General features: G+C 44.8%; 2 protein-coding genes across 3 annotated transcripts in view; both read right to left on the minus strand.

Annotated features, from left to right (window-relative positions):
* Positions 1–81,758: 81,758 nt before the first annotated feature.
* Positions 81,759–367,703, minus strand: GFRA1 (GDNF family receptor alpha 1). 2 transcript variants are annotated; one of them, XM_082267955.1, is made up of 9 exons: positions 367,438–367,703; positions 346,166–346,468; positions 310,414–310,497; positions 171,308–171,644; positions 122,050–122,159; positions 117,135–117,269; positions 103,307–103,500; positions 86,344–86,397; positions 81,759–83,738 (listed from the first exon to the last, which is right to left on the minus strand). In XM_082267955.1, the coding sequence occupies exons 1-9, from the start codon at positions 367,475–367,477 to the stop codon at positions 83,586–83,588; spliced, it is 1,410 nt and encodes a 469-aa protein (XP_082124081.1). In that variant the 5' UTR covers positions 367,478–367,703; the 3' UTR covers positions 81,759–83,585. The 2 variants fall into 2 exon arrangements, with proteins under 2 accessions (XP_082124081.1, XP_082124080.1); XM_082267954.1 differs by having other exon boundaries at positions 81,759–83,741.
* A 204,234-nt stretch (positions 367,704–571,937) lies between these two features.
* The window catches only part of LOC309563776 (pancreatic lipase-related protein 2-like), a gene marked incomplete at its 5' end in the record, with an annotated part of 42,823 nt that continues 38,044 nt past the window's right edge, over positions 571,938–576,716 (minus strand). The window contains one exon of the mRNA XM_082268380.1: positions 571,938–572,055. Coding sequence (XP_082124506.1) covers positions 571,992–572,055 — 64 coding nt within the window. The 3' untranslated portion in view covers positions 571,938–571,991. The remainder of the gene's footprint in view (positions 572,056–576,716) is intronic.

The following is a 576,716-nucleotide window of genomic DNA, read 5'->3' on the forward strand; positions in this document are numbered from 1 at the left end:
TAGGACCCTGAAGAGCGATTCACAGTACAGTACAGTTCATCTAATTCTTCTTCACTTAGTGGCAAGGTGAAGCAGCGGCCTTGCCGCACTCAGCTTTATTCAGAAGTCCCAGCAATTGTGCATAGTTTATTCAGTTGGAGTATCCCACTCATCCCTTCTCCTATCCAAGTTCTCAAATAAAACAACAAAAAAACAAAACCCCTGGACTGTTTTCTGACTGAGCCGAGTACTTAGAATATGCTATATTGTCAAGTTGTTGCTATGGGTAACCCAGGGAATCTGTAACCAGCAGCTCTCAAGGGAGTAGTGCTACACGTGCACCCACACATGCATAGATGTAACCCAAGTCTAAGTGCCCATTCATACTTCTATGGCAACCAATGCTAAAACACATGTGTTAACCACTTGCCGACTGCCGCATGACTATTTACGTCGGCAGTCAGCTCCTCACAGGCAAAGCGACGTAGGGCTACGTCGCTAGCCTGTAAGGGTTTTGGGAGCGAGCGCGCGCCGCCGGATGTGCGCTCCCGCGCGGTCACGGATCCCCCCCCGCGCGTGTGCCCGGCGGACCCGATGCCCGCCGGGCACTCGCGATCGTCTGTGACCGCGGGAGAAAGGCAGGCGGCTAGTGTAAACAAAGCCGCCTGTCACTCTCCCCTGTGTAAGAATGGTGATCAAACGGTTCTACTATGTAGGACTGTTGATCACTGTTCTTACACATCAAGCCACAGCCAATCACAGTTAGAATCACGCCCCTAGGACACACTTAACCCCTCCCTCTCCAATAGAGTTAACTCCTTCACTGCCAGTGTCATTTTTACAGTAACAGTGCATATGTATAGCACTGATTACTGCAGTAATGTCACTGGTAACCCCAAAAGTGTCAAAAATGTCAGTCAAGGGTCCGATCTGTCCGCCCCAATGTCGCAGTCCCGCAAAAAAATCGCAGATCGCCGCCATTACGCATTAAAAAAAAAAACAACAAAAATGACAAAAATCTTTCCCTTCGTTAGTAAACGCAATAATTTTTGCGCAAACCAATCAAAATACGCTTTTTGCGATTTTTTTTTTTTTTTTTTTTTTTTTTTTTTTTTTACCAAACATATGGTAAAAAAAAATTGGCCTAAAATGTTAAAAAAATTTGATTTTTACATTTTTTTGGGGGAATTTCATATAAAAAAAAATGTGAAAAATATTGTTATTTTTGCAAAATTGACGCTCCTTGTTTTGTTTATAGCGAATGATCAAAAAATCGCACAGGTGATCAAATACCACCAAAAGAAAGCTCTGTTTGTGGGAAAAAAAGGACGTCAAATTAATTTAGGTACAGCATTGCACGACCGCGCAATTGTCCGTTAAAGTCACGCAGTGCCGAATCGCAAAATAGGCCCTGGTCAGGAAGGGGGTAAAATCTTCCAGGGCTTAAGTGGTTAATGTGCACTACCACAATGCATGGCTATGTACCTGCTCCATGTAAAGTGTGTTGTAGTCCTATTCATTGGAAATGACACCCCCAACGCATTATACAGCCCAATGCACTACATCCCACCACAACACGTTTGTTTAGCAAATAAATAAAAAACCCAGTGGTGGTTAAATACCACCAAAAGAAAGTTCTATCTGTCTTAAAAAAAAAAAAAAAAGATAAAATTTTCATATTGGTACAGTGTGGCATGACCGCGAATTGTCATTCAAAGTGCGACAGTGCTGAAATCTGAAAATTGGCCTGGGCAGGAAGGGGGTGAAAGTGCCGGTATTGAAGTGGTTAATTTATATTTACACAGCCCAATGAAGAAAGTCAGTTGGGAATGGGGAAATGAATTCAGCGCAATAACATAACAAATGAGTTTGTATTCATTCAGATCCAGTTTCCTTTGGATAATCAGCCGAATCTTTTTGCTGTAACATTTTTTATTATTATAAAAATCTGCAGTACACGGGAAATAGAAACATATTGCAATAAATACAGAATGGTATTAAAGTGAAATAAGATGATTCCTATTTTCGGACGCATGCGACTCTTTGTCCAATCAGCTTATTCCATTTCTCTTTGAAGGTTGGACTAGCAGGGATGACTCCGAGTTCATAAGTAATCTCCCAGAGTAACGAATTAACACATTAAAACAAATAAAGCCAATCTTCCGAAACAACTTCCGAAAATATGAATCGATTCAGAACAACGAATATATGAAACAGATGCGAATATTCAAAACGAATTCTGAAAACAAACTATTCTAACATAATGAATATGATGAAACAAAATTATTTACTCAACCACTTAAAGAGGTTGTAAACCCGTACAAAGTTTTTTTTTTTTGGTAACCTGCAAGAGAAACACATAATGAGCTAGTATGCATCGCATACTAGCTCATTATGCAATACTTACCTTAGAACGAGCCCCCGCCGTGCAGCTCGCTTACTTGTATGACGGGCAACATGTCCAGTCGCCCGTCTTCCGGGTTCGCGGCATCCAGCCAATCTGATTGGCCGGAGCCGCGGTGACGTCACTCCCGCGCACGCGCGGGAGCCGACAGTCACGGCATAGGCCTCTGAAGAAACGGCGCCAGCGGCCGTTCCTTCAGAGCGCATGCGCCAGTGACGTCATTGGATGCATGTAAGGTAAATATCTCCTAAACGGTACATGTTTAGGAGATATTTACAGTACCTATAGGTAAGTCTTATCATAGGCTTACCTATAGGTACAAGTGTCCGAGGAGGGTTTACTTCCTCTTTAAGCCCCGGAGGATTTGGCTGCTCAAAGACCAGGACCTATTTTGCGATTCGGCACTGCGTTACTTTAACGGACAATTGTGCAGTCGTGCGACGCTGTACCCAAATTAAATTGACGTCCTTTTTTTCCCACAAACAGAGATTTCTTTTGGTGGTATTTGATCACCTGTGCGATTTTTATTTTTTGTGCTATAAACAAAACAAAAGCGACAATTTTGAAAAAATAACAATATTTTTCACATTTTTTATATGAAATTCCCCAAAAAAAAAATTTAAAAATCAAAATTTTTTTAACATTTTAGGCCAATTTGTTTTGTGCTACATATTTTTGGTAAAAAAAAATCGCAATAAGCGTATTTTGATTGGTTTGCGCAAAAGTTATTGCGTTTACTAACTAAAGCCCCATACACACGTACCGATTGTCGGTTGTAAATATTCGGCCGACGACCGAATTTCGGCTTGTTAGTATGATGCTTCCGACAGCCGACAGCGCATTTTCGGCCGAACAGAATCTGTCGTGCAAGCATTAAAATTTTTGTTGGCCAACACCAGAACGGCCGATTGTTCGCCAGTCAGTACAGAATTCGGCCGACAGACAGCAGATTAGCAAGACTGGGCATGCTCAGAAAAGAAAAAAGACAAGGAAAGTTAACCATCACATGACATCGCTTCTGCAGTCGGCTGTTGTTGGCCGACAAAATTCGTGTGCAGTCTTTTGCAGTTTTCAACAGACAAGACAGCCCTGGACAAAAGACGGCCGATCGTTCAGCCGACGATCAGTACGTGTGTACGGGGCTTAAGGGAAAGATTTATGTCATGTTTATTGTTTTTTTTTTAACTAGTAATGGCGGCGATCTGCGATTTTTTTTTTTTTGCGGTACTGCGACATTGCGGCGGACAGATCGGACCCTTGACTGACATTTTTGACACTTTTGGGGGTACCAGTGACATTACTACAGTAATCAGTGCTATACATATGCACTGTTAATGTAAAAATTACACTGGCAGGGAAGGGGTTAACTTTATTAGAGATCCAGGGGTTAAGTGTGTCCCTAGGGGCGTGATTCTAACTGTCAAGGGGCATGGCTTTTGATGTAACCACAGAGACATACGATCCTACATAGCAGGATTGTATGATCTCTGCAGTTAGATCAGGGAGAATGACAGGCGGCTTTGTTTACATCAGCCGCCTGCCTTTCTCCCTCTCCAGCGGGAGATCGCGAGTGGCCGGCGGACATCGGATCCACCGGTCACTCGCGCAGGGATGGCCGTGAACGAGCAGGGGCGGGACCGCGCCTCCGGCAGCGCGCGCTCACCCCCTACAGGCTCCTGGGCGAGCGACATAGTACTACGTCACTTTGCCCAGGAGGAGCTGACCGCCGGAGTAAATGTACTTGCGGCGGTCGGCATTAAAAAGCGGTATTAAAAATAATATAGCGTATACAATTGCGACACAGGTCATATTATAATTGAATGTTATTAGTTGCCTTTCCATTTCAGTCTGCAGCTCTGTCATATTCTGTAAAATGCAATATGGCGACCTGGAGGTGTTCTGTATACAGAATGTATACTGACCACACCCCAGAAATGTTATTTCCTGCTTGTGTGATTGGCTCACTGATTTTCCCAGAAGTCTGCACTAAGGTATAAGTGCCGGTTCATACTATTGCGATGGGGGAACACTGCGAATATATCTGCGTGTTCCCGCATTGCATCCGCAGCACAGGCAGTTCACACTGCCATATGCGATACGCTGGGGGTGTCAATACACAGTTAACGAAACCCCCAGATCAGATCGCATATCGCAGTGCAATCTGAAAGTTCGCACAGGAATCGGATCACACTGGTGTGAACCACCATGCGACCTGATTCTGCTGCGGACCATAAAAAGGGTCCTGTGCGTGTTCACTGCGATTGCGTGCGAATTCAGCCATACAAATTGTATGGCTGAGCTCGCACCGCACAGACATCGCATGTGATTTTAGGAGCAGTGATCGCATTAGTGTGAACGGGCACTAAATCATATCTCAGGCATTTCCTGCAGCACATTTTTTGGTGAGATATTCCCAATAGGAAATCATGTCTAAAGGGATGCAGGCCCAGCAATTTTCCTAATTAGAGCCCTGCAGATGCAGCAGCTGGTTGATAATTATGAAACCACTCCCATTAGACTGACTCTGTACATGGACACAGACAAAAACGCACTGATCTCTTCAGAATAACAAAAGGTAGGAATCTGCAACAAAGTTTGGTAAAATCCTTGTAATGTACAGAGATCACCCAGAGGGAAATGTTTTTTTTCTCAATAAAAGTGGAGTTACGCTTTAACTACTTAAGCCCCGGAAGATTTTACCCCCTTCCAGACCAGGCCCTATTTTGCGATTCGGCACTGCGTGATTTTAACGGACAGTTGCGTGGTCGTGCGACGCTGTACCCAAATGAAATTTACGTCCTTTTTTTCCCACAAACAGAGCTTTCTCTTGGTGGTATTTGATCACCTCTGCGATTTTTAATTTTTGCGCTATAAACAAAAAAAGAGCATACATTTTGAAAAAATTATATTTTTCACATTTTTTTATATGAAATTCCAAAAAAAAAAAATTTAAAAATCAAAATTTTTTAACATTTTAGGCCAATTTGTTTTCTGCTACATATGTTTGGTAAAAAAAATCACAATAAGTGTATTTTGATTGGTTTGCACAAAAGTTATTGCTTTTACTTACTAAGGGAAAGATTTTTGTCATTTTTTTTTTTTTTTTTAACGAGTAATGGCGGCTATTTGCGATTTTTTTATTTTTTTTTGCGGGACTGTGGCATTGCGGCAGTCAAATCGGACCCTTGACTGACATTTTTGACACTTTTGGGGGTACCAGTGACAATACTACAGTAATCAGTGCTATACATATGCACTGTTACTGTAAAAATGACACTGGCAGGGAAGGGGTTAAATTTATTAGTGATCAAGGGGTTAAGTGTGTCCCTAGGGGGCGTGCTTCTAACTGTAAAGGGGTGTGGCTAGTGATGTAACCACAGAGACATGTGATCCTACATAGCAGGATCGTATGATCTCTGCAGTTAGATCAGGGAGAATGAAAGGCGGCTTTGTTTACATCAGCCGCCTGCCTTTCTCCCTCTCCACGGGGAGATCGCGAGTGACCGGCGGACATCGGGTCCTCCGGTCACACGCGCGGACATGTTAGGGAACGAGCCGGGGCGGGAGCGCGCCTCCGGCGGCGTGCGCTTGCCCCCTAGATGCTCACAGGCTAGCGACATAGTACTACGTCACTTTGCCTGTACGGGGCTGACCGCCGCAGTAAATGTACTTGCGGCGGTCGGCAAGTGGTTAACATATACATTTAAAATAAATTTTTCCGCTGTACACATCTCTAGTTTTGAAGGAATGACAAGTATAGAAATGTTTGTAATACACCCCTAAATCTAATAAAATAATATATAACAACACTGCTATATTATAAATGAAATGAAATGTGTCAGCCATATAAAATAAAAAGGCCATGAAAATAACTGCGCCTAGAACATAATGCAAATGCAATCTTTGTCTGTGTATTGTACTAACACACTATAGACCACAAGTACGTAACAGTAAGTGTAATCATTGTAATTGTATACCAAAAAATGAATACATTTGTATGAATTGTTACATTTTATAGAGGAAATAAACGCACAAATCCCTCATTTTGATTAATAATCTGCATCCTAAAGTCTAATCACAGCTAAAATGACCTAAATGCGCATTTATTTCTTCTATAACGTGTCACCATTGATAAAAATGTATTCACTTTTTGATATAAAATTACAATAATAATACTTACCATTACATCTCTGTGTGTTTGTACAATCTTGGGGACAAAGATCGCATTTGCATTATGTTCTAGGCGCAGTTATTCCCCTGACATTCTTTGATATTGCTTGTGGTTCTCGCTGAATTTATAATACAAAGCTGTTGTCCTCGTCAGCGGGGAAGCCGATTGCCGCTGACACCCGCAATCGTTCCCCGCTGAGAGAGAAGGACGGTCAGCTATTGTAAACACAGCTGACCGTTCTTCTCTCTGCAATGATCACAGAGCCCCTGTGATCCTTCTATATAGGAACACAGGTCTCTATGATCATTTCACAAGCCACGCCCCCCACAGTTAAAAACAACCCCCTAGGTACACATTTAGCCCCTTTATCACCCACAGTGTCATTATTACAGTAACATTGCATATTTTTAGCACTGATTACTGTAGTAATGTCACTGGTCTCCCCGAAAGTGTCAAAAATGTCAGTTAGGCGTCTGATCTGTCCGCCGCGCCGCAATCGCAGATCGCCGCCATTACTAGTGAAAAAAAAACCAATAAAAATTACATAAATCTTTCCCGTAGTTAGTAGACGCGATACCTTTTGTGCAAACCAATCAAAATACGCTTATTGCGATTTTTTTTTTTTTTTTTACCAAAAATATGTAGCAGAAAACAAATTGGCCTAAAATGTTAAAAAAATTTGGTTTTTAATTTTTTTTTGGTGAATTATATATAGCAGGATGTGAAAATATTGTTTTTTTTTTTTTTTTTCACAATTGTTGCTCTTTTTTTGTTTATAGCGCAAAAAAAATAAAAACCGCACAGGTAATCAAATACCACCAAAAGAAAGCTCTATTTGTATATATTTGGATGCACGACCACGCAATTGTCCGTTAAAATAACGCAGTGCCAAATCGCAAAATATGGCCTGGTCATTAAAGAGGAAGTAAACCCTCCTCTGACACTTTTACCTATAGGTAAGTCTATGATAAGGCTTACCTATAGGTACTGTAAATATCTCCTAAACTTGCACCGTTTAGGAGATATTTACCTTACATGCAGCCAGTGACATCACTGGCGCATGCGCTCTGAAAGAACGGCCGCTTGTGCCGTTCCTTCAGAGCCCCGTGCCGTGACCGCCGGCTCCCACAGGCATGCGCGGGAGTGACATCATCGCGGCTCCAGCCAATCAGATGGCCGGATGCCGCAAACCCGGAAGAAGAGCGAACACAACATGTCACCCATGAGAGAGGTGAGCGGGCGGCACTTCGGGGCTTCGTTCTTAGGTAAGTATTTCATAATGAGCTAGTATGCGATGCATGCTAGCTCATTATGTGTTTTTCTTTCGGGTGTTTTCTTCGAAGGGCGAAACGCGTCAGGGCATGAACCTTACGGCGACCGGAAGTACACAGGGGACACGAGCGGAGGCTTTGGAGGTCCGGGACACCAGCGTGGAGAGGGTGAGCTGGACCATCATTGCCCACTACGGTACCCGGGGTGCTTATGCATTGATGAAAGTGCATTGACATTTATATTTGTGAGTGCATTGTATTTTGGGTTCTTGGGAATAAAGGTTTACTGGTGTTTAGCAATATTACGCTAGTGCGGCTCCTTTTTTGTTTCACCCTATGCTTGCTGGACGGCTGGTGTATTGTGAGGACAAGAGACGCACGCCACTATAGGAGGCATTATATCCGCAGCGGAAGCCGATCGCAGGAGAGGTTTTTACACACAAGTTTGTCTGCCTGTCCTATGAGAGTAGGAGGGCCAATCTTTTTGGTGAGTTGCCATTCCCCCTGTATGTTCATCACAACGGTGGAGGTATAGTTAAAGGGTGATCCCGACTCACAGTGGTGACTGCTCCTTGGTGTGGTGGACTATTGCTGGATACTGATACCCTATTGAACCCTGTTCATGGATTCAGGGATGGACGTTTGATCGAAAGCATTTATTATCCAATTGTGTGAATATTTCATGGACTTTGTTTTCTTGCTGATGCACAATTTTGTACTGTCTGTGCTACTTATACTTGATTCATTGTCCTGTGGCATTAGTGATTAGAGTATACCTATACACATTACAACATACATTATACTCATAAAACCAAAGAATTCCTTCAGCTATCCAGAGACCTCAGGACCATATTCCTTAATAGTGACACGCCAACTTGAAACTGTCCATATAGATAGGGCTAACACGTTTCGAGGGAGAACCCTCTTCCTCAGAGCCATCCTCCCTTGAAACGTGTTAGCCCTATCTATATTGACAGTTTCAAGTTGGCGTGTCACTATTAAGGAATATGGTCCTGAGGTCTCTGGATAGCTGAAGGAATTCTCTGGTTTTAAGCTTACACACAGCATACTTTTGTGAGTATAATGTATGTTGTGAAATAATTAATAAACGTTTTATGGTATTGTACGAGGTCGGTGCGCCCCTTCTCTTGTTTTTTATGCTTTCAGTTTGTGTGGATTACCATCATTCTAAGAGGGCAGCAAGACCTTAGATGCCAACTATTTAGCCACCACCTCTTTGGATTTCATGCACCATTTGAGCGCAGGGGACATTTACTTGTCTTTTTTGTCACACTAATGTCATGAGTTGCAGATTTTTAATTTTTAGCAGACCAGAAATGTATTTCAAGGGTTCCTCTGTGTTGAAAAAGGCGGCTCTACATTGTGTACTAGTTTTCACCCAGAGCACTAAGTGTCATTTCTGTCTGCTGCTTCCTTCCTCTGCTATCAGCATGAGTCACTTCTGACAAGTTTTCCTGACACCAAGAGAAAAATGGTGACAGGGGAGGGAGCTGCAGCTCACAGCCTGTGATTGACAAGCTCAACTCTGTTCCTTTGTGCTGTATAAAAAGGGGGGGGTTGTTCCTTACCACCAATCAGCTCTCAGAGCTCTACAGTGTGTAATTTACGCTCTTCGCCTCCTTTGTTCCGACAGCTCAGACAAGCTTTGAAAATTCTAGTCTTTGAATGGCTGTAGAAAAAAGAAAACTGCAGATAGACAGGTACAACTTATGTAGGTGGATTCATTTATTCTCTGTGTATCACCTGAGGCCAGTCACTTCACTGGGTATATGTAAAGGTTTACAACCACTTTAAAGGGAAACTATCAGGATAGAAATATGGAAGCTGACATTGCTGGATTATTTTCAGTGGTGCAGGTTTAATTTAGGGATTTTTAGTACTGAGGAAAAAGCCCGTATTTTAACCAAAGCACCTCTTGGTTGGTATTGGTTTGTAACAAATAGACATGCGTGGCTTCTTTTTTTTTTTCGAATTGAAATTCAAACTAATTTTTTTATTTGGAAACTCAGATGCATCCGAATTTCCAAATTACAAAAGTAACACATTTAAACGAATCCAAAGTAACAAAACAAACTTTCAGACGAAATTCAAGGTTTTTTTTTTTACCGTATATACTCGAGTATAAGCCGAGTTTTTCAGCAAATTTTTTTGTGCTGAAAATGTCCCCCTCGGCTTATACTCGAGTCAAGGAAAAAAAAAAATTCCCTGTCCGCTCCGACGGGCTTAAGCTTTAAAAATTGCGCCGTCCATCGCATACATGTCACCGCGCACGCACCGAACCTGCCGCTCGTGTAATTTCGGCTATTCCCGGCCTCTCCCCAGCGGCGGCGCCACTGGGGAGAGGCCGGGAATAGCCGAAAGTATACGAGCAGCGGCGGCGCGTGCGCAATGACGTGTCGGCGCTGGGCGGCGCCATTTTTAAAATGAAGGCGCCTCTGGAACAGGTAAGTGAAACAGCTTCACTACCTGCCATTATGCAGGGCTGCGGGCACACTACAAGGGATGCAGTGCTGCGGGCATGGTCCACCTGTACCATGCCCACAGCACTGCATCTCCTGTAGTATGCCCACAACCCCGGATCCTCTTGTACCATGCCAGTACCCTGCATTCTCCTGCACCATGCCAGTACCCTGCATTCTCCTGCACCATGCCAGTACCCTGCATTCTCCTGCACCATGCCAGTCACCCTGCATTCTCCTGCACCATGCCAGTCACCCTGCATTCTCCTGTACCATGCCCGCCGCCCTGCATTCTCACCCTAGGCTTATACTCGAGTCAATGATTTTTCCCATCTTTTTGTGGTAAAAGTAGGGGCCTCGGCTTATACTCGGGTCGGCTTATACTCGAGTATATACGGTAATCTTTTTATTACTTTATAAATACCAACAAACATTTACAAACATATAGATATGAACATGACCCCCGCAGGGGAATATAAGTATCTCTATACTGCAAAACATGCTCTAACAGAACCTGAGGAGGGTCAAGATGCTGAAGAAGAAGACTTAGCTCCCATAGGTGAGTTGGAGGTACGGGCAACCCTTTCACATATCAACCTATACAATCCAATTCACACTTGATCGGTGCAGGTAAAAGGCATTTTGTGAGCCAAAGTGAGGCAATAATAAAAAACATATTAGATCTGGGGTATCTCAGAGGCCGTAGAGGGCTCCACCAACCAATGGGACCACACCTTCAGGGCCATCTTTAACACAGGGCAAAAGGGGCAGCTGCCCCGGGCCCAGCCATTGTTGTGGGGCCCAAAGCAGCTGCCCCTTGAGCCCGCACTGCCCACAAATAGTTGATAAGTGCATTTGGTAGGGCCCAAGAAAATATTTGCCCAGGGTCCAATCAATACTAAAGACGGCCCTGCACACCTTATTATATTTTAAGGCACCCCCTGTGTGTATATGTATCTTTATAGAGAGGCAAGTTTTTGTTGATCAGTTGTTTCCAAAAAGCGACAGACGGGGGAAGAGGATTTCTTCCAGTGGAGTGCTATTGCTTTCCTAGCGTAGAATGGGAGCAAGCTTATCATGGTGCACCTTGCAACTGTGGGGACCGATTGTTCAACAAGGCCAAGTATACAGATGGACATGAATGGCTGCAGAGATATACGAGATTCAAGTTTGAATAGTTTCTGAATTCAAATAGTTTTAGAATTCGAATTGTTTTCAAATCCAATTCAAATTTCCGAAGAGAATAAAATAGAATGGATGGGAAGCAAGTTCCTCTAAGTACAAATCTACCATAAGTGCCAACCTGTGGGAACTAATGCCTAAAATGACTTTACCAGCGTACCTGACCCCATATAAACGGTCTCAATTTCAACCTCATACATCTAATCTCTGTTGGAGAAAGTGTGGACAAATCAATACACTTTATCACACTTTATAGCCATGTAAAAATCAAGCAACATTTTGTCTCTCCATCTTTAAGGTAATCTAGGAAATCATTGCTATCCCAATACAATTATCCTCCAGCCTGGCACTATTGAACCTAGACATGGATGTTCCCCACCATACCAGAGTGGTGGTGACTAATATCTTCTTGGCTGCAAGAAAAGTATTAATGAGACGCTGGAAATCCCCATTATCTCCTCTATCTGAGGAATTCGCTCTGGTACACTCACTCTGTACTTACCAAACTATGTTTGCATTGTCACATGGGTCTCACATCCAAGTTTGTGGTATCTAGAAAATCTGGTCGCAGTTTTATAAAAAGTCTGGGCAAAATCCAGTTACATCTGACACCTGGTATGTTTAATATTGACCTATGCAGAGAATTTATTTGTCTCTTTCCATTTTATTTTACTGTGATACTCTATATACATATTAGTGACTTATGTGACTCATACACCTTCTGTTTTCTCTTATTCTTCCTTTATATCTATTCTTGATTTATTGTTTCTACTTTGAAACTGTATGTATACTATCTACTGTGTACACCTTTTGTAACCCTGTACACACGTATGTTTCTATTTTTGAAAGCCAAAAAAAAGTTATTGAACATAAAATAGAATAGAAAATAAAGAAATAGAATAGAAAAGAGTAGAATATAAAACAGAACAGAATATAAAATAAATAATAAAGGGATAGAATAGAAAATAAAATAAGAGAATATAATATAATAAAATAATATAGAAAAGAATAAAAATAGAATACAATGTATCCATCTTCTGAAATTCTATTTTAAAATAGAATAAATTCAAATTTGAATACAATAGAAAAGAATAGAATAGAAAATAAAGAATAGAATAGAAAAAAAGAATAGAATAGAAAAAAAAATAGAATAGAAAAAAATACAATAAAAAAAAAAAAAAAGAATATAACCTTGTTCCAAAATTTGAATAGAGTAAATTCAAATTTGAGTAAAAAAGAATAGAATGAAATAGAAAAGAATAGAACCAAAAATGAAAGAATAGAATAAAAAAAAATAATAGAATGGAATAGTTTGAATATAACCATCTTCCAAAATTTTGAATAGAATAAATTTCAATTTAGAAATGGAATTCAATTTGAATTTGAATCAATTAATGTGTGTTGAATTCAGTTGAATTGAGTTAAATTTCAACAAATTTTGGAAAATTTGAATAGATTCCAATAAATGAAACTAATTCAAAAAACAAATTAAACTAATTTAACAAAATAAATTTATATAAATAATGAATCAAAATGGATTTCTTTGTTCTGCACATGTCTAGTAACAATTAAATCTTGGTAACAAGGGTTATTATAAAGGAAGACCCTTTTATAATTCAAATTTGCAAAAGATTTAAACATTTTTTGATAAGTATTTCACTGTTCCTTATCTGTATTTCTCTCCAGAAGGATGACTCCATCTTTGTTTAGCCAACTTTAAGAGGGTCACCAACTCCTTCCTGGAATGTCGGCTCAGAGGTGACACAATCCTGCAAATCACGATACCTGTGCAGTTCTGTGGTCACAGAAGTCTGATTTGGGTCAGCCCCTGCTGCAACATCTCCTTGTGACTTGCTACAAAGTTACAATGTTGCAGTCTGATAACTGTGGGAGAGGAGACTGAGGAAATGCTTCCTCCTGCCTGCAGCAGACTGATGACATCATCCAGGGCCGGTGCAAGGATTTTTGCCGCCCTAGGCAAAATAAAAATTTCCGCCCCCCCATATGCTCTCCCACCCCCCATCCCAAGTTGCTGAAGGGGTTAAAACCAGTGGTGGCTAGTGCTCCATCGGTCGGGGGGGGCGGCAGATGGACCTGGCCTCAGACCCCCCCCATCACTCCAGAGTCCAATCCACACCATATTCCCCCCCTTCCTCCGGGCGCCAGTTCACTTACCTTGTTCCTCCAGATGGCGACGGCTTCCCCTCAGTCTCCTCCATTTCCCCTCTCAGCGGCCGTCTTCTCCCTCCTCCTCCACCAATAGGAATGGATGCCATCTCCTTTGGCCAATTGGGAAACAGGTCCTAGGGCCCGCTTCCTGATTGGCCGGGAGGAGAATCAGTGTGGTAATAGCAAATATTAATTCGCTATTGTCACACAACTGGGTGGGCTCTGCGTCCCGAGCCCCCCCTTTTTTGAAGCCTAGTAGAGCCTCTGGCTCTAATCACATGCTTCATAGAAAATAAAAACCCTCATTGGAATCCATGTATCCGGTGCCCTGCATGTAGATTAGGGGGTCGGACGCATGGATAGGGGGGGACGGCGCCCCTAATGGCGTAGGGGCCATCAGTGACTTATGGTCGGTCACTTACCTCGGGTCAGGCTCCGCTGGCACCCCCTGCTAAGTTGCGCCCTAGGCAGCTGCCTAGGTTGCCTTACTGGTAGCACCGGCCCTGACATCATCTAGGTAAAATCACTGACTGAAGCTCAAGGATGACTTTTTATTGAGAAAGGGAGGAGCATTTCTATAAAATTACACTTTTGCTGTATTATTGTAGCATATCAGGAATTCGTGCAGACTGACGGGTTCATTTTCTTGTACCTGTAAACCAAAGTACAGGGTTGAGTATTCTGGGAATCCTGTTCACAACAAGTACTTTTGCCATGGCTGCAAGGAAAAGTAATTTAATTTTTTTTTTTTTAGGTCACAACAAGCGAATAGCATGACAGCAATATAAAAAATAAGTTTTTATATACAGTATATGATTTTGGTGCCAAAAGTGCCCCCCTCTTCTTCCTTTATGTCCATCTCCCCCGCACAGACCTCCTGGAAACCTTCTCCTCGTCGTCTCTCATCCTCCTCCTGCACTCCGCTCCCTCCCACCCCGGGCTTATTAGCGCCACTTAATGAACTCCTTGACGAGCCATTGACAGCTTTTTAAATGAGTTCAGAAACTCCTAATTAATGGCCGATATTGGCACCGTATAATTATGTTATGTTGTACTAATATGGAAATGTATTCCCACAGCGACATGAAGCCTGCGAGAAGGTCTCCGCTGAAAACACAAAATATCGCCAATGTGCTCTGAGGAGAGGACCTCATTTAGATGAGCCTGGAGGGGGGAATAAATTGCAATAAAGAGTACCTGTCACAAAAACTATGGCGGTAGACATACTATATATATAAATATATCTATAGATATATATTATATATGTATTGTGTGTGCGTGGAGGGTGCAATAAACTTTTAGAAGATGGTGTTAATCCTGTGAGCTTCCCAAGGGTCTGCTCTTGCATTCATTGGTGGATTTTCTTGGTTCAAGACACTGACCACCAATGTAAGGGGTATTCTTTTCACGGATACCAATGTAAGTGACATTCTTCCCACTAACTGCCAATGCAAGGAGCATTCCTCCTACTGAATGATCACCAATGTAAGGGACATTCTTCCCAATGACCACCAATGTAAGGAGCATTCTTCCCACTGACCACCAATGCAAGGAGTATTCCTCCCACTTAATGACCACCAATGTATGGGGCATTCTTCCCACTGACCACCAATGTAAGGGGCATTCTTCCCACTGACCACCAATGTAAGGGGCATTCTTCCCACTGACCACCAATGTAAGAAGCATTCTTCCCACTGACCACCAATGTAAGGGGCATTCTTCCCACTGACCACCAATGTAAGGGGCATTCTTCACACTGATCACCAATGTAAGGAGAATTCTTCCCCCTGGATGACCACCAATGTAAGAGGCATTCTTTGCACTGATCACCAATGTCAGGAACATTCTTCCCTCTAACCACCAATGTAAGGGGCATTCTTTCCACTGAATGACCACCAATGTAAGAGGCATTCTTCCCAGTGACCTCCAATGTAAGGAGCATTCTTCGCACTGACCGCCAATGTAAGGGGCATTCTTCCCACTGACCACCAATGTAAGAGGCATTCTTTGCACTGATCACCAATGTCAGGAACATTCTTCCCTCTAACCACCAATGTAAGGGGCATTCTTTCCACTGAATGACCACCAATGTAAGAGGCATTCTTCCCAGTGACCTCCAATGTAAGGAGCATTCTTCGCACTGACCGCCAATGTAAGGAGCATTCTTCCCACGGACCACCAATATAAGGAGCATTCTTCCTACTGACCACCAATTTAAGGAGCATTCTTCTCACTGACCACCAATGTAAGGAACATTCTTCCCACTGACCACCAATATAAGGAGCATTCTTCTCACTGATCACCAATGTAAGGGGCATTCTTCTCACTGACCGGCAATGTAAGGAACATTCTTCCCAATTTTTTGTTTATTTAAAATCTGGCAATCAATAAGCATAAAATCAATATACATAAATAAATATATACATATTTACATGAAAAGGGAAAAAAAATACATAGCAAATTTGGCTCTCAAATAAAGAATGGCTTTACAGCAAAAGCAAAACTCATATCATGAACATATCATTACCGGGGAAAATAATCTTAGTAAGACTCACACCACCACACCAGACATCCAACCTGCGAGGTCAAGAAACAAAACCACCCCCATTATGCATGCAGCCCTTCTTCAAAAAGAAGATATTAACCAACAAATGCTAAGGGAGTGAAAGAAATAGCATAGGAAAAAAGCTCCTCAACCAGAGATGGACAGTTCACCAAAATTCCTCCACGCCCTTATCCAGACCCCTCGAGGCTCCCTGCCCTTCTCAAGACCCTGAATCTTTCCAACCTCACCCAGACTATTGTACACCACCACCCCGACAGGGAGGACTTTCTTCCGCAGGGTAATATGGCACCGTGCATTCCACGTGAAGTAGCGGACAACTATACTAACTAGAAAAAGTGTATCCAAATCAAAATCCCAGCGAGTCCGGAATGCCCTGTACATCCACTCCGCATAACTCATGCGATAGAGAAAGGGGATGCCTAGAGCCCTCCCCACCCTTTTATACACCTCTATGTTAAACGGACACTGGAGCAAAAAGTTGTCCATAGACTACACTTTACCTAAACACAACACATGGCGATGCTTCAGGTTCCCTCTCACATAGAGCCTTCCATGGAAAGTGAGCCAGGCTTGATCCCTAAACTTCAAAGGGATTCTTCCCAAGTTAATTAAACGCAACCCCTCCCTCACTATGGGGCCTGGGCAATCCCTTAAGGTCAGTGACACACTGAAAGCAGAGCCCAAAATCCTCTTCTCCAGAAGCTTCCTGGGGAGAGACTTGATATCCCCCGCTGTCACCTGCCACTGCCAAAGTATTTTTAGACATGGAGCAACATAAGCCGGAAGCTTGCCATGTCGGACTCTCAGACTTTTCACTGGCCCGCCATCTTCCCAGCATCGCAGAAAAGGCCTAAACCAAGATTGAAAAAGTCCCACCCATCCCGGCAGGATCTCTTCTAACATATTACTAAGATTGTACTTTAAAAAGAGAAAATAAAACTATAGGGTTGACCATTCCTAGACCACCCTCCCGCCTGGACAGGTAAGTTACATTGCGTTTGATCATGTTCAGCCTATTTCCCCATAACAGTTGGAAAAAGCAGCTGTACACTCTTGCATAGAAAGATTCCGGCAAGATACAGGCAAAGCTGACATATAAAAAGATTGGGACCGGTACGTTTTAATCAAGTCAACCCTCTCCCTCAAGGAAAGTTTCCATTTTTTCCAGCTTGCTACTTTGGCATTGGCATTCAACAACCTGCTTTCCCAATTTCGATGACCATAGTCACCAGGACCAAATTTGATGCCCAACACTTTAATTTCCTGCTGGGGCTCTGGGAAGGCATCCGGAAGTTCGAAGCTTTCACCCTCCTCACCCATCCAGAAAACTTCACTCTTTTCATGATTGACTTTGGAGCCAGAAGCCTCCGTGTACTGCTCTATCACAGAGACCACCTCCTGCGCCTCCTCCATCCCAGAGATAATAACAGACACATCATCGGCATAGGCCACGACCTTCAAAGGCGGCACACCAGAAATGCCCAAAGGTGCCCCGCACAATGATCCACCCTCTAACCTTCTTATGAAGGGGTTGATCGTGAATACATATAGCATGGGGCTCAAAGGACACCCCTGGCACACACCAGAGCCAACCTCAAAAGGCCATCCAATCCAACCATTAACAAGTGGGAAGCTCTCAACATTCTTCCCACTGACCACCAATGTAAGGAGCATTCTTCCCACTAATTACCAATGGAAGACCCACTCCTCCACTGATACCCACCCATCAAGGCAGCTTGATATTTGCATCTCTCCAGACCACGTCTTGTATCAGGTCTGTAGGAGTACTGAACAGTGCCGGGACTAGGTCACCCAGTGCCCAGGGCAAAGATGCCAAACTACGCCCCACCTTCCCTTAGAATTAGGGTAAGGGTGCCCTCATCCCTGCATAAAACCTTTGCGCCCAGTGCAGCCGTCCCTCCTGCCCATCCCTTGTCCTGGCCCTGGTACTGAGGCAGGGTGCTGTGATGTTTTCATGAAGTTATATATAGCCCCCTGCCAGCCCCTTCTACCAGCCACCATCTGTCTGCTTTGCATAGAGAAGCACAGAGACCCAGAGAAAACTGTTTTTATGGACAATTTAATTAGCAAAATAAAAGCAAATGAAACTTCAGCTTTAAAGCGTATTCTTTGGAAGTTATACTTCTAGCACTTCTGATGAAACCATAGAAGGTTTGATATCATCTCTATATCTCTCTATATATTAGCAAGTTTCTAGCCATAGCTCAGCAGGAACCAAGGTCAGCTCTTAAAGTTCCCTTTCTAAAGGCAAGAAAAGTCGTTCTTTTCTGATTGGCTGAAGAGGTTCTCCTGCCAGCAGCTGCCCCGGGGTCACTGCGCTTGATAATAGAATGGTTTGATGTAAAATCGGAATATAATACATAATGGAAGCCTTAATAGAAGGATACAAGATTCACACTCATCTCCCATTTATTCTAATAGGAGGATATTATTCTAATTTCACAAAATGAGGACATTCTGAAAATAACAAAGTGACATCTGGGGAAAGAAATGTACACTTTGGCGTCTTCCAGCGCAGAAATCCCGCCGGATAGGCCATTACAGCAGCTTGAGAAGCGGCGGGCTGTATTCAGTGTGATGATAGTAAAACACGAGGATCCGTGGCGACTTTTGTTCTTGTAGGAGAAAATGTCTGAATTTTGGACCCTGTGTAGCTCCCCCCTGCTGTATGTAATGGCATTCTATTCCCGGCGACACAGAGTCACAGAGACGCTGTATGTAATGTCCTCTGACCGGTGACAGGCGACGAGCGGGCGCTGAGCGAGGAAGGCGAGGCCGCTGTCTGGACACGTAGGGCCCCGCTGTTACCGTCTTGTTATAGAGAAGAAAAGATCTTATTGAAATTCCTGTGAATGGGACCCGCGTTCTTCCTGGGAGCGAACTGCACAATGCACGCTCGAAATTTTCAAAGTGTCGCTTTCTTCTCTCGCTTTCTCTATTGTGAACTCGGCATGACTGAGCGGAACATAATTGTCGCCATTTTCATATCATTTCCAGGGACATTCGTTGCCACCTAATTATTATACACTTCTGTGTGTTGATGCACCATGAGCACAACAAGCACTAATGAGCACAGTTACCTGTATCTAAACCAAACCATTAATATATCGTAATTGGCTGCATTAGGTTTCTTTTTTTAGGCCATTTTTCCTTATTTCACATACACTATATTACCAAAAGTATTGGGACGCCAGCCTTTACATGCACATGAACTTTAACTACTTCCGGACCACCCGCCGGCGGCAGGCTGGCCCTTCTGTGCGAACCAACATAGGTCTATGTCGGTCGTGCCCCTGCAGCTAGGAGGCGAGCGCGTGCCGCCGCCGGCGCGCTCCCGCCCCCACTCGGCAGCGGGGACTCCGATTCACGGGGCAGGTGTCTTCAATTGCCTGTGATCCTTCTATGTAGGATTACAGGTTTATGTGATCATTTCACCAGCCCCGCCCCCATACAGTTAGAATCACTCCTCTAGGCTCACATTTAACACCTTGATCACCCACAGGGTTAACCCCTTCCCTGCCAGTGTCACCCACAGGGTTGATGTAAACACAGCCGTCTGTCATTCTCCCTGAAGTGATCACAGAGGCTATGTGATCCTGCTGTATTGGCAGAGATGTATAGTAACTAAGTAGAACTACTTCACTACTGTACTTAAGTACCGAAAGGCGGTATCTGTACTTTCCTAGAGTAGAATTTTTTTCTCCTTCTTCCACTTTTACTTCACTACATTTTTTCGATGATTTCAATACTTCTACTCCGATATTTTTTTTTTTGTGCTGCATAGTTACTCGTTACAATTATAAAAATTACCACTGCCAGAACAGTAGATGGCAGGTTTCATGAAGCTCAAAACATGTGTATTATCAGCGCATACGAAAATAAATGCTACTGTATCTATAAATAAAAGCTGCATTTGAAATAATAAAAAACAATATGATGTTCAAACTTTTGACTTCTTTCTTTAATAACTACATAACACAGTACTTGTACTTTTACTTTCAGTACTTGAGTAGCATTTTTTTTCAAAACTACTGGTACTTTTACTTTCAGTACTTGAGTAGCAAAATTATTAAAAAAACTACTTGCAATACTTAAGTAAAAAAATGTTGAATACTTTAGTACTTCTACTCAAGTCACTTTTTGATCGAGCACTTCCACTTCTACTCAAGTCACTTTTTGATCGAGCACTTGTACTTTTACTCAAGTGTGGGTTTTGAGTACTTTATACAACTCTGTTTATTGGATTGCATGTCTCTGGGATGACTTCACAAGCCCCGCCCCCATACAGTTAGAATCTCTCCCCTAGGCTCACATTTAACCCTTTGATCACCCACAGTGTTAACCCCTTCCCTGCCAGTGTCTTTAATACAGTAACAGTGCATATTTTTTAGCACTGATTACTGTAGTAATGTCACTGGTCCCCCCAAAAATGTCAAAAATGTCACTTAAGGGTCCAATTAGTCCGCCACAATGTCAAAGTCCTGCAAAAAAAATCGCAGTTTGCTGCCATTACTAGTAAAAAATTAAAAAAAAAACAATAAAAAATCACATAAATCTTTCCCCTAGTTTGTACACGCGATAAATTTTGCACAAACTAATCAAAATATGCTTATTGCGATTTTTTTTTTTTTAACCAAAAATATGTAGCAGAAAACAAATTGGCCTAAAATGCCGATGACTTTTGCGCAAACCAATCAAAATACGCTTATTGCAAATTTTTTTTACCAAAAATATGTAGCAGAAATATGCCTAAAATGTTAAAAAAAATTAGATTTTTTATTATTTTTTTTTTTGGGGGGGGGGGGGGGGATGCTATATAGCAGAAAGTAAAAATTATTTTTTTATTCAGAATTGTCGCTATTTTTATGTTTATAGTGCAAAAAATAAAAATCGCACAGGTGATCAAATACCACCAAAAGAAAGCTCTATTTGTGGGAATAAAAGGACGTAATTGTCCGTTAAAGTCACACAGTGCCAAGTTGAAAAAAGAGACCTGGTCATTAAGGGGGCAAATCCTTCCGGTCTTAAAGTGGTTAAAGCGCCGGTCTTAAAGTGGTTAAAGCGCTGGAGAAAGTAAATGATGCTTGGTGTAGTTTTGGATGAAAGCCACATAGAAAAATTCTCTGCACCTTCAGCCCAAATACGAGACACAAAAAAAAGGAAAGAGTTAATGAAAGGAAAACTCTGCAGCAATGACCGCCAAGAGCTATTGGTTTTTTTTATCTGAATATTTTAACGTTAAATATTAACGCTGACATAATCCTTGAGGGATGAGACTCAAAAAAAAAAAAAAGTGAAGTCTTTCTCTGGCTAAAATTGCTGAGTTCTTTCTGCGAAGTGGAAGGCACGAGCTTGCAATTCTGAGGAGGCTTTAATTGGAATTTAGGAGAAGAGGAGTCAGCATCTTCCCCCGTCTGCTGCTACCTGCCGCGATCCCATTTTCTGTGCCATCTCCACCCGCCCTGAGACGCTGCCAGGCCACGGTGTAAACACACCACGGCACTCCCCGAACAATCCCAATCTTGTTAGCGGTAACCGATATTAATCAGCTAACAAATTAACGAGCCTTAATGAACGGCTCTCCGGAATCCGCAGGGCGTGGATTAGCAGACGTCGGGAGAAAAGGAGCTTTAGGATTAAGTGGAAGGAAAACCGTCCATAATTCTTTTATTGGGCAGCTTTCCACGGCCCGGATCACAACATTTCTTGGAATAAAAAATAAAAAGGTTTTCTAAAGAATTAGAACGAAGCGCTCCGGCTACATGACTCCATTCCCTATGATGGTGCACAAAGCCGCTCATAGGGAGAAACTTTAGTTTAAAGCTGAACTCCAGCTTTCTATTCAGTCTTGCCCAATTTTACAGGTTCCTTTTCTTGTAAATGGCTTACTCTGATTTCACTGCACACTGTGAGCTTCTCATAATGAGCCATAGAAAATGCAGCAAGTCAGATAGAGCTCGTCTCATTTCCTGGTATCATCTACAGTAGGGGTATCCAAACTGCGGCCCAAGGGCAGTATGTGGCCCCAGATGACTATGAATGCGGCCCAACACAAAATCATAAACTTACCTAAAAATGTTTTATATATATTTTTTTTAATTTTTTGGTAAAAGTGCATTCACACTTAACAAACGCCTGCGTCTGAAGAAAAATGTGACAGTGTCTCTGTACTGGACTTTTAAACTTTTTTTTTTTCCCCAAACAAAAATCTCCCACTCTTCACAATCACGCCTTATTCATGTCATCAGTTTTCGGCAGCACCTATCTTTGTGAGCAACTATTTGCACACAGTTCACGAAAAGGCAAAATTAGAACCAAAATATCTGATGAGCATCTTGAGACCTGCTACTCCATCCATCCAACCAGATGTTGATGCATTAGTTTATCAAAAACAGTGGCAATTATCTCACTAGTTTTATGTTACTGTAGCACTGCCCCCTAGAGAGCTGCTAAGATTTACACTTCTTGGGATCACCTGGGTTACCATTAGCAACTGACAGCAGATAAACGACATTAAAAGATCTTGGCTCAGACAATAATCAGTCCAGGGGATTTGGTTTTTGTGTTTTATTTAGAACTGGGATGGGAGAAGGGATGGGTGGGATACTCCAACTAGTAACTATGCACGAATCTGAGGACAACTGACTGTAGAATGCGGCAAGGCCGTGGCTTCACCCTGCCACTGAAGTGAAGTTAAATTGACCGTTCCCGTATTCAATATTCTATTCAGGGTTAACAACTTGGCACCCCCTTTACTATCACTGCCTGTGTGCTGACACCTGTCCGCTGACTCTAGCCACTGGAGTGGTCCCCTTCCTGGGCAGACCCGTTGGCAAGCTCCCCTGTACTCACGGACACTGTTTCTCTGCCTTCACCTCCACAGTCAGCTTCACTGGACCTCTGGGTTCAGCCACACTTTTTGGTTCACTAGGCCGACTGCCTGTGACCACCTTCACAGCTGCAGAAGAGTAGACAGCCGTCACCCTCCTTCTTGGACTTGGCTTCCTGCCCAAAGACCCCCTGTCACATGTGCCCTTGGCTTTTATAATGTATCCCAGAATGCACCACTGCTGGTGCCAACCCACTGAGATAGTTACACTGTGTATAGTGTCACTGGCTGGGTTTCCTCTACTGTCCAATATGCTCCCCCCTTGGATGCAGTGCTGACACTCCCTCAGCCCAGATGAATCACACCCTGGACACATGTGACAGGCCTAACTATTAATCAGGCTCTCCTGATAAGCAGACAGAGCAACTATACTTTCTCTGCCTAGCACCTACCTAGGAGGGTGCTACATTACCTTCTTTTACTTTTATAATAAAAAATATTACAAAAAAATCTTTGCTATCCTTATTGTTATAATAGTAATATGAAGGTCTTTTTTTTATCATGGTGGAATAAACATAAATAGTCCATATGACTTTGAATGAGAGACAGATGAAAACCCCACACTAGCTTCAGTGTGCATACACAACACCACTGTGGTTCAAGCAAGGGCCCCATCCTGTTCCAACAGGACTGTACACAAAGCAAGGTCCATAAAGACATGGATGAGCGAGTTTGGGATGAAGGAACTTGAGTGGCCTGCACGGAGTCCTGACCTCAACCCAATACAATACCTTTGAGATAAATTAGAGCGGAGACTGCGAGCCAAGTCTTCTCGTCCAAAATCAATGCCTGATCTCACAAATGTGCTTCTGGAAGAATGATCAAATATTCCCATAGACACACTCCTAAACTTGTAGACAGCCTTTCCAGAATAGTTGAAGCTGTTATAGCTGTAAAGGGTGGGCCAACTCAATATTGAACCCTACAGACTAAGACAGGGATGCCATTAAAGTTCATGTGCGTGTAAAGGCAGGCGTCCCAATACTTTTGGTAATATAGTGTATACACACAGTATGTGTACTGAAGGTGACTATTCTACCCAATGGGGCCATTATAAGCAACATTTTGAGGCAACACAGGATCCCCACTGTTTGTCTAAAGATGCGTGCCCCTGAAAAGTTACACATTGCTTCTATTGGTGACTGCAATAAAGTCAGGTATAGAAACATTTTGGTGTGCTGGTAAAATGCGATCCATTGGTCAAAGTTGACTGCGCTGTCCTTTTGATCACCCAGCACTTTCACTGCTTCTGAACCTAATTTTCTAGAGCTGTTTGTTGTGTAGTTGAAAAGTATAATAAAATAGGCCTCACTTCAATATTGCTCACTATTGAGAAAGCATCTTCTGGGTCCGAAGGTCCTCTTTAATTAGAAGATCCTCCTTTCAGCAGAAATCCAAAGACCACCCACCTTAGATAGTTCAAGATATGTTGAGGCTCACATGCAGGAACTAATGGGGATGTGAGCTGAATCTTTAATAAATCCATTGATGGTTGTCCATGGCTTTCAGTAAGGAAGCTTTACACATTAATTAACCTAAATTGTGCTTTCTCTATCGCTCATTGACAGACGTAGTCCTCGGTGATACAGCACCTTCGGGTTATGTTGCCTCCACAGGAGCAGGACTAGACAGGAAATTAAAATGCTCTGGCCACACCCTAGGGGCAGTCCCAGAGGGTATATCCTCTCTCTCTCTGCCTCAGCAAATCAGTTATTTTCTGACTAGTTAGGAGTAAGGACCTAGATACCTTGCTGGGATCTTCGGTCCTGGCAAGATTTTTTTCTTAAAAAGATTTTTTAGACAGCTTTTTTCTCCAGTGTTCCTGTGAGATCTTCAAGCAAGAAAGCTGAACTGGGCGACGGGCTGGATGTTGAGATCCGGTGGTCACCCCAGTTCAGCCTACGAGCGCGTGCAGGCCATAGCTCCGCGCTGGGTCGGCCGCGACAAAGTCCCATTAAGGGACTGACCCCGCGAGTTAAACGTCTCGCTGAAACGCCAAAGACCATGAGTCACGGCGTCCGTATTGGTCGACAGCCCTCCCGCCCCGGTGGAGAGGGGTACTGTCAGGAGTTGGTGCCCGCCTGGTTCCGGTATGGTGAGTAGTATGTTCCCCCTTTTCCCCCTGACGGGTCTTGTGGTGAACGCGGGCCCCTCTCTGTATGGTAAGATAGAGTCCCCCTCTATCCTATAACATGGCACAGATCCCCCTACTTTGAGTGTGATTTTATGTGCAAAAAGCCAGGAGGCTTGGTTTGGGAGCTAACAATCTAATTGTATACATGTTTTAAAGATTGTAATCAGTGGCAGTCTGGGAATCTTACTGTGATAAGAATAAGGTACCTACCAGTCAGAAGCCACGGACATGTAGACTGCCTTCCTAGTCAAATCTCCAGCTATAGCAGGCCTTCCGAACGGCCATGAGGTCCGCCAGGGCCGGTACCGCCAACCACGCCAAAAATCCCCATGCAGAGATAGTGTTGTGTGCCTTGCAGCACACCGCTATTCGGTACAGGCCGCCGCCATTTTTTTTGCTGGATTGCACGAGCCGCCATTTTGGCGTAGCCTCGTGTGTCCAGCATGGGGGCGGCCATGTTTGAGGTGATCCAAACACCTCGTGGAGCTAGGGGAGGCGCCGGAAGGCGTGCAGAGGGGCGGAGCCGCCTCCTTTCTTCCTGGGCAGCCAGCCAAAAGACTTCCTGTTTGTCAAGACAGCGCTGTAACCTGTTGCAGTTAAACTCTGAGCATCAAGTGGTGAGCCTGGGGGTCTATCTCTCTCTCTCTCTCTCGATCGATAGGGATCCCTAGCAGGTAACACCAAGGGGCTTTTGTGGCGCTGGGGGTCTGTGAAAAAAAAAAAAAAAAGTTTTTTATTTTTGAATTATATTATCCGGGAAGTTACTGGAATAATCATGGACCCTGCCACACAAATTCCCCCACCTGTTTCCCTCGAGGGGGCCACGGGACCCGCCGGTGCACAGAGTGTAGAGGCATTTACAGCAATTTTGGAGTCTATGGTGGCTCGGGTGGAGGCGGCCTGTCAGGGACGAGGGTCAAGGAAGCGACCCCCGCCTACCCCTATATTATCTGACACCTCTGACTCAGATTCAGAGATGGTCACTGCAGTTGCAGGTCCCTCTGCAAGGGCTGTTACCTCAGGTAAAGCTCCCTCAGACAGTGAGGAGGACGTTTCTTCTCCCGCTATAATTCAGGAAGAAGCATTGGTGGACGCACTAGTTGTGGCAGTGCAGGAAACCTTAAAACTTGAGCTTTTACCGGCAGAAGCAACTGATACAGAGATTCCTTTTGGTACTAACAAGCCCATCAAAACGGTGAAGGTTTTTCCTGTACCCAAGTGTTTTGGTAATAAGATTAAAGGAGAATGGGAGCATTCTAAACGTACCTTTACTATTTCCAAGCGTATTGCTAGACGCTATCCGTTTGAGGAATCCATCATTAAGAAATGGACGGTACCACCAGTGGTGGATCCGCCTATTTCCAGGCTGAATAAAGCCACGGTTATCCCAGTGGAGGACACTTCGTCCTTTAAGGATCCGGTGGATCGAAAGATGGAAGCAGAGCCCCGCACCATCTTCTCTCTGATAGGGTCAGCATTTAGACCAGTAATTGTTATTGGTCTAGTTTCCCAGACACTTACGGAATGGGCGAGATTGGTACGCCAAGACCTTAGGGGAAAAGATATTCCCCAGGAAACATCTGATTTGATGGAACAGATTATACAAGGGCTACAGTTTATCTGTGACGCAGCCTTGGACACTACTCCCCTATTAGGGCATGCATCTATGTCAGCGGTAATCCTCAGACGTGTGCTGTGGTTAAAATGCTGGTCAGATGACCTAGGTTCCAAAAAGACCTTGACGAATCTCCCCTTTCAGGGGAATCGTCTTTTTGGGGCCACCCTAGATGAAATCATTAAGGATGCCACTGGGGGCAAGAGCACTTTTTTGCCACAGGCTGCTAAAGCTAAGGGACCTCGCAACAAGCGAGGACCTTTCTTTACCGCCCATAAAGGGTTCGCACGCCCGGCTGTAACAAGCGGGAAAGGCAAGACTCCTCCAGGAGGGTTCAAGAAAGGCTGGTCAGACAAACAGAGGACCAACTCAGCCAAACCCGAAGCAAAGGAGTACACAGCCTGAAGGTGCGCCCCCACCCGGTTTGAGGGTGGGGGGACGTTTTCACCGGTATTCAGGACATTAGATTGAGCATCAACTACTACTACCGGTGCGATTCTTCCCTTCCAACATTTAAGTACTACAGGGAGCGGTAGTCACCGTTCCCTGAATAGATCTTTTCCTTTATCCTAAGATTTGTCTCAATTCCCCACAGGAATCGGATCTGGTTGACCAGACAGGCCAAGAAGCCTCTAGCCGGGTGACTTCGGTCCCTGAGGTTCAACCAGAAAAGATCACCCTTCCTGATAGCAATCAGGTATCTGATAAATGTGTGGGAACAGAAAACGACCAGACTTTCTCGGATGGTCGGGGCCAGATAGCTCTAGGGACGCCTGGTTCAGATCCAGTCAGCACCAGTGGTCCTAGAAATTCTAGGCTGGCCTCGTCAAAACGGCCTGGCCGACTTGGACAGGCTAGTCGCAGACGTTCCGTGGGAACTTCGTCTCAGGGAGTGTCTGTGGTCTCAAGGACCAATTTACCATCGTGCTTTACAGTCGCTGGTTTTAATGGCCTGGCCATTGAGACCCAAGTACTGAAGGACAGAGGTTTGTCAGCTTCAGTCATTCCTACCCTTATTAAAGCAAGGAAAGCGACTTCCAGCAAGGTCTATTATCACACATGGAAGACTTATATTGCGTGGTGCGAATCTTTAGGATTTCCTCCACGTACCTATTCGGTGACTCGAATATTGGCTTTTTTGCAACAAGGGGTTGAGCAGAAACTAGCCTTGAGCACCATCAAGGGTCAAGTTTCAGCATTAGCAATCTTCTTTCAGAAACCTTTAGCTACCAAGTCCTTGGTGCGGAATTTCATCCAGGGGGTGCGGCACCTGGCTCCACCAGTCCGCGCGCCCTTACCGCCCTGGGATCTTAATTTAGTTTTGTCGGTTCTACAGAAACCTCCCTTTGAAAACATCAGGGAGATTCCCTTGTTTACTTTATCCCAGAAGGTGGCCTTCTTGGTGGCTATCACTTCTGCTCGCAGGGTGTCAGAACTGGCTGCATTATCATGCCAGTCCCCATACCTAGTGATTCATAGGGATAAGGTAGTACTTCATCCTAAGCCATCCTTTCTTCCTAAGGTGGTTTCAGATTTTCATCTGAATGAAGATATTGTACTACCTTCCTTGTGTCCTCAGCCCAAGCATCATCGGGAACATGCGTTGCATTCCTTGGATGTGGTTCGGGCAATCAGAGTATACCTGAAAGCTACGGAATCATTCCGTAAGACGGATTCACTTTTTGTGATCACGGATGGCCCCAGAAAGGGTTTGCCTGCATCTGCCGCGACCATTGCCAAATGGATTAGACAGACGGTGGTACAGGCTTATTCTATTAAGGGTCAGAGTCCTCCGTTCCCTGTTAGGGCGCACTCCACTCGAGCGCTCAGTACTTCCTGGGCCTTTCGCCATCAGGCGTCAGTGGTCCAGGTATGTAAGGCGGCCACCTGGTCGTCGGTACATACCTTTACAAAATTCTATAAAATTGATGTGACGGCATCGGCGAATGCCTCATTTGGCCGCAAGGTTTTGCAGGCCGCAATTTGAGGAGACCGGTGGTCTACCTCGAGAGTTTTTTCTGTTTGTAAAATTTCTTTTTTGTTGAGTCTCATCATTAAGGATGAGCATTATAAACTTCTAGTTGGCACCGGTTGGGCCTTCTAGATTGGGATTTGATTTCCATTTTCCCACCCCTCATTTGTGATACTGCTCTGGGACGTCCCGAAGGTGCTGTATCACCGAGGACTACGTCTGTCAATGAGCGATAGAGAAAAATGGATTTTTGTAAAATCTTACCGTAAAATCCTTTTCTCTTAGCTCATTGACAGACGTAGTCCCCGCCCCTCTGTTTTGGAGTTGGGTTGGGTTAAAATCTCTAAAGACTGCTTTTTGACATAACTGATTTGCTGAGGCAGAGAGAGAGAGGATATACCCTCTGGGACTGCCCCTAGGGTGTGGCCAGAGCATTTTAATTTCCTGTCTAGTCCTGCTCCTGTGGAGGCAACATAACCCGAAGGTGCTGTATCACCGAGGACTACGTCTGTCAATGAGCTAAGAGAAAAGTATTTTACGGTAAGATTTTACAAAAATCCATTTTTTTCCTCTCTTTACAGGTGATGTCAGGTCACAGAGACACCCAGTTGAGCACTGAGCCCTCACATAGTGCACTGCTCCCCACTCATTACCAAACCCTTCCTGAGCTACTGGCTATCGGTGGATGCCAACAAGGCTACTGGTGATTGGCTTAACCACAGAAGAGAAGGTATAGTAACTTCTCCACCTTATTACTGTAATAGGCTGTTTTTTTGTCCCCACCCCATTCCCCCCACCCCAATCAACCAAACCGTCTTGAGCCACTGGCTAGCTCTGTACATCAACATGGCTACTGGTGATTGGCTTAGAGTCCTGGGGGATAAATTAACTTAAACCTCTTCAACTTATTATTGTAGTAGATCCCTTTATCTCCTTTTCTCCCATTCATCACCTATCCCTGCCTGAATCACTGGCTAGTTGTGTAAAAACTATATGGATACTTGCAATTGGCTTTGCCACAGAAGAAAAGATAACTTAAGATAGCCATAGATGGATAGAATTTTGATTTAAAATTTTAGGGAAACGTTTTAGGAAAAAAAATCATACGATAGTTTTTAGAACATTAAAATTCAAATGAAAGTCCTCAGAACATTCTCAGAGTATTCAAATATCATTTGAATGTTTTTTTGTTTTTTTTTAATCGTTTTGGTTTTGTAATGAATATAATTTACCAAATGAAACCTACGTACACTGTTACAAATTTGTTCATTCAAGAAAAATTTTTTATTCTACTCCTTCATATGTTCTCCTCACTGTGGCTGAAAATGAATGTGACCCCACTAATTACTAGAAAAACAAATGAACATTCCTATACCATTCTTATCCTAAGACATTTTGTTTGAAATTCTTCTCATCCATGGGCAGCTTTAGACTCCTCCTCCTTATTATTGTACTAGACCCCTTTATATCATTTTTCTTCACTGCCGGAGCCACTGGCTAGATGTGGATATCAACACTGACGATTTACTTCGCAACAGAAGAGAAGGTAACTCAGACCTTTCCACCTTATTACTGCAGTAGACCCATTTAATCTCCATTCCCCCCTCATCACCCAATCTTACTTGAGCCACTGGCTAGCTGTGGACACCGACATGGCTATTGGTGATTAGGTTAGCCAAAAAAAAAATAGGTAGACTCCTCTGCCTTACTACTGCAGTAGACCCATTTACCTCTTTTTCGCTATCCGCAAAGTCCTGACTGACCTACAGAAGTCTGCTGCAATTTTTCCTCCCAGACTCTTTCACCAAATTAGTGAAAGGTTATCCTGATGTTCCCCGTTACATAATATAGATCAGGGGTCTCCAAACTTTCTAAACAAAGGGCCAGTTTACTGTCCTTTAAGGGCCGTACACACTTGACGAAATATCCTCCGATTTTTCTCTGTCTTCTCAGCGTTCATAACCGTTTTTAGTCGACAGTGCATAAATGTTCACAAAATTTCTCGTCCGATTTTTCTTTTTTTTGGCACATTTGTTCCTAGACTTCCGGGTTGTCAGCAACTTCAGATCTTGCGCGGTCTTTCATATCCGATTTTTCACGGACGTACTGCATACACATTAAACGAAAAGAATTTTGGTGTTTGTCCCTCCGTTTTTTTTTTTGTTGAAAATGTCGGCATCGGCTACTGAAAGTTGTGTACACACTAGGCGAAAATCGGATGATTTCACATCGGGCAGGAATTTTCGGCAGATTTTCTACTAGTGTGTACCCCACTTTAGACTTTAGAGGAGCCGGAATGTGGCCAGTTGGAGTAGAAAATAACTCTGGCATCAGCAAACAATTTGTTGATTAGTGAGAGTAAAATAATTACATAACAACTGTGGGCATTAGGAGGAGGAATAGTACCCAATCATTGGTATTAGTAAGAAGAATAGTACCCCATCATTGAAATAAGTGGGAGTAATAGTGCCCTATCATTGGAATTAGTGGGAGGAATAGTGTCCTATCATTGGTGTCAATGGATGGAATAGTGCCCTATCATTGGTATCAGTGGGGGGAATAGTGGCCCATCGTTGGTATCAGTGGGGGGAATAGTGCCCCATCATTAGTATTAGTGGGAGAAATAGTGTCCCATCAATGGTATAAGTAGAAGGAACATTGTCCCATTACTTGTATTAGTTGGAAGAAATAGTGCCCCATTATTGGTATTAGTGGGAGGAATAATGCCCCATTGTTATTATTAGTGGGAGGAAAAGTGCCCCATTGTTGGTGTCAGTGGGAGGAATAGTGCCCCATCAATGATGTCAGTGGATGGAATGGTGCCTCATTGTTTGTGTCAATGGGAGAAAAAATGCATTATATCAGTGGGAGTAATAGCGCTCTAAGAGTCAGGTATAGGGAAACAAAGGGCCGCAGTTTGGAGATCACTGGTCTAGATTATAGGAAATGAAACAAAAAACATTCAGCGAGAGATGAGCCTCTATAAAAAAAACAGCTTGCTATTGAGAGAGGTTAGAGGAGCCAAACTGATCAGGATGACAGAAAGTCCACAGCTTCTCCAATAATGGAAGAAAAAGCTTTTTGTGGGCACCAGATCACCACCTGGACAATTGAAGATTGGGCAAACATCGCTGGTCTGACAAATGTCATATCCTGCCCCAACATTGAGATGGAGAGGTAAAATTTGACTTACTTACTTTGAACCTATTAAACAATCGCATCTATCTTAAAATAATCAGGCTAGAGATGGCACAGTATTGATTTTTATTGAATTAGCAACATCTTGAAGGAACATTTCCAGCACCTCAGATTCCTACTTGTTTATGCCCTATAGGTAATGTGACAGCCCATCTCACTGCATGAGGCTTCTTTTAGGCTGGGATGAGACCTTTCCTTTGTGGTATTCCTACAATGCAGTTTATCCCAATGCCATTCATTTTAAATGGCAACCGAAGAGACACATCTTAGGCACCACTATGGACCTGTGTTTTACTCTACCACAAGCAAAAAGGTGCTGATGGGTAATAAATTTGTTCATTTGCATTGGCAGCCTGTTCAACATGAATAGGCTGCCTTAGCGTGACGTGCAACATGGCGCCCCTTATCCAGCTAATGGTTGTGCACCACAAATGTGTGACGGTGGCCTTAGACATGAAACTCTTAGAACATTAAACTCTCTAGCTATGAAACTCTCAACACTAAAAACCTAGGGATGTTGGGAATATCATATCCTATGTAAAGTGACACCAATCACTGGGATGAGGAATTAGAAGTTCAGAGGCTACAAGATGATCACTGTTGTCATGCATATTGGTACTAATATTTTAAATTAGTATGAGTTTTAGAAAACCATGGCTGCTTGTAGATAAAAATTGAACAGCATGTGGAAGGAGAAAAACAAATGGCCACTGCCCCCACCTATAACTGGCCTCCACAGCAGCAAGGTGCACATGGAAGGGCAACACATGTAAAACAAAACCGAAGAAAATTCCCAGCTCAACTCGCCAACCAACCTGCTACCAAACTAATTAACCTGTCTTTCAGTTTGCATTACAAACAAGGGTTTCGTTAGCACACATTTGCAAATACATGTGTAAGCTGCGAAGGCTGCGACAAGGCACCCTATTATTATCAGCAGTCCTAACTCTATTGATTTTTTAGAGCCTCCATAGTAGGAGCACATGCATTAAAGTGGATAGGCAGAGGGCAGATGAACCTGGAAGGAGCCCACCCCTCCTAAAAGGCTCAAGGATGCACTGGACACCCAGCATATTGCACAATGGCCGCAAAGGTGTCCAGCGCGCCCCTCATAAGTATTCCAATAGTACAAACAAATGGCCACTGCCCCCACCTATAACTGCCCCCTGCCTATCCATTATAATGCATGTGCTTCTACTATGTTGTTGTTTAGTCTTGTCCGACTCTTTGTGACCCCATGGAGCATAGCACGCCAGACTTTTCTGTCCACCACTGCCTCCCAGAGCTTGCTTAACTTCATGTTCATTGTTTTGATAATGCGATCTATCCATCTTGTTTTCTGTTGTCCTCTTCTACTTTTTCCTTCCATGTTTCCAAGAATCAGCGTTTTTTCCAGTGAGTCCTCTCTTCGCATTAGGTGGCCAAAGTATTTGAGTTCCAGCTTCAGGATCTATCCTTTCAGTGAATATTCAGGGTTTATTTCCTTTAGGATTGGCTTGTTTGATCTTCTTGCCATCCAAGGGACTTTCAAGAGTCTTCTCCAACACCATAGTTTAAAAGCATCAATTCTTCAGCGTTCAGCCTTTCTTATGGTCCAACTTTCACAGCCATAGGTTACTACTGGGAATAAAATAGCCTTGACTATACGCCACTTTGTTGGTAGGGTGATGTCTCTGCCTTTTTTAATGTTGTCTAGGTTTGTCGTTGCTTTCCTCCCAAGCATCTCTTAATTTCATGGCTAAAGTCACCGTCTGCCGTGATCTTGGAGCCTACGAAGATAAAATCTGTCATTGTTTCCATTTCTACTCCTTCTATCTGCCAAGGAGTGATGGGACCGGTTGCCATGGTCTTAGTTTTTCTAATGTTCAATTTCAGGCCAGTTTTTACAATCTCCTCTTTCACCTTCATTAGGAGACTCTTTAGTTCTTCTTCACTTTCTGCCATTAGTGTGGTATCCTCTGCATATCTCAGGTTTTTGATATTTCTCCCTGCGATTCTAATTCTGGCTTGCGATTGGTTGATCCTGACATTTGTACTCTTTATATAAGTTAAACAGGTAGGGTGACAATATACATCCTTGCCATACTCGTTTCTCAATTTCGAACCAGTCAGTTGCTTCTTGACTTGCATACAGGTTTTTCAGAAGACAGGTGAGATGGTCTGGTATTCCGATTTCTTTCAGTATTTGCCACATCTTGTGATCCACACAATCGAAGGCTTTCCTGTAGTCAATAAAGCAGAAGTAGACATTCTTCTGGAACTCTCTTGCTTTCTATAAAATCCAGGGAATGTTGGCAATTTGATCTCTAGTTCCTCTGCCTGTTTGAAATCTAGCTTGTACTTGTGGTAGCTCTCGGTTCACACGCTGCTGAAGCCTAGCTTGTAGAATTTTCACCATAACCTTGTTAGCGTGTGAGATGAGTGCGCTCGTACAGTAGTTTGAACATTCTTCATAGGCGTGCGCACAGGGTGTGCTAGGTGTGCCTAGGCACACCCTAATCACCTAGGGCACATTAGCATTATCGCTCTGTTTGCCAGTGAGGAGATGGGAAAGATCTCCCTCGGACCTGCTCTGCCATAAGAGAAGTGCCACACACTTCTATTTCACTTTGCCAGCAGGGAGAGTAATGTATCGGGGCCATGTACATGTAGGCAAACACATGCATATGTATTTAAACTTTGGGGTGCACACCCTAATGCAATAGGCTGCGCACACCTATGACATTCTTTGTTCATTTGAACAATCTTTGTTCATATTTCTACTATGGAGGCTCTCAAAAACGTATAGATTTAGGACTGCAGATAACAATGGGGTGCCTTGTCGCAGCCTCCGCAGCTTATGCATGTATTTGCAAATGTGTGCAAACTAAATCCCTGTTTTTAACGTAAACTGTTACACAGGTTAATTTTGTTAGTAGCAGGTTGGCTGAGGAGTTGAGCTGGGAGCATGTGGAAGGGGGCATGGGTTGAACTCATAAGTTACTGTAGCATCAGAAAATAAGAGTCTGTCTTCAGGGCTCATTCACACCTGTGAATTATGGCAGCACATGCTAAAAGATGCATGTTAATGAACGTTGCCACAATGCATGGCAATGCACCTGCTCTGTGCGTGGTGTTTTGCAGTGCTATTCATTGTGAATGGCACCCCAAGCATTATACAGAACAGCCCAATGCGCAACACTGCAACACAGCACATCACATATTACCAATGTTAAAGTAGAACTATGGCCTCATCAAAACACACGCTGACACATTTATAAATAAATTAATCCACACTCGCCTCTCTTGGGTCCTCCTGGAGCCTATAGATGTACTTTAAGTTTACAGTGGGTACGAAAAGTATTCAGACCCCCTTAAATTTTTCACTCTTTGTTATATTGCAGCCATTTGCTAAAATCATTTAAGTTCATTCTTCTTCCTCATGAATGTACACATAGCACCCCATACTGACAGAAAAACACAGAATTGCTGACATTGTTGCAGATTTATTAAAAAAGAAAAACTGAAATATCACATGGTCCTAAGTATTCAGACCCTTTGCTCAGTATTTAGTAGAAGCCCCCTTTTGATCTAATACAGCCAGGAGTCTTTTTGGGAAAGATGCAACAAGTCTTTCACACCTGGATTTGGGGATCCTCTGCCATTCCTCCTTGCAGATCCTCTCCAGTTCTGTCAGGTTGGATGGTAAACGTTGATGGACAGCCATTTTTTGGTCTCTCCAGAGATGCTCAATTGGGTTTAAGTCAGGGCTCTGGCTGGGCCATTTAAGAACAGTCACGGAGTTGTTGTGAAGCCACTCCTTCGTTATTTTAGCTGTGTGCTTAGGGTCATTGTCTTGTTGGAAGGTAAACCTTCGGCCCAGTCTGAGGTCCAGAGCACTCTGGAGAAGGTTTTTGTCCAGGATATCCCTGTACTTGGCCGCATTCATCTTTCCCTCGATTGCAACCAGTCGTCCTGTCCCTGCAGCTGAAAAACACCCCCACAGCATGATGCTGCCACCACCATGCTTCACTGTTGGGACTGTATTGGACAGGTGATGAGCAGTGCCTGGTTTTCTCCACACATACCACTTAGAATTAAGGCCAAAAAGTTCTATTTTGGTCTCATCAGACCAGAGAATCTTATTTCTCACCATCTTGGAGTCCTTCAGGTGTTTTTTTTAGCAAACTCCATGCGGGCTTTCATGTGTCTTACACTGAGGAGAGGCTTCCGTCGGGCCACTCTGCCATAAAGCCCTGACTGGTGGAGGGCTGCAGTGATGGTTGACTTTCTACAACTTTCTCCCATCTCCTGACTGCATCTCTGGAGCTCAGCCACAGTGATCTTTGGGTACTTCTTTGCCTCTCTCACCAAGGCTCTTCTCCCCCGATAGCTCAGTTTGGCCGGACGGCCAGCTCTAGGAAGGGTTCTGGTCGTCCAAAACGTCTTCCATTTGAGGATTATGGAGGCCACTGTGCTCTTAGGAACCTTAAGTGCAGCAGAAATCTTTTTGTAACCTTGGCCAGATCTGTGCCTTGCCACAATTCTGTCTCTGAGCTCTTCAGGCAGTTCCTTTGACCTCATGATTCTCATTTGCTCTGACATGCATTGTGATCTGGAAGGTCTTATATAGACAGGTGTGTGGCTTTCCTAATCAAGTCCAATCAGTATAATCAAACACAGCTGGACTCAATGAAGGTGTAGAACCATCTCAAGGATGATCAGAAGAAATGGAAAGCACCTGAGTTAAATATATGAGTGTCACAGCAAAGGGTCTGAATACTTAGGACCATGTGATATTTCAGTTTTTCTTTTTTAATAAATCTGCAACAATGTCAGCAATTCTGTGTTTTTCTGTCAGTATGGGGTGCTATGTGTACATTCATGAGGAAGAAGAATGAACTTAAATGATTTTAGCAAATGGCTGCAATATAACAAAGAGTGAAAAATTTAAGGGGGTCTGAATACTTTTCGTACCCACTGTATGTGCACTTTTTTTGGGGGGGGGGGATGTTACAAAGACTTGTATAGAGCTTTTTCTAATAGTTCAAGTATTTATGTGCAAACCATGTCAGCCTCCCATGTGCTGAATTAACACTGGGAAATGCAGAGATGCAGCCAATTGCTCATATGTTGCCTAGTAGCTCCTGGGTGACCCTGTGTGACCCCTTCTAAATTTCCTCCAGTGGATACAGTCTGAGTGAGGAAAAAATAAGTCTTTAGCTTGTTGGTTTTCTAGGAACCAAATAAAGCAGCACAAGCATATTCCTTTCAGCATCTGAAACCGCCATCCATGGGCGCTTTGCTGTTAGAGGCCAAGGCCTCCTTCTGCGCTCTGTAATTGCTAATGTGAAGTTTTTACTGAAATTTAGTCCGACGTTGCGCTTTTCAAATATTCATATTCAGTAAATAATATATGCTTGTTTTCTTGTTCGCAGCTTATACGTCTCTTGACATAGTTACAGGTGGTTCTTCAGGAATTATATTGTGTGATCGCTGGGATATTCTTCCTCATTACTGTCTCATGATTGGCTGCCTATATCAATAATTGTAAGAGAATAAGGTGGAGGGATGTTTATTTGTGACAATGTAAATATATAAGTCATACACTGATGAGAAACTAATGAGCAGCAAAGCGCAATATACAATAATTTTATATTTTGGATGTATCTGGGCTATAGACCAACGGTTGTGGATAGACAGTTGGATAAATGGCTCTATATTTACGCTGTATTTGGGCTATAAACGAGTGGCTCTGGATAGCCAGTTGGATAAATGGCTGTATATTTAGGTGGTATCTGGGCTATAAACCAGCACTCTGGATGGACAGTTGGATAAATGGCTGTATATTTAGTCTAAATCTGTGCTAGAAACCAGCACTCTGGGTGAACAGTTGGTTAAATGGTTCTATATTTAAGATGTATCTTGGCTATAAACCAGCACTCTGGATGGACAGTTGGATAAATAGCTCTATATTTAGTCTATATTTAGGCTATAAACCAGCACTCTGGATGGACAGTTGGATAAATGGATCTATATTTAGGATGTATCTAGGCTATAAACCAGCATTCTGGAAAAACAGTTGGATAAATGGTTGTATATTTAGGATGTATCTAGGCTATAAACCAGCATTCTGGATAGAAAGTTGGATACATGGTTCTATATTTAGGATATATCTGTGCTATAAACCAGTGGCTCTGGATGTACAGTTGGATAAATAGCTCTATATTTAGGTTGCCTCTGGGCTATAAACCATCAGCTTTGGATGTACATTTGGATAAATTGGTTTATATTTAGGTTTTGTTCAGGTTATAAACCAGTGGCTCTGGATGGACAGTTGGATAATGGCTCTATATTTAAGATGTATCTGGACAATAAACCAGCGGTTCTGGGTGGACAGTTGGATAAATGGTTCTGAATGTAGGATTGGATAAAAGGATCTATATTTAGGATGTATCGGGGCTACAAACCAGCAGCTCTGGATGTGCAGTTGGGTAAATGGCTGTTTATTTAGGATCCATCTGGTCTTAAAACCACTGGTTCTGGATCAACGTTTGGGTGAATGGCCCTAAATTTAGGATCTATCTGGTTTATAAACCAGTGGCTCTGGATGTACAGTTGGGTAAATGGCTCTTTATTTAGGATGCATCTGGTCTTTACCACTGGTTCTGGATGAACATTTGGGTGAATGGCCCTACATTTGGGATCTATCTTGTTTATAAACCAGTGGCTCTGGATGGACAGTTGGATAAATGCTTCTATATGTAGGATGCATCTTGTTTATAAACCAGTTGACTAAATGGCTCTATCAGCTGGATACTTGGATAAATGATTCTAGATTTAGGCTTATCTGGACTATAAACTGGTGGTTCTGAATGTAGGATTGGATAAAAGGATCTATATTTAGGATGTATCGGGGCTACAAACCAGCAGCTCTGGATGTGCAGTTGGGTAAATGGCTGTTTATTTAGGATCCATCTGGTCTTAAAACCACTGGTTCTGGATCAACGTTTGGGTGAATGGCCCTAAATTTAGGATCTATCTGGTTTATAAACCAGTGACTCTGGATGTACAGTTGGGTAAATGGCTCTTTATTTAGGATGCATCTGGTCTTTACCACTGGTTCTGGATGAACATTTGGGTGAATGGCCCTACATTTGGGATCTATCTGGTTTATAAACCAGTGGCTCTGGATGGACAGTTGGATAAATGGTTCTATATGTTGGATGTATCTTGTTTATAAACCAGTGGCTCTGGGTGGACAGTTGGATAAATGGTTCTATATGTAGGATGTATCTTGTTTATAAACCAGTGGCTCTGGATGGACAGTTGGATAAATTGTTCTATATGTAGGATGTATCTTGTTTATAAACCAGTGGTTCTGGATGGACAGTTGGATAAATGGTTCTATATGTAGGATGTATCTTGTTTATAAACCAGTGGTTCTGGAAGGACAGTTGGATAAATGTTTTTTCTTCCTTGAAAGACACCTGTTACTGAAAAAAAGGAAAATTTATAAATGCCTTTTTTCTCTTCCCTATTTCAAAAATGTCACCTTGTGTATGCGGTAATGATGACAAGAATCAATAACAGGTAACATTGATCCAAAATGCTCACCTCTCCTGTATCCAAAGATACAGGAGCGAGTCTACGCTCAATAAACCACATTTCAAAAATCAAGGGAGTGGCACACCAATGATGTCGCTGTGCTAAAATAATTTTTATTCAGGTCACACAATCCAACCTTCAAAATTCCACATTTGATACCACCTGGCTGTAATGCGTTACACATGTATGACTAAGCCCATAAGGGCAAATAGCATTAGAGCAGGGTGCTGTTACACGTGGGATTTGACAGGGTGGATTGTGTGACCTGAATAAAATAGTTTTTAGCACAGTGAAATCATCAGTGTGTGACCCCTCTGCTTTTGGCAAATAAAGATGCAGTATTTTAAATCTTCTCAGTGACTCTCAATACACTAACAAGAAATGTTTTATAAAATTCAGGGAAGCAGCTGTTTGCATTGTCTGCTCCTGATATTGTGGAACACTGATTCAGGACCTTAACAGGATTCATAGCTTGCTTGTGCTAATAATTTGCAATTTTTTTTTTTAATTACCCTTTTTTTAGGGCAATTATTTATGTACAAAACTATTATCCGCATCTCATTACAATGGTGATAGGGATAGCAATTAACAGTTTATATTTAACGGGTCTGACGTGTTTCCTGAACAATTTGCAGATAGCCGTCTATCATTCCTCAGAGAGAGGGGAGCAGGCATCGTACGCTCTGCTGGATTGTTGGAAAATTAAATGACTGCGGCAAAGATGAGGGATGCTGAATGTAATTATTTTCTGATTAGCGGGACACTAAACCTACATAGATTTCATAAACTGGTAGAAAAGTTTTTAAAGACCAACTCCATCCAAAAACTTTTTATCAGTTTGCAATGGTAATATCACCCACCAGATTCATCTACTTTTAGACTGCATTTACTATATTTTTATCTCTCCCCCAATCCATAATCAGGAGATATTTCAACAGTAGTTTGTATCTATACCCCTCCCAAAATGGAGAGATTTCCTGCAATAGTTTGTATCTATACCCCTCCCAAAATGGAGAGATTTCCTGCAATAGTTTGTGTCTCTGCCCCTCCCAAAATGGAGAGATTTCCTGCAGTAGTTTGTGTCTCTGCCCCTCCCACAATGGTAAGATTTCCCTGCAATAGTTTGTATCTCTGCCCCTCCCACAATGGCGAGTTTTCCCTGTAATAGTTTGTGTCTCTGCACCTCCCACAATGGCAGATTTCCCTGCAGTAGTTTATGTCTCTGCCCATCCCACAATGCTTAGATTTCCTGCAGTAATTTATGCCTCTTCCCCTCCCACAATGGTGAGATTTCCTGCAGTAGCTTGTGTCTCTGCCCCTCCCACAATGACGAGCTTTCCCTGCAATATTTTGTATCTCTGCCCCTCCCACAATGGCGAGATTTCCCTGCAGTAGTTTGAGTCTCTGCCCCTCCCAAAATGGTAAGATATCCCTGCTATAGTTTGTATCTCTGCCCCTCCCACAATTCCCCCATTACAAATGTAGCACCCTCTAGTGTGCAATCTAGTGTGAATTTTTTTTTGACTCACAGTAGCTGTTTGAGTTTGGTAATTGGTCAGGGTTACTGTAGGTCAAGCTGGAGGGCTCTACAGGTCAGGCCTCTGGTACCTCCCTCTTGGTTCTAGAACATGGTGGAAGTTTCTAGAAGTTAGAGAGTGAGGGAAACGACACTATGATCTGCATATTTATGGGAATGTGGCCAATCGCCAGGCAGGAGACTTTGCAGGGTGGTTGGGTCAGCCCATAAATATTTTGGAGCCTAGCCAGCAGGGTTGTGCTGTTGTCAGGTGGAAGATGGAGTGCTGAGGCAGTGTCATGGAGCCTGGAAGGGGACCCCGGGGCTATGGGAGGCTCTGCCTTCAGGCTGGGAGCTGAGGAAGGAGAAAAGCTGGAAGGAGGGATCTCCACTACGTCTCTTTTCAGTGATACCCTGGATAGTATGGGAGGACCTGAACAGCAGGAGGCCTGAACAGCAGTCTTTTCAAAAACAGCAGGGTTCCAGGGACAGTGTGAGTACCTCTACACCCCAGGGCCTAAAGGGAGAAGGCTGCCAGATGCAAAATCCAGCCAGCTTTCAAAGGACAGTGTTACAGCTAAACCTAATGTCTTGTCCTGGGACACTTTACAAGGCAGGTGGGCTGGTATTTTCAAGAGAGGGGGACATAGAGCTCCTACAAGTTTGGGACTTTGCTAAATTCCACTAAGTGGACACAGAGCTCCTAAAACAGGAATTCTTCTTTGCAGGGGAGGACTGGGCTGGTTTTTGACTGACAACTGTATACAGTGTCTGGCCCCTACATTAATCCAGCCCTGAGTGCGGCCTTTTTACTAGTTTTTACCACTTTTCAGAGTGGCCCGGGGGGCAATTGCCACCTTGCCCCCCTTGCCAGTCCTCCCCAGGGGACAGAGGGGAAATTGCCTCGTAAAAAGGCTGCACTACTTCTGCCACAGACATGTCTAAAGGATTCCTGGTGAAGAAAAGTAAAATGTCCCTGCAACTGACCTACTGAGTGCGGGTTGAAGAAAAGGACAGAGCACAGCCCCTCCCCCAGCATGGATGGTGTAAACTGTGTCTGAGCGGAGGCCGGTTCCATGCCCCATTGGAGCCCCAACCGAGCTGTCCCAGCTCCCCTCAACTGCCCCCTGCTGGCCAGGTCAGGAACCCAGTTTTGGCCTGTGAGTAGAGAGTACCTGGAGCAGAGCTTTAGCCTGCAATGGAGGTCAGGAGGAGGCTGGGAAGAAGAAGAGTGGGAGGGGGGCCAAGGTGCTGCACCATGGGCCTCTGGTTTGTACTTGCCCCCTGGGCCAAAAGTTGCCAGTCAGCCCCTACTTCTTTGCAAAATCAGTAGAGATTGTTAGTCCAGGATTTGCACAAGTAAGGATGAGCCAAACTGTCCTAGGTTTAGTTAGAGCAGGTTTGTGTAAAGAAGTTCAGATGCCAAACCTAAATCCCATTAAAATCAATGGGAACTAAAATGCTCATTTTTTTTGTATATTAGGCAAAGGGGTGTAACAAACGAAGCAGCATAGCAGGTGGCAACTGCTCTGTGAAACATATCAAAGCAATAAAAAAATAAATCTATTTGGCCAGGAGCAGACATTTTTTACATTTTTAAAGTAAAACATGAATAATGTCCAATTCCTTCAAAAAACATGCCTATGGTGGTGCTCTAATCCTGCCTGTGAAGGGGCGCATTTCTGTGATGTAGAGCAACTGCTGCATCAGGACTGAAATTTTTAAAGAAAAAAGTGTTTACAAGTTCTGTGGGTCTGGTGTGGATTTCCTAGGGGGACCTCAGTTGTATTGCAGGATGTGCTATAACAAAAGTGACAATTACAAAGAGAAAAAAAGCACACAGACCCCACCCAAGGTCCAATAATACACAGAGCAGACCCTTGTAGGAATTTGCCTGATAGGAGTCAGGAATGAAATGTAATTTACCAGCAATTTTAAACACATTTTCCTTTATAAATGTTAGTTCTGCTGCAGGAATTTACAGGCAAATCTACATGCAAAAAAAAAAAAAGTCTGAAGTCTACTTAAAGATCTATACCAACCCCTTAATCTGAACATGCAGTATGGTTGGTCAGGATTACCATACCAGGCCACATGACCTCAACATGTGGGCCCTGTTGATAAGAACGAGGCCCTCGTTCCTACAACCTTGGCCAGCGGTTGTGGGGGTCTGCAGGTGGGGTGTCATCAGATTCTGGAAACCCCCATACCCCCCCCCCCCCATTGAACGAGTATGGGGTAGTAGTACATCTACTCATTCACAAAAAAAAATTGTAACCTAGAAATAAAGGCACCCAAACATTTAACAAGGCCCTTTATTAAAAAAAAAACCCTAAAATGTCCCTCATTCTAAACCCGTTGTCAGTCACGATGCCTGCCACCTGTTGACTTGGCAAAAAAGCTGTTATCACCTATATAAGGGAAGGGGTGGGCATAGTGGTGACATTGTTGCCGGAATATGGCAATGGTCTATTTAAAATGGCGGTCTGGGCCAAGTTTTCTCGGAAGCAGGCACACTAATGATGCAGGTGTGTGCTGGGTTTATTTTAGAGACTGAGTTAGAGGTCAGTGGCCCCACTCTCCTGAGGGGGACAGTTTGTAAAGGGAGCTGTGAAGTTCACATCGCACCATACTGTCTAGGTCAGGACAGACAAGGGCCCGTGCCTGGGAGAATGTAGCAGCTGGGTGCTGCAGGAGAAACAGTCAAGCTGACAAAGGTACAACGTTTTGTGCACGAGCACTGGGACTGTGTGTTTAACGGTATGGAGGACCAAGGCATGAGGCCTGAGCAGTGAAGCTGAAAAGAAAGCAATGAGTCTGAATTCTATGTTTTGTTGCATTGATGGTGAGAACTCCCTGCATGGGAAACTATTCAATTGTGAACTTTTTGCTTTGTTTTAAATAAAAGTAGGCATAAATAAGCCTTAAACCGTAATTCTGGCGTGGAGTAAACTCATTGTTTGTCGCTACCAATGAGCTGCAAATTCTCCAACTTGTCACACCCCTTTGGATTGAGTTCTAACCGCTCCTGCTGTAATAAAATATGTTTGGGGTTTTTTTTTCCCATTTTTGGGGACATTCCCTGTCCTGGCAAAAAATGAATGCAGACCACAGCTGAGAGCTTATATCTGAACTTCTTTGACATGCTAAGTAAGGATGGGAACTGGCTTCACACATGAGCTAAAATCCAAATCCACACAAGTGCTGCCAGTTAAAGGTGGTATATTTCTGAAAAGTCTGTAATTGTTTTTGTCACGATCAGGGGTCAGGCTTGAGGACCAGTTGCTATAGCAGTTGTGCGCTTATCACTGACCAGCAGGATAGGTACACAGGCAGGTCACTCTGGCAGAAGACGTGGGCTCACCTGAGGTGTGGAGTCTAAGTACTAACCGGTGTTCACCAGAGCTCCTAATGGTGGAAATGGATTTTGCTGCGTGTTAATTCCAGGTCGCGGTCATGAGGATTGCCCCACCAGGGGGTGAGCAAGCCAGGGTCCAGGAATGGATAAGCAGGTAAGGATCAAACAGAAGCATACATAGTCGAGGAACAAGCCAAGGGTTGATCACGAGAAGCTGCAGGTTGGGATCAGGCAGAAGTGTAGTCAGGTAACAAGCCAAGGGTCGATAACGAGTAGTTTCATGTCGGGATCAGGCAGAAGCATAGTCGAATAACAAGCCAAGGGTAGATAACGAGTAATTTCAGGTTACGAACAGCCAAAAGCATAGATGAGGAACAAGCCAAGGGTTGATAATGAGCAGTAGCAGGTTGGGATCAGGTAGAAGTGTAGTCGAGGAACAAGCCAAGGGTCGATAACGAGTAGTTGCTGGTCGGGATCAGGCAGAAGCATAGTCAAAGAACAAGCCAACTGTCGATAGTGAGAAGTTGCAGGTCCGGATCAGGCAGAAGCGTAATCAAGAAACAAGACAAGAGTCGATAATGATTAGTTGCAGGTTGGGATCAGGCAGAAGCATAGTCAAAGAACAAGCTAAGGGTCGAGAACAAGTAGTTGCAGGTCAGGATTCGGCAGAAGCATAGTCGAGGAACAAACCAAGGGTCAATAACGAACAGCTACAGGTCAGAATTAGGCAGAAGCATAGCCAAAAAACAAACCAAGGGTCGATAACGAGTAGTTGCAGGTCGGGATCAGGCAGAATCGTAGTCGAGGAACAAGCCAAGGCTCAATAACGAGCAGCTGCAGGTCGGGCTCATGCAGAAGCATAATCAAAAAACAAGCCAAGGGTTAATAACGAGTAGTTGCAGGTCGGGATCAGGCAGAAGCGTAGACAAAAAACAAGCCAAGGGTCGATATTGAGTAGTTGCAGGTCGGGATCAGGCAGAAGTATAGTCGAGGAACAAGCAAAGGGTTGATAATGAGTGGTAGAAAAATATGGATGGCAGCAGCAGGGAAGACAAGAGAAAGATACTGGCTAAAGAAAGCACAATAATCTGGCAAACAGAAAGTGCAGAGACATTGCCTAAATCAGGAAGTTCAAGGTTCAGCAGAAGTCAAGGCATAAGGCAGGGTTGTCCAATGGATTAGAGAGGGTGCTGTCCAGCATTCCAGGTAGCTCAGTGAGAAGAGTCATTGTCAGGCAAAGCAGAGTTCCCAGGAAAAAGTCCAGGCCCTGACGGTTCTGGAGTTACATTTGCCTTTATTTTGAGTGCAATTTAAATATAAAAACATTCCTCTCTTCCTTCCTTAATGTCAGGTTGGTTGTAAATTGTATGACATCCATGAAACGTGCCCCCTATTAAAATGAATTGTCAGTTTACATTCTGTTCTGCAAACCATTCTATTAGCTAATACGCCACCAAACTCTGTCGTCATGGCGACGGCCTTGTTCTCGTCGTAGCGTGCAGTTATCGGTACTTTGTCCAAATGTTTGCAGATCTCCGGCACTTTACACATTTCAGATGTTCCAAGACCGTGGATCTCAATCTAATGCCTTTGCTGAGTTGAAAAATAAAAGTAAACGTAAAAGTGGATGACATTTAGTTAGCTCTCTGCACTGTGCATAATAAACAATTGCCATAATTTTAAATCCTTTTTTCATCCTTCTTATCATCTCAGTGCTGCAAGTCTCCTGCAATCTCTTAACAGCCATTTCCTGTCTACATGAGTTCCAGCGATGGCTGCATTGCATTTTTCAGGGTGGGTTTCCTGATGGTGTCAACAGTGGGCCATGCCTGTGTAAGGTGGATTTAAATTGCTACTTGTATTCTCCATTGGATGTCCATGTAATAGGGTGACAATGCAAGAACATAAATGGGAGACAGGCACAGAGAGTTGTCACCCTAAAACAGGAAGTCCCTGAACAAGGACTTCATGACAGGATCACCAGAGATTATGTAGCACCCTCCTAGGTAGGTGCTAGGAAAAGCATATTTGTGGCCCTGTCTGCTTATCAGGAGGGCCTGCTCTATTAGTTTAGCCTGTTACATGTTTCCAAGTGTGATTCACTGGGTCTGAGGGAGTGTCCCCACTTCAGCCAACGAGGGAGCTCATTGGACAGTGGAGGAAACCTAGCCAGTGGCACACTCAGGTTTATGTCAGTTCCAGTGGGAGGGCATTCCTGCAATTCATCCTGGGATTGCACATAAATTGGAGGGGAGCATGTGACAGGGTGTCTTTTGGCAGGAGCATCAGTCCCAGGAGGAGGTGACGGCTGCCTCTCTTCCTGCTGAAGTGTGAAGGTGGTCAGGGCAGTCGGCCTAGGGGCCAGAGGTTGAGCTGAGCTGCAGAGGATCCAGAGTGTGCTGACTGAGTGGAGCTGCTGGGCAGAGATCTTCAGGAAAAACAGTGTCGTGAGGACTCAAGATCTGCCCAGGGATCTGCCTAGGAGAGCGGACCACTCCAGAGAGGTCAAAGGGGATCCAGGAGCCAGCTAACCAGGAGTGTACAGTAAAGGGGGTGCCAAGTAGTAAAGCCCTGAAGTTTTGGGAGTAAAGGGGGCGCCAGGAAGGGCCCTGAAGTTTTGGGAGTAAAGGGGGTGCCAGGAAGGGCCTTGAAGTGTTCAGCAATACAGTTTGCATTAAAGTCAGCTACCCCAGGAAGGAGTACTTTGGGGAGCTTAAATGAACTTTTCCACAGTCAGAGGTGAAGTTCTAGTTACTGGCCTAGCTGAGGCCAGCATTAGTCAGTGTTAACCAGCGTCAGTGAAGCCTTAACCAGCGTCAGTGAAGCGTTATTCAGCGTCAAGCAGCTTTTTCCAGTGTCCCTGCCTATTTGTGCATAGTTCAGTTGTTGGAGTATCCCACTTCTCCCTTCTCCCATCCAAGTTCTCCAATAAACCCTAAAAACCGAAGAAACTGGACTGGTTCTTGTCTGAGGCGCTAGCACTTGAAAAACATGCTTAAAGGTAATGTTGTTGCTAGCGATAACCCATGGGGACTCACACTCAGCAGCTCCCTTGGGAGTAGGGCTACAATTATATAACCACTTCAGCCCCGGTAAGTTTAGCTCCCTCAATGACCAGGGCATTTTTTTTTGCAATTCGGCACTGCGTTACTTTAACGGACAATTGCGCGGTTGTGCAACGCTATACCTAAATAAAATGGATGTCCTTTTTGCCCCACAAACAGAGCTTTCTTTTGTTGGTATTTGATCACCTGTGCGATTTTTATTTTTTGCGCTAAAAACAAAAATAGCGAAAATTCTGAAAAAAAAAATATTTTTCACATTCTGCTATATAACATTCCCAATAAAAAAAATATAAAAATCTTAATTTTTCATCCTCTAAGGGCCGGTTCACACTCTTGCGAGTGCGGTGATCGCATGTAATTCGGAGCGCACTGCTCCTTCATTACATGCGATCGGATGTGCGGATGCGAATTCAGCCATACACTTTGTATGGCTGAAATTCGCACTGCACCCGTACAAAAGACGCACAGGATCCTTTTTTTCAGCCGCATCAGGATCGGATCGCACAGTGGTTCACACTTGTGCGATCCGATCCTGTGTGAACTGTCAGATCGCACTGCAATATGCCATCAAACTGGGGGTGTCGTTAACATTTAATTGACACCCCCTGTGTATCGCATATGGCAGTGTGAACTGCCAGATGTGCGTTTGCGATGCGGGAACAGGCTGGGAATTTGCAGCCTTCCCGCAACGCACAAGTGTGAATCGGGACTTAGGCCAATTTGTATTCTGCTATATATTTTTGGTACAAAAAATCCCAAATGAGCGTATTTTGATTGGTTTGCGCAAAAGTTATCGCGCCTAAAAACTGGGAGAAATATTTATGTAATTTTTATTTATTTATTTTTACTAGTAATGGTGGCGATCTGTAGTTTTTAGCAGGACTGCGACATTGCGGCGGACAGATCGGACCCCTAACTGCCATTTTTGACACTTTTGGGGGGGACCAGTGACATTACTTCAGTAATCAGTGCTTAAAAAATATGCACTGTTACTGTAATAATGACATTGGCAGGGAAGGGGTTAACTTAGGGGTGATAAAAGGGTTAGGCGTGAGCCTAGGGGGGTGCTTTCTAACTGTATGGGGAGGGACTTGTGGAATCAACACAGAGACCTGTGATCCTAAATAGGAGGATCACAGGCGTTCTGTGTTCAATCCAGAGAGAACAGCGATCTGCCGTGTTTACAACAGCAGACCGCCGTTCTCTGTCCACGGGGAGCGATCGTGGGTGCCCAGCGGCAATCACGGCCGCCAGCCCCATTGATCAGCTTCCCTGTAGCCTAATGGGGGCGCGTGCGCGCCACCCCAGGAGCGCTCCCGCAAACTGATGTCGGTTCGCGCAGCCTGCCCCAGTATATCTGCAGTGGGTGGTTAATGAAAGGTAAAAAAGGTTAAAATTACTTTTGAAGACACATAGCATGTTAAAGCTTATGAGATTTTGCTTGGGCACATGGGGCATAATTGTGCCCATTGAATGGAATGTCATCCATATCCACTCATATACCACAAGGTCTTATGTTCTGTTCATAGAAAAGTCTGATCTGTTGGAGATACAGAGAGACTGAAGGGGCTGGAAGTTCTCCAGGACTGAGCACAATATAAGAGGGAGCTTAATTGGAAATGTGACATTTAAATGTAACAATCGCTGTCATGTTTCGAACAATATAATCCGCTGAAACGCCTTAACACAAAAAAAAAAGTCATGCAGGAGGATTAGAGACCACACTGCTCATTTTTTCCATTCCTTTGTTTTATCACACTCACAGCTTTATACTTATACTTTATTACTTTTAGAATAATACATTTTGATCGGTTTGTGCTTTTTATAAAGTTTTTTTTTTTTTTAAATTACATTTGGGTGTAATTATCATGCTGGAGACATAAAAAGCATATTTAAATTTGTTAATATATTTATGCCAAACAAGTTGAGCAGTTGGAGGAGTGCTGTGCAGTGCGGTGCGCTCTTGTGCCACTCTCCTCTCCTTCTTTACTCCCTGCTGCTGCTGCAGAAGACAGAAGTGCAGCTGCCGGTTGTGTTTGGAGTGTGAAGATCCCTCTGATGTACTGGGGACTTTAGAATGCAGAGCTGTGACTTGTGCGCTGAGGGATAATCACCAAAATACAGTCATGCTGTGCTGAGGACTGAAGTCACAGCAGGCAACACAGAGTGAGAAGACAACTAACCAGTGGGACCACTGCTGCTGTGTTGCTGGGCCTGGTGAGAGGACCCTTTGGCCATGACTTGTTGCTACCACTAGAGACCAAGCCCTTAGGAACTGACTTTACGGCTGTGTAAAGCCTTATTAATGCCTGCAGACATTCTTGACTGCCTGCAAGTGTGCCAGCAGTAACATTGGGCCCCTACGTTAGCCAGCTGAAAAGTTAGAACTAAAGACTGCCCCTTTACAGTTGCTACACCGAAACCTTTGCACCCTTGCTTAGTTTAAGAGGTACCTCTCAGGGGATGCTGCACCATACCCTAGCCATTCCTATAGAGTGCACTCTAAACCAGTTGCAGTGATATTATTCATACTACAGTTAATGTTTATATGCACTGTTTATTACTGAAGTTGCTCATTCATGTGTTGATTCCAGTCTAGTGGTACAGAACTCTATTCTGTTAGTATAGTAATTATGCTGTCTAGAAAACTGTGTCTTAATCTTCCTTCTGTGTGCTCATTTAGATTTAAACCAGCCTTTATTCCAAAATGTACCAATACAATTAATTCATTAACCGCTTAAGCCCCAGCAGATTTTACCCCCTTTCTGACCAGGGCCTATTTTGCGATTCGGCACTGCGTGACTTTAACGGACAATTGCACGGTCGTGCGACGCTGTACCTAAACTAATTTGACGTTCTTCTTTTCCCACAAACAGAGCTTTCTTTTGGTGGTATTTGATCACCTGTGCGATTTTTTGATCATGCGCTATAAACAAAAAAAGAGCGTCAATTTTGCAAAAATAACAATATTTTTCACATTTTTTTATATGAAATTCCCCAAAAAAATGTAAAAATCAAAATTTTTTAACATTTTAGGCCAATTTGTTTTATGCTACATATGTTTGGTAAAAAAAATCGTAAAAAGCGTATTTTGATTGGTTTGCGCAAAAGTTATTGCGTTTACTAACTAAGGGAAAGATTTTTGTCATTTTTGTTGTTTTTTTTTTTAAAAAGTAATGGCGGCGATCTGCGATTTTTTTTGCGGGACTGCGACATTGCGGTGGACAGATCGGACCCTTGACTGACATTTTTGACACTTTTGGGGTTCCCAGTGACATTACTGCAGTAATCAGTTCTATACATATGCACTGTTTCTGTAAAAATGACACTGGCAGTAAAGGAGTTAACTTTATTGGAGAGGGAGGGGTTAAGTGTGTCCTAGGGGCGTGATTCTAACTGTGATTGGCTGTGGCTACTAGTGTAAGAACAGAGATCAACGGTCCTACATAGCAGAACCGTTTGATCTCCATTCTTACACAGGGAATGTAAACAAAGCCGCCTGCCTTTCTTCCGGTGTAACGGAAGATCGCGAGTACCCGGCGGACATCGGGTCCTCCACTCACACGCGCTGGGGGGTCCATGACCGCGCGGGAGCGCGCCTCCGGCGGCGCACGCTCGCTCCCTAGACCCTCACAGGCTAGCGACGTAGCCCTACGTCGCTTTGCCTGTGAGGGGCTGACTGCCGATGTAAATCGTCGTGCGGCGGTCGGCAAGCGGTTAATTTACCACTTAACAGTCCTGGGAGTAATTCACAGCAAAGTTAACCCCTTCTCCCTGCCGAATCCCAGCCCTTTATGAGGTTCTAAATGCTTGGTGGTGGGCAGCTGTCACATGATTGGAAAGCTCCCGATCACAAGTATGCCTTGGGAGCTTTCCTGAACCCAACCGTAACTGTACTGTGCAGGACGTGTGCTCTCAGCACAGAAATGTTTAAATTTGGAACGCTTATATGTGGCCTCTCGGCATTAAAGCTCACCCACCGAGAGGCCGCATATATACTTACGGCCAGCGGGAAGAGGTTAATATGTGCTTGCAGTGACTTTCATTCAACCAGGGGCTGGGGTTGTTCTTGCAGTCAAGGTGCAGAACAGAGAGCCCAAATTACCAATCAGCTCCTTCAGGGTTAGCACACCATAAGAATAAATTATGATTATAAAAGTAATTTGCCATGTGGCCTGCCTAGGGGAAAATTTGCTATAGAGTGAAATGTTTTTCATGGTGCTGTACTTTGTTACCTATGCTTCTTATCAGGGTTTGGGTTATATTCTTATGTGTGATGGCCCATTTAGACTTGTGGGTCGTGGGAACACTTGACAAGGCATGTTAAATGGGTTTCATTTTTTTATTACAGGTATGTTAACCACTTCCCCTTAGGTGGACATCATATGAAGTCCTGGGCTTTAAGTGGGGATATCTGAATGATGCCTGAAGCTTTTTTCCGACGGCAATTCCCTTCACCATAAGAACAATCATAGCGGCTGTTCAGCCGCTTGATCGTTCTTACAGGCGGCGAGTGGGGACATCCCCCCCCCCTCCCACCACCCTCCGGTGCTTCTACCGGCTCGCCCGTGCTTTCTAGCCTGTAGGAGAGATCTGAGGTCATATTGACCCCAGATCTCCCCATAAAGAGGACCTGTCATTCACTATTCTTATTACTAGGGATGTTTACATTCCTTGTAATAGGAATAAAAGTGATCAAAAAAAAAAAATGAAAGGAAAAGTGTAAAAATAAAAAAATAAAAATAAAAATAATGTGCCCCTGGGGGCGTGTTCGCACACAGAAGCGAACGCATGCCTACGTCGCGGCCACATATGTAAACGACGTTCAATCCATACATGTGAAGTATCGCCGCGAACGTTAGAGTGAGAGCAACAATTCTAGCTCAAGACCTCAACTGTAACTCTAAACTGGTAACCTGTAAAAATGTTTAAAATTCCGCCTATAGAGATTTTTAAGTACCGAAGTTTGGTGTCATTCCACGAGTGTGCGCAATTTTAAAACGTGACATGTTGGGTATCTATTTACTCAGCGTAACCTCATCTTTCACATTATAAAATTAATTCACAAAATAGTTTTCTTTTTAAAAAAACGCGTTTGAAAAATTTCTGCGCAAATACCGTGTGACATAAAAAGTTGCAATGACCGCCATTTTATTCCCTAGGGTCTCTGCTAAAATATATATATATATAATGTTTGGGGGTTCCGGGTAATTTTCTAGCAAAAAAAGATGGTTTTTACATGTAGGAGCGGAGTGCCCAAAATCGCCCGGTATGGAAGTGGTTAATTTATGCAGCACTTTACATATATATATTATACATTCACATTGGCCCCTGCCCGATGTGCTTACAATCTAAGGTCCCTAAAGCTGGATACACATTTGAATTTTGAATTGACCTACCAGCATGTCTTTGGAGTGTGAGAGGAAACCCACACAGGCACAGGGAGAACATGTAGGTGTGCAGGTAGTACAGTGATTGAGATATGAACCAATGACCCTAGTGCTGTTAGGCGGAAGCGCTAAGCCACTGTGCTGCCCCTATTCATTTTTAATGGCACCCCAACACACCTGCATTGTAGCATGCTGCAGCACACAATATATGACAAACATTTGCAGCACAAATTATTTTTGGGCTGTTTTAGTGCATTGGTAGCCCATTGATTTCAATGGGTTCCCAAATGCAACGTGCATTAACAAACCTCACTAATATAAATAGGCCCTAGGTGTTCCTGGACTATGCTTGTCTTCCACCTGTCCTGGCCTTCTGTCTGGTTCTTCAGCTAAACTTGTCTGATGGCCCTGACCTTCTTTCCAGTTTCTCAACTACATTTCTTTGTTGCCAGCTCTGACCTTCTTCCTGGTTCCTCAGATCCTCAAGTAGTGATCTGTTGTCTGGCAGGACCGTCTGCTTGGTTCCTCAGCTACGATAGTCTGCTGCCAGCCCTGACCTTCTTCCTGGTCCTTCGAGCGGTTCCTTGGCTAGTTTGTTGCCCAATATGAACTTCTTCCTGGTTCTTCATTGAAGGTTTTCTTAATGGGTAAGATTGGATGAGCAATTTATAACAGTGTGATTGTCAGCCATATGCACTTAGCCAGCTGTGCTGATAATATGTATGACATCTACTCTCTGTTGGGCAGATTTAGAAGCATGTTCACCCAGTCTGACTGAATATGGTGACTGTGAGTAGTGTTCTTTTGTTTTGTAGGATCTTGCTGACCCAAGCAGACATCTCAGGGTCAAGCATTCTTAAAGCGGTAGTATACTCGAAAAAAAAAAAAAAAAAAACCCTGCAAGACAAAGGCATAAGGAGCTAGTATGCATCGCATACTAGCTCCTTATGAAATACTTACCTTAGAACGAAGCCCCAACACGGACCCCCGGACACCGCTGTGAGAGCGGAGATGATCCCTCGGCGTCTCTTCCGGGTTTGGCAGCTCCGGTGCTGTAAGTGTCTGGAGCCGCGATGACGCGCATGCGCGCGGGAGTTCACTTTCCGGCAATTTCCTGGCAAGGAACTCTGAAGGTCCGCTGGACCTTCAGAGCGCATGCGCCGCTAGCGTCAGCGGCTGCATGCAGTGCAAATATCTCCTAAACCGTGCAGGTTTAGGAGATATTAATTGTACCTACAGGCAGAGTTGTATAAAGTACTCAAAACCCATACTTGAGTAAAAGTACAAGTGCTCGATCAAAAAGTGACTTGAGTAGAAGTGGAAGTGCTCGATCAAAAAGTGACTTGAGTAGAAGTAGAAGTGCTCGATCAAAAAGTGACTTGAGTAAAAGTACCAAAGTATTCAACATTTTTTGTACTTAAGTATTGCAGTTTTTTTTTAAATTTTGCTACTCAAGTACTGAAAGTAAAAGTACCAGTAGTTTTGAAAAAAAAATTGCTACTCAAGTACTGAAAGTAAAAGTACAAGTACTGTGTTATGTAGTTATTAAAGAAAGAAGTCAAAAGTTTGAACATCATATTGTTTTTTATTATTTCAAGTGCAGCTTTTATTTATACATACAGTAGCATTTATTTTCGTATGCGCTGATAATACACATGTTTTGAGCTTCATGAAACCTGCCATCTACTGTTCTGGCAGTGGTAATTTTTATAATTGTAACGAGTAACTATGCAGCACAAAAAAAAAATATCGGAGTAGAAGTATGGAAATCATTGAAAAAATGTAGTGAAGTAAAAGTGGAAGTAGGAGAAAAAAATTCTACTCCAGGAAAGTACAGATACCGCCTTTCAGTACTTAAGTACAGTAGTGAAGTAGTTCTACTTAGTTACTATACATCTCTGCCTACAGGTAAGCGTTATTATAGGCTTACCTGTAGGTAAAAGTCCCAAAAACAGTATACTACCGCTTTAAGCAGTTAAAAAGTTGGGTGGGAATTTTGTACCAACATAAGTCAGTGTGTCAATGCATCCTTTGCCTCTCCACACATACAAGTTTATAGAATGATCTTTGTTACAAGGATCGTTTGTTGACTAGATTGTTAATTTCCAATCAACCACTTCTTAGGTCTGTAGGCACTGTTTGAACACTGCTTTCAAGGGTAGATAAGTGTAAAGTTGCTTTTACCAGCCAAACTATTTGGATAGATCAACCCTTTATAGGTGGACCACCCCAGTAACAATGGACTGGCCCTGTGAAAATTTTGAGGACTACCTAATCTTTAAAAAATGTATAGATTTTGCTGCGCATTGTCCACTTTTGGCTTGAATATTTCCTCCAATGTTTCTCCATTGCAAATAAGAGATAGTGTATTGTTTAGAGAGGTGTAAATGAATGGCAAAAGTTTTAGTGAAAATGATGAACAACAGAAAGTTCAAATATTGAAAATCTGTTTACCAACTAGGCGTTTCTGGGTTGTTTAGTATCTTTGTTAAAATTAGGCAAAACTGAGCAGAGGGTAGTCTTACAAAGTGACAGATGTGCTGGAAATCAAAGCCGCATCCCATAAAATATTATCCATTCTTGGCATTTATATTTTGGCCCCATAGTGACGGTTTTGGCTGCAGTGATTTATTAGTAGCATAGATAAAGATACATTATACAAACACAAAACTCTTGTTTATGGCAGAAGCAATTTAAAGAGTATCCATCAAAAATGTTAACTGAAGCTGGTACTCCAGCCGAAACAATTTATTTTTATGCAAATCAGCCTTTCTCAACCTTTTTGCCCCAGAGTAACCATTAAAAAAAATTATTTGGTAACCCCTGCTACAACCAAATCAACTGGGATCACTAGGGGAAATGCTGCTTACATTGGTGGAAATGGGAAGACTACTTCTCTGTACAGTGGAAGTTAGAATGCTACTCTTACAAGTAGCTAAAACGTTGATTGAAGTCATGCTGGTTGGCTCTGCCAAATGGTGTTGGTCCTGGAACCATACAGATGCCATCTAATAGAAGGTCATTTAGCCACAGCTCATGGAACCCCTGGAAACCTTTGGAGGAACCTTAGCATTTCATGGAACTTTGGTTGACAATGGATAATGTAGATTATGTAGCATTGGGAAGGGTTGGTTTTGCACCGAGAGAGATTTTTTCTTATTTTCTGTCCTGGGGACCCCACAGGAAATGAGGGGAAATCTCCCTAACAGACAGGCTGAAATACTTACCATTCCCTGGGAAAATGCTGTATTAGGCCCCTTCCAGTGCCAGTCATATGAACAATGGTCTAGTTCCCTGCTGCTGCAAGGGATGATAAAAGTTTAGCCTAGTTGTGGATTCCATTCAGCAAAAATCACATGACCAAATGCCTAGGCTTTTGGTCACATGACCACACATATTAGGCTTTTGGTCACATGACCACACGTATTAGGCTTTTGGTCACATGACCACACGTATTAGGCTTTAGGTCACATGGCCACACATATTAGGCTTTTGGTCACATGACCACACGTATTAGGCTTTTGGTCACATGGCCACACATATTAGGCTTTTGGTCACATGACCACACGTATTAGGCTGGCCATACACTATACAATTTTCTTGTTCAACTTTGCTTTAGATTTACCAAAACCATGTGATATAGGGTCAAACCTAAACACTTTCAATTTGTATGTAATCAGACAGGCCCTTGCACTACATAGTTTAAGGTAAATCTAAAGGAAATTGAATAAGAAAATTGTATAGTGTATGGCCAGCCTTAGGCTTTAGGTCACATGACCACACATATTAGGCTTTTGGTCACATGACCACATGTATTAGGATCTCCTTTCAATCTACTAATATCTAGGTAGTTCAAAGTCCTAGCTGATTGGATACATATTGAATGGTTATTATTGGAAGGGCCTCACAATACATAGTTTTGGATGATCTAGAGCAGTGGTCCTCAACTCCGGGCCTCGGGGTCCACTAACAGGCCAGGTTTTAAGTATTACCTTGGGGAGATGCAGACTAGAATACTGCAATCACTGAGCAGCAAATGAGATCACCTGTGATGTAATTTAGTTATCTTGCAAACCTGGCCTGTTAGTGGGCCCCGAGGACCAGGGTTGAGGATCACTGATCTAGAGGAGATTGTTCAGAGATTGTACAATCGGACTGTAATGTATATGGTTGACTGCAGAGTATTTACTGCTTATAATTCTATCTCACCTAAGAGACTTTAAACATTACACAACATAAGATAACCAGAAGGACTTTTTATTCAGGAGGTAACCCCCAAATAAATGCACAGTCCAGCATCAGACTACCACGCAATAAAACATTCTGATTGGTTGATACTAATATACAGGAAGACAGCTCATCTTTAGAGCCCCCTGTTCACAGGCTGTAGAGATTGTCTTAATTAGTGAACATTTTTACAGGCTGTCAGAACATTTTTGGACAGCTGGCAACCCCATTGCTCTCCCCCCCAATCACAGAAGCGCAAGAGGCGGCAACATCTCTGTGAGCTGCGCCAAATACTTTGTAAATGAGCGCTTTTTATTTTGTGCTTGTTAACACCTTCATGGCATGAAATGCACCACCGCTACTTGAAAAATCAGTTGCTGGAGTCCTGGGAATTTCCAAATAGTAAAAGCAAGAAAGGTAACAATGGTTTATTGAAATAAGCAAAAATTTAATAGTAAAATAATTAACAATAATTAATAAAAGAAGGTATATGTAAACTGTTGCAATAAACATTTTGTTGTAGCTCCCTTTTGGTCTGTTTAAAAAACCATTGAGGCATTGTGTGCACAGGGACCTTCCTGGTGTCCTGTACAGGAGTGTCTCTAGTGTCGGGCACTCAGGGCGCATTACCTGCATCTTCTGTGGGGTGCCCTGGGTCCCTGACGCCATGATCCTTAGTCACAGACTTCAGAGCCAAAGGAAGCTTCCTTTAGCTCCTCCTCCACTCTGACGTGTCACATGGCACAGCACAGGGTGGAGCCTGGGAGCAGGGGGATCTCTCAAACTGTGCTGTATCTGAGGTCTGTAAATTCAGAAATGGGGAATTGTACCGGGGGACACAATAACCAGGGGGGATGGAAATAACTAGAATTGGTGCTCAGGGTTGGAAGGATTTGTGCTAGAAGGGAGATGGGGGCATTTGTGCTGGGGGGGGGGGGGGGGGGGTTGTGCTGAGGGGGTTAGAAGGAGGACTTGGGGGTGAAGGGGCTTGTGCTTGGGGGGGGAGATGGTTTGTGCTGGGAGGGGGGATTTGGGGGGGACTTGTGCTAGGAGGGGGGATTTGGGGGTGAAAGAGGAGTTTTGCCAATAGATGATCTTTTTTTTGGGGGGGGGGGGGATTTGTGTTGGGGGGAAGGTTTGTTCTGAGAAGGTTAGGAGGATGATTTGGGGGTAGAGCGTACTTGTGCTTGGGGGGGGGGGGGGGATTTTGGATTTATGGGGAGATGATTAGTGTTGAAAGGGGGGGTTTGGGAGGGTCTTTTGCTTGTGCTTAGAGAGGGGATTTGGGGGTGGAAGAGGATTTTTGCCAATTAATGATTTGGGGGGCTGGGGGAGGAGAGGATTTGTGCTGGGGGGGTTGTGCTGAGAGGGTTAGGAGGATTGTAGGGGGGAGGGGGAGACTTGTACTAGAGCAGGGATTTAGGATTTGGGGGAGATGATTTGTGCTGGAAGGGAGGATTTGTGCTTGATGGGGGGGGGGGGGGTGGAAGATTTTTGCCAATGGATGATTTGTGGGAGAAGATTTGTGCTGGGGGGGTTGGGGGGTAGGTTTGTGCTGAGGGGGTTAGAAGGAGTATTAGGGGGTGGAGGGGGGACTTGTGCTTGGGCAAGGATTCAGAGAGATGATTTGTGCTTTAAGGGGGGATTTGGTGGGGACTTGTACTAGGAGGGGGGATTTAGGGAGGCAAGAGGATTTTTGCTAATGGATGATTTGTGGGGAGAGGATTTTTGCTGGGGGGGGGGGGGTTTGGGGTGGAAGATGATTTTTTTTCTAATGGATGATTTGGGTGGGGGGGGGGTGATTTGTGCAGGGGGGAGAAGACTTGTAGAGGGGGAAACTGTGCTAAAACGAGAAATGTCACGGGGAAGAGGATTTGTATTTGGAAGGGGTGTTTTGTGGGAATTAGATTTGTGATGAGATGTTTTTGGGGGATTAGGTTTGTGCTTGGGCAGGGATTTGAGGGGGGGGGGGGGTTTGTGCTGGAGGGGGTATTTAAGCGGACTTATGCTAGGAGGGGGGATTTTTGCTAATGGGTGATTTGAGGGGGAGAGGAGAGAGAATTTGTGCTGGGGGGGGTTTGGAGGTGGAAGAGGATTTTTGCTAATGGATGATGATGGGGGGATTCGTGCTGGGGGCAGAGGACTTGTGGAGGGGGGATTTGTGCTGAGACAGGAAATTTTGTGGGGGAGAGGATTTGTGTTTGAAAGGGGTGTTTTGTGAAAATTAGATTTGTCCTGAGAGGTTTTTGGGGGATTAGATTTGTGCTGGGGGTTTGGGGGCACAGGAGTTGTTCTAGGAAAGGAGGATATGTGCTTGCGGTGGGATAATTGGGGGGGGGGGGCTCTTGTGCTTGGGGGGATTTGGAGGAACTTTTGTGCACAAAAGCATAGATAATGAAAGTGTTAAATTTTTAGAGTTATTGTGCCGTGGTTTATGACTGTCAAACTGTAACGCTCCTGCGTTTTATGTATGATGTGGATTTACAGCTGCAGAAATATTCCACTTCAGTAGTCATGTAGAGAAACGCTGAGACACCAATCCCAACTCCCAAAGACTCATCATGTGTGGATGATCTCAATTCAGCAAGTAAATACACACACTCAATAAGAAGTTCCTGGAGTGATCTATGTATATAGTAGTATAGAGGTGATAGGCTGAAGAGACAGGTTGAGTAGAGACGATAGGTGACAGACACTTGAGAGGAATGTTCTTGAGAATGAGATAGTAACAGGTGGGATGCAGATAGGTTAGCAATCATGTATGGTAGTAGATGATAGGATAGCAGATGACATACAGGAGAGACTAACCCAGTGCAAGAGCAGATGATAGTAGGCTCAAGAGATAGCAATCTAGATAGTGCAGATGTAGTAACAGTCCTTAGTATGCAGAGCTAGACAGTGTAAGCTTTAGTATGAAGGTTATTGAGGTTTCCCCTGTGGGGTACTTATCACTAGTAGCAATGTAGCAGAGGAGAGGTTCGACAAGAGCGGATGATCCGGTAGCGGGATACAGGGATCAGCGCAGCGTGGTTCCGACAGCGAGGTATGCTTGCAAGCATGAGAGCTTCAAGACAGGTTAGCATCAAGGCACATCTAGGCACACAGTAGGTTGAACGAACACATGTGAGTGAAAGCTGCTGATTTAAATAGCTGTTCAGTCCGGCGCCTCATGATGATGTCAGCACTCTTAAAGGGAAACACACCTATATGTGCTTCATCTATCTAGGTAGATGGAACGCACCCGGAAATGATGTGATAGGAGGCACTGAGAGTGCCAGAACCTTACACAAACAGACTGTTGCTTGTGGAATAAAAATTAAAGCATAATTAATAGATACAAGGAGGCTTGGGTTTCTATTTAATCATGTCCCTTTAAACCCTCCCACTGATTAATACAATTTGGCCACATCCAATGTCCACAGAGGTGTGCTATGCATTCTGCATTACTACTATCCTGGAGTAAATCTGCCAGAACTTGGAGGATATATAGTATGTGTCTAGTAGCCATGCAGCATGGCTGGTTGGGATTGATCTATCCAGGCTCTCAGCTTTGAATCCATCAGTTACTGTGACAATTGCCAAGCCCTGATGAAGGGGAATTGTTCCACGAAACATGTTGGTTGTCATTTGAGGTTTTTGGTCATATGGTGAATTAATAAATTACATTTCTGGATTCTCAGCATGTGTTTGGCCCTCCTCCTGGCTCAATATGACTGTATAATGAAACTGCAATGGCTGTGATTCGACAATAAAGCTGCAACAACCGAATAAAGACTAAAGAATACATTTCTCTGCTCTCTACTCCCTGAAGCATGGTCACGTGATGTAACATAAGAAAGGGTTGCAGCGCTGTGTAAACATACCAAAATATGAATATATATATATATATATATATATACAAAAAGTGATAAAGTGTCTCAAATCACAATAAAATGTCCATTGAAATAAACCCAGGTGGAAAAGAAAGTCCAGGTGGAAAAGAGAAAAAGATATAAATGAAGTGCAAAGTTCCCAGTGCAGGATATGATCTCCGGTGTCACCCATGGTGTCTTACCTTCACCGAATACCTAAAATGCAAACTCACCAGAACTGTTTTCTGTCTGTGTTATAGGACAGAAATCACATGTTAAGATATGAATGTGTTTCCTTTCTGAAAATCTCTGTTTGAACCGACAAATCTGGTAGTACTCCCACACATTAAGATGGAGCCATCAGGGAGAATTCAATCAGTCAAGCAGGGTGAATCATCAGGCAGGAGAAGAGAATTAATTCTCATAGTTTAGTAATTTATTCAAAAAGTAAAACAATATAAAAAACAAGATAAGAAGTGCGCATGCGCGCGGGCACGGGAGAGGACATGTCCTAGCTGCGCTCCGCACACCACCGGCCACAACCCAGCAATAATTAGCGGCGGGAGCCGGCGAACTCACCCCACTAGGCTACGGTGGGTTTGCAATGAGGCGGGGGAGCACATTTCCACCCAGGAAGAGGCAATATAAGCAGAGCAATAAGCGGGACACTCCACGGCCCGCTCCGGCCAGCAAGTCTCCTTCTCCCAAGATGACGCCGAGCAAACAGTCCGCGCGGAGCGGCCAGGCTGCAGCCCAGGAGAAGCCTCCGGATCCGGCATCTCCACGCCTGACAACCTCTTCTCCCTTCCGGGAGGATTTGGGGGACCCCTTCTCCTCGCAGCAATCGGGTCAGTCGGGGCTGAGCCCGGGCATGGCAGCGGGGTATCAGGCATCATCTCCTGCAGCCTCCTTTGGCAACCCTGCGCCTTCATGTTCCCCGAGCTCCTCTTTGGATAGGAACATGGCCGAGCTGGCAGACTCCCTTTTCAGCCAACCTAGCCCCCCGAATGTGGATCCAACGCCACCCCAGGCCCCCTACTCGGGGGATGCAGTTTTGCTGGCTCGTTTCTCCACATTGCTACAACAGGAATTGTCCAAGGCTTGTGCTATAATTACAACAGACATCAAGCAGGACCTGCATAGCTTTGGGGCGCGGCTGGATACTATCGAACAAAAGATGGATGGCTCTCTACAAAGGGTTAATCAGAACACTAAGATGGTAACTCAGTTACATGACAGACTGGAGGAAGCCTATTCAAAGATTGAAGATCTAGAGAACAGATCGCGCCGTTATAATGTGCGCATAAGGGGTCTTCCAGAGAAACATCAGGACCTGGAAGGACCGGTACAGGACCTCATGAGAGACTTGATCCCCGATATTACTCCTCATCAGCTTGAGGTGGACCGGGTCCACAGGGCCCTAACTGCGCCTCGGCAGGATGGTCTTCCTCGTGATATAATCTTGAAACCGCATTACTATAAGATTAAGGAGAAGATGTCAGCGGCTAGAAATCGTCAGGATCTCTCCCTGTTCGGCTCTCCAATACAGCTCTTCACGGACCTAGCCCCTTCCACGGTGCAGAAGCGTCGGACCCTCAAGCCATTGTTGCAACAACTGATGAACCACCAAATCAAATATCGCTGGTCCTTTCCTTTCAGACTTTCCTTTTCCTATGGCGGCAAGAATCATTCCTTTGCTAACTTCCACGATGGGGAGTCCTTGCTGTTGGAATTGGGCCTCCTGTCTAGAGAGCCTCGCTCTCCGCCTTCGGCTGCCGGACCTGGGCGCCCCATGTCTCCGGTGTGGTCTCGTCAGGATTCTCAGGCATCTCGGAAGAACAACCGCAAGACATGAAGAGACCTCGGGAACTGGTCCTACTTGCCCCCTTTTTGCCACTTAATATTTTTTTTTGTTTTGTTCAGTTTTTCAGTTTTAGTAAGTGCTTCCCAACCCTGTCAATCCCGGCCAATGCCGAAATTGCGGCGGCGGCTGGGTTAGGGGGGGGAAACCAGCTGTACACGGCTGTTTTCAGCTTGTGGGGTGTTATATCCCCCCTTTTTGTTTTGTTTTGTTGTTTTCCCCTCTTTTTTTTTTTTTTTGCTTTCTTTTTTGCACCAGCAGGACTGAACTTGGTAAAATCATTTAGTTTTGGATGTTCACAATTTTAATTTTTTCGTCCTATCTGATGTTTTCATTAACCATTGATGTCATGAGTCTCACCTCTCTGGGGGTGGCTCGGAAGTTGGTTGCCGGGTGGCCTGGCAGGGATCCTGTGGCCCCCACTTTGGGGCGTGGGGTAGGCGGGGTCGCCCGGCACCTTGGCTGTCTCCGGAATGGGGGTGTCCTCGGGAAGCGGGGTCTCCCTGCTCCTCAGCTGATCCTCCCTCCTATATGTTCTTTTTTTGGGTTGTAGCCCGGGTGTTCCCGCATGTCACTTTGGTGAACTTGCCCTTATCCCTGGATGAGGGCAACCTCACGTCCACTTCCCCAGATATGGGAACTGGGGGAATTCCAATCCCATGTACAGCTAGTTGTGTGTTTATCGTATGCCTGTGCGGCGAGGGGGGCAACTCCCCCTGCCGCTTCTTGTTCCTTCTCTAACTCTTTTCTTTTTCTTTTCTGTTCTTGGACCCTGACTCTGCGCGCCGGCCCTACGGTGACACCCCGGGACCTCGGGAGACTCCGGACTTCGGTTAGAGGCCGCTTGAAACCTACTGGGATGCTTTCAGGTGAGTGCAGTCTGCCAGAATACCATGCCACCCTCGGGCTCATCTAAATTCTCAATAATTACTCATAATGTGCAGGGATTAAATTCCCCGGTGAAGCGCACCAAGGCTTTTCTGGAATACAAACGCCAAAAAGCCGATATATTACTACTACAGGAAACGCACTTTTCCAAGACCTCAGCTCCGCGTTACCTCTCGTCCCACTTCCCACAGTTTTATCTGTCCTCGGGTCAGGAGAAGAAGAGGGGAGTAGCTATTTGTTTCTCACGTAGGGTTCTGTTCTCTCCGGTTACTGTGGTCAGGGACAGGGAGGGTAGATATCTTATGGTTGTTGGGCTGATTGATGACCAATTGGTCTCCCTTATCTCCTATTATACTCCTAATTCGGGTCAGTTGGCTTTTTTCCATGATATGCTGCGTACTTTACTCCCCAAGACTCAGGGTAGAGTAATCTTGGGGGGGGATAGTAATCTCCCCCTGGAGCACACCTTGGACAAGTCTGTCCCGGGTAGGCCTAGATATAAGCATTTGCCCAAAAATGGACACAAACTGGCTCGCCTCCTCCACGACTGGGACCTGCTGGATCTCTGGAGGGAATATAACCCGTCCCAGAGAGACTACACATATTTTTCTCATGTACACGGTACCTACTCCAGGATAGACCATGTGTTTGCCAGTTCTGCTCTGGCTCCGCATATGTGCATGGCCAAAATTTTGTCTACTCCTTGGTCGGATCATTCGCCGGTGCTGGTGCAGCTCGAGGCCCTGTGGTCCCGGCCGGGTCCCTCCCCGTGGCGGCTGAACGCGTCTTTGCTGACTGACCCCGGGGTCGTGGAGGAGGTGGGGCAAGATATTAAATTGTTTTTTCAGGAAAATAATACGGGGGAGACTTCCTCGATAATAACTTGGGCTGCCCATAAGGCCACAATACGCGGTAAACTGATCCAAATTGCGGCGCGTTTAAAACGTAACCGGGAGAGCACCGTCAAAATACAGGAACAGGCCCTTGCCGCTTTGCTCCAGGAGCAGAAGACGCATCCCCAGCTGGACCTCAGGGACAAGATTGATGCGGCTAGACTGGCTCTGAATCTGAGCCTCACGACACAAGCTGAGAAATGTCTTCGATGGTCCCGCCACAGATTTTATACCATGGGTGACAAACCAACCACGCTGTTGGCGCGTAAATTGGCTCCCCGCCCTTTTATGTCGGCTCTTCCTAGGCTTCGCTTGCGGACGGGGGCGCTTTCTCGTAATCCGGACCTGCTGTCGTCCGAGTTTGCGAGGTTTTATACCAAGCTTTATCGTGAACCGGCAGCTTACGATCGGGGCCAGGCAGACGTTTTTTTCGCGGATCTCGCTATGCCTATGCTATCCCAATCCCATGCAGCATTGATGGACGGTGCGATCACGGAAGCGGAGGTGATCCAGGCTATTAAGGGCCTGCACCCCTCCAGGGCCCCTGGGCCAGACGGTTTTTCGGGAGCATATTATCGTAAATTCCAGGACTCTCTGACCCCTCACCTTTGTGCTCTCTTTAATGCTCTCCGGTCCGGCGAATCGCTTCCGCCTCAGGAAAATGTGGCATATATTCATGTCCTCCCTAAGCCGGGAAAGGATCATAGCATTTGTGATAATTATCGTCCGATATCATTGATCAACTCGGATCTGAAAATTTTAGCAAAGGTTCTGGCAGCTAGACTGGGTTCCTTTTTGGCCACATATATTCACCCTGACCAGGCCGGGTTTGTCCCGGGTCGTCAGACCTCGGACCAGACCAGGCGGGTCCTGGACATTATCTCTGCGATTCAATCGGACTGGGATGGGGGGGGAGTTCGTAAGGGTATGCTTCTTTCATTGGATATACACAAAGCCTTTGATTCCCTTTCGTGGGATTACTTGTTTGATGTTTTAGCTCACTTTGGCTTTGGCTCCCCCTTTCTTACTTTACTACGGACCCTGTACAGCATGCCTAAGGCGATCCTAAGGTTGAAGGGCTACTGCTCGGGACCTATCCCGATACGAAGGGGCACCCGTCAGGGTTGCCCCCTCTCACCCCTCCTCTTCGTTCTAGCTCTGGAACCTCTTGCGCTAAAAATCCGGGCCTCACAGGATGTTAGGGGGTTGGTTTGTGGGGGTTCCGAACATAAGTGCGTCCTATTTGCGGACGACTTGTTGGCGGTGGTCTCCTCTCCTCTCACGACCTTGCCTAACCTGTTTGCCCTGCTGGACTCTTTCTCACTAGTGTCGGGACTGCGTGTTAACCAGGCTAAGTCGGAGGCTATGAATCTTTCTCTGGACCCTGGGACGGTGGTAACGCTACAGCACTCCTTTAAATTTTCGTGGCACTCAGATTCCCTCCCTTATTTAGGCATTAATTTGACTCCATCCCTGCACACTTTGTATGCTAAAAACTATCCACCTCTGTTTGCCCGGTTGAGGGAGGACATGGGTAGGTGGTCACTGCATCCCCCCTCATGGTTTGGCAGACTGCATTCGATTAAAATGAACGTCCTCCCGAGGGTGCTATATCTGTTTCGCACACTGCCAGTGGCTCTGCACCGGACAGATGTGCTCAAGTTTCAGGGCCAGGTCCTTTCGTTTATCTGGGGGAACAAGAGACCTAGGGTGAACAAAAAAACGCTCTATACCCCTAAATCCAGGGGAGGTCTGGGGGTGCCAGATTTGATGAAATATTTTTATGCGGCCCAGTTGGCCCAACTGATTCAATTTCACTCTCATCGGTCCCCTACAGCGTGGATGACCTTGGAGGCCAGCTCAGTACCGGGTAGTGAGGTCTCCCAAATTATGTGGTTATTGCCAAAAGACCGCCCTCCAATTCTATGCCCGGCATTGTCCCACTCTCTAGCAGTCTGGGATCGGTTGTCCAGGACACATGCTTTCCGGTCTCCTCACACCCCCATGGCCCCCTTTTTGAATAATAGTGGGTTCCCCCCGGGTCTCTCCCCCAGATCATTTCTATGGTGGACGAACAAGGGCCTGATCCGCATAGCGGACCTCTGTGATCATAGGGGCTTTCTTAAGAGACAGCAGATGGTTGACAAATATGACTTACCTCAATCTGAATATTTTCGGTACACTCAAATTGATCATTATGTACGAGCTGTATCTCGCCTCTCTGACCTGACGACAATGACGCCCATAGAATATCTGTGTCGCAAATATGATAACCTACGTAGTTTTATCTCCGTGATCTATAATGTGTTATCTGACTCGCCGGTGAAACTTCCTTACATGGTCCGTTGGGAAGCCGATATCCAGGATACCTTGGAGTTAGTTGACTGGCATGTCATGGCTCAGGAGGCCTCCAGGTCTTTGATCAATACTTCCATTATAGAGGCCAACTATAAAGTTCTGCTACGCTGGTATATGGTGCCAGCTAGAATTGCCACCTTCGTACCAGGAGCATCTCCTCTGTGTTTTCGGGGCTGCGGCCAGGAGGGCTCTATGTTCCACGTCTGGTGGCTGTGCCCTAGGGTGAGACGTTTCTGGATCAGGGTGTACAATTTTGTGTACTCCCTGACACAGGTGAACCTAGTTAAATCTCCGCAACAGGCCCTCCTGGGTCAGAAAGTGGAGGCGGCCACGAGGGCACAGAGGAGGCTTATTACCTTTATTTTTACAGCAGCAAAAATTACTATTGCCAGGTCCTGGAGGTCTCCTGTGGTCCCGTTCGAGCAGCTGAGGCATAAATTGTCCTGGATCATGGTGAATGAGCGACTGTCGGCTCAGCTGGACGACAGGATGCGTAACTTCGACAGGGTTTGGGAGCCATGGCTCAGCTATCTGACGGGGCCGGCTTGAGAGAGGTCTTTGGGGTGGGGGGGGCGGGGCGCGGAGCTGGGTCCACTCTTTTTCCCTTTTTTCTACTTCTTCTTTTCTCTCTTCTCTTACCTTTTTCCTTTGTCTTTTTTGTATTTTTTCTACTTATCACTGGGGGCTCCCGTACGAGGGCCTATGACTGCAAATATGTGCTCTTTTACCTGCTCAGGGAGTTACGCTTGTGTAGCATATCTTCTGTGTCTTAATTTGTAGGTTGAGTGTGTAACCACTGTTTTCTTTTTGTTTGCCCTGGGTACTGTTACAGCTTGTTGCAGTGATGGCCTTGCCCCTACGTGGCACTCTTTGTTATTGTTCTAATGTTAATGCATAAAACTCTCAATAAAAATTATTGAAAAAAAAAAAAAACAAGATAAAATCATAGACTCACATAAGCCAAACACCAGTCAATGTGCCAAATACTGACTGTTAAATACAATATAGAAGGTCCATAAAATGCATAAAAATTGAAAAAAATGTTATTATATTGTTTTTCTTTTTTCATGTCCTTTGATGACGCCCGGGAAGGCGGGCGAAACGCGTTGACGTAACTTTCAGTTTAACCACCTACATCACTTCCTGTCTCTCCGTGGAACACATGAGAGACGGCATTCCAGGAAGCTTATTGTTTTCACCTCACTGCAATCTTTTAGCTTTTGTTTTGTAAGTATTCCTGCTACTTGCGATATTAAACAATATTTTAGCAGTACTTCACTATGGATCTTTTCATTTATTTGGGCCGAGCCTTTTAAGGAAAAACTACTTTCAAGTGAAGTGAGCGGTGATTTCTGGAGGTTACCCAGATTTTTTATCCAGGACTCCGTACTCCTCTTTAATGCCACATTTGACCCAGAGATGGTCTTCATTTCTGGTGAGTAGGGGGGCAGGAGGGGAGTGTGGCACCTTTCTCACCAATGAGCACCTTCCATTACTAAGGAAATCAGCACAGTTTTTGAGCACATTTCTTTGGACATTTATATGGACTGTCTATTACATGAATTCACTTGAGTTTTTGTTGGCACTTTATATATTTATATATATTCGTATTGCATCCAGAACTTTATTTACAGCACTTTCAGCACTTTGTATTGTATTCTGAATTGTCAGTACAGTATTGTTTATCATTGTATGAATTCATTTAAATTATTTTGGCACTTATATTTATATAATTATCTCAGCGATTACTGCATTTAGCACTTTACAGCATTTTTAAAGCATGTTTAGTCCTTTGCATTCAATTGTTCAAACTATTCATGAATTTGGACGTTTAAACAAGCGCTGTTAACATTTATCTTTTTTTATTCATATTTTGGTATGTTTACGCAGCGCTGCAACCCTTTCTTATGTTATTCACATAATTAATGTTGGTATATTGGCACTGATTGGCATGCTGCTGATATTTGAACATTTGAGCGCTGACATCACTATATTTTATTTTATGGTCACGTGATGTGCAAAGCGGTGGGCATGGCCGGTGCTTCCACTAGGCAAACTAGTCACCTAGGGCACAGCCATGGCCAGTGCCACATTGCTCTCCTGTTACCTCCTCATACCCTGTGGATGTCACCTCTAGAGAGGGCGGCACTTTGTATATGAAGGGGTGTGTACGGTTAAAGGGGGGCAGTGTGTATAGGAAGGGGGGTGTAGGGTTAAAAAGGGGTAGTGTGTGCAGGAAGGGGGTGTAGCATTAAAGAAGGGCAGTGTTTACAAGAAGGGGTTTGTAGCATTAAAGGAAGGTAGTGTGTATATGAAGGGGTGTGTAGGGTTGAAGGGGGGCAGTGTGTATATAAAGGGGTGTGTAGGGTTGAAGGGGGGCAGTGTGTATATGAAGGGGGGTGTAGGGTTAAAGCGGGGCAGTGTGTATATGAAGGGCGGTGTAGGGTTAAAGCAGGGAAGTGTGTATATGAAGGGGGGTGTAGGGTTAAAGGGGGGCAGTGTGTATATGAAGGGGTGCGTAGGGTTGAAGGGGGGCAGTGTGTATATGAAGGGGGTGTAGGGTTAAAAGGGGGGCAGTGTGTGCAGGAAGGGGGTGTAGCATTAAAGAAGGGCAGTGTGTACAAGAAGGGGTGTGTAGCATTAAGGAAGGTAGTGTGTATATAAAGGGGTGTGTAGGGTTGAAGGGGGCAGTGTGTATATGAAGGGGGTGTAGGGTTAAAGGGGGGCAGTGTGTATATGAAGGGGGGTGTGGGTTAAAGGGGGGCAGTGTGTGCCGATGGGCCCTGCTTTGCTCCTAGCGCTGCCATTCTCACTCTCTGTGTTGTTGTCTAGAGAGTATCCGGAGGCTGACATCATCATCCTGGTGAGCCCCCTCATTGCAAATCTCTCGTTTCACGGGTTGACTGGGCATACAAACGATCCTCTTCATATTCTCTTCATATTTATAGAACATTAAAATTGCAACATTTCCAGGAAAACTACTGAACAAAATATTCTTGAAAGATTCTTCCCATAGGATTAGCGAATGAACCCAATTCTGGCAGTCGTCTTGCGTATGTGCTGAGCCGGCAGTTTCACGCTGGGATCTGACACCTTGTAGTGAATACCCTCCCTCTAATAACCCCATTAGTGAAATTAAAACGTGCCGCGGCTCCCGGTGTTGGCGGCTGAATGTAGATTGTGAAAGGAATGTATTATCCGGATGATACTGTGTAATATTCCTGCATTATTTAGCTTTAATTCTAAAAATATGTAAAGTGTCACAGAGATAAAATCTTAAAGAAGCAGACGAGTCAGATTTGGTTCTTACATGTTTCCTATCCAATGACATTCTTTAGAGATGGACACAATGAGTTTATTGGGTTTATTCTTCAATAAATCACCCAATCAATGTGCAACATCCCTGAAATGATGTGGTAATGGCAGACATGTAGTAGCGTCCTTCTTTACCCACTTTGTCCAGCAGTGGGTATAGGCTCATTTCATTGGTCTCCTATGATCCACTGGGCTCCAAAAATCTCCAGGAATCCTGAAAACACCCAGCGGATATAAATTCTGCTGTTTACCCCCCTCCATGCATCCAGAGACATCGTGCCTGATTGGACAGCAGTGACCGGTCATGCTAGCTGTCACCAGGTTGGGGGGTCTTCTAGTGTTCCTGGTGTGCGGGCCTCCAATGAGAGCACAAGGGCAAGGTAGCTTCACCTTAAAGCAGAAGTACACAGAATCTGACCACCAAAAACACTAATTCATTTTTAATATTTAAAGCAAATGTGTCCATCCATCCTTGTCACCATGCTTTATTTTGTTGGGAAATCCCTTTGAAAAACACCCCCATAGCATTTCTGGCTGCGCCCATCTTGAGTAAGGGCAGATGATTCATGTAGCATTTACTTCCTGGAATCCATCTGCCCTTAGCTCAGCCTTGCAGGTAGGAGGGTGTGCTTGGCTGAGAAGATCCCTCCTACCCTCCTGAAGACTTCCAGGATGTATGACATAGTTTGCCTAGGCATTGAAACAAGAAAGTAAACAAAGAAATGTAAAAAATAAAGTATAAAACAAGTATATATGATATACTTTCCTATCTATTTACTAATGCTAGCAGCATGAGGACTAAAAATAATCAATGTTGATTGAGAGAGTGAAGTCCTGCTTTAAGTCCTGGTGGTCACTGTGGTGGCTAGCCCCATATTATTTTCTTATTAATGGGGCAGCTCTGTGTCTTATGTTGCCTCCATGTACTCTCATCCCTGGAACTTCTACCACTACCACTACCTGGACATCCAGACCAGAGACTCCTTCCCTCTCTCCTCCCCTCCCACCTTTTTTGGGAGAAATCTGTGGTCAACCATCTGGGCTACCAGCTACAGCCAACCTCCTTGTGAGAGAAATATTACCCCATCCAGGGGAGTGTGCTGTTTATTACTAATAGTGCTCAGATCTCTTAGATACTGGTACGTATTCTGTTTTGTGCTTTCACCTAGTGGCCTTTGTGGGAATTACCCCAGGCACCCCTACACTACAGTTTCATTGCCTGTTCAACTTTGTTTTATGCTTGTACATACCCCTTATCACTCTATTAGTATTGTCAATGTATCTTGTATTCATACAGTAAACTTCAAGTTGCACATTACTGTTTGTCTTATCATTTGGGTAAAAAAAAGACGTGGGGTCCCTTCTCAGAATCCATGCCACACCCTTATCCGAGCATGCAGCCTGGCTGGCAGGTCAGGAAACTGAGGGGCGAGCCCCCTTTCCCCTTAAACACCCAACCCCCCATGTTGAGGGCATGTGGCCTTGTATGCTCCAGGAGGGGGGCGCTCGCTTGCCCCCTCCCCCCCTTACCTGACCTGCCAGGCTGCGTGCTTGGATAAAGATCTGGTATGGATTTCAGGGGGCCCCACGCCATTTTTTTTTTTTTGACATGGGGTTTTTCCTCAAAATCCATACCAGACCCTTCGGTCTGGTACAGTATTGAGGGGGCATTTTTATTTTTTTTGTTCAATTTTGACGTGGGGTTCCCCCTCAAGATTCTAAGAGCACAAGCCGCATGCTACAAGTCAGATCAGTTAAGATGATGATCCTGACTTCAATTGAAATCGTGCCCAAGTCGGATCAAAGTAGTGCAGGAAGCATTTTCAAAGTCGGACCGACACAAGTCAGACCAGTTAAGAAGGCTCTCATAGGGAACTATTCATTTGACATGTCATGCAACTAAGAAGTCAGTGCTTACCTCCACCCTTCCTACATTTGGCTGTTGGTCCATCTGAGTGTTTGGAGGCACAGGAAGGAGGAGCCTGCAGGGTCAAGCTCCAACTACCTAGTTGAAGATGAGAGTTGGCAATAGAATGCCCATGAGTTTGGGGCTCCAGGGGTGCAATATGAATATGCTGAACCTTGAGGTATTCCATCCAAGTGACAGGTTAGTAATGTTAGATTTAGTACAGATTCATTAAAACATTTTTTAAACCTCCCCCCAGAACTGTTATTGCAATTAAATTGAGTCCAACTACAGTATATTTGACATCATGCATCAGGGACTGTTTTTTTTTTTATATTTTTCTTCATCCCAGGTTCATGCCATCCGCTGATGTTAAATTAAGGACACCCTGAAACAGCTCGCAAAATGCAGATTGCCAGAATCAGATGGCATGGGTTTTCACACCCAAGTAAGTGGCAGAGGGATGGTAGGGGGGGATGGTGGTGACAGGATGGGATCAGTGGCAGAGGGATAGTGGGAGGGAATGGGATGGAGAGATTGGATCACTGGCAGAGGGATGGCGGGGGGATGGGATGGTGGTGGAGGGATAAGATCAGGGGCAGAGTGATGGTGGTGGTAGGGGGGGGGTTATGGAGGGATGGGATTAGTGGCAGAGGGATAATAGGGGGATGGGATGGTGGTGATGGAGGAATGGGATCAGGGGCAGAGGGATGGTGAGGGGGATGGGATGGTGGTGGAGGGATGGGATCAGAGGGATGGTGGTGGGGATGGGATGGAGGGATGGGATCAGTGGTAGAGGGATGGTGGGGGGATGGGATGGTGGTGGAGGGATGGGATGCAGGGGGCGATGGGATAGTGGTGGTGGAGGGATTGGATCAGTGGCAGAGGGATGGTGACACTGGCACTCACCTGTTCTCAGTGTCAGTCGATCCCCTTCCTTGCTCAGCGCTCTCAGCCTGGCTTCACAGTGCCTTCATTAGCAGCTCTCCCGACATGGGGACTCCATCTTCACATTGGCTCACGCAGGTGAGATCTACCTCTTCACTCTTTTGGCCCATCAGCTGATCAGCTGACTTTCTCCTCCTCCTGATATTGATCTGCTTGGAGGAATGAGCGGAGCGCTGTGCCGGTAGCCGGAGTGCTCACTCAGGCACAGTGAGCGTGTAATGTCCCCACTGACATGATGCCTGCGATTAGCGGTGGTGGCAGGTTGCGCCCACAGTGTACACCTATGTCTGGGACATACTAGAAAATTTTGCAAGACATTGTCCTGCTATGGTGGACTTTAAGGGCACTACGTGAGACAAAACTGTATAAAAAAATCTCTTTAATTAATAAGATATATTAAAATCACAAAAAGGACGCCCAAAACAAAAGGGGCAATTGTTTAAAAAAGACCTGAATGTGACAATATCACTGTGTAGCACCTGTACATGTGTAACAATAGAGAGTAATAAATATCTTGAGTGTTGGTCGACGCCTTTCGCTGTGTGCTTCCTGGGGACCAACGAATTGTGTATCACAGTCTGATGGTCTTAAACAAATATAATGTCAGTATGTAATATAATATTCATATTTATACAACACTGTTACTATAGTTAATTTGTTTATCACATATAACACTTACATACAGATGTGTAATGGGCTTGTATCTGTTATATACGCTCTAGGGCGGGCATAGAGGAATCAGAGCCACTCTCCTCAGAAAATGATATAACTAGAGGTTGTTATAGTGTCTCCTTAAAGAGAATGTATATATATGTACATTAACTAATTTTTCGTTTGCTACAGATGATGTGTAATATAACTATGTATAAATTGTCCATGACACATCTCTATGTAAGTGTTATATATGAATAACTAATTAACTATAGTAACAGTGTATAAATATAAATATTATATTATTTACTGACATTATATTTGTTTAAGACCATTAGACTGTGATACACAATTCATGGCCCTGAGGAAGCACACAGCGAAACGCGTCAACCAACAATCAAGATATTTATCACTCTCTATTGTTATACATGTACAGGGGCATGCAGTGATATTGTCACATTCAGGTCTTATTTTAAAAATTAACCCCTTTTGCTTTGGGCGTCTTTATTTTTATTTTAATATATATTTAATTAAAGAGATTTTTTTTATACAGTTTTGTCTCATGTAGTGCCATTAAAGTCCACCATAGCAGGACAATGTCTTGCAAAATGTTCTAGTAAACAATTTATCAGATGTGGCACTGGTAAAAGTCTCCCCCCCCCCCCTTTGGTTCATACATTATGTCTTTTGCCCTGATCATTGCCAAGAAGCGGGGACAGCAACCGGCGGGCCCCCCTACAGCTCCAGGGCCCAGTCGCAAGTGCGACTGCTGCAACCCTGGTAGTTGCGCCACTGGATCATTGCCAGTAAGAACTTAGACCTCAAACAGCCCTCAGTTCTGTTTGTATTTTAAGCTCCGCATCCCTTCCTGTATATTTATATAGGAATGCTTTCATGTTGACTTTGAAGGTTATAGATAAGCCCCCTTTAAGTGCCAGCCTGCTGTGCCCCCCCCCCCTTGAAATAAGACATCGGACAGATGGAGAGTTTAGTTTTTTACACTTTTATTAAAAGTAAGTAACATCATCATCATCATCATCATCATCATAATAATCACTAATAAGAAAAAATAAGTAGATGATTTTGGAGAATGAGCAACCGGCGAGCTCCTTTTATAATACGTAATACTGTTTCCAGAAGAACAAAATAGATCAGAGGATTGTAGAACTCTTATTTACACCGTGGAGAAAACACAGGGGTGGGTCAGTCCATACTAGGGTAGCTCAGAAGACTCCTAGAGGGGGGTAGACACTAACAGACCCCAGTGACACCTCTCTGACTGACACCATCAAAGACCACAGCCACCAGATCTACAGAACAATCTTATACCGGTCGGTGACTCAACCTCCAAATAGGATCTCAAAGTCTAATGTGTCAGACTTTCTAATGAGAATTAGTTTCTTGCACTGAAGAGTTTTGGAGTGTAAGTGGGATGTTTGGGACTGGACACATCATGTCTGTAAGAGTTTCTTACACAGTCCACATACCTAAATTTAATTTTGCCACAACACCTCAAACTGGCAACATTTGGTGGATAAACAGTAACTCACCCTAGCTCCACCGCACTGTGGGAAGAGCTAAGTGTCGTCCAAACCAAATGTTATATGAATAAAGCCGGCACACGAAAAGTCTTCTTCCAAGTAAAAGACTTTATTCCAACATGGATAGCGGTAACAACATGACAAATTCTGACGCGTTTCGGCTTTACGCCGTCCTCATAGCATGAGGAAGGCATAAAGCCGAAACGCGTCAGAATTTTGTCATGTTGTCATCGCTATCCATATTGGAATAAAGTATTTTACTTGGAAGAAGACTTTCATGTGCTGGCTTTATTCATATAACAACATTTGGTGGATGTTTGGCCTGATTTATCAAGCTAGGCTATCGCTTAAGGCATGCTAAATAAGCCCCGAAAGTGTTTGAAAGGCCACTTTAGCATGCCATAAATGGCAGCTTAATGAATCAGGAGGTTCAGTATGCAGTATTTTTTTTTATGTTGTCAAACAGTACTATGCCTGTGACCTCTTTGGTGTAGGCAAGCATAATGAATGCTGTCCATAGCAATCCAACAAGGCTTTGCTGATATGACCTGAACAGTTGGAGAAGAAAATCTGTAATTTACCCAACACTAATGCCTGGTTTCCACTGAGCGGTACGGTTCGGTACAGTTCAGTACGGTTCGGAACGGTACACCTTGATCAGGCTTGCATTTCCACCGCCAACAGTACCTCAGCTCAACAGTACCTCAACAGTGTAGCTCCACCCTGTTGGTACGGTACTAATGTGCTTGGTACCCCAACGAAAGGGTCCCAAAAAAGTAGTACGGTTTCGGAATTAGGGTACCAATCACAACTTTTGACAATGGAAACGGAAAATAATTGCGTACCACACCGAACCGTATCGCTCAGTAGAAATGAGGCATTAGACCCCATTCACACTACCGCGACTTGTCAGGCGACTGGTCAGTCTGACAAGTCGCAGTCCATTGTGTGCTACGGGAACCGTTCTAATAGGAGCGACTCAAGTCGCTCCGACTTAGAAAAAGGTTCCTGTACTACTTCGGGGCGACATCAGAGCGACTTGCATAGACATTCATTATATGAAGTCCGTGCAAGTCGCGCCGAAGGCGCGGTGCACGTGACTTCACAGGTCGCCCCCGAAGTCGTGCCGCCTAGTGTGAACCGTCACTTAGAGTTTTCTCTTGTGGTAACATCAAAATTCTTTTTTTGAAAAAAAAAACAAAAAAAACATAGCATAGCAACTTTGCGTCTTAGGGACCATTCACACTATTAAGTTTCGGTAATGTGCTGCAATGCACATGCTGACGGGTTTATGTGCAGTGCACTGCAAAGTATGGTAATGCACTAACAGGTGCTGTCATAATTCCTACATCAGCTCTTTTTGGTGCACTTTGTTACATTATTGCAACGTATGTTAGCATTCTAGTGTGAATGGGCACCAATGCCTAGGAACAGTTTTCCAACCAGCAATGGATATAGTGCTGAACCGCACTCATGGACCTCTATCGTCTATGTCAGCAGTGGCATTTTGTATAAATAATTCTTTAGGAAAGAGTCAGGAACTTTTATGGTGCATTCACTCACATTGGGGTTGATTTACTAAAGGCAAATAGACTGTGCACTTTGAAAAGTGCAGTTGTACACTGCAAGTGCAGTTGCTGCAGAGCTTAGTAAATGAGCAGAAGCTCTGCTGACCGCCATCATCCAATCACATGTAAGCAAAAATGCTGTATTTTTATTTATTTTCCTTGCACGTGATTGGGTATTCTTTGCCAAATTAAGCTTCACCTCATTTACTAAGCTCTGGAGCCACTGCACTTGCAGAGTGCACAGCCTGTTTGCCTTTAGTAAATCAACCCCATTGTGTTAAGGCAGCATATTGAAAATTTTGGCCTGCTAACGCACCAAAATCTTTCCAAAAACTGGACAGGTCACAAAATTTGTAATTCAATGCACTCTGGTGCGCTGCGGAGTGGTGCAGATCATTCGCATCGTCTTGGGATGCCACTCAAAATGGATAGTGGTGCTACACATGCCTTGTGTGTACCAAAATGCTGAAAGGTAAATGGATTCTTATGGGGCTTATTTACTAAAGGCAAATAGACTGTGCACTTTGCAGTTGCTTCAGAACATGAGAAAATTAAGAAAGCTTCACTTTGAAAAGAATACCCAATTACACACAAGGAAAAAAACCCCCAAAAAAACGCAGATTTGCTTGCACATGATTGGATGACGGAAGTCAGCAGAGCTTCTGCTCATTTACTAAGCTTTGGAGAAACTGTAGTAAATCAACCCCTTATTCTGCTCTGCTGCCTCTCAGAAAGGGGAAGTTTACTGACCTACCATTAACAGCTGGATAACTTCCAAGAGAGCTGAGTGAACCATGAGCCCCAACCTCAGCTTAGTCAGCTGAAATTAGGTTTATTATTAAAGTAGGTGCATCCAATATACTGATGATGAAAATATATCTATGGCATCACCTCCACCAACAACCAGTCTGTCTTTGCAGAGTTTATTTCAGATAATGGCTCAGACTTTAATCAGCCCTTAGCTATTCTGTGGAAGGTAAGCAAAGGACTATAGATCATTAAAAAGCCCCCCTCAGTCAGTGAAGGAGTCTGCAGACAAACCCCTGAATCCAGCCCTACATATTTTGGTTGCTTTGGGTCCTCCCTGACATCGTCTTGTATCTCCTGGCCAATCTCCTTCAGAAGATTGGGCAAGAATGGGTTGTGTTACACTCAACTCTCTGTGGTTCCAGGCTCCAGCATTGTGTCTTCTATCTGCCACATGGCTGTCACCAATTCTGAGTTTCACATTCAGTGCCGTTGGGGGGGGGGGGGGGGTCAATTAGGAAAAAGCTCTGTGATGATGTTGAAATAGCCAAATAACATATTACTTGGCATTAGACCAACATGTTGCTATGCCTGCTTTCAGTCTCCAACTGCAGTCCTCCATGCTTGCCTCTATTTCTTAGTGTGCTCCTGTTTCTCCATGGACCCCCTGTGTGTGTGCTCCTTTGAACCCTGTAACCCCTGTGTCTCCTATATCTCCAGTCACCCTTGTGTCTCCAGTGACCCCTGGATGTTACTGTGACTCCTGTATTTCCAATGGCCTCTGTGAAGCCAGGGACCTCTGGATGCTCCTGTGAGCCCTGTGTCTCCAGTGACTCCTGTGTCTTCAGTGACCCCTGTGTACTCCTGTGAGCCCTGAGTCTCCTTTGTCTAGAGTGAATCCTCTGTCTTCAGTGACCCCTCTGTGCTACTGTTATCCCCTGAGTCTTCAGTGACATTTATGTTTTCAGTGACCCCTGTGTGTTCCTGTGTCTCCAGTGACTCCTGTGTCTTCAGTAACCCCTGTGTGTTCCTGTGTCTCCAGTGTCTCTTGTATCTTCAGTAACCCATGTGTGCTCCTGTGACCCCTGTGCCTCCAGTAACATTTATGTCTACAGTGACCCCTGTGTGCTCCTGTGTCTCTAGTGAACACTGTGTCTCCAGTGACTCCTTGGTCTTCAGTGACTCCTGTGACCCCTGTGTCTTCAGTAGCCCCTGTGTGTTCCTGTGTCTCCAGTGACTCCAGTATCTTCAGTAGCCCCTGTGTGCTCCTGTGACCCCTATGTCTCCAGTAACATTTATGTCTACAGTGACCCCTGTGTCTTCAGTGACCCCTGTGTGCTCCTGTCGCCCCTGTATCTTCAATAACCTCTGTGTGTTCCTGTGTCTCTAGTGACTCCAGTATCTTCAGTAACCCCTGTGTGCTCCTGTGACCCCTGTGTCTCCAGTAACATTTATGTCTACAGTGACCCCTGTGTCTTCAGTGACCCCTGTGTGCTCCTGTGACCCCTGTATCTTCAATAACCCCTGTGTGTTCCTGTGTCTCTAGCGACTCCTGTATCTTCAGTAACTACTGTGTCTCCAGTGGCTTCTATGTGCTCCTGGGACCTCTGTGTTTCCAGTGACTCTCTTGTCTCCAGTAACCTCTGTGCACTCTTATGTCTCCATTGTGCCCCTGTACACCCCTGTGACTCGAAGTGTGCCTCTGTGACGCCGTGACTCTAATTGTACCTGTGTCTCTTCAGAGCCACCAATATGCCCCACAGTTTTCTGGCCTGCTCTGCTCCACTGTCAGTACCCTCTGCTGCCTCTCCTTCAGGTACGCTCCTGCAATGATTATCTTTCTCTCTGTGGATATGGACCCCTGTCCATGATAGGTTGTAAGATGAGGCACTGAGGCAAAGGCTCTCCCATTTTTCTCCTTCTAGACCAGATTATGTTAGTTTGTCCAATGACATTCATATAGGGCCAGCCATAGACGGTTCGAATCTACAGTTCGAACTGGCAGAGGTTCGAGCCTTGTATGGGCAGGCTGAATGTACCAAGTTGATCAACCAGCCTGAAGGATTTTACATGAGATTATTGCTAGCGGCATGTATAGCTGCTAGCAATAATTACTGTCTTCTCCTGGTGGGGATGGCTTCCCCCCACCCCCTTCCGGAAGAATTCAATGGCTCTGTGGGAGGGATTCCCCTGTCAGTGTTGATGGGGAATCAAGGGAATTCACTCCGTATATGGCCTACATAAGTCTATTGTAAAAAGCACAGATCTGGGGAAAGATATGCTAACACAGCCAGCCTTCATATTGTGCCTGGAGCCACGTGTGAAAAGTCAGCCCTTATCTGACCTCAGCAGCTTTGACTGGTTGATAGGAAGTTGCAATTACAGGTGACAACACCTCACTTACTAGACCACTGATAAGGGCTCAGGCTACACGAAAGCCTCAGCTCTTCAACAGAAGTTAATGAGCTTGGGACATTAAATCACCAAATGGCCCAAATGGTTTATGTTTCTTAATGTCTTTGATACACAAAAAACTTAACACCATCTTGCAATGAAGAATTAATTTAGCATTGCCAGTGATGATACACAGCGGTATTCCTCAGGGACCAATCAAATTTTACCTGCTGTCAAGTCAAAGCAGCGGCTGAATAGTGTTCATGGCGAACTCCATGTTGGCCTTTGCCAGCTACCGTCTGTTTCTCCAGCTGTCTGCAGAAATCCACACAGATCTCCAATTGTGGAGAAACCAGAACCAGTAATGTGCACAGTGGAGGGGCAAGTCTGACACGTTTGGTCCCTTCTGCCAGTGACCACAATCTACATTATACTATTTCGCAGGGGTCCATCAGGGCTGTGTCTTCTAAACCACAAATTCAAAGGTGTGCCTGTGAAACCAAGTTTTCAATTTTGTGTGGATGCTACCAAAGCCGAACAACCTGCCGGCTTTTTATATGTCTTGGACTCCAGTGGAGAAAGATATTCACATGAAATTCCCATCTCACAATTGTGGGAGGGGAAGAAACACGAACCACTAACGGGATAATCTCACCATTATAGGGGGGGGGGGGGCATTTACACAAACTACAGCATGGAATCTTACATTGTGGGAGGGGCAGAGACACAAAATACTGAAGAGAAAGTCTCAGCATTGTGGGAGGGGCAGAGACACAAAATACTGAAGGGAAAGTCTCACCATTGAAGGAGGGGCAGAGACACAAAATACTGAAGGGAAAGTCTCAGCATTGTGGGAGGGGCAGAAACACAAAATACTGAAGGGAAAGTCTCACCATTGAAGGAGGGGCAGAGACACAAAATACTGAAGGGAAAGTCTCACCATTGAAGGAGGGGCAGAGACACAAAATACTGAAGGGAAAGTCTCAGCATTGTGGGAGGGGCAGAGACACAAAATACTGAAGGGAAAGCCTCACCATTGTAGGAGGGGCAGAGATGCAATCTACTGTAGAGGAACTCACTATTGTGGGAGGCACAGAGACACAAACTACTGCAGGGAAATCTTGCCATTGTGGGAGGGGCAGAGACACAAATTACCGAAGAGAAAGTTCCATCATTGTGGGAGGGGCAGAGATGCGAAATACTGCAGGAAATCTCACTATTGTGGGAGGTGCAGAGACACAAACTACTGCAGGAAATCTTACATTGTGGGAGGGGCAGAGACACAAATTACTGAAGGGAAAGTCATACCATTGTTGGAGAGGCAGAGATGCAATATACTGGAGGGGAACTCACTATTGTGAGAGGAGCAGAGACACAAATGACTGCAGGGAAATCTCACTATTGTGGGAGGAGCAAAGACACAAACTACTGCAGGGAAATCTCGCCATTGTGGGAGAGGCAGAGACACAGATGACTAATGGGAAAGTCTCACCATTGTGGGAGGGGCAGAGACACAAACTACTGCAGGAAAATTTCTCCACTGGAGTCTGGGATTTATAAAAAGCTGATGAGAGGTTGAGCTCTTCAGTGCCCACCTTTAACCAAACTGCTGGTTTAGCATGGAGTCCACCTTACAGCCCAGTAGCAATTCTTACACCAATTGTATGAGCAACGTACAAAAGCAGCAACCCGAACCAAGTAAAGCTGAGATAGCACACCAACCTTTTGCTCATTTCTCTAAGACGGCTGCAGTCAGAGGATTACATAAGCAGCTGCGACAGACTGTCTGTGTTCCGTTTAGGAAAACAAGCGCAGCCCAGATCCAAAGTCCTCTGAGCCAAATACTCTCTTTTTATTTATTTAATTTTTTTTGTACTGCGCACAATATTAATCTCTGTACAAGGGATTATGAAACCATGCTTCATTAAGGCAAACACAGTGCTTGTGATTTCTTTTTTTCTCCTTGTGTACACAACGTTGTTCTTCGTTAACTGTAATCGTAATGAGGCTCCTGGCATGTCGCTAGCATCTAAACGTACTTGTTAGCGAGTCCAGAGAATCGTAGCCAATATTAATATGAATATGCATCAGCTTGAAACTGGTAAAGAAAGGCAAAAGAATCTTTGCATCAAACACTTTGTGTCGAGTCTTGCGCTGCGCGGTCACCTCCTGCGAAGTCGCCATATGTACACTGTAAGGGGGGACATATGGCAGCTTTAGATTATACACGTTGCTTGTTCTTTTAGAACAGACAGGAGAGGATAAGGGGGGACAACTGGAACTGGGTGTGCAAATTCATTTGGGAAAACAGATTTTCCTTGGATAAACATTTGAAAAAAATGGCGCACATATTGAACCGGAATAGCATTCCTTTTTTTTTTTTGGTTTGGTTTTCTTTTTTTGTTTTTTGCCTCTTCCAACCAGAAGTTGGGTTTTGTTTTCTAATCTTTCTATTGAGGCTGTCTACTAAAATCCATGTCTGTGATTCAATAGCACCCCAAACCCAAAGAGGCCCCTACCCTTCACCACCTGTCATATTTAACATACTGAGGAAGCCATGTCTTTTACAAATTTTGCCTCGCTGAGAACTTGACATTATCACCCAACTGAAAATTACGTGGGAGAGGGGTGAGATCACTGGGTCATGCAAGACATCATTTCCAAATTGCCTTGCTGAGATCTCAAGATGTTGTCATCTCCAACCAAAGACGCCGGGGTGAGATCGTTGGGTGAAGAGAGATGTAATTTCCAAAATTGCCTCAATAAGAGCTCAAGATGTATTCAACTCCTGACCAAAAATGGTGGAGTAAGATTGTGGAGCCAAAGGAGATATCATTTCCAAAACTAACTCATTGAGAGCTCAAGATTTTGTCAACTCCCGACCAAAGATGTTGGGTCAGATTATTGGATCATGCAAGAGATCGCTTCAAAAACTGCCTCACTGAGAACTTAAGATGATGTTGTCCCCCAACCAAAGATGGCATGGTGAGATCACTGGGCCACGTGATGTTATAAGAGACATAAAAAGAGAAACACTGAAGGAAATCAGACGAAGCAGTATTTAACGAACACAAGCACTTTGGCGATTGGCCTGCTACGGTATGTACATTTGGCCTCTTTTTAAAGAACTTTGGAAAGTAATGAAATCATAAAAAAATGCTATAAATAGGATAAGGTAGGAATTTCCTCTTCACGGGTGGAAAAATAGTTTATCAACAACCAAATTTACAAACGTTCTTTTGCTTTTTTGCTTTTTTTTTAAAACACAACGCATGCCCAGATCCACCACATAGTTGCGTGGCCCCTTTTGCTTTTGGTCTTCTTCTGCGACGTTCCAGAATATTCCGTTCTTTTTCCAGTACGTCAATTTCAGGTGATCGAGAGGGTAGGAAAGTGAATAATATCAATCGTACGGAATATATAATTATATATTTTTGTTGTCTTAATCAGGTCCGTGTGTTGTGGTGCGGCTATAACGTCAGGATGGGGGAGCCGAGGAACAGCCAATGCGTCACAGTCAGCAGTAGGAGTGCTGTTCCGGACCTAGATGAAATCGCAGAGGAGTTGTCGGCGGAAATGGGATCACTGGAAGATCGTCCAACTATGTTGTCCTTTCCGAGAGACTGCTGTGCAAAAAAAAAAAAAAAAAGACAGGCACTAGGTTAGACTTTTATATACAGTATACATGACATTTTTGTGCTTTGCGAAGCCTATCCTCTGACAAAAGTTATTGATTCTAGAGATCATATGTTTGCCTGGTCAAATGAAAGTTTAGATTTTATTTGTTTGTATAATGGGGTGGTGCTCCTTTAAGGACGCCAATATACAATGGAGGTATGATGTATAGGGACCCTGTTTTCAGTCTTAGGCTGCTCAGTGTCATGGTAAGTGCACTGTTTAATCAATAATCAATTTTTAAGTATGGGGATAGGAGCACCTAGTAAGAACACCCATGAAGATTAATGATTAGTAAACATGTTTATTGAGCCAACGCATTTCAGGGGAAAAGGTCTCCTCTTCTTTTCTCTAGAAAATGAGATTTATCTGCAGCAGTATGTGTCTCTACCGGGAGGGATAGAGATTTCAATGCCCTGCCCCTCCCACAATAGTGAGATTTCCCTGCAGTAGTTTGTGTCTCTGCCCCTCCCGCAATGGTGAGATTTCCCTACAGTAGTTTGTCTTTGCCCCTCTCACAATGGTGAGATTTCCTAAACTAGTTTGTGTCACTGTCACTCCCACAACGGTGAGATTTCCTTGCAAGTAGTTTGTGTCTCTGCCCCCCCCCACCCCCCCACAATGGTGATATTTCCCTACAGTAGTTTCTGTCACTGCCCCTCCCACAATGGTGAGATTTCCTTGCAGTCGTTTCTGTCACTGCCCCTCCCACAATGGTGAGATGTCTTTGAAGTAGTTTGTGTCTCTGCCCCTCCACAATGGTGAGATTTCCCTGCAGTAGTTTCTGTCACTGCCCCTCCCACAACGGGGAGATTTCCTTGCAGTAGTTTGTGTTTCTGCCCCTCCCACAATGGTGAGATTTCCTTGCAGTCGTTTCTGTCACTGCCTCTCCCACAATGGTGAGATGTCCTTGAAGTAGTTTGTGTCTCTGCCCCTCCACAATGGTGAGATTTCCCTGCAGTAGTTTCTGTCTCTGCCCCTCCCACAACGGTGAGATTTCCTTGCAAGTAGTTTTTGTCTCTGCCCCTCCCACAATGGTGATATTTCCCTACAGTAGTTTCTGTCACTGCCCCTCCCACAACGGGGAGATTTCCTTGCAGTAGTTTGTGTTTCTGCCCCTCCCACAATGGTGAGATTTCCTTGCAGTCGTTTCTGTCACTGCCTCTCCCACAACGGTGAGATGTCCTTGAAGTAGTTTGTGTCTCTGCCCCTCCACAATGGTGAGATTTCCCTGCAGTAGTTTCTGTCACTGCCCCTCCCACAACGGTGAGATGTCCTTGAAGTAGTTGGTGTCTCTGCCCCTCCCACAATGGTGAGATGTCCTTGAAGTAGTTGGTGTCTCTGCCCCTCCCACAATGGTGATATTTCCCTACAGTTTCTTGTATTACTGCCCCTCCCGCAATGGTGAGATTTCCTTGCAGTAGTTTGCATCTCTGCCTCTCCCATAATGATGAGATTTCCCAGCATCAGTATTGGTCGGTGCACCTTCCACATAATCACAGCTCTAGTCCAAAATTATTCATTAAAAGAGAAGTATGAGTTTTCTTGTTTTTAACTTCATCCTAGTCCCTGTGAGCTGCTAATACATAAAAATCTTTCCAGCCTTCTGAGAAGTGCACCCTTTCTGTTAAAATCAAGGTAAATATCTGTGGGGGGGTTCTCTGGATTCTTATGCCGATAATCTTGTCGGATCCACCTCCTCTTCTTCTCCTCTGCTTGACTGATGTCGGCTCTTGGCTGTCTGCTCTCCCGCTCTCACACGGTACACAGCTCAGATGGATTTTTTTTTGCAGACAGGCTCTATCTGTACACTGTGTAGCTGCCTGCTACGCTGCAGTTGTGACCTGTAAAATTCCCAGATAAAAACAGCTATGCAGCATAGCAGGCAGCTACACAGAAGATAGAGGCTGTCTGTAAGTAAGAGAATTGATCTAAGCTGTGTACTATGTGAAAGGAGGCGGGAGGGAGAGGGGAGATGTGCTGTGTTCAGACTGTGTGCAGTAAGAGGATGTCAGAAGGAGCTTAATGGGCACAGTTTCCATGGAGGATGGTGGGGCACAACTGAAACAGCCCTCACCAACACCCCCCGGATCCAGCCATGTCTATACCACTTATTTTCTACGATACACAGGAATAGCACAGTGCCTAAACTTTTTTACTCAGTAGGGACTGCCACATCTCCCAGTAGGAGGGACAGAGAGAGGGGGTGGATTGCTGTAGTTGTAGCTGCCCCCTCTAAACTTTCGCACAACAAATGGACCATTACTGGGACCTACATGACAGATGAAGTGTCTGATTTGTGATCATGATAATATTTGTCAATTATTAAGCCTATCCCATACTTCTCATTTAATTCTACATTGAGAGTCTATTGGATGGGGGTGACACCATCATTTGTTGTGAAGCTGGGAAATCTACTGGGGAGATCTTTCTACTAAATGTTTCTAGAGATATGAGCAGCCTGGGAGGAAATTCGCTGAATCATTGATTTTTGGAAAGAACTGCCAATAAAAAGTTCATCTTTAGTAACTTTTCTAAGAATGCTCAGCTCACCTCCGCCAGGCAGAGTTGGGTGTCCACAGTGTCGTTTAATTTCATTCTCTGCGCCTAGGAAAAAAAAAAAAGAAAACACTTTAATTGAGACGTCTGTGATGAGCCGGTGACACGCATCGCCGCCAGTTGCTCGCACAGAATGAAGAACATTTTTTTTTCTCGCCATGTTCCTTAGCAAACACACAAAGCCTCCCTCGGTTAAAGGATTCTCATTGTAACCGGTGAAATTAATTACATGGCAAGATGCTGAGAATAATCCAGCGCCATCAGCCGTATTAATTAGCTGGAACCGGCTGCTTGGCAGCTCGTTATAGCGACCGGCTGATATATTGATGTCCGACTGACGCATCCTTCTTTGTTCTCGAATGCGTTCTTATGATAATTGTTGGCCAGCCAGGAAAAGTCTGGATGGAAATTAATGATGACAATCCAGACGGTGGAGGAGTGACTGGATTTAAAGGGAATTAGTCACGCACCTGGGGGAGAAGTCTCAGATGGAAGCTGGCATGCTTTGGCTCATGGAGCGGTGTGCATGTCATAGGCCATTTAGACTGAAATTATAAGAGTGACATTACCAGTATGAATGCCAGGGGTCAGAGAATGACTGCTCTTCAGCATTCAGGGGCTCATTCACACCAGCCTTGTTGGGCAGCATATGCTAGTGAAGTCCCAGTGCATAGTCAAGGCAATTTCCCTTATGTCCTATTGCTTCATTTAATACCAATGCGCTTTGTTATTGCACACTGAAAAAAGTAGGATGTTTTATTTTTGCAAGGTGCATTCTAACACATCGAAATACGCTATTGTTGACAGAGTTAAATGCAGCATGCATGCAAAAGGCACAAACCTGGAGTGACCTAATGGGTCATCTGATACTGGGAGGGAAATGTTTGGTCACACACTATGTAGCTGGGGTACATGTAAAATGTGTAGGTTCGATTTGGTGCCATTCATTCTAAAGGCTAGGTTCACACTACGGCGTGTCGGAAAATTGTGTGCTTTCCTGACTTGCAGAGAAACACACTGCCATTTAGCAATTGTATTTTTCAGTTGTTATTGGGAGCCCTAGGCATATGCATATAGGCCACATTTTCACGTGCGCCAATTTTGTAAAAGAGTCTGGGACTTCCTTCCTGTATTTCTCATGCGAAATTAATGGGCTGCTGTACACGCGCTCGCACTTGGTCGCACCTGTAGGTGTGAACCAAGCTTAATGGCTCCCCAATGCCCTTTCGGATTGATGTGTGATGTAGCACAGTGCCAAAGCATAGCAACCACAGTGCATGTCCATTGCAAGGTGTGCTGGGATGCCATTCAGAATAGAAACATCACATTTAGTCTAGGTTCACACTAGTGTGGGTCGGGCACATGTGCAAAATCGCACGTTGTCCCGACATGCGCAGAAGAGCTCTGCCCTTTAGCAGACGTGAAACGGTGCCATTTAATTTTATTGGCACCCCCACACATCTATTACATTTTATTGGCGCCCCCATGCTCTTGCTAACAATGCGTTTCTCATGCATAGGACAGCCCATTGAAATGAATGGGCGGCCCTACATGCGATGCACGGGAGTGTGTGAAAAACGGGGGAACATAGCCTTAATGGGAGTCACAAAAGGAGAGAGTTCTATGTCTACACATGCTGACATCCTGTATATCATAGACCAGACCTAAAATTGTGTTGCAAAGGACTTATGAGGGCATATGGAAGATTCTCGTATCGTACAAATACATAAAAATAGCAAAATTAAACAAAAAGCTTACAACACAAATATAAAAACAAAGTCCATCTTTTTTGACAGAAAGTTCACATATATGTTCTACGTATGAGTTTATGAAAATAAATTATACAGTACACATGCAAGCTCAACGCGTTGCAAACATCCGTTGTCTTCTTCAGCAGCACATGTGAACACGATATGTTACCCATGCAGTTGAACAAACTCCTTTAAGAGCAATTTGTAATGGCATCCACTACAGAGTGTTGCCAATGTGAACCAATGCTTCCATGGGAACAGTAAGAAGAGCAAAAAGACCAGAAGTCACCCAATCATAGCACAAGGGATGCCAGAATAGCCGCCAGGCCAGTTAGTCAGTCGTCATAAAAGGGTTCTATGTCCCAAATGACCAACACGTTCAGCGTTGTTCATGTGGGACATAGGACCATTTGCTCCTTTGGCTCTCCCTTCTGTCCCTATGGAAGCATTGGTTCACTTTACCAACGCTCTGTAGAGGATGTCATTACAAATTGTTCCTAAAGGAGTTAGTTCAATTGCATGGGTAACATATTGTGTTCACCTGTCCTCCTGAAGAAGACAACAGATGTTTGAAACGTGTTGAGATTCCATGTTGACCATTTTATTGATTTACAGAAACTCACATGTAGAACATACTGTATATGTGAGCTTTCTGTCAGAACAGATGGACATGTTTTTTTATTTGTGTTTTTAACTTTATGTATAATGATATATATATTTTTTTATGTATTTGTGTGGTACCATAATCTTTCATATGCCCTCAAAAGTCCTTTGCTACACAATTATCTGTCTGCTCTAGCCTTAACCTGCTTTACAACCTAATGTGAATGCCCGGGGCATAACTCCGTATAGACTTTGCTGCAGATATATTGTTGCTTCTACGATTGTAATTGTTTGTTACGTTGTTATGTACGTTTATTTCATGAAAGATGTCCATCATTTCAACCAAAAGGCAAATATAAACCAATTAAAATAAAAACCTGCATCCATAAGCTGTTTGTTGAAGCAATAATAAACCCCAATGAGAAAAGTCTGAACTTCCTGGTCGCTGAGCACACATAATGCACGCCAATTATATATCACGTGACAAGCTGCTTTGGGCCGCCATGTCCCTTGATGCTTAGCATGTCCTCAATGCAGGAGATGTTGTCAATGGCATTGGCAGTAGGCAGTAAAGTGTGTGTGTGTGTATATGTGTGTGTGTGTGGGGGGGGGGGTGTCAATGTCAGTGGAGAACATCACCATTTGTTATACTCATCAGTGCCGGGATGTAGGCATGTGATCCCAGCACATGCTTACATGAGGGCACACAACAGGTGACAACGGTTGACCATCAAGGAGACCATGCAAGTCAGAGTGGTCACCCTATAGGCAGAAATGTTTTTGCTTTGGAACTAAAAGTTTTCTGCTGGAAAGAAAAGCTGATCATGCAAAAAAAGACAGAAAAAAGGAACATTAGTCTCCACATTCCCTGAACATCGCTGCATCTGATATTAAGTCATATGGAAAATATACAGAGACAGGCACAGATTTTACCATTTGAGTTGTCATTTATGATCACTTGTTTTTTCCTTGTCATAATATGACATAACTTCCTCATATTATAGTCTATTAAACAGCCTTTTCAGGCTCAACCACATAAATAAAGCGACCCATTACCCATTTATATGAAGGAACGCAAACTGAGATGCTCATGTAATGATCAGAGATTGGCCATGATTAATACAATGGGGCCGCCATTACAGTGAACCCATTGCAGGTCCCTCCAGCCTTCCCTTCAGCCTTGCACAGTTGTACTGAAATAACTTTTTTTTGATTTCACTGCACACTATGAGCTTCTTCATCTTTAATCATAAAAACAAACCCTTAGCACATAGCCTAATATTTAATCTCTGAAAAACTAACCCTAATTTGGGAATATGAATGTTCTCATTACATTAGCAGGTTATGCTTTCGCCTTAGCAATGCTGCACAGTGGTTGTGTCTTACTGATCTTTCTGTCTTACTTCAAGATAACCCGACAGGTTCCTGAATGCAGTAGACTCACTGCTGCAATCTCTAATGGCATAAACATCCACAAGCTTCATAGAAGCCAAAGACCATGTGATATAGGATCCGGTGTGATTCCTGCATTGGTCAGAGTTGGATGAATCTTAGATCCAGAGTGATTCTTGCATAGGCCAAGGTTGGGTAAACCTTAGATCCATAATTTAATCTCTGAAATGCTAACCCCAATTTGGGAATATGAATGTTCTCATTACATTAGCAGGTTATGCTTTCGCCTTAGCAATGCTGCACAGTGGTTGTGTCTTACTGATCTTTCTGTTTTACTTCAAGATAACCCGACAGGGTTCTGAACGCAGTAGACTCACTGCTGCAATCTCTAATGGCATAAACATCCACAAGCTTCATAGAAGCCCAAGACCATGTGATCTAGGATCCGGTGTGATTCCTGCACTGGTCAAAGTTGGATGAATCTTAGATCCGGTATGATTCCTGCATTGGTCAGGGTTGGGTTGATCTTAGATCTGGTGCGATTCCTGCATTGGTCTGGGTTGCGCTGATCTTAGATCTGGTGTGATTCCTGCATTGGTCAGGGTTGGGCTGATCTTAGATCTGGTGTGATTCCTGCATTGGTCAGGGTTGGGCTGATCTTAGATCTGGTGTGATACCTGCATTGGTCAGGGTTGGGCTGATCTTAGATCTGGTGTGATACCTGCATTGGTCAGGGTTGGGCTGATCTTAGATCTGGTGTGATACCTGCATTGGTCAGGGTTGGGCTGATCTTAGATCTGGTGTGATTCCTGCATTGGTCAGGGTTGGGCTGATCTTAGATCTGGTGTGATTCCTGCACTGGTTCGGGTTGGGTGAAGCTTAGATCTGGTGTGATTTCTGCATTGGTCAGGGCTAGGTCAATCTTACATCCAAAGTGATTCCTGCATTGGTCAGGGTTGGGTGAATCTTAGATCCCCTGTGAATCTTGCATTGGTCAGGGTTGGGTGAATCCTAGATCCCCTGTGATTCCTGCATTGGTCAGGGTTGGGTGAAGCTTAGATCTAGTGTGATTTCTGCATCGGTCAGGGTTGGATCAATCTTAGATCTGGTGTGATTGCTGCATTGGTCGGGGGTGGGTGAATCTTAGATCCTGTGTGATTCCTGCATTGGTCAGGTTTGGGTGAAGCTTAGATCTGGTGTGATTTCTGCATTGGTAAGGGTGCGATTCCTGCATTGGTCAGGGTTGGGTGAATCTTAGATCCCCTGTGAATCTTGCATTGGTCAGGGTTGGATGAATCCTAGATCCCATGTGATTCCTGCATTGGTCAGGGTTGGGTGAAGCTTAGATCTAGTGTGATTTCTGCATCGGTCAGGGTTGGATCAATCTTAGATCTGGTGTGATTGCTGCATTGGTCAGGGTTGGGTGAATCTTAGATCCTGTGTGATTCCTGCATTGGTCAGGGTTGGGTGAAGCTTAGATCTAGTGTGATTTCTGCATCGGTCAGGGTTGGATCAATCTTAGATCTGGTGTGATTGCTGCATTGGTCAGGGTTGGGTGAATCTTAGATCCTGTGTGATTCCTGCATTGGTCAGGGTTGGGTGAATCTTAGATCCTGTGTGATTCCTGCATTGGTCAGGTTTGGGTGAAGCTTAGATCTGGTGTGATTTCTGCATTGGTCAGGGTGTGATTCCTGCATTGGTCAGGGTTTGGTGAATCTTATATCCCCTGTGAATCTTGCATTGGTCAGGGTTGGATGAATCCTAGATCCCGTGTGATTCCTGCATGGGTCAGGGTTGGGTGAAGCTTAGATCTAGTGTGATTTCTGCATTGGTAAGGGTGCGATTCCTGCATTGGTCAGGGTTGGGTGAATCTTAGATCCCCTGTGAATCTTGCATTGGTCAGGGTTGGATGAATCCTAGATCCCATGTGATTCCTGCATTGGTCAGGGTTGGGTGAAGCTTAGATCTAGTGTGATTTCTGCATCGGTCAGGGTTGGATTAATCTTAGATCTGGTGTGATTGCTGCATTGGTCAGGGTTGGGTGAATCTTAGATCCTGTGTGATTCCTGCATTGGTCAGGGTTGGGTGAAGCTTAGATCTAGTGTGATTTCTGCATCGGTCAGGGTTGGATCAATCTTAGATCTGGTGTGATTGCTGCATTGGTCAGGGTTGGGTGAATCTTAGATCCTGTGTGATTCCTGCATTGGTCAGGGTTGGGTGAATCTTAGATCCTGTGTGATTCCTGCATTGGTCAGGTTTGGGTGAAGCTTAGATCTGGTGTGATTTCTGCATTGGTCAGGGTGTGATTCCTGCATTGGTCAGGGTTTGGTGAATCTTATATCCCCTGTGAATCTTGCATTGGTCAGGGTTGGATGAATCCTAGATCCCCTGTGATTCCTGCATGGGTCAGGGTTGGGTGAAGCTTAGATCTAGTGTGATTTCTGCATCGGCCAGGGTTGGATCAATCTTAGATCTGGTTTGATTTCTGCATTGGTCAGGGTGTGATTCCTGCATTGGTCAGGGTTGTGTTTTCATTATTTCATTCTACAGATAAGATCAAACTTCATCTAGATTGTTGTCTGCGGTAACTGTTGGCTGACGGCAGAAAGACGATCTCCTCCATACCGCCGCTGTTTGCACTGTGAAAACTTTATTTACGCTTTAGTTGGCAATTTGTGTCTGTTTTTTCACATGACTTAGTACGAGTCACCAGAGATTTATGTCAACAGCCCTTCAGCTTGTCTGTCCCCCATCGCCGATCAGAACCAGCAATTAACATAGACATAATGCAGAGTTTGGCATCCCCCTGTGTTCCAATCCTCCCCTCCCATGCCCATCCGCGGACAGATCTCTGAAGTTGCTGTCCCGCTTGGCACATAACGGTCTGCAGCTGGACGACCGCTCCGCGGGGCTCACCGCACACACATGCCGAGTGAGCACATTTTAATTCCATCTGCCGGAATGTTGCAGATTCAGCCAGCCGGATCCCAATATGCCTGCGTTGGCCCCCCTCCCTCGGCTCCATTGGCGGCGCACGCCTCTCTCCGGGAAATAACCTAAATGGTTAAGCGAAGGATTCGAGCTCTGCATCCCAATTACTGCAATAAAACACAGAGACGCTGAGCCGTCACCCTGTGTGACAGCTGCTGGGTCATTGGGCCCGCGTCGCGCACATGGAGCCGATTGCGTCTGTCTCTCGGTGTTGTGTTTGGGACGTGTCACGGTGGCTTAGCTGAGATAACAGCGGATGCCACTCTGTGCTGACATTGTTGTCTCTTGTTAAAAGACAAAAATTGTGTGCACAGCAAATCTGGAGTCTGAGGTGGGGCCTCAAACCTTGGATCAAAGACGGGTGAAGTGATTCATTACTCATTGCTCAGATGCCTTCCAGGTTAACCGCAGTTTGGCTACATGTGAGGACAGAATGACCCATCCCATGGTGAGCTGCCCAAGTCGTCACTATCACCATTTTCACAATAGTTGGTCCTGTAATACAGGTGCATCTCAAAAAATTTGAATATCATCAAAAAGTCACTTTATTTCAGTAATTCAATTCAAAAACTGAAACTCATATATTTTATATAGATGCGTAAAACACATAGTGATATATTTCAAGTATTTATTTTTTTTTAATTTTGATGATTAAGGCTTACAGCTAGTGGAAACCCAAAATTCAGTATCTCAGAAAATTAGAATATTACATAACACTAATAAAAAAAGGATTTTGAATACAGAAATGTTGGCTTACTGAGAAGTATGTTTATATACAGTATAGTATGCACTCAATACTTGGTTGGGGGTTGCTTTTGCATGAATTACTGCATCAATGCGGTGTGGCATGGAGGCGATCAGCCTGTGGCACTGCTGAGGTGATTATGGAAGCTCAGGTTGCTTTGATAGCGACCTGAGCTCATCTGCATTGTTGGGTCATCAGCTCATCAGCTCATCTGCATTGTTAGGTCTGGTGTCTCTCCTATTCCTCTTGACAATACTCCACAGATTCTCTATGGGGTTTAGGTCAGGCGAGTTTGCTGGCCAATCAAGAATAGTGATTCCATGATCATTAAACCAGGTATTGGTAGTTTTTGCAGTGTGGGCGGTGCCAAGTCCTGCTGGAAACTGAAATCAGCATCCCCATAAATCTAGTCAGCAAAGGGAAGCATGAAGTGCTCTAGAATTTCCTGGTAGAGGGCTGCGCTGGCTTTGGACTTGATAAAACACAGTGGACCAACACTAGCAGATGACATGGCTCACCAAATCATCACAGACTGTGGAAAATGTTGCATTTCATTTAGAAATCAAGGTCCCAGAGTCTGGAGAAAGAGTGGAAAGGCACAGAATCAAAGTTGCATGAAGTCCAGTGTGAAGTTTCCACAGCCGGTGATGATTTGGGGATCCATGTCATCTACTGGTGCTGGTCCACTGTGTTTTATCAAGTCCAAAGCCAGCGCAGCCCTCTACCAGGAAATTCTAGAGCACTTCATGCTTCCCTCTGCTGACCAGCTTTATGGAGATGCTGATTTCATTTTCCAGCAGGACTTGGCACCTGCCCACACTGCCAAAACTACCAATACCTGGTTTAATGATCATAGTATCACTGTGCTTGGTTGGCCAGCAAACTCACCTAACTTAAACCCCATAGAGAATCCGTGGGGTATAATCAATAGGTAGATGAGAGACACCAGACCCAACAATTCAGATGAGCTAAAGGCCGCTATCAAAGCAACCTGGGCTTCCATAACACCTCAGCAGTGCCACAGGCTGGTCGCCTCCACGCCACGCTGCACTGATGCAGTAATTCATGCAAATGGAGCCCGACCAAGTATTGAGAGCATACTATACTGTACATGGACATACTTTTCAGTAAGCCAACATTTCTGTATTAAAAATCCTTTTTTTTTTTTATTGGTCTTATTTAATATTCTAATTTTCTGAAAATGATACTGAATTTGGGGTTTTCATTAGCTGTAAGCCATAATCTTTAAAATAAAAAAAAAAATAAAAATGCTTGAAATATATCACTCTGTGTATAACGCATCTATATAAAATATACGAGTTTGACTCTTTGAATTGAATTACTAAAATAAATTAACTTTTTGATAATATTCAAATTTTTTGAGATGGACCTGTATGTAATAAAGCATCAGGTGGAGAAGGAGGGAATAAGCTCAGGCTTGGAGCTGACAGAGTTTACTGGAAGCTTTGATAAATGGAAATAATATCCAGTCTTATTGGCAGTACACATCATAGATAATTACTTACAGTTCATTCGTTTAGATTCTTTACTCTGAGAGTATCTGGCTTTTCATACTCTGGATATACTGGTCCTGTAGGGGAGCCTTCAGCTTGGGGGGGCAGATGAAAAACACCAACAGCAGTCCCCCTAATGGTCAGAGCTGAGCTTGTGGACTTTGCAGGTGGTCTACCTGAGCCTAACTGTCAAGGTTCCCTGGTAGGGGTGACTCAGAGCAGTCCCCTTAATGGTCAGAGCTGAGTTAGTGGACTTTGTAGGCGATATACCTGAGCCTGTCTTTCAAGATTCCCTGGGTGGAGGGTGACCAACAGGAGTCCTCCTAATGGTCAGAGCTGAGTTAATGGACTTTGTACGTGGTCTAACTGAGCCTGACTGTCAAGGTTCCCTGGTAGGGGTGATGGGAGGGAGAGATGATTGAGGGGTGTGTGGTTATGAGTAAGCTATCTACAGCATCGTGAAACGCGTCAACCCGACACGTCTGTTTGTGCACTGTCTATTTGCTTCATTTATGAGGAATAAAGGAGTTCATTTGCTTTCATCTTACTACCTTGAGTGCGGTCTAAATTTTTGGACTTTTTAGGGAGTGATGATTGAGGACAGCCTCCTTCACCCTCTACCTGCACCTTTACTGTTCACCCTATTCCTAGGAGGGTATGATTTCCAGGTTTTAAAGCTGAGCTCCAGGGAAAGAGAAATACCCCTGTGCAGTGGGACAGGAAGTGAAGAAAAATCTCCCCAATGGGGCACAGATAGCAAAAAATAAAAAAAAATCTGGCAGGGGTTATAACCCTCCCTTATGCCCCGTACACACGTGCAGATTATCTGCAGACTTTTGTCTGCAGACTTACCTTTTCTATGTAGTGCAAGGGCCTGCCGGATTGCATACAAATTGAAAGTGTTTAGGTTTGACCTCATATTATATGGTTTTGGTAAGTCTGCAGACAAAAGTCTGCAGATAATCTGCACGTGTGTATGGGGCATTACTCTAATCCAAAGTATAATTTGTTTTGTCTTTGTTTCTAATTTAAATCCCATCTCCATGAAGTACCAAAATTCTCCCTTTCAGTGGCGCTGCCCCCACACCGCAAGGAAGTATGAAGAGAGACAAATACTGTTTATTTAATCATTTTATAGGAATTCTTGTGTCAATAAAATGGGGTTTTTTTTATATTTTTCCTAAAAAACAGCTTTCTCTACCTAGAATAGTAAAGAGCTGAAACAAATGTATATGAATTATCTCAAATCTGGTTACAAGTTTCCTTCCTAATCCTCCAAAGACAGATTTAGCAGAAAGTTGTAAGACGCAGAGTCCGCTTTGGGAAAATAAGCACTCTGAGAAAAGTTGTTGTAAGCAGAATCTTTTCTGGAAAAAGCACAGTATTGATCATATTATGAGAAGATAGTGACAGCGCTGACACATCCAGCAGATGAGTCACAAGTTCTCATTGTGACATTGTGATATCAATGGATTTCAAATTTAGACGATCCAAATAAACTGGAGGGATTTTGACTCCCCTCTGACAACTTTTACTCCACCATGCTACATTTTTCCTAATGACACCACTGCACTCCACTCCACCTTTGCTATGCTTTCCTTATTGACACTCTAATGCCTCGTACACACGCAACGATTATCGCTCGACCGATCGTACGACTTTTGTCCAGAGTGGTGTTTGGTGTTTTGTTGGTTGTAATGTGCCTAGACTGCACACAAATTTTCTCGGCCAACAAAAATCGACTTCAGAAGTGATGTCATGTTCTGGTTTACTTTCTGTGTGTTTTTTCTTCTCTGAGCATGCCCAGTCTTGCTCATCAGATTTTTGTCTGCCGAAATCTGTACTGACTGACGGAAAATCGGCCGTTGTGTTGACGGCCAACAAAAATTTTATAGCCTGCACACCAGATTTTTTTTTCGGCCAAAAAGTCGGAGTCGGTTGTCGGAAGCATCATACTAACAAGCCGAAAATCGGCCGATCGGATGTTGGCTGAAAATTCCCGGGCAATAATCGATGCGTGTGTACGAGGCATAAGGCTATGCCTGCATCTCACTCCCACTTCACTTTCCCTAATGATACACCTGCTCCCCACCCCTGATACAGTTTTCCTAATGAAAAACTTGTCAAATAGTTACAACAAATTTTGCCCAAGAAGAACTTGACAGGAAAGGTCGCAACCTGGTGCAAAACCATTTTGAATCTTTACAAGCCTGCTGGAAACTCCAGTAAAATATAAGTGTGACAAACAAATGAGAAGGAGGAGGAAGGTGAAGAAAGGAGAAAAAAAAGGAGAAGGAAGGCTGAAGAAGGAGAAAAAAAAAAAAAAAGAAGGAGCCAAAGGTGAAGGAGAAGAAGAAAGAAGACGAAGGAAGAAAGAAGAAACCAAATGAGGAGAAGGAGAAAAAAGAAGGAGAAGAAAGGGGAAGGAGGAGAAAGCAAAAGGAGAAAAAAAAGAAGAAATGAGAAGGAGAAAAAAGGAGAAAAAGGAAGGTGAAGGAAGGGGAAGGAGAAGAAAGGAGGAGAAAAAAGGAGAAGGAGAATAAAAAGAAGGTGAAGAAAGGAGAAGAACAAAAAAGGAGAAAAAAAAGAAGGCGAAAAAAAGAGAAGGTGAAAAAATACGAAAGAGAAGAAAGAAGGAGAAGAAAGGAGAAGAAAGAAGAAAAAGAAATGAGACGGAGACAAAAGGAGAAGGAGATAAAAGGAAGGAGAAGAAAGGGGAAGGAGAAGAAAGGAGAAAGAAAAAAAAAAGGAGAAGAAAGGAGAAGGAGAAGAAAGGTGAAGGAGAAGAAAGGAAAAGAAACCCCCGGCATTCTCTGGGGGAACCCTAGCGTTCCCTGGAACACTTGTTGAGAATGGCTGCTCTAGTCTTTAGAAAGGCTTCCTGTTCCTGGACATCCTTGGCAGCTAATGGACCATCTACATTTTTCCTAATGACACCACTGCACTCCACTCCACCTTTGCTATGCTTTCCTTATTGACACTCTAGCAATTCACCCACCCTCTATGCTTTTCCTAATGATGTGCCTACACCTCACTCCTGCTTCACTTTCCCTAACAATACACCTTCTCCCCACCCCAATACAGTTTTCCTAATGAACAACGTGTCAAATTCTTACAACAAACTTTCACCAAGAAGAACTTAACAGGAAGGGCCAAGAAAGGAGAAAGGAAAGGAGAAAAAAAAGGAGAAGGAAGGAGAAGAAACCCCAGGAAACTTCTGAGGGAACCCTAGGATTCGCTGGAACACTTGTTGAGAATGGCTGCTCTAGTCTTTGGAAAGGCTTCCTGTTACGTGACATCTTTGGTAGCTAATGGACTGGAAACTGTCTTTGAAAGTTCTCATTTATCCAGGACATGGTATAACTAGTAATAGTTACATTTAACTGGACTTGTTTGGTAATGGGGAAGACCAACTTAGCCAAGCCACTTCTTTAGTTCTAAGATGTGGCTTGTGTAAGCTACAAAACATATTTAACATTACAGAACAAGTCCAGTTGAATGTGACTAACTACTACAAGATACAATTTTAGTTCTACTTGAAATAAAAGTAGAACTATAGGCAAAACTTTTTTTTTTCAGTTTGGATAGAGCTAGGAAGGGTTATAACCCCTGTCAGATTTTCTTTTCACCATCTGTGTCCCATTGAGATCCCCCCCCCCCCCACTTCCTGTCCCATGCCAAACAGGAAGTGAGAAAAAATTCCTGCAAATTTAGGGGAATTCCTTGGAGACTCCTAGGTGACCAGAACTCCCAGTATCCCCATTGAAAAATTTCTCCTCTGACCAGCATGCCCTGATTAATATCCCAGTTATCAGACGGCCCGGGGGTGACCTGGTGTCAGATCACAGGACATACTGGAGGAATTTAGAGCTTATTTTGAGACCTTATATGCCCCGGTTTATGCCTATGACCACACAGACCTGGAGGAACTGCTTGGGGGGATGATGCTCCCGACACTGACAGACGAGGATAGAGACATACTGGATGCCCCAATAACTCCTTTGGAGGTAGAGAGGGCCATTGTGGCCTTCCCCCCCACATAAGGCGATGGGACCGGATGGCTTTCCGGCAGACTTCTATAAGTCATTCTCAGAACAACTGGCACCGCATCTCAGCTCCCTTCTACAGCACTGCCTGGACAAGCAGTAGTTACCCCCTTCCATGCTAGATGCCTACATGGTGTTACTTTTAAAACCAGGGAAGGACCCTCTAGCCTGCACTTCTTACCGCCCTATAGCCCTCCTGAACATGGATCTCAAAATGCTTACCAAGATCCTGGCGACCAGGCTGGCGGGGGTTATCCACACCTTGGTGGACCCTGATCAGACTGGTTTCATGCCAGGAAAGTCCGTAGACACCAATATTAGGAGGCTCTTCACCCACCTTCAATTGCCTGTGGAAGACTCACAGACGCGGGTTGTCGTGTCAATTGATATTGAAAAAGCTTTCGTTTCAGTTGATTGGAAATTTATGCTTACAGTCCTTGAGCTTATGGGATTCGGGTTGAATTTAAGGATGTGGATAGCACCCCTCTATACTGGACCTAGAGCGGCGATCCCCCTGGGCCTAGCTACCTCTCAATTTTTCCGTATAGCCCCGGGGACAAGACAGGGATGCCCCCTGTCTCCTTTCCTTTTTGCCCTAACTATGGAACCTATTGCCATTGCATTGCGCAGCTCTAGAGAGGTTGGGGCTATCAGAGTAGGGTCTATACGGGAGTGTCTTGCACTATACGCAGATGTCATGCTCCTCTTTCTTAGTGATCCTGGTCCTTCCCTGAAAGCAGCGCTATCAATCCTAGATGAATTTGGTAAGTTCTCAGGTCTATGGGTCAATTGGGGGAAATCATTGATTCTATCGCTGGATGAGGGGGGCGCACTCCGTGGCTGATGACAATCTCCCCTTATGCTGGGTCCAAACTATGACATACTTGGGTATCAGGGTTACCGTAAGGGCCGTAATCCCCAGGACTATTATGCCTTGAATCTTCTTCCCCTTCTCCCTAGACTCCAACAGCATTTCCAAGCGTGGAAACAACTACCTCTTTCGCTAATGGGGCGACTCTCCTTAAGATGAAGATCCTCCCAGTGGTACTTTATTTTCATTTGGCACTCCCCTCACTGGGTACCCAAGCTCTTTTTCAAGAAATTGGACAGCATGGTCAGCTCCTTCCTCTGGTCACCGGGGTCCCCCAGAATAGGCATACGTGCTTTACAGGAACCATGGGGCAGGGGTGGGCTGGCATTACCGGACTGGCGTAAATATTACTTAGCAAGAAAATTGGTCTTTGCCAGGCGTTGGCTGACAGCAGATGATAATGACTCGGCTACTGTTCTGGAGGCTGCTCACCTTGGCTCCTACAAGAGCCTCCGACTTGCCCTATATAGGGGACTAGTTGCTGGAATTTTGAGAGAGGAATGTTGTCCAATTCATGCCTGATATAGAATGCTAACTGCTCAGAAGTCCTAATTCAAAAGTCATATTTTTAATTTCAAGATACGTAAAATATTTTCAATTGGTGAACTGAGGGTCGTACATTTTTTTTTAGCCAGCAAATCCCAGCAATTATTTTCAAATAGAACTAAAATTATATATTTTTTGGAACTGGGGCTGTAAGTACTGTAGATATGACTTGTTAATGTGACTTATTTTGTTAGGAGTTTTTAGGTATGTAAAATATATTGTTTCAATTTATTTCAGGCAGTAATATATGGATGTAGTGTCCTCATGGGCCCAGGGATAATTACCCTCTCTGCACCCCCTGTAGTTACCCCCTAGGTTATACAGGTAATATTGAAATAGCAGACACAAGATCATATAAAGACGGATATATATACATATATAATCACACACAGGTATATCTGGAAACCTAAAGACTCCTCCTACCTTGACACTGAATTAATCACCCCCTCTAGGGTCTCTTCCCAAGTGAACACTTTTTTATAAACCTGATAATGTGAAAATCATTTTGCCAGAAAATGTGACTTCCTTCTGGCGGTTTAAAGAAATTACAATTGCAGAAGAGTGTGTGTGTGTGTTTGGGGAAGCTGAATATAGAACTCATTTACCAGATTTGTTATCTAAACCTTTTTATTGCATACATGAAATCACTCTTGATAATTTCACTGCCCTTGTTTTCATGTCCCCAACTGCAGAACCTTCCTTATTTGCAGAGAGCAAGCAGCTACAGTTGAGTTGGGGCAATTAACATTTATTTTTGTCACCCTTCACAGTGCTAAGTTCAGACTAACATTTACAAGGGAAGAAAATATAAAGGATAATAGTACTTTTAATAAATCAAGCCTAACAGGCCCCTTGCATTACCCCTGTATTATATATTCCTCAATGTGGATCTTGAATTAGTGAATTTTGCAGTGATAATACACCATTTTTTTTTGCTCCCAAAGCATCCTAAGCCCAAGGATTGGGCTACCAGAGACTTAATGTTGAGTGTTAGGGTCATGTTGAGAAGCAGGGGTCAAGCTGAGAGTTAGGAGCACCATTGGGAAATATTAGCTTGGATATTGAGGTTTAGGTGTCATGCATTTTGCAGAGATACATTATAAGTGACACTAGCATTCTACCACATACATGAATAATGACATTGGTTACATTTTTTATGGTGTTCATAGCAGTTGAAATTGTAGCATGTTCCCCAGTAAGGACTTATCCTGTCTCCCCCAACTACCACCTGCTGTACTGGAATTTTTTCAAAGATATCTCCAACAAACTTAAATGGGGCAGTTACCATGAGCCCATCAGGTTGGAGAATCTCATCATCAGGCAGGTTATAGGATCTCACCACCCCCACAACAGTTCTGGCATGCTTGTTTTGCTCACACAAATCACACTGTACCCTTCCTCTCAAAATCGAGGGCTTGTGGGGGCTTTGGTGGTAATTATTTTAAGAAAAGGGGGCCAACCCATGAGATGATTCTAGGACAATATCCCCCCCGGACAATATCCCCCCAGATAATATCCCCGGACATTATCCTCCCCGGACAATATCCCCCCTGGACAACATCCCCCCGGATAATATCCCCCGGACATTATCCCCCCGGACAATATCCCCCCTGGACAACATCCCCCCCGGATAATATCCCCCGGACATTATCCCCCCGGACAATATCCCCCCTGGACAACATACCCCCGGACAATATCCCCCCTCTAACCCTAACCCTATGTCCAGGGGGATGTTTTCTTGGGGGATATTGTCCCGAGGGATATTGCCCAGGAGATGTTGTCCCGGGGGGATATTTTCCAGGGGATATTATGTCCAGGGGGATGTTTTCCGGGGGGATATTATCCTGATACCCATGAGATATCTGCTGCAAGCCCAATCATCCCTTAAAGTAGTCCTGTTCTCCTCCTCCATATCTCCAGAAATTGTGCTATTCCCTTTTGCCCTCCAATGAGAGCTTGCAGTCCTATTATTTGTAGAGCAGAATTTGTTTGAAGTAGAGAAAAAATATTGGAGTGGCATGCACTTAGGATACATAAAACAGTGCAGCGCAATAATTAACTGAAATATTCCTAAAAAGTTACATAAGAAGGAACAGTCCAAAATGGCCAGAAGATCTAAGTGGTCCAATTCAGTGTGGAAAAAGAAGTTGATTTCTCATGTGATAGAACCTGCACCAGTGAAAACAAACTGCACTCACCTGAGAGCAATGACCTCTGTGTTACCAGCAGGTCAAACACACTTTCCCATTCACTTGATGACTTAATGTCACATTGGGTAGTGGGCAGCCAGTTTGAATGTGCAAAGGGAGGTAGCGGACCCTCCAGTCATAGAGGCCCGCTTACATCTGCAACATGTTAGACTTATATACTACTAATATCACTGATGCTCCAGGCCAAACGCAGGTGTTGACAACATCAGAAAACATGCATACTGCTGTATTTTGCTCCACGGGGTATGGACTTTGGACACAAGATTTAGCACATGGGTCTTGGCTCACCTGGATGAGATTGTCGCAGCCTGGCAGGCCGTTATGCGTTGGGATCTCATTGGTGATGTGCATGGTGTCTATGTAGTTGGATTCTTTATTTTTGGTCTTGGAGAGGACAGATGAGGAGGACGTTGTGGTCTGTACTGGCGGGTCTGGATGCAGCTTGACATCGGTGCCGTTACCGAAGGCCTGGATGGCGTGTCCTGGACAGAAATGACAACAGTCATACAGAAGCAAAGATATAGCAAGTGGACCTGCCATGTAATATAAAATAATTTATAGCCGTACAATATACAGATTGTTTGGGTAGCATACCAAAGTGGTAATGCAATTGGCCTTAGTTGTCAGGCAAAAAAAAAAACCTGAGGTCCAAAAAGTCAACATTTTGGGGAAAAAAATACCCCTCCTTTCTCGAGGTGGTCCACCATATAATCTGTGTCTTACTGCTATGTACTTATGCTTGTATTTGGTAAAAATATATGTTTTCTTACTTTTTACATGGTGCTACATTTACTTGTCATAAACAGTATATTGACATATATACTGTATGTCAGAATCTGTCCTGTACTTTTTTTTGGCTACTTTTCGTGATCTGAATTTCTTCCTCTTTTGCATGATATCATTGTGTTCTTATTTCATATAAACATCTACACAAATCTTAACAAACACATTAGCTGTCTAAGGAAAATTCCCAATGGTCAAAGGCTTTAGAATAATCCAAGTATATTTTATCCACAGCCACGTTTTTGCTTATTTCCCTATTAAAAGAAAGTCGAATTGTTGACAAATATGGTGTTTCATGAAGCTACACTGACTATTACTTACATATACAGTATTATTGATTTCCAGCAGATACTCTTCTATGTGGTTCTATATCAAACGCTCATGTATCTTCCCCATAATAGAAGTTAAACATGTAGGTCTATAGTCACAGGAGACTCTTCTAAATAATGTTGATTTCCCCAAATGTCAATGTATAAAAATAGCTCCATAGAGATATGCTGTGTTTTGGGTTTAGAACCCTTTTTGAAGCAGTAGTCACAATATTGTTCCAATGTGTTCATGAATGAAGCCACTGTTAGCAGGCTTCATTCACACAGGAGCCACAGTCAGGGGAAGAAGTTCTGGGCATACAGGATACATCCAAGGTATATAAATGAAGATTTCCTGGGACGTACTCCATATGCCTAAGGTCTTCATCTTGTCATAAATATTCATTATCAATGTATGAATATGTAGATCTTAAAGTGGTTGTAAAGGCTGTAGTTTTTTTTTTTTTACCTTAAAGTAGAACTATAGGAAAAACGTTTTATTTTTTTATTTTGAATAGAGTAAGGAGGGATAATAACCTGTGTCAGATTTTTTGTTCACCATCTGTGCCCAATTGGGGAGATTTTTCTTCACTTCCTGTCCCCTAACGAAACAGGAAGTGAGAGGTAATCCCTGAAAATTAAAGGAATTCCTTGGGGACCCCCAGATCACCAGGACTAGTGTCCCCTCTATTACTTTTCTGGGGACAACCCAAAATTAGTGATTTTACTTTTAATGATAATGGTAAACAGGACAGAGAGAGGGTGAATCTCCCTAACGGGAGCACAGACAGCAAAAGAAACTGAGAGGGGTTCTAATCCCCCTCCACTCTATCCAAAAATAAAAAATAAAGTTTTGCCTTTAGTTATACTTTAATGCATTCTCTGTATTAAGGTAAAAAAAAAAACCTTTTGTGTTCAGCTGCCCCCCCCCCCCCCCCAAATGCTTACCTGAGTCTGAATTCGATCCAGTGCTGTGCCTGAGAGCAGTGGCTTTCTCCTCACTCAACATGGAGGCAGCAGTGGGAGCCATTGGCTCCTACTGCTGTCAATCACAGCTTGTGAGGAGTCAGCGGGGGGCAGGGGCGGGGCCTAGCCATGCTGTACGAGTCAAAAGAAACACAGAGGCTGGTTCGGGATCGAGCCTGCATTTCTGCCCCCAATGGGCTTGCTATGGGGGCACTAGGAAAGGGGGAGGGGCCAGGAGCGCAGGCGGGGGACCCCAGATGAGGAGGATCGTAGCTGCTAAGTAGGTAAGCAGGTAAGTATATCATGTTTGTTATTTTAGAAAGAACATACCCAGTGAGGTGAAAAAAATATATCCAGTGAAGTGAACAGCCTCAGATGATACACAGAGATGAGACATATCTCCCTACATAAGTTTTACATGTATCTCTTCTGTCTTCAGCTTTCCACACTGTTTAAAAAGCGCACATCCTGTTAGAATTTTCGCTTCCTGATTCACCTGTGGGTTTGGATTCTTGCCATACACTGTAAGACAGCTGATTGTAGGAACGGCACCCCCCCCCCCTCCCCAGATAGGCAGAAACATGAAGAGCTGTGCTGTGAATAGACAAGCTCTCTGCTAATCTATTTATAGCCCCACACAAAATTCAACCTGGTTTTATCTCCGTTGGCAGAGAACTTCTCAAAAGGTATTATACTGATAATAGAATAACGGAGCAGGAGAAAGCCACAAGACTTAGGGCTTTGAAGAGAGATAAGTAAACACTACTGATAGATGTGCCTAGGTCAAATTTCATCAATGGGGTTTACAGCCACGTTAAGTAAAGATGAAAGCAGTCACTATTAACCTCTGTTTTCACAAAATATTAGTGTCCTGGCTGTAAAGCTGACCCAGTTGCTTCAGTAATTCTTGAATGACTGACCTGGAACTAAAATGCCCTTGGGGAGATATGACTTTTATATGGCTTCACTCTCTTCATGCAAGTTCTATGAAAGTAACTCTCAGGGTCCGGACTAGCGGCCAAAGACGACACTAGGGGTGGATCCTCTCTGTCAGTGAGGGAATGGCGTGGACCGTACCAGGGGACCGGTTCTAAGTTACTACCGGTTTTCACCAGAGCCCGCCGCAAGGCGGGATGGACTTGCTGCGGCGGTAGCAACCAGGTCGTATCCTCCGGTAATGGCTCAGCCTCACGGACAGCTGATTCAGGCGTGGTACAGAAGGACAAGGCAAAGGCAGGGTCAGACGAAGCAGAAGGTCAAGGCAGGCGGCAACGGTTCGTAGTCAGGGGCAACGGCAGAAGGTCAGATACACAGGCAGGGAAAATACACCAAACGCTTTCTCCAGGCACAATGGCAACAAGATGCGGCAAGGACAGGCAGGGGAAGTGGGTTTTCATATGTTTTGGGCTGATTGGGTCAGGCACCGACTGTGTGTGAGATGCGGGGGAGCGCCGCTACCCGCAGCACGCCTCGAGTGCTCCGGGGACACTGCAGGACCCAGAGCGATCGGCGTGACAGTAACAAAGAAAGTGCTGAAGCCACTGGATAGGTATGGCTGCCAGGCACCTTGAATTTTTCAGAAGAAGCTTAGTAGTGGATGCCTCCGTATTTCTCTCAGCACAAACACATGGCCATTCTCCAATATCGTGCTGCAAAGCAAACACCATCAGCAGTGTGTGTGTGTGTATATATATATATATATATATATATATATATATCTGTATGTTGGAGGTTTTGTTCTTTTGTTAAGAGAACCGTTCAAGCGTGAACTTGCTCACAGCGCCTTGCATAACAGACGGGGAAAAGCATGTTATAAAAATGGAACTGTACAAAAAACACAAACACTTTTTAAAGGAAACCTGTACAGAGAGATATGGGGGCTGCTGTTGCTAGCCCACTAAAAAATGCAGTTGTACTCTGCAAGTGCATTTGCTCCAGAGCTTAGTAAAGCTTGTCAAGGATGGCTGGATGCTCCTTCATCAACATTGGCTAGAGGGTATATTATAGACAGGATGTAAGGGAAATCACCTTTAGACCACAAGCTGATAAAAGGAAAGATTTATTTCTCGTATACGAGGAGACAAGTACAGGAGATTGTCAGATATTCACACACCGGTTCTAGCCGCCTGTGACCTGTGGAATAGGGCACCATACACAGTAGCTAGCCTAGTTGGCTTCTTATCTGATACTTGTCTGCCTTCTTAAGCTAGCTGGCACATTTATATACAGTTAAACATCCTGACTTAACCCTTCCCCCAGGACAATGAGGAGTGTTTGGTCTATGCTTAAATGAATGGGAAAGGGCTTTAAATAGTTTCAGGGTTATCTTTTTCATAACCCAAATTCAATTAAATCAGTATGCCTATCCTATGCTGATTTGCTCATATTGTACAACTACTTCCAAATCTACACCTAGTATTCCCCAAGTTGGGTATCAATTGTGGATGCACTGTCAGGAATAAAGTCTCAATTGAATATTAAGACATGGATATCGTCCAGGAAATCTGCTTTACACAACAGATATTGATGTATAATGTCCCATAGTTCACACTGACACACACCTGATCACCATGTTCTGGAACTTTGTGATCCTGGAGCCATTTAGTACATAATACCTGCCCCCACCTTGTAAGTCCACTGAAGTCCAAGCTTCCTCCCCCCAATATCGAGAGGCCCACTTTGCAAGCGGGGTGGAGTATTGCAGTTCCAGGTTACAAACTAGAAATTTAGTGCAATATATGGCCAAAGTATGTGGACACCCTTCCAAACAACGGAGTTCAGTTGCAGAAAGGCTGCTCCATGAAGACACGGTTTGTCTAGTTTGATGTGCTAGAACTTGAATGGCCTGCACAGAGCCCAGACCTTAACACTACTGGGCATCTTTGGGATGAATTGGAATGCTGAGCTCAAATGGGCACAGATTCCCACAGATACCCTCCAAAATCATGTGGAATAGCTTTCTGCAATATTTTGGAGGGTATCTGTTGGAATTTGTGCCCATTTGTGATGTCAAATACTAATGTTGAATGAGAAAACCTGGCTCATAATCAGTGTTCCCGTTCATCTCAAAGGTGTTCAGTAGGGCTGAGGTCAGGGCTCTGTGCAGGCCATTCAAGTTCCTTCACACTAAACTGGACAAACATTTATGAAGCTGGGTTTCCACAACTGAACTCCATTGGGTGTCCTTATACTTAGGCCATATAGTGTGGCTGTTATGACCACAAGGATGGCAACTCCATATGAATGGATTTTGAATGGGATGTCCAAAAACCTCAAATAGGTGTAATGGTTATGTGTTTACAAATCTGTAGCCATACAGTATTTGTTCTTATAGAGTGAAAGCACTGAGAGTTTGGAGGATTTTGAGGTGTTCCAAAGCTAATACAAAGCATTTGTAGAAACCTCCAGGTTTTACTTTTTGGATCTCCTGTAACTTGGATAATTTTATCCAAGTTATTGGTGTTCTATAACTGTTCAACCATCACAATGGTGCTGCAGATAGGGTGGATATTACTTGTTTGGGGCGGGGAACTGGGAGGAGCTTATGGGAGCAATGAGGCCTCTCAGTGACCTTTTGGCTGGAGATGGACACTGGCCAACCTGAAATGTCCAGAAGATACCTTAGAAGAGTTCATGGGTGCAAAGAATTAAAGGGGGTCTCAAACCTTTCCATTGTACAACTGTCCACCCTCACATAGACTCACTGGATACAATACCTAAGCTCCACTGCTGGTAATGCTGTCCAAGGCTGAAATCTGGTGCTCGTGGCTGGGATGTCCAGTACTTCCAATGTTGAAAGCTATAAGACGGCAACTTGGTGGACTCAAACGTTGAAAATCTTTATTGGCTATACATGTATATCCAGTAAAACAATGCTAGCATTGTTTTACTGGATGTACTTGTGTAGCCAATGAAGATTTTCAATGTTTGAGTCCACTGAGTTTCCGGCTTATATCTATCATCTGTCCACTATTACCCTGAGTATAAGTTTGCAATCAGAATGCACAGTGAATTTCTATTTGTCAGAATCCAGCCAGTTATCACTCTGATCATTTGAACGCATTTCGTTTTGGCTGCAATGTTTGGGAGTGAGCAGTTCCCCCCGCCGCTACGCTTGTTCTGTGTGATGTTAATGTTCCATATGTTGAATCATTTCTGCGTGACGATGACCGGAAAAGATGTAACATGAGCCCAGCTCACTGGGGAGCCCCCCATGCCGTGTCTGAGCTCTCTGCGGTTCATCAGGCATGGTGGGGTGGTGGGAGAAACAAACGTTACACCGGGAGTGGGTGTATGACGGCGAAGACTTTGTAGCTTGCGGACCATCTGCATAATTACAGTGACAAAGCGAATGATAAAAGTGTACAATGCAGAAGTTGAAAAGATTACAGCAATTTGAAAGGGATTGTGTTCATAGCCAGGGAAAATTACCTGCTCCCTTTCATTCTCCGGTTCCTCCGCTAAATGAATAGAAAACACTTTTAATCAGGTCTTCGGGGAATGTCGAGGATTATGGATTTATAGCTCAGGAAATAAAAAGTGAATGTTCAGCAAGATAATGCCTTGCTGCTGCCAGGCAGGCGGGCACGGCTTATCCGGGTCTTGAGGACCTGCAGGCCATCAGCTGCTGGAGAACTACAGCTCCCAGCAAGCTTCATTAGCTGCACCTCTCTAATACTCTAACTTTGGCTGAAATTGCATGTAAACTCTAAGAAGGTGCGCTGAATTTCGTACCCCCTACCTTTTTTTTTTTTTTTAATATAAAACACAGTTTTCACATTTTTAAAGTTTTTTATTTTTTGCATATCAATGCTGCTCATCATCGTTCAGCCACTTCTTTCTACATGTGCAGCTTCTTTTGCAGGTCATTGCACCGGACCAACTTCCTGAGGATGACCACAGTGGACCATGCCTAAGCAATGAGTGTTGGCACAGCCACTTTTCCTCTCTACCTGAAGAGCATGTTACAGGGTTACAATGCAAGGGTACAACTGGGAGACAAGGCAGAGCGTTGTCACCATATAACAGGAAGTGTCTGAGTAAGGACTGACATGGCAGGATCACCTGGCATTATTTTACCCAACTCTGCAGATTTAGGAAAATTATCAAAATGGCTTTTGAAATGACATTCACATATTTAAGAAAATTAAATTATCAAATTATTAAGAAAATTAAATTATTTTCTGAGATTTTTTGTGATTGGGTTTACATCTACTTTCAGGCTGCTTTTACGCTGCTTCCTTGCAAAAACTCAGTAAAAACTAATTTGTAACTTTGATGCATTTAATGTGTTTCCGGTGCTTTTCACACTTGTGAAAAAAGGACGTATGACTCAAAAAACCCACCAAAAATGCAACCTTGGGTGCATTTTTTGATACACTTTCCATTCATTTCAATGGGGAGGTGCATTTGTTTTACTGCACCAAACATGCACGAAAAATGCAGCATGTAGGACTTTTAAAAATGCAACTGACTTGCAACTGATTGATGTGAAGAGTTCCAAAGGATTTAATGGTCATGCATTTTTCTTCTGCCTTTGGTAGGGCAAAAACAGAAGACAAAATAATCAGTGTGAAAGGACCCTGAAATTATAAGAAATGTAAAAAAAAAGCCTAGTACGCACCAGTAGTTTTTTTTTTGTTCAGTCCCTGACAGCTCAGGAGGAGCCACTGTACTAATTATCGGACATTAGTACAGTGATCTCCCCTGCTGTGCTATTGTGTTCTGACGGGGACACCAGAACACTCCTGTCAGCACTCTCAGCCATTGGGAGCCAATCAGCAAACCGTTTTCGGTCATGACCCTTCAACAGAAGCCAACCGAAAGGCTGCATGTCAGCCAGTTTCTATTGAACAGGCCGATACCACCCAACATTCGGGCCGTGTGTGCTAGGCTTTACCCTATTAACCACTTCCTTACCGAGTCATGTAAAATGACGTCGGCAAAGTGGTTGTCTAGATCCGGGCCGCCGTCATATGACGTCGGCCCGTTCTAGCTGCTACTGCGCGCCCCCGGCGGCGCGCAGCGGCGCGATCAGGGATGAGGCTCGTCCCTCGGACATAGCCCATCACTGATCAAGGTAAACAGCCAATAGAAATTGGCTGTTTACCACGTGATCGGCTGTGTCAATCACAGCCGATCACATGAGCGGCTCCAGCACGAGCCGCTCGTTCTCTCTGCAATGCGCGCCCCCGGGGGCGCGCAGAGCAGCGATCGGGGACGAGGCTCGTCCCTCGGACAGAGTCGATCCCCGATCTAGGTAAAAAGCCAATGAAATTGGCTCTTTACCACGTGACCGGCTGTGTCCAATCACAGCCGGTCACAAATGTCAACAGAGAACACGGTAACTAGCTGTCACCGTGTTCTCCTCCTCACACACTGATCCTGTGTGAGGAGGAGATTGTGGTAACAGCTAGTTACCAAGTACAGTGCACCCCAAACACACTGATTGCCCCCCCCCCCAATAAAGAGCACCTGTCACTAGCCCATCAAAGTACCCGAGTACCTGTCATCAGGTACTCAGATGACAGGTACTCGGGTACTCTGATGGGCTGGTGACAGGTATTCGGGTACTCTGATGACAGGTACTCGGGTACTCTGATGACGGATACTCTGATGACAGGTACTCGGGTACTCTGACGGGTACTCGGGTACTCTGATGACGGGTACTCGGGTACTCTGATGACAGGTACTCGGGTACTCTGATGACGGGTACTCGGGTACTCTGATGACAGGTACTCGGGTACTCTGATGACGGGTACTCGAGTACTCTGATGAAGGGTACTCGGGTACTCTGACAGGTACTCGGGTACTCTGATGACGGGTACTCGGGTACTCTGACAGGTACTCGGGTACTCTGATGACAGGTACTCGGGTACTCTGATGACGGGTACTCGGGTACTCTGATGACGGGTACTCGGGTACTCTGATGACAGGTACTCGGGTACTCTGATGACAGGTACTCGGGTACTTTGAGTACCTGTCAACGGAGTACCCGTCATCAGAGTACCTGAGTACCTGTCACCTACCCATCAGAGTACCCGAGTACCTTCCACCTGCTCATCAGAGTACCTGACGCCTGAAGTACCCAAGTACTTGCCGCCTGCTCATCAGTACCCATCACTACTCATCAGTACTCATCAGTACCTATCACGTATCAGTACTGATCATCAGTACCCATCAGTACAGTATCACCTATCACCTATCAGTCAGTGAGTACTACTCATCAGTACCTATCACCTGCCTGTCACCTGCCCATCAGAGTACCCGAGTACCTGTCACCTGCCTATCGGAGTACCCGAGTACCTGCCACCTGCTCATCAGTACCAGAGTACCTGTCACCTGCCCAACAAAGTACCCGAGTACCTGTCACCCTTCATACAGCCACCATGTCCAAGTCCAAAAAGGTTTATATACGTCGTCCGTTTAAACCTAAATACCGGTGTTATGGTAGCAGATAGCTGCCATAACCCTGGTATTTTTTTAAACGGTGGACGGTTGGCTTTCCGATAAGGGTGGTCCCAGCGGCGGATTCGCCGTGGGATCACCCTTCCGGGATGGCGGAAGAGGCGCCCCCCCCCCTCCCGACGCGTTCCGGTCCCTTTCCCCGCTTACCGGACCCGCCGGCAGCGGGGAAAACGATCCGGTCCCGAATCCTCACAGACAGGATGTCGAGTGAGGGCAAGCTTGCCCTCACTTGACTCTATGGTCTTGGAGGACCGGAGCTACGGAAAATGTTGTTGCCTAGCAACCGGTTTAAAGGTCCTTTTTTTTTTTTTTTTTCATTTTATATTATAATTATTATTTATTTATTTTTTTTTCTATCTTTTAGTGTACTTGTGAGATCTGAGGACTTTTTGACCCCAGATCTCACAAAAAAGAGGTCCTGTCGTGCCTATTTCTATTACGAGGAATATTTACATTTCTTTTAATAGAAATAAAAATGATCAATTTTTTTTTTTTTTTTTTAAACGGTGTAAAAATAAAAAATAATAAATAAAATAAATAGTAAAAAAAAAAAAAAAATTAAAGCGCCCTGTCCCCGTTAGCTCGCGCGCAGAAGCGAATGCATACAGAAACCCCGCCCACATATGTAAACGGTGTTCAAACCACACATGTGAGGTATCGCCGCGATCGTTAGAGCAAGGGGAATAATTTGAGCCCTAGACCTCCTCTGTAACTCAAAGATGGCAACCTGTAGAAATTTTTAAATTGTCGCCTATGGGGATTTTTAAGTACCAAAGTTTGTCACCATTCCGTGAGCGTGCGCAATTTTGAAACATGACATGTTGGGTATCTATTTACTCGGCGTAACATTATCTTTCACATTATGGAAAAAAATTGGGCTAACTTTACTGGTTTCTTATTTTTTAATTAAAAAAAGTGAATTTTTTCCAAAAAAATTGCGTTTGGAAGACCGCTACGCAAATACGGTGTGATAAAAAATAGTGCAATAATCTCCATTTTATTCTCTAGGGTCTCTGCTAAAAAAAAAATATAATGTTTGGGGGTTCTAAGCAGTTTTCTAGCAAAACAACTGATTTTAGCTTGTAAACACCAAATGTCAAAAATAGGCCTAGGCAAGTGGCTAGGATGCATGATGATGCTCCTTGGATGTTCGGCCCCTCTATATGGCTAGGCTGTGAAAAAGTCTCACACATGTGGTATTGCCATACTCAGGAGGAGTGGCAGAATGTATTTGGGGTGTCATTTTTGCTGTGTACATGCTATGTGTTAGGAATATCCTATAAATTGACAACTTTGTGTAAAAAAAAAAAGTTTTCATTTTTTTCCCACATTTTCCAAAAACCTGTGGAAAAAAATGATATGTTCAAACGACCCATAATGCCTCATAGAATATACGTTGGAGTGTTTGCTTTCCAAAATGGGGTCATTTTGTGGACTTTTCCATTGTATTGGTGCTCTAGGGCCTTGAAAAGTGTGATAGGTAGTAAGAAAGTTTTATGTGTATTTATGCTCCTAGAACGCCTGAATGTGCTTCTTGGACGTGGAGTCTCTTTTTGTGGCCAGGCTGTGTAAAAGTCTCACACATGTGGTATCGCCATACTCGGAAGGAGTAGCAGAATGTATTTTTGGGTGTAATTTTTGCTGTGTACATGCTATGTGTTAGAAATAGCTTATAAATTGACAACTTTGTGGGAAAAAAAAGAAAAAAACAATTTTTTCTTCATTTTCCCAAGAATTGTGGGAAAAAATTACAACTTCAAAAAACTCACCATGCCTCTTACTAAATACCTTGGACTGTCTACTTTACAAAAAGGGGTCATTTGGTCGGTATTTATACTGTCCTGACATTTCAGGGCCTCAAGAAAGGAGATAGGCAGTCAGTACATCTGGTGTGATCAATTTTCAGTAATTGGTACCATAGCTTCTAGACTCAATAACTTTCACACAGACTAAATAATATACACTAATTTGGGTTAATTTTACCAGAGACATGTAGCAGTATACATTTTGGCCCAAATGTATGAAGAAAAATTTATTTTTTGCAAAATTTCATAATTGAAACTAAAAAAAAGTGTTTTTTTTTCAAAATTTTTGCTCTTTTTTTGCATATATCACGAAAAAAAAAACCCCAGTTGTGATCAAATACCACCAAAAGAAAGCTCTATTTGTGTGAAAAAAATGATAAAAATTTTGTTTGGTTATAGTGTAGCATGACTGAGCAATTGTCATTCAAAGTGTGAGAGTGCTGAAAGCTGAAAATTGGTCTGGGCAGGAAGGGTGTCAAACTGCTCTGTATGGAAGCGGTTAAAGTGGACATTCACACACCCACTATCTTTTTGTCATTCCACTCCTACCCATCCCCTTCTAACAATCCGATATTTTTATTATAATTTTCTGCTTTAAAGTAGTATAAGGGCTCATGCACACTGCAGCTCATAAAAAAGCTGCTTTTACAGGCATTTGAGCTTTTTTTTCAGCTTGAATAAGCTTGTGCTTTTTTGTGCTCTTTTGCACATTTTCATTGAGCTTTTTTGAGCATAAGCATTTTTTTCACAAACCCTCCCCTCAGCTAATTTTTCCTATTTTTTATGTGTGTTTTCAAGCTTCTTTGAGCTTTTTCATGCCTTTTCACACTTTTTCATGCTTTTTCAAACTCATTTGTGCTTTTTCGTGCATTTTTGGGCACTTAGGTGTCTTTTCTGCTCGAAAGCACCTCTTAGAAATGCAAGTTTGGTGGGGGGGGGGGTTTCCTGCCTGTAAGAGCTTATGACATAACCAGTGTAGCGCAGCCAATATATAATACAATCAATGTAAAAAGTCCCAATTTTGTGTAATAATTCCACCGTCGTGCAACTCCAAGTGGTGTTCAGAATAATATAACAAAAGGTTCATATAATCCAGTGACTTCAGTGACCACCACCTCTAGCTGGAATGACTGCTCACCTCCAAGCAATGACCCCACTACTGAGTCCCAATCTCCTGTCTGTATGTTTCTCTGGATGCCATGAGGATACTCCTCCACAAAATGTCCCTGGACACCACCACCGCTCTTCAGGACATTTTTTTGTTGGTGTAAGTCTGGAGAGCGGATGACATCCTTTTTTATCACATAGTATTGTAGTGTAGTTTTTACAATAAATATTCATAGCAGAGAGCACTATGGTTTCCCCTTATTATTTTTTGGCCATACACGACTGATCGAGATTCCTAGAGGAGTCCAGCCTTGTCCAGGGACATCTTGTAGAGGAGTTTCCTCGTGGTATCCAGAGAGACATACAGACAGGCGATTGGGACTCTGTAGTGGGGTTATTTCTTGGAGCTGAGCAGTCATTCCAGCTAGAGGTGGTGGTCACTAAAGTCACTGGATTATATGAACTTTTTGTTATATTATTCTGAACACCACTTGGAGTTGCACGACGGTGGAATTATTACACAAAATTGGGACTTCATTGTATTTTATATTGGTTGCGCTACACTGGTTATGTTATATTGATGTTTATTTAGAGTCACAGGTGGACACACTCTGATAAATGTTGGCAGCAATCACAATTTGCCTTATTTTAGTGTTTAATATGGTTTGCACAGAATTTTTTTAATTTTGCTGATCACATACCACTTTTGGTTTATCAGTTATCAGTTTGCAGAGATTTTCCTTTACTGGGTTTGTAGATATTGCGCTGATTATACATTGTATATATACTGTAAGAGCATATGTCTGTAAACTAGGGCTGCATGATATTGGGAAAAAAAAGTACATTGCGATATTCGTTTTTCAACGATATATATCGTGATATTTCTCTGGGTGGAATGTCCCGACTTCTCCCTGCCTAATGCTGTAGAGCGGCTGCTAAAAGAGTTCTATGCAAGGGGGATTGCTGAACAAGGTGAGAGAGTTGCAGTCTGCTGTGGAACTGTGTCCCCCTGTGCAGCCAGGATGGCGGTCGGCACAGCTTGCTGAGGGATGAGTACACTGGGGTCCTTTTTGTGAAGATTATTAGGTCTGTGTATGGCTTTGGGGGCACCCGGGGGATGGAGGCAAGTCTGGAATGAGTGCGGAGTAAGTAGGCCTTATCGGGAACCACGAGCGCGCGATCGCGCTCCGATCTAGGCAAGGCCACGGCTTCTGTGCCTGTGTAGGACTCAACTCTGCGCTCCTCAGAACGGAGTCTTTCCTCCGCAATACCAGGCAGTATTGGTCTCTGGTGCCTCGATGGGTCTCCCCAAGCTGTTTTTTTTCCCTGAATAGGGGAGATTTAGGAGGATTGCTGAGGATTCTGTACGGCGGTATTGGAGCTCTCACAAGCCGCGTCCGTACTGCACGTCTTCCAGCCCGCCCCTTGCCCAATGCTAAATATCGTGTCTATGGCGATATGAATTCAGCCCTATTGTAAACCACTGAAAGAGCCATAGTGTGCATGGACACATTGGCTAACACGGAGGAAAGTTTCCAGGCAAAAAAATGAGAGCTTGAAAAAACTCAAAAGCCTGTAGGAACAGCTTCTTTGAGATGCAGTGTGCAGTCTTCAAAGGTGGGCATGACCCAACTCTTCCCGAACAGAGATACATGGAGATTTGTGATTATAGGTACTCACTGAGACATAGGTTGTCCTTGAAGAAGTTGAGGAATTTCAGGCAGTCGTCCATGTAGTTGCCGCTGTTAAGGCAGTCACACCAGGGAGACACGCTGAGGCTGGTGGACTCGATGTAGTTTGGGGTGATCCCTGTGCCTAGAATTACAAATATACAACACCCGATCAGATAACAGTTCTGGAAAATACAGCCTACACATTTCTCAGAGAGCACTTCTCTGGGACCTGGATACATGCTACCATGTGTGGGAGCTGTGTTGCCTTAATGGGTTGGGTTGGGGTGCCATTCAAAATTATTGCCATAGTGGGTTGTGGTGCCATGCAAATTAAACGGCACTGCAAACCACTTTGGCCTTAATTTTGAATGGCACCCCAACCCAATAAGGCAACGCAGCTCTGACGTACATGCGCAGCAGCAAGCCACAATCAACGGTAGTGCATTAATGTACTCTGTGGTGTGCCGCATCACAAACAAATGCTGCACGTCTGTTTTTTGGCCCATTCCTGTACATTACCAAAAAGGAATGGGCTGCCTTAAATCAATGCACAGTAACACGTGACACATTGGGGGAGATTTACTAAAACTGGTACATGCAGATTCTGGTAGCTCTGCATAGTAATCATTCAGCTTTCAGGTTTAGACCTCATGCACACTGGATGTTATACAAACTATTCTCCCACAAAAGCTTGTGGCTCAAAAACACTGATAAATGCCGAATAGCCGGGTTTTTAAGCATACTTACCTAGGTGGATGGAGCATCGGTCTGATGCTGGATTTGTCCCCTGACGCCTCTACACTTGCCGATCGCACGGTTCTCACAGCTTCGTGAGCAGAGAGCTGCTGACTGTCAGTCCCCGCTCTCTGCTCTGCCCCCTCCTCGCTCAGCGGAGCACTTGCCTGTGGAAGGGGCGGGAGCAGCCGACTCAGGCTCTCAGTTGCTTGCTGAAAGGCTGAGCCAGGTGCCGGTCCAGGCATGTGGGCGGATCCTGACTCAATGGTAGTGATGACACCCGAGTCAGGACCGACTCTGTGACATCGGCAGAGGGTAGATTTCAGCCCTCTCTCTGCTGAAAACGGGTGACAGAAGTAGAGCCAAACAAGCTTTGGCTGTACTTCTCCTTTAATTGAACAGACTGAAGTTAGAAGCTGATTGGTTGCTGTGCACGGCTATACCAGATTCTGTGTGCACCAGTTTTAGTAAATCTCTCCCATTGCGCATTAATGCAATGAGAAATGCTAATTCAGTCTCATTGGGGAGATTTACTAAAACTGGAGAGTGCAAAATCTGGTGCAGCTCTGCATAGAAACCAATCAGCTTTCAGTTTTATTTGTTTGTCAAAGCTTAATTGAACAAGCTGAAGTTAGAAGCTGATTGGCCACCATGCACAGCTGCACCAGAAAATAATCACATGATTGAGGGTCATTCCTAACTTATTTTAAGTTGAATTTGTTTCATATAATTTATATAAAATCTATATTTTACAGATATACATTTTTATAAGGTGCATCCATGACATCAGTTTTGCAAAGCATATTGGGTGTTTGTGCAGAGTTTAGCATAGCAGAGGCTTCTGCCTCTGAGACAACCTCTCTGTAATTGAATCTCCATACAGAGCTGTACAGAATAGGGATAGCAGAGGGAGGTGTTTGACTTATTCAGCTGTGTTTTCAACTTCACCATCAGCTATTCAGCAGTTTAACCCATTCCCACTGGCCCATTAAGAATATCTTAACGTTAGAGGTATTTGATTGGCTATCACAGAGATCACATGAACAGGAGATAATCCTACCTACTGGGAGCTTTTGGTAACAGCTCGGTCCCTTGCTGGGGGCCTCACACCCTTAGCACAAAACAGTGACATACACTATATTGTCAAAAGTATTGGGACGCCTGCCTTTACACGCACATGAACTTTAATGGCATCCCAGTCTTAGTCCGTAGGATTCAATATTGAGTTGGCCCACCCTTTGCAGCTATAACAGCTTCAACTCTTCTGGGAAGGCTGTCCACAAGGTTTAGGAGTGTGTCTATGGGAATGTTTGACCATTCTTCCAGAAGTGCATTTGTGAGGTCAGGCACTGATGTTGGAGAGAAAGCCTGGCTCGCAGTCTCCGCTCTAATTCATCCCAAAGGTGTTCTATCGGGTTGAGGTGCAGGCCAGTCAAGTTCCTCCACCCCAAACTCGCTCATCCATGTCTTTATGGACCATCCCTAAATTGTTCCCACAAGGTTGGGAGCATGAAATTGTCCAAAATGTCTTGTTATGCTGGCGCCTTAAGAGTTCTCTTCACTGGAACTAAGGGGCCAAGCCCAAACCCTGAAAAACAACCCCAAATCATAATCACCCCCCCCCCCTCCACCAAATTATTTGGACCAGTGCACAAAGCAAGGTCTATAAAGACATGGATGAGTGAGTTTGGAGTGGAGGAACTTGACTGGTCTGCACAGAGTCCTGACCTCAACCTGATAAATCCATATAAAAAGCTGGAAGAGTAGGGCTAGTTCATTATCTCAGCAAAGCAGTTAATGTTAGCCTGATGTGAGGAAAGGGGAGGTAATATGGCGCTGTCAGGCTAATAAATAGGAAAAAATAAATAAATATGTCTTAAAGTGCACTGGTGATAGGTGAATAAGAACCAGAATATATAAAACTTCATATGGTGAATCCTTAAAAAGTGTAAATAAGTTTGAATAAATTGGTAAAAAATGTGTATCTATATAATGATAAATAGATAGAAAAATTTAGGATATAGGTGATACAAAATCAATGTGTAATCTTAAAAATATATATATAACTATATAAAAGATTTAAAGTGATGTTATAAATATCTTCCATATATACTTAAAGTGCTAATCAATCAGATATATATTGTGCTAATGGGCCAAACGGTAAATAACTTTGTATAAATCTGTGCACATACAAATCATAAATAGTGTCCAACAAATTAGATAGCATAAATAAATAAATAAATATAAAGCGAATATATAGGAAAATTGTCCATATAAATAGCCAAATATTAAATGATGCTACAAATATAATTGAGTCCCAAAAAGGGTGATGAAGTAGGGATTTGACAGGATAAAATGGATTACAGGACTTCCAGACTGATGGGGGTGCTCAATACAGGAATCAGTGCTCCCCTCCTATTATTCCCGCACTCACCAGATGGTGGTACCCCCACAGGGGTAATCAGCGTTTGGGGTGACTCTTGGAGGTCCCTCCGAAGGTTGGCTAGTAATCCACTTAATCCCGACTTCGTATCCTACTCCAGGGAAATTTGATGAAAAATCCCTCCTCTTAGAGTACTCCAAAAAAGTTTGAGAGATCCGGATGAGGAAAGAAAGAAGGGCTCCAATAGTGAAGTATTGTAAAAAATTGGTGCTTTATTAATATAAAATAACAATACTCACATTAAATAGAAAAAACAGTGCATGTATGTCCTAGGGACTGCAACACCCTCGTGTGGCGGTAGTTCCGGGACGCGGTGCGTTCCACCGGCCGGATGTGCGTCTCAGTCAACAGGAAGCGGAACTGACGTAACCACGCTCCTGTAATCCATTTTATCCTGTCAAATCCCTACTTCATCACCCTTTTTGGGACTCAATTATATTTGTAGCATCATTTAATATTTGGCTATTTATATGGACAATTTTCCTATATATTCGCTTTATATTTATTTATTTATTTATGCTATCTAATTTGTTGGACACTATTTATGATTTGTATGTGCACAGATTTATACAAAGTTATTTACCGTTTGGCCCATTAGCACAATATATATCTGATTGATTAGCACTTTAAGTATATATGGAAGATATTTATAACATCACTTTAAATCTTTTATATAGTTATATATATATTTTTAAGATTACACATTGATTTTGTATCACCTATATCTTAAATTTTTCTATCTATTTATCATTATATAGATACACATTTTTTACCAATTTATTCAAACTTATTTACACTTTTTAAGGATTCACCATATGAAGTTTTATATATTCTGGTTCTTATTCACCTATCACCAGTGCACTTTAAGACATATTTATTTATTTTTTCCTATTTATTAGCCTGACAGCGCCATATTACCTCCCCTTTCCTCACATTTACCAAATATAGTTATCTATATTTTTGAGGTAGGCTGCAGTCATTTATTTACTTAATTTTCTCCAATAGCGCGGAAACTTTCCCCCTAATGTTAGCCTGATGACATTAAAAAATCCTCCTTGCCAGATTAAGTAAATATGAAATAAATCTAGGTTGCTATATATTATTTTGATTTCTGTGATTGACTGTCATAGTGATCACATGATTAGGAGATCATCCTACTTAGTGGGAGGTGTCGATAACAGCACAGTCTTAGTGTCGGGGGATGTGCGACTGAGTACGCTCCTAGCACCAAACAGTGACGGATACACGTGGAAGCCCCAAAAGAGGTCCATTTCCCTACTGCCACATTATATGCGTAAAAACCAGCTGAAAGGGCAGGTTTATTGTTTCAGCAAAGCAGTTAATGTTAGCCTGACAAACATTCAAAAAAGCCTAGTGCTCCACCTGCTGGTCATTTTAAGTAAATATGAAAAAGTTCTATGATGTTTTATATGATTTTTTTTATATATGAATTATAAAATTATATGAAAAATAAATCCTCTGAGCTCCGATGCATTAGAAATGCACATATAACGTCAAAGCGAGTTGCACAAATGTGGTGCTGAATGATGTCAGTAGCCGTTTTATATAACACGGCTTGGATTGTAGTTTTATTGACCTCCTTGCTGGAGCTGCCAGCGCAGTGATGGAAGTGTAATAATATTTACAATAAGGATATAATTTGCGCTCCCCCCTATACACAATTATTACATTACAGAAAAGCGCTCGTATTACAACACCTGACATTTCTACAAAGAGCTCCTACCGATCAGGCCGGAATAAGCTAAGAGGCATTCCGCGTAGTTTTCCTTCAGGCACCCGCTCACCGATCGAGGGTCAGGCTGGCAGTCATTGAGGAAATGTGCCAGTCGGGATCTGAAACAGAAAGCAAAAATATTCAGTAATGAAAAATATGGCGATTAAAGTGGACCTTTCAGTTACATTACAATTCTGCCTGAATCCAAAGTCCTGACCTGTCACAATATACAGCAATAGTATCATTTCTCAGAAAAGCTCCACCTTTTATCATTAAAAAGCCGTCCTTCAGTTTAAGCTGGTGGCTTTGCCTAGTCTGTGGTGAGGTCATCAGTCTGCTGCGGGCAGGAGGAAGCATTTCCTCAGTCTCCTTTCTCTCTGATTACTCAGACCAGTCTTTCTCAACCAGGTTGCTGTGAGCATGGGACCCAGTTTTTCCCGGACCAGCTACATTGGCTGTAAGGGATCTGGTGGGATGTGGGGACCCCTGACATGATAGGGATCCTCTGATGTGAAGGGGAAACTCTGGTGTGAAAGAGTAATTCATGTATGGGGGGGCTCTGATGTAAAAGAGTGACTCTGAAGTGATGTGGGCAATCATGTACAGTATATATGAGACTCTGATGTAATGGGGAGCTCTCATGTATATGGGGGATCTGGTCTAATGTGGGGACCCCTGACATGATAGGGACCTCTGATGTAAAGGGGGCACTTTGTGGTGATGAGGAGACTCATGTATAGGGAGCCTCTGATTTATAGGAGTGATTATGATGTGATGGTGGTTCTGATGTATATGAGGACCTCTGATGTATAGGGGGCACTCTGATGTGAAGGGGGGGGGGTCTGATGTGATAGGGGGAACCTTGGCATAAGAGGGGACTTATGATGTAGAAGGGGGGCTGTGATGTATTGGGGGACTCTGTGGTGATGTGGAAACTCATTTACAGGGGGCCTTTGATTTATACAGGGGGCTGACTCTGATGTAAAAGGGTGACTCTGACAAGAAGAGGGAACTCTAATGAGAAGGAAGGGGGCCCCTGTCATGATGGGAAGCCTCTTATGTGATGGATGGATCTCTGATGAGAAGGAGGGGGGGGGGCACTGATGTGATCGGGGTATCTCTGATGTGAAGGGGATGGCACTGATGTGATGAGGGCATCTCTGATGTTAAGAGGGGCCGTGATGTGAAGGGGGATCTCTGATGTAAAAGGGGGAGGGCACTGATGTGATGGGGGGATCTCTGATGTTAAGGGGGGCACTGATGTGAAGGGGGATCACTGATGTAAAAGGGGGGAGGGCACTGATGTGATGGGGGGATCTCTGATGGGAAGGGGAGGGCACCGATGTGATGGGGGGATCTCTGATGTTAAGAGGGGCACTGATGTGAAGGGGGATCTCTGATGTAAAAGGGGGAGGGCACTGATGTGATGGGGGGATCTCTGATGTTAAGAGGGGCACTGATGTGAAGGGGGATCTCTGATGTAAAAGGGGGAGGGCACTGATGTGATGGGGGATCTCTGATGTTAAGGGGGGCACTTATGTGAAGGGGGATCTCTGATGTAAAAGGGGGGAGGGCACTGATGTGATGGGGGATCTCTGATCTGATGGGGGGGATCTTTGATGGGATGGGGGGATCTCTTATGTGATGGGGGGGGGGGACTCTGTCGTGATGTGGGAACCAGTATTAGTTTTATTGACTAAAATATTTTTGTTGACTAAATTAACACTATTTTAGTTGACTTAAAATACAACTAAAACAATTCAGATTACTAAAATACAACTCAAACTAAAATGGCATTTTAGTCATAAGAATAAAGTACGACTAAAACTAAAATGACATTTTAGTCAATAAAATATGACTAAAACTAAATTGAAAATTGACATCACATTAACACTCCTCTGCTGGTCATTTCTAAATAAGTAACACAATTCCATCCAGAGGCAGTAAAAATTGCACAATAAAGTTTAAACATGTATTGCATTATCGCATAAGTAGGGGGCATCTACTATGCTGCTTGAAAGAGAAAAAATTAGGAAAAAGCTTTTTTTATATTTTTTTCTTAATAAGTAATGTTGGTAATATATTCGGGTATTATGTGCAATGACATTACAGCCAATACAGTTCACAGTTTTTTGGGTTTTCTTTTTGTATTTTAAAGTTGCTACAAAGTTGGGAGCATAAAATTGTACAAAATGTCTTGGTATGCTGACGCCTTAAGAGATCCCTTCCCTGGAACTAAGGGACCAAACCCAACCCCTGAAAAACAACCCCACATCATAATTCCCCCCCCCTGCACCAAATGATTGGGACCATTGCCTACGGACCCTACAGACTAAAGCCTCGTACACACGCAACGATTATCGGCCGACCGATCATCCGACTTTTGTCCAGAGTGGTGTTTTGTTGGTTGGAATGTGCCTAGACTGCACATGAATTTTTTCAGCCAACAAAAATCTACTTCAGAAGTGATGTCATGTGATGGTTAACTTTCCGTGTGTTTTTTCTTCTCTGAGCATGCCCAGTCTTGCTCATCAGATTTTTGTCTGCCGAAATCTGTACTGACTGACGGAAAATCGGCCGTTGTGTTGACGTCCAACAAAAATTTTATAGAATGCACACCAGATTTTTTTTCGGCCGAAAAGTCGCAGTCGGTTGTCGGAAGCATCATACTAACAAGCCAAAAATCGGCCGATCGGACGTTGGCCTAAAATTCACGGCCAATTATCGACGCGTGTGTACGGGGCTTAAGACTGGGATGCCATTAAAATTCATGTGCGTTTAAAGGCAGGCGTCCCAATACTTTTGGTAAAATAGTTTATCTACAGAAGCCCCCATGCAGGTCTCTGATCCATACCACGTTCCATGCCCTGAAAAGGTTTTCCATCTCCTCAGAGCGGAGACTGAAAATCATAAAAGTGCAAAATGTCTTTTATTGGCTTCCTCCCTGATTTAGTAAATCTCTCAGGTTTAATTCTCTCATCACCTCCACATCTCCCCCCCGATACTCTTTAAATTGTTTACAATTCCTCTCGTTTTCTTTTCATTTCCAATCTGATATTGTGAGAAAATAAAAGTCGTATTTGTTTCAATTTAACAACAAAGTAATTACATTTATCTGCATGCTCGCCGCCTGAATTCCAATGAGACAAGGTGAGAAGACGGCAGAGGGACCCCGGATTTATCTTACGACATTTGGTATTCTATCCCCCAGGTACCCATACCCTCTACAAAGATTCCATGTAGGCGTCAGAGTGTCCCTTCTACATTAGAGCGTAAGCTCCTATGGTGAAGAAACAGATTGGCTTGGGGTTCTCTGTGCAGCACTATGGAAGATGTCAGAGTTCTATAAATATAAAATGTATAATAAAGCATTCATTTCATTGAGTTTTTTTGTGCCTTCTGGAGGTCACCACCCTTCAGGAGGTCCGGGGTCATCACCTCTCCACACCACAATTTAAAGGCAATGAACTTTCACAATCCTTATCTATCCTCTTTATCAGCGTTCCTTTGATCCCTGATTTGAAAAGTCATTTACAAGCTAACGATTACCAAGTTCCTGCCTAGGTCATCTTATAGGTCTCCTTGTGGAAGGACATTACAAGAACCTCCTCATTACATTTAATGGATATCCAAACATTCCATCACTTTTCTATATACAATGCCTTCTCACATCTATGGAATGAGGTCCTTCATCTACTAAAAGCCTACATTGCCATGATGATTTTACATTGGCCAATAAAAGTCTTATCTGATTCTGTCCCTGGTCATCTCTGGGGTACAGTTTTTGCTAGTTGTTGAAAACTTGTGATGGAAACCAAGAAACTTTATGGAGAAATTTTTGCGTATAAGGGTCCATCAAATCATTGGAGTGCAATAACATACAGCAGGGATCCTCAAACTAAGGCCCTCCAGCTGTTACGGAACTACACATCCCATGAGACATTGTAAAACTCTGACATTCACAGACATGGCGAGGCATGATGGGAATTGTAGTTCCTGAACTACTGGAGGGCCATAGTTTGAAGACTCCTGACAGGGGTGTCATTGCAGGCCGCATCAGCATTATGGTTGCCCTCAATGGGTCGGTTATATCTGTAAGATTGGATGTCCAGAGCACCCCACGCCCCCTTACAAGAGAAGTCAAGAGTCAACCACTCTTCCTTACATCACAATGCACCCCCTTAACCTTATGTTGCTGCCAGGAAGAAGATGCAGGTGGATCTGGGAAGAAGAAAGCGCAGGGTCTGGAGGAGAACCAAAGGAGGGCTGGAGTCAGCTTCCAGAGTCTGCTGAATGCTGAGACCAGGGGAGGCAGGGGCAAGGTGGTGGTGCGGCTGCACAGAGAGGTGCAGGATCTGAATGGAGGAGTTCTGCCCTCTCTGCTGTGGACTGCTGAGAAGGGGGGGGGGGTAAAAACCAGTCTTTCTGCAGCTGCACAGAGGAGTGCAGGATCTGGCAAAGGAGTTCTGTCCTTTGACTACTGAGACAAGGTGGGGGCAGAGACAAGAGGGGTGCTGCAGGAGAGGTGTGAGGGCCACATGAAATGACCTGGGGGGCCACATTCGGCCCACGGGCCATGTGTTTGACACCTGTCTTATACAGGATTTATATTGCGCCAACAGTTTGCGAATCAATTTAACAATGTAAAGGGGGGCAGAACAATTACAACACAATTCAATACAGAAGGAATAGGAGCGCCCGGCTCATGGAGCTTACAGTCTAACGCAGCCTTTCTCAACCTTTTCAACACAGAGGAACCCTTGAAATAAATTTCTGGTCTCGGGGAACCCCTGCTAAAAATGAAAAATCTAAAAATCTACAACTCCTGACATATTGGTGTGACAGTCAGTGGGAAGAATGCTCCTTACTCTTATCATTGGGAAGAATTCCGCCCTTACAGATGGCTAAAAGGAACAATGGTGTCATTGGAAACTTATCTGAGAGGCAGAAATTGCTCAAGGAACCCCTCGCAGCCTCAGGAGGAACCCTAGTTGAGAAACCCTGATCTAAAGGATTGGAGGTCATTTACACTTAGACAGTATGTGCAATAGGCCCCTCCATGCCTGTCCATTGTGTTGGGGTGCATTACTACATGATAGTAACATGCGGTATTGTGCATGGCAACATGAAGCCAACTGAGTCACATGGAATGAGCGGCTGACGCACTACAACACACAGAATATTAGGCGGAAGCATTGTTGTCCAACGCACCACAACTCAATTGAAAGTGGAACATATTTAAATAGTTAAGGCTTGTTTACACTAGGGGTTGGGGGGTTAAAACACTGCGGCTGAGACACATTTTTACCGCTCCTCAACCGCTCCATGTTTAGCTGGAAAGGCAGCAGCCTTGGGTGCTTCATGGCCATGGTAGAAAATATTACCCCTCTGTCATGTTTGGCGGGCAGAAGTGCAAGTGAATGGGTCTGGCTGCAACTGCACATCAACGTGCACCTGGCATTTAGGGGGTTAAAACAAGCAATACAACGCCATCTTACCACCTGTCAAATGTTCTTTGAATAACGATTCGAATAAGGATCGCTTTTCAGAGAGCATCAAAAGTGTAAACAAGGCCTGAGGCTGAAAGATCAGCCATCAACAGCACACATTACATGCATTGGTGAAGTTTATTTATTTTTTACTGTCAGGTACTTATAAAGCACCACCAATTTACGCAGCGCTTTACATATACATTGTACATTCACATCATTCCCTGCCCTCAAGGAGCTTACAATCTAAGGTCCCTAACTCACATTCATACATACACATACTAGGGCCAATTTAGACTGGAGCCAATTAACCTACCAGCATGTCTTTGGAGTGTGGGAGGAAACCGGAGTACCCGGAGGAAACCCACGCAGGCACAGGGAGGACATGAAAACTCCAGGCAGGTAGTGTCATGGTTGGGATTCAAACCAGAGACCCTTTCAGTGCCAATCATTCAGAATGCCAAGACACACAGAGTGCCATGCCCATACACTCTACAATGATTCTGTGTAGGTGTCGCTTCTAGTAGGGGGGGCATTAAAGTGTAAGCTCCTATGGTGAAGAAACAGATGTGATTGGCTTGGGGAACTGTGTGCAGCACTATGGAATATGTCAGAGCTCTATATATATAAATGTATAATAAAGTAGCCTGTGATGGTGGTGGGGACATTAGAGTGTAAGCATGTAGAATGTACAGCACTGCGGTATATGTCAGAGCTATATAAATATAAAATGATAGTGGGTGACTGTGGTGGGGACATTAGAGTGTAAGCTCCTCTGGTGCAGATACTGATTTGACTGGCTCAATGTTTTCAGTACAGCACTGCGGTATATGTCAGAGCTATAAAAATATATAATAATAGTGGGTGACTGTAGTGGGGACATTAGAGTGTAAGCTCCTCTGGTGCAGATACTGATTTGACTGGCTCAGTGTTCTCAATACAACACTGCGGTATATATCAGTGCTATATAAATATATAATAAAAATAATAGTGTGTGACTGCAGTGAGGACATTAGAGTGTAAGCTCCTCTGGATTAGAGAATGATGTGACTGGCTCAGTGTTCTCTGTACCGCACTATGGTATATGTTGGAGCTATATTAATGTAGAATAGACTGTAGTGGGAACATTAGAGTGTAAGCTCCTCTGGTGCAGATACTGATTTGACTCAGTGTTCTCTGTATATGTCAGAGCTATGTAAATGTATAATAATAGTGTATGGCTGTGGTGGGGACCATCTTACCACCTGTCAAATGTTCTTTGAATAGCGATTTGAATATGTATTGCTCTTCAGAGAGCATCACAAGTATAAACAAGCCCTGAGGCTGAAAGATCTCTTAGCCATCAAGTTCTAGGGCCCATTCGCACAGTCGCATTACAACGATACACATTATATGAATTGTTGAAGTTCAGTGGCAATCATTTAGAATGGCACTCCAAGACATGTAGTGTGCCGAGGGGCACTGCCACTAATGGTACATGCATCCTTTTTGGCGCATTTGGTGTGTTGGAATCATGATGAATGTCTAATGCATGTCAATATTCTATGATTGTGTAAATGAGCCCTAAAGTGATTGTAAAGGCATAAGATTTTTTTCTTTTTTTTTTTAATTTAATGCAATTATGGTAAAAAACCTTCTGTGCTCAGGATCCCCCCAGCCCCCCCCCTTCTTATACTTACCTGAGCCTGATCTTGATCCAGCACATGGAAGCAGCAGCTTTGGGTCCCGCTGCTGTCAATGTCTGTGATGAGGAAGTGGGAGGGCAGGGACATACACAGCCCAGTTTGGGATCAAGCCTGCACAAGTGTCCCCGTAGCAAGCGGCTTCACTATGGGGGTACTCGGAGGGGAAGGGTAGCCAGGAGTGCTGGCTGGGGACTTAATTTACAATTACCTTAATCAAAAAGACAAAAATAAATACATCAAAAATCTGAAATTGTGCAGGGAGAGGCAAAAAACCCCCTCAATAAAGATGATCCAATTTATTGCAACTGGGAAACAATTCCTTTCAGATCCCCAAACATGATTGGATATTCCCTAGATCCAAAATCTGCAGTGTTATTACTTATAACCAATAATAGACAGTTATTTTTTTGTCATTTAGAAACCCATCCAGACTTTTTTTTTCAATAATCTAAAGATCTGGTTGGAACTAACCCCTGAGGAAGTCTAATCCACATTTTTACAGCTCTTACTGTGAAGAAGCCTTTCTGTATGCGGAGGATAAACCTAATTTCCCTTTTATACCAGAATGTATCTTGTTTGCTCTAGAAACTGCAGATTGGTATTACATGCTGTCATTAACCACTTAAGCCCCGGAGGATTTGGCTGCTAAAAGACCAGGGGGTTTTTTGCGATTTTTTACTGCGTGACTTTAACGGACAATTGTGCGGTCGTGCGACGCTGTACCTAAACGAATTTGACGTCCTTTTTTTCCCACAAACAGAGCTTTCTTTTGGTGGTATTTGATCACCTGTGCAATTTTTTTGATCATGCGCTATAAACAAAAAAAGAGCGTAAATTTTGCAAAAATAACAATATTTTTCACATTTTTTTATATGAAATTCCCCCAAAAAAAAATGTAAAAATCAAAATTTTTTAACATTTTCGGCCAATTTGTTTTATGCTACATATGTTTGGTAAAAAAAAATCGCAAAAAGCGTATTTTGATTGGTTTGTGCAAAAGTTATCGCGTTTACTAACAAAGGGAAAGATTTTTGTCATTTTTGGTGTTTTTTTTTTAACGCGTAATGGCGGCGATCTGCGATTTTTTTTCGGTACTTCGACATTGCGCCTTACAGATCGGACCCTTGACTGACATTTTTGACACTTTTGGGGGTACCAGTGACATTACTGCAGTAATCAGTGCTATACATATGCACTGTTACTGCAAAAATGACACTGGCAGGGAAGGGGTTAACTTTATTGGACAGGGAGGGGTTAAGTGTGTCCTAGGGGCGTGATTCAAACTGTGCAGGGACATTGCTATTGGTGTAAAAACAAAGATCAACGGTTCTACATAGTAGAACCGTCTGATCTTCATTTTTACACCAGGGAGAATGACGGGCGGCTTGTTTACATAAGCCGATCCGCCTTTCTCCCTTCACAGGAGCGATCGTAGTGTGACCGGCGGACATCGGGTCCGCCGGTCACACGCACTGACTTGTCTGTGAACGAGCCGCGGCGGGCGCGCGCCCGCCCGCAATTGGCTCGCAAGTCAGTGACAGGCAAGTGACGTATCCATACGTCAATCTGCCTGGCCGGGGCTGACCGCCGCAGTATATAGTTGTGCGGCGGCCGGCAACCGGTTAAAGAGGAAGTAAACTCCTGTGCATAATTTGTACCTATAGGTAAGCCTATAATAAGGCCTACCTATAGGTACTGTAAATATCTCCTAAACTTACACCGCAGGAGTGAATTGTGAAGACTGGGTGAAGATGGATGCTGCCGCTGGAGGGCATAATTTTCTGGTAAGTTTAATATAATGTGCTAGTATGCGATGTAGTATGCATTTACCTTGCAGGTCCTAAAAAAAAAAAAAACAACAACCAGCGGTTTATAACCGCTTTAAAGCTCAATTAAAGCAGATTGACCTTTATTAAATCTGCTTATATTTTCCCTCTATATACTTGCCTCCATGATTAAAAGAACTGAAATACAATGAGCGAACAGGGTGGGCCAGGGACAGTCAGGTTGGGGAGGAAAGTGCTAGATGATACTGGATATCCTCCAGCTCCAAAATGAGGCGGGCTCTATCTGACTTGCGGCAGGTTCTAATACACATTGTCAGAAGCTCACAGTGTGCAGTGAAATCAGAGTAAGGCTTAATTTACACTATAGCTCCTAAACCTGAGTTTAGGAGCTTTTGGCATTTTTTTTTTATGCCAAAGCTCCTAAACTTAACTCTATAAAAGCCTATGTGTCTATGTACACATAGGCTTCTAGCAGAGGTTAGGAGCTGCTGCAGTTAGAGGAGCTTCAACCTCCCTCAACCCCCCCACTCCTGAACGTGGAAGAATCAAAACGCGGCAAAATGGTGTTTTCCCGTGGCCGGCAGTCAAAGTGGGCTATGTGTACATGAAGCCTAAGCAATTTCAGTACAGGGGAAGGTGGTCTAGAATCTGTCCACATGTCTCTATTGCAGGTTCAGGTTGGGGTGAAAAAAAAAAGTCTCAGAACCGTAAAATATTGGGTTTACGTTAACTTTGACTTTGAGTTTTCCGTCTGAGTTTACCTCCCTCAACCCCCCTCTCCTGAACGTGGAAGAATCAAAACGCGGCAAAATAGCGTTTTCTCACGGCCGGCGGTCAAAGTAGGCTATGTGTACAGGAAGTCTAAGCAATTTCAGTACAGGAGAAGATGGTCTAGAATCTGTCCACACGTCTCTATCGCAGGTTCAGGTTGGGGTGAAAAAAAAAGTGCCAGAACTGTAAAATATTGGGTTTGCGTTAACTTTGACTTTGAGTTTTCCGTCTGAGTTTACCTCGCTTCATACCCCTCTCCTGAACGTGGAACAATCAAAACGTGGCAAAATGGCGTTTTGTCGCAGTAGGCCATCAAAGTAGGTTATGCGTACATGAAGCCTAAGCAATCTCAGTACAGGAAAAAATGGTCTAAAACAGGGGTCCCCAAACTTTCCAAACAAAGGGCCAGTTTGCTGTCCATCAGAATTCAGGGGGAACGGGCTGTGGCCATTGAGAGTAGAAATTGTCCTAGTGTCAGTGGGAGGAAGCAATGCATCTTTGGTTTTAGGGGGAGGAATAGTGCCCCATCATTGGTGTCAGTGGGAGGAATAGTGCCCCATCATTGGTGTCAGTGGGAGGAATAGTTCCCTATCATTGGTATCAGTGGGAGGAATAGTGCCCCATCATTGGTGTCAGTGGGATTAATAACGCCCCATCATTGCAGTCAGTTTGGGGAATAGTGCCCCATCATTGGTGTCAGTGGGAGGAATAGTGCCCCATCATTGGAGTTAGTTTGGGGAATAGTGCCCCATCATTGGAGTCAAGTTGGGGAATAGTGCCCCATCATTGGAGTCAAGTTGGGGAATAGGGCCCCATCATTGGATTCAAGTTGGGGAATAGTGCCCCATCATTGGTGTCAGTACGGCGAATAGTGCCCCATCATTGGACTCAAGTTGGGGAATAGTGCCCCATCATTGGAGTCAGTTTGGGCAATAGTACCCCATCATTGGGGTCAATGGGAGAACTAGTGCCCCATCATTGGAGTCAGTTTGGGGAATAGTGCCCCATCATTGGAGTCAGTTTGGGGAATAGTGCCCCATCATTGGAGTCAGTTTGCGGAATAGTGCCCCATCATTGGAGTCAGTTTGCGGAATAGTGCCCCATCGTTGGGGTCAATGGGAGAACTAGTGCCCCTTTATTGGAGTCAGTTTGGGGAATAGTGCCCCATTATTGGAGTCAGTTTGGGGAATAGTGCCCCATCGTTGGGGTCAATGGGAGAACTAGTGCCCCTTCATTGGAGTTACTTTGGGGAATAGTGCCCCATCATTAGGGTCAGTGTGGGGAATAGTGCCCCATCGTTGGGGTCAATGGGAGAAATAGTGTCTCATTGTCGAAATCAGTAGCAGGAATATTGACACATTGTTGGTGTCAGTGGGAGGAATAGTGTCTTGTATCAGTGGAAGATAAAGTGCCCCAGGGGCTGGATAAAGGCAAGCAAGGGGCCACGTCTGTCCCCCGGGCTGAAGTTTGGAGACCACTGGTCTAGAATCTGTCCACACCTCTCTATCACAGGTTCGGGTTGGGATGAACCCTAAAATATTGGGTTTACGTTAACTTTGACTTTGAGTTTTCCGTCAAAGTAGAAAGTCTCTATTGAATTTTTAAACAATTCTCCGATTCCTTTCCCCGGCTCATTTTATCCGAGCAACAAAATCCATCCTAGTGTGACTTATTATCGCTGTCGTGTGACATTAGAGCCGAGTCTTTCCTGTGTATTGTCCGTCACACGCCGCTGAGCTCCAGGACCGGTGCGCCGGTCTCTCCGCCGGGGAGGGGATGCATGGAAGGAAAGGGGAAATGTTGGGTAATTGAGGTAATTGCAGGAGAAAATTGGAAGGAGGAAAGTCAATTCTCCTCTGAGCAGCCAAGCAGCACCGGGAGGCTCTTAATTGCTGATTGTACAAGGCCAATCTTCTGTGATAAAGATCAACAGAGGACTCCAGAAAGCTGAAATCACTCAGCGGCATGGGATGGTCTACACATAATAAAGCGGTATTAAACCCAAAATCAAACATTTAGTATATTGCAGCTCACCAATTTCTAGATGTGATGGGTGTATTGGTTTCCTTTTTAAGGCTTCTTTTTTTTCTATTATCATCTGGTGATCCAGCCAGTGAGTCTGTTGTTTTTCAAAAACAGAAGCTCGCCAGCGGAAGGTATCAGTTTACATGGATGAGACAAATCACTTAACACTGGTAGGGGTGCTTACAATGATTAGCTTTAATTGATTCATGCAAAACCTAAAAGAAAAAAAAATGTTTGCTGCAACTTTTTTAAAGTGTGATCTGGAGTTGGGCTTCAATTTGTTAGTGTAACTAAATCTGCTAATGCATTTAACACTAACCCCCCCCCCCCCCCCCAGACTGACAGTGCTGCTGCCTGCTGTGCCTCCTGTCCTCCTTCATCCAGAGTTGTGTCTAACTAATACAGAAGGTGTATTAATGGCCAGATCACTAGGCGAAACCAGAGGGAAAAAGCCTAAAAAAGGAAAATGAATGCTGCCAATACATTTAATGATTGATATGCTACAGTATAATACATTTGTGGTTTTGGGTTTAATACCGCTTTAATCACTTCAGTACTGCGCCATAGCCAAAAGATGACTACAGAGCGGCTCTCTGGTTTTGGGAAGGTATTCATGGACGTCCTCCTAGAACACGCCAGGACACAGCTGATCACAGACTGAGGTAAAGGGCCAATCCCAGCGGCTCTTTTCCATGTGATCAGGTGTGTCCAATCACAGCTGATTACATGTAAACAAACTTGCCGGTTATCGGCATTCCTTTCATCATGCACTGTCACTGTGTGAGGAAAGGACAGCCAAAAAACAGCACATTTACACTGATATTTAGGGCGCTGATCATCAGTGCAGCCTCATTAGTGCCAATCAGTGAAGCTTTTTAGTGCCGCCTCATCAGTGCACATCAGTGCCGCCTCACCAATGCCGCCTCATCAGTGCACATCAGTGCCGCCTCACCAATGCCGCCTCATCAGTACACATTAGCGCCGCCTCACCAATGCCGCCTCATCAGTGCACATTAGTGCTGCCTCACCAGTACCGCCTCATCAGTGCACATTAGTGCTGCCTCACCAGTACCACCTCATCAGTGAACATCAGTGCCGCCTCACCAATGCCGCCTCATCAGTGCACATTAGTGCTGCCTCACCAGTACCGCCTCATCAGTGCACATTAGTGCTGCCTCACCAGTACCACCTCATCAGTGAACATCAGTGCCGCCTCACCAATGCCGCCTCATCAGTGCACATTAGCGCTGCCTCACCAATGCCGCCTCATCAGTGCACATTAGTGCTGCCTCACCAGTACCGCCTCATCAGTGCACAGTAGTGCTGCCTCACCAGTACCGCCTCATCAGTGCACATTAGTGCTGCCTCACCAATACCACCTCATCAGTGAACATCAGTGCCGCCTCACCAATGCCGCCTCATCAGTGCACATTAGTGCTGCCTCACCAGTACCGCCTCATCAGTGCACATTAGTGCTGCCTCACCAGTACCACCTCATCAGTGAACATCAGTGCCGCCTCACCAATGCCGCCTCATCAGTGCACATTAGCGCTGCCTCACCAATGCCGCCTCATCAGTGCACATTAGTGCTGCCTCACCAGTACCGCCTCATCAGTGCACAGTAGTGCTGCCTCACCAGTACCTACTCATCAGTGAACATCAGTGCCGCCTCACCAATGCCGCCTCATCAGTGCACATTAGTGCTGCCTCACCAGTACCGCCTCATCAGTGCACATCAGTGCTGCCTCACCAGTACCACCTCATCAGTGAACATCAGTGCCGCCTCACCAATGCCGCCTCATCAGTGCACATTAGTGCTGCCTCACCAGTACCACCTCATCAGTGCACATTAGTGCTGCCTCACCAGTACCACCTCATCAGTGAACATCAGTGCCGCCTCACCAATGCCGCCTCATCAGTGCACATTAGCGCTGCCTCACCAATGCCGCCTCATCAGTGCACATTAGTGCTGCCTCACCAGTACCGCCTCATCAGTGCACAGTAGTGCTGCCTCACCAGTACCTCCTCATCAGTGAACATCAGTGCCGCCTCACCAATGCCGCCTCATCAGTGCACATTAGTGCTGCCTCACCAGTACCGCCTCATCAGTGCACAGTAGTGCTGCCTCACCAGTACCTCCTCATCAGTGAACATCAGTGCCGCCTCACCAATGCCGCCTCATCAGTGCACATTAGTGCTGCCTCACCAGTACCGCCTCATCAGTGCACATCAGTGCAGCCTCATCAATACACATCAGTGCAGCCTCACCAGTGCACGTCAGTGGTGCCTCATTAGTGCACATCAGTGCAGCCTCATCAATACACATCAGTGCAGTCTCATCAGTGCCCCCTCATCAGTGCACGTCAGTGCAGCCTCATCAATACACATCAGTGCAGTCTCATCAGTGCTCATCAGTGCAGCCTCACCAGTGCCCATCAGAACAGCCTTGTCAGTGCTGCCTATTAGTGCCCATCAGTGTAGCCTCATCAGTGCTCATCAGTGCAGCCTTGTCAGTGCTACCTGTTAGTGCACATCAATGAAGATGAAAAATTACATATTTGCAAAAAATTTAACAGAGACTAAGAAAAAAAATGTTTTTTTGTTTGTTTAGCAAAAAAATAAAAAAACCCAGTGGTGATTACATACTACTAAAATAAAGCTCAATTTATCTAAAAAAAATGATTAAAATTTAGTTTGGGTACACCGCGCAAGTGTCATTTAAACTGTGACAGCGCTGAAAGATAAATTGGCCTGGGCAGGAAAGGGGTGAAAGTGTTGGGTATTGAAGAGGTTAAGCTGCATATACTGATGAGTGGACGAACGTCTTTAACATCTCATTTTGCTTACAATAGATTTTGGAATGAATGTCATTTCCCATTGAAAACCATGCTGTTAGAAATTTGTTCCTTCAAGAAACAATTTCCATCCTATTTCAAATTTTCTTGTCACTGCGGTTGAAACCGTACATCAATTCGACCCCACCAATAATTAGAAAATCAAACGAATGTTCTTAAAACAAAAGATTTCAAATGGAGTTCTACTAATGTATTAATGTACTAATGTGTAGCTGTACTCTATGTGAGTGGAAATTTACATCATCAACACACCGAGCTTCTTTCCAAAGCTGTTTAATTGGTTGCACATACACGCCTGCCTTTACACACACATAAGCTTTAATGGCATCCCAGTCTTAGTCCGTAGGGTTCAATATTGAGTTGGTCCACCCTTTGCAGCTATAACAGCTTCAACTCTTCTGGGAAGGCTGTCCACAAGGTTTAGGAGTGTCTATGGGATTGTTTGACCATTTTTCCAGAAGCCTATTTGTTAGGTCAGGCACTGATGTTGGGCGAGAAGGCCTGGCTCGCAGTCTGCGCTCTAATTCAGTTGAAGCTGTTAGCTGCAAAGGGTGGGCCAACTCAATATTGAACCCTATAGACTAAGACTGGGATGCCATTAACCACTTTACCGCTGAGTACCGTAGTACTACTGCGGCAAAGTGGCTCTTGTAGGTCTGACGACGTAGACCTACGTCGTCAGACACTCCCCCTTCTCGGCGGCAAGCGAGAAGGGGGAGTGTCACAAGTGGGCGGATCTCCCAAGTGACAGGCAGGGTCAGATTGCAGGGTTCAGCATAGCTGAACCCTGGATCTGTCCTTGTGTCACTCAGTCACCTCCCCCCCCACACGTCAGTAAGCACCAGGCATACATTAACCCCTCCCTCTCCAATAAAATTAACCCCTTCCCTGCCAGTGTCATTTTTACAGTAACAGTGCATATTTATAGCACTGATTACTGCAGTAATGTCACTGGTACCCCCAAAAGTATCAAAAATGTCAGTCAAGGGTCCGATCTGTCCGCCGCAATGTCGCAGTCCCGCAAAAAAAATCGCAGATCGCCGCCATTACGCGTTAAAAAAAAAACACCAAAAATGACAGAAATCTGTTAGTAAACGCAATAACTTTTGCGCAAACCAATCAAAATACGCTTATTATGATTTTTTTTTACCAAACATAGGTAGCAGAAAACAAATTGGCCAAAAATTTAAAAAAAATTTGATTTTTACATTTTTTTGGGGGGAATTTCATATAAAAAATGTTAAAAATATTGTTGTTTTTTCAAAATAAACGCTCTTTTTTTGTTTATAGCGCAAAAAGTAAAAATCGCATAGGTGATCAAATACCACCAAAAGAAAGCTCTGTTTGTGGGAAAAAAAGGACGTAAATTTCGTTTGGGTACGGCGTCGCACGACCACGCAATTGTCAGTTAAAGTCGCACAGTGCCGAATCGCAAAAAGTGGACCAGACGTAAGACAGCAAAATGCTCTAGTGGTAAAGTGGTTAAAGTTCATGTGTGTGTAATGGCAGGCGTCCCAATACTTTTGGTAACATAGTGTAAGTTTATATGTGATCAATAAAACAGCTTTGGGCAAAGGACTTGGTGTGCTGATATCGTGCCACGCTCCTAAGATTCATATTGATGTGGCCATCTACCTTGGTTTTTTCAGCCCCCCTAATTGGCTATACACTTGTAGAATTTAAACAAATGTTCATACGAACATTCGTATGAAAATTGCCAAGACATTTGATGACTTGACGAATGTTGTTCCAAAGTACTTCAACATTCTGTTTGCTTAACGTTTAATTTTGGAATAAATGGATTTTCTCAAACAAAAAATGTACACTGTTAGGAATTAATTTGTTCAAAAAAAAAATTTCCATCCTCCTGCTTTGAATTTTATTTTAGCTATTGGTTTAGAAACAAGCAGAAAATCGAAGAAATTTTTATTTCACTACACTACCAGTGTATGGCCGGATTTATTTCATGACCATAGTGTTGTAGTGCACCTACAAATCTCACTATAGATGGAACTATATTAGCATACATCCCTATCAGTCCCACACCATTATTACATTGCTGCGCATTTGCTTAACCTGCTACCAATGTGATGGCTCCATGGCAGGCCAATGTCTTAGTATCTGACTGGTGTTTTTGTCACTCATACAGATGTATCTAACCTCAATTTAAAGTAGTGTATATCTAAAGCCAAAACTTTGTTTTAGCATTTTATGTACATAGGGGTTGATTTATTAAATCTGGAGAATGCAAAATCTGATGCAGCCGTGCGTGGTAGCCAATCAGCTTCTAACTTCAGTTTGTTCAATTAGACTTTGACAATAAAACCTGAAGCTGATTGGTTTCTATGCACAGCTGCTTCAGATTTTGCACTTTCCAGATTTAGTGAATTAACAATCCCCTAAGGGGTCAGTTCAACCTGCCAATCACAGCTCTACACAAAATGCCTTATCAAATCAGGATTCAGAGATGGAAGTTACAGAATGAGAGTAATAAAGCTTATCTGATAGGCTAAGGGTACCGGATATGAAAGAGCCGCCATGCAGTACAGTATCTTATAGGCTACCATGGGGTACTGGGATGTCATTGGCTGCTGTGGAGTACAGGGCTTAATAAGCTACCTGAGGTATTGACTCTAATAAACTGTCACTGGGTATCATTTTTGATACCAAGAGGTACATGATCCAAAAAGCTGCCATGGAATCTGATAGGCTTCCAAGAGGTATGAGATCTGGTAAACAGCCCTAGAATATGATACCTGATAGGCTGTCATGGGTTATGGGATCTAATATGCTTACATGGGGTACAGGATCTGATATTCTATCACTCGGGAAGTGGATCTGTTAAGCTGATCTGCAGAATAAGATCTAACAGGCTGCCATGTATGATTAAGCTATGTTGACAAACACCAAGAGGTGGTAATGTTGGGATAATCATTCAAGTAATTGGCCAGATTGGTTTATATAATTTTTAGACTGCCATGGAGCCTGGGATCTGATAGGCTGCTCTGGAGCATGGGATCTGATAAGCTGCTCTAGATTTATGAGATCTCATAGGCTGTTATTGGGTACGGGATGTGATATCTTAACATAGGGTATAGGATCTGATAGGCTGCCTCAGGGTACAGGATCTGATAGGCTGCTCTAGAGTATGAGATCTGATAGGCTGTCATTGGCAATGGGATCCGATATCCTATCATGGGGTATGGTATCTGATAGGCTGCTCTGGAGTATAAGATTTGATAGGCTGTTATTGGCTATATGGGATGTGATATCTATCATGGGGTATAGGATCTGATAGGCTGCAATGGAGTGTGGGATCTGTTAAGCTGCTCTGCAGTATATGATCTGATAAGCTGCTCTAGAGTATGAGATCTGATAGACTGTCATTGGGTAAGGGATCTGATATCCTACCCTGGAGTACGGGATCTGGTTAGTTTCAATGGGGTATGAGATCTAACTGGCAGTCATGGTATAAGGAATGTGTCACCCTCTGCCCTGTGCTATTAAAGGATAATTAAGGTAAATGAATGTAAAAAAATGCATTAATATTGTTAATATTTTTTAAACAGTGCTTCTGTGTTATACTTAAAACTAATAAATGTTACAAAAAAAAAACTGCAAAAAAGTAGAGAATTTAGTTTCACAACCATCAAATTGATATTTCGAGACCCCACACAGAACAGGTACTGTGCGCTATGTACATTGCCTCTCCATCCCAGCTCAGACTGTTACATGTTACTGATGTGTGTGGGGAAAGGTGACATTACCCTTTAAATTCCATTAGTAAATGGATGGGAGCCAGGAATTGAGAGCTTTTTGGAGTGAAGGGGTTAAACATGAGCAGTATGGAGCCAACAATATATGTGATATGGAATAAACATGAGCAAATGGGTGTAAATGGATTTGAAAGCTTTCACGGCCATTAGCCTGGAGGCTGCAGGGTGATCAATGGCCGGCTCCCAGTATGGGAAAGTGAGGACCTTAGAGAGGCCACAGTGCTGTCTGCTTCATGTCCCCATCGATCAGACAACACATGAAAAGGAGGCATGATCAAAGAGCGGAGCCATGGATCCAAGAGCTGGGACCCTGCTGTGATCTGCCGTGTCCCAATAGCACTGGCATATACCAACACAACGCTCATCTGATTACTACAATATCACCGCCATATACTGTACCTACACACCGCTCATCTGATTACTACAATATCACCGCCATATACTGTATCTACACAACGCTCACCTGATTACTACAATATCACCGCCATATACTGTACCTACACACCGCTCATCTGATTACTACAATATCACCGCCATATACTGTATCTACACAACGCTCACCTGATTACGCCAATATCACCGCCACATACCTACACAACGCTCATCTGATTACTACAATATCACCGTCATATACTGTACCTACACAACGCTCATCTGATTACTGCAATATCACCGTCATATACTGTATCTACACAATGCTCATCTGATTACTACAATATCACCGCCATATACTGTACCTACACAACGCTCATCTGATTACTACAATATCACCGCTATATACTGTACCTACACAACGCTCATCTGATTACTACAATATCACCGCTATATACTGTACCTACACAACGCTCATCTGATTACTCCAATATCACCGCCATATACTGTACCTAAACAACGCTCATCTGATTACTACAATATCACCGCCATATACTGTACTGTACCGTACCTACACAACGCTCATCTGATTACTGCAATATCACCGCCCCAAAAGGGGAGTGGCAGTGGTATGCCTTATGCCTGCATTCGTTTGCTAATAGGTTTCCCTCGTTCCCACCTCAAAAAGTTTGGAGGTGTGTCACCATCATATACCGACACAACACTCATCTAATTACTGTAAAATCACCACCGCATTATCTTCTACCCCTATGTCCTCCCCTCTCCTATCTCATTCTACCCCTCTGTCCTCCCCCCTCCTTCTATCTCATTCTACCCCTCTGTCCACCCCTCCCCTATCTCATTCTACCCCTCTGTCCTCCCCTCTCCTTCTATCTCATTCTTCCTCTATGTCCTCCCCTCTCCTTCTATCCCATTCTACCCCTATGTTCTCCCATCTCCTATCTCATTCTACCCCTATATCCTCACTCTCCTTCTATCTCATTCTACCCCTATGTCCTCCCCTCTCCTTCTATCCCATTCTACCCCTATGTCCTCCCCTCTCCTATCTCATTCTACCCCTCTGTCTTCCCCTCTCCTTCTAACTCATTCTACCCATCTGTCCTCCCTTCTCTAATCTCATTCTACCCCTATATCCTCCCCTGACCTTCTATCTCATTCCACCTCTTCATCCTCTCTTTTTCCCCTGTGTCTTCCTATTCTCTCTCTGTCAGTATGTCCTCCTCTTTTCTTCTGTCTTTCTCCTATGCCCTCCTTATCATCCCCCTCTTCTTCCTTTATTTTTCTCTCTCTCCCCACCAGGGGAGGGCTGGTAGCCTTGAACCTGGGGGGCATGTCCAGTCAAGTGGCCCATTGAACCACTGAATCAGCTAACCATCCATGCCCACCTGGTTTTATAACCAGGGGCTGACTAGCAACTTTCGGCCCAGTACAAAACAGAGGCCTATGGTGCAGCCCCCCTCCCACTCTCTCTTCCTCATCTCCTCCTGACCCCCATTCCAGGCTGAAGCTCCGCTCCAGGTACTCTCTACTCACTGGCCAAATCCGGGTTCCCAACCTGGCAAACGAAAGGCAGTTGGGGGGGGGGGGGGGGACAGCTGTGTCTGGGCTGCCTGGGGGAGGAGAGTCTCCAGTGGGGTATAGAACCGGCCTCTGCTCAGACACAGTTTACACCATCCATGCTGGGGGGAAGGCCTGCACTCTGTCCTTGTCTTCATCCCGCACTCAGTAGGTCAGTGGGGGGGACCTTTTAGTTCTTTTCACCAGGAATCCTTTAGGCATGTCTGTGAAAGAAGCGGTGCAGCCTTTTTACAGGGCATCAGAGTGGCCAGGGGGGCAGTTGCCCCCCTGCCCCCTGGCCCAGTCCTCCCCTGCTCCCCACCTCTCTTCTGCTGCCTTGCTCTGTTTTCTACTCCCTCTCTCTCTTTATATTATTCTCCTACCCCTCTATTTCTCTCTCTTCTACCATCGCTTTCTCCCTCTTCTTCTCCTACTCATCCATCTCTCTCTCCTACCTCTGCTCTCCCTCTTCTTCTTCTCCCACTCCTCCATCTCTCTCTCCTACCTCCACTCTCTCCTTCCTCTACTACTCCTCCATCTATCACTCCTACTTCCGCTCTCTCCCTCTTCTTCTCCTACTCCTCCCCTCCATCTCTCTCTCCTACCTCCACTCTCTCCCTCTTCTTCTCCTACTCCTCCAACTCTCTCTCCTACCTCCGCCCTCTCCCTCTTCTTCTTCTACTCCTCCAACTCTCTCTCCTACCTCCGCTCTCTCCCTCTTCTCCTACTTCTCCATCTCCTCCCCTCCATCTCTCTCTTCTACCTCCGCTCTCTCTCTCTCTTCTTCTCTTACTCGTCCATCTCTCTTTCTCCTAATTCCGCTCTCTCCCTCTTCTTCTCCTACTCCTCCATCTCTCTCTTCTACCTCCGCTTTCTCCCTCTTCTTCTCCTACTCCTCCATCTCTCTCTCCTACCTCCGCTCTCCCTCTTCTTCTTCTCCTACTCCAACATCTCTCTCTCCTACCTCCACTCTCTCCTTCCTCTCCTACTCCTCCATCTATCACTCCTACTTCAGCTCTCTCCCTCTTCTTCTCCTACTCCTCCCCTCCATCTCTCTCTCTCTTACCTCCACTCTCTCCCTCTTCTTCTCCTACTCCTCCAACTCTCTCTCCTACCTCCGCCCTCTCCCTCTTCTACTCCTCCAACTCTCTCTCCTACCTCCGCTCTCTCCCTCTTCTCCTACTCCTCCATCTCCTCCCCTCCATCTCTCTCTTCTACCTCCGCTCTCTCTCTCTTCTTCTCTTACTCCTCCATCTCTCTTTCTCCTACTTCCGCTCTCTCCCTCTTCTTCTCCTACTCCTCCATCTCTCTCTTCTACCTCCGCTCTCTCCCTCTTCTTCTCCTACTCCTCCATCTCTCTCTCCTACCTTCGCTCTCCCTCTTCTCCTACTCCTCTATCTCTCTCTCCTTTTTCCGCTCTCTCCCTCTTCTTATCCTACTCCTCCATCTCTCTCTCCTACCTTTGCTCTCCCTCTTCTCCTACTCCTCTATCTCTCTCTCCTATTTCCTCTCTCTCCCTCTTCTTCTCCTACTCCTCCATCTTTCTCTCCTGCCTCTGCTCTCTCCCTCTTCTTATCCTACTCCTCCATCTCTCTCTCCTACCTTTGCTCTCCCTCTTCTCCTAATCCTCTATCTCTCTCTCCTATTTCCTCTCTCTCCCTCTTCTTCTCCTACTCCTCCATCTTTCTCTCCTGCCTCTGCTCTCTCCCTCTTTTTCTCCTACTCCTTCATCTCTCTCTCCTACCTCCGCTCTCTTCCTCTTCTTATCCTACTCCTCCATCTCTCTCTCCTACCTCCACTCTCCCTCTTCTTCTCCTGCTCCTCCATCTCTCTCCCCTACCTCTGCTCTCTCGCTCTTTTCCTACTCCTCCATCTCTCTGTCCTACCTCCACTCTTCCTCTTCTCCATCTCTCTCTCCTACCTCTGCTCTCTCCCTCTTCTCCTCCTCCATCTCTCTCTCTTACCTCTGCTCTCTCTCTCTTCTCCTCCTCCATCTCTCTCTCTTACCTGTGCTCTCTCACTCTTTTCCTACTCCTCCATCTCTTTCTCCTATCTCCGCTCTCTCTCTCTCTCTCTTTGTAAAGGTATTCTAGCAGTTGCAGTGTTTTGTTTCAGAGATAATAAAGTCAGAGGAGGGAAGTGTGTTTTTGATACAGAGCCAGAATCCCCACTGACATCTCTGTAAGGAGATAAGTCACACACTGCCATGCCAGTCTAATGATTAATGACTTCTTTCTATCAGGGGAGAGACAGGAGAGCGAGAGGTATTTGAGAGCTACAAATACCTTGAACCTCTGACTGGCAACCAAACCTCTCCCACTTGCCCTCTGTCAAGTTTGTAAATATAGATCTTAAAAAATGTTAACCCAGTATTAGTATTTCATACTCCTGATATGTGCCTGCTGTACTATGTACTTCTGTTAAAAAAATGTCTCCTGTTCTCTTTGTATTTCTTTCTTTGTGTGAAATCCCTCTTGTTCCTGCCAGACCCTCTGCTTTCCTATTTCAAACTGACCACACTAGACAAAGAAGCTCATCCATCCTAGTGTATTCCGTTTTCTGGCTGTGCTAGGAGCACAGCCTGTCTAACCTCCAATGGCCAAGCCTTGTGCTGACGTCACCCTGCACAGCCATTCTCTGAGAAGTTTAGTGTACTGCTGTTTCTCCACCCCTGTCTCTATGCAGCTAAGAAAAGAGCGTATGTGATCACTTATAAAAAAAGAAAATATATTATTTATAATACACTCTACTGTCAAAAGTATTGGGATGCCTGCCTTTATACGCATATGAACTTTAATGGCATCCCAGTCTTATTCCGTAGGGTTCAATATTGAGTTGGCCCACCCAACAGCTTCAACTCTTCTGGGAAGGCTATCCACAAGGTTTAGGAGAGTGTCTATGGAAATGTTTGACCATTCTTCCAGAAGCGCATTTGTGAGGTCAGGAACTTATGTTGGACGAGAAGGCTTAGCTCACAGTCTCGGCTCTAATTCATCCCAAAGCTGTTCTATCAGGTTGAGATCAGGACTCTCTACAGATTAATCAAGTTCCTCCACCCCAAAATCGCTCATCCATGTCTTTATGGACCTTGCCTTGTGCACTGGTCCAAATTATTTGGTGGAAGGAGGATTATGGTGTGTGCTTGTCTTTCAGGGGTTGGGCTTGGCCCTTTTGTTCCAGTGAAGGGAACTCTTAAGGCGTCAGCATACCAAGACAATTTGGACAATTTCATGCTCCCAACTTTGTGGGAACAGTTTGTGGATGGCCCCTTCCTGTTCCAACATGACTGCGCACCAGTGCACAAAGCAAGGTCCATAAAGACATGGATGAGCGAGTTTGGGGTGGAGGAACTTGACTGGCCTGCACAGAGTCCTGATCTCAACCCGATAGAACACCTTTGGGATGAATTAGAGCGGGGACTGTGAGCCAGGCCTTCTCGTTCAATATCAGTGCCTGACCTCACAAATACGCTTCTGGAAGAATGGACAAACATTCCCATATACACACTCCTAAACCTTGTGGACAGCCTTCCCAGAAGAGCTGAAGCTGTTATAGCTGCAAAGGGTGGGCCAACTCTTTTTTAAACCCTACGGACTAAGACTGGGGTGACATTAAAGTTCATGTGTGTGTAAAGGTAGGCATCCCAATACTTTTGACAATATAGTGTATATATACATATACACACACACACACACACAAATATTTTGCCTTTCATTTCTTTTTTAGACAGAATTGGTTGTTTTACAAGGTGAGGGTTTACAATCACTTTAAAAAAAATACAAAAGCTCCCTTTTTTATAGAACCAAGTATACATGATAATTGCATTACTCTCTTAACATGAAAAAGGATGCCTTCTCTTTTAAAACAAAAGTGTATTTGATTCTGTATGACATCACTGCTCTGAGATATGACATCATCACCTCACCAGGTTAGCTCATTGCCAGTCTCCAGTCTGGTGAATCTGGCAAATGTTCCTTCCCCCTCTCTTTTATATTGTAAACCGCCCTGTTGCTCGGTGAGACATTTTCTATATAAGTGGCATCTATATATCAGCAGAATGCAAGATTCATCTCGGGGTTAACGAGAGCGGCGTAACAATTACTGCAGTGTAATTTCCTAATTGCTGCGTGTCTTCTGTGAAACGTATATGAATCCTGGCTGTCAATGACGGCTCGCTGGTTTTATCATTTCGAGCGTCCTTGAGATTTTGGCATCGCGTCTAGAATCCAATCTTCTAATGTAACTTTTGATAAAGCGGATACCATCTGCTGGGAAGATTTCATTTACTTTTGTCAGAGAGCCCAACACTTAGCCTGGAGCGGCGAGCCATTTCCAGCCACCTCCAGTCTGGGCCTGGACCGGGAACCGGAAGGGATTCGGAGCTGGCACTGTGCTGGCAGTTGGGGGGTGGGGGCTCTGAAGGTCGCGCGGCGGTTTGGGTAGAATTCAGGATGAGCTGTTGGACTGCCGCCATCATGGCTGAATCTAGATAAGGCCAATTCTGTCGTAAAAGTGACCCAGATCTCACTGTAATGGGAGTCAGCAGAGAGGCCAAGAAGCATCTTAATAGGCGATGGCAGAAACATGCTGACTATAAACGTGCGCTGAAAGCGTATGTCGGTATTTAAATGTCATTTTTATTAATTCTACAGTTAAAAAATGAAAAGTATGCAAACAAAAAAATGCGGATGTGTCTGGGAGGTCATTGATATCACATGCACTTGGTGTTACTGATTGGTCGTCCACTTTAATTCCTTTTAAAAATATGCCTCCTTATCCCACCCCTCTATTCCCCAATCTATTAAAAAGAAGTAAAAACAAATTGAAGTGGACTTTTGTCTTTAGATATCCATTGCCGTATCTCTTCTACACTGAAAAACATCCAATTGAGTTACATTTGGAAGTGCTAAACCTTTCTTTATGTCCACACTGGGGCTTCCAGCTCATTATCCTCAAGGTAGGCCACCTAAGACTATCCTAATTTATTTTAAAAATTTGGCAGGCGTAGGCTAACATTATTTTTATTAAACTTAATTAATCATCTACCCACATTCTAATAACCAAGAGAAACCTTTCCTCCTCTCCTGAGCCATAGTATTCTCCATTCTAATTACATTAAATCCATACAATTCATACAAGGGAAAAGCACAAAGAGAAAGAAGTACATACCCATTTATTACTTGATATGTATCTATAAACATTTCTATTACCTCCTTCGGGATCTACCTGACAAATGGTTATTCCAAAATTGTTGAACCAACCCCAGGGTATGTAGCAGTGTCTTCCACATTTTTACAAAGTTGTACATACAATCCCCTTAACATGGGGACAAGGTGCCTTATTATATCGGAAAGTGTTGGGTTATTCAATTATTTTATCCCTTCAGAAGGCGTTGCCTGCCCCGCTTGCAAGTGCAAGGTACCTTCCCAATGTTCCCTCTGAAATTCATACCAGGTTTTTATCCAGGAATAAGACCTGGGTGACCAAGAAATGGATGGCAGCTCATGTGTGCCCCCTCCTGCTTCTGAACCATATCATGGTTGGTCTAATTAAGTTTTGAACTGTGAATATAATTGGTTTAATTATTTTCCAAATACAAGGTACCTTCCCAATGTTCCCTCTAAAATTCATACTAGGTTCTTATCTGGGCATGATACCTGGGCGACCAAGAAATTGATGCCAGTCCGTGTGTACCCCCTCCTACTTCTGAATCATACAATGGTTGGTTCAGTCAAGTCTCCAAACTGTAAATAGGATGGGTTTAACTCAAACGCACATTCAACCCAAAGCCCATCCCCACTGGAATCCATTTATGGTTGTTGATCAGGTTTTGGATTGCTGAGTGGAGTTGCTACTTGGCATCTTGCTGCAGAATATGGGTGAACACCATGAATGTGTCTGGGGGGGGGGGGGGGGGTTACACAGGGAGGTCATCCATTGCATCGGGCATGCAGTTCTACTTCAAATTCACCTCTAGAGACTTGAGACTTACTCCTTTAATATATCCAGGGACATTGAACAACTTTGAAAATATAACCGCTTACCTTCGCCTTTATTTTCGCCATACTCGGAGAGCTGTCATCACAAGCCTTGACCAGCCTAAACATACCATTGCTTACATTCAACCTGTCTGCCCTGTATAGTACAGTTTGCAGACCAGAATTAAGAATGAAAATTAAAGAATCTGGTAAAAATATTATTTAAGGGGCAGGAGCTACAAATAATGATTTATTTTCTGCGCTGCACTCATGTAATCAATGGAGATCACAAACTGCTAAATGTAGGCAGTCCCTGTATGAATTTTACTAACTCATCCACCATCCCATGTGAGCAAAATTATGGACAAAAATTGCACATCTAGAGAGATCCTCAACAATCACATTGTTGCATATTTAGATTGAAAGGCGTTTCCACCAAGTTCAAGCAAAAGACAAATTAAACTAAATTAAAAAACAGCACCCTCAGTACCCTAAACCTGCAGCTGATCCAGAAGAAGGAAAAAAAACCCCATAAATTTAGCTCCAACAGGGAAAATAAATTACTGATCCATTGAGGTAATCTGTTACTCTTTGGATCAACAGTCTACAATTTTCTTTCTTATAAATTTTAATAGTAAGTTATATTTTGCACATTTAGAAACACATCTGGTCTTTTTTTTAAACAATATATAGAGCGGCCTAAAACTAGTTGTACATTTTCAGAGCTCTTACTGTAAAGAAACCTTCCTAAGGAGGGGGTTTAACCACTTTTTCTGACAGGTGAGAAGAGAGCAATGACCTTAAGCCCAGGTTCACACTGAGGCCGTTTTGAAATTGTGCAACTTCAGCTGAACTCACACAATTTCAAGCCAGCCTTTTAGTCCAACTTTGGGGGCGATTTCACAAACGTTTGTGCGCGTCCTGCACAGATGTCTATGGTAATCTCCCCCCGAAGTCGAAAAAAGTAATACAGAAACTACTTTTGGGAAACGGTGCAGCGCCGCAAAGTCAGCGTCACACCAATTTAGATGGTCCAATAGGCTCCGGTTTGGCATGCGATTTGCCACATCAAATCGCATGTCAAACCAGACCAATGTAAACGTGGGCTCCAGCAAAAAACTTTCCACTAAGTTTGCTGTATTAACCATTTATGCTTTTTCTCAGTCCTGATCTTTTCTGCTCAGTGGGTAAAGTCATGAAAGGGCTGATTAATTCTAGCAGTTTGTGGTCTCTGGTGAGTACATGAGTGCAGAGCAGCATAGAAATCACCATTTATGGCTCCTGGCATTCCAAGGCTGTGGCTGAAACAGAAATATGGGTTTGACAGACGAGCCAAATATAAACGGTGCATTGTGGGCCATTGAAGGCAGCTCTTCAAGCACAGGGAAGGTAAAAACAAATGGAGCAGGCTATATTTGTTTTTTTTTCTTGGGGTGGTCTTCCAGTGTCATTGGGTTACTATAGTAAGTAGCTGGATTCTACATTTATAATTTTGGAGCTATCTGTTATATTCCTTATATGAGATTATAGCATTCTAATACTAGTTTACATTTACAGACCTAAATTTTGACTAGCTCCTGATGAGTGGACGTAGAGCCACGAAACGCGTAGAGCCTACAAGGAATGATGACATACCATTTGGGGATCAATTATATGTTGTTTATGTTATATAATAATTTTTTGACAAATGTATTTATTACTATTGAAATCATTTATATGAATTTGTATACTCCATTTCTGGTCTTTGAATTGTGTATGTCTATTTATATTTATATTATTGTGTAAATCATGAATTATTCAATAAAATACCTATTATTCTGTGATTCCATATTACCCTGATATTTAGTAATTGACTTACCTCATTTAAAGTCCCATAACTATTGAACTATTGTTCTTCTTTTTGTTGTTTTTTTTTTAATGTCTTTAGTTATAAAAAAAAAAGTTCTCATGTGTTTACAAGGTACATTTATCATTTAATTAAACAGAATTACGGTAAATAAATATAACACAAAGCCGAGCTATCTTACTTCACGTCGGGGATTACTGGTCATATCCGCAACCTATAAGAACCCCCAAAGATCTCATTGGGCTCCACGATTTTGGGTTTTGTTCTATCATTGAATAGCGGGATTGTTTACTCGAGTGGGAAAGTCTCGCCGAGGCTCGTGTGACTTGTTGTACCTGGCTTGTTTATCTTTCAGTTAATTATACAAAATACGTCCAAGTGCTAGTAAAAAAAAAATAATTAAAGTTTAGTGGCGCTTCCCTCGGATTAAAAAACAAATAAAATAGTCTATTGGATTTCACTTTAGAATTAATTTACTCTCTCCATTCCAGCCTGGTGACACAAAGATAATTTAATGGGAAGTGAAAGAAAATATAATGAATAAAAATGAATAAAACATAATTCAAGGCAAACAATGATTGTGGAACAGACTGTCCTGTCGTCTCCAAACGCATCAGGAGAAGTCGATAGGCATGTGAGCTTTGTTTTGTCTGCTTTGTTTTATATATACAGTGCATATACTGTATATATACTGTATACAGGCATATCCCGTTTTAAGTACACTCACTTTACGTACACTCGCGAGTACGGACACAGCCTGGTCAGCTTGGCATGGGATTACTCCCAGTTTTTAACATTGGCGTCTATGGGAAATCTTGGTCAGCATGACATGGCACTACTCCCAACCCATAAGTGACAGGGATACCAAATTTAGGGAGCAATGTGAGGGGACACAGGACTACAACATATCTTTGAAAAATTATATATATATATATTTGAAAAAAGGTATTGCTTCACTTTAAGTACATTTTCGTTTTACATACATGCTCTGGTCCCATTGTGTACTTAAAAGCGGGGTATGCCTGTATGTTACTTATATTATTATACTGATACACCACTGTGCAAAGGCTTATGGCAGATCTGAAAAAATGCTGTAAAAGAAGAATTATTTCAGAAAAAGAAGTGTTAGCCACTTAACCCCCCGGAGGATTTGGCTGCTGAAAGACCAGGGCCTATTTTGCGATTCGGCACTGCGTGACTTTAATGGACAATTGCGCGGTCGTGCGACGCTGTACCCAAATGAAATTGACGTCCTTTTTTCCCCACAAACAGAGCTTTCTTTTGGTGCTATTTGATCACCTGTGTGATTTTTACTTTTTGCGCTATAAACAAAAAAAGCGACAATTTTGAAAAAATATCAATATTTTTTACATTTCCTTATATGAAATTCCCAAAAGAAAAAAAAAAATTAAAAATCTAAATTTTTTAACATCTTAGGCCAATTTGTTTTCTGCTACATATGTTTGGTAAAAATAAGCAATACGCGTATTTTGATTGGTTATTGCGTTTATTAACTACGGGAAAGATTTATGTTATTTTTATTGTTTTTTTTTTTACTAGTAATGGCGGCGATCTGCGATTTTTTTTGCGGGACTGCGACATTGCGGCGGACAGATCAGACCCTTGACTGACATTTTTGACACTTTTGGGGGTACCAGTGACATTACTACAGTAATCAGTGCTATACATATGCACTGTTACTGTAAAAATGACACTGGCAGGGAAGGGGTTAACTTTATTGGTGATCAAGGGGTTAAATGTATCCCTAGGGGCGTGATTCTAACTGTGGGGGGGGCGTGGCTTGTGATGTAACCACAGAGACATACGATCCTACATAGCAGTTAGATCAGGGAGAATGACAGGCGGCTTTGTTTACATCAGTCGCCTGCCTTTCTCCCTCTCCAGCGGGAGATCGCGAGTGACCGGCGGACAACGGAGCCGCCGGTCACTCGCGCGGGGATGTAAGTGAACGAGCGGGGGCGGGAGCGCGCCTCCGGCGGCACGCGCTCGCCCCCTAGAGGCTCGTGGGCGAGCGACGTAGCCCTACGTCGTTTTGGCCAGTAGGGGCTGACTTCCGCAGTAAATAGTCGTGCGGCGGTCGGCAAGTGGTTAATAGTTTTTTTTGTTTTTTTTTTTTCATAAGCTAACACAATGGAAAGTAAATGAACAGAAAAATCCAAATAAAATAATTTCTAAATGTAAATATTTGGTGTGACCACCCTTTGCCTTCAAACCAGCATCAGTTCTTCTAGGTACACTTGCACACAGGTTTTTAAGGGAACTCGGCAGGTAGGTTGTCCCAAACATCTTGGAGAACTATCCACGGATCTTCTGTGAATTTGGGTTGCCTCAAATGCTTCTGTCTCTTCATGTAATCTCGGAGAGACTCCGTGATGTTGAGATCAGGGTTCTGTGGGGGCCAAACCATCACTTCCAAGACTTCTTATTCTTCTTTACACTGAAGATAGTTTCCTAATGAAATTGGCTGTATGTTTGGGGTCGTGGTCCTGCTGTGGAATAAATCTGGGGCCAATCACACACCTGCCTGATGGTATGGCATGATGGAGAAGTATCTGCCTGTATTTCTCAGCATTGAGGAAACCATTGATGCTGACCAAATCTCCAACTCCATTTGCAGAAATGCAGCCCCAAACTTGCAAGGAACCTCCACCATGTTTCACTGCTGCCTGCAGACACTCATTGTACCGCTCTTCAGCCCTTCAGCAACAAACTGTCTCCTGCTACAGCCAAATATTTCAGGTATTGACTCATCAGTCCCAGTTCCTATGTTTTCATGCATAGTTGAGTCACTTACTCTTGTTTCTACATGAAGAAGTCCACTTCTGGCCAGACATCTCCAGACAGTAGATGGGTGTACCTGGGTCCCACTGGTTTCCACCAGTTCTCTGCTGATGGCACTGCTGGACATCTTCCGATGTCGAAGGGAAGTAAGCAGGAGGTCCATCATCTGCTGCTGTATCTGTCTTGGGTATTGGAGCATTTTCATGAATACTCGTGAAAATATTCTGTATCGGCACAGATACTGATACTGGTATCGGTGTAACTCTAATCATTATCTATCTCAGGGGTCTCCAAACTACGGCCCTCCAGTTGTTCAGGAACTACAATTCCCATCATGCCTAGTCATGTCTGTGAATGTCAGAGTTTTACAATGCCTCATGGGATGTGTAGTTCTGTAACAGCTGCAGGGCCGTAGTTTGGGAATCCCTGATCTATCTATCTATCTTAGTTGGTGCCTGTAGGAATAAGTGATACAATATTTCTACTTTTTTTTCTTCTGGATGGTAAAGGGTATAACCCCTGTCCGGTTCTTTGCCATCTGTGTCCCATTGGGGAGATTCCTCTTCACTTCCTGTCCTAAAGCTGCCACAAACAAGAGGAAATCCCTCCAAAGTGGGGGAATCCCTCATGGTCACCAGAACTAATGTACCTATTGGAAGATTTCCACCTCTACTGCGATTCTGGTGACAACCTGAAAGTTGGGACTTTTTTTCAGTTACTATTTTAGTGATAAAGGTCAAAAAGACAATAAGAGAGGATGAATCTCCCTAACGGGGGCACAAACAGCAAATAAAAGCCTGACAGGTGTTCTAATCCCTCTCCACTCTATCCAAAACTAAAAAAGAAAAAAAAAGTCTTCAGTTTTACTTGAAGATCACTGAAAAGGACAAGGTGGGGGGGGGGGCACTCTTTTCTCCTAGAGGAAATGACATTTAAACTCCACATATGGAAAGGTTTCTTTACAGTTAAAGCGTTGAAAATGTGGAATAGAGTTTAACGCTGAAAAAAAGGGCCAGATGGGATTTTAAGTGACCAAATCTACCTGGCTGTTAACATGTATAAAATTTTTTTTTAAAAAACACAGTCGATTGTTGATTTAACCACTTGCCAACCGCCGCACGACTATATACTCAGCCCCTCCTGGGCAAAGTGACATACCGGTACGTCACTCGCCCACGAGCCTCTAGGGGGCGAGCGCGTGCCGCCGGAAGCGCGCTCCCGCCTTCGCTCGTTCCCTGACATCCCTGCGTCCGCCGGCCACTCGCAATCTCCCGCAGGAGAGGGAGAAAGACAGACGGCTGATGTAAACACAACTGTCTGTCATTCTCCCTTAGATCATGACCGAGACTATGCGATCCTGCTATGTAGGATCATATGTCTCTGTTAGGATCTAACAAGCCATGCCCCTTGACAGTTAGAATCACGCCCCTAGGGACACACTTCACCCCTTGATCACCAATAAAGTTAACCCCTTCCCTGCCAGTGTAATTTTTACAGTAACAGTGCATATGTATAACACTGATTACTGTAGTAATGTCACTGGTACCCCCAAAAGTATCAAAAATGTCAGTCAAGGGTCCGATCTGTCCGCCGCAATGTCGCAGATCGCTGGCATTTTTTGTTAAAAAATAAAAATGACATAAATCTTTCCCGTAGTTAGTAAACGCAATAACTTTTGCGCAAACCAATCAAAATACGCTTATTGCGATTTTTTTTACCAAAAATATGTAGCAGAAAACAAATTGGCTTAAAATGTTAAAAAATTTAGATTTTTACATTTTTTTTTTGAGAATTTCATATAAAAAAAAAGGGGAAAAATACTGTTATTTTTTCAAAATTGTCGCTCTTTTTTTGTTTGTAGCGCAAAAAGTAAAAATCGCACAGGTGATCAAATACCACCAAAAGAAAGCTCTGTTTGTGGGAAAAAAAGGACATTAATTTCATTTGGTTTGGGTACAGCGTCGCACGACCGCGCAATTGTCCGTTAAAGTCACGCAGTGCCGAATCGCAAAATAGGCCCTGGTCTTTGAGCAGCCAAATCCTCCGGGGCAAAAGTGGTTAAGGAGTATCTGGTGGATCGGGAAGGAATTGTTTTCCCTGTTGGAACAAAATGGAGATTTGCTGGATTTGTAGACAAGGACTTTGCAAGTTCTTTTAATAGTCTCATTTGCGAACGGTGGCGGCGCCCACAACAGCTCATAGGAATTGCATGGGGCGAGATCCAAACCTCAGAACGGAGAAGCGTTCTTGTGAAGTTATTTTCAGAGAAATCATCTCTATGACAATGTGTCAGATCTCAACAGCAGCACCAGAGGAAAAAAATAAATATGAAGAAAAAAAAAAAAAAAGATAATAATAGTCATAAATGCGACACTTCCATCTCTGTTCTGTGGGAAAGTTCTTCCAGCCTGCTGCTTGGGTAAATACCATGTATTACCGCCCCCTGCGCCATCCTGCGCTTGGTGTGTGTGCATGTTCGTCTGCGCAGCACGGCGAGACTAGCAAACCCCTCAATCCGCCTTTCTAGCAGATGTCAGCCCGGCGGAAGTCTATCGTTATCTGTCTGCCATGACACAATTGTTGTCTGAACAGGAGGTGAGCCTGTTTACTCTCCGGTGCCACGAGGACACACGCCGTTCCGGCCGGAGATGGCGGAACACAACAACCCCCCCCCCACCAGCCACCGGGGACAATGTGTCATGCAACAATCTTCTCTGAAAAAATAAGAAACCAAGCTCTACGCAGAATAAAAAAATGACAATTATGATACAGGCTGTCAGTAGCAATAAAGCCGTATTAAACCCAAATGAAAACATTTATTATATTGCAGCTTAGACATGATGGCTGCATTCTTTTTCTTTAAAGCGTAACTCCACTTTTGGACATTCCCCTCTGGGTGATCTCTGTACATTACAAGGATTTGAACAAACTTTGTTGCAGATTCCTACCTTTTGTTATTCTGAATTAATGATTGTTTGTTCCTCTGTGCTGAGTGGGTGAAACGGAGTGGTTTCATAATTATTTATCAGCTGTGGCAGCTGCAGGGCTCTGATGAGGAAATCTGCTGGGCCTGCATCCCTTTAGACGTGTTCCTATTGGGAGTATCTCACCAAAAATGACATTTTTGTTGCAGGGGATGCCAAAAATCTGACTTGTATCTTAGTGCAGACTTCTGGGAAAATTGGTGAGCCAATCACACAAGCAGGAAATGATGTTTCTGGGGGTGTGGTCAGTACACATTCTGTGTACAGAACAGCTCCAGGTAGCCATATTGCATTTCATTTTCAGAAAATTACAACAGCTGCAGATTGAAAAGGAAAGATAATTTTGAATAACATTCAATTACAATATGATTTGTGTCACAATTGTATACGCTATCACTATATTGTTTTGCTTTTTCTTTATTTGCTGATTTTTTTGCTATTTTGTTTTGTTTTTTCTTTATTTGCTGATTTTGTTGCCCACGAAAGTGGAGTTACTCTTTAACTTTCATCTGGTGATCCAGCTAGTAAGTCTTTATGTGGGAATACTCTGTGCTTACATAAGCTCATGTAAATACACGGGTGTAAATCCCTAAACACGGCTTTTGTACATCAAGGGATTTATTCCCATCCATGTGTTTGAGTTTACTTCTGCTGGCCAGCTTGGTCTGTATGTACATGAGTGGGAAAATAGAAATAAATGAATGTGTAAAAAAAGAAAATATTTTTTTAAATTACAGGTATTAACTGCTACAGGTAGATGACCACTGTCCTAAGGTTGCTGGGACAGTCCGCTATCTTGCCGGTGATGTGTCTGGGGCCATGTCCCAGGATCACAGCATCCCCTTTATTATAGTTATAGCATATAAAAAGGCATTAATTGCAAAGATCCACAAGAGGATCCCCAAGAGGATTGCCAAGATCTACAAGAGGGTGGTACCCATAGGCTGGGTCTGGGTGGTACCAACCCTTAAAGTGGAATTAATTTGGGCGCACCTACCTGCAAAGTGCATGTACAAAATGCAGACCCTGGGTGGGTTTAACTGCGTCTTGGACCCAGGACCTTATGGTTGATGAGTATGCAGGTATCAAAAACATTATGTTTAGCTATAATGGGCTTTTCATGGTACCCACAGGCTGGGTCTGGGTGGGACCAACCCTTAAAGTGGAATTGTTTTGGGCGCACCTACCTGCAAAGTGGGTGGGCAAAATACAGGCCATGGATGGGTTTAACTGCTTCCCTGGACCCGGGACCTTATTGTTGATGAGTATGCAGGTATGAAAAACATTATGTTTAGCTATAGTGAGCTGTTCATGGTGCCCATAGGCTGGGTCAGGGTGGGACCAACCCCTAGCCCAGGTTCACACTGAGGCCATTTTGAAATCATGCGAGTTAAGCTGAACTCACACAATTTCAGTCTGACTTCGGAGGGCGATTTCACAGACATCTGTGCGGGTTCCTGCAAAGATGTCGATGAAAATCGCCCCTTGAAGTCACCATAAGTAGTACAGAAACTACTTTTGGGAATCAGTGCAGTGCCAAAAAGTCGGCGCTGCACCGATTTGGGCAGTGCAGTTGCCAGCATCAGGCCATGGGTGGGTTTAACTAAGTCCCTGGTTTCAGGATCTTATTTTAATGAGTATGCAGGTATCAAAAACATTATGTTTAGCTATAGTGAGCTGTTCATGGAGCCCACAGGCTGGGTCTGGGTGGGACCGTCACCAATCCCTAGCCCAGGTTCACACTGAGGACTTTTTGAAATCATGCGAGTTCAGCTGATCCAGCATTTCAGTCTGAATTTCGGGGGGGGGGGGGGGGGGGGAGATTTCACAGACATCAGTGTGGGTTCCTGCAAAGATGTCTATGGAAATCGCCCCATGAAGTCCCCATAAGTAGTACAGAAACTACTTTTGGGAATCGCCGTCACACTGATTCGGGCAGTGCAATTGCCAGCATCAGGCCATGAGTGGGTTTAACTACGTCCTTGGATCCGAGGCCATATTGTTGATGAGTATGCAGGCATCAAAAGTAATTTTAGAAATTGTCAACACTGGAGGGGGGATGGGGGGGGGGCAGACTAGAAGATGCATTTGCAGGTGCTATAACTTATGAGGAACAATAAAAATTTAGATTAATTAATTTAGATTCAGAAAAATTACTCTCTGGTTTATACCAGTTCATGACTTACTTACTTGTTGAGCAACATGATAGAATGATCCACTTTGGGTGAAGATTGTGAGCAGCTGCGATACTGCATGTGCCAACGCCTTAACACGTGTTATGGTGCGCCTTAATGTGCAATGCATTAAGGAAGCCCATTTTTTTATGAAGGCGCCACCAACACTCCCCAACCAGGGGAAAAAACGCGCTTGACCCATCTTAGAAAGGGCAGTGTAAGCCAAAACAAAGTTTAAGTGAGTCAGAACCCATTCACCCCTGAGCGTAGTAGAAACGCGGGCAGAAATACACGTTTTTGTCCGTGTTTCTGCAAATGCCCGAAAAACACACTAAAACACTTGCAGTGCCTTTAGTTTTTAATGGCACCCAAAACAGGGGTAGCAGTCGTGACAAAACGTGAAAAAAACACGATGCATAACGCGCTTGGCTCATGTTCGAAATTTGGGGCATGAACTACTTTATCGCATTTCCGAAATGGAGGGAGGCCCATTCAAATGAATAGTGCCTCTCTAAAAACGCACTAAAAAAAAATTGCAAAAAAAAAAACGCCGCAAAAAAGTGCCACACTAGCGTCATTCAAGTGAGAATGGGGCCCTAACCTTGTCACAGGAAGTGTCTTACTGGCAGGATCCTCAGGCAAAATAAAGAAAAAAAATCCTGAAAATAAGAAAAGGAATGCAGCCACTACATCGGAGGACAACACAGCTGAACTATGTTCTTTGTTATCATTTATTCTCTTGTGATTTCCCACAGAACTCGGTATATAGCCTGGCTCCATGTTGACCTTTTCAGCGCAATCTTTACAGAAATAACTCTTTGCCCCATTCTATCGTCACTGCTTCTTCCTCTCCAGATGCTGCAGAGTCTTCTAATTCACATTACAGATGATTCAGTAGATAATTCCATTAATTATTGTTGTGTTCCGGAGGTCTGGATCAGAGGACTGGATTTCTCCAGCATTGACAATCTTTTGCCACTGTTACCTTTGCCCTTCCATGCTGATCATCGCCTCAAGGGATTTATATAGATAATTGGAAACACACACATAACCACCCTCCCACACACCTCCAGGGCAATTATCCTTGTGGTTTGGTCATAGTATCCTCCTTCCTCTACCTGGTCATGTGTAGGCGTTCATCATGTCACTGGCTGCATTCTGGTTCCAAGTTAGTGTGTCACTAAGCCTGTATTTCTCAACCAGGGTTCTGTGGAATCCTAGGGTTCTACCAGAGGTTGCTAGAGGTTCCATTTCTGTCCACTCAGAGAATTAACCATTGAGAATAGTGATCTTTCTAGTAGAGGTGGCATTCTTCTCATTGAACACCAATGTAAGGAGCATTCTTCCAAATGGGCACCAATAGAAGAAACCTTCTTCCCAAAAGTATTCTTCTCACTGGCCACCAATGTAAGGAGCCTTCTTCCCATTGACTACCAATGTAAGGAGCATTCTTCCACTGACTACCAATGTAAGGAGCGTTATTACCCCTGACCACCAATGTAAGGAACATTCTTCCCACTGACCACCAATGTAAGGAGCATTCTTCCAAACTGGCTACCAATCAAAGGGGCATTCATCCCACTGACTACCAATGCAAGGAGCATTATTTCCATTGACTACCAATGTAAGGAGCATTCTTCCACTGACTACCAATGTAAGGAGCATTATTACCCCTGACCACCAATGTAAGGAACATTCTTCTCACTGACCACCAATGGAAGGGGCATTCGTCTCACTGACCACCAATGGAAGGGGCATTCGTCTCACTGACCACCAATGTAAGGGACATTCTTCCTAATGACCACCAGTAGAAGAAACATTCTTCCCACTGACCATCAATGTAAGAAGCATTCTACCCACTGAACACCAATGTAGGGAGCATTCTTCCCACCAGCCACCAATGGAAGGGGCATTCTTCCCACTGACCACCAATGTAAGGGACATTCTTTCCACTGACCACCAATGTAAGGGACATTCTTCCCACTGACCACCAATGTAAAGGGCATTCTTCTCACTGACCACCAATGTAAAGGGCATTCTTCCCACGGACTACCAATCCAAGGGGCATTCATCCCACTGAATACCAATCATTCTTCCTACTGACCACCAGTAGAAGAAACATTTTTCTCACTGACCACCAATAGAAAAAGCATTCTTCCCACTCACCACCAATATAAGGAGCATTCTTCCATTAACCACGAATGTGAGGGGCATTTTTCCCACTGACCACCAATGTAAGGAGCATTCTTCCCACTGACCACCATTGTAAGGGACATTCTTCCCACTGACCACCAATGTAAGGAGCATTCTTCCCACTGACCACCATTGTAAGGGACATTCTTCCCACTGACCACCAATGTAAGGAGCATTCTTCCCACTGGCCACCAATGTAAGGAGCATTCTTCCCACTGACCACCATTGTAAGGGACATTCTTCCCAATTTTTGTTTATTAAAAGTCTTGCAATCAATAATCATAAAATCAATATACATAAATAAATATATACATATTTACATGAAAAGGGAAAAAAATACATAGCAAGTTCTGCTCTCAAATAAAGAATGGCTTTACAGCAAAAACAAAACTCACATCATGAAACACATCATTACCGGGAAAAATAATCTTAATAAGACTCACACCACCACACCAGACATCAAACCTGCGAGGTCAAGAAACAAAAACCACTCCCATTATGCATGCAGCCCTTCTTCAAAAATGAAGATATTAACTAACAAAAGCTAAGGGCGTGAAAGAAATAGCATAGGAAAAAAGCTTTTCACCCAGAGATGGACAGTTCACCAAAAGCAGGTCTGATATTCCTCCACGCCCTTATCCAGACCGCTCGAGGCTCCCTGCCCTTCTCAAGACCCCGAATCTTCCCAACCTCACCCAGAATATCGTACACCACCACCTCGACAGGGAGGACTTTCTTCCGCAAGGTAATCTGGCACCGTGCATTCCACGTGAAGTAACGGACAACTATACTAACTAGAAAAAGTGTATCCAAATCAAAATCCCAGCGAGTCGGGAATGCCCCGTACACCCACTCCGCATAACTCATGCGATAGAGAAAGGGGATGCCTAGAGCCCTCCCCACCCTTTTATACACCTCTATGTTAAAGGGACACTGGAGCAAAAAGTGGTCCATAGACTCCACTTTACCAACACACTCCGCTCTAGGACAATCCCGATCATCCACAGGGCGATGCTTCAGGTTCCCTCTCACATAGAGCCTTCCATGGAAAGCGAGCCAGGCTTGATCCCTAAACTTCAAAGGGATTCTTCCTAAGTTAATTAAACGCAACCCCTCCCTCATTACGGGGCCTGGGCAATCCCTTAAGGTCAGCGACACACTGAAAGCAGAGCCCAAAATCCTCTTCTCCAGAAGCTTTCTGGGGAGGGACTTGATATCCCCCACTGTCACCTGCCACTGCCTAAGTATTTTCAGACACGGGGCAACATAAGCCGGAAGCTTGCCATGTCGGACTCTCAGACTTTTCACTGGCCCGCCATCTTCCCAGCATCGCAGAAAAGGCCTAAACCAAGATTGAAAAATACCCACCCATCCCGGCGGGGTCTCTGCTAACATATTACCAAGATTATACTTTAAAAAAAGCAGAGAAAAGAAAACTATAGGGTTGACCATTCCTAGACCACCCTCCCGCCTGGACAGGTAAGTTACATTGCGTTTGATCAGGTTCAGCCTATTTCCCCATAACAGTTGGAAAAAGCAGCTGTACACCCTTGCATAGAGAGATTCCGGCAAGATACAGACAAAGCTGACATATAAAAAGATTGGGATCAGGTAAGTTTTAATCAAGTCAACCCTTTCCCTCAAGGAAAGTTTCCATTTCTTCCAGCTTGCCACCTTGGCATTGGCATTCAACAACCTGCTTTCCCAATTTCGATGACCATAGTCACCAGGACCAAATTTGATGCCCAACACTTTAATTTCCTGCTGGGGCTCTGGGAAGGCATCCGGAAGTTCGAAGCTTTCACCCTCCTCACCCATCCAGAAAACTTCACTCTTTTCATGATTGATTTTAGAGCCAGAAGCCTCAGTGTACTGCTCTATCACAGAGACCACCTCCTGCGCCTCCTCCATCCCAGAGATAATAACAGACACATCATCGGCATAGGCCACGACCTTCAAAGGCGGCACACCAGCAATGCCCAAAGGCACCCCACACAACGATCCACTCTCTAACCTTCTTATGAAGGGATCGATTGCGAATACATATAGCAGGGGGCTCAAAGGACACCCCTGGCGCACCCCAGAGCCAACCTCAAAAGGCCGTCCAACCCAACCATTAACAAGCGGGAAGCTCTCAGCCCCTTTATATAATGTTTTCAGCCAATCAATAAACCTCCCCTGCAGGCCGTATCTACCAAGTAGCAAATACAGGTACTCATGATTGACTCGATCAAAAGCCTTCGCCTGATCCAATGCCAGCAAGTACTTTCTCCATCCAGCAGCCCTGCATCGCTCCAAAGCCTCCCGGACAGCTAAAATTGCTGAAAAGGTACTTCTGCCCTGGACCGAGCAGTGCTGATGATTGGACAACAAATCGCCTGCTACTGACGACAAGCGCCAAAAAAGAATCTTCGCCAAGATCTTTCTATCAACATTGAGAAGACTGATGGGGCGCCAGTTCTCAATTATTGAGGGGTCTTTACCTTTTGACAGAAGAATCACAGCGGATTGCCTCATGGAGGGAGGGAGAGAACCCTCTTCTAAACAGCTGTTATAAACCTCCGCTAAAAAGGGAGTCAGAATGGACTTAAAACACTTGTAAAATTCAGCTGTCAACCCATCTGGCCCAGGCGACTTTTTGGTAGCCAGCTTCTCTATAGCACGAACTACCTCATCCGCTGAAATTGGTTCTGTCAAATCCATCAAAGGCAATGTATCGTTTCCCAATCCTGGAGTAGAATCCAGAAAGCTTTCCATCCTGTCCCGACTAAGGTCCTTTCTTCCCAGAAGGTCTGCGTAATATGACCTGAAGATCTCCAGGATCCCTGATCTGGACTTCACCAGGGAACCCGTACTATCCCTCAGACCTATGACCGTCTTAACTGCTATGCCTTGCTTACAGTTCTGGTAAGGATCAGGCGAGTGATATTTCCCATAATCTCTCTCCAGAACCAAGGAGGCATGCCGGTCGTATTGACACTTCCTTAGAAGAAGCTTTACCTCCGAGATCTCCCCTGGATCTCCTCCATACGAGACAAGACGATCAAGCTTCCTCCGCAAATGCTGGTAGGCAATATACATACCAAGCTGCTTCTTCTTACTTATGGCCTTGAAAAGTCCAATCGCCCTTTGTTTCACAAGCTCCCACCACTCTGACTTACTGCTGCAAAAGTCCAGAATAGAAACCTGTGCCTGAAAAAAATCCTCAAAGGATTGTCTTACCTCTACATCTTCCAGGAGAGCCGAATTCAGTTTCCAGGTACCCCTTCCCCTGGGTGGAGTGTCCGAGGCATTCAGAGTCACAGACAGCATACAGTGGTCAGAGAACTCCACCGCCCTCAACTCAGGAGCCGAGAAAGCAGAGTTCTCCTTTAAAAAAAACCTATCTATCCTACTCTGACTATTCCCTCTCTGAAACGTGAATCCCGTGCTGCCAGGGCAGTGCTTAATGTGCACATCTACCAGGCCTGCTTGTCTAACCATATCTCTAAGAAAAACGCTATCATAACCCAGCCTGTCTATGGAGACCCTCCTGTCTTCAGGCCTAATTATGGTGTTAAAGTCACCTCCAAAGACAACCTGCTGGGATGTAAAAAGGAAGGGCTTGATCTTTGTGAAGAGGCATTTCCTGTCCCATTTTGACTGCGGTCCATAGATATTGATCAGGCGCAGGTCCTGCCCCCTAACAGAGACGTCTAAGACCATGCATCTCCCCATTTCTACCTCAATTATCCGCCGGCACGTTACCATATCGGTTTTAAAAAGAACCGCAACTCCGCTGCAAGGCTCAGCCGCAAGAGACCAAAAGGAGGGACCGCATCTCCACTCCCTTTTTGCTAGATGGACATCGGCCAAAGTATTGAGCCAGGTCTCTTGCAAAAATAAAATCTCAGCATCAAACTCACTGAGCAAAAATAAGGCAATATCACGAGCTCTTGCAGATTTCACGCTGGCGACATTAATGGTCGCCACCTTTATCAGAGCGGGCACTGCCATCAGGATGATTGGGGTAGTCGTTTCTTAACCTCCACCACACTCTCATCACCCGAAACAGCTCTCTTTACACTATGTGACTCCCCCTCATCCATAGATGATAAAGTAGATAAATCGGATACTAACTCCTCCCCTGATAAAACCGAAAATGTGTTGCCAAGAGGAACCCCTCCTGGCTCTAACTGTAAGGAAGAAGTGACCGCTTTACTGGTCTTCCTCTTCTTCTTTTTCTTCCTCTTTGTCCTCTCCCACCCCTCATCATCCGAATCCTCCACAACAGAGGGTGAGACGTGGGACATGGACACCCCTCCCTCAACCCCATCGACCCCACCACCATCCAGCACCCCTGCACCCTCTTGGCCGCGTTTGCGGTGTCGAGAGACAGGGACTGGAGGTGGAGTAGGCCGAGGGGGAAGATCCACTATACCCGCCCCCCCAGCAGCTTCCGCTAGTCTGGAGGATCTACGCACAGTAGATGTAGGAACAACAGGAGGGACAGACTCAGGGACCACATCACTAGGGGAAACAGAATCTGACACAACAGACACAGACTCAGGGACCACATCACTAGGGGAAACAGAATCTGACACAACAGACACAGGAGGGGCAACAACAATTTCCTCTCTAACTTCAGCTGCTTCATCTTCTTTATCAAGCCTCTGCAGCTCAGTCTCCAATCCTGGCAAGTTATGCAGTGCCTCTGGGCACTGGCTATATGGATGACCCAGCTGCTGGCACAAATTGCACCGAATCTGGGTGCATTCTCTGGCCAAATGGCCTAAATCCTGGCACAGTGAGCACTTCTTGTGGGTGCAGGACGATGCAAAGTGGCCTTTATCACCACATTTATTGCACACCTTAGGCTGACCTTGGTAGAAAATGGTCAGCCTATCCCTACCCAGAAAGGCTGAGCAGGGAAGGTGCTGAACTACATCGCCCAGCACCCCCAATTTTAGTGACACTGTCCAGGCCCCTGTCCATATCCCATGCTCATCAAGGACCTTCCGCAGTGGAGTGAGGACCTCGCCATATCGGCGTAGCCATACTAATAAATCAGCCTCTGGTATGGATTCGTTACGCACCAAAATGGTCACTGATTTTATCAGAGGCTGCCTTGAAATCACTTTTGGCACCAAACCACTCCACTGCTGAAGGCCCTTGCACCTCCTAAATCTCTCCCAGAAGAGATCCAAACTTTCAGGTTTTACAAACGACAAATCAAATTCATAACTCCCCACCGGGCAAATTAAAGCAAAAATATCACAAGCTTTAAACCCCATTTCCAAAATCAACTCAGCCACCCTCCCCCTTACTGGCGGAGTTCCATCCCCCACCCATCTCAACTGTACCACATTCCTCCTCCTATACCCACCAAACCTCCCTGAATTTTGACTAATAACAGAATTCCCACCACCCACCCTGGTGTGACTCCCCAAAGCTGAAGCATAGCTTCCAACATTCCTCCCAGCAGAAAATCCATCAGTTTTTTTTAAATTATCTGACACACACTTAGCAGATAACGATTGCACAGATTCGGGATTGATCTGTGCAATCGAATCTTTCCTCTGCTGAGCAGGAGGAGAAATGTCATTTTTATTTTTCCCAGCATTACTAACCCCTTCACCACCACCCACCACATTCATTGCTTTAACATTAATGTCATTTTTTATACTTGCTGGGATATTTATTATTGCTGTTGTCTTCACAGCAGAATCCATAGCTGCTGCACTGGTAAAAACTCCAGCTGTCATCTCCTCTTCCACTAGGACAGGGTTTTCAGCTGTGGAAATAGCATTCTGTTTTAACACAGCAGCAGGTAAAGCATTGCAGGATATTTCCATTGCTACTTCCATTCCACTTCCAGAACTATGTTGATCCCCTCCCCCATCAGCAATCAGCACTGGAAGACTGGGAGGCTCAGGTGAACATGAAGCAGGCTCTTTGGAGCTGGCAGCCATTTTGCTTGCCGTGGGACTACTGGTCTCAGCCAGACCAGCAAAATCCATGCCTGGGGTGTTTAATGCAGGTCCATCCACATTCGTCTGATGGTCCGGGGCTTGCATGTCTGCACTCGGTTTCTCCACAGCGGTAACTCCAATAGGTAGCTGTATGCAGAGCTCTTTCTCACCTGGGACACCATCCACTACAGCAGATGGGGCAGACATGTTGGATGGCAGCATGGTGTACTGGGATTTCTCCACCATTACTGGCTTTGCTGGCCTGTATCTCCTCTGCCCATCCTCAGGGATTTCTGATGGATCATCAGAAAATACAAACCTGTCTGCTTTCAGGGGTGATTCCATCTGCTGGATGAATGTCAGGGATCCATGTCCACTCTCAACCCCCTGGCTGGTTGCCGCTGGTGATTCCCAGTTCTGGCATGGGGGGAGAGGTGCAGAGGCAGATGGAGCCGGGTCATCCATTAACTGAGGCTGCTGATCCACAGAACTTGCTGATGCTTGGCTGGTAAATCGCCTCTCATTGTCAAATTTTTCTTTAAATGCTCCACTTCTGTCTTTCAGCCTTTCCAATAATAAAGATTGTTCCTTTACCCTTTCTTCCAATTCCTGTAACTCAGGCTTCATGGCTGTGCGATTTTTACTCCAGGCCTGGAAATACTTGGTTTTGAAGGATTTGTGTTCAGCCTTCAAAACTTTAAGTTTTTCTTCCGCTCTCCCAATCGCCCTAAAACGATTGATAATCTTCTGGCTGAAGACATCCGCATTCTCACCAGGGCCTGGACCCACAGACAGGTCCTCCACCTCCTCCTCACTAGGCCCCGTGTCATCAGGGGGATCCCTCCCAGGGCCTCCCCCAGGATCAGGCATTGTTCCTGGGCCAAGCTAGCAAGCAAGGCCCAGGCTTGAAAAGGGCTGGTTCTCACAGAGAGCTCTTTGGGTGTGTCCTCCTCCTTCTTCCCACTGACCACCAATGTAAAGGGCATTCTTCTCACTGACCACCAATGTAAAGGGCATTCTTCTCACTGACCACCAATGTAAAGGGCATTCTTCCCACAGACTACCAATCTAAGGGGCATTCACCCCACTGAATACCAATCATTCTTCCTACTGACCACCAGTAGAAGAAACATTTTTCTCACTGACCACCAATAGAAAAAGCATTCTTCCCACTGACCACCAATATAAGGAGCATTCTTCCATTAACCACGAATGTGAGGGGCATTTTTCCCACTGATCACCAATGTAAGAAGCATTCTTCCCATTGACCACCAATGTAAGGGACATTCTTCCCACTGACCACCAATGTAAGGAGCATTCTTCCCACTGACCACCATTGTAAGGAGCATTCTTCCCACTGGCCACCAATTGAGGTAGTATTTTTTCCACTGACCATCAGACCAATCATGTAAGGGGCATTCTTTCCAGGCTAATGCACTGTCAGCTGTAAATATAGTCATTTTTGGGATGGTTCCCATGGACCTTCAAGGGTTCCTCTCAGCTAATTTTTTTTTAGAAAGGCTGCACTAAGCAGTAAAAGAAGGAAGACTGCTACAGCCCTGGAGCCTATCATGGGAAATGTAAGTAAGCCTCCCCAGTAAGAAGGGTTTAGCCAGGGCGTTGCTCATTTGGCCGTGACCTCAGTGCAGTTTGGAATTGCGGGCAGTCTCAAGCTGATTCTGTCCGCGATTCCAAATCACTAGTTGTAAATAGGGTATGAAAGCTTTGTCTTTATGTATTGTTGTTTTTCGCCGTTTCATTGGCCCACACAATTTGGAGGCTTGCCATGTTTGGTATCTACTTACTAAGCACAACCTCTACTTCTATATTTAACCTAAATATAGAATATTATATTGTGCTTGTGTGCACAACATTCATTTTAGTGTATTTTTTTACTAAAATATAGATTTGAAAAGCAGTAGTAGTAGTAGTAGTAGTAGTAGTAGTAGTATCACATGACAATAAAATGGCATCTGCTGCCATTTTATTCTACAAGGTCTCTGCTTTCAGGTCTCTGTTTTCAGGTTCAGGTTATGTACACGCATAAAAAAAAAAAAAAAAAAATGGCTCTTCACCAAAAGGGTTGAGATGTTGTCACAGAGACAGCCTCCTTTCATATGGACTGCGTTTTTACCACCCGCACTACCCCGACCACTCACCTACAAGCACACGTGGTGCTTCTTTTGTGGGTGCACATTCCCATAGCCAGGATGCTTTGCATAATAGTCTGGCAATTTTATTGTGACATCATGAGTTTGACAGGTGACATCATCTATCAAACTCTCTCATGTAAGCAAATAGGACTGCACTACAACTGCGAGTCAATTGTGTGATGTAAAGCATTTGCAGAGTATGAGAAATTTACTAAAACTGGCGCACTCAGAATCTGGTGCAGCTGGGCATGGTAGCCAATCAGCTTCCAGGTTTTATTGTCAAAGCCTAATTGTACAAGCTGAAGCTATAATCTGATTGGTTACTATGCCCAGCTGCACCAGATTCTGTGTGCACCAATTTTAGTAAATCTCCCCCATTGTTTTACATTGTTTCCTTTTCCTCTTCACATTCACATCAGCTGAAGGTGGTAAATACTTTCATGTATGGATTTTGGGTCAAACATTCGATTTTGAGGCTCTTCCAGCTCACAGAGTTCAGATCTCCTCTATTACTCTCCATATGAATATGTTCCATCTCTAAAATCCGCAGACGCTGCAGTCTGCAATCTGTTCTCCTTTCTGCTGCTTCCCTAGGAAATGCCGCCAAGCTTTTTTTTTTTTGAGTGATTTCTGCTGGAGAAGCAGAGGGGACAGGCGACGAGAGACGCAAAACATGACATTTCAATTACCCTAATCTGCAGAGAATGTATGGCAGCGATCAGCCGGCGGGTGTCACTGATCCCCACTGCTGATGAAGGTGTGCCTCGCCTGGCTCCTGCAAGGGGCGATCTGTCAGCCATATGTGACGATTGTTTTCTATTCACGTGGCGGGACCAACAATATGGATCCCATTACCGTCATCTGCTAATCATATGGTGACATGGGGACACTGACAATGAGTCAAATTAATGGAAAGAATGCCCAGCAATCTCAGCTACTGCTGACTACTCCAGAGACAGGGTGGGAATGGGGGATAGTTAGAATTTTCATGTGTTTTGGCCAAAATTGCAAGATTGTTAAGGAAATTAAACATTACTAACTGCACCAAAATACACATCCTATACATAAAAAACAAAAAAAGAAAAACAATGTAAAGTTGTACTGAACCCAGGATCCTGCATTCACTATATCTGGTCTCCCCAGGATCCTGCATTCACTTTATCTGGTCTCCCCAGGAGCCTGCATTCACTATATCTGGTCTCCCCAGGACCCTGCATTCACTATATCTGGTCTCCCCAGGATCCCGAATTCACTATATCTGGTCTCCCCAGGAGCCTGCATTCACTATATCTGCTCTCCCCAGGATCCTGCATTCACTATATCTGATCTCCCCAGGAGCCTGCATTCACTATATCTGGTCTCCCCAGGATCCTGCATTCACTATATCTGGTCTCCCCAGGATCCTGTATTCACTATATCTGGTCTCCCCAGGATCCCGAATTCACTATATCTGGTCTCCCCAGGAGCCTGCATTCACTATATCTGCTCTCCCCAGGATCCTGCATTCACTATATCTGATCTCCCCAGGAGCCTGCATTCACTATATCTGGTCTCCCCAGGAGCCTGCATTCACTATATCTGGTCTCCCCAGGATCCTGCATTCACTATATCTGGTCTCCCCAGGATCCTGCATTCACTATATCTGGTCTCCCCGGGAGCCTGCATTACCTATATCGGGTCTCCCACAGTACACAGAACATGGAAATGCAATTGTTTTAGTAAATATAAACTGCTAAATACCTTTTCTCATCAGCAGTATATAGCAGTCTTGTGACTTCTATCAATGTCCGGCCGAGCACAGCCAAGCTTGTAGGAGGAGTTTTCATTCTCCTCTGACTGTCCTATGAGGCTGCAGGACCTCTGACCCTCTGTCTGGACAGTTCTGATTGGCCCTGTGCTGATCACATGCACTCTCCCAGAAAAAAGAAAACTCTCTAGAAATACACACCAAACTGAGCATGTGCAGAGTGCCCCCAAGACTCTGTTCTATCAGGAGAATGATTGGGGACAGTGGAGGAAGTGGAGTATCAGAGAAGACAGGATCAAACAGCCTTTTTACACAATGCGGAGGATTAACCCCCTCATTCACCCACAGTGAGTATAACAAGCATGCTTTACTGTTTACTGCATATTCAGACTGATTTTACTGTGGTGGGTTTAGGAACACTTTAAAGCAGATTTCACCTTGGAAGCTCAATGAGCAAAATACTGAATCAATTAAAATCACTCTGCACATCCCTAATCCAGATTAATGGCCTCTTCATTGTGAGAGGGTCTGTAACACTTGATATAACATCTGAGATTTGGCCCTGAAAATGGTTTGCCAAGACTAACCATTAGCGCCCTAAAGTGGTTGTAAACCTCAGGCATTATATGTGAACAAAGCATATCCCTCTATAGTGTGTGCTTGTCCCAATCCAGAGCATTAAGTGTCATTTCTGTCTGCTGCTTCCTTCCTCTGCTATCAGCATATATCACTTCTGACATAATTTCCTGACACCAAGAGAAACATGGTGACAAGGGAGACCTTCAGCTGATTGACAGCCTCAGCTCTGTCCCTCTGTGCTGTGTGAAGGGAGGTGTGTCCCTTTCCTGCAATCAGCTCTCAGAGCTCTCCTCACTGATGCAACTTAAACCCCACGCCCCCCATGAATGCATTAAGATAAAAAAAAACCTTCTGCCTTTACAGTCCCTTTAATATAAATAACTTTTATGGATCACATGACTAGCTGAACAGAACTGGAAACTTTTTGGAAACTCCTATACAATCGTGTAGCCGTAGGAAGAAACAAAAAAGAGCCGTCCACCTGACCCCCCCTATAGAGGAGCAGAGGAAGTGGGGAGGTACCTGCAGATGTAGTTGGTCTTGCAGGACTCTTGCAGGTTCAGGCAGTTCTGCTTCTCCCTCTCCTCGTAGGAGCAGGCCGGGACGATGGTCTGTCTCCTCCGCTCTGAGCAGGCCGTGTCCTTGCAGGAACAGAACAGCATGCCATAGCTGTGTTTGGCCGGCACCTTATCGAAGAACTGTCGCAGGGCCTTGTGGCACTTCCTGCGGTTGCAGACCTCGTTGGATATGCTGTTGGTGCAGGGCGTTATATAAGCCGAGCGGTACTTTTTACAGGTGTCGTCCAGGTTGCAGGCCTTCGCCGCGTCCAGGCAGTCGTTTCCTTTGGAGATGTACGGATCTGCGAAAAGAGAAGGAGAGAATTATTCAATGGAGATCCTGAAAGCGTGGCCAAAGAGAACCTGTATGAGGAAGCAATGACTGGAGATGGGAAAAGGGGGGAAGACTCTCACCCTATCACTGTGTCAACAAATGTAAAAATATATAAAAGGGGCTAACAAGCGTCTAACACCAATATAGCTAAACCCTGGGCTATAGCGGAAAAATCCAATGAGAAAAGGGTGCTGCGCTGGTTAGAACTGTGCAAATCTCAAACACATAACATACTACCGGTGTATAAGAGCCGGTTCACACTGCTGCGACCATAAGTCGCCCCATGTCGGAGCGGCTTTTTACCGCGACTTCAGCGCAACTTGCGGCTTATATGACAGATGACTTTGTGTTTGGCCGATCAGAATATGATGTGTTGTGACCTAATTCCCCTTTTCTGTTTTTTTTTACTCATTTCCTCATTGCCCACCAGTGCCACGTATGTGTCCACCAGTGCCACTGCCCACCAGTGCCACATATAAGTGTCCACCAGTGCCACTGCCCACCAGTGCCATGTATGTGTCCACCAGTGCCACTGCCCACCAGTGCCACGAATCAGTGTCCACCAGTGCCACATATCAGTGCCACGAATCAGTGTCCACCAGTGCCACGTATCAGTGCCACAAATCAGTGTCCACCAGTGCCACATATCAGTGTCCACCAGTGCCACGTATCAGTGCCACGTATCAGTGCCACGAATCAGTGTCCACCAGTGCCACGTATCAGTGCCACGTATCAGTGTCCATCAGTGCCACGTATCAGTGTCCAACAGTGCCACGTATCAGTGCCACGTATCAGTGTCCACCAGTGCCACATATCAGTGCCACGAATCAGTGTCCACCAGTGCCACGTAACAGTGCCATGTATCAGTGCCACGAATCAGTGTCCACCAGTGCCACATATCAGTGCCACGAATCAGTGTCCACCAGTGCCACGTATCAGTGCCACGTATCAGTGCCACGTATCAGTGCCACGTATCAGTGTCTATCAGTGCCACGTATCAGTGTCCATCAGTGCCATGTATCAGTGCCACGAATCAGTGTCCACCAGTGCCACATATCAGTGCCACGTATCAGTGCCATGAATCAGTGTCCACCAGTGCCACTCACACAGACCAAGCAGAGATAATGGGATAATGGAATATATATACCATTATATATATATATATATGTTTATACCAAATAGGCATGGCTGCAATGTGGGGAATGCCTGGCTAATCTCTTTCTTCTTCCTGGAAAGTCTGATAACAAGTCGTGTCAATTAAGATAAGGAGGCGACTCCCATTGAAGTATATGGGACAAGTCGGATCACAGGTCGCCTCAAAGTAGTACAGGACCCTTTTCTGAAGTTGAGCGACTTCAGTAGTGCCAATTAAGACAGCACTGATTGATTAACATTGCTTTTGTTATGTCAAGCGACCTGGGGCGACCTGGGGCAGCACAAGTCGCCTCACAAGTCGTGCTAGTGTGAATGGGCTCTTAATGTGAAGGTGCCAGTAAGTGCAATATACAAAGTGTGTCTATAAGTCCTCATGCACACAGAACATTATAAAAGCGCCAGTAGGTTTGTAGTGAGTTTTTCAGCGTTTTTTAGCTTTTTTGCATTAGCGTTTTTCAGCATTTTTGCGCGTTTAGGGTTTTTTGACGTTGAATTAGCATGAATAAGTGACAATAAGTGCAATAATGTGCAAACACAGTCATACACATAATAAGAATGGTGAGTAAATAAATAAACATGCCGAAAAGGGAGTCAATTATATATCATCATATCATTTTCCATTCACCATGTGATAGATGTGTGATAAATGTAGCGCATTACCATTTAAAAAATGTATCAATAGCAACTGAGTACTCACATATAAAAAAACAATGTGCCATCCAAGAATCAGCAAGGGCTGGGTTCGTCTAGACGTCACTTCCGGTATGCCTCTGCCCTACGCGTTACGTCACCGACACGTGACTTCATTAATACATTTTTTAAACGGTAATGCGCTATGGAGTTCCAATTTTTATTCACATATGCTGTAGAGTGTAGAGTACACTAAAGAATAAAGGAGGAGGACCACGGAAGTGACACATACCCTAGAGATTTGCTGAGAGTGAAACATTTTTATGCTGTTACCTTACAGCAGTAAGGTGAGCGGCCTGTGAGCACTGAGGTGACACCGTAGTGGAAGAATTACTTCATAGTCATTACACATCTATTACATGGTGAAGTGAGAAGTTGTGACATGATGTTATAAAATTGACTGTGGTCACAGTATTAATTTTAACTGTAAGGCCCCTTTCCAATGAGTACCATTTATACCTGTGCGACTTCAAGTGGCAGCGACTTCAAAGTATTTCCTGCACTAATTTGGTCCAGACTTTGATGCGACTTGAGGTCCATAGACCTCAAGATTACACAGGCATTGCTTCAAGTTGTGCCAAAGTCTCGTCAAAGTCGCACAACTTTTTAGTAATATATACAATCCCCTCTCTTTAAAAAAAAAAAACGTGCAACTTTCAGGTCATACAAGTGTGAAAGGAGCCTTAGGCCACTTTCACACTTGTGTGACTTATCCTGCGATTTAGGGCTGCAAAGTTGCAGGACATGTTGTACTTTATGATTTCCAATGAGTGCCGTTCATATCTATGCAACATCAAGTCGCAATAACTTCAAAGTAGTCCCTGCACTACTTTGGGCTCATTTTAATGTGTTTTGAAGTCCATAGACATAGGCATTGCTTTAAGTGCCGGTTCACACTGTTCCGACTTGTCAGGCGACTTGGTCGCCTGACAAGTAGCGGACCGTGCTGTGCAATTGGAACCGTTCTAATAGGAGCGACTCAAGTTGCTCTGACTTAGAAAAAGGTTCCTGCACTACTTCAGGGCGACATCGGAGCGACTTGCATTGACTTCCATTATGTGAAGTCGTTGCAAGCCGCGCCGAAGTTGCGGTGAACAGGCGACGGCATAACTCGCCCGAAGTCGTGTCGCCCTAGTGTGAACCGACACATAAGTCCAGTCAAAATCGTATAAAATTTGTGTCAAAATTGTGTCAAAATCGCAGTTAAAAAATCGCTGTGAAAACGTGTGACTTTTAGGTCACATAAGTGTGAAAGAGGCCTTAGTGCCGGTTCACATTGGTGCAATGTGGGAACCCTGCAAACCCATTGCGGGTTCCCGCATTGCACCCGACTCGCAGGCAGTTCACACCGCCATATGCGAACTGGTGGGGGTGTCAATACAAAGCTAACAACACCCCCAGATCAGTTTGCATATCGCAGTGATGAACTGTCAATTCGGACAGGAATCGGATCGCATAGGTGTGAACCCATGCGATCCGTTTCTGGTGCGGACCAAAAAAAGGGTCCTGTGCGACTTTGGTCCGAATGCGATGCAAATTCAACCATACAATCTGCATGGCTGAATTTGCATTGCACAGACATTGCATGTGATTTGCACAGCAGTGTGATGCGAATCATATGCGATCTGACATCGCATATGTGTGAACCGGCACTCAGTCTCTCCATTTTTTAATAAACTTGCCACTATTACTACACTGGGAGGATTCTCATCCATATTTCATGTGCTGGCTGTTTGAACACCATCAACCACTGAGCAATATGCACTCCATGGAGATCTGCGATTCAACTAAAGCGTTATATTAAATCTTTAAGTGAACGGCCATTGCACATGCAGTGCCTTAAAAAAGTATTCATACCCCTTCAAATTTTCCACATTTTGTCATGTTAGAACCAAAAATGTAAATATATTTTATTGGGATTTTATGTGTTAGAGCAACACAAAGTGGCACATAATTGTGAAGTGGAAGGAAAATGATAAATGGTTTTCAATATTTTTTAGAAATAAATATGTGAAAAGTCTGGTGTGCATTTGTATTCACCCCCCTGAGTCAATACTTTGTAGAACCACCTTTCCTTGCAATTACAGCTGCAAGTCTTTTTGGGGATGTCTCTACCAGCTTTACACATCTAGAGAGTGACATTTTTGCCCATTCTTTGCAAAATAGCTCAAGCTCTGTCGGATTGGATGGAGAGCATCTGTGACCAGCAAGTCTTGCTACAGATTTTCAATTGGATTTAGGTCTGCACTATGACTGGGCCATTCTAACACATGAATATGCTTTGATCTAAACCAGGAATTACCAAACTACGGCCCTCCAGTTGTTCAGGAACTACAATTTCCATCATGCCTAGTCATGTCTGTGAATATCAGAGTTTTACAATGCCTCATGGGATGCGTAGTTCTGCAACAGCTGCAGAGCCGTAGTATGAGGATCCCTGGTCTAAACCATTCCATTGTAGCTCTGGCTGTATGTTTAGGGTTGTTTTCCTGCTGGAAGGTGAGCCTCTGCCCCAGTCTCAAGTCTTTTGCAGACTCTAACAGGTTTTCTTCTAAGTTTGCCCTGTATTTGGCTCCATCCATCTTCCAGTCAACTCTGACCAGCTTCCCTGTCCCTGCTGAAGAAAAGCATCCCCACAACATGATGCTGCCACCACCATGTTTCACAGTGGGGATGGTGTGTTCAGGGTGATGTGCAGTGTTAGTTTTCTGCCACACAGAGTTTTGCTTTTAGGCCAAAAAGTTCAATTTTCACTTCCTGAGGCATGAATCCTCCCAGTGACACCAACAATGGGGGACAATTCCTCCCACTGACCCCACATGTGGGCCACTGTTTTTTCCAGCTGACATTGGGACCTTTTCCACTCCCAATGGCACAGTCCGGCCCCCCTAAAGTCTGAAGGACAGTAAACTGGCCCCTTGTTTGGAAAGTTTGAAGACCTCTGCACTAAGACAACACACCTGAGTTGCAGCTCTTCACCGCGCACAATGATGTGCAATAGTTGCGACGTCTTGTGTTGGAAAAAATAATTTACATACCATTTTTCTGAGTGTTAGGGTGCTGAGGAAGTCCATTTATATCAATGGGCTTCTCTAGAACAATACATGCATAATAATGCGCAATAATGCACTGCAAAGACATGACTGGACCCTCAAACAGCTTAACAGCTTGCCAACCAGCTGCCATAGTTTTACTGCGGCAGGTCAGCTCTGTCCCATGAAACGACATACCTGTATGTCACTTCACAGAACCGCTAGCAGAGGCACGCACGCACCCATTGGCCACAGGGGGAGCCAATCAGCTGGCCCAGTCGGCCTCAATTGCCACCAGGCACCAACGATCGCTCTCTATGGAGACAGAACGGTGGTCTGCCGATGTAAACCCAGCAGACCACTGTTCTGTCACTAATGAACACTCCTCTTATTTAGGAACACAGGTCTCTGTGTTCATGCAGCAAGCCCATCCCCCACACAGTTAGAAAACACTCCCCTAGGGAAACATTCAACCCTTTGATTGCCCCTGGTGTTAACCCCTTCCCTGCCAGTGTCATTATTACAGTAAAAGTGCATATTGTTAGCACTGATTACTGTAGTAATATCACTGGTACCCCCAAAAGTGTCAAAAATGTCAGTTAGGGGGGTCCGAATTTTCTGTTCTATTTTATTTCAAATTTATTGTATTCGAAATTTGAATTTAAGAAGATGGTTATTTTCTATTTTATGCTATTTTAATTTATTTTAGTTTTTTTTATTCTATTCTATTCCTTTATTTTCTATTCTGTTTTATTTTATTCTGTTCTTTTATTTTCTATTCTATTTTGTTCTGTTTTACTCTATTCTTTTGTTTTCTATTCTCTTTTTTCTATTTTTTATTTTGTATTCTGTTCTGTTTTACTCTATTGTATTTTATTTTTTTATTTTCTATCACATTCTATTATATTCTTTTCTATTCTATTCCTTTATTTTATTTTCTATTTCATACTCTTCGGATATTCAAATTCAATTTGAAAACTATTCAAATTTGATTTGAAAAGTATTCAAATTCGATTCAAAAACTATTCGAATTCGAATGTCATCCAAGATTCATTATTTCAGATCCGTTTAAATTTGTTACTATTGTAATTCAGAAATTCAGATACATATAACTCTTTTTTTTATTATTTTAGGTTTTATTCTGTTCTGTTTTACTCTATTATATTTTATTATTTTATTTGTTATTATATTCTCTTATATTATTTTCTATTCTATTTTATTCTCTTCAGAAATTGGAATTCGACTCGAAAACTATTCAAATTTGATTTGAAAACTATTCAAATTCGAATTTAATCCAAGATTCATTATTTCAGATCCGTTTAAATTCGTTACTATTGTATTTCAGAAATTCAGATACATCTAACTCTTTTTTCTATTCTTTTATGTTTTATTCTGTTCTGTTTTACTCTATTATATTTTATTTGCTTTTATATTCTCTTATATTATTTTCTATTCTATTTTATTCTCTTCAGAAATTTGAATTTGACTCGAAAACTATTCAAATTTGATTTGAAAATTTATTCGAATTCAAATTCCATCCAAAATTTTGATTAGTTATTTCAGATTTGTTTAAATTTGTCCTATTCTAATTCGGAAATTCGGATACATCTATCTCTTTTTTTTTTCCTTTTCCTATATTTTTTATTCTGTTCTGTTTTACTCTATTATATTTTATTATTTTACTTGCTATTACATTCTATTCTATTATTTCCTATTCTATTCATTTATTTTCTATTCGATTTTATTCTCTTCGGAAATCTGAATTTGATTAGAAGACTATTCAAATTCAAATTTTAACTGAAATTTTGATTTGTTATTTAAGATTCGTTTAAATTTGTTACTATAGTAATACGAAAAAATAAGGAAAAGTTTTTCCAGATTTAAATTCAGAATGCAATGAACCGCACATGTCTAGTATTTGCATTGGTAATGGCACCCTCTCCCCCAGGTTGTAGGCATTGCAGCAGTGCCATTAGTATAGAGGTCCAATCAGACACCTTATATCGGCTATCACACAGCGTGGCGTTATTCCTAAAATGTTTTTTGTGATATGAGTTTACTGTACTGCGTTCTCATAAAATCCTGCGGGAGTTTGTGCTAAGCGTCTGTGATATCCTGCGATATCCCGGAGATAGGAAAAATACATCAGAGTTTTCAGAAGTATTCTAGTTACTCAGTTTTGTCCTCATTTTCTTGTTCGTCCCCGGAGCCAGAAAAAAAATCAATTTCTAAAACAGGTTTTTCTTTTTTTTTTTCTTCATGTATTCTATAGATTATGCACCCAACAATCAATCAATGAATCAATCAACCAATCAGATTTAAAAGTGACCTTTAAATAACTTTATCCATGAATAAATTGCTGACATGTCATGATATACAATGCCTTGCGAAAGTATTCGGCCCCCTTGAACTTTGCGACCTTTTGCCACATTTCAGGCTTCAAACATAAAGATATAAAACTGTAATTTTTTGTGAAGAATCAACAACAAGTGGGACACAATCATGAAGTGGAACGAAGTTTATTGGATATTTCAAACGTTGTTAACAAATAAAAAACTGAAAAATTGGGCGTGCAAAATTATTCAGCCCCTTTACTTTCAGTGCAGCAAACTCTCTCCAGAAGTTCAGTGAGGATCTCTGAATGATCCAATGTTGACCTAAATGACCAATGATGATAAATAGAATCTACCTGTGTGTAATCAAGTCTCTGTATAAATGCACCTGCACTGTGATAGTCTCAGAGGTCCGTTTAAAGCGCAGAGAGCATCATGAAGAACAAGGAACACACCAGGCAGGTCCGAGATACTGTTGTGGAGAAGTTTAAAGCCGGATTTGGATACAAAAAGATTTCCCAAGCTTTAAACATCCCAAGGAGCACTGTGCAAGCGATAATATTGAAATGGAAGGAGTATCAGACCACTGCAAATCTACGAAGACCTGGCCGTCCCTCTAAACTTTCAGCTCATACAAGGAGAAGACTGATCAGAGATGCAGCCAAGAGGCCCATGATCACTCTGGATGAACTGCAGAGATCTACAGCTGAGGTGGGAGACTCTGTCCATAGGACAACAATCAGTCGTATACTGCACAAATCTGGCCTTTATGGAAGAGTGGCAAGAAGAAAGCCATTTCTTAAAGATATCCATAAAAGTGTCGTTTAAAGTTTGCCACAAGTCACCTGGGAGACACCAAACATGTGGAAGAAGGTGCTCTGGTCAGATGAAACCAAAATCAAACTTTTTGGCAACAATGCAAAACGTTGTTTGGCGTAAAAGCAACACAGCTCATCACCCTGAACACACCATCCCCACTGTCAAACATGGTGGTGGCAGCATCATGGTTTGGGCCTGCTTTTCTTCAGCAGAGACAGGGAAGATGGATAAAATTGATGGGAAGATGGGTGGAGCCAAATACCGGACCGTTCTGGAAGAAAACCTGATGGAGTCTGCAAAAGACCTGAGACTGGGACGGAGATTTGTCTTCCAACAAGACAATGATCCAAAACATAAAGCAAAATCTACAATGGAATGGTTCACAAATAAACATATCCAGGTGTTAGAATGGCCAAGTCAAAGTCCAGACCTGAATCCAATCGAGAATCTGTGGAAAGAACTGAAAACTGCTGTTCACAAACGCTCTCCATACAGTGGTGTATTTAGGTTTTGTGCTGCCCTAGGCCTGACTAAATTTGTGCACCCCCTAATTTAAATATGACCCACTCCTTTCTGTAAAGACCACACCCCCTTCTTGTTTATGACCCACCCTGTCATCTGTAAACCACAGACCATAACCACAGTCTATCAGTGCCCATCAGCATAGCTTCATCAGTTCCCATAAGTTCAGCCTCATCAGTGCCGCCTCTTTACTTCCCATCAGTTCAGCATATCAGAGTGGCCTCATCAATGGTCACTAGTGCAGCCTTATCAGTGCCCATTAGTACAGCCTTATGTCATGGGATTAGTAAGATTACTCTTATAAGATATTTGGACTTGTGTTTGCTGCCACTGATTGTAATTATAGGATTATTTCACTTATTTGTATAATAAATAGGAAGTCCATAGTCATTTTACAAATAATTAAATATTTTTTTGCTGCCCCCCCTGCAAAGTGCCGCCCTAGGCCTGGGCCTTGTTGGCCTAGGCCAGGATACAGCACTGTCTCCATACAACCTCACTGAGCTCGAGCTGTTTTGCAAGGAGGAATGGGCAAAAATTTCAGTCTCTCGATGTACAAAACTGATAGAGACACACCCCAAGCAACTTACAGCTGTAATTGCAGCAAAAGGTGGCGCTACAAAGTATTAACTTAAGGGGGCTAAATAATTTTGCAAGCCCAATTTTTCAGTTTTTTATTTGTGAAAAAAGTTTGAGATATCCAATAAATTTCGTTCCACTTCATGATTGTGTCCCACTTGTTGTTGATTCTTCACAAAAAAATACAGTTTTATATCTTTATGTTTGAAGCCTGAAATGTGGCAAAAGGTCGAAAAGTTCAAGGGGCCGAATACTTTCGCAAAGCACAGTAAATGATATAACAGGATCCTTTTGACGAAAAGCTCCACCATTTATTATTAAAAAGCCATCCTTTGTCTCCAGCTTCAGTGAGTTTGCCTAGGCTGAGATGATGTCATCAGTCTGCTGCAGGCAGGAGGAAGCATTTCCTCAGTCTCCCCCAGTGATCAGACTGCAACATTGTAACTTTGCAGCAAGTCACAAGGACCGCTAACTGGCTCCTGCTGTGTCCAATCACAGCGGGAGCGGTGCTCTGGCAGGCGCCCGCGCGCCCCCTACATCTCATGCACAAAATCAGGTACATGTACATGATTTTACGCAGCCGGGCCACCCTGCCACAGTATATATGTGGTGGGCGGTCTGGAACTGGTTAAAGCGGTATGAAACCCAAATGCAAACTTTTATTATACGACAGCTTACTAATTCTTAGATGTGGTGGCTGCATTCGTTTTCTTTTTTTAGTCTGTCTTTTATTTTCACCTGGCGATTTGGCCAGTAAGTCTGTTGTTTTTCAAAAGAATAAGCTGTCCTTCAGATGTAGCAGCTAGAAACCATTTACCACTGACAGGGGTGCTTACAAAGATTTTATGAATTCGCTTTTATTTATTTATTTAGTTATGTACAACCTTTTGCAGTTACTGTTACTGTAACTGATTATAAAGTGTTGACTGAGGTTTATGCCTCGTACACGCAATCAGATAATCATACGAAAAAAATCGAACCCCAGAAAAAGAGGATCGGGGCTGCTCTGTGCAAAACCCGTGCACAGAGCAGGTAAGTATAACATGTTTGTTAATTAACGGGTTCCCAACCGCCCGCCGCAGTTTTTCTGCGGCAGGCTGGCTCTTCTGCGCGAACCGATGTAGCTCTACGTCGGTCACACGCGTGGCGTTAGGGCAGCCGGGATGCCGATTCACGGGATCGGCAGCCATGATTACCGATGGGCACCTGTGATTGCGTCACACGACAATTTTCCGTTAAAGTAACGCAGTGCAGAATCGCTGAGAGAGAAGGACAGTGAGCTGTTGTAAACACAGCCGACCGTTCTTCTCTCTGAAATGATCACAGAGCCCCTGTGATCCTTCTATATAGGATCACAGGTCTCTATGGTAATTTCACAAGCCCATCCCCCCCACAGTTAGAAACACTCCCCTAGGCTCACACTTAACCCCTTGATCACCCACAATGTTAACCTCTTCCCTGCCAGTGTCATTATTACAGTAACAGTGCATATTTTTAGCATTGATTACTGTAGTAATGTCACTGGTCCCCCCCAAAAGTGACAAAAATGTCAGTTAGGTGTCCGATCTGTCAGGACTGTTGCAGTCCCGCAAAAAATTGCAGGGCGCCGCCATTACTAGTAAAAAAATACAAATGACATAAATATTTCCCCTAGTTTGTAGACAAAAAACCTTTTGAGCAAACCAATCTAAATACGTTTATTGCGATTTTTTTTTTTAACCAAAAATATGTAACAGAATACAAATTGGCCTAAAAGAATGAAACATTTTGATTTTTAAATTTTTTTGGGAATGTTATATAGCAGAATGTGAAAAATATTTTTTTTTTCTTTTCAGAATTGTCGCTATTTTTTGTTTATTGCGCAAAAAATAAAAAATCGCACAGGTGATCAAATACCACCAAAAGAAAGCTCTATTTGTGGTAAAAAAAGGACATCATTTTATTTGGGTACAGCATTGCAGGACAATTTTCCGTTAAAGTAATGCAGTGCCTAATTGCAAAAAATGGCCTGGTTATTAAGGGGGCAAATCCTTCCGGGCCAGAACTGATAAAAAAAAAAAAAGAAACTTTAGGCCCCTTTCACACCTGTCCGCTCCGTCGGCGGAGCCGTGCTGCTCAGCGGGAGATCAATCCACCGATCCCCACTGAGCAGGCAGATGACAGTTAAGATCCCCGCTCCCCTCTATGGGTGAATCGGATGAGAACAGACCGCCTGTCCATTCTCATCTGATCCGATCTGCCAGAAGGATGGAAAATAGGGTTTCCATTAGTCCTGATTTGATGGACAGGATCGGATCGGATGTCAGCGGACATGTCTCCGCTGACATCCGCTGCCCCATAGAGATGCATGGGGCATCCGTTCAGATCCACATGAAAAACTGACACGGTCCGCATGTGTGAAAAGAACCTTTACAATAAAATTAAGCTTGATCCAAACAAACTATTTAAAGTGACATGAAACATGGACATCCGCTTTAAGGTATTACAATACAGACTCATGCTTGCATGGAAGTCGGTGTTTCTGGAGGTGTCATTGAAAAGTAGCCTTTCCCCTGGAGCCAGGCTGGGAGGAACAGTCAAGTACAATCACTGTGCAGCTGTACTGGGCTGTATAATATGAATATATAAAAGTATATAAAATATACGAGGATTTGTCTTGTCAGTTCCTTTTCCCATCCGCTGATCTCTCCCTAATTTTCCGCTGTTTCCTGCTAAGCAGCGCCTTCATTAAAGCCTCATTTTGAGTAATTAGCTGATTACGCATGCCAGCAAAGAAAATTACATGCAAGTGGTTTGGAGAGCTCTTCTGGACCTCGGGAAATAATTGACGGGTGATTCGGTGGGAGTATTTAGTTCCTGCATGCAGTTATAAGTGTACCTGTCTCGCTCTCTTGCCAGATTGGATGCTGAAGTAACATTTTATAATATTCTGTCATGATCTGATACTTCTTGGTTATACTCAAGAAATGACTAATTGTGCTGGGCCTGTGACAAGTGCTCTTTGAAGACAATTATCAGTTTTTTTAGCCTTCCCTTTGAGGGCCCTTTCGTAATTGGCCTGAAAATTCTTTCCACTGGGAGTTCAACATGTTATGAATTTTTGTGATATATCTTCCCCATCAGCACCGCTCTCCAGAGTAATGATGAGCCTAAAGTAGCTTGGTTTGGTTCGGCAAACATGACTAAAGTTTGGGTGCCAAATCAAAATCCTCTTGAAGCCACTGACTAAGCTAATAGGCAAGGGATTGCCAAGCAAAGGGCATGATGGGAGGAGGCTGGGCACTGCCCTGGGAGACATGAGGGCTACCTTGTTGAGGAGGACTAGGGCCTCTTTCCTACAACCCTGGCGCAGTGGTTGTGAGGGTTTGTGGGTAGGGGGGCTTATTCACAAAAAAAAGGAAGTGTAAATAAAGAGAGACGTAGGGGTTGATTTACTAAGACTGGAGAGTGCAAAATCTGGTGCAGCCGTGTATGGTAGCCAATCAGCTTGTTCAATTAGAGCCCATTCACACTAATACGACTTGTCAGGCGACTTGTCAGCCTGACAAGTCGCAGTCCGTCGCGGTCCCATTGTGTGGTACAGGAACCGTTCTAATAGGAGCGACACAAGTCGCTCCGACTTAGAAAAAGGGTCCTGTACTACTTCGGGGCGACCTCGGAGCGACTTGCATAGACATTCATTCTGTGAAGTCCGTGCAAGTCGCACCGAAGTCGCGCTGCACGCAACTTCACAGGTCGCCCCCGAAGTCGTGCCGCGTTGGTGTGACCCGGCACTTAAGCTTTGACAATAAAACCTGGAAGCTGATTGGTTTATGCACAGCTGCACCAGATTTTGCACTTCCCAGTTTTAGTAAATCAAGCCTATTGTTTTTTATTTAAAAAAAAAAAGAATCATTCTACAATGGACATCTATCATTAATTATTTCGTCCAGAGATGCATGTCCAACTACAGTGGCGGTGGATATTTTTATTTTGGTGGGTTGGTGTGCATTAAGATTGATGTGGATCTACATCTCTGGATGACATGATTGAAATGTAATGCAGTATTGAAATGGTTATCCATTCCTTTGAATGATTGTATCTCTGGGGGGACCCTAGCCAATAACTGGACCTTCTCCAGAAAAACAAATGGCCATTTAGTAGTCTTCCTCCAGGTGGACCCTGGCTACTAACTGGAACTTTTCTAGGAAGACCCCTAAACCTTTAGTGCTGTTGCTCCAGGGGAACCCCAGGGCACTAACTAGACCTTAACAGGAAGGCTCCAACCATTTACTGGTCTTCCTAAAGCAGGGCCCTGGCCACTAACTGGACCTTCTGCAGAAGGACCCACAACTTGTCTTCCTCCAGTAGGACCCCAGCCATTAACTGGACCATCTCCAGAATAACTCCAGCCATTTACTTGTTTTCCTCCAAGGGACCCTGCCACTACCTGGACCTTCTCTAGAAGGACCACAGCCATTTATTTGTCTTCCACCAGGAGGGCCACAGCCACTAACTGGACCTTCTGCAGAAGGACCTCCAGCCATTTCTTGTCTTCCTCTGGGAGGACCCCAGCTACTAACTGGACTTTTTGCAGAAGGACCCACAGCCATTTACTTGTCTTCTACCAGGAGGACCCGAGCCACTAACTGAACCTTCTCTAGAAGGACCCCTGGCCATTTACATGTCTTCTTCCAGGATGACCCCAGCCACTAACTGGACCTTCTGCAGACGAACCCCTGCCCATTTACTTGTCTTTCTTCATATAGACCCCAGCCACTAACTGAACCTTCTCCAGAAGGACCCCCGGCCATTTACTAGTCTTCCTCCAGAATAACCCTAGCCACTAACTGGACCTTCTGCAGAAGAACCCCCGACCATTTACCTGTCCTCCTCCAGGATGACCCCAGCCACTAACTGAACCTTCTCCAGAAGGACCCCCAGCCATTTACTTGTCTTCCTCCAGAATAACCCTAGCCACTAACTGAACCTTCTCCAGAAGGACCCCCGGCCATTTACTTGTCTTCCTCCAGAATAACCCTAGCCACTAACTGAACCTTCTCCAGAAGGACCCCCGGCCATTTACTTGTCTTCCTCCAGAATAACCCTAGCCACTAACTGGACCTTCTGCAGAAGAACCCCCGACCATTTACCTGTCCTCCTCCAGGATGACCCCAGCCACTAACTGAACCTTCGGCAGAAGAACCCCCGGCCATTTACTTGTCTACCTCTAGTAGGACCCCAGCCACTAACTGAACCTTCGGCAGAAGAACCCCCGGCCATTTACTTGTCTTCCTCTAGGAGGACCCCAGCCAGTAACTGGACCTTCTTCAGAAGTACCCCGACCATTTACTTGTCTGTCTTTCTCCAGGAGAACCCCAGCAATTTACTGGTCTGGTCTATTCCATCCAGTTCCTAATTTCCAACACTTCTTGTCCTTTCCTGTTTTTAATGATTTATATTTAGGAACTCCTTGTAATTTTCTTTGAATCAATTATTATGAGCAGACCTCATGAAAAAAAAAAACTTCCTCTAAAAACTCTCAGGAGTCCCGTTATAGAACCGCTGGATCACAGGCCATCTATCAATCTTAGGAAGAAATATTCATTTATCACAAACTAAAAGTATTTATCTTGACACGGTGAGCTCAGGGCCATCATGTCCGTCCTCATTTATCACGACTGACGCTCATTACATCACAGTTTAATGCACTTTCTGGAAAGCTGACCTCGACGCGGACATTTCACGCCCTGACACCTGACAAATGGCGTCTGGACAGGACGTGTGTCATTGTCCCTCAGGAGAGGGATGGAGCATTTGTGAGTAAAGAACATCCACCAGATTCCTAAAAACAAAATGACTTATTAACACGTCCGACATAGGGACTGTATTTAATGCCCCACAGCCAAATCTAAAGGGAGTCTATATTTTTAGTTTCCAGTTCTGCACATCAATGTGATTGCTTAAATATTAAGAAATTGTGGCAATGTTTTAAAAATGGTGTATTGTTTGCAATTATGTATACACATAGGGCCAGCCATATTTTCCTATTATAAATGCAACCAGTGAGCTTCTTCTTCCTGCTTAGTAGTGCTACACAGTGACTGTAGTTTACTATTCCTCCAAAAAGTCTTTGTGCACTGGTCCAAATCATTTGGTGGGGGGGGGGGGGAGGGGGGGTTATGGTGTGGAGTTGTTTTTCAGGGGTTGAGCTTGGCCCCTAAATTCAAGTGAAGGGAACTCCTAAGGCGTCAGCATACCAAGACATTTTGGACAATTTCATGCTCCCAACTTTGTGGGAACAGTTTGGGGATGGCCCCTTCCTGTTCCAACATGACTGCGCACCAGTGCACAAAGCAAGGTCCATAAAGACATGGATGAGCGAGTCTGGAGTGGAGGAACTTGACTGGCCTGCACAAAGCCCTGACCTCAACCCAATACAATGCCTTTGGGATGAGTTAGAGTGGAGAATGTGAGTCAGCCATTCTCGTCCAACATCAGTGCCTGGCCCCACAAATGCACTTCTGGAAGAATGGTCAAACATTCCCATAGACACACTCCTAAACCTTGTGGACAACCTTCCCAGAAGAGTTGAAGCTGTTATAGCTGCAAAGGGTGGGCCAACTCAATATTGAACCCTACGGACTAAGACTGGGATGCCATTAAAGTTCATGTGCGTGGAAAGGCAGGCGTCCCAATATCTTTGGTAAGATAGTGTAGAATAATACACTAAATCTAGGCCAAAAAAGTTAGACTTGTTGGCAGAGGCGTAACTAGAACCTTCAGGGCCCCGGTGCAAGAAACCATGAAGGACCCCCCGGACCCCTGGCCGGGGCCCTTCCCTTCAAGCCTGGGGCTCTTCCCACTGATCCTGGGGCCCTTTACTCTCATTGCAGGGCCCTTTATTACAGTTCCACAGCGGGACCCTTTCACAAGTTCTGAAGTTGGCCCCCTTCCTGCCATCTTGGGGCCTCCGCACAGTGGTGGAATGCCAGGGCCCGGTCGCAAGTGTGACTTTTGCGATCCTGGAAGTTCACCCACTGGTGTCAGTAGTTTTTATTTTTTGGTATTTTAATTGTATTATTTTTTATCATTTTATTTTATTTTTTTTTACAATGTCACTGACTATGACTCTGTCCATTCAGAAAAGGAAGGAGCTGGTAAATTACATATTTACAGACCCCTTCCTGGTTCTCTATTGTGACACATCCCCTGCAGCAACCAGCAGGAGAGAGGAGGGAGCACAGTGGGGGGGGGGGCATCACAGTGGGGGGGACCAGGGGAGTACACAGGGGCCCAGAGACAGCAGAACACAAGTGAGCTGGATAGGAGGAGTGGCGGGGCAGCATACAGAGGAACCAATCTCCTCCATTTTCCTCCTGTAGCAAAAGGAGGACAGTGATTCCTCTACAAGCCGCCCCTCCTATCCAGGTGTACAGGGAAGCCAAAAAAGATAAGTGCTATACAGCACCCCCTTTTCCTGCGCTCGGAACCTGGTCCTCAGGCTGCCTCAATCCCGGAACTCATGCTGATATTAGGCATCCATGATGGCTAGGCTTTGCTGCCCCTTACGACCAGGGCGGTCGACCAAACACTGAAAATACAAAGCAAAAAAGAGGGCGCACCAGCCTAGCGCATTATCCTCAGCGAGTTTATTTAGATAAAAATTAAAATCAGCTACTCACAAACAATCGTGAAATTCAGGCACATCAATTCCATACACCTGCCTCCTGCCAGAGGATCAACGTCTTTACTGGAAGCAGAGGGCTGACGCGTTTCGAGGCCTTGCCTCTTCCTCAGGCTCTGAGGAAGATGCACGGCCTCGAAACGCGTCAGCCCTCTGCTTCCAGTAATGAAGTTGATCCTCTGGCAGGAGGCAGGTGTATGGAATTGATGTGCCTGAATTTCACGATTGTTTGTGAGTAGCTGATTTTAATTTTTATCTAAATAAACTCGCTGAGGATAATGCGCTAGGCTGGTGCGCCCTCTTTTTTGCTTTGTATTTTCAGTACAGGGAAGCCACACAGGCCCACTGGAGCATGGGGCCCGGTTGCAATTGCAACCCCTGTAGTTACGGCCCTGCTTGTTGGAATACTTGGTCTTCTTCTTCCGTCAATCGTCTATGTTTCAAGAAATGGTGCAAAAGACGCCACTAAACCCCCATAAAAACGATGAAGAAGAAAATGTAATGTATTTAATTAATTTATTTATGTACATAAGTATTTCCTCCACCTTTTCCCATACTCCTTGAAAATTAGACAATGTTGTCTTAATATGCTTGAAATGAAATCCCGTTTCCTAACATCATAAACAATCTCATTTAGCTGATTACATTAGCAAATAACCTTCAATGGGCTAAATCAGAGGTGCAGTGCAGCATTGAAAACACATTTAATGTCCAATTACAATAGCAGAAGTCCTATAAATGCATTTAATAGAGAACCATGGAGTACATCCCATATCAGCACATGAAGCACGCCATACGTAAGCAATCGTTGGAATGAAAGCTACCATGTGAAAATCAAACAGATGAAGAACGTCAATCCAAAGTTGTTGGTGAAATCTATTGTAGATGAAAATGTTCCTCAGAAAATGTGTAACGCAAGGGGAGTATTCCAAAACATTATATAATCCAGGCATTTTCAACCAGGGTTCAAGTAAACCCTAGGTTTTCCCCAAGTGTTGCCAACCTCCCGAAGTAAAATTTACCTACAGCACCAATTTTTTACGGACACAACACATGACATTTACTCACACTTCCAAAATTTGGCAAAATGGCCGTTTTCAGTGGATATATCAATATTTAAGCTACAAACATGTAGCTAGTGTGATTAGCAATGTGATAAAAGTATACCAAAAGGCAAAAAAACATATGTTTCCTTTTAAATGAAGGTCAGGTTAATATAACCCAAGACAGAGTTCCCCCTTACATCAGAGTCTGCAGGGTTCCTTTTCACAGTGCATTGATGAACTCTGCGGACCCTGATGTTAAAGGGAACACTGTGGACTCTGATGTAATGGGAGAATTACGAGGACTCTGATGTAAGGGGGAATGCTGCTGACTCTGGTGTAAAGGGAAACTCTGATGTAAGGGAGTCTCTGGTCAGCAGAGCCCCCCTTTTACACAAGAGACCACAGAGCTCCCATTTACATTACAGTCCACAGAATTTCATGCTCCCAACTTTGTGGGAACAGTTTGGGGATGGCCCTTCCAGTGCACAAAGCAAGGTCCATGAGCGAGTTTGGGGTGGAGGAACTGGCCTGACCTCAACCTATTAGAACACCTGTGGGATAAATTAGAGCGGAGACTGCGAGCTAGGCCTTCTCGCCCAACATCAGTGCCTGACCTCACAAATGCGCTTCTGGAAGAATGGTCAAACATTCCCATAAACACACTCCTAAATCTTGTGGACAGCCTTCCCAGAAGAGTTGAAGCTGTTATAGCTGCAAAGGGTGGGCCAACTCAATATTGAACCCTGCGGACTAAGACTGGGATGCCATTAAAGTTCATGTGTGTGTAAAGGCAGGGGTCCTAATACTTATGTGGTGTATATTGATGTTGTGAGCAGCACTACTGTTATCAAATTAGATCTTCTCTCTGCATCATCGAGGGCTAGAGGTAAAGTTCGGTGCCCATGCATGTTACCCAGTTCCATTCTCAAAACCCGCAGCAGAGCTGCACCCGCACAAATACTGGAGAATGAGGGGCAGGATGTGATGTGCAGAATTAAATCATGGTTGCTGGAAAGCAGTTTGAAAAGCCTGCTGAGTTTTGCACCAATCAATGGGCTTTCTCATACCGGGATGTAGAACATTCTCTGACTTTGGAACATTAGCATTTCATTTTATTATTACCTGGAGTGATGGTTTATACAGTGAAAGTGAAGGAATCTGGTTGGCATGAACAATATGGGATTTTATTCTTTAAAATGAGTACAAATATTCCTGCATCTGAATGGAGAAGATCCTCTGTACAGTAAGGGGTTACTGGGACCATCTGCACCCCCTGTGTGTGAGAGATAACCATCATCTCTTCCAATTATAAGAATACTTATTATTCTTATTACATTACTCCTATGGCTCATTATTTCATTTCCTGCTGCTGTGGAGGAGTAATGCAGGCAATACCCATAATGCTCTGCTTCTACCACCCCACCACCTGTCTATGTCTGTGTGTGAAATCAACAGCCCCATATAATGTAACACTGAGTGACCCCTGAGCAGTGCAGAGTATTTCAGGAGAGGAGAGAGACACAGAAGGAGCAGAGTTATCCAGCGTTGCAGAGTATTTCAGGAGAGGAGAGTTAGATGGAGGAAGAAGCAGAGTCCCCCAGCAGTACAGAGTATTTCTGGAGAGGAGAGTTAGATGGAGGAAGGAGCAGAGTCCTCCAGCAGTGCAGAGCATTTCAGGAGAAGAGAAATAGATAGAGGATGGAGAAGAGTCCTCCAGCGGTGCAGAGTATTTCAGGAGAGGAGAGAGATCAAGGAAAGAGCAGAGTCCTCTAGCAGTGCAGAGTAGTTCAGGAGAGGAGAGTTAGGGTGGCCATAGATGTATCCTGCTGCACCGGCTGAATTTTGATCCCTGTATAGTCAGACTGGTTGTATACAATACACTCGACTATACAATCGAACGATCCTCATCCTCCTCACCCTCCTCATCCTTCTCATCCTCCTCATCCTTCTCATCCTCCTCATCCTTCTCATCCTCCTGACCCTCCTCATCCTCCTGACCCTCCTCATCCTCCTCACCCTCCTGACCCTCCTCATCCTCCTGACCCTCCTCATCCTCCTCACCCTCCTCATCCTCCTAACCCTCCCCATCCTCCTCACCCTCCTCATCCTCCTCACCCTCCCCATCCTCCTCATCCTTCTCATCCTCCTCATCCTTCTCATCCTCCTCATCCTCCCCATCCTCCTCATCCTCCCCATCCTCCTCATCCTCCCCATCCTCCTCATCCTCCTCACCCTCCCCATTCTCCTCCTCACCCTCCTCATCCTTCTCATCCTCCTCACCCTCCTCATCCTCCTGACCCTCCTCATCCTCCTCATCCTCCCCATCCTCCTCATCCTCCTCACCCTCCCCATTCTCCTCCTCACCCTCCTCATCCTTCTCATCCTCCTCACCCTCCTCATCCTCCTGACCCTCCTCATCCTCCTGACCCTCCTCATCCTCCTGACCCTCCTCATCCTCCTCACCCTCCTCATCCTCCTCACCCTCCTCATCCTCCTGACCCTCCTCACCCTCCTCACCCTCCTCATCCTCCTCACCCTCCTCATCCTCCTCACCCTCCTCATCCTCCTGACCCTCCTCACCCTCCTCACCCTCCTCATCCTCCTCACCCTCCTCATCCTCCTCACCCTCCTGACCCTCCTCATCCTCCTGACCCTCCTCATCCTCCTCCTCACCCTCCTCACCCTCCTGACCCTCCTCATCCTCCTCACCCTCCTGACCCTCCTCATCCTCCTGACCCTCCTCCTCCTCCTCATCCTCCTCTCACCCTCCTCATCCTCCTCACCCTCCTCCTCCTCCTGACCCTCCTCCTCCTCCTGACCCTCCCCATCCTCCTCAGTATACCCCCAGTATACCTCCAGTATAGGGTACTGGGAGCATCCAATAATCACGCTAGTTTTCTCTTTGGAAGCCGCTGTCTCCCGCTGATGAAAGTGAAGAGAATAAAGAGTAAATGTGAGGCTGAGGAAAGTAAAAGTCTCTGGCTGGAGGTCAGCGGGATATCGATAATGGACAACAAAGAGCCCCCCTCCCCCCCTCTGAGCCCCCCCTCGGCGGCAGAGCGCTCCTTCTCTCCTCTATCCTCCATTACCCAATAATGAAATCTCTGCGCTCATTGTCAGTTCCTCAGTGCATTAAGCAGCGTTGGGGCTCCCGGGAGGAGGGAGGATCACCATTACACAAAGCTTCTTCTTATTATTTCAAATGAAAAGCTTTCATGTCAGACACATCACAGGCAGCGCTCCCAATCACACTCCTTATATCCCCTCATTCCACATGTGACACCCAGAGAGAGGACACAAATGGAGCAGCCGAGAGCCTCACTGACGGCAGACCTGAGAGTTCACCTTATATTTACAGTTTAAATAAATGTTATAAAACTGTTACAATGTTACATTTTATGTCACACTGCCAATGCTGACCTCTTTATATACCAGTTCTGTAGCTGTCATCCCCATCCTTGGGTCATGACTTACTGAGTTTTCATTTCAGGAGTTCCAATCCCCTTCATGTTCACTCCTAAATCAGGGGTCTCCAAATGATGGCCCGAGGGCCACATCCGGCCCGCTGCAAGATTTTACCCAACACGCAGCTAGGGTCAGCTCAGCAGTGTGTCTTCAATGTGCACAGATTGAAGAATAAGGTAAGCAGAGGCTGCCTATGGTGTCTGCTTCTGCCTATGTAAGTGGTGACTCTGATGTAAGGAAGAATCTGATATAAGGGGGACTCTGGTTGGGACCCTAATGTAAAGGGTAATTCTGATATAAGGGTGACTCTGGTGGGGACCCTGATGTAATTGGTAATTCTGATGTAAGGGGGACTCGGATGTGGACCCTGATGTAAGGGGGACTCGGATGTGGACCCTGATGTAAGGGGGACTCGGATGTGGACCCTGATGTAAGGGGGACTCGGATGTGGACCCTGATGTAAAGGGGACTCGGATGTGGACCCTGATGTAACGGGTAACTCTTGAGTACGGGAATCCCTGATAAAAAGAAGCAACTGTGATGTACAGGGGACTCTGATGTAAGGAGGGCTCTGATGGGGACCCTGATGTGAGGAGTAACGCTGCTGGAAGGGGGACTCTGACGGGAGCCTGGATGTAAGGGGTAACTCTGATATAAGGGAGGACTCTGATGTTAAGGGACTCTGATGTAAGGAGGGACTGTTATATAAGGAGAACCCTGATGCAAGTAATATTTCTGATATAAGGGGGACAAAGATGGGGACTCTTATATGAGGGGGACTTGGATAGGGACCCTGATGTAAAGGGTAACTCTTGTGTAAGGGAGACCCTGATGGAAGAGTTAACTCTAATGTACCGGGGACTCTAATGTAAGGAGGGCTCTGATGGGGACCCTGATGTGGGGAGTACCTCTCTGATGAAGATCTGGATGTAAGGAGTAACTCTGATGTAATTGGGGACTGTGATGTAAGGAGTATTCTGATGTAAGGGGTCACTCTGATGTAAGGGTGGACTCTGATGTAAAGGGGACTCTGATGCAAGAGGGGACTGTGATATAAGGGGGACCTTGATGTAAGTGGCAATTCTGATGTAAGGGTGACTCGAATGGGGACTCTGATGTGAGGGGGACTTGGATAGGGACCCTGATGTAAGGGGTAACTCTTGTGTAAGGGGGACCCTGACTCTGATGTAAGGAGGGCTCTGATGGGGACCCTGATGTGAGGAGTAACTCTGCTGGAAGAGAGACTCTGATGGGGACATGGATGTAGGGGTAAATCTGATGTAATCGGGGACTGTGATGTAAGGAGGACTCTAATGTAAGGGGTAACGCTGATGTAAGAAAGACTCTGATGTAAGGGGGGGAACTGTGATATAAGGGGGACCCTGATGTAAGGGAGGACTAGGATGTAAGGAAGAATCTGATGTAAGGGGGGGGGAACTGTTATATAAGGGGGACTCTGATGTAAGGGAGGACTATAAGGAGGAACAGTGATATAAGGGGGACCCTGATTTAAGGGAGGACTATGATGTAAGGAAGACTCTGATGTAAGGGGGGAACTGTGATATAAGGAGGACCCTACTGTAAGGGAGGACTACGATATAAGGAAGGTTCTAAAAAAGGGGGGAACTGTGATAAAAGGGGGGCCATGAAGTAAGGGAGGACTATAATGTAAGGAAGACTCTGATGTAAGGGGGGAACTGTGATAAAAGGGGGACCCTGATGTAAGGGAGGACTATAATATAAGGAACACTGATGTAAGGGGGGAACTGTGATATAAGGGGGACCCTGATGTAAGGGAGGACTATAATATAAGGAAGACTCTGATGTAAGGGGGGAACTGTGATATAAGGGGGACCCTGATGTAAGGGAGGACTATAACATAAGGAAGACTGATGTAAGGGGGGAACTGTGATATAAGGGGGGCCCAGATGTAAGGAAAGACGCTGATTTTGGGAGGACTCCGATGGGGATTGGATATTTGTATAATATAGGAGGTGACTCCTGTACTGATAAGTTTGTAGGGCCGTGTCCATAAAGGAAAGGTGAGAATGAGGAACCTCAGGAAGAGGAGAATTGGCTGAAATGACATCACAAAGGTGCAGCAATCATTCATGTCCCAACTGGGGAATTTTATAGGAAGTTCTCCCTCTGCAGTCCCTCAGCCCCCCTGCTTCAGGCCTCATCCCCCCTGGCATAATAGAAGAGTGTTCACCCGTATGAGGGCCGTGTACACCCATATAAAGGGGAGTGTACACCCATATAAAGGGGAGTGTACACCCGTATGAGGGCCGTGTACACCCATATAAAGGGGAGTGTACACCCATATGAGGGCAGTGTACACCCGTATGAGGGCCGTGTACACCCGTATGAGGGCCGTGTACACCCGTATGAGGGCCATGTACACCCATATAAAGGGCAGTGTACACCCGTATGAGGGCCGTGTACACCCGTATGAGGGCAGTGTACACCCATACAAAGGGGAGTGTACACCCGTATGAGGGCTGTGTACACCCGTATGAGGGCCGTGTACACCCGTATGAGGGCCGTGTACACCCATATAAAGGGGAGTGTACACCAATATGAGGGCAGTGTACACCCGTATGAGGGCCGTGTACACCCGTATGAGGGCAGTGTACACCCATACAAAGGGGAGTGTACACCCGTATGAGGGCAGTGTACACCCGTATGAGGGCCGTGTACACCCGTATGAGGGCAGTGTACACCCGTATGAGGGCCGTGTACACCCGTATGAGGGCCGTGTACACCCGTATGAGGGCAGTGTACACCCGTATGAGGGCCGTGTACACCCGTATGAGGGCCGTGTACACCCGTATGAGGGCAGTGTACACCCGTATGAGGGCCGTGTACACCCGTATGAGGGCCGTGTACACCCATATAAAGGGCAGTGTACACCCGTATGAGGGCCGTGTACACCCATATAAAGGGGAGTGTACACCCATATGAGGGCAGTGTACACCCGTATGAGGGCCGTGTACACCCGTATGAGGGCAGTGTACACCCATACAAAGGGGAGTGTACACCCGTATGAGGGCCGTGTACACCCATATAAAGGGCAGTGTACACCCGTATGAGGGCCGTGTACACCCATATAAAGGGGAGTGTACACCCGTATGAGGGCCGTGTACACCCATATAAAGGGCAGTGTACACCCGTATGAGGGCCGTGTACACCCATATAAAGGGGAGTGTACACCCGTATGAGGGCAGTGTACACCCGTATGAGGGCCGTGTACACCCGTATGAGGGCCGTGTACACCCGTATGAGGGCCGTGTACACCCGTATGAGGGCAGTGTACACCCGTATGAGGGCCGTGTACACCCGTATGAGGGCCGTGTACACCCGTATGAGGGCAGTGTACACCCGTATGAGGGCCGTGTACACCCGTATGAGGGCTGTGTACACCCGTATGAGGGCTGTGTACACCCGTATGAGGACTGTGTATACCCATATAAAGGGGAGTGTACACCGGTATGAGGGCCGTGTACACCCGTATGAGGGCCGTGTACACCCGTATGAGGGCAATGTACACCCGTATTAGGGCCGTGTACCCACCCGGGGATGCCCAGTTGTTCCATGCACCCCTACGCTGGCCGTCCCATTCATGTCTATTGGGACACAGCGGACACCCAGACACAACCGCTGCTCGCTATCTGACATCCATGCGACTGCAGGACCCCAAACACACACGGTGCATACAAGACATGGGGTACAAATCCTCTCTTCCTATTGGTGGCCTCATTCCAGCTCCATGGTGACATTACTATATGGAATATGGAGGGGACATGTGCTGATAGCTGGGACACGTCACATCCCTCCTCCGGCTCAGGTAGCGATCGGATAGAAATGTCTTTGTGCCGCCGCGGAGGGAGCTGGCGCCGCAGCATGATTAATAGAGCTGTTTGAGCAGGTGCAGTCATTAAGTTTTCAATTAACCTCTGCCGACTTCCACACCTAGATAACCGCCACAGCTGAGCCCGCTCCCCCGTGACTGCGCACAGAGCGCCGCTATCGCTCGCCAGGGCTGAGGACAGCTAGGAGGAGGAGGAGAAGGCTGGTGGACGTTCATCTGAGAAGACATGGACATTTCCCCAGGACATTTCCCCAGGAAGCTATTAGTAGATATGGTGTATATTCCACACGAGCCGCAATAATACCACCCCCCCTCCCCTTCTCCAAGGCTGGATCACACATCATACTGCCCCAGAGTGTTTGTCACATACCCCCAGAAGGTTTCTAGGAATTGTAAACATCTATTAGTAATCTTATCCAGCTAACCATAGGTGTGCACCTCAAACCACAAACACATACCTGTGTGCATGTGTATTTATACTGACAGTGACCGGGATTGGGGTCAGTAGGGCAGTGGATTGGGGTCAGTAGGGCAGTGGATTGGTGTCAGTAGGGCAGGGATTGGGGGGGTCAGTAGGGCAGTGGATTTATGTCAGTAGGGCAGGGATTGGTGTCAGTAGGGCAGGGATTGGTGTCAGTAGGGCAGAGGTTGGTGTCAGTAGGGCAGAGGTTGGTGTCAGTAGGGCAGTGGATTGGTGTCAGTTGGGCAGAGGTTGGTGTCAGTAGGGCAGGGATTGGTGTCAGTAGGGCAGAGGTTGGTGTCAGTAGGGCAGTGGATTGGTGTCAGTTGGGCAGAGGTTGGTGTCAGTAGGGCAGTAGATTGGTGTCATTAGGGCAGGGATTGGTGTCAGTAGGGCAGGGATTGGTGTCAGTAGGGCAGAGGTTGGTGTCAGTAGGGCAGTGGATTGGTGTCAGTTGGGCAGAGGTTGGTGTCAGTAGGGCAGTGGATTGGTGTCAGTAGGGCAGTGGATTGGTGTCAGTAGGGCAGGGATTGGGGTCAGTAGGGCAGTGGATTGGTGTCAGTAGGGCAGTGGATTGGTGTCAGTAGGGCAGAGATTGGTGTTAGCAGGGCAGTGGATTGGGGTCAGTAGGGCAGTGGATTGGTGTCAGTAGGGCAGGGATTGGTGTCAGTAGGGCAGGGATTGGTGTCAGTAGTAGGGCAGTGGATTGGTGTCAGTAGAGCAGGGATTGATGTCAGTAGGGCAGGGATTGATGTCAGTAGGGCAGGGATTGGTGTCAGTAGGGCAGTGGATTGGTGTCAGTAGAGCAGGGATTGATGTCAGTAGGGCAGAGGTTGGTGTCAGTAGGGCAGGGATTGGGGTCAGTAGAGCAGGGATTGATGTCAGTAGGGCAGTGGATTGGTGTCAGTAGAGCAGAGATTGGTGTCAGTAGTAGGGCAGTGGATTGATGTCAGTAGGGCAGTGGATTGGTGTCAGTAGGGCAGTGGATTGATGTCAGTAGAGCAGGGATTGATGTCAGTAGGGCAGTGGATTGGTGTCAGTAGTAGGGCAGGGATTGGTGTCAGTAGAGCAGAGATTGGTGTCAGTAGTAGGGCAGTGGATTGATGTCAGTAGGGCAGTGGATTGGTGTCAGTAGGGCAGTGGATTGATGTCAGTAGGGCAGTGGATTGGTGTCAGTAGGGCAGGGATTGGTGTCAGTAGGGCAGTGGATTGGTGTCAGTAGGGCAGTGGATTGGTGTCAGTAGGGCAGTGGATTGATGTCAGTAGGGCAGTGGATTGGTGTCAGTAGGGCAGTGGATTGATGTCAGTAGGGCAGGGATTGGTGTCCGTAGGGCAGTGGATTGGTGTCAGTAGGGCAGGGATTGGTGTCAGTAGGGCAGGGATTGGTGTCAGTAGGGCAGTGGATTGGTGTCAGTAGGGCAGGGATTGGTGTCAGTAGGGCAGTGGATTGGTGTCAGTAGGGCAGGGATTGGTGTCAGTAGGGCAGTAGATTGGTGTCAGTAGGGCAGGGATTGGTGTCAGTAGGGCAGGGATTGTGTCAGTAGGGCAGGGATTGGTGTCAGTAGGGCAGTGGATTGGTGTCAGTAGGGCAGTGGATTGGTGTCAGTAGGGCAGTAGATTGGTGTCAGTAGGGCAGTGGATTGGTGTCAGTAGGGCAGAGATTGGTGTCAGTAGGGCAGGGATTGGTGTCAGTAGGGCAGTGGATTGGTGTCAGTAGGGCAGTGGATTGGTGTCAGTAGGGCAGTAGATTGGTGTCAGTAGGGCAGTGGATTGGTGTCAGTAGGGCAGTGGATTGGTGTCAGTAGGGCAGTGGATTGGTGTCAGTAGGGCAGGGATTGGTGTCAGTAGGGCAGTGTATTGGTGTCAGTAGGGCAGTGGATTGGTGTCAGTAGGGCAGTGGATTGATGTCAGTAGGGCAGTGGATTGGTGTCAGTAGGGCAGGGATTGGTGTCAGTAGGGCAGTGGATTGGTGTCAGTAGGGCAGTGGATTGGGGTTAGTAGAGCAGTGGATTGGTGTCAGTAGGGCAGTGGATTGGTGTCAGTAGGGCAGTGGATTGGGGTCAGTAGGGCAGTGGATTGGGGTCAGTAGGGCAGTGGATTGGTGTCAGTAGGGCAGGGATTGGTGTCAGTAGGGCAGTGGATTGATGTCAGTAGGGCAGTGGATTGGTGTCAGTAGGGCAGGGATTGGGGTCAGTAAGGCAGGGATTGATGTCAGTAGGGCAGTGGATTGGGGTCAGTAGGGCAGGGATTGGTGTCAGTAGGGCAGTGGATTGGGGTCAGTAAGGCAGGGATTGGTGTCAGTAGGGCAGTGGATTGATGTCAGTAGGGCAGTGGATTGATGTCAGTAGGGCAGTGGATTGGTGTCAGTAGGGCAGAGATTGGTGTCAGTAGGGCAGTGGATTGGTGTCAGTAGGGCAGTGGATTGGGGTTAGTAGAGCAGTGGATTGGTGTCAGTAGGGCAGTGGATTGGTGTCAGTAGGGCAGTGGATTGGGGTCAGTAGGGCAGTGGATTGGGGTCAGTAGGGCAGTGGATTGGTGTCAGTAGGGCAGGGATTGGTGTCAGTAGGGCAGTGGATTGATGTCAGTAGGGCAGTGGATTGGTGTCAGTAGGGCAGGGATTGGGGTCAGTAAGGCAGGGATTGATGTCAGTAGGGCAGTGGATTGGGGTCAGTAGGGCAGGGATTGGTGTCAGTAGGGCAGTGGATTGGGGTCAGTAAGGCAGGGATTGGTGTCAGTAGGGCAGTGGATTGATGTCAGCAGGGCAGTGGATTGATGTCAGCAGGGCAGTGGATTGATGTCAGTAGGGCAGTGGATTGATGTCAGTAGGGCAGGGATTGGTGTCAGTAGGGCAGGGATTGGTGTCAGTAGGGCAGTGGATTGATGTCAGTAGGGCAGGGATTGATGTCAGTAGGGCACTGGATTCATGTCAGTAGGGCAGGGATATGTGTCAGTAGGGCAGTGGATTGGTGTCAGTAGGGCAGTGGATTGGTGTCAGTAGGGCAGGGATTGGTGTCAGTAGGGCAGTGGATTGATGTCAGTAGGGCAGTGGATTGGTGTCAGTAGGGCAGGGATTGGTGTCAATAGGGCAGGGATTGGTGTCAGTAGGGCAGTGGATAGGTGTCAGTAGGGCAGGGATTGGTGTCAATAGGGCAGGGATTGGTGTCAGTAGGGCAGTGGATTGGTGTCAGTAGGGCAGGGATTGATGTCAGTAGGGCACTGGATTCATGTCAGTAGGGCAGGGATATGTGTCAGTAGGGCAGGGATTGGGGTCAGTAGGGCAGGGATTGATGTCAGTAGGGCAGTGGATTGGTGTCAGTAGGGCAGTGGATTGAGGTCAGTAGGGCAGGGGATTGATGTCAGTAGGGCAGGGATTGGTGTCAGTAGGGCAGTGGATTGAGGTCAGTAGGGCAGGGGATTGATGTCAGTAGGGCAGTGAATTGGTGTCAGTAGGGCAGTGGATTGGGGTCAGTAGGGCAGGGATTGGTGTCAGTAGGGCAGTGGATTGGTGTCAGTAGGGCAGGGATTGGTGTCAGTAGGGCAGTGGATTGGTGTCAGTAAGGCAGGGATTGATGTCAGTAGGGCAGTGGATTGGGGTCAGTAGGGCAGGGATTGGTGTCAGTAGGGCAGTGGATTGGGGTCAGTAAGGCAGGGATTGGTGTCAGTAGGGCAGTGGATTGATGTCAGCAGGGCAGTGGATTGATGTCAGCAGGGCAGTGGATTGATGTCAGTAGGGCAGTGGATTGATGTCAGTAGGGCAGGGATTGGTGTCAGTAGGGCAGGGATTGGTGTCAGTAGGGCAGGGATTGGTGTCAGTAGGGCAGTGGATTGATGTCAGTAGGGCAGGGATTGGTGTCAGTAGGGCAGTGGATTGGTGTCAGTAGGGCAGGGATTGGTGTCAGTAGGGCAGTGGATTGATGTCAGTAGGGCAGTGGATTGGTGTCAGTAGGGCAGGGATTGGTGTCAATAGGGCAGGGATTGGTGTAAGTAGGGCATTGGATTGGTGTCAGTAGGGCAGGGACTGGTGTCAGTAGGGCAGGGATTGGTGTCAATAGGGCAGGGATTGGTGTAAGTAGGGCATTGGATTGGTGTCAGTAGGGCAGTGGATTGGTGTCAGTAGGGCAGTGGATTGGTGTCAGTAGGGCAGGGATTGATGTCAGTAGGGCACTGGATTCATGTCAGTAGAGCAGGGATATGTGTCAGTAGGGCAGGGATTGGGGTCAGTAGGGCAGGGATTGATGTCAGTAGGGCAGTGGATTGGTGTCAGTAGGGCAGTGGATTGAGGTCAGTAGGGCAGGGGATTGATGTCAGTAGGGCAGGGATTGGTGTCAGTAGGGCAGTGGATTGAGGTCAGTAGGGCAGGGGATTGATGTCAGTAGGGCAGTGAATTGGTGTCAGTAGGGCAGTGGATTGGGGTCAGTAGGGCAGGGATTGATGTCAGTAGGGCAGGGGATTGAGGTCAGTAGGGCAGGGATTGATGTCAGTAGGGCAGTGGATTGGTGTCAGTAGGGCAGTGGATTGATGTCAGTAGGGCAGTGGATTGGTGTCAGTAGGGCAGTGGATTGATGTCAGTAGGGCAGGGGATTGATGTCAGTAGGGCAGGGATTGATGTCAGTAGGGCAGGGATTGATGTCAGTAGGGCAGGGGATTGATGTCAGTAGGGCAGGGATTGATGTCAGTAGGGCAGGGGATTGATGTCAGTAGGGCAGGGATTGATGTCAGTAGGGCAGTGGATTGGTGTCAGTAGGGCAGGGGATTGATGTCAGTTGGGCAGGGGATTGATGTCAGTAGGGCAGGGATTGATGTCAGTAGGGCAGGGATTGATGTCAGTAGGGCAAAGGATTGATGTCAGTAGGGCAGGGTTTGATGTCAGTAGGGCAGTGGATTGGTGTCAGTAGGGCAGTGGATTGGTGTCAGTAGGGCAAAGGATTGATGTCAGTAGGGCAGGGTTTGATGTCAGTAGGGCAGTGGATTGGTGTCAGTAGGGCAATGGATTGGTGTCAGTAGGCAGGGGATTGAGGTCAGTAGGGCAGTGGATTGGTGTCAGTAGGGCAGTGGATTGAGGTCAGTAGGGCAGGGGATTGATGTCAGTAGGGCAGGGATTGGTGTCAGTAGGGCAGTGGATTGAGGTCAGTAGGGCAGGGGATTGATGTCAGTAGGGCAGTGAATTGGTGTCAGTAGGGCAGTGGATTGGGGTCAGTAGGGCAGGGATTGATGTCAGTAGGGCAGGGGATTGAGGTCAGTAGGGCAGGGATTGATGTCAGTAGGGCAGTGGATTGGTGTCAGTAGGGCAGTGGATTGATGTCAGTAGGGCAGTGGATTGGTGTCAGTAGGGCAGTGGATTGATGTCAGTAGGGCAGGGGATTGATGTCAGTAGGGCAGGGATTGATGTCAGTAGGGCAGGGATTGATGTCAGTAGGGCAGGGGATTGATGTCAGTAGGGCAGGGATTGATGTCAGTAGGGCAGGGGATTGATGTCAGTAGGGCAGGGATTGATGTCAGTAGGGCAGTGGATTGGTGTCAGTAGGGCAGGGGATTGATGTCAGTTGGGCAGGGGATTGATGTCAGTAGGGCAGGGATTGATGTCAGTAGGGCAGGGATTGATGTCAGTAGGGCAAAGGATTGATGTCAGTAGGGCAGGGTTTGATGTCAGTAGGGCAGTGGATTGGTGTCAGTAGGGCAGTGGATTGGTGTCAGTAGGGCAAAGGATTGATGTCAGTAGGGCAGGGTTTGATGTCAGTAGGGCAGTGGATTGGTGTCAGTAGGGCAATGGATTGGTGTCAGTAGGCAGGGGATTGAGGTCAGTAGGGCAGTGGATTGGTGTCAGTAGGGCAGTGGATTGATGTCAGTAGGGCAGTGGATTGATGTCAGTAGGGCAGTGGATTGGTGTCAGTAGGGCAGTGGATTGATGTCAGTAGGGAAGTGGATTGATGTCAGTAGGGCAGGGATTGATGTCAGTAGGGCAGGGGATTGATGTCAGTAGGGCAGGGATTGATGTCAGTAGGGCAGTGGATTGGTGTCAGTAGGGCAGGGGATTGATGTCAGTAGGGCAGTGGATTGGTGTCAGTAGGGTAGTGGATTGATGTCAGTAGTTTTTATTTTTATTATTTTTTACGATTTAATGTTTTTTATTAGTTTTTTTACAAACTTTTTGGAGTCCTGTCAGGGGTCTTTGGTGAAATATCAGGGGTTTTAAACAGGGGGAATCTGCGCCACACAGGATAATTAGAGTGTGCCCATGCACACCTGGCACACCCTGTGCACACGTCTATGAGAACAACATAAAGCAGACATAGAATCAGCTATATGTTTTCATGCTAAGTGCAGCCTATTGAGTAATGCATCAATGTAACAATTTCAAGTATATATAACCTGGACTCCCTCTGACAATGTCTCCATCTGCTTATCTCTCCAGAAGGACAGTGCCACCTTTGTTCAGGCATCATCCTTCTACAGGCTCAGATGCTTGCCCAAAGAAGACAGTCATGTACATTTCTTGGCTGTGTTCACAAATGACACAGATCAGCCTCTGCTGCAGCCTTTCCCCTTAAAGTGATATTAACCACTTAAGCTCTGGATGGTTTTACCTCCCCCCCTCTTCCTGACCAGGCCATTTTTTGCGATTCGGCACTGCGTTACTTTAATTGATAACTGATAATCGTGCGATGCTGTACCCAAATAAAACTGATGTCCTTTTTTCCCACAAATAGAGCTTTCTTTTGGGGGTATTTGATCCTCTGCGGTTTTCTTTTTTGCGCCATAAACAAAAAGAGAGGGACAATTTGGAAAAAAAATAATATTTTTTATTGTTTTTTGATTGTGGCTCCTATCAGACCTGCGTCCAAATACATCCAGCTAATGTGCTCTGTAATTGCGACGGTAGGAAAGCATTGATCATCAGATTTGCCACTTTATAAATACACCCCATAGACACGCTTTTTGTTTTTCACCAATCCGAATCCAGGTCATCCCCTCCCCATCGTTATCCCGATGTAAGACGCGGATACTTCGCAGCCTGTTATCATAGCTCATTAATGAGACCATCAGCCAATATTCCGGCCAGTTAGTGGAAGGAAATACTGCTGAGCGGGGCAGGATACGGTGATGGATGACGCCGGGTGAGACGCCGTCACTGTCAGTTTTAGTAAATCGGTGACCTCTCGGTAACTCGGGATAACGGATGGAAAGCGAAAGAGAGATTTTTGCTGACTTCTAGAGGAATGATACGCAGGGAGATGTCTTCTCTGCAGTGGAGGGGAAAAGCAGAATGTGTCACTTTGTTCTAATCACAGTCAATTAGGATATCACTTGTATTGGACAAGGAAGACGTGGATCTGAACGGTTGGCGGCAGGGCCGGGACAAGGGGTGGGCAGGAGGGACGGCTGCCCTGGGCACTGTGGTATCATGTGAGGTGGGGGGGGGGGAGGCACCACACCACACCACACCACAAGGAGGTTGGGGGGAGGGGATTTGTGTTAGGAGGGGGGATTTGGGGAGGGGGATATGAATTGTTCTAGGAGGGGAAAATTGGGGGAGGTGTGCTAGGAGTGGTGATTTGAGGGGATTTGTGTTGGGAGGGGGGGGGGGGACGAGGGAAGAAGATTTGTGCTAGGATGGGAATTTGGGGGGGTTTGTTCTAGAAAAGGTAATATGGTAGGGGAGAGGGGGGGGGGTAGTGCTAGGAGGGGAATTTTCTTCTTTTTGAGGGGTGGAGAAGGATTTGTGCTAGCAGGGACGATTAGGGGTATTTGTGCTAGGAGGGAAAATTTGTGGGGATTTGTGCTAAGTTTGGGGATTGGAGAGAATTTGTGTTGGGGGGGGGGGGGGAGGGTTTTTTTTATTTTTTTCTGCCAAGGTAAATGGTGTTTTTTTAAAGCCCAGTGTGCATGGAGACTTATGGTGTTTTTCATAGGTCATGTGACTCACAAAATGCATCAAAATCACAATAGGTCCCTCATTTCGGTCTACTCACAACCAAGTAAATTGTTCCAGACCCACAACCCTTCACCCCTCAAACGCCCTCCGACTCCATTACTTAAATACACTCCTAGAGGAGTAACAGACATACATTAATGCTTCTGGAAGGGGAGCAATAGACGGAAATCCTTTTCCCCTCAACCCCATGTCCCCCCCCCTCCTTTTTTTTAAATTCATTTAACTTTTTTATTGTTCCCCACATCTTCTTTTCCTATACAACTCCAAATAAACCAATCTGGTTGCATTCACCGATTGAGTAAATATCCCTCTTGCCTATTCTCCCCCAAATATTTACAAGACAACCACCACAAAGGAATACACCTCGTTTCCCAATCCAATCTAGCAGATCTAGACTTTCCCCAAGAATGCACATTGTTATAGTTATTCCCGGGGGAGGACTGGGCCAGGGGGCAGGGGGGCAATTGCCCCCCGGGCCGCTTTAATTCCACCATAAAAAGGCTGCACCACTTGTGCCACAGACATGCCTAAAGGATTCCTGGTGTAGAGAAGTAAAAAGTCCCTGCCACTGATCTACTGAGTGCAGAATGAAGACAAGGACAGAGCGCAGGCCTCCCCCTCCCCAGTATGGATGGTGAAAAATGTGTCTGAGCAAAGGCCGGTTCCATGCCCCACTGGAGACTCTCCTCCCCCAGGCAGCCCCGACCGAGCTGTCCCAACTCCCCTCAACTGCCCCCTGCTGGCCAGGTCAGGAACCCGGATTCGGCTGGTGAGAAGAGAGTACCGGAAGTGGAGCTTTAGCCTAGAATGGACGTCAGGAGGAGGTCGGGAAGAGGGAGAGTGGGAGGGAGGGCCGAGTCGTGGCACCATGGGCCTCTGGTTTGTACTTGCCCCCTGGGCCGAAAGTTGCCAGTCTGCCCCTGGTTATTCCTGTAATCAACAGTGGTTAGTGATTACCAGACGCTGGATCACCCAACATTGTCCTACGTTCAGGTCATTATCCCAATTACAAAAGACTAAGGCCTCTATTCACACTTGGGCAACTTGTCATGCAATTTTGGACATCAGAGGTGCACAACATGTCGTTCCCCATGTTTTCCAATGATTACCATTCATATATGTGCAACTTAAAGTTGCAGCAACTTCATAGTAGTTTATGCACTACTTTCATCTGACTTTCATGCAACTTGAGGGCCATAGACTTCAATGGTAACCCTCAGAAGTTGCGTACAAGACATACCTGAATGTTCTACAATGCAACTTGTGTGCAACAGTTTTCCATTAAAACTGGTCAAAGCCAAAGTCGTATCCAAGTTGCACCCATCCAAAGTTGCGTCAAAGTTGCTCTCCAAAGTCGGCGCAGCTTTGGAGTCGTACAAATGTAAAAGGGGCCTGATACGCCTTTCCAAACTAACCCTAAGGTATCTGGTGTCTCACTCATCTGGTTCCCCGACATTGCCTTTTCCTAGACTCTGATCTTTCTCCAATTAGGTTGATTATATTTGTACTGGTTTATGCACAACCAATACAAAATTAATACAATATTACTTGCTGCACAGTTCTATTCTCTTTAGCACATTTATTTATTTTTTCTACTGCTTGCTGTTACTGTATGTTTTACCCTTTTGCAAATAAAATTTGTAATGGAAAAAAAAAAAACCTCACAATACAGGTGCATTAGCAATGTGTTTTTGCTGTATTTTCAATGCATTTTAATGAGGAGGTGCTGACCAAATATGCCCCCAAAAATGCAGCAGGCAGAATTTTTAACACTGCTTCGATAATTTGTCCATAATGGCCAACATTAAATTTACATTCATTTAAATTAATTATATTAATTAAAACGTTGAATATAATGCAATTATTTATAAAATATATATTGTTTTTGAAAATCACCAATTGCATCCTGACTTTTTGGTTTCAGTACCGGAATTTTCATTTCGGTGCATCACTGGCCTTAAGCTTTTATTAGGGCTCATTCACACAGAGATTGTAAAGCGTGAAGAGCCATTGGATTCAGTACGAGGGGAAACGGCAGTTGGAGGGTGGGGTGCAGACCTTGACTATGTTTCATGTTACGTCCTGAGTGTGGGTATAAAATTATATCAATTTAGAAAGGTGTACTTACCCTTAAAGGTCCATTCACAAGGGGTGCGGAGTAGAGATACATCGAGGGCCGATATGAACTTTCCCAGATATATCGGAATCGGCTACCAAGGTGTCTCATATTGCCAATATTTCGGGAAAGTACTTGTTGTACTGGAGTGATGCCTGCAGCTAGAGGCATCACCCCGGTACCGGCGTCCATAGCCGACGGCCGGCTGTCTTGTAATGACAACCGATATGGTTAAGAAAGCCGCTCGGCTGTCATTACAAGGAGTGGGAGGGGACGTCTCCCCCCCCCCCTCGGGGACGTCTCCCCCCCCCCCCCGGCACCTTCCGCAGCTCGCCCGGGTCTCCTGTCCCATCGGGAGACCCGGGCAACCAGCCTGCACGGCTACCAAAGTCCTGATCAAAGTGGCATTCGGCTCTGATCGGGTCTCCATGTAAAAACCCGGAAGTGATGTCATGAGTGACATCACTTCCGTTTAATGTCTGGCGCCAGATTTAAAAAAATGACAGCATTCAAAACAGTCAAACTTGGCGTTTTGAATGCTTTTAAGTGCAGAGGAGGGGCTTGGGGTCTTTTAGACCCCCCAGATCCCTCCACAAGAGAACCTGTCAAATAAAAAAAAAAATATATTTTTTGTACGAAAATATCGGCCATTATCGGCCGATACCGATATGCATTGGCCAAAATATTGGTATCGGTATCAGCAACGAAAAACCGATATCGGTCGATCACTAGTGCAGAGTCCTGTACAACATGAAGAGTCCCCAGGTTCAAGGGGGGAAGGGGTGGTTTGGGGTTGGGGGGCTGCAGACCATGTTCCACCTGTTTTTAGGGTGGAAAGAACATGGAACATGTTCCCAAAGCTGCAGCCGCCATTAAAAGTGAACTTATTCTTTAAGGGCTCCCATCCAGGGCCGGGCTCACATCCCTGCGTACCAATCAAACTTGGCTCAAGTCTGAAAACGCTCAGAAAAATGCGTGCACCGGTGCACATAAAAGCACATATTTTTGCTTGTACATATATTTTTATGCATCTTTGTTTTTACCAATGGAAAACTACTTACTAGAAGGACAATTTTGGCATTAAAACAAGCAAAAAATTAACATTACCTGCATTTTAGGAGTTTTTCTGGTTCTCCTATTGAAGTCTTTTGGGGATCAAAAATGCCTGATCATGACCCAGAGAGGCTCCAGTAATTTTTATGAGGGTTGTGCAGCAACGCATCGTTCATATGTGAATGGGCACAATAGAATAACATGAAAATCTGAGTTTCTGTTGGAGCACTTCTGGGATTGCAGCTCAAATCACTCAGGTGTAAATGGGGCTCTGATGACTGCCATGCCTTGCATTTGAAAAAAAAAAAGGGTAATTTTACCACGTTAGGTTGCATTGGCAGCTCATTCATCTTCAATGGACTGCCCTAAAGCAACACACATTAATGCATGCCATAGGATGCTTTAACTCACCACTATTAGGTAAACATGCCCTAAATAAAGAAGTGTAATAAGTAGGCCCGGACAAGGGGTGGGCAGGAGGTAAAGCTGCCTGTGGTGTAATGTGAGTTGAGGGGGTACCACAAGGAGATTGGGGGGAGGGGATTTGTGCTGAGAGGAGGAAATTTGGGGCGGCACAAGGTAAGAATGGTTCTAGGAGGGGAAATTTGGGGGGGATTGTGCTAGAAAAGGTAGGAGAATGAATTTGTTCTAGGAGGGGAATTTTTTTTCTGGGGGGGGGGGGGTGGTATGCTATTTGGGATGATTGGGGGGTATTTGTGCAGGGAGGGGAACTTTGGGGGGGAGGGAAGTTGGGGGAAGGGGAATTTATATTGCGGGGATTTGTAGTGGAAGGGGGAGAGGAATTGTGCTTGGAGAGGACATTTGAGGGGTAGACGATTTGTGTTAGGAGGGGGACTTTTTTCTTTTGGGGGGGGGGGGGGAGTTGTTCTAGGGGCATATGAGAAGAGGAGATTTCAGCTGGGGGGCAAATATTTTTTCATGCAGATTAGTGCTAGATTTTTATGGAGGGGGAGTTGTTGCTGACACATAATGCTCATATATCTTAGGGTGGGCCCATCTTGGCATTCTCGCCCTGGGCTCTAGGTGACCTTGTCCCGGCACTGGTAATGAGTCCTTGGTATTATCCTTGGTGCCCAACCTGTGGCCTGGGGGCCCCATGCAGCCCTTTGGTATCTGTGCAGCCCTTGGACCTCAGCAGTTTGTACTTTGAACAATGATTAGGGAAGTAGCATTGATCTCTACTAGCCTCATGTAAGATCTTCCCAGTTTTGTTGCCTTCTGCAGGATATCCCCAGCCGAAAATGTACCCTTTCCACACTCTCTGACCCTCATTTCCTCTATTAGGTCTGCAGTCTCTGAAAGCCCTCTTAAGCATTCCATATATTGAACATTATGTGTGGCCCTTTGGTGATATCAGGGGCCAGATTTTAGGCCCTTTTAGCTCATAAGTTGACAACCACTGCCTTATAAATATGGATCGGAGGGAGAATTGGAATTTTGGAGTCGCCTTTAACTGAGTAGAACAAATCCTGATACATCGGTGGAGCGGCTGCAGTTAACAGGGTGGGGTGAACAGAAGCCTAATGTTGGCGTGCACCACGGGCGATCCATCACTTTGATAGGACAGGCGCACTAAATGCTGTGGCTTGGTTCCCAGCTCATTTTTGTTTTGGCACCGAAGGAGGGCTTAATGGTCCTGTCTACAGGATGCGGCCTCCTTCAAATGCTTTCCCCCACCTGATTACAATTACGAGGTATAAATCTCGCCGTGATCAATCCGAACGCGCCCCACATCATGGATTATTTAACAGAACCCTTGTGCGTAGAGGGAGCCCGGGCAGCGCTGGCGGTATAATTCGCTCCAGGCGTTCGCCGTCTGCGCTTCAATGTCTGGCAATTAAGAGGTTAATGTGCAGCAGCTGTGGCGGCGGCTGAGACAGCTTGTGCGACGTGCTGCGGGTTTGTGTGCTGCTTTGTGTTGGGTTGGTATGTGTGATTTACAGTACAAATATCTGTTGTGTTTGCAGTCTGCGGTGAATGGAGGATGCAGACTGATGGATTCCCGATCATTGCAGCGCAATTCTAGGATGTCTGCACGGATTTCCCAAGAAGAGCCAAGTCTTGTATGGCTTCCCAGCCCATGCTGGGGTTTGTAGTTACTCAGCAACCCAATGGACTTCAAAACTGTCCAGAATTATTCTCATACTAAGAGGAATACAAGAAATGTAGTTAGCTGGTCATCCATCGAAACTGCATGTAAATTCGATCTGTGTGACTAGGGCACAATCGAACGTTCTCCAGCTCCATTCTCTGCGGATTGATTGTGTAAAAAGAGAACATACTGCATTATGGCCACTAGATGGTGCTGAGTATCTTAGGAAATAAGTATGCTCCTCAGCTACATCTAGTGGCCAAAATGCAGTATTTTTCTCCATTCGCATATTCGATCTCTGGAGAATATATCCTGAGAACTTTCGGTTTTGTCTAATTTGCACAGTACCCATTTACAAGCAGTTTTGATAGTTGACAGCTATGCAAATTTGGTATAATACACCTCTAAATTCTGGTTTTGCCTCTTTAAAGTAGAGCTGTCGTCAGACATATTGGCCCGTCTATTGGGGGCGCAGGGGCGCCGCTCCCCCTTATCCATGCATCCGGCCCCCTACTCTACATGCAGGGCGCTGGATGCATGGATTCCAATGGGGGTTTTTTTTGTTTTTTGAAGCACGTGATTAGAGCCAGAGGCTCTTATAGGCTTCAAAAAAGGGTGGGCATGGGCACAGAGCGCTGCGCCCTGAGCCCACCCAGTTGTGTGACAATAGCAAATGAATATTCGCTATTGTCACACGGATCCTCCTCCTGACCAATCAGGAAGTGGGTCCCGAGACCCGTTTCCTGATTGGCCGAAAGTAGAAGCCATGCCATTGGCCAAGGAGGAGGAGGAGGAGGGAGGAAACGTAGGAGACTGAGGGGAAGCCGCCGCCGCTGCCTGCCTGCCTGCCCTTCACATGGTGAGCGACCCAGGGGAGGGGGTATGGTGTGCGGGCTGGTGTAGTTCATCTGTCGCCCCCCCCACGGGGCCATGGAGCACCAGCCGCCACTGATATTGGGGGTGATTGACTAAAATTTGTGTACACAGAATCTGGTTGCAGCTGTTAAAGCCTAATTGAACAAGGTGAAGTTAGAAGCTGATTGGTTACTTTACACAGCTGCACCAGATTATGTGTGCAGTTTTAGTAAATCCCCCATTCTTTCATGATAAGGACATCTTGCTCAGTAAGGCATTAGTGTAACCCTTCCAGGTATTTATTACCTCTCATAGAAATCACAGCTCCCCCTGACAACACCCTTCATCTATTTCTCTCCAGAACGACGGCTCCATATTTGTTCAGTCATCATCCAGGGTCACCATCTACTTCCTGGACGGAGATGGCGGCTCGGAGAAGCACAGCCATGTAAATCCTGGTGTTTCTGCAGTTGCTGGCTGTGTTTATCACTTTCTGACACAGATCAGCCCTTGCTGCGGACTCTCACCTTGGGACTTGCTATGAAATGACAATGTTTGCAGTCTCATCACTGGGGGAGATGCAGTGCAGGGACAAGGTTTTCTAGAGTTTAGGGCAAACATAGAAAGCTGTAGCTGAAGGTGTTTTTCAGCGTTTTTACAGCTTTTTTTTTTTTTTTTTTACCAAAACTATCCTTCCACAAAAGCTTATGGCTCAAAAACGCTAATAAATGCAGAATTTCTGCGTTTTTTTAAGTGTTTTTCAGCATTTTTAAGCTTTTATCAGAGTTAGAGCATTTTTACAGCTGAAAACGCTCCTGCCAAAAACGCTGATAACAGCCTGTGTGTATGGAGACATAGCATAACATGCTGGGGAGTTTACTGGCTGCAGAAAAAAACATCTGACGCCAAAAACAGCAGCTGTAAAAATGTCCCGTGTGCATGTGGTCTTAGTGCCGGTTCATACTTCAAGGATGTCAGACATCGCATGTGATTCGGAGCGCACTGCTCTGCAAATTACATGCGATGTCTGTGCGTTGTGAATTCAGCCGTACAGATTGTAAAAATGGGAAAATAGGCTGTTTGATCCTGTCTTCTCTGATGCTTCCCTTCTTCCGCTGTCCCCAATCCATTTCCTGATAGAACAGAGGCTAGGGGATAAGCTGCACATGCTCAGTTCGGTGTGTATTGTTAGAGAGTTTTTTTTTTTTTTTCTTGGTGGAATGCATGTGATCAGCACAGGGCCAATCAGCACTGTCCAGACAGAGGGTCAGGGGTCCTGCAGCCGCATGGGACAGTCAAAGGAGAATAAAAACTCCTCCTAAAAGCTTTAACCAGACTCTAATAGAAGTCACAAGACTGCTATATACTGATGATGAGAAAAGGTATTTAGCATTTTATATTTAATAAAATAATTGCATTTCCTTGTTCTGTGTACTGTGGGAGAGCAGATATAGTGAATGCAGGATCCTGGGGAGACCAGATATAGTGAATGCAGGGTCCTGGGGAGACCAGATATAGTGAATGCAGGATCCTGAGGAGACCAGATATAGTGAATGCAGGCTCATGGGGAGACCAGATATAGTGAATGCAGGCTCCTGGGGAGACCAGATATAGTGAATGCAGGATCCTGGGGAGACCAGATATAGTGAATGCAGGATCCTGGGGAGACCAGATATAGTGAATGCAGGATCCTGGGGAGATCAGATATAGTGAATGCAGGCTCCTGAGGAGACCAGATATAGTGAATGCAGGCTCCTGGGGAGACCAAATATAGTGAATGCAGGCTCCTGGGGAGACCAGATATAGTGAATGCAGGATCCTGGGGCGACCAGATATAGTGAATGCAGGATCCTGAGGAGATCAGATATAGTGAATGCAGGCTCCTGGGGAGACCAGATATAGTGAATGCAGGCTCCTGGGGAGACCAGATATAGTGAATGCAGGATCCTGGGGAGACCAGATATAGTGAATGCAGGATCCTGGGGAGACCAGATATAGTGAATGCAGGATCCTGGGGAGATCAGATATAGTGAATGCAGGCTCCTGAGGAGACCAGATATAGTGAATGCAGGCTCCTGGGGAGACCAAATATAGTGAATGCAGGCTCCTGGGGAGACCAGATATAGTGAATGCAGGATCCTGGGGCGACCAGATATAGTGAATGCAGGATCCTGAGGAGATCAGATATAGTGAATGCAGGCTCCTGGGGAGACCAGATATAGTGAATGCAGACCAGATATAGTGAATGCAGGCTCCTGGGGAGACCAGATATAGTGAATGCAGGATCCTGGGGAGACCAGATATAGTAAATGCATGCTCCTGGGGAGACCAAATATAGTGAATGCAGGCTCCTGGGGAGACCAGATATAGTGAATGCAGGATCCTGGGGAGACCAGATATAGTGAATGCAGGATCCTGGGGAGACCAGATATAGTGAATGCAGGCTCCTGGGGAGACCAGATATAGTGAATGCAGGATCCAGGGGAGACCAGATATAGTGAATGCAGGCTCCTGGGGGGACCAGATATAGTGAATGCAGGATCCCGGGTTTAGTAACACTTTAAGCTAGGCTTGTACGAATACCATCTATTCCTTGTCAGTATTTACAGTGAAATTTTCTATAGAAAATGGGCATTTTGTGATGGTCACGTGATGCTCTGGTAGCTTATTAAAATCTTATATACAGAAGCATATGAATGATGTTTAAAAGCAGTGCAAGTGTGCAATAAATGTAAATGCAATGTAAACTTTAACAATAAACTTTCTTCTATTTGGTCCCTTTTGGTCTGTTGGGCCCTATTTGAGCATACAGACTGGCCAGCCAGGAAAGAGAGGGGCAGAGAACACGCACTCCCTTTCTTCTGACCTATACCAGACCACATGATCCTCATTGCAACCTTGCAGGAGAGTGGGGCTCCCCTGGCACAGCACTTTGTCTCTGGCCCATTGGGGGGGGGGGGGGGGGTACGGGGTAACTAATCAGAATCTGAAAGCCCCTTTTAAAATTAGCGGGGGCTCTAAGATATCCAGGCCCTACTGTATGTGAATTAATAAGGGTACATAGAACCTGTACTTACTCAATTACAACAAAAAAAAGGAACAAAAAATGTTCTGTGTGAGTTCATTGTTGATCACATTTTCTAGTGATGTAGACCCATCAATCATGTTGACCAACGCCCTGATGACCCACTAACACAAACTCAATGGCCTACGCAGGATCCTGCTCCCGACAAATTCTCATCACAAATGACAGCTTGCCATCTGGCTGCTGCTGGTGATGCTGATGCCATTGACTAAATATGGTCATGACTATATTTGGTCAATGATGTCACCCAGAATACCTACTGACTTATTTACTATTGGCGGGCCGAGATGTCCTTTATTTATTGGCGGTCTTGATTCCACCACCAAATTAATAAGTACCGGGTGCATCAACAGCCAGAGATTCGGGCAGGTGAATGGGCCAAATGTGGGCATTTATACATAATATATGCCCATGTTGAGTCACTCCTGAAAGTGCCACATCCCAAATAAAGACTACAAAAAGAAATTCCCCTTGTGGTGGGACTTTTCAGGCACAGGTTGGAATAATAAAGTATAGATAACAAAAAATGAAATAAAATATAAATTTATTAAAGAGAAATAACAATTGGTTAAAAAATGGCAAGCTGGATACAATACATAAAATCACACGACAGATGGGAACCGCTGTTTCCTGAGGTATATACCCAACGCGTTTCAAAGTCAGAAGTATAGCTCCTTCTTCAGGGGTAACCTTAGATAGTGGTAACCTTAGATAGATTTCTCACTTGTCAGGAAGAGGACGATCGCTTCGTACCTATCTTTATTGAGTCTCTGAACATCCATAAGTGCCTCCACCTTTTGGGTTTCAGCTGTTTCCAACCAGCCTGACGGCTGCATGGCACACATTATTAAGCTTTCTTCGTATGAATTGGTCTGAATAAAGAGTCCTTTCTGATATCTGTGATTGGCACTCCCTGGTTAAATGGTCAAAGCAATCTGATTACCTGTTTTTAATACCATATGGGCAAGCTTACAATCCTAGGTCAACACAGCAGATTATACCGCTATCTAAGGTTACCCCTGAAGAAGGAGCTATAATTGTGACTTTGAAATGCGTTGGGTATATACCTCAGGATACAGCGGTTCCCATCTGTCGTATGATTTTATGTATTGTATACAGCTTGTCATTTTTTAACCAATTGTTATTTCTCTTTAATAAATGTATATATTTTTTCGATTTTTTGTTATCTATACTTTATTATTCCAACCTGTGCCTGAAAAGTCCCACCACAAGGGGAAATTCTTTTTGTAATCTGGGCATTTAGTTCACACATTCGGCAAGCTTTGAACAGCTAGAGTTCTGGTTCAACTCTTTTGTCAACCTGGACCCAAAACTCTTCCCAAGTGACTTTTACTCACTGCTTCCTCTGGAGTTTTGATACTTCTTGAATGTGTAACCAAACTCTTCCACACACTGCCAACAGGTTAACCGTCCATTCAGCAAACCACACAATATAGATTTTCCATTTTATAAAGTGTCTAATCCTAATAAAAAGCAGCTCCTGGCTTCGGCAAGTCCCCAAGTAGTGAAAATCTCCTCCGACAATCAATTCATCCAGAGGTGAGAGCAGATGGGCCATATTGGAAATGGCGGTGAAATGAGCGCAGCGTATCAAGCCGATATGATCAGCCGGAAAAGCATTGTGCCGCCGTGGAGGGATCCACAGCAGATTAGCACGCCTGTAAATATATCACCTTTTCACCACGCAGGTATTTGACATCTGAAGAACAAAGCGATCTATCAACAGCCTGCCACAGATCCATCAAACGGAACGCGGGTGCTGAAAAGCTAATAGTGAGATGGTAATAATGTAGCCATAAAACCTGCAGCCTGTAATTGACTGCTCTCCACTTCTAGCGAATGTGTCTGGAGAAGTGAGTGATGGCGGCAGGAACGCTGTGCTGGCGATGAAGGACAATAAGTTTCCGCGCTGTGCTGTCCTCAGTGCATTGCTTGTTTTGGAAGAGGTCCCGGCAACAAACAAGCTCAGCGCAAAAGAACAAGATGGAGAGTGGAGTCTCAGAGTTGTCTGAAGGTTGAACGTCCCTCATTTTGAGAATTTGATTTGAGGTTGGAGGCACTTCTGCTCCAACCTGCCTACTCAGATACGAGTTACCTAAAACTGGTCACACACATGGAAATTTGATCAAGAGATCGACTTTCAATTTTATTTATTGTCAAAATCACAAAGCATACGGGGACATAAAATGAGGGTTTAAATCAACTACAATGAAATAGGATCAAAATTAACATGATCGAAATTGGGAGGAAAAAACCCAAGAAGAGGATCCAAGAGTAGCCATTGTATTTTTTTCCCATTTTGATGCCATTCCAAATTCAAAGCATTTAAGATTTAGCTGATTAAAAGGTCAAATCATAACTTCACAATCTCCCAAATTCTGGTAGACTTGTTGGAGGGCTTGCTTGGTTTCCAATAATTGTATTTGCAATTCCCAGTGGATGAAAAATGGTCAAACCTAACTTATAATTGCTTCAAGCCAGGAAGTACAGTCATGCCCTGCATAGAAACAGCTCCACTATAGAAACATAGAAACATAGAATGTGTCGGCAGATAAGAACCATTTGGCCCATCTAGTCTGCCCAATATATCTGAATCCTATGAATAGTCCCTGGCCCTATCTTGTATGAAGGATAGCCTTATGCCTATCCCATGCATGCTTAAACTCCTTCACTGTATTTGCAGCTACCACTTCTGCAGGAAGGTTATTCCATGCATCCACTACTCTCTCAGTAAAGTAATACTTCCTCATATTACTTTTAAACCTTTGCCCCTCTAATTTAAAACTGTGTCCTCTTGTGGTAGTTTTTCTTCTTTTAAATATGCTCTCCTCCTTTACCAGTGTTGGGGTAGTTACTCAAAAAATGTAACTAGTTACTTCTGTAAATTGTAATGAGATTACTTTACTAGTTACTGCATTTGAAAAGTAACTTCACTACTTATTACTTTACTTTCCTCTTTCTTAATTGACCGTGTAGAAGACGATACATGACACTCTTTCTGCATAGAGTTTATTGTATAAACACAGGCTTTGGAAAAAATGAGAACAAAACCTGAAAAAACAGAATAAAACATAAAGTGCAACAAAAAGTCATAAACTTCATCCCTCTCTATTCTTCGAAATAACGATTGTATCGCACAGCTTGGGTAACGCAGCAAAGCGCGTTCCTATAGCCTAGTAAAGTAGTGTAGTTACCAATATTAGTATTGTAACTAGTTACTTTACTTAGTTACCAAAAAAAGTAATTTAGTTACTGTAATTAGTTACTTTGTAACTAGTTACCCCCAACACTGTCCTTTACCGAGTTGATTCCCTTTATGTATTTAAAAGTTTCTATCATATCCCCTCTGTCTCTTCTTTCTTCCAAGCTATACATGTTAAGGTCCTTTAACCTTTCCTGGTAAGTTTTTTCCTGCAATCCATGTACTAGTTTAGTAGCTCTTCTCTGAACTCTCTCTAGAGTATCTATATCCTTCTGGAGATATGGCCTTCAGTACTGCGCACAATACTCCAAGTGAGGTCTCACCAGTGTTCTGTACAGCGGCATAAGCACTTCTCTCTTTCTACTGCTTATACCTCTCCCTATACATCCAAGCATTCTGCTGGCATTTCTATACATGTCCATGCTTCTACATCAAGGGTAAAAATCACTATGGTGGGCCTTGACTATATAGGAGAAAGGAAGGGGGACCTGTACTGCTGAGTGCTGGTGATGGGGGCCCTTTGGGTCACAACAAACTCTCACTCAGCTGTTTAAGCACGGTTGACAAGAAGCTTTAAGGCCACTACTGCTTGGAGCTGCTGGTCCTCATTCTACTTCTCCATTAATCCTTGTTGCTTCTCATTAGACTTCCTCTATCTGTGCATTTCAGCCAATATCATGAGGCTGAAGAAAATTGAGCTACAGTCAGTTCCAATTCTAAATGTAGAAACACAGGACACCGCACATTAAACAGCTTTTCAATGGGTGCTTGAACTTGATAAACTGTATTATTACCAACATGCCTGCAGACAGTATGTCCCGCCTGGTTTTATCCAGCTATTAGTGTAGTGCACCCGTTAATGGCACTCCCTTTTGTTGGTCATCTAGTGATCTGAGAATCTTTAAAAAATTACGACCATACTTTTTTGGGGGGACCCTGATGTAAGAGGGGACTCTGTTGGGGACCCTGATGGGACCCAGATGTTAAGGGGATTCTGGTGAGATCCAGACGTAAGGGAGACCCTGGTGTAAGAGGGGTTCTGATGGGGACACTGATCTAAGGGCGGACTCTGATGGGGATCCTGATGTAAGGGGTCTCTGATGGGGACTCTAAAGGGGAACACTGGTTTAAGGGGGGGGAGAGGGGGCTCTAATGGGGACCCTGATGTAAAGGGGGCTCTGATGGGGTCCCTGATGTAAGGGAGGATGCTGATGGGGACCCTAATGTAAGGGGGGACGCTTATAGGGACTTTGATGCCCTGATGTAAGGAGTGCTCTGATGAGGGATCTGATGTAGGGGAGGAATCCGACAGTGGACATTGGTGTAAGGGGGGCTCTGATGGGGTCCCTGATGTAAGGGGGAATGCTAATGGGGACTCTGATGCCCTGATGTAAGGAGTGCTCTGATGAGGGATCTGAAGCAGGGGAGGAATCCTACAGTGGACTTTGGTTTAAGGGGGCTCTGATGGCAATCCTTTAGTTCAGAATCATATCAGGTTGTTTCCAAAAAGATCCAAGTAAAACATATCCATTCATTTATAATTTATTAATTTATAAAACTGATTTTTTTCAGTCCATGAATATTTGTAAAATATCTGATGTGGTCCCACATGCTGAAAAGTTTGGAGCCCCCTGGTTTGAACTCCCCTAACTATCTCACATTAGAATGTAGGAGGGTTGCGGTAGAGAGAGTAGAGAGAGGAAGATCCTGGACTCTACAATTCAAGCCTTATATTAAAAGCCAGAATAATTTGTTTCAATTCCCTTTAGTAAATTTAACTGGAGGATAAAAGGCATTATAAACACTTCCAACCGCAGATGAATGTAGAGTGTAGGTGGAGGGGCGGCTTGCCTTTGATCGGTGCCTAAATGGAGCTGGCTAGAACGATTGATGTATTTTTAAAGACATTTCCATTGATTTATGGCGCTTTAATATTGTTCTATGCACCGGCCTAGGTGCGCCTTTCCACTTCTCCTCCAGACATTATCTGTGAATTGGAATCATCTGGGGGAGGCCTGAGCGCAGCACTAATATTCACCAAATTATTATTGACCAAAAGACTGCTAAGTGGAACCTCTTTACCTCTTTACAGTCCCGTGCTCATAATTGCTTCAGTATGAGCTCATTGGAGAAACTCGCCCATCATATGAACGTTCGGTTGCATTCTATAGAAAAGGGGTGACGCCTGGAAGGGGGATGAGTTATAATAAAATACTCACTACAATAACAGCGGACAAGAGATTTGTAGGATATGGGAAAATAACTGGGTCATCTGTCTAGATCATCCATTTTACCAAGAAGTACCATCTTGCCGCTGCCGAGTTATATTTATTCTATATCATAAGTACAGCCTTGGGCTAGGTTTACATTAATGCTGGAAACAAACGTGCGCAAAATAGTGCGCGTTCCCAACATGCAGAGAAACATGCTGCTCTTTAGCAGATGCGTGGGGATGCAATTAATTATTAATGGTATAATGGAACCCCCACGCATTGACAAACATGCGGGCCAAACCACATGGTGCCTCAGCACCATGCAATTTGGTGCGGCGCAATAAAAAAAAAAAAAGAAAAACGGTTCAGGGACTTTTTTCACCGTGTTTCTCATGGGTAGGGCAACACATTAAAATTAATGGGCTGCCCAACATGCAAATGCATATGCATAGGTATGATAGGTATGGATTAGCCAGGGGTGAAGGCAGAATGCCTTAAAGCGGAGTTCCAGCCATTTACTCACCTGTCCAACGGTCCAGCGATGCGGCCGCCCGAAGCCTCGATCCTCTCCCTCGGCGCCGGCATCACTGCTGTGGGCACCCGGCTGTCACAGTTTGTGGCTTCACAGCCGGGTACCCACTGCGCATGCGCGAGTCGCCCTGCGCGCCGTGATTGGCCGGCAATCTTCTGGGACCTCTGACGTGTCCCAGAAGATTGCAGGGAGGGAGGGGGAGAGGAGAACTTCCGTTCAGGGCGCCGCGGCGCTCCGAAAGGAAGTGGGAGCGGGTACCTCTCAAAACTCGGTACCCGCTCCCCCCCCAAAAAAATGACATGCCAAATGTGGCATGTCAGGGGGTCAGGACTCCCTAAAGCGGAAGTTCCACTTTTGGGTGGAACTCCGCTTTAAGTTAAAGAACCAACTCTAATATTAAACAACTCTTATTTGCGCCGTTGAGTAAAGAGGTTGTGAACCTCAGACATGAAATTTGAACAAAGCACATCCTTCTATCCCAGCCTTTCTCAAAGTTTTTATCCTTAAGTAACACTTGAAATAATGTCCAGGTCTCAGGGAACCCCTGGTAAGATAAGTCCATTGGGGCTCATTTGGGAAAATATCCCTTACACTGGTGGTGGTAAGTGGGAAGAATGCCCCCCTTACAGGTTGGCCAGAATTACACCATTGCAGTCATGTCCAGTGGCATAGGACCTGGAACTATGCAGGCACCATCAGATGGGAGGATAGTTAGCCAGAACTCAACGAACCCCTAGTTCACCACTGGAAGAACTCTAGGTTTCCATGGAACCCAGGTTGAGAATAACTGTTCTATTCTGTGTACTTGTCTCTATCTATAGCACTGAGAGTGATTTCTCTCTGCTGCCTTGTTCCTCTATTATCTGCACAAGTCACTTCTGACAGCTTTTCCTAGATCCAAGAGATAACAAGTGATGGAGGAGGAGAGCTCCAGCACACAGCCTTTGACTGACAGCCACAGCTATGCATGTTTTCTGTAAACTGTGAAGCAGAGGGTATGTCCCTTCTCTCCAATCAGGGCTCAAAGCTCTCCTCACTGAGCCCTACAGTGTGAGACTTCAGATCCCTGCCCCCTGCTTTTCAGAGTTTAGAGACGCTGTACAAAATGTGTGTTTTGGGAGCCTGTAAAGGATAGAGGGCTGCAGATAAACATGCACGTCCCAGCTAGGGGGCGCGATGTCCTGAAGAAGCTGGGTTTCAAGTGAAACGCGTTGACATCATGTAGGTGTGCGCTGGCCGCCACCAGTCACACTCCGCACTACCCTCATCTACACGGTAAGCCGCTACGAGATCCTTGAGTGATCATGGCGGGTGCCTATACTGGCGGAGCGCAGCCATCTTCAACCACGCCATGTAAGAGAGCCTCACCAATATCTTCTGGAGGGGCACACCTGGATAGAGTGTTACCAGCTATCAGGTTTGGCACATACATGCCACATACAGTATCTGATTTGGCTATGTACTGTGATTGAGCAATTTACTATCTGGAGCGTAGAGACTGTGATCGGCATGGACTAAGACTACTATATGCCTTCTATAGTACTCGTTTTCTGTCTATCTCCTCCGCTCCTTGTCTACAGGTGCCGTGTTTTCTGCTCTAGATCTTCCACCGTGACTCACTGCTTGCTTGCCCTTGTTGCTGCTCATTTGCCCGCTGCTTACAATCTCCCACTAACCTGCTTTATGTCTGTTTGATGACATTTGTCCATTCTTATTATGGATATATTGCGGCTAGCTATATGTGGACCCTAGTCTGGCATAACTGTTTGTAGACCATTGTTGACATTACAAAGTGGAAACTATGCCATACTTCGATACAGTCAGTTCATTTTCTGCTACCACTGCACACAGACAGTTTTACCAGGGAACCCATGTTTGTACCAATCTTACCATCATGACATTTATGGACAGGAGGAACTCTGATGATGCAGCAGTGATGGACTGTAAACTGACTCAAATTGATTTGGATCTGTGTTATTTGGACTCTAATTCATTGTCCTCTACTTGCTGCACCATCCAGACGAGCTATCCCAGATGGTTTCCATATACATATTAATATTCAATGTTTGCATTGCTAGGTTAGCATATATTGGGATGCATGTGAGTGTGGCGTCTGACACATTTCTGTTTGCACAGTAAAGACAATGCAGTCTTTCTTTTATTGGGTGGTTGGTGGGTGGTTCCTATTTTGTATCATAAGTATTGTATTCAATAAAGTTTGTGGTATTATTCATAGTTCAATGTTGCATTTATTTTTGTAACCAATCCCCAGTGGCTCATATTTATGGTGCTTAGAGCATTCCTTCTGTCTGCCTATTTTTTGTATATGCATTGTGGTTTAGCCATAGAGCCCCACTTTATGTTTAGGTGAGTGGCTGGGTTACTAGAGGTCTCTTTGGACACCTCAACATCTTTAGCTTCCCTTTCAGTTTGTTATAGATAAACAGGTACAACTTACATTGGAGAATTTGTATCATCTCTGTGTATCACCTGAGGTCAGTCACTTCAATGTGTATAAGTAAGGGTTTACAACCACTTTTAAATATCCCTGATTAAGGGTTTTGTTTTATCTGTGCAAAAAATACCTTCCAGAAACCCAGTGAGCTTGGAAGTTCCTGAGCACTCTGCACTGTTATCAGTCCTGTACAGTACACCATGGCATGGCATGGGTTGCCAGCGCCCAGGGCCTTCCTCAAGTGCATCTGCCGCACACTCAGTGGGAGCGCAACACTCACTCTCCTCAACTCTGCCTACTCTGACCTAGAACCACCAAGCCGAACCTGGCACCACAGCCTAGGAGGGAGCGCGCCCCGCTGACAGTACCAGAACGGAGGTGCACACAGACCAATCTCTCACCTTTTCTCATCCTGAATACCTACTTATTTTGCACCCCCAAGGATTTTGCAAAGGGTATGCAACTGGCAGTAGAGAACACCTCCCCCTATATATATATATATATAGAGAAGAGGCGAGGGAGAGGTGTTCTGCTGCTCTTCATGCAGAACATCGAATGAGCATTGTCTCCCTAGGATGCGTTGGCATTTACTTTATTATGCATGTACGGCGTATATCCCTAAATGTTAACGTAAGGCCATTGGTACTTGGTGGTGCCACTCCAGGCTGAGGTGTAGAGCCACATTGGCACTTATGATAGTAGGTATGCCAGTGTAGGAAAAATCCATGCAGTGAGCAATAATTATTTAAACATAAAACCGCTACTCACCATAGCCAATCCTAGTGTGGATGCATACAGGTAAAAGCCTCAGTCAATGCCGCTCCTTGGGCCGCACCCCCGGACATGTTTCGACCCACCCGCGATGTGACCCGAGAAGCGGCATTAACTGAGGCTTGCACCTGTATGTATCCACACTAGGATTGGCTATGGTGAGCGGCGGTTTTATGTCTAAACGTGAAAGTAGCACATTGGGAGAAATACGCCATACGTGCATGCACAGGGAAAGCCCTATGCAGAAGCTGTCAGCATTTATGTGAGTATTGTCTTGTACAACCAATTACTTGCCTGCTGTACGCCGGACCTACAGCTCCCTGGGTGTGGGAATGTGCAGAGGATTTTCTGCAAGAGGACTTGCTGCCTGTAGATGTCCATGTGCACGACACCAAGAAATAAAGTGTAAAAAAAACTTTTTGGATTTATATACATTTTAAACTACGTCAGATATGAACTATCTGTGCAAAAATTAGGACCCCATTAAAGAAAGATAAAAAAAATAAACCTGGAGAAAAAAAACACCATGAACAGATGGAAATTGCGAGCTATAGGGCAGCTTTTGGTTGAAATCTGTGTGCAGAACATTTTTTTTCCCATCCAGTGGTGGTTTGAGGGTGTCTAATTGTCTGCTGTGTCCCACACATTGATAGATCGTTTTTCAACCCCTGATATACAACAAATATTGGGTGGGTGGCATATATTAGTTTAAGGCGGTATTAAACCCAATAGAAAACAATTATTAAATTGCAACTTACCAATTCTTAGATGTGATGGCTGCATAAGTCTGTTGTTTTTCACAAGCTTAAAGTGATTGTAAAGTCTCGTTTTTTTTTTTTTTTTTTTTTAATAACAAACATGTTAGTGTGGGTTCACACTATGGCGATCCGACTTCGGGGGCGACCTGTAAAGTCGCGTGCAACGCGACTTCGGCGCGACTTGCACGGACTTCACATAATGGAAGTCAATGCAAGTCGCTCCGATGTCGCCCCGAAGTAGTACAGGACCCTTTTTCTAAACCGGAGCGACTTGAGTCTCTCCTATTAGAACGGTTCCCGTAGCACAGAATGGACTGTGACTTCTCAGGCTGACAAGTCGCGGTAGTGTATACTTACCTCCTCTGTGCAGTTGGTTTTGCACAGAGTGGCCAGGATTCTCCTCTTCTCGGGTCCCTCTTCGCTGCTCCTAGCCTTTCCATCCTGTTGAGTGCCCCCACAGCAAGCAGCTTTCTATGGGGGCACCTGAGTCGAGTCACAGCTCCCTGTGTCCATTCAGACACAGAGCTGTAACCTGGCCCCGCTCCTTCTCTCTCCTGATTGGCTGACCGATATTGACAACAGCGGGAGCCAGTTGTACCATGCTGGTGTCTCAGTCAATGAGGATGGGAGTCTCGGGCAACTCCTGCAACATCGCTGGGTAGAGATGGCCTCAGGTAAGTATTAGGGGGGCTGAGGGGGGCTGCTGCAAATAGAAGGTTTTTTCATCTTAATGTATGTTAATGCATTGATATAAAAAAAACCTTCTGCCTTTACGATCCCTTTAAGCTCTCCAGCGGAAGGTATCAGTTTGCATGGATGAGACAAACCACTTAACACGGGTAGGGGTGATAAAAATGATCAGCTTTTATTTATTCATGTAAAACCTTTATCTCAAAAGAAAAAACTAATGTTTGCTGTAACTGAATATAAAGTGTGTTTGTGTATCTAAATCTGCTAATACATTTCTCAATACCCCCACCCTGGACTGACAATGCTGTTGTCTCCTGTGCCTCCTCATTCCTCCATAGTGGGGGCGCTCTAATACAGGCGGTATGTTACTGGCCAGATCCCCTGCTGAAAACAGAAGATAAAAAAAAGCCAAAGAAATTAAAACAAATGCAGCCACCACATCTAATGATTGATAAGCTGAAATATAATACATTTTTGATTTCGGGTTTAACCACTTTAGCCCCAGCTGCCGCAGATGTACTGCGGCAGGCTGGCTCTCCCAGGCAAAGTCCCGTACATGTACGGCACTCACCTTGGAGGAGTTAGGGGGCGAGCGCGCGCCGCCGGCGGCGCACTCCCGCCTCCACTAGTTATCTAGGGAGCCAGTGCGTGTGACAGGCGGCTCCGATGGCCACCGGCCACTCGCGATCTCCCCCCGCTGACAGAGAAGGATGGACGGCTGATGTAAACACAGCCATCCGTTATTCTCCCTGAGATGAGCACAGAGACCATGCGATCCTGCTATATAGGATCGCAGGTCTCTATGGTCATCTCACAAGCCCTGCCCCCCCACAGTTAGAATCACTCCCCTAGGCTTACATTTAACCCCTTGATCACCCACAGGGTTAACCCCTTCCCTGCCAGTGTCATTATTACAGTAACAGTGCATATTTCTATGTCATATGTCAGAAATGTCAGTTAGGGGTCTAATCTGTCCGCCGCAATGTCGCAGTCCCACTAAAAATCGCAGATCGCCGCCATTACTAGTAAAAAAAAAAAACAATAAAAATGACATAAATCTTTGCCGTAGTTAGTAAACGCAATAACTTTTGCGAAAACTGATCAAAATACGCTTATTGCGATTTTTTTTTTACCAAAAATATGTAGCAGAAAACAAATTGGACTAAAATGTTAAAAAAATTTTGATTTTTACATTTTTTTTTGGGAATGTTGTATAGCAGAATGTGAAAAATATTGTTTTTTTTTCAAAATTTACTCTATTTTTTTGTTTATAGCGCAAAAAATAAAAATCGCAGAGGTGATCAAATACCACCAAAAGAAAGCTCTATTTGTGGGAACAAAATGACGTCAATTTTGTTTGGGTACAGCGTCGCACGACCGCGCAATTCTCTGTTAAACTCACGCAGTAACGAATCGCAAAATAGGGCCTGGTCTTTAAGCAGCAAAATCTTCTGGTCTTAAAGTGGTTAATAACGCTTTAATAAGGAAATGTAAAGAGCAGTGAAATTGCAGCCAATCAACTGCTTACTGTATCCTGATAAATAAGCAATTGGTTCTGATAGGCCGCTCCGGGTGTCTTATTTGTCTTATTAAATAACCTTGAATATTTCCAGGACCGGCCTGGCAATTACAGGAAGACTTCTCTCTTCCAGCACGATGTGAATGGCTGATTTAACTCGAACGTCTAAGAGAAGAGATGAGATGACACTTTCTTCCTCCTGTGCCAATTAAAGTAAGTTTTGCAGCGTTCTCTCTCCAAACTAGCGATGGGTAACCGTTTTCCATATTGATGTCCCCTCAAGAGACTATGTAACCACAAAGAAAACACACATTGCAAGGAGACTGATGCTGCGCTGTAGAGTCTTCATTTTGTCTGGAAATTCCTAAAACCAAGCCTGTTTATATCCTGTACAAAGTGCTGGGGGTGAAGTGTGATGGGCGGATGGGGGAAATCATCCAAATAGACAACATGGAATGTACAAGGATGTAAGAGTGTGTTATCCATGTACAAAGAGAAACTCCTGAGCGTAACATGGAAAATGAATTACTGAGTGATAGGAGGAGAAAGAGAGAAAAGAAAAAGAGAGTTTGGAAAAAGAATGGGAGAAAAAAGAAGGGAGAGTGAGAAAGGAGAAGAGTAGAAGGAAGAGTTGAAGAGCATGAAAGAAGTGGAGGGACAGAGGAGAAAAGGAGAAAAGAGGTGAAAAAAATCAGGACAAAGAGAAAAGGAAAAGCAGAGCAGATGGGAAGACTAAAAAGAGAAGAGGAGAAGGAGAGAGCTAGAGAAGAGGAGGAGAGGAGAGAGCTAGAGAAGAGAGGAGAGGAGAAATGGAAAAGGAGAGGAGAAATGGAAGAGGAAAAATAGAAGAGAAGAAAAGAAATGGAAGAGAAGGGAAAGAATAGAAGACAAAGAGTAGAAAAGGAAGAGGAGAGGATAAATGAAAGAGGAGAGGAGAAATAGAAGAGGAGAGGAGAAACAGAAGAGAAGAGAAAGAGAGAGCTAGAGAAGAGGAGAAGTAGAGAGCTAGAGAAATGGAAGAGGAGAGGAGAAATGGAAGACGAAAAATGGAGGAGAAGAGAAGAAGAGGAGAGAAGACAGGAAATGGAAGAGAAGAGAACAGAAGAAATGGAAGAGAAGAGAAAGAATAGAAGGCAAAGAGTAGAAATGGAAGAGGAGAGGAGAAATGAAAGAGAAGAGGAGAAATGAAAGAGGAGAGGAGAAATGAAAGAGAAGAGGAGAAATGAAAGAGGAGAGGATAAATGAAAGAGGAGAGGAGAAATAGAAGAGGAAAAATGGAAATAGAAGAGAAGAGAAGGAGAGAGCTAGAGAAGAGGAGAAGTAGAGAACTAGAGAAGAGAGGAAAGGAGAAATGGAAGAGGAGAGGAGAAATGGAAGACGAAAAATGGAAGAGAAGAGAAGAAGAGGAGAGAAGAGAAGAAATGGAAGAGGACAGAAGAAATGGAAGAGAAGAGAAAGAATAGAAGGCAAAGAGTAGAAATGGAAGAGGAGAGGAGAAATGAAAAAGAAGAGGAGAAATGAAAGAGGAGAGGAGAAATAGAAGAGGAGAGGAGAAATAGAAGAGGAGAGAAGAGAATAAATGTAAGAGGAGAGAAGAGAAGAAATAGAAGAGATGAGAAAAAAAACAGAAGGCAAATGGGAGAAATGGAAAGGACAAGGAGAGAAGAAATGGAAGAGGAGAGGAGAGGAGAGAAGGGAAGAAATGGAAAAGAAGAGAAAGAACAAAAGGCAAAGAGGGGAAATGAAAGAGAAGAGACAATAAAATGGATAACAGAAGAGAAGAGGAGGAGGAGGAGAAGAGATGAGCAGAAAAGGAGAAAGAGAAAAGATGGGGGAAAAAGGAGAGACCAAAATGTGGATGAAGGAGAAGTGTAGAAATAGAGAAGAAGAAGATGAGATGGGCGGGAAGAATAAAAGAGTAAAAGAGAGTGAGAAGAAAAGTGATTTGGGGAGGGGAGGAGAGGAGAGGAGAAGAAGAATAGAGAAGGAGAAAAGGTGGAGGAGAGGAAACGGAGAAGTGAGAAAGAGAAAAAAAGAGATGAGGGGAGAGTGAGAAGTGGAGATAAAAGTAGACAAAAAGAGGAAACCGAACAAGAGAGAAGAGCATAAGGAAAAGGAAAGAGAATGGAGAAAAAGGAGAAGTGTGAAAGCAGAAAAGAGAAAATATTAGGGAAAATAAGGAGAAGAAAAGAAATAAGACCTAGAAGAAGAGAGAAGTAGAGAAAAAAACGGAAACATTAGGAGAAAAGAATTGGGGAAAGAGGAGAAAGGTAAAAGGAAGAAAAGAGGAAATAATACGGAATAAAAGGAGAAGAGGCGAAGGGGAAGAATAATCTAATCATAGATACTGTAAGTTGACTGTCACAAATATTGGGCAAATCATATTCAGATGAAGGCTGTGAATATGTCATTCATCTTATCTATTAATGGGGGATCAGGGAAACATTTCCAATTTTCCACACTGTGAGCGAATTCTAAACGTGATTATCGAATTTAACCCTTCCTTCCATATGAACTCTCTGGTTATCATCTAAATGTGTTACGATCAGAAAGCCATCAGATTTTTGTACTCTTCGAAGATTCTTATTTTGTTCTCTATGTGGCTGGTGCGCTTGTTATTTATTTTTTGTACATATGCAAAAATGTATGAAAACTTGTTGGTTTTCTAATAAAAACCAACTAATTAAAAAAACAAACAAAAAAAAAACCCAAAAACAAACAAAAAAAAAAAAAAAACGAAAGCCATCAGATGATGACTAAGGATATCCTAGGATCCTGACTCTGACTTTCACGTTGTTCCCATAACTGTGAGAACTGTGACAATATGGTACCTCTGGATGGAAAGCAGCCCTGCCGGTAGTACAATGACACATAAATAGCCCCCATTCCCTGCACCCCACTGCTATATACTGAGACAAAACCAGACAACAGACACATTAAGTAAATAAAACAATGTGATTGTGCCTAGTTGGTTCCACCTCATCCCTCATCTGTCGGTAGGTTGCACGCTCGGCTTCATGGTGAAATCTGTGTGAACTTATCTCTCCATTACCAGACAGAATTAAGAACCCCTAATTAGCTGCTATTTTACATCTAACTGCTGGCTTATCCAATTAATGTCAGCAAAACATTTTATTTTCAGCCTCTTAATGCCAGTTTCCGCGACCTTCAGCGATGTTCTGTACACAGCGGAAACATGGCGTGACTGCGCCATGATGTGAGGTTAACGGGCCGTGGTGAAGTCAGCCGGTGCCCGGGCAATCTCCTCTGAATGCCAGACCAAAGAAAAGTGGTTAACAGATAATGTCTTAATGACCCCATTAGAGCATGTCAAGACCTCCCGCATCTTTCTTAGAGCAACCATCCAGGCTGGAGGATGGATTTGTGGGGGGATAAAATTCCAAGTCCTTCCCTCTTCCAAGAGACGGATTGGTGCTGCTGAGGTTCACCGAGATAATTTAAAATAGTCACAAAATATATTTTAAGTTGAACTCCAATCCACAAAAAGTTGCTAGCATTAGTATTATGCCTCGTACACACGCAACGATTGTTGGCCGACCGATCGGCCGTCTTTTGTCCAGTGTTGTTGTGTTGGTTGAAATGTGCTCTAGACTGCACACTAATTTTCTCGGCCAACAACAACCAACTTCAGAAGTGATGTTTTACTTTCCGTGTGTTTTTTCTTCTCTGAGCATGCCCAGTCTTGCTCATCAGATTTTTGTCTGCCGAAATCTGTACTGACTGACGGAAAATCGGCCGTTCTGTTGACGGCCAACAAAAATTTTATAGCCTGCACACCAGATTTTGTTTGAGTCGGTTGTCGGAAGCATCACACTAACAAGCCGATAATCGGCCGATCGGACGGTGGTCGAAAATTCACGGCCAACAATCGTTGCGTGTGTACGAGGCATAAGGGTTTCTCTACATCTATTGTCATGTTTCCAGCTAACAAGAGGCCATTTCTGGCACAAGATCAGGTCCATCATAGTTGGAAGAAGCTTCCCTTACCTTCAGTAGCCACTGTAGTTCTATTGCACCCTTAACAACAATTTTTTTTAATTTTGACTAGAGATGTGTGGAATTATGACCTACACCCCCCCCCCCTCCTTTAAAGGCTTCCCACAAGATTTTATAGTGTGTCTGTGGAAATCTGTACCCATTTGTGAGGTATTGATGTTGGCCAAGAAGACCCGGCTCACCACTTGGGTTCCCACTCATCCCAAGGGTTCAATAGGGTTGAGATCAGAATCCTCTGGCGGCCACTGTGGTTCTTCCACAAAAATAATGTCACACCATGTCTTCCTCTTTACACTTGTGGACATTGGGAAGAACTACCCTCTTACAGATAGCTAAAAAATATCAATGTGTCGGTGGGAACATGTCTGAGAGGCAGAAATTGCTCATTGCTCAAGGAACCCCTAGCAACCTCTGGAGGAACCCTGGTTGAGAAACCACAGTTTAATATGTCTTTGTATGCTATAGTATTAACAGGACACTTCACTGGAAACATCTGAACTCCTGAAGGTATGTCTACATCAAGCATGTCCAACCTGTGGCTCGGGGGCCACAAGCGGCCCGGAACACCAGGCAATGCGGCCCACTGCCCCCTGACAATTTTTTTTTTGCTGGGGAGGAAGGAAGTTGGGTCGGGGGCATGGCCACAGTGGCTTCCAACTAACGGTAGGCAAAGGCTGCCTCGGAGGGGAGGGGAGACGAGCATGTGCAGTGTTTCTGACTCCTACCACCATGACCACTTCAAATCACTGAAGTGGTCATGGTGGTTAGAGTGTTCCTTTAATATCTATCAGAACAAGTAAACCTCCGTATACTGATTCCATTTCATTTGATCATCCTCTAGTTGTGTTAAATTAGTGCGGGGGGTGCGCCGGTGCGGGAAGGGTGCGGCGGCATTTTATTACTTATATACCTTAACTATAGTATATATTTTATATGCGGCCCAAGAAAATTTCTCTACACTCAATGTGGCCCAGAGAAGCCAAAAGGTTGGACACCCATGATCTACATAATTTTGTAGATAACAGGAAAGAGAAAAGACAAAAAAGTAGATGAAGAAAAAAAGTAGAGATAGAGGAGAAGAATAAACGAGGAGATGGAGGGCAAGGAGAAAAGAGTGGAAGAGAAGAAGAGGAGAAGAAGAGGAGGATAGGTAATGAACGAATGACAAGAGAGTAAATTAAGAATAGAGAAGTAGATGAAGAAGGAGAAGAGATGGAGGAGAAGGAGGCAAGGAAAGAAGAAGAGGAGAGGAGACCAACGTCTAATGTCTTTGAATGCTGTAGTATTAACAGGACCCTTCACTGGAAACACCTGAACTGAAGCGATGTCTACATAATTTTGACCATACCGGTAGGTACGGTGGTCAGACGCCCTCATCATTTTGGCAATACAGAAAATGGTGGATCCAACCAATCCACTGCATCCTCTATAAGGACTCACTTAGATGTGTGGTGGTGTTGACCATCCCTAAAAAATAATCCGTGGTGGATTCCTTTTAGAAGCATTTGACTTGCGGCATGGAGGTGATGTGTCACCCTCTCACCACCCTTGTTAACTATTAAAAGCCTGTAGGACCACAACCGTGTGCATTACATGCTATTGCGGCATGGTTCCATGCGGTTTAATGGGTTGCATTTGGCAGTGGTTCCAAAATGTGACGGGTGGTATAATTTTTACAATACCACAACTGCAGTAATGTGTACTACATGGCGACTAGCCATGTCAACTTGTGGCTCAGAGGTCGGTGGGGGCAGTAAAACCATGGCTCCATTGCCTGTTTTTGACAACCTTGTAAACAAGACCTAATCCCGGGCCAGATGGATTGGTTTTCTTATCCTGAACAGTTTAAACACAAAATGTTCCTGTTGGACTGAAGCAGTGTTGGCGAACCTATGGCACAAGTGTGGGCATGCAAGCTATGCTTGGAAGAGCTTGACAAAAGAGCACACACTGACCAGCCATCGCCAGTGGGCATGCTCGGAAACACGTTGCGGCTCGTCCAGTAATGTCATCACACCTGACGCCATGCTCCAAGACCATTCTGGACCTCTCCCTCCTGTATGCCAGTAGCCACCATCTGAGGCCTCTTGTAAGGGGCATACCATTTGGACAGTTCCTTAGGATTCGTAGGAACTGCTCCACTGATGGTGATTACAGGCATGAAGCCAGCCCTCTCCCTCCTGCATGCCAGTAGCCACCATCCAAGACCTCTTGTAAGGGGCATACCATTTGGACAGTTCCTTAGGATTCGCAGGAACTGCTGCACTGATGGTGATTACAGGCATGAAGCCAGCCCTATCCCTCCTGCATGCCAGTAGCCACCCTCCGAGACCTCTTGTAAGGGGCATATGGTATACCATTTGGACAGTTCCTTAGAATTTGTAGGAACTGCTCCATTGATGGTGATTACAGGCATGAAGCCAGCCCTCTTCCTCCTGCATGCCAGTAGCCACCCTCCGAGACCTCTTGTAGGGGCATACCATTTGGACAGTTCCTTAGGATTCGTAGGAACTGCTTCACTGATGGCGATTACAAGCATGAAGCCAGCCCTCTCCCTCCTGCATGCCAGTAGCCACCTGAGACCTCTGGTATGGGGCATATGGTATACCATTTGGACAGTTCCTTAGGATTCGTAGGAACTGCTCCACTGATGGCAATTACAGGCATGAAGCCAGCGAACTCTATGAAAAATTCAGGGAGAGAGGATATCCCCACCGTGCGCTTAGGAGGGCCACCTAACCAGTAGTAACCGGTAAGGTGACCTTCTTAAACCTAAAATTACCCAAGCTAACAATACTGATGGCCCAGTGAGGATTATAACACAGTATGGGGCCCAATGGGAGGAGGTGGGCGAGATCCTGAAATTATTTCAGTGTCTTACATGCTTCCCTGGCCCTGTATAGGACAGGTCAAATGTGATCCACCTCTATGGGTGCATGTAGTATTGTTTTGTAACGATCTTTGGCCATGCTGTGCGTGTTTGACAGTGGAACGCATGTGTATGTTAATTAATTCAGACAACTGTATAAGTTGTTTTTTCTAAACTAAAACCTCAGTATTCAGGTTTAATTGCATTTTCGGCACTTTGTAATAAATAGGTTGGTTTTGGGTTGCAGTTTGGGCACTCTCGCTCAAAAATGGTTTGCCAACACTGGACTGAAGCAGTCCTCGAAGTTCCCAGATATCAGGCACAGTTAGTAATTGCTAGAAATTACACCATTGTATCAGACGCAGCTACAGCCTGATCTTCCTAAAGAGGAAATTACAGAGCGCTCTTTAGAAAAGGTCAGGATTCCACACTTGTTGCTGGATGGAGAACATGCAATTAAGCTGCAGATGAAACCATTTACCAGGCTGGAAGCTTCTCCTTACTAGTGGCGTTTTATTCCATCGCTTACGCCCACAATCCAGGAGCCGAGAAGCCGCAGACAGTCTAAGTGAAGAAGGTCTGATCATCAGTTAATTACCGCAGAGCTCCACCGAGAGACTGACACATCTCACTGATTGACTTTCCAGTCTGCCTGTACGGGTAACGAGCGGGACGGAGATTTCTCCACCTAACCATGAATTAGTACTGAGCTGCGCTTGTCTTGAAGTCTCACTTTTCCTGCAGCAGTCATTATAATGTGGTGTAAATAAAAAGTCTAACTTAAGGCCCCTTTCACACGGTCCTCATTCCGTTGCGGACCGTGCTCTGCTCAGCATGGCGGATGACAGCTCCCTCTCCGCTCTGTGTGCGGAGAGGGAGGTGTCAGAGCCCCGCTGCTCTCTATGGGGAATCGGATGAGAGCGGACTGCCTGTCCACTCTCATCCGATCCCATCCGATCCGATCCCCAGGACGGATGGAAAATAGGGTTTCCATCCGTCCAGATTTCACGGACAGGATCGGATGCGGATGGCAGCGGGTGTCAGCGGACATGTCACCGCTGACATTCGCTGCTCCATAGGGCTGAATGGGGCATCCGATCAGATCTGCCTAAAAAACTGACAGGCGGATCTGATCGGAACGCCCGTGTGAAAGAGCCCTTAGGGTAACTCCACTTTTGTAGAAAAAAATAATAGCAAACAAAAAAATAAACAATAATAATATAACATATAAAATTGCAACACAAGTTATGTTATGATTGAATGTTATTAAAAGATTACCTTTCCTTTTCAATCTGCAGGGCTGCAATTTTCTGTAAAATTCAATATGGCCACCTGGAGGTGTTCTGTATTATTATTATTATTATTATTATACAGGATTTATATAGCGCCAACAGTTTGCGCAGCGCTTTACAAAATGAGGGAAGACACTACAGTTACAATACAATTCAATACAGGAGGGATTGGAGGGCCCTGCTCGTTAGAGCTTACAATCTAGTACACAGATGGTGTACAGAACGTCCTTCAGAAACATAATTTCCTGCTTGTGTGATTGGCTCACTGTTTTTCCCAGAAGTCTGCACTAAGATACAAGTCAGATTTTTGGACGCGCCTGCAACAAAAATATAATTTTTGGTGAGATGCTCCCAAATAGAAATAACATCCAAAGGAATGCAGACTCTGACACTTTCCTCATTAGAGCCCTGCAGGTGCAGCAGCTGATTGATAATGAAAACAATACCCCCATACAGATTCACTTTGCCCATGGACACAGAGAAACAAACAATGATTTCTTCAGAATAACAAAAGGTAGGAATCTGCAACAAAGTTTGCTAAAATCCTTGCAATGTACAGAGGTCACCCAGAGGGGAATGTTTCTTTCTCAACAAAAGGGGAGTTACTCTTAAAGTATGAAGCTCCCTTTTCATGAATGCGTGGGGGAGGGAGACGTTGGGAACTTAAAGTCTAAAGCCAAAACATATTTTTTTCAGTTTTGGATGGAGTGATGACCACAGCCACAGGGTAGTATGGAATGGGAAGTTCAAAATGTTAGTTTGATACCAAAACAGGATTAGACAGGAAATCTCCTAATGGGGACACCTGTCCTTGTGACAACTGGCCATATACTGCTTGAATTTGGACTGATTCCTGCTGATTCCTACAACTTTTGTTGAAGGAGCCTGTCGCAAAAATTGGCAGCTGAACACTGCATCCAATAAGAAGCAGGCAATGTTCGGGTAATCTGACAGGCAGCAGGGGGAGGTAGGAGGGATTCTTCCATCTACACTGTTAATGTGAATGGAACAATCTGTTAGATTTCTTTTGTTCAGCCTGCAGGCTCAGCTAAGTAAATCTGTACAAGTATTGCCAGACTAAGAGCGGAATTACAATAGAAAGATAACATAGATAGATAGATAGATAGATAGATAGATAGATAGATAGATAGATAGATAGATAGATAGATAGATAGATAGATAGATAGATAGATAGATAGATAGATAGATAGATAGATAGATAGATAGATAGATAGATAGATAGATAAATAGATAGATAGAAAGATAACATAGATAGATAGACAGACAGACAGACAGAGATAGACAGACAGACAGACAGACAATGAGATAGATCGATATATACATATAAATAGGATAGATCGATAGATATATAGATATAAAGATAAATAGATCGATATAAACATATAAATGGGATAGATAGATAGATTCTTGAATAGATAGATAGATAGATAGATAGATAGATAGATAGATAGATAGATAGATAGATAGATAGATAGATAGATAGATAGATAGATAGATAGATAGATAGATAGATAGATAGATAGATAGATAGATAGATAGATCGATATATACATATAAATGGGATAGATAGATAGATAGATAGATAGATAGATAGATAGATAGATAGATAGATAGATAGATAGATAGATAGATAGATCGATATATACATATAAATGGGATAGATAGATAGATAGATAGATAGATAGATAGATAGATAGATAGATAGATAGATAGATAGATAGATAGATAGATAGATAGATAGATAGATAGATACACATAAAATGAGATATATCGATAGATAGATATAAAGATAAATAGATAGATAGAAAGATAACATAGATAGATAGACAGACAGACAGACAGGCAGAGATAGACAGACAGACAGACAGACAATGAGATAGATCGATATATACATATAAATAGGATAGATCGATAGATAGATAGATATAAAGATAAATAGATCGATATAAACATATAAATGGGATAGATAGATAGATTCTTGAATAGATAGATAGATAGATAGATAGATAGATAGATAGATAGATAGATAGATAGATAGATAGATAGATAGATAGATAGATAGATAGATAGATAGATAGATAGATAGATAGATAGATACATATAAATGGGATAGATAGATAGATAGATAGATAGATAGATAGATAGATAGATAGATAGATAGATAGATAGATAGATAGATAGATAGATCGATATATACATATAAATGGGATAGATAGATAGATAGATAGATAGATAGATAGATAGATAGATAGATAGATAGATAGATAGATAGATAGATCGATATATACATATAAATGGGATAGATAGATAGATAGATAGATAGATAGATAGATAGATAGATAGATAGATAGATAGATAGATAGATAGATAGATAGACAGACAGACAGATAGATCTAAAAGGGAGATAAATACATATAAATGGGATGTTTTGTCCTTCAGATCTATATTTGGCACCTTTGAGAAAAAATAAATAAATAAATATTGGTCCCTTTATATTTGGGTAAACCATTGCCAGCAGCCCTACAATGAATGTTTGGTTTCCTCCCCGGATATACAGTATGTAAATTCTTATACACAATGAAGAGGGAGAAGCGGAGGGTCAGCCTAGTAGGTGGAGGACGTTATCACTTTAGATGCTCCTTGTAGTTCCCTGCAGGCCAATGGTGACCCGCTATGATCGGAAGCATGTGCGTCTAAAGGGATGCTGGCAGTGCGTTCTTTACCACACACAGAGTCCGGGATCTGCTAGCCGAACTTTTGAGGGTCCCAGTACAGTTCTCAGGGGACAGCAGGGGAAGGGAAAAAGTTGAAAGATCATACTTGAAAAAATGCTTAAATCACCTGGCTATATTACCAAAGAACAGGCATTTAAAGGGGAAGATCTTTATTAGGTCCCATGTGTGTCACCTTCCGGGTAGGGGGATGTATGCACTGTGAGCACACTATGTAAATCATTTCTTTGCATATTACATTATACATTAGTGGTGAGAGAGGTGATAATATATCTTTACACAATTTATATTTCCAGTCTCGTTGTACGATGTCTCACATATATATCGCAGTTACAAGACTGGCAGATTTGGAACTTTTAATCGTGTGAAGAATTTATGCCCTAATTATAGCAAAATGTGTAAAAATCGATATTTCTCATCATTTGCGCTATTACTCATTTATTACCCAAACCTGCAAATAAGCCGCCACCGTATACACAGCGGCGAGGTAGGAGGATGCAGATATATGTGAAGTTATTAAGTCCTCATTAAACAGCAGACTGCAGATAATTATCTAATCACCTTTATTTATGCGCGTCACTTCGGCAGAGTTTAACGCCCATAACTAACCCCCGTTATGTGTCCCTTCTCAGCCAGATAATCACCCAGACTTTAACGAGGAATCAGACAAAACAAAGGGCTTATAAAGAGGAGCGCAACGCTGGCGTCCGGCGAGAAAATTGGGGTTTTAATGGGCACTTTCTAAAAGGCGTCTTGTGGTGTATAAATAGAACTGTAAGGAAAAACAAAAAAAAAAAACAAAATCATTATGTGTGTGCCCATAGATGTCAGACCTCAAAGCCAAGTCCTATAATAGTAGATTAATTTAGGGCTCATTTACACTAGTGATTGTGGGTGGTAAAATTCCATGTTTGAGCTGCGTTTTTACTAGTGATCGACTGATATCGGTTCTTCGTTGCCGATACCGATATTTTGGCCAATGCATATCGGTATCGGCCGATATTTTCGTACATTTATTTGACAGGTACTCTTGTGGAGGGATCTGGGGGTCTAAAAAAGACCCCAAACCCCTCCTCTGCATTAAAAGCATTCAAAATGCCAAGTTTGGCTGTTTTGAATGCAGTCTTTTTTTTAAATCTGGCACCAGACATGGAGACTCAAACAGAACCGAATGCGACTTTGAACGGGTCTTCAGTGGCTGTGCAGGCTGGTTGCCTGGGTCTCCCGGTGGGACAGGAGACCCGGGCGAGCCTCGGAAGGTGGCAGGGGGGGGGGTTACATCCCCTCCCACTCCTTGCAATGACAGCCAAGCGGCTTCTCAACCGCATCGGTTGTCATTACAAGACAGCCGACCGTTGGCTATGGACGCCGGTACCGGGGTGATGCCTCTAGCTGCAGGCATCACTCCGGTACAGCACTTTCCCGAAATATTGGTAACCTTGGTGGCTGATTCCGATATATCGGGGAAAGTGCAGATCGGCCCCCCATATCTCAGCTTTGCCGATAATCGGTTGATCTTTAGTTTTTACCACCCCTCAACCGCTACCCCCTGTAGCTGCAGAGGCAGCAGCCCAGAGTGTACACCTGCTGTAGCCACAATACATTATACCTCCTGTCACATTCAGGGGACACTACCACAAAGAACCCATTTAAAGTGTTGCTAAACCAAGGAGCCTGCATTCACTATATCTGGTCTCCCCAGGACCCTGCATTCACTATATCTGGTCTCCCCAGGATCCTGCATTCACTATATCTGGTCTCCCCAGGACCCTGCATTCACTATATCTGGTCTCCCCAGGATCCTGCATTCACTATATCTGGTCTCCCCAGGACCCTGCATTCACTATATCTGGTCTCCCCAGGGCCCTGCATTCACTATATCTGGTCTCCCCAGGACCCTGCATTCACTATATCTGGTCTCCCCAGGATCCTGCATTCACTATATCTGATCTCCCCAGGACCCTGCATTCACTATATCTGGTCTCCCCAGGATCCTGCATTCACTATATCTGGTCTCCCCAGGACCCTGCATTCACTATATCTGGTCTCCCCAGGATCCTGCATTCACTATATCTGGTCTCCCCAGGATCCTGCATTCACTATATCTGGTCTCCCCAGGACCCTGCATTCACTATATCTGGTCTCCCCAGGACCCTGCATTCACTATATCTGGTCTCCCCAGGATCCTGCATTCACTATATCTGGTCTCCCCAGGATCCTGCATTCACTATATCTGGTCTCCTCAGGACCCTGCATTCACTATATCTGATCTCCCCAGGATCCTGCATTCACTATATCTGGTCTCCCCAGGATCCTGCATTCACTATATCTGGTCTCCCTAGGAGCCTGCATTCACTATATCTGGTCTCCCCAGGACCCTGCATTCACTATATCTGATCTTCACAGGACTCTGCATTCACTATATCTGATCTCCCCAGGACCCTGCATTCCCTATATCTGGTCTCCCCAGGAGCCTGCATTCACTATATCTGGTCTCCCCAGGAGCCTGCATTCACTATATCTGGTCCCCCAGGATCCTGCATTCACTATATCTGGTCCCCCAGGATCCTGCATTCACTATATCTGGTCTCCCACAGTACACAGAACATGGAAATGCAATTATTTTAGTAAATATAAACTGCTAACTACCTTTTCTCCTCAGCAGTATATAGCAGCCTTGTGACCTCTGTCCGTGTCTGGTTAAAGCTTGTAGGAGGAGTTTTCATTCTCCTCTGACTGTCCTATGAGGCTGCAGGACCTCTGACTCTCTATCTGGACAGTGCTGATTGGCCCTGTGCTGATCACATGCACCCTCCCAAGAAAAAAAAAACCTCTCTAGTAATGCACAACTAACTTAGCGTGTGCAGAGTGGCTCCAAGGTTCTGTACTATCAGGAGATGGATTGGGGACAGTGAAAGAAGGGGAGGATCAGACAGACCTTTATACACAATGCAGAGGATTAACCCCTTAGGTTCCACAGTATAACAAGTATAACAAGCATACTTTACTGCATATACAGACTGATTTTACTGTTGTGGGTTTAGTAACCCTTTACGTGAATAGGGCCGTGCAGTAAGTGTCCCGCAACCACGTGCAATGCATGCACCCCGGTACTCTACAACAGTGTACATCACCTCCTCACTGCCTGTCAAATGCTTTCTGAAAAGCGATCCGAAGGAGCATTGCTCTCCAGAGAGCACTAAAAGGCCTTAAAATTGAAGCTGAAGGCAGATATAGAATCCACAGATTCAGGCCCCTGTTCAGCGGGAACAAGTGTTCTGACACTGAGATTCTGTGTGTTGTATAGGAGAACTTGAATGGGTTGCCCTATGCGTATTTGTTGTCCAAAAAAAAAAAAAACCCAGCAAAATTGAGGCTTCGTGGTTCAAATCCTAACCAGGACACCATCCGCATGGAGTTTGCATTCTCCCTGTGCTTGTCTGGGATCCTTCCGGGTACTCCAGTTTCCTCTCACAAAGACATACTGGTAGGATCATTGTCTCCTGTCTAGATTGGCCCTAGTATGTGTATTCAGGTGAGATAGGGACCTTAGATTGTAAGCTCTTGAGGGCAGGAACTGAAGTGAAAGTAGAATCTACACTCACCGGCCACTTTATTAGGTACACCTTGCTGGTACCGGGTTGGACCCGCTTTTGCCTTCAGAACTGCCTTCATTCTTCGTGGCATAGATTCTACAAGGTGTTGGAAACATTCCTCAGAGATTTTGCTCCATAGTGACATGATGGCATCACGCAGTGCCTGCAGATTTGTCCGCTGCACATCCATGGTGCCAATCTCCCGTTCCACCACATCCCAAATGTGTTCTATTGGATGAGATGTGGTGAGTGTGGAGGCCATTGGAGTGCAGTGACCTCATTGTCATGGTGAAGAAAGCAGTGGTGAGATGATTGGAACTTTGTGACATGGTGCATTATCCTTCTGGAAGGAGCCATCAGAAGATGGGGACACTGTAGTCATAAAGGGATGGACATGGTCAGAACAATACTCAGGTAGGCCGTGGTGTTTAAACAATGCTCAATTGGTACCAATAGACCCAAAGTGTGCCAAGAAAATTTCCCCCACCCCATTACACCACCAACACCAGCATGACCCAGTAATACAAGGCAGGATGGATCCATGCTTTCATGTTGTTTACACCAAATTCTGACCCTACCATCTGAATGTCGCAGCTGAAATTGTGACTCATCAGACCAGGCAATGCTTTTCTAATCTTCTATTGTCCAACTTTGGTGAACCTGTGCGAATTGTAGCCTCAGTTTCCTGTTCTTAGCTGACAGGAGTGGCACCTGGTGTGGTCTTCTGCTGCTGTAGTCAATCTGCTTCAAGGTTCGTTGTGTTGTGTGTTCAGAGACAGTATTTTGCATACCTTGGCTGTAATGAGTGGTTATTTAAGTTACTGTTGTCTTTCTATCATCTGGAACCAGTCTGCCCATTCTTCTCTGACCCCTGACATCAACAACCCATTTCCCTCCACACAACTGCCACTCACTGGATATTTTCTCTTTTTTGGACCATTCTCTGTAAACCCGAGAGATGGTTGAGTGTGAAAATCCCAGTAGATCAGCAGTTATTGAAATATTCAGACCAGCCCGTCTGGCACCAACAACCATGCCACGTTCAAGGTCACTTTAAAGGTAACTCCACTTTCGTGGGGAAAAAAATCAGCAAATAAAGAAAAAAAAAACAATACAGCGTATACAATTGTGACACAAATCATATTGTAATTGAATGTTATTAAAAATGACCTTTCCTTTTCAATCTGCAACTGTTGTAATTTTCTGAAAATGCAATGCAATATGGCTACCTGGATCTGTTCTGTACACAGAATGTATACTGACCACACCCCCGAAACATAATTTCCTGCTTGTGTGATTGGCTCACTGATTTTCCCAGAAGTCTGCACTAAGATACAAGTCAGATTTCTGGCATCCCCTGCAACGAAAATGTCATTTTTGGTGAGATATTCCCAATAGGATGCAGGCCCAGCAGATTTCCTCATTAGTGCTCTGCAGCTGCACAGCCGATTTATAATTATGAAACCACTCCCTGACTCACTCAGCACAGAGGAACAATCAATGATTTCTTCAGAACAACAAAAGGTAGGAATCTGCAACAAAGTTTGTTATAATCCCTGAAATGTACAGAGATCACCCAGAGGGGAATGTTTTTTTCTCAACAAAAGTGGAGTTACTCTTTAAAGTGGAAGTAAAGTTCCACACATTACTTTTACCTATAGTTAGGCCTATGATAAGACTTACCTATAGGTAGTGTAAATACCTCCTAAACATGCGTCATTTAGGAGATATTTATATTACAAGCAGCCGGTGACGTCACTCTGAAGGAACGGCCAGCCATGCCATTCCTTCCTGAGTCCTGCGCTGTATTTGGCGGCTCCCATGCTCATGTACAGGAGTGACGTCATCACGTCTCCGGCCAGTCACAGAGCCGGAGTCCGTGAACCCAGGAGCAAGACCAGTGAAGATGGGAGCCCGCAGCAGCTCTGGGATCTCGGCGTGGGAGGGCTTTGTTTTCAGGCAAGTTTAACATAATGTGCTAGTATGCAATGCATACTAGCACATTGTACCTTTACCTTGCAGGGTGTACAAAAAAAAAAAGTCCAGCGGTTTACAACTGCCTTAAATCCCCGTTCTTCCCCATTCTGATGCTCAGTTTGAACACACTATACAATTATCTTTAGATTTTTTTCTTTAGATTTACCAAAACCATATAATATGAGGTCAAACCTAAACACTTTCAATGTGTATGCAATCAGCCAGGTCCTTGCACGACATAGATGAGGGTAAAGCCCCGTACACACGTACCGATTGTCGGCCGTAAATATTCGGCCGACGACCGATCGGCCGATTGTAGGCTTGTTAGTATTATGCTTTCGACAGCTGACAGCGCATTTTCGGCTGAACAGAATCTGTCATGCAAGCATTAAAATTTTTGTTGGCCAACACCAGAACGGCCGATTGTTCGCCAGTCAGTACAGATTTCGGCCAACAGACAGCAGATTAGCAAGACTGGGCATGCTCAGAAAAGAAAAAAGACAAGGAAAGTTAACCATCACATGACATCACTTCTGCAGTCGGCTGTTGTTGGCCGACAAAATTCGTGTGCAGTCTTTAGCACTTTTCAACCGACACGACAACCCTGGACAAAAGACGGCCGATTGTTCGGCCGACGATCGCTATGTGTGTACGGGGCTGTAATCTAAAGAAAATCTAATAACAAAAGTTGTATAGTGTGTATCCAGCTTAAAAAGTCTAATTGATTTGCTGCCATGTGATTGGCTGATTGGCAATTTGTGTTACCAAGCTATTGAACAGGTGTACCTAATAAAGTGGCCGGTGAGTGTATATAAAGTGCTGCGTCACTGGTAGGCATTATATTATTACCTGTATTAAACACACAAATAATGTACTCGGCCTGATTGCTTTCACATGACATCCAACGCTCCTGGTTTTGGGAACAGTAAGCACTTGGTATTTCTATTAGACCCCAACAAAGGAAACATCGTCTATTGTATGGAGACGCTTCATAGAAATGAAGGTTCGGCTTGCGGCTCCACGCATACGTGCGCAATTCACTGGCAAGTTATTATGATCTCAGATTTAGAGAATGGAACATCAATGAGAGGAGAAACAATGAATGGATGACCCCCCCCCCCCCCCCCGCTGTATAATTCACCAACACCCCCCCCCCCCCCCAGACTGTGTATAGTAGAGGACGGGAAAAGTATCAGAACACGGAATGCAGAGAGTTGAATGTAATTATCGGGTCTACTAACGAGGTTTCATTCAAATCTGGCGATTTGGGATTGCTGGCAGAATCGTGGCAATTCAAAATCGCACTGCAATCACACAGCACAATGCCACAGATGTCACAAGTTTTGAGGGAGCGTGCAATTGGCATGCGGATTGCAGGAATGTCCACCAGAGCTGTTGCCCGTCAATTGAATGTTCATTTCTCCTCCATAAGCCGTCTCCAAAGGTATTTCAGAGAATTTGGCGGTACATCCAACCGGCCTCACAACCGCAGACCACGTGTAGCCACACCAGCCCAGGACCTCCACATCCAGCATCTTCACCTCCAAGATCGTCTGAGACCGGCCACCCGGACAGCGGCTGCAACAATCGGTTTGCAAAGCCAAATAATTTCTGCACAAGCTGTCAGAAACCGTCTCAGGGAAACTCATCTGCATGCTCGTCGTCCTCATCTGGGTCTCCACCTGACTGCAGTTCATCGTCGTAACCAATTTGAGTGGGCAAATTATAACATTCAATGGCGTCCGCCACTTTGGAGAGGTGCTCTCTTCATGGATGAATCTTCGTTTTCTTAGATCTTTGAGTTCAGCTCATGAAAAATGGGGGCAGAAACAAGTGTTGGGTTTATTATTTTGTTCAGTATATTAAAAAAGGGAAAAAGTGTTTACAATGATTTTTTTAATGTTTTGCCTTTCATTTCGATTTTAAACTGAATGGGTTGTTTTACAAGGTGAGGCTTCACATATACTGTAGTTTAACCTCATCATTCAAAGATCCACATACCTTGCACCCAAGATCCACACAACTTGTACCCAAGATCCACATAGCTTTCACCCAAGATCCACATAGCTTTCACCCAAGATCCACACAGCTTGCACCCAAGATCTACATAGCTTTCACCCGATCCACACAGCTTGCACCCAAGATCTACACAACTTGCACCCAAGAGCCACACAACATGTGCCAAAGATCCACGCAACGTGTGCCCAAGATCCACACTACTTTTGCCCCCCAAGATCCACACAACTTGTGCCCACGATCCACACAACTTTTCCCCCGCAAGATCAACACTACTTGTGCCCACGATCCACACAACTTGCACCGAGATCCACAAAACTTGCACCCAAGATCCACATAGCTTTCACCCAAGATCCACACAGCTTTCACCCAAGATGCACACAGCTTGTATCCAAGAACCACACAGCTTGCGCCCAAATTCCACACAGCTTGTGCCCAAGATCCACACAGCTTGTGCCCAAATTCCACAAAGCTTGTGCCCAAGATCCACACAGCTTGTGCCCAAGATCCACACAGCTTGCGCCCAAATCCCACACAGCTTGTGCCCAAGATCCACACAGCTTGCGCCCAAATCCCACACAGCTTGCGCCCAAGATCCATACAGCTTGCACCCAAGATCCACATATTTTGCACCCAGGATCCACATAACTTGCGCTCAAGATCCACACAACTTGCGTCCAAGATCCACACAACTTGCACCCAAGATCCACATAACTTAGATCCACACAATTTGCACCCAAGATTCACACATTTCTGTAATTGGATTCAACTGGAAAATGAGTGAATTCTGGGTGAAATGGTAGAAGCAGGTGTACATACATTGGAACTCAGCACGGGGATGGTGGGAACCCCTCATAATGGGCACAGCATGTATGTAGATCCAAGAACCCAGCACAGGGATGGTGGGAGCCCTTCATATTAGGCACAGCTGGGAACTTGGCACTTGGATATTGGAAACACCTCATAATGGGCACAGCAGATGTGCAGAGCCAGATAGTCAGTGCTGGAAAAGTGGGAACCCCTCACAATGGGCACAGCAGGTGTATAGATGCAGGAACTCAACACAGGGATTTTGGGGACCCTTCATAATGGGCACAGCAGGGGTACAGACCCAGGAACTCAGCACAAGGATTGTGAGAACCCCTCATAATGGGCACAGCAGGTGTTTAGATGCAGGAACTAAGCACAGGGAGAGTGGGGACCCTTCATAATGGGCCTAGCAGGGGTACAGACCCAGGAACTCATCATTGGGAAAGTGAAAACCCCTCAAAATGGGCACAGCAAGTGTATAGATGCAGGAACTGAGCACATGGATAGTGGGGACCCTTCATAATGGGGACAGCATGTGTGCAGACCAAGGAACTCATCATAGGGATGGTGAGAACCTCTCAAAATGGGCACAGCAGGTATACAGACCTGGAAACTCAGTGCAGGGATGGCGGGAACCCCCCCAAATGGGCACATCAGGTATGCAGATGCAGGAACTCAAAACAGGGATGGTAGGTGACCTTCATATTGGGCACAGCAGATGTGCAGACCCAGAAACTTGATGCAGGGATATTGGGAACCTCTCATAATGGGCACAGCAGGTGGGCAGGCCCGGAACTCTCACAGGTAGAGTCTCTAATAAACAGAAGAGACCTCCACGGGTTCCACTCTCCAGAAATGTCGGCGTTCTGGCAGAAGGATCTTTGTCTAATTTACACCTCAACAAAGAAAAGTCTGTTTATCTGGAGAGTGAAGCGTTCCTCAGTGATCAGAGAAGACAGTGGAGGGGTCACATCGAATTATCACCAGTAACAGTCAATATGTGCTCTTTATCAGGAGACGTGGATTGCTTCATATCCTCCGACAGTCGCTGCATGGGGCTGTGTCTCGGTGACACTCCTGTCACTTGTGAAAGGTTAGAGAAGCCCCGGGGACACTCCGCACACCGTCTCCTCTTACACAACTGAAGACGGACTTCATGAGGACAAACTTCTCCTTCTCCACTGCAAGACAAATCCTCCGGAGACCTGAAATGACACAGCCAGGGGAGGGGGTACCCTTCTCCTTACCCTCTATCAAGCGGTGAAGAGTTTATTTGCTGTTGGGAGTCATTTACTTTATTTCATTGGTGAGATGTTTGTTCATTTTAAGGAGCAAATGAAACACAAGGCTATTTTAAAGCCTATCTGAAGAAAGGCTTAAGCTGAATTCCGGGTTACATTTTTTCCTCAATAACCACAAATTACTGTATATAAATCCTCATTGTCTTGGTAAACACAAATGTTACCTTTTAAAAGTAGCAAGAGACATCATCACTGTGCAGTACAAAGCCTGTGCAGAGAGCAGAGCTGTGGGAGGGGCCATCAGGCTCCACCCACTACAGGCTGCCTGTAGAAAACGACAGAAGGAGGCGGAGATAAGACCAGTCACCCTGCACAAGGTGAGAGAGCCGCAGTAACAGGTCTTTATTACAGGAAAAGTCTCTCTTCAAATGTTTCAGTTCCCGATCCCAAAGAAAGTCATTGTGGTTGACAAATCGCTGTAATCGCTGCGAGAAGACCGGCTGCGTCATCAACGGAACCCCTGGCAGCAAATGCAAAATAAAACCTCATCCATCAGCTGCATTCACCTGATCAACAGATAGAAACTTAATAATGTTCTAAAACATTAACAAAGTATTACTCAACTAATATAATAATTAATAAAATAATAATTTAATTAATATTATTATTAATGATGTACTGAAATTTCGGCAACTGAAAAAAACTGCCATGATTTTGCTGCAATTTTACCACGGTTTTGCCACAATTTTAACTGATTATGGTGTTTAAAGGTCACATGACTCACAAAATGCATCAAAAAATGCAACACGGGTGCATTTTTGATGTGTTCTCACTGCAATTTAATGGGGTGGTGCATTTTGGGTGCGGTTTGCCAAATATGCACCAAAAATGCAGCAAGCAGGATTTTTACCATTACTTCAAAAGGTGCCGATAATGGCTGACAATAAATTAATATTATATTAAATTCATGATTTTAATTAAAAAGTCAAATATAATACAATTATTTATAAAAAGTAGATATATTTTTTAAAAACCGTCAAATTCGGTTTTCGCCAAGTGCATTCTGAATTTTCGGTTTCGGGTACAGAAATCTTAATTTCGGTGCACCACTAATTATTATTATTTTTATGAATATAAATAATAATAAACACTAACAAAGTACCACAATGCAGATTACGCAATTAATATAATAATTCATAAAATAATAATGTAATTTTTATTATTGCAGATTACTCAACTAATATAATAATTAATAAAATAATAGTTTAATTCATATTATTATTAATGATGTACTGAAATTTCGGCCACTGAAAAAAAATGTCCTTGATTTTTCTGCAACTTTAAGACGATTTTGCCACAATTTTAACTGATTATGATGTTTATAGGTCACACGACTCAAAAAATGCACCATAAAATGCAACACGGGTCCATTTTTGATGTGTTCTCAATGCAATTTAATAGGGTGGTGCATTTTTGGTGCGGTTTGCCAAATTTTCACCAAAAATGCAACAAGCAGGATTTTAAACACCACTTCAAAAGGTGCCGATAATGGCTGACAATAAATTAATATTATATTAAATTCATGATATTAATTAAAAAGTCAAATATAATACAATTATTTATAAAAAGTAGATATATTTTTTAAAAACCGTCAAATTCGGTTTTGGCCAAGTGCATTCTGAATTTTCGGTTTCGGTACAGAAATGATCATTTCGGTGCACCACTAATTATTATTATTTTTACGAATATAAACAATAATAAACACTAGGGGTGTAGTGGTTAGCACATTCACCTAGCAGCAAGAGGGTCGCTGGTTCAAATGCCAACCACCACGCTAACCTGCCACACTCCAAAGACATGCTGGTAGGTTAATTGGATCCTGTATAAAAAATTGGCCCTACTATGTATGTATGAATGTGAGTTAGGGACCTTAGATTGTAAGCTCCTTGAGGGCAGGGACGGATGTGAATGTGCAATGTATATGTAAAGCGCTGCGTAAATTGACAGCGCTATATATAAGTATAAGTACCTAAGTACCTACAAAGTACCACAATGCAGATAATTCAATTAATATAATAATTCATGAAATAATAATGTAATGTTTATTATTGTTATTATTGCAATATAAACTATAATAATATTAATTATAAACACTAACAAAGTACCACAATGCAGATTACTCAATTATTATAATAATTTATAAAATAATTATGTTTATTATTATTATTATTATTATTATCATTATTATTAATAATAATAATAATAACATTTAAATAATTATTATTCTTTTTTTATTATTATTATTGTTGTTAATGTTATTATTATTACTACTACCAATAATACATCTTAAATATTATTAATGAATAATTAAATAATAATAATATCATTATAATAAGTTTTGTTGTCAGAAGTTATACCATTAATACATCAAAATACTATCAATATAATAAACAAGTAAAGCTACCAGTGATCTATATAGTTTAGAAACATCTAAACTTATAAGTATGCTAACACCTTATTAGGTTGCAAAAAGCAGTAAAGAGCACATAGAATATTACCAAGAGCACCCCGAGACCGGTCTGCATTTTTATATAATGTAAGTATACACCATCAAATCAAGGTAAGTCCAGCCACTGAACTACCAATGAGCTGCCTCCAAGAACTGAGTTCTGCTAATGTTCAGTGTCAGAACAAGATCCGGTAATATTGGGTTTGTAACAAGTAATATTAGGAAGCTCATTTATTCCAATGGGGTGCCCTACGCACGACTAATGCACCAAAGAAGTGCCTGCACCTTCACTGGGCTGAGAGCTTGGCGCGTTTTTACCTTGCATTTTCTGGATTTGTTTGGGGTTTCGTTAACAATTAATGGCACCCCAAGAGCAGCATGCGTTTTTCGTGCGGAAACATGCTTCTACTCACGTTGCTGAAATGCGTAGAACGAATGGAGCTGAAAGCAGTTCTGATCAGCCCTGTCTAGTTCACCTTTGTGGACTATCGAACATCGTAACCCTACGTTATGGGGATAAAATAAGAGGGAGGTGTTCTGTCCAAGAGTGACAACACTACTCCTCCATAGATACAGTTTGGTGAATGAGTTGTCACCCTAGAACAGAAAGTGTGTTATTGGGCTGAACGGGGGATCGGTATTTCACTGCTACACTGCCAATGTTTTTGCGCCCCCCCTCGGCCTGCGCCCCTGGCGGGCGCCGTTCTGGCCAACCCCTCGGTACGCCCCTGTTATTGGCAGGATCACCAGGTGAAAATAAAGGGGGAAAAAAGCCTGAAGAAGGAGAACTAATGCAGTCATCACATCTAAGGACGGGTAAACCGCGATATATGAGATTTTTGTTCTTAGAATTAGATACAATGTACAATATGAATTCTGTAAATCTTAGCCATAGACCTAATATCTAAGATCTCAGAATAGATTGGCTCCGCACACCACACCAGTAAATACCTATTTATAACGGATTATGTGACTCCGGACTGAACCATGTGAAGGAATCCATCCTTTATCAGATGTATCATGCGTTCTGCTTTTGTCAGCTGTAATTTCTATATTCTATCATTGGCTCAATTTAGAATCCCCAAAGGACCTCTCCACACAAATCTGTCACCAGGAGACGTTCTTTATGTTCCTCTAACTGAACAATTTCTCACAATGGGCTGAATATTCCCACATGGACACATTTCAACGCATGCATGGGGAGGCACAACCCAGTATGTAATAGTGTATGACCTCCTAATAATGTTCTATATGAATAAATACGTTGAGTTTCAGCTTACAAACCAAGCAGAGCACACATGGAAATAAAATGTAATCTATTGCCATCCACATAACTAAAGGAAGGTGGACCTTAACACCCACACATTGCACATATGCTTTCACGCCAGCTGAGGTTTTTGTGCTAGGAGCATGCTCTCTGTGCGCTCCCAATGCAGTGACCGAGCTGTCACAAAGAGTTTTTGACTTCAAGTTAGGATTGGGAGCGGGCAGGGCAGGCTTTTGATCACGTGATCACTGTGACAACCGCACCAAAAGATTAGAGGTGCCAATCCAGACTCTTGTCTTGCCCAAGTCCGGTGACGCCTGAGAGTGCAGGCTAGGGGAGAGCTGGTTTTGGCTCAATGAATACAAATGTGTAGAAAGAACGCCCCAGGTGATGAACATCCAGTAAAACAATTTCTGTAATAAAAGCACCCTCAGCCCAGGCTCTTTCTAGACCATTTCGCCTCCCTCACGGGGCTTAGACTTGGAGGTCCTGCATGAGAAAGCCTTGTAGGTGGGGCGAAACATGTTGGGGTAAGAGGCCTGTATGGAGCCTGGGCTAAAGCTGCTTTTACTACAGAAACTGGTGGGGTTTGCTGGCTGTGTGGCACCTGGGGCATCCTTTCTACACTCTGACAACCAATTGCAGTAGTCACACGATCAGAAAGTCTGTCATGACCTCTGCCTTAAAGCCCCGTACACACGATCAGATTATCAAACGATCTGTCGTCCGTTTTTTGTGGCATGCTAGTCTGATGTGGAAAGTGAAGAGGTTATTTTCATACGAATTTTCCCGTACGACAGAATTCTACTTCAGAAGTGATGTCATGTGTTGGATTGCTTTGCATGTGTTCTTTCATCTCTGAGCATGCCTAGTCTTGCTCTTAAGATTTTTACCACTACACCCTACACCCCCTTCATATACACACCGCCCCCTTTAACCCCACTCACCCCTTTTATATACAAAGTGCCCCCCCTCTCTAGAGGTGACATCCACCGAGGATGAGGAGGTGACAGGAGAGGAATGTCTCACTGGCCATGGCTGCGCACTAGATGATAGTGCGCCCTAGGCGGCCGCCTAGTTTGCCTAGTGGTAGCACCGGTCCTGGGCATTCATAGAGTAAATGGTTTAAAGGATATTTTGAAGTATATGTAAGGGGCTTGAGCTTCCATCCATTTTTGGAGTGAGAGTGTGGTTTGGGATATGTAAGGGTTTACAACCACTTTACCACTTGTCGACCGCCCACCGCAGATATACTGGCTGGCTCGGCTGCGCAAACTGGCGTATGGGTACGTCAGTTCGCGGAAGCGCTCCTAGGCAGTGGGGATGTCGATCAACTAGGCAGCGGGGATTGCCGCTGGGCACCGGCGATCGCTCCCCGTGGAGAGAGAATGACGGTCTGCTGTTGTAAACACAGCAGACCATTGTTCTCTCTGGAGTAAACACAGAGAACCTGTGATCCTCCTATATAAGATCACAGGTCTCTGTGTTCATTTCACAAGTCCCTCCCCCATACAATTAGTAAACACCCCCTAGGCTCACACTTAACCCTTTGATCACCCCTGGGTTAACCCCTTCCCTGCCAGTGTCATTATTACAGTAACAGTGCATATTTTTAGCACTGATTACTGTAGTAATGTCACTGGTCCCCCCCAAAAGTGTCAAAAATGTCAGTTAGGGGTCCGATCTGTCTGTCGCAATGTCGCAGTCCCGCTAAAAATCGCTGATCGCCGTCATTACTAGTAAAAAGAAAAAACAACTAAAAATGACAAATCTTTTCCCTAATTTGTAGACGCAATAACTTTTGCGCAAACCAATCAAAATATGCTTATTGGGATTTTTTTTACCAAAAATATGTAGCAGAATACAAATTGGCCTAAAAGGATGATTTTATTGGGAATGTTATATAGCATAAAGTGAAAAATATTGTTTTTTTTCAGTTGTCGCTATTTTTTTGTTTATAGCGCAAAAAATAAAAATCGAACGGGTGATCAAATGCCACCAAAAAGAAAGCTCTGTTTGTGGGAAAAAAAGGACATCAATTTTATTTAGGTACAGCGTCGCACGACCGCGCAATTGTCCGTTAAAGTCACGCAGTGCCGAATCGCAAAAAACCCCCTGGTCAGGAAGGGGGTAAAATCTTCCGGGGCTTAAGTGGTTAAGGGGACAAATCCTTCCGGTCCAGAAGTGGTTAAAGACCCATCTGCAGTAGCCTGAGACCTGACTGGTGGTTGTGGGTACCTGCATGGAGTTTTCACCCTTTGCTCAGATTCGTATAATAAGCCCTTTTGTGTCTCGGTATAATTTTGTCACCTTCTGTGTCCTGCCGGATTTCATCTCTTTTCAATAGAAAAAAAAAAAGAAAGGAAAACATTCAATTAACAAGTTCCTCTCCTACTGTTCTCTTTCACGTGGCAGGGAGCATGAGCTGTGAGACGTACATCACACGGCGCCCGCACATACGTGTCTTATATACACGGCTATTTTGAGCTAAATTTCTTTTTGAAAAAGAAATAATGAAGCTGCATAATATCTGCTCTGTGACTCGGCTCCTTGGTTTTCCAACTGACATAGAAAGTATAAAAGTGAGACATGACCAAGCGACCAGCATTATCTTCAATGACAGCCCCATTATTTCACTAATATTTTTTTGACCATCTCCTTACCCCTGTATTGTAAAAAAAATCAGTGAATTGGTGGGCATCTATTTCAACTGTACTTTAGGCTTGGTTCACAGACACAATGTAGAGAGCCAATCTGAGCAGCTCTGTACCATGTGAGCGTTGTGATGACCAATCACAGTGATCATAAAAGTAAACAGTATAGTGTTTACACTGGATAGCCCTTCCCTTCTGCATATAAAAGAGGAAGAAACAGCTAATAAAAGAATGATTATTCATTAGTTCCAGGGCACAAGCAGAAGATTCAGGGTAGGGATAGGTGGGTTGGGTTTAACCCTTTTACGTCCCTCTCCTTCCTTGTACAGTCTCATCCTTTCTCTAGTGACCTGTATATTATTAACCCCTCACCTCCCTTTTCATACATGTCTGCACATGAACCCCCCTTCATCTACATCCTGCCGCTGTATCTGACCTGTACATTAACCTCTTCACCTCCTCCTCCCTCTCTGTATGACCTGTGATGATGCTGTATCTAGGGCACCCATTACCAAGCTACATGTTTTAAAGTGACAAAAAAAGGACACACAGCGCAAATCGGAATATATAAAGTGACTGCAGTATAAGTACACATTTTTGATCCATGTTTTAAAGTGGTTGTGAACCTTCGATTTTTTTTTTCCATGCCTATACTTACCTGCTCTGTGCAATCTTTTTGCACAGAGCAGCCCAGACCCGGCCCCCCGCCAGTGCTCCAGGCCCCTCCACTTCATCGATTGCCCCCATGGAAAGCCACTTTCCCTGGTGGGCGCGAATGCAGGCTCGCTCCCGAGCCCCGCGGCTGCATCCATTGACACAGGCCCCTCCCGTGTTACAGGATTTGATTGACAGCAGCAGGAACCAATGGCAATCTTTCCAATGAGGAGAGAGAGACAGCTGTTCGAGCCGCTGCACTTGTGCACATCACTGGATCGAATCGGGCTCAGGTAAGAGAAAGGGGGGGGGGTCTGGGGGGGAGCTGCAGCACAAAAGGTTTTTCACCTTAATGCACAGAATGCATTAAAGTGGAGTTCCACCCAAAAGTGGAACTTCTGCTCATTTGCTTCCTCCCCTCTCCAGTGCCACATTTGGCACCTTTCAGGAGGGAGGGGGGAACTGGTACCTGGTTATGACAGGTACCCTTCCCCACTTTCGGGAGACAGTGCCACGGCACCATCCACCCGAAATTCTGCCCTCCTTCTCCTTCCCCCTCCGCCGATGAGAATGCGCAGCACGCTTCGCGCATGCGTAGTAAGGAACCGGCTGTGAAGCCGAAAGGCTTCATTGCTGGTTTCACTCAGAAAGAATGGCAGCAGCAGCACCTGGAAGCCGATCCAAAAATTGTTTGGGGTGCCAACATCGTGGGCTCCCTGGACAGGTGGGTGTCTATATATTAAAAGTCAGAAGTTGCAGTATTTTTAGCCGCTGACATTTAATTTTTTTTCCTCCGGGCGGAACTCCTTTTTAAGGTGAAAAACCTTGAGACTTCAGAACCACTTTAACCACCTTAATACAGCCATGTTTTTTAATTTCCAAAATAGTATGGCAAAAAATGAGTTCACCTAGGGATGTCTTTCCAAAAACGGTTCATTTTGGGGGTATTCGTACTGTCTTGCCATTCTCACTTGATATGTTTTATTACAGAGAGTAAGGGAAAACATTTTCTTTAAAAAATGTTCTTAAATACCATCAAAAGAAAGCTTTATCTGTCTCACAAAGGGACATAAAATGTATTTTGGTACACTATTGCCTAACATAAGTCATGACATGTAAGTATTTGTCAATCAAACTATCACAGTAGTGAAAACTGGTACCCAAGTGGTTAAAGAAAGTAAGCTGTATTTTCTATGTGCGGTGAGTACCGGTGCCGGTTACAGATTATATACACGAGGACAGACAGATCGTGGCGCTGTAATCCCTGTACTTGCCTGTGGCCAGTCCTCGACATAATGGGAAGTGGCAGATATTCACAAATTCCGGAGAAAAACATTGCGTGACACCGAGCTACAATAATAACTCTGCAGGATCGACTCTGCACAGCCCAGAAAAGGTGCGACGGGACCACAACAATATCACGGTGCGTTTATTCTCAGTAGGGATGAGATTCCATGCGGGTTGAATGTGCGCCACCGGGTGACGCGATCGGTGCTGAATTTGTTTTGGGCAGGGGCGTAACTACAGGGGTTGCAGGGGTTGCAATCGCTACCGGGCCCCATGCTCCAGGGGGCCCGGTAGCAAACCAGTGGGTGAACTTCCAGGATCGCAAAGGTCACACTTGCAACCGGACCCTGGCGTTGCACCACTGTGGGGAGGCCCCAAGATTGCAGGAAGGGGGCCCACTGCAGAACTTGTGAAAGAATCCTGCTGCGGGACCGTAATAAAAGGCCATGCAACCAGTGTAAAGAGCCCCAGGATTAGTGGGAAGAGCCCTGGGCTTGAAGGTAAGGGCCCCGGCCAGGGATCTGGGGGGCCCTTCATGGTTTCTTGCATCAGGGCCCTGAAGGTTCTAGTTACGCCTCTGGTTTTGGGGAACATTGTTGACTTTTTTTTATTATACTTATTTCTGTATTGTTACTAAAGGACTTTTTTTAAGGCGTGTGTGCGTTTATTTATATTTTCCTCTTTTTTTTTTGGATATGGACTAATGCACCGACCTAGCGCATTATCCTCAATAGGCTTTTTATTAAAGTATCATATAAAATGGCTACTCACAAACACAGGTGGAAAATAATCATATCAAGATCAGTTGCTCCAGTATCAGGAATAGTCCATGTATTAGTCCCAGTGCTGTATTTTGGCCTAGGCCAACAAGGCCCAGGCCTAGGGCGGCACTTTGTAGGGGGGCAGCAAAAAAGCCACCCCCCTCCACCTGAGACTTTTTTGGCCACTGGTTGCTAGAGTCGCCTCTCCCACCTCTCTCTGTCACCCCCCTTCCTCTCTCTTCCCCCTCTCTCTCTCACCCCTCCATTCTCTCTCACCCCTCTCTCTCTCACACCCCCCTCACTCAACCCCTCATCTCTTACCCCCCTCACCCCCTCTCTTTCTCTCTCCCTCCCTCATCCACCCCCTCTCTCTCTCTCACACCCTCTCTTACCCCCCCCCCCCCTCGTGAGATCTCAGGGGTTCATGCTGGGACTTGGAGTTCTTCAATTTTGGAGGGAGTCACATCCGTTAAAAAAGGAAGGAGTGGGGCAAATTTACATAGGAGTCGGAAAGGGGGCGCACAATTTCAGTCTTGCCTAGGGCAGCACAAAACCAAAATACACCACTGATTAGTCCATAATCCTGTTAAGATGACGGCTGATGCGTTTTGAGGCTCAGCCTCTTACTCCGGGCTCTGTGACGTCAGCTGACAGCGGGCTTCGCTGAAAACATACAAAATGCTAAATTGAACCCCAATAGGACTTTAATGGCAGAATAGGAAGTAGTAGACATATGTGATAATATACAAAACTTAATTTACAAACAGTAAAAAATAATGGACAAAAGGTCCCAGTAGAAACACAGTCAGTTAAAAGCAAGCAACATAGCAATGTACAATATATATGCATGATATTTATAATGCAATGCAATCCTAAGAGTATACACACTATCATGGGATAGTGTGTATACTCATAGTATTGCATTGTATTATAGAATATTGCACCCTACTCTTTCCCTGAAGAAGGAAAAAAAATTCTGAAACGCGTCGTATTCTATTCTGTGAACACCTTCTATGACCAGACCAAACACTCTTAAGGGCCAATCCGGTGCTCCAGTAATAAGAGTAGTAGGGTATCTTGCATATATATTGTACATTGCTATGTCACTTGTTTTAAACTGCCTGTGTTGCTACTGTGACCTATTGGTCATTATTTTTTACTGTTTGTAAATAAAGTTTTGTATGTTTTATACTTTCACATATGTCTACTACTTTCTATTCTGCCAATTAAAGTCCCATTGGGGTTCAATTTTGCATTTTGTTTGTACTTTCAGGGATGTTGGCAGAACACTACAATTGTGAACAGCACCTAGCCATATTTAACCTGTCCACTGAAAATGGGTCACATGAGTCAACTATGATCCACAGAAGCACAGTCAAATGAGCTTTGGCTGTACTTTGCCTTTAAGACATTCCCCAAGCATAATATTTAAAGGATTTGTGAATTTTCAATGCTGTTCTTTCGACCATATGAAAAGAACTGAATTATAATTCATTTTATTTTTGGGTTGCTACGTTTTAGTGCCCAGCCCCCCATGCCTTCATTAAACCCAGACGATGACAAACTCTCATTACATCCTATATAACAGCGTTCATAAGTGCTCACAAAGCCACTAAAGCATTTTTTTTGTGTAGAGTGAAATATACTTGGTTGATCCTGCCTTCAGCTACCCCCCCCCCCCCCCATCTTCTCTGTGTCCCTGCTGCAGCCTGAGATTGAGTTACCCAAATGCTGTCCTCTATGGAGCATGCTTCAATTTCAGTTCCCTTCTAAACTGTTTATTTCCTCCTTTTTTCTATCTGTGCAGCCCATGTGACTATAGAGTCACATATGTGGGTGTATACACAGTTGTAATTGACATTCCTCTCCCTCCATCCTCCTCCCTCTTGTCCTCCTATTGCTAAACACTAATGGGATGGAATACAGTATACTGATTTATTTCATTCACAAAGGCAAGCCAGAGACAGTGCAAATTTCTTTCCTGCAGCCACGGGTTGCAGGAAAGATATTCGCATGATTCCCCCATCAACACAGACAGTGCTGACAGGGGAATCCCTCCTGCCGAGACACTCTATTCTCTCAGCGGGGGTGGTCATCCCTGCTGGGAGAAGACAGTGATTTTTGCTAGCAGCTATAGCAGCCGCTAGCGATAATCTCAAGTGAGTCTAGGAAGCTGGTTGTACCCAAGTTGATCGGTTGGTCATTTTGGTACATTCAGTCTGCCCACACAAAGTTCGAATCTTAGCCGGTTCCTGCTGAACTGGCCGAGATTCAAATCGTCTATGGCCGGCCTATGAAACTCTCAACTTTGCAGACTTTACGCTGTGTACCTCCTGCGAACTCAACCCATCCCGGTTCACTCATCCCTAGTTCTCAGTACCAACAGTCTGCCACTCAATGGTAGTTTTCAGTGTGGAATGCAGCTCTGTAAAACACAAACATTAACCCCCCCCCCCCCCCCCCCCTGTAATTGAACCCTTAGCAAATGAAGCAAAAAATGTACAGCCCACTAAAAGATGAATTAAAAAATTGCACGTTTGCTGCAATTCTCATCTTTGGGCCAGAGATTTACCCTGCAATATTTTCTTTCTGCCAGTAGATGCCCTCAGTCTGATGGCTTGCATCATTCGACCCACTTCCTCTGAGCCCAGGATGTCCTGGCCCCCTTCCTCCAGTCTATGGCAGCACAGTGGTGAGCTCTTCTCTCTGTCACTCTGATCTCTCTTCCTATCAGCATGCTCCTCGTCAGCACATGAAGTGGCTCCTTGTACTGCTCCTTCCTCATGCACTCTAGCCCTGCTGTACGGGGATTGCGAGAGGCTGATACCAGGTAACATTTGGGTTCTTACACTTGAAAAATATATTTAAAAATGAATTAATCAGTACAGAGCTGCATTTATTTATACATTTTTATATCTGCCTGGAGTTCTTTACCTAGTTTACCTTTTTCATTTCTATGGCCCTACCTATGGTTTGGACCTAACAAGGCCCTAAAGCCCCCATACAACTGGCTTCTCGCCCCAGCATTGCTGCACCCCAGAAGCTGCTGCCTCTCACTGTCTATGCAAGAGTGTAGATGCCTGCTCCATTGCATTTGGGGGCATTTGTTAGACTGAGCGTTGGCACCACTCCATCTGGAGGACCAGGGACAGCTTCACTTATTGGCACTCCCAAAGGTCTTCCCCCAACGCTCACAAGGAACAGAAACTGTATAGTGAGCTAGCGGTCATGTGACGGCAAGAAAACGCAAAATAAAAGGTATTGATATGTCACTTTATTGAACATAAACATCATAGTGTTAGTAAGGAAAGCAATAAGTATCATTCCGGCTGTTGTATAAGGTTAACTTTTCATCTACTTTAAGTCCTCACACATAATACTCCATGGCGTAGAAACTTTAATTATTAATTTAAATAAATGAAATAAAATAAATTATTAATAATTGAATTATAATAATTCAATAGCTATTAACAATTATTTTTGTTAAATAAAATAATATATTTTAATAATATAAAACATTATAATAATCTTATAATTATTTGAAAATAATTATAGTAAAATGATATAGCATATAATAAAAAAACTATAATACATATAATAATAATAATTAAAAATAATAAATTAAAATAAAGTGTTATTAAACCTTGGTCCCTGCATTCACTTTATCTGGTCTCCCACAGTACAAAGAAAATGATAATGCAATTATTTTAGCTGAATGTTTTACAATGGAACTTGTGTGCAACAATCGTCCATTATCACTGGTCAAAGCTAAAGTCGTATCCAAGTTGCAACCATCCAAAGTTGCGTCAAAATTGGACCAAAGTTGCACCCCAAAGTCGGCGCAACTTTGGAGTTGTACAATTGTGAATGGAGCCTAACCCTAATACATAATCTAAATTATGAACACTGAACCCGTGCTTTGTCCAAGCAGGGCAGGTTGATTTTAACCTCTTGCTGTGCCGCCCACCGTAGTATTACTGCTGCAGGGCGGCTCGGCTGCACAAAATCACGTAGTGCTACGTGATCTTATGCACGAGGTCTCAGCAGCGCATGCAGGGACCGCGGGAGGAGCGGCGGGGATTGCCGCCAGCCTCCTGCGATCGTCAGATAAACTGACAGAAGACCCGCCTGCTTATGTAAGCAAAGCAGGCGAGTCTTCTGTCAGACAGGCAGAGAGAGATCAGGAGATTCAGCTAAGCTACAACCCCGATCTCTCTGTGCCTGTCACAGAACCCTTCCCCCACACAGTGAGCAAGCACAGTTAGGCATACATTAACCCCTTTGATCACCCCCAGTGTTAACCCCTTCCCTGCCAGTGTCATTTATACAGTAACAGTTCATATTATTTAGCACTGATTACTGTATTAATGTCACTGGTCCCCAAAAAATGTCAGTTAGGGGCCCGATCTGCCCGCGGCAATGTCGCAGTCCCGCTAAAAAACGCAGATCGCCGCCATTATTAATAAAAACAAAAAAAATAAATAAAAATTCCAAAAAATCTATCCCGTAGTTTGTAAACGCTATACCTTTTGCGCAAACCAATTAAAATACGCTTTTTGGGATTTTTTTTTACCAAAAATATGTAGCAGAATACAAATTCGCCTAAACGGATAAAAAAATTAGATTTTTTAAATTTTTTAATTGGGAATGTTTTATAGCAGAAAGTAAACAAATGGCATTTTTTTTTTTTTCAAAATTGTCACTCTTTTTTTTGTTTATAGCGCAAAATCTAAAAACTGCACAGGTGATCAAACACCACCAAAAGAAAGCTATATTTGTGGGGGAAAAAAGGACATTAATTGTATTTGGGTACAGTGTCGCACGACCACACAATTTTTAAAGTAACGCAGTGCTGAATCGCAAAAAATGGCCTGGTCATTAAGGGGGTAAAACCTTCCGGAGCTGAAGTGGTTAATGGCAGCCCCACCAACTGCACGTATTGTCCCTGCCTTTAAATAGGGCCATCTGCCCCAAAACCAAGGGAATGATTTTATGCATCTTGGTTGGAGAGTCAGCTCTTTGGCCCACTGCCTCCAGCTTCATACTGCCAGTTGGAAGGCTAGAACGAAAATGTAGGAGGGGGAGCACCAACATTCCTATTCATCAAGTCTGTACTCACATTAGAGAAGTCAACAGGTTTTGGAGCTCCCAACATGCTGGTGGTTTTCTAGTGTTAGACTGAATACAGGTATACTTTCAACCAGAGATTATCTGTTGTATTAAACACAGGAAATTGGCGTCGGAGGTCGGACTACTCTGGGGAAATGTCACTCTGTATGTAATTACTCCCTATGTTTTCATACATTTCCTTTTCTTTTTCTCTGCTTTGCAGTTTATATTATCCGGAATGAGACGTATCTAAATTTAGCACCTGAGAGGTGGAATTATAGGGGGGGGGGATGGAGCATTCAGGCTGCATATGTATTTTTGGCTTATTGTTTCTGCTGCAGAATGAACCATGATTGTGTATTTGTGAATCCTCACTTCTTATTGTTGGGGGGAGCTAATATCCCTGGGCCCGCCGCATTTTCCCGAGCGAGGAAATGAGCGTACACTTCAACGCGCACTTGACTGCCATTACAATCATTTCTGGACCGCCGCCAATACATAGTTAGAAAGCAATATCGCAATCCTTCTTTGATGACAGCCCAATGGGAAACGTTTTTGTGGGAAATTGCTTTGCAATCATTAATTCGGCGAGAGGATGGGGGGAAAAAACCCGCTTCTCTATGCTGACCTCTACTGAGTGAGGGTCTTTAAATGATTCAAATTGCAGCAACACAAAAAGGCCTCCTACAGCTGCAATCATTGTACCGTGCTCCTTCCGCTTCCAGTGCCATTTGGGGTAATTTCTTGCAAGGGGGGGAGCGACACATTTTAACTTATTTCAGTAATATAAACGTTTCCATATTTTCATTCTTTTTTATTGTTATGCTCGGCGGGCTTTGTGTTGTAGAGTGCAAGCTTCTCTGCCTGGAGTGAAGAGAACAATGGAAGAGCTGACGGGGTTAATACTAGATGGAAAGCATGCTGGGGAATGAGATTACGCTTTTCTCTGCATTTCAAGCACAATAAATAGATAATGCATTTATATTACGCTGTTGCATGTAAATATACAAATACAAGGGAGCTGAAGGTTCTCAATATCCTTCTGAGATTTTCTGTATGCTATGATTGTTTGCATACAATACACACTCCAAAAAATTGTTTGTATCTTATAGCTTTCCTTTAATGCCTTCGTATACCTTTTAAGATGTCTGTAGACATTGGAGGACCTTAGCCCAATTGGGGGATTGCCCGGGATGGAGGACCTTGGCCGAGCCTGCATTGGGGGATCGTCCGGGATGGAGGACCTTGGCCGAGCCTGCATTGGGGGATTGTCCGGGATGGAGGACCTTGGCCGAGCCTGCATTGGGGGGATTGTCCGGGATGGAGGACCTTGGCCGAGCCTGCATTGGGGGATCGTCCGGGATGGAGGACCTTGGCCGAGCCTGCATTGGGGGATCGTCCGGGACGGAGGACCTTGGCCGAGCCTGCATTGGGGGGATTGTCCGGGATGGAGGACCTTGGCCGAGCCTGCATTGGGGGATTGTCTGGGATGGAGGACCTTGGCCGAGCCTGCATTGGGGGATTGTCCGGGATGGAGGACCTTGGCCGAGCCTGCATTGGGGGATTGTCTGGGATGGAGGACCTTGGCCGAGCCTGCATTGGGGGATTTTCCGGGATGGAGGACCTTGGCCGAGCCTGCATTGGAGGACTGTCCGGGATGGATTTACCCAACCAACACTTGCTGATTCCCCCAAGACAGTCCAACGCCTGCAGTGATCCACCGCCCCCAGCCATAAGAAAGTACACCCCAATGCAGAATCCTTTGTACTAAAATCTTTTAATAGCTGGGCTCTGCATATGTCTTATGTCTGCTGGTTGCCCTAAACTGGTCATTTTAGGATGAAATTAATGTACATTCACAGTTGGCCCTGGTTTGGACTATGAATGAGTGAAATTGAGATTTTATTTCCTCCTGATTTCAGCAAAATTTTGCAGTTTTGGTGAAAAGTTTCGAGGACAATTGGGGAGGCAAAATGAAGGTGATTTTTGTGACTTTAAGGGTGAAAAATATTATTTGAGCTCCATTGACCTATCCTAGACCCATTCACCTTCTAAATAAAGAAAGAATAGATGTTGCTGAAATCATTTTACTCATTAGTAGTTTGGATCAAACTCTCCTCCTCATTCTAAATCCCCGTATTTAATCTAATATTCATATTGAAGTATATGTGGTCTCTGAAAGAAGGTGCTGTTTAGTCGTCACTGTACACTAGGGAAGAGTTTACAAAGAGATAAAGTCTGATGACTGGATTGTTGGGCACCCAAATCTCCATTGTGGGAGGCAGGGGAAAGAGTTATGGTGGTCATATACGTAGATGGGTTGAAATACAGCCGGTTCAGCTGGGACTGGGTGAATTTCGATCATTGAGTGTCTAACCCCACCCAACAGAAGTCCATCATTAGACTGGGGACATAAGGACATCTCAGGGGCAGTCCCTGAAAAACAAGCATCCTCAGCATTGTCCCTGGCCTCCAACACGCCGATTACTGTCTCAACAGCCACCCCCCAGCAGTCTCCAGAGAATCACCCAGGCCAGCGGGCCAGCATTAGGTGGATCCATCCTCTTGGATTCGCCTCCCAAGTCCCAGCTGCTTCCTCCCAAACTCTGCCATGCTCTTCAATGGAGCCAGTTCACACAGCTCCTGGGCGGCCGCCGTCTGCACTGGAAAACGGTTCTGTGCATCTTTGGCTCCGTTTCAGGTCCAAACTCTGCCAAAAATTCAGACCTGATTCCTACCTGAAACAGGGAACAAAGAGGAACCAGACCCCCTGCTGTGAGCCACGGCTGCAGCTAGTGTGAACCTGGCCTTACTTATTCCTGATGCCTGCACCCTGTGCATTAGTTACTACTGACCCCTGCTTACTACTGACCCCTACACTCTGTGTGTTGCTTACTACTGACCCCTGCACCCTGTGTGTTGCTTACTACTGACTCCTGCACTCTGTGCGCTACTTACTGCTGACCTCTGCACTCTGTGCATCACCTACTACTGACCCCTGTACTCAGTGCATTGCTTAGTACTGACCCTGGCACTCTGTGTGCTACTTACTCCTGACCTCTGTACTCTGTGCATTACTTACTCCTGACCCCTGAACTCTGTGCATTACTTACTCCTGACCTCTGTACTCTGTGCATTACTTACTCCTGACCCCTGAACTCTGTGCATTACTTACTCCTGACCTCTGTACACTGTGCATTACTTACTCCTGACCCCTGAACTCTGTGCATTACTTACTCCTGACCTCTGTACTCTGTGCATTACTTACTCCTGACCCCTGAACTCTGTGAGTTACTTATTCCAGATGCCTACAACCTGGGCAGTACTTACTCCTGATTTCTGCACTCTGTGCATTACTTACTCTTGACCTGTGCACTCTGTGTCTCACTTATCCCAGACTTCTGCACTGTATGCATAACTTACTCCTGACTAGTGATCGACCGACATTGTTTTTTTGTTGCCGATACTGATATTTTGGCCATTGAATATCGGTATCGGCCGATATTGGCTGATATTTTTGTACATTTAAAAATATTTTTTTTTTTTATCACTTGACAGGTACTCTTGTGGAGGTATGTGGAGGTCTAAAAGACCCCAAACCCCTTCCCTGCACTTAAAAGCATTCCAAACTCCAAGTTTGGCTCTTTTAAATGCTGTCATTTTTTTTAAACTGGTGCCGAATACCCAGAAGTGATGTCATGACGAGAGATGAGACGAGAGACCCGGGCAAGCCGCGGAAGGTGGTGGGAGGGGGGGGGGACATCCCCTCCCGCTCCTTGTAATGTCAGCCCAGCGGCTTCTCAGCCACATTGGTTGTCATTACAAGACAGTTGACCGTCGGCTATGGACGCCGGTACCGGGGTGATGCCTCTAGCTGCAGGCATCACTCCGGTACAGGCACTTTCCTGAAATATCGGCAATATCGGTAACCTCCGGGGCAGATTCCGATATATCGGGGAAAGTGCATATTGGCCCCCGATATATTGGCTTTGCCGAAAATCGGTCGATACCTACTCCTGACCCCTGCACCCTATGTGCTATTTTTTCCTGACATTGAACTCTGTGCACTATGCACTCCTGACCCCTGTGTTCTGTGCATTCTACACTCTTGATCAAGAACAGAGAAGGGTCAGCATCTATTTACCATACCACATTAAGCCCCTCCCAATGTTAACACAATTTGGCCACACCGTCAATTTGTCGCAGCACTCTACATGCCCCACATAATTTCTTTATTTATGGTCCCCCTGGCATGGTATCTTCATACCTCGGATGTCTGCCTATTATTACAAAATTCTGTGACTGATTGTTTCAGAGCATGTTAAAAATGGAGTCAAGGTTTTGTGGGTATGGCTAAAAATGGTTGGTGGTGTGTCCTTCGGATTTCATGTTCATAATCTGGTAACCTTATGGCAGCTACAGCACTCTCACTGTTATGCTTTGGCTTGGTGGTTAGCACTGCTGCCTTCAGAGTTGTATAAAGTACTCGAAACCCATACTTGAGTAAAAGTACAAGTGCTCAATCAAAAAGTGACTTGAGTAGAAGTACTAAAGTGTTCAACATTTTTTGTACTTAAGTATTGCAAGTAGTTTTTTTTTTAATTTTGCTACTCAAGTACTGAAAGTAAAAGTACAAGTACTGTGTTATGTAGTTATTAAAGAAAGAAGTCAAAAGTTTGAACATTATATTGTTTTTTATTATTTCAAATGCAGCTTTTATTTATACATACAGTAGCATTTATTTTCGTATGCGCTGATAATACACATGTTTTGAGCTTCATGAAACCTGCCATCTACTGTTCTGGCAGTGGTAATTTTTATAATAGTAACGAGTAACTATGCAGCACAAAAAAAAATATCGGAGTAGAAGTATTGAAATCATTGAAAAAATGTAGTGAAGTAAAAGTGGAAGTAGGAGAAAAAAATTCTACTCTAGGAAAGTACAGATACCCCCTTTCCGTACTTAAGTACAGTAGTGAAGTAGTTCTACTTAGTTACTATACATCTCTGGCTGCCTTACAGCACTAGGGTTCAAAACCCAACCAGGACACATACATGGATTTTATATGTTTCAAAGACATGCTGTTCGGTAAATTGGCTCCTGTATAAACTGGCCCTAGTATGTGTATGAATGTGAGTTAGAGACCTTAGATTGTAAGCTCCTTGAGGGCAGGGACTGATATGGATGTGTAAAGCGTACATTCTGGTGTATTTCCCCACCATAGAGCCCACAGTTGCTGCGTATAGCCAGCTGTAGAAGTCAATGGCGCTATGCAGCAATATATGTGCATGTGTACAAATACAGTATACAAGTGCTTGTGTACAGGCTGCAAATTTCTTAGTCAGTCTGGAGTTGTACGCCAATACGCATATGCATGTTCATGTACTAGTGTATACACATGTATAGCCACATAGAGCCATTGACTTCTATAGTTGATTGTACGCAGCACCTGTGGGCTCCCTGGTGGGAAAATACTCCAAGAGCCCTAAACCTCCCCATGACTTCTTTCATTGCTTAGATTTAGTACTTTATTTTGGGATGTGGTGCTCAGACTTTTTCTCAGCCCCGTGTTCTTTTTATTTTCTCCATCTGGATGTGCTTGTGAAGTTCATTAGGTTGTCTCTGAGTGTCTGGCTCCATCCTCCCCTGAGACGGATCTTATTAAAGCTTCTTCTCCAAGACTTTGAGGGTTCTCGGCCCAGTAAGGCGTTAAGGATTAAGTTGGCCAGTTGTGTTTTATCTCTCTAATGAGTCCAGTAACTCCCTGACAGGTCCTCTTGTTTTCTCTCAGCACTTAACAAATGTCCATACTCTGCAAGATATCATGTGACATGGCGATGGGGGAAAGCAGGTTACCCCCTGTATGTCTGTCCATGCAGAGCCACCACCACTCACCAGCCTGCTAATTGCTGGATTAGGTTACCTTGTTAGTTTGGCCTTTGCTCAGAAGATTTCCGATGTTTACTCTTCATAATGGGAGGTAAAAAAAAAAATAAAACAGTGCTAAGTCAATTACACAGCAGCTGCTGAACATATGGAGAGTGCCAACATATTCAGTGGTGGTGTACAGAGAAACTCCAACAATGGTCTGCACCAGAAGAGCTTACACTCTAATGTCCCACAGCTGTACAGAGGACACTGAGCCACTTATGTCAGGCTCTGCACCACAAGAGCTTACAGTTTTATGTCTCACTGGAGTCACACTGTTATTATTATAAATATAGCCCTGACATATACTGTGGTTCTGTACAAAGAACATCAGTCCTTTTAGCAAAGGAGCTTACACTCTAATGTCCCACAGCTGTACAGAGGACACTGAGCCACTTATGTCGGGCTCTGCACCACAAGAGCTTACAGTTTTATATCTCACTGGAGTCACACTGTTATTATTATAAATATAGCCCTGACATATACTGTGGTTCTGTACAAAGAACATCCGTCCTTTTAGCAAAGGAGCTTACACTCTAATGTCCCACAGCTGTACAGAGGACACTGAGCCACTTATGTCAGGCTCTCTGCACCACAAGAGCTTACAGTTTTATGTCTCACTGGAGTCACACTGTTATTATTATAAATATAGCCCTGACATATACTGTGGTTCTGTACAAAGAACATCAGTCCTTTTAGCAGAGGAGCTTACACTCTAATGTCCAACAGCTGTACAGAGGACACTGAGCCACTTATGTCAGGCTCTCTGCACCACAAGAGCTTACAGTTTTATGTCTCACTGGAGTCACACTGTTATTATTATAAATATAGCCCTGACATATACTGTGGTTCTGTACAAAGAACATCAGTCCTTTTAGCAGAGGAGCTTACACTCTAATGTCCCACCACAGTCAAACATTATTATTATCTATAATACATTTATTGTACATAGGTCTGACATATTCAGTAGTGCTTTACGAAGAACACTGAGCCATTCACATCAGTCTCTGCTCCAGAGGAGCTTACACTCTAATGCCCCGACTGCAGTCACACACTGTTGTTTCTAGATTGTAAGCTCTAAGGAGCAGTGCCCTCTAGTTCCTCCTGTTTTGAATTGTATTGTAATTGTATTGTCTTCCCTCACATTGTAAAGCGCTGTGCAAACTGTTGGCGCTATATAAATCCTGTATAATAATAATAATTATACATTTATACAACTCTGACATATTCCGCAGTGTTGTACAGAGGACACTGAGCCAGTGATGTCAGTCTGTGCACCGGAGGAACTTACACTTTAATGTCCCACTGCAGTCACACAATTATTATAATATATAGCTCTGACATATACTGTACTGTGGTGCTGTACAGAGAGCATCAGTCCTTTCAGCAGAAGAGCTTACACTCTAATGTCCTACCACAGTCATACACTATTTTTAGTATTCTACATTTATATTGCTCTAACATATTCAGCAGTGCTGAAGAGAGAACAATGAACCAGTCACCTCAGTCTCTGCACCAGAGGAGCTTACACTCTAATGTTCCACCACAGTCACACTGTTATTATTATTTATATAACTATGACGTACTCTGTGTTGCTGTGCAGAGAACAGTAAGTCAGTCACGTCAGTCTCTGCACCAGAGGAGCTTACACTCCAATGCCTCCACTGCAGTCATACACTATTATTATTATACATTATATAGCTCTGACATATTCTGCATTGGTGCACGGAGAACACTGAGCCGTTCACATCAGTCTCTGCATCAGAGGAGCTTACACTCTAATTCCCCTGCCTCTAATGTCTCTGGGTGTGCGGCTTTTCTTTCTGTCCTTTCACATTCCCTAGATTTTTTTTATAAGATTGGATTTTTGGAAAAAGCCTGCATGCATGGGATAAATGTGTAATTGTTTCTTAGCCTGGGGGTGTGTTATGGCCCGTACACACGATCCGAAAATCGGACGAAAATTAACGCTTGTGAAAGGAACGGACGATAATCTGATCGTTAGTACACAGCTTACGAGAGGCGATCACAACAGTTCACCCGATATTATCCGGTCGTGCAAGCATAAAAATTTTGATCGTATTATAACACATCGTACGATAATTGTATTATCAGTATGTTGTTCGTCCGAAAAAAATGGTGAGCAGTAGACAGCGCATGAGCAGTAGACATCATTTTCCCCTCACACGCTACAGCGTGGTTATGCATACCGGAAGCTAAGAATTATCGTCCGAGAAAATTCGTATCGTGAGTAACTTCTCCCTTTAAGCGAATATTATTAAGAGCTGCTAGAATACGAAAAATAACGGATGGAACGTCGCCCGATTTTCGGATCGTGTGTACTGGGCATTAGGTGGAGGTTAGGGATTTGTTGTGCATTATAATAATAATAACATAAGTTTGTATATTTGGTTCTGTTTATGTTTTCTGGCAAAAAAGCTAGTTTGTTTTTTTATGCTGAAGTTAGCTACTTTTTGTTTGTTTATATATCATTTATTTGTTCTGTATATATGTAAAAATGTTTTCATTATGTTGTATGTTTGTAAGATTTTTAATAAACAAAAATTTACACTCTAAGGCCCCTTTCACACCAGTGCGACTGAAAAGTTGCGCGATTTTGCCGCGATTTGTAGACGCAATTTTACCGCGATTGTACTGTGATTTTGACGCGATTTCGATGCGATTTGTGGTCATTCCCACTTTTGTGCAACTTTAGGATTGGGTGGGGCAAGGGTCAAAAAGGTGCTTGTGTTTAGCTTTGAGATACAAAGACGGACAGAAGTTGCGCTGAAATCGCGTCTGTATTATTCATGTGCGATTTGCATGCGTTTTTGGAGGGTTTACATTGAGGTCTATGGACATGAAAACGCATTAAAATCATGGCAAAGTAGTGCAGGAACTACTTTGAAGTCGGTGCGACTTCAAAACGCACTGATGTGAATGGGGCTATTGAAAATAATGGAAAACGACTTGTCATGCGATTTTGCGGTCCAAAATCGCGGGACAAGTCGCACTAGTGTGAATAGGGCCTAATGCCCCCCTCTAGTCACACTTTTGTTATCATACATCGCTCTGACATATACTGTGGTGCTGTTCAGAGAACATCAGTCCTTTTAGCAGAGGAGCTTACACTCTAATGTCCCACCACAGTCACACACCTATTATTATTCTACATGTATATAGCTCTAACATAAATTGCAGTGATGTACATAGAACAGTGAGCCAGTCACATCAGTCTCTGTACCAGAGGAGCTTACACTCTAATGTCCCACCACACCCACACTACTATTATACATTTATATTGCTATGACACACTTTGTGGTGCTGTACAGAAAACACTATGGGGTTGACTTATTAAAACTGGAGAGAGCAAATAAAGAAAAAACAATCTAGCGTATACAATTGTGACACAAATCATATTGTAATTGTATGTTTTTAAAAATGACCTTTCCTTTCCAATCTGCAGCCGTTGTAATTTTCTGAAAATGCAATGCAATATGGCCGCCTGGAGGTGTTCTGTACACAGAATGTATACTGACCACACCCCCAGAAACATCATTTCCTGCTTGTGTGATTGGCTCACCAATTTTCCCAGAAGTCTGCACTAAGATACAAGTCAGATTTCTGGCATCCCCTGCAACAAAAATTTCATTTTTGGTGAGATGCTCCCAATAGGAACACGGCTAAAGGGATGCAGGCCCAGCAGCTTTCCTCATTAGAGCCCTGCAGCTGCACAGCTGATAGATAATTAGGAAACCACTCCCATTAGACCCACTCAGCACAGAGGAACAAACAATGATTTCTTCAGAATAATAAAAGGTAGGAATCTGCAACAAAGTTTGTTAACCACTTAAGCCCCGGAGGATTTGGCTGCTAAAGGACCAGGGGTTTTTTTGCGATTTTTTACTGCGTGACTTTAACGGACAATTGCGCGGTCGTGCGACGCTGTACCTAAACGAATTTGACGTCCTTTTTTTCCCACAAACAGAGATTTCTTTTGGTGGTATTTGATCACCTGTGAGATTTTTTGATCACGCGCTATAAACAAAAAAAGAGCGTAAATTTTGCAAAAATAATATTTTTCACATTTTTTTATATGAAATTCCCCAAAAAAAAAAAAAGTAAAAATCAAAATTTTTTAACATTTTTCGGCCAATTTGTTTTATGCTACCTATGTTTGGTAAAAAAAATCGCAAAAAGCGTATTTTGATTGGTTTGCGCAAAAGTTATCGCGTTTACTAACAAAGGGAAAGATTTCTGTCATTTTTGGTGTTTTTTTTTTTTAACGCGTAATGGCGGCGATCTGCGATTTTTTTTTCGGTACTGCGACATTGCGGCGGACAGATCGGACCCTTGACTGACATTTTTGACACTTTTGGGGTTACCAGTGACATTACTGCAGTAATCAGTGCTATACATATGCACTGTTACTGCAAAAATGACACTGGCAGGGAAGGGGTTAACTTTATTGGACAGGGAGGGGTTAAGTGTGTCCTAGGGGCGTGCTTCTAACTGTGTAGGGACATGGCTATTGGTGTAAAAGCAAAGATCCACCGTTCTACATAGTAGAACGGACAGATCTTCACTTTTACACAGGGAGAACTGACAGGCAGCTTGTTTACACAAGCTGCTCTGTCTTTCTCCCTTCACAGGAGCGATCGTAGTGTGACTGGCGGACATCGAGTCCGCCGGTCACACGCACTGACTTGCCTGTGAACGAGCCGCGGCGGGCGCGCGCCTCGGCGGGCGCGCGCCCGCCCGCGATAGGCTCGCAAGTCAGTGACAGGCGAGTGACGTACCGATACATCACTCTGCCTGGCCGGGGCTGACCGCCGCAGTATATAGTCGTGCGGCGGTCGGCAACCGGTTAAAATCCCTGCAATGTACAGAGATCACCCAGAGGGGAATGTTTTTTTCTCAACAAAAGTGGAGTTACGCTTTAAGCTTTGACAAAAAACCTGGAAGCTGATTGGTTCCTATGCAGAGCTGCACCAGATTTTGCACTCTCCAGTTTTAGTAAATCAACCCCAATGACTCTCCTGAATCTACACAAAGAAGAGAGACTGCCAAATCATATCCCATGTATTATGAGGGTCGGATATTGTACAGATTACATTGGAAGACAGTAGGGATCATTTATCTATACTCCATCCTTCCACCAGTCACAAGTCCAATTGTTTCCGTGTATTCTTAGCCAGGCAGACGACTCTTGCTTTTTTTTTTTTTTTCAGGTTCTCATATTCGTAAATTAGAAGCGATCGCAGTTATTGGAAGCAGCAAATTCTACAGAATAGATGCCAGGTCACATATGGGGCACCACAGTTAGTTTTTATATCATGGTGGGTCAGCCATAGGGTTAAGAAGCATCGGAGCCACAAATGGCTCCCCGGCCCGGCGGTTAAAGAGTGCTTAATCTGTAATAAAGCGCAGCTATTAGCAGTTTGCTCACATGGACAGAAATGTGAATTAAAGATGAATATTCATGCAGCGAGTGTGTGTTCTGTTAATGCCCCCCCTGTGCGCAGCCCAAGGCGAACTTCTCAGCGTCTTGGCGGTGCGTCTTGGCAGCAAATTAATGAAGTGCAGCGAGAGAGGTGCATGCATCATCCTCGTACACTTCTGTAATTGAGTCTTGTATTTAAATGAGCACTATCAATTATTAACATTATTTAAACCAAAAGATAAAGCCGAGGTCGGTTCCATTCATCAGCCCTGAACCGTTCCGCCAGCGCGCAAAGCTCCGGCAACCGAACGCGGCTGGATAACAATAGGCGGAGAGCGGGGCCCAGAGCTGCTTATTAATTCATGTGGTTGGGCCAACGCCGCAGCCATAACTGCGAGCAATACCCACAATTCTATCTTTGCGCCTAATTATGTTGTATGTTCTCCGATCCTAGAAGCAGATTATATTAAAAAGTACCGCATTAATATCCAGGGCGTCTTTGCGGTTCAGACGTCACGTTTCTTCAGTACGGATCTACATGGAATATTGCAGATGGCGTTATGGGGTTGGTTTACTAAAACTGGAAAGTGCAAAATCTGGTGCAGCTGTGCATGGTAGCCAATCAGCTTCTAACTTCAGCTTGTTCAATTAAGCTTTGACAAAATAAAATGGAAGTTGATTGGTTTCTATGTGGAGCTGCACCCATAGGCATGTGCAGGAGGTGTGCCTGGGCACCCCCTAATCACCCCGTGCGGCACCGATTTACCCTGCTGATATTTCACCCCTCTGGGCTGCTAAAAAATGTTTTAAAAAAATAATAAAAAAATAAAATAATAAACTACTGACACCAACCTCTGCCCTACTGACAAGTCAAAGTTTTAATACATTTGAGGTGCAATAGGCTGCACACACCTATGGCTGCACCCACCTATGGCTGCACCCACCTATGGCTGCGCACACCTATGGCTGCACCCACCTATGGCTGCGCACACCTATGGCTGCACCCACCTATGGCTGCACACACCTATGGCTGGACCCACCTATGGCTGCACACACCTATGGCTGGACCCACCTATGGCTGCACACACCTATGGCTGCACACACCTATGGCTGCACCCACCTATGGCTGCACCCACCTATGGCTGCACACACCTATGGCTGGACCCACCTATGGCTGCACACACCTATGGCTGCACCAGATTTTGCAGTCTTCAATTTTAGTAAATCTCCCCCTATGTGTTGGTACTCACAGCATAGCTCCCAACTGTCCCTGATTTCAAGGGACTGTCCCCGATTTTGATCAAAGTCTTTTTTCCTAATTAGTCCCTTATTTTGGTCGGATCTATGTAATTGTTAATAAAATTAACTATTTATTTTTCAAAAAGTTAAAGGGTAAACTCCAGTTTATAGCGTATACAAATGGAACACAAATCATATTGTAATTGAATGTTAATAAAAATGACCTTTCCTTTTTAATCTGTAATGTTTTGAAAATGCAATGCAATATGGCGACCTGGAGCTGTTCTGTACACAGAATGTATACTGACCACACCCCCAGAAACATCATTTCCTGCTTGTGTGATTGGCTCACCAATTTTCCCAGAAGTCTGCACTAAGATACAAGTCAGATTTCTGGCATCCCCTGCAACAAAAATGTCATTTTTGGTGAGATTCTCCCAATAGGAACACGTCTAAAGGGATGCAGGCCCAGCAGCTTTCCTCATTAGAGCTCTGCAGCTGCCACAGCTGATAGATAATTATGAAACCCCTCCCATTAGACCCACTCAGCACAGAGGAACAAACAGGGATTTCTTCAGAATAACAAAAGGCAGGAATCTGCAGCAAAGTTTTTATAATCCCTGCAATGCACAGAAATCACCCATAGGGGAATGTTTTTTCTCAACAAAAGTGGAGTTACTCTTTAATCCTTCATTCAATTTCTAAATTGCTGCATTTGTAAATTTCAAAAGCCCTTATAAAGGAGTAGTAGTGGTAAAAAAAAACAAAATAAAAAAAACACCTGTTGGTTTAAAGTGATACTAAAATGGAGGGGCCCCAAGACAGCAGGAAGGGTCCCGCTTTGGGATGGTAATAAGGGACCACGCAACGAGAGTAAAGGGCTCCAGGATCAGTGGGAAGTGCCCCAGGACCGATGGAAAGGGCCCCCAGGATGGGGTTAGGGGGGCCCTTCCTGGATTCTTGCCCTGGGGCAGAAGGTGCTATTTATGCCTCGGCTTTTTCATACAAGTACATGGTACAGCAGACACATATCAGGAATATGAAATGTTGGGTGTACATATTTTTTAAAGGACAACTGTACCAAATAAACTTGCCCACCCTCCTCTGAATGTGATCCACCACGATAAATACTTACCCTGAGGTCTGATCAAGCAATATTCACTGTGTGGCCTCCAGTGGCCACCTTGAGTACTGCGCTCCCATAGGAAAGAATAGGACCTTAGCATGCATCAGTGGCGTAGCGTGGGAGGTGCAGGGGGGGCGGGCCGCACCGGGCGCAACATCTGGGGGGCGCATCCGCAGTGTCACTCTGTCTATCTGACTATGACATACACAGTTCACACACTGTCTGTGGCTGCCTCCATCTTTAGGCTGGGAGATGTCCAGTGCGGCCGCCCTATGGCTGAAAATGGCAGGGCGGGGAGGGGCTGAACTGTGCCTCACCTGTCCATTGGTGTAGGGTGGGGTGGCGTTGCAAACCAAGCCCTGCCAATGCCACCTCTCCTCACTGCTCAGTCAGTTTAGCAGTGAGTGAGTCAGCAGCCTGGCGCTGTCACAGAGTGGGTTTTTTAGAGACGCTCTAATAGGCTTCAAAAAAGGGTGACCCGGGGCGCAGAGCAGTGCGCCCCGAGCCCACCCATTGTGTGACAATAGCGAATGAAAATTCGCTATGGTCACATGGATCCTCCTCCTGGCCAATCAGGAAGCGGGTCAAAGACCTGTTCCTGATTGGCCGAAAGGAGGAGGGGGGAGGACTCTAGGAAACGCGGGGAACTGAGGAGAAGCCGCCGCTGCAGGTAAGTCTCTTTGCATTGAAGGGGGCACGCTGGTCTGTCTACATTAAAAGGGGGCACGCTGGTCACTCTGCATTGAAAAGGGGCACGCTGGTCACTCTGCATTGAAAAGGGGCACGCTGGTCTCTCCGCATTGAAAGGGGGCACGCTGGTCTCTCTGCATTGAAAGGGGGCACACTGGTCATTCTGCATTGAAAGGGGGCACGCTGGTCACTCTGCATTGAAAGGGGGCACGCTGGTCTCTCTGTATTGAAAGGGGGCACGCTGGTCTCTCTGCATTGAAAAGGGGCACGCTGGTCTCTCCGCATTGAAAGGGGGCACACTGGTCATTCTGCATTGAAAGGGGGCACGCTGGTTACTCTGCATTGAAAGGGGGCACACTGGTCTCTCTGTATTGAAAGGGGGCATGCTTGTCTCTCTGCATTGAAAAGGGGCACGCTGGTCTCTCCGCATTGAAAGGGGGCACGCTGGTCACTCTGCATTGAAAGGGGGCACACTGGTCATTCTGCATTGAAAGGGGGCACGCTGGTCACTCTGCATTGAAAGGGGGCATGCTGGTCATTCTGCATTGAAAGGGGGCATGCTGGTCATTCTGCATTGAAAGGGGGCACGCTGGTCTCTCTGCATTATATGGGGGCACGCTGGTTATTCTGCATTGAAAGGGGGCACGCTGTTCTCTCTGCATTGAATGGGGGCACGCTGGTCATTCTGCATTGAATGGGGGCACGCTGGTCTCTCTGCATTGAATGGGGGCACGCTGGTCATTCTGCATTAAAAGGGGCACACTGGTCTCTCTGCATTGAAAGGGGGCACGCTGGTCATTCTGCATTGAAAGGGGGCACGCTGGTCATTCTGCATTGAAAGGGGGCACGATGGTCATTCTGCATTGAAAGGGGGCGCGCTGGTCTCTCTGCATTGTATGGGGGCAAGCTGGTCTCTCTGCATTGAAAGGGGGCACGCTGGTCATTCTACATTAAAAGGGGACACGCTGGTCTCTCTGCAGTGAAAGGGGGCACGCTGGTCATTCAAACTTGTATTTAGATGCATTTTACTTTAATTACATCAGTATTTTCATAACAAACAATACATGTGCTTAGGGGGTAAGGGTTTCTTTAACTAATCTAGTGGAAGAGACTCGAGTGCTAAAATCCCACAGGTTAGGGGGCGCAAATTACTTGCCTTGCCCCGGGTGCTGACAACCCACGCTACGCCACTGGCATGCATGCACACAAAGAAGGGGATCTTCGCAGGGCACTTATTTGGATGAATGGCTGTGCGGCTCTGAGTGAGGCCACATGGATAGAGCAGAACTACACTACTCAGCATTTGTAGAACGGGGAAGGCTTATGATTTCGGATAATGTTATTCTTACTGTTTGTGCCCTCCTGCCAAGGTCATGTGCCTTCCTCCCTTTTCTTGTATGGGTGTCACAGTGACAGGAAGTGAGGGATATCTGCTTATTGTGGTCATAGAGAGGAATAATAATCTGGCAACATTCTATCCAATACTAAAATCAAAGTTTTGTCTGGAGGGGGGAACTGCTCAGAGGTTTTTTTCTGGTTGATGAGAGCCTTTCACGTAGAATTTAGAAAGATTTCAGCAACGCGCTGGCATGGCCATCCTCAATATCTCCAGAACAGAAGCAGGCGGTTAAAGGCACAATAACGTTGGCCAGATCTTACCAATATAACTGACCCAGAGGGGATTATCCCCCCCACCACCGCCCTCAACAACGTCGAAGTTCCTCGTTAAGCAAGCAAATCCAACAACAGGCAAGGAGCGGGCTCAGCAGGTTGCGCAGTGACAACTTCACGCATACCGCGCAAGGCGATGATAAATGACACTAGAATTAAAGAGAATTATTACATCCTGTACACGGGATCTCATCTGTAGGAATGAAAAATGTCTGTGAAATACTTAATCCCCCCCCCCCCCCCCATCTCCCCCTCTCACAATATCTGTAACACAATCTGCTCTGCTCCTAATCCACTTTCCTCCAATTTCCAATTTACTCCTGAATTAATATACAGCATTTCTCTAATGACTGTCTGGAAGAGATTTTCACATGAAACCCAATGAAGAATATAGATCGTTCGGGGTAACATGAAACGTCTGCGAGTATTCCATTGTTATGAAGTGTTCAGATAATTGATTGCTGGGTCTGGACGAAGGTCGCCATGACCTTTACTCCCTGTCCTTGTCAGGGATCTGGAGCCCGACCTGTATGAACCTGATTGCAGAACCCCATTTATAACGGCAGAGGAGGTGGTTTTTGGAGTCTTACTTTCTTGGGGCCCCAAAGTAGCAGAGAACACTGCTGTTTTTTGAGTGCAAGTCAAATTTGAAGGAGGAACACCTATTAGAAAAAGTATGTAGGCATAGGACACGCCCCCTGCCCAGGGCCGGGACAAGGGTTGGGCAGAAGGGCTGGCTGTCCTGGGCGCAATGGTTTATTGGTGGGATGGGGGTGCCCTGATCCTAACCCTAAACCCTAAAGGTACTGGAGGGGGCACAATTTGGTATCTTTGCCCTGGGCGCTGGATGACCCACCAGCGCTGCCCCTCCCACACCCTTTAAAGGAGAAATATATTCATGAGCGGCCAGTGTTTGATCGTCACGGGTAAACCCAGTGGCTTTGGTGTTGTGGGACCATATACTGCTGGTCCATATTGTGCTGATATTGGGGTCCTGTGGAAGGGTCCGACTAACTAAAACACAGTCACTAGGTGACATGTATCGCCTTCTACTTGAGGGGAGGGAGTCTCCTTAGTGAGTTGCCGGATGTACTGGTATAACAAACTGTCTTGCTAAATCTAACTGGGTGATCATTTCAATATAATTGGATATCTATACCCCTCCTAGCCGGCGATATTAAGTGCATTATCCACATGGCGATACACATGGTCTGAATAAACACGAGTGTGGTCGCTCCCTCCTCATATGGTTCCGACGCCTGCCCCGGGAGACGTTATACCTGGTGCATGATCTTATGGGATGAAATGTCTCTCTGGCCGTGAAGAAGCCTTTGGCGAAACGCGTCATTCCTTTGAGGACCTACAGACTATACCCGCTTTGAGACATAATTGTTGCCAATTTGGTATTTTGTATCAATGATTCCTTAGGGAATACAGTTGTTTTAATTAAACATTTGTATGCATACGTATATCTCTTTTATCTCTAAGATTTAATAAAATAGTTTTTATACAAATTTTGTTGCATTTGTGATCATCCTTCCTTTACCGGCCTTGAAAATCCCACCTTTTTTGTTTGTGATTATCGGTTATTACTGGGATATTGGCCATTCATTCACGGTAATTTGCTATTTTGAGAAATATACAAATAAAATGATTTGTTAAACCCACAAGCACTTTTTTTTACCACTACTATTACTTTATATTGGCTTTTGAAGTTTACAAATTTAGCAATTTAGAAGTTGGATGAAAGGTTTAGCACTGAGCACACTTTTTTAAATATAAAAAGTAGATTTTATATACAATTATATAGATCAGACCAAAATGGGGGACAAATGAGGAGGAAAGAGGGACGGAGGGACTTTGTTGCAAATCAGGAACATTTGTGAGCTGTGCCAGTGCCATTTTCAGTCAATTTCAGCCACAGGGAATTGCAAATGCAATAATTTTATTGTACAGCTGTAAACTTTTCATCAGAATCTCCTGGTAGAACTATGAAACTGGCATCAGTCTCTGCAAGAGAGGAGCTTACACTCTAATGCAGGTGTCTGCTCTTCTGGTTTTGAGGGGGGGGGGGGAGGGCAGACTGTGGCTGGTGGAGTAGAAAATGCCTTGCCTTCGATGAGTGTAAGCAATACCCCATCATTGGCCTGAATGGGAGGAATAATGCGCCATTGTTGGTTTCGGAGGAATAATGCCCCATTGTTGGTGTCATTGGGAGGAAAAGAGCTCCAAGGGCCAGATTAAGGCAAGCAAAGGGCCACATCCGGCCCGAAGCCACAGTTTGGAGACCATTGCTTTCATGTCCTACCATGGACACACACTAATATTATTATACATGTACGGTATATAGCTCTGCCATAATTAGCAATGCTGTACAGAGAACATTGAGCCAATCATATCAGTCTCTGGCTCTGCACCAGAGGAGCTTACACTCTAAAGTCATATCCTATTAATTATACATTTATCTAGCTCTGACATATTCCACAGTGGTGTACAAAGAACACTGAACCATTCATATCAGTCTCTATATCAGAGAAGCTTACACTCTAAAATTCCACCACAGTCCCACACCTATTATACATTTATATAGCTCTGACATATTCTGTAGTGCTGTACAGAGGACACTGAGCCAGACACATCAGTCTCTGTACCAGAAGAGGTAACACTTTCTATTCCTCCACAGTCACACCCTATTGTTATACATTTATATAGCTCTGGCATACTTCGCAGCGGTGTACAAAGAACACTGAGCCATTCATATCAGTCTCCAGAGAAGCTTACACTCTAAAGTCCCCCCCCCTCCCCCACATTCACAGCTATTACTATTTACTATTATACATTGATATAGCACTGACATATTCCACAGTGGTCATTCACAGTCTCTGCACCAGAAAAGCTTACACTCTAAAGTCACTACTACAGTCACAGACTATTATTGTCATCCATTTATATAGCTCTGAACCCAGGATTCTCATGTTAGTGTGCCAGTTCTCCTTACTAAGGCACTGGTTTGCCAAATAGGTCACCAGCCATGACTTTGCTAGAAATGGTTTTCTCAGCATGACATTTTTACATTGTATTGGTCCATCTTTAAACTTTCCCCTATCTTTCCTATCACCATCCTCTGATCCCCCCTTCCTATCCCTGCACCACCCCCGTGCTCTCTACACTTGCTCTCGGAACTCCTTGCAAATCCCGAGCAGCAGATAAACAGCAAATAAAATATTAATGGCGCTCAGCTTTCAGTTCTTGTACACCGCATTCCCTTTAATCTGCTATAACCCTATCAAACACTTCAGGCGCTGATGTAGAATCACAGACTGGAGGGCATTTATTTGCCACAGTGTGAGCCCGCAATTATATTTTAGGATACCCCATACTGTGCCCCCCCCAGGGTGTCTACAGTGCTTGTCTATAGATGGATTCCTAGATCTGTCTACACTACATTACCAAATAACAGATGAAGAAACATCACATAATACAATGGCTACAGAGGATCTAAAAGACCCAGCACGGCCCCATACACACCTGGCACCTAAGCTGATATATGATGGGAACAGTAGTTCCTGACAGGTGGAGGGATCCTGGATATCAAGCTGTCCTGTAAAGCTGGCCACAGTTAATTTCCTATACCAATTCTTTAATCTTGTTAGTGCTACATACTCCTGAAGATGGTTGTAAACCAATGAGATTTACTTTCAGGGTGACGTAAACATGCAAGGGTGGTTGGGTGCGTAGGCGCAATGTGGTTGATTTACTAAAGGCAAATAGACTGTGTACAACTGCAAAAGCAGTTGTTCCAGAGCTTAGTAAATGAGCAGAAGCTCTGCTGACTTCCATTATCCAATCACATGCAAGCAAAAATACTGTTATTTTTTTATATTTTCCTTGTACGTGATTGGGCATAATTTGCCAAATAAAGCTTTACCTCATTTACTAAGCTCTGGAAAAACTGCACCTGCAGAGTGCACAGTCTATTTGCCTTTAGTAGATCAACATTTAAGCTACTCGCTAGGGGGGAACCTTTGGGTGAGTCTAGGATGGAAAAGGACCTGGGGGTACTGGTAGACAACAGGCTTGGCAGTGGCATGCAATGCCAAGCCGCTGCAAGCAAAGCCAACAGAATACTGGGATGTATAAAAAAAGGGGATTCACTCCAGAAATAAAGAGATTATTCTTCCACTCTACAAGATTCTGGTCCGGCCACATCTGGAGTATGCTGTCCAGTTCTGGGCACCGGTCCTCAGGAAGGATGTGCTGGAACTGGAGAAAGTCCAGAGAAGGGCAACAAAAATAATTAGGGGAATGGAGGACATCAGCTATGAGGAAAGGCTACAAGCATTGAACTTATTCTCTCTGGAGAAGAGACGCTTGAGGGGGATATGATATCAATGTACAAATACTGTACTGGTGACCCTAGCATAAGGAACAAACTTTTCAGAGAAAGGGAATACAATAAGACACGTGGCCACTCACTTTCTAACTAGTTTCAAAAAACTATTAGATGGGCACCTTAACTTCCTCCCATCCGCGCTATAGCCGAATTACGGCTGCAGCGCGGACTCGAATTTTCGGGAGGCCGTCTTTAAACGGCCTCCCAGACACAGGCTCCCCACGCGCTCCCGCGAGTGCGCATCGGGGAAAATCTGTGTCGGCCGTGTCCCTTGGACACAGCCAATCACAGATCGTGTTGAATGGCCAATCACAGCGGCCATTCACCACGTGATCGGACCGTCCAATGAGAGATGATCTCATATGTAAACATATGAGATCATCTCTCATCGCCAGCTCTCCTTCCTCACACAGAGACTGCGTGTGAGGAAGGAGGAGAGCCGATCAGCCGTCGGGGACACAGAAGAATGTAATCAGGGCAATGATCACCAGTGCCCTGATTACACAAGGTACACTAAACACACTAACTGCCCACCATCAATGCCCACAGTGCCCACCATCAGTGCCCCCCATCAGTGCCCACAATCAGTGCCCATAGTGCTGCCAATCAGTGCCCATCAGTGCCTGCTCATCTAGGCACTGATGAGCACTGACTGGCAGCACTATGGGCACTGAGTGTGGGCACTGATGGTGCTGCCCATCAGTGCTCATCAGTGCTGCCCATCAGTGCTCATCAGTGCCACCCGTCAGTGTCCATCAGTGCCACCCGCCAGTGCCCATCAGTGCCGCCTATCAGTGCCCATCAGTGCCGCCCGTCAGTGCCGCCCCTCAGTGCCCAGCAGTGCCACCTCTCAGTGCCCATCAGTGCCGCCTATCAGTGCTCATCAGTGCCGCCTATCAGTGCTCATCAGTGCCGCCTATCAGTGCCACCTATCAGTGCTCATCAGTGCGGCATATTAGTACCTCCTCATCAGTGCCACCTCATCAGTGCTCATAAGTGCCACCTCATCAGTGCCCATAAGTGCCACCTCATCAGTGCCCATCAGTGCAGCCTATCAGTGCCCATCAGTGCCGCCTCATCAGCGCACATCAGTGAAGGAGAAAAATGTATTTATTTTCAAAATTTACTCGCAGAAAATAAGAAAAACTTTTTTTTTTTTCAAAATTTTCTCTTTTTTCTTTTTTTTTTGTAAAAAATAAAAAACCCAGAGATGATTAAATACCAACAAAAGAAATCTCTATTTGTGTGAAAAAAATGATAAAAATTTTATATGGGTACAGTGTAGCATGACCGCACAATTGCCATTCAAAGTGTGAGAGCACTGAAAGCTAAAAATTGGTCTGGATGGGAAGGGGGTTTAAGTGCACAGAAGGCAAGTGGTTAAAGACCACAACATAGAGGGGTATACAATGGACGGTTAACAGCAAACACACACACACACATCATAGGTTGAACTGGATGGACTGATGTCTTTTTTCAACCTCACAAACTATGTAACTATGTAACCCCAACCTGTCCACGTCCAATAACTGCAATCAGCAAAGCTTCCCAATAGACGCAAATGTTCATATTGCCTGCCCACTGGTGGTAAAGCTATGGAGGGAGGAAGAGGAGGGGAGCTGAAGATACCTCCAGTGTTGGCCTCATCAAGAATAAACAAAGGCAATTATAATGGCTTTTCAACTTGTCTGGTTGCTCTACCCCCCCAGACCTGTCTACCAGTGCCACACGGGGACCTTTAGATTGGATCTGTTCAATCAGCAAAATGTGTCAATGTCCATGCAGTATGAGGGCCTAAACCAGCATTTCTCAATCAGGGTTCCTCCAGAAGTTACTAGGTGTTCCTTCAGGACGGAGAAACTTCTGCCTCTCATTTAAGTAACCACTGACACCAATGATATTTTTAGATATCTGTAAGGGAGGGAGGGGGGGGGGGGGGTCCCTTCCCAATGACCACACAAGGAGCATTCTTTCCACTGATCACCAATGTAAGGAGATTCTTCTTCGTGACCATCACACTAATGTACTATGATGTGTAGTATATATTAGCAAGGGTTCCCTCGGACTGGACAGTTATTTTAAGGGATTCTAATGTTAGAAAGGCTGGCCTAAACAATCTATTCTATTAATATCCAGTAAGGTAGGGCCTTGATGTACAAGCCTAATGACAGCAAATGTTCACATTGCCTGGCCACTGAAGTTTAAGCTGTGTATGGAGGAAGCAAAATTGAGTTGTAGATTCCTCCAGTGCTGGTCTGATCACGAATAAACAATGGCAATTTGAAGGTTTTTTTAATTTGTCTGATCTTTATCATTCCAGATGGACCTCATTTGCTGTTATCTGCCTGAGCCACATGGAAATCTTTAGTTTAGATCTGTTCAATCAGCACATTTTACCAATATCTATGCAGTGTGAGGGCCTAAACAATCTATTCATTAATATCCAGTAAGGTAGGACCTTACTGTGCAATTTGTAAGGGCAGCAGCCATGATCTTGATTTCTTGAGATAGACAACCTCAACTAAGACTCAAACATGCTGCAACCAGCTTTATTGTCTTTCCAAAATCAGAAAGCATAATTTGTATGTGAAGATTAAAACTGTATAAGCTAGGCAGCTTGTCCACAGCAACAAAACATAAAATGCCAATCAGTGTGCCCCTCTCTGTTCCTCTCCATTTCTTTCCCAGCAAAACAATGCTGCCACCTTGACCCCCAAGCAGTGCTGTATTTTGGCCTAGGCCAACAAGGCCCAGGCCTAGGGCGGCACTTTGCAGGGGGGCAGCAAAGAAACTGCCCCCCCTCCACCTGAGTCTCTATTGGCCACTGGTTGCTAGAGCCACCTCTCTCATTCCCCCCTCTCTCTCACTCTCATCCCCCCTCTCTCTCACCGCCCCTCTCACCCCCCCCCCTCTCGCTCTCTCTCTCACCCCTCCTCTCTCTCTTTCACCCCTCTTCTCTCTCTCTCTCGCCCCTCTCTCTCTCTCTCTCTCTCACCCCTTCTCTATCTCTCTCTCTCTCACCCCCTCTCTCTGTCTCTCTCTCTTTGTCTCTCTCTCACCCCCCTTTCTTGCTCTCTCACCCCCCTCTCTCTCTCTCATCCCCCCTCACCCACCCCCTCTCTCTCTCCCTCACCCACCCCCTCTCTCGTGAGATCTCAGGAGTTCATGCTGGGACTTGTAGTCCTTTAATTTTGGAGGGAGCCACATCCATTAAAAAAGAAGGAGTGGGGAAAAGTTACATAGGTGGGAAGGGGGGGGGGGCGCCCAATTTTAGTCTTGCCTAGGGCAGCACAAAACCAAAATACACCACTGCCCCCAAGAGCTAAGCCACTTGGTGTAGGAAAAGGGCACTTGGATGCAGTAGTTCTGGGGATGTGCCTTTAACAACGTTTCTCAACATTTTTCAGTCAATGCACCCTTTAAAATTATGGGCAATCTCAAGGCACCCTTTAAAATCACGCAGAATCTCGGGGCACCCCATTCTAAAATATAAAAAATTAAACTTTTAGTTTTACATAAAGCAGCAATATCAACCCGTGTAGGACACCCATCTTTAGAGGTGATTTATTATTTACAAAGAGGGTACCCCCGATGGTTTGGGACTTTAAATGCCACTGAAACACTGAAAGAATTGTGCAATGAGGTATTTAAAATTCATTTTTATTATACATAGAAAAAACCAACAATAACTAAATGTACATAATTATATATACCCAACAACACGCTGGATATACACAAAATTAAAATTGCATGCAAGGACAGACCAGTTTCCATACAGAAGACTCCTAGGTACCATTGGTGGAGAGAACCGGACCGGACCCTACGCGTTTCGGGTATAATACCCTTCTTCAGGGGTCAACCAAAGTTCAATACACTAATTAGACCACTAATTATACCTATATAAATAAATTTGCATTTAGTATTATGCAGGTAAAAACATATTCAGAAAAAGTTCAATTTCTATATAAAGTATCATCATCATTCAGTAAAGGTACCTGACAAAGGAAGTCCTCCTATAGAGATAACTGGGCTGTCGATTAAAACGGTATTCCCCGAAGGAGGAGTGCCAAGTCTCCCGTATACATAGTTCACAGGGAAAGAGAGGAATATAGAAAATGACTGGTAAGCGGCAAAACCGTGGGCGCCACAATGATCCACAGTTAGTCCGGGGGAAAATTCTTGTATTATTTCAAAGCAAACACACCTTTGCATTCTGGTACTGACTAGTACTGCAAGGTTTCTCTCCTTTATTCAGCTAATGTAACCCCAATGCTGGTGGACAGGGGCAGGGGAGGGATGCTGATGCCCCTCTTAACAACTGATGATGACATCACTGGATGTTGGAACCCAGCGGCTGGAAGGTTGTAATGGTGCACAATGAAAACCTGTGGCTTTTTGTAACTTAAAGGCAGGCTTCATCCACCTGCTGGCCTGTATACAGTTTTTGGGCAATTTTTAGGAATTTTGCCAAAGCCCACCTGAAGAAACCCGAAGGCCCCCTGGTTGAAAAAAACTAGCCTATATCAATAGGAACTGACCTCCCATTATAAGTCCCTTGAAAAATTGTATAAGCCTGGTGATTACAAAAACTGTGAAAAAAATGATGAAGGGGCATGCTCTAAAGGTGGAGAAGGAGGTTTGGGGTAAATATTGGTAATTTCTGGACATACCCACGATACACCTATCATAAAATGCCCCGATAGATTCCCTAGTATGTACACATGCTCCAGAGTTCACACCATTATAAAATGCCTCTTTCCTATCTGTGGAATAATCACTGATAAATTCCAGTTACATGACTCGACTTCATCAGATTGGTGTATTCGGGACGAATAATCATTCTGACACAATCTGGCTAGATATAAAAGCCACCTCCCCCTGGCAGCCTCTTTATCTTATCTCAGCCTGGCAGAACTCTATGCCTCTCTGGCTTTGAAGGCTGTTCCAGAGCCGCCTCGTGACAGTTGTAGCGCAGACTCTGTGAATTTATTACTGTCACCCAAAGAAGACTTTTCCTGGCTCAGAGTCTCGGTGAGCTGTGCCAAAACTAATCCTCGCGCACAGCAACAATTAAACATCTTCTGGGCAAACAACGGCAACAAAACAATTATTCTCAACAAGAACAAAAACACACAAATGGGGAGTTTGTACGGTCACCTCCCTGACTCTGCCAAGACTGCCATAAATAAACAGTCTCCTCTATGACTCTTGGGGATCTACAGTCATCTCTATAAATCTACAGTTAGCTCCATAGGTCTACAGTCACCTATACTGGTCTACATTAACCTCTATAGGTCTACAGGCACCTCCATAGGACTAAATGCACCTCCATACGTCTAAATGTACCTCCATAGGTCTAAATGTATCTCTGTAGAGAAACAGTCACCTCCAGAGGTCTACAACCACCTCTATAAGTCTACATTCACCTCTAAAGGTCTAAAGTCATATTTATAAGTCAACAGTCCCCTCCATAGCTCTTCAGCCACCTCCATAGGTCTACAATCACCTCCATAGCTCTTCAGTCACCTCCATAGGTCTACAATCACCTCCATAGCTCTTCAGCCACCTCCATAGGTCTACAATCACCTCCATAGCTCTTCAGCCACCTCCATAGGTCTACAATCAGCTCCATAGCTCTTCAGCCACCTCCATAGGTCTACAATCACATCCATAGCTCTTCAGCCACCTCCATAGGTCTACAATCAGCTCCATAGCTCTTCAGCCACCTCCATAGGTCTACAATCAGCTCCATAGCTCTTCAGCCACCTCCATAGGTCTACAATCACCTCCATAGCTCTTCAGCCACCTCCATAGGTCTACAATCACCTCCATAGCTCTTCAGTCACCTCTAGAGGTCTACAACCACCTCTATAAGTCTACATTCACCTCTAAAGGTCTACAGTCCCCTCTATAGGTCTAAAGTCATATTTATAAGTCAACAGTGACCACCATAGCTCTTCAGCTACCTCCATAGGTCTCCAATCACCTCCATAGCTCTTCAGCCACCTCCATAGGTCTACAATCAGCTCCATAGCTCTTCAGCCACCTCCATAGGTCTACAATGAGCTCTGTAGATCTACAGTAACCTCAATAAGTCTACAGGCACCTCTATAGGTCTAAAGTAACCTCTATAGGTCTACAGAGATAGCTCCATAGGTTTATATATACATCTTTATATCTACAGTCCCCCCCCCCCCCCCATCTCTTTCTCCCTCTCTCTCTCTCTCTCTCTATATATATATATATATATATATAAAATATATATATATATATATATATATATATATATATACATATATAAAATATATATATATACTGTATATATATATATATATATATATATATATATATATATATATACATACACACACACTAAATTGTTAAAAGTATTGGGACGTCTGCCTTTACACACACATCATCTTAAAAGGCATCCCAGTCTTAGACCGTAGGGTTCAATATTGACTTGACCCACCCTTTGCAGCTATAACAGCTTCAACTCTTCTGGGAAGGCTGTCCACAAGGTTTAGGAGTGTGTCTATGGGAATGTTTGATCATTTTTCCAGAAGCGCATTTGTGAGGTCAAGCACTGATGTTAGACGAGAAGGTCTGGCTCACAGTCTCCGCTCTAATTCATCCCACAGGTGTTCTATCAGGTTGAGGTCAGGACTCTGTGCAGGCCAGGCAAGTTCCTCGACCCCAAACTCGCTCATCCATGTCTTTGGGGATCTTGCTTTGTGCACTGGTGCGCAGTCATGTTGGAACAGGAAGGGGCAATCCCAAAACTGTTCCCACAGAGTTGGGAGCATGAAATTGTCCAAAATGTCTTGGTATGCTGAGGCCGTAAGGGTTCCTTTCACTGGAACTAAGGGACCAAGCCCAACCGCTGAAAAACAACCCCACACTATAATCCCCCCTCCATGAAATGATTTGGACTAGTGCACAAAACAAGGTCCATAAAGACATGGATGAGCAAGTAAGGGTCTTTGGAGGTGTTCAAAATTGACTGTGTTACATCAGCGTAAGGACCATTTAATGCTAGGTTAATCAGGAATTTTCAGAAATGGAGGTATTGGCGGAAAGGTGGGATTGTCCTGGAGCCAGTGTTCTGTGGCTGGTGATACCAACCTGTATTTGGCTGTTGGTTTATTAGTGTCTCCAAAGACCGACATTCTTGGTTATTATTGTTATTATATTTCCGTTTTAAGGATTTTTTTTTTATCTTGGTTATTTGTTAATAAATGGTTGCTAAGGCCAATTTTCACTCCAAAGAGTTGCGGTCTGATCATTTTAGGCATATGGGATAAGAGAGAATAGGGGGAATAACGTTCCCTGTTTGTAAGTGGATTGAGGACATCAGTTATGTCCTAGTCATGATCCTACAGTCATCTCTATGACCCTGTGTTCAGCTTTATGATAGTACTGTACAGCAGTCATCTCTATGACTCTTTTGTGTCCTCTATTTCTCTGTATTCATCGCTATTACTCACTCATTATTATTGTTCTACAGCCCCCTCCATGTCTCTGCAGTTATGTCTATGACTTTAGCCATCTTTATAGCTGTACAGTCACCTCTATAACACAGTTATGGTTCTGAATCTACAGTTCCTACCATATCTCTATGACCATGGATTCATCTCTTTGATCCCACAGTCACCTTTAAAACTCTACTACACCCTACACTACACTATACTACGACTACCACACTATGTTATAATACTACTACACCCTACACTACACTACATTACACTATACTACGACTACCACACTACATTATAATACTACTACACCCTACATTACACTACATTACACTACACTACGACTACCACACTACGTTATAATACTACTACACTCTACACCGGTGTTAATTTTGGCAGCAAATTTCAATTTAGTTTTAGTCTTAGTCTTAGGACTAAAATGGCATTTTAGTTTTAGTCCTATTTTAGTCTTCTGCAAGTGTTTTAGTTTTAGTCGTATTTAGTCGACTAAAACTCCAGTATATTTTAGTCGACTAAAACGCCCTACATTTTAGTAGACTAAAACTAATTTTAGTCATCTATAATCAAATGGGTGTAGTTCAATTGTAATTTGTAATGCATTATTTAAGCATTTCTCTACAATTTCCAAACTCATTATATACTACTGCTGGTCCTGGAGTGAAAAATCTAATATGTTATTATTTATGCTTTGAGCATGCACCAGTGTTAATTTTTGGCAGCAAATTTCGATTTAGTTTTAGTTATAGTCTTTTGACTAAAATGCCAGTTTAGTTTTAGTCGTATTTTAGTCTTAAGACTAAAATGCCATTTTAGTTTTAGTCGTATTTTAGTCATCTGAATTGTGTTAGTCGACGAAAACGTTTTAGTCGGTTTTAGTCGACGAAATTAACACTGCTCTACACTACACTACATTACACTATACTACGACTACCACACTACGTTATAATACTACTACACCCTACACTACACTACATTACACTATACTACGACTACCACACTACATTATAATACTACTACACCCTACACTACACTACATTACACTATACTACGACTACCACACTACGTTATAATACTTCTACACTCTACACTACACTACATTACACTACACTACGACTACCACACTACGTTATAATACTACTACACCCTACACTACACTACATTACACTATACTACGACTACCACACTACATTATAATACTACTACACCCTACACTACACTACATTACACTATACTACGACTACCACACTACGTTATAATACTTCTACACTCTACACTACACTACATTACACTACACTACGACTACCACACTACGTTATAATACTACTACACCCTACACTACACTACATTACACTATACTACGACTACCACACTACGTTATAATACTACTACACCCTACACTACACTACATGACACTATACTACGACTACCACACTACGCTATAATACTACTACACCCTACACTACACTACATGACACTATACTACGACTACCACACTACGTTATAATACTACTACACCCTACACTACACAACATTACACTATACTACGACTACCACACTACGTTATAATACTACTACACACTACACTACACTACATTACATTATACTACGACTACCACACTACGTTATAATACTACTACACACTACACTACACTACATTACACTATACTACGACTACCACACTACATTATAATACTACTACACACTACACTACACTACATTACACTATACTACGACTACCACACTACGTTATAATACTACTACACCCTACACTACACTACATGACACTACAGTTGCTTCTATATTCCTACAACCACCTTCATAGCTCCACAGTTCTCTCTGTAACCTTATGGCTCTGCAGCCTTGAATCTACATTCATCTCTATGACGCTACAATCACCCCTGTAGCTGCACAGCAACATGACCTTACAGCCACCATTATGGCTCCCCAGTCACCTTTATGATTCTGAATTCACCTTTATGGCTCTTCAGTGACTTTGCAGATACTTCTTCTTTGCTGATCATTAGTTTCACTGCAGCTTGAAACACCCCCAAGAGTTTTTGTTTCAATTCCAAACTCTGCCTTCATCTTTCGCTGTGCTCTTACTAGATAGACTGTTATCATGTACAGCTCGTATTTTGGATCATCTTTTCTTCAGGCAAGAACTGTCTGGTAAAGACCTGTTATGTGTGCAGCCCATCCACACACTCACAGTCAGGCAAACCCATTCTATCTTGGAGCCTTCTCTTCCCATCTGCAGGAAATGTATCTTTTGCGCGCTTATAATAAATATGTCATCCTAAATACACAAATAGCACTCCGGACTGTTCCTCTATTGGACCCAAATCCCAGTTTCCCCATTATCTCCATAACGGTCTCTTTTAGGTTTGATTCACACCTATGCATGTTGCTTTTGAGCATTTCTGCAGTGTTTTTTACCTTGATTTTGCCCCGATTTGAGTTTTTAGTTTTTATGCTTTATTTTTTAATCTGTTGTTGGGCAGATTAAAAATCGCAAAATGCAAATTGCTGCAAAATCACGGCAAAAACACGATAAAAACGCACTACATGCTTCCCAATTGAAGTCTATTGAACCATAAATTCAGTAGTGCCTTCAGCCCGCCCCCTCTGTAGTTCCCTCCCTCCCCCATAGCAGTATCCTCTGCACCCCCCCCCCCAGTCATGTCCTCAGCCCCTCTATAACTGCTTCGTCTGACGCCCCCAAAGAAGTGTTGACAACACACAGCTGTAGGTAGCGCTCTCCTACCTTACAGCGGCTGTCCGTGCTCCTGCCCTCTATCCAGCACTGTGCTGCCTCTCATTCCGCTCTGCTAGTGAAAGGAAAGCAGTGCCGGTGGAGACTGATGGAAGCATCAGCACAGTCCTGATCGTGATCTACCTGTCAGCTGCCCGCGATCGACAGGTAGATTGCGATAAACTGGTTGCCGACACCAGCTTTACAGGTATTAGATGTAGCACCCTCCTAGTCAGGTGCTAGGTAAGAGTTTTTGGCTTTCGCTGCTTAACAGAAACGCAGCAGGTAAAATATTTGTGCACTCTGCTTATCAGGGAGCAGGATTGGTAGTCAGGTCTGTCTGGTGTGCCCAGTGTGTATTCATTTGGTCCTAGGGAGTGTACCTAGCTGATCCAATGGGGAGGAACGTTGGGTGCTGGAGGAAACCTGACCAATGATACACAGGTTTTTTGTACTGTCCCAGTGGGTTGGCACAGACAGTGGTGCATTATGGGACAGGGTATAAAAAGCCACGGGCAGTTGAGGTAAAGGTCTTTGGGCGGGAAGCCAGGTCCCAGAAGGAGAGTGGCGGCTGCCTCCTCTTCTGCAACAGTTGGTGGTGGTCACAGGCAGTCAGCCTGGTGTACCAATGGTGTGAGACTGAACCCAGAGGTCCAGGAGAAGCTGACTACAGGAGTTGGGGCATTGGAGAATCTAGAAAAACAGTGTCCCTGAATACAGAGAAGCTTGCCCAGGGGTCTGCCCAGGAAGGGGACCACTCCAGAGTGTAGAGTCAGTGGACAGGTGTCAGCTAGCCCAGAGAGAAAGGGGGTACCTGGGGAGTACCCTGAAGAGAAAGTACTTTAGAAACACTTACCTCATCTTCATTCAAGTGGCAGGATGAAGTAGCGGCCTTGCCGCATTCTGAAGTTTAGAGTCCTCAGCATTGTGAATAGTTAACGGTTGGAGTATCCCACTCATCCCTTCTCCCATCCCAATTACAATAAAACCACAAAAACAACCCCTGGACTGGTCTTTGACTGAGCCAAGAATAGAAAAGTACTAAGATTTCTGCTTGCAGTTGCTACGGGTAACCCCCCAGGGGAATCCTTAAAGTGTAATCTTCAGCAGCTCCCTAGGGGACAGTGCTATATTAGCAATTACATTAGATATATTTAATACTGATTTATAATAAAACTAAACTTTTTTTGTGAGTTTCTTAATGAACGTAATCAATCAGCATACTCTACCCTTGGCCCATCACTGTAGAATGTCCAAGATAAAGAAGAAATTGGCGACACACCACCAGTGGATTGATGCAAATAAAAAGAAGAGAAGCAAAGCAGGACAAGCTATTAACGCGTGTCACACTCAAATTACATGCTTAATCATCTTAGAAGGGAACTGAAATTGTGCATGCTCCGTAGAGAACACCAGCTGGCCTACTCAACCTGCAATGGGGACACACAAAAGATAGAAGGAACAGCTGAAGGCAGAATCAACCAGGTATATTTTACTCTACACAAAACAAATGCTTTAGTGGCTTTGTGAGTATGAACACTTATATTGAAATATATTGTAACTGTACTGCCTGCCCTTATGTTGTAAAGCGCTGCGCAAACTGTTGGCACTATATAAATCCTGTATAATAATAATAATGATATAGCATGTATTGAGAGTTTTCCCCGGTCTGGGTTTAATGACACCTTAAGATGGCCATAAATGGATCTAAATACCGCCAGTTCAGCAGGGACCAGCAGAATTTTGATTCATGTATGGGCAGGGACAGGGCTGCTGATAAATCAGTACAGACAGCCCTCCTGTACTGGGCCCAGGCCCCATCAATTCAAAAGGGGGGCTCAGTCACCTGCTGAGCAGGAGGGCTGGCTGTACTGTCTTATTGCAGACACTGATCCTCTTCTGACTCCCCCTGCAACGCTGCCTGCTTCTCCCTCTGGCTGGACTGCAGGGGAGTGGTTCTAGCACATGCACCCCTTCCATCTGCTATACAGGCCCTCCTGTGTCTCCCTTTCCTCCCCAAGGCTGCTGGCTTCCCTTCTCTCCTTTCCTGCTTGCAGCTGTTGCAGGCACACAGGGGGGTGTTTCAGAATGGAAAGTAGGGGAACGGGCTGGTAAATACTATATATAATTTATTGGCTCCATCCTTTCGGTACCAATCACTCCTGTCAATTCTTTACTGAAGCACAGTAAACTGTGTTTACTATGCTTCGGTTTGTGAATGAGCTAGAAGCTTCAGAGCACTTCCTATTCACTCATCTTTGCAGCTGAGGCTGCAAAGAAAGAGACTGATGAATCTATGTCCTCAGTCACTTCTGGCCGAGGGGGGGGGGGGGCTGTCAGGTCAGCTGTATGGGACCCTGTGGTTTCTAACAGCAGCCCTGGGCAGAGAGATTTTACAGAAGTCGATCTACTGATCAGCTTCTGCGCAAACGTCCTGCTGTCCTTCGCACTCAAACAGCTGTAGCCGACAGTGCTGATCAGTGTATGTGACAGTGAAGAGGATTCCCCTGTCCACATCAAGTGTCTCAATGGGGGAGTTTTGGTTATTTTTTTTCAACCCGTTGGTTGAATGAAAAAAAAAAATAAAGACTCATCTATGGGCTGCCCTAGTGAGAACATCTGATAGAGGTGACGAGTCCTCAGTGAAAGGCCGCCCTCCCAGGATGAATAGCCTTGTTCAGGAGGACAATCTAGCCTTCTGCTGAACTCCATCCCACGCTCCATCCAACCGTGACTGGGGGGCTCAGGACTGACTTTCTCTCTCTTTGAAAATCGGGGGAAAACAATTATCCTTGGTGAAGGAAGAATTTTATCTGATATTCTAGTTCTTTCAAAGTGAAATGAAAAAGCCATAAAATCATCATAAAAGGAAGCTTACTCTACACAGCCAGGAAACATCACAAAGCCATAAAACAACTGCAGTGACTAATTAGAATGTACACCAGGAATACAGTGCTGGCTTCAGAAGCCTGCCAGACACATCACAAAGCCGGGATCAGAGTTTATCTGGAAAGATGATCAGATTCAGGATGGGGCGGCCAGAGAATAATGTGGGTCAAACATGGGGACTTCCAAACACTCTAATGTCCCCACCATAGTGACAACACTATTATTATTATACAAAAGAATGAGCAATACACATTAGTCTCTGCACCAGAGGAGCTTACACTCCAATGTCCCCACCATAGTGACAACACTATTATTATTATACAAAAGAATGAGCAATACACATTAGTTTCTGCACAAGAGGAGCTTACACTCTAATGTCTGATGTCTAATGTCTGAATGTCTAATGTTCTGAAGACTTTGTACAGAGGAGCTGAAAGCTTCATGCTTGTGAATGGTTGGATTGGACAGCCCTTTGAGGTTGGCTCGGGTGTGCGTCAGGGGTGTCCTTTAATTCCTCTGCTATACGCGTTCGCAATCGATCCCTTCATCAGGAGATTAGAGTGTGGACCGTTGTGGGGGGGTGCCTTGGGGCATTCCTGGTGAGCCCCCTTTGAGGGTTGTGGCCTATGCTGATGACATGTCTGTTTTCATCTCTGGGACGGAGGAGGCGGAGGAGGTGGTCTCAGTGATGGAGCATTATGCTGAGGCATCTGGCTCAAAGATCAATCCGGATAAGAGTGAAGTTTTTTGGATGGGAGAAGAAGGCAATGTCTTTGAGCTTCCGGACACCTTCCCAGAGCCCCGACAGGAAATTAAAGTTTTAGGCATCAAATTTGGTCCCGGCGATTACGGCCTTGTAAATTGGGAAAGCAGGCTACAAGATGCCGATGCCAAGGTTGCCAGCTGGAAGGAATGGAAACTCTCTTACAGGGAAAGGATTGACTTACCTGATCCCAGTATTTCTGTATGTCAGCTTTGTCTGCGTTTTGATAAAAGAAAAGGAATTGGCAGCACTCCAGGTTGAGTCAAAATCCAGATTTATTGACTGGACATCCAAATTATGACAATCGTGACAAGGTAGACGCGTTTCACACACTGACTGTGTGCTTAATCATTACTGGTCATGATTAAGCACAGTCAGTGTGTGAAACGCGTCTACCTTGTCACGATTGTCATAATTTGGATGTCCAGTCAATAAATCTGGATTTTGACTCAACCTGGAGTGCTGCCAATTCCTTTTCCTTTATCAAGTTTTCACGGAGGCGAGCCGAGGCATGCACCTGTGTGAGTCATCAGGCAATTACACTACTTTGAGCAGTGAGTTCTTGTCTCTTTGTCTGTGTTTTGCCAGTGTCTCTCTATGCAAGGATCTACAGCTGTTTTTTCCATCTGTTTTGGGGGCACAAACTGAATCTCATTAAGAGGTCTGTAACCTATCTTCCCAGGCGGATGGGTGGCTTAGGTATGGTCAACCCGGTGATATTATTTTCTCTGATGTTTTTGAAACATAATTTTGGTAACATGCTGGCAGAGGAACCGCCTGGGTGGGTTGGTATTTTTCAGTCCTGGTTTAGGCCTTTTCTGCGAAGTTGGGAGAATGGTGGGCCACTGAAAAGCTTGAGGGTCCGACATGGTAAGCTCCCGGCTTACGTTGCTCCATGCCTGAAGATGCTTTGGCAGTGGCGAGTGACGGCGGAGGAAATTAAGTCTCTTCCTAGGAAGGCCCTGGAGAGGAGGGTTGTTGAATCTGCCTTTAACGAGCCACTGGCCTTGAGGGATTGCCAAGGCACTGTTATGAGGGAGGGTCTGCGTTTGATGAATCTGGAGAGAATCCCTTTGAAGTTTCGGAATTTGGCCTGGCTCTCCTTCCATGGCAGACTCTATGTGAAGGGCAACTTGAAGCATCGCTCTGTGGAGAACCGTGGATGTCCAAGAGTGGAGTGTGGCAGTGTGGATGAGACTATGAACCATTTCTTGCTTCAGTGCCCCTTCAATATAGAAATCTATAAGGGGTGGGTGGGGCTCTGGGTATCCCTTTCATTTCCCGCTTAAGTTATGCGGAGTGGTCGTACGGGTGTTTTGAGACACATCGGGATTTTGATTTCGAGACACTTTTTCTAGTTAGCTTAGTAGTCCGTTACTTCACGTGGAATGCACTGTGTCAGGTTTCCACTCGGAAAAAAGTCCTCCTGTTGAGGTGGTGGTGCGCAACATTCTGGGTGAGGTTGGGAAGATTCAGGTTCTTGAGAAGGACAGGTGGCGGCCGGGAGCCTGGGCAAAGGTGTGGAGAAATGTCAGCTTCTTGTAGCTGCTGTCTGTCAGTCTCTGGGTGTGGGGCTTTTCTTTCTGTCCTTTCACGTCCCCAAGATTTTTATAAGATTGAATTTTTGAAAAAAGGCTGCATTCATGCGATAAATATGTAATCATTTCTTAGCCTGAGGGGGTGTTTAGGTGGAGGTTAGGGCTTTGTTGAGTTTAGTCATGATAGTAATAATTTTCTGTTTCTATGCTGATGTAAGCTATTTTTGCTTATATATTTATTTAATTTTGTATATATGTAAATATGTTTATATTATGCTTGTGAGATTTTTAATAAATAAAAATTTACACTCTAATGTCCCACCACAGTCATTCACTATTATTATTATACATTTATATATCTCTGACATATTCCGCTGTTCTGTACAGAGATCACTGAGCCAAACACACCAGTCTCTGTAGCAGTGGAGCTTACACTCTAATGTCTCCACCATAATTACACGCTACTATTATTATTATAATACATTTATATAGTTCTGATGTATACCAAGGTGTGGTACAAATAGCACCGAGCCAGTCACATCAGTCTCTGCACCAAAGGAGCTTACATTCTAATGTATCACCACAGTCACACACTATTATTATTATTATTATTATACATTTATATAGCTCTGACATATACCACAGTGCTGTACAGAGAATACTGAGCCAGTCATGTCAATCTCTGTAGCAGAAGAGCTTACACTCTACTGTCCCACCATAGTCACACACTATTATTATTATACATTTTTATAGCTCTGACATATACCAAGGTGCTGTACAAATAACACAGTCACATCAGTCTTTGCACCAAAGGAGCTTACACTCTAATGTACTACCGCAGTCACACACTATTATTATTATTCATGTATATAGGTCTGACATATTCTGTAGTGCTGTACAGAGAATACTGAGCCAGTCACATCAGTCTCTGCACCAAAGGAGCTTACATTCTAAAGTACCACCGCAGTCACACACTATTATTCATGTATATAGCTCTGACATATTCTGTATTGCTGTACAGAGAATACTGAGCCAGCCATGTCAGTCTCTGTAACAGAAGAGCTTACACTCTAATGTCCCATCACACTCACACACTATTATTATACATTTATATAGCTCTGACCTATACCAAGGTGCTCTACAAAGAACACCAAGCCAGTCACATCGGTCTCTGCACCAGTGGAGCTTACATTCTAATGTACCACCGCAGTCACACGCTAGCATTATTATTCATTTAAATAGCGCCAACATATTCCACAGCGCTGTACAGAGGTCACACGATTTCCTATTGGCCCCTAGAAGTAACATGACCAATACTGGAGCTCTATTTTTGATAATATAACTTCTTCAATTGCTCAGGAACTTGTAATTCAATCCTAAGATTTGGTTCTGTCCGTAGATTTGTATATCCCTAGACGGTTCTGGAGAACACGGGTCATATGACCAATCCCATTGTCCGCGGAGCGCGCTATATCTACGCTACAGGGTTAACAATAAATGAATCCTCACTATAACAATCCAGCAGTCCCGGCGCCCCAGTCCTCGGTATAAATCCACTGTACTAGGGAGATTTTAATAATGCACAACTGTCATAAAATATACTAGCAGGAAAAATATAATACTTTCTCATTCGTTCCCCAGCAAAAGTGCGATCCCGCTCCGCGAAATGTGATTACGCCGTCCCGGCCTCATATCACCAGCTTTGATTTTATTATTTTTTGAAATGTATCTTTCGTATGAAATATTAAGACGTCATGTTCCATACAAATTCCATTAGCGGCTCCTGACATCGGGAGAAATTCTGAAAAGTTGTCGGGCGGCGGCTTGGGCTTGCCATACGGGAAGCACAGCGCCATTTTCATATTTTATCCTCACGCTAGGTGTCTGCCTGTAAATAACGGAGTTTTTGCTTTTCTATGGATTAAAAATTATGGCCTAAACAGCCGCCGGCCAATACTGAAGTGATTAAGGCACTTTCATACATCAATTATTAGACCTGATTGTATAGGAGAAACAATACGTCTTCTCTGGAGATGATTAGATTAGCGCGGCGGATGGCAGAGAAATATGACAGTAAAGTCCTGAGAAAACTCCAAACTTAAAGCTAAATATGCAGATAAAATACATATATGGGGGCTATTTTATTTATGTCCATCCAGTCCTGAGATTTACACAGCTCTGCCACACTGCACAGTCCTGTCTGGCAGCACAGGAGACCTGATTTTTTTTTTTCTGCTGCAGTTCAGTAACACTTACAGGTCTTGTCCCTTCCTAAGCCTGTGATTGGGCAGTGAAAGGAGAAGTAGCATAGTGGATGAGCTCATCTCCTTGTCACGCCGCTTTCCCCTTCTAGCAGCCTGTCCTTTGTTAGTACATGTGCAGTACACTGATCTGCTGATATATCTGTCACTCCGCTCTCCCCTCCTATCAGCTTGTCCTTTGTTAGCACATATATAATGTACACATAATGAAATATATACATCAGACTTTGCACCAGAGGGGCTTACACTCTAATGTCCCACCACAGTCACACACTATTATTATTAGACATCTACTGTATATAGCTATGACATATTTTATAGTGCTCTACAGAGAAGAGTGAGTCGGGCACATCATTTTCTGCACCAGAAGAGCTTTTACTCTATTGTCCTTACACAGTCACACACTTTTATTACTATATGTCACTTTTCTCTCTTGTCCTATCAGCCTGTCTTTTGTTGGGACATAAGCCGTACACTGATGAGTTTCAATCCAAATCGAAATTCAGACACATTTTTTGTTATTTCTGTTAAATACTATAGTAACGAATTTCAAATGCATTGAAACAATCCAAACGTTTTTGAATTTGATTAGAATTTCTGAATACAATAAAATAGAATAGAAAATAAAAGAATAGAATAGAATAGAAAATAAAATAAAAAAAATGGAAAGGAATAGAATAGAAAATAAAAGAATAGAATACAAAAGAATAGAGTAAGCGCCGGTTCACATTGCAGCGACGCTACTTCCTCGGAGCGGCCGCCACGGACTTCATAACATTGAAGTCTATGGCGTTCGCCTCCGGGTCGCCCCAAAGAAGCTCCGGACCCTTTTTCTATTAGAACGGGTCCGCAGCTTCCCTATGGGAGGCGACCTGCGGCAACCTGTGAGGCGACCAGGTTGCCACACAGGTCGCCCTAGTGTGAACCGGCACTTAGGCAGAATAAAGCAGAATAGAAAAAAAAGAACAGAATAAAATAGAATATAAAATAAAGGATTAGAATAGAAAATAATAGAATAGAAAAAAATAGAGAAGAAAATAATAATAAAAAAAAATAGAATAGAAAAATAAAGGATCAGAATAGAAAATAAAAGAATAGAGTAGAAAATAATGCAGTAAAACAGAATAAAGCAGAATAGAAAATAAAAGAACAGAATAAAATAGAATAGAAAACAAAGGAATAGAATTGAATAGAATAGAATAGAAAAGAATAGAAGAAAATAAAATAGAATATAACCATCTTCTGAAATTTGAATTTTAAATAGAATAAATTGGAACTGAAATAGAATAGAAAATAATAGAATAGAATAGAAAAAAACAATAGAAGAGAATAGAATAAAATAGAAAGAGTATAACCATCAATTTGAATAGAAAAAAATAAGATTTAAATGGAATAAATTTGGATAGATTAAAAAAGAATAGAATAGAAAATAAAAGAATAGAAAAGAAAAGAATAGAATAGAAAAAACGATAGAATAGAATAGAAAAAACGATAGACTAGAATAGTAAGAATGTAACCATCTTCTGAAATTTAAATAGAATAAAATAGAATTCAAATAGAATAGAAAAGAATAGGATATAAAATAAAATAAAAGAATAGATCTGGATAGAAAAGAATAGAATAGAAAGAAGAATAGAATAAAATAGAAAGAATATAACCATCTTCCAAAATTTGAATTATGATTGAAATACATTTGAATTAGAATACAACAGAAAAGAACAGAATAGAAAAAAAGAAAAGAATAGAAAGAATAGAACCATCTTCCAAAATTCAAATTTAGATTGGAATACATTTGTATTTGAATAGAATAGAAAAGAATAGGATAGAAAAAAGAATAGAATAGAATAGAAAGAATATAACCATCTTCAGAAATTCAAATTTCAAAAAGAATACATTTGAATTTGAATATAATAGAAATCAAAACAATTAAAATAGAAAATAAAACAGTAGAATATAATGGAATAAAAACCATCTTCCAAAATTTTTATTTCAAATAGAATAAATTTGAATGGAATTTAAATTTAATTAAAACAAAACCAAAAAAGATAAAATAAAAGCAGATTAAAATTTAGCTTTAAGTTCTGTAATTTTTGCCAACATTCTGTCTGGCGGATCACCTGATAAAATGGGATTTAGTTTGTGATTGCATTGTGGCCTCCACCTAGGACAAGGTCATGTGACAAGATGAGTTAAGTCAGCACGGGGCGCTTGCTGGGAGAGAGGCGCAGTAGAAGGTCATTGGAAATCTGGATACTCCAATTATACTTTATTTTTCATGAAATAAGATGTAAGCCCAGCCAATAAAATATTGGCTGAAGCTGTATGGAGAGAAGACGGGGAAAGTGATGAGGAAAGGTGAAAACAGGATTTGATGGAAAACATGACAGCTGTTTAGGATACAGAAAACAACCTAAATCCCATCCGGTCACACATGGACTTTACAGCTGAGCTCCAGGCACAAACATTTTCATTGAAAGATAATCATTCATAGCGACAAAGAATATCAATCAATTTTGTGTGAGCCAAATACCTTTGTAAACCCAGATATTACCTTGTAATCGCTGTACATAGCTGTGCAGAGAGAGCAAAGATGTGGGAGGGGCCCAGCAGACTCCACCCACCACAAGCTGCCCTTAGAAAACTACAGGAGGGGGAGGAGACAAGACCAGTCCCCCTGCACAAGGAGAGAGAGCAGCAATGACCGGTCTTTATTACAAGAAGGGCCTGCACAGAGGGACTCTGCTGGGCACCCTTGGATGTAAGGGGGGAAGCTGATGGGCACTCCTGGATTTAAGGGTGTGATTCTGTACTCTTGAATGTAAAGGGGGGAAGACTCTGATGGGCACTCCTGGATGTAAGGGGGGGTGGGGGATGACTCTGATGGGCACTCCTGGATGTAAGGGGGGGGGGTGGAATGTCTCTGATGGGCACTCCTGGATGTAAGGGGGGGAGGAGGAATGACTCTGATGGGCACTCCTAGATGTAAGGGGGGGGGGGGGGGTGGGGGGAGGAGTGACTCTGATGGGCACTCCTGGATGTAAGGGGGGGGGGGAATGACTCTGATGGACACTCCTGGATGTAAGGAGGTGGGGGGCTGTACTCCTCCTGGATGTAAGGGGGGTCTCTGCTGAGAACGCCTGGATGTGAGGGTAGAACTCTGCTGGGCACTCCTGGATGTAAGGGGGTGGGGAGGGTGTACTCCTGTATGTAAGGGGGTGGGGAGGGTGTACTCCTGGAAGTAAGGGGGTGGGGAGGGTGTACTCATGGAAGTAAGGGGGTGGGGAGGGTGTACTCCTGTATGTAAGGGGGTGGGGAGGGTGTACTCCTGGAAGTAAGGGGGTGGGGAGGGTGTACTCCTGGATGTAAGGGGGAACTCTGCGGGGCACTCCTGTATGTAAGGGGGTGGGGAGGGTGCACTCCTGTATGTAAGGGGGTGGGGAGGGTGTACTCCTGGATGTAAGGGGGTGGGGAGGGTGTACTCCTGGAAGTAAGGGGGTGGGGAGGGTGTACTCCTGGATGTAAGGGGGAACTCTGCGGGGCACTCCTGTATGTAAGGGGGTGGGGAGGGTGCACTCCTGTATGTAAGGGGATGGGGAGGGTGTACTCCTGTATGTAAGGGGGTGGGGAGGGTGTAGTCCTGGATGTAAGGGGGTGGGGAGGGTGGACTCCTGGATATAAGGGGGTGGGGAGGGCATACTCCTGGATGTAAGGGGGGACTCTGCTGGGCACTCCTGGATATAAGGAGGGACTCATTCATTCATTCATTTATAAAACAGATTTTTTTCAGCCCACAAATATTAGTAAAATATACAATAAACCTTCATACTAAGAATTTGTGAGATCTCTGATCCCGCTGTTGGGACATATAGAAATGATTTGCATGGCTCCGCCCACTGTCATGGAATGAGGAATATTCCTCCTATTTTATGAGATGAGATGAGACCTGTGAGAAGCGTCTGTCCTAGGAAGACTTTGTGCTCCTCATAGATCTTATGCAAATGGTCATAATGAATATGCAGATTAAATTAGTAAAAGAGTCCCCCTCAGGGGACATTAGGATGAAGTGGTTCTATATCATCTGATGCCATCCAATTCACCGAACGCCCCCTCGCCCCCTCACCCCCTCTCCCCGTGTCACTCTCGGCAATCAGCATTTGCTGCACCGAAAGATTTTTTTATCAATACAGGCAAGACCCCCATTGACATGTAACCGCAATGCCTCTCTATGTAATTGGGATTATGGCAGCCTGCCGTGTCGGGGAGCTCTGAGGATGAAGAAGGGGGAGGAAGAAGAGTAAACTATAAGGATACAGACAAAGCTCTCACCATCACCAGGTGGATCAATTGTAAGTTGAGGCCGGGTTCATATATGTGCGGCCGCAGGTCACAGCACGGGGTCCGGTGCATTTCTGTTCTCCGTTTCAGGTGAGAATCTTTTTGCCTGAATTCGCACCTGAACCTGGACCCAAACACGCACAGGACCTTTTTCGGAATGCGGACCACGGCTACCCCGGACATGTGTGAATCATCTCCACTGAGAGCCGGTCACACTTGCCTATCATTCTAATTGGATGTGGGCTTACACGGACATGAACTTTAATGGCATTCCAGTCTTAGTCCACAGGGTTCAATATTGAGTTGGCCCACCCTTTGCAGCTATAACAGCTTCAACTCTTCTGGGAAGGCTGTCCACAAGGTTTAGGAGTGTGTCTATGGGAATGTTTGACCATTCTTCCAGAAGCGCATTTGTGAGGTCAGGCACTGATATTGGACGAGAAGGCCTGGCTCACAGTCTCCACATTAATTCATCCCAAAGGTGTTCTATCAGGTTGAGGTCAGGACTCTGTGCAGGTCAGTCAAGTTCCTCCACCCCAAACTAACTCACCCATGTCTTTATGGACCTTGCTTTGTGTACTGATCCAAATAAATTGGTGGAGGGGGGATTATGGTTTGGGGTTGTTTTAAGGGGTTGGGCTTGGCCCCTTCTTTCCAGTGAAGAGAACTCTGAAGGCGTCAGCATACCAAGACATTTTGGACAATTTCATGCTCCCAACTTTGTGGGAACAGTTTGGGGATGGCCCCTTCCTGTTCCAACATGACTGCGCACCAGTGCACAAAGCAAGGTCCATAAAGACATGGATGAGCGAGTTTGGGGTGGAGGAACTTGACTGGCCTGACCTCAACCTGATAGAACACCTTTGGGATGAATTCGAATGGAGACTATTAGCCAGGCCTTCTCTCAAACATCAGTGCCTGACCTCACAAATGCCCTTCTGGAAGAATGGTCAAACATTCCCATAGACACACTCCTAAACCTTGTGGACAGCCTTCCCAGAAGAGTTGAAGCTGTTATAGCTGCAAAGGGTGGGCCAACTCAGCATTGAACCCTACGGACTAAGACTGGGATGCCATTGAAGTTCATGTGCGTGTAAAGGCAGGCGTCCCAATACTTTTGATAATATAGTGTATGTGAACCTGGCCTTAGGAAGGAATTCCCAGCAAGCACAGGTAGAACATGCAAACTCCATGCAGTGTCCTGACCGGAGTTGGAACCACGGACACCAGTGCTGCAAGGCAAAAGTGCCAACAACCACAAAACCACCATGCAGCCAAATGAATTGATTGGCTGCTTGTGCGACTTCTCCCTTTCCTAGTCTGAGCTCTGCTTTGCAGAGGCTGCAAGAGGCCGATACCAGAACAGATCCAGGTAGTTGCACAGCTTGTACTTAATGATGTATTAATGATTACAGAGCTGGATTCATTTGTGTCTTTCATATCTGCCTGGAGGTCAGCTTTAAATTAGCGAACGGAAATTGGAAAATTGGAAGCAGACGTTCAGCACAGTGGAGACAGATAAGGAGAATATTTAATGCTAGTTCCACAGTAACCTTTCCTAACACAAACAGGAGCACGCCGAGCACAGCGCTCACAGAAGCTGCGTCCGTTCCAAAAAATCGCAGACGCGTCCTAAACGCCGCCAAACTGAGGATTTTCCCAAAGGGATTCTTCTGTCTGTGTGTCACCTGCAGCGTCCGTTCATATCCCCCCCCCCCCCTTTCCATCGATTTACCAAAAAATAGCAAGTTCAGTAATGAGTGGCAGCTGTCCAAGTAATGTGACAGGAGTGGGCGGGGCTACTAATGAAGCGCGGACAGACGGACATCATATGCTGCTGACAAATCCCATCTAAAATTACAATTCCAGGCACCAAGGTAGAGAAGTTTCCACACAATCTCTGCAGCCGTGCTAAATCAGTTCACTTCATATACAATATTATTGAGTTCTATGTAATTCACTGCAGCAAGATTCCAGAGGGCACCTCACAGGGTCACTGGGAAAGTACTTCCTGAAGTCTTTACGGTGTCCCTTCCTTTCTCTTTAAATTCTGAATTACCAATTACAGTCAAACTTCCCTAGGCTAGGTTCACATCTCTGCGGCTGGGGCGCACATGCAAAACCACGCAGTGAAACGTGCTGCAATTTAGTAGGCACATGTGAGGTGCCATTACTTCTTACCGGCACCCCCTATGCATCAGCAATCTTGGTGTGCTTTTGCGTTTGCCAAACCACATGGTGCTGTAGCCCCATGTAGTTTAGTGCTGCAAGATTTTAAAAAAAGGGTCGGCACTTTTGTTCCCCGCGTTTCTGTGAGTAGGGCAGCCCATTGAAATGAATGGACTGCCCTATACACAGGACACAGCTGCAGAGGTCTAAACCGGGCCTAAAGTGTTACTAAACCCAGGAGCCTGCATTCACTATATCTGGTCTCCCACAGTACACAGAACATGGAAATGCAATAGTTTTAGGTAATATAAACTTCCTATAGGCATGCGCAAGGGGTGTGCCAGGTGTGCCTGGGTACACGCTAATCACTACGTGTGGTGCTGATTCCCCCTACTGCCTGGGCTTCCCCCATGTTGGCCCCTCCCCCCAGAGCATCTGGCTTCCTTCCTCTCCTCTTCCCCAGCTGCTGTGGAGGATGTTTTTAGGATGGAGAATGGGGGAAGGGGCCACTTAATATATCATTTAACAGCTCTTTCCTTTTCTAAATGAACACAGTGAACACACTCACTCACTAGGTTCATTCATAACTGAAGCATAATAAATTGTGTTTACTATGCTTCAGTTTGTAAATGAACAGGAAGCCACTCAGCACAGAGCACATCCCAGTCATTCACTGTCCAGTGCAGCTGAGGCTGCAGAGAAAGGCGTGTGTGTTGGAGCTTTGGGGTGCACACCCTAATTCATGGATCCTCAAACTACGGCTCTCCAGCTGTTGTGGTCTCTAGTAATGATTGGTAGTAGGTGGAACCATCTCCCGATCGTGACAGCCAATCACAGTGTTCACACAGTCAGGCAACCCTCCCGCCTCTCAGGCATAATAGCCCACTTAAAGGGACATCGGGCTCCTTCCAGCTTTGGCACCAAATCTTTTTGACACCATCTAAGGTCTTGCCGCCCATATTTTGGTCATCGCGTATCGGTATCGGCCGATATTTTAATACATTTGAAAATTTTTAATTTTTTTTATTTGACAGGTACTGTTATGGAGGGATCTGGGGGGTCTAAAAGACCCCAAACCCCTCCTCTGCACTTAAAAGCATTCAAAACGCCAAGTTTGGCTGTTTTGAATGCTGTCATTTTTTGAATCTGGTGCCAGACAGTACCCGGAAGTGATGTCATGACATCACTTCCGTTTTTTTTTGCCATGGAGACCCGATCAGAGCTGAATGCGGCTTTGATCGGGTCTTCGGCAGCAATGCAGGCTGGTTGCCTGGGTCTCCCGGTGGGATGGGAGGGGGGTGGGGGACGTCCCCTCCCGCTCCTTGTAATGACAGGCGAACAGCTTCTCAGCCAGATCGGTTGTCATTACAAGACAGCCGACAGTCGGCTATGGACGCCTGTACCGGGGGGATGCCTCAAGCTCTTTCCGAAATATCGGCCACCTTGGATAGTGCAGCTCGACCCTCGATATATCGGCTCTGCCGATAATCGGTCGATCTCTACTCTATAGAGTTATATGCTTTGTTCATATTTTATGTCTGAGGTTTACAACCACTTTAACTGCCTGGAAGGCGGGAAGGTCTGCCTAATTATGTGAACACTGTGATTGGCTGTCACAGTGGTCACCCATAATGAACAATACCATGGCCACTATGGGCTCAACTCTATGAAGGCCATGGTATTGGAATAGGCCATGCAACAACCTCATGTAGGTGTGATGGACAGGTGTTCATAAATTGTATGGAATATGTTGGCCCCAATCCACAAAGAATTGCAAACACGATAGCAAATCATGGTTTATAATACATTGACAAGCTTTGATAGGAAGTATTTCCATAAGCCGATCTCTTCCCTATGTATCTCAGAAAATCAAATCCAGACACACACACGCCTTGGGAACGCGGGGCCCTCGGGGTATCGAAATACCAAACTAAACCTTTCATTTTTACAGCGAGAAAGAGCCCATTATATCCATCTTTCCCAGCATGCCCGTCTCCAGCGCTGTCACAGCAAATCAGAAGAGATAACCCGCGTGTTGGATATTTATAACGGTGACAAAGCTGCGATCCCACAAGTACATGTAGAACGAGGCGCAGCTCAAATAATAAGAGGAAAAACACAACGCGGAGGTGCTAAATATTTAAACAGGCAATAGCTCGGATTTTTTTTCTCATCCCCAGCAAGCGGTACGGCATAAAACTCGACTCCTGTTCCTGGATCTCTGGGACAGTCGAGGAAAATCCCACAGAGAGCCATTCTATAATAATAAAGGATGACACTTTCTGCATGGAGTGTTCCTCTCCGGTCTTGTATTTGTCTAGGGGCCCGAAACGGATCCATCTGTTGGGTAAGAAGGAGAGTGGACAGTGCTTGGGATGGTAGTGTCCCCCCTTTGTCCAGTCACCACTATATGTCAGTTAGTAAGAAATGACTAAGCCCTAGTGAGTGGGGCGAAACGCGTCTGAAGTTGTGATTTACCATTTGACTGCACTGGTTGGTTGGGCAGAGCGGCGATCCCTTACGCATATATAGTTCGTAAAAAATGTTACTTTTCTATATACAGGATTCTAAGACATATCCTTGCCATATGGAGTGAAGGTCTTTCATTTGGCGGAAACCCCCTCTTTGCCCCTCAAATGTCCTCTACATAGGCAAAGCACAGGCACTCTTTAATGCCTACCCCACCAGCAATACATTCCCCTGTGACAACAGGGGTGTCAAACTCCACCCTCACCAATACCTGACAGACAGCTAGTCATCTATCCCACCGCTGCCACCAATACTACAACAGGGGTATCAGATCCCACCGTGATGCCACCAAATTTGCAGAATGGGGGTACTGAGGGTAGAGGGACAAAGGAGGCCAACCAACACATGAGCTATCACTGTACATTGCAGATCCTTGAAAATCAACCAGCACACTGGCAGATTGTTGGAAGAACCCCAAATTCTCCAGTCCAGAGACAGGTAACAGCCAAATAACACTGCACATGCTCTAATATCCGTCTTCAATATTTTTAACACACCCCCGTTGCTCCGTTCAGCCAATAGAAGCAAAGAGATAGATCCAGAATTTCAGCATATGAGGGGGCGGTACGTGTGAATTATTCCCCTCCCACATGCCAAAAGCTGATACTTGGTGTTTTGCCACAAAGACAGCTATTGCTGTCACATGGGGCAGGAAGAGAGTCCATTGACATTGAAAAATGTACACAATCTTAACAATCATTAAATAAACTTTGAAACGCGCCCTCACTGACCTTTCTAGCTGCAGGTACTGTTTAGCAATTCATCCTCACTAGATGGCGCTGACTATCATAGGAAACAGGTATGCTCCTCAGTGCCATCTACTGGTCATAACCGTGTTTTACAGCAAAGACACCCAGCACTGTCACAAAGGGAGGGGGGGGGGGGGTAGCAGATAGAGTCCATTCCACTTTGTAAGCTCTACGTCACAACACTGAACTTGCAAAGAATATTGCCAATAATCGCATGTAAAAAAATTGACAGGCTTGTTGTACCCAAGTCGTTAGATGGATCAACTTGGGTACAACCAGCCTAAGGATGGATGAAATCTTGGTCAGTCCCTGATGAATCGGCTGATATTCGATCCATCTATGGCCGGCCTAAGACTTTCTACAAAGTTACCTTAGCCTAGGCAAAGTCACTAAGTGAAGCTCAAGGGCAGCTTTTTCATGATAAAAGGTGGAGCTTTTCTGAAAAATGATACTGTTTATTGTAACACGTTAGGATTTTATTCAAGTAAAGTTACTGACAGGTCCACTTTATCCAAAAATGTAAAGCAAGACAGAGAAATGAAGGGGTGCTAGAACCTGTCTGGATGGCTCCAGGTGTGCTGTGCCCTGGAACTAGCATTGTGTCCTAGACTCAGCCATTGGCAGCACTAGATGGAAGATTTAGCTGTGACAATCATTTCAAGGATACCATCAAACAAAGCAACATTGTAAAACAGTTTCAAGGGTCAACTTGCTGCTGAGGTTCTATCTACACCCACATACTATTCACACTGTCCTTCTCAGAGCACCATGAACTACAACACACCATTACAACATGGCAGAGAAGTTGAACGGCAAGCACTTCTTTGTATTGTATAAATCGATATTCAGATAAATCGCACCCTGCGACACCCGCAGGATATTCATACAGAAATGTTACAGAATCCAGAAATGTGAAACAATAAAGTTGCCGTAAGTCAGAAACAAGTGACATTTCTGTTATTCAATATTATCTCCACAGACCCTCGTGGGTCCCCTTACCTGTCAGGCTGGACTCCATTTTGAAGATGTCAGAGAGTCGGGTGTTGACGGGTTCATATGGAGAGTTTTCCAGGAGCTCATTCCCTGCAAAAGATAAAACGCCAAGAATCAGATTGTGATGCCAGACAGTCCAACTCCCCCACCAGCTACTAAGATCTCAGTCACATAGATAGTGATTAGTTGTGTTGTCCACCCTATAGTGATGGACCTCTAACCCTAAACCTAACCCTAATGCCCTAACCTTATGCAGGTCGTGGACTTTGGTGGTGGATCCTAACCATAACCCTAAGGACATAACCCCAGCCATGTCTTCATGACCTATAGTGATGGATCCTAACCATAATCCTAAACCTAACCTCCTAAACATAACCCTAAAGACTTAACCCCAATCATGTCATGACCTATGGTGACGGACCCTAACCATAATCCTAAACCTAACCTTTTAAACATAACCCTAAGGACGTAACCACAATCATATAATGACCTATAGTGAAGGACCTGAACAATAATCCTAAACCTAACCTCCTAAACATAAACCTAAAGACTTAACCCCAATAATGTCATGACCTATGGTGAAGGACCCTAACCATAATCCTAAACCTAACCTCTCAAACATAACCCTAAAGACTTAACCCCAATCATGTCATGACCTATGGTGACGGACCCTAACCATAATCCTAAACCTAACCTCTTAAACATAACCCTAAGGACGTACCCACAATCATGTAATGACCTATAGTGAAGGACCTGAACCATAATCTTAAAACTAACTTCCTGAACATAACCCTAAAGACATAATCCCAACCATGTCATGACCTATAGTGATGGACCTGAACCATATTCTTAAATTGGCCATACATGGATTGAAATTTGTCTGGTTCAGCAGGGACTGGCTGAATTTCAATTCATGTATGGGCAGGCTGGTTGTACAGAAGTGGATCCATCACCCTGTGGGTTTTCCCCGATCCTGTGTATTCTGACGGTGGCAAAGTTTCCCGGTGTCAGAAAACAATGACTCATCAGGAAAGATTACCCCATTCACCTCCAGTGTGTGGATGGGGGGAGTTAGGTCATTTTTGTCTGTTCATCATGCAGGTTGAACAAAAAAAATGATTAATGTATGGCCAGCCCTAAACCTAACCTCCTAAACATAACCCAAGGACGTAACCATAACCATTTAATGACCTATAGTGGTGGACCCCAACCATATTCTTAAACCGATCCTTCTAAGGATAATTCTAAGGAGGTAATGCTAACCAGGTCATGGCCTGTAGTAGTGGACCCTTATCTAATCCTAAACCTAACCTCCCAAGGCCTTAAACAGATTATGGCTTAGAGTCCATTCACACTGCCGCGATTTGTGAGGCGACTTGTGTGCCCTCAAGTCGCCCCAAGTCGCTTGACATAACAAAAGCAATGTTAATCAATGAGTGCCGTCTTAATTGTCACTACTGAAGTCGCTCCGACTTCAGAAAAGGGTCCTGTACTACTTTGAGGCAACTAGTATCCGACTTGTCCCATAGACTTCAATGGGAGTCGTCTCCTTATCTTATTTGAAGCGACTTGTGATCCGACTTTCCATGAAGAAGAAGGAAATTTATTAGCCAGGCATTCCCCACTGGACTCCAGAACCAGAAAAAAAAAGATCGTTTGTCCAGAACCAGAAAAAAAAGATGATTTTTCTTAGAATTTTTAGTAGCACAGGGATATGGCTCCTCTCTTTTACACCTGGGCGTTTTTGTTGTAGGCGTTTATTGGGCATTTTCTGGGCGTTTTATTTATTAGCCAGGCATTCCCCACATTCCCCACTGGACTACAGAACCAGAAAAAAAAAGATTGCTTGTCCAGAACCAGAAAAAAAAGATGATTTTTCTTAGAATTTTTAGTAGCGCAGGGATATGGCTCCTCTCTTTTACACCTGAGCGTTTTTGTTGTAGGCGTTTATTGGGCATTTTTTGGACGTCTTTGGAGGCAGGCATGACATCTGAACTTCTGTATAGGGGTATATATACACACACACATAAAACGCCCAAAAAATGCCCAATAAACGCCTACAACAAAAACGCCCAGGTGTAAAAGGAGCGGAGCCATATCCCTGCGCTACTAAAAATTCTAAGAAAAATTATATTTTTTTTCTGGTTCTTGACATGCTACAGAGCTGAAACTTCACAGGTACACCTTTTAGACCCCCCCAGACACTAAATCCAAAGAAATCCCATTTTTTTTCCATTAATTTTTTTCAATAATTGGCTCCCTATCAAAAACGACAATTTTTAAGAACTTTTTTTTGTGTGATTGAGCATGACCCAGAACCATCATATTCTGATTGGCCAAATACAAAGTCGTACAAAGTCGTCTTTCATACAAGTCGCGCCGAATACGCGTAAAGTCGCGCTGAAAGTCGCGCTAACAAGTCGCCTCTTATGAGGCGACTTAGAGGTCGCGGCAGTGTGAACCGGCTCTTATAGTGTAGGACCCTAACCATGATCTTAAACCTAACCTTCTGAACTTAACCCCAAGGATGTAACCTTAAGTCATGGCCTATAGTGGTAGACCCTAACCATAATCTTAAACCAAACCTTCTAAGCATAACCCGAAGGATGTAATGTAACCAGGTCATGGCTTGTAGTAGTGGACCCTTATCTATTCCTAAACCTAACCTCCCAAGGCCTTAAACAGATTATGGTTTATAGTGGTGGACCTTAACTATGATCTTAAACTTAACTTCCTGAATATAACCCTAAGGATGTAACACTACCCAGGTAATGGCCTACAGTGGCCGACCTAAACCACAGTCCTAAACTAAACTCCGAAACATAACCCTAATGCCAGACCTATGGTGGTGAACCCTAAATCTAATCCTAAATCTAACATTCTAAACCTAGCTAGCTGATCTTAGGCTTTCCCTTCAGTCTTGCACAGTCGTACAGGCTCCTCTCCCATGCTGAAACGTCTTAGACCGGCCATGCAGGGTTTGAATCTGCTGAACCGGCTGAGATTTGAACCCTTAATGGGCAGGCTGAATATACCAAGTTGACCGATCGATCAACTTGGATACAACCAGCCTGACAGATTCGCTTGCGAGTATCGCGAATGTCTGCTATAGATGCTAGCGATAATCACTGCCTTCTCTCGGTGGGGACAGCTTTTCCCATCTGCCCCCCTCGCTGGGAGAAGACAATTGTTCAACAGGAGGGAGTCCCCTGCCAATGAGGGGAGACATGCAAATCACTTTCCAAATTCACACCGTCTATGGCCTGCCTAACTCTGTTTTTGCTGCACACTGTGTATTAGAAGATGCAGCAAATCAGATAGAGCCTGTCTCATTTCCTGGCTTGAAGACATCCAGCATTATTAAAGCGGTAGTATCCCGCTTTTTTGCACTTTTAACTACAGGTAAGCCTATAATAAGGCTTACCTGTAGGTACAATTAATATCTCCTAAACCGGCACGGTGACGTCATCGAGTGACATCATCGCGGCTCCGGCCAATCACAGCACCAAAGCCGCCGAACCCAGAAGAGACGCCGTGGGATCATGTCAGCGCCCGCAGCGGTGTCCGGGGGGTCCGTGTCGGGGCTTCGTTCTAAGGTAAGTAATTCATAATGAGCTGGTATGTGATGCATACTAACTCATTATGCCTTTGTCTTGCAGGTTTTTTTTTTTGGGGTTTACAACCGCTTTAAGGCCTGTTCCTCCCTCCCCAGACTATCCCTGGCCCGCCCCTTTCATTCATTGCATTTCAGTTCCTTCAATCATGGAGGCTCAGCATCATATGTGGGCGTTACCTAGAGTGACCTTCATGCAAATGAAGCCTGCCTAGGGTCAACCACTGACAGCCACCCATCATGTGATATTTGCATAATTTCTCCCAGGAGCCAACCCACTGCTTGCATCAGGATTGAGGGCTCCTGGGAGGAGTATTGAGTCTGGGTGTTGTGATATTTTCAGAAAGCACCCTTCCAGCCCCCCCCCCCCACCAACCATGATCTGCCTGCATCATATAGAGAAGCACAGGGACCCAGTGATGACATCACTGGGCCTAAAATAAGGTATTTCATTAAAATGGAAAGGTTTTATTTAAATATCATTAGCTGGTTGATGAGAGAGAAAGAAGGAACCAGGAAAGGAAAAATATTGGCAGAAACATCACACATCCAGGTCAGGTTTATATGTACTGATGTTCGCTGTGTATGGGGGAGGGTTGGGTGGGGGTGTCAGTTGTTCTATCTGTAACTACAAATCTGTCCATTAGCCACCACTGCGGGGACTGTCTGTGCGGTGAGATGCAGGCGGCGGCGGAGTACAGATTGCTGTGTATGTCGGGGATTGTACCGTCCTCTGTTACACAATGTAAACACGTCTGCCGCATCGACTGCAAGGTAAATGTATTGATCCTGTATGGGGAGAGGCCTGGATCATCAAAGCACAGCAGTCTCTCTTCTATTCCAGGATGAGCCCTGATCAATGCTGCAAAATGATGCTTGTACTGGGGGGAGGGGGGGGGGGTTCCTCCTCAGTAACCTGCAATACAAGACTATTACCCTGGTAAAGAAGAACTCCACGATAATCAAATATTGTCTAAAGAGTCCTGTGTATTCTTCCTGGAATCTCGATGTGCTTTGTGTATTTCTTCCACATCTGTGCAGTAATCCAGTGAGAGACTTTTCCTGTAATAAAGACCGCTCACTGCTGCTCTCTCTCATTGTGCAGGGTGACTGGTCTTGTCTCCACCCCCTCCTGTAGTTTTCTACAGGCAGCCTGTAGTGGGTGGAGCCTGCTGGGCCCCTCCCACAGCTCTGCTCTCTGCACAGGCTGTGTAAAGTCTATTAAAGTCTATGGCAGGGGTCTTCAAACTATGGCCCTCCAGTTGTTTAGGAACTACATTTCCCATCATATGTAGTCATGCCTGTGAATGTCAGAGTTTTACAATGCCTCATGGGATGTGTAGTTCTGCAACAGCTGGAGAGCCGTAGTTTGAGGATCCCTGGTCTATGGGAACGAGTCGGATGGAAGTTGCCTTGAAGTAGTACAGGAAACTTTTATAAAGTCGGAGCGACTTTAGTAGTGCTATTTAAGACAGCTCTCATTGACTAACATGGGACTTCACAGTTACGTGACTTGGGGTCTCAAAAGTCAGATCCCAAGTCACGGCAGTGTAAACCAAGCCTAAAGCTATATGCCGAAACGCATAAGCTGTTTTTACTGCACTATCCTGTAGCTGAATGACCGCTTGTGGACCGGCCGCCTGCTATGTACTGTGGACGGGCGGCCCACACAGACAAAGCGACGCACCCATAAGACACTGCCTGCTTCAGGGTTCAGGGTGTGCGTGTGCACCTCTCCGCTTAAACCCCCCCCCCCTTTCCATCTGTCCGTTGGGATTGTACACAGTGGAAGCATTTCAGCAAGTCCCGGCCAATGATTCACAGCCGAGACCTGCTGATTGGCTGTGGACAAACACAGACCAGAGCTCTGTGTTGACATTCAACACAGAGCTCTGTACAGAGGGAACAATCTCTCTGTTTCTCATTCCTGCAACACAGTGATGAGAAACTTTGAGATCTATTAGTTAAAGCAGCGCACTGTACAGACATTACACATTATTAGTCACACAGTTAACCTTTTGATCGCCCATAGATGTTTACCCCTTCCCAGCCAATGCCATTGGTACAGTGACAGTGCATAATATTATCACTGATCACTGCATTAATGTCATTGTTGATGTGAGTGTCAGTTAGTAAGCCCCCCCCCGTGTCAGTTAGTCAGCCCCCCCCAGTGTCAGTTAGTGTCAGATTGTCCACCACACTATACACCTGCCGAAAAATCGTTCGAAAATTTGTCATTTGGTCCAATCGGCCATTTTTCCTCCAGTTAATGGGCACAAATAGAAAATCATTTTCAACTTTTCAGAGCCAAAAAATCGAAGGAACAGTTCTGAAAATATGCCGGCCGATCGATAAACGAACGATAAATTAAAAGGTTAATGTGTTTCTCGGCACGACCTGTTTGCACTAGGCATATGTGACAAACTGAATTCATTTATGTCCACTGAACGATTTATCTTTCGAAATTCGGTCATTACATGATGGCACGATCGTCTGCTCTCAGGGCCGATTTTTCGTTTTTCGAAAATGAGTTTGCCCGATATTTCGGCAGGTGTATGGCCACCTTTACAGTCCCATTATAAGTCGCTGATCACCACCATTAGTAGTATAAAAAAAAAAAATCCAGTATATATCCCATAGTTTGTAGGCGCTGCAACGTTCACACAAACCAATCAATATACACTGATTGGGATTTTTTTTTATCAAAGACATGTAGCAGAATACATTTTGGCCAAAATATATAAAGAAATTAGATTTATTTATTTTTTTGGATATGTTTAGTAGCAGAAAGTATAAAATATTGTTTTTTTTTTTTTTTCAAATCTTAGTGCCGGTTCACAAGAGATCGCATGTAATTCAGAGCGCACTGCTCCTAAAATCACATGTGATGTCTGTGCGGTGCAAATTCAGCCATACAGTTTGTATGGCTGAATTCGCCCCGCAATCGCACTAAAAGACGCGCAGGACCCATTTTTTGGTCCACAGCAGAATCGGATCGTGGTTCACACTAGTGCGATACGATTCCTGTGCGAACTTACAGATCGCACTGCGTTATGCGATCTGATCTGGGGGTGTCGTTAACATTTAATTGACACCCCCAGAGTATCGCATATGGCAGTGTGAACTGCCAGGGGTGCGGATGCGATGCGGGAACACGCTGTATATTGCAGTGTTCCCGTATCGCAGAAATGTGAACCGGCACTTATGGTCTTTCTTAGTTTATATTGCAAAAAAATAAAAAACCCAGAGGTGATCAAACACATCAAAAGAAAGCTCTATTTAGGGGAAAAATTGTATTTGCGTACAGCGTTGCATGACTGTGCAATTACCAGTTGAAGTAGTGCAGTGCTAAACAGCAAAAAATGGCCTGGTCATGGAGGGGGTAAAATCTTCCGGAGCTCAAGTGGATAAAGATTTCATCATGGATGCATGAGTTGCCCGCTTTTTTCATCTATCTTCGGAAAAATAAAAAAAAATTCAGCCAGTGCGTCCAGGAGCAGCGGTGTTTTGGCAGAAAAAATGCTTAAAGCGGAGTTCCGGGCACAGAAGTCATTTTTCAACAAACATACCCCCGGGACAGTCAGGGCTAGTACATTCCACAATGGCTAGCCTCTGATCTGTCCCGGTTCGCACTTACCTTTTAGAAGAAATACTCACCACAGAAAGAAATTTCTTCCACAGCGTTTCCATCTCTCTTGTGGTCAGCTGAAGCCGGCGCGGTCCTCTTCTGCGTCTTCTTCCGCGTCTTCTTCTCCCAGAATGCGCCTGCACCGGCCCCTCTCGTCACTTCCGGTGCGGCGCCGCATTCCTCCAGAAGCTGTTTAGCAGGGGAATGCGGCGTCGCCCGGAAGTGACGAGCGGGGCCCGGTGCCGTCGCATTGATTCCTGAGAGCGATGACGTTCAGCTCCCAGGAATCAGTGCAAGCCCGGAAGAGACGACTGAGCCTCGGCACAGAGGGAGGAAGTGAAGAATAGGTGAGTATCTTCGATCTTCAATTACAAGGTGAGTAAATAAAAAAAAAAAACCTAACTATCCAATTCCTTTTCAGGTGAAGGTGTAGAAGCGGACGGGCACAAAAAAAATATTGATTTTGTGCCCGGAACTCCGATTTAATGCATGTAAATGCATGTGTACACTAAACGCGTTTAGTGCTTGAGGAATATAGTGTTACTAAACCCAGGAGCCTGCATTCACTATATCTGGTCTCCCCAGGAGCCTGCAGTCACTATATCTGGTCTCCCCAGGAGCCTGCATTCACTATATCTGGTCTCCCCAGGATCCTGCATTCACTATATCTGGTCTCCCCAGGAGCCTGCATTCACTATATCTGGTCTCCCCAGGACCCTGCATTCACTATATCTGGTCTACCTAGGAGCCTGCATTCACTATATCTGGTCTCCCCAGGAGCCTGCAGTCACTATATCTGGTCTCCCCAGGAGCCTGCATTCACCATATTTGGTCTCCCCAGGATCCTGCATTCACTATATCTGCTCTCCCCAGGAGCCTGCATTCACTATATCTGCTCTCCCCAGGAGCCTGCATTCACTATATCTGGTCTCCCCAGGATCCTGCATTCACTATATCTGGTCTCCCCAGGAGCCTGCAGTCACTATATCTGGTCTCCCCAGGAGCCTGCATTCACTATATCTGGTCTACCCAGGAGCCTGCATTCACTATATCTGGTCTCCCCAGGAGTCTGCAGTCACTATATCTGGTCTCCCCAGGAGCCTGCATTCACCATATTTGGTCTCCCCAGGATCCTGCATTCACTATATCTGCTCTCCCCAGGAGCCTGCATTCACTATATCTGGTCTCCCCAGGAGCCTGCATTCACTATATCTGGTCTCCCCAGGATCCTGCATTCACTATATCTGGTCTCCCCAGGAGTATGCAGTCACTATATCTGGTCTCCCCAGGAGCCTGCAGTCACTACATTTGGTCTCCTCAGGATCCTGCATTCACTATAATACAAAACAAAGAAAGGGCGCACCAGCCTAGCGCATTATCCTCAGCAGGTTTATTGGAAATAAAAAGATAAAAATCAGCTACTCACAAACAAACGTAAAAGTCAAGCTCATCAGTTCCATACAGTAGCATCATAGCAGAAGTCCGATAACTTCATGAAAGCAGAGGGCTGACGCATTTTCGAGGCCGTGCCTCTTCCTCAGAGCCTCCTGCATTCACTATATCTGGTCTCCCCAGGAGCCTGCATTCACTATATCTGGTCTCCCCAGGAGCCTGCATTCACTATATCTGGTCTCCCCAGGAACCTGCATTCACTATATCTGGTCTCCCCAGGAGCCTGCATTCACTATATCTGGTCTTCCCAGGAGCCTGCATTCGCTATATCTGGTCTCCCCAGGATCCTGCATTCACTATATCTGATCTACCCAGGATCCTGCATTCACTATATCTGGTCTCCCCAGGAGCCTGCATTCACTTTATCTGCTCTCCCCAGGAGCCTGCATTCACTATATCTGGTCTCCCCAGGAGCCTGCAGTCACTATATCTGGTCTCCCCAGGAGCCTGCATTCACTATATCTGGTCTCCCCAGGAACCTGCATTCACTATATCTGGTCTCCCCAGGAGCCTGCATTCACTATATCTGGTCTTCCCAGGACCCTGCACTCCCTATATCTGGTCTCCCCAGGAGCCTGCATTCCCTATATCTGGTCTCCCCAGGAGCCTGCATTCACTATATCTGATCTACCCAGGATCCTGCATTCACTATATCTGGTCTCCCCAGGAGCCTGCATTCACTTTATCTGCTCTCCCCAGGAGCCTGCATTCACTATATCTGGTCTCCCCAGGAGCCTGCATTCACTATATCTGGTCTCCCCAGGAGCCTGCATTCACTATATCTGGTCTCCCCAGGAACCTGCATTCACTATATCTGGTCTCCCCAGGAGCCTGCATTCACTATATCTGGTCTTCCCAGGAGCCTGCATTCGCTATATCTGGTCTCCCCAGGAGCCTGCATTCCCTATATCTGGTCTCCCCAGGAGCCTGCATTCACTATATCTGATCTACCCAGGATCCTGCATTCACTATATCTGGTCTCCCCAGGAGCCTGCATTCACTTTATCTGCTCTCCCCAGGAGCCTGCATTCACTATATCTGGTCTCCCCAGGAGCCTGCAGTCACTATATCTGGTCTCCCCAGGAGCCTGCATTCACTATATCTGGTCTCCCCAGGAGCCTGCATTCACTATATCTGGTCTCCTCAGGATCCTGCAGTCACTATATCTGGTCTCCCCAGGACCCTGCATTCACTATATTGGGTCTCCCCAGGAGCCGGCAGTCACTATATCTGGTTTGCCCAGGATCCTGCATTCACTATATCTGGTCTCCCCAGGAGCCTGCATTCACTATATCTGGTCTCCCCAGGACCCTGCACTCACTATATTGGGTCTCCCCAGGATCCGGCAGTCACTATATTTGGTCTCCCCAGGATCCTGCAGTCACTATATCAGGTCTCCCCAGGAGCCTGCATTCACTATATCTGGTCTCCCACAGTACACAGAACACGGAAATGCAATTATTTCAGTAAATATAAACTGCTAAATACCTTTTCTCATCAGCAGTATACAGCAGTCTTGTGACTTCTATCAATGTCTGGCTAAAGCTTGTAGGAGGAATTTTCCTTCTCTTCTGACTGTCCTATGAGGCTACAGGACCCCTGGCCCTCTGTCTGGACAGTGCTGATTGGCCCTGTGCTGATCATATGCACCCTCCACCAAGAAAAAAAAACTCTCTAGCAATACACACCAAACTGAGCATGTGCAGAGTGGCTCCAGGGCTCTGTACTATCAGGAGATGGATTGGGGACTGCGGAAGAAGGGGAGGATCAGAAAGGATTGCAATACAGAGGATTTACCCCTTAGGTTGCACAGTGAGTATAACAAGCATGCTTTACTGCATTTACACACTGAGTTTACTGTTGTGGGTTTAGTAACACTTTAGTTCATTTCAGTGGCCAGAATAAACTTTTATTCTTGAATTAACGCCGAAGCAATTGAAATGCGTAAACGCACTTAAACGCGTTCCATGCATTTACAAGCATCAAGTGTTTTTTTTTTTTTTTTGCCAAAACGCTGCTGCCAGAAGAAAAGGCGTCTCTGAGAGATAGCAAACCATCCAGTGTGCATGAGGCCTAAGAAACTAGAAAGAAGAAAAAACCTTTTTTATGGTGGTCATACACTATACCAAAAATCACCTGAAATTCGGTCATTTGGACAATTCGTTCGTTTTCAGCCAGGTAATGAGCACAAATCTGTAATTGGTTGTGGCGTTTTTGAGCCAAAAAGCAAAGGACAAGTTTGGAAATTCTCTGCGGAACGAACGATAAATTGAAAGGTTAATGTGTTTCTCGCACAAAAAAGGCTTCATTTATGTCCATTGAACGATTTATCGGTCATTACATGATGGCAGGATCGTCTGCTCTCACGGCCGAGTGTTCGTTTTTTCTAAAATGAGTTTGAACGATTTGTCTTATAGTGTATGGCCAGCATTAGTCCCACTTCACACTGATGCGATGCTGGAAACCCTGCGATTCAGTTCTGGTTCCGGCATCGCACCTGATTCGCACACTGGTTTACACTGACATCTGCGACCTGCTGTGGGTGTCAATGTAAAGGTAATGACACCCCCAGATTGGTTCTCAGATTGCAGATTGGTTCGCAGAGTGTGAAATGGTACAGAAATCGGAATACATGGGTGTCAATACCAATGCTAAGATTTTTTACCCATTTATTTATTTATCACTATTCCTTGTTTTGAGTTTAGCGTGGGTTAAATTATCACTTTATACCAATGCGATCCGATTCCAGTGCGAACCAAAAAAGGGTCCTGTACCATTTTGATCCGAACGTGATGTGAATTCAGCCATACAATCTTTATAACTGAATTAGCATTGCACAGATGTGATCTGCACAGCAGTTGCGGTGCGAATCACATGCGATGTCTGGCATCGCACCAGTGTGAACCGGCACTAAAAGAAAAAAAAGTAAACTTTTTATTGTCCTGGGGAAATGGGCATTTACCAGCAGTATGATAGAGATGATTACGCTGGCATGGCTGAATGCAGCACATGTGGCCCCTGGGCATGAGGAGCCCGGGCCCCCCCCCCGCCCCCATTCTGAGCCCAGCTGAGACAAAGCTGGGAGATTAGAGTCTTCCTTGAGGATCTTCCACCAGACAAAGGAGACTTTACAGACATGATGGATGGACTCGCAGGCGGGGAAGCTTCTGGCAAACTTTCTTCAATGCTCTTTTTGTAGGAGAAGAAAAAAAGGAAAGAAAACGGGCTGTCCTGCGAGCGGGGCCAAAAAGACTGACTTCATTGAGTAATGACATCAATAAGGAGAGGTAATTTACTGGCTTCTCCAAGGAAATGGATCTTCCAGTACAATAGCGTACAATAGCGCAGATGCGGCTCAGGGTTTGGCACGCTGTCGCCATAGATCAGTCGCGGAGGGCGGAGGGCGGTGGTCTGCGTCTCGCCCCGCGCTGAGCATTAGATTGTCATAACAATGACACCTGCAGAGATGAAGAACAGCTGAGGATTTCTGAGACCCCCGTCTGCTGCTTGTCCTGGCCCGGGGGGAAACGGACTTATATGGAGATGTGAAAATCGCAGCCGCTGACGGGGCCCCTTATATGTCCACATATCAGAGCGATGGGAATTGGAGGAGTTTTATAGTGGAAGATTGTAGAAAATCAATCCCAGAGAAGATCCTACAGCTGACATCAGTGCCAGGACAAGGTCATCTAGAGCCCAGGGCAAACATGCCAAATTGTGCCCCCCCCCCCCTCAAGGTGTATGAGCATTATGTGTCAGCAAAAATATCCCCCGAAAACACTGAGTACTAATCTGTATGCCTACCTCCAAACCCTAAATCCCCCCTCCTCCCAGTACAAATCCACCCCCCCTGCTGAAATCCCCCCTCTTAGCACAAATCTTTGCCCCTGCATCCCCCCTCCAAAAAAAGAAAATCCTGTACCCCTTAAATTTCCCCTCTTTAGACATATCTTCTCTCCCCGCTTCAAATCCCCCCTCCTAGCATGAATCTTCCCCCCTCCCAACACAAATCCCCCTAAATCACCACTCTTAGCACTCCCCCCTCAAATTACCCCCTCCAAAAAAAAGAAAATCCTGTACCCCTAAAATTTCCCCTCTTTGTTCACATCTTCTCTCCCCACTTCAAATCCCCCTCCTAGCATGAATCTTCCCCCCTCCCTACACAAATCCCCCTAAATTACCACTCTTAGCACTCCCCCCTCAAATTACCCCTAAATCACCACTCATCACTCCCCCCTCAAATTACCCCCTCCAAAAAAAAGAAAATCCTGTACCCCTAAAATTTCCCCTCTTTGTACATATCTTCTCTCCCCGCTTCAAATCCCCCCTCCTAGCATGAATCTTCCCCCCTCCCAACACAAACCCCCCTAAATCACCACTCTTACCACTCCCCCCTCAAATTACCCCCTCCAAAAAAAAGAAAATCATGTACCCCTAAAATTTCCCCTCTTTGTTCACATCTTCTCTCCCCACTTCAAATCCCCCTCCTAGCATGAATCTCCCCCCCCTCCCAACACAAACCCCCCTAAATCACCACTCTTAGCACTCCCCCCTCAAATGACCCCTAAATCACCACTCATCACTCCCCCCTCAAATTACCCCCTCCAAAAAAAAGAAAATCCTGTACCCCTAAAATGTCCTCTCTTTGTTCACATCTTCTCTCCCCACTTCTAATCCCCCCTCCTAGCATGAATCTTCCCCCCTCCCAACACAAATCCCCCTAAATCACCACTCTTAGCATTCCCCCCTCAAATGACCCCTAAATCACCACTCTTATCACTCCCCCCTCAAATTTCCCCCTCCAAAAAAAAAGAAAATCCTGTACCCCTAAAATTTCCCCTCTTTGTACATATCTTCTCTCCCCGCTTCAAATCCCCCCTCCTAGCATGAATCTTCCCCCCTCCCAACACAAACCCCCCTAAATCACCACTCTTAGCACTCTCCCCTCAAATTACCCCTAAATCACCACTCATAACTCCCCCCTCAAATTACCCACTCAAAAAAAAAGAAAATCCTGTACCCCTAAAATTTCCCCTCTTTGTTCACATCTTCTCTCCCCACTTCAAATCCCCCTCCTAGCATGAAGCTTCCCCCCTCCCAACACAAATCCCCCTAAATCACCACTCTTAGCACTGCCCCCTCAAATTACCCCAACTAGAAAAATACATACCCCCTGCCAGCCCCCTAAATTCCCCCTTCCAACACAAATCCCCTCCCCCCAATCTCCTTGTGGTGCCCCTCCACTTCACATGATACCACAGTGCCCAGGACAGCACCCAGGGCAGCCTTCCCTCCTGCCCACCCCTTGTCCCGGCCCTGGCTGACATCTCACATGAAGTTCGGATATCAGAGTGATGGGATGCAGGATGATAAACCCTCCTCTCCTTTTCAGCCAAGGAAGCTGCAATCTTGGCCTCTGTGTAATCTGCAAATGCCATAGTGCTACACATGTGACCCGGTATGATCCAGCCATTGGAGGGTTTGACAGTTTGGTTGAGGATACAAGCAAATGTGACAGTTAGCAAACCCCGCATTCCAGGAATGTAACTGTTTTTTGAAAATGTTAAATCGCTGGGTTTAGTTCCACTTTAAACTCCATTCACATTTGTACGGCTCCAAAGTTGCGTTGACTTTGGAGTGCAACTTTCATGCAACTTTGACGCAGCTTTGGATAGGTGCAACTTGGATACGACTTTTTTTTTTTTTTTTTTTACAGTTAAATTTTTATTTTATTGTTACACATATAAACATCACAAACATTCCAATACAATACATTACTCTGCACAAAGAATAGTTTTATCCGTACCTACTAACACACACAAAAAAAAAAAAAAAAAAAATTCTTAGGGAGAGGGAGGGAAGGGGAATGTCAATAGACCAGTTTTAGAAACAAGGAGAGAAGGAAAAAAAAAAAAAAAAAAAAAAAAAAAAAAAAAATTCTTAATTATAATAATAAGAGCCTACTTATATCATTATGGAACCGGTGACTTTAGCTCCCCTACAGCGTCGATCCAGGCTGACCAGACTTTATCGAATTTTTTTGGACAGTTCCTACTACCGTATGTAAAACGGTAGAATGGGAGTGTCTTAGTAATGGCAACTATCCAGGATAATCGGGTGGGAGGTTCGGGTAACTTCCATCGCAAAAGGATTTCTCTCCTGGCATAAAACAGGGTATATGTAATGCACATTTTAGCATATTTATCCGCAGCCAGTTCTGTAAGGTTACTCAATAAAGTTACCTTTGGGTCCAAAGGGATCATAATGTCAAAGATTTCGCCAATAGTATCCGTCACTTCTTTCCAAAAAGTTGCCAGGTCAGGGCACGACCAGACAACATGTAAGAATGTACCTATTTCATGCCCACATCTAATGCACAAAGGATCTTTCGTGGGGAATATCCTGGCAAGACGTTGTGGCGTATAATATGCTCTATGTAAGAATTTGAGTTGTATAAATCTGTCCCTAGCTGCTATCATTGAGGGGATATAATTATTAACAGAATCCTCCCACTCTTCAATAGTCAGATCTGAAATGTCCTCCTTCCATTTATTATAGGTTTTCTCAAGGGACTGACTATGATCTGTTGAGAGTATGGAGTATATAGCAGAGAGAGATTTCCCTATTACCTTAAAAGTTAACATTTTCTCCAAGGGGTCTGATTCCAGGACAACAGGACCATGGAACTGAGCCCGCATAGCATGACTAAGCTGGCGGTAACGAAACCCCATGGTGGAAGGTAATGAATGGGTGGACTGAAGAGCATTAAAGCCTTGAAGTCTTCCATCTTTAATAACATGTTTCATAGTCACAATCCCTCTAGCAGCCCATAACTGTGGATCAGGGAGATGATATAAATGTTTTAAATTAGGATTACCCCACAACGGAGTGTGGGGAGATATATGCAATGGTGTGTTGTATATCACCCGCGCCCGAGTCCATATCCGCAGGACGGTCTTCATCAGACTGGTTATTTGAGGATGTGCCTGTTCCCCCCGAAAAACAAGATTACTAAGGGCCGCATATGAACCCAATAGTGCTGCTTCTAGTGTAACTGCAGAATTAGTTTTGGGCTGAGAGAACCACCACCGGACCGTCACCAGGACGGCCGCCCAAAAATACAATTTAAAGTTAGGAAGCGCTAATCCTCCTCTTGCAAGAGGAAGGTATAGCGTGCGTCTTGCGACTCGTGGAGTACGCCCGGCCCATACAAAAGTTGTTATAATACTTTCTAATCTCGAAAAAAAGGTTCTAGTCATATCAATGGGGGAGTTACGGAAGAAATACAGAAATTTCGTAAGGTAGTTCATTTTTATTAAGTTAATTCTGCCAACGGGGGACAAGGGAAGCATGCGCCAAGACGCGCACTTTTTATTTAGTTGTAAAACTAAAGGGTCAATGTTATTTTGCTGATATACCTCCAGTGTTGGACCCACTTTGATGCCTAAGTACACCATATCCTGTACCCATTTCAACGGTGTATGAGTATCAATTAAAGATATCGATGGGTGTAGTGGAAAAAGGACGGACTTAGACCAATTAATATTTATACCTGAAAACCGGCCAAAGATGTCAAATAATTGTAAGGCCCTATGTAATGATGTGGATGCATCCGCCAAATAAATCAAGGTGTCGTCTGCATATAAAGACAACTTCTCTTCAATGACCCCCACCTTAATGCCTCGGACTTGTGGGTCCGCCCGCAACATAATCGCTAGCGGCTCCAAAGCCAAGGCAAACAAGGCTGGGGATAACGGACATCCCTGTCGGGTACCCCTCAATAGAGGGAATTTATCCGATAGAGATGTATTAGTACGAACTCTAGCTGTAGGGTTCTCATAGAGAAGCTTAATCCATGAGACGAAATTAGGGCCAAACCCGAAGCTAGATAAGATCTTCCAGAGAAATGGCCACTCAACAGAATCAAATGCTTTCTCGGCGTCGAGGGAGGCGACCACACCTGTTCCTCCCCCCGACGCCAAGGCCATATGTGTGAACAATCTCCGGATATTAATATCAGTACCCCGCTCAGGTATGAATCCAGTTTGGTCAGGATGGATCAATCCTGTAATAACACTCTTAAGTCGATTGGCCAAGACTTTTGAAAGGATCTTCCCATCAACATTTAATAAAGAGATAGGTCTGTATGATGAACATAGTGATGGGTCCTTCCCTGGTTTAGGGATCACAACAATAACCGCTTCGCTCATTGTTTTAGGGAGTTCCCCATCCTTTAGAGATCCTAGAAGAGTGGCTAATAAATATGGGCCCAAAAGGTCCATATGTGCCTTATAGAATTCAACAGGAATTCCATCCGGTCCTGGTGTCTTATCGGGTTTTAGGGAGGCCACCACTTCCTGGATCTCCAAAAGAGTAATAGGGGCGTCTAGTTTGGCCCTATCTCTATCAGTTAAGACTGGAAAGTCCACTGCCTGTAGATAATGATCGAGTTCATCTCCTGAATAATTAACCTTAGTATTATATAGGGCTCGGTAATAATCAGTGAAGTTGTGATTAATAGTTTCTGGATTAGAGTGAAGAGTGCCTGATTGATCCTGAATATGTGCTATACTATACCCACTTGTCTGTTCCCTAGATATTTGCGCCAGCATTTTACCGTTATACTCGCCATGTACAAAAATATGTTGGGCTTGAGAGAGCAGTTTTTTCTGTGTAAGGGCTGTTCGTATTCCCATTACCTCCTTAGTCAAGGATTGAAATCGTGTATAATGAGTGGGGTCTCTAGTTTGGACATATAGATTTTCCATATCTCTAGCTTCCTTTTCTTTTTGCAATAGGTTTGTTCGCCTATATCGTTGGGTCTTCCCAATAGCTGTCTGATAATACCCCCGGGTGCAAACCTTAAAAGCTTCCCAGACCATGGCCACTGATGACGTACCCGGATTTATCTCCCAAAAGGCCGCTATCTGGGGTTCGACTAAGGGGTTTATATCAGAATCAGCGATCCAATATCTGGATAAGCGCCATAATCTATGAGAGGGGTTACCAGACAATTCCATTTTTAAGAGAAGTGGGGCGTGGTCGGATATCCCTCGAGGAAGAACCCGAATCTCCCGGACCTGAGATAGTAATGACCCACTTGCAAACATTAAGTCAATTCGAGAAAAGGTTTTATAAGTGGCGGAGTGGCAGGTATATTCCCTAGCATGGGGATGGTGCCAACGCCATAGGTCTGTCAACCCATAGATCTCAGCCCATTCAGTGAGATCTGATCTAGAGGAAGAATCTCCAGTCATTCTATCCATGTTCGGATCTGGGACCATATTGAAATCACCCACAATGAGTATATTATCATTCTCAAATTTTGCAATTTCTTTAAAAATTTTATATAACAGCCTGATTGAGGCCGGCGGAGGTATATATAACCCTACCAGCAATAAAGTAAAAGATGATATCTGCAGATTGAGTAGAACAAATCGTCCATCCGGGTCCGAGAAGTGACCCATTAGTCTGAACGGGAGAGACTTGTGGATAAGAACGCTGACTCCCCGAGAATACGTAGAAAACGTAGAGTGGTAATGATGCCCAACCCACGGTTTCTTAAGAGCCAGCGTTCGAGTACCCAACAAGTGAGTCTCCTGCAGGACACATATGTGGGGCTTAAACGCTTTTAAATATTGAAACACTAAAGAGCGTTTCTGTGGGGAATTCAAACCTCTAGTGTTTCAGGAAATCACCCTTAAAGATTCCATATCCACTCAAAAAACAATGTATACAGCATAGTAACAGAAAAGGGGAAAAAAAAAAAAAAAACCAAAAAAATACAGTAAATACAATAACAGAGTAATGATTCAAACATCCCCATCCCCCCCCACCCCACCCATCTCCCCGAAATTGGAGAGGGTTTGTATCCCACCCACCGCGGACCTCATAGTCCACCCTAGGGGGTAAGTGTCAAAAAAGGACGCTATATTACCCCCTCCCCTCCTTAAGAAAAAAAAAAAAAAGGAAGAGGGGGGGGAAAAGACTCCAGCATTCAAAAGGACAAAAAAAAAGAAGGAGAAACTTATATCTTGACTCACCCAGGTATCGTATAAAGTTTGGGCAAGCAAACTATGACAGACCAAGAGGAAGGAAAAAAAAAAAAAAAAAAAAAAAGGGAAAAAAAGGGGGGGGGGGGTTCAATTTCAGTCTTTTTTATATGTCTCAAGCCAGGATAATACCTCTTTTGGGGAAGAAAAAAGACGCACATGTTCACCATCTTGTACCCGCAGTTTAGCTGGGAACAGAGTACTATATTTCAACCCCTTTTCTCTTAACTTAGAACGGGCTTGATCAAATGACTTCCTCTGACGCTGTGTTTCAACCGAATAATCTGGAAAAATAAAAAGTTTACTGCCCTCATATTTCACTTCACCCTGAAAGCGCGCTGCTCGTAACACAGTGTCTCGGTCACCATAATGAAGGAACCTCAAAATAAAAGTACGTGGAGGAGAACCAGGAGGACCTCGCTTCCCTGGTATTCGATGTGCACGTATTACTGAAAAAAAAGCAGAAAATTTAGCTTCTGGAAGAATTGTCGGAAGTAAGTGTTCAATAAAGGTCACCGGGTTTACACCCTCGGACCCCTCCGGAAGACCTAAAATCCGTAAGTTATTCCTACGATTGCGATTTTCTGCATCTTCTGCTCGTATTTCCAGCTGCTTAACCCTGGCTTTGAGCAGCTGAACATCCGAATTATAATCTTTCTGTGTGTCTTCTACTTCTGAAACTCGCATTTCCATCTCGGTGACTCTATCTCGAAAATTATCCATATCTTTACGGATAAGTCCTATATCTGTTTGTACACAATCAATTTTGGATGTCAAGGCTGTCTTACAGTCTACTATGGCATGCATAAGTGTCTCTAGGCTTGCGGGTGTTTCTACATCCCTGGTCACTGTTGTTTGGTCAGTCTGAGACGCCATGGTTACCGTAGACCTAGACAGTGATGTCAGAACTGCACGGCGTGTCTGTACACCCCCTTTATTTTTGGGCATTCCTTCCCCCAGAGAAGAAAGGGATTCAGGAGGTTTAAGTCCATCCAGTCCTTGTTTCAGTCTGCTATAGTAAATTTGTTAAATTTGTTATATAAGTTGTTGATAAGTTGTTGATGTCATGTATGTCAAATATCGCATGAACATATTTCGTGCCCAGAAAGTAAGAAAAATTGTAAAGAATAGTTTATATGGCAGGCTGGCAATATGTAGTAAAGTGTGTGTTTTCCCTTCAAGATCCCCTTCAAACAATCTTCTCAGATAAGATAGGATCCAGCTTATCAGTTTCCTCAGGGGGGGGGGATAGGAAAATCAGCCCAAATCAGCCAGTGCAAATAGTTCAAAATAACTCTTAACCAAGGCTGTTCCTCTTTACCTGGTACCATTCAATGGGGAAGGATCCTGCCAGCTGAGCCTCAGGGGAGTTGTTCAGCACGCCAGCACACCAACCTTCTCATTCAGTGGACATACACTGTGGCAGCTCACACCGTTCCAGTCAGTCCTGCTACCCCTGTCTCAGTCGACACTGCAGCGAACCGGCTTCTGGCTTCCAGTCCCTCAGAGCGGGTATAAAGCTGTGATGAAGAGGGGATGAAGGGGAAGCAGCATGGATGGCTGCGGGATCGGAGCGGGCGAGCCACACCGACCTTCGGGCAGCCGGAAACAGCCCGCACACAGCCCGCTGCCGCTGACACAGCTGACAGAGCCGACAACCGGACAGTCCAGCTATCCCCTTGGCGCCCGCACCGAAGACCAACACCAGACAGCCCGTGGACCGCGGACGCAGCCGAAAAACCAGCAGGGGAACCAGCAGGGGAACCAGCAGGGGAATCAACCTGGGTGAGTCTCGATCACAGGATCAGACGCCGGAGTCGGGAGCTCAGTTAGAGCACGTCTGCTCCCGGCGCCATCTTAGGACACGCCCCCATTTTGGCTTTGGCTTTGACCCTGATGCAAGCGGTGGGTTTGCTCTTAGGAGTTGTGCTAATATCATAATCCCATAGTGGGTGGAAGTCAGTCTGGAGTAGTGAGTGTTCCCTAGGCAGCCTGCAGACCCTGGGAAACGCCAACATGCTGAGTGATACTGAGCCCCCCACAACTGTAAGCCAATGAATGAAAGGGGAGGACCAAGGACAGTCAGGCTGGGGAGGAAAGATCTAGCTGATGTTGGATGGCCCCCAGCCCAAAAATGAGGCAGGATCTATCTGTCTTGCTGTAGCATTCAATGCACATTATGAGAAGCTCACAGTGTGCAGTAAAATCAGAGTAAGCAATTTCAGTCCAGGAGAGAAGTCGGTACAACTGTGCAAGACTGAAGGGAAGGGCAGAGTTCAGATTTACAGTTAGGAAACAAGATTAGGATTAGAGTAAGGGTCTACCACCATAGGCCTGGTTTTAGGGTTACGTTTGGGAGGTTAGGTTTAGGATTATGCTTAGGGTCCACCATCAAAGACAATAACCTGGTTAGGGTTTTAAGGTTAAGTTTAGAATATTAGGTTAAGGGTTAGAGTCCATCACCATAGGCCTGGTTAGGGTTTTAGGGTTACATTTAGGAGATTAGGTTTAGGATTATAGTTAGGGTCCACCATTGTAGGTCATGACCTGGTTAGGGTCTTAGGGTAAATTTAGGAGGTTAGGTTTAGGATAATGGTTAGGGTCCACCATTATAGGCCATGACCTTGTTAGGGTCTTAGTGTTAGGTTTAGGTGGTAAGCAATTTTTATGGCACAGCAGAGGGGCCTGTACAACTTTGCAACACTGAAAGGAATGCTGGAGGTCAGCTTTAAAATTTAGGAGATTAGATTTAGGATTGGAATTAGGGTCTACAACCATAGGCTTTAATCTGGTTAGGGTTCAGGGACTGAGGGTAAATTTAGGAAGTTGAGTTAAGGATTAGATAAGGGTCTACCACCGTAGGCCATTACCTGGTTAGGGTTAGGGTCTGAGGGAAAGTTTAGGAGGGTAGGTTTATTGATTAGATAAGGGTCTAACACCCTAGGTCAGTAATGGCGAACCCATGGCACGCGTGTCACAGCTGGCACGCAGAGCCCTCTCTGTGGGCACGCGAGGAAGAAGAGCCCACACCACTGACCGGCTAACCTTTACAAGGTCAGCAGCTTTGTGGGGGTGCAATAGTGAGCAGGGCATCTAGAAGTAAGCAAAGAGGGGGGCTTTGGGATGCAGAGGTGAGTAGCTGGGTTGGGGTGCATTTACATATGCAGCATCCCTTGCTGCTCTTCTGAGAAGCAATCCACAGTGGATCAATTTTCAGACAGCAGTTGTTAGATGGCTGGGAGGCGATATATCATATTCCCACCCCCGGTATTGACTCTCTGGCACTTTGAAACAGATAAGTTGGTTTTGTGTTGCAGTTTGGGCACTTGGGCTCGAAAAGGTTTGCCATCACTGCCCTAGGTCATGACCTGGTTAGGGTTAGGGACTCAGGGTAAATTTAAGAGGTTAAGTTTATGACTAGATAAGGTTCTATCACCCTAGGCCATGACCTATTTAGGGTTATGGTCTCAGGGTAAATTTAGGAGGTTAAGTTTAGGATCAGATAAGGGTCTACCACCCTAGGTCATGACCTGGTTAGGCTTATGGTCTCAGGGTAAATTTAAAAGGTTAGGTTAAGGATTAGATAAGGGTCTACCGCCATAGGCTATGACCTGGTTAGGGTTATGGTCTCAGGGTAAGTTTAGGTCTAGATAAGGGTATATCACCTTAGCCCATGACCTGGTTAGGGTTAGGGTCTGAGGTAAAGTTTAGGAGGTTAGGTTTAGGATTAGACAAGGGTCTTCCATCATAGGCCATAAGCTGGTTAGGGTCTCAGGGAAAGTGGTTAGGGTCTCAGGGAAAGGGTCTCAGGGAAAGTTTAGGAGGGTAGGTTTAGGATTAGATAAGGGTCTTCCACCATAGGCTATGACCTGGTTAGGGTTAGGGTCTCAGGGAAAGTTTAGGAGGGTAGGTTTAGGATTAGGTAAGGGTCCACTACCCTAGGTCATGACCTGGTTAGAGCCTTAGGGCCAAGATTTGGAGGTTAGGTTTAGGGTTATATAAGGCCCCCCCCCCCCCCCAACCATCACAGTAAGTATTTTCAGTAAAGAAGAGGAGCCTATACAACCATGCAGGAGTGAAGGGAAGGCTTGAGTTCTGATTTAAGGACTTTGCTGCGTTGATCCTTCTTGTTGGTACATTCGCACCATTTGTTTTCCATTGCTGCACAAACTGTACTTTACTGCAGCCGCCAAGAATATGTACCTGGACTTTGTCCTGAAATGCAAGCTTCAGTAGACTTAACAATCTCGTCATTAAGTGTCTCCAGTCCCTCATCGCTCTTCTGAGCACCTTATTATTATGGTAGATTGTATATCAATGTAATAAACAGACCATGATTTGTTGTATAGTGATTTGTAGCCATCTCTACAAATAGTGTTCCCTGAGGTTACAGGGAGGGTGAGTATGAGGGGGTCTGAGGGCAGGGCATCACTGTCAGAAAATAAAGTCCTGCATATGTAAAACATTAAAAATAAGTGTCTATACTGTTTAAAATCCAGTAATACCCTGTCTCACAATGCTCTACACATGCTCGGTTGCTCTCCATTGTTGGTACTGTGCCTAAAATCAAAGCCACTAGAGGCCAATCTGCTGACTGCCTAAAGATTTACTGCTGCTCAGGGGCCCTGGGCACTACACTGATCACCAATGCAACTGAGGGATTATACTGACCACCAATGAACCTGGGGGCATTACACTGAAAATGAATGTGACTGTGGGCACTGCATTGACCACCAATGTGACTGAAGACACTGCACTGGCCAGCAATGCATTGTAGAGGGGCAATATACTGACCGTCAATGCAACTGGGAGCACTGCACTGACCATCATTGCAACTGGGAGCACTGCACTGACCATCATTGTAACTGGGAGCACTGCACTGACCATCAGTGTAACTGAGGGCACTACATTGACCACCAATGTAACCGGGGGGGCACTTCACTCACCAACAAGGCAAATGAAGACACTACACTCACTGCCAATGCAAATGGAGGCACTAGACTCACTATCATTGTAACTGGGGGGGGAGGGGGGCACTGCACTGGCCACCAATGTAACTCTGAGCATGTTACTGACTATAGTCAACCAATGTTGACTGACCACCAATGTAACTAGGGGAACTACTTTGACCACTAATATAACGGAGGGTATTATATTGACCACCAATGTAACTGGGGACATTACACTGACCACCAGTTTGACAAGGGGAATTTTACCCACCCCCAGAGCAATAGCGGCAATTTACAAATCCCATAGTGACAGAGGGACAGTACACTCACCGCCAATGTAACTGGGGGGCACTGCACTGACCACCAATTTAACTATGGGCATTACACTGACCAGCGACCACCAATGTAATGGGCACTACACTGACCACCAATGAAACTAGGGAAACTACAATGACCACTAAAGTAACAGAGAGTACTACAATGACGACCAATGTAACTGGAGACACCACACTGACCACCAGTTTGACGAGGGGAACTTTACCCACCCCAAAAATAATAGAGGCAGTTTATGAATCGCATTATGACAGTTAAGTGACCACCATTGTGACTAGACTCTTCAAGCGTTACTTGTCACTGCCTAAGCTGCTATTCTTTCCATCGTCTCCTCTGCTCCAGTGCGTGACGGTAATCCTCCGGTAGGGCACCCCCAAAACAATAGAGGAAATTCACAAATCCCATAGTGACAGAGGGACAGTACACTCACCACCAACGTAACTGGAGACACCACACTGGCCACCAATTTGACGAGGGGAACTTTACCCACCCCCAAAAATAATAGAGGCAGTTTATGAATCGCATTATGACAGAGGGACAGTACACTCACCACCAATGTAACTGGGGGGCACTGCACTGACCACCAATTTAACTATGGGCATGACACTGACCAGTGACCACCAATGTAATGGGCACTACACTGACCACCAATGAAACTAGGGGAACTACTTTGACCACTAATGTAACAGAGAGTACTACAATGACAACCAATGTTACTGGAGACACCACACTGACCACCAGTTTGACGAGGGGAACTATACCCACCCCAAAAAATGATAGAGGCGTTTTATGAATCCCATTATGACAGAGGGACAGTGAAGTGACCACCATTGTGACTAGGCTCTTTAAGCGTTACTTGTCACTGCCTAAGCTGCAATTCTTGCCATCGTCAGATACTCTAAGTACTCCTCTGCTCCAGTGCGTGACGGTAATCCTCCGATAGAGCACAATCCTCCAAGGGGGTCAATGAACAGAGGACACTAACACTTTCCCAATTCAATAGAATTGATTTCCTCTTTGGGTACAACAGACAGCTGGAAGTAACAAGCCGGGGTTTGTGTATCTGAATATCCATAAATCTCATGGCAAGTTCTGGATCAGGGGATGAGTGGGTTAAGTGGCGGCAGGCTTTTACAGCGTATGGAGCATTATTTACTCATGGTGAGAGTAGAGCATGATGGGACCGCACAGCTGCACTTATGAGCCTCTTAATGTACCAAATGCAGAAGATGTTGGTGAAGGTGCGCGGTTGTAGCTCGGTAACCAGTGGTGGTAGCGGAATGCGGCTTTCAGAGGCCATTAATCAGATTTGCTGCATGTTATTGGATACAATGACCACACCGAGGAGTTTACATTACCTACAAGATTTTAAATAGAGCAAACAACGCAAACCCATACCGACCAATCTCAACGAACTAGTCACTGTAATACAGCTGATACGGGGTACTGAACATTCCTTATTGTTCCGTGTCTGCTCTGGTAAAGTGTATTTAAATCAAACAGTACATTGCAGTTTATCAGTCCTTAGATGGGCTTTTTCAGGCTGTACCCCCATTTGTTTTCGCCTGGTAATCCTGCCATTTTACACCCTTCCCGCCCTAGGGTAACACAACACCCCCTTCTTGCACTGTATCTATCTATGGAGGAGCAGAGTGGTCACCCTAGGACAGGGAAAGTGTTTGGATCTCCTTCTCTTCTCATCTATGTAACATAAATAGGAGGGGTACTGTAGTCCAAGGTGAGAGCTGGAAACAATGTAACTGAAAACAGCAGAGGCAGAGAGCACAGGAAGTTATTATCCCACAAGATTTGTGGCAGGATCAACCTTCTTTTTTTTTGGCACCTAATGAACAGATATACCAAAACACTTTTAAATGTATATTTAACAGACCAGAATGGAGCAAATAAAACATTACTGTTAGGGTTTACATGTATTTTAAATAGGCCCATTACTTTCTCCAGACAGTGCAGTAGAGGCCCCCAGCTCTTGTTGGAATACAAGTCCCAACATAGACTTTCAGCCTTTGTGGTAGGCAATTTCATCTACAATTCTGAAGCAAGTTCTAAATTAATATTATTGTTTATTTTAGATGCCCCAACATATCACAAAGCACTGTACAATGTCAATAGACATACAGCCACAATCATTTAGAACAGTGCTCCACAACCTTTTTATCGCCGCGGACCGGTAAACGTTTGATAATTTTTTCGTGGCCCGCTTGTTTTGATTTATTCCCCCTTCCAATGCACAAAGACCAGCGTGCCCCCTTTCAATGCACAGAGACCAGCGTACCCCCTTTCAATTCACAGAGACCAGCATGCCCCATTTCAATGCAGAGAGACCAGCGTGCCCCCTTCAATGCAGAGATGCCAGCGTGCCCCCTTTCAATGCAGAGATACCAGCGTGCCCCCTTTCAATGCAGAGATACCAGCGTGTTCCCTTCAATGCAGAGATCATCGGGCCCTCTTTCAATGCAGAGATACCAGCGTTCCCCCTTTCAATGCAGAGATGCCAGCGTTCCCCCTTTCAATGCAGAGATGCCAGCGTTCCCCCTTCCAATGCAGAGATGCCAGCGTGCCCCCTTTCAATATAGAGATGCCAGCGTTCTCCCTTTCAATGCAGAGATGCCAGCATGCCCCCCGCGAGACCAGTGCACTTACCTCAGGCAGTGGCGGCTTCTCCTCAGTCCCCCGGCGTCTCCTCGAGTCCTCCCGCCTCCTCCTCGGCCAATGGCAAGGGGTTTGCCTTTCGGCCAATCAGGAAGCGGGAGGACCCGCTTCCTGATTGGCCAGGAGGAGGATCCGTGTGACAATAGCGAATTTTCATTCGCTATTGTCACACAATGGGTGGGCTCGGGGCGCACTGCTCTGCGCCCCGGCGCCCCCAACGCACCGGCCGCCTCTGCGGCGAGACAGTAAAAAATTTTAAGTTCCTCGGGCGGCCCGGTACCGTTTGATGCACGGACTGGTACCGATCCGTGGCCCGGGGTTTGGGGAACATTGATCTAGAGCAGTGGTCTCCAAAATGCGGCTCTGGGGCCAGATGTGCCCCTTTGCTTGCCTCTATCCAGCTCTTGGGGCACTATTCTATTCACAACTGACACTAATGATGGGGCACTATTCCTCCCACTGACACCAATAATGGGGCACCATTCCTCCCACTGACACCAGTGGTGGGAAACTATTCCTTCCACAGACACCAATGATGGGGCACTATTCCTCCCACTGATAGCAACAATATGGCACTATTCATTTCACTGTTACCAATAATATGGCACTATTCCTCCCCCTGATATCAACAATATGGCACTATTCCTTCCACTGATATCAATAATATGGCACTATTCCTCCCACTGATACCAACAATATGGCACTATTCCTTCCACTGATACTGATAATGGAGCACTACTGCTCTCACTAAAACCAATGATGGAGCCCTGATAAGACATCTGACACTGGGGCATTTTCTACTTCCACTGGCAACAGTCGGCCCCCCTAAACTCTGATAGACTTTAAATTGGCCCTTTGTTTAAAAAATTTGGAGACTCCTGGTGGAGATCTATCATCTAGAGATGATGACATCTACAAAGATAGTTGGCCATACACCACAAGAAATCTACAAAAAAGAGGCGTGGGGAAGCATTAGAAAATAGTAGATAAGGGAGAAGGCAGTGACCGTGGACAATTGGGGTTGGTTACCCGATGATGATTGGGATAAAGGGAAAGATGGATAATCAATTTTGAAGAGATAGGTCATGAGGGACTCCGAAAGGGTTTTAAAGGTTGAGGTTAGCCTAATAGAACAAGGATGAGATTTCTAGAGTATGGAGTAATTTCAGGATAAATGGCTGAGCTCTGCACAGCCGGTTATAAATGAGGAGCATTTAGTAGGTCAGTAGAGGAGAGAAGAGGGCAGTTTGGGGAGTATTTATGTCAGAAATAGAGACAGGATTGAATTGTGGAGAGATTGACGCTCAGCTTAATAGGAAACCAGAGAAGAAATGACAGAGAGGGGCAACAGAGGACACTTGGTGGGAGGGATGGATGTCTTTCTGCGGAATTTATGATGCATTGTAGAGGGGATGAGCATACTGGAGAAGAGAAGGTGAGAGATTATGAGGGCATGGACAAGGACATTGGTGGTCTCTGAATTTAGGAAGAAGCCTGATTCAGAGATGCTATTCAGGTAGAAGTAGCAGAATGTGGAAAAGTTCTGGATGTGATGAATGCTAAAAAAGGTCAGGTAAAAGCTGACTCAAAAGGTCACTTAGTGTAGATTTGGAAAGGTGAGTAAAAAGCAATGCCCGGTATCCAATAAGATACAGGTTGAAAGGTGAGTTAGAATCCGTTTATTGAAAATAGCAACAAGCACATCAAACCTATGCGTTTCTGGGGAACAGGGATGCCCCCTTTCTTAGGGCTATCAAACGAACACAAAGGTGTACAAAAACAGATATATAGAAATAAAAATATATAGAAATGGAAAAATGGCAGCCTAAAATATCATATAGATAATTATGTTTGTAAATGATGTTTCTATAGGATATGATGTTTTTAGCTGACATTTTTCCATTTCTATATATTTATATTCCTGTATATATGTTTTTGTACACCTTTGTGTTCGTTTGATAGCCCTGAAGAAGGGGGAGCCCCTACTCCTTTGAAACAAGCTGGCTCAATGTACTTGTTGCTATTTTCAATAAACGCCTTCTACCTCTTAGATTGTAAGCTCTAACGAGCAGGGTCCTCTGATTCCTACTGTATTGAAGTGTATTGTATTTGTACTGTCTACCCTCAACTTGTAAAGCGCTGCGTAAACTGTCGGCGCTATATAAATACTATATAATAATAATAATAACTCACCTTCCAATATTTTTTTTTGGGCACTGGGCATTCCTTTTTACTCAACTTTCCAAGTCTATATGCAAAACGACCCTATGGCCGGACCCAAAGGAAGCAGCCCTTGACCTAAGAGGGCTCTCCGCCACCAACCTTAAATTGGGCGCAAACCACTGGAAGAGATTTCTTCCTACTTAGCCACTTTATCACCCATCCACAACCTGAGACTGATCAAGTCAGTCCAGCGCAGTCTCCAACACTAACAAGTCAAAGGTCACCCCAGGCAGCAAGAGAGATGACCATGATTTGGAAGGTGAATGAAGAAAGTTTAGTTTAGTTTCATTCATGCTGAGTTTTAAGATCATCAGAGACATCCATGAAGATATGTAGAAAAGTCTAGTCAGGAGTGGGGGGCTGAATCTGAATGTAGTTTGACATTTTTGGTGGTATGGGGTAAAAAAAATTCTGGAGGCAACAAAGGGCAATAGGGCTATTAGACCATGGTTATCTTATACCTCTTGAGGGACCTTAGGCAAAACTGTAGGTGAAGAATGAAGTGGAAAACTAACAAAATGAATTTAAGCTGAAAAGTTTTTGAAGTTTATGGAATCCCTTCCCTTTAGGGCTCTAGATATTATAGAGCAGCTATTACAGGAGTGTTATGTGTCACAGTCTCTATGTGTCAATAACCTCTAAAACAGTGATCTTCAAACTGAGGCCCAGGGGTTGGATGAAGCCCTTTGCTTTGCTTGCCCTTATCTGGCCCTTGAGGCACTATGCCATTCACTGACACCAACAATAGTGCATAATTCCTTTTGCTGACACTAACAATGGGGCTTTATTCCTCCCACTGACACCATCAAAAGGGCACAATTCCTCCAACTAACACCAACAATGGGGCACAATTCCTTCCATTGACACCAATGTTGGGGTATAATTCTTCCATTGACACCAACAATGGGGCACTTTTACTCACACTGACGCCAACGAAAGGGCACAATTTCTTCCACTGACACCAATGATGGGGCACTTTTCCTTCCATTGACACCAATGTTGGGGTATAATTCTTCCATTGACACCAACAATGGGGCACACTTCCTCCCACTGACGCCAACAATGGGGCACACTTCCTCCCACTGATGCCAACAATGGGGCACTTTTCCTCTCACTGACGCCACCGAAAGGGCACAATTTCTTCCACTGACACCAATGATGGGGCACTTTTCCTTCCATTGACACCAACGATGGGGTTACTTCCATGACACTAAGGATAGGGCACTAGTCTGCCCACTGACACCAAAGATAGGGTTTTATTTGCTCCTGCTGGATGCCAGAAAATGTTCTACTCCAGCTGGTCCTAGTCCGGCACCCCTAAAGTCTGAAGGACAGCAAATTGGCCCTTTGTTTAGAAAGTTTGGGGAGTCCTGCTCTATAAGGATAGTTAGAAGAGCAGCAGTCTGGTGCTTAGCCTGTAGTCTAGTCCATTAAGATATGGTTGACAGAAAAGTTTAGGTGATATTTAGAAATTTAGGAAATTAGATGGTAAGTCAGGATGGGCAGGTATATCTGGCTGTTATCTGCAATCAGGTGGCACTGGAGACCAAACCAAGAGATCAACTTGCCAAAAAGAGGTGGTATAAACAAAAAGCAGTTGAAGATCAAGAAATAAACCTTGAAGTGCCATTTAACAAGACTGCCTATGATAGAAATGATGAAACAGGAGTAAGCAAATGCCAAGAGAGTGCAGAATGTGAAGGAATAGACAAGGAGGAAAGAGAGCTGTCACCATTTGGACCAGTAAATGCCATTGGCACGTTTGTGATTACAGTTTCTTTTTTAGCAAATGGAAGGGGAAAATGTGATGAGGACCAGAGATTAGCAAAAGGTTAGGAAAGAAAGCTTCCTCAGTATAATTGGTAGGGAATGGGATACTTATTTGAGGACTAAAGACATCTTTGTAGATGGACAGATGGAACAGATCAGCAAGCACTGGCCCCAGTGTAGATGAATAGGTCGGGCAAATTTAAGGTGAGTAAATTTTAAGTGAGGATTGTTGAAGTGATAGCATTATAATTTGTCGGGAGCAACTGTATCCAGAACAGATGTTAGTTTGCTATTGTACCAGGGGGCAGCTCCCTCAGGAGAGGAAGAGCTTAATGAAGGAAGGGAATCTGAGAAGAATTATGGTTAATATTGAGATCTCTGCAAACCAGGTGGTTTCAGAAAAAGAATGAGCAAATGAATGTGTGAAAATATAAAATTACTCACTATGTCCATATGAAAATTGTACAAGTGAAAAACAGTCTACTTGTGGAGTTATCCAATCAAAGTCCCATATAGAGCTAAGTGATCAATGTTTCACCACCACCACTTCTTCTTGGAAAAACCACCACCTTGAAGGTACAGATGTTAGCTTACCAACGACAGAGGACCCTCGAGCTAAAGAGAGGTCAATAATGGCTCATATATTAGTCATCTTCCAGACCACATCACTATCGCTGGCGGTATTCAGTGGCTTCCACGAAGAATATGAGTACAGTATGTCCTTCTCACCTCACCTTCCAACCAGAAAATGAGAAAGATATACTGTCTAGCATAAAACCCTTTTAAAACTGTTTATTATTGCTTAAAATTGCACTCACAAAACATAAAAGTAATTGCGCAATAAAAAAAAAAAAAAAAACTCCCAACCGGCATGTGCAGCGATTTTCGGTTTACATGATGACATCAGCATGCTGCTCCATCATACGCATTTTATCGCAGCTGACTTCTTCCTGGGCCACGGTGGTGAGGTGGAAAAGGAGATACACTCAATCAGCAGTTTGGATGTTGAATCCAGGGGAATGGGTAAAAAGTGGGCCTTTTAAAGTGGAGTTTCAGCCTATTTTGCAACTTTAGTGATTCCTGGAGTGCTCGCTATGCTGATCAACAATTGGGCATTTTCAATTTTTGCATTGCATCCAGGGAGCTGTTTGTCATCACTCCCAGGAGGCTGGAATCAGGAAGAACTCCCAGAACACTCCATGGAATCAGGAAGAAGGACACAGCAGATTACACTGCGGCTTCAGATGCCCACATCTAAGATGGCCGCGCCCAGATAGCATTTTTAAAAGTAAGATTTTGAATAAAATCCCATACTGTACACCTTGTAAGTATGAAAATAGCGGTTTTGCAAAGGGCGATGGATTAGTATTATAGGGGTATTTTTAGTTAAAAAAGGTATTTGAGGCTGGAACTCCACTTTAAGGAAATCACTTTAGCAGAAGCTGGGTTTCAGTAGTGGTAGGGATGTTCAGGGATTTTAGAAACAAATAAATAATGGGTGGGGTAACAAAAGGAACAGGCATTCCATAAAGCCCCGGAATAAAGGGGTGAATGTTTGTATGTGAGGGGAAAGAGGTTGAATGTAATACTGTTTACAGTAGTAGGTAAATGGGAACAGGAGAGACAGGGAAGAAAGGATTAGGGTGGATGTCACTTGGGGCAATCGAGAGAGAAATGAAGTGCACGAAAAGAGATGGTAAGGCTATCAGATGTTCCCGCAGAGTACAAAATTTAGAAAAGGGTATCAAATAAGGCAAGTTTGATTAATTGTCCACAAGGCCATGGTGGTATGGTATTGGTGGTAAAGCCAGTTCTAAAATGGTGCAACACAATCTAATTGGACGCTACTGGTTGGCTAGAACTCATATTCCCATTCCCTGTCATAGTATAGAGTCACAAATTTGTGGGCACTTGACCATAACGGATCAGAAAACATAAGGTGGAAACGACGCACACCAGAACCCATCCACTGTATAGAAAGGTAAAGATACAGCTTCAGCCTGAACTCCTCCTGGCTATGCTCCCCTGACCTGTTTTGCCTTACCTACAGGGCTTAACCATAGAGATGAGAGGGTAACCAAGTTAGCAGGCTTTTATATATTATCAGCCGAATTTATGGGTCACTTGACCATAACACTTAGAATGGAATGTCCAACAAGCTTGCAGGACATGCTATTTCTAAAACCATGGCCATTTTTTGGAATTGGTCCCTCCTTTGTGGTTGTAACAGTCTCCACTCTTCTGGGTAGAATTTGCAAAAGATTTTGGAGTGTATTTTGGGCATCTGTACCCATTTGTAAGGTCAGGTTGGATGAGAAGACCTGAGCATTCCAATTCATCCCAAGGGTGCTCAGTAGGGTTGAGGTCAGGGCTCTGAGTGGGCCATTCCAGTTCCTCCACACCAAACTGGTCAAACTATGTCTTTATGGAGCTGGCTTGGTACACAGGGGCACAGTCATGCTGGAAAATAAAAAAAACCTTCACCAAACGGTGAACACAAGGTTAGAAGCAGACAATTATCAAAAAGGTCTGCTACAGCATTTACTGTTAACACATGAACTCAGTCATTTGGAAGGAGGCCTAACTATCTTGGGTCATATAGTGTACATACTGTATGTATTTACCATTCCTGAACAGAAACAAGGTATCACACTAGGCTAGCCAGGAACAAATATAGGTTAAAAAAGTAAAATGTGAGAATTTGCAGCTCCAGGCTGCTTTGTTAGACACTTTAGCACCTGCAAATCACAGAAAACTGACAACATGAAATATGCCCATGGCCCGCTCCCACACAGGCAGGCTGATAGTCATTGTCCAGAATGAATCTTCAATTTCTGGGCATTGAGAAAGAGATTGGTCATTCATATTGTCTAGGCCTGCCAGGCGTGTGTCTGTGTTTTGTCCCACTTACATGGTAATCTTCTGACATCTGTCTAGAGGGGTCAGCTGGGTCCACCCAGGAGACCTCTCCTCCAGGGTCCTGGACAATTCAAAAGCCATCTGCTCCAGGCCTAGAGAAAAGTCCCAGATCTGCAGCACATGGCAGAATTCAATCATGGGGTCACACCCTCGTTTACCATGACAATAGGCAGCTTGACTTTAGTCAGAAATCTGCAAGTCAGGGAGAGCATAGGGGCCCCTGAGTAGATCACATCTGACAGTCAGCAGCAGCCTGCGGGGTCAAGGGTCACCCTTCATGCCTCATTCTGCCACATGCAACCGACAAGGAATTTCCAAACCACCATTGTTTGGCAATTAGGCCTGCTGGCAACCATCCCAAGGCAGACAGAGAGTATTTCACATCCCCAACTACTCAGTCACAGAAAGGGATCTGGGGCACAAGTCCTGTGAGATGACACAGATTTAAAGGGACACTCACATATTTTTAAAAAACATTTTTGTGTACATCTTATTTTATACCTTCCAGTTATGACATTGCTCCCGATGCCTAAAATTTACTTCAATCTGATTGTACAATCTCCTTTATATCTACTAGGGATAATGAGCTCAGGCATCAGGCAACTATCAAATGGACAGCCAATCAGAGAGCTGTCAAGGCAAACAAAGAGAGAAAGAGATTTTTCCTGACTTCTTGTAAATGAGAATGAATCTCCCCAATGGGGATGCCGACAGCAATAAAACAGAGGGTATAAGACAGGGGTCTTCAAAATATGGCCCTCCAGTTGTTCAGGAACTTCAATTCCCATCATGCCTAGTCATGGCTGTGAATGTCAGAGTTTTACAATGCCTCACGGGATGTGTAGTTCTGCAACAGCTGGAGGGCCATCGTTTCAGGATCCCTGGTCTAAGACCTACACCAGGGGTCTCCAAACTTTCTAAACAAGGGGCCAGTTTACTGTCCTTTAGACTTTAATGGGGCGAGAGGGTGGTCATCGGATGTAGAAAATGTCCCAGCTTCAGTTGGAGTAAACAATGCCCCATCTTTAGTGTTAGTGGGAGGAATTGTGCCTCATCAGTGATGTCATTGGGTCCCATTGTTGGTGTCATTGGTAGGAATTTTGCCCCATTGTTGGTGCCTTTGGAAGCAATAGTGCCCCATTGTTGGTGTCATTGGGAGTGTTTGTGCCCATCCTTGGTATCATTCGGAGGACTTGTGCCCCATCAGTGTTGTCATTGCACCCATTGTTGGTGTTATTGGGAGAAACTGTGCCCCATCTTTTCTGTCATTGGAAGGAATTGTGCCCCATTGTTGGCGTCATTTGAATCAATTATGGCCCATTGTTGGTGCCAGTGAATACAATATTGCCCAAGGGCCAGATAAATCAAGAAAGGGGTCACATCTGGCCCCGGGGCCGCAGTTTGGCCACTGACCTACACGTTTCTTACGAGGCTAGGAAAAACAGATTCCCCTAAAGTGGGTTGGGACCCCAGTGTGAATTACATTTTGTGGTTCCCCTTATATTTTCTAAAAATGTATTGTATCCTTTTGAGTAAAGCAGGCCATAGATGGTTTGAATCTCGGCTGGGTTCAACAGGGATTACCAAGATTTGAACCATCTATGGGCAGGCTGGTTGTACCCAAGTCAATCCATCAATCGACTTTGGTACAACCAGCATGTCGGATTTTTACATGCGATTATCGCCAGGGGCTATAGCCGCTAACAACAGTCACAGTATTCTCTCAGTAGGGACGGCTATATGTGCCCACCCCGCTGCTGTATATTATGTGACCACTGAATAAAGTTTTGGACCCTTTTGAGGAATCCTTGGTGTGCTGATGACATTTCTTGATTTTGAGTATCCATGGTCTCCAGTCTATGGTCATTACGGCACCCAGCATCATTAAACAGCCGGTTATTGAATGTGTGCATGGGGAATTTTGCGTTTGCACCGTGCTGGGAGAGCACAATAGACCTGCGTTTCCCTTGTCTGATTTTTCATGTGAATCAAGTCTAAGACCTATTCTGGAATCAATGTCAAACTGACAGTTACGGGTCCCGAAAATAGCATCTTGGCACCTGCCACCCTCATTACCCAAAAAACAAAGGAGCGGCCATTGCCCATCCAAGCAACCACATACAGAGTTCAGGCAGCGTTGTGTACCTACCCTGAAGGCTCTGGTACATGCTCCAGTAAATCCTCAGGCAGTTCTTTTCTTTTTTCATGCCGCGTTTACAGCGACAGTTGTACAGGGATTTCTGTTTCAGGGCCTCGGTGGCATTCTTGCACTCGTCCTTGGCCTCCAGGCCCGGCACCTTGCTGAAATTGGTCTCCTTGCCGGCCACACACTGCCGCAGAGTCCTGTACTTGGTGCTACATTCCTGATCTTTCAGGCACTGTTCATTGGCTCGAACGCAGTCCGGCCTGTCCCCGGACGCCAGCCGCCGCACCTCCGCCGACAGAAAGGCATCTAGAGAGGCACAAAGAGACAAAAGGTGACATTAACTTAATGGTTGAGGAAGAAGCCTGGATGCTGCATATATTGTAGAGATCGTATGTAGCAATCAGAGGAAACAAAGTGATACATTGTTTGTAAACATGTTATAAAAGTATAACTAAAGAACACATTTTTTTCAATGTGGATAGAGTAGAGAGGGATTAGAACACCTGTCAGGTTTTTATTGCTCTACGCCCCTTTATGGGTTTCTTTGCACTTGTGGTTGGGGATTTGTAAAAACGCATGGCTGACTCTCACTAACGCTACCACCACTTAAAGTGCTGTTAAACCCAAAACTAAAAATGTAAGATATTGCAGCTTGCCAATCATTAGATGTGGTGGCTGCATTAGTTTTCCTTTATTAGGCTTTTTTTCCCTCTGGTTTCACCTGGTGATCTGGCCAGTAACACACCTCCTGTGTTAGAGTGCCCCCACTCTGGATCAAGGAGCACAGGAGGCACAGCAGGCAGCTGCATTGTCAGTGTAGGGGTAGGGAGGGGAGTGTTAAATCAGGGCTCGATCAATCCCAGGCGTCAGGTCGCCACTGCAACCAGTAGTTTTGACCTGGTGCCTGGGCTGCCGCCTGAATGCTACTCACAACCCGTGCACGCCCCTCCCGCTATGTATCCTTGCCCAACTGTCAGCCCAGGACCAGCATAGCGGGTGCCACTGGGTAGAGAAGCGGAGGGAGGAAGGAGAGCGAACCCCCCTTTTAGTTGTTGACCTGGAAGTGACATTTGACGTCATTTCCAGGTCCCAATTGACGATTTCCCCAGGCCATCAAGGCCGGAAAAGTATTTAATGCAGTGCGATGCATTCGATTCCATGGAGTGCAGGGAGACATTCAAGGTCTTTTAGACACTGGATGTCTCATTAAAAATTACCTGTCACCAAAAAAATCATCACAAAAAAAGTTAAGAAAAAAAAAAACTGATGACCTATAGGGGGCTTTTAAAGTGTCGCCTAATGAAAAATATAGGGTACTGACATGTTTAAAGTTTGACACGTATCTATTTACTCAGTGTAACCTCGGCTTTTATATTTTACCAAAAAATTTGGTATTTTATTGCATTTTTGTGCCTCCTAAAATTATCTTTTTATGTGTTTTTTTTTTTTTTACTGAAATTTTGTGATGCGGCCCTTTGCTTTCTTCTATCAGGCCCTTGGGGCACTCTTCCTCCAATTGACATCAATGGTGAGGCACCATTTCTCCCACTGATGACATCAATGTGGCACTATTCCTCCCACTGACACCATTGATATGGCACGGTTACTCCTACTAAGACCAATGTTGGGGCACTATTCCTCAAACTGACACCATTGATGGGGCACTATTCCTCCCTTTGACACCATTGATGGGGTACTGTTCCTCCTACTCAGACCAATGATGGGGAACTATTCCTCCCACTAATACCAATGATGGGAAACTACTCCTCCAACTGACACCATTGATGGGGCACTATTCCTCCCACTGATACTAATGATGGGGAACTATTCCTCCCACTGACACCAATGATGGGGCATTATTCCTCCCACTGACACCAATGATGGGGCACTATTCCTCCAACTGATACCAATGATGGGGCACTATTCCTCCAACTGACACCATTGATGGGGCACTGTTCCTCCTACTCAGACCAATGATGGGGAACTATTCCTCCAACTGACACCATTGATGGGACACTATTCCTCCCACTGACATCATTGATAGGGCACTGTTCCTCCTACTAATACCAATGATGGGGCACTATTCCTCCAACTGACAGCAGTAATGGGGTGCTATTTCTTCCCATTGATAACAACCATGGGGCACTATTCCTCCTGGTAAAACCAATGATGGGAGAGTGTTTACTCCCACTAATTACGGGACATTTTTTACTCCCACTGGCCTTAGTCTGGGCCCCTCTAAAGGCTGAAGGACAGTAAACTGGCCCTTTGTTTAAAAAGTTTGGAGACCCCTGCTCTTGGGTGTCTGCTTTTAGAAAATATATGTTTGGGGGTTTTATGTAATCTTCAGGCCTAAAATTATTTTTTAAACGTGCCGAGAATGCAAAAAATTTCTCTGGCTGTGAAAGGGTGAAAGGATAAGTTCGCCTTTGGAGAGATGTTAAATCCGTAAGATTTGTTAGTTAAAAAGAACTGGCTCCTAACTTTTTGCTCCTATATTCAAAGCAAATTCGTCAAGCCCTGTGTTAAATGTATTAGCAGATTTAGATACACTAACAAATTAAAGCCAAACTCCAGCTGACAATTTATAATCAGTTAAAGCAAACAGTTTTTTTTCTTTTGTGATAAATGTTTTGCATGAATAAATACAAGTTGATCATTGTGCGCACCCCTGCCAGTGTTATATGGTTTGTCTCATCCATGTAAATGAATACATTCTGCTAGAGAGCTTGTGCTTGGAAAAACAACAGACTTGCTGGCTGGATCACTAGATGAAAACAGAGGGAAGAAAGCCTAAAAAGGAAACTAATGCAGCCATCACATCTAAGAATTGGCAAGCTGAAATATAAAAAAAATTTGCTTTTGGGTTTAATACCGCTTTAATGCAGTGTCCTCAGGGCTGCTGTTAGAAATCACGGGGCCCCCGTACAGCCTACCTGGCAGGTCCACACCCCCCCTCCCGCTTTACCCAATCAGGGCGCAGAATGCCCTTTGCAGCCCTCAGTACATTGCAGTGCAAAAAGGCCGAACAGGCATAAATGGGGGGAAGCCTCACTTTATAAAGGATACCCAATCACATGCAAGGAAAATTAAAAACAAAAAACAAATGTTTTATTTCTTTTACTCATTAAAATCTTTTTTTTTTAAATAAAAAACTCCCCAAAAAAACAAAAAAAAACAAACAATTTTTGCTTGCACACGGTTGGATGATGAAAGTCAGCAGAGCTCCTCCTCTTTTACTAAGCTCTGGAGCAAATTCCCTTGCGGAGTGCAACTGCACTTGCAAAGTGCAGAGCCTATTTGCCTTTAGTAAATCAACCCCTATGTGATTTTTGTGTAGAAATCTTTTTATACGCTCTTGCATTCAGAGATAAATATGAACCATATATAATTTTATTGGATGTGGGACGCAGAGCGGACTTAAATTTTAATGTGATGTTAACAAACCCTGCTGTTTTAATTGTGTTTTCTATAATAAAGATCTGAATCGGGGCACAGCTCCGGTAGATTCATTTTGTTGTATTTATTTTTTGTATTACAGACATTTATTTAGCACTGACAATTTACACAGCGCCTTACATATTACACATTTACATCAGTCCCGGTCCTCAAGGAGCTTACAATCTAACATCCCTATCTTACATACTGTCGATCCCTAATCCTTATAGTCCACGGGTGTCAAACAAAAGACCCGGGGGCCTGAATCCGGCCCACCAAGCCATTTTTATGTGGCCCTCACACCTCTTCTGCAGCTACGGCATCCCCTCATCTCTGTCCCCACCATGTTTTAGCAGTTGGCAGCAGAGAAGAGGACAGAGCTCCTCTGCCAGATCTTGCGCTTCTCAGAGGCTCATGTACAATCCCCCACATTGTCTCAGCAGTCAGTAGCAGAGAGGAGGACAGAACTGCTCCTAGAGATCCTGCAACTCTCTGTGGCACGCCCTAGTCTCCGCCTCCCCCGGTCCAAGTATTCAGCAGACTCTAGCAGCTGACTCCACCTTCCCCTGGTCCTTCTCCAGACCCTGCACTTTCTACTTCAAGCTCCACTCCTAGCGTCTTACTGGCAGCAGCACATGATAAGGGGGGTGCCCTGTGATGTAAGGGAGTGTGGGGGACTCATGACTTCTGATGGTGGGGGGGGGGGAGCTCTTGACATCTGATGTAAGGGGGGTGGGATGCTCTGGACATCTAGTCTTACAGATGCAACCGGTCCTTTGAGGGCAACCATAATGCTGATGTGGTCCACCATGAAATTGAGTTTGACACCCCTGTTAGGCTTTGTTCACATATATCCATTAGATTGTAAGCTCTTCTTCTTCTGAGCAGGGCCCTCTTTATCCTCTTGTATTTTATTGTAACTGTATTGTCTCCCTGTTATATTGTAAAGCGCTACGTAAACTGCTGGCGCTATATAAATCCTGAATAGTGATAATAATATAGGCATTTCGGATTGGGGCAGAATTGCGGCAATTCTGCACCATTACAAGTCGCGGGACGCCCAAGCGATTCCCGTGACTTACAATGGCACCCCAAAACGCGGTGTGATTTTGCCGCCATTGTCGTCTGACGAATGGCGGTAAAATTGCGCAAACAGAATCGCAGGACGCCTGAAGTTCTTGTACTTCTTTTGGGCGTCAGGCGTCCCGCGATTCTGTTTGCACGATTTATGGTCGGGCGACAATTGCAGCAAAATTGTGCCGCATTTGGGGTGCCATCGCAAGTCACGGGAATTGTTCAAGCGTCCCGCGACCTGCAATGGTTCGGAATCGAAGGCAGAATCGCGGCAATTCTGCCCGCAATTCCGATCCATTACAAGTCGTGGGATGCCCGAGCGATTCCCGTGACTAACAATGGCACCCCAAACACGGTGCGATTTTTGCCGCCATTGTCGTCTGACGAATGGCGGCAAAATCGCGCAAACAGAATCGCGGGACGTCTGAAGTTCTTGTACTTCTTTTGGGCGCCAGGCGTCCCGCCATTCTGTTTGCACGATTTTACCCGCGATTGGTCGGGCGACAATCGCGGCAAAATTGTGCTGCTTTTGGGGTGCCATTGCAATCATGGGAATCGCTCAAGCGCCCCCCGACTTGCAATGGTTTGGAATCGAAGGCAAATTTGCGGCGATTCTGCCCGCGATCCGAAACGCCTATATGGGAACAGGGCCTTATAGTCTGTTTTCCGCAGACTTTTTGAAGAATTTGGAAGCCATTGATTTTCTTTTTGTATTATTTGAAAAACAGCAACAGCGTGTATATCGTATGTAGCAAACTGAAATCATTGTTAGTAAATATCTGTTATTAGCCAAAACACAATTTTCTGATTCAGGTTGTTAAGTCAAATGAAATGTTTGGAAACAATCCGTCTCGCTTTGCAACGAGCGTCAGGATCAATACGTAAGATGAAACACAAATACAAATTAAAATGTTTTTTTTCCTTTTCTCCTTTTTTCTTGTATTTATTATGTATTACAATGTGCCAAGTATTGTGCGAACACACAGATGAAACTATTCAACAACAATGTGTTATTTTCATCTCTTTTTTTGTTTGTTTGTTTTAACCTATTGCACCTTCCAACCAAAGCCAGGAAAGTATAAAAATGCACAAAATCACCCGTACTTATCCATGTCAATAGGAAACGTCCATGAGACGTAGACAAGCGGAGCTTCGGTCCAACAGCGAAATAAATACATACAAGGGGACTATGCTGCCTGAAAAAATATTTACTCCTCTATTCATCTGTTTCTATAATCCCCCCTCCTTCCCCATCACACTGCATAAACAGTACTATCACAATCAAGGAATACAGCAGTATCACTGCTGACAATAAAGGGGCATGCAGCATAATAATGAGCTCAATTTCACACTCCTCTTGTAAGAGAGTTCACTGTGTTAGACTGACAGCACTGCAAAAATCTGCAAAGTCTAATTGGCTCAGAGTGCTACCACTCTCCCAGGGCCAGAGATAGACCTTGGGCAGGAGGCCTATCACACATTCTTAAAATGCATGATGCAATATCATTCTGGGGGTCATACGTGCACACGCGCGCAGTCATAGGCCACCTTCCTTAAAGTGTAACTCCACTTTTTTTTTTTTCATTTTCCTTGCATGTGATTGGGTATTCTTTGCAAAGTGAAGCTTTACCTTGTTTCCTAAGAACAACAATATCTCTCCTGCGCTCAAGTGGTATGCGGGAAGGTGAATCTTCTAGGCGGTTTTATGACACAAAAGAAGTGGTCTTGCTGCCCCCCTCAGGACCAAGGGTATCCAAAAGGCACTACAAGAAAACAACAAGAGAAGGGCGCACCGACCTTGTGCATTACCACTTAAAAGTTTATTAAAATCAAAGAAGGGTAGCGTACAATATACTCACAAACGTAGCATATGAACCAGCATATAGGAAATGGGCACCGCTCGCTTCCAGGACACTTCTCTACTGCTGGATAGCGTGATGGCGTCCTCAAAACCTGATGTGGCTTACGCGTTTCGAGGGAGGACCCTCTTCCTCAGAGCCACTGCGATTTTGGCTTGGAGGAAGAGGGTCCTCCCTCGAAACGCTTAAGCCACATCAGGTTTTGAGGACGCCATCACGCTATCCAGCAGTAGAGAAGTGTCCTGGAATCGAGCGGTGCCCATTTCCTATATGCTTGTTCATATGCTACGTTTGTGAGTATAGTGTACGCTACCCTTCTTTGCTTTTAATAAACTTTTAAGTGGTAATGCACAAGGTCGGTGCGCCCTTCTCTTGTTTTCTTGTAGTGCCTTGTTTCCTAAGCTCTAGAGCAACTGCACTTTGCAAAGTGCACTGTCTAATTGTCTTAAGTAAATCAAGCCCTATGAGTGCCGGTAAAAGGATCTGTATGATGAATGGGGACAACCAGGTCTTTAACCTCTTGTCGACTGCCCACCCGCCGCAGATATACTGCGGCAGGCCGGGTCGGCTGCCCGAACCTACGTATGGGTACATCGGTTCGCAGGAGCGCTCCTGGGTCAGCGGGGATGCCGGGCACCCGCGATTGCTCCCCACTGAGAGAGGACGATGGTCAGCTGTTGTAAACACAGAAGACCGTTGTTGTCTCTGAAATGATCACAGAGCGCCTGTGGTCCTTCTATATAGGATCACATGTCTCTATGATCATTTCACAAGCCCCTCCCCCCACAGTTAGAAAACACTCCCCTAGGCTCACACCTAACCTTTTGATCACCCCTGGGTTAACCCCTTCTCTGCCAGTGTCATTATTACAGTAACCGTGCATATTTTTAGCACTGATTAAAGTAGTAATGTCACTGGTACCCCCAAAAGTGTAAACAATGTCAGTTAGGGGTCCAATCTGTCCGCCGCAATGTCGCAGTCCCACTAATAATCGCAGATCGCCGCCATTACTAGTAAAAAAAATAAAAATAAATAAAAATGACATAAATCTTTCACCTAGTTTGTAGACACAATAACTTTTGCGCAAACCAATCAAAATATGCTTATTGGGATTTGTTTTATCAAAAATATGTAGCAGAATACAAATTGGCCTAAAAGGATGAAAATTTTGATTCTTAAATTTTTTTTTTTGGGAATGTTATATAGCAGAATGTAAAAAAATATTTTTTTTTTTTTTTCAGAATTGTCGCTCTTTTTTTGTTGATAGCGCAAAAAATAAGAATTGCACAGGTGATCAAATATCACCAAAAGAAAGCTCTATTTGTGGGAAAAAAAAGGATATTAATTTTATTTGGGTACAGCATCGCACGACCGTGCAATTTTCTGTTAAAGTAACGCAGTGCCGAATCGCAAAAAATGGCCTGGTCATTAAGGGGGTAAATCTTCTGGTCCAGAGGTGGTTAAAGGAAAGCTTCCAGCAGCATTGCATTATCCCTGAAACTATGAATGCCGGGAAATGGATCTGTACAGGGACAACCAGGTGCAGCTCATGCTGTAAAGAAACAGAATTTAAACACGCGACATATATAAAAATAATAAATCTATTCGGAAGTATGCTATAGGTTCCCTAGACAGATCCATCACCGAGGCTGCACATTGCCTGACCTGTATACTATGCACCTCTGCGATTTTCCCTGCCTATGGATGGCAGATTGGTCTGTAGCGCCCTCTAGCTGAAGGATCAGAAACACCTTTTATATATGTGTCACCTGGATTAGAACAACTCTGCAATCTGTACAATCTAATAATAATACAAACTCTGCAATCTGTACAATCTAATAATAATACAAACTCTGCAAATAATACAAGGGAAGGGGAAATATTTGTAATCACAAAATAGCTGATATTAGTAATAAAAATTATCAAAAGGGGTGATAATATGTCAGATAGGAATTCAATATCTTAGAGGTTGTTCTGGCAGGTCATACTATAACCATAATTTTTTCTCGGTTTTTATTATTTTCTGTTGGGTCTCAAAATGTATGATAGCAAAACTGCAGCTGAGCAAACCTCTTGATCATAAATTTGTTGCAAGGGTCACTATTCTGTATTCTGTTAGCTGTATGGGGCTAATACTATATATATATAAAATATTTATTCAGCATATTATTATATATTTTTTTCATATATATATATATATATATATATATATATATATATATATATATATATATAAATATTAATCTTTTTTCATATATAATTATATCTATATATCTATATATCTATATATATCTATATATATATATATATATATATATATATATATATATATATATATCTATATATCTTATATCTATCTATATCTATATATCTATATTTATATAAATATTTTTGTATTTTTCACTACATAAACATGTAGGCCAAGCTGTCCAGAAAAAGTGACAATTACAGGGATTACAATTACAAACCCTATAACACTGCTGGGGGATTGGGGTCCAACAACGATTAGCTCGTCAATGAGTTGGGCTTTAATTTGTTTATTTGCTTAAAATGATGCCACATTCTGACTTAAAAAATCTTTTCAAGTACTATTGTCCTCATCCTCCTCCATATCCCCCAACTTCCTTTTTTTCCCCTCCCGTGATCTGACTTCCCATTAGAGGGTGGCTGCGTTTATTTCCCATGGTCCCACTCTATGTAGGAACACGGCTGAGATGGACTAGGTGCTATGGGATTAGTAGTATGCATAGAGCAATACACATGGCCGCAACTGCTTTTTCCAAACAAATGAAAGTGAGGGGGGAAATGAGAGGTTTGAGGGCTCAGAGATTGTTCCAAGGAGTAAGAAAAACAAAATAAGAAAAATGAAAAATAGGTTATAGGGCCATTAAGTAATCGATGTTTATGGATTATTTTTTGGAGAATAAGGATTTTGTTTAGTGTCACTTAAAAGTAAAATTTTGAGCCCATATGGTGACAACACTGCAGGAATTTCAATGCAGAATAAACAGCGTTGTCACCCTGCTGAAAAATGTTCTGAATAATTGGATCTACTGGTAGGATTAACAGTAAGAAGGACACAAATCATAAATTGCAGTGACTGACGTTGCTGTCTGTCCTGGATTAGGATTCCTACATTTTAGATTTGGTAAATAAGTCATCATTGGGATCCTTCCTTCCAGCACTTCTCCGTCCCATGCTGAACACGCAGCGCCTGGCCTGGCAGACTTCCTCACATAAAAAGATAAATGTGCCTTCTAGGATAACTATTAAACTGTGCAGTGAGAAGATGAATATTTATCAGGTAATTTCGGTTCAGATTCTGCCCATTGGGAATGTTCTCTCCATCCTGATTAGAATATCATTCCCTCGGATTGGCTATGGACCTTCCACAAACCTCTCCTTCACTGTCCAGAGATTCGGGGGACCCGCCATCTTCAGGGATTGTGTGATCCTCTGCAAATCCATCCAGTGCCATCTTAAGAGCATCAAAGGGCCCAGGCAATGCAGTGCACTGGGGCCCTGTCTACACAATCACTCACAAGAATAAAAATGGAAATTATTGATAAGGCGATATTTATTGGTACAGCAGTTCCAGGCTAATGACAGCTTCCAGGTTCGGTGGCTGGGTCCGGTGAACACACACACGGACGACGGGAGTCAGACTCAACTGTCCTTTGTGTGCATGTTCCCGTGGAGGCGGACAGGCATTCTTGCATTTGTGGGCTCCCCCTCCACAGCCCAAATGGCCTGACAGCAGCACAGGGCCAAGGTGCACTCCCCACCTTCTAAGTTTGGCAGTATGAATATGGGATTTGGGACTAATGCTTGGCTGGGGCTGAGTCGCTGGGCAAGTGGGGGCCCCAGGGCAAGTGGGGCCCCCGGGCAACTGCCCAGTGTGCCTATTCGGTAAAATGGCCCCGAATCCATCCAATCTACCGGCACATACACAGGAGAGGGATACTGGGATTGTATGGACAAGATCAGATCTGTCCAATTCACCATTTGATGTGATTCCCTCATCTCTACCAGAAACTTCTAAAGAGTTCAGGAGCCAGTCAGTCCATGTTCTGTGTGAGGACAGGAGATTCATTCACATAAAGTCATGTGTTATCTGTATTATAATAGGTCTGCTGACCCGTGCCAGCTGTCCATATCTGCAAAGAGGTAATCACCTGTCCGTATTCCAAAAGCTCATCATCTATCACCCCCTGTATGTCAGAGGATCGTTCACCGGTCAGCCCCTGTATGTCAGAGGATCGTTCATCTATCACCTACTGTATGTCAGAGGATTGACCTGTCATCCCTTGTATGTCAGAGAATAATTCACCGGTCACCCCCTGTATGTCAAAGGATCGTTCACCGGTCACCCCCTGTATGTCAGAGGATCGTTCATTTATCACCCCCTGTATGTCAGAGGATCGTTCATTTATCACCCCCTGTATGTCAGAGGATCGTTCATTTATCACCCCCTGTATGTCAGAGGATCGTTCATCTATCACCCCCTGTATGTCAGAGGATCATTCACCTGTCACCCCCTGTATGTCAGAGGATCGTTCACCTGTCACCCCCTGTATGTCAGAGGATCGTTCATTTATCACCCCCTGTATGTCACAGATCGTTCATTTATCACCCCCTGTATGTCAGAGGATCGTTCAGCTGTCACCCCATGTATGTCAGAGGATCGTTCACCTGTCACCCCCTGTATGTCAGAGGATCATTTACCTGTCACCCCCTGTATGTCAGAAGATTGTTCACCTGTCAGCCCCTGTATGTCAGAGGATCGTTCACCTGTCACCCCCTGTATGTCAGAGGATTCCTCACCGGTCACCCCCTGTATGTCAGAGGATCGTTCACCGGTCACCCCCTGTATATCAGATGATTGGTCACCTGTCACCCCCTTATATGTCAGAGGATTGTTTATTTATCACCCCCTGTATGTCAGAGGACTGTTCACCTGTTATCCCCTGTATGTCAGAGGATTGTTCACCTGTCACCCCCTGTATGTTTGAGACCTGTTCACCTGTCACCCCCTGTATGTCAGATGATTGGTCACCTGTCACCCCCTTATATGTCAGAGGATTGTTCATTTATCACCCCCTGTATGTCAGAGGATCATTTACTTGTCACCCCCCTGTATGTCAGAGGATCGTTCACCTATCACCCCCTGTATGTCAGAGGATCATTTACCTGTCACCCCCTGTATGTCAGAAGATTGTTCACCTGTCAGCCCCTGTATGTCAGAGGATCGTTCACCTGTCACCCCCTGTATGTCAGAGGATTCCTCACCGGTCACCCCCTGTATGTCAGAGGATCGTTCACCGGTCACCCCCTGTATATCAGATGATTGGTCACCTGTCACCCCCTTATATGTCAGAGGATTGTTTATTTATCACCCCCTGTATGTCAGAGGACTGTTCACCTGTTATACCCTGTATGTCAGAGGATTGTTCACCTGTCACCCCCTGTGTGTTTGAGACCTGTTCACCTGTCACCCCCTGTATGTCAGATGATTGGTCACCTGTCACCCCCTTATATGTCAGAGGATTGTTCATTTATCACCCCCTGTATGTCAGAGGATCATTTACTTGTCACCCCCTTGTATGTCAGAGGATTGTTTACCTGTCACCCCTTGTATGTCAGAGGATCATTTACTTGTCACCCCCTTGTATGTAAGAGGATTGTTTACCTGTCACCCCCTGTATGTCAGAGGATTGTTTACCTTTCACCCCCTGTATGTCAGAGGATCATTTACCTGTCACTCCCTTGTATGTCAGAGGATTGTTTACCTGTCACCCCCTGTATGTCAGAGGATTGTTTACCTGCCACCCCCTGTATGTGTGAGACCTGTTCACCTGTCACCCCCTGTAGGTCTGAGACCAGTTCACATGTCCCCCCTGTATGTATGAGACCTGTTCACCTGTCCCCCCCTGTATGTATGAGACCTGTTCACCTGTCACCCCTTTACTCCCCTATATGTCAAAAACTCACTCACCTGTCACCCCCCCTCCCCCCATATGTCAGAGGCTTGTTCACCTGTCACCCCAAAATCACACATCAGTATTGTTTTTGACTCAAGCCCTGTGTGGATGGACTAAAGCTGCGTGCTTTCAGGAGTGGATGACTTGCATTTGAGATAAGTTTGGGATCCTTCCCGTGTACCTCTGACCTCTTTCTGACCTCCTACACCACTTTAGGCCGCATTTGTCTTACCTTTGAATAGGGAGAAAGGCAATGCTAATACTGACACATGCCATGCACACAGGTCCATGCGTTGTCCCATGTCCATCCCAAGCATTTCACATGCTGGACACTGCTTATAGTGACCCCTGGTGATCACTGACCATATTACAGCAGATTGGTAATGTCAAGGAAAACTCAAAAGGAATATCGGTGTATTCACAGTAAGAGCTCCTAAGGCTTAAAAACACACAAAGTCCATAGAAATCTAACAATTAGCAGGTCATGTCATTTGTGCTTGCCACTGCCTATAAAATATACTGTAGCTGTATAAAGGTTATAGCCATATATCACTAAACTAGTAAAATTTAATAGTATAAGACTTTGACATGAACAGTAATAAAAGTTGATGTAAATACGATGCAATGCTTGCATCATGGTGAAAGTAACTTTATGGTTTGATGGTGTTTGAATGTGATTGGTAAGTGTGGCACAGCCCACATTGCCTGCTATTTGAGGGGGGAAACACCATGGGGTGGTATCTACAGAGCCAAAGGCAAAAAAAAAAAAAAACTCCAAATAAGTTATCAAAGTGTCTAAAATAAGAACTTTCTGTGTTTCCCCACAAAACCATCAATCAGACCCCTGACAATTCCTCTGACCAGTGATGGGCCTAGGGGTAGAAAGAGGCCACCTTGGGTGCTTCAGCAGGAGGGGGCCTTAAAGGGCCAAACCTGAAGTCCTTTCTGCCTTGGTTGCAATGGACCTTGTCTCTGCATTACTCATGAATGCACAATTATGTGGCCCCCCCATCACTCCTGAGGAAAGACTTTGTGATTTTGGATACTTGAGCCAACATCCATTGGTCACACTTGGCCTAAAACTAGACAAACAACTTTTAAGGGGCTGAAAGTCATTAGACCAAAGTGGAAATTCCAAAATGTGCTGGTGACATAGTGCAGTCTCCTTCCACACAGCGCCCCCCATTTGTGATATACAGAATCCACAGCCGCTCTCCTCCTGATATTTATTCACTTCTCTGCAGCCTTTCACTGGGAGCCACTTCTCTGCAGCCTTTCCCTGGGAGCCACTTTTCTGCAGCCTTTCCCTTGGAGCCACTTCTCTGCAGCCTTTCCCTGGGAGCCACTTCTCTGACTGCAGCCTTTCCATTGGAGCCACTTCTCTGCAGCCTTTCCCTTGGAGCCACTTCTCTGCAGCCTTTGCCTGCCAAAGTAGCCCTATGTGGCTCCGAAACATTGCCGTATGTGTACCATGTGACGATGTGAATAAAGCTTTGGACCCTTCTGAGGAATCCTTGGTGTGCTTCACGTTCCCTGGCAATTCTATTGCTGCCCCCCATACTAAGGGTTGGATAATTCTCTTCATATCTCATCTATAACCCAGCAGCCACTCCATTCTGCTTTAAACTCTACCTAACACTGTGTAGTGTGGCTGTAATAATTCCACCCTCTGTGCCTGCCTGACTCCAAGCACCTAGAACCCCTTCCTCAGTCACCAAATGGGTGGAATATGGGACAGGGGGAGCACACAGTGGTTGCACAGGCCATGAACTTCTCTGCAGGGCCTGAAGGTGATTGTGCAAGCTGCAGGAACTTGCACAATGCAAAGCTACGCTCTGTCTGTCTATGTATGTCAGTATGTATTGTACACTGCGAAAGCTCTACATAATTACTCCTCAATGCACACTGTATTCCACCATACTGTCTTACAGTAATACCCCTCCCTCTGACCACTAAAGTCTCATTACTGACTCCAACAACAGTGTAATACTCTAAGCTGATTCCAGTACACCCCAGTCATTTCAGCAACTATGGTACTGGTACCCAGTGCTACATAACTGCCCCAGTAATGTACCAATAATACACACCAACTACATTATTACCCTAGAACCCAGCTCTAATAGTACCCCAGTACTGCTCACCAACTATGGGATTGATATTCAGCACTCAACATGTGTTCCAAAACATCCCTAATAATGCTTTATTACTACCAGAAATTACTCTATAAACTGGCTCCTGTCGACCCCCCCCAGTACGATTTACCAACTATGGTATTCAGCACGTAACATGTATTCCAGAACATCCCCAGCAATGCTCCATTACTACCAAAAATACCCTATAAACTGGTTCCAGTAGACCCCCCCCCCCCAGTATCATTCACCAACTACTGTATGGAGCACTTAACATGTATTCTGGAAAATATCCCCAGTAATCCTCCATTACTACCCCAATAATACCCTATAAGCTGGTTCCAGTAGACCCCCCCCCCCCCCAGTATCATTCACCAACTACTGTATTGAGCACTTAACATGTATTCTGGAAAATATCCCCAGTAATCCTCAATTACTACCAATAATACCCTATAAACTGGTTCCAGTAGACCCCCCAGTATCATTCACCAACTTCTGTATTGAGCACTTAATATGTATTCTGGAAAACATCCCCAGTAATGCTCCATTATTACCAATGATACTCTATATACGGGTTCCAGTAATACCATAGTACAATTCATCAACTAGGGTATTCAACAAAGCACTTGCACTTAGCATGCATTTCATAACATCTTCAGAAATACTCCAGTACTACCAATAATACCCTATAAACTGTACTCCAGTACTACCAATAATACCCTATAAACTGTACTCCAGTACAATTCAACAACTATGGTATTCAGCATTAAGCATGCATTTCAGAACATCCCTGTAGTACTCCAGTACTACCAATCATACCCTATAAACTGGTTCTAGTAGCACCCCAGCACCCTGGACCACGCTGTTTTTGTACCTCTTGGTGTTACATTTTTGGGCAATAAGGCAAGTACTTTTTTGGGTCAATTTGTTTGTGTTAGGGTTTGGGGGTTATTTAAGTTGTAATTTAAGTCAGGTAAGGATTTAAGGGTTGAGTTTAGGCCTGGATTAGGTATTGGGTGTAAATGTTTGGTGGTGGGATTAGGTAGAGTGTTACTGTCAGGGATAAGTGATACTGGGGGTTGTCGATAGGCAAACATGGAATTTCATGCTTTTTATTGTAATGTGCCACCATTACCATATACACAGCTGCAGACACTATATACTGAGCCTGGGCCCCTCCCAGACTCTGACCCCCAGGCAGTAATATTATACTAGCTAACACTATACACTAACATTACATGTCCATCATCACTTTGTATACATTGTATTCCGGCTCTGCATCAATTCACTCAATTCCCATGCATGCATCCTATCCAGTTTCTTGTATTTGCTTTACTAGCCCATTAACGTAGATGGAAACCCAATAACAAAATCTCACAGAAACTTTAACATCTTAATGTCAGTTCAAAAATCATATTTTATCTTAATCTGAAGCTTTCTTTAAAATATTCCCTGGTGATTCGGCCATAAAAGTCCTTGTTCAGGCATTTCCTGTTATGGGATGACAATGCTCTGTCCCTATCTCCCAGTTGTGCCCTTGCGTTGTCACCCTATAACAGGGGTAGTGGCTCCAAAGAGGCTGCGGGAGATCTGCATCAGTGAGATGGGGAAAAGGATGAAAAGGGTGCACGCCAATGTTATACTGGAATTCGAACCTTTCTAGAATGTTTCTTATTTTCTTATTTACTATACCTATTTTTGAACTGCATGATATTCATTTTAATACTTTGTATCTGTAACTATCCCCATACCCATACTTTATGATGTTACTTTCTTATTTTTGCATCTGAATCTCCTTGTATAAATTGTTAAAATGTAATAAAACAAATTTGAAAGGTGCAAATACGTATTTTAGTAATAAAAAATGTTTATATTAAAAAAAATGTGAGTATATAAAAAATAATGAATGTGTTTATGATACACAGCGTACAAAGCAATTAAACTCATCTACTTTAATCCCGAGAATGCATTGTATGCAGGTGCTTTGATTCACCCAGGGATCTGTTGTATCCGTTCTGTTTACACAGCAGTTATCATTTATCCACTTCCAGGCTCTGTATACAGGATCCTTCACCAGTAGATCTCAGTACATCTAAGTGCTCCCTATGACATAGCAAATCCTCACCTTTCACATGTCTGCATGTAAGAGGCCAGGGTTACTGAGAAGGTGACAGGTCCACTGTGTTTTTCTCTCTTTTTTTTTACTTTTTAATTTAATTTTTTTTTCTGTTAAAAATATGGCACATTGTAGCTGCTTGTATTTTCCAGGGCATTATGATGCTGGATGCTGCCACACATGTGTGTGTGTATATATATATATATATATACGGTATGTATTTCTATCAGAATCCATCCTGATCTCATACATAAAATCCCAAATTTCTTTCTCATCTATTCCATACACAGTGCTGCATATCCTCATACTATCAATACATAATATCCAGCGGCAGTTCTGCTTTGTTCTGTAGCAGGAATAGTATGTTTCAGATCCATAATGCGGTTTATTTGTGGGGAGTTTGCAAAGTCTACAAGTGGCTTATCAAGAGATACTCTGCATCCAATCAATGCATACTCTGATATCCTATGTCCTGATCACTATATATACATACAGTACATTGTATGCATCATCCACAGTCTATACTGATAGAGTACAACATACAGCAGTCAGCATATGGTGCTAATCGATACATAGTCAATATATAAACTCCTTACACTCTCCTTGTATAGTCAATATATACACTTCTTACACTCTCCTTGTATAATCAATATGTACACTCCTTACACTCTCCTTGTATAATCAATATATACACTCCTTACACTCTCTATACAGGCAGTATATACACTCCTTACACTTTCTCTGTATAGTCAGTATATAATGTACACTCCTTAGACTCTCCCTGTATAGTCAGTATATACACTCCTTACACTTTCTCTGTATAGTCAGTATATACACTCCTAACGCTCTCTATACTGGCAGTATATACACTCCTTACACTTTCTCTGTATAGTCAGTATATACACTCATTACACTTTTTCTGTATAGACAGTATATAATATACACTCCTTACATTTTCTATGTATAGTCAGTATAAAATGTACACTCCTTAGACTCTCCCTGTATTGTCAGTATACACACTCCGTACACTTTCTCTGTATAGTCAGTAAATAATGCATACTCCTTAGCCTCTCCCTGTATAGTCAGTATATACACTCCTTACACTCTCTATACTGGCAGTATATACACTCCTTACACTTCCTCTGTATAGTCAGTATATACACTCATTACACTTTTTCTGTATAGTCAGTATATAATATACACTCCTTACATTTTCTATGTATAGTCAGTATATAATGTACACTCCTTAGACTCTCCCTGTATAGTCAGTATATACACTCCTTAGACTCTCCCTGTATAGTCAGTATATACACTCCTTACACTTTCTCTGTATAGTCAGTATATACACTCCTTACACTCTCCTTGTATAGTCAGTATATACACTTCTTACACTCTATTTAGTCAGTATATGCTCTCTGTACACTCCCTATACTGTGATGTGATACCCTGTATCAAATTCAGTCCCTATTTATTGTGTTGGTTCTATTTACAGTGATAGATTGTATATAGATTTATCCCCTTTATTCAGTATTGTATATATCAAACTATATACAGTGGTGTAATGCATATATGCCTGTATGTCATATACTGTATATCATTATATACTCATTATATACTCTCTATGTACAAAATGCCATATAATATTGCATATACGTTTCTTTAATTATTTTTTGCACAGAGATACATTGTATCCATGATTAGTTTCCTCTACAGAAACATGTTCTCTATGTGTAGTGTATTCTCATCCATACAGATCAAGTGAGATCCCCCATCTCCATCCAACCACAATGTATGAAGTCTTTTCTCTGTCCTGCCTGTTCCCTGACTTTGTACAATGCTACATCCTATGGATCTCCATCCAACCACAGTGTACAAAGTCCTTTCTTTGTCCTGTCAGTTCACTGACTTTGTACAACACTACATCCTATGGATCTCCATCCAACCACAGTGTACAAAGTCTTTTCTTTCTCCTGCCTGTCCCCTGACTTTGTACAACACTACATCCTATGGATCTCCATGCAACCACAATGTACAAAGTTTTTTCTATGTCCTGCCTGTCCCTTGACTCTGTACAACGCTATACTCTATGGATCTCCATCCAACACTGTATACAAAGTCCTTTCATTGTCCTGCCAGTTCCCTGACTTTGTACAATGCTATATCCTATGGATCTCCATGCAACCACAATGTACGAAGTCTTTTCTCTGTCCTGTTTGTCCCCTAACTCTGTACAACGCTACATCCTATGCAACTCCATCCAACCACAATGTATAAAGTCTTTTCTGTCCTGCCAACTCTACATCCTATGCATCTCCATCCAACCACAATATACAAAGTCCTTTCTCCTTTCTCCATACCTCCTATCTCCTGATTTTCTACAACCTTATATGACATCCTATACATCTCACTTATAGTTGATAGCTACAAGGCAAAATATCTGTTTCCAGGGACTTTATTATACAACTATGCCTTGTGTCTGTATCCAGAGACTTTATCTACTGATACATTAGATCTATATCAACAGACTGATATATATGTCCTACTACTTTGTGTGCTGATACCCTTTATCAATGTCAATGTCCTAATACAAGGTATTATAATACATTCCATATCTTTTCCACCAATATCTTGTATTCTTATCCAGATATTATACATTATGCACACTATATTCATATCAAGGGACTTTATTATACACTGATACATTGTATCTGTATCAGAAGACTGTAAATTGTATCTCTACCCAGATACATCGTATCTGTATGCAGTGGCATTATATATTGATACGCTGTATCTGTATTCAGATAAGTTATGTATTGATTACCAATCTATCAAGAGACTTTATACATTGTATCTGTATTCTGATATTTTGTATACAGTATTGATATTGTATATTCTACTTTAAACATAATGTCTGTATCCAAAGACTTTATACATTGTATCCTGCAGTCCTGGGTCCTCTCGGTATGGAAAGTATTTATGTACGCACAGCCCAGTAATGGAGGGACTGGTACCAGTGCAGTGCCCTGGCCCGGCTTTATAGTGATACACATCGTCAGATGACAGTACATACCTACAGGCAGCCTGCCCCTGGCACAGTGTATATCCACTTTTATAGAGATGTACAGTGATATGTGGTGTATACACAGATATCCTCCCTGGTACATTTACCCAGCCTGTCCCTGGCACTGTGTAGAACAGGGTTACATTGTATCAGTGGCAGTCTGCTCTCTCCTGGCACTGTACCCCTACCCTTCCTCTCTTTTCTCCCTGGCACAGTCTGTATTACTGCCAGACATCTCTACATACAAAGTGTATTGGTGCCAAGGATCGCTGCCAGTCTGCATGGTACTGGTACCAGTCCTCCCTCTCCTGACACATGGTGGGTACTGGTACCATTGCTCCCTCCTATCCGTGCCACAGACCTCTTTACATAGGGATATATAAAGTGGATTGGCGCCAAGCCTGTATGGTACCGATCCTCTCTCTGGCGCAGTCGTCATGGTACCAGTACCAGTCCACTCTCCCCTGGCAGAGCCTGTATTGTACCAATACTGGTCCCCTCTCTGCTGGCACAGTCTGTATGGTACCAGTATCAGTCCCCTCTCCCCTGGCACAGTCTGTATGGTACCAGTACTGGTTCCCCCTTCCCTGGCACAGTCTGTATGGTACCAGTACTGGTCCCCTCTCCTCTGGCACAGTCTGTATGGTACCAGTACCAGTCCCCTCTCCCCTGGCACAGTCTGTATGGTCCCAGTACCAGTCCCCTCTCCCCTGGCACAGTCTGTATGGTCCCAGTACTGGTTACTTTCTCCCCTTGCACAGTCTGTATAGTCCCAGTCCCCTATTCCCTGGCACAGTCTGTATGGTACCAGTACCAGTCCCCTCTCCCCTGGCACAGTCTGTATGGCCCCAGTACCAGTCTCCTCTCCTCTGGCACAGTCGGTATGGTCACAGTACTGGTTACTTTCTCCCCTTGCACAGTCTGTATATTCCCAGTCCCCTATTCCCTGGCACAATCTGTATGGTACCAGTACCAGTCCCCTCTCCCCTGGCACAGTCTGTATGGTCCCAGTACCAGTCTCCTCTCCTCTGGCACAGTCTGTATGGTCCCAGTACTGGTTCCCCCCTCCCCTGGCACAGTCGGTATGGTCACAGTATACTGGTTACTTTCTCCCCTTGCACAGTCTGTATAGCCCCAGTCCCCTATTCCCTGGCACACCCTGTATGGTACCAGTACTGGTTCCCCCCTCCCCTGGCACAATCTGTATGGTCGCAGTACCAGTCTCCTCTCCCCTGGCACAGTCTGTATGGTCCCAGTACTGATTCCCCCCTCCCTTGCACAGTCTGTATGGTCCCAGTACTGGTTCCCCCCTCCCCTGGCACAGTCAGTATGGTCCCAGTACCAGTCTCCTCTCCCCTGGCACAGTCTGTATAGTCCCAGTACTGGTTTCCCCCTCCCTTGCAAAGTCTGTATGGTCCCAGTACTTGTTCCCCCCTCCCCTGGCACAGTCAGTATGGTTCCAGTATTGGTTTCCCCCTCCCTTGCAAAGTCTGTATGGTCCCAGTACTGGTTTCCCCCCTCCCCTGGCACAGTCAGTATGGTCCCAGTAGAGTTGCCCTCTCCCCTGGCACATGTTGGGTACCAGTCCCCCATCCCTTCCCCTCCCCGGGTACTCACCCATGAGAGGCAGCAGAAAGTAGAGGGTGGCATAGAACATGATTACAGCTCAGAAGGTCGGTGTTGGTAATATTCCCGGGTGACAACATCCACATCCATCCAGAGATCGGGCACATCCAGGGGACACAGCTCCAGATCTGTACTCCACACAGGGCAATTATCCACAACAATCCAGGGGGGAGATAATCCAACACTCCGCTCCGACCGACCGACCGACCGACCTCCTCCGATCCCGGCCAGGTACACTGTGCGAGCTGAGCACCCAGTCCCGGAGTCCTGAGAATGCTGGAGGGGCGGGGCCGGGGGCGGGGCAACTCCAGGGGGGGGGGGTGAAGACTGGCATCAGGAGGGTAAGATGGGGGCAGAGGAGGATACAGACTGCCTGGCATCAGAGAGGAGCAGAGGGGTTACAGACCGACATTAGAGGGGGGGGGGGCAGACTGGCATCAGAGGGGGTGGGGGTACAGACTGGTATTAGAGAGGAGCAGAGGGGTTACAGACCGAAATTAGGGGAGGGGAAACAGACTGGCATTAGAAGGGGGCAGAGGGGGGTACAGACTGGCATCAGAAGGGGGCAGAAGGGGTACAGACTAAGATTAGGGGGGCAGGGGGGACAGACTGGCATCAGAAGGGGCAGAGGGGGGTACAGACTAACATTAGAGGGGGGGGGCAGACTGGCATCAAAAGGGGCCAGAGAGGGGGGGGGGTACGGAATGGCATCAGAGAGGAGCAGATCGACATTAGAGGAGGGGGTGGGGGGCAGACTGGCATTAGAGAGGAGCAGAGGTGTTACAGACCGACATTAGAGGAGGGGGGGGGCAGACTGGCATCAGAAGGGGCAGAGGGGGGTACAGACTAAGATTAGAGGTGCAGGGGGGACAGACTGGCATCAGAAGGGGGCAAAAGGAGGGGGTACAGACTGGCATCAGAAGGGGCAGAGGGGGTACAGACTAAGATTAGAGGGGCGGGGGGCACTGGCATCAGAAGGGGGCAGAGGGGGTACAGACTGGCATCATAAAGGGGCAGAGGGAGTACAGGCTGGCATTAGAAGAGGGCAGATGGGGGTACAGACTGGCATCAGAAAGGAGGGAAGAGGGGGGTACAGACTGATATCAGAAGGGGCAGAGGGGGGTACAGACTGGCATTAGATGGGGCAGAGAGGGATACATACTGACATCAAGAGGGGGCATAGGGGGTACAGACTGACATCATAAATGGAGGAAGAGGGGGGTACAGACTGATATCAGAAGGGGCAGAGGGGGGTACAGACTGGCATTAGATGGGGCAGAGAGGGATACATACTGACATCATAAATGGATGAAGAGGGGGATACAGGCTGACATCAGAAGGGGCAGAGAGGGTACAGATCGACATCAAAAGGGGGGGGGGGAGGGGGGGCACGGAGGAGCATAGATGGTTGGGGGATTCAGGGCTGCAGGAGGAAAGGGAGGCTGATTTGCAGTGAGGGAAGGGTGAGGGTTGGGGAGTTCCCTCTCTTACCCCTGGTATAAAGGTTTAGGGGTCTTTGTGAGCAGGGAGGGGGGAATCAGGATCTCTGCCTCCCCCTCCCCCCTGCTAATCCAGCAGTAGATGGGAATGTCCCCAGGAAATTGGCTCCTGGCACAGATCGCACAGCCCCGTGAATAGGCTTCTGAAAACTATTATGAGGGCTGATAGTAAGCTCTTGGGGCAAGACTCCCAAATGGCCGGACATGTGTCTGTGCTCCGGAGGATGAACATGTCACAGATCTCTTGTCTGTATCCTGCCCCAGCCTGCCACAACCCATTGATCGAACCTTTCACTGGCTGCATGCTTGTTCCGCGTCACTGACTCAGTGATAGAAGAAAGGATGAGGATGACTGACCTGTATCTGTAATAACATATACGAAACGACGCTCCCATCTCCATTCTGACCTGTCCCTTAAATCTGGATGCAGTACCAGCACAGCCCAGACCCCTGCATGAAGAACTACTAGTACCAGCACAGCCCAGTGTCCTGCGTGAACCAATATTAGTACCAGCTCAGCCCAGTGCCCAGCATGAATCTCTACTAGTACCAGCGCAGCCCAGAACCCTTCATAAAGAGCTACTAGTACCAGCACAACCCAGTGACCAACATGAAGTAGTACTAGTACACAGGGGCGTACCAAGGGGTTGGCCAGATTGGCGCCGCCAAGGGCGCAGGCCTGGGGGGGGGGGCGCAAAAAAATTGTCAGTGTTAGCAGTGATTTTTGCACCCTTCACTCAGCCTGCACCCCCAGCGCCCCCAGGCAGCATGCGGCTCCAATCCTTGAGCCTGTACCACCGCTCAGCACAGTGAGACTCCTTCAACCTCCTCTCCCAGGTAAAGCTGACTGGGGGACCCCCCCCCCTCTCTCTCTGTCACCCCCATCTCTCTCTCTCTCCGTCACCCCCTCTATCTCTGTCACCCCTTCTCCCTCTGTCACACTCACTCTCTCTCTCTGTCACCCCCTATCTCTGTCACACTCACTCTCTCTCTCTGTCACCCCCCCTCTCTCTCTCTCTCTGTCACCCCCTCTCTCTCTGTCACCCCCTCTCTCTCTGTCACCCCCTCGCTCTCTCTGTCACCCCCTCGCTCTCTCTGTCACCCCCCCTCTCTCTGTCACCTCTCTCTCTCTTTCTCCGTCACCCCCCTCTCTTTCTCTCTCTGTCACCCCCCTCTCTCTCTGTCTCACTCTCTCTGTCACCCCCTCGCTCTGTCACCCCCTCTCTCTCTCAGTCACCTCTCTCTCTCTCCGTCAACCCCCTCTCTTTCTCTCTCTGTCACCCCCTCTCTCTCTGTCTCACTCTCTCTGTCACCCCCTCTCTTTGTCTCTGTCACCCCCTCTCGGTCTCTGTCACCCCCTCTCTCTCTCTCTGTCACCCCCTCTCCCTCTCTCTCTGTCACCCCCCTCTCTCTCTGTCACCCCCCTCTCTCTCTCTCTGTCACCCCCTCTCTCTCTCTGTCATCCCCCCTCTCTCTCGCTGTCACCCCCTCTCTCTCTGTAAACCCCCCCTGGCTCTCTCTTTCGGGGGGGGGGGCACAGATAGAGCTCCTCGCCAAGGGCGCTGGAGACCCTCGGTACGCCTCTGCTAGTACAAGTGCAGCCCAGTGACCAACATGAAGCATTACTAGTACCAGCGCAGCCCAGTATCCTGCATGAAGCACTGCTAGTACCAGCGCAGCCCAGTATCCTGCATGAAGCACTGCTAGTACCAGCGCAGTCCAGTACCCTGGATGAAGCACTGCCAGTACCAGGGCAGCCCAGTGCCCTGCATGAAGAACGACTAGTACCAGCGCAGCCCAGTGCTCTTCATGAAGCACTACTAGTAACAGCATAGCCCAGTATCCTGCATGAAGCACTGCTAGAATCAGCGCAGCCTAGTGCCCTGCATGAAGCACTACCAGTTCCAACATAGCCCAGCGCCCTGCACAAAGTGCTACTAGTACCAGCACAGCCCAGTATTCTGCATGAAGCACTAATAGTACCAGCACAGCCCAGTGCCCTGTACAGGAGCATCACTAGTACTATACAGTCAGCCAGGTACCCTAGAAGATCATTAATAGTACCAGCACATCCCAGTATCTTGTATGAAGCACTACTAGTACCAGCACAGCCCAGTACCCTCTACAGGAGCATTAGTAGTAATGTACAGTCAGGTACTCCAGAGGATCATTAATAGTACCAGCACAGCCCAGTATCCTGCATGAAGCACTAATAGTACCAGCACAGCCCAGTACCCTCTACAGGAGCATTAGTAGTAATGTACAGTCAGGTACCCCAGTGGATCATTAATAGCACCAGCACAGCCCAGTATCCTGCATGAAGCACTACTAGTACCAGCACAGCCCAATACCCTCTACAGGAGCATTAGTAGTAATGTACAGTCAGGTACTCTAGAGGCTCATTAATAGTACCAGCACAGCCCAGTATACTCTAAAAAGCACTTGTGGTACAAGCATAGCCCAGTACCCTGCACAGAAGCTCTACTAGTACCAGGGCAGCACAATACTTTGTACAGGAGCAGTAATGGTACTGTCACAGTCCAGTTTTCTGTAGGGAGCACTATAAGTACCAGCACATCCCAATACCCTGCACAGAGGCACATGACAGCCTAGTCTAGTAAACTGTACAGGAGCATTAGTGGTACCAGCACAGCCCAGCACCTTGCATGGAAGAACTTCTAGAACCAGCATAAAAGCTCTTAACTTTTCCAATAAATAAAATATGGATTAAAAAATAAATAAAAAAGGATTATATGAGATTTTAGTGAATAGATTGATATTTACAATACATTACACATACTGTAATTATAAATATTATGGTATTGTGCAGGAATGGTGATATGGTGAACAGGCTCTGCTAATAAGAGCTTACACTTTATCTGCTCTGTCTCCCCATTGAGGCACTAGAAGTCCCAGCATGCCTTGGCAGCACACAGGTCTGGTAGGAGGATAATACAAGGCAGGGCTAGGAGGGGTCTGTCTTTGATCTGAGATCTGTCACTTTATTGAGCAGCAGAACAAACAGTCTGTCCTCAGTAGTTGAGTTGACTCTGGAAGAGTTCCCAGCACAGGGTACAATGTGGTACACTGACAATGCCATCTGCCTGGACAATGGCCTTCTGTGCTGGAGGTCCATAGGTCAACCACTGCAACTAGGAAATCTATTGATCTGAGTTCTGATACAAAGGGATCTATGGATCACACTGAAGGGGGGACTGAAGGTTTCTAGGGGGCTCCAGCCAAGTGGACAGAAAGTGGTTCATTTCCTGTAGGTGGTAGGGGGTGGAATTGGGAAATTAGGAGATTTTATTGCTGATTTGCTGATGGGGATTGGCTCTTGTATGCTCTCATCCAGCCATTTCCACCTTTGTAGTATAAAGTCTAGTCCGCCTTTTCTGGCCTATGTATGAGAATCTCCATTATTCAATGGCCTAAAATAGAACTCCAGCTGTAACACTAAATAGCATATATGTGAGCCGCTTCACCTGTCAGAGGAATTCTGTTCAGCCGCCTTTGTGGTTCTCACCATCTTCCTGCATCAGCTGCCCCCTAATTGGTTTATAAAGTGGTATTACGAAAATGTCAATGACCCACATGGGCTGTTACCTCTGACCCACATGGGCTGTTTCCTCATGTTGGCTGTTTTGACAACTTCCTTTCAAGTTCCCAGTACCTGAAACATGTTAGCCTGACAGCGCTCAGTTTATCTGGAATTCTTCTTAAGGATAAGAATAGTTTCTATTTGAATGTAAAAATCTGAACATTGATATTAGCTGTTGAATAAAGTTAACCCCAAACCCAGATGATGTTTGATTTGGACCGGACTTCATGAATTCTGATGTTCCAACCTCTGTCTGAGGTTATATTCAGCTACACTTTTGGGGGTTTGGGTTCCCAAAAGACTTCTGGAAGAAAGTGACCAAAGCTTGCTCAAACGTCTTATTATGCCTTAAATCTGCTTTTGCTGTTGCCTGAGCATCCCTAGCTTGTTTGCCAGGTCCCACCAGATTCCACCAGGTCTTACCAGATCCAACTAGCTCCCACCAAATCTTACCAGGTCCCATCAGCTCCAACAGGTCCCACCAGATCCAACAAGATCCACCAGATCCAACCAGGTCCCACCAGATCCAACAGGTCCCACCAGATCTAACCATGTCCCACCAGATCCAACCATGTCCCACTAGAACTCAACCAGGTTCAACCAGATCTCAACAGCTCCAACATATCCCACCAGATCCAACCATGTCCCACTAGAACTCAACCAGGTTCAACCAGATCTCAACAGCTCCAACATATCCCACCAGATCCAACCATGTCCCACTAGAACTCAACCAGGTTCAACCAGATCTCAACAGCTCCAACATGTCTCACCAGATCCACCAGGCCCCACCAGATTCAACCATGTCCCACTAGAAGCCACCAGGTCCCACCAGATCCAACCATGTCCCACTAGAAGCCACCAGGTCCCACCAGATCCAACCATGTCCCACTATAACCCACCAGGTTCAACCAGATCTTAACAGCTCCAACATATCCCACCAGATCCAACCATGTCCCACTAGAACCCACCAGGTTCAACCAGGTCTCAACAGCTCCAACATGTCCCACCAGATCCACCAGGCCCCACCAGATTCAACCATGTCCCACCAGAAGCCACCAGGTCCCACCAGAAGTCACCAGTTCCAACAGGTCCCACCAGATCTAACCATGTCCCACCAGATCCAGCCAAGTCCCACTAGAACCCACCTGGTCCAACCAGGTCTCAGCAGCTCCAACATGTCCCACCAGATTCATCAGACCCCACCAGATTTAACCATGTCCCACCAGAAGCTACCAGGTCCCACCAGACAGGGCCATCTTACCGAATGGGCACGATGGGCAGTTGCCCGGGGGCCCCACCTGCCCAGCGACCCAGCCCCAGCCAAGCATTAGTCCTGATTCCCGTGTGCATCCCGCTGCTGCACTTAGCAGGTGAAAAGCGCCTGTTGGCCCTGTGCTGCTGTCAGGCCATTTGGGCCGTGGAGGGGGAGCCCACAACTGCAGGAATCCCTGTCCACCTTCATGGGAACAGGCATACACAGGACAGTCGAGTCTGACTCTCGTCTGCGTGTGTTCCCCGCACCCAGCTGCCAAACTTGGAAGCTGTCATTAGCCTGGCACTGCTGTACCAATAAATATCACCATATCAATAATTTGCATTTTTATTCCCGTGGGCGATTGTGTAGACAGGGCCCCAGTGCACTGCATTGCCCGGGGGCCCTTTAATGCTCTTAAGATGGCACTGCCACCAGATCCAACCAGGTCCCACCAGAAGCCACCAGATCCAACAAGGTCCCACCAGATCCTCCCTGCCTGTCTTATTATACTTGGTAATTTTGTTAAGAAAAAGGCTCACATTGTCTGTTGGTCCCATCATTTGGTCATCATTGCTTGTGTCCTCAACACCCCTGTGGGCTCTCAGCACCTCTGTAATTCCTTTGGACCCTCTGTGTTAGCTGCTCTGTATACTCCAAGTGAGCACCAGTGTTTCTGCACCTGGCTGCCCTGTATACTAAAAGTAAACACCAGCGTTCCTGCACTTGGCTGCCCTATATGCTTCAAGTGAGCACCAGCGTTCCTGCACCCAACTGCCCTGTATACTTCACTTCAAGTAAAAACACCATTCCTGCACCCAGTCACCTTCTACAGTCCAGGAAAGCACCAGCAATACTGTACAAGGTTGCTCTCATGTTCCCAGTGCCCCATCACTGCATGAAACCTTCCCTACTGCTCCTGTGATCCCAGCACCCCTGTGCTGCAATTGAGACTTAGACTGTGCTCAGAAATCCAGTATCTTCAGAGCATTCCTGTTTCCTGGTCATCTTCTGTACCCTACATGGTTGTGCTTGAGGACCACAACCTGGGAGCTGTTCTGCAGCTAAACCCATTACCTCTTGTGGGGTGCTCTGGTATCTGCATTTGCCCCTCTGGCTACACCTTCCCTATACACACAGACACCCTGATTGGCCAGCATTAGGTATCTACTTGTCTCTGTTGTTCTGGACCATGGAGCCCAATTCAGTGTACAATTTATTTACTTTTTATGACAAGAGGTCCAAATCCAACGCGTTTCAGGAAATCAAAGCTTCCCCTTCATCAGGACTAAGGAATGATCTAACATGAAATGGTATAAACAGAGGAGGTAAAAGTGTAATGCAGTTCATTCATTGAAATAGGCTGCCCTACGGGCGAGAAACACGTAAAAGAAGTCTCTGACTCTTTTCCAAAAACAAACTGTGCTGCCCTTAGCATCAAGAAACATATTTGATGATGGGTCCACTTTTAGAGGCAAACCAACCTATTGGAGAGTTTATTGGGCAGCCATGCTGGGATTTGTAGTTCCTCAATAGTTGGGGTGTCTTTGTTGGCTCTCTCCTCCTGGGAGTAATGAAGGGAGCTGTGTGATCGGCACCCTGTGCCGTGTGATTGTCCCCGCGCTCTGATCTCTTATGCTCATTGTAGGAAATTACTGAAAGCCAATAAAGAGTGAGCGTTGCCTGAGGGCGCAGCGGCCTCTACAGAGAACTGACTGCAGAATTTCCTCCGCTGCTGCAGAGCGCAGAACGTTTCACCCTGTGTGTTCCGTGTCAGATGGCAGCCAGGGAGCTGCAACACATCCACACATCTTTTACATTAGTGTTACTTTTTTTTTTTTTGCAAGATTACTATGTATTTATATAAACCCCGGCCTTCCCTCCAGCCTTCCCTCCAGCCTTCCCTCCAGCCTTCCCTCCAGCCTTGCACAGTTGTACTGGCTTCTCTCCTGTACTGATATTCCTTACTCTGATTTCACTGCAATCTGTGAGGTGCTCACAATGTGCATTAGAAGCTGCACCAAGTCAGACAGAGCCCCTCCTCATTTTCTTGGCTGGAGGGCGTCCAGCATCATCCAGCTCTTTCCTCCCTAGCTTGACTGTCCCTGGCCCATCCTCCGTTCCATTCTTTGGAGCACTTGTTTCTAAATTGCGGTCCAGATGCCGCCCTTTGCTTTCCTTTAATCGGCTTTGGGGTGCTATTTCTCCCACTGACACCAACAATGGGGCACTACAGTATTCATCCCACTGGCACAAATACCGGGGCACTATTCCTCCCACTGACACCAATGATGGGGCACTATTTCTCCCACTGACACCAATGATGGGGCACTATTTCTCCCACTGACACCAATGATGGCGCACTATTTCTCCCACTGACACCAACTATGGGGCACTATTTCTCCTACTAACACCAATGATGCTGCACTATTCCTCCCACTGACACCAATGATGGGGCACCATTCCTCCCACTGACACCAACAATGGGGTGCTTTTCCTCCCACTGTCACCCACAATGGGGCACTATTCCTCCCACTGACACCAATGATGGGGCACTATTCCTTCCACTGACACCAACTATGGGGCGCTATTTCTCCTACTAACACCAATGATGGGGCATTATTCCCCCAACTAATAACAATGAAGGGGTGCTATTCCTCCTATTGACACCAACGATGGGGCACTATTTCTCACATTGACACCAACAATGGGGTGCTATTCCTCCCACTGACACCCACAATGGAGTACTATTCCTCCCACTGACACCAACAATGGGGCACTATTCCTCCCACTGACACCAATGATGGGACACTATTCCTCCCACTGACACCAACAATGGGGTACTATTCCTCCCACTGACACCCACAATGGGGCACTATTCCTCCCACTGACACCAACAATGGGGTACTATTCCTCCCACTGACACCAACAATGGGGCACTATTCCTCCCACTGACACGAACAATGGGGCACTATTCCTCCCACTGACACCAATGATGGGGCGCTATGCCTCCCACCGGCCCCAACAATGGGGTAGTATTCCTTCCATTGACACCAACAATGGGGAACTATTCCCCCCACTAACAACAATGATGGGGCGCTATTCTTCCCACTGACACTAACGATGGAGTTTTTGGTTGGTTATGTGGACAAGGCCAGAACTAATCAATGAACAAATAAATGGCACTAACATCCCATTATACTGATACCAAGAACAGAGAAGCGCAAGATGAAGGACTTTCTAGGTGCTTTTCTTTTTTGCTAAATAAGGTCATTTTACAAGACTGTTAAAATATTAGTATTTATTAAATCAAACAAAATTTTATAAAACCATTGACACATCTAAAAATCACCATACAGAAATGTTACTTTTTGGATTGAATTGATGTTTCTGTTGGTTTTGTTTCGACATGTTTCGCCGTACAGGCTTCTTCAGGAAAATGCACGGTACATTTAAACTTCTAGACAGAAAAAAGATCTCCCCATACCAATACAGAAACCATGTATTGAATGGCAAATGACAATACATTCAAATAATCAAAAATGCATCCCCCTCCCCAAGCAGGGGTTCCCCAAGTATGGTATCACCTATTGAGATGGTGGAACAATGTAACATTTAAAGTGAAGGGAGTCTGTTCATAGTGACAGTATGTGCCAGTGAAAAGGAATCACCCCCATATGCCGAGTCTCCCGCAGGGAGGAACATGGAAATCCAAACTCTAAATGAAAAATGAGGATGGGAAATTAAAGAATAACAGGGAAATATTCCTGTGATAGAGCTAATAATCACCAAATGTAATCCATACTTACCTAAATGTGAATAAAAATACATGTAAGGGGAGCCAGGATGTCCTCTGGGGCACTATTCCTCCCATTGACACCATTGATGGGTTTCTATTCCACTCATTGACACCAACGATGGGGTGCTATTCCTCCCACTGATACCAATGATGGGGCGCTATGACTCCCACTGACACCAACGATGGGGCACTATTCCTCCCACTGACACCAATGATGGGGCACTATTCCTCCCACTGATACCAATGATGGGGCATTATTCCTCCCACTGACACCATTGCTGGGGTCCTATTTCTCCCATTGACACCCACATTGGAGCACTATTCCTCCCACTGACAACAATGATGGGGCACTATTCCTCCCACTGACACCAACAATGGGGCATTGTTCCCCCCACTTGCAGCAACGATGGGGCACTATTCCTCCCACTAATATGAACAATGGGGCACTATTCCTCCCACTGACACCAACAATGTGCCACTGTTCCTCCTAAAGACACCAATAGTAGGGTGCTATTCCTCCAGCTGACACCATCGATGGAGCATTATTCCTCCCCCTGGCACCAGGACTATTCCCACTGGTCACACTCTGGCCTCACTAAAGTTTGAAGAAAAATAAACTGTCCCTTTGATTATTCATTTTGAAGACTTCTTCTTTAGAGTTTTTTTTTATTTGTTTAATCATAGATGCTCAGCATCACACGTGGGTGTTACACATGCAAATACAGCCTGCCTGGGAAGGCCCACTCTTCCAGACTGACATCCACCCATCAAATAATTATCATATTTACATATATCCTCCCAAGAGCAAGACAGACTCTTGAGAGGAGCATTGAGGTAGGGTGCTGTGATGTGTTCAGGAAGCTATATACAGCACCCTGCTGGCCCCTCCCACCTGCCTTGATCTGCCTGCATTGCATAGAGAAGCACAGAGACCCAGTGATAGCATCAATGGTTCTAAAATATGGTACAGCAAGTCATCATAGGCGTGCGCACAGGGTGTGCCGGGTGTGCCTGGGCACACCCTAATCACCTAGGGCACATAGCATTATCACTCTGTTTGCCAGTGAGGAGATGGGAAAGATCTCCCTCGGACCTGCTCTGCCATAAGAGAAGTGCCACACACTTCTATTTCACTTTGCCAGCAGGGAGAGTAATGTACCGGGGCCATATACATGTAGGCAAACACATGCATGTGTATTTAAACTTTGGGGTGCACACCCTAATGCAATAGGCTGCGCACACCTATGCAAGTCATGAATACAGAAAGGTTTTATTTCATAATTTTATTTTGCATGTTTAATGAGAAGGGGAAGGGGGAACCAGGAAAAATATGAACAGATGTAACTTGCACTTTAAACTCTATAGCATGCTGATGAGGGGATAGGGAATAGGGAGGGGATTGGGGGGGGGGGGTAGACCAGACAACATATATATTTAGAGCTCAATTGCCATTCTGCTAATCTCCTGCAGCCATTTCCCAGCCACATGCTCTCCAGCGATGGCTGCATGGCATCTCCTGATGGTGACAACAGTGGACCATACCTGTGAAATGTGTGTTGAAATGGCCACTTGTAGTATTCATCGGAAGCCCATGTGACAGGGTGACAACGCAGTAGCACATTTGGGAGACAGGGACTGAGCGTTGTCACCCTATTTGAAGAAGTGCCTGAAGAAGGACCTGCATAGAAGGATCACCAGGGATTTTTGAATGGAAGATGCAGACTTAGGAAGACCCAAAATAACTTTTGATGTGACATTAACACTTACTGATGGAGTTTGATTTACTAAAACTGGAGAGTGTAGAATCTGGCGCAGCTCTGCATAGAAACCAATCAGCTTCCAGGTTTTATTGTCAAAGCTTAATTGAACAAGCTGAAGCTAGAAGCTGATTGGCTACCATACACAGCTGCACCAGGTGCAGTCTTAGTAAATCTCCCCCATTGGGTCTACTTTAAGGATTGTGAAATGATGGAAATACGGTTAATCACGAAAGAAGACGCCATTATAGGTGGCGTGAGAATTATCGCCCTCCATACAGGTGAGGGCGCAGTCACCTCTCCATCACACCAGCAGCGTCGCCCAACGCAGTGCAGTGCAAAAAAAAATAAAAATAGGACATGTTGCATTTTTGCGCAGCACGTTCGGATGCGCTGTAACTCAAAGTCACATAGCAAGCACTGCGCACATTATCCCACTACATTTCTGCGCACAGCAGCGTGCGTCCACACCAGCGCACATGCGTTATGCGTTGTGAATGACCCCCTTTGTCCTCACCTTCTTATCTCCTGTAGGGAAATAACACCAGGGACCGCGGCCAAGTTCAGAGCCGCTCCCTGCTCACAATGGTGGCTGTTTGCACGGCACACGTGCGTCGTATTGATTTTTGTATCGTTTTACAATGGCTCCTAGATAAACAGAGAAAACATATGCTGGACAGATGGCTAGAGAAATGGTCATTGTTATTATTTTCCCACACATCAGAACTGTGAGCGCAAATCCTCAGCGCTTTCTTCCTTGTTGTTTAGTGTAACCCCCCCCCATACCGGTGTCACGGAAAACACTGACGCTGTACAGCTCCGGTGATGTCAGGGACAGCTGCACATTGTTAGGGAAGGAGGAGGCGCTGGGGTGTCTCAGGGAAGTGAAAGAACAAAAGGACAGAATTTACCAGCAGGCTGGGAAATCTCTGCACATCAGCAATACGCTGATATCATGCGTCCTCGCTCTTTAACCACTTTACCACCGGAGGATTTTCCTGCTTTACGTCCAGGCCACTTTTTGCAACTTGGCACTGAGCGACTTTAACTGACAATTGCGCAGTCATGCAACGCCGTACCCAAACTAAATTTACGTCCTTTTTTTCCCACAAACAGAGCTTTCTTTTTGTGGTATTTGATCACCTCTGCGCTTTTCATTTTTTGCGATATTAATAAAAAAATAGCGAATATTTTGAGAAAAAATTGACATTTTCTATTTTGACAGTTAAAAAATATCCAATATATTCAATTTTTGTCATATATTTAGGCCAAAATGTATTTAGCTACATGTCTTTGACAAAAAAATCCTCAATGAGCGTATTTCTAATCGCTTTAAGACCGGAAGATTTTACCCCATTCCTGACCAGGCTATATTTTGCGATTCGGCACTCTGTGACTTTAACGGACAACTGCGCGGTCGTGCGACGCTGTACCCAAATTAAATTGACGTCCTTTTTTTCCCACAAACAGAGCTTTCTTTTGGTGGTATTTGATCACCTGTGCGATTTTTACTTTTTGCGCTATAAACAAAAAAAAGAGCGACAATTTTGAAAAAATAATATTTTTCACATTTTTTTTATATGAAATTCCCCCCAAAAAATGTAAAAATCTAAATTTTTTTAACATTTTAGGGCAATTTTTTTTCTGCTACATATTTTTGGTAAAAAAATCACAATAAGCGTATTTTGATTGGTTTGCGCAAAAGTTATCGCGTTTACTAACTCCGGGAAAGATTTGTCATTTTTATTGTTTATTTTTTTTTTTACTAGTAATGGAGGTGATCTGTGATTTTTTTTTGCGGGACTGCGACATTGCAGGCAGACAGATCGGACCCCTAACTGACATTTTTGACACTTTTGGGGGGACCAGTGACATTACTACAGTAATCAGTGCTATAAATATGCACTGTTACTGTAATAATGACACTGGCAGGGAAGGGGTTAACTTTATTGGTGATCAAGGGGTTAAATGTATGGCTCATGCTTACTGACGTGTGTGGGGGGGAGGGGATTGTGTGACACAGACAGAGATCGCAGGTTCAGCTATGCTGAATCCTGTAATCTGACCCTGTCTGTCACATAGGAGATCCGCCTGCTTTGTTTACACAAGCGGGCGGATTTCCTCACTCGATCCTCGACGATCGGGGAAGAGCGGCGGTGATCACCGCCTCCCCTGGCCCGACTCCCGCTGTGTCTGAATGCTGCCGAGAGGGGGCGTTGTCCAGCGACGTAGGTCTACGTCGCTGGACGATAACGAGCCACTTTGCCGCAGTACCAGCTGAGTGAGTGGTCGGCAAGTGGTTAATCATCTATAAGGCATGCAACATGCAAAAAAAGGGTGGTAAAACCTAAAAGAAAAATGGCCTATTATACAATATATAATATATACATATACACCTTATTACCAAAAGTATTGGGACGCCTCCCTTTACACACACATGAACTTTAATGGCATCCCAGTCTTAGTCCGTAGGGTTCAATATTGAGTTGGCCCACCCTTTGCAGCTATAACAGCTTCAACTCTTCTGGGAAGGCTGTCCACAAGGTTTAGGAGTGTGTCTATGGGAATGTTTGACCATTCTTCCAGAAGCGCATTTGTGAGCTCAGGCACTGATGTGGATGAGAAGGCCTGGCTCGCAGTCTCCTCTCTAATTCATCCCAAAGGTCTTCTATCGGGTTGAGGTCAGGAGCATACCATCTAACATCCCTATCTTACATACACTATATTGTCAAAAGTATTAGGACGTCCGCCTTTACACGCACATGAACTTTAATGGCATCCCAGTCTTAGTCCATAGGGTTCAATATTGAGTTGGCCCACCCTTTGCAGCTATAACAGCTTCAACTCTTCTGGGAAAGCTGTCCACAAGGTTTAGGAGTGTGTCTATTGAGGTCAGGACTCCGTGCAGGCCAGTCAAGTTCCTCCACTCCAAACTCGCTCATCCATGTCTTTATGGACCTTGCTTTGTGCACTGGTGCGCAGTCATGTTGGAACAGGAAGGGGCCATCCCCAAACTGTTCCCACAAAGTTGGGAGCATGAAATTGTCCAAAATGTCTTGGTATGCTGACGCCTTAAGAGTTCCCTTCACTGGAACTAAGGGGCCAAACCCAACCCCTGAAAAACAACCCCACATCATAATCCCCCCTCCACCAAATGATTTGGACCAGTGCACAAAGCAAGTCCATAAAGATGAGCGAGTTTGGGGTGGAGGAACTTGACTGGCCTGCACAGAGTCCTGACCTCAACCAGATAGAACACCTTTGGGATGAATTAGAGTGGAGACTGCGAGCCAGGCCTTCTTGTCCAACATCAGTAGCTGACCTCACAAATGCTCTTCTGGAAGAATGGTCAAACATTCCCATAGACACTCCTAAACCTTGTGGACAGCCTTCCCAGAAAAGTTGAAGCTGTTATAGCTGTAAAGGGTGGGCCAACTCAATATTGAACCCTACAGACTGGGATGCCATTAAAGTTCATGTGTATGTAAAGGCAGGCGTCCCAATACTTTTGGTAATGTAGTGTGTGTGTGTGTGTATATATATATATATATGTTGGAAAAGCCTTTCATGTATAAGATCAGCAATGACAGCGCACTGACTCCTGTGTGGGGTAGCCATGGCCCACTTTTCATTGGCTGAGAGTTGGCCGATATGTCATTCAATGTCCCCCCACGCTGATTCTGAGCAGGAAATCCTATGTGGGTGAGATATCATAAGAAACAAAGCTGGAATTAATCTCATCTGTCTTTACTGACGATTTATAATGAGCTGAAGTGGGATTTGTAATGAAGAGATTGTATTCCTAATTACAGAAACATTTCCCATAGAACAGAATTTGTCTAGGACAAAGACTTGAGGGGGGGTCGTCAGAAACTAATGCTGTTGTAATAATCACCAATATGAGTAAAGCCCATCTCCAGCCAAAACTGTTTTTATTTTAGTTTTGTTTATAACTCTGACATATACCACAGGGCTGTTCAGAGAACACTGAACCAGTCACATCAGTTTCTGCACCAGAGGAGCTTACACTCTAAAGACCCACCACAGTCATACACTAATAATATTATTATACATCTCTGCTGCCTGAACTGCAGACTTGGGGCCACATGCGGCCTTTAGGCACTTTTTGTGTGGCCCTCAGCCCCCTGCATATACTAATCTAAATGTCACTATTGCTCTGTTATAGCAGTGATTTCTAACAGTCTTCTGTAATATGTCTCCAGTCTATGACAGTCTCCAGAGACATGTCCTCCAACAACTCCTATAGCAAAATATCTGTGTGCAGTCTCTGACCATCTCCTGTATCATGTCTGTAGTCTCTGACCCTTTCCTGTATCATGTCTGCAGTCTCTGGCCATCTCCTGTATCATGTTTGCAGTTTCTGACCATCTCCTGTACCATGTCTGCGGTCTCTGACCATTTCCTGTATCATGTCTGCAGTCTCTGATCATCTCCTGTATCATGTCTGCAGTCTCTGACAATCTCCTGTACCATGTCTGCGGTCTCTGACCATCTCCTGTACCATATCTGCAGTCTCTGACCATCTCCTGTACCATGTCTGCGGTCTCTGACCATTTCCTGTATCATGTCTGCAGTCTCTGACCATCTCCTGTATCATGTCTGCAGTCTCTGACATCTCCTGTACCATGTCTGCGGTCTCTGACCATCTCCTGTACCATGTCTGCGGTCTCTGACCATTTCCTGTATCATGTCTGCAGTCTCTGACCATCTCCTGTATCATGTCTGCAGTCTCTGACCATCTCCTGTACCATGTCTGCAGTCTCTGACCATCTCCTGTACCATGTCTGCGGTCTCTGACCATCTCCTCCTGTACCATGTCTGCGGTCTCTGACCATTTCCTGTATCATGTCTGCAGTCTCTGACCATCTCCTGTACCATGTCTGCGGTCTCTGACCATTTCCTGTATCATGTCTGCAGTCTCTGACCATCTCCTGTATCATGTCTGCAGTCTCTGACCATCTCCTGTACCATGTCTGCGGTCTCTGACCATTTCCTTTATCATGTCTGCAGTCTCTGACCATTTCCTGTATCATGTCTGCAGTCTCTGGCCATCTCCTGTATCATGTTTGCAGTCTGACCATCTCCTGTATCATGTCTGCAGTCTCTGACCATCTTTTGTATCATGTTTGCAGTCTCATCCCATCTCCTGTATCATGTCTGCAGTCTCTGACCAGCTCTTGTATCATGTCTGCAGTCTCTGACCATCTCTTGTATCATATCTGCAGTCTCTGACCATCTCCTGTATCATGTCTGCAGTCTCCGACCATCTCTTGTATCATGTCTGCAGTCTCCGACCATCTCTTGTATCATGTCTGCAGTCTTTCACTATATCCGGTTGTGTGTTCTCTGTCTCTGATAATGAATATTCACTGAATTTTATGTGCAGCCTTTGGTGATGTTGGGGGCTGCACTTGAGTTATACATTTATAAAGCTCCAACATATTCCATAGAGTTGAACAGAGGACACTAAAAGGCTAGGATCAAATCTATGCCCCTTTTAGTGCATTCGCAGATCCACAGAATCGTGCTACAATCTATTTAACTTTGTTTTCTATGGGTCCCAGTCACATCTATGCAGTTTCTTGCAATGTGTTTTTTAGCAAGGTGCAGGCTCAGCACAGTGCATTTTTGCTCCATATACTTCAACTGGAATTGCATCGCAAATGCATGAAAAACGCATGTGCATGTATTTTTGGTGCGTTGTCCAGCATGACAATAGATACCTCCTCCTAGCAACACTTCTTAAAAACACCAAATGCATTGAAAAATGCACTGCAAAAATTTATAAACCACACATGTATAGATCTGAATCTAGCCTAAATCAGCCACGTCAGTCTCTGCACCAAAGAAGCTTACAATCGAATATCTCTAGCACAGTCATGCACTTTATTAATATTATTATGCAGGATTTATATAGCGCCAACAGTTTGCGCAGAGCTGAAGGCAGACATTACAGTTACAAACACAAGTTGGTACAAGAGCTATCAGAGGGCCCTGCTCGTTAGAGCTTACAATCTAAGAGATTATTATTATTATATATTTATATTGCTCTGACATATTTCAAAGTGCTGTAGTTCACACAACAGTTTCTGCACCAGAGGAGCTTACACTCTAATGCCCCTGAGCCAGTCCCATCAGTCTCTTTACCAGAGTGGTTGTGTGTGCTGTAGCTCTCTCTCTCCAGACACCAGGGGGTCAGGTGAGTTAAGTGTCCCCAGTGAGGATGGGAGATTCTCGGAATGACCCGGGTGATGGTCCCCCTGAGGGATCTGACCTGCAATCCCAAACCACATCTTCACCTGAAGACCTCGGCTATGGCCCTAAAAAAGTGGACTCCACCCCCGCTGTCATACAGCGGGTTGCGGATCATCTAAAGAGAATAAAGAAGGAGGAACAAAAGCTGGCAAGTCTGAAAGCTGACTACAGAAAAAAGAAAGCTGTTCATGATAAAGTATGGAGCAAGAAGCATCAGAGTCTGAAAGCGGAGGTTAAAGTTTTGGAGGATGCAATAAAGTGCCAGCAGATTCTGCAAGTGTTGAAGGAGAAAAGCGGAGCTTTCAAGGAAAAGTTCCAGAACGAGCAAAAGTTCCGGAGAATGAGGGATGACGGCAGTCATGGAAAAGCATCGATGGTGGGAGTACGTGTGGAGAGTAAGGAGGGGGTCCTGGCTGCTGCCCCTGAAATTCCATCCACCTCAGGATCTTCTTCACCGGAGGAAATGGCGGCCTCTGAACTTTATTCAGGAAATGGAGTCTCCCTTAATTGGAAGAACCTTTCGCTTTTCAGCGGGTTCTGAGGATGAGGAGGATGGTGAGGACTTTGTACCCAGACCTTTAAAGGTAAAAGTGACTGAGAAGCTATGCTTTGTAAAAACTGTCAGTATGGACTCCAGCATGCAGAGCAGCATGGGCAGCAGTGTTTTGGAGGGAAAACCTCCTGTGTCTGTACAGGACGCTGCAGCGAAGATGGCTGCTGTGTCTGCAGGATTAGACTCTGCTACTAAGATGCCTGTGACTGTGAACTCTTCTGCTATGAATTCTATGTCTCTGGACAATGACAGTAAGAAAACTATGACTGTGAACTCTGCTGGGGAGAAAGGGAAAGGGATCTGCCATTTTTGCTACACAATCCCCACTGGTTGCTGCAGGTATAGCAGATAATGGTGGGAAAGGAAATGACAGCTGCACTGCGAAAGGTGTTACTGAAATCCCAAGAACAGTGACAAGGAGTGGAAGACTTTCACCTAAGAGGAATATGTTGGGGGAGGAGGTGAAGACAGCAGCGTCTGGTTTAAGTGGGTCTGCTGGGTGCAGTAGTGCCACGGATGGGAAAATTAATGTGAATGATAAAGCTGTTTGTAATGCTAGAAAGGGAATGCATGTGTGTTAGTGAATGGAGTGACAGCTGCTGCTGCTGCTGCTGCCTCTGGTAGTGATTTTTGCAAAGCGGGGGTTCTGATGCTCCTGCAACCAATGGTGCAGCTCTCAGATCTGGAGTTTCTAATTCTGCAAGTAAAACCTATGCTGGGGCTCTGGCTGGGATGAGGGGGTCACATCAGACAGGCAACTTAGGGGGTGGGGGGTCTGATGCAGGTCTGACATATGCACCCCTGTCTTTTAGGCGGAGGAATGTAGTGCTGTTTAGGTAGGAGGGTGGAGGTGCCCCCCCCCCCCCCCCTATGAGGACATTGGTTGGGGGATCCCTCCCTATAAGGAGATTGGTTGTGGACAAAATTTTGGCGATGGGTTTCAAGGCAGATGACATTTTTGCTCTGATCAGTTCGGTAGGCTCCTATGATTATGATCTCTCCTTTGTTCACCGTGAGTCTCTCGATATGTTTTGGGAGAAGTATGAGCGTGTATATAGGGGTCTGCCGGAATGGGAGGAACTCGTCCCAAAACTTGTCTCACACCAACCTTTTGTAAAGAATGTCACCATCCTGGTAAGGAATGAATCCATTCCTTCTGCTGACCTGTCTGTCTGGCTGAGGAGAATTGTGGAGCTTCTGAACCTATTGAAGAAGATTGTGGATGAGAGGGACATATGGACAGGTGGGTGGCCAGTGCAGATGAGGTTGCATGTGTGTGGGAAAGTGGTCCAGGATCTTCCCTCCTCAGCCTTCATTGGGAAGGCTAGGATTGTTTTGTTTTACCCTGGGCAGCCCAAGCTCTGTAATAAGTGCAGTTCTCGGGGTGATTTCGCCTCTTCATGTCCAGAGATGAAGTGCTCTCTGTGTCAGGGCCTGGGGCATCTGGCTAGGGATTGCAATAAGATCAAATGCAATCTTTGTGATAAGTTTGGGCATTCGTACAGCCAGTGCCCTGAGGCCTTGCACAATTAGTCTGCTTTGGTGGAAGAGTTTTTTTTGCCTGGACATGGAGGAGGCAGAGGAGAGGGGGGCTGTGCCAAGGGTCCTCAATGTCTCTGTCCCTGTTGTCTCTGTGGAAGCAGTGTCTGATAGTTCATCCATGGTTGTGTTATCCCCTTGTGTCGTGCCCCTTGAGTCGGTGTCCGGGGATGTATGTTGTGTCTGATCCTCCTGTGTCAGTGTCCCCAGAGGTAGTGGGAGCTGTGGAGGGAGCTTGCCCGGTGTGCAAGGTTGCACCGACCCCCACTCCTCAGCGTCTGAGGACTGGGGGGCGTGAGGCACAGAGGGATGGAGTGAATGATGGTGGGGGTGCTGGGGTAAAGGGTGGTGGACTGTTGTGGTGAGTGGAGTGAGTGGGGTGAATGATGTTGTGGGCGATGGTGAAATGGAAGGGGAGGGGACTTTACAGTCAGAGTTGTTTCATGAAGATGTGGTGTGGTTGGAGGCAAAAAGAAAGTCTGGGAAGAGGAAGAAGAAGGATGTGCCTGTACCTGAACCTGGGAGGGTGGAGGTGTCCAATAAGTTTGAAGTGTTTTCTAAGATGGAGGATGTGGGTTTTTCGGGGGATGAGTCTGTGTTTTCCATGGAAGAGGAATCACAGGGAACATTAAAGTATGTAAGGTCCCCGAGTAGGGAGGGGGGTAAGCAGGCTAAGAAACGTGTACCCCAATCATCCTGATGGCGGTTCCCACTCCTTTGAAAGTGGTGACCATTAATGTCGCCAGCCTAAAATCAGTGCTCGTAACATGGCCTTATTTTTGCTCAGCAGGTTTGATGCTGATATTTTCTTTTTGCAGGAGTCCCGGGTTGTCTAGTTTGGCTGATATTCATCTGGCGAAGAGGGAGTGGAGACGTGGACCTTCCTTCTGGTATCTTGCGGCTGAGCCTTACAGTGGAATTGTGGTACTTTTTCCGGCATGGTAACCCGTCGCTGGATTATTGATGTAGAAATGGGGAGATGCATGGTCTTAAACATCTCCATGGGGGGGGGGGGGGGGGCAGGACCTGCACCTGATTAACATCAATGGGCCCCAGACAAAATGGGACAGGAAATGCCTCTTCATGAACATCAAGCCTTTTCTTTTTACAGTCCAGCAAGTTGTCTTCGGTGGTGATATCAACACCGTCACTAGGACGAAGGACAGGAAAGGTAATGGAACCAGGCTGGACTGTGATGGCTTTTTTAAAAAATAAAATAGCTAGAGAGGCCGGTCTGGTTGATGTGCACATTCACTGCTTCCCAGACGACACAGGATTCACTTTTCAGTGAGGTAGTAGCCAGAGTAGAATAGTTTTTTTTTCTAAAGGGGAACTCTGCCTTCTTGGCACCAGTGTGTCAGACGGTGGAGTTTTCCGATCACTGTATGCTGTCTATGACTCTGTATAGTCCCGAAACACCACCTAGGGGGAGGGGTACCTGAAGCTGAAATCGGCACTCCTGGACGAGAAGAGTCAATCCATTTCAGGCACAGGGATCGATCATGGACATTTGCAGCAGTAAGTCAGAGTGGTGGGAGCTTACAAAACAAAGGATCGTTGGGTTTTTCAAGGCCATAGGAAGAAATAAACAGCTTGATAAGTATGCCACCTACCAGCGTTTGTGGAGGAAGCTTGATAGGCTTATCTTGAATAATGGATATCCGGAGAGGATCCCTGAAGTTACACTCAAGTTCAGGGAATGTCAATATGACAGGCATGCCTCTTTGGTTCTGGAAAGGGATTATGGGAACTATCACTCGCCCGCCCGCCCCTTTCCAGAATTGCAAATAGGGTAGAGCAGTTAGGTCATTTGTAGGCCTTGTTGACAGTACGGGTTCTTTGACCAAATCCAAGTCGGGGATCCTGGAAACCGCCACGTCATATTTTGTTGACCTCCTGGGCAGGAGGGACCTTGATCGGGCAGGCATGTCAAGTTTTCTGGATTCTATTCCAGGACTGGTGAGTTTGTCAGCAGACATCACTGCAGAGAAGGTGGGTATGGCTATTGATAAGCTTCCTGTTAAGAAGACGCCTGGGCCAGATGGACTGACAGATGAGTTTTTTAAGCACTTTAGGGTTACTCTTGCCCCGTATTTGGTGGAGATTTTTAATGGCCGTCTGAGAGAGGGTTTACTCTCTCCCTCCATGCGACAATCTGCAGTGATTCTTCTGGCAAAGGGTAAAGATTCTTCAAGAATTGAGAACTGGCCGCCCATTAGCCTTCTCAATGTTGATAGGAAGATACTGGCAAAAATAATTTTCTGGCGTTTATCGTCTGTAGAGGGCAATCTACTTTCTTATCTCCAGCATTGTTTGGTTCAGGGTTGAAGCCCTTTTTCATCTGTGTTAGCTGTCCGGGAGGCCCTGGAATGGTGCAGGGCTGCAGGCTGGGGAAAGTAAGTGCTGGCATTGAATCAGGCTAAAGCTTTTGATCAGGTCAATCATGAGTACCTATGGCTGCTTCTTGACAAGTATGGCTTGGAGGGGGGCTTTATCGACTGGCTGAAAACTATGTACAGGGGGGCTGAAAGCTTAATTGCTTCATTGGATCGGACAGCCCTTTAAGGTTGGCTCGGGTGTGCGTCAGGGGTGTCCCTTTGAGTCCTCTGCTATACGCATTCGCAATTGAACCCCTTCTTTAGGAGGTTAGAGAGCAGACCGTTGTGCGGAGTGCCTTTGAGCATTCCTGGTGAGCCCCCTTTGAGGGTTGTGGCCTATGCTAATGACGTGTCTGTTTTCATCTCTGGGACAGAGGAGGAGGAGGAGGTGGTCTCAGTGATGGAGCAGTGTGATGAGGCATCCGGCTCAAAGATCAGTCAGGAAAAGAGTGACGTTTTCTGGATGGGAGAGGAAGGTGATAGCTTAGGAACACCTTCCAAGAGCCCCAGCAGGAGATTAAAGTTTTAGGCATCAAATTCGGTCTCTGCGATTATGGCCTTGCAAATTGGGAAAGCAGGTTACAATGTGCCAATGCCAAGGTTGCCAGCTGGAAGGAATGGAAACTCTCTTACAAGGAAAGGATTGACCTGATTAAAACTTACCTGATCCCAGTATTTCTGTATGTCAGCCTTGTCTGTGTTTCGCTAGTGTCTCTCTATGCGAAGATCTACACTTGTTTCTTCCATCTGTTATGGGGGAACAAACTGAACATCATTAAGAGGTCTGTAACCTACCTTCCAAGGCGGATGGGTGGCCTAGGTATGGTCAACCCAGTGGTATTTTTTTCGCTGATGTTTTTGAAACACAATTTTGGTAAAATGCTGGCAGAGGAACCGCCTGGGTGGGTTGGTATTTTTCAGTCCTGGTTTAGGCTTTTACTGCGAAAATGGGAGAATGGTGGGCCAGTGAAATGCCTGAGGGTTCAACATGGTAAGCTCCCGGCTTACGTTTCCTCGTGCCTAAAAATGCTTCAGCAGTGGCGAGTGACGGCAGAGGAAATGAAGTCTCTTCCAAGGAAGGCCCCTGAGAGGAGGGTTTTTGAATCTGCCTTTAGTGACCCACTGGCCTTGGGGATTGCTCAGGCCCTGTTATGAGGGAGGGTCTGCCCATATGGAAGAAAAATATATTTTCAATATATTCAGGGAACAATTTTTAGAAATATATTGTATATGGCCAAAATTGTAGCATTTCAAATATATTTCCAATATATTTGGGGGAAAAAATGAATTTTTTTAAACATATTTTTTAAATTTTTCTTCCATGTGGGTGCGTTTGATTAATCTGGAAAAAATCCCTTTGAAGTTTCGGGATTTGGCCTGGCTCTCCTTCCATGGCAGACTCTATGTGAAGGGCAAGTTTGAGTTATGCGGAGTGGTCGTATGGGTCGTTTGAGATGCATCGGGATCTTGATTTTGAGACACTTTTTTTCTATCAAATGCAAAACAAAAGAAAAAAAAAACAAAAACAAATATATCAACAAGACAGTTGGGACTTTAAATAAGGCAAAATCCATCTTGGGCTCGATGCCTCCATCCCTAATCAACTGTATTGGAGGGGAGGGGAATAGAAATGGGTAGCTGAAAGGGTATAATGGATTGGGCATATTGGGTATAATAATAGGTAAACATGGGTATATTCATAACATATTGATAATATCATTATTACTCTTAGACCCAGTATTTCTAGTATGGTAAAACGGGAAGGGGGGGGGGGGAATGGGACTTTGTGTGAGGTGTGTGGAGTCGGTGGGCATGATAAATTGGTACAATAACTTAGCATAAAAAAATGTAATATATATCATATTGTGACATGAACAAAATATGCATGATACATGAGAGTTACATACATATATGACAATTAAATCGATAGAGCAATAAAATATCCTAAATGTTGGATCATACACAATAGGTGGAGTATGCATTGGAAAGGAGGTCATTGTTAGTAGGCATATATAAAGTCCAAATATGGAAATATTAAATTGAAAGTGAGGGATACATCCATGTTGGGCTCAACGCGTTTCGTGGACAATATTCCACTTCATCAGGAGCGATTGCACCCCAAATCCTCATTCAAGATAAAGTCAGTAAAAAATTAGGATATTATGGACAGTATTCCATGGGTGATCGGCTTCTTTAAGAGTAATAATGATATTATCAATATGTTATGAATATACCCATGTTTACCTATTATTATACCCAATATGCCGAATCCATTATACCCTTTCAGCTACCCATTTCTATTCCCCTCCCCTCCCCTCCAATACACTTTTTTTCTAGTTAGCTTAGTAGTCTGTTACTTCACGTGGAATGCATGGTGTCAGTTTTCCACTTGGAAAAAAGTCCTTCCTGTTGAGGTGGTGGTGCACAACATTATGGGTGAGGTTGGGAAGAATCGGGGTCTTGAGAAGGACAGGTGGCGGCCGGGGGTGGCCGGGGCCTGGACAAAGGGGTGGAGGAATGTCAGGTCCCTGTAGCTGCTGTTGGTCAGTCTCTGGGTGTGCGGCTATTCTTTCAGTCCTTTCACATCCCCTAGATTTTTATAAGATTGTATTTTTGGAAAAAGGCTGCATGCATGGGATAAATGTGTAATCGTTTCTTAGCCCGAGGGTGGGTTTAGGTGGAGGTTAGTGCTTTGTTGTGCATTATAATAATAAAAAATAAGACATACAGTAAACCCCCCTCCATTGCGGGGGTTACGTTCCGGACCCAGCCGCGAAAAGTGAAATTCCGCGAAATAGAAAAACCCAATTAAAATGCATTGTAGGCATGTTTATTTTACTGTCACTGTACGTGTAAAAGTATTTTAAGATCTTTAAACACACTTTTAAAACAATAGAAACTCATTTAAACACATAAAAGATACTAAGAGACATAGCAAGAGCTATGGAAAACACAAAAATATTTCATTTTTAATGATTTATATAGTAAAATAACATTACAAAAAAAAAAACGTGAATTACCGGGACCACAAAAACTGAACCGCGATGGAGCGGGGGATTACTGTATCTTGTTTTTTATGTTTGGCTCTGTTTATGTTTTCTGGCAAAAAAGCTAGTTTGTTATTTTATTTATGCTGAAGTAAGCTACTTTTTGTTTGTTTATATATCATTTTATTATTCTGTATATATGTAAATATTTTTTTATTATGTTGTATGTTTGTAAGATTTTTTTTATAGGTAAAAATTTACACTCTAATGTCCCTACTACAGTTACAGACTATTATAGACTTACAGTATATAGCTCTGACATATACTGCAGTTCTGTACAGAGAACACTGAGCCAGTCACATGTCTCTGGGAAAAAGGAGCTTACACTCTAATGCCCCACTACAGACACACACTATTTTTATTATTTTACATTTATATAGCTCTGACATATACTGCAGTGCTGTACAGAGAAGCCAGTCACATGTCTCTGGGAAAAAGGAGCTTACACTCTAATGCTCCACTACAGACACAAACTATTTTTATTATTTTACATTTACAGTATATAGCCCTGACATATACTGCAGTGCTGTACAGAGAACACTGAGCCATTCACATGTCTCTGGGAAAGAGGAGCTTACACTCTAATGCCCCACTACAGACACACACTTTTTTATTTATTGTACATTTATATAGCTCTGAAAAAATCCATGGTACTGTAAAGAGAACACATCAGTGTCTGCATCAGAAGAGCTTACACTCTAATGTCCCACCGCAGTCACACACTATTATTATTGTTGTTATTATTTTTTTTTTTACAATATAGCTCTGACATACGCTGCAGTGCTGTATAAAGAACACTGATCCATTCACACCGGTCTCTGCACCAGAGAAGCTTACACTCTAATGTCCCCCATGTCAGCTGCCTGTGCAGTAGCATGGTACAATGAAGACACGCCGTTCTAGGTGCGTAGCATCAGATAAAGCACAGAAATGTAATTGAGCAGTGGCTATCTTCTTCTCACTCTGGTTAATCCTCGCCTTAGGGTGACACGGAGCGGGTTGTCCCCCCTCCAGATGGCGGTTTGACTAATTTGTGCCGTGCTGGCTGCTCCCAGAGGCCTCTCCTCTCTTCCAGATTATTAGATCTATAGCTGCAATATGGTGCCGTTATTGGCCGAGTCAGCAGGGTTAAGTAAACAGATGCAGCATGCCACGCAGAGCTGAAAACGCGCGAAAACGACTCTTCCGAAGGTCCGGCGAACGGGTTAGAAATGATTGTGGATGGAAGAAAAGCAGCGCAAGGCACATTTCTCTGGTGAAGAGCAGCTGTGGTGATGGAACTCTACACGATGGCCTGGGCTGGCAGATGTCTGCGTCCGCGGAAGGTCACCACAACATTCTGGAACTTCTTCATTTTAGTCTTACTCCGAGAAATGCCGATACAAGGGATTATTTCATAGCGCAGTTGAAAAAAGTATTGACGCCGAGCAAGCCGCCGCAACTCCTGCCCGCCAATTAAAAAGTATTGTTCGATAGTTTCTGAAAACTGGTGCTGAGAGTTTTTAAACTGGGTGTACATGAGTAGAATTTTGTTCAACTTTTTTAGTCCGAAGAACGCTTGTTTGTTTCTTTAATCGTTAACCGCTTGATGACCGCCACAAGTACATATACTGCGGCGGTCAGCCCCTCACCGGCAAAGTGACGTATCGGTACGTCACTAGCCTGTGAGGCTCTGGGGAGCGAGCGCGCGCCGCCGGAGGCGCGCTCCCGCACGGTCACGGACCCCCCCGCGCGTATGCCCTGCGGACCCGATGTCCGCCGGGCACTTGCGATCGTCCAATAGAGCGGGAGAAAGGCAGGCAGCTAATGTAAACAAGCTGCCTGTCATTCTCCCCTGTGTATGAACAGTGATCCTACGGTTCTACTATGTAGGACCGTTGATCACTGTTCCTACACATCAAGCCACAGCCAATCACAGTTAGAATCACGCCCCTAGGGACACACACAACCCCTCCCTCTCAAAAAAAGTTAACCCCTTCACTGTCAGTGTCATTTTACAGTAACAGTGCATATATATAGCACTGATTACTGTAGAAATGTCACTGGTAACCCCCAAAAGTGTCAAAAATGTCAGTCAAGGGTCCGATCTGTCCGCCGCAATGTCGCAGTCCCGCAAAAAAAATTGCAGATCGCCGCCATTACGTGTTAAAAAAAAACAACAAAAGTGACAAAAATCTTTCCCTTTGTTAGTAAACGCAATAACTTTTGCGCAAACCAATCAAAATACGCTTTTTGCGATTTTTTTTACCAAAAATATGTAGCATAAAACAAATTGGCCTAAAATGTTAAAAAATTTGGATTTTTTCATTTTTTTTTGGGGGGGGGGGGGGGGATTTCATATAAAAAAAACGTGAAAAATATTGTTATTTTTGCAAAATTGACGCTCTTTTTTTGTTTATAGCTCATGATCAAAAAATCGCACAGGTGATCAAATACCACCAAAAGAAAGCTCTGTTTGTGGGAAAAAAAGGACGTCAAATTAGTTTAGGTACAGCGTCACACGACCGCGCAATTGTCCGTTAAAGTCACGCAGTGCCGAATCGCAAAATAGGCCCTGGTCATGAAGGGGGTAAAATCTTCCGGGGCTTAAGTGGTTAAAGGGGTCAAATTAATGGTCGTCTTCAACTAGACATGTGCGGTTCATTTCGAATATATATTCGGACAATTTTTTCATTATTTGGAGATTCATCGATATATCCCAATACCCAAATTACAGTATAAACAAAGCTTACTGAATGCTCCGAACAAAAAGAAATTTGTCTGAATTTCTGAAATTCAAATTGAAATTAAAATTAAATTTTACATAAATTTCCATTCAAATTCGAACTGTAAATATATTTCTGAAATCAAAGACTGTGTGTTATTAGGGTACCATTTCTAAATAATGCTGTTTTTGTTAAATCAAAGGTGATTTAGTGCCGATTCACACTGATGCGATCACAGAGATCGCATGTAATTCGGAACGCACTGCTCCTAAAATCACATGCGATGTCTGTGCGATGAAAATTCAGCCATACAGTTTGTATGGCTGAATTCACACCGCAATCGTACTAAAACACGCACAGGACCCTTTTTTTGGTCCGCGCAGAATCGGATAGCATGGTGGTTCACACTTGTGCGATCCGATTCTGTGCGAACTCTCAGATCGCACTGCGATATGCGATCTGATCTGGGGGTGTCGTTAACTTTGAATTGACACCCCCAGCGTATCGCATATGGCAGTGTGAACTGCCTGTGCTGCGGAGGCAATGTATATTCACAGCGTTCCCGCATCGCATAAATATGAACCGGCGCTTGTCCACTTCTGGACCGGAAGGATTTGCCCCCTTAATGACCAGGTCATTTTTTGCGATACGGCACTGCTTTACTTTAACTGAAAATTGCGCGGTCGTGCGACGCTGTACCCAAATAAAATTTATGTCCTTTCTTTCCCAGAAGTAGAGCCTTCTTTTGGTGGTATTTGATCACCTCTGCGATTTTTTTTTTTTGCACTATAAACAAAAAAAGAGCGACATTGCTGAAAAAATAAAAAAAATATATATTTTTTACTTTCAGCTATATAACATTCCCAAAAAAAAAAAAAAAAATTGAAAATCCAAATGTTTTCATCATTTTAGGCCAATATGTATTCTGCTACATATTTTTGGTAAAAAAAAAATCCCAAGAAGTGTATATTGATTGGTTTGCGCAAAAGTTATCGCGTCTACAAATTCGAGGAAAGAATTGTAATTTTTATTTATTTATTTTTTACTAGTAATGGCGGCGATCAGCGATTTTTAGCGGGGCTGCGACATCGTGGTGGACAGATCAGACACCAAACTGACATTTTTTTACAGTTTTGGGGGGACCAGTGACATTACTACAGTAATCAGTGCTAAAAATATGCACTGTTACTGTAATAATGACACTGGCAGGGAAGGGGTTAACACCAGGGGCGAACAAATTGTTAATGTGTCCCTAGGGGGTGCTTTCTAACTGTGGGGTGGGGGTGGGCTTGATGGATGAACACAGAGACCTATGTTCCTAAATAAGAGACAAACTGCAGGAAATCTCACTATTGTGGGAGGGGCAGAGACACAAACTACTGCAGGAAATCTCCCCATTGTGGGAGGGGCAGAGACACAAACTACTGCAGGAAATCTCCCCATTGTGGGAGGGGCAGAGACACAAACTACTGCAGAAAATCTCTCCATTGTGGGAGGGGCAGAGACACAAACTACTGCAGGAAATCTCCCCATTGTGGGAGGGGCAGAGATACAAACTACTGCAGGAAATCTCCCCATTGTGGGAGGGGCAGAGACACAAACTACTGCAGGAAATCTCCCCATTGTGGGAGGGGCAGAGACACAAACTACTGCAGGAAATCTCACCATTGTGGGAGGGGCAGAGACACAAACTACTGCAGGAAATCTCATCATTGTGGGAGGGGCAGATACACAAACTACTGCAGGAAATCTCCCCATTGTGGGAGGGGCAGAGACAAGACCTACTGCAGGAAATCTCCCCATTGTGGGAGGGGCAGAGACACAAACTACTGCTGGAAATCTCATCATTGTGGGAGGGGCAGAGACACAAACTACTGCAGGAAATCTCACCATTGTGGGAGGGACAGAGACACAAACTACTGCAGGAAATCTCCCCATTGTGGGAGGGGCAGAGACACAAACTACTGCAGGAAATGTCCCCATTTTGGGAGGGGCAGAGACACAAACTACTTTGAGAAATCTCACCATTGTGGGAGGGGCAGAGATGCAAACTATTGGGGGAAATCTCATCATTGTGGGAGGGGCAGAGAAACAAACCAGGGGGGGGGGGGGGAATATCACCATTGTGGGAGGGGCATAGACACAAACTAATGGGGGAAATCTGATCATTGTGGGAGGGGCAGAGACACAAACTACTGCATACATATTTTGCATGGGGATGTATACAGATATTGTTAATTCCTATCATACATTTTTTAGAAGGTTGTAAAAAATATATAACATTCAGAATTATGATTTTGTTTTTTGTTGCAATGTTTAGCACATTTTCTGGTTTGACGTCTTAGAAGACAAAGAAGTCAAAACAAAGCCATAAAATACTTCCACATATACTCTTTCTTTGACCCCCCCGACCCTCAGATTCTGATTAAACGTTTTAATCTCATCCTCAAACTATCAAATCTGTAAATTTTTAAAATGTGATTTAGTTATCCTGTAGTATAGATTTTGTGGGTCCTAAATTATGAATGAGGTCCTGTCCGGGGCGGGCTGCCCATCATTCGGTGAACCGCGGGATAAATTAGGGGGCGGAACAGCTCAGTCAGCAGAAACGCTGAGAAAATTGACTTCCATTGATCTTCCGCTGCCCCTGGAGGATAACTATCTATTCCCTTATTAACTATCCCTGTTTGTTTATATAGCGCCTGCATGTTCCGGAGCGCAGTACACAAAGGCTCAGTGTACACAGGATTGAGCTGGAAATTGCCAACAGTTTTATAAAGCTCTGATCCAGATTTCTCATAGACTTTAAATGGAAGGAATAAATGTTTTATGAGCGGTATTTTCTTTCTTTATTAAATCATTATTTCATATAATCTTCATAAAATGTTTAAACTAATTTTTAGTCCTTTTTAGTTAGGTGCATGTGAAATATATCATGTCAGTTAGTTCGAGTCACTTCTAGGCAGCAGGTGATGTGGTGGAGAATGCTGACTGTCATATTTCTGCAGTGATTTACTGCTGTGCTGTGAATTGCATGTGTAAATTGAAATCAACACGCAGCTGCATGACTCAGAGGGTGGAAATTTCCTTCCTCCTTCTGTCCAAAAATTGAGCAAAAATGAGAGCATCTTGAATTAAATGAAAAGATTGTGTATAACTAACACGCCCTCCCCCCCCCCCCAACAGACTGCTTCTCTTTTCAGCTGCGTAGGCATCATGTACATAACACCCCTGACCCCTGCACTGTGTACATAACACCCCTGACCCCTGCACTATGTACATAACACCCCTGACCCCTGCACTATGTACACAACACCCCTGACCCCTGCGCTGTGTACATTACACCCCTGATTCCTGCACTGTGTACATTACACCCCTGATTCCTGCACTGTGTACATTACACCCCTGACCCCTGCGCTGTGTACATTACACCCCTGATTCCTGCACTGTGTACATTACACCCCTGACCCATGCACTGTGTACATTACATCCCTGACCCCTGCACTGTGTACATAACACACCTGACCCCTGCACTGTGTACATTACACACCTGACCCCTGCACTGTGTACATTATACACCTGACCCCTGCACTATGTACATTGCACCCCTGATTCCTGCACTGTGTACATTACACTCCTGATTCCTGCACTGTGTACATTACACCCCTGATTCCTGCACTGTGTACATTACACTCCTGACCCCTGCACTGTGTACATTACAAATCTGACCCCTGCACAGTGTACATTACACCCCTGCACTGTGTACATTACACACCTGACCCCTGCACTGTGTACATTATACACCTGACCCCTGCACTATGTACATTGCACCCCTGATTCCTGCACTGTGTACATTACACTCCTGATTCCTGCACTGTGTACATTACACCCCTGATTCCTGCACTGTGTACATTACACTCCTGACCCCTGCACTGTGTACATTACAAATCTGACCCCTGCACAGTGTACATTACACCCCTGCACTGTGTACATTACACACCTGACCCTTGAACTGTGTATATTACACCCCTGCACTTTGTACATTACACATCTGACCCCTGCACTGTGTAAATTACACATCTGACCCCTTCACTGTGTACATTACACCCTTGACTCCTGCACTGTGTACACTATACACCCGATCCCTGCACTGTGTACATTACACCCAGGATCTCTGCACTGCATTTTACCCTTGACCTGTGCAGTGTGTACATTATACACCTGCCTCCTGCACTGTGCACATTATACACCCCTGCACTGTGTACATTACACCCCTGACTCCTGCATTATGTATATTACACCCCTGACCCATGCACTATGTACATTATATGCCAGACCCTCGCACTGTGTACAAATACACCCCTGTCTCCTGCACCGTGTACATTACACCCGACCCAGCACTGTGTACATTACACCCGTGACCCCTGCACTATGTACATTACACCCCCGACCCCTGCACTGTGTACATCACACTCCTGATCCCCACACTATGTACATTACACCCCTGACCACTGCACTATGTACATTACACCCCTGACCCCTGCACTGTGTACATTACACTCCTGACCCCCGCACTATGTACATTACACTCCTGACCCCTGCACTATGTACATTACATACACCTGACCCCTGCACTATGTACATTACATACACCTGACCCCTGCACTATGTACATTACACTCCTGACCCTTGCACTGTTTACATTACACTCCTGACCCCTGCACTGTGTACATTACACCTCTGTTGCAAATTCTCTCTCTGCCCCACCAATAGTTAATTGAGCTCATAGTCTGAATGGCCCTTAGAAGATAACTGGCGCTCTACTAACCACAAGGCTTCAAAAGATGGGGTGTCATGTCTATTGATTGTGAGCAGTGCGGGAGCCTGGGAGGAGTTTTGTGGCCACCTATCAGCGCTCTGGAAAATGCACCCGCCTGTGCGCATTCATGGAAGGTTGGACGGATAGGGAAGGGTTAAGCTCTCAGATGTCGGAGGGGAAGTGTATAATCCCGCCCACTTATATCCCACGTCTCCCGCGCTATCCGGGGGGAGCCATGTGTGATTTGTAATGTCATTTCCCATCCATTGAAATCTGCCAGATATCTTTTCTATTACACTCCTGTTACTCTGCCGAAGATTTATGGCTCTAATAAGAGAGAATTTCCATTCTTTGTGTCTATCTCCATCCACCAGGGGGAGACTCTGAGCACCGCACCCCGCTGTGATACCGGGCCCTTCCACAGGGGGGCCACTGACTGCAGCCAGCAAAGTGTACCTGTCACTAATGTGCAGAGTCCATTTATACAGGAGAAGAACAGATACCGAGAATTACACCCAGCATACAGGACAAGAGAAGTTGTACTATGCAGAGTCCATATATACAGAATAAGGACAGATACTGAGAATTACACCCAGCATACAGGACAAGAGAAGTGCTACTGTGCAGAGTCCATATATACAGAATAAGAACAGATACTGAGAATGGCATAGTGGTAAACTGCAGAGTCCATATATTCAGAATAAGAAGAGATACTGAGAATGGCATTCAGGGCAGAAGTAGTACTGTGCAGAGTGTTACAGAGGAGCAGCTGTTCGGTGCAGCAGTATTTCGGAGCCCCCCCATTGATAAATCTCAATGAAGAAGCAGATTAGCGGGGGATGGGGAATTGGCGTACTCCCGGCACATACGGACACGTTGGGTTGCGTGTGGATGAATGTCGCAGCGCTGAGCCCCGGGGCGGCGCGGATCACATTTACTCCGCTGTCTCTAAGCATCATTACAGGCGATGACAGGGACATGTGTTGTCACACACCTTTCCAGAAATACTCCCCTTCTTCACAGCTCCGCTCCCTGACAAAATCTGCGGATCTGGTGACAGAACACACAGATGGAGGAGAAGATGCTGAGCGTGCAGAAAAGATGACTAAGAAGAATAAACTAGTTCCCCCACCCCACACCCCATCAACCCACACCCCATCACTGCACCTGATGGTGGAGAAGATACAGACAGGGAGGGGTCTCCTCTGCATCAACAGGTGCCAGGAATGCATTAGACGCTAAAAAAAGAACTCTAGGATTTGTGTAATGTACATAGTGCAGGGGTAAGGTGTATGTAATGTACATAGTGCAGGGGTCAGGTGTATGCAATGCACATAGTGTAGGAGTTGGGTGTATGTAATGTACATAGTGCAGGGGTCAGGTGTATGCAATGCACATAGTGTAGGAGTTGGGTGTATGTAATGTGCATAGTGCAGGGGTCAGGTGTATGTAATGTACATAGTGTAGAGGTGGGGTGTATGTAATGTACATAGTGCAGGGGTCAGGTGTATGTAATGTACATAGTGTAGAGGTGGGGTGTATGTAATGTACATAGTGCAGGGGTCAGGTGTATGCAATGTACATAGTGCAGAGGTGGGGTGTATGTAATGTACATAGTGCAGGGGTCAGGTGTATGCAATGTACATGGTGCAGGGGTCAAATGTATGTAATGTACATAGTGTAGAGGTCGGGTGAATGTAATGTACATAGTGCAGGGGTCAGGTGTATGTAATGTGCATAGTGTAGGGGTCAGGTGTATGTAATGTGCATAGTGTAGGGGTCAGGAGTATGTAATGTACATAGTGCAGGGGTCAGGTGTATGTAATGTACATAGTGCAGGGGTCAGGTGTATGTAATGTACATAACCCAAGGGTTCATGTGTATGTAATCTGCATAGTGTAGGGGTCAGGTGTATGTATTGTACATATTGTAGGGGACAGGTGTATGTAATGTGCATAGTGTAGGGATCAGGTGTATGTAATGTACATAGTGCAGGGGTCAGGTGTATGTAATGTACATAGTGTAGGAGTTAGGTGTATGTAATGTGCATAATGTAGGGTTCAGGTGTATGTAATGTACATAGTGTAGGGGTCAGATGTATGTAATGTACATAGTGCAGGGGTCAGGTGTATGTAATGTACATAGTGCAGGGGTCAGGTGTATGTAATGTACACAGTGCAGGGGTCAGGGGTATGTAATGTACATAATGCAGGGGTCAGGAGTATGTAATGCACATAGTGCAGGGGTCAGGGATATGTAAGGTACATAGTGTAGGGGTCAGGTGTATGTAATGTACATAGTGCAGGGGTCAGGTGTATGTAATGCACATAGTGTAGGAGTCAAGTGTATGTAATGCACATAGTGTAGGAGTCAAGTGTATGTAATGCACATAGTGTAGGGGTCAGGTGTATGTATTGTACATGGTGCAGGGGTCAGGTGTATGTAATGTACATAGTGTAGGGGTCAGGTGTATGTAATGCACATAGTGTAGGCGTCAAGTGTATGTAATGTAGATAGTGTAGGGGTCAGGTGTATGTAATGCACATAGTGTAGGGATCAAGTGTATGTAATGTACATAGTGTAGGAGTTGGGTGTATGTAATGTACATGGTGCAGGGGTCAAGTGTATTTAATGTACATAGTGCAGGGGTCAGGTGTATGTAATGTACACAGTATAGGGGTCAGGTGTATGTAATGTACATAGTGTAGGGGTCAGGTGCATAATGTACATAGTGTAGGGGTCAGGTGTATGTAATGTACATAGTGCAGGGGTCAGGTGCATTTAATGTACTTAGTGTTGACTTGCACACCCTTTTCTTGTCCCTGTCAATCTCAGGAGGTGCTGAAGCTTGTGCTATGTTTGCTATTAGTCACCCTCCAATGGTTGCGCCTCGGTTGGGGCCTGTATGCATTGTATGCACTGTACACAGTATGGAGACACCACTGCAGTGGACTAAGTCCTACTACTGATTATCTCTGCCTTCCACCCATCTTCTGTGACTGGCTGCCTCATTATCATAATCATGGTTTGAATCTTGGATAAAAGGAGCACCGAGTTTTTCTTACTTTCACACAGCTTTTCTTGTTCAATGAATCATGCAGACGTATGCACACAGTCGGGTTTGTAAGGAAGGTAACCAATGAAGGTGTGTTGGGTTGTGGGTAGTAGCTGAAGCACCCGAATTAATATATATAAATGCAGAGAGAGTGTGCAGACCTCACAGAGAGCTGGCCCTGGTGGGATGTAAGCACATGGCCCCAGCGCTACAAGCAGCATTACTAAACACTGAGCCATCAGACCCATCCATAGTAATCAATGAAAGTGAAGTAATCAGTTTGTATATGATTACCTATACCGCTTGCTTGAAAGTAATAAAGGCAATAGTTGTAACGCTGTTAAATTCAAACTTATAAAAGTGCATATATAACCCCGTGATCTGCTAAAAGTATAAAATAAATAAGTACACTTCACATATAAAAATAAATATAAAGATAAATACAATATTAATTAAATAGATACATTTGCAAATTCATGTATAGTGCAGGAGATATAGAATTACTTTCATAAAAATGTGCAAAAGTTCATATGCAAAAAAAGTTCATATTTAAGTGACGTGACTTCATGATAGTGAAAGTTCAAAGGAAATAAATAAATAAAAGTGCACAGTGAAAAGTGCTTGGTACTGCTGTGATAGGTCTTCCACTCTATCCCTGGTGTCAATCCTTGTGCTCCACCGTGACAAGATAGAGAGATTTCACACTCACCAGATTTCGTGGGCCTTATGTGCCTTACGACACTAGGACCACCAGAGCTTTGTGACCCCCAGGGTCTGGGTGCGTTCTCTTCGGGTAGGCGTCTTCTCCTACAGCAACGCTCCTCCTGCCACCAACTTCCAGTCAGGGATGTTATGTAAGAAAGGAAGGTCTGGATAGTGTAGTACAGTTTTTTCAACAAATGGTTTTATTGCACAGTATCCAGATGAGCCATTACAAGGTCCAAATAAAAATAGAGGCAATAAAAAGCAAGGGAAATCGGGATAAAATCGGATAAACGCCGTCACTATTATGAGCTGCGGTGTGGAAAGCGGTACTTCCGGTTTGCGTTCCACCGGGCTCAAGTGACGTCACGACGTGCGTTCCACCTACGTTCCATGTCTGAAGACGTCTAGCCAATGACGAAATGCGTTAGGTGGAACGCACGTCGTGACGTCACGGTGGAGCACAAGGATTGACACCAGGGATAGAGTGGAAGACCTATCACAGCAGCACCAAGCACTTTTCACTGTGCACTTTTATTTATTTATTTCCTTTGAACTTTCACTATCAGGAAGTCACGTCACTTAAATATGAACTTTTTTTGCATATGAACTTTTGCACATTTTTATGAAAGTAATTCTATATCTCCTGCACTATACATGAATTTGCAAATGTATCTATTTAATTAATATTGTATTTATCTTTATATTTATTTTTATATGTGAAGTGTCCTTATTTATTTAATACTTTTAGTAGATCACGGGGCTATATATGCACTTTTATAAGTTTGAATTTAACAGCGTTAGAACTATTGCCTTTATTACTTTCAAGCAAGCAGTATAGGTAATCATATACAAACTGATTACTTCACTTTCCTTGAGCACTCGCACTTTCACTATAGCAGCTGCATACCACATATATTTATATATTATTATTTATTTAGAAATTTTAGGTTTCTCCATACTATACTCTATACTTTGTACATTTTATCTCCCATCCATAGTAATGCCTCCGCTTGCAGATAGGGGAAGCTGAGGCTTGAAGTCTCCATCAAACTTAGCGCCCTTCTTTCCAGACGCTTTATGATTTGCGTTTCTCTGCATGGCGAAGCGCACACGCCGTGTCCCTGCGATATCCCACTAATCACACAACGCCCTCGCTTTAATAAATGTCACTTTTCTGATGGCAGATTTATGTCACCAAGGTGTGCGTGAATCTTTGCGGCGGGCATAGCGAAGCGCGACACGCGCACCCCACTGTTGCCTTTGCATAATAATCAATTAATCCGCGGACAGCAAATGACAAAAACCGCCGTTTATTCCCGCGACCTTTTCCCTCTGCAGATTTACACCCCGCCGTATGAATTTATGGAATCGCGGTTAATAAAGTTTTATGTCAGCAGAATAGAAATCCGTTTCCTCCTTCACCAAGTGCCGCCAGCACTGCGAGGGATTGCAGCCCGCCCAGCGTGGCTTCGCAAACGCCGATCGCTATAAAGAGGCGACACACAATGCAGGCTTCAGGTGAAGCAAATAAACTGCTACAGAAATCTGTATATCTAAGCCATTATTTCTAAAATCAGAGCATGTTCACAGGTTTAATAAAGTCTGTCTATGGTCAAAACCTTATTTTTTTTTCAGTTTTGGATGGAATGGGTTAGCTCCCCTGTCTGGTTTTTATTGCTGTCTTTGTGCTTCTGGGGAGATTTTTCCACATTTCCTGTCTTTTATACACAACAGGAAGTGAAAGGAAATCTCTTCACATAAAAAATAAATAAATAAACACAGCCGACTCATTTTGAGGATAGGGGCCTTCATCAGGGCTCCAAATGGAAACAAATCAATTCCTTTTTTGGTTTTGATCGGAAAAGAGGGAAATCCCCCTCCTAGGGCCAGTTTACACTGGGAATTACATTCCTGCGTGTTTTGAATGCAGTGCCTTTTCAGCACATTCATTTGAATAGGCTGAAATTTGACTGGACGGTGCCAAAAGTAGTGCATGTTCTACTTTAACCTCTTTTTATTATGGCAGGTTGGCTCTATTACGTGAAATGACATGCCTGTAAGTCGTTTCGTGTAAAAAACAGTAGGGGCACGCACAAGCTGATTGGCTGGAGGGGAAGCCAATCAGCGGGTCTGGTGGACGCGATGTCAGCCGGCCATCCGCGATCGCTCCCCATAGAGACAGATTGGTCTGCCCATGGAAACAAGGTTCTGTCACAGATGAACACAGAGATCCTGTGTTCCTGCTATTTAGGAACACAGGTCTCTGTGTTCATCTAGTGAGTCCATCCACACACAGTTAGAAAGCACCCCCTAGGGTCACATTAAAACCCTTTGATCGCTCCTGTGTGTTAACCCCTTCCTTGCCAGTGTCATTATTACAGTAACAATGCGTATTTTTAGCACTGATTACCGTAGTAATGTCACTGGTACCCCTAAAAGTGTCAAAAATGTCAGTTTGGTGGTCCTATCTGTCTGCTGCAATATCGAAATCCCGCTAAAAATCGCTGATCGCCGCCATCAGCAGTAAAAAAATAAAAATTACATAAATCTTTCCCCTAGTTTGTAGACGCAATAACTTTTGCGCAAACCAATCAATATACACTTATTGGGAATGTTTTTTTTACCAAAAATATGTAGCAGAATACAAATTGGCCTAAAAATATGAAAAAATTAGATTTTTTCAATTTTTTTTTTAATTGGATATGTTATATAGCAGAAAGTAAAAAATTTTGTCCTTTTTTCAGAATTGTCGCTCTTTTTATGTCTATAGTGCAAAAAAAAAAAAAACGCACAGGTGATCAAATACCACCAAAAGAAAGCTCTATTTGTGGGAAAAAAAAAAATACTTGGGGCCGATTTTAATGCGTTTTGAGTAGTGATCGACCGATATAATTTTTTTCATTGCCGATACTGATATTTTGGTCATCGCGTATCGGTATCGGCCGATTTTGGCCAATATTTTACATTTAAAAAAAAAAAAGTTTTCATTTTTTTTTACTTGACAGGTACTCTTGTGGAGGGATCTGGGAGTTTAAAAGACCCCAAACCCCTCCTCTGCACTTAAAAGCATTCAAAATGCCAAGTTTGGCTGTTTTGAATGCTGTCATTTTTTTTAATCTGGCGCCAGTACCCAGAAGTGATGTCACAGGACATGTTGGCATTCATGGTTCCCTCAATGAACTGTAGCTCTCCAGTGCCAGCAGCACTCATGCAGCACCAGGCCATGACACTCCCACCACCATGCTTGACTGTAGGCAAGACACACTTGTCTTTGTACTCCTCACCTGGTTGCTGCCACACATGCTTGACACCATCTGCACCAAATAAGTTTATCTTGGTCTCATGAGACCACAGGACATGGTTCCAGTAATCCATGTCCTTAGTCTGCTTGTCTTCAGCAAACTGTTTGCGGGCTTTCTTGTGCATCATCTTTAGAAGAGGCTTCCTTCTGGGACGACAGCCATGCAGACCAATTTGATGCAGTGTGCGGCGTATGGTCTGAGCACTGACAGGCTGATCCCCCCAACCCCTTCAACCTTTGCGAATGGGGCCTAGCATAAAATGAGTTAGGAGTCATCATACACGTTACAATGTGACCAAACATTTTTGGTGCAGTCCGCTTTGGATTTACCAAAACCATGTAACATGAGGTCCTTCATAATCTATCCAAACAATTTCTATCCAATCAGGCGTGCCCTTGTAATACATAAATGTTGGTAGCTCTAAAGAAGATTGTGCAATCAGATTATAATGTGTGTGGTGAGTTTATAAACAATTGTACAGAGATTGTCCAATCAGAGTGTACAGTGCAGCCTTGTTTACCCATGGTGCCCAGGCACTCTGGGGTGCCTTGAGGTTTCTTCAGCAAAATGTAAAAAAATTAACCAAAAATTGTATATAAGCCAGTGGGTGGATCAAATCTGCTTTTTAGAGCCCTTTCACACTGAGGCGCTTAAAAACGGCCCATAAAATGCTAGCGCTTTGAGGCACCTTTGAGGTTTTAGCAGTGCATTTTTTTAACGGTCATATGACTCAAAAGAACCATTTTGAAGTGCTTTTGGAGCGCTTTTGGGGCGCTTCCCATTCATTTCATTTGAGAGGGGCGCTTTTGATGAGCTTCTTTTTTTTAGGGCTCCAAAGATGCTGCTTGCAGGAGTTTTTTCACCGCTCCGTCAGCGCAGCGCCCCAGTGTGAACGCATTCACAGCTCTTTCACACTGAGTTTTTCAAGCACTTTGGTGTTAAAAAAAGCGCCTAAAAAGCTCACAAAATAGGCTTCCTATTAAAATCAATGAATGCTTTCACTCTGGGGTGGTGCGCTGGCAGTGTGGTGACAAAAATCTGTCATGCAGCATCTTTGGATCGTGTTTGGAGAGCTAAAAAAAGTGCCTCAATAATGCCCTCTCCATCGAAACGAATGGGAAGTGCCTGAAAAGCGCTTCAAAATGATTTTTGGAGCAGTTTTTCAGTGACTTGTCCTTTAAAAAGCGCACAGCAAATGCCTCAAAAGCACCTAAAAGGTGCTGCAAAAGCGCTCAGCGTTATATGGGCAGTTTAAAAGCGCCTCAGTGTGGAAGGGATAATGACTTTAACCACTTAAGCCCCAGAAGATTTTACCCCCTTCCTGACCAGGGGGTATTTTGCGATTCGGCACTGCGTGACTTTGACGGACAATTGCGCGGTCGTGCGACGCTGTACCTAAATGAATTTGACATCCTTTTTTTCCCACAAACAGAGCTTTCTTTTGGTGGTATTTGATTATCTGTGCGATTTTTTGATCATGCGCTATAAACAAAAAAAGAGCGACAATTTTGCAAAAATAACAATATTTTTCAAATTTTTTTATTTGAAATTCCCCAAAAAAAAAAGTAAAAATCAAAATTTTTTAACATTTTTGGCCAATTTGTTTTATGCTACATATGTTTGGTAAAAAAAAAAAAAATAGCAAAAAGCGTATTTTGATTGCTTTGCGCAAAAGTTATCGCGTTTACTAACAAAGGGAAAGATTTTTGTTGTTTTTTTTTAACGCGTAATGGCGGCGATCTGCGATTTTTTTTGCGGTACTGCGACATTGGGGCGGACAGATCGGACCCTTGACTGACATTTTTTACACTTTTGGGGTTACCAGTGACATTACTGCAGTAATCAGTATAGCACTGTTACTGTAAAATGACACTGGTAGTGAAGGGGTTAACTTTATTTGAGAGGGAGGGGCTGTGTGTGTCCCTAGGGGCGTGATTCTAACTGTGATTGGCTGTGGCTTGAGGTGTAGGAACAATGATCAATGGTCCTACATAGTAGAACCGTATGATCATTGTTTCTACACAGGGGAGAATGACAGGCGGCTTGTTTACACTAGCCGCCTGCCTTTCTCCCTCTCCCCCGATGATCGCAGAGTGACCGGCGGACACGCGCGGGGGGGGGCCCGTGACCGCGCGGGAGCGCGCCTCCGGCGTCGCGCGCTCGCTCCCCAGAGCCTCACAGGCTAGTGACGTTTATATACGTCACTTTGCCTGTGAGGGGCTGACCGCCGCAGTATATCTACTTGCGGCGGTCGGCAAGTGGTTAATAGGAATAGGTTTTTGTGAGCTTTTCAGGCGTTCTTTTTTTTTGTGCGAAAGCACCTGAAAAGCGCCTCAGTGAGAAAGGGGTCTTAGTTACACAAAGACACAGGTTTTTATTGTGCACCCGTACAACCTTCTACCCGCCGGTGTCCTAACAACCAGTGATGTCATCAGTTGATAAGGAGGATGTCAGTATCCTGCACTGCATCCTTGTTTGCCCCTCTATGTCAGCACAGGGATCGCATTAGCTGAGTGATGGAGAAAAATTGGGGGAGAAGAGAAACATTAGAATACTAGTCAGTACCAGTTTGCAAAAGTGTATTTGCTTTGGAAGAATAAATCCCCTCTAACGTTGGGTGTCCTAAGTGTATTGCTGTTGCTGCATTATGTGAAACTATCAGAATAGTTCTTACATTTTAGAATGGGGTGCCTTGAGATTGTCCTTAACCTTAAGTGTGTCTTGACTGAAAAAAAAGGTTGAGGAACACTGGTGTGGTGTATACCCAGCTGTAGATATTTGTGCCCTGGAAGATTTCCCCTCACTTCCTGTTCCGGTGACAACTCAATATTTTGGAATTTTCCATCAATTTCAGTCCCAGTGAAAAAATCGCCAGGAAGAAATTGAAAGGGTGAACATAGCAATAAAAACATGTGGTGTGTACATACCCATAGCTCCCAACTGTCCCTGATTTCGAGGGACTGTCCCTCTGTCCCTCGCTCCTCCTCTTTTGTCCCTCATTTTGGTCTGGTCTATATAATTGTATATAAAATGCACTATTTATCTTTTAAAAAGTGTTTCTCAGTGCTAAACCTTTCATCCAGTTGCTAAAATTATACATTTCAAAAGCCAATATAAAGGAATACTAGTGGTAAAAAAAAAAAACACTTGTGGGTTTAACTAGTACTTTTTTTTTTTATAATTCTCCTTTAAGGGGGCGTGGCAGGGGGTGTGTCCTATGCCTACATACTTTTGCCAATAGGTGTCCCTCGTTCCCATCTCAAAAACTTTGGAGGATTGCAAATCACCCAGCTTTCTGAGATGGAAATGGAGGACACCTATTAGCAAACGCATGTAGGCATAGGACACACCCCTCTGCCAGGACCCCCCACCCCTAAAGGAGAATTGTACAAAAAAAACTGATTGGTTACACCCACAAGTACTTTTTTCCACCACTACTATTCCTTTAGGCCCTTGTCCCTTAAGTGCGACTTGTCATGCGACTTGGGACTGCAAAGTCGCATGACGAGTCCCCCCCATTTATAATTTCAAATTAGCACTATTCATATCTGTGGGACTTCAAGTTGCAGTCATTTTAAAGTAATCCCTGCACTACTTTGGTCCGACTTTGATGCGACTTGAGGTCCATAGACCTCAAGATTACACAGGCATTGCTTCAAGTCGCGTCAAAGTCGTGCGGCAAAAATGGCATCAAAGTCACACGACATTTAGGTCGCACAAGTGTGAAAGGGGTCCTTATATCGGCTTTAGAAATGATGGTCGGGCAGTGGTGTCTAGATGGATATTGCCAACATCCCTCATATAGTCTAAGAAAAGAGGATTCCCCTGGGGGCGGCACTAATATATATATATATATATATAATATATCGGCTTTTGGAATTCACAAATCCAGCATTTCCAAATTGGTGGAAAGGTTTAGCACTGGAAAACACTTTTCGAAAGCTAAATAGTGTTTTTCCCAAAATGAGGGACAACTAAGGAGGAATAGCAAGCAATTGTGCTGCACCTTTGTAAATGACTTGCTAAGCCATTGCTAGAGTTACCAGGACTCACAAGTTTGGTGCATAATTGCAGAAAGCCCGCATTGCATAAATCCAGATCAACTTTCTTTGCAAACATTCTGCAAGTTCTGGTTCAGTTATGTTGTGCAATAGTCCTCCCACCACAGGGGGCACTGTGACTTGCAGAGCTCTTGCTGTAGATGCACAACTGCAACTTTTCTCTTGCTAGAGAAATGTGTGGCAACTTATCCTTGCTATCAGGGAAAGAGGAACAGAGGGAATTTGTTCCCAATGAGGGACAGTCGAAATCAAGGACGGTTAACCACTTGACCTCCGGAAGATTTACCCCCCTTCATGACCAGGACATTTTTTGTGATACGACACTGCTTTATTTTAACTGTTAATTGCATGGTCATCGCTGTACCCAAATAAAATTTACAGTGCCGTGAAAAAGTATTCACACCCCTTTAAATTTTCCACATTTTGTCGTGTTACAACCAAAAATGTAAATTTATTTTATTGGGATTTTATGTGATAGACCAGGGCTCAAAATTTAAAGTCCTGAGCTACTAGCCAGGCCTTAAGGGTTACTCGCCACCAGTTGCCCCACCCAACTCCTACCCTGCCCCGCCCCTAATTCCGCCCCTAAACACGCCCTCATAAATTATCTCATAAAATTACACTGTTAAATGTTTTTGCATTAATGCAGAAGTTACAAAAATAAATATTAACAACATTTTCAGTGCCCATCAGTGCAGCCTAATCAGTGCCCATCAAGGGTCTGGAACCCCCCAAATCACCCTCCTAGTCCCCCCCCCCTCCAAATTTCACCTCCTAGAACAAATCCTACCCGTCAAATCCTCCCCCCATCAAAATTTTCCCCTAGCACAAAAAAACCCATTATTCCTACTGGCACTACCCCCCGCCCCCCCGAATACCCCCTTTTAACAGCCCCAAGACTTCCTGTTCTGGCACAAATCCATCCCCCACCCCATTCCAATAATCTCTTCAAGGACGATCCCCAAATCCCCACTCCTGGCACAAATCCTCACCCCCTCCCCCAGCACGAATCACTCCTCCTAGCACCCTCCCCCCCCCCAAATTCCCCTGCTAGAAGAAGTCTTATATTGTCACCTCTCAAATTCCCCATCCCAGCACAACCCACCTCCCCCCCCCCATATCGATCCCACCTAAAAGTAATCATCTTCTCCCCACCCCTCCTAGTACAAATACTTTCTGGTGGATTGTCCTTGGGGGGGGGGGGGATAAGAGAATTTGTACTAGGAGGGGTGGGGAGAAGATGATTACTTCTAGGTGGGATCAATATGGGAGGGGGGGACTGTGCTGAGATGGGGGGGGGTTGTGCTAGGAGGGGGGGGGCTGTGCTGAGATAGGGGGGAATGGGCTAGGAGGGGGGGGACTGTGCTGAGATAGGGGGGAATGGGCTAGGAGGGGGGGACTGTGCTGAGATAGGGGGTAATGGGCTAGGAGGGGGGGGACTGTGCTGAGATAGGGGGGAATGGGCTAGGAGGGGGGGGGGACTGTGCTGAGATAGGGGGGAATGGGCTAGGAGGGGGGGGGGGGGGGACTGTGCTGAGATGGGAATTTGGGAGGTGACAGGATAAGATTTGTGCCCCCAGTGCAGTTCTCCCTTTCCTCCAGCATGCAGACCTCAGATACAGTGCGGCACATCCCTCTGTGATCCTCCTCTTCATATGTCAGAGCGGAGCAGGAGCCTAAGAGAAGCCTATTCCTATTCCTAAAGCTTTGCATGGACAGCTGGCAGGAGAGATGCGGCTGCAGAAGCAGAAGGGGAAGAAGATTTCAGCTCAGGAATGACACTGGATGTCAGATCGGGACTATACAGAGTTTGTTACCCGCCCCCTTTCCACATTGCTAGCTTTGACTCGGAGGACAGGGGATAAAAAACTCTGTATAGTCCGGATCTGACATCCAGTGTCCTTCCTGAGCCGCAATCTTCTTCCCCTTCTGCAGCCGCATCTCTCCCGCCAGCTGTCCGTGCAAAGCTTTAGGAATTATCTTCTCATCTCTCCAGCCAGCTGTCCGTGCAAAGCTTTAGGAATTGTCTTCTCCGCTCCACCTCCACTCCGACTATTTAAGGTGAAAAGAAGTCCCGATCTGACGACCGCTATTGACAGGCCCCCCCCACCTCCCATACTACAGACGCCCCGGGCAGCCGTCCGTCCTTCCCTCCCACCCTCCCCCTGTACCGGCTCTGGCCTTAACATGAGATGATCGGCTTACCCCCTCCATCAGTACTGCTGGCCGCATAATGTCAGAGCGGCGGATCATCCCGCTGTAACAGCTTGTAATTGCCGGGCACTCGCCGACATACACAGTCCCGCCTCCTAGCCCGGCTTCTTTGATAGACGTTGCATGTCCTGGTTGGCCAGGTGTTCTGTCTATCTATCTATACGCCCGGCAATTACAAGCTGTTACAGCGGGATGATCCGCCGCTCTGACATTATCCAATCCTTCGGCCGGCTTTCCTCTCCTCTCTTCCCCTGACCGGAGCTCGCCCTACATAATTTTCCACTCGCAAAATGCGAGCAGGCGAGTGGAAAATTTGAGGGCTGTGATAGACCAACACAAAGTGGCACATAATTGTGAAGTGGAAGGAAAATGATAAATGGTTTTCAACATTTTTTTACAAATCAATATCTGAAAAGTGTGGTGTCCATTTGTATTCAGCCCCTTTAACTCTGATACCCCTAACTAAAATCTAGTGGAGCCAATTGCCTTCAGAAGTCACCTAATTAGTAAATAGAGTCTATCTGCGTGTAATTTAATCTCAGTATAAATACAGCTGTTCTGTGAAGCCCTCAGAGGTTTGTTAGAGAAACTTAGTGAACAAACAGCATCATGAAGTTTAAGAAACACATCAGACAGTTTAGTCATAAAGATGTGGAGAAGTTTAAAGCAGTGTTAGGGTATAAAGAAATATCCCAAGCTTTGAACATCTCACACAGCACTGTTCAATCCATCATCCGAAATTGGAAAGAGTATGGCACAACCGCAAACCTACCAAGACATGGCCGTCCACCTAGACCAGGGATCCTCAAACTACGGCCCTCCAGTTGTTGAGGAACTACACATCCCATGAGGCATTGAAAAACTCTGACATTCACAGACATGACTAGGCATAATGGGAATTGTTGTTCCTGAACAACTGGAGGACCATAGTTTGAAGATCCCTGACCTAGACTGACAGGCCGAGCAAGGAGAGCATTCATCAGAGAAGCAGCGAAGAGGCCCATGGTAACTCTGGAGGAGCTGCAGAGATCTAAAGCTCAGGTGGGAGAATCTGTCCACAGGACAACTATTAGTCGTACACTCCACAAATCTGCCCTGGTAAGAAGAAAGCCATTGCTGAAAGAAAGCCATAAAAAGTCCTGTTCGCAGTTTGCCATGTGGGGGACACAACAAACATGTGGAAGAAGGTGCTCTAGGCAGAGGGGACCAAATTTTTAACTTTTTGTCCTAAAAGCAAAACGCTGTGTGGGGGAAAATTAACACTGCACATCACACTGAACACACCATCCCGACTGTGAAACATGGTGGTGGCAGCATCATGTTGTGGGGATGCTTTTCTTCAGCAGGGACAGGGAAGATGGTCAGAGTTAATAGGAAGATGGATGGAGCCAAATACAGGGCAATCTTAGAAGAAAATCTGTTAGAGTCTGCAAAAGATTTTAGACTAGGGCAGAGGCTCACCTTCCAGCAGGACAACGTCCCTAAGCATTCAGCCAGAGCTACAATGGAATGGTTTACATCAAAGTATATTTATGTGGCCAGTCAAAGTCCAGACCTAAATCCAATTGAGAATCTGTGGCAAGACTTGAAAATTGCTGTTCACAGACTCTCTCCATCCAATCTAACAGAGCTTTGGGTATATTGTAAAGAAGAATGGGCAATGTCAAAAAAACTTGCAGCTGTAATTTCAGGGAAAGGCGGTTCTACAAAGTATTGACTCAGGGGGGTGAATACATATGCAGCCACACTTTTCAGATTTATTTGTAAAAAATGTTGAAAACCATTTCTCATTTATCTTCCATTTCACAATTATGAGCCAATTTGTGTTGGTCTATCACATAAAATCCCAATAAAATACATTTACGTTTTTTGTTGTACCAAGACAAAATGTGGAAAATTTCAAGGGGTATGAATATTTTTTCTAGGCACTGTATGTTCTTTTTTCCCCACAAATAGAGCTTTCTTTTGGTAGTATTTGATCATCTCTGTGGTTGTTATTGTTAGCGCTAGAAATAAAAAATTACCGACAATTAAAAAAAAAAAAATCTAATTAAAAAAACATAAAGGTGTTTCTGTGTAGTGGGGAGGGGGATGATTTTACTAGTGGAAGACATGGATCGGTGTTTCTGCTTTACAGGAACACAGGAACACAGGATCAATGTCTTCTATAGTGACCGAAAAACAATCTGCCTTACATAGGCAGCCCGCCGTTCTGTCAATGTACTGATCGATCGGCGGACATCGGGTGTGCAGGACCGGCTGATCAGCTCCTGCTGTGTAAAATCACAAAGAAAGCGAACCGCCGACGGCTCTCCTATTGGATCAGAGGTGCATCTGGGTTCCTCCTGAGGCTTATGACATCCTTCCTGTCTTCCATGTGCCGTAGTTATACATTCTTCCTTCCTTCCATGTGCCCTACTTATCTATCCCTCCTGCCTTCCATGTGCCCTACTTATCTATCCCTCCTGCCTTCCATGTGCCCTACTTATCTATCCCTCCTGCCTTCCATGTGCCCTAGTTATCTATCCCTCCTGCCTTCCATGTGCCGTAGTTATCCATCCTTCCTGCCTTCAATGTCCCATTGTGTTCCTGCCTTTCATGTGCCATAGGGATCCATCGTTCCTGTCTTCCATATGCCATAGTGTTCTTGCCTTCCATGTGCCATTTAGTGGTCCATCTTCCTGCCTTCCATGTGCCAAAGTGATCCTTCCATATTCCATAACGATTCTTCCTCCCTTCTATGTACCATAGCGATCCTTCCTCCCTTCCATGTATGATAGTGATCCTTCTTCCCTTCTGTGTATTATGGTGATCCTTTCTTCCATGTACCATAGTGATCCTTGCTGCCTTCCATGTACCATAGTAATCCCTCCTTCCCTTCTTCCAAATACCATAGTGATCCCTCCTTCCTTTCTTCCATATACCGTAGTGATCCATTCTTACTGCCTTTCATGTACTATACTGATCCATTCTTCCTGCCTTCCATGTACCATAGTGAGCCTTTCTTCCATGTACCATAGTGATCCTTCCTGCCTTCCATGTACCAGTGATTGTTCCTTCATTTCTTCCATGTACTATAGTGATCCTTGCTGCCTTCCATGTACCATAGTGAGCCTTTCTTCCTGCCTTCCTTGTACCATAGTGAGCCTTTCTTCCTGCCTTCCATGTACCACAGTGATCCTTTCTTCCTGCCTTTCATGTACCACAGTGATCCTTTCTTCCATGTACCATAGTGATCCTTTCTGCCTTCCATGTACCATAGTGATCCTTTCTTCCATGTACCATAGTGATCCATCCTGCCTTCCATGTACCATAGTGATCCTTCCCTCTCTCAAATCTCTCTCCCTAAGGATTAGTTCACAGTGGAACACAATGCAGGAAAGGTGCGTTCCATGTGCATTTCCCACACTGCATGCAACCATGCTGCCCTTGCAGCTAACAAACCACATGGTAGTGCAGTAATATGCTGTTTGTTGCAGTATGAATTGATGAAGCAGTGCTTTGCAGAGTGTCCCCATTCACTTAAATGGGTCGTGGTCAGTGTGCCCACCCATGCATCAGGGTATATAACTCCTGCTGCAGCCATGAATTAAAGCATTGCAGCTGCAGCATATGTACACCCCCAGCTTCTGCCTCTGATCACAAAGGGGGAGCACTTGGGGACAGGGGAGGACTGGGTCAGGGGGCAGGGGGACAATTGCCCCCCGGGCCTCTCTGATGCCCTGCAAAAAGACTCCACCGCTTCTGCCATAGACATGCCTAAAGGATTCCTGGTGAAGAGAAGTAAAAAGTCCCCACCACTGACCTACTGAGTGTGGGTTGAAGACAAGGACAGAGCGTAGCCCCCCCCCCCCCCAGCATGGAGGCCGGTTCCATGCCCAGTGGAGACTTTCCTCCCCCAGCCTGCCCCAACCGAGCTGTCCCAGCTCTCCCCCAACCGCCTCCTGGTGGCCAGGTCGGGAACCCGGTTTTGGTTGGTGAGTAGAGAGTACCTGGAGTAGAACTTCAGCCTGGAATGGGGGTCAGTAGAAGGCCGGGAAGAGAGAGAGTGGGAGGGGGGCTGTTGCTGCACCTGGGCCGAAAGTTGCCAGTCAGCCCCTGCTTGGGGAGATGGTAAAACCTTGTGGTTGAGCCATGGCTTTACCACCCCTACAACCACTGCTGTGAATGAACTCTAAGTGTTATGTTGCTTATTTCTGACAAGATTTCCTTCAGATTTTCATTTGTCAAGCAATGCTGCACTGTATCCAATAACTAGGCTCAGCTTCTGTTTAATCATTGCTCTTTAAACCACTCCCACTGTTAGGCCATCATTTGCTACTATGTGCTATATGTACTGCAGTACTTATTCTCTGGCTCCATTCCGGGTTCCTCAGGTCCTTCACAATCCTCTATTATAAGCTCTTTGTCTTTTTCCCAGATGTAATAGGAAGTCATTCTCTAAATGATTACATTGAGGTTTATATGTATCCCGGAGACTCCAGCTTTTGGCACATCAATCAAAGCTTATTATATAGGTACGAGGAAGCCCAGGTTTTGTTTAAAGTGGTTATAAGGTCAGAAGGTTTTTTTATCTTAATGCATTCTATGTGGCATTTGGCCACACCCACACCGTGGCGCTGGTCACTATTTTGCTGAAATGTCCCTTATTCTCAAGTCCAAATGTTGGAAGGTTTGCTGTGCTGAGGTCCACAGTCCCGCTGCCTGGTCCGGTCTGCAGGTGTGCTGAGGTCCACAGTCCCGCTGCCTGGTCCGGTCTGAAGTTCATTCAGTACAATCGTGTGCTGAGGTCCACAGTCCCGCTGCCTGGTCCGGTCTGCAGTTCATCCAGTACAATCTTGTGCTGATTTCCACAGTCCCGCTGCCTGGTCTGGTCTGCAGTTCATTCGGTACACTCCTGTGCTGAGGTCCACAGTCCCGCTGCCTGGTCCGGTCTGCAGTTCATCCAGTACAATCTTGTGCTGAGGTCCACAGTCCCGCTGCCTGGTCCGGTCTGCAGTTCATTCGGTACACTCCTGTGCTGAGGTCTACAGTCCCGCTGCCTGGTCTGGTCTGCAGTTCATCCAGTACAATTGTGTGCTGAGGTCCACAGTACCGCTGCCTGGTCCGGTCTGCAGTTCATCCAGTACAATCTTGTGCTGAGGTCCACAGTCCCGCTGCCTGGTCCGGTCTGCAGTTCATTCGGTACACTCCTGTGCTGAGGTCTACAGTCCCGCTGCCTGGTCTGGTCTGCAGTTCATCCAGTACAATCTTGTGCTGAGGTCCACAGTGCCGCTGCCTGGTCCAGTCTGCAGTTCATCCAGTACAATCGTGTGCTGAGGTCCACAGTCCCGCTGCCTGGTCCGGTCTGCAGTTCATCCAGTACAATCGTGTGCTGAGGTCCACAGTCCCGCTGCCTGGTCCGGTCTGCAGTTCATCCAGTACGTACACTCCTGTGCTGAGGTCAACAGCCCCGTTCACTGGTCTTTTTTTGCATTCCATCCAGTAAAATCCTGTGTTGGGGTCCAGAGTCCCGCTGCCTGCTCTGGTCTATAGTTCATCCAGTGTGCTCTTCTGTTGGGGTCCACGGTCCTTCTGCTTGGCCTAGTCTGCAGATCATCCAGTATGCTGCTGTGCTGGGGTCCACAGTTCTTCTGTCTGGTCTGCAGATCATCCAGTATGCTGCTGTGCTCGGGTTCACAGTTTTGCTGCCTAGTCTGGTCCACCTTTCTCTTTCGGCAGGCTCCTGATCCATGTTCAGCCAGCTCCAATGCAGTCCGCAGTCCTAAGTACCTCTGTGTACCTTGGTTCCTATTGTCATTGCTCCCGCTCAGATGTTCCTGCACTCCTCTGTTTCTGTAAGCCTGGGTCTATGTTCACAGGGTGAACCTACGGGTTGCAACCTAGCATTAGCTTTAAAATATTAAATTCTTCTGTGCTTTTTCCTGCAATTTTGTAAACCGGTGACAGGTTCCCTTCAAATTGTTCCCTGTCCCCAGCATCCAGGTAGCATTTATAGCAGGCCCAGTGCGTATAGGGAATAGGAGAGCTGCACTTGTAACCTCAGCCCCATCAGAGCCCAGTATGGATTTCAGGGTAATTGATAGGGAACAAGCTGTTAATTCAGCTTGTTAATGATTCGTGAGCTCCCTTGTGTTCATTTGTTGTGTGGCAGTCAGTGTCGGAGAGCCCCCTAGTGGACACTCTGCTCAGTGACATCTTATTTCAAATGAAGCAAATGAGACTCTTCAAATTGGGGACATTTTGGGTTTCCATTTTGTTGCACTTTATCTGATTGTGTTGGTAAAGTTGGCCTGATTTTACCAAAAGGATGGTTTTCTGGTCATCCCCAGCATGGGGCTTTCAATGCTGAAAACAAAGTATGGCTCTAATTCCTAAACCAAAGTGGACCCAGATCCGATATACACTATATTACCAAAAGTATTGGGACACCTGCCTTTACACGCACATGAACTTTAATGGCATCCCAGTCTAAAGGGCCATACACACTATAAGATTTTCTGAAGACTTTTTCCTTCAGATTTACCTTTTCTGTAATATAGTGCAAGGGCCTGCCAGATTGCATACAAATTGAAAGTGTTCAGGTTTGACCTCTTATTATATGGTTTTGGTAAATCTAAAGGAAAAAGTCTTCAGAAAATCTTATAGTGTGTATGGCCCATTAGTCTGTAGGGTTCAATATTGAGTTGGTCCACCCTTTGCAGCTATAACAGATTCATCTCTTCTTCAAAGGCTGTCCACAAGGTTTAGGAGTGTGTCTATGGGAATGTTTGACCATTCTTCTAGAAACGCATTTGTGAGGTCAGGCACTGATGTTGGACGAGAAGGCCTGGCTTGCAGTCTCTGCTCTTATTCACCCCAAAGGTGTTCTATCGGGTTGAGGTCAGGACTCTGTGCAGGCCAGTCAATTTCCTCCAAACCAAACTCGCGCATCCATGTCTTTATGGACCTTGCTTTGTGCACTGGTCCAAATCATTTGGTGGAGGGGGGGGGGGGGGGGTTATGGTGTGGGGCTGTTTTTCAGGGATTGGACTCGGCCCCTTAGTTCCAGTGAAGGGAACTCTTAAGGCGTCAGCATACCAAGACATTTTGGACAATTTCATGCTCCCAACTTTGTGGAAAGAGTTTGGGGATGGCCCCTTCCTGTTCCAAAATGACTGCACACCATTGCACAAAGCAAGGTCCATAAAGACATGGATGAGCGAGATTGGGGTGGAGGAACTTGAATGGGCTGACCTCAACCCAATAGAACACTATTTGGATTAATTGGAGTGAAGGCATTCTCTTCAACATCTTTGCCTGACCACATAAATGAGTTTCTGGAAGAATGGTCAAACATTCCCATAGACACACTCCTAAACCTTGTGGACAGCCTTCCCAGAAGAGTTGAAGCTGTTATAGCTGCAAAGGGTGGGCCGACTCAATATTGAACCCTACGGACTAAGACTGGGATGTCATTAAAGTTCATGTGTGTGTAAAGGCAGGCGTCCCAATACTTTTGGTAACATAGTGTATGTTTTCATGGTAAATGCAGCATGCTCAGTAATGTGTAATCATTTTTGACGCAGCATGTGACCACCCACGTCTGCTGAGATTGTAACTTGACCACTTGCCGACCGCCGGCTGCAGCTGGCTCGGCTGCGTGAAATGACATAGTACTACGTCGACCACGAGGCAGTGGGGATGCCGATGCACGGGGCCGGCAGCCGCGATCGTTCCCCGCTGAGAGAGAAGGACGGAAAGCTGTTGTAAACACAGCTCACCGTTCTTCTCTCTGAAATGTTTAAAGAGTGCCTGTGATCCTTCTATATAGGATCACAGGTCTCTATGGTCATTTCACACTCCCCTAGGCTTACATTTAACCCCCTGATTACCCACTAGGTTAACCCCTTCCCTGTCAGTGTCATTATTACAGTAACAGTGAATATTTTTAGCACTGATTACTGTAGTAATGTCACTGGTCCCCCCAAAAGTGTCAAAAATGTCAGTTAGGGGTCCGATCTATCCCCCGCAATGTCGCAGTCCTGCTAAAAATCGCAGATCCCTGCCATTACTAGTAAAAAAAAAAAAAAAATAAATAAAAATGACATAAATCTTTTCCCTAGTTTGTAGACGCGATAACGTTTGCGCAAACCAATAAAAAATGTTTTTTTTTTCCCCCAAAAATATGTAGCAGAATACAAATTGGCCTGAAAGGATGAAAAAATGTGATTTTTAAATTTTTTTTTTGGGGAATGTTATATAGCAGAAAAAAAAATTCAGAATTGTCGCTCTTTTTTTGTTTATAGCACAAAAAATAAAAATCGCAGAGATGATCAAATACCACCAAAAGAAAGTTCTGTTTGTGGGGAAAAAAAGGACATCAATTTTATTTGGGTACAGCGTCGCAGGACTGCGCAATTTTCCATTAAAATAACGCAGTACCGAAACGCAAAAAATGGCCTCGCCATTAACCACTTTAGTCCCGCAAGATTTGGCTGCTCAATGACCAGGACACTTTTTTCAACTTGGCACTGCGCGACTTTACCTGACAATTGCGCAGTCATGCAATGCTGTACCCAAATCAAATTGTCATCCTTTTTTTCCCACAAACAAAGCTTTCTTTTGGTGGTATTTGATCACCTCTGCACTTTTTATTTTTTGCGATATTAATAAAAAAAGAGCGAAAATTTTGTGAAAAATTTACATTTTCTATGTTGACTGTTTAAAAATATCCAATATATTCAATTTTCGTCATATATTTAGGCCAAAATGTATTTCTTTTGGTTGTATTTGATCACGTGTGCGATTTTTAGCTTTTGAAAAAAAGACAATATTTTTCACATTCTGATATATAACATTTCCAAAGAAAAAAAATTAAAAAATCAATTTTTTTTAACATTTTAGCCCAATTTGTTTTCTGCTACATATTTTTGGTATAAAAAAATTGAAACAAGCGTATTTTGATTGGTTTGCACAAAAGTTATCGCGTTTACTAACAGTAATGGCACGATCAGCGATTTTTTGCGAGACTGTGACATTGCGGTGGACAGATCAGACCCCTAACTGACATTTTTGACACTTTTGGGGGAACCAGTGACATTACTACAGTAATCAGTGCTAAAAATATGCACTGCTACTGAAATAATGACACTGGCAGGGAAGGGGTTAAGACTGTTGGTGATCAAGGGGTTAAATGTATGCCTCATGCTTACTGACGTGTGTGGGGGGAGGGGGTTCTGTGACACAGACAGAGATCGCAGGTTCAGCTAAGCTGATTCCTGTGATCTCTCCCTGTCTGTCACAGAGAAGATCCGCCTGCTTTGTTTACACAAGCAGGCGGATTTTCTCACACTTTCCACGACAATCGGGGAAGAGAGGCGGCGATCGCCTAAACACAGCAGGAGCGAGCCCCCGGCGGCGCGCGCGCGCACCGCCGAGAATACTAGGAGTCCAGCAACACACACATACCGCTTAGAATTAAGGCCAAAAAGTTCTATTTTGGTCTCATCAGACCAGAGAATCTTATTTCTCACCATCTTGGAGTCCTTCAGGTGTTTTTTTAGCAAACTCCATGCGGGCTTTCATGTGTCTAACACTGAGGAGAGGCTTCCGTCGGGCCACTCTGCCATAAAGCCCCGACTGGTGGAGGGCTGCAGTGATGGTTGACTTTCTACAACTTTCTCCCATCTCCTGACTGCATCTCTGGAGCTCAGCCACAGTGATCTTTGGGTTCTTCTTTACCTCTCTCACCAAGGCTCTTCTCCCCCGATAGCTCAGTTTGGCCGGACGGCCAGCTCTAGGAAGGGTTCTGGTCGTCCCAAACGTCTTCCATTTGAGGATTATGGAGGCCACTGTGCTCTTAGGAACCTTAAGTGCAGCAGAAATCTTTTTGTAACCTTGGCCAGATCTGTGCCTTGCCACAATTCTGTCTCTGAGCTCTTCAGGCAGTTCCTTAGACCTCATGATTCTCATTTTCTCTGACATGCATTGTGATCTGGAAGGTCTTATATAGACAGGTGTGTGGCTTTCCTAATCAAGTCCAATCAGTATAATCAAACACAGCTGGACTCAAATGAAGGTGTAGAACCATCTCAAGGATGATCAGAAGAAATGGAAAGCACCTGAGTTAAATATATGAGTGTCACAGCAAAGGGTCTGAATACTTAGGACCATGTGATATTTCAGTTTTTCTTTTTTAATAAATCTGCAACAATGTCAACAATTCTGTGTTTTTCTGTCAGTATGGGGTGCTATGTGTACATTCATGAGGAAGAAGAATGAACCTAAATGATTTTAGCAAATGGCTGCAATATAACAAAGAGTGAAAAATTTAAGGGGGTCTGAATACTTTCCATACCCACTGTATATATATGAATCTCTGAATAATGAAAAATTTTAAATCTTTATTCAAAATGAAATGAACCGCACATGTCTAGTTGATGACGACCATCGATTTGTCCCCTTTAACGATTAAAAAAACAAACAAACGTTCTTTCAACTAAAAATGTTGAACAAAATTCTACTCATGTACACCCAGTTTATAAACTCTCAGCACCAGTTTTCATTTAAAATAACGCAGTACCGAATCGCAAAAAATAGCCTGGTCATTAGGGGGCAAATCCTTCCAGCCCAGAACTGGTTAAAGAGTAAGGATGGGGGTGTTAAAAATGAAGCTCACCAACACATTATTACTTATAGTTAACTTGTCCTTCTTTTGTTTTTACCTCTGTGTTTTTTTTGTTCTGGAATATGAAAAGTTAATTAGGGAGAGGAGAGAAAAATAACAAAAATGCCTCGAAATAAATATGCCGGCGCACGATACTCAACCTTTTATAGATCGCCACCTGCCAATTACTTACCTCTCAGAACAAAGCGTAAATATATAATAACTGCTCCACTGTCCACTCTAAATTACAGGGTTCAACTCTTTTCAGCTTTTTTTAGAGCCTCTAAAAACATTAAATGAGGGCTCCAATTACCGCCCGGGCCAGACGCGCCGCATCGGCAAAAGATTTTTTAGCGCCGAGCACTTCAGGCTCAACCATAATGGCTGCTAAACTCCACGCTGTAATCAAATAACAGTGTTCTGTTACGGACACGGAGAGCCATCTGAGCTCTCAGAAGGGGAGAGCGATGCTTATCTCAATGAATTAACCGCCGCTTTAAGATCTGCTTCAAGATGACACCTTGCAGATGGGAATGAAAGCGCTTTATTTAACGCTGCGCGTTTCAGAAAGCGAGGACGGCGGAGTATTACATAGCCAGACATCATGATAAACTTCTGCCCTTTGCCTAATAAAAGCGAAACAAGAAACTGAGGAATGAAAAAAAAATCTAATTATCTCCTCTCCCTCCATAACTAATGTAAACTGTATCAGTCCCATCGCTGGTGTCCTTCTTTGAGGCCGGCAAAAATGCAGTTGTCAGTCCAGGCTCAAAAAACAATCCCTGTTCTATCAAGCATGAGAGCAGGTTGGACAAAAGCCTAGGAGCTCTACACAGTTGTAACCGTAACCAAGTCCTGTCCCTTCAACCCTTTTATCCTAGCCACCTATCTCTAAACCTCCAATCCTAACCCAACTCTAACCATAACCCTAACTTAACTATACCCTTTAACCCTAAATCTAACCCTAATTCTAGCCCTACCCCCAACCCTCTGTTCCTAACTCAACTCTATCCCTAACCCTCAACCCTATCTAACTGTGACCCCCTAACTCTAATCCTAAACCCTTAATTCTAACCCTTTCTCAAACCTTAAGCCAAATGTAACCCTAACCCTCCACTGTACCTTACTATGAGCCCCAACTCTAACCCTAAGCCCCTATCCCTAACCCTCTTACCCTAACTCCCTAACCTTGTCCACCCTATCCAGGAGAGTTAATGTCTATGACCTTTCATCACACAGACTGCACTTTTTCAACCTTCTACTGACTAGGTAAATGTCAAAACCAAATAAACACTGCACTAGGCTCGGTTCACACTATGTCGCTCCGACTTAGGGGGCGACCTGTGAAGTCGCGTGCAGCGCGACTTCGGCGCGACTTCGGCGCGACTTGCACGGACTTCATAAAATGAATGTCTATGCAAGTCGCTCCAGGTTGCCCCGAAGTAGTACAGGACCCTTTTTCTAAGTCGGAGCGACTTGTGTCGCTCCTATTAGAACTGGTCCTGTACTACACTATGGGACGCGATGGTGCGTTACTTGTCAGGCTGACCAAGTCGCCTGACAAGTCGTACCAGTGTGAATGGAGACTTAGAGGAAACCTGCTAGCACTTGGAATAACGATATAGGCTTCCAAAAAAAAACAATAGCCAAATAGTGCAGCGCTAATCACGATAGATAAAACCATTGGCAGACCAACCCACTGACGTCGTCACATATGACGAAACATGTAGGGCGTGGTCTATGACGGCACGACATCACGCTTCTTGATTCTGGTTGGAGGTTTGCTGTTATCCCTCCCAGAAGCCGGGTTAGTGGAATGAAGCCCGCAGGAACGCCGCAACACCATTTCTTGTAGGCCTTCATATGTTCAACTTTTTAAAAGTGCAATCGATCCTTTTTTACAATAAATGTGATACCTTTTAATGAACTATGGGAGCATCTTCTCTTCTGATTTTCATGATTCATGAGTGTGAGGATAGATGACCACCTTTATTGTCTATGGATGGATGTCTGATTGCTCACTTGATCTGACTATTCACAACTCAGTGATCTACTCATATTTTTGTAAATATTTTATTATAGCTTTTCATGTGACAACACACTGAAGAAATTACACTTTGCTACAATGTAAAGTAGTGAGTGTACAGCTTGTACAACAGTGTAAATTTGCTGTCCCCTCAAAATAACTCAACACACAGCCATTAATGTCTAAACCGCTGGCAACAAAAGTGAGTACACTCCTAAGTGAAAATTTCCAAATTGGGCCCAGAGTGTCAATATTTTGTGTGGCCACCGTTATTTTCCACCACTGCCTCAACTCTATTGGGCATGGAGTTCACCAGAACTTTTCACAGGTTGCCACTGGAGTCCTCTTCCACTCCTCCATGACGACATCACGGAGCTGGTGGATATTAGAGACCTTGCGCTCCTCCACCTTCCGTTTGAGGATGCCCCACAGATGCTCAATAGGGTTTAGGTCTGGAGACATGCTTGGCCAGTCCAACACTAACTCTAACCTTTAAACCATATCTCTAGCTCTTTTACCCTAACCACCTATTCCTAACCCTCAAATCCTACCCGACTCTAACCCTAAACCCTAACCCTTTAACCTTATCCCTAATCATCTTACTCTAACTACCTATCCCTAACAACTAATCCTAATCCAACTCTAACCCTAACCCTCACCCTAACCTAATTATACCCCTTTACCCTAACTCTAACCATTAGCCCCTAGTTCTAACCCTATCCCTCTTATCCTAGCCCAATGCTAACTCTCCCCCTAACCTAACTGTATATTCTAACTCTAAGCTTAAGCCCATAACCCTAATTCTATCCATAACCATCTAACCCTAACCCCTTGATTTTTAACCCTAACCCAACCCTTACCCTAACCTAACCCCAACTCTAACCCTAAAGCTGTAACGGCCAGCTTAATAAAAAACAGCTGACATTTGGCCCATGTGTAAGGCAGCTGGTCCTTTTGGCTGGCTTCTGTTGAATGAGCATATTGGAAAATCAGCAGCCGACCTGCTCCCGATCAGCCAATGGCTGATAGCGCTGACCAGAGTGTTCTGACGGGGGAAAGATGGGTGGGAGGTTGGGAAGTTGGGGAGGGAGGGGGGCGTGTCCCTTATAGAACACCAGGGGAGATCACTGTACTAATGTCAGGTTGGAGCTGACAACCCGTTGGATTGAACGAAAAAAATCTAGTGGTGTGTATCAGGCTTAACCCTCTGACCTTAATCCTCTTACTTTTTTTTATAGAGTTAATGTTGAGAAGCAGTTTTTCTGCCTGGCCTCCTTTTGATACCAAATGTCATCAACCAGCTTCTGAGTGCACAAAACAGTATGAAATAACGATAGCTAGTAACGTTTACAGTACCACGAGCCTGGGCTGATAGGCACCACAGAGGATGTCATGGTGAACCATGGGGCAGATTGAGGTACACATTGATCTCTTAGACCAATACTGAATTGGAAGGGTGATGCCTAGATATTGCAGTTTTAAGAGGTATGGTGCAGTAAGTCTCTGTCTCATTTTAGACCCACGCATCCTCATTGACCAGAGGAATGAGGTGGAAGAGGTTTGCTTTGCTCGGGCTGATGGCTCACAGCAGTTGTGATGCTGATTTCACAATTCATCTCAGCCAATCAGAACTCCCGGTGTGAGATGTAATCCTAGGGCTGTCACTAACAGGTAGCACTAAATTGATGAGCTGTAGAGTTTGCCAAAACATTGAGAATTTGCTGATCTATAATGTCTAGATTTGGTATCACCACGCACATCATGGTAAGAAGAATATATCTAGGGCCATCATTAACGGTTAACTCTAAATTGACGTGCTATAGAGGTTGGCAAGGTGTCACCTATAGAAAATTTGGGGATTTTACTGATCTTTATAAATAGGCCCCTAAGATTTTCTTTTTATATCAAATCTCAAAGTCTGTAAATGATGATAAGAGACAGAGCGAGGCCGCGAGACGATGTAGCAAGTTCTGTGCTCTGCAAAGTCTTCAGCGTTCGATGTCTTGAAAAGCAGCCAGAGGCACAGCGCACAGGATAACCGCATGAGGTATGAGACAGACAATCGTAATCTCTTCTTTACTCCATCCATCTGTTCCTCTTCCTCCTTCTCCATCTCCCGCTTCACCCGCCACTCACTAACGGGGAGTCACTCCGCCAAGCACGTCTGGAGAAACCTGGCAGGCATCTCAGATTTAGATTGTCAGCTCCCAGCATCCGGCCTGAATTGAAACATCTGCACAAGTCGGGTGTTTATGTTGAATGCAAAGTATTATAGAGAGGGAGACGACTGATGTGGCGTTAAATGTAACAGTGCGTCACGCCGAGAAGTGATCTATTTAAGAGTGAAAACGCAGCTCGGATCTGATCTTTTCCATCTGTTCCGTGTCGGGTGCCAGAGTGTTTGTGACAACAACACGGTCGTATTTCTCCAAAGCACGCTCAATGTTCTGCACACACAGGGTTTTTGCTGTTCGCCGTTCACTGAACTGAATTTATTCTCTCTTTAAAAGATGCGTATAAGGGGGGATATGATCGCCATGTATAAATACATAAGTTGTCCATATAGTAAACTTGGTGTTTTGGTATTCACTTTTAGGTCATTAGAAAGGACAAGGGGGCACTCTTTACATCTGGAGGGAAAGAGATTTAACCTCCATTTATAGAAAGACTTCTTCACAGTAAGAGCTGTGAAAATATGGAATTGACTCCCTAACTAATTCTGACCAGCTCAGTAGATTGTTTAAAAAATAGCTGGATGCATTCCTAAATTCAGAGAATAAAATAAGCTACTAACATTTATAAGTAATCACACCAGAGATTGGTGATCCAGAGCCTATCTGATTGCCTTAGGGCAGGGGTGTCAAACCCAATCTCATTGTGGGCCGCTTTATCATTATGATTGCCCTCAAAGAGCTGGTCGTATCTGTAAGACTAGATTCCAGAAGACCCCCCCCTTACATCAGATTTCAAGAGCCCCCCACCTTTAAAAGTCAAGAGCCCCCCATTTACATCACAGTGCACCCCCCTTTCCTTGTGCTGCTGGCAGGAAGAAGCTGTGGAAGAGCTGGGAACAGAGGCGTAACTAGAACCTTCAGGATCCCAGTGCAAAAAAGCATGAAGACCCCCCATGGATCAGTGGCAGTGGTGGTGGTGAGGAGGGTGGGATCGGTCCACTGAGGGTGGTGGGGGATGGGATCAGTGGCAGCGGTAGTGAGGGGGGGGGGTGGGATCAGTCCATTGATGGTGGTGGAGGGGATGGGATCAGTGGCAGCGGTGGTGGTGGGGGGATATTATTTGTCCACTGATGGTGGTGGGAGGGGGATAGAATCAGTTCACTGAGGGTGTTGGGGGGGGGGGGAGGGATTAGTGGCAGTAGTGGTGGTGGTAGGGGAACAGGATCAGTCCACTGATGGTGGTTGGGGGGGAGGTGAGCATTAGCAGCGGTGGTGGTGGTGGGTGGATAGGGGAATGACATTAGTGGAGGTAGCGTAGGCAGAGATAGGGATATCATCAGTGGCGGTGGTGGGGATATGGATGACATCAGTCCACTGCCACTGATGTCATCCCTATCTCCCCCATCACCATGGCCTTTTGGGAGGGGGAGGGGATCAGTTAGAGGTAGTGGTAGTGATGGAATCAGTGGTGGAGGGATGTGATCAGTGGCAGAGGAATAGTGATGGAGTGATTCCTCTCCTAAAAGGGGTCCTCCTTCACTCTACTGGCAGTCAGCTCATTAGCTGACTCACTGGTCCAGTCTGCATTGCCTCATGGGCGATCCCCACAGTGGCGGAATGGGCAGGTAGGGCCCCCCAACAGTAGCGAAACTCCAGAGCCTGCTGCGACCCTGATACTTCCTCCACTGGCTGGGAAGCAGAAAGTGCAGAGTTGGGAGGAGGGCCGGAGTCAGCTGTGGGAATCTGCTGAATGCTAAGACTGGGGGGGGGGGCAAAGACAGGGGTGTTTGGCAGCTGCGCAGAGAGATGCAGGATCTGTAGTTGGAGTTCTGTCCTCCTTTATATGCTGCTGACTGCTGAGACAGGGAACGAGGAGGGGCAGGGCAGAGATGGGCCTCTCTGCGGCTACATGAAGAAGTGCAGGATCTGGTGGAGGAGTTCCGTCCTCCTCTCTGCTGCTGACTGCTGAGACAAGGAACGACAGAAACAAAGGTGTTGCCGCAGCTGCAGGAGAGGTGTGAGGGCTGCATAAAATTACCTAGAGGGCCCGATTCGGCCCATGGGCCTTGTGTTTGACACATGTGTCTTAGGGGATGAGGCAGGGATTTTTTTTCCCTCTGTTGGAGCAAATTGGATCATGCTTTATAAGGCGTTTTTTGTTTGTCTATCTCCATATCGACCAGTGGCGTCAGCAGGGGGGGGCTGACCTGGGCTATAGCCCGGAGTGTGCTCCCCAAAAGCCCCGGGTCTCCTGTTGCTTTTTTAAAATGATTAGCCCCGAGTCCCAAAGCCTGGGTTTGGCCGAGAACTCGGGCTACATACCTCAGCAGTGTAAAATTTATAAAGCACATCCAATGATTGGTGGGCAATCCGGGGCAGCCGCAAGGAGAGTGAATGCAGCTGTCAAGTTTCAGCATTGATGTCGGGTGTGGGCGGGGCCGGTATGCCACGCCCACCTTCCTCCCCAGACAGCTTCTGTTTCTCTATGCACGGAACAATGGGGCGGAGCCCCGCATACCGGTCCCGCCCACACCCGAAATCAATGCTACTTGACAGCGGCAATCACTCTCCTTCCTTGCGGCTGCCCCAGATCGCCCACCAATCACTGGATGCAGTGGCGTAAAGGGCACTGTGTAAAGGGCAGGCAGTGGCAGCTCCTTCAGTCCGGGGACTAGCGGGGGCGGAGCCGCGGCGGGAAGGGGGCGGGGCCTCGGCGGGAAGAAGGGGGCGGAGCCTCGGCGGGAAGAAGGGGCGGAGCCTCGGCAGGAAGAAGGTGAGTGCCCATTGCCCAAGTGTGTGTGCTGGATAGTAGAGGGATGGGGAAGCTGCATATAGAGGAATTCATCGTTCCCTATTCTTTCTGCAGCTGCTGAATAACTGATTGTCCTCCTCTCCCTCCTGCAGGAAGAATAGGGAAAGATCAATTCCTCTATATGCAGCTGCCCCATCCCCTCCTATACAACTTCTTTTGCTGGCTCACCAGTGCTCTTAACCCCCCCCCCCCTCCAGTGTTCTAATCCCCCCTCAGTGCTCTTATCCCCCCCCCACCCTCAGTGCACTTATCCCCGCCTCAGTGCTCTTAACCCCCCCACCCAGTGCACTGGACTGCCCCCTGTTCTTTAGCCCTCCCCCGGTGCTCTTCAGCTCCCCGCTGTGCTTTTCATCTCCCTCCCCCCTATGCTCCCTGTCCCCCCCAGTCCTCTCCACCCCCTGCGCCTTCCAACCCCCCTGCAATGCTTTCCAAACCCCCTCTTAATTCTCTCCAGTCCCCCACCCCCACCCCACCGTGCCCTTCAGCTCCTCCAGTGCTCTCTTCTTCGCCTGTGCTCTCCGGCCCCCCTAGTGCTCTTCTATCTTCTATCATGTCCTCAGTCTCTGAGCATCTCTTGTATCATGTCTGCAGTCTCTGACCGTCTCCTGAACCATGTCTGCAGTCTCTGACCATCTTCTGTAACATGTCCTCAGTCTCTGGCCATCTTCTGTTTAATGTCCTCAGTCTCTGACATCTCCTGTATCATGTCCTCAGTCTCTGACCATCTCCTGTATCATGTCCTCAGTCTCTGACCATCTCCTGTATCATGTCCTCAGTCTCTGACTAACTCCTGTATCATGTCCTCAGTCTCTGACCATCTCCTGTATCATGTCCTCAGTCTCTGACCCTCTCCTGTTTAATGTCTGCAGTCTCTGACCATCTCTTGTATCATGTCTGCAGTCTCTGACCATCTCCTGAACCATGTCTGCAGTCTCTGACCATCTTCTGTTTAATGTCCTCAGTCTCTGGCCATCTTCTGTTTAATGTCCTCAGTCTCTGACCATCTCCTGTATCATGTCCTCAGTCTCTGACCATCTCCTGTATCATGTCCTCAGTCTCTGACCATCTCCTGTATCATGTCCTCAGTCTCTGACCCTCTCCTGTTTAATGTCTGCAGTCTCTGACCATCTCTTGTATCATGTCTGCAGTCTCTGACCACCTCTTGTATCATGTCTGTAGTCTCTGACCATCTCCTGTATCATGTCCTCAGTCTCTGACCATCTCCTGTATCATGTCCTCAGTCTCTGACCATCTCCTGTTTAATGTCTGCAGTCTCTGACCATCTCCTGTTTAATGTCTGCAGTCTCTGACCATCTCCTGTACCATGTCTGCAGTCTCTGACCGTCTCCTGTACTATGTCTGCAGTCTCTGGCCTTCTCCTTTAGCAAGTCTCCAATCTCATACTCAAACTTAAACACATTGCTAATAGTATTAGCTATCTATTTATGCTGAAGGTAGGACTATGCAGGGGAGGGAGGCAGAGAGTGCAAAAGGGGGAACTGTGATTAGAGAGACGGAGGGCCACTGCAAGGGGCACTGTGATGGGGGGCTGTGAAATGTGTGCAATAAATATTCGTGAAAACATTACAAATTTTTGTGGGTGTTTTTACATTTTAAAGTTGGGGGGTGCCAGATATAGGATCCACCCCGGGTGCCAAATGCCACTGACTGGATGTGCTGTAATACATTTTCTTTCTAAAAAACCCCAGTGAGTCGGCGCACAATAGAAGAGATCTCAGAAGAAACTCAGACCGAGTCAACAAATCGCAGCAAGACCTCCCAAACTAAAATAAGAAAGGGGTCTCACCATAAATATGTACCAATGTTTAAGAATGACCAAATAAATAATCTATAAGCAGCTAAAAAATCAACTGATTGAAGCAAACAACATATAAAATCCAACTCTTGTAGGCTGATCCGATTCCTTAAAAAAATTCTTAAAAAATCCTTAAAAAAACTCCTATATCCGCCTAGGATATATGAAGATAGGAAAATATATCCAACTTATAGACAACTCCCAATCTATATTAAAAGACGTGTATGATGCGAATCCTAAAATTGATCCAATTCCTTAACACTAATCATAAATAAGTAATCTAAATATCTGTTCCCAGTGGAATTATGGCTTCTTTTCCTAAAACAATATGAGATGAAAACAGGCTAAATAGTCGCAACAGCCGACTGGATCGCAATACTAGTTCGTAATTCACAAATATAGCCAATATTCTCACAAATGAATCAGTGATGATGCATGTGTACCCAAAGATCGTAAAGCTGTTGCAACTATTTAGCCTGTTTTCATCTCGTATTGTTTTAGGAAAAGAAGCCATAATTCCACTGGGAACAGATATTTAGATTACTTATTTATGATTAGTGTTAAGGAATTGGATCAATTTTTGGATTCGCATCATACACGTCTTTTAATATAGATTGGGAGTTGTCTACAAGTTGGATATATTTTCCTATCTTCATATATCCTAGGCGGATATAGGAATTTTTTTAAGGATTTTTCAAGATTTTTTTTAAGGAATCGGATCAGCCTACAAGAGTTGGATTTTATATGTTGTTTGCTTCAATCAGTTGACTTTTTAGCTGCTTATAGATTATTTATTTGGTCATTCTTAAACATTGGTACATATTTATGGTGAGACCCCTTTCTTTTAGTTTGGGAGGTCTCACTGCGATTGGTTGACTCGGTCTAAGTTTCTTCTGAGATCTCTATTGTTCTCTAGTGAGAAATACTAGAGTTGGCTGCATGTAGAATCGGATTGAATCCGAATCTCAGAGTTATATATTTGTCACCAGCTGCAAAAAAACACATTAGAGGAATCCTCCTACTCGGATACACACGTGACAGCGCATATATCACCCTATACTTTTTTAATACATTTACTTTAAAGCAGTCCTAAACACTAAGATATACTCTGAATGTCTTTCAAACATTATTATTGCTTCTGAAAGCATTAAAATCTCTTATTCGGCATCTGCAGGTTTCTTTGGGCTCTAGAGCTGGTAGAGCAGGGGTGGTATCAGTTTGTAGGCAGAGCTATTGATTGGCTGCGAAAAGATATCCAATTATTGGCTGCAGCTGCACACAGATCCCACCCTCCTGCACCAGATTGTTGAGCTGCCCAAAGAAAGTATTACAGTTGTCTTCATCAATCTGGGTTAGACAGCATCAGAGGGAATTTAAAATAGATTTAGTGCATATTAGGGCTCTGGTAAACTTTAAACTAAACTCCAAAGCTCATTGAGCACAGCCACGTTTCCCATGCAAACATGTATGTGCAAGTACTGGATGTTGAGTAAGTGAACATGAAGGGAGATTGAACATTAAAATCTCTGGCAGTTTGCCTTTACTAATCACTAGTGGCCCAAAGTCTGACACCTGACGATCATACTTATGGTATATGAGATTGTTGGACATCCCTTTTAAAAACTATGGGCAAGAAAGAAGACTTTCACCCTCTGAATGCACTTGGCATCGTTATTTTTTTCTCTGGTTTGTTCTCCTTTTTTCATTTTTTTTTTGTACACCCTGTCTTGCGGCTGCCATTCTTGTCTAGGTGAGAATGACGTCTCTAAGACTTTGAAATGTGTTCACCACATATACCACCCCATGTCTGACCCCCTGTACTCCTCTCCTCTCCATACCACCCCATGACTGACCCCCTGTACTCCTCTCCTCTCCATACCACCCCATGACTGACCCCCTGTACTCCTCTCCACTCCATACCACCCATGACTGACCCCCTGTACTCCTCTCCTCTCCATACCACCCCATGTCTGACCCCCTGTACTCCTCTCCTCTCCATACCACCCCATGACTGACCCCCTGTACTCCTCTCCTCTCCATACCACCCCATGACTGACCCCCTGTACTCCTCTCCACTCCATACCACCCATGACTGACCCCCTGTACTCCTCTCCTCTCCATACCACCCATGACTGACCCCCTGTACTCCTCTCCTCTCCATACCACCCCATGACTGACCCCCTGTACTCCTCTCCACTCCATACCACCCATGACTGACCCCCTGTACTCCTCTCCTCTCCATACCACCCCATGTCTGACCCCCTGTACTCCTCTCCATACCAACCCATGTCTGACCCCCTGTACTCCTCTCCATACCACCCCATGTCTGACCCCCTGTACTCCTCTCCATACCACCCCATAACTGACCTCCTGTACTCCTCTCCATACCACCCCATGTCTGACCCCCTGTACTCCTCTCCATACCACCCCATGTCTGACCCCCTGTACTCCTCTCCATACCACCCCATGTCTGACTCCCTGTACTCCTCTCCTCTCCATACCACCCCATGACTGACCTCCTGTACTCCTCTCCATACCACCACATGACTGACCCCCTGTACTCCTCTCCTCTCCATACCACCCCATGACTGACCCCCTGTACTCCTCTCCACTCCATACCACCCATGACTGACCCCCTGTACTCCTCTCCTCTCCATACCACCCCATGACTGACCCCCTGTACTCCTCTCCACTCCATACCACCCATGACTGACCCCCTGTACTCCTCTCCTCTCCATACCACCCCATGTCTGACCCCCTGTACTCCTCTCCATACCAACCCATGTCTGACCCCCTGTACTCCTCTCCATACCACCCCATGTCTGACCCCCTGTACTCCTCTCCATACCACCCCATAACTGACCTCCTGTACTCCTCTCCATACCACCCCATAACTGACCTCCTGTACTCCTCTCCATACCACCCCATGTCTGACCCCCTGTACTCCTCTCCATACCACCCCATGTCTGACCCCCTGTACTCCTCTCCATACCACCCCATGTCTGACTCCCTGTACTCCTCTCCTCTCCATACCACCCCATGACTGACCTCCTGTACTCCTCTCCATACCACCCCATGACTGACCCCCTGTACTCCTCTCCTCTCCATACCACCCCATGACTGACCCCCTGTACTCCTCTCCACTCCATACCACCCATGACTGACCCCCTGTACTCCTCTCCTCTCCATACCACCCCATGACTGACCCCCTGTACTCCTCTCCACTCCATACCACCCATGACTGACCCCCTGTACTCCTCTCCTCTCCATACCACCCCATGTCTGACCCCCTGTACTCCTCTCCATACCAACCCATGTCTGACCCCCTGTACTCCTCTCCATACCACCCCATGTCTGACCCCCTGTACTCCTCTCCATACCACCCCATAACTGACCTCCTGTACTCCTCTCCATACCACCCCATGTCTGACCCCCTGTACTCCTCTCCATACCACCCCATGTCTGACCCCCTGTACTCCTCTCCATACCACCCCATGTCTGACTCCCTGTACTCCTCTCCTCTCCATACCACCCCATGACTGACCTCCTGTACTCCTCTCCATACCACCACATGACTGACCCCCTTTACTTCTCTCTTCTCCATACCACCCAATTTCTCACCCCCTGTACTCCTCTCCATACCACCCCTTGACTGACCCTTGACTGAGGGGGCCATTGGGTGGAGCTTGGGCGGTACTTACTTTTAAATATGGGAGGAGCTTGGGCGGGGCTTACTTTAAAATGTGGGAGGGGTTATCAAATTTATCTTCGGGCTGAAGCCCCTGGTCTTTTTCCCACCTAGCAACGCCCCTGATATCGACTATAGGAAAATGATTCTATATATAGAGGTTTTCTATTTATTATTTTTATTATGTATTATTAATATTTATGGACTTGAGCCTTTTTTAAGCCTGTTTTAGGCTTTGTTGACATCAGTGCATTGCAGGAACACACACAAAATTTGAAACCTTCCTGCAGCACACAAGAACATGCTGTCCCTTTGTAGACACGCAGCGGAGCCATTCCTTCTTAGTAACACCACCATGCATCTTGCTCATGTCGGTGTATGTGCATACCAAAACGCATGGTACTACAGTACCATAGATTTTGGTGTGACGCAATGTTTAAAATGGTGCAAGCTCATTTCTCATGCACAGGGCAGCCCATTAAAATATACGGGAGTCCATGCAAACGCGCAAAAAAGTGCACATGCTCGGTGGCACCTTCTACTGTGAATGGGAACCTATCTAAGCAGCAGAAGACCACACCGGGTGCCACTCCTGTCAGCTAAGAACAGGAAACTGAGGCTACAATTCGCAGAGGCTCACCAAAATTGGACAAGAGAAGATTGGAAAAACATTGCCTGGTCTGATGAGTCTCGATTTCAGATGTGACATTCAGAGGGTAGGGTCAGAATTTGGTGTAAACACCATGAAAGCATGGATCCATCCTGCTTTGTATCAACGGTTCAGGCTGGTGGCAATGGTGTAATGGTGTGGAGAATATTTTCTTGGCACACTTTGGGCAACTTAGTACCATTGATTGAGCGTTGTTTAAACGCCATGGCCTACCTGAGTATTGTTGCTGACCATGTCCAACATCCATCACTTTATGACTACAGTGTACCCATCTTCTGGGTACACTGTAGTGGCTGCTGCCAGCAGGACAATGCACATTGGGGTCAATTCATTAAGAGTTAAATGACAGCTAATAAAATGCAGTAAAATATGTGTGCAGTAACAATTGTGCAAGTGTTCAATTCATGAAGAATTTTGCGATAAATACCAAATGCTGTATTTGTTCCTTTTAGCTGTAATTACCAGCGGGGCAACACCTGGCGACATCACCTGGTGGCACTGTTCCTTGTGAAATCACAGACCCAGCATGCACTGGTCCGTGATGTCACAAGGGGGGCGGTGCCACCAGGTGACGTCGCCAGGTGGCCCACCCTTTTCCTTTATAAGAACTGTCAAATGGCGGAGCCCGCAGTAGGCATCCAGCCTTCATGGACGGTGGGAGCATTTTGATTTGACAGGTGCGGCAGGTGGCGTGATTGATGATGGATTTACATCTGGTGACATTGTTTTTTTATTTTTATTTTTTTAATAAAGGAATTGTCAACAACTGTCTGTGTTACTTTTTGCCACTTTATTAGTGAATGGGTAGGGGCACAATGTACCCCATACTCATTCACATGGGGGGGAGTTGGGATCTGGGGGTCCCCTTTGGAAAGGGGGCTTCCAGATTCCAATGAGCCCCCTACCCGCAGACCCCCATAACCACTGGATAGGGGTGTGGGGATGAGGCCCTTGTCCTCTATCAAGCATCCACCCCCCATGTTGAGAGCATGTGGCCTGGTATTGCTTCCCCCCCCCCCCTTTCCTGACCTGCAGGGCTGCATGCTCAGATAAGTGTCTGGTATGGATTTTGGGAGAGACCACTTTTTTTTTTTTTTTTACAATTTTGGCCTGTTATGGATGGGGGGGGGGGGGGCATGCTTTTTTTTTTTCAACACTTTTTTATAACCGGTTCACAGCTGACAATTCATCTGTTGTTAAGGACGCAGAGGCAGCTTTCCGGCCCGGTCCTTAGCAACCAGCTATTTTTCTAAAAACAATGTGGGGGCCACCTTAACCTCAGGCTGTTTTTTGACAAATACTGCATGTGATACCGCCCGCAAAACCCTGGTGGTAAATACTGCATGTTTTTTTTTTACTCTCTGGTACATTTTTTAATTGGACTTAAGAGCTTTTTATGCGATATTTACCGGCACAATTTTTTTTTTTTTTATGAACTGGATTAAATTTACTGCATGTTATGCAAACGAGTCACGTGACCACATTATAGAATGTGGTAAACATTAGTGAATTGACCACCATGTCACAAAGTTCAAATCATCTCAAATTGGTTTCTTGAACATGACAATGAGGTCACTGCAATGAGGTCACTGCACGCCAATGGCCTCCACACTCACCACATCTCATCCAATAGAGCACCTTTGGAATGTGCTAGAACGGGAGATTTGCATCGTGGATGTGCAGTCAACAAATCTGCAGCAACTGCGTGATGCCATCATGTCACTATGGAGCAAAATCTCTGAGGAATTTTTCCAACACCTTATAGAATCTATGCCACGAATAATTAAAGCAGTTCTGAAGGCAAAAGGGAGTCCAACCCGGTACCAGCAAGGTGTACCTAATAAATTGGCCAATGAGTGTGTTTTATCTGAGTATTAAGCGGTTTGGCGGGGTCGCTCTGATAACACACCTGAAACTTGAATTCACGGCCCCTGGTAATGGGGATTAAAAACCACGAGGTGATTTCATGGACAGTTACAGACCACAAAGCCCATCTGGAGACTCGGCTCTGAAAGGCAGTGAATCTAAAATAAATTGGCCTGCTCTTAATGTATACGTCAATAGTATATTACAAAGCCATAAATCACCGGCAAAATGAATGGTCAGTTAAATCACATTCCTTCAAACATGTCAATACGGACAATTAGGAATTCTGTGTAGATGACATATTGCAGTGATTCATTGCTCGGCATTTAGACTCAGGCCTGTCAGTAAATGTGAAACCATCTGATATGACGAGCTGGATTAACTCGCCGTCAGCCAGGGAGATAAACTTTGTTGGGTTTATTTAAAGGGAAACTCTGTTGGTTTTAAGTCAATTTTATATTATTTTTTATGTCTATGTTTTTAAAGTGTTTGTAAAAGTTTGCCTCGTTCAGAACAGTAATGTAAGTAAGCACAGCAATGTAAATTGCCACCAAAAAAAAAAAACACATTTTCATACCTCCCAACTTTTTGAGATGGGAACGAGGGACACCTATTAGCAAAAGTATGTAGGCATAGGACACACCCGCTTGTCACGCCCCCTTAACCACTTTACCACCGCCCACAGTAATATTACTGCGGCAGAGTGGCTCGTTATCGTCTGACGACGTAGTACTACGTCGTCAGACACTCCCCCTACTGGGCGGCGCTTGCGCGCCGCCGGAGGCTCGCTCCCGCTGTTTTCAGTCACAGCGGGAGTCGGGCCAGGGGAGGAGCAGCGGCGATCGCCGCTGCTCTGCCCCGATAGTCGGGGATCTAGTGTGGAGATCCGCCCGCCTGTGTAAACACAAGCGGGCGGATCTCCATAGTGACAGGGAGTGACAGATCGGACTGTTCAGCATAGCTGGACATCCGATCTGTCCATGACTCACTCAGTCCCCTCCCCCCCCACACGTCAGTAAGCACCAGGCATACATTAACCCCTCCCTCTCCAATAAAATTAACCCCTGCCAGTGTCATTTTTACAGTAACAGTGCATATATATAGCACTGATTACTGCAGTAATGTCACTGGTACCCCCAAAAGTGTCAAAAATGTCAGTCAAGGGTCCGATCTTTCCGCCGCAATGTCGCAGTCCCGCAAAAAAAATCGCAGATCGCCGCCATTACGCGTTAAAAAAAAAAACACCAAAAATGACAGAAATCTTTCCCTTAGTTAGTAAACGCAATAACTTTTGCGCAAACCAATCAAAATACGCTTATTGTGATTTTTTTTACCAAACATGGGTAGCAGAAAACAAATTGGCCAAAAATGTTTTAAAAAATTGGTTTTTACATTTTTTGGGGGGGGAATTTCATATAAAAAAATGTTAAAAATATTGTTATTTTTTCAAAATAAACGCTCTTTTTTTTGTTTATAGCGCAAAAAATAAAAATCGCACAGGTGATCAAATACCACCAAAAGAAAGCTCTGTTTGTGGGAAAAAAAGGACGTAAATTTCGTTTGGGTACGGCATCGCATGACTGCGCAATTGTCAGCTAAAGTCGCACAGCGCCGAATCGCAAAAAGTGGCCTGGACGGAAGACAGCAAAATCCTCCGGTGGTAAAGTGGTTAAAGGAGAAATATATAAAAAATGATTAGTTCAACCCACAAGTGCTTTATTTTAACCACTAATATTTCTTTATATTGGCTTTGAAGTTTACAAATGTAGCAATTTAGACATTGGATGAAAGGTTGGGAAACACTTTTTGATAGATAAGTAGTACATTTCATATATACAGTGCTTTGCGAAAGTATTCGGCCCCCTTGAACTTTTCGACCTTTAGCCACATTTCAGGCTTCAAACATAAAAATATAAAACTGTAACTTTTTGTGAAGAATCAACAACAAGTGGGACACAATCATGAAGTGGAATGAAATTTATTGGATATTTCAAACTTTGTTAACAAATAAAAAACTGAAAAATTGGGCGTGCAAAAGTATTCAGCCCCTTTACTTTCAGTGCAGCAAACTCTCTCCAGAAGTTCAGTGAGGATCTCTGAATGATCTAAATGACTAATGATGATAAATGGAATCCACCTGTGTGTAATCAAGTCTCTGTATAAATGCACCTGCACTGTGATAGTCTCAGAGGTCCGTTTAAAGCGCAGAGAGCATTATAAAGAACAAGGAACACACCAGGCAGGTCCGAGATACTGTTGTGGAGAAGTTTAAAGCCGGATTTGGATACAAAAAGATTTCCCAAGCTTTAAACATCCCAAGGAGCACTTTGCAAGCAATAATATTGAAATGGAAGGAGTATCAGACCACTGCAAATCTACGAAGACCTGGCCGTCCCTCTAAACTTTCAGCTCATACAAGGAGAAGACTGATCAGAGATGCAGCCAAGAGGCCCATGATCACTCTGGATGAACTGCAGAGATCTACAGCTGAGGTGGGAGACTCTGTCCATAGGACAACAATCAACAAGTCTTATACTGCACAAATCTGGCCTTTATGGAAGAGTGGCAAGAAGAAAGCCATTTCTTAAGGATATCCATAAAAAGTGTCGTTTAAAGTTTGCCACAAGCCACCTGGGAGACACACCAAACATGTGGAAGAAGGTTCTCTGGTCAGATGAAACCAAAATCAAACTTTTTGGCAACATTGCAAAACGTTATGCAACACAGCTCATCACCCTGAACACACCATCCCCACTGTCAAACATGGTGGTGGCAGCATCATGGTTTGGGTCTGTTTTTCTTCAGCAGGGACAGGGAAGAGGGTTAAAATTGATGGGAAGTTGGATGGAGCCAAATACAGGACCATTCTGGAAGAAAACCTGATGGAGTCTGCAAAAGACATGAGACTGGGACGGAGATTTGTCTTCCAACAAGACAATGATCCAAAACATAAAGCAAAATCTACAATGGAATGGTTCACAAATAAACATATCCAGGTGTTAGAATGGCCAAGTCCAGACCTGAATCCAATCGAGAATCTGTGGAAATAACTGAAAACTGCTGTTCACAAACGCTCTCCATCCAACCTCACTGAGCTCGAGCTGTTTTGCAAGGAGGAATGGGCAAAAAGTCTCTCGATGTGCAAAACTGATAGAGACATACCCCAAGCGACTTACAGCTGTAATCGCAGCAAAAGGTGGCGCTACAAAGTATTAACTTAAGGGGGCTGAATAATTTTGCACGCCCAATTTTTCAGTTTTTTATTTGTTAAAAAAGTTTGAAATATCCAATAAATTTCATTCCACTTCATGATTGTGTCCCACTTGTTGATTCTTCACAAAAAATTACAGTTTTATATCTTTATGTTTGAAGCCTGAAATGTGGCAAAAGGTCGAAAAGTTCAAGGCGGCTGAATACTTTCGCAAGGCACTGTAGGTGGATCACAGGCACTCTGTGATCATTCCAGACAGAACAAAGGTCTGCTGTGTTTACAACAGCAGACCGTCGTTCTCTCTCCACGGGGAACGTTGGCGGGAGCCTAGATCGGCTCCCCCGCTGCCTAATGGGGGCGCGTGCGTCCCCAGGAGCACTCCCGCGAACCGTCGTACAGGTACGGCAGTTCACGCAGCCGAGCCAGCCTGCCGCAGTATATCTGCAGCGGGCGGTCGGCAAGTGGTTAAGAGTACAGCAATATACCCTGATGTGCAAAACAATGTACAGAGCGTTTATGTGAAAGCATATGTAATATTGAACAAAGTGGCCAAAAACTCATATATATATATGCAGAATAAATACCAATCTTTCGAGGCTCACCTTTCTCCTGGCTCCTTTTTTAGGTCTTCCACATTAGTTCCAGCTCCAAGTACTTCAGATATTGGTTGAAATGTTTGTCCTCTCCAGCAGAGGGAGATGTGAACTAGGGGGACAAAGGAAAGGTAGTGGTAAATGTTTGGAAAGTAGAGGGACACCAAGGAGGGGAATGAGGAAGATGGTGGGGGTGGGTAATGCTACAAGGACACAGACTAAAGCCCTTTGTACACACGGGCCGTATGCCGAGAGACATCTGCTGGTTTAATAAAAACCGGACAACATTATACCGGTGTTTATGGCAGCTGATCCGACAGAAGGTGGCTTCTGTTGGACGTGCATGCTGGAAAACCAGCAGCCGACCAGCTCCCGACCATTCGATTCCAGCCAATGGCTAAGAGCGCTGACCGGAGTGTTCTGGCGGGGGGCTTCCCCCTGGCAGAACACAACAGCTTAGTGGGGGAGATCGCTGTACTAACGTTGGATCGTTAGTACAGAGGCTCCAACCTGAGCTCACAGTTTTTTTTCATTCAACCTGGTGGGTTAAACGATAAAAAGCTCATGGTGTGTACTAGACTTTACCTGCCCAATGCCTACCCCAACTCAAGTCAAGCAGTCTTTCTGTTTATTGGGCGAAAGTCAAACGCATTTATATTTCTAATTAATTAGTAGGGTGCTGCTAACTGGGGCTTTGGTTCTGTCACTATTGTGCTTCTCACTGTTCTCCTTGCTGAACAGGAAGCTGTACCCAGTGGTGTAATTAGGATTTGTGCTGCCCTAGGCCTGACTAAACTTGGGCACCCCCTAATTTAAATATGACCCACCCCTTCCTGTAAAGGCCACAACCCGTCATGTTTATGACCCGCCCTGTTATCTGTAAACCACAGACTACAACCAGTTTTTCAGTGCCCATCAGTGCAGCCGCATCAGTTTCCATAAGTTCAGCCTCATCAGTGCAGCCTTATGAGTGCAGCCTCATTACTGGCCATCATTGCAGCATATCAGTGCGGCCTCATCAGTAGCCATCAGTACAGCCTCGTCAGTGGCAATTAGTGCAGCCTATCAGTGGCCATCAGTGCTGCCTTATCAGTGGCCATCAGCGCAGCCTCATCAGTGGCAGTCATTGCAGCCTCATCAGTGGCCATCAGTGCAGCCCATTAGTGCCCATTAGTGCAGAATATCAATGCAGCCCAATCAGTAAAGCTTATCAGTGCCCACTTTTTTGCTGCCCCCCCTGCAAAGTGCCGCCCTAGGCCTGGGCCTTGTTGGCCTAGGCCAAGATACAGCACTGGCTGTACCTGAAGATGTGCAGTGCAAGGATCTCCCTGCTTCTTCTTCATCCATTCTGCGGATCTGTGGTTCCCCAATGTCTAACAATGCCCTATCAGTCATCAGATCCCCAGGCAGGCAGCTCTGACTCCTAGAAGCAAAGCCCAGCCTCTATCAAGATGGCGCCATCTACGCAGAGACAGCTGCAAGTAGACCTCAGGCAATACTTGACATTTTTTTCATTTTGCTTGTCTTTTATTTATGCACAGCTTCCAGAGTTTGTTTCCACTTTAAGCTCCAACCACAGCTACTCCTGTCCAATGACACATCCCAGTAAGGCGTAAGGACACTGTCAATGGACAGTAGAATGGCGGTCGGTATAGCTGTGAGAACACATTCAGAAGTGGAGAGCATCGAGGGAAGGTGGAATATATAACACCTGCTATACAAAGCTATTCTCCCATTTCGTATTTAGTTTCTGCTTATTCATTATCCACTATAATAGTGCGATGTGGAAGCAGAAGAAGGTGCGCTGCATTGAACCGCGATCCTGTCTTGTGTTACATTTGCGCAGCTCATTCGCTACATACATCCTCCGACTTGTAACATTTACTGAGTGACTCATCCGCATAGACTCCAGCCAAGGGCTGCGTTATTGTTACAAGAAAAAAGAAAAAAAAAGGTGTTTAATAGATTGTATAAATATATCTACAGCGGGAAGGCTTATCCACGGCTTATATTAAAGGGCCACCAAGCACAAATATCAGAGTGGTGTAGGTCAAAGTGATGTTCAATAGCATTTATGGATCAACACATAGAAGTTTCAGTGGAATATTAGAAAATAGAGCATTTAAAGGAAACCCATACTATATTTTCTTTAACGTTTTTGCTGTACCGTATTTCCATTATCTTAGCACACATGTAGACTCCTCCTAATGGATGTCCGTGCAATCACTCTTTAAGTGACTGGTCCAGCTCCATTATAGGTTGCAAGTCCTCATGTAAAATCCATGTCATTCCTCTTTTTAGTACCAGGGGGCACTCTGGAGGATGTAAGGGGACACTTTAGAGGTACTAAAGGTTTGCTCTGGAGGTATTTAGGGGCACTCTGGAAGAATATAAGGGGAATCTCTGGAGGTACTAATGGGGCACTCTGGAGGGTGTAAGGTGACACTCTAGAGGTACTAAAGGTGTTCTCTGGAGATACTAAGGGGCACTCTGCGGGATGTAAGGGGGCACTCTGGAGGATTTAAGGGGGAACTCTGGAGGCACTGATGTTTGGGGGCACTCTGGAGGCATTAAGAGGGCACTCTGGAGGATGTAAGGGGGCACTCTGGAGGTGCTAAAGGTGTGCTCTGAAGGTACTAAGGAGCACTCTGGAAGAATATAAGAGGGAACTCTGGAGACACTTATGTAAGGTGGCACTCTGGAGGCACTAGGGGGGCACTCTGGAGTCACTAATGAGGCACTCTTCAGGATGTAAGGGGGCACTTTGGAGGGGGGAAGGGAGAAGTGTGGAGGCACTGATGTTTGGGGGTACTCTGGAGGCACTAAGAGGGCACTCTGGAGTATGTGAGGGGACTCTCTAGAGGTACTAAAGGTGTGCTCTGGAGGTACTAAGGGGCACTCTGGAAAAATATAAGGGAGAACTTTGGAGGCACTAATGGTGCACTCTGGAAGATGTAAGAAGACACTCTGGAGGTACTATAGGTGTGTTCTGGAGATACTAAGGGTCATCCTGGAATAATATAAGGGGGCACTCGTGATGTAAGGGGGCACTCTGGAGGATGTAAGGGGGAACTCTGGAGGGACTGATGTTTGGGGCCACTCTGGAGGCACTAAGAGTGAACTCTGGAGGATGTAAGGGGACACTCACTAGAGGTACTAAAGGTGTGCTCTAGAGGTACTAAGGGGCACTCTGGAAGAATATAAGGAGGAACTCTGGAGGCACTAATGGGGCACTCTGGAGGGTGTAAGGAGACACTCTAGAGGCACTTAAGGTGTGCTCTGGAGATACTAAGGTGCACTCTGGAAGAATATAAGGGGGCACTTTGGAGAATGTAAGGGGGCACTTTGTAGGTTGTAAGGGGGCACTTTGGAGAATGTAAGGGGGGACTCTGGAGGTTGTAAGGGGGCACTCTAGAGACACGGATGGTAGGTGGCATTTTGAAGGCACTAGATGGGCATTCTGGAGGCACTAATTTAAGGGGGAACTCTGGAGGTTGTAGGAGGGCACTCTGGAGACACTCATGGTAGGTGGCACTCTAAAGACACTAGGTGGGCACTCTGGAGGCACTGATTTAAGGGGGCATTTTGAAGGCACTTTTCGGGATGTAAGGGGGCGCTCTGGAGGATGTAAGGGGGAACTCTCGAGGCACTGATGTTTGGGGGCATTATATATGTTGTTATATTTGTTACTTGTTCTTGACCCGTGCACTCTATATATCATGCTGTACATAGACCTAACCAAGGTGTTCATTGTCATAACAGTTGCTGGCTTTTTTGATGTTCTTCTTTAAGGTAGGCCCAGTAAGACATAAATATCCTTATATTGTGTATAATGAAATATTGCCTCCAGAGTTCCTCCTTATATTCTTCCAGAGTGCCCCTTAGTACCTCTAGAGCACACCTTTAGTACCTCTAGTGAGTATCCCCTTACATCCTCCAGAGAGTACTCTTAGTGCCTCCAGAGTGCCCCCAAACATCAGTACCTCCAGAGTTCCCCCTTGCATCCTCCAGAGATTATTCCAGGATGACCCTTAGTATCTCCAGAACACACCTTTAGTACCTCCAGAGTGTCTTCTTACATCTTCCAGAGTGCACCATTAGTGCCTCCAGAGTTCTCCCTTATATTTTTCCAGAGTGCCCCTTAGTACCTCCAGAGCACACCTTTAGTACTTCTGGAGTGTCCCCTTACATCCTCCAGAGTGCCCTCTTAGTGCCTCCAGAGTACCCCCAGAGCACGGGGCCGGCGGCTCCGATTGCCACCGGGCACCCACGATCGTTCCCCGCTGAGAGAGAAGGACTGTCAGCTGTTATAAACACAGCTGACTGTTCTTCTCTCTGGAATGATCACAGAGTGCCTGTGATCCTTCTATGTAGGATCACATGTCTCTGTGATTGTTTCAAAAACCCAACCTCCATACAGTTAGAAACACTCCCCTAGGCTTACATTTAACCCCTTGATCACCCACATGTTAACCCCTTCCCTGCCAGTGTCATTATTACAGTAACATTGCATATTTTTAGCACTGATTACTGTAGTAATATCACCGATCCCCCCAAAAGTGTCAAAAATGTCAGTTAGGGGTCCGATCTGTCCGCCGCGGGCGGTCCTTATGGGGTTAATATTACTTTTTGTTTACAAATCTTTGGGGACACCACAGAGCAGCACCATAACCCACTTCTTTTGGCACACTTTCTTTCTTAGATGCCACCTTTGGTGGTTAGTCATAGTGGGGGCAGCAGCCATACACAAATTAGATCCATAGCGCGGAAACATATATATTATCCATTCATTTTTAATGTAACTTGGGTATGCGGACATATCCGAATAATTAAAAATGTGTGCGAATATTTATTCAAAACAAATCGAACCGCACATGTCTAGTGGAGAAAATGATAAATAAAGGCATGTTAGATAAAAAAAAAAGAAATATATATTAATATACTGAATATTATCAATACAAGGATTACCCCGTAGACGTAGCAGAATACAATATTTTTCATATAGTTGGCATATTATACGATTCCAATTAGCGGTCCAAGGCAGAGGCGCACGTTGGCTATTTTTACATCTATTGAATTGTACAGCTGTGTTTCTGGACTCTGTTAAAGCAAGTGCCCCTTCAGAAAATGAATGTTCTCTGAGAAGCTCCTGGTGTAGGTCATCTCAGGTCAAGTGGTGCTCATCTTTGTGTCAATTTATTAGCGGTGGGATGAGGTGAGAGCCCTCTTCAAATAGAACATAATGCTAAAATACTGGACTTTATTGAAGAATAATAGCTATACACAGTAAACAATCTCTAGCAGAGTATTATAAGATCAATGGACCAAACCAGTAAGGTCAATGTGCCTCTTGTACAGTATGTGAGTCATGAACGCATGCGTAAAGTATGAAAAACCCTCACCTTGTAAAGCAACCCATTCAGTTTAAAATAGAAATGAAAGGAAAACATTTGTGTATAGATATACATTTTTTTTTTAATAAGTGATCCATTGGTGTGCAAAGCCTATTGTATTAACCACTTAAGCCCCGGAAGATTTTACCCCCTTCCTGACCAGGGGGTATTTTGCGATTCGGCACTGCGTGAATTTAACGGACAATTGCGCGGTCGTGCGATGCTGTACCTAAACAAATTTGACGTCCTTTTTTTCCCACAAACAGAACTTTCTTTTGGTGGTATTTGATCACCTGTGCGATTTTTTGATCATGCGCTATAAACAAAAAAAGAGCGACAATTTTGCAAAAATAACACTATTTTTCACATTTTTTTATATGAAATTCCCCCCCCAAAAAATTTAAAAATCTAAATTTTTTAACATTTTCGGCCAATTTGTTTTATGCTACATATGTTTGGTAAAAAAAATCTCAAAATTGCGTATTTTGATTGGTTTGCGCAAAAGTTATTGCGTTTACTAACAAAGGGAAAGATTTTTGTCATTTTTGTTGTTTTTTTTTAACGCGTAATGGCGGCGATCTGCGATTTTGTTTGCGGTACTGCGACATTGGGGCGGACAGATCGGACCCTTGACTGACATTTTTGACACTTTAGGGGTTACCAGTGACATTACTACAGTAATCAGTGCTATACATATGCACTGTTACTGTAAAATGACACTGGTAGTGAATGGGTTAACTTTATTTGAGAGAGAGGGGCTGTGTGTGTCCCTAGGGGCGTGATTCTAACTGTGATTGGCTGTGGCTTGAGGTGTATGAACAGTGATCAACGGTCCTACATAGTAGAACCGTATGATCACTGTTTCTACACAGGAGAGAATGACAGGCGGCTTGTTTACATTAGCCGCCTGCCTTTCTCCCTCTTCACCCGACGATCCCGAGTGACCGGCGGACCCGATGGGTCCGGCGGCGCGCGCTCGCTCCCCAGAGCCTCGCAGGCTAGTGACGTACCCATACGTCACTTTGCCTGTGAGGGGCTGACCGCCGCAGTATATGTACTTGCGGCGGTCGGCAAGTGGTTAAGGGCGCCGCCGCACACGGATGTCCAGCTGCAGCTCTCTGTCCCCTATTATATATATTGAACCAAGCTATACCTAATCTTGGGGAATTATTCTTCTCATACCTACCTAAGGTGCAAATCTTGGTATTCTGGATTTGCTGACATTGCTGTATTCCTTCGGAAATCGTATACCTAAGGATATTCAGGCATATATAGTTGACCTATTAACCCCTTGAAGCGCTCCTTGATCAGTTTATAATCAACCTAATGTATGGTACAATATATTGAAAATTACTACTTGCTTCATCACTGAAGTAGCTCAGAAATTGTCCCCTGAGGAAACAGTTTTGGTGAAACATGTCGGGATTGCTACTCCGCGATATCAATACATTTATTTGTATATGAATTCATTATATATGCAGCTCAAAAATTGATTTTAATATTGTATGTTTTTCTAATAATTTTTTTGTCTGTTTTTGTTTTTGCATTTTTTATACAATTTAATTTTGTACATTTTAAATGATTTACCAGTTTATTGGCACCTAAAAAATCCCCAACCCATTTTTCTCTAACCCCCCCCCCCTTTGGGTGGTTGAGTTTTCCTATTTCTATTGTATTAAGCTCAAACGTATTAGGGTGTATGTGCATGAGTATATACAATATACTGACAGTATCAGCAGAGCAATAAACGGTGTCAGTAGGGCAGAGATTGGTGTCAGTCGTTTTTATTTTATTTATTTTTTACAATATTTTTAGGATCCCTGTTAGGGGACATTGGTGAAATCTCAGGGGTCAAAACAAGGGAAAATCTGCACCACGCAGAGTGATTCGAGTGTGTGCAGGCCCCATGAAGTGATCACAAACCTGCATTAAGATCTTGAAGAGCTCGGGGAGGAGAAACAGTCAGCAGCACACTAGTCTTTCCAGTGAATGGCTGTGTAGGGGTAGGGGATGGGGGTGTCAGCAGCAGTCTGATCATTGGAGGAGAGCAGGCTGAGTTCCTAGCATAGCTAGAGAACTGACCACGCTGTGCTCTTCTGCTTCGTGTGCTCAGTTTTTAACAGGAAAGCAGAGAGACTGGCAGGAAAACCAGGGATTTTGCACAAAGGAAGCAATACAATGAGAATGGGACACTTTTTCATACAAGTACATGGTACAGCAGGCACATATCAGAAATATGAAATTCTGAGTTGACATATTCTTCAAAGAGAGACGTTTCTTTAGGAAAAAGCTGCTCCTCTTCTCGAGTGCCCAAGACCCCCAAAATCTGGTGCTCTTCAAAATTTAAATGCTGCATTCTGATAATGGTAATGAGTGTAATCTATACCTATACGTCCTTTTTTTCACATGCTTTTATTTATATTTTTTTCACATATTCATGTAGGCTAGGTGCCCATGGACTAATGAAAACTATGATAATTTATTGGGGGCTAGAAGCGGCTTTGTGTTTGGTGACCTCCATTACAGTAGGCCCTGGGCAGATGCCTTCTTTGCTCATGTCACTTGTGCTCTAAATGGGTAGTGATTTGGTTATAGCACAGAAAGAAAGCTGTTAGAAATTCTGTATATAGCCTTACAGAGCATACAGAGCACAGTCCACATGGGCTATGCCGTTTAACTGCAGACAGGAAGCAGGAACATTTTATTATAGATAAAAGACTACTGGCTGAAAAATATATCTGTAATTGTTGTACAAAAATACACGAACAATGTATTCCAACAAAAGCCAACCTTTTTTGTGGTAGCTACATCACAACAGAGTGGGTTTATTCTTCCTGGTGCCTCTTAGACTTTTGTTCAAGCCACCTTCCAGATAGGTCTCTCAAATCCAGGGGCACATGCTTGACAGAGCATCCAACTCTGTGTGCCTTCCTCTGCCATGGACAGGAATTGACCCAAGGTTCATCACCCCTTCACTAGTACAAACAGGAGGTCATCTGCCTCTTCCACTAGGCCATTTAGGGGAAGGTGTGGGAGGGGGGGGGGCGGGGGGCAAATGCTTCTAAATCTCCATCAGTGTCATGGACTTGCAGTAGTGTTTGGCAGCTTACCTGCTCCTTCATGTCTGCATTAGAGGCCAGACTCCCCTTCTGGCTCCTTTTTATCATCTCTCCTTAATGTTCGGCCCCACCCCAGGCCATTCCAGGAAGTCTATATTAACCAGTGCACTGCAGGTCTGCTTTGCTGTTCAACAGTGTTTGTTAGTTGTTTCCTGTCTGCCGTGTGCTTGATCTACCGTTCTGTGTACCGACTTTGGCTTGTCTCTGACTACTCCTGTTTGCCTGTGACCCTGACCTTTGGCCTGTTCCTTGTTTACCCTCGTCTGCCTGTTGTCCCGACCTCGGCTTACCCATCACTATCCCTTGTGTCCTGAGTGGCTACTTCCCCTCTCTCCCTATGGAGCGTGACCCGGGGGACCCCAGGGGCCGCAACCTGGGCCCAGCTGCAGCCAAGTCCATCCTCACCATTAGAGGCTCTGGTGAACACCTGCTGGGTCTTAGATGCCGCGCCCTGGGGAATCTTGGGCTGACGTTCCTGTCCATCCGCAGCAGTCAGCTACTGGGTTCACTACCTTGCGGTGCACTCCTGCCTCCAACAGGGTGCAGTCGGCACCTGGCCACAGGTGACCTGACAATCAGTCCATCAAATCAGGTCAAAACTGCTGGTTCTCTGTCCCTTGCCGCTCCAGCGCTCCTTGACTGGTTCCAACCAAATCTTCATTTTCAATTTCTCTGTAGCCAGTGTCAACCTCCTCCTCTCCTAAGTTATCACATTACTTTTAGACAGGTGCTCTTTAATGGTGTGAAGGAAGCGATTGGAGTCCACATACAACTGTAGTTAACTTTGTACTGTAACATTCCTTCTCAACAACAGGAACATCAGCCACTACTGAGGAACATTTTACTCCCAACAGAGGTCCAAATCTGTCCTTCTTTGGTTCAACTCTGTAGGGGAGGTCCATTTGAAGACCACCAGAGGGAGCACAGTAAGTGGTGGTATATCCCTTCGAGATGGTAAAAACCCAAAAATGAACTGCATGGCTACTTTTTGTTTATCGATTCCCTGGGAAGAATAAAAACATGACCTCTCACCAGGGCTTTTTTTCTCAGAGAAAGGGTGCAGGAACTCCCCGTTCAAGCCACCACTTGTCTCCGCCCCTACCAACCTCTGAGCACCATCCCTTGATTACTCCCTATATCCACCTCCCAGTTCCACCAAGCATCATTTTGTAGTAGTTTTATGGAATTTTTTATTGATAAGCCATGAAATATATCCCTTGCATCCAGCAACAATACACCCCCCTTTCAACAATAGTTTTTCCCAGCAACAAAAGACCCCCCCCTCCACAGCAAAGTACCCCCCAAGCAACAATGGACCCATCACAGCATTAATAGACCCCTCCAGCAACAATAGATCTCCTAGAAGCCAGCATCAATAGACCCTCCAGCAGCCAACAGTTGACTCATCCCTCTATAGGACCCCTCCAGCAACAATAGATCTCCTAGAAGCCAGCATCAATAGACCCTCCAGCAGCCAACAGTTGACTCATCCCCCTCTAGCAACAAATGAACCCAAGCAACAATAGATCCTCAAGCACACCTCAACACCCCTTGTCATTTCATGCATTCAGTGCTAGAGGTGCCGGAACTGCTGAAAAAAAGCCCTGCCTCTCACCAAGTAGGTCACTACAAGGCCATGACAACCAGCGCTATACACACTCACATGCTCATTTTAAAATGGGGAAATCCACCAATAAGAGAGAGCAAGTTGCACAGGTAAAGCCTTGAAAGTGGAACAAAGCCTAAAACTAAACGATTTGTTAACAGTTAGAGATTTGGGGTAGAAGATGCTAAGAATGGAGCTGGGTGACAAGACAATGTAACTCCAGTGAGCATGCACAGGAAGACTTTAAGTTTTGTTCTTAGTTTTAGAATGTTATGCCAACCTTGTGACAAGGCTTTCACAACTTTGATAATATGTTGCCAGAAAAGCCTACATAAAGCACTTAGCATTAGCAACGGCGGAGCCATTTTGTTTTATTAGAAGCCATTATGAGCAGATATATAATATTGTTCAGTTACATTAATCGCTATAAGTGCTTTATATTCCCTCACCAAGGATTTCATTCCAGCTCCTTATTAAAGAAGAAGCTTGAAAGTGATTTTGCTGCTATACAATGATTGCTATACTAATAATTTCTCCACCTCATATATCTGCCGGACGGTTGTCTTAATGGATTTCAGAAAGATCTTTTCATGAAACATTGAGCAAGACCCATATCGGGTGGACCGTGGCATGAGACAATGCAAACTTGGAGGTAACGCTTGAAATCTGATAAAATTACCTAAACTGGCACCACAAATTAAACGCGGCGTAATAAAGGCGTGCTAAAAACAGGACTCGTAAAAGCCACTATTGGTGGACTTTGGGCTTCTGTTGATGGCATCAGTTTGACATCAGTATGAGATGCTTTTGGGTTCTTTCAGAATTCACTGACAGGTGCATTTAGGTGCATTTGACTTGCAGCTAACCTACTTCTGACCTGCTTCAAGTGGAACTTGCATTGGTAATGCAAAACCCCCTTGAAGCGAACAACTGCCTGTCGACAAAAGGATGAAGGCTGAAAGCTGGCAGTGTATGATGTCCTGTGTTCACAGGGGTTTCCGAACTGATGCACTCATAGGCAACATTGATGAGGAGGCACTGATAGGCGGCACTGATGGGCACTGATAGGCAGCACTGATGGGCACCGATGGGGCTGCACTGATAATAAGGGCACAGATTTGTAATTGATTAGTTATGCTTGATGCTTGAAATAGGTTTTTAGCAGAAGTAGTGAGTCAGTCAACGTTAGGTGGATTGGAACATTCCTGGCACAAACACAGACCTATACTAAAAAAAAATAAAAAAACATATACAAAAAATAGGGCAGACTCTATGAACCCCTTGGTTATTTTTATGCCATAACTCTTGTATGCTTCTATGATGTCACGCGGTGAGCACTATAGTATCTCAGAATGGAGGTGATCAAACTTTATAAAAGTTTGATCAGTTGTATGGTTGAACTTTTTAGGAATTTGCAAACCTCCAAAATTTAAAGTCAATGGTCACTGGTTTTCAAAAAAGTGTGCATTACATAGCAACAAATGATGAAATATTGTGAAAATAGTTTAGGAAGCTCCTGGCTGCCATGCCTGACCAAACTATGGGTTAAAAAAATGCCTGAGTCTCTGCCTTTAACCACTTTACCTCTGCTCACATTGCTGCTACTGCAGCAATGTGGCTCGTTCCCGTCCAGCGACGTAGACCTACGTCGCTGGACTCCTCCCCCTGTAGGCGGCGCTGTTTTCAGTTACAGCAGGAGTCGGGCCAGGGGAGGAGCAGCGGCGATCGCCGCCGCTCTTCCCCGATCGTCGGGAATCGAGTGAGGAGATCCGCCCGCCTGTGTAAACAGAGCGGGCAGATCTCCTAAGTGACAGGGAGTGACAGATCGCAGTGTTCAGCATAGCTGAACATCCGATCTGTCCTTCTGTCACATAGTCACCTCCCCCCACACACGTCAGTAAGCACCAGGCATACATTAACCCCTCCCTCTCCAATAAAATTAACCCCTTCACGGCCAGTGTCATTTTTACAGTAACAGTGCATATTTATAGCACTGATTACTGCAGTAATGTCACTGGTACCCCCAAAAGTGTCAAAAATGTCAGTCAAGGGTCCGATCTGTCCGCCGCAATGTCGCAGTCCCGCAAAAAAATCGCAGATCGCCGCCATTACGCGTTAAAAAAAACCCACCAAAAATGACATAAATCTTTCCCTTAGTTAGTAAACGCAATAACTTTTGCGCAAACCAATCAAAATACGCTTATCGTGATTTTTTTTTACCAAACATAGGTAGCAGAAAACAAATTGGCCAAAAATTTAAAAAAAATTAGATTTTTACATTTTTGGGGGGGGGGGGGGGGAATTTCATATAAAAAAATGTTAAAAATATTGTTATTTTTTCAAAATAAACGCTCTTTTTTTGTTTATAGCGCAAAAAGTAAAAAGCACATAGGTGATCAAATACCACCCAAAAAAAGCTCTGTTTGTGGGAAAAAAAGGACGTAAATTTTGTTTGGGTACAGCGTCGCACGACCGCGCAATTGTCAGTTAAAGTCACACAGCGCCGAATCGCAAAAAGTGGCCTGGACATAAGACAGCAAAATCCTCCGGTGGTAAAGTGGTTAATATCCAGGGATAACCAGGCATACTGCATAGATTTCCCTTTACTTCCTGTCCCACAGCCAAACAGGAAGTGAGAGGAAATCCCTTCAAATTAAGGGATTTCTATGGGTCACCAGAACTTGTGTCCCCATTGGAAGATTTTCCCTCCATTACTTTTCTGGGGACAACCCAAAATTTGTGATTTTCTTTTACTTTCACTTTCCAAGATAATGGTAATCAGTACAAATAGAGAGGTGGAATCTCCCTAATGGGGGCAAAGACAGAAATACAAACTCAAATGGGTTCTAATCCCTCTGCACTCTATCCAAAACTAGAAAAAAAGTTTCGCCTTTAGTTATACTTTAATAAAAGACCACTTAGATGAGTTCTTGCTGGAAAAAATATTTTAAGCAACAGACAGCATGAATTCATGAAAGACAGAAGTTGTCAAACAACCCTGATTTATTTTTATGAGGAGGTAAGTAAAACCTTGGACAGAGGGGTGGCTGTGGACGTAGTATACTTGGATTTTGCAAAAGCGTTCCCCACACACAGTTCCCCACACACAGATAATGTGTAAGGTAAAGTCTACAGGCTTTAAAAAAAAAACTGGCTAAAAGACCAAATTCAGAGAGTAGTAAAAATTCTTACTCGGAATGGTCTAAGGTTATCAGTGGTGTACCCCAAGATTCAGTGTTGGGACCCTTACTTTTTATTATCTTTATAAATGATATAGGGTCTGGGATTAAAAGTACCATTTCAGTCTTTGCAGATGACACCAAGCTTTGCAGTGGAATAACTTCCTTACAGGATGTCTCCAATTTACAAGCCGACCTCAATGCACTGTTTCATTGGGCAACTATGTGGCAAATGAGGTTTAATGTTGATAAATGTAAAGTTATAAACTTGGGGTCTAAGAATATGCATGCATCACACATACTAGGGGGAGTACAACTGGGGGAGTCAGTGGTGGAGAAGGATCTGAGTGTTCTGGTAGATCATAAGCTTAATAATAGCCAATGCCAAGCTGTGGTTTCCAAAGCGAGAACAGTCCTTTCTTGTATTAGGAGAGGCATGGACTCCAGAGAGAGAGATATATTGCCCCTGTACAAATCATTAGTAAGACCTCATCTGGAATATGCAGTTCAGTTTTGGGCACCAGTTTACAAAAAGGATATGGGGGAACTGGAGAAAGTGCAGAGAAGGGCAACCAAACTAATAAGAGGCATGGAGGTGCTCAGCTGTGGGGGGTGTTTGGTGCCTCAAGCCAAGAGGGTGGGACTTTATGGGAAAGTGATAAAATATACTGATGTATATAAAATCAAAGTAGGTTTATTAAACATAAAGTATACATAAATACATATAAAATGTGCTGAGATTGGTGCTTGGGTTGAGAGCCCAAGAGTGGGAAGGAATAGAAGGAATATTCAAGAAAATCTGTGACATATGTGGATTATGGTTACATAGGTATGGATGTTATCTCTGTGTTTCCTGTGGTTTGTTCAGGAATGGTCGTTCACAGAGGTCATCCTGTTAACTGACGCGTTTCGGCTCTTATGAAGGCCTTTTTCAAAGATTTGTCACCCAGTATAAGCTTAGCCTTGTGTTTTGCAACCTTTTCTGTGTCCTCTTGCAATCGCAACAGGAGTCGGACTGAATGTGGCAAATGCTGCTGTATAAATTCATGCAGACATGTGTCAATTTCAGAGTGCTTCCGGGGGGTTTCCCCTTATTTACCACTTGCTGTACAAGTTCATGCAGACATGTGTAAGTTCCAGAGTGCTTCCGGGGTGGGAGTTTCCCCTTCTGCTGATTTATTTACCACTTGCTGTACAGGTTCAGGCAGACATATGTAAGTTCCAGAGTGTTTCCGGAGGGAGGGGTGGTGTTTCCCCTTCTGCTGATTTATTTTTTGTCTGCAGTGTTTCCAGTAGAAAGGAAGAAAGGAAAATAGTTTTCCAGGCTAGCTCAGTCGCTGCGAGGGAAAAGGACGGACTGCGACTGAGCTAGCCTGGAAAACTTTTTTCCTTTCTTCCTTTCTACTGGAAACACTGCAGACAAAAAAATAAATCAACAGAAGGGGAAACCCCCACCCCGGAAGCACTCTGGAACTTACACATGTCTGCATGAACTTGTACAGCAAGTGGTAAATAAGGGGAAACCCCCCGGAAGCACTCTGAAATTGACACATGTCTGCATGAATTTATACAGCAGCCTTTCACATTCAGTCCGAATACTGTTGCGATTGCAAGAGGACACAGAAAAGGTTGAAAAACTTAGCTTCATAGCTTAGCTATGAAGAAAGATTAGAGAAACTGAATTTATTCTCTCTTGAGAAGAGGCAATTTAGGGGGGATATGATCAACATGTATAAATACATAAGCGGTCCATATAGTGAACTTGGTGTTGTTCACTTTGAGCTCATTACAGAGGACAAGGGGGTACTCTTTACATCTAGTGGAAAAGAGATTTCATCTTCACAGTAATTATATAAAGAACCCTGTGAGCAACCTCCCTAAATATCCCCCTGATGAAGACACGTGGTCCCTTGTGTCGTCACGCGTAGGGGAGGGGCAAGGACGGACAGAACGCTTCGAATTAGGTACAAGACTGTCGGGCTGCTGCACGGACGGATCAGTCAGCTCCGGTGTCTCCCACTATACCACCATGGCATCTCTTTCGGTACATGCTTTGTACAAAAGGCTGTTTTAAGGGTGCATGGATGCACCTTTACATGTGAGTGTATTTGCTTTATTTAAATAAAAGTCATATAAAGGATTTCAGCACTATTGTCAGTTTGCTCTCATTTGCATATAACGGTGGATCTGTGGAGCTAACACACTGATTGAATTGCTGCTGTCGGAATGGAGCCATTCTGATATACCTGTGTAGGATCCCCTGCATATATGCTTTTATACATCTCCATTAAGGTGAGCACCCACTCGTAGAGGGGTGCAAAGTTGTCGCTTGGCTGTGACACTTTAATATTAATTTACTAATATATTGTTTTTAATTGCACGATTATTTGCACATCTTTCACCGTTGTTTTAAGAGATTTATATTTATTGATTCTTTTACACATATTGATTATTTATCATTTATTTATTACTTAGATGATATTGATCACTTTAATCATTTATTCACGGATATATTTTTTTATCTGGAATTGTTTATTGATATCACATTAATTTAAATGATCAGGATTTGCGCAACACTATTTTATTTATTAAAATAATCTTCACAGTAATTGCTGTGAAAATGTGGAATAGACTCCCTCAACAGCTGGTTCTGGCCAGCTCTGTAGATTGTTTTAAGAAAGGCCTGGATTCTTTCCTAGATACATATTATATAACTGGATACTAACTAAACTAAATTTATAGGTAAAGTTGATCCAGGGAATATCCGATTGCCTCTTGGGGGATCAGGGAGGAATTTTTTCCCCAGCTGGAGCAAATTGGATCATGCTTTGCTGCATTTATTTTTTTGTCCTCTGGATTAACTGTGGGTATGGGATTGTGTATATAGGATTGTAAAAAAAAATTGTTTTGTTTTCCCTTTAATTGGTTGAACTAGATGGACTTGTGTTGCTTTTCGACCCCTGCTGACGAAGTCCCGTTGGACGATACACGTACGGGAGGTGGAGCCACCTGTCACCCGCTGCTATACTTTGGGTCTCCTGTTGTCGGAAGCCGTGATCTTCGGAGTGGCCCCGCTCACGCCATCCATTGAGCACCTTATAGGCTGACTATTTACATTAAAAAATGTGAGTGTCATTTTATCATTGCTTTTAATAAAGATATTTTTTAACAGAGAGCACTTAGATGTTGTCCTTTATGTTTACAATTATACATTGGTGAATGGGAAAGTCTGGACCCAGTGAGGAGGTTCCCTGCATATAATCTGGCTGCCAGGATTTTTCTGTAAAGAGTCCCCCTGCATATACAGTAAATGTCTGGATACACTTCTGATACCATTTGTCAAGCGCATACTTTTGTCCTTAAGGTGAGCGCAGTGTATACCTCACTGATGGAGGTGCTTGGCTGACCATCTTTCTAGGCACTCTATGGACTCTCTGGGATTTTCTGCACTTTTATCCTATTCGTTTTTGCGCTGCACTTTATATGAACTATATTATGTTGGGATAAAAGTGATTTGTCTTTAGTGTTCAGCTTGCAAGTTTAGGGTTGCTGTGTATTAATTTTGTCTGCGCTGATTTTCAATATATATTGTTTTTATTTGTTTTTCAACCTGACTAACTATGTAACTAGGTATAAGGCAGAAACAGACTTTGAGGCACCTTTGCTCTATGTTTCCCAGTATGCTTCTGGAAATCCAAATCCAGATTCAAATTCCTGAAACCCCCAAACTGAATGCAATATAAAATTCTGAATGAACTCTGGTAAACACTGATAATGTATACTAGTAATCGACCGATATAGTTTTTTTATTGCAGATACCGATATTTTGGTCATCGGATATCGGTATCGGCCGATATTAGCTGATATTTTCCGACATTTTTTTTTTTCACATGTACTCTGGTAGAGGGATCTGGGGGTCTAAGAGACCCCTAAACCCCTCCTCTGCACTTAAAAGCATTCAAAATGCCAAGTTTGGCTGTTTTGAATGCTGTCATTTTTTTGAATTTGCCGCCGAGTACCCGGAAGTGATGTCATGACATCACTTCCGGGTTTTTTACATGGAGACCCGATCAGAGCCGAAAACAGGTAAGATGCCCGGGTCTCCTAGCGGGACGGGAGACCCAGGCGAGCCGCGGAAGGCGGGGGAGGGGGGATGTCCCCTCCCGCTCCTTGTAATGACATCTGAGCGGCTTCTCAGCCGCATCGGTTGTCATTACACGACAGCTGACCGTCGACTATGGACATAGAAACATAGAAACATAGAAACATAGAATGTTTCGGCAGATAAGAACCATTTGGCCCATCTAGTCTGCCCAATATATCTTAATCCTATGAATAGTCCCTGGCCCTATCTTATATGAAGGATAGCCTTATGTCTATCCCATGCATGCTTAAACTCCTTCACTGTATTTGCAGCTACCACTTCTGCAGGAAGGTTATTCCATGCATCCACTACTCTCTCAGTAAATACTTCCTCATATTACTTTTAAACCTTTGCCCCTCTAATTTAAAACTGTGTCCTCTTGTGGTAGTTTTTCTTCTTTTAAATATGCTCTCCTCCTTTACCGAGTTGATTTCCTTTATGTATTTAAAAGTTTCTATCATATCCCCTCTGTCTCTTCTTTCTTCCAAGCTATACATGTTAAGGTCCTTTAACCTTTCCTGGTAAGTTTTTTCCTGCAATCCATGTACTAGTTTAGTAGCTCTTCTCTGAACTCTCTCTAGAGTATCTATATCCTTCTGGAGATATGGCCTCCAGTACTGCGCACAATACTCCAAGTGAGGTCTCACCAGTGTTCTGTACAGCGGCATAAGCACTTCTCTCTTTCTACTGCTTATACCTCTCCCTATACATCCAAGCATTCTGCTGGCATTTCGTGCTGCTCTATTACATTGTCTTCCCACCTTTAAGTCTTCTGAAATAATTACTCCTAAATCCCTTTCCTCAGATACTGAGGTCAGGACTGTGTCAAATATTCTATATTCTGCCCTTGGGTTTTTACGCCCCAGGTGCATTATCTTGCACTTATCCACATTAAATTTCAGTTGCCAGAGTTCTGACCATTCTTCTAGTTTTCCTAAATCCTTTTCCATTTGGCGTTTCCCTCCAGGAATATCAACCCTGTTACATATCTTTGTGTCATCAGCAAAAAGACAAGCCTTACCATCGAGGCCTTTTGCAATATCACTTATGAAGATATTAAACAAAATTGGTCCCAGTAGAGATCCCTGAGGTACCCCACTGGTAACATGACCTTGTTCTGAATGTTCTCCATTGACTACAACCCTCTGTTGTCTGTCACTCAGCCACTGCCTAATCCACTCAACAATATGGGAGTCCATGCTCAATGACTGCAGTTTATTGATAAGTCTTCTATGTGGGACAGTGTCAAAAGCCTTACTAAAATCTAGATATGCAATGTCTACTGCACCTCCACCGTCTATTATTTTAGTCACCCAGTCAAAAAAATCTATAAGATTTGTTTGACATGATCTCCCTGAAGTAAACCCATGTTGCTTTTCATCTTGCAATCCATGGGATTTAAGATGTTCCACAATCCTATCCTTTAATAGGGTTTCCATTAATTTGCCTACTATTGATGTCAGACTCACTGGTCTATAGTTGCTCGATTCCTCCCTACTACCTTTCTTGTGAATGGGCACGACATTTGCCAATTTCCAATCTTCCAGGACGACTCCTGTTACTAATGATTGGTTAAATAAATCTGTTAATGGTTTTGCCAGCTCACCACTAAGCTCTTTTAATAATTTTGGGTGTATCTCATCAGGACCCTGTGACTTATTTGTCTTCACTTTAGACAGCAATCTTAGAACGTCTTCCTCTGTAAAGACACATGCATCAAACGATTCATTAGTCATCCTTTCAAGTGGAGGTCCTTCTCCTTCTTTTTCTTCTGTAAAAACTGAACAGAAGTATTCATTAAGGCAGTCGGCTAGCCCTTTATTCCCTTCTACATACCTTCCGTCCTTTGTTTTTAATTTAGTTATTCCTTGTTTTAATTTCCTTTTTTCATTTATATATCTGAAGAATGTCTTATCCCCCTTTTTCATAGACTGAGCTAGTTTTTCTTCTGCCTGCGCTTTAGAAGTTCTTATAACTTGCTTGGCCTCTTTCTGCCTAATCTTGTAGATTTCCTTATCTTCATTGCTCTGGGTTTTTTTATAATTACAAAATGCTAGCTTTTTATTTTTAATGATTTGGGCCACTTCTGCTGAGTACCACAGTGGTCTCTTCCTTTTTTTGCTTTTACTGACAAGTCTAATGCAATTTTCTGTTGCCTTCAATAATGCACCTTTTAAGTAGTCCCATTTCTCCTGGACTCCATGTAATCCGTTCCAGTCTGATAAGGACTCATTTATGACTAATTTCATTTTTGAAAAGTCTGTTTTTCTAAAATCTAAAACTTTTGTTTTTGTGTGCTGTGACGCCGGTACCGGGGTGATGCCTCTAGCTGCAGGCATCACCCCGGTACAAGCACAATATCGGTAACCTCAGGGGCTGATTCTGCTATATCGGGGAAAGTGCATATTGGCCCCTGATATATCGGCATTGCTGATAATCGGTCGACCATTAATGTATATGCAGTACAGTTTGCTGTTAGATACAAATCTATCGCAATAAACAATAGTTGACCATGGTGTCCCGCCGTGGTTTTATCTCAGCCAACACTTGTATGTGGTACGTGACTCTGCAACGATACCAGTGGAGATTTTCCAACCCCATGGAGTCTCTGCATATGGTCAGAAATGTTCATCTCCTCTCTGCAGTCTTCAGAAGAACGGGAATAGAGAGCTTCATGAAGACAAACTATGGCAAAAAAAAAAACGTTACTGCAAGGGAAATATATATTTACTAGGATGTTGTCTCAATAGACAGCTGTTATAATGTCACTGTGTGTGACAGGTCTGTTCAGTGTTAAACATACTGTCAGTCCCCAGATATTGGTGTCATCTGCTGCTCCAGCAGACGTGTGAATTGTAATCCGAATGCCATACTCAATGTTTTACACTCCAACTTCCCCAGCAATCAAATTCTCACAAAGGGAGAATTTTCATCTAAATGCTTTTCAGCTGCAGAAATCAGAAACCCAGAGGGAGAGAGCGATGGAAAAAATAGTGATATATGGTAAAATGCCACTGTCCGTCTGTAGGCGAGCAATATTTCTCCCCACATTCAGACGATGAATGTGTTTGCACCCCAGTGTTTGCACCCCAGATGTAGATGAACAATACAAACATTCTTCAACACTAGGGATGAGCCGAGCATACTGGGGTTTGGTTCAAGGTGGACATTAACCACTTCAACTCTGGAGGATTTACCCCCCTTCCTGACCGGGCCATTTTTTTGCGATACAGCATTGCGATACTTTAACTGACAATTGCACATCCGTGCAACACTGAACTCAAAAAAATGTATTTCCTTTTTTTTCCACAAATAGAGCTTTCTTTTGTTGGTATTTGATCACCTCTGCGATTTTTATTTTTTGTGCTATAAACAAAAAACGACCGACAATTTTGAAAAAAAAAAAAAAAACCCACACAATATTTATTTTCTGCTCTAAAACACATCCAATAAAAAATGTAAAAAAAAATCTAAATTCTTCATAAATTTAGGCCAATATGTATTCTGTTACCTATTTTTGGTTAAAAAAATCCCAGTAAGCGTATATTGATTGTTTTGCGCAAAAGTTATGTGTCTACAATGGACTTTTTATCTATTTATTTATTTTTACTAGTAATGGCTGCGATCAGCGACTTATAGCAGGACTGCGATATTGCAGCGGACAAATTGGACACCTAATTGACACTTTTTTGGGGACAAGTGAGATTATTACAGTGATCAGTGCTAAAAATATGCACTGTTGGTCTACTAATGACATTGGCAGGGAAGGGGTTAATATCAGGGGCAATCAGTTGGTTAACCGTGTGCCTAGCTGGTGATTCAGTGTAGTGGGGGAGGTGCTTTCACTAGGCATAGATCCGTGTCTCTACTTTACAGGAACACAGGATCCATGCCTTCTGTACTGACAGAACGGCAATCTGCTTTGTCTACATAGGCAGACTGCCATTCTGTTTGTGTACTGAACAATCAGCGGGTGCTGGCAGAACCCGCTGGTCGGCTCCTGCTGTGTGAGCCGCCGGTGGAGCCCCCTTGCACCCAATACCCAGAAGTGCAGGATTACATATATATATATATATATATATATATATATATATATATATATATATATATATATATATGTGTGTGATCCTGCGTAGCGTGCCTGCTCTGTAGCAGTAAATGTGCTATGGGGCGGTTGGCAAGTGGTTTTAAAGTGTCATTAAACACACACCATAAAAAAATATCAGTAAATGGTGTATTACATGCTGTTCATTCATACTCACTCAGTCACTATGAGATTCGTTTTCTGTACTCTGAAAAAACCTGGTTGATCCTGCTGCTCTCTATCTCCCCCTTCTGTCCAAGTCCCCAATTCAGCTAGGAATTTTACAGAGCAATGGTGGCAACTCTGAACATGCTCAGTTTTTAGTGAGTTTCTTTGCTGAGCATTTCCTCCATATCATATCTGAGCAGCCCATGTGACTATAGAGTCACACATATGGGCATATACACAGTGGTAAATGCCAGCCCACTCCTATCCTTCTCCTCCATGTCCAGTAACCAGCTAAACATAATGGGGGTGGGATATTACATGTAGATTAATGGTGGCTTCACCTCCCTCTTATTCTAAGGCATAGGCTGGAGGGGTGTGACCCAGCCTGTGACTGGCAGAAATCCACCCACACCATGTTTTTGCCAAAAAATAATAAAGATTTGATTTGATTTTAAATATATATTTGTATGACAATCTTAAACAGTTTATTGGTATTACTGTATTTATTTATTGTTACTCCATATTCCTAATGCTGTTTTTTTTTTTTAACCACTTGCCGACCGCCGCACGACTATCTACGGCGGCGGTCAGCCCCTCACAGGCAAAGTGACGTAGGTCTACGTCGCTCGCCTGTGAGGGTTTAGGGAGCGAGCGCGCGCCGCCGGAGGCGCGCTCCCGCTCCCGCGTGGTCACGGACCCCCCCGCGCATGTGACCGGCGGACCCGATCGCCGCCGGCCACTCTGCGATCGGCGGGGGAGAGGGAGAAAGTCAGGCAGCTTGTGTAAACAAGCTGCCTGTCATTCTCCTCTCTGTATGAGAGCTGATCACATGGATCTACTATGTAGATCCATTGATCACTCTGCATACAGTTGAAGCCACAGCCAATCACAGTTAGAATCACGCCCCTAGGGACACACACAGCCCCTCCCTCTCAAATAAAGTTAACCCCTTCACTACCAGTGTATTTTTACAGTAACAGTGCATATATATAGCACTGATTACTGTAGAAATGTCACTGGTAACCCCAAAAGTGTCAAAAATGTCAGTCAAGGGTCCGATCTGTCCGCCGCAATGTCGCAGTACCGCAAAAAAAATCGCAGATCGCCGCCATTACGCGTTAAAAAAAAAAACAACAAAAATGACAAAAATCTTTCCCTTTGTTAGTAAACGCAATAACTTTTGCGCAAACCAATCAAAATACGCTTTTTGCGATTTTTTTTACCAAACATAGGTAGCATAAAACAAATTGGCCGAAAATATTAAAAAATTTTGATTTTTACATTTTTTTTGGGGGGAATTTCATATAAAAAAAAGGGAAAAATATTGCTATTTTTGCAAAATTTACGCTCTTTTTTTGTTTATAGCGCGTGATCAAAAAATCGCACAGGTGATCAAATACCACCAAAAGAAAGCTCTGTTTGTGGGAAAAAAAGGACGCCAAATTCGTTTAGGTACAGCATCGCACGACCGCGCAATTGTCCGTTAAAGTCACACAGTGCCGAATCGCAAAATACCCTCTGGTCGTTTAGCAGCCAAATCCTCCGGGGCTTAAGTGGTTAAACATGTGACCAGCAGCAGAGGACTAGAAGCTCCTCCTGCTTATGTTTCCTTGCAGACAGGCTGGGAGAGAGCTGAGTCATGTGACAGATGTATATCGATTAGGGGAAAAGGCACTTAGAATTTTATTATTTTTAATTTAAATATATACAGTGCCATCATCCATTTACTAAAATAGAAGAGACAATGTACTGTAATTGTGTGTTTAGTATCAATTTAATGTAAAGTTTTCGGTGCCAAATCGGAACCTCATTGAAGTAATGGGAAACTGGATTAAAACTCAGTTCTGGTAATTTTCTAGGCTAATAGGCAAGGGGTTGTCAAACAAATGGTTTGTGTGTGTGTGTGTGTGTGTGTGGGGCGGGGGGGGGGTTGAGACTGGTCACTACTCTGGGGAACATGTACCAAAGCAAAAATTAAAAAACAAAATTAATTTGGTGGGGAGCAGTGCTTAATGCTTAAAGTGGAACACTGAAAATGCTAAATTCCTTAACTTCCCATCCGCGCTATAGCCGAATGACGGCTACAGCCAGGGGCGTTGCTAGGTGGGAAAAAGACCAGGGGCTTCAGCCCGAAGGTAAATTTGATAACCCCTCCCACATTTTAAAGAAAGTCCCGCCCAAGCTCCTCCCACATTTAAAAGTACCGCCCAAGCTCCACCCAATGCCCCCCCTCAGTCAAGGGGTGGTATGGAGAGGAGTACAGGGGGTCAGACATGGGGTGGGATGGAGAGGGTCAGACATGGAGAGGAGAAGGTCAGACATGGAGAGGAGAAGAGAGGAGAGAAGAGAGGGTCCGACATGGAGACGAAAAGAGAGGGTCAGACATGGAGGAGAGGAGAAGAGAGGAGAAGAGAGGGTCAGACATGGAGAGGAGAAGAGAGGGTCAGACATGGAGAAGAGAAGAGAGGGTCAGACATGGAGAAGAGAAGAGAGGGTCAGACATGAAGGAGAGGAGAAGAGAGGGTCAGACATGAAGGAGAGGAGAAGAGAGGGTCAGACATGGAGAGGAGAAGCGAGGGTCAGACATGGAGAGGAGAAGAGAGGAGAGGAGGTCAGACATGGAGCGGAGAAGAGAGGGTCAGACATGGAGCGGAGAAGAGAGGGTCAGACATGGAGAGGAGAGGGTCAGACATGGAGAGGAGAGGAGAGGGTCAGACATGGAGAGGAGAGGAGAGGATCAAACATGGAGAGAAGAGGGTCAGACATGTAGAGGAGAGGGTCAGACATGGAGAGGAGAGGATCAGACATGGAGAGAAGAGAGGAGAGGGTCAGACATGGAGAGGAGAGGGTCAGACATGGAGAGGAGAGGGTCAGACATGGAGAGGAGAGGAGAGGAGAGGGTCAGACATGGAGAGGAGAGGAGAGGGTCGGACATGGAGAGGAGAGGAGAGGATCAGACATGGAGAGGAGAGGAGAGGAGAGGATCAGACATGGAGAGAAGAGGGTCAGACATGTAGAGGTGAGGGTCAGACATGGAGAGGATCAGACATGGAGAGGGTCAGACATGGAGGAGAGGGTCAGACATGGAGGAGAGGGTCAGACATGGAGAGGAGAGGAGAGGGTCAGACATGGAGAAGAGAGGAGAGGATCAGACATGGAGAAGAGAGGAGAGGGTCAGACATGGAGAAGAGAGGAGAGGGTCAGACATGGAGGAGAGAGGAGAGGGTCAGACATGGAGGAGAGAGGAGAGGGTCAGACATGGAGGAGAGAGGAGAGGGTCAGACATGGAGGAGAGAGGAGAGGGTCAGACATGGAGGAGAGAGGAGAGGGTCAGACATGGAGAAGAGAGGAGAGGGTCAGACATGGAGAGGAGAGGGTCAGACATGGAGAGGAGAGGGTCAGACATGGAGAGGAGAGGGTCAGACATGGAGAGGAGAGAAAAGGGTCAGACAAGGAGAGGAGAGGAAAGGGTCAGACAAGGAGAGGGTCAGACAAGGAGAGGAGAGGGGACGGTCAGACAAGGAGAGGAGAGGGTCAGACAAGGAGAGGAGAGGGTCAGACATGGAGAGGAGAGGGTCAGACATGGAGAGGAGAGGGTCAGACATGGAGAGGAGAGGGTCAGACATGGAGAGGAGAGGGTCAGACATGGAGAGGAGAGGGTCAGACATGGAGAGGAGAGGGTCAGACATGGAGAGGAGAGGGTCAGACATGGAGGGGAGAGGGTCAGACATGGAGGAGAGGAGAAGAGAGGAGAGGGTCAGACATGGAGAGGAGAGGGTCAGACAAGGAGAGGAGAGGGTCAGACAAGGAGAGGAGAGGGTCAGACAAGGAGAGGAGAGGGTCAGACATGGAGAGGAGAGGGTCAGACATGGAGAGGAGAGGGTCAGACATGGAGAGGAGAGGGGAGGGTCAGACAAGGAGAGGAGAGGGTCAGACAAGGAGAGGAGAGGGTCAGACAAGGAGAGGAGAGGGTCAGACATGGAGAGGAGAGGGTCAGACATGGAGGAGAGGAGAAGAGAGGAGAGGGTCAGACATGGAGAGGAGAGGGTCAGACAAGGAGAGGAGAGGGTCAGACATGGAGAGGAGAGAGTCAGACATGGAGAGGAGAGGGTCAGACATGGAGAGGAGAGGAGAAGAGAGGAGAGGGTCAGACATGGAGAGGAGAGGGTCAGACATGGAGGAGAGGAGAAGAGAGGAGAGGGTCAGACATGGAGAGGAGAGGGTCAGACAAGGAGAGGAGAGGGTCAGACAAGGAGAGGAGAGGGTCAGACATGGAGAGGAGAGGGTCAGACATGGAGAGGAGAGGAGAAGAGAGGAGAGGGTCAGACATGGAGAGGAGAGGGTCAGACAAGGAGAGGAGAGGGTCAGACATGGAGAGGAGAGAGTCAGACATGGAGAGGAGAGGGTCAGACATGGAGAGGAGAGGAGAAGAGAGGAGAGGGTCAGACATGGAGAGGAGAGGGTCAGACATGGAGGAGAGGAGAAGAGAGGAGAGGGTCAGACATGGAGAGGAGAGGGTCAGACAAGGAGAGGAGAGGGTCAGACAAGGAGAGGAGAGGGTCAGACATGGAGAGGAGAGGGTCAGACATGGAGAGGAGAGGAGAAGAGAGGAGAGGGTCAGACATGGAGAGGGTCAGACAAGGAGAGGAGAGGAGAGGGTCAGACAAGGAGAGGAGAGGGTCAGACAAGGAGAGGAGAGGGTCAGACAAGGAGAGGAGAGGGTCAGACATGGAGAGGAGAGGGTCAGACATGGAGAGGAGAGGGTCAGACATGGAGAGGAGAGGGTCAGACATGGAGAGGGTCAGACATGGAGAGGAGAGGGTCAGACATGGAGAGGAGAGGGTCAGATATGGAGAGGAGAGGGTCAGACATGGAGGAGAGGAGAAGAGAGGCGAGGGTCAGACATGGAGAGGAGAGGAGAAGAGAGGAGAGAGGAGAGGATCAGACATGGAGAGGAGAGGGTCAGACATGGAGAGGAGAAGAGAGGGTCAGACATGGAGAGTTGACTGGTTTCTATACAGATTTTGCACTCTCCAGTTTTAGTAAATCAACCCCACAGTCTTTATGAACCTGGATTTAAAGAGCAACTCAGGGGAAACTAAGAGTCCTTCCTTACACTGGGGCTGTGCCTGCACTGCAAGGTTTAAAGGCTCTTTGGTCTAAGGGACGGTAAAAGCACGTTTACCCCGGCAGATAGCGCTTTCCCTCACTCTGGCAGTGGACTTCCCTTCAGTATCCTCACATGCAATCCAGGGCTATGGTCCTTGCATTGGTCTTGATGATGTTAGAGGCATTCAACCGCCAGAGTTTAGGGGAGAAAAGGCTGCAGGGATTGGTCTAGCTGCACTGAAGATAATGTAGGAGTGGAGGATCAGGTAAGTAAAGCTGCTTTACCTAGTTTCCCTAGATATAACTGAGCAGTTAACCTTTTTACTTTTCTCAGAGTTCAGCTAACCTTTATTGATTTATTCTGTAGTCCTACATTCAAAGAGTACTTTTTATTGCAGAATGTGATAGAACTTCTATGAATGGAGCATGGGAAAAGAAAAGGTGGGGACAGTCAGCACTTTTATAAATTGTATGATTTCTGTGCTAGGCCTTGTAAAATAAGGCACCTCACATATCACAAAAAGGATATGAAATAAATTGGATTTAAACAGAGGAATAGGTGGTGCTGCCTAGAAGTGTGAGAAAAGGTGGAAAAAAAATATAAAAAAACAAAGATATGTATAAGTGACAGTGTAATGTGTACGGTGCTCAATGTGCTGTGAAAGCACAAAATAAACTAAAAAAAAGAATAAACCAAAACCTCCTATGAACTCACAGTACAAATCATATATAATCCAATAATCCAAATAACCAGATATCATTGCACTATAGTCATGTGTAAAGTGCTCTAAGTGCAAAAATATGTCACAAAATGAATATTATATAAAGTGCTCTACAAGGTGCAAAAAACAATGGTACATCAAATATCGGTTAATTCAAAAAATTCAAAAAGTTTATGAATCCATATAAAGTGACAGGTGCAAAAATAGGTGCAAATAAGCGCTATCTCGTGGTGTTAATCCGTGCAAGTGTATCCACTCGTGCTCCCCCCTTTTAGGTCTGCACACACCAAAAAATGAAACTCCTATGGGGGTCACAGGTAGCCACTAAACAGTGGAATATCTCCTTGACCACCTTTATGTACCGGGCCACACAAATATGGAATGAGATCACCAACCAGACCACGATATACTGAATCCCTTTTTTCACTTCAGTTCATTAAGTTGCTGGGGACTCCCCTGCCCGCCCTGCTGCCTACCTGGTCCTGGCTGGTGGTCACCACCACATGTCCTCTTCTCTCCCTCTCTGACTGGAAACGGCACCAGTGCCAGAAGAGGGAGGTGGCCGGTGGGTGGAGTCAGTTCATGGCGCGGAGGCGGAATTCTCGGGGCCGCCGCCGCGCGCTCTGCTGCTGCTGCTGTCACGTGAGTCACCTCACGTGACGCTCCTGTACTGACGTCACTGGTTGCTAGATGCTAAGCGGCAGGTTAGCAACCAGCCTGTCAGCGGCTCCGTGGCTTCAGGCGAGAAGGAAGGAAGAACGACCGGGCGGAGCAGAGAAGGAGTACACAGCGCCAGTCAGCCAGCCAGGTGAGGGGGTGGAGGAGGCTCGGGGCTAACAGTTTTTTAACTTGATGAGGAGACTCTGGGCTTTTCAAAAGGGACACTCGGGGCTATAGCCCCTGTCAGCCCCCCCCTGCCGACGCCACTGGCTACAGCACTGGCTTACTTTGCCGTCATATGATGTCCTCCCGTAATCGCGCTGCCTGCGTGCCCCCCTGTGTGATTGTTGAGTCCTTTGGACTCAGATGATCACAGGTTGGGGTAAAGGGCCAATCACAGCGGCCCTTTACCACATATTCAGCTGTGTCCGATGACAGCTGATCACGATGTAAACAGAAGTCGGTTATCAGCACTCCTTTCCTCGCGCTGTCAGCGTGAGGAGAGGAGATCCAATAACTGGCTTCTGTTAAAGGGACATCTACATTGATATCTGGACACTGATTATCAGTGTCCTGATTATCAGTGCAGTCCTATTAGTGTCCACCAGTGCCTCCTCATCAGTGCCACCTCTCAGTGCTGCCTACCAGTGCCTATAAGTGCCACCTATCAGTGAAGCCTCATCAGTGCCTCCTCATCAGTGCCCATCAGTGTCACCTATCAGTGCCCATCAGTGCAGCCTCATCAGTGCACATCAGAGAAACATTACCTGTTTGCAACATTTTATAACAAACTATAAAAATGTTTGTTTTTTTTGTTTTTTTCACAATTTACGGTATTTTTTCATTTGTTTAGCAAAAAATAAAAAACCCAGTGGTGAATAAATACCACCAAAAGAAATCTCTATTTGTGTGAAAAGAAATGATAAAAATTTCATATGGCTACAGTGTTGCATGTCTGGGCATTTCAGGTGGGAAAAAGGGGTTTCTTGTTCTATAGTTAATACCTTATTTTACCTGAGCCTCGGCACTCTGCAGGTTCCTCAGTCAAGTAATAGAGGGGGACATCTTTCAATGGTACTGGTGACCTGGGGGTCCCCAAAGAATTCCCTTCATTTGCAGGGATTTCCTCTCACTTACTGTTTGGCTCTGGGACAGGAAGTGGAGGGAAATATCCTCTGACGGAGGTTATAAATATCCAAAATGGAAAAAAATTGTTGCCTATAGTTCTACTTTAATCATCTATCCTGCTTGTTAAGTCAGCAGGAACCAGTTGAGATTCAATCCATCTATGGGAAGGCTAATTGTACCCAAGTTGATCGATGGATCAACTTGGATACAATCAGCATGTTGAAATTTTAGCATGTGATTATTGCCAGCGGCCACAGCTGCTAGGCGCAATCACTGTTTTCTCCCGGTGGGGACGACTGCCCACCCCCTCCACCGGGAGAACACAATAGTTCTTGCATCCCACAGAAGGAAAATTGCAATATCTATCTAATCAAATCTATTCTCTAGCCCACAGTGGCCCCTCTGACTCTAGGACAGAGTTATCATTGCTGCTGTGCCCCCATTAGAGAGATTTTCCTCCCTGAGACACCCTTTACCAGGACAAGAAGAGAGAATAAATCTTCCCAATGGGGACATAGACACAGCAGTAAGAACCTGACAGCGGTAGATTAACATAAAGATTCACTTTTGAAAGATGGATGATGTGAGATCTGTAGCAAATCGTTCCTCCAAGCTTGACCCGGTGCTGACACTTCCCTTTGTGCCCTTTCCATTGCCCGCTGCGCTTCCTACAAAGTCACACGTATCACCTTGCACTTATTTCTGTTACCTGAACCTCCAAAACCAAGTTAATTCTAAATTTGTCATGGCACAGCAACAGACATTTTATATCCTCTGATGGAGCTCTTCATAATTCAATATAATTTATTTTGGATTACTCCAGAGTTTGCAAAGTTGCCGTGCCCCGCGCGGTCTTTAGTGCATATCATTTTACATAATATTCAATTTGTCAGTGGATCTCCGGCTCCCATGTGTCACCAGCTGGATTTCAGCTCGGAGCATTTCCAAGTCAATTCTCCGTCAGCTCATTATTATCTCCGCAAATCCGTCTCCCGGACTCACTCTGTGACAACTCTCATTTACTTTAAACTCTGAGAAATGAGTTTCACTTTCCTCTGTTTGCGCAGAGAAGGCCGCCGCTATTTTCCTGCCCGGCTCTGTATTTAATTGTAATATTTACATTTTAATCAAAGCGAGTCCATTTAAAAATGAGCCGCCGCGTGCGGTTGACATTTGGCTTAAATCATTTTGTCCCCAGTCTGAGAATGACTTGCGGCCACGGGAGTGCGGTCGTTTTCGCGCACCAGTGAAGGTTAAGTCTCTTCAGATGGATGTAGGCATGAAGTAGATTTGGGGCATGAACATCAGGAATTTGTTTATCCCCCCATAAAGAGACAGACCAGTATTCCAATCCCAAGAACAAATCCTCATTGTGGTGATGAAAGAGTGCAAAGGAACTCAATGCATATAAACCATATCAGGAACCAGGCCCAACAGAGCTGAACCGATGTTTTATATTAGCCATGGAGCGCCTTAAGGCCAGTTCCAGCGGTTTTGAGGAATATTTGCAATTTAATTTTGTGTTAAGTTTTAGAAGCAGAAAATATTAATCTTCTGAACGGAATATTTCATGGCAAACGAGTTTCTATAATACCAATCTGCTTGCAGTTTTTTTTTTCTGTACCAGCTAAGCTCCCGGGTGTCACGAGATCTGAGGCTTTGGCTTTATCTCTTTCCTATAAGGCCGCTCTAATATCTTTGTATGCCATGTATGAAATATTCGATTTCTTATTTACCCCAAAGGAGCCGCAGCCACTCAAGAAATAACTGAAAGGATTTGTTCTGCCAATAAGCGAGACCAGCAACATTGTGTCACCGTAGAAATTGTAGGGTCAAAATAATCAAAGCAGCTGGTGGTAATATTGTAGAGAAAAAATTCACTTTCACTAAAAAAATATGACATATGCCTTTGTAAACAAGCCACTTTGTAGTTAAAGCGGATCTTCACTCTCTAAAAGAGTGGTCTCCAAACTGTGGCCTGAGGGCTAGATGTGGCCCTTTACTTGCCTTTATCTGGCCTTTGAGACAATATTCCTCCCACTGACACCAATAATGAGGCAACATTCCTCCCACTGACAACAATGATGGGCAACATTCCTCCCACTGATACCAACAATAGGATACTATTCCTCCCACTAAAACCAATGATGGGGCAATATTCCTCCCACCAATGATGGGACACCATTCTTCCCACTGACACCAATGATGGGGCACTATTCCTGTCACTGAAACCAACAATAGGACACTATTTCTCCCACTGACAGCAATGATGAGGCACCGTTCCTCCCACTGACACCAATGATGGGGCATTATTCCTTTTCCTGACACCAATGAGGGGATGCTATTCCTCCCACTGAAACCAATGATAGGGCACTATTCTTCCCACTGACATCAATGATAGGAAACTATTCCTCCCACTGATACTAACAATAAGACACTATTCCTCCCACTGACACCAATGATGGGGCACTATTCCTCCCACTGACACCGATGATGGGGCACTATTCCTCCCACTGACACCGATTATGGGGCGCTATTCCTCCCACTGACACCGATGATGGGGCATTATTCTTCCGACTGACACCAATATTGGAACACGGGTTCCTCCCAATGAAATCAACAATAGGACACTATTCCTCCCGTTGGCACCAATGATGGGGCACTATTTCTCCCGCTGACAACAATGATGGGTACTGCTCCTCCCACTGACACCAATGATGGGACACTATTCCTCCCACTGACACCAATGATGCAGCACTGTTCCTCCCACTAATACCAACAATAGGACACTATTCCTCCCACTGACACCAATATTACGACACAGTTTCTCCCAATGAAGCCAACAATAGGACATTATTCCTCTCACTCACTGGCACCAATGATGGGGCCACAGTTCTTCCCACTGTTAACAGCAATAAGACACTATTACTCCCACTAAAACCAAAGATGGGGCATTGTTTATTCCCACTGGCACAGTCTGACCCCCCTAAAGTCAAAAGGACATAAAACTGACCCTTTGTTTATAAGGATTGGAGAGGCCTGCAATGTACCATGAACCATCTATATCGTGATGATTTGTGGTATGGGAAAAAATGAGGCTCCACTTCATTATATAACAACGTCTAACCTTTTACTATGCAAAAAAACAATAAAAATATGAAGACAGAATTCAGCTGGTCACACTGGCTGTGTTTTCAGATAAAGCTGTGACCAGGGGCGGACTGAGTGGTCGGGCACTTCGGACGTGGTCCGAGGGCCCGGCCGGGAAGGAGGGCCCGGTCGAGAAGGCGACCCGCTGCCCACTACAGCATTAATTCACCCAATGTTGTCTCAGAGACAACATCAGGCTATCGGGGAAGTGGGCGGAGGGGAGGTAATGTACTTGTCTTGGTTTGTGATTTATTTTGGACAGTTTGGATTTTGCATTCGTTATTTATATTGCACTTGTTTATAAATGATTGCACTTTTGTTCCTTGTGTCTAAAGATTGTGTAGAGTGTGGCTGGAGGCGGGACAAGGGTGTGACTGGAGGCGGGACATGAGTGGGGCCTGGGCGGGGGCCCTTGATTTATTTTGCCCAGGGGCCCTGAGGGTTCTCAGTCCGCCCCTGGCTGTGTCAATGACAGAAAAGGACAGGAGAGTGTTTATAGGATATAAAGTGGACCTGTCGGACTGCGACAGACCCATCCAGGACAGAGTCTTTTGGAGGGGGACTGCAGGCTAGCCTTCTATCCACTGATTATGGCCTATGGAGGAGACTGGAGATTTTATCTGCTTCTTCTGGTCAGAGCATGGAAAAAAGCTCAGTTTAGCCTCTGATCCTATGGAGAAATCAGATCTCTAATGATGGACAACAACGTGATGAATGCTCGAGCGAGGCTTGGATTCATTCTCTGAATAAAGACAATAAAGCTTCCCTTCTGGAGAGGATGGAAAGTTGTAATATTAATCTTGTACAGGGTAATGGTCAGAGATAATATGGTGGTCCTCATGCAGACTGGGTTGGAGAGGCTCCTCCACTTGGGACAGAAATATTTATCAACAATCTTCCCTCAAGAAATCTATGGAGATAAATGAATTCCACTTTTTCAGACTGCTTGAACATTGTATGAGCTTTGTCTCATAGACTGTGGTAGACTGGTGCTGGACTGTCTGTGATGGGGTGGAATCCTTGATGAATCAAATCATTGTCTAGGTGACTAGTTGTTAATAAGCTTACTGTTTGATTAAATTTCTGTTTATGTTGCTGTTTTTTAGATGTTCTTATTATATTACAGTTTGCATTGCCATGCTAATATCCTAAAGAGGGATATAAAGTAAGTGTCTGAGTTTTAATAAAGAGTCATTCCTTTGGTTTTACCTCAACATCTTGTCTATGTATGATGCTTGGGGTAGAAAGGCTGGTATTAGCTCTCGGCCTGCTGAAAGGGTTTGGAGGGCAGGCGGCACTGTTTGGCAGAAGCACCCAAGGGGGGTGCCAAGTGGTCCATCACAGGGACTAACTACAAAAATAAAAAAGTTCTGCTCTTGTGGCGCTTTTCCACTGCATGGAACCGAATGGTTCAGCATGCTTTTGTGCTTTTTCACTGCTGGTACCGCATGGTATAGTGTCGGAACGGTTCGGTACGGTACGGTACGTCGGCGCTTTTCCACTGCATGGAACCGAACGGTACGGTACGGCTCTGAAAAAACAGTACCTACTCGATTGTGGTTCCAACAGGTACCAAACTGGTACCATATCCCACAATCCTTTGCATGCAGTCACTTCTAGCCACTGATTGGTCAGAGAATCCCACCCACCCCGTTGTTATCCCACCCACTTAACTTTAGTACTACTTTAGTGGAAAGCAAACCATACCATACCGTACCGAACCGTTCCAACACCGTACCATGCGGTACCAGCAGTGGAAAAGCAAACCGGGCCAAGCAGGGCCGAGTAGAGCCGAGCCGGTACTTGCAGTGGAAAAGTGCCATTGGATACAACCTTCCAGGGCTAAAGAGGTTAAATAAATCTATTCCTATAAAGAGTACTACTGCCTTTTCAATAATGAAAGCCATTGTGTCCAATTCTAAATATGAAGTAAATGAGAAAACCTCAAGCACCTTCTTACCTAATTACTGCTTCTCCAATGTGTGTGCCTGTGTTCTGCGAGAGCCCATATATATGTTCCTCCTGTCCTCCTAGAGAAGGTCGGGCAGCTTCCTAGCTTAAGTATCGCACCTCTCCAATCGCACCAGCTGAGGTGTGGGCGGCGCCTTAGAACACACATGAGGTCACCAGTGTGTTCCGCCCACCCTCACCTTCTCTTCTTCCCATCGCCAGTGTTCTGTCGAATAGTGCATTCCTTCGGATAATGCCTATGATGATCTGCGCAATCAGATAGATCAGCTGGAGTTACGCCAACACTGCACATGCGCAGATCGTCGGAGGCATTGTCTGACGGGATGAAAAACGCGAAGGGAGAATCTAACTGTTAGATTCTGCCTCGCTCTCTCTGCGCATGCGCGAGACTTCAGCAAAATCCATCCTGCAACAAACCCAAATCCACACAACAACAATAGTATTCCGCCTGTGACATCGCACAAGTTTTGTACATGCGCAGAGAGAGCGAGGCAGAATCTGACAATTAGACAATTAGATTCTCCCTCCTGCTTTGCAGATTTTTAGATAATGCCTCGGACGAGAACTGCGCATGCGCAGTGTTGACATCACGCCAGCTGATCAAATGCTGGAGTGACGTTACATACTGCGCCTGCATAGATCTCGTCGGAGGCATTATCCGACAGGATGCACAATTCGATAGAACACGGGAGTAAGGTATTTTTTTCAGCCAGTACCCGTTCTGCCAGCTTTCTCCTGCTCACGTCAGGTTGCTGTGGGAGAGGGGTAAGAGTAGAATCCTCCCTCCAGCAGCTGTTGCAGCCTTGCTGTGTGCTCCATTCTCCAGCTGCCCAAGATGGCAGCATGATCACTCCTCAGATTCAGGCAGATAGAGAATGGAGCACTGACAAGCTCCCTGCACAGGACCACTCAGCTGGTGTCACCCCTCTGGCAGGCCAAGCAGGGGAAAAGAGCCCGTCCTGTTGTCACTGCTTCACTTACAGCGGCGCTTCCGACTTATGTGCGCTCTAGGCCGGCACCTTCCTTGCCTATAGGTAGCGCCGGCTCTGATTATACTAGAAATATCCCACACTGCTATCCCGTCTGTGTGTGCAGACTCAATTGTAACGAGGGGAAGGATGGCAGGACCCCTGTTATGGTGGACAGATAGCTGGGGCCGTCGGGATGGAGGTGGCACTTTTTTTTATTTTCATTTTCTCTCACGTGACACATTCTGTGTCACTGTGTTGTTTGCCTGGGTTCGTTTGCGCCACATGCATCGTATCATTCATCTGCATCATAGGTGTGCGCACAGGGTGTGTCAGGTGTGCATGGGCACACTCTAATCACCCTGCGTGGTGCAGAATCCCCCTGTTTAAACCCCTGTTATTTTACCAAAGCCCCCTAATAGGGCTCCTAAAAAAATTGTAAAAAAAAGGAGAAAAAAAATAAAATTGTAAAAATAATAAAAAATATAATAATATAATAAAAACTACACCATCCTCTGCCCTACTGACACCAATCTCTGCTCTACTGACACTGTCAGTATTTATATAGAAGCACACACACATTGCAATAGGCTGAGCACACTTATGATCTGCATCAACAACTTGAGAGTTGTGTAAGGGAGGCGGAGGCTGGGAGGTGGTCCATCATACATGTTTTTTATTTACACCTTTCTCCCTTGGTTTCTTTGACTCTAACCACTTTTGTTAGCAGTATTTCTGCTCAATACATAAGAGTTATATTCCTTTTTCTCCATCAACCCATCCCCCACAGTTATTGCCTTTTGTTTCACTTGACCCTCCCTTCTAGATTGTAAGCTCTAACGAGCAGGGCCCTCTAGTTCCTCCTGTTTTGAACTGTATTGTAACTGTATTGTCTTCCCTCACATTGTAAAGCGCTGCGCAAACTGTTGGCGCTATATAAATCCTGTATAATAATAATAATAATTTATCAATTTTATAGAAATTTTACAATCATCAATACACACTGTCATACATTACACACTGGAGTTTCCTATTTCCCTGGGGAACATTATGGGGTGTACCACCACAGCTCCCAATGCAGACACTTGCAGCGGTCTCGGATCACAGTACCGCATGTCAAGAACTTTAACCACTATGTAAGTATTTTAGGGATGGACAACTTTTACATCTCTTTTAATTTTTTTCTTTCTTCCTGTTGCTTAGGTTTATTGTTAGATTACATGGAAACCTATATGCTTTGTTGCAGAGAGGTTGTGCATCATCTCCTGAGGAAGTGGAGCGAATCCACGAAACGCGTCAAGCTTTTTGGATGCCGTTATGCCATTTATCTAGGATTTATCTATCTAGTAGACCAATTTTGTAACATCTATTTACCCTATGACAAAGTAAATTTTGGTTCGTACTCTTTATATACATCTATATATTGGTTACTTTTTATGTATATATATATATATACAGTATATATATATATATATATATATATATATATAAAATAATCAATGCTGAAGCATTTTTGTTATTAGACCAGCTGTGCTCCTTCATTGATTTTGTCATGTGGAGTATAGTTGGTTCACATCATTACTTTGTGTATACAGTATATATGAAATACAGTTTAGTCTATTTGTTTACAGCATGTACCAATCAATACCCATATATGTATTCAATGCAACATGTTATTTTATTTATATACAGAAATATGCTTTTCAATATTCCTTTTTATCAAGTTGTCTGTCACTCACCTCATTTAAAGTCCCAAACCCTTTCTCCTATTTATATACAATTAGGGATGGTGGTGCATGATTCAATGCTCTCCATTTAAAGCCCCCAAAAAGCCCTCTTCTAGGGATATTGAAAGGTATTGTACCTTAATGTAGAGAATGCATTAAGGTAAACATGCTGTGATGTAAAGATTGTTAAAGGTATAACAGTATATTCTATGATGATTATATTATAACAATACACCTTTACATTCACAGTAATTCTATGTGGTGGGGGAAATGTTGCGCTCCCATGCCCGTTCCTGCATTGCATGAGACTGCATGTTACACTGTACTGGGCATTGCAATTTATTCTGGCCATTAGAATGCATTAACAAAAAAAAATGCACATTTATACGCGTTCGCACGTTTTGAATGCTCAAATGCTCCTCTCCTGAATGTGACTTTGGTGGGTTGTTTTTCTTTTGCCTCTAAATGCCTATTCATGCCTATGTATGTATGTATGGACACACAGAGTAACATAGAGGGGCGTTTAGAAGCAGAAAAAAACATAAAACACCTGTAAAATAGAAATTTTTATGCCCTGGGTCCTAATAAGTATGAATATGAGTGCTGTTGATTCATTTTATTATTTGAACATTTACCTATCTGATTGTTGCTAGTGGACTTAGGAAAGTTCAGAGAACCTTCTGTGAAATCCGTAGTTGTAGCATCAAAGGGAAATAGCCATGTAATCCAATATCTTCATTATTATAATATGGTATATGTCTAACACTGTTCTTGAGGTCACTATGCACATGTTTACAATATATTATACCAGTGGTCTCCAAACCGAAGACCAAATGGGGCTATTCCTCCCACTGACACCAACGATAGGGCACCATTCTTCCCGCTAATGCCATCAATAGAACAAAAAATCTGAACCCCACTGGGGCTTTATAGGCAGTAAGTAAAGAGGTAATAGAAGTAAAAAATGGAAATAATTGTATTTGAAATATTAAAACAGGGATGGATGTCACAGATTGCAAAAATTGATTAAGAACAATGGAAAGTCACCGTACAATAATCGAGCTACAGTACTCATAAGGGAACCCGGGGTAGGTCTCATGTAGGCAGAGATGTATAGTAACGAAGTAGAACTACTTAAGTACTGTACTTAAGTACCGAAATGCGGTATCTGTACTTTCCTAGAGTAGAATTTTTTTCTCCTACTTCTACTTTTACTTCACTACATTTTTTCGATGATTTCGATACTTCTACTCAAGTATTTTTTTTTTGTGCTGCATAGTTACTCGTTACTTTTAAAAAAATTACCACTGCCAGAACAGTAGATGGCAGGTTGCATAAAGCTCAAAAAAATGTGTATAATGTCATTTGTAAATCAGCGCATACGGAAATAAAGGCTGTGTATAATAAAAGCTGCTATACCAAATCTTTCCAATAAAAAGAAAATATGAAACAAACAAATAAATGGTGCTACAGCACTTAAAGTGCATCAAGAAACTACTAACAAACACAGGTTAATCATTTGAAATAATAAAAAACAATATGATGTTCAAACGTTTGACTTCTTTCTTTAATAACTACATAACACAGTACTTGTACTTCTACTTTCAGTACTTGAGTAGAATTTTTTTTTCAAAACTACTGGTACTTTTTACTTTTAGTACTTAAGTAGCAAATTTTTTTAAAAAACTACTTGCAATACTTAAGAAAAATAAATGTTGAATACTTTAGTACTTCTACTTAAGTAACTTTTTCTGCGAGCACTTCCACTTCTACTCAAGTCACTTTTTGATCGAGCACTTGTACTTTTACTCAAGTAGAACTTTCGAGTACTTTATACAAGTCTGCATGTAGGTAAGGACCAAACCAAAATTGGGGTTCAGGCAGCGATTCCCAACATGTTTCGGAATATGAAATGAATTCCTTCATCAGCGGAAGATGAGAGCAAAGTACAATCATCTGAGAATTCAATAACAAAGATATAACTATAAATACATTATACATTGTAGAAAAGGACCGAGTACTAAGAAAAACTTAAACTCAATCACCCAGCGCTGTGGCAATATGTATGTCAATGTCAACGCCTAGACCATAAGATATAAAATATAAAACATTAAAAGTTATAAAAGCTGCTGCCTCATAATTAAAAATTGTATATAAGGTGCATATCAATCAGGTTAATAAACACAAGCAGCGCTAACAATTAAATCACAATCATAAGATGCAATACAATAAATATAATAGAATAAATATAATAGAATAAACCCTGCATTGACAGAGCTAACCTCATTCAACAGTATGCAGTGTATTAGAGTCCATCTAGGTGCCAGAGTCCATCACCAACTAAGATTCCAGTGGGGTCATGGAAAGGAACAACACACACCAAATCAGTGTACAGTTGCTTGGATCGTGCCTCCACCTCACCACGTGCAAATCCCAAAGGTTATGCTCTTACCAGAACTGACTGTACATAAAGCATGTAATTAGATAGTGAATCTCCCATATATCGTCACTGGACTCTATCCTTATACTGCTTCTCAGCCGAAATGTCCTCAAACCATCCAAGCGTGTAAGGGAGTAAGAAAGATGCACATAGGGCAATAGTGTTTGATAACAAATGCACCTTTATTAATAAAAACCCTCTCCCATTACACTCACAATGGCAAAAAACATCAACAGCTTGTCAAATAGTATCGGCATTACAGTTACCGTCCAGCCGCTTGTCGGTCTCCCGCTCGCTGTATGGCGTCCCGGAAGTTACCGCTCCTCGAGGTTAGACGGCGTCCTGTTGCCTGGGTGACCGCGCAAGTCACCGCCCTGACGTACGTTTCGTCAGAAGACTTCAACGGAGGCCTTGCTTGCGCGGTCACGTCACTCCCTTTTATCTAGTCTCTCCACTTGGCATTAACCGCTTCAGCACCGCTACAGCTGTCACGGTAAGCCATAGCGGAGGAACCTGTATATAGTGAATCTCCTAACACTAAGAGTTCCTATTTATCATGCTAGTAGTAGGAGTTTGATAGTCTCTTCCGGTATTGCTACCTCATACAGGGAACATATCGCCAATATTACTACCGACTCATATGAATCTTATGCAATCCGGTGCTAGCATCATTCCATGTGTATTGATGTGAAATCTGTGGCTGATTTCTTTTACCAATATCAGTCTATGGTGATAGCTTTAATCTTTCGGTCACACCGCACTGCCCTACTATGCTTGTGTGAACAAGCCAATGAATCATAGTTACTACAATATTGATATGCCGCCGATTTCACATACTTATATTGTCCTGACACCTAGATTCTGCTTTACATATGTTCCAACATATTGAAAAAAGGGAATCAATGTCGGACAAGGATAATACATATAAAAACAAATACCACATATAAAAGTAGATGTGCAATGGTATGAGATTGCATATAAAAATACATAAAACCCATCCATAAAATATACAGTGAAACGTATATATGTATCCCATTCTTACAATGAGATTATATTCATAAATAAAAATTAAATAAATTAAACTAAAAAATCTAGATACTATCCAATATATAACCTCCCATCCTGTGCTGCATAGCACACAGAATCGCCCAAACATATGGAGGTATCTTTGATAATAGTCATCCTATCTACATTATACATTAACGTTTAATATCATTACAGGTAAACCAAGAATTACATGGAAAACAATGGATTCTCACAGTGTATGGTTAATGTCAAAAACAATGGCGATTTGTCCCATAGTTATGTACCCTCTCACATTGATGACCACAGATAGAATGCCAGTGGCAGGGGGGGTATATCCCAAGTACCAATGGACTGGGTAGGGACACTGCCAGGCAAACAATGCCTGAATACCCAAAGTCTTTTTGCTGCCATGCGATCCTTGTGAGCTGCAGTGTGCATGGTTCGGGGCACTATTCCTCCAACTGAAACCAGCGATGGGGCACCATTCCTTCCACTGACACCAATGAGAGGGCACTGTTCCTCCCACTGAAACCAAGAATGGGGCATTGTTTACGCCCACTGGCCAAATTCTGGCTCCCCTAAAGCCAAAAAGACATACAACCGGCCCTTTCTTTAAAAGGTTTGGAGACCTGCTCTACTGTAAAGCATGATCCCCAGTCATCTGCATGAATTTTACTTTTTAAAAAAAAAAATTACCAATTTTTAAGTAAATTGTCTGGCCCCACCCCCCTTTGCACACCATTCACCTAGGCGAATGACATGCACTGTCCTCCTCCCTGTGCCTCTTGGGAAATGTACATAACATATCCCAGGAGACAAAGCCTTTCATTCAGTAAAGGTGAAAGGGTGAAGGGGTGAGCCTAGTGGGGCATTATCAGGACACCGTGCAAGGACTGGAACAGCCAGCAGCCTCTTGATGACATCACACCAAAACATGACGGACGGGACCGAGCGCTGCCAGATGCGAAGAGGATCTCAGCTGGACAACTCTGGATCTGCTGGGGCGGTGAGTATCTGAAATGTCCATAACTCACGACCAGGTAAGTAGGGGTTTTAAAAAAATGGGGAGAAGGGTGATGATCTGCTTTACAAGTACCAAAAAGGAAGTTTTTTTTTTTTTCTTTTTAAGGGTACAATAGATTGAAATGGATCTTGAGGGATACAGAAGCTCTTTTTTTTCTACTCAAAACCTGTTATGCCAGCCGCTTGTTTTTTACATTTTTTTGCAGAAAGAAAGAAAAAACAGGCAACAGAAAAATCGAAAACAAAACACAAAAAATAGTAACAGTACACAATTAAAGTAATTGTATAACCCAAAACATTTTTTTTCCTATTTTGAACAGAGTACAGAAAGGTAAACCCCCTGTCAGTTTAGTTTTTGGGTGTCTGTGTCCTATTGGAGAAATTCCCCTTCACTTCCTCTTTGGCCCCTTTCCTGGCACAGGCAGTGATAAAACATTTTTTTAAGTAGACTATGGGAACCTTTCACCCTCCTATGTGAAAGGTTTCCAATCCCCTAGGGTAAAGATGATTATAAAAATAATAAAAAAAAACTAGATCTGATAGGATCTAGGTTTTTATTATTTTTTTTAATTATTATTTTAACAATTATCTTTATAGGGATTGTGAAGTTTTCCGAGAAAAAGAAAAACACAGAGGTGCCACTAAGTGTAGACTATACAAGATTTATTAAGGTATACAGGTGCTTAAAAACTCACATTTTCCATGCACAATCAAAGGCATGGATAAAGATGATGACAGAGCCCCTTGGTGAGTCCTGGACGGTGGTTTTTGTGCTTCCAGCAGGTAGATGAATTGCTTCCTCTCCGCTTTCTCTGTGGATGTAAATACGAAGCCGGCTTCTGGGGAGTAAAGGTGAAAGCGAGGCCTGGACTGCACCTTGGACCGCAGATGTGCCAGTGACGTCACAATAATGCAACGCGTTTCGGAGCATGCGCCGTATGGCCGGGGCCAAAACAGTGCGCTCCTTTCTCAAGCTATGGTTTGTTATTGTATTGTGAAGTTTTCCCACAGGGGGATACATGTTATCACTTTATTGAACAATCTCTGTCTATACATTAATGGGGTAAGATGTTGTTCACTACATGTAGGTGCAATATAATTACATATAGCAATTTCTGTGTTATATGGTGTTTATATTTTGCACGTGGCTACATTGGATTTATTTTCTTTCTCCCATTTGGTCCATGAATCTGAGGCTACATTTTAAGACTGCTGATACTAGTTACTATTCCTTCTACAACAACAATGGGGCATAATTCCTGTTACTGATGCCAACAATGGGGCTCTATTTCTACCAGTGACAACACAGATAGAGCACTATTCCTCCCACTGACACCAACAATGGGGCACATTTCCTCCCACTGACACCAACATTGGAGCACTATTATTCCAACTGATACCAGTGACGGGACACTATTCCTCCAACGGGCACCAGCTGCAGGGCCCTATTCTTACCACTGACACCAATAATGGGGGGGGGGGGGCATTCCTTCCCCTGATACCAACAATGGGGTACTATTTCTCCAACTGACACCAACACTGGGGTATTATTATTCCCACTGACACCAGTGATGGGACACTATTCCTCCTATGGGCACCAGCTGCAGGGCCCTATTCTTCTCACTGACACCAATAATGGGGGGGCCTTTCCTTCCCCTGATACCAATAATGGGGCACTATTCCTCCCACTAATATGAATGATGGGGCATTTTCTACTCCCATTGGCCACAGTCTGGACCCCTTAACTAAACTTTTTTTGGTGTTCCTTAAAGCGGTTGAAAAGTCAGAAGGTTTTTTTTTTTTTATCTTAATGCAATCTATGCATTAAAATAAAAAGTCTTCGGTGTGCAGCAGCCCCCCTCACCCCCCCCCCCCAATACTTACCTGAGCCCATCCTAATCCAGCAATGTTGAAGGACTGTCTCAGCTCTCCCTCCTTATTGGTTGAGAAGGCAGTGTCGCACCATTGGCTCCTGCTGCTGTCAAAGTCAGTGAGCCAATAAGGGGAGAGAGGGGGCAGGGCCGGGCCATGGCTCCGTGTCTGAATCGACACACAAAGCTGTGACTCGGCTTGGGTGCCCCCATAGCAAGCTGCTTGCTGTGGGGGCACTCGTCAGGAGGGAGGACCCAGGAGCGCCCAAGAGGGACCCGAGAACAAGAGGACAAGGCTTCTCTGTGCAAAACCACTGAACAGAGCAGGTGAATATAACATGTTTGTTATTTTTAACAAAACAACACAAGACTTTAGTATCATTTTAATGTAGGTCAGTTGCCTACTGTTGTATTTAACATCTTTGAGATTATTATTTTGCTAGTTGTGCTTGGCCTCCCCCATAAGGTTGGGATGCAATGCCTAGATTGGGGGGGGGGGGGGGGTATTGGGTAGATTATGTTTTTTCTATTGCTCTCCTGCATGTTTTCCGGACATAGTGGACAATTTCCTTTCTTGGTGGGGTTGTACTATGTTTTTTACTTTGATAATCTATATTTCATTGTTTTGTATTTATTCTTATAACTTGTCTACCATCAGTGGACCATCACTGATACAGACACAGATGATGGCATGGATCCTGAGGAAGCGACTTGATCACGAAACGCACTGATCAAAAGACACAACAAGAATCTAGTCTGCGGACTGATCAATGATGTCATCATACATTTCTGTATACTGGTCTTTAACTTTTGTAATACATTTTGTTTTATCTTTTCTGTGATCAGTAACTCAGTTTGGTACAATGAAAGACCCATTTCTCTTTCGTTCATTGACGGACACAGCTTCCGATCTCCATAACCGTTGGGTTATACTGCCCCCTACAGGAGTAGGAGACTAGGCAGGAAAACAAAGTCTGGCTGCGCCCATGGGCAGTCCTAGAGGGTATACTCTCTCTCTCTCTGCTATAGGCACTCAGTTTTTTTTCTGTCTGGTCAGAAGTAAGGACCTAGTTGCTTGCTGGGATCTTTGGTCCTGGCAATTTTTTTCTTTTTAGATAGAAATTTTTTTCTCCTGTTTTTTTTTCCTGTGAGATCTACAATCAACTGCCTGACTGGGTGACAGGCTGGATAATCTAGATCTAGTGGTCATCCCAGTCTGGCCAGTGAGTGCACGCAGACCTCGGCTTCGTGCTAGGTCGGCCACAACATAGCTTCACTACATGGGGGCTGGCCTGTGAGTTAAACACAAGGTCACATTCAACCAGGTCTCTGCCTGAGTCGCAGCATTTCTCCTGGCCGCCAGCCCCCCCATTTAGATGGAGAGGGGTTCTGTCTAGAGCGGTTCCCACCTGGTTCCTGGTATGTAAGTAGCTGTCCCCCCCTCTCCCCCTGGAGGGTTTTGAGGTGGACGTTGGCCCCTCCTTGAGATGGTTGGACCCCCAGGTTCCCCTCCTTCCTGTCAGGCAACCACCTTTTCATCTGTCCCCCATCCTACCCCCCTCCACATATGTTGGGGCTGTTTGGGTGGTCTGGTCCACCTCCTGGGGTAGGGGCAGGGCGCTATGTTGGCGATAGGGGCCTGGGGGGTGCGCCACCGATGACTGAATGATTGACTGTGCGGGGGTGGGGTTATGGTTGTACCTGCCTGGGTCTGTCCTTGAGGCCTGGGTTCCCTCCTGGGTCCCTGTAAGCCTTGTGGTGCCACGCAGGGCCGCCATTTTGTAGTAGCCTGTGTGTTTCTATGTACAGCGGCCATATTTGTGTAGTTCGTGGCCATTTTGCAGTGGTTTGCCATTGAAAATAGCGGCGGCCATGACAGTGGAGCCCCGTGGACGGCAATTTCAGCGGTGGGAGCCAGAGGCGTAACTAGAACCTTTAGGGCCCTGGTGCAAGAAACCATGAAGGGCCCCCTGGACCCCTGTCCGGGGCCCTTGCCTTCAAGCCTGGGGCTCTTCCCACTGATCCTGGGGCCCTTTACTCTTGTTGTGGGGCCCTTTATTACGGTCCCGCAGCGGGACAATTTCACAAGTTCTGCAGTGGGCCCCCTTCCTGCCATATTGGGGCCTCCCCACGGTGGTGGAATGCCAGGGCCCCGTTGCAAGCCTGACCTTTGCGATCCTGGAAGTTCACCCACTGGTGTCAGTAGTTTTTATTTTTTGGTATTTTAATTTTATTATTTTTTATCATTTTGTTTTATTTTTTTACAATGTCACTAACTATGACTCTGTCCATTCAGAAAAGGAAGGAGCTGGTAAATTACATATTTACTGACCCCCTTCCTGGTTCTCTATTGTGACACATCCCCTGTAGCAGCTGGCAGGAGAGGGGAGGGAGCACACAGGGGCCCAGAGACAGCAGAACTGGGTGGTCTGGTGGGGTTCTCTCCCTCCCTGCTGAGGATCACTTGGTGCTTGTGCCTGGCGACTGGGTGGTACTGCCAGCATGGTGGGGGCTGTCCCTTGCAGTGTTTTGAACTTTTTGTAGGGTCATGGAGTCTTTGGAACACATCTCCCCACATGATCCCCTCTCTGAGGCTGTGGGCCCTCCGGGTCCCAACCATCCATAAATGCTAACGGCGGTCCTGGAGTCCTTTGTGTCCCGGGTGGAGGTGGCTTTCTGGCAACGGGCTAGCAAAAAGCACCTTCCCCTGCTTCATCTGTCTAATCAGATCCTGAATCTGATTCAGCCCGTGAACGTGGGTCACCCTGCTGGATCTGCAACCACACCCCGGAATCCTCTGATAGTGAGGATAGTGAGGATAATTCAACCATGTCTGTGACTGCGCTCGAAAAGGCGCTGGTGGAGCTCACTGATTATATCTTTGCGTGAGACCTTGAAGATGGAGTACTCACCTGCAGCTGCGACAGAGGCGCAGGTTCCCTTTGGCACTCACAAGCCACCCAGAGCGGAACAAGTGTTACCTTTCCCCGCCTATTTCGACAGAATTGTGGCTAAAGAGTGGGGACGACCAAAGCGTCCCTGTGGGGTTCCCAAGTGCTTTACTAGCTGTTACCCCTATGAGGAGTCCCTTGTTAAGAAGTGGACTGTTCCACCGGTGGTGGACCCTCCAGTTTACAGATTAAACAAGGCAACCAAGATTCCAGTTGAAGAGTCCCTGGCCTTTAAGGATCTGGCTGACAGAAAGGCAGAGGCTGTGGCACACAATATGTACTCTCTGGCTCTGAGGCCCCGGTATTCACCTTTGCTCTGGTGTTGCAAACTCTGAGTGGGCTAAGCTTTTACGCTGTGACCTTGAGGGAAAACAGCTCCCCCCTGCCTTTGCTGAGCTGGCAGACCAGCTGGTCCAGGGGCTGCAGTTTACCTGTGATGCCTCTTTGGATGCGGCTCCCCTTGTGGCTCAGCTCTGTGTTTCGGCAGTGGTCCTTCTGCGTATCTCTTAGCTCAAATGCTGGTCTGCAGACCAGACTTCTAAAAAGGCCTTGACTCATCTTCCCTTTCAAGGAGATCGTCTGTTTGGAGCTACCCTGGATGACATCATAAAATGTCTCACAGGGGGAAGAGTACTTTTCGTCTGCAGGCTACTAAGGGTCTTCCTTCTCGGCTCATAAGATGTTTTTTCATTCTTCAGGGTCCACTGACAAGGGCTCGAAGCCTTTCAGGGCCTCCTCTGGAGGATCCAAACGAACCTAGTATGGCAAGCAGAGAGCGGGCTTTTCCACATCCGCAGACAGGGCTTCTTCAGCATGAAGGTGCGTCCTCACCCATATCGGGGTCGGGGGACGTACCTGCTTGTTTCTGGACCTGTGGACTTCCCTGGTGCAAGACAAGTGGATCCACAAAGTAATTCAGTCCGGCTACATGATCTAGTTTTGCTCTTGTGCCCCGGCAAGGTTCTTTCCTTCCAACATGCACCTTACAGGGTCTGTTTGTACAAGACCTGTTACTTTAAGGAGTGATTATCCTGGTTCCCACTTCATTTTCAGGGTTTTTACTCAAACCTGTTTACAGGTCCTAGTAAGGGAGGCAAAGTGCGTCCAATCCTGGGCCTCAAGGCGCTGAACTGCTTTGTGCGGGTGCAGACGTTCAGAATGGAGTCCATTCGCACGGTGGTGGCATTCCTGCATCAGGGGGATTTCCTTGCCTCTATTGACATCAAGGATGCTTACCTTCACATTCCAATATGTACCGGTCACCAGTGCTTCCTCCGCTTTGCTGTGGGAGAGGAACATTATCAGTTTGTGGCATTACCCTTTTGTCTCGCCTCTGCTCCTTGGGTCCTTACAAAAGTGTTAGCCCCGTTGCTAGCCTTGCTATGCCACAGGAGATTGTGGTACTGGGCTACTTGGATGATCTCCTTCTGTGAGCCAAGTCTTCTTCTGCTCTGTTGGAGATCACAATATGAACTCTGCGAGAGTTCAGCTGGATTCTTACTTTTCAGAAGTCAGCTCTGGTTCCGTCCACAAAGCTGTACTATCTGGGCCTGACTCCCATCCTCTGGACAAACTCCAGAAATTGCAGGCTGCAATTCATCTCCTGCTGTCTAGCAGATGGTCATCAATCCGGACTTGCATGTGGGTGCTGGGCCTGATGGTGTCTACCTTGGAAGCGGTTCCGTTTGCACAGTTCTATACGCGACCCCTGCAAAGGGGGATTCTGGCCAAATGGGACCAGACTCTGCAGTCTCTGGACAATCAGATCCAGCTGAGTTGGGGAACGAAGACTGGGCAAATCCTTCCTCCCCTTGTATTGGACAGTGGTCACCACGGATGCCAGCCTGTCTGGCTGGGGAGAAGTCCTCGGCAAGCAGTCTGCTCAGGGTATCTGGACACTGGTAGAGTCCAGACTACCAATCAATGTCTTGAAACTCCGGGCGGTCAGACTGTGTCTGTACCATTGGACGGATCATCTTCAGGGTTGTCCAGTGCGCATTCAATTGAACAATGCCACAGTCGTGGCTTATGTCAATCACTAAGAGGGGACAAGAAGTGTTCGTGCGGCTCTGGGGGTAGCCAGCATTCTAAGATGGGCAGAACGGATTGTTCCAGCCCTCTCCGCCATACACATTCCCGGGGTGGAAAACTGGCAGGTGGATTACCTCAGTCGGCAGGCATTGGACCAAGGGGAGTAGTCCCTTCATCCGGAGGTGTTTCATCAGTTGTGTCTCTGGTGGGGCACCCCCAAGGTGGATCTGTTAGTGTTTCGGCTCAACAGAAAGGTGCAGAGGTTTGTGGCTCAGTCAAGGGATCCTCTGGCGGCTGCCAAAGATGTGCTGGTGGCTCCGTGGGGTCAGTATCTTCTGATTTATGCCTTCCCTCCTCTCAATATTCTGTCAAGTCTTCTACACAGGATCTAGGCAGAAGGATTCCGGCCAGCTTAGAAATCAAAGTGAGGAATAGGTAGCGCTGCCTGAGGGACAAACTGCACATGTATCCATGCAGTAGATAAAAATATATATACGAAAATACAGATCTTTATATATATATATAAAAATGCTCAACATAAAAAGAAGTGTGCAAAATGTTAAAAATATTTCTTTCAACCAATAAATAAGTTCATAAATTCAAACACAAGTCCATCAAGTGATGGAGTGCAAAAGATCAAAAAACTCAAAGCCAGTGATTCACAATCTTCAGTGATCAACCGTGAGTGTGGGTACACTAGTGCTCCCCCTCTCTCCAAGGTCAGCACTCACCAAAAAGAGGAACCCCTGCAGGGGTCATAATCATCAATCACAGAACTGTATATCTACTCCTATATGTGCCCAACAGCAGAGACCTCTGATATGGACCACAAACGCCAATCTCTTAAGGTACTCAGTTCCAGTGAATTAGCACAGGTATGCAGAAATGGAAACAGATGTCTCATAGTGTGAATCCATTAAAAACTTTGTATTCCAATCAATTATTGAAGTGATACTAACAAACAAATGAGGGACAGAAAGCTTGTGTAAAAACAACGCTGGTTCCGGAACGCTATGCGTTCCACAGACCGGAAGTATAAAAGCGGAAGTGACGTAATGACGCAAACAAATTTTTGATTTTGCTTTTACGATTGTTTATTGTACTTTGTTTGAACACTATCATAGACACATGATAGATCTTATGAATCTAGTAGCACACCCTCATTAGTATTTTTATAAAGATCTGTATTTTGGTATATTTCTACCTTCTGCTTGGATACACGTGTAGCTTGTCCCTCAGGCAGCGCCACCTATTCCTCCATTTTTCATATCCCTTTACTGTGATATGTGAGGAAAGGCTGCAGCCTGTCGCTTATATCCCAGCGCAGAAAATATATTTTTTCATTCTGGTCATCTTAGTGGCTCCGGACTGACCTCGCCGGGCTTAGTACGCCGATCTGGTGCGGCTGTTTGCCGATGTTCCTTGGAAGCTTCCTTTTAGGGATGATCTGCTGTCCCAAGGACCGATCTTCCATCCTGCTTTACAGTCCCTGGCTTTGACGCTTAGCTGTTGAACGCCAGGTGCTGAAGGATAGAGGTTTATCTCTCAATGATTCCTACAACGTTAAAAGCTAGGAAATCTACTTCTAGGAATATCTACCATCGTACGTGGAAGACGTACATTGCGTGGTGTGAGTCTCTCGTGGCTCAGATCTTGACCTTCCTTAAACGGGGGGTTAAACCAAAGTTGGCCTTGAGTACCATCAAGGGCCAGGTGCCGACTTTGGCGGTCTTCTTCCAACAACCCTTGGCCACACACTCACTGGTGCGTACCTTTCTTCAGGCTGTCTGACATTTAGTTCCTCCAGTGCGGTCCCTGTTACCGCCTTGGGATCTCAATTTGGTGCTTTCAGTCCTCCAGAAGCCTCCCTTTGAGAATCTGCAGGAGATTCTCCTGCTTATGCTGTCCCAGAAGGTGGCCTTTTTGGTGGCTATAACCTCTGCACGCACTGTGTCGGAACTGGCGGCGTTATCCTATTGTTCACCTTACCTGGTAATTCACAGAGATAAGGTGGTTCTTCGCCTCTGTCAGGGCCGGCGTTAGGGGGGGGGGCAAACTGGGCAACTGCCCAGGGCCCCGAATGTCCAGGGGCCCCGGGTCACTGTCAGCAGCGGGCTCCAGGGGCGGACTGAGCGGTCGCCGGTCGGGCACTTCGGACGGGAAGGGAACCCGCCGCCCAGTACAGCACTGATTCACCCGATGTTGTCTCAGAGACAACATCGGGCTATCTGGAACTGCCGCTCGGCGACCAGCTCTATGGAAGTGGGAGGAGGGGAGGGGCCCTGCGGTCGCCGCTATAGAACTAGAAAGCGGGGCCCGGCCGCCAGTTCTATATTGAAGTGTGAGGAGGGGAGGGGCCCGGTGGCTGTCTCTACTGAAGTGGGAGGAGGGAAGGGACCCTGCGGCCAATGGCATTGAAGTGGGAGGAGGGGAGGGACCCGGCGGTGTACTGCAGCGGCCGTGCTATGGAAGTGGGAGGAGGAGCCCGGTGGCCAGCGCTGCATCTGTGGGAGGAGGGGCCCGGCGGCGCTGCCTTTCTATGGTGTCCTCATAAGTACTGGGGACAAAGGTCAGTGAGTAGATAATAGGCAAGCCCAGCTAACTACCACATTCACTGACACCCCGACCAACATGTGATCTCCCCTAAATTCACTATAGTGGTGAACTTGGGGGAGATCACATATTGGTGGGGGTGTCAGTGGTGAATTGTGTGGTGGGGGGACAACGACACAGCAGTGGTGAACTTGGGGGACATTACATATTGGTGGTGGTGTGGGGGGTATGACACAGCAGTGGGGAATTTGGGGGACATGATCACATATTGGTGGGGGTGTCAGTGGTGGTGTAGGGGTGGGAATGACACAGCGGTGGTGAATTTTGTGGGGAAATCACATATTGGTAGGGGGTCTGTCTGTGGCACCAACCCCCCTACCAATATGTGATTTCCCCACAAAGTTCACCACCACTGTGTCATTCCCCCCCCCCCCCACCACACAATTTACCACTGACACCCCCACCAATATGTAATCTCACCAAATTCACCACTGCTGTGTCACTCGGAGGGAATGACACAGTAGTGGTGAATTTGGTGAGGAGATCAGTGGTGAATTGTGTGCGGGGGGGGCGGGGGGGGGGTATGATACAGTGGCGGTGTAGCCCCCCCCAAAACCACACAATTCACCACTCATACCCCCACCCTAATATGTGATCCCCCCACCAAATTCACCACACCTTCCCGTCCGCCGCCAGAGAAGAGGCAGCGGGCAGCGCCGACCGAGTCGCAGTGCCATGGAGGAGGAAGAAGTCGACTCTCGAGCAGCACGGTCGGGACGGTGACGGGCGGCGCGCATGCAGGTCGAGATGAAGACTCGGAGGGAGAAGACGTCCGACCGAGTCCCGAGCAGCACGCCAGGCACGGTGACGGCGGTGGCACCAGAGGTAAGTGAAGTCCTCCGGGGGGGGGGTCACGCATTGATGGGGACATGCTGGACACTGCATTGATGGGGGACATGCTGGTCAGGTCACTGTACATTGATGGGGGACATGCTGGTCAGGTCACTGTGCATTGATGGGGGACATGCTGGTCAGGTCACGGTGCATTGAATGGGGACATGCTGGTCAGGTCACTGTGCATTGAATGGGGACATTCTGGACACTGTGCATTGATGGGGGACATGCTGGACACTGTGCATTGATGGGGGACATGCTGGTCACTGTGCACTGGTGGGGGACATGCTGGACACTGTGCATTGATGGGGGACATGCTGGTCAGGTCACTGTGCATTGATGGGGGACATGCTGGTCAGGTCACTGTGCATTGATGGGGGACATGCTGGTCAGGTCACTGTGCATTGATGGGGGACATGCTGGTCAGGTCACTGTGCATTGATGGGGGACATGCTGGTCACTGTGCATTGATGGGGGACATGCTGGTCAGGTCACGTTGCATTGAATGGGGACATGCTGGTCAGGTCACTGTGCATTGAATGGGGACATTCTGGACACTGTGCATTGATGGGGGACATGCTGGACACTGTGCATTGATGGGGGACATGCTGGTCACTGTGCATTGGTGGGGGACATGCTGGTCACTGTGCATTGGTGGGGGACATGCTGGTCACTGTGCATTGATGGGGGACATGCTAGACACTGTGCATTGATGGGGGACATGCTGGACACTGTGCATTGATGGGGGACATGCTGGACACTGTGCATTGATGGGGGACATGCTGGACACTGTGCATTGATGGGGGACATGCTGGACACTGTGCATTGATGGGGGACATGCTAGACACTGTGCATTGATGGGGGACATGCTGGACACTGTGCATTGATGGGGGACATGCTGGACACTGTGCATTGATGGGGACATGCTGGACACTGTGCATTGAATGGGGACATGCTGGTCACTGTGCATTGATGGACGACATGCTGGACACTGTGCATTGATGGGGGACATGCTGGTCACTGTGCATTGATGGACGACATGCTGGACACTGTGCATTGATGGGCGACATGCTGGACACTGTGCATTAATGGGCGACATGCTGGACACTGTGCATTAATGGGGGACATGCTGGTCACTGTGCATTGGTGGGGGACATGCTGGTCACTGTGCATTGGTGGGGGACATGCTGGACACTGTGCATTGATGGGGGACATGCTGGTCACTGTGAATTGAATGGGGACATGCTGGACACTGTGCATTGATGGGGGACATGCTGGACACTGTGCATTGATGGGGGACATGCTGGACACTGTGCATTGATGGGGGACATGCTGGACACTGTGCATTGGTGGGGGACATGCTGGACACTGTGCATTGATGGGGGACATGCTGGTCACTGTGCATTGGTAGGGGGACATGCTGGACACTGTGCATTGGTGGGGGACATGCTGGACACTGTGCATTGAATGGGGACATGCTGGTCACTGTGCATTGATGGGCGACATGCTGGTCACTGTGCATTGAATGGGGACATGCTGGTCACTGTGCATTGATGGGCGACATGCTGGTCACTGTGCATTGAATGGGGACATGCTGGACACTGTGCATTGATGGGGGACATGCTGGACACTGTGCATTGATGGGGGACATGCTGGTCAGGTCACTGTGCATTGATGGGGGACACGCTGGACACTGTGCATTGAATGTGGACATGCTGGTCACTGTGCATTGAATGGGGACATGCTGGACACTGTGCATTGATGGGGGACATGCTGGTCACTGTGCATTGATGGGGGACATGCTGGTCACTATGCATTGATGGGGGACATGCTGGTCTTGAACCAACCTAATGATTGTTTGTTAAGTCACGCAATTTTTTACAGCGTTTTTTGCCGCAAAGCAATGCCTATTACATTTTTCTGTTTGCGCCCCCCCAAAAATTTTGAGCACCAGCCGCCACTGGTAATTCGTATGTGTCCTGGATTAAAGGGGTGAGGTAGTAACTCTACCCCACCTAGACCTGGCAATTTACTATTGTAATGCTCTGGTTTTGTCTATGTATGATTTTTGTAATGCACTGGTCTTGGTTTGTGAATTATTTATATTGCACTTGTTTATAAATTATTGCACTTTTGTTCCTTGTGTCTAAAGATTGTGTAGGGTGTCTGGAGGCGGGATGTGGGTGTGTCTGGAGGTGGGGCAAGGGTGTAACTGGAGGTGGGACATGGGTGGGGCCTGGAAGGGGGCCCTTGATTTATTTTGCCCGGGGGCCCTGAGGGTTCCCAGTCCGCCCCTGGCGGGCTCCATTTTACAAAGGGGCCACGTCACTGTCAGGAGCCCATAGCACCGATCTTACAGATTCCTAGCGCACCTGTGGAAGGACACGGCCCCTCTCTTCCCTTTCCCTTGCCGGTTGGTGCAATTGGGTGCCGCTCAGCATATCACCATATATGGGCCTATATTTTTGGTAGAATATAAAAAAATTTGGGGCCCCACTTTTAGGTTTGCCCAGGGCCACACTTTGTCTAAAACCGGCCCTGGCCTCTGTCCATCGTTTCTTCCAAAGATTGTCTCTGATTTTCATTTGAATGAAGACATTGTGTTGCCTTCCCTGTGTCCCTGTCCTAAACATCCGAAGGAAATTGCCTTGCATGCCTTGGATGTGGTTCGGGCAATTAGGGTGTACCTGGCAGCTACGGAGTATTTCAGGAAGTCAGACTCACTATTTGTGCTCACGGATGGGCCTTGTAAAGGGTTGTCCGCTTCCTCTGCGACCATTTCTAGATGGATCAGACAGACGATGATTTAGGCCTATTCCATCAAGGGTCAGGTTCCTCTTTTCCCTGTTAGGGCGCCCTCTACTAGGGCGCTTAGTGCCTCCTGCGCCTTCCGTCATCAGGTGTTAGTGATGCCGATTTGAAAGGCAGTCACCTGGTCGTCGGTTCACACATTCACAAAGTTTTATAAAATTGATGTGTTGGCATCTACGGATGCTTCTTTTGGCCACAAGGTTTTGAATGCTGGTGTTGAGAAGACCTGATCCTCTTTAAAGGTATTGTTTTTTTCAGGTGAGCTCTAGTTATTTTGGTTGAGCTCCTGTTGCCTGGATGGTTACTGTTTAGCCTTGGGGATTTTTTTTACTTTTCCCACCCCTCATGTTTAACACTGCTTTGGGATGTCCCAACGGTTATGGAGATCAGAAGCTGTGTCCGCCAATGAACGAAAGAGAAAATGGGATTTTTGACTTACCATAAAATCTATTTCTCTGATGTTAATTGACGGACACAGCACCCACCCCTCTGTGGAGTTTTAATTCTTCTGACACTGCTTGTAACTAAACTGAGTGCCTATAGCAGAGAGAGGGAGTATACACCCTGGGACTTCCCATGGGCCAAGCCAAAGTTGTTTTTCCTGCCTAGTGTCCTACTCCTGTAGGGGCAGTATAACCTAACGGTTATGGAGATAAGAAGCAGTGTCCGTCAATGAACATCAGAGAAATGGATTTTACGGTAAGTCAAAATTCCCATTTTTCTATTCTTCCCTTCACCTCTTCATGGGATGATTGTGTAGACATGTAGTTTTCGTAAATCAACTGAGAGTTTAATTTACACAAGATTAACCTGCCCATTATGTTTTCTGAAATCAAGAGTTACCAAATCGTCAAAGCAAAATTGCCAACTTTACAGTGATATGGATTTTGCCCAAAGCACTCACTGAGTTTTTATTGAGTAGAAACTGGTTTCGGTCCGAACCTTCAAGTTACCTGTATTGTTGTCTCAATGAACTGAAATAAAACTTTTCACATAACTGTCCTAATATGACCATGTGGCTATATTAGACCAATGATGTTTCAAGTGTAGCACTGCCCCCGTAGGAGTTGCTGATGTCAGGATTCCCCACTGCTACACCAGTGGTACATCATTTCCTTCTTGCATCCAGACACAGAAATCAGTCCTTTGGCTTGTTTTGTTGTTTTATTAGGGGATGATAACTTTGATGGGGTAAGGGATTATAGGATGCCCAACTTGAAAATGTCCAGCAAACAGAACCAGGGAGGGACAACTTCGTCCCTATTTACAGATTTCTTCTCTTCCCTCCTTCTACACAAACTTGGTTTCTTCTTTTTGTACAGCTTCTGCTGGCTTACTCCTGGAGGGAATAACAGTCTCTCGTTAGCTCTGCAACAGTCCATTACAGGCTAGGAACTCTCAGCCCCTTGGTAAAGTAGCACATGTGGAGTGAACAGCATCTCACACCACCTTCTCTGTAGACACTGATCCCAGTTCCACTGCTTGCAGAAATACTAGCCCACATGGTTACCACCAGTCCACGGCACGGCCCATGGCTGACATACACATGGAGACTTCCTAAAGCAAGGTTGGATAAAGACTTGCCACACAGTTGTCTTCAAGTGAGACTTCTTACAGCTGGCAGTCTCTCCCCTTGTCTGTCCCTCCACCGTACTAATCTAATCACTGTCTCTCCTTGCTCTCTCTGCTGCCTCTCCGGTTAGGGTCCCTCCAACTCCCTCCTGTGGTGGGATCCTGCCAGGTCAGCCTCCCGAGCTCCAGCCTGAGGTAAAACCCCTCCCCAGAAGGGGTCCCTCAAGGGCCCCCGACAGATTCTCCATCCTCCACTGACTGGCATGGCTCATTCCTATTTAAGGGCTCCTTAGTCCCCTGCCAGGCCCACTTCCTGGGGACTGGCTAAGGGCCCCTAAATGTTCAAGGCAACCCCTCCTAGCTTCCACCCACTATCTTCTAGCACATTCTCCAACATTCTAGAAACAGAGGGAGGCACCAGAGAGCTGCCAGGATGAGTCACCCAGTCCTGGCCTCTAATAACCCCGACCCAGATTCCATGCCTCAGGTTTATCCCTGGGCCAGATAAATTTGCCTGTACTACTGCTAGTAACATTAGAGGGTGCAACACAAGCATCCCATCCCCTTTGTTACGTTCAACTGCTGGCCCGGGGAATCTCTCATCCGTAGCCCATTGGGCCAGTGGGGATGTGGTCATGTGACTGCTTACTGTGGGCTTGGGCAAACTGGACTGAGATCAAATCCAAAGCCAGTTCATCCCTACTCCCTAAAAAAAAACAGTTGGTATACCGCCTGGCACTGTCTCTTGGTGTGTGCCCCCATTAGGATTTAGCCATCTCACTGTTATTCCCGTCATGTTCAGGGCTTATGTACGTTGCCAAGCGATTGTGTTTACTTTATAACGAGGAACAATTCACTCATAGTAAACAATCTTTCCTGTGTTAGCGTACCCCATTATTTCACCCAACACACATTCATGAACTTTTATGTGCTGCCATTTAGGCTGAAAGAAGAGCTGGAATCACACAAAGATGATGATTTGAAAGACATTTACGAGTCTCTTTGCTGAGATGGACTTCCTGCGCCTGATACGTCCTCCATATTGATCTGCGAAATGAAAGCTCCTTCTCGGAGAAGGAACACTCACCCGGCATTAAGCTGCACATTGATTCCAGTCTTGTTTCTTCTCCAGTTTGTTCTTTGGAAAGCTAATTATAGGTGTGCGGCCATTCGCCTCGTCTGATTGTATTCAGCCACCAAAGGTGTCATTATGTATACGTGGAGAATGCTGTGGATGGTGAGTGGGATGAAAACAAAATGAATTGAGACACGTCATCTCTCCACATCTGATCTGAATAAGACATAGCGAGGCCGGTTTGTGAAGGTCGGAATCTATAGTGTACTTTGGTTTTAATGAGAAACCTCAATTTTTGTCTTTGTTTGCTTCATTTCTGTGCTGATTTTATATTTCAGGACAGAAATACAGGAAAATGTTATTTTATGCATTTTGTCCATTTAAAAAAAAACTTCTCATTTGTCTCATTGGAAACTTTGCAATTGATTATACATGACCAAAAGCCATTGTAATCCATGATTTATAACAGGAACCATGAAGTAAGGACTTTTCTTCCGTAGTTAAAAATGCTGGGGTTGATTTATTAAAACTGGAGAGTGCAAAATTTGATGCAGCTCTGCATAGAAACCAATCAGCTTCCAGGTTTTACTGTCAAAGCTTAATTGAACAAGCTGAAGTTAGAAGTGTCGCAGTCCTGCTAAAAATCGCTGATCACCGCCATTACTAGTAAAAATAAATAAATAAATAAAAATGACATAAATCTTTTCCCTAGTTTGTAGACGTGATAACTTTTGCGCAACCAATCAATATACACTTGTTGAGATTTTTTTTTTACCAAAAATATGTAGCAGAATACTAATTGGCCTAAAATGATGAAAAAAATTGATTTTTTTTTTTTTTTATTGGGAATGTTATATAGCAGAAAGTAAAAAATGTTGTTTTTTTTTTTTTTTTTCAGATTTGTCGCCCTTTTTTTGTTTATAGCGGGGGGAAAAAAAATCACACAGATGATCAAATACCACCACAAGAAATCTCAATTTATGGGAAAAAAAGGACATAAATTTTATTTGGGTACAGCATCGCACAACCGCGCAATAGTCAGGTAAAATAATGCAGTGCCGTATCGCAAAAAATGGCCTGGTCATTAACCACTTGCCGACTGCCGCCCGACTGTATACGGCGGTGGTCAGCCCCTCCCAGGCAAAGTGACATACCGGTACGTCACTAGCCTGGGAGCGAATAGGTGGCGAGCGTGCGCCGCCGGAGGCGCGCTCCCGCCCCCGCTCGTACCCGACAAAGCCGACGCGTGTGACCGGCGGACCCGATGTCCGCCGGTCACTCGCGATCGTAGGGCAGAGAGGGAGAAAGGCAGGCGGCTAGTGTAAACAAAGCTGCCTGTCATTCTCCCCTGTGTAAAAACACAGATCGCTCGGTCCTGCTATGTAGGACCGTTGATCTGTGCTATTACACCACTAGCCACATCCAATGAAAGTTAGAAACATGCCCCTAGGGACACACTTAACCCCTCCCTCTCCAATAAAGTTAACCCCTTCCCTCCCAGTGTCATTTTTACATTAACAGTGCATATGTATAGCACTGATTACTGTAGTAATGTCACTGGTACTCCCAAAAGTGTCAGAAATGTCAATCAAGGGTCCGATCTGTCCGCCGCAATGTCGCAGTACCACAAAAAAAAATTGCAGATCGCCGCCATTACACGTTAAAAAAAAAAAACAACAAAAATGACAAAAATCTTTCCCTTAGTTAGTAAACGCAATAACTTTTGCGCAAACCAATCAAAATATGCTTATTGTGATTTTTTTTTTTACCAAACATAGGTAGCAGAAAACAAAATGGCCAAAAATGTAAAAAAAATTAGATTTTTTACATTTTATTGGGGGGCAATTTAATATATAAAATTTGAAAAATATTGTTATTTTTTGCAAAATTGTCGCTCTTTTTTTGTTTATTGTGCATGATCAAAAAATCGCACAGGTGATCAAATACCACCAAAAGAAAGCTCTGTTTGTGGGAAAAAAAGGACGTCAAATTTGTTTGGGTACAGCGCCGCACGACCGCGCAATCGACCGTTAAAGTCACGCAGTGCCGAATCGCAAAATACCCCCTGGTCAGGAAGGGGGTAAAATCTTCCGGGGCTTAAGTGGTTAAGGGGGTAAATCCTTTTGTTCCAGAAGTGGTTATTATACTTCTGATACCACCCATTTACTGTTCTTTACACAAAATAAGCCCCGATAAAGGGCTCTGCTCCTGGCCCAGGAACATGTTGGATGCACCCACAGATCTTGGCTGTACATAAGGTCTTGAGTATTTCCAAGTAGGCATTAAGACCCCCTCGCACGTATCCTTATCCCGTACACTCAACAGATTCAAGGGGGGTGGATAGGTGGAAGGAGAGGGAAAGGGGAGAGAGGACCAAGAGTTCCTGCAGGCTTGATAACAGGTATAGTCAATAAGAATTACCCAAGCTGGGCAGATGCAGGGAAGGAAGAGTATAGGACCACCACAGAGCCCACACTTTGAGGAACTTAGAGTGGGAATCATGTAGGATGCTCATCGTCTTTTAATTACCTATTAGGGGGGTCAAAATGTTCTTCACCTCCGCAAACGAAAGAGGGTTTTTTCCAGCCCCTAGCTATTGTGTGTTTAGTTTATTACACATCAATTTAAGCTTCTGGTGTATGTTCTCATGACTGTGAATCAAAAGTAAGGCTTGAAAATCTCTCAGCTCCAACTTCCTGGAAATTAAATGTTTGCGTCACTTGGTTTATGGGAAAATGAAAAAAGGATGGTACAGATGAATGATTCCATAGTGAAATTTGATAATATGTGGGGAAACTGGGCAAACAACTTTTTGCCACCTAACCTCTATCAGTGGTTTTTCTCCTTATAAGATTCGATTTAACTTCCAATCCATGGGCTTGTAAGCAGGTTGAAGTAGTCATTAGGTGCTGTACTGGCTGGGAGAGTTGGGGTTAATGTTTTGCCCGCTCTCCTGATCACTTTGGCGGGTTCCTGTCTGAGTGGGCCCCACTTGCCCTGTGTGATATAATTTGGGACAGTGGTCCAGTTCAAGAGAGTTCCCCTGAAGGAATCCAAGGAGCCATCATTGGAGACACAAGGAGACACTTAGTGAGCTTGGTTCAGCCTTAAGTGCAAGTCACGCAGGGGATGGATATGGAAGAAGAGACCTACCTGAGTAGGAAAAGGCCCTTCATGGCCCGCAACAGAAACTTTTGACTGGGTTTCACCCTGAAGATACCGATGCCTCAAAAGGGCCTACACATGCGTGAAAGAGCCTGTAAAGGACTATGGACAATGAAATGCACTTTCGTAGGTGTGCCATGGCAGCACACAGTCTGTTGCCATAGTTAGTGAGCTAGTATTATGTTTTTCTTGTTGGACTGTGAGCATCAATTTTTGCACCTTTTCAAGCAAAAGTGTGGAAACTTTGTCTTTGCGTGGTCTGAAGTCATTAAATAGGTATACTATAAGTAACTGGCACACACATAGTTCATTGAGTGGGTCTTTACCACATTGGGGTATGAAGACATCGGCACAGAGTGGAGTAATGTAAAGACACACGTGGTTTCCACAAGTAATGGAAGTTTACCAAGCAGCTCGTTGATAGTGTGTACCTGTTATAGATGGCACGGCCTCTAGCAGCGAGGGAGAGATGCCATCGGTACTCCTTCCACCAGCAGTCTATCTCCCATAACAACAGGAGCAGATTGCACCACAAAGGTTTCCCCATCCTGTAAGTTTCAAGAGTTAGATTGAGCGCATGTGTGGAGCCTGCACAGAGTGCACTGCAGGGCCCACTCCGCTACTGTGGAGTAGTAGTGGAAAACACTGGACAGTTGGATGTGGACATTGGCTCAGTGTGTTCCTATAAAATGCACGTTATGGTGAAGTTGTGCATCGGCATGGGAAGCCAAGCGTTTTACTGGAGAACCGTTGCAGTGTCAGTGGGCATGGCGTACATTTATCTCTGGGTGTAGATGGCCTTAAGGTTGAGTATTCCCCTCGGCAGCCCCAGCCTCGCCCCAAGGTATTAGTTAGGACGCCACAAAAAAGGTACCCAATGTGTGTGTATTTAAGGTGACCCCGTAAAACATAGTGCTTAGCGTTTCCCAGAAGAACCCACGCGGGGCTGACCCAGTAATTGGCGCCCAACGAGTTAAGGGAAAAAATGAAGGACATGACAACCAACCACACTATTGTCCCACCTGCCCAAAAGCTGACTTCTCTCCCAGCCACCTCCCTTCCTATTTCCCCATGTCTTTATTTTTTCCTATGCTTCTCTCTTTTCTCATATCTTTACTCTCTATTTACTATTTCCAGAATATCTCATTTGGGATCCAAAATGTGACCTATGTCCTATCCTCCAATCATTAGGTGGCCTATTGTCCTCTGGGTTGCACCTAGGTGTGACACCTACCTAATACCCTATATGGCCCTAACAATTTGCATCTCCACTATAGCCCTACTGTGGTAACACACACATAACATTTCACTATTTGGATCACCACCATTTTGATTCTTCTGATTTTTGTAATTTCCTGTACTTATATAACCCAGCCTTGGTGGCATGGTGCTTTTTCTTTGATATTCACACCTATATACTTTGAAAATGCAAGAGCCCATAACATGACATGACAATACAGAGTCCATACCTTTCACTTATTTTGATATGAAAAAATGCTAATAGAGATGGGCAAAATTGACAGTGTTTACAAAGTGTGTATATACAGTGCATCCGGAAAGTATTGATAGCATTTTACTTTTTCCATATTTTGTTGTGTTACAGCCTTATTCCAAAATTGATTAAATTCATTATTTTACTCATACTTCTACAAACAATACCCCATATTGTCAATCTGAAAGAAGTTTGTTTGAAATCTTTTCAAATGTATTAAAATGAAAAAATTAAAAAAAATCACATGTACATACTGTAAGTATTCACTGCCTTTGCCATGTCACTCCAAATTGAGCTCATGTGCATTCTGTTTTCACTGATCATCCTTGAGATGTTTCTACAACTTGATTGGAGTCCACCTGTGGTAATATCAGTTGTAGGGACATGATTTGGAAATGCACACACCTGTCTATATAAGGTCCCACAGGTAACAGCGCATGTAAGAGCACAAACTAAGCCATGAAGTCCAAGGAATTGTCTGTAGACCCCCGAGACAGGATTGTATCATGATACAGATCTAAAGAAAGGTACAGAAATGTTTTTGCAACATTGAGGGTCCCAATGAGCACAGTAACCTCCAACATCCGTAAGTGGAAAAAGCTTGTAATCACCAGGACTCTTCCTAGAGTAGGCAAAAACTGAGCGATTGTGGGAGAAAGGACTTAGTCAGGGAGGTGATCAAGAACCCGATGGTCACTCTGACAGAGCTCTAACATTTCTCTGTGGAGAGATGAGAACCTTCCAGAAGAACAACCATCTCTGCAGCACTCCACCAATCGGGCCTGTATGGTGAAGTGGCTAGATGGAAGCCACTGCTCAGTAAAAGGTACATGACAGCCCTCCTGGAGTTTGCCTAAAGACACCTGAAGGACTCTCAGACCATGAGAAACAAAATTATCTGATGAAACAAAGATTGAACTCTTTGATCTGAATGGCAAGTGCCATGTCTGGAGGAAACCAGGCACCACTCATCACCTGGCCAATACTATCCCTACAATGAAGGATGGTGGTGGCAGCATCATGCTGTGGGGATGTTTTTCAACTGGGAGACTAGTCAGGATCGAGGGAAAGATGAATGCAGCAATGTACAGAGACATCCTTGATGAAAACCTGCTCCAGAGCGCTCTGGACCTCAGACTGGGGAGAAGGTTTATCTTCCAACAGGACAACGACCCTAAGCACCCAGCCAAGATAACAAAGGAGTGTCTACGGGACAACTCTGTTAATGTCCTTGGGTGGCCCAGCCAGAGCTCAGACTTGAACCCGATTGAACATCTCTGGAGAGTTCTGAAAATGGCTGTGCACTGACGCTCCCCATCCAATCTGATGGAGCTTGAGACGTCCTGCAAAGAATGGGAGAAACTGCCCAAAAATATGTGTGCCATGCTTGTAGCATCATACTCACAAAGACTTGAGGCTGTAATTGATGCCAAAGGTGCTTCAACAAAGTTCTGAGCAAAGGCTGCGAATACTGTACTTATGTATATGGGATTTTTTTCATTTTTTTTTTTTTAAATAAATTTGAAAAGATTTCAAACAAACTTCTTTCATGTTGTCATTATGGGGTATTGTTTGTAGGATTTTGAGGAAAATAAATTTAATTCATTTTGGAATTAGGCTGCAACATAACAAAATGTTGAGAATGTGTAGCGCTGTGAATACTTTTTGGATGCACTTGTGTATATATATATATATATATATATATATATATATACAGTATATATATATATTATATTTTTTTATTTTTTGCATAGGGGACCTCAGGGGACTCTTTGGGACTGTTTTTATAATATAGACTTTTTCAACAATATGTCTGGCTCAGTTTTTTCTTAAAGTGGTTGTAAACCTCAGACATGAAATATGAACAAAGCATATTCCTATACAGTGTGTACTTATCTCAATCCAGAGCACTAAATGTAATTTCTGTCTGCTGCCTCATTCCTTTGCTATCAGCTTCTGACAAGTTTTCCTGACACCAAGAGAAAAAAATGTGACAGGGGAGGGACCTCCAGCAGATTGACAGCCTCAGCTCTATTCCTGTGAGCTGGGTGAAGGGGTGTGTCTTATCCCTCCAATCAGCTGTCAGAGCTCTTCTTACTGCAGAGTGTAATTTCAGCTCTCTGCTGCCTTTTCTCTGAACTCTTACACAAGCTTTAAAAAAAACTAGACTTTGAGCAAATGTAGAGAAGAGAAACTACAGATAAACAGGTGAAACTGATGTAGGAGGATTTGTTTCATTGCCGTGTATCACCTGAAACCAGTCACTTCATTGGGTATATGTGAGGATTTATAACCACTTTGAATAATTTTAAAACTGATCACTGCTTTTCTTTTAATTCTGTTGACTCCTCTATGAATACAAAGAATATGTCTGCTGACTTAGAGTATTGGTTCTATGTTGCTTGAGCTGCAGAGAGTCTTGTGATTCTACTCAGCAGCCACAAACCCTATCTTTCTTTCTGCTACTGGATTTACCCACTATAGGCTAATCAAGTGAAACAAGAAGCAAATACCTATAGGTAAGTTGTCACCACTTCAAACTGGCTCACAAATGTCTCATGGTAAATGCCATCCTGATTGTATTCATATAGATCTGTTGTTTTTGCTGTTCAGAGAGGGGGTGTTATATTCAGGCTGCAGCATTGGCATATGATGCATATTCCTTCATATAATCCGGCTTCTGGTATTTTTTATTTATAGTTGTGAATCATATTTATTGAGCTGCATATTCCTAACTGGTTACTGGAGATGAAGTCACACAGGATTCCTATATCTGTACATTATCCTTAGCTTACACATACAATGATTATATTATTCAGTTATAGAAGTGAGCACTCGCAGTGATGAGTAAATCTCATGATGGGGTTCTACCTTGTAGTAGAAAATAGACTTACATAGGTGCCCCTCCTCACTCATTGTCTTTTTAAACAGTTGTCATTTTTTCATTACCTATTTATAGCAGTTTAGATTTAGAGCTGCATTATTTGCTTAAGTTCAATCATTTAATATTATTTTTAATTTTTGATATTTCTAACATATGGCAGATAGCAATATAAAACCAGATTTTCCTGCAATATTTACCTTCAGGCAAGAGATTTGCCCTGCCGTACTTTTATCTGCCACTAGTTGACCTTAGTCTGTTGTCCTGCACTGTTGACCCCAGTGCTCCTGTACCTCCAGTGACCCCCAGTGCTTCTGTACCTCCAGTGACCCCAGTGCTTCTGTACCTCCAGTGACCCCAGTGCTTCTGTACCTCCAGTGACCCCAGTGCTCCTGTATCTCCAGTGAGCCCAGTGCTTCTGTACCTCCAGTGAGCCCAGTGCTTCTGTACCTTCAGTGACCCCAGTGCTTCTGTACCTTCAGTGACTCCAGTGCTCCTGTACCTCCAGTGACCCCAGTGCTCCTGTACCTTCAGTGAGCCCAGTGCTTCTGTACCTCCAGTGACCCCAGTGCTCCTGTACCTCCAGTGAGCCCAGTGCTTGTGTACCTCCAGTGACCCCAGTGCTCCTGTACCTCCAGTGACCCCAGTGCTCCTGTACCTCCAGTGACCCTGGTGCTTCTGTACCTGCAGTGACCCCAGGGCCTCTGTACCTCCAGTGACCCCAGTGCTACTGTACCTCCAGTGACCCCAGTGCTTCTATACCTCCAGTGACCCCAGTGCTCCTGTACCTCCAGTGACCCCAGAGCTCCTGTACCTCCAGTGACCCCAGTGCTTCTGTACCTTCAGTGAGCCCAGTGCTTCTGTACCTCCAGTGAGCCCAGTGCTTCTGTACCTTCAGTGACCCCAGTGCTACTGTACTGTACCTTCAGTGACCCCAGTGCTTCTGCACCTCCAGTGACCCCGGTGCTTCTGTACCTCCAGTGACCCCAGGGCCTCTCTACCTCCAGTGACCCCAGTGCTACTGTACCTCCAGTGACCCCAGTGCTTCTATACTTTCAGTGACCCCAGTGCTCCTGTACCTTCAGTGACCCCAGTGATTATGTACCTCCAGTGACCCCAATGCTACTGTACCTCCAGTGACCCCAATGCTTCTGTACCTCCAGTGACCCCAGTGATCCTGTACCTCCAGTGACCCCAGTGATCCTGTACCTCCAGAGAGACCAGTTCTCTTGTTCCTCCAGTGACCCCAGTGCTTCTGTACCTCCAGTGACCCCAGTGCTTCTGTACCTCCAGTGACCCCAGTCCTCCCGTACCTCCAGTGACCCCAGTGCTACTGTACCTCCAGTGACCCCAGTGCTACTGTACCTCCAGTGACCCCAGTGCCCCTGTACCTCCAGTGAGCCCAGTGCTTCTGTACCTCCAGTGACCCCAGTGCTCCTGTAACTTCAGTGACCCCAGTGCTTCTGTACCTTCAGTGACCCCAGTGCTCCTGTACCTCCAGTGACCCCAGTGATTCTGTACCTCCAGTGACCCCAGTGCTTCTGTACCTCCAGTGACCCTAGTGCTTCTGTACCTATAGTGACCCCAGTGCTCTTGTATCTCCAGTGACCCAAGTGCTCCTGTATCTCTAGTTACCCCAGTGCTCCTGTACCTCTAGTGACCCCAGTGCTCCTGTACCTCCAGTGACCCCAGTGCTCCTGTACTTCAAGCAAACCCCAGTGCTCCTGTACCTCCAGTGACTTCTGTTCAGTATTGTAACCCCCTCTCAATGCTCCCATGCCTCCAGTGAGCCCCTGTGCATCCCAGTAACCCCAGTGTCTCCAGTGACCCCTGTGCACTTCAGTGACCTCAATGTGCCTGTGCTTTCAGCGACACCTATTGCTCTCCAGTGACTCAGTGTCTCCAGTGACCCCAGTGCTCTTTTGCTTCCAGTAACCCTTGTGCACTCCAGTGTCTCCAGTGATCCCAGTGATTCTGTACCTCCAGTGACTCCAGTGATTCTATGCATCCAGTGACCCATTTGCACTCCATTGACCCCAGTGTTCTTATGCCTCTAGTGACCCCAATGTCTCATGTGACCCTACTGCACCTTTGCCCCCGGTGACCCCATTGCACTCCAGTAACTCCAGTGCTTCTGTGTCACCTGTGAGCCCATGCACTCCACTGACCCCCTGTGCCTCCAGGGATCTCTATGATCCTTGTGCAATCCTGTGTCTCCAGTGATGACTATTGTGATCTCTGTCTACTCCTCTGCCACCCAGTGAACCCCAGAGTCATCCTGGGACTCCAGTGCACCCCTAGTGCTTCCATGTATCTTCACTCAGCCTCAGGTATGCTCCTGTATTACCTAGACTGTCTCTCTCCCAGAAATTTGTCTAGACAAATGTCCATGGTAATGACCCATGGACATCTCGGAGGACAGGGAGGGGTTAATGATGGCTTGGCATAGAGGAGCTTTACCTGCACACCGCCGACATCCCAGAATGGCATGACGGCCCGCTTTCATCTGCTTGACTGCATTTAATCTCATCTCCAGAACGTAACATTTTATTTCTACTCTAACTTTAAGCTGTTCAATTAAATTGAATTATTCATAACTGTTGTTCCTGTACATTAAGAGTTATACGTGTCGGGGATCGGCTTTGGCGTTTATGCCCGTTTATCGGCGCACAAATGTTCACTTTGCACTAAATGGTTATTGCTGTACTCGCTGCACAACTATATTAATAAATGGCGGATAGCTCTCGGCTCCCTCTGCAACGCTGCGACTTATTGATGGCTTGGCTGCTAATGTGCCATAGACCAAATTTAAAGTAACTTATTGCTCTAAAACTAATTATAAAAAAAAAGATGTTGGCACCACGTTGGCTTCTAGCTTTTGGCCGCAGGCACTAAGCTGTGTTCCTCTCAGGAGGTGGCGGATGGCAATATATACTCGTTTATATATACTGATGTTCATTTAACACCTAAATAAAGAAAAGGAAGCCTTACTACCCACTGAGCCAAACTTTGCACATTGGTCTTCATCCAATAAGTGATTCCACTAAACATCTATAAGGCTGCATTCACATCTTAGCATTTTTCTGGCTTTTTTTTGCGTGATTTTATGCACGATTTTGGCGTGTTTTTATGTGCGACTTCTGCGTTTCTATATAGTGTTTTTGAGCTTTGGTGTTTTTTTATAAGCCAATAGAGAAAACTATGATCTGTTGCATCAAAAGGCATTTCAGCTTTTTCAGCTTTCCTTTAACTTTTATTTATTTTTTTATTATTATTATTAATGTATTATTATTATTTTTTCTCTAGGGTAAGGGGTTAGAGTTAAGGTTAGGTTAGGGTTAGGATTAGGAGTTGGGGTTAGGATTAGGGGTTAGGGTTATTTATTTATTTTTTGTTAGGGTGTTAATAATACTACTACTACGTATTAATAATATTAACTAAATAAATACATTTAAAATAAATACACAAATACATAAAAAAGATCATAAATAAATGATAAATAAAATCAATAAATGGATACTAAGTATTTAATAAATAAATAATTAACCTCTAACCCTTAAAATAATAATAATAACTAACTAAACACCCTAACACAAAATAAATAAAAACATAATTTAATAGTAATATTATTATTATTATAGTATTAGAAATGCATTTATTTTTGTTTGGGCCTTTATTATTATTATTATTAATAATAATAATAATAATAATAATACATTTAATAAATATTATTTTTATGTTTCTCTACATTAGATAATAATTATTATTTTTTTATTTATGTATTATTACATAGTATTCATTTTTCTTTTATTTATTATTTATTTATGCAGAATTTTGTTATGTGTGTTTTTAATTTTACTTTTTTTTTATTCATATATTATTACTCTTTTATTTTTTACATTTTTCATTTGAGCAGAAAATCGGGAAAATACGCATGACAAAACGCGGAAATGGCACGTTTCTATTTATTTCTATAGGAATAAAAACGTACCAGAAATGCTCAAATCTGCCCGATCCGAGCTACAAAAAAAGCTCCAGAACTTTTTTGAGTATCAGGCGTTTGGCTTCAGGTGACTTTGAGGGGAGAACCATCTCCATAGAGAATAATAGATTTTTTCTCCTCCAGCGTTTTGGAGCTTCGTGCTACAAAACACTGTGGGGGGAATGGGGCCTAAGAGCCTCTGTAAAGGTGAGTAATAATACTTTCATCGCACTTAGCAAACATTCCAAAACAACTTGCAAAAAAAATATTTTTTTGCATTAGATCGTAAGCTACTATGAGCAGCGGCCTCCTAACCCTATTGTTTTGTATTGTAACTGTACTGTCTCCCTTTATATTGTAAAGCAAACTGTTGGTGATATATAAATCCTGTATAATATTAATATTCTAGCTTTAGTGAGAGTTCCTTCTCCAGCTTCTTGCTACTGGAAATAATAAGACCAGATTTAGAGTGGCCACATTCTCCATCAAGCAGCCTTATTGCCGTACACATGACTCGAAAGTTAGATGACAGATCGTCTGTTTTTACGCATATTGAAAATGGAGAGGTTACCAAAGTTAGAAAATCAGAATAAAAAATCGGAAGTGATGTAACGTGTTTTTGTGTATTTGTATTGTAATTACAGACAACTGTACTGAATGAACTAAAATTGTACAAGAAAAATTTTAGTGCTTGTCCGATCGGATAGTATCAGATGAACTGTCTGATCAGCTCTTGAAAGCTCTGTACTAACGATCCCTATAATTGTACGATGGATTAGAAAGCGGTATTTTTCATCCTATATAAAACAAGAAATTTGATCTTGAAGGATGGAGCCATCAACATACAAATTACAGTAGCGCAATAATGGTAATCACTAATCACCACAAACACAGCATGAATGAAAGTGTGAACCTCAGGATAATAAAATAACTAAAATCCAACTAAAAAGTCCCACAGTCCTTCAGCTAGAAGTAAAATACAATAATGATGTATGTTTCAGTTCCGGAGTCTTGATAAGTGTGATAAAGGAAGGGGTCACCCCCAGGGCCGGATTAAGAGCATCATGGGCTTGGTGCTGAGGATTTTGAAGGGCCTTAAGGGCCGTGCCTTGGCATGCACCCAGAGGAGGAAGGGTGCAGCCATGCATGCCTAATTCAACATGGGATGCTGTCTCTGAAGCCCATAAACACATCCATGCATCGGCAACTGTCCCTCCTTGCCCGGCCTTCGCGCTGTGTGGGGAGGCTCTGAGGGTGCTGCCTGGGGAAGCGAGCATAGAAGCCAGACTTCTGTGTTTACAAGTGACAGAAGAGCGGTAACAGTGAATATGGCCAACCCGGGGCTTATATAAAAGGTAGGGGCCTGGAGCTGCAGCTCCAATAGCCCCTACGTTAATCTGGCCCTGGTCACCCCACAATCCACCACCAAAGTGCCAGGGATACTGCAGAAATGGCCACTCACCAAAACTATGTGCTTATTCACTCTCATGAACAAGTTAAAGGACTCCAAAACCGCATCCACTTTCTCTGTCCAGCACTCAGCAAACAGGACTCCAGAACATGTGGGAGATAATTAACAGCCTACACTAGTGCAATACCGTATGTATTTCTTTATTATTTAAAACAGTAAAAAATCAATTGCACTCACTTGTAACACTTGAATATAGCACACATCAGAAGAAACAGTGAGGAAAACAGCCGTTGGACTCGGGACTTGACTCGACACCAAGCCAAGTAACGCTGGATGTCTCCTTCACCGTCAGTATAGTTGAAGGGAACGCCGTTTGGCCACGCCCCGACATGTTTCGTCACTTCCGACTTCGTCACTGGGGGCGTCACTTCTGACTTCGTCACTGGGGGCGGTATTTTTCATCCGATTTTTGGATCGTGTGTACGGCCATCAAATTGGACCTGTAATTATCTTTACACGCCTGCAGAACCAAATAGCTGATATGTCACATTGTACATCAATAGTATCACTCTTCAGAAAGGCTCCACCTTTTATTAATAAAAAGCCATCCTTAAGCAGCAGACCAGTGATTTAGCCTAGGCTGAGAAGATGTCATCAGTCTGCTGCAGGCAGGAGAATGCATTTCCTCAGTCTCCGTATCTCCAGTGATCAGACTGCAACATCCAAGGACTGCACAGCCACCCGGATTTACATAATTGTGTCATCTATGAGACAACATCTCAGTCCAAGAAGTAGGTGGAGACCCTGGATGATATCTGAACAAAGATGGTGCCGCCCTTCTGTAGAGAAAAGCAGGTAAAGGCATTGTCAGGGGTGTACCGTTATCTCAGGGAGAGGTAATAAATACCTGGAAGTGTTATAGGGACACAGAACTAGATATACTGCATTTAGCATGAAATGGGTTCCTGCACTATTCAAAATTAGAGATACAAATTTAAACATATTTCAAGACTACAGTGTATCACTGTGGAACTACAAGTCCCAACCTACCCCACCCCCTAGAACCTTGTGGGGAATGCTAAGAATTTTCCTTCTAGAATGGCTGGAGAGCTAAAGGCTACCAAAGTCTGGACCACACTCTTGATGTCTCCCACAGATAATGAGATACATCTAAAACAATTAGATTCTTATTGGTATAGTTCCCTGGACATGCCAAATAATTATCCATTGTCAAGAGGGAGACATAGAAGCTGTCATTGGTGACGTCTGCCAAATCTCTGGCCGTCATGCTGATCCAGAGGTTTTAATACTTTCAATAAATACTGTACATTGTTAGTGCCTTTGACCCCTTCAAAAACAGAATTGTTCCCTATCATACAAGGCTATCACACACACAAAATACTTTTAGATGGATATACAAGGAACAATGGACATTTAGAGTGATTGTAAAGGATCACATTTTACTTTTTCAAAATAACAAACATGTTGTACTTACAATGGGTTTGCACAGCGCAACCTCAATCCTCTTCTTCTGTGGTACCCTACCGGTGCTCTTGGTTCCTCCCTCCACCAAGTGCCCAACATAGCAAACCTGACCAATTGGAAATGCTAAATTCCTCCTTCACACCTTCGGAAATCCATACAGGTATAGGGTCCTTGCCTAATAATAAAGCACCCGGTCCAGATGGTTTTAGTGGGGAATACTACAAAACATTCAAACACATTCTTACTCCTTACCTTGGGGATGTTTTCAGGTTGGCTGCAACCTCCTCCTCTTTCCCAAAAGAAATGCTCAATGCCTTGACTATCACATTGCCCAAATCTGGGAAGTCACAGGACACGCCCCAGAACTTTAGGCCTATTTCCCTATTAAACATTGACCTAAAGCTTTACGCCAAACGTATAGCCTTAGGCCTCATTGATATACTGTCAGCACTGATCCACCCAGACCAAGCGGGTTTCACTAAAGGGAGACAAACCTCAATGCCACCAGGCGGGTGATAAATGTTATTCATCATGCGGGCCAGTCGAAAGTGCCTTCTCTGCCTAAGCTCTGGATATGGATAAGGCGTTTCGACCGGGTTCACTGGGGATATCTTGCAGGAGTCCTCCAGAGGTTTGGCTTTCCGAGTACAATATTTTTGGCGATTATGGCATTATACACGTGCCCCTCTGCCCAGGTGTATGTGGATGGTATGTTATCACAATCCTTTCATATCATGAATGGCACCAGACAGAGATGCCCCTTGTCCCCCCTTATTTTCAATCTTCTCATGGAGCCGTTGGCCTCCTACATCCGCTCACATCATGAGATTCAAGGCCCCAAAGTAGATTTAATAGATCACACCATAAGCTAGTTTACCCATAATATAATCCTGATGTTATCTAACGCCAAATCCTCCCTACCTGCAGTTTATAGAGCTCTGACACTATGTCAAGAGGTCTCCTAATACAAAATCAACGCAACCAAATCCTACATCTTAGACTTAGGCTTAAATCCTGGGATTAGGGCGGCACTTGCAGACACATACCCTTTTGTATGGAGAGACGAGGGGATAAATTAATTTGGGATTACTCTCTTTTCAGTTACAACTTCCTGCCCTTTTTAGCTAAACTAAACACTCAACTTTCAAACATTTCCAAAACAGAATTATCTTGGCTTGGCCATCTGGAAGCCTTCAAAATGGTAGTACTGTCAAAACTTCTATACCTCTTTAGAACTCTCCCCATTCCTATACCTGCATCCTACTCACAAACTGCCACCAAAAGATTCCTATGGCAGAACAAAAGATCCCACTGCACATTTGGTAAACTCATTAATCACAGAAGGGCGGGTAGTCTGGTTCATGTGGTTCTTCGAGACTACTACTTAGTTTCAGTGTTGGCCCAGCTAAAGCATTTGTTCGAGCCCCCCCCCAATCCTCCATATGGTTCTTACTGCAGGCAAAGGCAGTAACAGGTAAAAACTTACTTAAATTTCTCTTATCCCAACAATTCAAATAACATTCTTTATCCTCACTACCACCCACAGTGATGGCTTCTCTGAAGGCTTGGAAAATTCTGCTTTCCCCAAATTACAGTGGACCAACAACCACTATACCTACCTCCTTGGAAATATGTACACTACTTATACCAAACATCAACCTAAGAAATTTGCACTTAAGAGGAATTTCAAAACTTCATCATCTATACTCCTGAAATGATTTTCAATCCTTCCGTGCCCTTCAAACTGAATTTAATTTACCTAATACAGAACAGTTCACCTACCCTCAAATTTCCTCCCTTCTGAGAACAATTACAGATACACACTGCACTCTTCCCAGTACCATTATTGCATACTTTCAAAAACCGGGTATAGCAAAAGGAGGTATATCCCTTATATATTCCACTCTTGGTGGTAAATTTAACCTTGAAAAATCAAAGACATTAATAGCTTGGGAAACGGATCTCAATTCCACCTACTCCCTCAAACAATGGCGTTCAGCCATATCAACAACATACAAATATACTAGAAACGCCAATCATTGGGAACGAATGCACAAGATCACTCACCGCTGGTATCTATGTACCGTCTATCCAAATTCTACTCCCATTTACCCAACCTTTGCTGGAGGAATTGAGGCCAAGTATGCACTCTATTCCACCTCATATGGTCATATAAAGCATTAGCCAAATTTTGGCCCCTTATATTTCATCTCATATCTAAAGTAACTGCTATCCCAATGCAAACATCACCTGGACTAGCATTACTAAATTTAGATATAGAAAAAATTCCCATCCCTTTGAGAAATGTGATAACAAACCTTAATCCTTAATGAGACATTGGAAATCACCCCTAGTCCCTTCTTTGAAGGAAGTGGTGAACCTGATGCAACAATATTGTTCCTATGAACGAATATTTGCATCTGCCTTAAACACCCTAACAACTGCAATAAATAGGTGGGGTCCATGGGTGGAGTGGCACACAGTGCCGGCTGGTGCTCAAAATTTGGTGCGCAAAAAGAAAAATGTAATAGGTATTGCTTCGCGCCAAAAAACGCAGTAAAAAATTGCGTGACTTTGAAGTCATGGTACAGGCATGGCACAGGTGATGGTATAGGCATGGCATAGGTGATGGTACAGGAGATGGTATAGGCATGGCACAGATATGGTATAGGCATGGCACAGATATGGTATAGGCATGGCACAGGTCATGGTACAGGAGATGGTACATGCCCCCTTTCAATGCAGAGACCAGCGTACATGCCCCCTTTCAATGCAGAGACCAGCGTGCGTGCCCCCTTTAATGCAGAGATCAGCGTGCGTGCCCCCTTCAATGCAATGAACACTGTGCTGTGCCCCCTTCAATGCAATGAACACTGTGCTGTGCCCCCTTTAATGCAGAGATCAGCGTGCGTGCCCCCTTCAATGCAATGAACACTGTGCTGTGACCCCTTCAATGCAATGAACACTGTGCTGTGACCCCTTCAATGCAATAAAGAAAACAAAAAGAGAACACCCCATGGGACTTTGAATGAGATGGATGCAGAAATGTAAATGAGTAAAAAGCATAAGTATGCAGTAACAAATTTATTTGTACATATAATACACATAAATGCATATAGACAGCAGACATCAATACATAGTGTAAAAGCATGATAACATATTAACATCAATGAATAAGAGAATGACATGCATAACTCATAATTGAAGTGTGAGCTCTACGCGTTTCGTGGGTCCTATATGCCCACGAAAAGGGGTGGCCAAGCGCTCTTTCCTGCGCCCAGGTTACGCCCCCAGAAGGCAGCCAATCGGCGCCTTTCTGGGTCGTAAACCCCACCCCCCCTTCAGCCACCACAAAGGCCGGCGAACCGATTTTTTTTTTTCTAGAACTTTATTGTTCTTTTTTTTTTCCTTCTTTTAAGGGGGGCGGCGCCCTGGCGCCCCCTATGCACGGACCGCCACTGGTGGCACAGTAGACATGATTGTAACACAAAATAATTCAACTGTACTTACTGAAATGATACCAGCTACATTTGGAATGCTTTGACTAATGTTATAGCTTTATTTGCTTTGTTTTCCTTTGTTCATATTGTTTGTAGTTCTTTTCCATTTTCCTTGTATTTACAACTTGATTGTAACAACGGTATTTTCCAGATGCGGGCTAGCACCTCTTTGTGTGGTCATCTGGAAACCTATCGTCACCAATGTAATGACAATGTTTGTTCACTTGTACTGAAAATCAATAAAAATCTACTGAAACGAAAAAACATACACCCTAATAAAAAAAAGAGAAATGCACTAAATTAAATAAATTACCCTAAATAAACCTTTTTCAAAATCCTACAACCACTAAATAAAAAAAATAAAAAAATAGTAGATTATTATTATTATTATTATTATTTATTCTTTTTAAATTATATTTACCCAAGCAATGCACTGAGGGAATTTCTAGCTAACAGCCCTCAATCTGCAGATAGACAAACCATAGATATGACGTAACCATTATGTGCTTCACCAACTCCATCAATTTTTACTTTGTAAAAACTGTAAAGCTATAAAAAAAGAAAAAGAAGAGAAAACAAAATTATAAAGTGAGTTATAAAAATAACAGTCATATTCGGGGAGACATATAACAATATATATCAGAAGGGAAAGAAATATTGCAGACGGGATCCAAATGTTGAATGGTGTCTATTTTGCAGGATTTAAAGGGGAAGTAACAAAAGAGTTGCCCGGGGTATTTTTATAATAATATTGTATACCCGGGATTGTAGGCTGACCTATATCTGTTGTGTGCTATATGAATTAAATCTCTCCTTTCCATCCTTTGACATCCATGTAGTGTCTGTGGCGGTAGACAAGTCTCATATCTCATACACATCCAGCAAGAAGCAGAGCTGACGTGAAGGGTTAATCTGCAAGGTTAGATTCTGGATTCTCCATATTTCATTTTTATGATAGACATTCAATCTGCAATATTCGGCTCTGAACATCTGCAGTGTGCATTTCTCAGATACATTCCGCCATAGTGGCACATACATCAGGATACACATTTATTTCTCCACAGCTTCTTCATGAGATACAGAATAGGAGATTTCTCTCATTCTGCAGCTTAAAGAGAACCTGTCACCTGTGTCTACACATATCTGTGCATCCCTTGGGGGTCCAGATCTGTGTGGAAATTACTTTACTACAGGACCCCCCTCTGTACCATGCTGTGGAGGGACCACATTGACTTACTAAGGGGACCCAACATTGAGTCACGGTTTATGGGGCCCTAGAAGGCACAGGGGAAATATTATGATAGGGTGGTTTATGAGAATCTGGGGGGATCTTCTATACACCCCCCCCCCCACCAGGGGTGTATCTACGGTGAGGCAAACAAGTCATTTGCCTTGAGCAGCATTTTTCAGGTGGGGCAGTGTCGCCCCCAGACAGAAGGGCAGAGGCCCTCTTTAACCACTTCCCGTCCTTTAGGTGGTTGTACTGGGATGATATGCAGCCTTTTTTAGAGCCGGCGGTTGTTTCTCTTGTACAGTAATAGCAAACAGAACGGCTTACCCCTCCCGCCGCCTTCCGCAGCTCTTTTGGGCTCTCCTGTCCCACCGGGAGACCCAAGCGACCAGCCAGCACGTCCACCGGCTGGCAGGAAAGCCAAGCAAAGCAGAGATCGGCTGTTCGTGACAGTAAACCGGAAGCAACAACATGACCACCGATCTTGGTTATTTTAATGCTTTTAAGAGCAGAGGAGGGATTTGGGGTCTTATAGACCCAGATCTCTCCATAAAGAGTACCTGTCACGTGCCTATTGCTGTCACAAGAATGTTTATACAGCAATAACAGTGAGTAAAAAAAATAAATAAAAGCAAAAGTTAAAAAAAAAAAATGTAAGAAATTTTTTTTTAAGTGCCCCCGTCCTCCTGTGTTTGCTCGCAAAGGTGCATACACGTGTTGATCCTGCACGCATGCAAACAGCGATCGTCCCACACATATAAGGTATCACCGCGAGTGTCAGATCATGGGTAGTAATTCTATATATGGAACGTGGATGAATCATGTATCAAAACCTGATGAGGAAGCTGCAGCTGTTCACTGTGAACAGCTTCAGCTTCCCCATCAGACCCTGAGAGAAGAATGATATACTGGGGCTCAAGTGGGACAAATTCAGATGGATGGGGTGCATGATTGTAGTCCCTCTATGGGCAGCACAAAACCAAAATACACCACTACCCCCACCCATGTTATTATACCGGTTCATTGAAAACAGCACATCAAGACTTGACACTATCACTTGGTGTGTTTATAGCAGCCTTTCTCAGCCTGGGTTCCATGGATCCCTAGGGTTCCTCCAGAGGTTTCTGCCACTCATTACCAGTAATTATTTTTAGCAGGGCTTCCCTGAGACTAGAATATTAGTTCAAGGGTTTGTCCATAATAAATGTTTGAGAAAAGCTGGTTTATAGCATGGTACCTATATGGGCACAGATGGGCACTAATGGGAAAAAGGCACAGAGAGGGGATGAAGGGAAATGGGCACAGAGAGTTAACGATTGTAAATAGGCACTTATAGGGAATGATGGGAAATTGCCACTTATAGGGAGTGATTGGAAAGGGGTACTGATAAGGAGTGATTGGTTATAGGCACTGATAGGGGTTGATGGGAAATGGGCGCTGATAGTGGTTGATGGGAAATGGGCACTAATAAGGGTTGATGGGAAATGGGCACAAATAGGGGTTGATGGGAAATGGGCACTGATAGGCGTTGATGGGAAATAGGTACTGATAGGCATTAATGGGAAATGGGCACTGATAGGTGGTAATGGGAAATCGGCACTGATAGGCGTTGATGGGAAATGGGTACTGATAGGCATGGATGGGAAATGGGTACTGATAGATATTGATGGGAAATGATAGGGGTTGATAGGAAGTGGGAATTGATAGGCGTGGATGGAAAATGGGTACTGATAGGCGTTAGTGGGAAATGGGCATTAATGGGAATTGGGCACTCATAGGGTTGATGGGAAATGAGTACTGATAGGCGTGGATGGGAAATGGGTACTGATAGGCGTTAATGGGAAATGGACACTGATAGGCATTGATGGGAAATGGGTACTGAAGGGTGTGGAGGAGAAATAGGTACTGAAGGGCGTGGATGAGAAATGGGTAATGATAGGCGTTAATGGGAAATGGGTACTTATAGGGGTTGATGGGAAATCAGCACAGGCAGGGGCTGATGGGAAATAGGCACTTATAGGGAACTATGGGTAATGGTTAGGTATAGGAATAAATAGATACAGGTCTGGGATATATGGGCCCAGACAGGACCTGATTGGAAATGGGCACAGATAAGGAGCGATGGGAAACGGGCATAGATAAGGCCTGATGGGAAGCGGGCAGTGATAGGGAATAATTTAAATGGACACAGATAGGGGCTAATGGGAACTGGGCACAGGTAAGGGCTAGTGGGAAATGAGCACAAATAGGGGCTAATGCGTAATGGGTTCTACCTAGAAGGAATGATGGTTAATGGACAGTTATTGCTGCAATTACTAGGAAATGGAGATAGGTGTGGGATGATGGAAAATGGGCACAGATAGGACCTGATAAAAAGTGGACACTGATAAAGAATGATGGGAAATAGACATAGGATTTTATGGCTATTGGGCACTGATAAGGAATGGTAGAAAATTGGCACTTATAGAGAATGACAGGAAATGGGTGCTAGTAAGGAATATTTGGAAATGGACAGTTATGGGGGTTGATGGGAAATTGGCATAGATGGGGTCTGTTGGGAAGTGGGCACTGATAGGTAATGATGGGAAATGGGCACAAATAGGGAATAATGGGACATGGGAATGGCTAGGGAATGATGTATAGTAAGCCTTAATAGGAAATGATAGGGAATTGGCACAGATAAGGAATGATGAGTAATGGGCACATCTAACAAATTATGGTAGATAGGCACAAATTGGGAATTATGGGAAGTTTGCAGTTATAAGTGCCAATGGCCCTTTTCTCTGTCCATCATCCCAGAGTCATCTTGTTATGGTCTCAGTGATATTGGTATGAACATATAAAGAGGCCCTTCCTGAAGATCTATTAGATATCACTAATTTACTATCAGATATATCGGTCTGGATGTCTCACCACTTCCTCAAACTCAATCCATCCAAAACTGAGCTTATCATTTTTCCTCCACCACGTGCCCCTTCCCCCAACTTCGCGGTCAATAATGATGGCATTACTATCAGCCCATCCCCGCATGCCAAGGTCCTAGGTGTTGTCCTGGACTCTGAACTCTCCTTCAAACCCCACATCCAATCGCTGTCCAAATCTTGCCGCCTCAGCCTCCGCAACATCTCCAAAATACGCCCCTTTCTAACCAAAGACACAACAAAACTCCTAGTCCACTCCCTGGTCATCTCGCGCTTCGACTACTGCAATTCCCTTCTTGTTGGCATACCTCTACACAGGCTATCCTCCCTTCAATCCATCACGAATGCTGCCGCCAGACTCATCCACCTTACCAATCGCTCAGTGTCTGCTGCTCCTCTCTGTTAAGCCCTCCACTGGCTTCCGCTCACCCAACGAATTCAATTCAAAATACTTACAACATCTTACAAAGCAATCCACAGCTTAGCCCCTAGCTACATCACCAGCCTTGTCTCAAAATATCAACCTAATCGCTCTCTTCGTTCCTCTCAAAACCTCCTGCTCTCTAGCCCCCTCGTCACCTCCTCCCATGCTCGCCTCCAGGACTTTTCCAGAGCCTCTCCAATCCTATGGAACTCCTTACCCTTATCTGTCCGATTATCTCCTACTCTATTAGCTTTTAGGCGATCTCTGAAAACCCTCCTTTTCAGAGAAGCCTATCCTACCAACACATAACAAATGTACCTCCATTTTCGCCATCAAACCATCCCCCACGGGTATTGCCTTTTGTTTCACTTGACCCTCCCTTCTAGATTGTAAGCTCTAACGAGCAGGGCCCTCTAGTTCCTCCTGTTTTGAACTGTATTGTAACTGTATTGTCTTCCCTCACATTGTAAAGCGCTGCGCAAACTGTTGGCGATATATAAATCCTGTATAATAATAATAATAATGTTCTTTTTTTCAATCTGCAGAGTTCGATTCCCTTATTGTCCATACATCTGGATCTTCTGATTCTGTTTTTTTACCTTGGTTATATTCAGTCTAAAACAAATCTCTCTAGACCAGCAATTCTCAGCCAGGGTTCTGGGGAACCCTAAGGTTCCTCCTGAGGTTTCTAGAGGTTCCTTGAACTGTGGCTGATTGACCTCCATCTGATGGTACCTGCATAGTTCCATAGCCAACGTCACTTGGCAGAGCCAGCTGCATGATACCAGTGATCTGTTTTATTTTAATTCTTTATTTTTATTTTCACAAAAGTAACACCATTCTTTACAACGCCTAAAATTATAATAAAGCAGTGGTAAATTCCGCTTTGCAACTTTTACCTACAGTGCACTTGCATGCCCAAAGTTTCTGTGTCTATAATGTTAATTTCCTCTAGCAAGTGCACGATCGACGTAGGGCTAGGTAGGCTTGAGCAGGAGGGGCTGCCTGCCGCAGTAAAACTGCGACGGGCAATCCTTAAGTCGTTAATTTCCTCTAGATGGCGGATGTGTGCATACTTGTTTATTTATTTCCCCCTTTATGCATTATTACATTTCCTATTCCTGTTTCTTCTTCCAATTAAAAGTAGATTGAACAGTGCTGTCCTCCCAAGGTTTAAAGCATTTCTTTTTTGTTTTTGTGTGTAAAGTAAGCTATCTGACTAAGAATCTTCAAGATACAACCCCCTCTCTTAGCTCACAAGCAGGCAAAAGTGGTATGTAGATTTACTATATTTCTGTTTAGTTTATGGGTTTCAAGTCATGTTAGTTTTCAAATGTATTTCACTGGTTCTGATGAAGGGGCTAAGCCTCGAAACAGGTAAGCCATTTCAAGCTACTGAGGACGGTACAACTTCCGTTTCTGACACTGACAGCAAGCCAGTATTGTGATATGCAATTATCAAGAACTCGTTTGTGAGTATTTTTATTCTTATATTCAAAAAAGCCTTTTATGGAGGTTAATGCGCTAGGTGCACCCTTGTGTTTGTCTTTTGATTACAGTATTTCACTGTATGTCTGATGATTCGCCCTTCATATTTGTTCTCTTTATTTAGTTCTACGGTGTTTATGTAAGTGTCTGAACTTGATATGTACATTAAACATCTGTGACACAAGAACCTCAGCTTTCTCATTGTGACTAAGGGTGGCATAGTAGAACACTTCACTGCATCTGTGAAGGCCATGAAACCGTGAAGCTGCACGCAGAAATCTGCTAGCAAGGAAAGCCGTAGGTTTGATAAGGGATGTACAACATTGGAAACAATTGCAATTAATTGACTGAGGCAGCTCGTAGCAAGTAAAGGCTGAACAAGCAAGCACCTTTAATACGGAACAGATTAACATGTCAGGCACAAGTGAAAATACAGTGCTATCCAATAGAGAAGTCAGTCCAGGGCAAGATGTTGTCAATACAGAAGAAGCCAACTCACCACAACAAGCAGAAATAGCAGCACAAATGCAATGGCCCGAGGTGAGTTCAGATATTACACAGCTCCCAGACATTATGAAGAAGTCAACGTACACGCACACTCACCATGAATGGTAAAGCACTGCCAGATGTTAAATTAAATTCTCTAATAAAGGATTTCGAACAGAAATATAGAAGATAGAAATATCAATGGTTTGAAAAGAGCTCTTTAGAAAAGTGATAATGCAGAACTGATTCTTGAGGTTGTGAGCACAATCAATGCCACTCAGTCAGAGGTTGACTATATTTATGGATTTATGGTGACATAAGAAGCATCATAAGCCCTGAACCTGAAATTCTGAGGAAAAGCTACACTTGTTATGCAATCACTAACACTGCAAATGAAAGGGTTCAACACTTTCCCATCAAAGGTCCAGAAGACCATGGGCGTCTGCAGAACTTTTTTCAGGGGGGGGGGGCAACTTTTTAAGGTCACACATGCTCCGCCCCTTTTCCATAATGTCATGAAGGGGAGAAGCTTAGTCATTATACTAATTTTGAGTATTTATTTTTAAAGAGCAAAGAGCAGCATTCAATTTTAAAGCATTTGTTAACCTAAAAAAATAAATAAAAAAAATAATTGATCCTGTTCCCTTTAAAGCATGGTATACAGTACAGTGCTTTGCTGTGTAATTTGGCCCCTTCTATAACCTAAAATACCTGACTGATCCTGCCTGACTATGTCCTCCGCTCTGTAAACTGACTACAGTATACCATGGCTCCTGAGACTTGACACCGTGGTCAGTTTATGTGCCTCCATCATCCACAGCACTTCTGTCCTCCTCTGTCCTCTCTCCCCCCTCCCTCCCTGCCTGCTCCTGTGTCAGTGCCCCTCCCCCTCCCCTCCTGCTGCTGCATTTTCATTTAGAGACGGTTCACACTGGGGCGACCTGACAAGTCGCCGTGGGTCGCCTGCCATAGATTAGCACAGGACCTGTTCTAATAGGAGCGACACAAGTCGAAAAAGGGTCCTGTACTACTTTGGGGCGACCTGGAGCGACCTGCATTGACTTCAATGATATGAAGTCCGTGCATGTCGCCCCGGCAAGTCGGGTCGCCTGTATGTGAACCGGCTCTTAAAGTTTCATATCCTGTCTACAGTCTGTGTAATAATCCTGTGTGCCCCTGTGTCTGTGTTTTATAAAAAATGAACCATTCTTTACAGGTTTTAAGAGCGCCACTCGCCGCTCACGTGACCCGCCACCTCTCTCCTCCTCTCGTCGCCTCTTCCCCTCCCGACTGACATCAGTGAGGAATCCCCGGCCCCGACCTGCGGACACCCATGCAGAAGACATAACCTGGCCTGATTCAGAATCAGTGTTTGAAACTGCTGTGTCCAGCATCATTTCAGCAACCTCCAGTAAGTTAAGGTCTGTTTCCAAGATGTCCAGTCAGTCTTCTCACGAATCACTGCGGAAAAAACAAGAAGCAGCAGCTGAAGTAGCAGCCGCACAAGGGGTGATTAAAATAATGAAGACACAACATCAACACAACCAACACACAATGGACCCGCAGAAAGAACAGCGGATTCACAGAAGACGCAAGAGTCTATGCAAGTGACTTCCAACAGAGTTTCCCAAGAAAGAAGTAACACTCATACCTCATCAATTATTCCAGTATATGTCTCAACAACAGCTAAACCAAGGAAAGAAATTCTAGTGTACGCTTTACTTGGCACCCAGAGTGACACTACTTTCATCCTAAAAGATGCAGCTGAAATACTTGATATTAAAAAAGAGCCAGTCAACCTCAAGATTTCCATCATAACTTCTAAAACAAAGGTTGTGTCCAGCCATAAATTGATTGGTCTGCAAGTAAGAGGAATCAGGTCTGAAATAATAATTGAACTTCCAACAACTTATACCAGAGACTACATACCTGTCAATAGATCCCATATACCAACATATGACACAGCAATGAACTGGCCCCATCTAGAACACCTAACAGATGAAATGTTTCCTGCACTTGACTGTGAAGTAGGGTTGTTAATGGGTTGTTAATAGGCTATAACTGTCCTCAAGCCTAATTACCCATAGATGGTTCTCAGTGTTAACAAAGACAAGCCATTTGCACAGAGATCTGTGTTGGGTTGGAGCATCATCGGATACCATAACTCTTACAATGGATACAAAGATGAAATTGGTGTGAGTTATAGGATTATTATGAAGCAAGTTTTACCCGCTGTCAAACCATCTCTAGAATTGAAATCTGAAGTCTACTTTGTGTGTAGGAACAAAGTGAATGAAATGATCACTCCAGCATATATACTAAAGGGTTTTGAGTCAGATTTTAGTGAAAGAAAGAGGAAAGAAGTTTTTATGTCACAAAGAGACCTGCTTTTTTGGCAACATTAACCACTTAAGCCCCGGAAGATTTTACCCCCTTCCTGACCAGAGCCTATTTTGCGATTCGGCACTGCGTGAATTTAATGGACAATTGCGCGGTCGTGCGACGCTGTACCCAAACAAATTTGATGTCCTTTTTTTCCCACAAACAGAGCTTTCTTTTGGTGGTATTTGATCACCTGTGCGATTTTTACTTTTTGCGCTATAAACAAAAAAACAGCGTCAATTTTGCAAAAATAACAATATTTTTCGCATTTTTTTATATGAAATTCCCCCCCCCCCAAAAAAAGTAAAAATCAAATTTTTTTTAACATTTTGGGCCAATTTTTTTTTTTTACCATATGTTTGGTAAAAAAAATCGCAAAAAGCGTATTTTGATTGGTTTGCGCAAAAGTTATTGCGTTTACTAACAAAGGGAAAGATTTTTGTCATTTTTGTTGTTTTTTTTTTTTAACGCGTAATGGCGGCGATCTGCAATTTTTTTTGCGGGACTGCGACATTGCAGCGGACAGATCGGACCCTTGACTGACATTTTTGACACTTTTGGGGTTACCAGTGACATTTCTACAGTAATCAGTGCTATACATATGCACTGTTACTGTACAATTACACTGGTAGTGAAGGGGTTAACTTTTTTTGAGAGGGAGGGGTTATGTGTGTCCCTAGGGGCGTGATTCTAACTGTGATTGGCTGTGGCTTGATGTGTAGGAACAGTGATCAACGGTCCTACATAGTAGAACCGTATGATCACTGTTTCTACACAGGGGAGAATGACAGGCGGCTTGTTTACATCACCCGATGATCGCGAGTGACCGGCGGACATCGGGTCCGCCGGTCACACACGTGGGGGGGTCCGTGACCACGCGGGAGCATGCCTTCCGGCGGCGCGCGTTCGCTCCCTAGACCCTCACAGGCTAGCGACGCAGCCCTACGTTACTCTGCCTGTGAGGGGCTGATCCAGAGGCGGACTGGGCCGGGAGGCAGGGAGGCGATTGCCCTCCAGGCCGCTCTGATGCTTCCTAAAAAGGCCACTCGCTCCGCACCGATTCCACCCCTGCAGACAGGCATGACACCCGCCGGCCGCCGCTACATTGTGTTATACTTGCGGAGCATCACTGCTCTGCTGCAGCTCTGCAAGTATACTATAATGTAGCGGCGGCCGGCGGGTGTCATGCCTGTCTGCAGGGGTGGAATCGGTGCGGAGCGAGTGGCCTTTTTGACTGGTGAGTCCAGTCACTTCCCTGTCAGGTGGAGTGATCTCCACCCGACAGATGCTTTCTAGTCCCGGCCGAGTGTGATGTCATCCAGAGGCCAGGAGGCGGGAAGAAAGGACGGAGGAGAGTGCTTCTGCAAGGAACTGTGAGGAGCCAGCCCAGTGAAGCCCTGTGGAATAGTGAGTTTTCAGAGGCTGCTCAGGCTGATAATACACCTTACATAAGGCAATGTTATGTCAGTGTTGTAGATGTGTGAAATGGCTCAAGTAATTAACTCATTGAGGCGAGGAGTTAATTTACAATGCTGTTTGTAAAATGCAGCATGGAGGGGGTTAATGTACTGCCACTGGCCACTAATGCATTAGTGACCAGTGACAGTTAATTAACCCCTTTGTGCTGCATTAGTGACAGTTGCACCAGTGTCAGTGTTAATTAACCCCTGTATTGTGCAGCATGAGATGGTTAATAAACACTGACACTGGTACAACTAATGCAGCACAAAGGGGTTAATGACTGCCACTAGCCACTAATGCATCAGTGTCTAGTGGTGTATTTTATTTTTGTGCTACCCTAGGCAAGATTTAAATCGGGCACCCCCATCTACATTTATCCCACCCCAGCCACAGTATACTGTTCTTGTCTCAGGGTCTGACGAGGAAGCCACAGCTGTTCACAATGAATGGCTGCGGCTTCCTTATCAGACCCTGGGACATGAGGGCAGAGGATGGGGGTCAGTGGGACATAGGACGGGGTCAGCAGGGCAGAGAATGTGGCGGCAATGGTAAGCACTGATCAGGAGCAATGATTAAGCTGGATTGATATGCAGCACTAGTAGGTGGCAATGATGGACACTGATAGGTGGCACTGATCAAGCTGCACTGATGAGGCTGAGCTTATATGCACTGGTGAGGCTGCATTGATGGGCAATGATCAGGCTGCACTGATGAGGCTGCACTGATGGACACTGGTGGTGCTGCGTTGATGGGGACTGATGAGGCTGCATGGATGGAAACTGATGAGGCTGCACTGGTGGACACTGATGAGGCTGAAAAAGTGAAAAAATGTGGCGCTCAACAGCTTGATAAAACACAAAATAAATTATTCCAATGTGCAAACGTTCGTGCAAAAAAACAGTTTCTAGTGTCCAAAAAAAAAAAGGGTTAAGCAAACAGCCAATGATGGAAACACAGACTTGATAGGAGTGAATCTCAAAAAAGCCTCCACCTCCACACGATTACCCAGTGAAATGTATAGGTACCGCTTACCAGAACCACTGGACCCCTTAGTTATAGGGGGTCAAACACGCTTATTGATCCACATCAGATCCGACCTTGCACATCCCCCTCTCACACAGGCGACAGTGTGTAGCCAAATCGATGGAGCATTAAAGAACCAATTCATAGATGGAGAGAAATGACAAACAGGCTCTCATGGTGCAGTATTACTCATCAAAGGATCATTTTCAGTTTGCTGGGGATAGGAGACCCCGCTCCACGCCTGCGTTCCTTAGACCCGGAAGTTTACGGTCTCACGTTCCCAATCTAAGGGTCTAAGGAACGCAGGCGTGGAGCGGCGGCTCCTATCTCGCCTGTGTGAGAGGGGGATGTGCAAGGTCGGATCTGATGTGGATCAATAAGCATGTTTGACCCCCTATAACTAAGGGGTCCAGTGGTTCTGGTAAGCGGTACCTATACATTTCACTGGGTGATCGTGTGGAGGTGGAGGCTTTTTTGAGATTCACTCCTATCAAGTCTGTGTTTCCATCATTGGCTGTTTGCTTAGCCCTTTTTTTTTTTGGACACTAGAAACAGTTTTTTTGCATGAACGTTTGCACATTGGAATAATTTACTTTGTGTTTTATCAAACTGTTGAGCGCCACATTTTTTCACTTTTTCATTTGTCACGTTATTCACGTTGATTTTGCAGCTCGCAGAGTGGAAGCAATTTCACCCTAAACAAATTTATAGATATGAGTAGTGTTTATTTATTTATACATCACATTCATTTTGCGCAGTTTTTGTTGGGTTCACCAATAATCTTCTTTCACTGATGAGGCTGAGCTGATGGACACTGATCAGGCTGCATTGATGGGCACTGGTGAGGCTGCATTGATGGGTACTGATCAAGCTGCATTGATGGGAACTGATAAGGCTGCACTGGTGAGGCTGCATTTATGGGCACTGGAGAGGCTGCATTGATGGACACTGGTGAGGCTGCATTGATGGGCACTGGTGAGGCTGAATTGATGGGCACTGGTCAGGTTGCATTGATGGGCACTGATCAGGCTGCATTGATGGGCACTGGTCAGGTTGCATTGATGGGCACTGGTCAGGTTGCATTGATGGGCAATGATCAGGATGCCTTGATGGGCACAGGTGAGGCTGCATTAATGGGCACTGATGAGGCTGGACTGATGGGCACTGGTGAGGCTGCATTAATGGGCACTGATGAGGCTGGACTGATGGGCACTGGTGAGGCTGCATTAATGGGCACTGATGAGGCTGGACTGATGGGCACTGGTGAGGCTGCATTGATGCATTATTTTTGTTAAACCTCCTTTGTTGCTATTAACATTAAATTATGTTACCACATTGTATCATATTTGTCTTGCTTTATAACATCAATATCCGTTATAAACCAGGTGGGCATAGATGGTGAGCTCAGTGGTTCAATGGGCCACTTGACTGGACTTGCCCCCCAGGCCCAAGGCTGCCAGTCCTCCCCTGGGCTGATCGCCGATGTAAATAGTCGTGCGGCGGTCGGCAAGTGGTTAAAAGAAGGAATTAAGCAAAGTCAAGATGGACACTATGAAATACCATTGCCTTTTAAAAACAAGAGACCAGAATTGCCAAACAACAAAGCTTGTGCAGAACATAGACTCAAGTGTCCAGAGAAACATCTGAAGAAAGATGAGCAATACAACAAGGACTACATGGCTTTCGTGAAGGACATAATAGTAAGTGGCAATGCTGAAAAGGTTCTTAGAGATGGAGATAAGAATTGAACCATCATGGTATATCCTTCATCATGGGGTTTACCATTGTCTGGATGGGCAAACTTCAGGCTCAAGCACCTTGCCGCACAAGGTGAAGGCAAGTTTAATCAAGCTACAGTGAAGTTTATAAAATGCAATTTTTATGTTGATGATGGTCTAACAAGTATAGACACAGAGGCAGATGCTATCCAGCTTATGAAGGAAGCCAGGGATCTCTGCAATATCGGGAAACTTTGATTGCACAAATTTGTCACCAACAGCAAGAAGGTGACAGAGATGTATAGTAACTAAGTAGAACTACTTCACTACTGTACTTAAGTACCGAAAGGCAGTATCTGTACTTTCCTGGAGTAGAATTTTTTTCTCCTACTTCCACTTTTACTTCACTACATTTTTTCGATGATTTCAATACTTCTACTCCAATATTTTTTTTTTTTGTGCTGCATAGTTACTTGTTACAATTATAAAAATTACCACTGCTAGAACCAGTGGCGGCCGGCCCATAGGGGGCGCAGGGGCGCCGCCCCCCCCCCCCCCCCCAAAAAAAAGAAAAAGAAAAAAAAAAGATTAAAAAAAAAATTTTTTGCCCACAAGGGGCGCCCGTCTCATTGGTGCCTATGGGGGAGGGGTTTTCCACCCGCAGAGGCGCCGATAGACGGCCTTCTGGGGCGTAACTGTAGCGCAGAGCTCTGCGCTCCACCACCCCTCTTTCGGCGTCCGCCGCATTGGTGCCGATGGGGGGTGGGGTTTTCCACCAGCAGAGGCGCCAATTGGCGGCCTTCTGGGGCGTAACTGTAGCGCAGAGCAATGCGCTACACCACCCCCTTTTGTGATGTCTTGGATCATGATTGGTCCAGACTCCAGCCTGGACCAATCATGATTCAGGACATCCATGGTGACCTCGTTGGGGGCGGTGCCGGTGCGTGCATCAGTCACTCACCGTCACCGCCCGGTCACTTTCCCGCCGCAGCCCGCGAAGAAGAGGAGTCGCGAGGAGGGGAGAAGCCGCCGCTAGGAGCCGAGCAGAAGAGGACGGACATCAGAGTCGCGAGGAGGGGAGAAGCCGCCGCCGGGAGCCGAGCCGTCGCCAGGTAAGTGCCTATTCCATCACCTGTGCCATGCCTATTCCACCACCTGCGCCATGCCTGTGCCATGCCTATTCCACCACCTGCGCCATGCCTGTGCCATCTGTGCCATGCCTATTCCACCACCTGTGCCATGACCTTACCACCACCTGTGCCATGACCTTACCATCACCTGTGCCATGACCTTACCATCACCTGTGCCATGCCTGTACCATCTGTGCCATGCCTATTCCACCACCTGTGCCATGCCTGTACCATCTGTGCCATGCCTATTCCACCACCTGCGCCATGCCTGTGCCATGCCCATTCCACCACCAGCGCCATGCCTGTGCCATGCCTATTCCACCACCTGCGCCATGCCTGTGCCATGCCTATTCCACCACCTGCGCCATGCCTGTACCATCTGTGCCATGCCTATTCCACCACCTGTGCCATGACCTTACCATCACCTGTGCCATGACCTTACCATCACCTGTGCCATGCCTGTACCATCTGTGCCATGCCTATTCCACCACCTGCGCCATGCCTGTGCCATGCCTATTCCACCACCTGCGCCATGCCTGTGCCATGCCTATTCCACCACCTGCGCCATGCCTGTGCCATCTGTGCCATGCCTATTCCACCACCTGTGCCATGACCTTACCACCACCTGTGCCATGACCTTACCACCACCTGTGCCATGACCTTACCATCACCTGTGCCATGACCTTACCATCACCTGTGCCATGCCTGTACCATCTGTGCCATGCCTATTCCACCACCTGTGCCATGCCTGTACCATCTGTGCCATGCCTATTCCACCACCTGCGCCATGCCTGTGCCATGCCCATTCCACCACCAGCGCCATGCCTGTGCCATGCCTATTCCACCACCTGCGCCATGCCTGTGCCATGCCTATTCCACCACCTGCGCCATGCCTGTACCATCTGTGCCATGCCTATTCCACCACCTGTGCCATGACCTTACCATCACCTGTGCCATGACCTTACCATCACCTGTGCCATGCCTGTACCATCTGTGCCATGCCTATTCCACCACCTGCGCCATGCCTGTGCCATGCCTATTCCACCACCTGCGCCATGCCTGTGCCATGCCTATTCCACCACCTGCGCCATGCCTGTGCCATGCCTATTCCACCACCTGCGCCATGCCTGTACCATCTGTGCCATGCCTATTCCACCACCTGTGCCATGACCTTACCACCACCTGTGCCATGACCTTACCATCACCTGTGCCATGACCTTACCATCACCTGTGCCATGCCTGTACCATCTGTGCCATGCCTATTTCACCACCTGTGCCATGCCTGTACCATCTGTGCCATGCCTATTCCACCACCTGCGCCATGCCTGTGCCATGCCCATTCCACCACCAGCGCCATGCCTGTGCCATGCCTATTCCACCACCTGCGCTATGCCTGTGCCATGTCTATTCCACCACCTGCGCCATGCCTGTACCATTTGTGCCATGCCTATTCCACCACCTGTGCCATGACCTTACCATCACCTGTGCCATGACCTTACCATCACCTGTGCCATGCCTGTACCATCTGTGCCATGCCTATTCCACCACCTGCGCCATGCCTGTGCCATGCCTATTCCACCACCTGCGCCATGCCTGTGCCATGCCTATTCCACCACCTGCGCCATGCCTGTGCCATGCCTATTCCACCACCTGCGCCATGCCTGTACCATCTGTGCCATGCCTATTCCACCACCTGTGCCATGACCTTACCACCACCTGTGCCATGACCTTACCATCACCTGTGCCATGACCTTACCATCACCTGTGCCATGCCTGTACCATCTGTGCCATGCCTATTTCACCACCTGTGCCATGCCTGTACCATCTGTGCCATGCCTATTCCACCACCTGCGCCATGCCTGTGCCATGCCCATTCCACCACCAGCGCCATGCCTGTGCCATGCCTATTCCACCACCTGCGCCATGCCTGTGCCATGCCTATTCCACCACCTGCGCCATGCCTGTACCATCTGTGCCATGCCTATTCCACCACCTGTGCCATGACCTTACCATCACCTGTGCCATGACCTTACCATCACCTGTGCCATGCCTGTACCATCTGTGCCATGCCTATTTCACCACCTGTGCCATGACCTTACCATCACCTGTGCCATGACCTTACCATCACCTGTGCCATGCCTGTACCATCTGTGCCATGCCTATTCCACCACCTGCGCCATGCCTGTGCCATGCCTATTCCACCACCTGCGCCATGCCTGTGCCATGCCTATTCCACCACCTGCGCCATGCCTGTGCCTTGCCTATTCCACCACCTGCGCCATGCCTGTACCATCTGTGCCATGCCTATTCCACCACCTGTGCCATGACCTTACCACCACCTGTGCCATGACCTTACCATCACCTGTGCCATGACCTTACCATCACCTGTGCCATGCCTGTACCATCTGTGCCATGCCTATTCCACCACCTGCGCCATGCCTGTGCCATGCCCATTCCACCACCAGCGCCATGCCTGTGCCATGCCTATTCCACCACCTGCGCCATGCCTGTGACATGCCTATTCCACCACCTGCGCCATGCCTGTACCATCTGTGCCATGCCTATTCCACCACCTGTGCCATGACCTTACCATCACCTGTGCCATGACCTTACCATCACCTGTGCCATGCCTGTACCATCTGTGCCATGCCTATTCCACCACCTGCGCCATGCCTGTGCCATGCCTATTCCACCACCTGCGCCATGCCTGTGCCATGCCTATTCCACCACCTGCGCCATGCCTGTGCCATGCCTATTCCACCACCTGCGCCATGCCTGTACCATCTGTGCCATGCCTATTCCACCACCTGTGCCATGACCTTACCACCACCTGTGCCATGACCTTACTATCACCTGTGCCATGACCTTACCATCACCTGTGCCATGCCTGTACCATCTGTGCCATGCCTATTTCACCACCTGTGCCATGCCTGTACCATCTGTGCCATGCCTATTCCACCACCTGCGCCATGCCTGTGCCATGCCCATTCCACCACCAGCGCCATGCCTGTGCCATGCCTATTCCACCACCTGCGCCATGCCTGTGCCATGCCTATTCCACCACCTGCGCCATGCCTGTACCATCTGTGCCATGCCTATTCCACCACCTGTGCCATGACCTTACCATCACCTGTGCCATGACCTTACCATCACCTGTGCCATGCCTGTACCATCTGTGCCATGCCTATTCCACCACCTGTGCCATGACCTTACCATCACCTGTGCCATGACCTTACCATCACCTGTGCCATGCCTGTACCATCTGTGCCATGCCTATTCCACCACCTGCGCCATGCCTGTGCCATGCCTATTCCACCACCTGCGCCATGCCTGTGCCATGCCTATTCCACCACCTGCACCATGCCTGTGCCATGCCTATTCCACCACCTGCGCCATGCCTGTACCATCTGTGCCATTCCTATTCCACCACCTGTGCCATGACCTTACCACCACCTGTGACATGACCTTACCATCACCTGTGCCATGACCTTACCATCACCTGTGCCATGCCTGTACCATCTGTGCCATGCCTATTTCACCACCTGTGCCATGCCTGTACCATCTGTGCCATGCCTATTCCACCACCTGCGCCATGCCTGTGCCATGCCCATTCCACCACCAGCGCCATGCCTGTGCCATGCCTATTCCAACACCTGCGCCATGCCTGTGCCATGCCTATTCCACCACCTGCGCCATGCCTGTACCATCTGTGCCATGCCTATTCCACCACCTGTGCCATGACCTTACCATCACCTGTGCCATGACCTTACCATCACCTGTGCCATGCCTGTACCATCTGTGCCATGCCTATTCCACCACCTGCGCCATGCCTGTGCCATGCCTATTCCACCACCTGCGCCATGCCTGTGCCATGCCTATTCCACCACCTGCACCATGCCTGTGCCATGCCTATTCCACCACCTGCGCCATGCCTGTACCATCTGTGCCATGCCTATTCCACCACCTGTGCCATGACCTTACCATCACCTGTGCCATGACCTTACCATCACCTGTGCCATGCCTGTACCATCTGTGCCATGCCTATTCCACCACCTGTGCCATGCCTGTACCATCTGTGCCATGCCTATTCCACCACCTGCGCCATGCCTGTGCCATGCCTATTCCACCACCTGCGCCATGCCTGTGCCATGCCTATTCCACCACCTGCGCCATGCCTGTACCATCTGTGCCATGCCTATTCCACCACCTGTGCCATGACCTTACCATCACCTGTGCCATGTCTATTCCATCACCTGTGCCATGCCTGTACCATCTGTGCCATGCCTATTCCATCACCTGCGCCATGCCTGTACCATCTGCGCCATGCCTACTCCACCACCTGTGCCATGCCTGTACCATCTGTGCCATGCCTATTCCACCACCTGCGCCATGCCTGTGCCATGCCTATTCCACCACCTGCGCCATGCCTGTACCATCTGTGCCATGCCTATTCCATCACCTGTGCCAAGCCTGTGCCATGCCTATTCCACCACCTGTGCCATGCCTGTACCATCTGTGCCATGCCTATTCCACCACCTGCGCCATGCCTGTGCCATGCCTATTCCACCACCTGCGCCATGCTTGTACCATCTGTGCCATGCCTATTACATCACCTGTGCCATGCCTGTGCCATGCCTATTCCACCACCTGCGCCATGCCTGTACCATCTGTGCCATGCCTATTCCACCACCTGTGCCATGACCTTACCATCACCTGTGCCATAACCTTACCATCACCTGTGCCATGCCTGTACCATCTGCGGCATGCCTATTCCATCACCTGTGCCATGCCTATTCCATCACCTGTGCCATGCCTATTCAATCACCTGCGCCATGCCTGTACCATCTGTGCCATGCCTATTCCACCACCTGTGCCATGACCTTACCATCACCTGTGCCATGCCTATTCCATCACCTGTGCCATGCCTGTAACATCTGTGCCATGCCTATTCCATCACCTGCGCCATGCCTGTACCATCTGCGGCATGCCTATTCCACCACCTGTGCCATGCCTGTACCATCTGTGCCATGCCTATTCCACCACCTGTGCCATGCCTGTACCATCTGTGCCATGCCTATTCCATCACCTGTGCCATGCCTATTCCACCACCTGCGCCATGCCTGTACCATCTGTGCCATGCCTATTCCATCACCTGCGCCATGCCTATTCCACCACCTGCGCCATGCCTGTACCATCTGTGCCATGCCTATTCCACCACCTGTGCCATGACCTTACCATCACCTGTGCCATGCCTGTACCATCTGTGCCATGCCTATTCCATCACCTGTGCCATGCCTATACCATCTGTGCCATGCCTATTACATCACCTGTGCCATGCCTGTACCATCACCTGTGCAATGCCTGTACCATCACCTGTGCAATGCCTATTTCATCACCTGTGCCATGCCTGTACCATCACCTGTGCCATGCCTGTACCATCTGTGCCATGCCTATTCCATCACCTGTGCCATGCCTATACCATCTGTGCCATGCCTATTCCATCACCTGTGCCATGCCTGTACCATCACCTGTGCAATGCCTATTCCATCACCTGCGCCATGCCTATACCATCACCTGTGCCATGCCTATACCATCACCTGTGCCATGCCTATACCATCACCTGTGCCATGCCTATTCTACCACCTGTTCCATGCCTATACCATCTGTGCCATGCCTATTCCATCACCTGTGCCATGCCTGTACCATCTGTGCCATGCCTATACCATCACATGTGCCATGCCTGTACCATGACCTCAAAGTCATGCAATTTTTTTACCTCGTTTTTTGCCGCGAAGCAATACCTATTACATTTTTGTTTTTGCTCCCCCCCCCAAAAATTTTGAGCACCAGCCGCCACTGGCCAGAACAGTAGATGGCAGGTTTCATGAAGCTCAAAAAAATGTGTATAATGTCATGTTTAAATCAGCGCATACGAAAATAAATGCTACTGTATGTATAAATAAAATGGTCTACATATCTGCTGTTAAGGGGAAAGAGAACCTCCCCCAACCAAGGAGAGTCACAAGCGTACATAGACCTTTTTTCTGGTAAGAGGCTGATTTTGCTTTTTTCACTGGAAGTTGAGAGCACAGGTTTTGCAGTTTTGTTTCACTGGAAGAGTCTATTTGGATATTATTTTGCACTTACCTTCATCCGCCGGGTAAGGGGGAAATTCACAAGGTGGTGGGAGTCTGCACCTATTATTTGGAATAGCACCTGTTTGATTACTGCACCTTTGAAAATATATTCATCTTGTTTTGTCACATATATATGGTATTATGGCATTATATATATGGACTTTTTATTGACTTTGATTTCATACACTCTTTATTTCATTATTGGAATATATTGTTGTATATCACATTGGTTTATATATGATTTTGCGCACCAATAAGCTGTGGAGGAAAAAAAAAACATGCAGGGAAGAGAAGGAGGGATGCTTTAAAGGGGGAAGGGAGGGACATACTTTATCTGTTTTTGTTTACAAAAAGTTACAGCCAAAGGAATTGTGATTGTCCTTTAGGTTAATCATTTGAAATAATAAAAAACAATATGATGTTCAAACTTTTGACTTCTTTCTTTAATAACTACATAACACAGTACTTGTACTTTTACTTTCAGTACTTGAGTAGCATTTTTTTAAAAAAAACTACTGGTACTTTTACTTTCAGTACCTGAGTAGCAAAATTGAAAAAAAAAAAAACTACTTGCAATACTTAAGTACAAAAAATGTTGAATACTTTAGTACTTCTACTCAAGTCACTTTTTGATCGAGCACTTCCACTTCTACTCAAGTCACTTTTTGATCGAGCACTTGTACTTTTACTCGAGTATGGGTTTTGAGTACTTTATACAAGTGTGGAAGGTGATGGCCACAATCCCAAAGGAAGAATATGCTGAAGGTGCAAATGACTTTGATTTGACCCCAGAAGAACCTAAAATAGAAGCTAGGGGTTCGATGGTGCATAACTGCAGACAAGTTCCATTTCAGAGTCTTAGCAAGGGAAAATGCTTTCACTAGAAAAGGAGTGCTGTCTACAGTCGCTTTGATTTTTGATCCTCTCAGATTTGTCGCTCCCTTCATCTTAGTTGGTAAAGGGATACTACAAAGAATGAGTCAAGACAAGATAGGCTGGGATGAACCACTTCCTGATGACCTCAGGCCGCATTGGGAAGCTTTAGGACCTTCAAAACCTGTCTTCAGTAAAGATACCACGTTGTTATGTGTCAACAACATTCAAAGATATTGAGCAAAATGAGCTTCACCATTTTTCTGACGCTAACGTGTCCGGCTATGGAGTATGTTCATACCTCAGAACTGTGTCCACGTCTGGAGAAGTCTACTGCACGCTTGTTAAGGATAAAGCAAGAGTTTCCCCAAAACAGATAATAACAATTCCATGAATGGAGCTCTCAGCTGCAGTTGTGTCCACAAAAATTGGTGATTTGCGCAAGAATGAACTAGACTTTTGTGGTATCCGTGAACAGTGATGTCGCGAACATAAAATTCGCTGTTCGCGAACGGCGAACGCGAACATCGGCGAATGTTCGCGAACCGGCGAACATTGCGAACCGCCATAGACTTTAATAGGCAGGCGAATTTTAAAACCCACAGGGACTCTTTCTGGCCACAATAGTAATGGAAAAGTTGTTTCAAGGGGACAAACACTTGGACTGTGGCATGCCGGAGAGGGATCACACAAAAAAAAGTTCTTAAAAATTGTAATTTTTTGACAGAGCCAATTATTGGAAAAATTAAAAAAAAAATAAAAATAAAAAATTTCTTTGGATTTAGCATCTGGGGGGGGGGGGGGGTCTAAAAAGTGTACCTGTGAAGTTTCAGCTCTGTAGCATGTCCGGAACCAGAAAAAAAATACGAATTAGGGTTAGGGCTAGGGTTAGGCTTAGGGCTAGGGTTAGGGCTAGGGTTAGGGTTAGGGCTAGGGTTAGGGTTATTTTTATGGCTAGGCTTAGAGGGTTAGGGTTAAGGTTAGAGGGTTAGGGTTATGGTTAGAGGGTTAGGGTTAGGTTTAGTGTTAGGGGCTAGGGTTAGGGTTACGGTGAGATACTTAGGGTTAGAGTTAGTAGCCCTATCCCTACCCCTCTAACTCTAACCCTCTAACTCTAAGCACTTAAAATAACCCTAACCTTAGCCCCAGGGCCGCCATCAGACATTTTGGGGCCCCTTACACAGTTTTAGGCCTGGGCCCCCTGGTCCCCCCATCTCCCCCATCCCTAGACCTGACCATCTACATTCCCCTGGGCCCGGCCACTGGCAGTCCCACTGAGTCCAATTCCATGTCCTCCTCCTCCAGTCTCATCTCCCCGATCCCATGTCCTTCTCCTCCTCCTCCAGTCCCATCTCCTCCATCCCATGTCATTTTCCTCCTCCTCCACCCCATGTGCTCTATCCCATGTCCTTCTCCTCCAGTCACATGTCCTCCTCCTCCAGTCACATGTCCTCTTCCTCCTCCAGTCCCATCCCCCCATCCCATGTCCTCCTCTTGCAGGAATTCAGAATCCAGGATAATTCAGCACAGCACAATGAACAGACACATTCAGCAGTGTATGAGGACAGCGTCATATCCCAGGATCACACTATGGGGTTTTAACTCCTCCATAATTTAGCCACTTTGGAAACAAAGTGCTTACTTTATGTATACTTTTTAGACGGAAGTAGAATTTCTAATAGGGTTATATCATTGCATGAGATTTCCCCTCACTTCCTGTCTTAGTGTCACCAGAACAGGAAGTGAGGGAATATCACTGTGGGGAACTAGCTTGCAATTGTTGCCTTATAATGTCCATAGTATATATAAAAGGAAAGAATTGCTGGCTATATCCCCACCGGGAGATTCCCTCACTTCCGGTCCCGGTGACACCAAGACAGGAAGTGAGGGGAAATCTCCTGCAATAATATAACCCTGTTAGATGTTTTAGTTATGTATAAAACTTAAGAAAATACAAAGCAAACATCTTTTTTTCCCATTTTGGCAAAATTATGGAATAATTAAAGAAACATTATTTGTTTGTCCCATGGCTTGCAGGAAAAACATTTTTGCTTGATTCCCCCATCAACACAGACAGAGGAAACCCTCCTGCGGAGCCATTTTGTTCTCCCGGTGCCGCCCCTGCCAGGAAAACACAGTGATTATTGCTAGCGGCTACAAGAGCTGCTAGTGATAAGCGTGTGTAAAATCTGACAGACTGGTTGTACGTTGTACTCAAGTTGATCGATCAATCAACTTGGGTACCTTCAGCCTGCCCATACATAGTTTAAATCTGCATTTCAAATGAATCAATACCATTTACATCTAACACTCCATAAAGGAGAATGGAGGGTCTGATTAGGTCTGCGTGAAAAATGAACAGCCAGACCCAATCAGACAGCTCATGTTAAAAGGGACCTGAAAAGCAATCTGCATGGCTTGCTTTTCCGAGCATTGGCTAGTTTAGTGAACCTGGACTAATAACAGTCACTGTAATGCTACCCATACTGCTGTCCTTTTAACATGGTGACAAAAGTTGATACCTATGCTACACGCAGGGGAGGACTGGCAGCCTTGGGCCTGGGGGGCAAGTCCAGTCAAGTGGCCCATTGAACCACCGAGCTCACCATCTATGCCCACCTGGTTTATAACGGATATTGATGTTATAAAGCAAGACAAATATGATACAATGTGGTAACATAATTTAATGTTAATAGCAACAAAGGAGGTTTAACAAAAATAATGCATCAATGCAGCCTCACCAGTGCCCATCAGTCCAGCCTCATCAGTGCCCATTAATGCAGCCTCACCAGTGCCCATCAGTCCAGCCTCATCAGTGCCCATTAATGCAGCCTCACCAGTGCCCATCAGTCCAGCCTCATCAGTGCCCATTAATGCAGCCTCACCTGTGCCCATCAAGGCATCCTGATCATTGCCCATCAATGCAACCTGACCAGTGCCCATCAATGCAACCTGACCAGTGCCCATCAATGCAGCCTGATCAGTGCCCATCAATGCAACCTGACCAGTGCCCATCAATTCAGCCTCACCAGTGTCCATCAATGCAGCCTCTCTAGTGCCCATAAATGCAGCCTCACCAGTGCAGCCTTATCAGTTGCCATCAATGCAGCCTGATCAGTACCCATCAATGCAGCCTCACCAGTGCCCATCAATGCAACCTGATCAGTGTCCATCAGCTCAGCCTCATCAGTGAAAGAAGATTATTGGTGAACCCAACAAAAACTGCGCAAAATGAATGTGATGTATAAATAAATAAACACTACTCATATCTATAAATGTGTTTAGGGTGAAATTGCTTCCACTCTGCGAGCTGCAAAATCAACGTGAATAACGTGACAAATGAAAAAGTGAAAAAATGTGGCGCTCAACAGTTTGATAAAACACAAAGTAAATTATTCCAATGTGCAAATGTTCGTGCAAAAAAACTGTTTCTAGTGTCCAAAAAAAAAAAAAGGGTTAAGCAAACAGCCAATGATGGAAACACAGACTTGATAGGAGTGAATCTCAAAAAAGCCTCCACCTCCACACGATCACCCAGTGAAATGTATAGGTACCGCTTACCAGAACCACTGGACCCCTTAGTTATAGGGGGTCAAACATGCTTATTGATCCATATCAGATCCGACCTTGCACATCCCCCTCTCACACAGGCGAGATAGGAGCCGCCGCTCCACGCCTGCGTTCCTTAGACCCTTAGATTGGGAACGTGAGACCGTAAACTTCCGGGTCTAAGGAACGCAGGCGTGGAGCGGGGTCTCCTATCCCCAGCAAACTGAAAATGATCCTTTGATGAGTAATACTGCACCATGAGAGCCTGTTTGTCATTTCTCTCCATCTATGACTTGGTTCTTTAATGCTCCATCGATTTGGCTACACACTGTCGCCTGTGTGAGAGGGGGATGTGCGAGGTCGGATCTGATGTGGATCAATAAGCGTGTTTGACCCCCTATAACTAAGGGGTCCAGTGGTTCTGGTAAGCGGTACCTATACATTTCACTGGGTGATCGTGTGGAGGTGGAGGCTTTTTTGAGATTCACTCCTATCAAGTCTGTGTTTCCATCATTGGCTGTTTGCTTAACCCTTTTTTTTTTTTGGACACTAGAAACTGTTTTTTTGCACGAACGTTTGTACATTGGAATAATTTATTTTGTGTTTTATCAAGCTGTTGAGAGCCACATTTTTTCACTTTTTCAGCCTCATCAGTGTCCACCAGTGCAGCCTCATCAGTTTCCATCCATGCAGCCTCATCAGTCCCCATCAACGCAGCACCACCAGTGTCCATCAGTGCAGCCTCATCAGTGCAGCCTGATCATTGCCCATCAATGCAGCCTCACCAGTGCATATAAGCTCAGCCTCATCAGTGCAGCTTGATCAGTGCCACCTATCAGTGTCCATCATTGCCACCTACTAGTGCTGCATATCAATCCAGCTTATTTATTGCTCCTGATCAGTGCTTACCATTGCAGCCACATTCTCTGCCCTGCTGACCCCGTCCTATGTCCCACTGACCCCCATCCTCTGCCCTCATGTCCCAGGGTCTGATAAGGAAGCCGCAGCCATTCATTGTGAACAGCTGTGGCTTCCTCATCAGACCCTGAGACAAGAACAGTATACTGTGGCTGGGGTGGGATACATTTAGATGGGGGTGCCCGATTTAAATCTTGCCTAGGGTAGCACAAAAATAAAATACACCACTAGACACTGATGCAGTAGTGACTAGTGGCAGTCATTAACCCCTTTGTGCTGCATTAGTTGTACCAGTGTCAGTGTTTATTAACCATTTCATGCTGCACAATACAGGGGTTAATTAACACTGACACTGGTGCCACTGTCACTAATGCAGCACAAAGGGGTTAATTAACTGTCACTGGTCACTAATGCATTAGTGGCCATTGGCAGTACATTAACCCCCTCCATGCTGCATTTTACAAACAGCATTGTAAATTAACTCCTCGCCTCAATGAGTTAATCACTTGAGCCATTTCACACATCTACAACACTGACATAACATTGCCTTATGTAAGGTGTATTATCAGCCTGAGCAGCCTCTGAAAACTCACTATTCCACAGGGCTTCACTGGGCTGGCTCCTCGCAGTTCCTTGCAGAAGCACTCTCCTCCGTCCTTTCTTCCCGCCTCCTGGCCTCTGGATGACATCACACTCGGCCGGGACTAGAAAGCATCTGTCGGGTGGAGATCACTCCACCTGACAGGGAAGTGACTGGACTCACCAGTCAAAAAGGCCACTCGCTCCGCACCGATTCCACCCCTGCAGACAGGCATGACACCCGCCAGCCACCGCTACATTATAGTATACTTGCAGAGTTGCAGCAGAGCAGTGATGCTCCGCAAGTATAACACAATGTAGCGACGGTCGGCGGGTGTCATGCCTGTCTGCAGGGGTGGAATCGGTGCGGAGCGAGTGGCCTTTTTAGGAAGCATCAGAGCGGCCTGGAGGGCAATCGCCTCCCTGCCTCCCGGCCCAGTCCGCCTCTGGCTACACGTGTGTAAAGTTACTTTCACCCTGCTAAATAGACATCAATAAGGTTGTAAATACAGTGACTGTAATTAACAGGGCAAGGGCTATGAACTGTACATGTCTTCTAGCTAAATCTAGCAGCTTCAGTAGGAAACATTTCTTTTTAATCTCTCTTACCTCGATCTCTGCAGCAGGTTTTTTTTGCAGAGGAATTCAATCCCATCAGCAGAGGAAGCACCAGGCTGTGCAGTGATGGACAGTGCACCCTGTGTACCCATTGGCTAAGGAGGCAGCAGGAAGCGGATCAGCCCGCCTCCTGTTACCTCCTCAGCCAATGAGTAGCTGAAAGGCTCTTAAGTCCCTCCCTCATAACATCTCCCAAGTCCCAGCCCTGCCAGCTAGTTTACTGTGCTTACTATGCATTTATCCTTCTGCGCTTCTCCTGCCTTATGTGTCCCCTGGCTACTGTCTCCTGCACACTTCATGGATGCCGGGTCCAGGGCCCCTACAGGCACTCGGGCCCCCTACATGTGTATCGGCTGTCCCCCCCTGATGGCGGCCCTGCTTAGCCCTGACCCTAACCCTAGCTCTAACCCTAACCCTAACCCTAGCCCTAACCCTAATTCTATTTTTTTTCTGGTTCTGGACATGCTACAGAGCTGAAACTTCACAGGTACACTTTTTAGACCCCCCAGACACTAAATCACACAAAAAAAGTTATTAAAAATTGTCCTTTTTGATAGAGAGCCAATGATTGGAAAAATTAAAAAAAAAAAAAATAATAATTTCTTTGGATTTAGCATCTGGGGGGTCTAAAAAGTGTACCTGTGAAGTTTCAGCTCTGTAGCATGTCCGGAACCAGAAAAAATTACGAATTAGGGTTAGGGCTAGGGTTAGGGCTAGGGTTAGGGTTAGGGTTAGGGTTAGGTTTAGGGTTATTTTTATGGCTAGGCTTAGAGGGTTAGCGTTAAGGTTAGAGGGTTAGGGTTATGGTTAGAGGGTTAGGGTTAGGTTTAGTGTTAGGGGCTAGGGTTAGGGTTACGGTGAGATACTTAGGGTTAGAGTTAGTAGCCCTACCCCTACCCCTCTAACTCTAACCCTAAGCACTAAAAATAACCCTAACCTTAGCCCTGACCCTAACCCTAGCCCTAACCCTAACCCTAACCCTAGCCCTAACCCTAATTCTATTTTTTTTCTGGTTCTGGACATGCTACAGAGCTGAAACTTCACAGGTAGACCCCCCAGACAATAAATCCAAAGAAATTTTTTTTTTTAAGCTTTTTTTTTTTTTTTTTAAGTTTTCCAATAATTGGCTCTCTAACAAAAATGACAATTTTTAAGAACTTTTTTTGTGTGATTTAGTGTCTAGGGGGTCTAAAAAGTGTACCTGTGAAGTTTCAGCTCTGTAGCATGTCCAGAACCAGAAAAAAAGATAATTTTTCAGTAGAGCAGGGATGGTGGGAACCCCTTTTACACCTATATGATCTTTTTTTCCTGGTTCTGGACATGCTGCAGAGCTGAAACTTCACAGGTACACTTTTTAGACCCCCCCAAACAATAAATCCAAAGAAATGTTTTTTTTGTTAAGTTTTTTTTTTTTTTTCCCAATAATTGGCTCTCTATCAAAAATGACAATTTTTAAGAACTTTTTTTGTGTGATTTGGTGTCTAGGGGGTCTAAAAAGTGTACCTGTGAAGTTTCAGCTCTGTAGCATGTCCAGAACCAGAAAAAAAAGATAATTTTTCAGTAGAGCAGGGATGGTGGGAACCCCTTTTACACCTATATGATCTTTTTTTCTGGTTCTGGACATGCTACATATATATATATATTAAAAAAACACTCAAATACCAGCCCTCAAAGGGGCTTTTGGGGACAATATATATATATATATATATATATATCACAGAACAAAAAAAATTACACAAATACCAGCCCTCAAAAGGGCTTTTGGGGACAATATATATATATATATATATATATATATCACAGAACAAAAAAAATTACACAAATACCAGCCCTCAAAAGGGCTTTTGGGGACAATATATATATATATATATATATATATATATCCAAAAAAAACCCTCAAATACCAGCCCTAGGAAGGGCTTTTTGGGGTGCTGTCCTTACAGCAGGAGTGTACCAAGAACACTGGCTAACAAGACCGGGAACTGTCCCCAGCTATAACAGCAGCAGCAGCAGCACCAGCACTTTCCCTGCTCTCAGTAACACAGAAATGATCTAAGATGGATGCTGCCCTTGCTTATTTATAGCAGGTGGGAGGGTGTGGGAGGGAGGTATGCTGATTGGCCTGGAATGTGTCTGCTGACTGTGATGTTCAGGGTCAAAGTTTGCCTCAATGATGATGTATAGGAGGCGGACCGAACATCGCATATGTTCGCCCGCAGCGGCGAACGCGAACGTTCGAAGTTCGCCGGCGAACCGTTCGGTACATCTCTATCCGTGAATACTATTGGACCCACTCTATGGTTGCGCTTTGTTATATTAATAATGATGCAAGACGGTTCCATGTATTTGTAGCCGACCAAATTCAGCTGATCAGGTCAAACACTAAGCCTAGTCAATGGAGATATGTTGCTTCAGAACATAACCCACCTGACCACGCCTCCCAATGACTCTGCAGAGAAACTTGTAGAGTCAAACTGGTTCACTGGGCCAAGTTTTCTATGGCAAAGAGAGCAAGACATTAAGGTGGGAGAGATTGATGATGGTGACCCAGAACTCAAAGTTGTACAGGTACATACTATCAAGGCAAGGGAAGAAAGGCCTCTGTTAAATCGCCTACAAAGGTTTTCAGATTGGAAGAGGGTAGTGAAAGCCGTAGCAAGACTTACATGTTGTGCAAATCACTTGTGTTCTATTCAGAATCACACGTTGCGTGATGGTGGGAGTGTACTTGTATGCACAAGGTTTTTGTGTCTATAATGTTAATTTCCTCTAGATGGCACATGTGTGCTTCATTTATTTCCTCCATCATGCATGATTACATTTCCTCTTCCGGTTTCTTCCTGCAACTGAAAGTAGATTGAACAGTGCTGTCCTCCCAAGGTTTAAAGCATTTATTTTTTGTTTTTGTGTGTAAAGTAAGCTATCTGACTAAAAATCTTAAAGATCCAACCCCTCTTTTAGCTCACAAGCAGGCAAAAGTGGAATATAGATTTATTTCTGCCTACAATAGTTATGGGTTTCAAGTCATGTTCGTTTTTCAAATGTATTTCACTGTACGATGGACCACACCATACCCCCCCGGACTACACCAGCTCGCACACCATACAGCACCCCCCCCCCCCCCCCCATCGCCGGCTCACTCACATTAAAGAGTGCTGACATGAGAACAGGTCACACAATCACTTGCATTGATTTTCGGGTATCTTGGAATTGGTGGAATCCTGCCTGGCCCCATTAGAAGCCTCCCATCAGCTTCATCTCCAGCGGCGGCTTCCTCTGGCGGTGACAGTGGCGGCCTCCCCTGCATCTCCTCCCTCCTCTTCCTCCTTGGCCAATAGTATTCCCTCTCCTTTCAGCCAATCGGGAAACAGGTCTCAAGACCCGCATCCTGATTGGCTGGGAGGAGAACCTGTATGGCAATAGCAAATATTCATTCTATTCATTCACTATTGTCACACAACTGGGTGGGCTCAGAGCTCAGTGCTCTGCGCCCCGAGCTCACCCTTTTATGAAGCCTATAAGAGCCTCTGGCTCTAATCACGTGTTTCAAAAACAAAAAAACCCCATTGAAATCCATGCTCCCTGTGCCCTGCATGTAGATTAGGGTTCCAAACGCATGGATAGGGGGGGTGGCGGCGCCCCCAATGCACCAGCCGCCACTAAGTAGCAGTCTTTCTAGCTGTGTGTATGGGTAGCATTCCTGTCACTGACCACCAGAGTAAAGGACTTTCTTTCTATCCTATCAATGATAAGTTTTTTTGCAGGAGTTCCCTTAACCCCAAAAACTTATTTCAAGGGTTCCTTTGGAACAAAAGATTGGGAAAGGCTGCTCTAGACATTAGTGGACAGTTCTGGCCTTAAGAGCGGAGATGTTCACACTGTGAATCAGGTTCAGGGGCTCCAGAGATGGCACAGATGGAGGTTTCATAAAGCAATTTACTGCCACCTAGTGGTGTTTGTATTCTGTCTTTTGACAGAATTAATTTAAAGCACTTGGTGCAAAAATCACATCAATTGTACATATTGTCAGTTTCCTTTTTCTTGGGTTTTCTGCCTGCAACATACATGCTACAAGAATATTGGAGTGGCCATTAGACATGGGCCGAACACCCCCCTGTTCGGTTCACAGCTGAACTTCCCGAACAGGGGAAAAGTTCTAACACAAACGGCAAACCCCATTGAAATCTATAGGAGCCAAACAGGAAACATAAAAAGTGCCCATTTTAAAGGCTTATATGAAAGTAATTGGCCATAAAATGGGGTATAGGGGTCCGGGTAATGCCCTGGGGGACTTGTATCAATGCAATTTTTTTTTTAAAAACAATTGTTTTTTTCAGGAGCAGTGATTTAAATTATTTTTAAAGTGCAACGTAATTGACGATGGATTTACATTAAGGGACACAATTTTTCTTATTTTTTAATAAAGAAATTGGCAAAAAACGTGTCTTTTGTTTTTATTACTTTTTATACACTCTTTTGGTAAATGGGTAGGGGTACTATGTACCCGTTACTCATTCACATAGGGGGAGCCGGAATCTGGGGGCTCAGATTCCAAAAAGCCCCCCGGCCGCAGACCCCCACAACCACCAACTACAGTTGTGGGGCCCTTGTCCCCATTAACATGGGGACAATGTGCTTTGGGGTGGGGGGCAGGGGGGACTCAAAGCACCCACCCCCATCATAGGGGCATGCGACCTGGCATGGTTCAGGAGGGGGCGCTCGCTTGTCCCCCACCCCTTTTCTAACATGCCAAGCTGCATGCCCGGATAAGAGTCTGGTATGACTTTTTTTTGGGGGGGGGGGGCACGCAGTTTTTTGTTACATTTTTGGCTTAGGGTTCCCCTCCAAATCTATACCAGACCCAATGGCCGTGTATAGACTGAGGGGGGCCCATTGACAGCTGATGACTCATCGATTGTTAAGGATTGAGGTTGGCTTCCCAGCCCCGCTCCTTAACAACCTGCTTACACTGCGCTTTGCCCCATCAGGGCGCAGAATGCACTGTGCAGTGCTCAGTGCATTGCAGGGTGTTCATCGAGGCAAACACCTTGCAAATTTGTGTGTTCAGCGAATGGCCGAATGCTTGGACTGCACCGTTTGCCCATCCCATCCCTAGTGGCCATACCAGACAAGCCAACAGTGGCAGTGCCCGTATTCTGACAGGCTCCCTTTAACTACTTGCCGACCACCCCATAGCACATTTACTGCTACAGGGCGGCTGCGTAGGATCATGTGTATATTTACGTGATTGATCCTGCACTTCCGGGTATCGTGCGTGAGTGTGCGCGGCTGGTGGCTCGCTCCCACTGTGATTTTACACATCAAGAGCTTATCAGCGGGTCCTGCAGACCCGATGTCTGCCGGCACCCGCCAATTGTTCAGTACACTGACAAAGTGGTAGTCTGCCTATATAAACAAAGCAGATCGCTGTTCTGTCAGAAGGCATGGATCCTATGTTCCTGTAAAGCACAAACACCGATCCATGTCCTCCACTATTGAAATCACCTCCCCCACTACACCGAAACACTGGGTAGTTAACCCCTTGATCGCCCCTGATATTAACCCCTTTCCTGCCAGTGTCATTAGTACAGTGACAGTGCATATTTTTAGCACTGATCACTGTAATGATGTCACTGGTCCCCAAAAAAGAGTCAAAAGCGTCAATTAGGTGTCCAATTTGTCGGCCGCAATACTATAGGTTACTGATCGCCGCCATTACAAGTAAAAATAAAAATAAGTAAAAGTTCCATGAATATATCCCATCGTTTGTAGACACAATAACTTTTGCGCAAACCAATTATTATACACTTATTGGGATTTTTTTTTTTTACCCAAAATATGTAGCAGAATACATATTGGCCTAAATAGATGAAGAAATCTATTTTTTTTTTTTTATTGGATGTGTTATATAGCAGAAAGTAAAAAATATATATATATTTTTTCAAAATTGTCGATCGTTCTTTGTATATAGCGCAAAAAATTTAAAACCGCAGAGGTGATCAAATACTACCAAAAGAAAGCTCTTTATTTTACTTTATTAAAGGTTTATTTTATTGCTTTATTTAGGTAAAGTGTTGCACAACTGCACAATTGTCAGTTAAAGTAACGCAGTGCTGTATCACAAAAAAATGGCCTGGTCATGAAGGGGAGTTAATCTTTTGGAGTTGAAGTGAGTCTACCCACATGATAACTAAATTAAAGAAGTAAGTTCCCAAATATTCATAAACGTAAGAAAGAGATATCCTGCAAATAAAACTAAAAATAAGCCAGCATGTGAGCCAGCATTAAGGGACAAAGGTCAAACTTACACTTTATTATGGATTTTTTGTCAGTATTAAAATTGAGGCAATTCAATTTAATGAAACACAATTGTGTGTGCAGCTGGTGCCATCTAGTGTTCAAAATTGATCACAGCATCCAAGAACAGTATTTTCCATATTTATTCTTTTAAACTTGTCATGTATTCATAATATTTTCCTTTTACAAAATATGTTTTTTTTTTTTGTTTAGAGATAAAAATATGGGGCTTCTTGTAGCACCTTTTCCACATTATGCGTGGATATGAGGCTTATTCGCATTCATTATATGTAACTATTTGGGAAAGTATTTAACGTTCGCATGTGACGGACGCTGTCTGTATCTCAGCACCAGTGCTGCTCTGCATTCAGCTCTGACACCCCTGCATGTCCTATTAAGACACCAAATCACTGCAGATATTTAATTGACGATGGATTTACATTGAGGGACACATTTTTTTTATTTTTTTTTTAATTAAAGGAATTGTCAAAAACTCGTCTCTTGTCTTTATTACTTTTTTGTACACTTTTTTTGGTGAATGGGTAGGGGTACTATGTACGCAATACTCATTCACATGGGGCCCTGGGGGCCCAGACTCCAATAAGCCCCCCGCCCGCAGAACCCCACAACCACCGGCTATGATTAGGGGGGGCCCTTGTCCCATCAACATGGGGACAATGTGCTTTGAGGTGGGGGGGGAGAAGAACCCCCAAAGCACCCACCCCCCCATGTAAGAGCATGTGGCCTGATATGGTTTGGGGGGGGGAGTGCTCGCTCTTCCCCCCCTTTCCTGACCTGCCCAGCTGCATGCCCAGATAAAAGTCTGGTATTGATTTTTCTGGGGGGGGGGGGGGGGGCACGCCATCTTTTTTTTAAATTTTTGCTTGGAGTCCTCCTCCAAATCTATACCAGACCCAAGGGCCTGGTATGGACTGGGGGGGGGGGACCCGCACTGTTTTTTTTTGGTATTTTTTTTACCGACACTGTGCACTGTGCAGTTCTCAGTGCATTTCAGAGTCTTCGTTGGGGCAAACATCCTGAAAATTTGGGTGTTGGGCGAATGGAGGAACGGGCAAATGTTTTGCCTGAACTCATGCGCGGACTGAACTGTTCGCCCATCCCTAGTGGCCATACCAGACAGGCCAACAGTGGAAGCGCACGTATTCTGACAGGCTCCCTTTAACCACTTCCTGACCGCCCGAAGGAGATTAACTGCTACAGGGCGGCCACGCTGCACAGGATCATGTACAGTATATATACGTGATCCTGAACTTCCGGGCATCGGGCGCGAGTGCGCGCTGCTGGGGGCTTGCTCCCGCTGTGACACAGCGAGAGCTTATCAGCAGGTTCTGCAGACCTAAAGTCCATCGCCACCCGCTCATCGCTGGGTACACTGACAGAATGGCAGTCTGCCCATGTAAACAAAGCAGATTGTCGTTCTGTCAGTACAGAAGACATGGATCCTGTGTTCCTGTAAAGCAGAAACACCAATTCATGTCCTCCTCTAGTAAAATCACCTCCCCCACTACACTGAAACACTGGCTAGGCACACAGTTAACCCTTTGATCGCACCTAATGTTAACTCCTGCCCTGCCAGTGTCATTAGTACAGTGACAGTGCATATTTTTTTAGCACTGATCACTGTAATGATGTCACTGGTCCCCAAAAAAGTGTCAGTTTTTGTGTCCGATTTGTCCGCCACTATATCACAGCCCTGCTATAAGTCGTTGATTGCCGCCAATTACTAGTAAAAAAAAAAAAAAAAAATACATAAAAATATCCCCTAGTTTGTAGAAGCAGCCATTCAATATACGCTTACTGGGATTTTTTTTTTTTTTTTTACCAAAAACATGTAGCAGAACACATTTTGGCCTAAATTGATGAAGAAATTAGATGTTTTACATTTATTATTTATGGTATGTTTTGTGGAGCAGAAAGTAAAAAATATTGTTTTTTTTTTTTTTAAATTGTTGGTCAATCTTTGTTTATAGCGCTAAAAATGAATAATGTAGAGGTAATCAAATACCAAAAGAATGCTCTATTTGTTGGAAAAAGGGACATAAATTTTATTTAGGTAAAGTATCGCACGATCGTGCAATTGTCAGTTAAAGTAATGCAGTGCCACTTCGCAAAAAATGGCCTGGTCATGAGGGGGGGGGGGGGTTGTTAAATCTTCCAGAGGTGAAGTGGTTAAGTCTACCTACATGATACCTATATGAAAGAAGTAAGTTCCCAAATGTTTATAAATGTAAAAAAGAGATATCCTGCAAATGAACCTAAAAATAGGCCAGCATGTGATGTATTTGTATTTCCATTTTTATTTCTAAGGGACAAAGGTCAAACTTACACTTTACTATGGATTTTTTGTCAGTATTAAATTTAAGGCAATTCAATTTAATGAAACATGATTGTGTGTGCCGCTGGCGCCATCTAGTGTTCAAAATTGATCACAGCCTCCAAGAACAGTATTTTCCATATTTATTCTTTGAAAACTTGTCATGTTTGTGTTTTATCTATGTATCTTCCTCATAGTGACCATCTCAGTTTTTAATATTCAAGAATATATGTGCCTGTAATGGAAGAGGTATTATACTTAGGTAGCCGCATTATACTTACAGCTTGTATCTCCTACCTCCCCACCATTCCAGTGCTGGAGCCACTGACAACCTCTTCACGTAGTGTCAGATGTCTGTGTCCCCCAAAGTGCACTGTAGGTTCGTCCTCAACCTCTGTGTCATTGCTGAATCTTGTAGTGACACAGAGGTTGGAGGAAAGAACCACGGCACGTGACCGGGGGGGGGGGGGGGGTCACAGAAATCCAACACTTTGTGTGAAAGGTATGGACAGCTGGGACTGGTGAGGTCTGGCTAACTGCTAGTATGTGGACCTATAGATGGAGGCTTCATCCCATCCAAGGTTCTTCAAAGCCTCCGGGTTGCAGGACCTAGGTGAGAACTTATTATGATCTGAGAAAACAGCAAAGCTTGTTTGACCTTGGGTTCAGCTCTGTTTGGCTGAATGTCCATGAGCTGCAACTGGGGGATTCCTCTGGGGGATTCCTCTGTCTTGCAGCTGTGTGTACACCATGGGTGTCCAACCTTTTGGCTTCTCTGGGCCACATTGAGTGTAGAGAAATATAAATATATAAAATATATACTATAGTTAAGGTATACTGTATAAGTATTAAAATGCCGCTGCACCCTTCCCAAGCCGCCGCACCCCCCCCCCCCCCCGCAGTAATTTAACACAACTAGAGGATGATCAAATGAAATGGAATCAGTATACGGAGGTTTACTTCTTCTGAGAGATATTAAAGAAACACTCTAACCATCATGACCACTTCAGTGATCTGAAGTGGTCATGGTGGTAAGAGTCAGAAACACTGCACATGCTCCCCCCCCCCCCCCCCTCCAAGGCAGCTTCTGCCTACCATTAGTTGGAAGCCGCTGTGGCCATGCCCTCCGACCTGACTTCCTTCCTCCCCAGCAAAAAAAATTGGCAGGGGGCAGTGGGCCGCATTGCCTGGGGTTCTGGCCCGCATGTGGCCCCCGGGCCGCAGGTTGGACATGCCTGGTGTACACAAAGGGTCGGGGATGCTTGTGACATCATTCAACCAATATGGCAGCCCAGTTCAGACTGAACCCAAACACGTCTCTTCTCTATGCTTAAATATAAAAGAGAACACCTGTTGTAATTTCCCAAGGTGGTGAGCCGTCGGCGCACTGGCTTGTAGTGTCCTGCTAGCACCCGAGCAAGCATATAGGTAAAAGAAAGCTGGGAACTCGATCTTGTGCAATAATTGAGTTTATTAATCCAGGTGTAGTACAAAATATTACAGGGCTTTTGCATTTGGGCGTGTAGCCTTAATCATAGCCATAATCTGCCAGCTTTCTTTTACGTATATCTCTACTCCATCCATGGCAGACATAAATCCTAGAGATACTGGGATAGAGTATGATAATCCATCCTGGAATGTTGGCTCCTGATATCCATCCATCCCATAGGGGTACTGGGATAAAGTGCAGCCAGACCCCCCATCTTAGGGTCAGAGTAGCTGGCAAGTGGCTTGAGAGTTGGGTCTGCACTTTTGGGTGTGAAGAATTTGCTATCCAAACTGAAATATGGATTTTTGTTGATGCACAAGTATATAAATAATTTTTTTGCACAAGAGCACTTCTCTTCTTTTATCTGATGGACTTCACTGGATCATTTATGAATGTTTTTTAACACATTCCTATTTATAGTTTTTGATATATATGATTTTTTTTTACTTGATTGATTAATTGTTATGTAGTTATGCACTTTATATTGATAGTGCAACATGTTTTTTTATTAATATAAATGCTAGAGACCCTCACCATATGTAGGCTAGAAACCTAGGTGACTTGTATATACCATCCATAATCCTGCCCGCCAGTGCCAACCCAGACCTGTGGGAAGGAGCACATTTACCACCATACAATGGCAACACTTTCAGGCCAACAAAAAATTGTTTTGTTATTGGGGATGCAGTGGTGGATTACTCTCTGTACCCTGTTAGGGAGATTTTTTTTTACTTCCTGTCATGGCAGGATCACCAAGTGAAAATAAAGGTAACACGCCGGAAATAATACCCGTACTTCCAAAACCGAAGACTGGTTAGTTGTAATATATTACAATTTTTCTCTTGTTACAATGAGTTTTCTTTTATTTAGTTGACCACATTCACTAATCATTAGCTAACGGCTTTAACCCCTTCAGCTCCGGAAGGCTTACCCCCCTTCGTGACCAGGCCATTTTTTGCAATACGACACTACGTTACTTTAACTGACAATTGCGTGGTCGTGCAACGCTGTACCCAAATAAAATGAATGTCCTTTTTTTCCCACAAATATAACTTTTTTTTGGTGGGATTTGATCACCTCTGCGTTTTTTTGTTTTTTTTGCTCTATAAACAAAATTAGATCAACAATTAAAAAACAAAAAAAAAAAAAAAAACAATATTTTTTACTTTCTGCTATAAAACACATCCAATAAAAAAATATAAGAAATCAAATTTTTTCATCAGTTTAGGCCAATATGTATTCTGCTACATATTTTTGGCGTATATTGATTGGTGTGCACAAAAGTTATAACGTCTACAAACTATGGGATAATTTTATGGATTTTTTTTTTTTTTTTTATCAGTGACTTATAGCGGGACTGCAATATTGCAACGGACAAATCTGACACTTAAACCCAGTACACACGTACCGATTGTCGGCCGAACGATCGGCCGTCTTTTGTCCAGTGCTGTCGTGTTGGTTGAAAAGTGCTCAAGACTGCACACGAATTTTGTCGGCCAACAACAACCAACTTCAGAAGTGATGTCATGTGATGGTTAACTTTCCATGTGTTTTTTCTTCTCTGAGCATGCCCAGTCTTGCTCATCTGGCTTTTGTCGGCCGAAATCTGTACTGAGTGACGAACAATCGGCCGTTCTGGTGTTGGCCAACAAAAATTTTATAGCATGCAGACCAGATTTCGTTCAGCCGAAAAGTCGCAGTCAGTTGTCGGCAGCATCATAATAACAAGCCGACAATTGGCCGATCGGATGTTGGCCGAATATTTACGGCCGACAATCGGTACGTGTGTACGGGCCTTAAGTGACACTTTTTGGGGACAAGTAACACCAATACAGTGTTTAGTTTTAAAAAAAATATGCACTGTCACTGTATTAATGACACTGGCAGGGAAGGGAATAACATCAAGGGCAATCAAAGGGTTAATTGTGTCCTTGTGTCCTGTAAGAGGGTGCTTGTACTGTGGGAAGGCAGAGAACCGTGTTCCTGCTTAGCAGAAACACAGGATCTCTGTCTTTCTTTGTCACAGAACGGCGATCTGCCCTATTTACTGTCGGGAACAATCAGCGGGTCCCGGCGAACATCGGGCCATCGGCAGCACGCGTGTGCACAGCAAACCCCGATCACGTACAGGTACAGTCTGTGGACTTCTGATCATCTGTTATACACTCCGAATCTGTCCACAAGTGCCAGACCTTCTCAAATTTCCTAGGGCAACCCCGGGACAAATAAGTAGCTTTGTATAGGAGTACAACCTTATTGATTAAACGCTTCCAGAAGGGCAGATTAGGGGCTGGGTCTGATTTCCACGTGAGCACTATCGCCTTCCTGGCACGCAAACACAAGCGAAATGCATTGTGGTCTCTGCTAATACCCGGAAGTAGGAAGTAAGGGCATTTGATACGCAGGCTGGAACGCAAGCCAACCGCCGCATACTAGCAGGGAAATAGGAGATACAAAAGGGATACTGCAGATCCTTGGAGGATTCTTTTCCTGATACCCGCAAGCAATCAATACAAATTGCCCAGTGCCAGGAGGGCACAACAAAATGTAAGAAGCCAACTATTGTTATTTGTGTATTTCCATTAAAAACCAACAGTATTACACTATTGTTCGGCTATCTTATATGTCTTTATACATGCGGACCGTATCCCCATATGTACGAGTAACGCACGAATAGGAGTAAGGAGCAGGATACTCTGGAGAAAGGAGTCGATTAAAGGTTTGATCCACCTAAATAAAGGGATCACAGGCGTTGGGGGTCCTTGCGACCTGCCCTTATCTGGTAAGAGGCAACGAGTGACACTCCCCACCACCTGGAGCACCAAAGATCCAAGCGATTGAATTGATAATTTTTTTGCATGAATTGACTTGGGCTAGAATTTAACTATTTATAAGCACTTTTATACCACCTTAAACACTTTAATTGTGAGCACAATATTTATTGATTTAATATTTATTGATTTAATATATGCACCAGTTTTGCTGTGTTATTTATCCTTTGTGGATGCACAAGTAAGCACTGTTCCAAAAAAATATTTTTTAAGAATATTTTGCACGAATGCTGGATAACACTTGCACTTTATTAATTATTTAAGATATATTGCACTAGTGAAGCTTTTATCCTTTGTGAAATATACACTTTAAGATATTATATAAGTATTTATATACAGCACTTCAAAGATTACCAGCGCCTTTTTTACCATATATTTATTTATAAAATAATAAGAGACCCAAGAGAGTACGTATCGCCCTACTTATGGCCAGAGAGTCAACTAACCTCAGGAGGAAAACACCAACTTTTATAGGGACCTGTATAGTAGTTAGGGTAGATATAAACTGGGTCACAGTAGCTACTAATCTGAGGGCACTCCCAAAAGAAATGGGCAAATCCAGCAGGGTCACTAGAGCATCTCCACCAGCAAGAAGAGAAATTAGCATATACATTATGTAGTTGTTGTTATGTAAAATAAATTCTGTGCACTATATTGAATTGGATCAGCCAGTCTTTAGTCAATATTAGTGCTTGAAATGAGCTGTCCCAGAGATCTTCCCAATCTTCATTGTCCAAGTCCTGCTCCTCCGAAGGCCCTGCAGCTAGCAGGGCATCTAGTCCCACATGAACAGAGGGAAGTAGTGATTTGTAGATCACAGTAAGTGTTTTTTTGAGAGTGTCATCCCAGATGAGAACCACCAAATTGTCCTGCTCCAATCTAAACAAAGAAGACCCAAATTGCGATGCATAGGCATGTTGGAGTTGCAGTAATCAGAAGAAGAACGCATTAAGCAGTTTAAATTTATCTTTCAACCTATCAAACGTAAATAGTGCACTCCCATCCCAAATATCTGAAAGGTATTTGATTCCTTTAGCAGCCTAAAGACTGTGGTCTGGTAAGGAATTACATTCTGGTAGCATGGTATTGAAGCAAAGCAGAGTTGATGGGGACCTTTTACCCCTCACTATATTGGTTTTAGTAATGACAGCGTGCCAGGCCTTAATAACGGCCCTCATAGCGGCTGTAAGGGGCTGGTCGGAGACTCTCAGACCCCCTGTAGAGGAGATTACGGAGGGTCTCTTATGCCCCATACACACGTGCAGATTATCTGCAGACTTTTGTCTGCAGACTTACCAAAACCATATAATATGAGGTCAAACCTAAACACTTTCAATTTGTATGCAATCCGGCAGGCCCTTGCACTACATAGAAAAGGTAAGTCTGCAGACAAAAGTCTGCAGATAATCTGCACGTGTGTATGGGGCATTAGGATCCTGAGTGCACAGCTTCTAATACTACTGAGGTATTTGTGTCATTAGAGATAGGCCAGTTATGAAGCGTGGGTAAGCATGGCCGCCAAATAGTAGGTATGAAAGTCTGGGCAGGCCAAACCCCTTGCGTCCAAGGTCTGCATAAAACTTTCCTGCTAAATCTAGATGGTTGGAATTGCCATAAGAAGGTGCCTATAAGTGAATCTAAAGCCCCGTACACACGTACCGATCGTCGGCCGACAGAACGTCCTACAAATGTTCGCGGCTGGCGTGTTTGTTGTTTGTCTGTTGAAAAGTGCTCAAAACTTGCCCAGGACATTTGTCTGCCGACAGAAAATGACGTCACTACGTTTCACGCACGTTCGCCGCTACAAAAGAGGAAGTGAGTGTTTGGCCGTGACCCTTCTGGGCATCTCGCGCTGATTTCGGTAGCATTTGTTTGGTTGATGACATTTCCCTATTTTCCGAGACATCGTTCGAGAATTTATTATGGCGACCGTGAATTCGACCGTTGCTGTCGTTAGTGTTGGAGTTTTGGCTCTGAGACGACGTACGAGCAATAGGAAGAAGAAGCGGATCTCCTGGACGAAAAATTGGTTGCTTAACCGTGATCAATTTTCTCATATGTCCTTGCTGAGGGAGCTCCAGGAAAATAATCCTGATGACTTCAGGAATTATTTGAGGATGACGGATCCCATCTTTTACCGTCTTCTTGCCCTGGTGTCCCCCTATATTCTGAAGCAGGATACTTGTATGCGGCTTGCAATTACTCCTGAGCAAAGGTTAATTGCGACGTTGAGATATCTTGCAACAGGGAGAAGCCTGCAGGATCTGAAGTTCACCACAGGCATCTCCCCCCCCAAGCACTTGGAGTCATCATCCCTGAGACCTGCTCTGCTATCATCAAGGTCTTGCAGAAGGACTATATCAAGGTATGTTTGATTTTTTACATTACATGTATTAGTCGTTTCACCCGAATTATGATGTTTTTGGATGTACAGCAATTGACACAGGCCATTATTTGTAAACCACCCTCTGTCCGCATGCACATAGTAGTAAAGATGTAGATTATCTTAACCATTTGTAAAATTACCCACTAACCACCCCACCATTCTCTCCTATGTGTCCCTAAATGCATTGCCTGTTAACAGTATGTCGATTTTTTGTAATTTTATTACTTTCCCTCAAACAATTATTCCTTGGCCAATGTTTTATTACCTAGTTTATGATTTATCTAAAATACATCAGTCCATCCATTCCCACCTATGATTCTGTATGTTTATGTAATGATGTTAAAACCTTCACTGACCACAAGCCCTTATTGATGTATAAATGCCCAGTTTTACTTACCCATCCCCCCACCCACATGCTAAATCTCAAAGTCAGCATATTCCAAAGCTCTAGCTCAGAGGTCTTCAAACTATGGCCCTTCAGTTGTTCAGGAACTACAATTTCCATCATGCCTAGTCATGTCTGTGAATGTCAGAGAATTACAAGGCCTCATGGGATGTGTAGTTCTGCACCAGCTGCACCAGCTGGAGGGCCATAGTTTGTAAATCTCTGCTCTAGCTGGTGAGTATAATGGGCCATACACACTATAAGATTGTCAGAACAATTTATCCTTCCGATTTACCAAAACCAAATAATATGAGGTCCAACAAACACTTTCAAATCCTATGCAATCTGGTAGGTCTTCAGAGAATCTTATAGTGTGTATGGCCCTTTACAATCTAAGAACAATAGGAGGTTGAAAATAAATGTATGTAGATGTTACATCCCCAAATCCAAACGTTTGCCTTCCTGTTGTTTATATTTTTAACAAGTTGCATAAGCATTTAACAGACAACTGTGTGTGTAATTAATAATGTGATGTGTTCAAGCACTTATTTTTTTTTTTCCCCACAGTTTCCTTCAAACGCAGAGCAATGGCTGGAGATTTCTGATCAATTTCTGGAGAAGTGGAATTTTCCCAATTGTGGGGGTGCTATTGATGGAAAGCACGTCCGCATTGTCCCCCCTCCGAATTCCGGCACATTTTATTATAATTATAAAGGTTTTTTTAGTATAGTCATGCTAGCCATAGTTAATGCAAACTATGAGTTTATTTTTTTGGATATTGGCAAAAATGGCCACAATTCGGATGGGGGAGTTATTGATCAGACGGAGTTCGCTTGTCGTCTAAAGAACGGCACTCTGAACCTGCCATCCATGTAGCAAACTGTTGAGGGTATGAGCTTTGTGTTTATCGCAGATGATGCTTTTGCGCTTGGGGAGCATCTCATGAAGCCCTACCCTCAGAGGAACCTCACCCCCGACCAAAGGATTTACAACTACCGGTTGTCCAGAGCTCACAGAGTTGTGGAGAATGCCTTCGGGATAATGGCCAACCGGTTCCGGATATTCCTGACGTCCATACACCTGGCACTGTACAAAGTGGATAATGTGGTCTTGTGTTGCTGCATTTTGCACAACTTCCTACGCAGGAATGTACACAATTATGTTTTGCAGCAACTGGATACTGACCCTGCTATGCCAGGTACAAGTGGAGAGGCCCAACCTCCTGACCAAGTGGAGTCCATGACGTCAATGGAAGTTGGACGGTCAGGATTGACATCACACAGGGCCCGTCAGATCCGCCAGGAATATCTGGACTATTTCGTGGGGAGAGGAGCTGTGTCCTGGCAGCAATCAATGTCACACACACATTAATGTTGTTAACGATTTGACACACAAGATAAATGTCAGCGATCTATTATTTTTGAACACATTAAACAAAAATTGCTATGATTCTGTATTGTGGATTCTAATCATTTGGGCACATATGGCCAACATAATTTTTGGTGTAAATCATGTGTTATATATGTGTGACTTTGGAAGGGTTAATACATTCATCAGTGGGTTTCTTTGCTGTAGTCTCTCACCAGCTGATCCAAAGTGATGATGGCCATGTGTTATTTTTTATCCAGTGGTGTAAATACAAGGGCCTTCTGCACCCCATCAAATTTCCACAAACCCTCTCACATAGAGAACTAGGTCACACCCAAGGTTCATCTAATGTCACCTTACATTGGTGGTCATTGTCCAGAAGGTGCCCATAATATATATTTCATGTAATACATTAGGGTATTAACAACGTACCTACACCTGTTATGTTGTGTTAATTTATGACATCCTTCTCACTGCCCACCAATGTTAGGATATTTCAGTGTTATGTGAAACTTGATCATTGTTCATCTCAAAGTGTTATATATATATAGGTAATGGAAAGTGAACTAGAGCAACGAACAAGCAATACACTATAGATTACACTGATCTCCCTACACTGATTGCTACTGGCAATATCAATGCCATATTGAATCCTAGGACTGCTAGTACCTTGAGTGTTGAGTCACACTTATGCGATGCGGGAAGTCTGCGACTTTGCATCCTTCCTGCATCGCATAAGGGTGACCCGCCACTAACTTTTTCCACAGGATTGTATTACACAAGTGTGAAGCACTGTGCGATCCAATCCTGATACATCAGAAATAAAGGGTCATGTGCGACTTGTGTGCGTGTTCAGTGCGAATGTAGCCATACAAAGTGTATGTCTCAATTCGCACTGCACTCGCACAAAAGTCGCACATGATGCATTTATTCAGCTGCATCAGGATAGGATCGCACAGTCGTTCCCACTTGTATGATCCGATCCTGTATGAGATCGCACTGTGATATGCGTTAAAACTGTTGGGATCTTTAACATTTCATTGACACCTCCAGCAACTCGCATATCGCAGTGTCCAAAATACTTTCATTAACATGTAAATATGTGAATAGGACAGCCATCATACATTTAATGCTTCTTTACACAGCTTTAGACCTGGTCCCCCCAACGAAAGTCAAATAAAGAATGGAACACACATTGTTGAATGTAAAAATTTTTTTGTAAGAAACATTCACAGGGTTAGGGTTAGGGTTAGGGTGTTTTAAAGTGTTTTTCCCAAACGTGGGTACACTCTTAACAACTGAGTGTCATCAAGATATCATAAAATATTACAAAACATTTGTAATAAAAGGAACCCATAAAAACCTTAAAAACGTTATAACAAATTTTTAAAATTTGGCAATCATGTCCACAAAATCGCGCATTTTGGATTGCAATGCCGTTGCTGTTTCCTTTATTTGCTCGAGGTCTGAGCAACATTGGAGAGCCTCACGGGTTAATTTTGCTAAAGTGCAAGTAGGTAAATCATGATCTGTAAAAAAATATACAACTGAGTCAATGTGAATCACCTACATGAGGTCATAATAGAGAAACATTTGGTGTCCAGGTTATATTAAATTACTCTCGAGTTAATACCTACCCTGTTCTATTGCTCTTTTGCCCTAGGCTCTTCTTCTTCCTCCTGTCCTCCTCTGATCCTGTTGCTGATGATTCTGCCGGTCTCCTGAGCTTACTATATATTCATTAGGGGTGTGAACGCATGATGACGTCATTGTGAGGGCATGGTCGTAATGTATATATATTAAGCTGCAGAGACCAGAGACGGGCAGAATGCACGGCAACAGCATCAGATGAGGACAGGAGGAAGAAGCAGAGCCTAGGGCAAAAGAGCAGACAACATAAGAGCAGAAGATTGCACAGCAGAAGAGTGGAGAGGAGAAGATCCAAAGAGCAGAGTGGAGAAGACCGGATGAAGATATTTAAGAACATTTCATAAACGTCTCCTGTCGTTATTCACATACACTTCCATTTATGTGGTTAATGTGTAGGGGTACTATGTACCCCATACCCATTCACATAGTGATTGGGGTCTGGGATCTGGGGGCCACCCTTTGTTAAAGGTTGCTTCCAAAGTCCTAGGAACCCTCTGGACGCATGACCACCCAAAACCACCAGACAGGGTTGTGGGGATGAGGCCCTTGTCCTCCTCTACATGGGAGCAAGGTGCTTTTGGGTGTGCGGTGCAGAGGCCCCCTGACCCAAAGCAATAAAACCCCCCCATGTTGAGGGCATGTGTCCTGCTGTGGTCCAGGGGGTGTTTGGTCCGCTTGCTCGTTCTCTTTCCTGGCCTGACAAGCTGCATTCTTGGATAAGGGTCTGGTAGGGGTTTTGGGGGTAACCCACGCTGTCTTTTTGTTGTGGGCATACCGTCAAACTCAATACCACACACCAAAGGCCTGGTTGTGAACTTGGGGGGGACACCCACGGTGGGTTATTCAATTTGTCTGTGTAGTTCCCCCTCAAAAATCTTCACAGCGCAAGTGGCCCCGCAAGTCAGAGCATCCTGATCTGACTTACGGTGCCACTTCCATTCAAATAAAGAGGCTCCCATAGGGAACTAGTGTTGACAATTGGAGGCTAAAAATAACACTGATAAAAATCATTATGAAATAACCTACGTGGGCACACAATTGGCTCTTGGACACTTGGTCCTGGATCCTCCACAGTTTCAGATGTGGCTGCCACGCTGCTTGCCAAGTTGCCAGGAGATATTGGTTCTGACCTGGCTGGGGATGCCACATCCTCACATGACGCAACATCTGCAATGTAAATTTGTAAGGGAATACAAGAATATAAGGTTAAAAAATCATTGCAAATACACATATTTCTATGATCCCACTACACAAAAATCTGTGCCTACCAACCTTCATGTTGCTCTGGTGTCTCGTCACTTGTTGGCTCCACCAGAATCACCTCAGGAATAATGTCTTCATCTACATAATACAAAAAAGTTGCCATATCATAAAAGTCACAAGAGGTACATTTGTTAGGACATGGTGCCCTGCTTGATAGCTCTTTTAGTAACAAATATGAAGACATGTACATGGTTATCTACGAAAAATATGGTACATTAATGTTTGACTGTGCATAGGAACCAATTACCTTTAGTGGAATCTGTGCCACCTTCTGGGCCCATGTCCTCATCTTCTTCGGCAACTGCCAATTGAGCTGCCAAACCTCTCCTCCTCCTTTCCCATAGTTTGGCACAGAGTTTTCGTTTTTCTCCTATTTAAAGGTTTGATTAATAATCTGTGATTAATAGGAATGTTTGCAGAGAAGATTCATGCAGAAAAGAACGTTCGTTGCAACACAATACATATATTTTTAACTATGGCTTCCTGACTTTTAATGTCATATACTAAAACATCAACAATAGATCGATCTTATCACGACATGACAACTAAAATGAGTAATCTAACTTTTTACATAGACATTATAATCTAGACATGTTAATACAACATACACCAAATTATAAAAAACATATTGCATGTTTAAAAAAAAAATTTAAAAAAAAACTTACTTTTTTTAAGAATCCGATGGATTTGGGAAAGCTGATCCTGCTCACGGTGTTTCAGGTCAGACCACCGTTTCCTAATCTGATCTTTCGATCGCTCAACACCAAATTTTTCCAACAAACAGGCCACCACCTTGTCCATGATGCCATCTTTCCTGGCATTGGGCCGGTCGTAATTTGCCAACTTGCCATCATAGTCCATTTTTTCTAAAATGGAGACCATCTCCACCATTTCTGACTTTGACATGGGTGTAGCCCTTGATTTTCGGGTGGCCCAATCACTTCTGCCCACACTAATTGAGCTCTCAGATCGTTGAGACATGGTTCGTAATTAAAAAACGATTGTTCTACTGCCTCAGGTGTGTGTGTCGCATGTAGGCCTGATCTTCGGCACGTACACACCCCTGCACAAGCCCGCCACTGGAGGAGGAGTTGACGCATGCGCTGTATTTAAAGGACGCCAGATCATTCGGCCGACGATTCGCTAGCGGACATATCGAGGGTTGGAGCACGATCGAACGGCGAATCACGACTTTTCCCCACAAACAAAGGTACGACTATTTTAATAGAAAGTGTGTGTTTTGGGCCCTATACAGCTTTTACTCTGAATATCTTTATTATGTCCCAAAATACATGCTATTTTAATATGTTTTGTGTTGTGTTGTGTCTTGCAGGCATATACTGTCCTGCAAAATGGTGGACAATTACACCAGCCACAACTTTCTGATAAGTTTTATTGATGAGTTCAGGCAACTGCCGTGTTTGTGGCAAGTCAAGTCGGCTGATTATAAAAAAAAAAACTAAAAAAACAGGCCATGGACCATTTGGTGGCCTTCTACAAGCCCGTCTGTCCTGGGGCAAATGTGGATTATGTACGGCGAAAAATTAACAGCATTCGCACTGCCTACAGGCGGGAGGTAAAAAAAATTGAACAGTCCACCCAGTCTGGAGCAGGTGCACAGAATGTACATGTACCACGGCTGTGGTACTATGATAACCTGCGATTCCTGGCAGACACCTTGGAATCCAGGCCATCCATCTCAACACTGCCTTCTACTTCGGCAGAGGGCTCAGTGTCGGTTGATCCAAGCCAGGATGAGGATATCCTGGAGGAGAGTTTACTCAGGTATGGCATTTCACTATATATTGTCTGCTAAAATTTAATCATGTAACAAAATTATAAGATAAACCATAATTGACCCTTTATGTAAACGGGCATAGCAAGGGGTTGGCATGACAGGCAACCGCCAGGGGCGCAGGCCAAGGGGGGTGGGTCGCTAAAACATTGGCATTGTTTTCTTGATTTTTTGAACAATCCACTCAGCCTGCACACCCCAGAACCCCCAGTTTGCAGGCGGATTCATGCAGGTGTAAAACATTGAGAGCTGCTTCATGCAGGTGTAAAACATTGAGAGCAGCTGAGCCAAAAGACCAGGAGACTGAGACTGCCTCTCACTGCATCCCCAGCACACCTCCGGTCTTACAAACACTGCTGCATCCCCAGCACACCTCTGGTCCTAACAAACACTGCTGCATCCCCAGCACACCTCTGGTCCTAACAAACACTGCTGTAGCCTCAGCATTCCTCTGGCTCAACCTTTTTTAAAACCAAACTAACAAACTAACAGATCCTGCAAATGATCCATCCATCCTTGCTTCCATGTCTCTGGTCTCTCACTCTGGGTCAGCAAGGCAGGTGGCTTCCTTATTCCTGTTTTCCTGCAACGCTTCACCCTCAATGCCCTACATCAAGTACTCTGCAAGTTCAGGCCCCTCTCTCTCTCTGCAACCCCCCTCCTCTCTCTCTCACACCCCCTCTTTCTCTCCCTCTCTCTAGCTCTCAACCCTCTCTTTCTTGTTTTTCACACCTGACACAATGATTGCCCACTAGAGAGCTCTACACTGGGCAAACAAGGGACAAATGAGAAACATTTAATGCCCTTTTAGATTTTTTTGGGGGGGGGGGGGGGGGGTTACATTTTTATATTGATCTTGGGGGGGGGGGGGGGGTTGTTGCCAAATACAGCTCCTCAACAAGGGCACTGGAGACCCTAGATACGCCACTGTATGTAAAGTCTGCTATTTGTTCACAATAATATAACAAACATGCATTTTTATATACACTATAACATTCTAATCAATTGTTCATTTCATCAACAGGGAAGTGTCACTGAGGAGGAGCCAGGTTGCAGCCAGGAGCCTGGGGAGCCTGCGGAGCCTGAGGAGCCTGTGGAACTCTTTCCACCACCACCTCCTCCTGCCAAACGGAGGCAAAAGAGGAAACACATCGACGACATCACCGATGAATTTATACAGGAGGCCACCATAGCCCTACGTCGCAAACCGGAGGCCAATGAGTCCTTCGGCAACATGACGGCCAAAATTTTGGATAAGGTGGACCTCAGGCAGTGTCAGTATGCCAGAAAAATTATTCTGGATGTGCTGCAAAACGCTGAAAACAGCATCCTTAATGAGCACAGCCATGCATGCCAGGAGCACCCATGCCCTCCACCTCCACCTCCACAACAGCCACCACCTCGCCAAATGCCACATGGCCAGTGGCAATATGGCCAGCATGATCCAAACCTGCCCTCATGGCAGGCGGATTACAGTTACCACCAACTTTAATTTTTGTAACCCCCTATTATTTATTTTACCCCTGTTTGGCAGTTTCTATTTTAATTTATGGACCTTTTTTATGTTTAGTTTTTTATACGGAGAGTATTGATGTTTTCATTTGTTTTTTCAGAGATCCAAAAAATAAAGAAAATTGTAAATCAAAAATGGCCTATCTGAATTTGTTAACATGTTTAATATTGTGCATAACCTGAAAAATATGTTTTAGACATTAATTCTTACAAGAATAAAGGGTCATATCAATAGTTAGATCTTTGCTGTTAAAAAAAAAAATTAAATGGTGAAGAGTTCAAATTATTTAATTATAACACATGCCTTTTTATTAGAAAAGTATGGCATTATGAGCAGCATCTTCCTTCTTCTCACATTTATCAAGATGAGCATGTGCTCCGCATTTCACCTATTTCTTGGACTGCCGCGAGCCGAAAGTTCTTTCTGGATAAAATGTTGTGTTTACTAGAGAAAATTCTTCCGGGACCTCATTTGGTTTGATCATGCGTGTTGGGATTTGTAGCTGTGTGTCGGCAGAATTCTGTACTGACTGGCGAACAATCGTCCGTTCTGGTGTCGGCATACAAAAATTTTAATGCTTGCAAGACAGACTCTTGTCTGCAGAATGTGCGCTGACGGCTGTCGGAGGTACCATACTAACAAGCGTACAATCGGCAGATCTTTCGTCCGCCGACGTTTGTATGCCGATGATCGGTACGTGTGTACGGGCCTTTATTGTTTAAAAAAGGATTTTGGTAGCCACTCTGGGGCGTGCCTAAGGCTGTATAATAGAACTGGAAGGATTTTCATTTTAATTAAAGTAATTCTCCTGATAAGGGATAAAGGGAGATGTGACCAGGCTTTCAATCTCTGTTTTCACCACTGAAGAGCTTGGGAACAAATTCTGATGTCTAAAATCCTTAGTGTTGGGAGAAATATTGATCCCCAAATATTTAATAGTCGTTGCCCATTGCAAAGGAGAATTGGGGTCAGCCAACCTTTTAGCCTCTTGATCAATCAGTAACACAAGGGATTTACCCCAGTTAGTATGTAGACCTGAAAGGGCCACAAAGCAGTCTAGGATCCGAAGTGCTTTCGAAAGTGAAGGGCCAGGGTCCCGTAGAAAGAGAATTAAATCATCTGCATAGAGCGCTAACTTGTCTACAATGGAGCCCATAGGATTCCCAGCTACCTTATCGAATGCCCTCAATGTCTCCGACAACGATTCCATGACCAGCGCAAACAAGGCAGGGGAAAGAGAGCACCCCTGCCTCGTCCCCTTTTGGATCGGAAAGGGAGACAACAACTTGCCATTCAGCTTAATGCTAGCTACAGGGACTTTGTATAATATCTCAATCCACTTCCGAAAGACCGGGCCGATACCAAAGAGCTCTAACACCTGAATCAAGTAACCCCATTGAAAGACTTTTTTTGATATCAAAGGCTACCAACACTCTCGAGGCAGTCTCTTCAGGCTGAAGATGGAGATGTGTGAAAACCCTGCGGATATTAAAATCAGTGGATTTGCCAGGCATAAAGCCAGTTTGGTCAATGTTGATAATTGATGGTAACACGTGAATTATCCTGTTGGCTAGGGCTTTGGCGAGGATCTTTAGGTCATAATTTAGAAGTGATATAGGTGTATAGGAAGAGCATTGCATCAAATCTTTGCCAGACTTGGGCAATAGCACAATATGTGCCTGATACATACTATCCAACCTCCAAACAATGAGCTAAAAGTTTTTGTAACCTAGGGCCCAATAGGGCCATATGGGCTTTGTACCACTCTCCCGGCAGACCATCTGGCCCTGGGGATTTATGATGATTGGGGATAGATTAACTGTGATGCAACTTTGACACAACTTTGGATGGGTGCAACTTGGATACGACTTTGGCTTTGACCAGTTTTAATGGACAACTGTTGAACACAAGTTGCATTGTGTAACATTCAGGTATGACTTTCATGCAATTTCTGAGGGTTACCAATGAAGTCTATGGCCCTCAAGTTGCATGAAAGTCCAAGCGAAGTAGTGCATGAACTTATGGTTATCATTGTAAAACATGGGGAACGGCATGTCGTGCAACTCTGATGTTCAAAGTTTCATGATAAGTTGCACAAGTGTGAATGGAGCCTAAGGCTTCATTTACACGTATGCGACTCCAAAGTTATGCTGACTTTGGAGTGCAACTTTGGTGCAACTTTGGCTGGGTGCAACTTGGATACGACGTTGGCTTTGACCAGTGATAATGGACAATGTTGCACACAAGTTGCATTGTATAACATTCAGGTATGACTTTCATGCAAATTCTGAGGGTTAACATTGAAGTCTATGGCCCTCAAGTTGCATTGAACTTAAGTAGTGCATTAACAACTTTGAAGTTGCTCTAAGGCCCATTTCACACTTGTACGACTCCAAAGTTGTGGCGACTTTGAAGTGCAACTTTGGTGCAACTTTGACGCAACTTTGGATGGGGCCAACTTGGATACGACTTTGGCTTTGACCTCTGATAATGGAAAACTGTTGCACACAAGTTGCATTGTATAAAATTCAGGTATGACTTTCATGCAACTTCTGAGGGTTAACATTTAAGTCTATGGCCCTCAAGTTGCATGAAAGTCAGACCAAAGTAGTGCATAAACTACTCTGAAGTTGCTGCAACTTTAAGTCGCACATATATGAATGGTTATCTTTGGAAAACATGGGGAATGACTTGTCATGCAACTTTGATGTCCAAAGTTGCCTGACAAGTTGCACAAATGTGAATGGAGCCTAAAGGGATAAGATGGCATTTGGGGTCACATCATTGATATACAACACATATCCAGAAACTTTCTGCTTTTGAAATAACACTTCTCAAAACACAGACAATACATGTAAAAATAACTTTATTTAATGGTTGTTCAGTCATTTGTGGGCAAACAGGTAGAAAAGCGCCCTCTCCTGGACTCTCTCAGCAGTTAGTTCAGAACGAGAACCTGGGGGACTCCAGCCACTATTTTGGCGTTTTCCTTAAATTTATATCTGAAAAATAAAGAACAGGACATTAGTGACATTCTTATACTTGTTCTTTAATAATCTGAAGTCTACAAACCCGTAATATGGCTTATGACAGTATTTATAGAAATTTGCTAACATAGATATAAAAGTTTGAAGAATTTTCTCATAGCTAAACATACTTGGAGTAAAACTGAGATGCTGAAGGTAACATACAGTCATACAGAGAACCCATCCCTGCCAAAAAGTTGCTGGATAGATGATACTATACAGTGATTGGTCAAATGTGCCTGGCTTTGGTTCAAGGAAAATTAACTGAGTTTGAATATTAACTCCTTCATGCCAAAGTAACAAAAATATGCGTCCTTCTGCTTCAAGTGGGTGCACTGGGGTGATATGCAGCTGCAGGCATCCCCCCCGGTACCATTTTTTAGAGCCGGAGATCGGCTTTCTTGTAATAGCAACCAATGCGGCTAATCAGCCGCTCTGCTGTTATAACAAGCAGGGGGAGGGGACGGGTCTCGGATCTAGTAACCCGGAAGCGATGTCATGATATCACTTCAGGTTTACTGGAGCCTTAAAGGCATCAGATTTTAAAAAAATGTCAGTATTCAAAATAGCCAAACTTGGCGTTTTGAATGCTTTGAAGTGGTAGGGGGGATTTGGGGTCCTATAGACCCCAGATCCCTCCATAAAAATACCTGACACATGACTATTGCTGTCACAAGGGATGTTTACATTTTTTTAAATTAGGTCAGGCGCCTTTAACCACTTGCCGACCAGTCACGTTGACTGTACTGCAGCAAAGTGGTTCGTTATCGTCTGGCGACGTAGACCTATGTCACCAGACGATCCCCTGTATTCAGTTACAGCCGGATTCGGGCCAGGGGAGGAGCAGCGGTGATCACCGCTGCTCTTCCCCGATCGTCGGGGATCTAGTGTGGAAATCCGCCCGCTTGTGTAAACAAAGCGGGCGGATCTCCTAAGTGACAGGCAGGGTCAGATTGCAGGGTTCAGCATAGCTGAACCTGCGATCTGTCCCTGTGTCACTCAGTCACCTCCCCCCACACACGTCAGTAAGCACCAGGCATACATTAACCCCTCGCTCTCCAATAAAAATTAACCCCTTCCCTGCCAGTGTCATTTTTACAGTAACAGTGCATATGTATAGCACTGATTACTGTAGTAATGTCACTGGTACCCCCAAAAGTGTCAAAAATGTCAGTCAAGGGTCCGATCTGTGCGCCGCAATGTCGCAGTCCCGCAAAAAAAATCGCAGATCGACGCCATTACTCGTTAAAAAAAAAACACCAAAAATTACAGAAGTCTTTCCCTTAGTTAGTAAACGCAATAACTTTTGCGCAAACCAATCAAAATACGCTTATTGCGATTTTTTTTACCAAAAATATGTAGCAGAAAACAAATTGGCCTAAAATGATAAAAAAGTTTGATTTTTACATTTTTTTGGGGGGGAATTTCATGTGAAAAATATTGTTGTTTTTTCAAAATTGTCGCTCTTTCTTTGTTTATAGCGCAAAAAGTAAAAATCGCACAGGTGATCAAATACCACCAAAAGAAATCTCTATTTGTGGGGAAAAAAAGGACATAAATTTAATTTGGGTACAGCATTGCACGACTGCGCAATTGTCTGTTAACTTAACACAGTGCCGAATCACAAAATATGGCCTGGTCAGGAATGGGGTAAAACCTTCCGGTCATAAAGCGGTTAAAAATACGCTCATTGAGAATTTTTTTGTCAAAGACATGTAGCTAAATACATTTTGGCCTAAATATATGACAAAAATTGAATATATTGGATATTTTTTAACTGTCAAAGTAGAAAAATATTGTTATTTTTTCAAAATGTTTGAATTTTTTTATTAATATCGCAAAAAATAAAAAGCACAGAGGTGATCAAATACCACCAAAAGAAAGCTCTGTTTGTGGGAAAAAAAGGATGTAAATTTAGCTTGGGTACGGCATTGCATGACCGCGCAATTGTCAGTTAAAGTCGCACAGTGCCGAATCGCAAAAAGTGGCCCAGACGTAAGGCAGCAAAATCCTCCGGTGGTAAAGTGGTTAAGGCTCCAGTACCCGGAAGTGATGTCATGATGGTTTCTACATCGGAGACCCGATTAGAGTAAGGTGACCAGATTTTTAAAATGAAATTCAGGGACATATATTTTTTTTTTTTTATTGGCAAATGGCACAGGACTGCATAATATACAGAGCACTTGGCACAGGACTGCATAATACACAGAGCACTGGGCACAGGGCTGCATAATACACAGACCGCTGGGCACAGGACTACATAATACACAGAGGGCTGGGCACAGGACTGCATAATACACAGAGCGCTGGGCACAGGACTGCATAATACACAGAGCACTGGGCACAGGACCGCATAATACACAGAGCGCTGGGTAAAGAACTGCATAATACACCGGGCGCTGGGTACAGGACTACATAATACACAGAGTGCTGGGCACAGGACTGCACAATACACAGAGGGCTGGGTACAGGACTGCATAATACACAGAGTGCTGGGCACAGAACTGCATAATACACAGAGTGCTGGGTACATGACTACATAATACACAGATCGCTGGGCATAGGACTGCATAATACACAGAGCGCTGGGCACAGGACTGCATAATACACAGAGTGCTGGGTACAGGACTGCATAATACACAGATCGCTGGGTACAGGACTGCATAATACACAGAGAGCTGGGCACAGGACTACATAATATACAGGAATGTGTTAGGCATAGAGTACAGGGTTCAGAGGTTTGCTATGCACAGAGGACACTTCTGCTCCCAAATCCATAGCTCACCTCTGCACCCTTCTCCCACAGATTATGTCTGCAGCCACCTCTTAGCCCTTCCCCCACAACAGCTAAACTCTCCATCTCTCCATGCAGCTCTGACCCCTGCTCCCCCACTGCCCTCCCCTGTGTACAAACAGACCCCCCGCCCCTCCCCATCTACTCACCTCCTGGTCTCAGCCCTCCACACAGTCAATTTTTGGCTCTGCCTCTCCTCCACTGAACAGCAGCAGGAGAGGCAGTGAGATTGTCCAGCAGGGGGCATCTGCATCTGAGCCACCAGGCTGTTTCTCAGCCAGCATGGGATGCCCTGTCTACATGAATCTGGCCCTGAATCTGGGGACAGACTAGGACCGGGGACAGTGTTCTCATCCTGGGGAATGTCCCCGGAAACCAGGGACGTCTGGTCACCCTAGATTGGAGCCAAATCCGACTTTGTTTGGGTCTTCGGCCAGCCAGGGGACATGCCAGATGGTCGCTCGGGTCTCCCGGTGGGGCGGGAGACCCAGGTGAGCCACGGAAGGCAGCAGGAGAGGAAGGGGACATCCACTCCGAATCCTTGTAATCAGGGCCGCTGATGGGGGGGGGGGACCACCAGCCCTCTTGTAGGGGGCCCGAGCACACAGGGGGGCCCCACACAGAGAGGGGGATTAGTGATGGACAACAAATACAGAAATCTTCCTCCAGCACCTGAATCTGATCTGTCCCTCTCCCTGCTATCAGCTTTTATCTGTTGAGAAAGAGACAGTCGTCCCTCACTAATCCCCCTCCCTTGTGTGGGCCCCCCTCCCAGCACTTCTCTCTGCTCAGGAGTTTATTTGTAAATTGCAACTTTGTTTCTCTCTCTCTGTCTCTCTGATCACGGAGCTCCAACTGCCCAGCCTGTATATTTTTCTCATCTCATCTTCTTTTTTATTTAACATAGTTTTTTTTTAGTATTAGCAGGAATTATGTGAGTTATGTTATATTTGTGTCTGCTAATAGTGATTTTGTTGTAATTTTAGCTAAATATATCTTTAATATTTTCTAGGGGGGGGGGGGGGGGCTGCGATTTCTAACAGCAGCCCTGCTTGTAATAATCACCGAGCAGCTGCTCAGCTGCATCCATTGTTCTTACAAGAAAGCCGACTGTCAGCTCTAAACAACGGTACCAGCATGATGCCTATAGCTGCAGATAACATCACCCCAGTACAACAACTTGAGGCCCCATATTTGCATCAGTGTGAAGGGGTTAAATCTCCTTTGAAAATGATAACAGGGTGGTAGCCCTGTCAGTTTTGGTTATTGCTCTGAATGCAATACAGAAGAGCTTTGTACTTTGAAACAAGCTTGTCGTGTGATGATGACATATTTTATCAATTGAAAAATATAAACACGCAAGCTCCGTACTACATATATATTTAACGTGTTACTAAACCCACAGCAGTAAAATCAGTCTGTATATGCAGTAAAGCATGCTTGTGGAACCTAAGGAGTTAATCCTCTGCATGTGTAAAAATGCTGTTTGACCCTGTCCTCTCTGATTCTCCCCTTCTTTCACTGTCCCCAATCCATCTCCTGATAGAACATATTTTTCTTGGGAGAGTGCATGTGATCAGCACAGGGCCAATCAGCACTGTCCGGGGAGGGGGTCAGGGGTCCTGCAGCCTCATAGAACAGTCAGAGCAGACTGAAAACTCCTCCTGCAAGCTTTAACCAGACACTGATAGAAGTCACAAGACTGCTGTATACTGCTAATGAGAAAAGGTATTTAACAGTTTTAATTTACTAAAATAATTGGATTTCTATGTTCTGTGTACTGTGGGAGATCAGATATAGTGAATGCAGGGTCCTGGGGAGACCAGATATAGTGAATGCAGGG

This window comes from Pelophylax lessonae (genome assembly GCF_965119305.1).
Source record: "Pelophylax lessonae genome assembly, chromosome: 9".
Classification (NCBI taxonomy): Eukaryota; Metazoa; Chordata; class Amphibia; order Anura; family Ranidae; genus Pelophylax; species Pelophylax lessonae.

What these genes read in the sequence shown, in the direction of transcription:
- GFRA1 (XM_082267954.1), bottom strand. Translation starts at nt 367,477, where the DNA reads ATGTTCTATGCCACCCTCTACTTTCTGCTGCCTCTCATGG. An exon ending in AAGACCAACTACATCTGCAG is followed by an intron (nt 122,160 to 171,307) that starts GTACCTCCCCAC and finishes TTTCTGTTTCAG; the next exon opens with ATCCCGACTGGCACATTTCC. An exon ending in CCCAACTCTGCCTGGCGGAG is followed by an intron (nt 83,742 to 86,343) that starts GTGAGCTGAGCA and finishes TTTTTTGCACAG; the next exon opens with CAGTCTCTCGGAAAGGACAA.